The 564,496-nt window shown below is 45.1% G+C and overlaps 6 protein-coding genes across 25 annotated transcripts; 2 read left to right on the top strand and 4 right to left on the bottom strand.

The window, feature by feature from the left end:
• Nucleotides 1-25,226: 25,226 nt before the first annotated feature.
• Nucleotides 25,227-46,601, top strand: LOC116943876 (tumor necrosis factor-inducible gene 6 protein-like). Its single transcript, XM_032957163.2, has 7 exons — nt 25,227-25,367; nt 32,147-32,322; nt 33,024-33,161; nt 33,816-33,977; nt 34,803-35,028; nt 40,620-40,660; nt 42,697-46,601. Exons 2-7 carry the CDS (start codon nt 32,187-32,189, stop codon nt 42,876-42,878), a joined length of 885 nt encoding a protein of 294 aa, XP_032813054.1. The 5' UTR covers nt 25,227-25,367; nt 32,147-32,186; the 3' UTR covers nt 42,879-46,601.
• Nucleotides 46,602-86,938: 40,337 nt separating this feature from the next.
• Nucleotides 86,939-298,647, top strand: NEB (nebulin). 13 transcript variants are annotated; one of them, XM_032957167.2, is made up of 143 exons: nt 86,939-87,074; nt 87,869-87,951; nt 88,644-88,849; nt 98,262-98,390; nt 99,971-100,078; nt 102,561-102,665; nt 106,429-106,533; nt 107,580-107,684; nt 108,198-108,302; nt 109,866-109,970; nt 110,760-110,867; nt 112,695-112,811; nt 114,343-114,447; nt 117,183-117,287; nt 119,463-119,567; nt 121,115-121,213; nt 121,536-121,640; nt 122,627-122,734; nt 124,656-124,769; nt 125,951-126,148; nt 127,500-127,607; nt 129,334-129,432; nt 129,732-129,836; nt 131,463-131,570; nt 133,694-134,005; nt 135,374-135,580; nt 140,071-140,175; nt 141,189-141,296; nt 141,698-142,009; nt 144,297-144,500; nt 145,110-145,214; nt 145,741-145,848; nt 146,662-146,973; nt 147,614-147,817; nt 148,206-148,310; nt 149,808-149,915; nt 151,703-152,014; nt 152,424-152,627; nt 155,719-155,823; nt 156,791-156,898; nt 157,204-157,515; nt 158,088-158,291; nt 160,065-160,169; nt 160,525-160,632; nt 160,902-161,213; nt 161,579-161,782; nt 162,164-162,268; nt 163,378-163,485; nt 164,199-164,510; nt 164,873-165,076; nt 166,978-167,082; nt 168,003-168,110; nt 168,226-168,537; nt 168,936-169,139; nt 169,390-169,494; nt 169,599-169,706; nt 170,637-170,948; nt 172,107-172,310; nt 172,435-172,539; nt 174,129-174,236; nt 174,345-174,656; nt 174,792-174,995; nt 175,118-175,222; nt 175,609-175,716; nt 175,813-176,124; nt 176,240-176,443; nt 177,797-177,901; nt 179,191-179,298; nt 179,399-179,710; nt 180,739-180,942; nt 181,360-181,464; nt 183,453-183,560; nt 183,688-183,999; nt 184,271-184,474; nt 185,100-185,204; nt 185,337-185,444; nt 185,662-185,973; nt 187,345-187,449; nt 188,790-188,894; nt 189,334-189,435; nt 190,997-191,104; nt 193,111-193,422; nt 193,866-193,970; nt 194,337-194,441; nt 194,744-194,848; nt 196,748-196,852; nt 197,721-197,834; nt 199,468-199,665; nt 200,683-200,787; nt 201,773-201,877; nt 203,096-203,200; nt 204,650-204,754; nt 205,703-205,816; nt 206,602-206,799; nt 208,085-208,189; nt 209,257-209,361; nt 209,966-210,073; nt 211,224-211,331; nt 212,794-212,901; nt 213,318-213,422; nt 215,509-215,613; nt 216,413-216,511; nt 218,561-218,665; nt 219,515-219,619; nt 221,912-222,016; nt 223,618-223,722; nt 224,399-224,503; nt 225,391-225,495; nt 227,251-227,355; nt 228,599-228,703; nt 231,161-231,265; nt 235,098-235,202; nt 236,454-236,561; nt 240,452-240,556; nt 241,881-241,985; nt 242,715-242,819; nt 246,940-247,047; nt 247,699-247,809; nt 248,795-248,905; nt 250,231-250,332; nt 251,253-251,357; nt 252,265-252,363; nt 252,714-252,827; nt 253,067-253,165; nt 260,640-260,744; nt 263,669-263,773; nt 264,947-265,057; nt 266,887-266,997; nt 268,627-268,740; nt 272,409-272,504; nt 273,431-273,535; nt 276,787-276,891; nt 278,960-279,052; nt 280,176-280,268; nt 281,195-281,287; nt 282,628-282,720; nt 284,414-284,506; nt 286,917-287,024; nt 290,253-290,439; nt 291,324-291,416; nt 292,865-293,014; nt 296,390-296,499; nt 297,344-298,647. In XM_032957167.2, exons 3-143 carry the CDS (start codon nt 88,676-88,678, stop codon nt 297,515-297,517), a joined length of 19,812 nt encoding a protein of 6,603 aa, XP_032813058.2. In that variant the 5' UTR covers nt 86,939-87,074; nt 87,869-87,951; nt 88,644-88,675; the 3' UTR covers nt 297,518-298,647. The 13 variants fall into 13 exon arrangements, with proteins under 13 accessions (XP_032813058.2, XP_032813062.2, XP_032813063.2 ...); XM_032957165.2 differs by lacking the exon at nt 231,161-231,265 and adding an exon at nt 232,116-232,220 and having other exon boundaries at nt 86,940-87,074; XM_032957171.2 differs by lacking the exons at nt 231,161-231,265; nt 260,640-260,744 and adding an exon at nt 232,116-232,220.
• A 3,972-nt stretch (nt 298,648-302,619) lies between these two features.
• Nucleotides 302,620-351,958, bottom strand: LOC116943880 (plexin domain-containing protein 1-like). Of its 3 annotated transcripts, XM_076068131.1 has the most exons (15): nt 351,785-351,958; nt 350,521-350,571; nt 348,336-348,481; nt 344,275-344,427; nt 342,459-342,528; nt 331,210-331,332; nt 330,919-331,000; nt 328,378-328,522; nt 325,830-325,929; nt 323,589-323,684; nt 314,350-314,431; nt 313,261-313,321; nt 311,357-311,453; nt 308,537-308,682; nt 302,620-303,118 (listed from the first exon to the last, which is right to left on the bottom strand). In XM_076068131.1, the coding sequence occupies exons 1-15, from the start codon at nt 351,891-351,893 to the stop codon at nt 302,966-302,968; spliced, it is 1,614 nt and encodes a 537-aa protein (XP_075924246.1). In that variant the 5' UTR covers nt 351,894-351,958; the 3' UTR covers nt 302,620-302,965. The 3 variants fall into 3 exon arrangements, with proteins under 3 accessions (XP_075924246.1, XP_075924245.1, XP_032813076.1); XM_076068130.1 differs by lacking the exon at nt 350,521-350,571 and having other exon boundaries at nt 351,785-351,957; XM_032957185.2 differs by lacking the exon at nt 330,919-331,000 and having other exon boundaries at nt 328,378-328,496; nt 351,785-351,955.
• Nucleotides 351,959-364,993: 13,035 nt separating this feature from the next.
• On the bottom strand, nt 364,994-372,818 carry LOC116943881 (cytochrome c, somatic-like). Its single transcript, XM_032957188.2, has 3 exons — nt 372,628-372,818; nt 366,376-366,548; nt 364,994-366,118 (listed from the first exon to the last, which is right to left on the bottom strand). The coding sequence occupies exons 2-3, from the start codon at nt 366,542-366,544 to the stop codon at nt 365,970-365,972; spliced, it is 318 nt and encodes a 105-aa protein (XP_032813079.1). The 5' UTR covers nt 366,545-366,548; nt 372,628-372,818; the 3' UTR covers nt 364,994-365,969.
• Nucleotides 372,819-377,278: 4,460 nt separating this feature from the next.
• On the bottom strand, nt 377,279-381,793 carry LOC116943883 (uncharacterized). The gene is made up of 3 exons (XM_032957189.2): nt 381,523-381,793; nt 380,014-380,168; nt 377,279-378,122 (listed from the first exon to the last, which is right to left on the bottom strand). Exons 1-3 carry the CDS (start codon nt 381,670-381,672, stop codon nt 377,948-377,950), a joined length of 480 nt encoding a protein of 159 aa, XP_032813080.2. The 5' UTR covers nt 381,673-381,793; the 3' UTR covers nt 377,279-377,947.
• Nucleotides 381,794-390,679: 8,886 nt separating this feature from the next.
• On the bottom strand, nt 390,680-547,206 carry LOC116943884 (tenascin-X-like). Of its 6 annotated transcripts, XM_032957190.2 has the most exons (86): nt 546,994-547,206; nt 546,272-546,579; nt 535,422-535,550; nt 533,357-533,491; nt 526,982-527,113; nt 524,888-525,034; nt 521,262-521,417; nt 520,739-520,765; nt 519,824-520,057; nt 518,564-518,740; nt 517,526-517,714; nt 513,489-513,638; nt 512,595-512,723; nt 506,046-506,192; nt 497,264-497,388; nt 495,728-495,902; nt 494,589-494,792; nt 492,668-492,796; nt 491,260-491,349; nt 489,368-489,583; nt 488,066-488,353; nt 486,268-486,540; nt 485,476-485,864; nt 483,487-483,655; nt 482,889-482,975; nt 481,126-481,317; nt 480,028-480,300; nt 478,554-478,640; nt 477,239-477,430; nt 476,212-476,505; nt 474,213-474,299; nt 469,817-470,008; nt 467,332-467,625; nt 463,472-463,558; nt 461,655-461,846; nt 460,174-460,467; nt 459,842-459,928; nt 458,569-458,760; nt 457,445-457,738; nt 457,115-457,201; nt 455,193-455,384; nt 452,697-452,990; nt 452,375-452,461; nt 448,924-449,115; nt 447,523-447,816; nt 447,200-447,286; nt 446,343-446,534; nt 445,215-445,508; nt 444,873-444,959; nt 442,009-442,200; nt 440,980-441,252; nt 439,999-440,085; nt 438,594-438,785; nt 437,366-437,638; nt 437,060-437,146; nt 435,565-435,756; nt 433,955-434,227; nt 431,695-431,781; nt 430,297-430,488; nt 428,717-428,989; nt 427,292-427,378; nt 425,275-425,466; nt 423,496-423,768; nt 422,897-422,983; nt 421,848-422,039; nt 420,232-420,414; nt 419,328-419,417; nt 417,666-417,938; nt 415,491-415,607; nt 413,282-413,446; nt 411,792-411,947; nt 410,220-410,333; nt 408,959-409,231; nt 406,895-407,082; nt 406,422-406,509; nt 404,339-404,515; nt 402,947-403,036; nt 401,918-402,097; nt 401,700-401,789; nt 400,057-400,784; nt 397,054-397,213; nt 395,701-395,868; nt 394,247-394,372; nt 393,701-393,807; nt 393,041-393,175; nt 390,680-391,502 (listed from the first exon to the last, which is right to left on the bottom strand). In XM_032957190.2, exons 2-86 carry the CDS (start codon nt 546,420-546,422, stop codon nt 391,473-391,475), a joined length of 15,201 nt encoding a protein of 5,066 aa, XP_032813081.2. In that variant the 5' UTR covers nt 546,423-546,579; nt 546,994-547,206; the 3' UTR covers nt 390,680-391,472. The 6 variants fall into 6 exon arrangements, with proteins under 6 accessions (XP_032813081.2, XP_032813086.2, XP_032813082.2 ...); XM_032957195.2 differs by lacking the exon at nt 476,212-476,505 and having other exon boundaries at nt 546,994-547,205; XM_032957191.2 differs by lacking the exon at nt 520,739-520,765 and having other exon boundaries at nt 546,994-547,205.
• Nucleotides 547,207-564,496: the final 17,290 nt, after the last annotated feature.

Raw genomic sequence — 564,496 nt, 5'->3', positions numbered from 1 at the left:
ATCATCGATACAAATTGTAAAAAAAAAAAATCACATCACGTTCATTATTATATTCATTGAAAACTTTTTTTGCCTGGCGAAGACAGGCTTTATGAGCTAGTGAGTAAATAATCACGTAGGAATCTATCAATAAACAAAAATAACCAACGATTAAAAAAAATGTTTAATCCGTATGGTAACCTATAACCATGTAAAAGACTTTTCTAAACTCATTGACCTTAAGCAGTGGTAACTCCAAGGGTAACCAGCGAGCGATAACAAGTTGTGTCACGCACGCAGAGCGTCCTTTGAATGTGTGTGTTGTTTTATTCGATTGCAGTTACGAGATAGGATATACTCTATAGATTATTTCGGTAAAGTCACGTAGGTAATAAAATAAAATAAATGATATCTACGTGACTTTACCGAAAGAACAAAAGAGTATAGATTCCTGCAGTCACGAAAGCTTCAAATCAAGAATGAGATATGATATATACCTCACAAAATTGTTTTTAAATTATTGATGTTCATTCTTCGGACGTGTATGTCTCGCATGAACACGTTGGGTCAGGCATGGGGGTAACACAATTCAACAAATAGTCAACCAAGGTTGAGAGAAACGTTCTAAAGTCTAAACAATCGGTGAGCGCCGTCGTGGAGACATATATAAAGAGTCCAGTTAGGAGAGTACTAAATGAGCAGACATCCGCCTCCCTCACGCATCTGTACTATGTAGTTAGTTCATAGTTCATTTATTTGGTATAGCCCTGTGAGCCATTCGGCTCTTGAATCGGGTGCAACCGCAACAAACAAAAAAAACATGAACAAGAAAACATCTTAAAGTGATTATGTGACTGTGCAAACAGAAAATACAGGAAAAAAACATCAAAATATTCCTGAAATAGCACCGTACACCAACGCTGTGCAAAAATCCTAGTGGGATGCAAGTCAAACAACAACAACAACCACAAGAAAACTTAGATTAAGGACATCAGTCTAATTCCGTACTACAATAAATAAAAACATGGCCAAAACCAAAAAACGTTTTCGAAATCACCAAAATAAAAGCCATAAATGCAATGTAACAGTGATCATAGGGACTGTGACCAAATTTTTAACAATAAACTACATAAATAAATTATAACGCCAAAAATCTAGAGCCATATTTTAGGCCACTGGATAGCAGTGGCAGCTAGGGTTGTACAACTCCTCTAGAGCAGTTTTGAGTGAAGTGTATCTAACAAGAGACGACGGTCCTTTTGCCTATAAATATCCACAAGTTCGCCAGCAAGCCTGACTTGACCGTGCGTATCATTGCCCGAAACAGTCGCCTATATTGTTTTTTTTTCTTTTCACGTCCCAGTGCGTTATTTTTTTAACGTAAATATTGAGTGCCATTGGTTCGTTTAACGAGAAAAGCCATCTCGAGACAATGCCATCTTTGTCACCTTCGATAATCACGGTTGGCTACGTACGGTGCGAAATAAGCTCAACATACATACTACGGCAAACGTTAATCGTGGGTTCCAGAACGTGCTCCATCCACCTCCATACTTCACCCATGTGCAAAGGGCACGCCGAGGCGAGGTGATTTGAACACGGAAGGTCTCGCAGCCGAGAAGAAGGCGGTAAACTCGGGCGCAGCAGGTGAGGTCCTGGGGGTTGAAGAAGGGAAGCCGGCTTTGAAACAGAATGACAAAGGGGCCGAGAGAGGGACGTGTGGAAGTTTTCTAGAGAAAAGGGAGATGGGTCGGAAAACCTGCGGATCTGGAGGAGTAATGCGGTGGGGCTGTTTTTAAGGACTGTAGCACGGCTCTTGAAATTCGAAAAAAATGGATCTTGTTATTGCGGTTGCCGACCCCTTACCATGGAAGTCAAATTCACCATGGAAGTCCAGTTCATCATGGAAGTCCAGCTCACCATGGAAGTTCAGTTCACCATGGAAGTTCAGTTCACCATGGAAGTCCAGCTCACCATGGAAGTTCAGTTCACCATGGAAGTCCAGTTCATCATGGAAGTTCAGTTCACCATGGAAGTCCAGTTCATCATGGAAGTCCAGCTCACCATGGAAGTTCAGTTCACCATGGAAGTTCAGTTCACCATGGAAGTCCAGTTCATCATGGAAGTCCAGCTCACGATGGAAGTTCAGTTCACCATGGAAGTTCAGTTCACCATGGAAGTCCAGTTCATCATGGAAGTCCAGTTCATCATGGAAGTCCGGTTCACCATGGAAGTCCAGCTCACCATGGAAGTTCAGTTCACCATGGAAGTCCAGTTCATCATGGAAGTCCAGTTCATCATGGAAGTCCAGTTCACCATGGAAGTCCAGTTCACCATGGAAGTTCAGTTCACCATGAAAGTTCAGTTCACCATGGAAGTCCAGTTCACCATGGAAGTCCAGTTCACCATGGAAGTCCAGTTCACCATGGAAGTGCAGTTTACCATGAAAGTCCAGTTCACCATGGAAGTCCAGTTCACCATGAAAGTCCAGTTCATAATGAAAGTCCAGTTTACCATGTAAGTCCAGTTCACCATGGAAGTCCAGTTCACCATGAAAGTCCAGTTCATAATGAAAGTCCAGTTTACCATGTAAGTTCAGTTCACCATGGAAGTTCAGTTCACCATGGAAGTCCAGTTCACCATGGAAGTCCAGTTCACCATGGAACTCCAGTTCACCATGGAAGTTCAGTTCACCATGAAAGTTCAGTTCACCATGGAAGTCCAGTTCACCATGGAAGTCCAGTTCACCATGGAAGTGCAGTTTACCATGGAAGTGCAGTTTACCATGTAAGTCCAGTTCATCATGGAAGTCCAGTTCATAATGAAAGTCCAGTTTACTATGTAAGTTCAGTTCACCATGGAAGTTCAGTTCACCATGGAAGTCCAGTTCACCATGGAAGTCCAGTTCACCATGGAAGTGCAGTTTACCATGGAAGTCCAGTTCACCATGAAAGTCCAGTTCATAATGAAAGTCCAGTTTACCATGTAAGTCCAGTTCACCATGGAAGTTCAGTTCACCATGGAAGTGCAGTTCATCATGGAAGTCCAGTTCATCATGGAAGTTCAGTTCACCATGGAAGTGCAGTTCACCATGGAAGTCCAGTTCATCATGGAAGTTCAGTTCACCATGGAAGTCCAGTTCATCATGGAAGTTCAGTTCATCATGGAAGTCCAGTTCACCATGGAAGTGCAGTTCACCATGGAAGTCGTTGACCATGGGCAGGGGTCAGAATCCTGCGGCTTCGGAGCGACGTGAGGCTGTTTAAGGGCTGCCTCTTGACGTTATTTATTGAAGATCACCGTCTCGACGTGTTCACACGCATTGCGGCTCTTATTTTCTCAAATGTCTCTTGTTATTTTGGTTGCCGGCTCCTTGCTCAAGAAGGTGGGGAGTGAGGGGATAGATACGGGGTGTGGGGGGTGTCGAGACCTCGGGGCTCCGGGAGAGGAAAAGTGGCTGAAGGACGAACTTCCTACCATTGTGCATTGACTGAGTGTGGTGGAGAGCGGTGAGCGCGCCGCGCTAGACAACCTGGTGACCCGAGTTCGATTGCCGCTCAAGGGCCACCAGCACCACTGACGAGTATCTGAACCGGTCCTAGGCCTCCCCTGGGTGGACTCAGCCATCAAAATGAGTACGTGGTGCGTTGTGTAAACATCGCCACTCGGGAGGCAAAGGCGACCGAGCGTGGTGTTGGACACCCACCCCCTCGTGTGTCATGCCGGCCTTCATAGGTGTTCGCTAACAGCACTTGCCCCAACATTTTGTTAAGACAATACTGAGGATCCTTGTCTTGTTCTTGGAGCAATAAAGTTTTCCATACCAGGACGACTCGTGTGAACTCCCTTTCACATGTAATATAATAACTCTAGATTCCATGAAACGATATAAACCGTACATCAATAAATATAAACGTGACGAAATGACAAAGCAATAAAAATCGGTTAAACATTATTTTTTGTGATACTGTACCGTGTTTGGAGCGCTACATAAGCACACGTAACAAAGGAGCGAGATCTTCTATGACGAATGTCATTGCCTGAAACCTAATTTTTTAATACTCCTTTTAAATTAATCTTATTAATTAATGTGTTGAGGGGTTTTTGTTGAAAAAATATGTAGCTTTCTGGACAAATAAGTGTCTTTACAGCATGCTCTGTGTGCAGAGTTCAAACAAGCCTGACACTGAATGCCAGAACCGGTCTGGGGTTTAGCTTGTGTTGAACCAATGCTGTGGAAATTGTGCACTCTAAGAAGGTCGTGTGGCTGATGGGATGTGGAAAAATCCTTTTCTTTATATTTTGTATAAGTGTTGGGACAATGGGGCAAGGGGGGTGGGGTGTTTGGCCTATTTTGTATTCAAAAGAGGTCACTTTAGCCATTGCTCTTGGTGCCATCACGTTCAACATATCCTTTAAAGGCATTACTCATCATCGGCACACCATCTGGATCACACTTTTAATATTCCACATCGATATGGCGGTATTTCGCAGACCATGCAATCTGTGGCACACCGCGGAGGTTAGGCCAAACGATCCGCGGATTATCTTTTGTTGTTGTACAAACGAAGCGTGCCGCCGATTATGTGAGGAAAGAGCCACGCGATCCCATTAACCCTAAAATCGCAAATTACAGGGGAAGCCTGGCATTTGACTTGTAGTTAATTTAACAATGCTGGCAAATTGCCTTATGACGCCAGTTGTAACCACCAGCAAAACGTCATAATCAAATTGTACAAAATAAATGTGGGTTAACTCTCCAACATCCTGGTGTGCTGAATTAGTAACTCATTCTACGTGACTTTACCGAAAGAACCAAAGAAGATGAATCCTTGCAGTCACGAAAGCTTTAAATCGAAATTTAGTAACTGATTGGCACGTTTTGTTTACGTCACAAACCTTACTAACTGGCTGTCTGGTGGTGGCGGGTGAATGATACATTTATATTTATGTGAGCTAACCCCAAAAAACGTTATTATGGAAAGGCAATATCAGAGAGTGGCTTGAAAATGGGGAGGATGGAGGTGGAGATTGGTGAAGAGCGAGTTCCAGAGGGTATGTGCGGAGCGGCTTAAGTCACGGCTGCCGAGATTGGCCCAGAGCTGGTGTGGGGTGCAGAGGAGGCCAGAATTGGCTGAGCAGAGACAGCGGGCGGGAATGTGCGGCGATGGAAAGATCGCGCTGGTAGGGGGAGCGAGATTGTGCATGGATTTGAGGACCAGAATAGCAGTTGTAAGGTCTCCTCTTCCATGTACCAGCGGCCAGCGAAGTTGGCAGGATATTGTGGTAACTGGGGAGTGAGACTTATTGCGAGCGAGTACTCAGGTGGTGAATTTTGGTCAGGTGTTTTCTCTTGTATGATCATGGATCTTTATCCATGTAGGAACTGTTACAATGTCTGTATTATTTTAAGATCATCCACATATGTGGTCTTTGAATACTAAAGGTGTGGCTGTCAATGGGAAACATACACTGGCTCCGGGCAGGTTTAGGTTTGGATCTAACCTATAGGACATGTCCCTTTAATCTGAACCTTCGATATGTGTAATTAAAATAATACTTAAATAAAATGCTTATACTGTCTTAATGCGGCGGCCAGCAGGTGGAATTGAACCTGCGACCTCTGGATCGCAAGTCCAGTGTCCGAACCGATATACCACGGCAGCACCCACAGGTAGAATTATGGTACATTAAAGGCACGTGTGAGCAAATGCATGTCGATCCGTAGAGAAGGCACTGGAGACCCACTTTTAATAAGTCATTGGTGATACTGCAGCATTGGCAGCGGTGCACAAGCTTATATAACAAACACAACTCAACACATATTCTTGGTTCTTTCGGTAAAGTCACGTTGAAGGGAAACAATAAAATAATAAAATATATATAAAACAATAAAATTCTCACGACGTTTCGACTGTAACACAAACAGTCATCATCAGGTGTGAAAACCAACGGCAAGAACATTTGAAAGAAGTGGCGGTTTGTATTTATTATATATTTTATTATTTTATTGTTTCCCTTCAACGTGACGTTACCGAAAGAACCAAGAATATGAATCACTGCAGTGACGAAAGCTTTAAATTAAAACTCAACACATTCGTCAATAACGCTGTCTTAAAAATAAAATATATGGGTGACGTTCCAGGCAATAGCCCTTATAGCACATTGCCCAAAATGTCACTTGTTATATATTTTTCCTTTTACGACCACAGTATTATTTGAGAAGGCAGCATCATTCCAGGATACAGGACCATAAAATGCTCTGGTCAAACAACTAATAACTACTGAACTAGAGCGGTTCCCCTGCCCAAAGATCGGAGAATAATAACTAAACAAATTAAATATAGATTTAAACTTTCGTAGGACACTGAGCCTATAGATAGGAGGATGGCCAAACAGAATAGGCTGTTAGACGAAGGTGATCAAGTGAAATGTTTAATACGTGGAGAAAAGAGGAACCCTGAAGGCTTGTGAAGGCCAGCATGAGCCAAACTCCATAATACAGGGGTTTTTTTGGGTTAGATCGCGAAAATATATAAATGTGTCGTTAAACCCGCCACCACCCAACACATCCAATTAGTAAGGTTTGTCACATAAACAGAACATGCTAAATCGTATTGTCGCGTATGTATGGTCCGGACCCATGCGCCTGTTTTACGGGGTCAGGTCGCTGTAAAAGAGTCACCATTTCCTCCTTTGCGGGAGCAGCCGAAATTTCTGTTGATTCTACTCTGTACCCACTTGTTGGTTTTGACGCAGATGCCTTGTTGGGTCTTAGCTGCGCTGAATGGGGCCACCTCCAGCTGGAGGACAGTTCCCTCATTGCAATGCGCCGTCGGCCCACTGAGGACTACAGGCGGAAGGCCTCTGGGAGTACCATCTCCCTTGTCCTAAGGGATGGCATACTAATGCGTTGGGACGGAAATGATCAAAGGTACAAGCGGGTTGCGCCTACGTCCCTGTGAGGAAGGGTCGTATGGGCCACACACGAGCGTTTATTACACCTCGGAGTTCATAAAACCCTTGCGACGCTCGGTATGGACTTTTTCTGGCCAGGTATGTCGAGTGACGTGGTAACCTTGCTTCAGGGATGTCCCCAATGCGCGCGACCAAAGCCTGCCTCTAATCCGTCGCGTCCTCCATTGCAATCTATTAAGGTATCCAGAGTGAACGAACTAGTTGCGCTCGACATCTTGGGGCCTTTCCCTGTTACTCCTAGGGGTAACAAGTGCCTCCTGGTTGGGGTGGAATATTTTACCCGCTGGCCTATGGCTTGACCACTACCCAACCAGTCAGCGGCACCCGTCACGGAGGCCTTCCTCCAGGGCTATGTCCTGGATAATGGTGCTCCAGAGCGACTGCTGACCGATCAGGGAAATAATTTTTCATCCAAACTGCTGCGTGAGGTCTGCGACTTGTTGGGCACACACAAGGTGCGCACCTCCCCTTATCACCCTCAAACGGACGGCATGGTGGAGCGATTTAACAGGACTCTGAACGCCATGCTGAGCCACCAAGTATCCGACTCACAGATTGATTGGGATCTTCATATCCCCAGGGTTCTGGCCACATATCGATTGGCTCCTCATGCGGCCACGGGCTCTTCACCATTCTATTTAATGTATGGCAGAGAGGCAAACGCCCCGGTGGATATACAATTACGCGTCGCTCAGGAGTTCCCTAAAGCCAAACTTTCCGAGCACATTCGGTTAAATGTCCGCAAGTTTATGGAAGCAAGAGAGGCGGCTAAACATAATTCGGAGGTACATCAATTGGCCAATGAGCGCCTGCGGAAGCTCAAAGTTTCCTCGCATACATGGTCCGAGGGTGACAGGGCATGGATTCACTGTCCTCAAGTACCATTGTCAACGTCACCAAAACTATTAAAACCTTGGAGGGGGCCCGTCGATGTCGTGAAGGTCGTTCGGCCACAATGTGTAAAAGTCCGCCATGGTAAACGATGCTGGTTTGTGCACCCGTCGCGCTTAAAACCATTTTTTGCCATTTCTTGATACTCCAAATACACAAAGGGGCCGAGAGCGTGAATTGTCTGAGCCGAGTCGTGCGGTTGCCAAGCCTAACTTTCAGTCTAGCTGTGTGCTTACCTCCACAGACCCCCTCCGCAGTAACGGCGCCACGGAAAACTGCTACGGCCACACGGATCGCCTCACGCCCAGCTGACAACTCACCTCAAGGCCACCACCCTAAGCTCCCGACGAACACAAAAAAAATCTTCTTCCTCCAGCAGTGCACAACGGACCGTCAACCAGGACCCGATCGAAATTAATAACTTTTACATAAGACTTGGCCTTCTATTTGGGGTTGGTTGGGATCGCAATCACAGAACTGGGCGGGTGATTCATGTATATATTGTTGTGTTGTGTTGTTAATTGAGGCACACGGACTAGCAATTGTTGTACGAGTTTTTTTTTATTGTTATTGTATTGACAGCCGAGACGGCTGAATGCTACATTGGGGGGGGGGGGGGGCTGATGTAGCGCCGTAAATGGGTTGCAAATATCCGCAATGGCGGACAGTGCCCATCAGGGGCGGTACAAATAAAATGGCGGGAAAAACCGTTAGGATTCCTAGCCTGGGGGGGGGAGGGGGCTGCGGGATATTCAACGATCCCCCGCAGACCCCTCCCAACGGGTGGGGGCTGTGGGGTGTTCTACGATCCCACAGAGCCCCGCCCCTCGGCATATAAACTGTATATAAGGAGGGCCTCTGGAGAGCTTAGGGGCAGTTGCAGCTGAAGACCGAAGACTGAAGGCCGCTAGGCCAGGACCCTGGAACCTCGAGCCCGCTGCCCTTCTAAGGGCCGGGTCGAGCTTGGACCAGTGGTCAGACCAGTACCGTACCAGGGTCGGTCAGGATCGCCTCCCCTAGGTCATGGATAGCCGGAGGGCGGGAAGCCAGCAGGGGGCAGTGTTAAGTCACAATAGCCCGGAGGCTGTACCTTCCTAGCTAGGGGGCGGTAAGAGAGTTATTATAACAAGTTAAATAAACACACCGTGTTGCCTCTACTTTATCGTCTCAGTCTCCATAAAAGAACACACTACACTAGTACAGCACACCGGTGTGTTGGAGAGCAAAGCCTGGCTGCCGCCTGATGATGCTGGTTGTAATTACTGGCGAAACGTCGTACTCAAATTGTAAATGTTGTCGCTTTGCTCTCCAATACACCGGCGTGCTGTACTAGTAAGGAATTTCTATGTTTTGTTTACGTGACAAATCTTACTAATTGGCTGTGTCGGGTGGTGGTTGGTTTAACGACACATTTTATATTTACGCGATCTAACCCCAAAAAAACCTGTATTATGGATGATATTGGATGCAAAAGCATACGTGTTAAAATGAGCCAAACTCATAGGTGTGGGAAGATGGCATTGAATTTCCTGAGAGTAGATTATGTTGCAGATATGCAGATCATCTCGTAAAATCGATGCCGGCAGGCTAAATTCATAATGCTCTATAGCGTCCCCTGACACAAATAAAAACACATTATTCGTTCATGGAAAGGTTATTCAGTTGCATGAATACGACCTTGAATATTAATGTCAGGTTAATGCAAATACCTTGGAGTGTATCGGATATGGAGAATCCTATTATCTCACCAAATGATTCATCGCGATGGTGTGTAACTGCAAAACAGTGCTGTGCCATATTTTTGCAAGGAATAAGACACTTTGATTTGTCATAGATGGGTGAAGTCCTGGAGGACACACACGTGCGGCACTCATCTGCACAGGCTGCGAGGTGGCTGTAAGCAACGCATTACGACGAATACGTTGCTGCTGCTTCTTTTCTCGTACGGCTGCTGATGTAGATGCAGAGCAACGACTACTATTTCACATTCAGGTGGGTCAAGCTAGACAACCTGCGCCAGGAGTAGCGGAGTGTATCATCATCGCTCTGATGTCTCCTTCGTATTTGTGGATCGGGAGTTGCGTCGTTATACGTTGTTACGGCCTGTTCTGGGTGACCACAGTCGCACACAACTGGAGAGAGTTTAAAATTTTACATTCGTGCATCAGGGTATCCGCATCTGCTGCTGCCATGGTTTGTGCACTGAATGTGGTTTAGGGTGGACCAGGAGCTTCGTGGAAGATCAAACCCAGGGGGATCTTCTTCTGCATTGTGTCTTTCACGTAAGATCCCTAGGTTTCATCTTCCACGAAGCTCATGGTCCACCATCAGCAACGTATTTCAGTACTTCACCAACGTACTTCAGCAACGCACTTCAGTAACATAGTTCAGCAACGTACTTCAGTAACTTACTTCAGCAACGTACTTCAGTAACTTCAGCAACGCACTTCAGCAACGCACTTCAGCAAGGCACTTCAGCAACGTAGTTCAGCAACGTAGTTCAGCAACTTACTTCAGCAACGCACTTCAGTAACTTACTTCAGCAACGTACTTCAGTAACTTCAGCAACGTACTTCAGCAACGTAGTTCAGCAACGCACTTCAGTAACTTACTTCAGCAACGTACTTCAGTAACGTACTTCAGTATCTTCAGTCCGTTGTTGATGTGTACAGACATCATACGTTCTCTTTCATGCTGAAGAAAACATTCAACACATTATCTGGGAACACCGGTTTACAACCACACACGAATATGCTCAAATTAGAATAATGATTGTAATAATTGTTCAATCTTTCCTGGTAATAAAGATAGGAAATACGTTATCATTATGAATATCAGTATTGCAAGCATGAGTGCACCACTCATGCTTGCAAGAGTTGAGCCGAAAACCGGAGTAGGAAATCGTGTTTCACCGTTAATTTTCGAGAACCAAAACCAAAAAACCGAACCCACATAAAATATGCTGCTGCGTAATGACAATTCGATTTACACCGTTACCGGTGTAAATCGGTTTAAACAAACACATTGCGCTTTGTAGCTCGGGTGGCGAATATCAAATATTAACGCGATTTTCCAACCAATTTCTCAGAATTAACTCTTCAGGTTAGAGGGGACGCTGGTCCCTCAAGGACTCGGCGAGACATCTTGTGCACGGGGGACTCAGTTGTCGACAGTCAGTCACCACCATGACTATTTGGCTGCTGTCAATTTCCACGTGATAAGCCACTAAGTTGAGCTATCATTTGTGGCCAGGTCGCTTCTGAAAAACAAGCTACTAGCTCAGTGCGCCTTACCTGGTAAAATAAAATTGTTTAGTTTTACTTGTATATTATTTGTGGGGATTTGCCTACCTTTCCTATAATTTGCACTCTAATCGTGTTATTGTATTGCTTGTTGTAAGGTTCTGACCCACCCCAACTGGACATCTGTGAAAAAGAGCTTTGTAGGCCATCGGATTCATCCAGTATAAATACATTTTCTGATGAGTCAACAACCTTCAGCTCACGGTGCTGTTCACCTCAGTGACCCCCATATGACCGCGAGGCTTAAGTTGACACAATGCCATCGACAGTCCGGTAAAGTCGCGGATCAACGCAGAACGCACTTACCCAAGCACGCAAGCCCCCTCTTCGGCGCCGAGATTGCATCACGCTGGCGACGCCCGGTAAGAGGGGGCCCACATTCCAATATCGAGGGAATATATCTGCTGCAAAGTGGGGAAGTCGTCCGTGAGATTGCGGTAACGTCCAGAGCAGGGGTCGGCAACCCGTGGCTCCAGAGCCGCATGCGGCGGCTCTTTTAAGGACTGCTGCTTCGCGACCGTTCTTTATAGCAGGGCCACACCTCCGATTGGCACAGTTTGGCTACGTACGGTGCGAAAGAAGTTCAACATACGCACGTGCAGCAGCAGCCATGCTCAATCTACTGCTGGGTGAGGGTTTCTCGATGTGGCTGCTACAGCTCATGATCCGGCCGTGTAATAATTCACCAAGCGCCTGCACGCGAGCTCATTTCGCGGCTCCATCTCCTCGGTGCACGTCCTTCATGATGCGCGTTCCATTCCTGGTATGGGTATTCTATAATGGGTTTTTTTTTTCTTCATGCATCACGTATTCACGTCCATTGCAGCTCTTGAAATATTGAGGTTTTGTTTTTTTACCGAATTCGGAAGAAAAAATGGCTCTTCTTGTTATTTTGGTTTTTTCCAACCTCTGGTCCAGAGCCAAAGGTCATCATCGCTCCCAGAGACGAACTCACATTCCGACAGCCACATTCCAACCCTTGGCTCCGATGCTATCGCTACTCATTACCCCCCCCCCCCCCCGGCTCTGTTAAGTGAAAAATCACGACGGGATGCCATCAACGTCGGCAGGTGACCGGACATCGATCGTCAATCTCTCACGGTCTCCCGAAGGAGCAACAACACCATCGTCAACGTGGGATGGTGACCTCCATCAAAAGAACACTCCCAGCAGCGCGGATTTCAATTAAGATTTGCCACCAAAAGGCAACGTGGAGTGGCAGGCGATGCAAGTGGGTGACGTGAACTTGAGTCAACGCGTGTGTAATTATCTGACAGCAGAAACGTGGCCCATTTTTGCACTCCAGTTTGTCCTACAACGCTGCGTGTTTTCATAACGCGAATTGGATATAACGTGATGAATGTGTAGTGAGTCCAACTGAGTCGCAGACAATATTCTTTAGAGGCAACACATTTATTATATCAACACGTAATACACAAAGGGGTAACTTCCCCTTTATCAGATACAGCCTAGGGTGGTGACCACCCAGCTAACTACACGAAACGAAGGAGTTACAGCTACGATTGGTCGGACTCTTACTCGGGTCCCGGCCACCTGTAGGACGTGGAGCTTCCAGCTTGTAGAACGAAGCGACCCCGGTCCCTCTCAGGGACCCACCTTATATCCTCCCGGGTCGGAGCTGGCTCCGCCCAGGCCCCGCCCGCCTTCTCGAGCGTTCTAGCTCCCTCTCGATCCCTCTCGAGAGCTCTCCTTGGACACGTGATCACCCCCTAGCCCCCCCCCCCCACCTGGGGCCCTCTCTGTGGACACTCCGGATCACGTGTCTACGGGGTCAACTAGAGTGCCATGGCCCAGGGCAACCCTGCCCCTGGGCTGACACTCTCCCACGCCCCCTGGTGGGAGCCCGCACTACGCGCTATGCGTGGTGCCCGCGCTATCCCAGCGCTCACCAAGCCCCACTAGGGCTGGTACTACACCCATCTATGGGGTGTACGCGATGACGGTGCATCGCACGCCGTGCTAAAGTAAAGCCGGCATCACACATCAACCCACCCAGTGCTGTCCGCGACGTAGGAACATCGCACGCCACGACCCTCCCGGGTCTGGCACCATACAGTGACATCCCCAATGTCACTACAAATGTATTAGGGACACACATTTTTTTTTTATAACGCGGATTAAAATTAGATATAACGCGATTGAACGAACGAAACTACGTCGCGCGAGTAGGAATAAACGATTTGCACGGTTTCCTCGACGTAGCATTGCACGAGGCATTGGGATGCTGCTGGATGCTTCTAGATGCTACCCACACGCCTCAGTCTTTGTTAAGCCTGTGTACGTATCTCACGTGTTATCGCTGACTGTGCGTTACCCTCCCTATATTATATTTTTTAAGGCGATTCTTCCATAATGCGTGTTCTTCAGGAATGCAACTACTTCGTTGTAGGAGAACAGACTGTATTTGTTAAACTCGCATAGCCAGTGGGCGCTACTGGGGAAATGCCCTTCCAACGCCATATCCTGCACACACTCACGCATGCTTCTTTTTGCTTATTCATCGTATTTTATTGCTTGCCAAAGGAGTGAACACGTGCCAAAGAGGACGTCCAGTGGACAGGGATTGAGCTGCGACATCGGCCCGTGTGCCGAAGCTAAATGGAGTGTTGCATTTGTAAGCTCGTGAGCGATGGCGATGGATTTGGGGAAGTCTTCATCCAGCAGCAGATAAGATCATGGCCGGTGTCGATCGGCCGTTTGCTTATTTAACCGGTTTTGTGTGCGTTCGCTTTGTTGTATGCACAGTTGCGTGTGTGGTGCTGCCCGCACATTTTGTGTTTTCAGATCACGTGGCCGCATCACTACGTTATAATTGCCTCCCCTGGTGCCCATTCGGCTGCCAATTATTTACACCCCGTGCGCCGCATGGCCCTAATTCAACCATATGTTGACCTTGCGAGAGGGAGAGAGAGAAGAGGCATTCGTATAAAGTGCGCGACACATGGGCGGCCCGACATTCAGAATGCGAATGCGTGCAAGCAGAGCCGAGCAGATCTCAGCCGGCAAGCCCCTAATTGCAAAACGCTGCCCAACGATTGCATCTCGGGAAAAAAAAAACCCTTACTGGAGGACTCAAGGGCATCCAGCAACAAACAACAACAGCCGCCATTCGCCACAAAGTGGCGGTGACGTCACCACGGCGCTTGTGCCCGGCTATGTGCAATTTAAGGTCACGCGAAGAGGGCATCTATAAACAAGTTAACAACCTTTCCATCCGACGTGAGAAAACAATTCACTTTGTTGTGCAACTTTTTTTTATTGTTGAAAGGCCATGGATGGGGGCCAATCTGTCAAAACGTGCGCTCTCTGTTTTTAGTTTGCCCATGACGCCCCCCCTCAACCTTTCGATGACCTTTTGCTCATTGAAATGAATCCCTGGACTGTGGCGTAACAAACAAAAAAATGCCATCATGTTACAAAAGAAATAAAAGCTGGCTCGTTCAGGGCCTAATGAGTCAAAGCTGTCTCGTGTTCACACCGTACATGCTGGGTGGCATTTATCGCCCAGTTAAAAACAAAAAGGACGAACGTTTAGTTGGGTGTGCTGTGCTCATATTGCACAGGGTCGCGATTATGCACCCATTAATTTCAGCACAAAAGTTGTATGTATGTTGAAGTTCTTTTCGCACCGTACGTAGCTCACCGTGCTAATCGGAGGCGCGAGGGAAGGACAACAAACTAAGCACAAAAAGCAGTTCGAAAGAAATTACTTTTCAATCTGGATGATTTAAAACCGCATTGCTCTCCATTGGCTTCCTAATATCGGAAGGAAGAGCATTCCAGACGGCCGCAGAAGCGCATCTGCATGGAAATAAATTGTCTTGAGTGGGGTATTATTATCACCATTACTTGACTGACAAAAACCAGAGCCGTCCCTAAGGGTGCACAGCAAGTCGGAGCGACCGCCCCAGGCCCAGCATTTTGGGGGGTCCCCGTGCTTCGACATCACGGTGGTGTCAGATGTGACCACTTTCGATTTAGTTTGAAGGCGTTGGGGGGGGGGGGCACGCGGTGTGATATGAGAAAAATCGAAGCATTATTTAAATTGCCGTGCCCAGAAGATTGAATCGAACCGGCGACCTCTGGGATTACAAGACGAGCGTGTTAACCATTACACCAAGGCAGCTCCTAATATAACAAAAAAAACACTGCAATAATATATATTGATGTACATTTCATAAATATGCCAGCTTCAAACTTCTCACATTAACCCCTCATATCTAGGTTGTATTTAAAACATTATAGGGCAGTGGTTCTCAACCTTTACCGTTGCCTGCACCCCTTTGGTTCTTAATCGTAAAAAAATGTAGAATGTTAATAAATACATAGAGGGTTTGATGAAACAAGGTAGTTGTTAATTTTGATTTAAAGCTTTCGTGACTGCAGGGATTCATATTCTTGGTTCTTTCGGTAAAGTCACGTAGAAGGGAAACAATAAAAATATAAAACAATAAAATTCTCACGACGGTACGACCAACACCTCGGCCGTGGCAGACCACTGTTATAATTCAGTAGGTTCACATGACATTGACTTCTGCAAGACAGAAGTTCTTTGCAAGCCATCTGGCTACCATGAGAGATTCGTTCATGAGGCTATCCACATATACAAACACAGAGACAATTTCAACCGAGAAGATGGATTCTGGCTTAGCAATCATTGTAAGGATTTGATAAACCATTTCGGGTCTTAATTGATTGATCACGCTTAAGGTAGCTTTCAGACCGCATCCATTATTTTTCGTCTCCCCCCTCCTCTTTTCCGAACATAGATGGACTGAACAAACTGTCAAATCTCTCTCCGTGGTGCTAACGTTAAAAAACCGCCACTTTTTTCAAATTTCCTTGTTGTGGTTTTCACACCCGATGATGATTGCTTGTGTTGCAGTCTAAACGTCGTGAGAATTGTATTGTTTTATATTTTTATTATTTTATTGTTTCCCTTCTACGTGGTGACTTTACCGAAAGAACCAAGAATATAAAGTAGTTGTACTTACGTGCCCGTGCTTCATTTGTATGTCAATGATTTACGTTCTAAAAAAAAATCTGCCCATGTCTCACACCCCCCAGAAAGGGCATCTCGCACCCCCTACGGGTGCGTGCACCCCAGGTTAAGAAGAACCACCGTTTTAGAGGCAGCTAAGTGGCACAGCAATCAAAACGTTGAGCCAACGCGACTGCGATCCTGGGTTCATATCTATGCAGTCAATCTGCGATTAAACCGGCTTCTCCACTGTAGCAACACTAACGGTCTAAGCCGAGTCACGTATGACCACACGTAAAATAATATCGTACTTTTTATTTAACTTATCTCTGGGAAATTAACTTTTTTTATTGACATGTAACATGCACGTTGATTAAATCCGCGTCCCTAGCGTGGATAAATCTGTCTTTTGAAGTATCTTCAGAGGCGGTTACGTGATGTCATTTCCCCAGAGTTAATTCGCTCACACAGGGTGATGCACGACTAGCTTATGAGAGAGTTCGGATGTCGTGACGTTTTCGACAGCACGAACAGAATTGGGGAGAAAAAAAATCTATATCGTAGACAAATGAGGCTTTAAACACATTTTATTTAAAGGAAGATAAAATCAATTCCTGATGCGAACCAAATATATATTGTTCTTTAAACGTTGTACTTCAATTAACTCATCTCTCCCTCGATTTGAACATGTTCCATCGGTGAAGATCAACATCCTTGAGCTTGGTTTCTTTATAAAAAAAATATCCATGCGCTTCAAAAATAATAAAAAGCTACTGTAGTTGTATGAATTATCACCCAATTCCCACGGGTATAGGAATGACCACGTTGATGTGACTGAGCACGCAAGTGTTTATGCTCCTAACATCGCACGTTACACGCAATGTGTTACGTCTCCTGTGACATACTGGCAATGAGAGAACAGCACCATCTCTCATTCTGTCAAAACCTACTTAATTTCCATCTTGTTGAGACAGGCACACGCGTGGTCATGCAGTGGTAGGTCGGCGCGGCGGTGACACTTGTGCCTCACAGCCAGGAGGAGCTGGGTTCGATTCGTGACTTTGGTGCCTTTCAGCGTGGCGTTTGTATGTTCTCCCCCTGTTCTACATGAGCTTTTTCCTGGTTATCTGGTTTCCTCCCACAGCGAGACAGATTTTAAAACCAAACTATTTTGTATATTACCAGGTAAGGCCTATTGAGCTATATACAGTGAAGGAAAAAAGTATTTGATCCCTTGCTGATTTTGTACGTTTGCCCACTGACGAAGAAATGATCAGTCTATAATTTTAATGGTAGGTTTATTTGAACAGTGAGAGACAGAATAACAACAACAAAATCCAGAAAAACGCATGTCAAAAATGTTATAAACTGATTTGCATTTTAATGAGGAAAATTAGTATTTGACCCCCTCTCAATCAGAACGATTTCTGGCTCCCAGGTGTCTTTTATACAGGTGTAGTGGAGTAAAGGATACGCATAGGTAAATTGGCCACATACAGTACATACAGACATACAAGCAGAGTGGGTCACATAAGGTCGAGCAGGTGGTGGAGTTACGGGTGGCGTAAACAAACCGAAGTAATTAAAGGAGTCATGGCACGAGGGCTGTGATTGGTCGAGAGGCTGTTAGCGTTAAGTGGCGGCGCCGCGAAGTCTGGACCGTTGGACAGGTGCGAGCTGGCGGAAAAATGCCAGCGAGCCACGTGGCAATTAATTAAGGCTAATTGGAAAGGGGATAAAACGCTAGGTGATTTGAACGGGGAGTTGAGTTGTTGTTGGACAGTTGTTGGCGAGAGGTGGAGAGATACGAAGAGGAGAGCTGGCAAATGTTAGGGAAGAATAGATTGAGAGCCGAACCCAAAGGACAGTAAATAGTGATAGGGAGAGTTAGCGTAAGCAGAGAGGGTGTTGCGGGGGGAGATAGGTACAGGGAGAGTTACAGATAGAGTCACTGTGTGTGCGGAGATAGATAGAGTCACTGTGTGTGAATAGACAAGCAAGTCACTGTGTGTGCGGAGATAGAGTCACTGTGTGTGAATAGATAGATAAAGTCACTGTGTGAATAGATAGATAAAGTCACTGTGTGTGAATAGATAGATAAAGTCACTGTGTGTGAATAGATAGATAAAGTCACTGTGTGTGAATAGATAGATAAAGTCACTGTGTGTGAATAGATAGATAGAGTCGCTGTATGTGAATAGATAGATAAAGTCACTGTGTGTGCGGAGATAGATAGTCACTGCGTGTGAATAGACAGACAAGTCACTGTGTGTGCGGAGATAGGGTCACTGTGTGAGACTAGACAGACAAGTCACTGTGTGTGCGGATATAGAGAAAGTCACTGCGTGTGAAGAGATAGAGAGAGAACCACTGTGTGTGGAAAGAGGATGAGCGGACGGTGCTGAGGTGAATCGGAGTGTCCGAGTTTGCGGAGCGCGAAGAGGACAATCACTGTGTGTGTGTGTGAAACTATATAGTGTGTGTGTGCGGAACGATGGAAATAACGGTGACGGTGGAAGAAAGGCGATTGTCGTCCGAGTAAATTCACAGCACTACACAGGTAACGAGCTGAGATTAGGAGCACACTCTTAAAGGGAGTGCTCCTAATCTCAGCTTGTAATCTGTATAAAAGACACCTGTCCACAGAAGCAATCAATCAATCAGATTCCAAACTCTCCACCATGGCCAAGACCAAAGAGCTCTCCAAGGATGTCAGGGACAAGATTGTAGACCTACACAAGGCTGGAATGGGCTACAAGACCAATGTCAAGCAGCTTGGTGAGAAGGTGACAACAGTTGGTGCGATTATTCGCAAATGCAAGAAACACAAAATAACTATCAATCTGCCTCGGCCTGGGGCTCCATGCAAGATCTCACCTCGTGGAGTTGCAATGATCATGAGAACGGTGAGGAATCAGCCCAGAACTACACGGGAGGATCTTGTCAATGATCTCAAGGCAGCTGGGACCATAGTCACCAAGAAAACAATTGGTAACACACTACACCCTGAAGGACTGAAATCCTGCAGTGCCCGCAAGGTCCCCCTGCTCAAGAAAGCACATATACATGCCCGTCTGAAGTTTGCCAATGAACATCTGAATGATTCAGAGGACAACTGGGTGAAAGTGTTGTGGTCAGATGAGACCAAAATGGAGCTCTTTGGCATCAACCCAACTCGCCGTGTTTAGAGGAGGAATGCTGCCTATGACCCCAAGAACACCATCCCCACCGTCAAATATGGAGGTGGAAACATTATGCTTTGGGGGTGTTTTTTCTGCTAAGGGGACAGGACAACTTCACCGCATCAAAGGGATGATGGACGGGGCCATGTACCGTCAAATCTTGGGTGAGAACCTCCTTCCCTCATCCAGGGCATTGAAAATGGGTCGTGGATGGGTATTCCAGCATGACAATTACCCAAAACACACGGCCAAGGCAACAAAGGAGTGGCTCAAGAAGAAGCACATTAAGGTCCTGGAGTGGCCTAGCCAGTCTCCAGACCTTAATTCCATAGAAAATCTGTGGAGGGAGCTGAAGGTTTGAGTTGCCAAACGTCAGCCTCGAAACCTTAATGACTTGGAGAAGATCTGCAAAGAGGAGTGGGACAAAGTCCCTCCTGAGATGTGTGCAAACCTGGTGGCCAATTACAAGAAACGTCTGACCTCTGTGGTTGCCAACAAGGGTTTTGCCACCAAGTACTGTCATGTTTTGCAGAGGGTTCAAATACTTATTTCCCTCATTAAAATGCAAATCAATTTATAACATTTTTGACATGCGTTTTTCTGGATTTTGTTGTTATTATTCTGTCTCTCACTGTTCAAATAAACCTACCATTAAAATTATAGACTGATCATTTTTTTGTCAGTGGGAAAACGTACACAATCCACAGGGGATCAAATACTTTTTTCCCTCGCTGTATATAAAAGGGAAATTTGTGAATGTGTGTCTGTTCAAAATGTTTAGCGTACTTCCCAACATGCTACAAACTTGAAATTTGGCAAGTAGGTACTTTCCAGACTGTACACCATGCAAAAATTATAAAAATAGACTTTTGTATATATTTGGGGGGGGGGGCGCAATAATGCATAGATTTTGCACGGCAAGTGAGCTGTGACGTCACATCTCTGTCATGTCACCCGCATGCGGAAGCGTCACGCAGTGTGCCTGCTGATGTCGCATCCCCCCCCCCCCAACCCTCCGCGAGTAAAGTGCCGTACAAATGTGTTGCAGGTCTACGGCGTTCTTCGCGCAGCATTGCTTTATTATTTCAGTCGTTTACTGCCGTACGCACCCTGAAAGTTGTGTGTCTGCAGCAAGCGCGTGTATGTGTGTGTGTGGGGGGGAGCGGTAGTGTAGTGGTTAGCGCGCTGCGCTACGAAGCCGGCGACCCGAGTTTGATTCCCGCTCACGGCCACCACCGGTGATGATTATTTGAACCGGTCCTGGGCCTCCCCTAGGTCGACTCAGCCTCAAACGAGTAACTGGTGTTGTGTGTGAACATCGCCACTGGGGTGACAAAGGCGGCCGGGCGTCGTAAATTCATGTCCCAGGCAAAGCCGGGTAGTAAAGCTAGTAAAGCTAGTACATATACCACTGCTTTAGTATAGCGATGCATTTCTACTAAGCAGGATCACTGCCTAAAACGTCTCTTATACAGTGTATTCCTTTTATGGCAGTGTTATGAACGAATGTGTTGAGTTGTTGAGCACCGCGTGTCTGTGTAATGATAACAAGGTTGTAAATGTTTGATTAATTTGCTGCCACGTGTGTAGACTGTGCACGCGCACATAAATCACGGGCTTAGGTGGAGATTCTGTAACACATTTACTTTGCGAGAGACACGCGCACGCATTGATCATCTGTGCTCGTTAGTCGAGGTGGGGGCGGGGGGGGGATATACAGTCTGGGGGAAATCAGTCATTGTTTCCATTGTTCTGGGGGAAATTAATTGGGACTGATTATCTCCGGAGCTGCATTGTTTGGCGGGTGGTACAGACTAGGGGGCAGTGGGCAAGGTCGCGGCAGAAGATCGGAGCACTCGTTGACTAGAGGCTGCGCTACCCAACCTGGCATGCTCTGCTATGTTTTCAATAACCATTGGCTTTTAAAATGCGTCTTCTTGTTTCACATGGCTGCTGTAAATGCGGAGCAACAACGACAACTTCACATTCAGGTGGAGCTAGCCAGCAGATAACCGCGTCAAGGAGTAGCGAGCAGAGTGCATCATCATCGCTGTGATGTCCACTTCGTATTTGTGGATCGGGTCATCATTGCGTCCGTTGTACAGCGTCTGTTTTGGATGACCGTAGTCACACGCTATTGGAGATTGTGTTTTGTATTTTCAATGTGTGCATCCGTGTATCCGGACATGCTGCCACGGTTTGTGCGAATGCGGTTTAGGGTTGACCATGAGCCTCGTGGAAGATCAAAACCAGACTTTAAAAAGGAGGCAAGTCCACTCTGACGGACGTGCTGCATCTTCACACAATGTTCTGTAAGACGGAGTTCAAGTAAGCCTGACTCTGCTCACGAGACACTGAGCATCGAAGCAGATCGCGTTTGCTTGTGTTGAACCAATGCTGCTGAAATTATGCAATCATTAGAGGGCCTGTGTGGTTCGTGAAATGTGTAAACAACAAATTTTCTCTCGTTTTTAAATGTAGGAAGTGATGGATGCATATTCGGCGTATTTTTTTTTTATTGAAGGCACCGTTCTGTATATAACGTGGTCGAGATGTATTGTGGCCTCTTAACCCCCCCCCCCCCCCCAACATTTTAATTCTCAAACTTAATATTGTTTAAGTACGGTTTATATAAGAGATGGAACACCTTGAACACACGATTCATTAAGGTGTACGTTGAACTTCTTTCGCACCGTACGTAACCAAACGGAGGTGTGAGGGGGAAGGGGAAAAAACGCAACGCAATATGCAAAGTACATTTTTTATACGGTCCATCAATTCGGGGTCAAGACATCTGGACCATGCTGTATCGTGGTCCATGCAAATAAATTATTACAACATAATTTGAGCCCCCCACCGTCCCCCCACTATCGCCTCCCCCCACCCCACTATCGCCCCGCCCACCCTCCCCCCCACTATCGCCCCCCCACCCTCCCCCCCCCACTATCGCCCCCCAACCTCCCCCCCCCACTATCGCCCCCCAACCTCCCCCTCACCACTATCGCCACCACTCCCCCCCCCCCCACTATCGCCCCCCTCACCCTCCCCCCCACTATCGCCCCCACTCGCCCCCCACCACCCCCCACTATCGCCCCCCACCACCCCCCACTATCGCCCCCACTCGCCCCCCAACCTCCCCCACACCACTATCGCCACCACTCCCCCCCACTATCGCCCCACCCACTCTCCCCCCCCACTATCTCCCTCCACTATCACCCCCCACCCTCCCCACTACCGCCCTCCCACCCTCGCCCCCACTATCGTCCCCCACTCACCCCCCACCACCCCCCACTATCGCCCCCACCCTCCCCCCCACTATCCCCGCACTATTGCCCCCATCCCCCACTATTGCCCCCCATCCCCCACTATCGCCCCCCCCTCCTCCCCCCACTACCGCCCCCCGCCCTCCTCCCCCCACTACCGCCCCCCTCCCCCCACTACCGCCCCCAAGGCTGATTTAGGAACGGAAATGCGCACATCCCGCGTACCCGGCACACACAAACATCCCTCTCACTCTCTCTCCAGCCTCCATCGTGCACTGCCGCGCACACAGCAAACATTACGTAGATCGTGTCCGCCGCACTCGTGCGCCTGTCACGCACACCTACAGCCACGTACACACACGCATAGGTACACACATGCACATACGTACGCGGGAACACACCATAATCTCACATGTACAGTACACAGGTTATATGTATACAAAGACAAACAGGTTCACAGACACACTTCGCTTATGTACGAACGTGCATTCACGAAGGTGCACGGATAAAACAACAACAATCGCCATTCGCCACTAAGTGGCGGGGACGGCACCACGACGCTTGTGCCAGGCTATGTGCACCTTGAGGCCACGTGAAGTGTCGAACGTCCGCTGGCAGGAGGTCACGGGGCAGATCCAGGTGCCACGGGTCGACTGACTGAGATGACTGAGATAACTGGCTGATGCACCACCTGTGCCCCCTACTGTGCCAACTTACTGTGCTTTAGCCACCCGGCGCTCCGCTCGTTGTGAGCGTCGCTCCTCCGCCCTCCGTTGTTTTTGGAGGGCGACTGCCTCCAACTGCCCAGTAGCGTCCTTCACGAGCCTCCTCCACTGAGGCCGATCTTGACACCGCTGGTACCAGTCACCGGCAAGTCCACTCAGCTCCACATCCTCCTGTACCACATCACTCCATCTCTTATCCAGCCCGTGCCGTGTCCGTTTCGCACCCTCGATCCGGCCGAACAAAAGCTGTTTAGGCATGCGGTGGCTGGGCATGTGGTGGATGGGCATGCGGGCTACATGGCCCAGCCAACGCAGCCTTGCATACCCCACCACCTCTTAGTGGCAAGCTCCAGGTTCAGCAGCAGCGTCTCCAACTCCTCCTCTGAGTGAGCAGCAATTACCAGATCATCGGCATACATAACATGGTTGAGCAATAGGGAGTCATCCCTTGACCGTACCCGGGCATCGATCAGCCTCCCATTGTATCTGTACCAGATGGAAATTCCTCCGGTACAGCTATTGAAGGCTTCACGAACTACGTGGTCGAAATAGATGTCAAATAATGTGGGAGCCAGAGGACATCCCTGTCGCACCCCAAGGTGTCCAGGGAATGGCTCTGACTCCAGGCCATGTAGTTTTACCCGGGCCCGCTCACCTTCATGAAGGTCCTTAATGATGATCGTGAGCAGAGGGTCAGGCACTCCGAAAGCACGAAGAACAACCCAAAGCCCAGGCCTACTGATGGCATCATAGGCCTTGACCAGGTCAATAAAGCAGAGATGTAGGTCTTGTTGAAATTCCCTACACCTCTGCTGTAGCAGACGGACAGAAAATATGGCATCTGTGCAGGACCGCCCTTTCCTGAAACCGCATTGGGGCTCCGCAAGCATATCCTCAGCGTGCCAAGGAAGGCGATGTTGAATAATCCTTGCCAGGACCTTTCCTGGCACACTGAGGAGTGAGATGCCCCTGTAGTTGTTACAGTCTGTGCGGTCCCCCTTCTTAAAGAGGAGGACCACCAGGGCATCCTTCCAGTCCTGCGGAACCCGTCCAGTGGTCCAGACTGTTGTTATGATGTCATATAGGGCAGTCTGTGCACAAACGCCACCCTCCCTCAGCATTTCGCTTGGGAGATCATCTCTGCCCGGTGCCTTTCCTGGTCTCAGACTCTGGATCGCCTTCAGTACTTCCTCAACAGATGGCATATCAGCCAGACACTCACAGGGGGTGACTTACTCCAATATTTGAGGCACTGCAGCCTCAGCAGGGTCATCCCCACTTTGTCCCATGATGTTTTACAGGCTGAGGAATGTCCCCATCCCCCAGGACCTCACATAAATGCTCAGCAAATCTGCAAACCTGTTCCTGGGGGTCGGAGATTGGATCACCGTTCTTTCCCCTAATGATGGTAATAGGTGTGGCGCTGCAGGTTACTTTTTTGATGGAATGAAAGAGCGATTTGTGATCGCGGGTCATTGAGGCAGATTCCATCTCAGCAACCCGCGACCACCACCCATCCTTGCAACGCCTCACGGCTCTCCGAACCTCCGAGCGAAGGCTACGGTAAGCCTCCTCATTCTCCGACGTGGGATGCTGTAGCCGAAGAGAGTGGGCCTGTCGCTTTTTCTCAGCCATCCTGAACATCTCCTCTGTCAGCCAGGGTCTCTGGGGAGGTCTGGACCGTGTACCCAAAGCAGCCATTGCAGCTGCATGAGCCACAGTCGCTTTGGTACGAACGTGCATACACAAAGGTACACGGATACCTCCTCCCCCCACTATCCCCCCTCCTCCCCCCACTATCCCCCCTCCTCCCCCCACTATCCCCCCTCCTCCCCCCACTATCCCCCCTCCTCCCCCCACTATCCCCCCTCCTCCCCCCACTATCGCCCCCAAGGCTGATTTGGGAATGGAAATGCGCACATCCCGTGTACCCGGCACACACAAACATCCCTCTCTCCAGCCTCCATCGTGCACTGCCGCGCACACAGCAAACATTACATAGATCGTGTCCGCCACACTCGTGCGCCTGTCACGCACACCTTGAGGTACGTACACACACACATAGGTACACACATGCACATACGTACGCGGGAACACACATGTACAGTACACAGGTTTCCGTATACAACGACAAACATGTTCACAGACACACTTCGCTTAGGTACAAGCATGCATACACACAGGTACACAGACACAGATACACAGGTACACAGACACACACAGGTACACAGACACAGATACACAGGTACACAGACACACAGGTACACAGATACAGATACACAGGTACACAGGTACACAGACACATACAGGTACACACACACAGATACACAGGTACACAGACACACACAGGTACACAGACAGATACACAGGTACACAGACACACACAGGTACACAGACATAGATACACAGGTACACAGACACAAAAGATCCCCCATATAGCCTTAACAGACTGTAGGGGCAAGTGCTGTTAGCGAGCACCTATGAAGGCCGGAACGGTACACGAGGGGGTGGGTGGCCAGCACCACGCCCGACCGCCTTTGTCTCCCTAGTGGCAATGTTTACACACCGCACCAGGTACTCATTTGAGGCTGAGTCGACCTAGGGGAGGCCCGGGACCGGTTCAGATAATCGTCACTGGTGTTGGCCGTGAGCGGGAATCGAACCCGGGTCGCCAGGTTCATAGCGCAGCGCGCTAACCGCTACACCACCACACAGACACACACATGTACACACACACAGATACACAGGTACACAGACACACACAGGTACACACACACAGATACACAGGTACACAGACACACACAGGTAGACACACAGGTACACACACAGATACACATGTACACAGACACACGGGTACACACACACAGATACACAGGTACACAGACACACAGGTACACACACACACACAGATACACAGGTACACAGACACACGCAGGTACACAGACACACACAGGTACACAGACACACACAAGTATACACACACAGATACACAGGTACAGACACAGACACACACGGGTACACAAACACACAGGTACACACACACAGGTACACACACACACACACAGATACACAGGTACACAGACACACACAGGTACACATACACAGGTACACAGACACACACAGGTACACATACACAGGTACACAGACACACACGGGTACACAGACACACACAGGTACACACACACAGATACACATGTACACAGACACACACGGGTACACAAACACACACAGGTACACGGACACACATGTACACAGTTACAAAGATTCCCCGTATAGCGTTTAACAGACTGTTGGGGCAAGTGTTGTTACCGAGAACCTATAAAGGTTCTCGCACGGCAAGCGAGGGGTGGGTGGCCACCACCACGCCCCCCCGCCCGCCCGCCTTTGTCTCCCTGGTGGCGATATCTACACACCGCAACAGGTACTGTACTCCTTTTGAGGCCGAGTTGACCTAGGGGGAATCCCAGGCACGGTTAAGATCATCGTCACTGGTGTTGACGGTGAGCGGGAATGGAACTCATGGCCGCTGGGTGGGTTTTGTAGTGCAGCGCGCTTGCCGATGCACGACACACATCACATAGGTACGGCGGGGAGGGGCAGTCCCCGATATGCGTCGTCTCGATATACGTTGTCTAGCACTTACGTTGTCTAGCACTTACGTCGCCGTTTTTTTTTCAGGAACACAACGTAACACTTCCCCGCTTATAATTACGTCGTATGAACAAAACGAGAATGAGTTTTACCCCTTTCTGGCAATAGAAAAGGAGGTGTTCAGATGTTCAAACACAAAATAGAAACCTTTTGCAAGGTTTTAAGTCTGCGTTCACCACACTTTGTGGCAAATCATGCAACACAAACATGCTCGGATGATAATATACGCATCGTCTTTTAAACTGATTGGCCTACGCCAGAGACGGCTTTCTGTACGGCCCAGTCTCACCAGTCAGGCCAGAGAACGCCAAAAGGCCAACAGCACAAAGACAATTGCACTATCAGAGCATTTCTAGCTCGGCGTGAGCAGCTACGAAACCTACGCCTATTTGTCCATACTTGAATGCTGGCGGAAAGGTCATTGTGTTTTTATGACATCGTTTTTTGACTGTTCAGCTGAGCCGAGTCGAAAACATCGTGCGTAGCAGTTAGTTGCTGCGCTACAAGCCCGACGACCCGACTTCGATTCCCGCTCACGGGCCAACACCAGGTGACGAATAATCTGAACCGGTTCTGGACCCTCCCGTAGGTCGACTCGGCCTTAAATGAGGGAGACAAAGGCGGGCCGGGTCGTGGTGCTTACCACCCACCACCTAGGTGTGCCGGGCCTTCATAGGTTGCTCGCCAACAGCACTTGCCACAAGCGTCTGTTAAAGTCTATAGGGGGGATTTTTGTCTCTGTTACTCAGTGTACATTGCTGATCAGGGCGATTCGGGTGGAATCCCTTTCACATACTGTACATACTTGGGGTATGCCATTAAAACATGTCAATCATTTTCGACTCTACTCGGCTCTGTGGGGGGGGTTGGGTAGGGTGCATAGAGGTAGTGTACAACTTGCGCACGTGCCGCCCATCTTCTGGGTTACCCACCACGTGGTTTGCTCTCCGGCGTGCGAGGCGAGAGTGCTCCATTGTAGGGTCGACGTGGATTCTCTGCAAAAAAAAATATCGTCGCAAAATTTTCGACAGGTGGGGTGAGGGGTGGGGGGTGGGGCAGCAACCACCATTCGTTGGTGCCTTGTGACGACACGTGCAGGTGGTGACGCGTAGGAACGAAACGCGGAGAGGATTTAGGCTCGATGTTAATAAGTAATATTTAAAAATACTTTTTTTTTTAAAACACGCTTTAATGAAATGTACCGTACGAGTAATGGCAGAACTCCACGACTCCAGGAAGTGGGCCCGAAGCTTGCCACAACGTAAGGGGGACCGTGCTGATTTACAGCCAAGGTCAGTTGGGCGTGGACAATTAGACTCAAGCCGAAGCATAACATATAAAAAATAATGTTTAAAAATATTTGTTTGGATAGAATATAGCATTGTCATCAGTGTGACATAAGTATACCAAGTTTGCAGTCGATACCACATGGGGAAGTGGGTTATAATTGAGTTACAAGATTTGAGGACACGACAACAACAACAACAGACAGAGTGAGTTAAATAAAAGCGTGTAATAACAATGGTGAAAGCGTAGTGGGGGTGAGAAGGTGAACCGTGCCGTTGACATATATCTGTCAACCCACACGGTTTACCCCGTATTCTTGTACAGCGATACCTTGACTTTAGTCGCTTCGCTCTTTCGGCCGTTTTCAACCATAACCACATTTCAAATTTCGTCCACGCGGCTTTCCTCTCTCGTCCGATTTCATCCCGAACCTTCCTCGGCGTTCGCGCCACGCGCCATCTTTTTCGTTCAGCCTTTGAATAGAATCCGTTCAGTGAGCATCTCTTATATTTGTGTTTAATCAGATATTATCAACGCTGCGCTTATTTCTGTGATTATTACTGTAAACAATTAATTGTTTATTTTTGTGACAACAGTATAATACTACAGCGTTCGTAGTTATTTTCGTGATTATAAAACACGTGTACAGTATTCATACTGTGCTTATTTTTGTGATTATTGTTTAGGGGCCGTCCATAAATGACGTCACGCGATTTTGGACGATTTTTGACCCCCCCCCCCTTCGTCACACGGCTTCACAAAAAGTCAGACCCCCCCCTATAAAATATGACGTCACAAAACTCGCCCTCCCCCCCCCAAAAAAAACATGCTTCAAATCGCTTTAAGCTATTGTCATTGTCGTGCGTATTTAATGTGGCGCTGCACTCTGATGACGTAGGAGAAAACATTTATTAAAAAGTCTATTTAATTAAGTAGAAAGTGTTGTCTATTTTTAAAGGTGCGCATTTTGATCTGACGTCACATTTCTCAAACCCCCCCCCCCCTCGTCACACATCGTCACAAATGTCTGACCCCCCCCCCCCCCCAGGTGCGTGACATCATTTATGGACGACCCCTAAATACTTATTTTTGTGCTTTAATATATTCATAATGGGTCCTAAGTGTGGTGATAGTAAAGCTAAAGCACCCATAAGGTTCTCAATTTGCAAGAAATGCTTGTAGTTATTTGCATGTACTTTTTAATATTTACTGTAGTTATAAAGGCTCTGCTTTGACATTCGTCCATGCTCTGGCCCCTAACCAGACGACAGTGCAAGGTATTTCTGGACAGGGAAATTGAGTTTTAGGGTCCATACGGGCAAAGAAAACTACTTTTTTTTGTCTATTCGTTTGTGTTTCTCCCCTGTGATGTGACTTTGTAGTATGAACGTTGAGATTTATTAGGGCACGGGGTGACCAATAAGGTCTAATAAGGTAGGACACTGCTGATAAGGGCTTGACAGCTATGCATTATGTTGGGCTCCATTTGAACCTCCTGCTAGGTGTACACGTCCGGTAGTGATCAATGGCGATTAGAAGGAAAGTAAAAGCTAAGTGTGCTTTTTTAAAAAGCATTATGGGGATTAAAATTACACGACTAATAATGTGTTATCATGGGGGGGGGGGGGGATGGACCAATTAATGGCGTGATGCATCGAGGATCTTGCAACAAGAAGAACACGTCGATCATCTTAAGCCCCCCTCATTCAGGAGAAGAGCTCATGAGCCTGTATGAGGGACGTGAAGAAGGAGGGGAGGGTGTGGGAGAGGAATAAGCGGCAAAAGAGAAACCATTCAAGGTTCTGCCCATGGATGTTTTTTTTGCAGATAACAAGGCACGCGATGTAGCTTCAAGAACGGTAATGAATTTATACACAGGTGTGGGGGGCCGTAAAGAGAGAGTGCTAGAGGCTACGCGCCGAGATGATTATGAAAAGGTGGCCGGAAGGCATTAGATTCTTTAATAAGAACACATGTACCATAGTAGAGGTGGGGGGGGGGGCACCGTCCGATAGGTACGGGGTCGAGCGGATATATAAGGGGAAGTGAGGCCCGCGGTCGGGGCGGTGATTCAGGAATTAATTGACGAACAAGGTGGACACCATCGGGGCTGACTGGTCGCGAACAACAAGGTGGACAACATAGGGGCTGACTGGTCGTGAACAACAAGGTGGACAACATAGGGGTGACTGATCGTGAACAACAAGGTGGACAACATCGGGGCTGACTGGTCGTGAACAACAAGGTGGACAACATAGGGGCTGACTGGTCGTGAACAACAAGGTGGACAACATAGGGGTGACTGATCGTGAACAACAAGGTGGACAACATCGGAACTGACTGGTCGTGAACAACAAGGTGGACAACATAGGGGCTGACTGGTCGTGAACAACAAGGTGGACAACATTGGGGCTGACTGGTCGTGAACAACAAGGTGGACAACATTGGGGCTGACTGGTCGCGAACAACAAGGTGGACAACATCGGGGCTGACTGGTCGCGAACAACAAGGTGGACAACATCGGGGCTGACTGGTCGCGAACAACAAGGTGGATACCATCGGAGCTGACTGGTCATGAACAACAAGGTGGACAACATCGTGGCTGACTGGTCGCGAACAACAAGGTGGACAACATCGGGGTGACTGGTCGCAAACAACAAGGTGGACAACATCGGGGCTGACTGGTCGTGAACAACAAGGTGGACAACATCGGGGCAGTAATTAAGAGCAGAGATGTAATTACGCTCGAAGTTGTAAATACGTTGATATTAAAAATAAAGTTTTTACTTCTACAAAATGGACATCTCGAGGGAGCTTCTTTATCCGATTGTAGATGCTGAAAAAAAAATTCCAGAAAAAAACTGAGGAAAATAATTTGAGGGTTGGTAAATTATAGGTGAAGGTAAAATAAAAACGCTGTTTCATTTAACATAGAAATGCTGTTTATGAATGTGTACATTATGTAAAATACAATCTAGTATGGTACCTGCATTTCTATACATATAAAGTACATCTTTTGTTGCTAGGTATGAAACAGCATTTGCCTGAAGTTACGGTCCCTATCCCTACCTTATGCCTTTGTTTTTTTTGGGCATTGTATATAACATTGTTATACACACTTACCTGTAGTAGCAGACAGGTGTCCATAGGGGGTGGTAACACGGGATGGGCAGGATGAGCTGAGCCGTTGGGACACGAGGCTCTCCCAGCCCCAAGAGAGGGGTTGGGGGGGTTACTCCAGAGCCCCCTAGAGAGTTCCAGAAGGAGGGCGTGGCCAGGGGTGGAGAGACCCGGGCACGGGTATAAAAGCCAGACCTCTGGACGAGTCTGGCAGTCTCCGTGAAGCTGAAGCAAGCAGGCCAGCTTAGGCTAGGACCCTGGGAACCCCCAGTCCCGAAGTCCTTGTAAGAGCCGAGACTGCAGAGGGCCAGTGGTGGGACCCTGGGAACTCCCGGGACCCGACGTCCTCGTAAGGACCTGGACCGAGTGGGCCAGTGGTCGAGACACAAGGACCTTGGCTGGGTCGGGTCAGGGAGCCTTCCCTTAGGTCCCCTTAGCCAGAGGAATTGTGAGTGTGGTCCCAGTGATAGGACACGCTAGCCCGGAGGCCATACCTCCCTAGGTATCGGGTAGAGGGGCCGTTACCCCTCTGTGTTAGGGACCGTGTATTCCACAATTAGTAAATAAACGTGTTGCCTCAAGTACTCTGCCTCCGGTCTCCTGGAACCCACTACATATGTACGCAGGTGCCTCTGTGTGCTGTACGTTGAACTTCTTTTGCGCCGTACATCGCCAATCGCGCTTATCGGAGGAGCGGGAGGTGGGGACAACAAACCTAACAACATGCAGTCGTAAAGAAACGAGTGTTCAATCTGTGTATACACAGGGTGGGGGGGGGGACTGCCTCTCGGGACATCTGCTGGACCATGCGGACGGTGCGGACGTTGGCGTGGCTGGACGTGCGGATGGTGATGTGGCTGGCGTGCGCCCTGTTGGGCTGGATTGGCGAGGCCCACGGATGGGCCTTCAGAGATGACGTGTGGCATAACTCCGTGTTGCTGGGTACGATAACGGGTATACCCCGGGCGTCAGCGGCATCTGGGTAACCGCACTCACGAGTTCATAGACACGGGAAATGGAACGTTAACCCTGAAACGGAAAAACTTGCTACGAACCGTTTCATTTTCTAGAACTAAAAATGAAGCTGAAAAAGTCGAAGCCAATTTAGCATATGTTGATGTAATTTCCCAAATGTACTATCACGCATTTTTGGGAGGAGATTTGGGGGGGGGGGTGTGGGGAACCCGTGAATCAGTTACCGGATTAACCGGTTCAATCTCTCACGACAGTAAGTCACTATTACAGTACTGTACTCAATCGAGAACAGTGCTCCATTCCAAGATGAACATCCCCCTTCTAGCCTAAGCAGGCTCTTGGGCAAGAGCTGTTAGCAAGGTAGAGCCAATGAAGGCCAACACGGCGCACGAGGTGGTCAGCACCACGTCAGGCCGCCTTTGTTTCCCGAGTGGCGACGTTTACACACCACACTCGGTACTCATTTGAGTCGACCTAGCGGAGACCCATGACCAGTTCAGATAATCGTCACTGGTGTTAGCCGTGAGTGAGAATTGAACTCAGGTCGGAGTGTTCTTAGTGCAGTGCGCTAACTGCTACACTATCGCTCCCCACCCCCACATGGGCCTGTGGGGGCACACAAAGACAAAAACTCACAGACGCATGCGTGTGTGTTTTGTTGCATACAGAGGAGGCAGCGGGCGTCTTCCACATCCACTCCCGGCATGGCCGCTATCTCCTCTCCCTGCGGGAGGCCCGCGCCATCTGCGCCTACGAGGGCGGGGCCCTGGCCACCATCGCGCAACTGCGGGAGGCTCAACGTGCTGGTCTGGCAACGCCAACCCCACGCATCTGCTGTTCTCCACCGACGTGCATTCCAGTTTGAAACCACCAAAGGGAAATGATGGGGGGGGTTTTCTTCTCGGATATTCAAAAGTTGTGGCCAGGTGGCTGTGAGGGGGGGGGGGTCCCCTCAATAGCAGCTCACTAGGACAAAACATTCAATCGCCTCAACTGATGGCGTCACATCTCGGCTGTCACTTTAAACAAACCATTTCCGTTGGTCTTTTTACATGGAAAATTGTAATTAAATATGTATTTAACTCCGCTAGAGTTGTCTGTTTTTTCTATTAATGCTGCCAAAGCAAAAACAATTCTTCGTGGCACGATCACTGAGCATTTTGTGTATTCGATGTTTTCTTGGATTTAAGGCCAGGAGCCTCAAGGCTGAGGTTGAGGCCAGCTTCCTCCAGGCCAGTCAAAATCAGATCTAGTCCAGTGGTTCCAAACCATTGTTCAGACCACCAAATACTAATAACATATTTTCCTAACTCCCCCCATCCCCGCATCATTTGTCTGTGAAACCACATACCTTAAAGCCTGGTCCAGGACCTGCGGCTCAGGTGAAGGAACAGAGCTGAGCTGAGATAATGTCCTCGAGCCTAGATGGAGTGACGGCATGCGTGTGTCCGTGTGTCCAGGCCTGCACAACTGTGTGGCCGGCTGGCTGGCCGACGCGCGGGTCGCCTACCCCGTCACCAAGGCGAGCCAAAAGTGCAGTAACGGCATAGTTGGCGTCGTAGACTACGGCGTGCGACTCAACCGCTCAGAGCGCTGGGACGCCTACTGCTACAGGAGGAAAGGTGGTGCCACCCCCCTGTCCCGCCTCTAAGTGCCGCTGCTGTGCCTGTCAAAATAGAAAATTGAACGACGTTTTCGTAATACGCTACATTGGTGCGTATGTGCAAATGACACTAACTCAACAAATTTGTCCGTAATACTGCCCCAAAAACAATAAAAAAAAATCAAATGAGAAAGCACCGAAAGTCCTTTTTCCTACCCTGAAACCACCCGCTCGTTGTACTGGGCTTGCGTGCTTACCACAAAAAGAAATAAAATGAGATAAGAATAGGTTTTCCCCTTTTTCTGGCAATAAAACAAGTGTTAAGATGTTAAAACACCAAACTAAAACCTTTTGCAAGGAATCACGTCTGCATTAACCACACATACTTGTGGTGAAAATAGAAACAAAAACATGCTCTGACAGTACATGCGTTGTCTTTGAAACTGATTGGTCCACACCAGAGACAGCTTTCTTTAGAGCCTAGTCTCAAACAGTGTTAGACCAGAGGACGCCAAAAGGCGAACAGCAAAGGAGGGCCCATGATGTAGCAAATCAATGAGCTTTGAAGAAGGTCCATCACCTAAAACGTCACCTATTATACATTTTTACTTGGCAGTGTTATTGACGTGAACGTGTGATTATTACGGATAGGCATACCTTGTATTCTAGTTGTAGTGCCTTACACTGATAATCCCTTCTCAAAGCCGGCCTGGCAGCGTTCAGTAGAATATTAAGTGAGGCCTGCATCCCCGATTTTTACCAAGCGGCGCTAATGACGAAGCTATTAGCCTTCCAATTGCGGGTCCCTTAATTTACATACGAATGCATCCGCCATGGATGGCAGTGGGGACGTGCGGAGGCAGGCACATGGAGACGGCGCTGAACCTCAGCTCGCCAGACTACCCGGGCTACGCGGCGCTCAGGAGCTGCGTGTGGACCATACGCGTACCGGTCAGCAAGCGTGTCCGCCTCTCCTTCCTGGACTTCGACCTTGAGCGAGACAAAGGGTGTCTCGCCGACTTCTTGGAGGTCTATGACAGCTACGAGGACGTGTCCGGACTCATCGACAGGTACAGCTGGAGACGTGTTCCCGCCACTGCTTAATAAAAAAAAAACTTAAATATTGTTTTATTTTACCAGGTAAAACCCACGAGCTATTACTGTATATAGCTGTTTTTCATAAGCAACCTGGCGATCACAAATAATAGTTCAACAAAGCGGCTTATGTGGACATTTATAGCAGCCAAATACGTATTTTCCCGCATATAGCCCGCATACGCATATAACCCGCAGACGCATATACCCCGCAAAAATAGCATTTTGTGGAAACAAATTTCGGATAGCCCGCACCTCCATATACCCCGCATGCATTCATATCTTTAACATCGTTACCGAAGCTTAATTCCATCATATTAATACGAAGTTTACACTTGTAATACATTCCACTGTCAATTGTTAACATTAACATCATAACGTGCACAGAGAAAACAAACTAACCGGAAACGAGTGAACTTAAAACAGTAAATAAGTAACAAAAGTAAATATCCAATAAATAAGTAACACAGATAAGTAAGTACAGTTTTAGCACTGGTAGATTGCGCACTGCGCAGATAATAGCGGCACTACGGTAACGCTGTCGCCTCGCCCCCAACCCCCCACCTCTCTCTCCCCCCCAGCTCTCTCGTCACTACCGCAGATCTTGCTCTGCCCCACCCCCCAACCCCCACCTCTCTCTCCTCCCAGCTCTCCCGTCGCCAGTAAACACAGTGCGCCCACTTCAAACATCGTCGTTTTATTGTACAAACAATTGGAATAATTTAAAACGTGATAACATGTGCCATTTTAGTGTGAGTGGTTTATTCAGCAGTGCTTTAGTCAAAAGTAAGTGTTTCATAGTGGATAGTCCTACCATGAAAACATTTTACGAGTTACGACATGTCACACGTGTAAAATATTTTGCGATAGCCGGCACCTCCATATACCCCGCAGGGTCTTGTTTTGTTTGTAAAAAGTGGTATAGCCCGCGGATTATATGCGGGAAAATACGGTACTCTAAATGCACGTTGCTTCTAAATGTGGAAGGAAAAAACCAGAGGACCCAGGGAAAAAGTTATGCTACCATGGGGAGAACATGCAGACTCCAAATATACAGGCGTCAGGGTCGGGATTGAAACCACAATCTCCGTATACCAAGCGAGGTAGTTGTAAGTTTGTGTAGTGTCGTCTGTGCGTGCAGGTGGGGTGCGTCGCACACGCAGTCAGTCGGAGACGAGGTGGTCGCAGGAGGCACCGTCCTCCCCTTTTATTGTTGTTGCCGAGCCCACGCCACCACTTGGGCCCCCTCTCTCTCTCTCACACGCGACCCCGCTGCCGCACGACCCGTCCCAGACATGACCCTGTCCGCGTTGTACCGACGGTGTCGACCGGGACAGCCAACTACTGTCTGGCCGCAGAAGGATCGGGCGAAGGCGGTAGTGACGAGGGCGGCGACGACGACAGTGATGACAGGGACGAGTCCAATGCCAGAACCGGCAGCCCGGAGCTCTCGCTTTCCGCTGCTTATATTCCCTTGGGCGCGGCTTAGCTCCACCCTAGCCGCGCGTCCCTTCTCGAACCCTCCAGAGGGTTCCAGGGGCTTCCACACGAGGTCTACCATGACCCTTGCCCCAGTTCCTCCGTCCTGCCGGCTCACCCACGTATATGTTGGGCAGCAGCTGCAGTCCAACCGTCAGCGCTATGTCACTACATATGTATGAACTTCTTTCGTACCATATGTAGACAAGCATGCTAATCGGAGGTGCGGGGGAAGGACAACAATCTAAACACAAAAAAGCAGTTCTCAACAAATACGTTTTCAGTCTCGATGATGTAAAAGTGCATAGCTCCAGTGGCTTCCGAATATCGGAAGGAAAAGCGTTCCAGACGGCCGCAGAAGTGCATCCGAACGCGCGTTACAGTGGCCAAACCGTCTTTGTTGGATGGTTAGTCAAAAGCCACTGTGAAGATGACTGGAGTTGACGTGATGGTTTATGCGCCTTGATAAAATCAGCAAGGTACGTGTGTAATGAGCGTGACCTTATTTTGTATTCGTTCGGAAACTCGTAAGCCAATGTGGCTCGGCGAGCACAGGTGGATATGGTCGGATCTTGCGGTTCCCGTCATGATACCACGTACCATCCCAGAGCTCGCCAGCTCAATCCCTTTTGGCACTGCAGTTGAAACGACGTCAGATTTTTTTCATATCCCCAATCACTGTACACCACAGTTGGTCAATTAGCAGGTCATGTATGGTGATGTAAAGTGTGGGTAATTCTCACCACTTCCAAGACGTCTGGCAAACAAGTAACAGAAGGTCGAAATACCTACTGGGAGGGAATTTCGAGAGTGGAGGTCCTTCTGCCAGTAGTGGCCCTGCCACTGTACTCATGAAATGTTTACTATTAAGCTGTTAAATATTTTATTATTTTACCAGGTAAGGCGCACTAAGATATGCAGAGACCTGGTCACAAATGATAGCTCAACGAAGTGGCTTATATTCTTAGCTCTTTTGGTAAAGTCACGTTGAAGAGAAACAATAAAATAATAAAATATATATAAAACAATAAAGATTCTCACGACGTTTCGACCATAACACAAACGGTCATCATCAGGTGTGAAAAAACCAACGGCAAGAAACATTTGAAAGAAGTGGCGGTTTGCATTTATTTATTTTTAAACGGTGTTTGTATTTATTTATTTTTAAAAAACGTTAGCACCACGGGCAGCGATTTGGCAGTTTGTTTAGAAGGACGAGTCCATCTATGTTCTGAAAAGAGGAGGGGGGAGACGAAAAATTAATGTATGCTGTCTGAAAGCCACCGTAAGCGTGAACAATCAATTAAGACCTGAAATGGTTTATCAAATCCTTCCAATGATTGCTAAGCCAGAATCTATCTTCTCGGTTGAAATTGTCTCTGTGCTTGTATATGTGGATAGCCTCATGAACGAATCTCTCATGGTAGCCAGATGGAGAATTCAATGTCATGTGAGCCTACTGAATTATAACAATGATCTGCCACGGCCGAGGTGTTGGTCCTACCGTGTTTAAGGTCTGCTTTGTGTTCACGAATGCGGTCCGAGTGGCTTATGTGGGCATTTATCACAACAAAATACTCTAAATGTATACAATATACCATGGGATCCAACCCATGGCACCTTGCATACCAGGCGAGGTGGTTAACATCTCGCCACTGTAGCGCGCGTATTAAAAAAGCAAAAAATATTGACTATCTTGAGTTGGCCCTATTTTCAATAGTTTTATTTATTTATAAAATGATTTATTCTAACTTTAATTGAACTGTAAAACAGTCCTCTAATGAATCAACATTCACGAATATAACATTTTCAGTTTGAAAGAAAAAAAAGTGGGGGATCTGACACCGTGAGCTTGTAAAGCCGAATCAATTTCACATTGTATCAAAAATGAGTACCACATTGCACGAACTCGAGTAGTTTTCCCATGGATACTCACCCCCAGCATGGGAATTTCCACCACGAGCTCAGGACTGTACGCAGGAGATGAGCACCTCAATGCTCCATTGAGCATTGGTTTGGAAGTGAGAATAATTCGTCACTGATTTGGACTTAATATTGAACACTCCGGGGGGTTATAAATTAACCCTTCCGATTCTGTTCGTGTAAGAATCGGAAGAAAAACAAAAATAAAATAACTATCTCTACCGAGGCTCCCGCAAGGCCATGCGGGAGGGCATGTGGCACCGTTTGGCGCCCGCTATCGTAGGGTGCGATCGTGTCGCTACAGTTCTTTGCGGTGGTCCAATGTCTTTAAAAACAGCGGTGATACTACACCTCTGTAAATAAGATAATGCTGAACCGCCGGCACGTTCCAAGATTCAGCGGTGAACTTGACACCCACCCTGCAATTGCAGTCGTCTCAGAACGGGAAAGGGTTTTAATGGGCTTTAGACTGATCTAGAGCTTAAATGACAAAGGCAGAACATACTTTACCGCATCTGTCCCCCTACATAAATCGAAAGTAATATTATTCATCCCGACAGCTTCATGGTTGTCAGCTTGTTTTATTGCTTATAACCTCCGCATAAATGCACATTATTATTTTGTATTATGTATTACAGTAATACATTTATTAAGTAGATGGGTTCCTGGAGCTTAATTTGTATATTGAAACTACGTGCATTGAATAACTTATGAGCAACTTACCGTAAATTTTGTAAACAAGGACGATTTTATTGAAAATAATGTAATAGTATATTGTACAGTATTACAAAAACAACTGACATAAAACAATGTGTGTATGTTGACCTTTCGCATTGTACATAGCCAGCCGTGTTAATCGGATATGGGTGCATTTATTAAATATTTAGTGAATTCAGTGTTTATTATTTTCCCTTACATTTTTTTTACCATTTAAAATACAGGCAGTCCCCGGATAACGGAAGGGTTAGGTTCCCGAGAACGATCCGTAACTCGAATTTTCCGTATGTCGGAAACTTGAACAATTTTACTCATAGCCGGAAATAGTTGTGCCTCCCCTACCGTTTTCCCTCAGTACCGCATCACGCTGATGTCCATTTTCTATCGCGACCTGTATCGTGTTGCTATACGTACGCTCTGCACTTTCTATGATTCTTTAATTTCATCGAATATCTATGCCAACACTATCATCATTAAACTAACGGGACGTATACTGAATCCAGTTGTTTATGAATACCGCGAAACATTTTAAGATTAATTGTCAACAGAAAGCAGCCACTTCCGAGTGTCCGTTTACCGTGCATTAGGCTAGGCCTAGACTTCACATACACGCACACAAATACAAAGTACATACAGTGTATAACTCGTGAAATAAACTTAAAATGAAGAAAACGAGCAATAGAAGCATGGGATAAAAGATAGTTATAAGCATAGAAAACAAACAATGACATGATTCTACAAAAATTCCATTTACCTTAATCCTAGTGAAGCTGGGGCTAGGTGAAGGCAGTGTTTGTGGTATTCATCCACAACCTCACCGCGCTGCACTATTTGCGCTTACGTAACTAACGCAAACATGTCAGAATTTTTAGTTTTTTAACATTATTTATGGGAGCATTTCCGTAAAGTCGGATTTCCATAAGTCGAATCTGCCGTAACTCGGGGACTGCCTGCAATGGTAACAAATCCAAAGTTCGTGATACTGAACTTCGCATACCGAGTATTCGCATATCGAGGCATTACCATATACGTTGAACTGGGGTCCATGTCTAGCAGAGGAGGTCCCTGCCTGTGGACGTCTGGCAGTTCACTTGGTATCGGTTCAGGTGGGGCCTGACTGCTGCTGAGACTGTCGAGAACCTTCTAGAGTTTTCTTGTACTGAATCGGTGCTGCATGCCCAGAAGGGCCGTCTGGCTGATGGGCTGTGCTGCTACTGGACATCCTGTGAAAAAAAAAAAGAGCTTCATAGCTCATCGGATTGCTCCAGTATAAATAAATATTTTTAATCCGAAAACGTACTTATGTTTTGTGGAGTGACCAGTAATGGGAAGGGCACGTATTGTCCTCGTATTTGTTTTGTTGCTTATATATTCTGGACAATGACACTGGTTATTTTGTAATATAGATCATGAATGGATGAAATGTGTGTTTTTTGTATTTGTTTAGATTCTGTGGAGATGATCTTCCTCCTGTAATAGTGAGCACAAGTGAGTATCTTCGTCTTTTGTCATTTTCACCGACAAACATACCACTGTTGAAGTATCAAGGGCCGATTAATTATACATTTATTACAATAATATACTTTACACTGTAATTCACGACTTTCTAATCTCCAGTTCGAGCGTCCCATAATTCTTCACATTTACACATTTGATAGTAATTTTCATAACCCGTGGTGACCCACGATTCTTCCGTGAGCCTTGGCTAGATAAAGAACCATGTAAAACGCATCCAATCTCATTACGTGTGGTTGTGGTGCAGTTAATAGACCTTTGTTTGTCTCTGAACATTAAACAAAATTACTCCTTTAGTACGCATGCAGGCAACCTAAACATTTCAACTCGATGCACCGCATTAAATACAATGCATCACCTTCACAGTTAATCTCTGTGCATCAGTAAGTCACAAAATTCCATTTGGGTTGAGGATATTATTAATTTGCTTGGAGAAACAATTACCAGGTAAGGCCCACCTGAGATATATAACTCTTTTTCAGAAGTGACCAGGCCACAAACGATGACTCAACGAAGTTGCTTATAATGTAGAAATGTATAGGATGTATCTAAACGTGGAGGCAAAAACCAGAGGCCTCGGTTGAAAAATCCATGCAACCACGGTGACAATATGCAAACTACAAATTTACAGGCGTCAAGGGTCAGAATCGAACCCACGGCCTCCTGTATACGAGGTGAAGGAGATAACATTTCGCCACCCTGGTGCCCGTAGCTTTGCTACAGAACCCAAACACAAGTGGTTCGTGCATGAAAACAAAACAACCACCACAATATAAGTAAATTACTTGGGTTTCATTTTAATTGTAATCACAATACGGATTTATATTCTCATGTCTCGCAATTTATTTGCTCAGTGTTGTGCAAAGGAGCTAACAGACTTATGGCCCCCTTAAAACTATCTTTCATAAAAATCTCATGACTGAATGAAATTATGACTGTAGTGACCTCTTGACCTACACGTGCCAGTGGCAGAATGCAGTTCCTGTTTCATTGACCTGTTTCACTCATTGCCCCCTGTCAGTCATTAGGCATTTAGTGATGCATTTATGTATTGGCAAAAATGTATTCGTATGTGTATGATAATGCATTCAATTACGGTCATAAAGTCAATTTGTCATTTGTCCAATCTTACATTTTAGCCGATGTCGAAAATACTGTACAAACGATGCAGTAAAACGAGAAATCGTATCTGAATAATAGTCTTTGGTTCTTTCGGTAAAGTCACGTAGATAGAAAAGAATAATAAAAATAAAATACAAATAATAAAACACAAATGTAGACTGTAGCCTGGTTCTTAATCGGAGTGAGTGTACTGGCAGTCTATATTGTAGACTGTAGCCTGGTTATTAAGCTGGGTGAGTGTGCATTATTGTTTTTATTTTTTATAATTTTTTGTTGTATTCACTTTATTTTATTATTTTTTTTTCTATCTACGTGACTTTACCGAACGAACCAAAGAATATTAATTCCTGCAGTCACGAAAGTATGAAGTCAAAATTTACCCTAAATAATGTCAATTCATCAAATAATTGGAGGAGTGTTTGACTGTCAACAAGCTGGTCGCTGTTAGTTGGTGTAGGGAAGGTAGGAGCCCTGGAGTGGTTCAGATATCCCTCACAATTCTATGTTGTATGTATGTTGAACTTGTTTCGCACTGTATATAGTCAACTGTGCTAATCGGAGGTGCAGGAGGACAACAAACTCAATCAAAAAGCAGTTCTAAAGAAATTCGTTTTCAATCGAGAGTTTTCAATTTATTGACATTAGCCATGACTTGAAATGTAACTCTGATCGCCACGTTCATAGCACAATATGTTAATCACTGCACCACCACTCGTCTCATTCCCTTCATGTAAAACTTTGCTCATATGAGGTATTATAATAGGTTTGTGACTTTGTTATCGCTCATGGGATCCACCTTGATCGGTGTGCCCACTGGGGAGAGATTGCCTTCGGTGACATGCGTATTTAAACGTGGTTCTTAAATATCGTTGTTACGCATCTCCTAGCTAACATGATGACGCTGAAGTTCCACTCGGATGCGTCGGTGGGCGGCCGGGGGTTCCTGGCTTACTACGAAGCTGTGGACCCGCCAACGACCGTCAGCAGCCTCCAGGACTCCCGTGTTGACCCCCCTGCTCTTCCCACCAATGCGACCGCCGTCAACCCCTCTGCATTCCCGCACCTGTAACATCGTGGCCACTTGCGCGAGAAGCTCTGCGTGTCTTTGGCCGACTGCAATCGGGAATTTATTTCAGCCATTGAGCTAATAAGCGGCTCCTTTTTAAAAATATAACGACCACAGTCCAAGACCGTCGGCAGTGGCGGCAGCTATGGTGCATTGCAGCGTGGGAATGTTTAAACTAACCACAGCAAAACAACAATTGTTTTATACAAAATCCATGCCAAAACTTGTGAACAGGATAATTAACACGTAAAAAACGGTGTAAAAAATAATTTCATACGTATGCTAGTAAATCACATTTTTTCGACGGAGCTTAGTTATACCATTCACACTTATGACAGACGTAATTCTGCAGGACGGGCTTAACATGGTACAGAAGGAAAATTTGGAATATTAATATCGGTTGAGGAAATTCCAAAATTTAAATGCTGTGCAAGAGCAGGCCTTGGACCCCAGTGGGAGTTCTTGATCAAAAAAATAGTCAGCAGTCAAAAAGGTCCATACAAGGATTCTTAGATTTTTTAAACTAAGAATATCAAATTTTGATTTAAAGCTTTCATGACTGCAGGGATTCATATTCTTAGTTCTTTCGGTAAAGTCATGTAGAAGGGAAACAATAAAATAATAAAAATATAAAACAATAAAATTCTCACGACGTTTCGACTGCAACACAAGCAATCATCGGGTGTGAAAACCACAGCAAGAAAATGTGAAAAAAGTGGCGTTTTTTAACGTTAGCACCACGGAGAGCGATTTGGCAGTTATTCAGATGGAGAAATCAAACGACATGTCTCGGACTGCATTCGTGAACACAAAGCAGACCTAAAACACGATAGGACCAACACCTCGGCCGTGGCAGATCACTGTTATAATTCAGTAGGCTCACATGACATTGACTTCTCCAAGACAGAGGTTCTTTGCAAGCCATCTGGCTACCATGAGAGATTCGTTCATGAGGCTATCTACATATACAAACACAGAGACAATTTCAACTGAGAAGATGGATTCTGGCTTAGCAATCATTGGAAGGATTTGATAAACCATTTCGGGTCTTAATTGATTGTTCACGCTTACAGTGGCTTTCAGACTGCATCCATTATTTTCGTCTCCCCCCTCTTTTCCGAACGTAGATGGACTCGCCCATCTGAATAACTGCCAAATCGCTCTCCATGGTGCTAACGTTTAAAACGCCAATTTTTTCAAAATTTCTTGCTGTGGTTTTCACACCTGATGATGATTGCTTGTGTTGCAGTTGAAACGTCGTGATAATTTTATTGTTTTATATTTGTATTATTTTATTGTTTCCCTTCTACGTGACTTTACTGAAAAAAACAAGACTAAGAATATCAGTTGAATACCATGCTGATTTGGATTTAAGACTTTGTTGATTAAAAAAAAAGCCCAGTGTATATCTACCTAACTTGGGACCTTTCTTGCCAGTATCAAAGTGTAATGAGCGACTTCCGAGACACAACATGTAGAGGGCTTCTCATTTATTTCTCACACTTGGGCATAAACACTGGGCGATATTTAGAAACGTATCTACACAGCTACACACAGCCGACCTTTCTACATAGCCCATCGTCGGCGTCTAACAACATAGGTGGCTGACTAATGTAGCGATCACGATGATGATAGCCGTGCAGAGGATCGGCCATGCGGCACGGACGACGAAGAGAGATGACGGCAAGCAGCAACGCAGCCAGGACCTGGGACCCTGTGACAGCCCCAAACCTTTGGTCACGTCCCCCTTATATACTTCCCGGCGTGGCCAGGCCCCGCCTCCGGCCAAGCCCCCTTTTAGAACCTCCTAGCAGATTCCTGGAGCTTCTCGACTGATCCCGCTTTTTACCTTTAACCCAGATACGTCCCCCTTCTAGTTGGTTATTATAACACATTCCTGCGGAGGGGGCTGGTAGGAAATTTTGAAGTCATTATGAAGTAATTATGTACGGATATTTAAGACAAACTTGTTAGGGTCGTGCGCAGAAGAAAGCAAAATGAAAAGTGAGCAGAATTATAAAACGACGCTAGAAAGTGCAGTGTAAAAGAGGTTGCACCAGAAAGTGCAGTGTATAATCCCCTGCCTCCTGTGAATTAATCCCGGTTGGGCTTCCAGTCCATATAAGGGCACCACGGGGTGACCAGCCCCTCCCCACCCAGCCCCACCCCTCCCACTCCCCACCCAGCCCCATCCAGCCCCTCCCTACCCTCCCCTCTCCACCCAGCCTCACCCCTCCGACGTGGACAGACATTCACAATTAATCCCCTGCCTCCTGTGAATTAATCCCGGTTGGGCTTCCAGTCCACTACGTTTCCTACCAGTATAACGCACCCATACCCGTGATTACCTCTCCTGGCCGACATTACACATGTGTGGATGTGCCGATGCCAGAACAGCATGTTGGTAATTACAAGCCCATGGGCTGCACGAGTCTTACAGCTGCCTACTGTTGTTTTTGAGCTAATCTGGCCCATGTCTTCCAATAACCCCAGCCCAAGTACCAGCATCATGACCCACTCAGGCATTAAAGTCACCCAACAGGATGACTATCCTGAGGGGGTACTTTAGCTAGCACCTGTGACAGGAGGTTATCGAAGGCATCTGACTAATCCGCCTTGCCTGCATCCCTCCACTGATGTTCACGACCACCACTCAGCTCTGGTTGATGGGAAGGTGAACCCACAGTAGCCTGCGGCTTACAGCTTCCCACACCTCACTGCCATTCTCCCACGCCCCCTACATTCGTATGTTCATAGGAAAAGGTCACTCCATTGTTTGGCAGTCTCCTGCCCCGAGTAGAGTACTGTGTGGTAATTAGGTTGAAGGTGGAGGTGCCACCAGCTCCTTGTACCCATATAGAGCCCCCATTGGCTGCTGCGGTGGCTATGAGCACCATAAGGGGAAAAGCTCATTTGAATTGGCCTTCTCATGGCACATTCAACAGTGTTACCGTCTGGCACAATCGATTACGTAGGGGATTGTTTTGGCTGGAAACACACTCTTAGATAAGACAACATTAGTCTAGCTTTCTGGATATGGGTATATTACCATTATCCACAAAAGTATGGCGAGTCGCACGGGATGTCGCACTTTCCTGAGATCTCTGATCTCGGTTCTCCCTCAGTTCTGGGGATTGTTGTGATGACTTTGTGGTTTCCAACACTCTTTTAATCTTGACACCCCCCCCCTTACACTACATTATTTAGACTTTGGTGCTCACAATATTGGAGACATGGGTTCGAATAACAGCAGATCTTTGGCTTCTGTGTATTTGGCTGCAACATGTGCACCACTGGCTCCTTCACCACTGTAGGGTGGCGCTAGAGGCTGCCCCCTTGTGTTCCGCCCCCCACCCCCCTTGCTGAAATGTCCTTGTTTATCCCTGCTCCTGACCCAAGCAATCAAGCTTGGTAGTTCTCCCTTATCAGCTCGTATCTCCACTGCTGGCTGGCTGTTGAGGAGAGCTGCTTGCGGCTGGTATCCTCCTGCTGTCGTTTCTCCAAGCGTCTCAATTCTGTGTTTGAGTGGGTTCTTTACATGAAATCTGGGCTGGGCTTGCTTAATTAATGTCTTAATATAATTTAAGCCCTACACCTATTTGGAATATAATACTGCCCAGGCTATTCTACATATGTTTGGAATTAACACTCAGTGCACGTGGTTCTACTGCTAATTAATAAACTAAGTATGCTGTGCCACTGAATCAGCCACTGCATAAAGCTCAATTAAGTATTCACTTGCCCTTTCTGTACTAGTTCACCAACCCCCTCACTCAAATGTGGTCCACATCCTCCACACTGTATTGCACCAGCATCTTTACATCACTCTCAACTAAGCCTTTAAATCTTATATTGATATGTGGGTTTTATATTTTAGCATATGTTTTTAACTGCACCATGTAACATTATCTCCCCTCACATTAGTTCAGTTTATTTTGAAGTACCCGGTGAGCAAAGAAGCTCTTGAATCTGGTTTCATCAACAAAAGCATCAGTTCCCCGGGAAATATACGGCTGGAGTGCCAAGTCCTATCACATTGCCATATTGTTCTCTAGTATGGTCTAGACTCTAGATGGAGCAAGGGCTGATTGTCCTTTTTTAACTCCTTGCCATGCAAGTGTAATAAGCGAGCGCCATCTCCTGCATTATTGTGGCATTACGTTTACATACTGGCAGCATGCAGTCCACCAACCATCAGTAGTACGGATTCTATCTAGGGGAAAGGTTAGTGGGCGGATCTAGTATGGAAACCTCTGGAACATTCCCAAAAATTCCTAGAGGGGCGTGGCCATAGGCGGGGCTTAGCCTCGGAGAAGAGACTATAAGCAGGGGGTACAGCAACGTTAGGCGGTCGGTTTTTGAAGATCGAAGAGGAGCTCCCCGCCGCTGCTGCCCCGCCATCTCCACCTGCCATGTGGCGGCTCGACCTCCAGCCGCTCAAGCCGCTCAAGCCAGCGCGCCGCCAGCCCGGGGGTGCGGTAGAGAGCGGGGAGAGCGCCACGTGGCGCGGGGAAGCGCAGCCACGAGAACGGGCCGGCATCCGCGGAACAAGAGGAGCGGCCGTACCGAACCTTGAATAAATATACCGAAGTTACTTGCCGTGTCGGAGCCACTTATTACACAAGTATATCTGTAACTTTTGAACCACCCCTCGATCGGAAGTTTATTATACAAGTAAATTACCCATTGAGCTACACTGCTATTTTGAAAGTCACTCGGCCAGCAGATGGACACGGCAGCAAGAGTTACAAATGACTAAATAAACACGATGTGAAATGCAAAAAATATAGAGAAAGTAATTATAACCGAATGATATAACAAAATATTTGTGTACATTAGCATTTGTATTGTTTCAACACAAGAGGGTATACATTTTTATTTAAAGCTTTCGTGACTGCAGGGATTTATATTCTTGGTTCTTTCGGTAAAGTCACGTAGAAGGGAAACAATAAAATAAAACAAATGTAAAACAATACAATTCTCACGACGTTTCGACTGCAACACAAGCACTCATCATCAGGTGTGAAACCCACAGCAAGGAAATTTGAAAAAAGTGGCGGTTTTTTTTAACGTTAGCACCATGGAGAGAGATTTGACAGTTTGTTCAGATGGACGAGTCCATCTATGTTCGGAAAAGAGGAGGGGGAGACGAAAATAATGGATGCGGTCTGAAAGCCACCGTAAGCATGAACAATCAATTAAGACCCGAAATGGTTTATCAAATCCTTCCAATGATTGCTAAGCCAGAATCCATCTTCTTGGTTGAAATTGTCTCTGTGTTTGTGTATGTGGATAGCCTCATGAACGAATCTCTCATGGTAGCCAGATGGCTTGCAAAGAACCTCTGTCTTGGAGAAGTCAATGTCATGTGAGCCTACTGAATTATAACAGTGATCTGCCACGGCCGAGGTGTTGGTCCTACCGTGTTTAAGGTCTGCTTTGTGTTCACGAATGCGGTCCGAGACATGTCGTTTGGTTTCTCCAATGTAACTACTACCACAGAGGCAACTTAGTTTGTAGACGCCAGGGTACTGTATGTCCGGTATCACATCTTTTACAGACGGAACCAGATCACGGATTTTATGTAATATGTTGAATCGGACCTGGATCTTGTGTTTATTCAAGAATTTGGAGATATTTTTTGTGATCCCCACAATGTAGGGTAAAGTTATGTTTTTGAAAGGCACCTCAAGAGGGCCCTTCTTCATGGTTGGAGTGATAGCTTTGCGGATTGTGTAGTCGGAGTAACCATTACCCTTAAGAACTTGGTGTACGTGCTTGAGTTCACTGGCTATGTGTTCCTGGTCGGATATGCATTGGGCTCTATGGTGCAGAGTCTTGATGAGGGAATTCGTCTGGGATGGATGGTGGTGGGAATCCGGTTTCAGGAAGCATCCGTATGGGTAGCTTTCCTGTAGACAGAGTGGTTCATTGAACCATCAGGTCTCTTTTTTATTAGGACATCCAAAAAAGGTAGCTTGCCATCTTTTTCTACTTCCATGATAAATCTGATGGCTGGGTGTATGGAATTGATGTGGTCGAGGAATTGGTCTAGAGCAGGCCGGCCATGTGGTCAGATGACAAAAGTGTCATCCACGTACCTCTTCCATAAGGTTGGGCACAGAGTGGCAATCTGGATGGCGTCAGTCTCAAATGTATCCATGAAAATTTTGGCTATAACCGGAGATAGGGGGGAGCCCATTGGGGTGCCCTCAGTTTGTTTGTAGAAGGTTCCATTCTAAGTGAAGTATGTATTGGTTTAGCAGTGTCTCACTAGGGGGGGTACCTCTGTGTTTAGTCCTTGATGAAGCAAGTCTTCAATGATTGCGATGGTGTCAGGTACAGGAACTTTGGTGAATAAGGACACTACATTAAAACTGACAAGCAGGTCGTCTGGGGACAGGGAAATACCCGTGATTATCGATACCAGGTGAGTAGAATTTTGTACCGCAGAGGTGGTTTTTCCAGTGAAAAGCCGCAGGATTTCAGACAGAAAACGAGCCAGTTTGTAGGTGGGGGAGTTGATAGTAGAGACGATGGGACGAAGGGGTGTATCTACTTCATGTATTTTTGGTAAGCCGTATAATCTTGGTGGCCTGGCAGCAGAAGGTTTCAACGATAACTGTTTGGTTTGATCAATTAATGCGGTTGAATCAGAAATGATTTTGTTGCTTTGTATGATGAGCCTGTTGGTGGGATCTCTTTTTATTTTTGTATAGCTGCCATCGTTGAGTAATTTTATTTTTTCCCTTCTACGTGACTTTACCGAAAGAACCAAGAATACAAGATGGTATGATTAAAAGAGTACAGAGATGGCAGTGGTGATTATCGTAACACATAGCCCACACTCAGACGAATGAAGAACTCTTCATTGGGGCATACGGGTGGAGGAGGTCACGGATGTAAGAGGGGGGAGGTATTGTTGAGGAGCTTGTAAGTGAGAAGAAGGATCTTGAACTCCACTCGGAACCTGAGCGGTAACCAATGGAAACACTCAAGTACAGGGGTAATGTGCTCAGCGACTGGTGTTCGAGTAGGAACTCTGGCAGCTGCATTATGCACGTGCTGGAGGCGGTTTAACAGCTTGAGACGGATGCCAGCTAGTAATGCATTGCAAAAATATATGCGTGAAAAGACAAGCAAGTGAACCAGCTTTTAAGGGTCCGATAACGAGAAAATGGGGTGCAATCTGGATCGAGGCTCAAAGAAAGCCGTCCCTTGGTGTGGACCAATTAGTTTCAAGGACAATGCATATATTATCATAGTATGTTTTTGTTTGCATTTTGACTGCAGGTATTGTGGTTAATGCAGACATGAATCCTTGTAAAAAGGTTTCAGTTTTGTTGCCAGAAAAAAGGGGAAAAATCCTATTATTACATTTTGGTACTGGCAACGGAGGTCTAATGATCTAGATGCTCACCCCGAGCCCTCATTACTTTGATAGTGCATTGTCTTTGAGCTGTACGCCTTTTGGCGTCATGTGGTCGAGCACCAATTGGGTCGAGGCTCAAAAGAAAGCCGTCCCTTGGTGTGGACCAATCAGTTTCAAGGACACTGCATATATTATCATAGTATGTTTTTTGTTTACATTTTGACTGCAGGTATTGTGGTTAATGCAGACATGAATCCTTGTAAAAAGGTTTCGGTTTTGTTTCCAGAAAAAAGGGGAAAACCCCTATTATTACATGTTGGTACTGGCAAAGGAGGTCTAATGATCTTAACACCTGTTTTGTTGCCAGAAAAAAGGGGAAAACCTATTCTTATATTTTGACACTTGCAAAGGAGGTCCCATGAGACATCCCTTCCTGTCACGGTTCCTTCGTTGAAAAACTCGTGGTATTCTATTAAAGATGTATATACTGTAGCGCCCTTTCCCAAAGCAAATTCCCTTTGTTGCCGATCATCTACACGTGTATATTTCTCTCATATTAGAGCTTGTATACGTGTCCCTCGAAGAGCTTCTTGCGACCTAGTAGATCTTCGTGCCACTTCCTGTTCTGCATTTACATCACTATACTGCATCAGTTCCACTGGTGTAATTATTAGAGATATCTCGGTGGCTTCTCTCTCCGCATGCGCTTCACGTATCGGATTCATTTCCTCGGGTGTCAATTGAGATCTCCTGGCTGTTTCTCTCCGCATTTGCATTACGTTGTCCTTCCAATTCAGATGTAATTTTAGCATTTGTTGTTTTGCTTGACGAATCATGTTTTCCTGTTGTTGTTTTTAATTAAAATTACTTGATTTCTTCAGGATTCAATCCATCAGATTGAGTGTGTGCGAGAAATCTTAGTTATTGCATTAACACCCCTAGCGGACCAGAATCACCTTGTACAGCGGCATTGACGGAGGCCACTCCCGGTAATTCTCGTTCCTCTCTTTCCACTTACCGTACATATGTTGGTGCTGGTCGCTTGTGTTTGGCTTTAAATCTCAATATACCTGTTCTTCGGTTTGCAAGTCGTCGCTTCCGTGATGGTTGATCTTCATCTAGAGTTGCATATTGTTGGTGAAGTTCCTCCAACGTGGTAGCTTTTTTTTCATCATAGTTTGTAGTTATAGTTCCTAACAAATATATATTCAAAACGTGAGACAGAAGAACGTCTAAGTACAGTCACACCACACTATACAAGAGTAAACCACTTCTAACATTAAAACAAAAACTGCTAATTGATACTGCTGGACGTTAGCTGGATAGGTCGACTTTAATCTAATTGATACTGATGGACGTGAGCTGGATAGGTCGACTGTAATCTCATTGATACTGCTGGACGTGAGCTGGATAGGGCGACTGTAATCTCATTGATACTGCTGGACGTGAGCTGGATAGGTCGACTGTAATCTCATTGATACTGCTGGACGTGAGCTGGAAAGGTCGACTGTAATCTAATTGATACTGCTGGACGTGAGCTGGAAAGGTCGACTGTAATCTCCATTTGAATGAGGACCGTGTCTGTACATGGTCCCAGACAAAGGCGATGGCCCTTGGTATTACCACGCCATATCAGCGATCCCGGATTCCTAATAGTATTTGATCCCCTGCTGATTTGTACGTTTGCCCACTGACAAAGAAATGATCAGTCTATAATTTTAATGGTAGCTTTATTTGAACAGTGAGAGACAGAATAACAACAACAAAAATCCAGAAAAACGCATGTCAAAAATGTTATGAATTGATTTGCATTTTAATGAGGGAAATAAGTATTTGACCCCTCTGCAAAACATGACTTAGTACTTGGTGGCAAAACCCTTGCTGGCAATCACAGAGGTCAGACGTTTCTTGTAGTTGGCCACCAGGTTTGCACACATCTCAGGAGGGATTTTGTCCCACTCCTCTTTGCAGATCATCTCAAAGTCATTAATGTGCTTCTTCTTGAGCCACTCCCGTGTGTTTGGGTCATTGTCATGCTGGAATACCCATCCACGACCCATTTTCAATGCCCTGGCTGAGTGAGGGAAGGAGGTTCTCGCCCAAGATTTGACGGTACATGACCCCGTCCATCGTCCCTTTGATGCGGTGAAGTTGTCCTGTCCCCTTAGCAGAAAAACACCCCCAAAGCATAATGTTTCCACCTCCATGTTTGACGGTGGGGATGGTGTTCTTGGGGTCATAGGCAGCATTCCTTCTCCTCCAAACACGGCGAGTTGAGTTGATGCCAAAGAACTCCATTTTGGTCTCATCTGACCACAACACTTTCACCCAGTTGTCCTCTGAATCATTCAGATGTTCATTGGCAAACTTCAGACGGGCATGTATATGTGCTTTCTTGAGCAGGGAGACCTTGCGGGCGTTGCAGGATTTCAGTCCTTCACGGCGTAGTGTGTTACCAATTGTTTTCTTGGTGACTATGGTCCCAGCTGCCTTGAGATCATTGACAAGATCCTCCCGTTCTCATGATCATTGCAACTCCACGAGGTGAGATCTTGCATGGAGCCCCAGGCCGAGGGAGATTGACAGTTCTTTTGTGTTTCTTCCATTTGCGAATAATCGCACCAACTGTTGTCACCTTCTCACCAAGCTGCTTGGCAATGGTCTCGTAGCCCATTCCAGCCTTATGTAGGTCTACAATCTTGTCCCTGATATGCTTAGAGAGCTCTTTGGTCTTGGCCATGGTGGAGAGTTTGGAATCTGATTGATTGATTGCTTCTGTGGACAGGTGTCTTTTATACAGGTAACAAGCTGAGATTAGGAGCACTCCCTTTAAGAGTGTGCCCCTAATATCAGCTCGTTACCTGTATAAAAGACACCTGGGAGCCAGAAATCTTTCTGATTGAGAGGGGGTAAAATACTTATTTCCCTCATTTAAATGCAAATCAATTTATAACATTATTGACATGCGTTTTTTCTGGATTTTTGTTGTTGTTATTCCGTCTCTCACTGTTCAAATAAACCTACCATTAAAATTATAGACTGATCATTTCTTTGTCAGTGGGCAAACGTACAAAATCAGCAGAGGATCAAATACTTTTTTCCCTCACTGTACCTGATGACATTGTTTTACAAGAAACGAACCAAGCCTCACGTTCATCTCTCGCTCACACTATGATTCCAAAATAATTGCAGACTTCAAATTTACCTTTCACACTATTTTCCACCACACGATATTAACCTTGCTCTATAATTAGTTTTACCTCCCGAGTAAACCTATTAAAAAATAAGAATTGTATTTGTAACAAAGTTAGGAAACAATTCGGCGTATAGACTCCACGTTTACCTCGACTCGGAGCAAAGATCCCCCTTATAGCCTTAACAGACTGTTGGGGCAAGTGTTGTTGGCAGAGTAGCACCTGTGAAGGCTGGAACGGCACATGAGGGTGTGGGTGCCCAGCTCCACGCCCTCGGCTCAGAGCACACGCGATGGGACGCGAGAATTCCACGTGCGGGCACGCTGTGGTTCTACCCACACCGTCGATGAACGGTACGAAATGTAGCACCGCACAATTTCTCCAAAGTTCTCGACACGCGGGGTCACCCGCGGACGACCCACGATGAGAGCATGGCCTGACCCAAAACCCGAAACCGCAAGCGGTAACAGCGGCGGCATTCCGGCCCGCACCGCCGGAAAGAGACCCCGACGCAGGTCTCTACTGCAGAGAGCAGACTGATCGTAAGATCCATAGGATAAACTTCCTAAACCTTTCTTAACGGGTGTAAGTATTAACGCAGAAGGACAAACCATTCTATATGAGGTATTATCCATTTGGGTAAGGGCGTGAGGGGCAATGGGACGTAGTTGAACAATGAGACACAGTTCCATGGGTGAAGTCCTTCGCCACGCGAGGCTAAGTTAGGGGCTAGAGTTCGGGGTTAGGGTAAGGTTGATGGTTTAGGATTTGGATTAGCGGTTAGAGATTGGGGTTAGAGTAAGGGGTTAAAGTTAGCTGGTACGGGTTAGAAGTTAGTGTTAGGGGTTAAGAGTTAGGGGTTCGCTTAAGCAGTTATGGTTGTCAGAACTGCAATGGACATTACCATCTTTTACAAATGGCATAGGTGGAAGGGGGTGCAATGCTGGGAGCTAAAGTAATGTTGTTGCAGATGCAGGGTGGTAGGGTCCTGGGCAGGGTCCAGGGCAAGGTTCCACTCCTTCGCTGGGGGAATGCGTCTGGTATCACGCCTGGTACCCAGAGGGGCCGCCGGTAGCTGCTCCCGTGGCACAGCTGCCCGAGGTAGCACAAATGTCCCTTCGCTTGTTCAACAGAGTGACCTTCGGGGGCGAGCATTTAAGCTGGGTTAATCTTTTGGTGATCTGAGACGGCAGGGGAGACATTGTGAGACTCAATAGATGGGGGGGGGGGGGGGGGTTAGATCACCACCCGACATAGCCAAACAAAACATGCCAATTAGTTACTCGTTGAGCACACCGGTGTATTGGAGAGCGTGGTGACGGGTTTAACGACACATTTACGCAATCTAACCCCCCCCCCCCACTGTTATAGATAATCTTGGGGGAAAATAATGGGGGAAAATTGAACTGCCAACTCTGTGTGAAGTGAACAAGTGGTGGATATGCTGATAAACATGACTGGCAGCCAGCTAGCGCACTGGGTTATACATTAATTACGTGAGATTTTAAAACCACCACAAGGTACTTTAAACTGCTTCGCCTCTCCAAGGTTAAACTGTACAGGCACAAATATTTGGAATATTTTAACTATAAACTATTTAAGCTAAAAACGATTTATTTTTATTTTACCAAGTAATGCCCACTGAGCTATATAGCTCTTTATCGTAAGCGACCTGGCTACGGATGATATCTCGACAAAGTGGCTTACCACGTGGAAATTCATAGCAGCCAAATACTCTCAACGAACGTTGATTCTAAATGTGGAGGCAAAAACTGGAGGACTCGGGAGAAAAATCCACGCAACCACGGGCAGAGAGAGAGACACGCAAACTCCAAATATACAGCAGCAGGCGTCAGGGCCGGAATCAACCCCACGAGCTCCTGCATACCAGGCGAGGTAGTTAACATCTCGCCACCTTAGACCAATTCGAGTAGACCAAAAACACACGTGGGCGCAAATATGGGTGACAGGCGAAATGAGTGTTACAGGTTGCATTTAAATACGCGACTTGTACTGTGTGCAAAGTAGAGATCTTTTTACACCGTTTATGCGGCATTCAACGAATTCTAGGAATTCTTTAAGATAGATTAGGTTGCACTTTCTCGGTGTAGCTAATGTAAGCGCAGCGCTGGCCGTGCAGGTAAACCCACATTTCAGCCACTGGGCACCCACCGATTAGCACGGTTGGCTACGTAGTACGGTGCGAAATTAATTCGTTATCAGCAATGATCAATCCACTGCTGGATGAAGGACTCCCCGAAGCCATAGCCGTCTCTCACGAGCCGGCAATGTAATAATCCTCCATGTACCAGCACACAAGCTGATTTCATTGCTCCATCTTTGGAGGCGCATACAGTAGTTCCCTCGGAGCTATTATATTTCGTTAAATTTGCGTCCGTGTGGTTTCCACTTTGCTACACACAAGTGGACCCAAATAAGGGGGGTATTAGCAGTCGGTAACGGTGATATTTCATTACACGCAAAGTGCTTGCCACAAATGAACCATAATACCTTTGCTGATCTCGGCAAGCAACAAAAGATGATCACCCCATCTCGCGCTTTTGGATGCGCTTCTGTAGCCGTCTGGAACGTTCTTCCTTACGATATTTGGAAGCGACTGGGAGCTATGCACTTTTAAATCATCTCCGTTGAAAACTCATTTATTGAAAAACTGCTTTTGCACTCAACAAAATAAACGAAAAACAATTCAATCACTGTGATTTAATTGTTTTCTTTTATTTTCTTTTATTTTATCTACGTGACTTTACCGAATAAAACCAAAGAGTATGAATCCTTGCAGTCACGAAAGCTTCAAATCTAGAACTGCTTTTTGTGTTTAGTTTATTTCCCCCCCCCCCCCCCGCAAACTCCGATTATCACGTTTGGCTATATACAGTGCAAAAGAAGGTCAGCATACACACATTCATATGTTAAAACTAAGTTTCACTGGAGGACAGCGGTGTCAGCGTATGGGCGGAAAAAAGTTAATTGGAGACATCTAAGGGTGATTGGATAGTCTGGCAGCTTAGTGATTAGCGTGCTTGTTGCTGAGCCAGTGTACACAAGTTGACCAATTTAATATAGAATCGGTATGCAGCATATGTCCACTTCGTATATAGAGCAGTAAAAGTTTAACATGTAAATATATCATGGCGGTTTTTCTTTATGACTAAGATGCGCCTCTTTTGAAATACTGCAAGCGCGAACTGACAAGCCAAAATCAAATTGTACAAAAAAACATAAAAAACATAGATCAAGATTAAAAATATATATATAGATTGTGTGTATTGCGTCGTTGTCCATGCAAATTTCATTTCACCTGAGGAAGCACAGACAAGCTGGAAGGTTGACAGGTGGTGAGTCGTTGCACGCAATTGCTCTGCAGTTCTCGATATTGTAAGATGTTTTCAGCCAATTAGGGTTTATTATTATCACATGTGGGAGGAAACCGGAGCACCCAGAGAAAACCCACGCGTGCGAGGGAACAGCACTCTATCCCAGCGGTTCTCAACCGGGGGTACGTTGATCCCGAGTAGGTACGTCAGGTGATTGAAATGTGTGAAATTATGCATGAGAGTCATTGGTGAATAATCTTGTATGAATATCCCAGTATTAAATTGCTACGCTACATTTTAAATCCATATGGTAACCTTGAGCGATATAAAAGACCTTTCTAAACTCATTTGGTCGTAAGCAATGCGTGTTTACAAGAGTAACCAGCTCGCGAGAAAAAAAATCCGTGATGCATGCAGAGTGTCCGTTTAATTTTTTTGTTATTCGCTTGCAGTCACTCGTAAAACCTCACAAAATGCACAATTGGTTAAAATATTGATGTTCATTAATTCCTACATTTATTTCTCAGAAAACCACGTTGGGTCCCATACAGAAAGGACACGCGATATCAGTCCACACTCTTCTGTACTGCATAATGCCGGCGAGTCGGGGTATTGAACTTCGATGCCCACGATCCACCAACCCTCCGCTGCCTCCAACAGTGTCAGCTGACAAGCCAACATCGAATCCACAATATAGGTGTTTTTGGGTTAGATCGCGTTAATATAAACGTGTTGTCAAACCCGCCACCACCCGACGTAAACAACTCATTACTCGTACAGCACACCGGTGTGTCGGAGAGCAAATTCACAACATTGGATTTGCTCTCCAACACACCCGTGTGCTGAACTCTGTTGGAGAGCAAATCCACAACACATCAGTGGCACCACCACGACGAAGTGCTCGGTGTATGTGACTTCCTATGCCCTTGCTGTGACATCTTAAATCACTTCTTACATATTGCACGTGAAACGTATTTATTTCACATTTTTCCACTGTAAGCTTACTGACCACAAGGTGGCGTAGTGGTTGGGGGGGGGTGTTCACAACAAGTCGGCATGGACAGCAACATGGTCAAAGGATGCTTGGTCGCTGCTACCAAGCAGTAAAAAAATGCTGTGGTGCATTTCGCCCAGAGGGTCGGCAACCTTTAAAAGCAGAAAAAAATAGATTTTTTTGTATTTGTCTTTGGCCAAAATAGTTCCGAGAGCCGCATCACACGCGCAGCTTCTTGCACATAAACACAGCAGCAGGTATACAGCAGATAACAACAACAACAACACATGCTGACTCAAATTAAAAAGGTTACGGAATAAAGTGCGTATATTTAGTTTTTGTCCTGCTTAGTTATTCTTAACACAACTGGAAATGTTATCGTCACCAAGACATTCCATAGCGACCCATTCCCATGTCATATTGAATGAATTGCAAATTGTATCAGTTTAACACGTAATGATTACAACTTTGCGTCTGTCAACGATTGTAAATGATCACTGCTTAAAAAAAAAATGTTCTGACAAGGTCAAGGCATACCAGTGAACGCTAATCGCCTTCTCGTAACGCAAGACCCTAGGAGTGGTGAGCAATTGACAGCAAGTATAAAAGACTGCATGTTGTAATGAGGTGGGAAGGCAAGGGAGGATAATGATGATGATGAGTTCTAGAGGTTAGCACCCTGGGCAATGAAGAAAAATGCAAATCATTTAGTTTTCTACGGCGGGTAGGACACACATCCGTCATGGTGAGATGATTAGGATTTAAGGAGGAGGCTTTTAATGTGCAACAGTAGTAAAATCCAATAATAGTAATCTAATAGAAGTGAGCAGGGATGACGTGGAGCTGCAGAGTGGAGCTGCACTGACATGCCAAGGTAAATTGGTAACTTTAGTTTTGCATTATCACATTTTAGACTAAACAAACGTGGTTTGTTTTAGTCTAAAATGATTTTAGAAATGTTGTTTAGACTTAGATATCAGGTGTAAAAAAAACAAATCCTTTAACATAGATCCATATGGCAGATTTGCACCATTTGGAAAATAACCTCATAATTTGAGAATGTATTTCGGTTTAACACGTAAATAACGCGATCTAACCCAAAAACGTTTATTATGAATTTATTTCGGATTTATTTTTCCACTCAACACGTGTCTGTGCTTGCTCTCTAATCTGCTTTTTTGCGGTCTTTATGGAATTGCGTGTCTCTTGTCTCTCGTAATCCGTTGGCACACCGTGATATGGTCCTCTCAATATCACCTTTCGATTGGCACGGTTGGCTACGTACGGTGGGAAAGAAATTAAATGTACATTCATACATCCATCAACGTGGATTTATCGCATCTCTGGTGTACCTCAGAAGGGCCAGTGGTGTTTTGTTTTAATGCGACATGACGGTGATTTGGAGACAGCATGGGTGAAAGCGATCACAAATTTTTCAAATCTCAATATTTTTGTCCAAAAATCATGAAGCAACAGCAGCTATGTTAATTATCTCAATGTGTAAATCAATCCAAAGTTCCGAGTGTCAAATCTGGCCGGCTTGGGCATTATAACGGAGCCTTTTCATCTGCGGTCCCGGTGGTCTGGAACGGTCTCTGCCAACTGAAGTTCAGTTAGCCGTAACAATCAGTGCTTTTAAGACCGGACTAAAAGCATGTATTTTTCTCTTCCTGTTAAGTTTCATTTAGTTAAAAATTAGCATTGCCATCCGTGCTTCCGTCTCAGTTTCTTGCTGAATATGGCGCTTTCTAAACCTTGGATTGGATTAAATGCCCAGGCATGGCCAAGCACCAAGACGGTGTGGAAGAGGGCTGTCAATTTCCCGCTGTCTGGCCAATCTCTGTGGAAATCATTGCAGGTCACTGTCCAGGATTTATCACCATCACCCGGTTGGGCAGTCGTAGACTTAAGATGGAATTGTTCTCTGATGCTTGAAAAACAGAACCGTTGGCGCCTTTGTGGTCTAAGAATGGTGCAAAGACCACGTGGTCTGTTATTATCCAGCAGTGGATCGACAAATGAGCTGTGACGTGTAAATACTATATAATGACAAATCAATCTCACTGCTGCAAGAAAACACGTAGAAACCTATAGCTCTGATCTTTATAAACATATGATAATATACTGCTCTACTGTATGGTTGGACTACATTTTACCAAAAAAAAACCTTAAACGCATCCATTCCATGAGTCAATATTAACTTTGTCTTAAACGCCCATACGAAATAATTACGCCTGTAGGGGGTTTCTGATTTGCGATTGAAGGAAATGCATTTTCTCTCCTTCGGGGGCTTTTTGCCCGTTTCCAGTTTACGCAGACCGCACGCCACGCAATCAAAGGTGACAGACAGCAAGTGGGCCCAATTAGGGCATCGCAAGCCACCACTTAAAGAGAGACAGGTTTTTTAGTGAATTAAAAGCGTCTTCACACCCAACAACAGCGTGCAATGGGCACCTCATCTACTGCTCAAAAGCCCTGAGCCAATTTCTCATTTCTGCAAGACACCAGTTTGTGACTTGCTACATCAGTGCTAATTCATTTCTTACAATAGAAGCTTTTCTACGGTATAATTAACCAATTAACCATTTTTGCTGCTGTTCTGTTAATTGGGAAAGAGCACATGGATCGTGTTGCGTCACCACGTGGTCATAATGTCTATTGGACCTTTTTTGCCAGTATCAAATCAAAGTATGGAAAATATGCACAGGTTTTACCATTCCTGGCAATAAAACAAGAGTTGTGTTTAGATGTTCAAACACCAAATATATATATACATTTTGTTTTACAAGGAACAACGTCTACATTAACCACACATACTTGTGGCAAAAGGTGCAAAACTGAACGTGCTGCGATAATACGTGGTCACTGTCCGCCACGACGAGTGAAGAAAGTCGTTGCCTGTGAACGGCCCGTGACCAAAGCGCACGGAACCTGCTCACATCCATCTGGTCAGGTCTCAGAAGCAAAGCAGGGTTGGTGGATTGAGCCTGCCACAGTAACCAGCATGGGTGATGGGCGATTACCATTCTCGCCAGGTTGCTTGAGGCTGCCTAGAAGCTACGCTCCCACTGTGTGGGACAGCAGAGGGCAGTGGCAGAAACATCTTTGGCGAGCAGGGTTCTCCAACCATCGCATCGATTAATCACGATTTGTGGTCACGAGTACAGGCGACTCCCGCACCTACGATCTAATTGGCTCCTAGGCAACGGCCAGTAGTCGAGTTGTCGTAAGTCGAACCCTTATTTCATAAAAATGCCAAAATTTACCACTAAAATAAATAAAAATAACCCTGACAAATGTTGATTGTAACTTAACACAACTTTTTACAAACATTCAATAAAAACAAACACAATGCTTAAGTACTTTTCCTTTTCTCAGACAAAGCGAAAGGCGAAAATGTTTCAAGATTTGAAGAAAATGAACAAAAAAGTCAAGAGCGTTGCTCCAGGCGCAGCTGCAGACTGACGGGCTATACTCTACATAGTCTTACGGCGGAACGTTTAAATAAGTATATGTTTTTGTTAATCTCAATGCCATTACAGTAGAGTATTTGTTTCATCAAGTAAATAACGCACGAGGCTAAGATAGCGTCTTGCGCTCCACCTAGAGGACACTTAATAAGAAAGGTGTTTGGGTTAAATCGCGTATATATAAATGTCTTTAAACCGCCACCACTGGACACAGAAAATGAGTAAGGTTTGTCACGTGAACATAACGTGCCATTTAGCTAGAATTCCAGCACATCGGTGTGATGGCGAGTAAACCCATAGCATTTACAATTGAGTGCAGTGCGTGGTTTTTCTGGTTATTACAACCAGCTTCATCAGGCGAAAACAAATTTACTTGAGGGCATCACTCAGATCACAGAGGTTTTGGGAGAGCAGTCGCTCCTCCAACCTCGTCTCCAACCCCGTATCCCACCTCGTCTCCCACCTCGTCCCCCATCTCGTCTCCAACCTCGTCTCCAACCCCGTATCCCACCTCGTCTCCCACCTCGTCCCCCATCTCGTCTCCAACCTCGTCTCCAACCCCGTATCCCACCTCGTCTCCCACCTCGTCCCCCATCTCGTCTCCAACCTCGTCTCCAACCCCGTATCCCACCTCGTCTCCCACCTCGTCCCCCATCTCGTCTCCAACCTCGTCTCCAACCCCGTATCCCACCTCGTCTCCCACCTCGTCCCCCATCTCGTCTCCAACCTCGTCTCCAACCCCGTATCCCACCTCGTCTCCCACCTCGTCCCCCATCTCGTCTCCAACCTCGTCTCCAACCCCGTATCCCACCTCGTCTCCCACCTCGTCCCCCATCTCGTCTCTAACCTCGTCTCCAACCCCGTCTCCCAGAGCAGACATGATTCCTTGCAAAAAAGGTTTCTGTTTGATGCTTGAACATCTCAACACCTGTTTTATTTTGATTTAAAGCTTTCGTGACTGCAGGGATTCATATTCTTGGTTCTTTCGGTAAAGTCACGTAGAAGGGAAACAATAAAATAATAAAAATATATAACAATGATGATGAAGGTGTGACACCTGATGACGATTGCTTGTGTAGCAGTCGAAACGTCGTGATAATTTTATTGTTTTATATTTTTATTATTTTATTGTTTGCCTTCTACGTGACGTTACCGAAAGAACCAAGAATATGAATACCTACTCTTTGGTTCTATTAGGTAAAGTCACGTAGGTAAAAAAATAAAACAACAAAAATCACGACGTTTCGGCCACAACACAAGCGGCCTTCATCAGGTGAAATCTAGAATATGAATACCTGTTGTATTGTCATTACGGGTAAACACATGCTGATATAGTGATTTAGGTGTTTATATATTTTTTTTGCGATGTGTCCGAAACACCTCCATGATTTTTAGCATTGATTTAATGGTAAAACCATTTCGATTCACGACATTTTATTTTACGCGCGTTTATTTGAATAACGCATCTCTTCGTAAAGCGTGGGATACCTATACATACAACAGTACAATCACCCCTTCTCGCGCAAATTCGATTCGCGCTGACTTCTCCAGGAACGTAACTGGAGCGCTAAGTCTAAGTGTAATTCTATGCTCCCATGACTCTTCCCCCCGCAGCCTCCAACAGCCCCTACTGACCAGCACGAAATTCGGTAAACCCATACAACCTATTCATAATAAAGGTTTTTGGGTTAGATCGCGTTATTTATAAATGTGTCGTAACCCTCTACCACCCGACACGGCCAATCAGCAAAAAAAGTGTCACATTGACAAAAGACAAATAATTCACTACTTTAGCCCACCGGTGTGTTGAAGAGTGAATCCACAACATTTACAGTTTGAGTACAACCTAAACAATAAATATTTTTAGCAGGTAAGGCCCAGCTATGTAGCTCTTTTTCAGAAGCGACCTGGACATCACAAATGATATCCCATCGAAGTGGCTTATCATGTTGACATTTATAGCAGCTAAATACTCGACACACATGTTTCTAAATGTGGCTGGTGAAAAATGTCCCGGAGGATCCAGAAAAAATCCACGTTGCCACTGGGAGAGAGGCATGAAGACTCCAAATATACAGCAGGCGTCAGGGTCAGGATTAAACCCATGACCTCCTCCATACCAGGCGAGGTAGTTAACATCTCGCCATTTTTTTCTGATAGCTGGTAACGTCATCACGCAGATATGCTCAGTGACGTGACTACTGCGCACGGACACTTGCGTGCCAGTTAGCCGGGAATCCAGCCAGCCAGCTAACCGTTTTGTTCTAATGTAGTATGATTTATTCATATTAAAGGATTTTGTCTTCGGTCACATAAATATAATGAGAAGCATTCATTAACCTCCCCCCCCCCCCAAATCGCTCAAGAAGTGCTCACAAGTGATACCATCACATCTACCCCTCTATTTAAGGAACGAAAAGGAGGATTTCTCCACAAATCTGGCTGTTGCCTGATGAAGCTAGTTGCAATTACTGGCGAAACGTCGTACTCAGATTGTAAATGTTAGTAACGAATTGGCACGTTCTGTTTACGTGACAAACCTTACTAATTGGCTGTGTCGGGTGGTGGCGGGTTTAACGTCACATTTATATATTTACGCGATCTAACCCAAACAAAAACCCTGTATTATGGATAATTGTGTCGTTAACCCAAACATGAACTTCCGAAGCTATCAACTGAAGGTGTGTACCAGATTACTTGCTCCTGTGGCCAATACTATATTGATCAGATGGGATGAAAGATTCGCACAAGATTAAAAGAACACCAAATAAATATCAAATATAAACACAACTGTTGCCGGTTGCAGAACATGCTTGCCAACAAGGACATTCGATTGATCTTGATAACGTTGGTATTTTGCGTAAAACTAATTATTTTACTGGCCGAGACTAATTCGAGAATCCATTGAAATACAAATAATTTTAACCGCTCTGACAGCTACAGGCTTAGTGCGGCCTGGAGGCATATTATTAAGTAATTAACCATTTAATTACATGCATGTTCTTGTCATCGTATATTTAACTGTAAATATCCCAACTGCTGATATGTACTGCATATTTTTAGGTTAACAATCCATGATAATTTAAATTATACATGATACCTCCCTGGGATATTTTACACTTGTAGGCGCACAGTGATGACATCACCTTGGTCTATTTAAGACCAGAAACAGGAAGACTTCTTCACAATTCTGGAAAATCGCCTGATGTTGCTGGTTGTAATCACCAGCTAAACGTCGAACACAAATTGTAAATATTGTGAATATACTCTCCAACACACCGGTGTGCTGAAGTACTAACTGGCACGTTTTGTTCACTTGACAAACTTTACTTAATGGCTGTGTCGGGTGGAGGTGGGTTTACGACACATTTATATCTTGAGTTAAAGGTTTCGTGACTGCAGGAATTCATATTCTTTGGGTCTTTCGGTAAAGTCACGTAGATAGGTTCAAGGAAAATGAAAATAAAAACTACGTTTCGATGACAACGCAAGCGGTCGAAAACGCTCATTAGGATGATGACTGCTTGCGTTGCGATCGAAATGTCGTAATTTTTTGTTATTTTCTTTGAACCTATCATCGTGACTGTACCGAAAGACCCAAAGAATATCGACACATTTATACTGTACGCAATTTAACCCCCAAAAAATCTTTATTATGTCTATTGCTTGTGAAAGCCTACTAAGTGTTAAGTAGTATGATTTCATTTCTCCATCCTCCATGGTGCCTGCCCTAGATACTCACCCTAGATGTTGATGATGGGGTATGAAGTTTCATTATTAATGTTAATAGTAATTGTGTTATAGGAACAGGTTTTACCCTTTTAACTGGCACAAAAACTGACACCTTTATTAAAGGCATCATGTTTGCAATAACCACAACACAAGCAGTCAAAATGCAAACAAAAAAGACAACTCTGATAATAATATGCACTGTCCTTAAATTTGATTGGGCCACACCCGAGACGGCTTCTCCTAGAGCCTAGTCTCCACTGGTGTTGGACCAGATGACGCCAAAAGGCGTACAACTAAAAAACAGCACACTATCAGAGTATTGAGGGCTCGGGGTGAGCATTTACATTATGAGACCTCCTTTGCTAGTAACAAGATAATTGTGTTTTTATAATTGTGTTATTAATTAGGTCACTTGTTTTGACTTAGCAAAATAGATTTACCAATTGGCCCTGATGTTGCAACCGAGTTCGAGGCTTTGGATTTGATGATGATGATGATGATGGAGATGATGATGATGATATTGGGGAATGACGATGATGATCATGACCGTGGGTGATCTGTCTGAGAGGCTGATGGCGTGGTGCTGGGCGTGTGTGGGTTTTTTTTTACCGGCCCAGGGAGATTTAAGGAGGTCCTCGCAAGCAACAAAATGCAAGGTGAAGGGTGTTAAGGAAATGTCAAGAAAGGTGCCGCGAGTGGGGAGTCTTCTCAAGTGCCTGGGACCCAAATGCCGTCCAATCAAGGGCGTGAAGCACGTATGTTCGTATGGGGAAACTTTGACTTTTGCGTTTAGTTTGTTGTCGTTCCCCCCGCACCTCCGATTAGCGCGGTTGGTTGTGCTAAAGAAGTTGAACGCACGTACTTGCATATGTACTCGGGATGTAAAATGTACTCTCCTAAATATGATCCTTGCCAAAGCAGCATTTATTTTAAGCAGCAGTTGGGGAAGCCTTGTAAGCAAGTGAAACGGTCACGCTTTAAAAATAATCCTCACTGTTCTGCTACGAAGCTCACCAATGGGCTGAAAGGTTTACGGAGGCCTCCGCGTCCAGATCGGTTCACCGTGAATGCCTAGGCGTGGTGCGTGCGACACCACGCCACAGTTATGCGCGGTGAACTGATGCTGATATTGCTGCATTTAGCCGTGTGGTCATGCAAGGCTTGTGTGTATCGGGAGCGAACCCATAACAGAGCGAGTTGATGTAACCTACCCCGTAATTTTGTTTTCAGAAGGCTGGGGAAGATTCATTTAGAGTAGACTTCTAACAATTTAACATGCAGGCTTTTACGACCAATATTATCCATAATAGAGGTTTTTTGGGGGGTTAGATCACGTAAATATAAATATGTTGTTAAACCCGCCACCACCCGACACAACCCACAGCATTAACCATTCGAGTAAATGTTGTGGGTTTACTCTCCAACACACTGGTGTGCTGTATTAGTAACGAATTGGAATGTTTTGTTTACGTGACAAACCCTACTAATTGGCTGTCGGATGGTGTCAAGTTTAACAACACATTAATATTTACAAGATCTAATAAAATAAACTATTATAGACATCTAATGGTCAGTCACCTGGTATGGCGCTCATTGCCTAGAACTCCGATGACCTCTCAGCCCTTTTGGGCCTCCTATTTGGGAATTAGGAGTGGACACTTAACGGGAAGATAGGAAAGTGTAAAACTATAGCACGGTGATACAGAGAGGCAATGGGAGCTCACAGGATAGGGGGCGCTGGAATGCCTGTAGAAGAAAAAACCCATTCCCGGTCGAATTATGTTCGAGGGATTCGATTTTCAGGCAGTAAACCCCCTGAGAAACTCCCACGTCTTCACACCAAAATATTGGCACAATGCTTAAACTACACGTGGAAAAAGTTCGAGATCTTTTGAATGAGACTGTGTGGTTGGTGGTGATGCTGGTGTTGCATTGGCAGAAACAAAAAAACAAACATACGAAATTAACTCATTGTTTTTTTTCGGTAAAGTCACGTATGTAGAAATACAATAAAATTATATTAAAACAAAAAACAATCACGACGTTTCGATCACAACGCAAGCGATCTTCATCAGGTGTCAAGAACAAATCACGTAGGTAGATACAACAAAAAGATGAGAGACGAGAATTCAACAAACCTGAAAAAAACATTATGTGAAGCACATCCAGTCAGGCCAACAACACAGTTAGACACTTCCTGGCGGACCACGAATTTCAGAAGAGTGTTAAATTTCTTGTTCAACCTTTGGATTGCACATACCAGCATAGATAGAATGAAAAATACGAGGTACACGGTCAGTAGAAATACATATACAAGTCCACCAAGAGGTAAGGAGGGAAGAAAGACGGACAGGGAGGCAGAGAGAGGGGGGGGGCGGAGGGATGAATAGAAGCTTAAATAGGAAATACGGTTGGAGGGGGGGAGGGGCCAGAGCGAGAGCGGCAGCTCAAACACGCACATCTTACACATACAAAACGGCAGCTCAAAAAAGGACCACCTCTTGTAAATACAAAACGGCAGCTCAAAAAGGACCACCTCTTGTAAATACAAAACGGCAGCTCAAAAAGGACCACCTCTTGTAAATACAAAACGGCAGCTCAAAAAATGACCACCTCTTGTAAATACAAAACGGCAGCTCAAAAAAGGGCACATCTTACACATAATTACAAGGGTAACTTCTCATCTTTTGTTGTATTTACCTCCGTGATTTGTTCTTGACACCTGATGAATATCGTTTGCGTTGTGATCGAAACGTCGTGATTGTTTTTTGTTTTAATATAATTTTATTGTATTTCTACATACGTGACTTTACCGAAAAAACCAATGAGTAATTTTATGCAGTCACGAAAGCTTTAATACTTTATTATACGAAATTAACTCGACACGTTTGTCAATAGTGCTGGCGTTTGAGGGAAAACAAATATATAAAATAAGTAATGTCTCAGGCAATGGCCCTTATTTATAGCATAACAATTAAATCAATATATTTTTAAGTGAATTCATCTTAAGTCGATATGTGAAGTCCCCGGTTTTTTGAGGTGGGGATTTCTTCCTCCCAAGGCCCTGATTTGATTGCAATAGCATTCCCAGTGCTCGCTTTCATGTGCACATTTGCAGCATCTTGAAATGCCATAAATGTGTCTTCACGTGGATTTGCGACATTATAGCAAACGTTATAAACCTTCTGGTTGTCGTGCTGTCAGTAATTTTTAACAACGGAAGAGAATGCCGTGAGAATCACCAATGTCGTGAAATAAAATGTGGTGAAATTTATTTAATAAAAAATGTGCTACTTTATTTTTAAGCAGAGCACAGTCGAGTGTTTATATTCAACAACAGTGGATCTAAACCTAAACCTACATTAAAATGAATTACATTACGTCAACTTTACACATTGTGCTGAATTATATTACTGTATCCGAGTGCTTTTAGTGCCATTGTTTTGAAACACTTTTTGCTTCAAGCATTAAGTTGAATGTAAATCTTCCTCACTTTTGGAAAACTTTAAGTATCCATTACCCTTACAGATAACGCAGATGCACAAGCAGGGTTTTGAGCTTTAAAATTTGAGAAAAATGGCAGGAGGGAGGGGAGGATGAATATGAATGGTACTGTGGGCACTATATGTATGTATGTAGAACTTCTTTCACACTGTACGTAGCCAACCGCGCTTATCAGAGGTGCGGGGGGAAGACAACAATCTACACAGAAAAATCAGTTCTGAAGAGATGAGTTTTCAATCTGGATTTAAAAGTGCATAGCTCCAGTGGCTTCCTGATGTCGGAAGGAAGAGCGTTCCGGACGACCACCGTCTTTGTTCGATGAGTTGAGCCAAAAGCCGCTGCTGCTGCGAGGATGACCGGAGTTTGCATGATGGTCTATAGCTCCTTGAAGAGGTCGGCAAGGTATTGTGGTCCCTTCGTGGCACGCACTTTGTGCGTAATGAGCGCAACCATATAAAAAGAGTTGTGGATGAAATGGTACAGCGTTGGAGAAGTGAGTGGGTAATTGGAGCTTCTCCTTTCGTATGCCCTCACCGCGTTGAGGCCCTGAGGTCAGCACACAAACTTTCCCCTTGACGTAGACGTCAGAAGATGACTCCCTCTCCTTGTTTTCCCCCTTCTTCTTCTTCCTCCTCCTCAATACAAACGGCTCTCGTTCGCACGTTGACCGTCAGACACGTGACCAGGTACAGAAACGTATCATCGTGAAAAGGGCGTCTAACCCAACAACCACAGCGCACGCCTGCGGCAAAACTCCCTGTGAGTGCCGGCGGTGTCATAACCCTCGGCTTGCTAAGGGTTATGAACGAGTTAGGTTCCAGAGGTCTGTTCGTAAGTCGATTTGTTCATAAGTCCAACTTTACTCCTGTCGATTCCAAACATGTTGGACGGAATGTACACTAAACACGGGGAATTGCTTTAAAAGTTGAATACTCTCCTGTAGATGTAGATGCCACTGGTTTTTAATGTTCTGCAGATGTAGATGCCACTAGTTCTTTATGTTCTGCAGGAGTAGATGCCACTGGTTTTTAATGTTCTGCAGATGTAGATGCCACTGGTTCTTTATGTTCTGCAGGAGTAGATGCCACTGGTTTTTAATGTTCTGCAGATGTAGATGCCACTGGTTCTTTATGTTCTGCAGGAGTAGATGCCACTGGTTTTTCACGTTCTACAGATGTAGATGCCACTGGTTCTTTTATGTTCTGCAGATGTAGATGCCACTGGTTCTTTATGTTCTGCAGGAGTAGATGCCACTGGTTTTGAATGTTCTGCAGATGTAGATGCCATTGGTTTATTATGTTCTGCAGGAGTAGATGCCACTGGTTTTTAATGTTCTGCGGATGTAGATGCCACTGGTTCTTTGTGTTCTGCAGGAGTAGATGCCACTGGTTTTTAATGTTCTGCAGATGTAGATGCCACAGGTTCTTTATGTTCTGCAGGAGTAGATGCCACTGGTTTTTCACGTTCTGCAGATGTAGATGCCACTGGTTCTTTTATGTTCTGCAGATGTAGATGCCACTGGTTCTTTATGTTCTGCAGGAGTAGATGCCACTGGTTTTTTTATGTTCTGCAGATGTAGATGCCACTGGTTCTTTATGTTCTGCAGGAGTAGATGCCACTGGTTTTTCACGTTCTGCAGATGTAGATGTCACTGGTTTTTAATGTTCTGCAGATGTAGATGCCACTGGTTCTTTATGTTCTGCAGGAGTAGATGTCACTGGTTTTTAATGTTCTGCAGATGTAGATGCCACTGGTTCTTTATGTTCTGCAGGAGTAGATGCCACAGGTTTGTACAGAAAAAATGTTGATATTACCTGTTTCCGTCTGTACAGGATAGAGTGTTTCCCCCTCGCACGTGTGGTGTTCTTCTCCGGGTGCTCTAGTTAGCTCCCACATGTAAATACTCATTAATTGGTTGATGACACCTTAAAATATCAAGGATCGCAGAGCTTGGACAATTGTTGGCACCTTCTCGCTTGTCTGTGGTTCCTCGCGTCTCTGATTCATTATAATCTCTCTCCACGAGTAAAATAAACACAGAATATGTATTTAAACTGGAGGAATCCGTTGAGCTATAAAGCTCTTTATCACAGATGTCCAGGTATAGAAATTAAGATTTAATTATACGGGGGGCCTACGTGGTGGACACCTCAAAATGTGTTTTTTTCTTCTCAAAAAATATATAATTGGAGTCGCAAACATGTACCGTACTGCACATGTCTACCCATAGGCGAAGTTTTACTTTTAATGTGTGCGGGGTGGCAGGGGGGAATTTGGAGTGCAGAGCGAAATAAGTGAAACAAGGAGAAGGATTTGTGAGGGCTCGGAGTGCTGCTTGAATCACAAATCCAATGGATTAAAAAGCCATGGTGTACTACGGCCTACACCACAGAGATGTTAACTACCTCACCTGGTTCGCAGGAGGTCGGGGGTTCGATCCCTACCCTGACGCCTGCTGTATATTTGGAGTTTGCTATTTTTATTTTTTTTGTTCTCCCCGTAGTCGCGTAGATTTTTTCTCCGAGTCCTCCGGGGTTTCCCTCCACATATATAAACATGCGTTTAGATTATTTAGATGATTTCGCTGCTATAAATGTTGAAATTATAAGCCACTTTGTTGAGCTATTATTTGTGGTCAGGTCTTTTTTGAAAAATAGGCCTGATGGCTAGGTGGGACATTCCATCTACAGGAAAGCAACCCACACGGATTCCTATCTAAAGCCTGACTCCCACCACTATCCGGCCCAGAAGAATTCCCTCATCAAAACACTACACCATAGAGCCTGCTGCATCTCTGACCAGCGCCACCTCGCCAATGAACTGGAGCACGTACACCAAGCCCTCAAGATGAATGGATACTCACACCGCACAATCTGCAAAGCTGTAGCCCCAACCATGGGGAGACAACCATCTGAGGACCCAATCAAAACCATCACCTTGCCATACATAGCAGGTGTTACCAAAAAGATTTCCAAACTCTTAAACAAACACAAGATCCAGGTCCGATTCAATATAGTACACAAAATCCGTGATTTGATCCCATCTGTGAAGGATGTCATTCCTAAGATGCAATACCCTGGTGCCTACAAACTAAGTTGTGTCTGCGGCAGCAGTTACATTGGGGAAATGAAACGGCATGTCTCGGACCATGTTCCTGAACACAAGGCAGATTTGAAACACGGCAGAACCAATACCTCTGCCGTGGCGGATCATTGTTATAACGCAGTGGGCTCACACGATATTGTTTTTTTCCGAGACCAAGGTACTCTGCAAACCTTCGGGCTACCATAAAAGATTTGCCCATGAAGCCATCCAGATATATAAACACAGAGACAATTTCAACCAAGAAGATGGGTATAATCTCCGACTCTCTGAGTTGCATTGCCCTGTTAGGTACCTCTGCATTAACGGGCTGGGGTCTCACTAACATGGCCACCTCTGCTCCCTTAGCCTCGATGGTTCTGGCTTATTTGTATGTGTTTGCGTAATTATTTTTTACCTTTCTTCTGCTTTGCACAACTATCATGTGTTTGTATTGTTTGTTGTTGTAACATTCTTACCCGCCCCGACTAGACGTCTGTGAAAAAGAGCTTTATAGCTCATTGGATTCCTCCAATATAAATAAATATTCTGATTCTGCTCGATTATCCGGCTGCTTACAACATTACCCGCGACAAAGTCCGGCTATCGGCACCACGTGCGTGTAAATAACAAGTAGCTCCTAAAATTGATTTGAAGCTTATAGATCAATTCGCTCTTTCTCTCCCCAGGCCGCTTCGGGGTGGATTTCCACACAACACTCTCTAAAATTTACCAGACTTGCTGGGTCTTTCTCTCCCCCTGCCGCCGCAGGGTGGATGTCCACACAGCTCTCATTTATCAATCTTTGGAGAACGTAATCAACCAGGCTATACGTTAACTGTGTGTTAGCCGACTCTGCGTTGCACTGCATTACATTTCCAAAAATTTGCTAAGTTACTCTCTCAATACCAGACTTGCTGGGTCTTTCTCTCCTCCTGCCGCCGCGGGGTGGATTTGCACACAGCTCTCTCTTTGACATGCTGATTTCTCTGCTCCAGCAGACCCACCTCTCTCTCTGCCCCCCCCCCACCTCTCTCTCTGCCCCCCCCACCTCTCTCTCTGCCCCCCCCACCTCTCTCTCTCTATTGAAGGCCAAGACACAGAGGCATTGGGTCTCTGTGTGTCCATGTTGTGTGTCTCTCTCTGTGTGTCTCTGTGTTGTCTCTCTCTCTGCTTGTGAGTCTGTCTGTGTGTCTCCGTGTCTGTGTTTTGTCTCTCTTTAAAATTTAGTTCTACCTGATGACGATTGCTTGTGTTGCAATCGAAACGTCGTATTTTATTATTTTATTTATTTTCTTTCTACGTGACTTTACCGAAAGAACCAAGGAGTAAAGTGGCTACTCTTGATTTCGGTGTTAAATATAATATACAATACATTATACACCACATACAACTTAAACAATAAAAATACTGCACGCATATACATCACCCTATGCAGAGTCTTCGAGATTGGAGTGGTAAGTACGGTACAGTAAATACAGTAACTTTTTAAAGTAGGATACTTAATTATTGTCTTTGTATTTGTATTCATGCCAATTTCATATGGTAATCAAATTTAAAACACTGAAAACATATACATAACACGTAAAAATATAACGTCGTACAATAATGTGCAAAAAATACGTTATTTTAAATGATGATGATGTAGTGATTATCCGGCGTTTTGGGAAATCCGGTGCCCCCCTTCCCCCACAATGCCGTTGGATAATCGATTATCATTTTATGGATAATAATCAATGCTCAACTATAATTGGCTCCTTTGGCGGCTTCTGGGTCCATCATGAGACCCACCCTCATAATTCAATAACGTTTTACGCACAGCAGAGACTCTTGATTCAACCGCAGTGACAAATATCGGTATCAAAAGACGGAATATTCACGTGTCCTTCGAACGGACCGCAGTATAATCGTTTAGCGGAATTGCATTGTCTCCTGCAATGGCTGTAACATTGTGCGTCCACAATGTCCCCCGGCGATTAACTTGTACCCAACTGTGTACCGCTGAGTCTTCGTTTTGACACGAAGCAAAAATCGCATTTAAAATGTAGGGCTTGGGAATGTCTCGTGTAACGCATGATATGAGACGCTTCGGTGAGGAGTGTAAGCCGCGGCACGTCCAGAACGCTGATGTGTAGAATGCAATGCTCGGGAGTGTAAAATTTCAAGCCCTTGCTTTTACAGGGACGCATGAGCACGAACTGGACATGATTTTAGTGAAAAAAAAATCTGGATCCTGCGTTGATACGAAGTTGTGAATGCGTGGAATTGTGCCTTTCCACTTCACGCGGCGATGGGAGCAGATGCATTGCTTTGCGGTTTAAATATTATCCTTAAAATGACTTACTCCTGGCTCCGTTCTTGAAGGTTAGAACATAAGCAACGTCAATCAGCTCAGAGTCACGGGGACTCTCAAAGGAAATTTAGCGCGTGACATTAATTTATGATGTCACCATCCTGTCTTTTCCTGCTTCTCTTCGACATTCTTCAATAATTCGTTCTAAGGCAACGACTGTATTCTTATTTCATGACTAAGATGTACACAATCTAATTATGCCCTTGTCAACGTCCTCTGATAAGATATGCATTGTCTTTGAAACAGATTGGTCCACACCAGAGACAGCTTTCTTTGGAGGAGAGTCTCAAATGGTGTTAGGCTCAAAAGAAAGCTGTCTCTGGTGTGGACCAATCAGTTTCAAAGACAATGCATCATATATTATCAGAGTATGTTTTTTGTTTGCATTCTGACCACAAGTATTGTGGTTAATGCAGACATGATTCCTTGTAAAAGGTTTCAGTTTGGTGTTTTAACATCTTAACACAGCTGTTTTGTTGCCAGAAAAAAGGGAAAAACCTATTCTCATATTTTGTTACTGGCAAAGGAGGTCCCATGAAGTACATTTCCTCTTTAAATAACCGTCTCAGACAACTGCTAATATTTTCTAAATTCATTATTTATCCCTCACGATCATGATTATGTCTTCCTTATCAATGAATGCCTGTACTGTATTTTGTGTATCATTAGAGAACCGAATTTATATAAACAATGAAAATGTGCATACATCATAGAGAGGTGCAGCATCTGCAATATAACAACATACGAGGGAATTCAATACATTTTTTACACTAGTAAACCTGCGAATATTTTTTTACCCAACGCTAATGCAGTCAAAGGTGGTCTCACAATATACCACCCAGTAAAATAATAATAATACTAATTAACTATTGACAGAACTACTTTGTCAATTCGCTGCTGAATGAAATCCGCCCCGTGTGGCCGTGTCCGTCATGTGGGAGCGGGCGGCCCTCGGCGAGCCGCTGCCAGCCACTGGCAGCGCCCGAGGGCGAACCACGCAACCGGAGTCCACAGCCCCCAAGGGCAGATCTCGGCTGAGGTTTCTCTTTTTTTGTAAACTGGGAAACTTTGCGCCCCTATTTTACGTTCAATGTTTTTTAAGCGGATTTTTTTTGTTTAAGACAGAGAAATAATTATTCGGGTTGTCCGCCTGACCAGTACATTCTCAGAAATGTTGAGAAACGAATTATTCATATTCCCTCTAGTATGCGCACGAGGAATTGAAAAAAAAAATACATCTTCGTCATTTTATTTGTATTTATTTGTTTTTTTTCCCCTCGAATTTTCCCGCCCCCCACTTAACTTGGCGTCCGAGGCGACCGCCTTTGACGCCTACATGGACAGGCCGCTCCTGCACGTGGGGACTGCCTGACCATGATGAATCATCTCTGTCAGTGCGGGCTGGTGAATGCCTAGGGGGGGGGGGGGGGGGGTGGGGGACCCTAGACCGGTTCGGATGTCACTCGCCACCGATGTTAGATATGGCTGGGAATCAAAACTTCGGCCACTGGATTCACAGCACTGGCGAGATTGTTAATTACCTCGCCTGGTCGACAGGAGGTCGTGGATTCGATCCCGAACCTGTACGCCTGCTGCTGCTGTATATTTGGAGTTTGCGTGTCTCTCTCTGCCCGTGGTTGTTTGGATTTTTCTCCGGGTCCTCCCGTTATTCCCTCCATATTTAGAATCAACATCACCCGTTTAGAGTATTTGGCTGCGGTAAATGTCCACCTGATGATAAGCCACTTCGTTGAGCTTTCACTTGTGACAGCTGAGTCACTTCTGTAAAAAGAGCTACATAGCTCAATGGACCCTAACCTGGTAAAATAAAAATAAAGTGGTTTAAAGTTTAAAGCACGAATACCTGCATATACAGCTCCACCTAGGGTTTCCCACCTGTCGGACTGCCCGGGTTGACCTTTATGACAGTACATTTTGCACGGTTTTTCACAGACGTAGGCTGACTGAGAAAATGCGTCTGGTCTGTTGGAAAAGTAGCAAGCCGATCTGTTTCCAACCCCCTTGTGTTACATGGGCTGAGTAATTCTTCATCGATGTCCCGGAAGAGTGAACGATTTTAAAAAAGGGACTTATCCAGGATGCACACCAGGATACGGAGTGCATTGCTGCTGCTCCTCCATGCAGGGACAGAATGGTTCAACCCCGTCTCTGTCCGAAAGACAAAGCTCCCCCGTATAGCCTTAACAGACTGTTGGGGCAAGTGCTGTTAGCAAGCACCTATGCAGGCCAGCACAGCACACGAGGGGGTGGGTGGCCAGAACCACGCCCGGCCGCCTTTGTCTCCCCAGTGGCGATGTTTACACATCACAGCAGGCACTAACTTTGAGGCTGAGTCGACCTACGGGAGGCCCAGGACCGGTTCAGATAATCGTCACTGGCGTTGGCCGTGAGCGGGAATCGAACTCGGGTCGCCAGGTTCGTAGCACAGCGCTCTAACCGCTATACCACCGTCTCTGTCCCACACACGCGCACACACACGCAAGCAATAACCACCTGGTGCCATCGGTCTGTGCTCCCTATAAATATCCTCTTGCAGTGTAAGGCGAGGAGGCTTAGGCATGGGTGTGCAAATTAGCTGTAAACATGGGGATGGTGTGTTGGGTTATTCTGTCGGCGCAGGGTTTAGCCGACTTGGGAGTTGGGCTGCGTACACTCTAAACTTTTGAATTACCCACAAGAGGGCTATTTGAAGTGTTGTACACACGTGAGTGAATGCACACGTGTGCCACACACTTACTGAGCATTTAATTTGACCAAAAAAAAACAATTAAGAATGTCCAATCTCCGATTCGTGATTGAGAGGCAGCCACGGTGCAATGGTCAGCAGGCTGGACTTGCAATGCAGAGGTCACCCTTTCGATAAGATCCCCTGGAGCGGCAGTCAAAAATAATGAACCTAGTTTCCACGAGAAACACAAATCGAGGGATTATATTTTACTTCTGAAGCTCCCTTACTGCAGACGTGAAACACAGTACTGTCGTGCCAGAAAAATGCAGCGCGTTGGTTTTCTAGGCCACTTGTTGAAGATGCCCAGAGCATTAACACATGGCCTAACCGATAAACACCCCGGTTTTTGTTGGTTGTGTACTCGTCCTCTGTTAAGGTTGATGTTTTCATTTTGTGTTTCGTTGCTTCTCCTACCGTGTTCACGCAGCACGGATCTCCCTTATAAAATAACCGGGAAACCGGCTGAGCGGGACGGGTCTGTGTAACAAATGAAATAAACTAAAACGAAGTTTTGACACGTAGACTTTCGCGACCAATATTATTCATAATAAAGGTTTTGTTTGATTGTTGGGTTAGATTGCGTAAACAACACAAGCGATCGAAACGTCGTATTTTAATTGACTTTTATTTATTTGTATTTGTTCTATCTACGTGACTTTACCGAAAGATCCAAAGAATATGAAATCCTGCAATCACGAAAGTTTAAAGTCCAAATGTATACACGTGTCGTTAACCCGTGACAAACCCTTACTTGTTGACTGCGTTGGGCGGTGGCGGGTTAACGAAACATTTATATTTACGCTATCTAACCCAAAAAAAAACCTGTGTTATAAACTAACCTTGCAAACCAGACACACAGATGGCAAAACAATACCTCAAAGCGTGGCGTATTTTACAACAAGGAGAATGATGCTGAAGGTACAAAACCTCTGCAATTTGTTTTAACTGCACGTGGTATAAACGTACACAATAGGGACATTTGAGGCGTAAGAATTGTTTTTTTATTTAAAATTTAAAAAAATAAATCTGCAATTACCAAAGGAGACAAATAAAAGTTATAAATTGAGACAATTATTTATGGTCAGATTGACGGTTCATTTCCATGACATCCATTATTGTAATGTAATAACTAATTTTTACGTTAATAAAAGTGAAGAGTTGATCAGTGTGAGCACGCCTACATCTGGTGATATGGCATTTTTCATGGCGATGATGGGCAGTGTGTTCTCTAGTCTGTCAAGGGTTGTTCATCATCATCGTCACTCTTTTAAATAAGAGTGGGCGCCACGGTGGCTAGGAGATGTTAACTACCTCGCCTGGTCTATAAAAGTTCGTGGGTTCGATCCCAACTCTGACGCCTGTTGCATATTTGGAGTTTGGCGCGTCTCTCTCTCGCCCCCCGTGGTCGAGTGATTTTTTTTTCCGGGTCTTCCCGTTTTTCACTCCACAAGCAGAATCAACGTTACGCGTTCAGAATATTTGGCCGCTTTACATTTGCACGTGATGATAAGCCACTTCGTTGAGCTATCATTTGTGATAGCCAGGTCGCTTCTGAAAAAACAGCTATAAAGCTCAAGTAGGCCTTACCTGGCAAAATAAAAAAAAAAGTTTTAGTGTATAGTTTCAAAGATGGCTCAAGGGGTATTATTCTCTTTTGTCTTCTGCTGCTGTGGGGCAGCAGGTCCTACCCCCCCCCCCAATCAAGACCACTGGTCGCCCCCGCCCCCCCCCCCCCCAGTCAAGACCACTGATCGACCCCCCCCCCAGTCAAGACCACTGGTCGCCCCCCCCCCCAGCCCCTCCCTCATCACCACCCCACACATACAGCTCCGGTTAGTCGACGTGGTGTCGAGCCGACGTGAACCCACGTTCGTGAGGCACGTTGTGTTTAGTTTTTTTGAAACCTGCAATTTCTCGCAAATTCAATTCCTCGCATGGCACAAAACGACACGGCAAGCGCTTCAGCTTGGTAGTAACTGTGCGTCTGTAGATACTGTCAAGTGTCGATGAAGATCGAGTCACTATTATATATTTAAATAATATGAAAGAATATATTATAACTGCTTGCGCAATAAACTAAAAAGGGATATAAGCAATGACTACAGTTGCTTCCGCCAAAACCTTTGGACAGAATGTAGCCTATTATTACCCGTCTTTTGGGTCAAAAGGGGTAACATTCGATGCTGTCGGAAGGAATGAACCCTTAAACGTCTATTCCTGTGCTCACTTAGCGGTCAAATCGCTTACCGACCGGTTTCGTGGAACTAATTACCGTCGTCAAGAGGGGTTCTATTGTCATTTGGAGAAGGCACGATCCACATGATTTGCAAAAGCATTCTGCCTAACCCATTGTGCTCTTTGAGATCCTAATTTTGGATGAGTCCCATGGTACACTTCCAAAAACAGCTGAAACCCCCATGAACCCTTGCATGATCTCATTCCAGATTCACAACTTGCATTGTCTTGCCAATTACTCCTTCCCGGGATATAAAGAGCGACAACGGTCAGGCGCGAATTAACTTTCATAATAAGGATAGACGTGCACATGCCACGTGAAATGAATCTAAGTAATGAGAGCACAAAACAGAAATAGCATCGGAGCAAGAAAACGCAGATCAGGCAGTACGTCTTGGCCTTACACTGGGTTCATGTGAAGGTGCAAAAGGCAATTGTGCGCTGGACTTTTGGGATCTTAGGACTGCGAAGAATCATCGGCTTAAGCAATTTGAGCCTTGAAAGCATTCCTAGAGGAAAATCGTGCGCGGTACTAATTCACCGCATCTTGAATGCGAATGTGTTGTATTGAGAGGTTAAGCATGAACCTAGCCTTACATGTTTTGATGATGTGGACAAGTGGCAGTTGTGGGTGGCTGAACACGCTTTAACACGTGCAATATTAGGCATGGTCGGAGTTAAACTATTGCATCTCGCAATTTTTGTGAAACAAAATTATTCGCTTTTACGCAGTGACAACACCTAGCCATTGCAAATATTGTGGATTTACTCTCCAACACACCGGTGGGCTGAAGTAGTAAACTAACTGGCGCGTTTTGTTTAAGTGACAAATCTTACTGGCTGTGTCGGGTGGTGGAGGGTTACGACAAATGTATACTTTCGCGATCTAATCCCAAAAACCTTTACTATAAACCTCACCTTTATTTTAATTAACTTTGTTCAAAGGGCCTTCGTCTTTAACATCAGCCTATGGTTGTTGTGTTCAAAGAGCCTTTGTCTTTAACATCAGCCTATGGTTATTGTTCATTTTTAAAGCAGGGAAAACAAAAATCATTTTCCACTGCCAATGGAGTCCCCCTTGGGTTTTGGGGTAATTTGTTTTTATTTTATTTGATATCATCGCTAAAGAATGTCTCCATGTATATGTACCCCAAGGTGTATAATTTGTCGTTGTGGGGGCCGGGGGGGCATGCTTTCAAATATATTTTAACCATGAATGTGTTACTGAGGCTCATTGGTTTCATATTTACTGGGGTCTCATTATAAATGTTAAACCATTGCATGAACAACAAAGCACTCTGATATTAAAACTGTTCCTCCAGCTGTTCAACCCCCACCCCCCCACAACTGCATCTGCTGTCGTGTATATAGAACTTGCTCACACATTCCGTTGACCTTGATCACACTCTTTTATGTGCTCGGTTCATAGCGGCAACCAGACACCTGTGTTGGAGCCGAAGTTGCATTCACACGCGCACACGCACGCGTGAATGCGTGCACCTACAAACAGCGGTGACGGAGCATATGGGGCATGATCAGGAGCGCGCCAATAGCCTTTGACATCTGACTCTCTAACTTATCTGGCATCTGATTCCCGAATCGTAATAATTTGCCTGTGTATTGAACGCTTCCACCACCCCTTTGCACAGACAGAGACACATGCAACGCACACGCTCAGTGCACACGGAATGATACCGCGTGTGAATTTGTGTCATTGCCATCAACGTGTTTTTGAAGTAAAATTATTGCCGGCATGGACTCAACGATGAAAGTCACCAATGTCAAAGGACATACAATATGTCCTTCATGTGACCACGAGGCTCAGACCATGTCAAAGCACCAAACCAGCAATACTGATACACTGGGTTTAAATGTGGGCAGTTATCTGTGATTAAAACGGGCCTTTCAGAGGCAGTGAATCGATGGGCTTAGGCCCCGTCGCCAGTGTCCACTTATACAGAACACAATCAATGAAAAAAATTGAGATCAAGATATCATCATGGCCAAAGTCATTGATGCCACCACCAGTGCCGGATTAAGCTAGTGCGGGGCCTGTAGCATATGTTATAAAGGGGCCCTAAATAAAAAAAAAACGTAAATATTAAAACACAAATGTTTTACTTGCATAGTAAAGTAATTGTATTTTTTGAATTTGCTATACAGCCAGATAATACGACAAATCGCTAACCTTAAACACCCAGTCGTTCATAAAAGTTGAAGGCAGTATAGTACTATAGTAATAGAGCAAGTGCAGAATCAATCACTGAACCGGAATTGATAGCTTGAAAGCATTTAGCGTTGGGCCCTTGAAAGTGCGGAGTCCGTAGCATATGTAGCTACTTTTGCTACGAGGATAATTAACCGGCACTGTCCACCATACCTCCTCGCTATCAACGCTTTCTGCATTATGCCAGATCCCACAGCTGCTACAGAGTAGACGCGCGACCTCCACAATCTTGCTCTGACAACCTCCCACCATCTACTTGACGATAGGTCTTCTCCTCCCCTTGGCCACCGGACTCGTGGAGACCACTCCCAATTAGCACGGTTGGCTACGTACGGTGCGAAAGAAGTTCAACATACATACGTACGTGCAATGTCTGTCCCGGCAATCAGCCCTAACCCGAACCCGCACACGACCGACACAGCGTGACCATTTCGGCCTCGTCATATCTACATCGATCGTCTGCGATGTCCTGTCGCGCACTTCTGCATCACTTAATTAGTTTTTTCCACGGAATATTCCCAACACGTGTCAAAGTAATACGCCGAACCTTAGTTTGGCGTATGCGTTTGGGATACCCGACTCCCCACGGCTAAACGTTTCTGCGTCGATGGTTTATGCCGCCAGTGCTTTTTTTGGAGGACTAAAAAAAAGAATTAAAAGGAGGCGTGCCACTCGGTGTGTGTAAGGGGTCTTGAAAAACTTCTTCCGTGACTTTATTTGCCAGAGCCTTCTTCCGTCACGCTGTGCAACAGTTGCGGATGTATTTTTGGATGTATCTCGTCACGTCACAGTGCTAATAGCGTAATTAAAGTCGCTCATTGTAAAGTTGAGGGGAAAATAACAGGAATGTGGCATCTGCATTTCCACTTGGCGATTAGCATTTAACATGACGTTGAGCTTTTTTATAAATTGTCCAGAAGGTATACAGTATATCGATTGGCCCCCCTCAGTGCGGTCCGATGCATTGTCGCGATTTGGGGTCACTTTTGATTCAACGGTACAACTAGATTAATCTTCTTTGGTTCTTTCGGTAAAGTCACGTAGAATGAGAATAAAATAATAAATTGATAAAATAAAATAACACAATAATATTCTCACGACGTTTTCGGCCACAACACAAGCATCAGGTGAAGGGACGAGACTGTCTGGTAGGACAGCGCTGTCCTACCAGACAGTCTCGTCCCTTCACCTGATGAAGGCCGCTTGTGTTGTGGCCGAAACGTCGTGAGAATATTATTGTGTTATTTTATCAATTTATTATTTTATTCTCATTCTACGTGACTTTACCGAAAGAACCAAAGAAGATGAATCATTGCAGTCACGAAAGCTTTAAATCGAAATTTAACTAGATTCATTTTAACGCTGAATTGAATATATTATTTATGGCCTAGTATCACCAGTGTCAGACCATAAAGAAGGCTGTCTCTGGTGTAGGCCAATCGGTTTCAAAGACAATGCCATATATTATACCAGGGCACGTTTGTTTGCATGTTCAGCACAAGTACTGTGTGTGGTTAATACAGACTTAATTCCTTGCAAAAGATTTCTATTTGGTGTTTGAACATCTTAACACCTGTTTTATTGGCAGAAAGGGTAAAAGGGTAAAACCTATTGTTATATAAACTCGCATGAAGGTCTCATGATGCCTTCTGCAATGTTTAAAATGTACCAACTTCACACTCCTAAATATTTTTTTCGAATACATGGCCTTCATTGTTTTTTTAAAATTCATTTTTTATGACAACAGAATAAAAAAAATACATGTCACAACACTATACAGCAAATGTGGCCTAATGAAGAAATATTGCATTCTGGAATGTTTCAGTGCGTCTTAAATGGGTCATTATCAGCCATGACAAATCCACTGCTGGATGAATACATCCACGTAGCCATCGCCATCCCTCATGATCCTGCAATGCAGTAATCCACATGGACAAGAGCTGATTTCATCGCTCCATCTCCCAAGTGCACAGCCTAAACATGGGCTGTACTATATTGACATATTTACAGTATATGTTTCCCACAAGTGCAGTGGATTTTATGTTATGCTGAAAGTATTTTGTTCTCACCGAGTGCAATACCGATGTACATTAACTGTGGAACTGTTTGCGAAAGGCCACTTTCTGTCAGGATCTATGTATGCACAGTGGTCCCTTGGTTAACGATGTTAATTGGTTCCACGAATACCATCGTTAATTGAAATTATAGTTAATCGAATATAGGGAACACATGTTAAAGGCTTCATTTGTTCCAAGACGATCGTAAGTTCATCCTTTTCACCTTAAAAACATAGTTCACGTTTCAACAATTTCGTTTTATTGATCTTACAGTAAATCCCTGTTAATTCGACACATATGGGCTCTGGCCTTGCCAAATTCTCCAATATTCCGAATTATGTACAATAGTATTCCCCAGTGCTTCCTGCCCTGTTTCATCAACGTTGTATACCTGCGCCATGCAGAGTTGAGATGCTTCAATTATCTCGACCAGGTGCTTCCTCAAGGGATCAACACTGGCCTGGTCATCACTTGCAGACTCCCAAACAACTTTGGGGTTTCCCAAGCAGTGACGACTTCGAAAGTTGAACAGCCAGCCAGCCAGCACTTGCGTTGAAGCCTTGAATATGCAGATGTTGCACCAGGCGTATTGCAGCATGTTGAATGTCCACACCACGGACGTTGACTCCAGCTGCACGCTCCTGTTTGTACCACTTGTACACTGCACTATCCAAGTCAGCAAAGTGTGCAGCCTTGATCCTCTTATGTACCCTTTTTTGGAGCTGCTAGGATCCTCCAAGGTTAAGGCGTGCTTTCTAATCTTCTCCCGGCCTTTCTTGATCTCGTCAAAGGTGCTTGATTTTATGTAAAACTCGTCACACACCGTACACATTGACACACGCCCTGCATCAATTCTATCCAAAACTTCGGATTGATCTCGCAGACTGAGGGATTTATACTTCAGTCCCTTTCTATTCTTGATGTAGGTGTAGACGACATTTCTGAGGGAGCTGGCTTGCACAGAGTGCATAAGCAAGGTAAAATCCAAAGCGACAGGTCTGCACTGACGCTCACCACGCGCACCGCCACCAGACTGAGCCATTGTTTTGGTTGTGGCGCGTGGCGTCGCTCCACGTGTATGCCGATATTGAACCATTCGGTACGGCAATTCGGCTCATGGTGAATTACTAATATACCTTACTAATATACCGTATATATACCGAAAGCGCAGCCATGCTGAATTATCCCCATTTACGAATTAGCAAATACCGAAATAACGAGGTTTTACTGTCTTTAACCTTTAAGTAAAAAAAAACCTCACTTAGTATGCAAAAGAGCTGTTTGTCCACAAGCAACGCACATCAAACATTGAAAAGCGAGCAGCCAGTTGCTCTTAAAACTCTCATAAAAGGGCGTCGCTGATTGGCTGAGGTCTGCCGAGTCCACTTAGGGAGCGCTCCGATTGAAGGAAATTGGCGGCCGCGTGATATCGCACACACACATACCGTTAATCGAAAATGTTTCGTTAATAGAAACAATGGGACCCCTATGGTTAGGCGGATCGTTAATCGAAATATCATTGATCGATGCATCGTAAACCAAAGGAACACTGTATGTTGAACGCCTCCATCCTTTGTAATCAACCGTGCTTATCGGAGGTGCGGCAGAAGAGCAGCAAACTACACGCAAAAAGTAGTTATAAAATGTGTTTATTTCTGCAATATCTCGAAACTTTTGCAATCCCCATCTCTTTCTATGGATTAAAAGTCTTATAAAGTACAATCTGTCGTCCGATAACGCCGTGTGTTTTCAAAACATTAATTGGATGGAACGCGATAAATGTATTAGGGACACACATTTTTTTTAACGCGGATGCGAATTGGATATAACCCGATCGAGCGAACAGAACTACGTCGAGCGAGTAGGAATAAGCGGTCGTGCGGCTGCCTCGGCGTAGCATCGCACGAGGCATTGGGGATGCTGCTGGATGCTTCTAGATGCTACCCACGCGCCTCGGTCTTTGTTGAGCCTGCCTACGCATCTCACGTGTTATCGTGGACTGCACTTTACCCTATATTATTTATTACGACGTGATTTTTCCATAACGTAGTATTCTTCAGGAATGCAACTACCACCGTTACAGGAGAACATACTTATTTTTTGCTTCTAATTAAACAAATACTGCAATGTACAACACTAGCCTCAGTGCAACACTGATGGAATTAATCCTTCACCTCCCTCTTCACTCTGCTTATACCGCAGTGCACACCAGCAAGTAAAAAAGCGCTCTCGATGGAATGTTACAGACGTGGAATGATTCCATCTCTCGCCCTGAACATAAATTAATGACTCGCGCATCATCAGCAGCAGCCATGATCTATCCACAGCTGGATGAAGGTCTCCCCAAGCCATCACCACATCATGCGTTCCTGCGAAACAACAGGCCGCCTATCAGCTGCAAGCGAGCTGATCTCATCACTTAATCTCCGCAGTGAGGCTACTATCTAGATTTGAAGTTTTCGTGACTGCAGGGATCCATACTCTTTGGTTCTTTCGGTAAAGTCACGTAGGTAGAAAAATAAATAAATTCACGACGTTTCGATGGCAACACAAGCGACCGTCATCAGCAGTTCTTTTGCTGTACCTGTTCCACCTGATGACGGTCGCTTGTGTTGCGATCGAAACGTCGTGATTTAATGTATTTTATTTTATACCTACGTGACTTTACCGAAAGAACCAAAGAGTTGTGAGGCTACTCTTGGTCACATTTTTCCTCATTTGGCTGCCACTCCCCATCATTGCTCTCGACCACCATCCGATTGGCACGCTTGGCTACGTACGGTGCGAAAGAGGTTAACATTACATACATACGTACCAGTCATCAGACTTCAAACCACTGATCATGCCCAACCCTTCCCCATTTTCTTTGGGGGGGGTACGGTCAATATGATGGATCCAGATTGTGTATGTTCCCTAATCCATGTTTTCCACTTCCTTTATCACAATGTAATTCCAAGCACGCAACTCTCCACTCGCGTGCAAGCCCCCCTTTTTAAAAATAGCTCAGCTTCGAACACACTCTGATTGCCCTTGAGCCACCACGAGGGTGGTTCGTTGGAAGCGAAGGTTTCGTGCCACATCCCTCGTCGTCGTCGTCAGCTTGGGGTGCATTTTAGTGCGGTAGAAGTTTTATTTTGACTGGGGGGGGGGGGGTGGGTGGTGAGGGAACAACATCGCACATGGCTCAAACACACAGCACGTTTGGTTACCGAGACGCTCGCCCCGCCGCCGAACATCTCGCTTTTCAGCGCTGAGAGCGAGTGTTTTGAGAAAGCGGACAATCTCGGGAGAGGAGTTGCACGCGAGCGCGGAGTGAACAATTTGGCGCCGCGTTAGAACTTTGTCCCGTGACGGTACACCCCCCACCACCACCCCCGACCAGTTGACGGAGGCGCTCTCACGAACATCAACAGCCGTGTTACATTCGAGAATGCTCACGGGCACAGAGGGCCACTCGCGTTGATGCTTGGAAGCCCCTCTGTGCTGTTGGGGTTTGTCGGAACCTCGGTGTTTTCCGCTCCCAGCCTCCGCCAGTGGCTTAACGGCTGCTTTCAGAACTGGGTACACGATCGTCCTCTCTCCAACACACCCCCCCCCCTCCCCACCATCGCACCACCATCACCACACTACCCCCCACCCGCCTCACGTCCCCCATTTAGATTAATCTTCCAACACTCGCCTCTACCACCACTTAACATTTTCCCCTGGGCTCGCTGCTGACCAATCAGAGTGTTTTTTTATAAATAGGACCGCGTAACGAGAGTGCGGTATTGGTGTGGCTGGGACGCTTGTCCCCCTCCCTGCGGACGGGTAGACGTGGGTCTGTGGTAGACTCAGTCTCCGGGGTTGTCTCTGTCGGGAGTTTGGAAACCAGGCGGCTCTTGTTCTGCACAAAGGTAAGTCTATTATTATTATTTTTAAATGTCTCCTTTCTCACACGGTGGTTGCGATGTTGATGTAGTCAATGAGTAAATTAATAAATGTACTTTTTTATCATCTGCGTTTTGAAAACCGATTTTAAAAAATGTCATTTTTATCGGGCAATGCTCGGCGAAGAGAACGCGGCTTGTCGTTTATGTTTTGACGATGCAAAATAATAAATATTTTTTTCAACGTTACTCGATGAACGAGTTTCTCGCGTAACAGAAAAGTAGGACCGCTGAGTCGCGCCTTTACCGACGCCTAATTTTAATCCTTCGAATAAATTTGGGGAGAGCGAAGAAAAAAAATCTGGTGAGACTTCACAATCTATTTATAAGCGGAGGGCCAGGGGTGCCGTCACGCTCTCCCGGCAAGGCCTTGGGAGGCCCTCCCAGGCGGCGTGCACCAATGGGGACGCGACGCCCCCCCGCTCGGGTCAAACAAAATAGACGCGCTTGAGTCAGCAGGGACAGCTGCGATGCCCGCATAGGGGAAGGGGGTGACGTCCCTTCGGACAAAATGCACGTCCCTCATCCACCCTCACCCCACCCACCCAACCAACCACCCACCCCGACTCTCTCCCCCAGGGTTGACCGGGGGGTAGGGGGACCATCTACTTCTTACCACCTCCTCTCTCGCGCGAGTGGGAGGAAAGAGAGAAAATATAAAAAAACCTTTTCATTTCAGTTACGAAAAGAAAAAACGATTTGTTGTTTTTGTTGCCGTTGTCCTATTCAAGGTCATTTTTGTTGTTGTATTAAAACCACAGAATCGGATATTTGGTGGCTGGAGGGAGACGTTCGGAGAGGCGGTTGCGACCGTTGCAGGGTGCCAATCGCGCCCTATTTTAGGGTAAGGTATTCCACCCTCAATTCTTTCCAGAGCCATATACTCGCAGCGCAGACGCATGCGGTCCGTTGTGTTCTATTTATATTCTCTTTAAAAATCAAACAGTGCAATTATCTCTCGTGATATTTCCCGGCGATTGCAGCTGTTTGTAACGGCTGGTGTTTCCTTAAAATCTGCACGCTCTCTGTGTTCATTAAAATTCACTGCCTTTGTGAGGTGGGTGTACAATGTTGACGCGGTATTTGCGTGCAATAGCTTACATGCGTGCGGTTGTGTTAAAGTATTTTGAGGGTTTGAAAGTACTGTGGTTGGATATATGAAGTGCCAGTTTTGCACTTTCCGTTATATGTTTCGCATAAGCATACCCTTGACATTGTAAAATGGAAAATTATTTAGTTTTGTAAATGCCCCTAAAGTGTGCGCCCAGATGCCCTCCAATATCTTTGGGAGTGATTGGTTATTGTTTAGAGATTAAATTGGGCGAAATGTACACGTGAATTCTACATTGATTCAATGGGATTTCATGGCAAATTTCAGGCATGTCGTGCTTGAAAAACGGTCGTCGGAACTCGACGCGGTTGTGTGTAAATGTCACACGGGGCAACTCCCCGTGAGCGGCCTTCGCATCGGTGCAGCGAGACCTCACGCCAGCGCTGCGGCGGTGGTGTGCACGCTTTGCCATCTTTTTGACGCAGGGCATTGTTCGTGCCCCCGGGCCCGAGTGGCCATGACGTCCACCACGGTGGTGTACGAAGAGGTGGTGGAATATGAAGAGTACGAGGAGGAGGTAGAAGAGGAAGAAGAGGAGGAGGGGGAGGAGGAGGAAGAGGAAGAGGTGGTGGAAGAGGTGGTGGAAGAGGTGATTGTTGAAGATCCGGTGACACATCAAGTGAGAAAAGTGGTGAGTGTCAGTGCCACCTGTATTTGGCAGAAAAAAATTATCATTGTTACTCTGCTGTATTTTGAACAGCATTCATGACATATATGGACACAGACTTGCACATAAACAAATCTAAACATTTAAAACTACCGTATATCAAAAAAGTGTCAAGGTCAATGCTGAAAACATGATTTATACAGCGCTAAATTCAAAGTTTAAATACGTAGCAGGTCTGCAGTTACACAAACATATATGTACGTCTTTATCTTTTGAGCAAATCCTCTGCTAACCATACTTCACCATGCGAGTTGGCAAGGGGGGGGGGTGGTTGGAGGGGGCAGGACCCATTCAGATATCACATACCACTGATTTTCGCCGTGGCGAGGAATCCAATTCAGGTCACTGGGTGGATAGTGCAGTGCACACCAACCAATGTACCACTCAAATAAACTGCACACAGAGGATTATCGTGACTCTCCACTATTTATGTCACTACATGCATTACGGAATCGGCTGCCTCTGTACTGATAGCCCAGGTGCATACATTAATTTCTTTAGAAGTGCTTGTGTTTTAGTTTGTTGTCTCACCCCCCCCCCCCCCTCCCCGTACCATCCGATTGGCACTGTTGGCTACGTACGGTGCAGAAGAAGTTCAACATATTGTACATGCCTATACATACATCTATGCTTCAGCTCTTATAAATCAAAGTCAAAGCATCTGCTCTCTGCACTGGGGGTGATCTTCACATTGGTGGCCCGGAGCCGATGGTGAAAATTCCAAATATATCTAAAGCGGAGGCATTCTATTCTTGGAAAAAAAAAACCCCGTCACCATATTTTAACTTCCCACAAAGTAGGGCCGTGTATTTTTTTACAGAGCCCAGATGGATGGTGGGTTCGGTTGATAACTGAGAAGGTGATGAAAATGACTGGCACTTAAAATGATGATCAAGGTGATGCTCTTGCTGGTAGTGATTATGTACTATACTGTTTTTTTTATCCACTCCCTTTTGTTTACATAAAGTGCCACCGCGGACATATGTCCCACAGCAGGCAAGCACTCGAGAAAAGTAGACATCATTTCCTGGGCGTTTCTTCAAAGGACATTTTAAGACGTTTAACGGCATTTAGAATGATATTTTACAACATTGTATTTATATATATTTTACAGACATCCACAACATTGTAACAGCTAACCGTGTGTTGTTTCATTACACACATTAACCATCGCGTGGCAGACGTGGCTTTGTTAGTGGTACGGCCATTCGAGTAATGTTCTTTAGAACTCATTTGAATTGCCATTGGCCAATACAATTGTCAGATTCATGGTCGAATGGAAACTTTGGGGTTCACGGAGAGCGTCAACTGTGTGCCTCCAACAGGACTCGTGACCACTGGCATGCAAAACAAACCCCACGGCATTTGCCGGAAGGCGCATTATTCATGAAGCTCGCGGCTGTTACAGGATAAAATTAATCCTCGACAAAAAATGAATGATCAATTATGTTCGTGAGGAGGGAGGCCACTCAGCGTCAAGGTTGTGGCCTAATATAGGGCTTTTTCGATCCACAAATCGTGTTTTTATATCCATAAATCAGGTAACAAGAATCACTTTAACGATAAAATTTGTTTTATGAAAAATATCACAGCTTCATCAATGCTCGAACACATACATACGAGTATTCAAAATATCACAGCTTGATCCATGCTTGATGCATGCTCGAACACCAGCTTTACTCATGCTTGATCAATACTCGAACAAATACGTTCAAGCATGTATCAAACATGGCTATGATATTTTGAAAACATGTGCCTATGTGTTCGAGCATGGATCAAGCTTTGTATCGTAACAAATCGGTCGATTCCCGTTTAATCGAGCAATTGCATCGTTAAAAACACCTCGATTTCCTTTCCATTACTCCCCATAATTACGGGCAAAGCCACGCTCAATTTGCTTGCGTGCAGTATATGGGCCTAAAACATTCACGTAACTTATCATTCATTCTGTCGCCGGATTCATGTTATCCCGTTACAGCTCGCACTCCGCGAGCCGTAGACACAGGGCAAGAGCTGGGGGCTTTGCTTACACTTGGCTTGGTGTTGCTCAACAGCGCACTCGGCCATCGAGTCCTGCGAGAGGATGTCGCGATCGCCTAGAGTGGCCACGCTGTTTTTACGGAGGGGAGCGACCTTGCCCGCCCCCCAACGGCCATGCCCGCTTTGTTGTCAGGACTGTGCGGCCTGAGATAAATGTCTCACCGACTAAAGTTGGAGGAGTAGGAGACGGGGAATGGTGGTGGGGTGGGTGGGAGGTATAAAAAAATGGTACGGGAGTGGGTGGCGCTTGTCTTGTACATGTTGGGAGCAGGCCAGGTTGTTTGTGAATGCTGACATCGGCAGCGCTTGTAGACAGCCGAGCGCTTGCCCGATGTCACGCCATGCCTCAGCATTCCGGGAATGTTACGGAAGGCTCGAGATAGATAACTCCGCGCCGCTGCCGCTTGGAAAGTTCTCCATGGTCCAGTCGAGTGCCCATAGAGAGAGTGCATTAAGATTGGGCGAAATTGCTCGAGTTTTTTCCGCCGTTAAAATCTTGCAGACGGTTGATTTCGTTTTGTTCACATGATTTGCAAGTGGCAAAATAAACGTAGGCTAATTAATGGCACGACTACAGGGAATGATCATAATTAACTGCTCGTGGCAATTGTTTGAATATATTTCTCCCCTGGAAACCGATGTGCTCACTCTGTCTAGGGGCTTCACGCTGATGAACTCAGCGAGTGCTGCTAATTACGACGTCTCTGCTGGATCTGGAAGTAAAACAAAAAACCGCACAGCCGAGAATACATTTACCGCAAACGTATTACATTGAGTGAAATCATTAGCACAGCAATGAGGTAATAGTGGCATCAAGTGTTGGTCATGGCGATCTCAAAATTCACTGAAGGTCATCGTCTTTAAATATATATACATATACCGTATCTCCCACGCATTATTATCTTGGGGTGCGGCTCATTATGAGACAACAAGTGTGCCCCAATAGATCCAGAGCAGTCTTTTAGCCACGTTGGTGTCCGGGATTTTTAGTTGATAGCTTATCTTACCCCCTCGGCACCTGGAGCCGTACAGGCGGGAGAGTTGTGCCGACCTCCTGACCTCCCAGGTCCTCTTCAGATTACACGTCAGTGCCCCTGGCAGGGTTCAGGTTATGCCAGCATTTGTCTGTAGTGTATGTTGAACTTCTTTCGCACCGTACGTGACCAACCGTGAGTAGCGGTAGACGCCACAGGGTAGCATGGCACTGCGGGGGGGGGGGGGGAGGGGTGGTAGGGGGGATCACCCTCAGCAGCTGTGTAACGACGAAGTGAGTGACTCTTGGTGGGGTTGCCTACCCATGTCTGTGGGAGTTGTGGTGTGGCTGAGACCGTGACTCTGAGGGGAGACCACCTGAAGCGACTGAAGCGCGATTTGTCCAGGAATTGGAAGCCAAAAGAGAAGAAAAGCGATCTCACACACTGTCGATGTACAAGGGTGACCTTGAACATTTGCCTATAGGCATTGGTAGCTACAGCAGTGTCCCCGACAGGATAATATGTGAAAGGTAAGCCTGTTTAAGACTTTAAAAGCAGTACGAGCAATATTGTGACGAATTCTACTGCTAGTAACATGGATCTGGGATCCATGACGGGATTTTTCATATTCGGTGAGATGTGATTCTGTTTGAGGGAGCGTGGCAAGTCTGGCAGTGGCAAATTAGACTGTTGTTTTATGGTGGGGAAGTAATACAGGACAGTAACAGCAGGCAAAACAAAGAAGTCACAGAAGAACAGAATAGTCTCCGCAACAGGAGGGGTAGGAAGAATGCGGATCAGAGAAATATACTGCAACAGATTGATGTGAGAGATCCTGCAAAGTTTAGAGAGAGGTGAGGAACTCTCAATTTATTTTAACACCGAGGTTCTAGACATATTTCTGCGAGTATATACAAATGCAAAACGATCGGAAGAATTGGAACCAAGGGTATGCCCCTTGGTAATAATTAGCAACGCAACTTCATACTGACATTTTATTCATATTGGTGGAACGTCTTGACTCGAGTTATCGTGGCCCTCCCGCTAACTTAATGGCAACAAGAAAGCTGTTTAAGCTGACCCAGTGATATCACGTGGGTAGGGCGCCGCAGTGGCGAGATGTTAACAACCTCGCCTGGTAAACAGGAGGTCGTGGGTTTCGATCCCGACCCTGACGCCTGTATATTTGGAGTCTGCGTGTTCTCCCTGCGGTCGAGTGGATTTTTCTCAGGGTCCTCCGGTTTTTTATTAAGTCATGGCTGCGCGCATGGCATGTGATGTCATCACGTTGGCCAAGAAGTTTTACCCATTCTCGTTTTATTCTATTGACAGGAGTTGGTGAACCCTTTAATCAATATGTTCGGTTTTGTCTACCCTACGGCTCGAATGGCATTGACGTTGGACTCTCTTTGTGAGAGTTACCACGACTCAATGTTACAGACAGAAAGGATGGGCAGAGATAATACTTTCAAGTAAGCGCATTGTTTTTAAGGAAGGTCACGTGCTCATCTTACTGAACAATGCAGTCACATCAGGTTTTTTTTTAAATTATTATTTACCTGAAAATTGGAAGCACAATTTGACTCAATCGTTCAAGTTTTACATTTTTTGCTGTCACTTTTTACAGATCGTCATTGCAATCTAAGATATTCATTATAAAGGTTATTGGGTTAGATCGCGTTATTTATAAATGTGTCGTAACCCTCCACCACCCGACACGGCCAAACAGTAAAAAATGTGTCACGTTTACAAAGGACAAATAGTTCACTACTTTAGCCCACCGGTGTGTTGAAGAGTGAATCAACATAATTTAAAATTTGAGTACGACGTTTCGTTGGTAATTATATCCAGCATCATCGGGCAATTCGCCAGAATGGTAAAGCCCTCGCTTGCTCCCGGTATTAAATAGAGCAGCAGGGTGACGTCATCATTTAACTCATTCAGGTGCAGTGTTTTGAGGCGGAGGGGGGGGTATTGTAATTATATAATCGATTGGTAATCAGTCAATGGTTATGATTAGTAATGAGTTGTAGATTAGTACTTAGTTGTAATGTATGTTATTGTGATTATATGCTACGTTAGTAATCCGTTAATTAGTATGTGTTTTCCCTATAAGGAATTGTAGTATGTATTATTTAATAATATGCTTCCAAGCCGCACTAAGCCTGTAGCTGTCAGAGCGATTAAAGTTATTTCTATTTCTCTCAATTTCAATGGATTCTCTTATTAGTCTTTGCCAGTAATAATTAGTTTTACACAACACTTCAACGTTATCAAAATCAATTGAGTGTCTTTGTTGACATGCATGTTCTGCCACTGCCAACAGTTGTGTTTGAGATAATTTAATATTTCTTTGGTGTTCTTTTAGTCTTATGCTGATGTTACGTCCCTTCTGTCCAATATAGCATCTGCCACATAAACAGTTAATCCGATATACACCTTCTGTTGATAATTTAACACAACTGTCGGCAGTGGCAGAACATGCGTGTCAACAAGTACACTCAATTGATTTTGATAACGTTGAAGTGTTTTGTAAAACTAATTATTACTGGCAAAGACTAATTAGAGAATCCATTGAAATTGAGAGAAATAGAAATAACTTTAATCGCTCTGACAGCTACAGGCTTAGTGCGGCTTGGAAGCGTATTATTAAATAATACATACTACAATTCCTTATAGGGGAAACACATACTAATTAACAGATTACAAACGTAGCATATAATTACAATAACATATATTACAACTAATTGCTAATCTACAGCTCATTACTCATCATAACCATTGACTGATTACCAATCGATTATATAATTACAATACCCCCCCCCCCCCGCCTCAAATCACTGCACCTGAATGAGTTAAATGATGACGTCACCCTGCTGCTGCTTTATTTAAGACCGGGAGCAAGTGAGGGCTTTACCATTCTGGCGAATTGCCCGATGATGCTGGATGTAATTACCAGCGAAACGTCGTACTCAAATTTGAAATGATGTTGATTCACTCTTCAACACACCAGTGGGCTAAAGTAGTGAACTATTTGTCCTTTGTAAACGTGACACGTTTTTTACAGTTTGGCCGTGTCGGGTGGTGGAGGGTTACGACACATTTATAACGCGATCTAACCCAAAAACCTTTATTATGAATAATATTGGTCGCGAAAGCCTACGTGTTAAGCAATCTAAGACATCCCGATGGCAATGAATGAAACTGACTTAATAAGCAGGTCAAATTATGTACGTGTTGTTATTAAAGCAAGCACGTGAATGCCACCACACGTTACTAGTGAGAACTGCAGGTACACACCAATCTAACCCAGTACTCTGGGAATGGAGCAACGCATCTCACAGCTGCGTCCACTACGTGGCCTGGAACTGAATCACTGAGGGTGAAGTTCAGTATCATCAGAATCTGTATTTAGACTGGAGGAATCCGATGAGCTATGAAGCTCTTTTTTTTACAGATGTCCAGTATGGATGGGTCAGAAGTTGTAAGTCACATGACTGCTTTATAATCCCATTTCCCCTCCTAACGTTTACTACATCAGAGGTAACCTCACTTTTTGAGTAGATAATTCACGTATTTATACCAGAATATCATCTTCCCATTGTGTGAAATATCGATTGCAATATAGTGATTTAACAGCGGAGAAGCATATTGCTCTGGTATTGTCCTTCACTGCACTATTCTATACAGTCCTTTACGTCTGTGCCAAATATTGTTGAATGGGATATATTATTAAACTGTTGTACCAAGCGTGCAACCATGGGGCTGGCGAGTTAATGGAGACGGTATGTGCTCTACTGATATGGACCCCCGCTGCCCGTGGTGATTTTGTCAAAGCTATTTTCAGCCATACTGACCGACGCAAAACTTGACTTGCACGTCTTGCTCGCTGGCATGTGCACCAGCTGGCTGGCCTGAGCACCTATACATTCAGTATTCTCGTTCCCTCTCGATACACCTGTTGACTGATCTCTAGATCGTGTGGCAGACAAGGCAAAAACACATATCTCCCGTGTGATCTTAATAGACTGTAGGGGCAAGTGTTGTTAGCGAGCACCTATGAAGGCCAGGACGTCACACGACGGGGTGGGTGGCCAGCTCCACGCCCGGCCGTCTTTGTCTCTCGAGTGGCGATGTTTACACCCTGTACCAGGTACTCACTTGAGGCTGAGTAGGCCTACGGGAGACCCAGGACCGGTTCAGTTAACGTCACTGTTTGTTGGCCGTGAGCGGCCATCGACCCGAGTGTGGCAGGCACACCTGTTGACACACACATTAACCCAGCCTTTCAACGATTGACTCAATCACCTGTTGGATAATCAATAGCAGAATTCCAGTCATTCGCAATCCAATAATCCGCAAATCCCTGAAATTCACAGACTATTGGCGGTATGCTCCCTTAATCCGCGGCACACCGCGGAGGATTGAAAAAAAGTGGACGGGACTGACGCAGAGCTGGAGGATAGGAGCTGCAGGGAAATGCGGAGGGAAGGTTTTATAAAATGTATTTTAGATCTGAAGTTGTGGTGACTGCAATGATCCATACTCTTTGGTTCTTTTGGTAAAGTCAAGTAGGTATAAAATAAAAAATAAAATAAATCACGACGTTTTGAGCACAACACAAGCGTCCGTCATCAGGTGGGGACAACCACAGCAAGACACACTTGCTGAAGTAGGCAAAAGAGTTGCTAGTAACAAGGGGATTATATAGAAGAGGGAGGGGGAGGAGCCAGGGATAGAGAGGGTGGGGGGTGTGGGTAGCGGGGGTGGTACTGCTAAGGTACGGTAAATTTAGGGAGTGGGGGGCGTGGGTCAGAGGGGAGTGGAATGCTGAAGCACTGTAAATTTCCAAGAGACTGGAATGAGCAGGGCTAGGCATAAGAGACTGGAATTGCGGATATGAAGGCAAACTGTAGAGCAGCTAAGGTTTTTACATGGTTAATAACATCCTTCCAATGATTGTTCAATTTGTATCCATCTTCTCGCTTGAAGTTACGTCTATGTTTATATATCTGGATGGCTTCATGAACAAACCTTTGATAGTAGCCAGATGGTTTGCAGAGCACCTTGGTCTCGGAAAAAAAACAATGTCATGGGAGCCAACAGCGTTATGGTCAGCAACTGCGGAGGAATTGGTCCTACGTGACTTTACCGAGAGAACCAAAGAGTATATTTATTTTGCTGCTTTTTTTCCCCATCAGCAACCCATAGCCACCCAGCACAGCCAATGAGTTAGGTTTGTCACGTAAACAAAACGTGCCAAATAGTTACTACTTCAGAACACCGGTGTGTAGGAAAGTAAACCCACTGCATTGGCAATTTGATTACGATGTTTCCCTGGTTTATTACAACCAGCTTCATTCAGCCAATTTACTTTCAAAATGAGTTGAGATTAAGTGCGCCTTAAAGCGCTCTGAGATGCCCGGGCGTATAGTGCTAAAATATTCACAACACATTATTATAATCGTTATTGTTACACGTTGACATGGAACAATCCATCGCCCGTACATTATCAAGGTAAGTGACGTGGAAGCACATCGCACAACTCAGAGCCTGCAGGTCCTGAGGAACAATCCTGCTTGGGGTTGACTCGACGACTCTTCGTTCCCTGTCAATTGACTTTACCGAAAGAACCAAGAATATGAATCCCTGCAGTCACGAAAGCTTTAAATCAAAATTCACTATTGTGAAGTAAATGGTAATTTGTTAAACGCGTAGGCTTTCGCGACCAATGTCCATAATACAGGTTTTTTTTGGGTTAGATATGTGATCTAGCCCAAAAAAATATCTGTATTATCAACAATAGTTTCCCTATGAATAGACTGTCTCCTGCCACAGGAATGTTGAATGTACGCTAACCTACATACATTTTATTTTTTATTTTTACAAGGTAAGGCCCACTGAGCTATATAGCTATTTTCGATTAGCGACCTGACTATCACAAAGGATAACTCAACGAAGTGGCTTATCGTGTGGAAATGTCTCGCAGCCAAATACCCTAAACGCGTTGTTGATTATAATGTGAAGGAAAAAAACCGGACGACCTGGAAAAAAATCCACGCCACCACTGTGAGAGACACATGCAAACTCCAAATATACAGCAGGCGTCAGGGTCGGGATCAACTCCACGACCTCTTGTATACCAGGCGAGGTAGTTCACATCTCCTCACCACTTGCTCAGGGTCACCAAATGGATCTGAGTACTTCCCGAAAATGAGTCTTCACACATCAGAAGCTTTCCTTTAATGAATTACCGTCAAATATATTACAACTTTAACAACGACACGAGCACCGTATGCGGTGATTGCTAACACCGGACCGTCCTGTGCTTGCGTGTGTTGTTGTTGTTGTTGTCTCTGCAGAGCGTGCCGCAACTTCACCCCTCCGGCCTAGTCCACCGGAAGGTGAAGAAGAAGCGAAAGGTGGACACCAGCAAGTTCATGACGCCCTACCTGGCTCACAGCAAGAAGATGATGGACCTCTTCAGCGAGGTAACACCGCGTGCCCGCGTAACCGTGGCTGATGGCCACGGTGATAGGTGCATACGCTGAAGCAGGGGGACAGTGGCGGCGTTCCTCGAATTTAATTAGACGCCCCCCACGCTTCGACAATCCTCGGAGACACCGGTGGAACCATCAGCCACATCGGAAAGACACAGGTCGCAGTCGTTGCGATTGTGGCCATGCGGAAACAAACTGTGCACCGTGTAGTGAACCACTGTAGTCTGCGCTCCTTCAACGGTGGAGGAAGAGGACAACTCCACCAACTCTCTCCTGAAGCCTTGTCGTGGCTGTAGCAGACCTCAACATAGAATAAAATACGCTAATAAACACATTTTAGAAGTCTACCAACCAATAAAACGCCTTTTCTCCTGAAGATGAATAAAGGGGGCATTAAACAATGGGTGTTTTAAGAAACATTACCATTGATTTGCAAGACATCGTTATCACAAAAGTAATTTTGAGTGTTAGGAATGGTACCAGCCTCTAATTCTGCTGCTATGTTTTTAACCACGACAAGTTTCAACAGTGTTTCAGTTATTTTCCAAAACGAGGCCTCGAGGTTCATGAATAGATAACTAACGGATACCGATTTTTTAAAAGAAAACTTTCCGCTGCTTTACTTTGGCACTAATTTGGATAATTTATATATTAAAAAAAACTATTTTTACGGAGGTATTTCTCAAGCTGACTTCCTTGTATTAATTACAATGTATTTCGTAATGAACGCAACTTTAACAAGTTAGTTCATTCTTCTTTAGCTGATGTCACGTTAACGTATATTGTCACTGAATGCGCAGAGACGCACGCTTAGAATTAGAGAGACAGAAAGAGGGACACGTTGGGTTAATGAACATACGGCTGGTTGATGACATGGTTTTAACTGAGAATAAAAGTAAACGGGCTTGGGCAGGACAACGTCGCAAACAAGAGGGGGTGATGGCTCATGGTGAAGTCTGAACGACGGAATTCCAAACAAAGCAGAGAGCACAGCCAATGGTTACGTCCACCACAGAGATGGAGCGATGAAATCAGTCACGTGCGCAGTACGATATGTGCATTGAACTTCTTTCGCACCGCCGCCACCGCACGTATAGGCAAACGCGCTAATCAGAGGCGTGGGGGAAGGACAGCCAACTAAGCACAAAAAAAACTGTTCCAAAGAAATTAGTTGGTGTGCAGATGCCAGATGAGACAGTTACGTCGCAAGACGATAGCGGACGGTGATGGCTTTTAGGAGGCCTTGATCCAGCAGTGGATCGATTATGGAGGACGATTGTCGAGAATGTCCAGGATGGAAGGAAGAGTAATCTGTCGGATTGGTATGCCCATTTTTTTCTAAACAATACCTATTCGTAATATTCGAGGGTTAGCAATTGTGGGAGTGCGTTGCTCCATGTCACCGCACGTGGGTTCTGACAATGTACGTACGTGTGCACGTTGAACTTCTTTCGCGCCGTACGTAGCCAGACTGTGCCAATCGGTAGACGCGGGACAATAATGCGCAGTAACACGCTCCCACAATCACCACGGAGTGCCGGTTTCTTCGGTTGGGTGTTTGCCTGGCACAGGTGAAATACAAGGAGGCGCTGAAGAATCACCAGCCCAAGGGCTTCACCACCCTGTCGGAAACACCGAGGCAGAAGATCTGCAAGCATGCGCAGGACATTTTGAGCGAGGTGCGTGGCGCGAACGCAGCGCGACACGATGGAAACGCGAGCGGCGCGGCGCAGAGGCGCAATTGAAAATAAAATGTGGGAAGGAGTTGGGCGGAAAGGCGGTGCATTGGGGACACGTGTGCATCACGGGCAGAAGTGCCTTAGTTTGATTCCTGACTCTTGGCACCTTCCCATGTGGAGTTTGTACGTTTTACCCCAGTTCTGAAGACTGTGAGTGAGTGTGTAGAGTTTGTGTGTTCTCACCCCTGATCTGCAGACTGTGTGTGTGTGGAGTGTGCATGTTCTCCCCGTGTTCTGCAGACTATGAGTGTGTGTAGAGTTTGTGTGTTCTCCCCCTGTTCTGCAGACAGAGTGTGTGTGTGTATAGTTTGTGTGTTCTCTCCCAGTTCTGCAGACTGTGAGTGTGTGTAGAGTTTGTGTGTTCTCCCCCTGTTCTGCAGACTGTGTGTGTGTAGAGTTTGTGTGTTCTCCCCCTGTTCTGCAGACTGTGTGTGTAGAGTTTGTGTGTTCTCCCCCTGTTCTGCAGACTGTGTGTATGTAGAGTTTGTGTGTTCTCCCCGTGTTCTGCAGACTGTGAGTGTGTGTAGAGTTTGTGTGTTCTCCCCCTGTTCTGCAGACTGTGTGTGTAGAGTTTGTGTGTTCTCCCCCTGTTCTGCAGACTGTGTGTATGTAGAGTTTGTGTGTTCTCCCCGTGTTCTGCAGACTGTGTGTATGTAGAGTTTGCATGTTCTCCCCCTGTTCTGCAGACTGTGTGTATGTAGAGTTTGTGTGTTCTCCCCGTGTTCTGCAGACTGTGTGTATGTAGAGTTTGCATGTTCTCCCCGTGTTCTGCAGACTGTGTGTATGTAGAGTTTGTGTGTTCTCCCCGTGTTCTGCAGACTGTGTGTATGTAGAGTTTGCATGTTCTCCCCGTGTTCTGCATGGGTTTCCTCGGGATTTTCTGGTTTACTTCCATAGCCTAAAGAGCACCATGTAACTTGTATTAGACAAACAACCCAATGGTGAAACATTGCCTGCAAATGACTCAATAAACATAGCACCATCGCCCTCTCCTGTGGGATATTTGGCAGAACCCTCCTGAGACGGATTCTCGTGACTCAGGGTGAACAAGCGTAATAATGATAGAAAAAAGAATAGTCATATAGCACTACCAGTGAGGCAAATACATTTTTAAAAACAAAAGACGATCAGCCATGAACCCGTGACCAATTGTGAATAGGCTCTGTTAATATCCAGCGCATAACATATTTTTCCCTGCGCATTTCGAAACATGCGTTTAAAGTATTTGGCTGCTTTAAAATTCCACGCGACAAGCCACTTCGTTAAGCTGTCAATTGTAGCCAGGTCGCTTCTGGCAGAGTTGTATGGCTCAGTGGGCCTTACCTGGTAAAATTAATTTGTATCATTTGGTAAGTGGAATTATAATCTAGCACTGAAAATAGGAAACCTCATAGGACAGAATGTGCCTGTGCCTCTCATAGCAACTGGTTTTACTACATTGACACAATTATTATACAATGATACCCTGTCCCAGTTTATTTTTTGGAGTGTGATGTTCATAATTGTTAACCCCTTATCAGTGCCCTAGCTTATTACAGACCAATTCAGACGTTGTTGGTCACCCCGTGCCCCTTATAAATCTCAACGTTCATCCTACAAAGTCCCATAACAAAGGAGAAACGCAAACATTTAGACACTTTTTTTTGCCCGTATTGAAACGGCTGTACGCCGTATGGACCTGAAAACTCAATGTCCTTGTACAAGAAAAGGGGATAAACCGTGTGGGTTGACATGTCTGTATGTTTAACATTTAGTAGCAATCCCGAATTTGTGACTCCACGCTGCACTTCCATAGAGCAAAGCAACTCACAGCGAGCGCTGCTTAAAATCGAACTCCAATTCCAAAATATCGTACTGAAAAATACATCTACAAATAAAAATGACAACACGAAGGTAAAGTTGCACAGCGCTATCAAATTTGCTGACTACTTTATTTAGCTAACAGGTGTTTTTCCCCTTAGAACGAGACGAATTAAAACGCACCACATTACTTCAAAATAAAAATAAATAAATATTCGAATAGAAATGGTGTATTTCATACATTTTATTTTGTATATATGTTTGAAAATGTACTTGTTTTGGGCATGCATGTATGTAGAACTTCTTTCGCACCGTGCGCAGCCAACCGGCCACATTTTATTTAGTCTGATGATCACCATCACTTCTTTAAATTAATAAAGCCTTCTCCTACCCACTTTGTCGCACTCTATTGCAGCATTATGACTGCCAAGGTGAATAAAATTAAAAGTGTGTATCCATAGTCAACCTTGCACGTGCTTTGCCCGACAAGGTCCACGTCCAAGCGGAGCCACTCGACCACTGCTTATTGCAAGGGTATGTGTTGTTGTTGTTGCTGTTTATGTTTAATGTCACGGCTTTCTAATTGTCACCCCTCTCTCCCAATTCAACGTGCGGCCGCAAGGTGAAATACCGCGACGCTGGGAGAAAAACCATCAGCAACTGCCACGTGGACGAGAAGGCGTGGGACATTGCGCATTCGAAGAAGATCAGTGCCATGGTCAGCAAGGTGAGAGAACTCGCAGACCGCCATCTGACATGGCGCAATCAGCCAGTCGGTGAAAGTGTCAGCCTTTACTTCAGAAAGTAAATACAGTGGCTCATCGATTATTCCGGCTGGCTGCTTACAATATTATCCGGCGGTCCAGGACCGATCCGGCGCAAACCGCACCAAAGGCTGTAACCTAGTCCGGCTATCGGCACAGTGTGTGCGTTAAATATTACATAGAGTACATTATACACTACATACAATTTACTACATACAAACTCTACACACAACTTGGTTTCAGTGTTAAATATTACATAGAGTACACTATACACTACATACAATTTACTACATACAAACTGTACACACAACTTGGTTTCAGTGTTAAATATTACATAGAGTACATTATACACTACATATAATTTACTACATACAAACTCTACACACAACTTGGTTTCAGTGTTAAATATTACATAGAGTACATTATACACTACATACAATTTACTACATACAAACTCTACACACAACTTGGTTTCAGTGTTAAATATTATATACACTACATTATACACTACATACAATTCACTACATACAAACTCTACACACAACTTGGTTTCAGTGTTAAATATTATATACACTACATTATACACTACATACAACCAATGGCGGAGCCAGGATTTTCAGGTTGGGGGGGCAACCCCTCCAGCAATGAAAAATGATAGAGGAGTTGTTAGTAAGGGCTTGTTAGTAAGGGCTTGTTAGTAAGTAAGGAGATGTTAGTAAGTAAGGAGTTGCCCCTTGCTTTTTATTCGACGCGTGTGCGGCGATGACGCAGCCATCGATCGAGGGTCGAATTCAAACCGCGTTGTGTGATGATCGGCATCGCGCTCGCTGAAGGTGTTGATGCCTTCAGGGAAGTCGTGTACTGTATACGCAACTGCGCACAATTCTGTGAGCCACTTATAACTGCTTTTCAGTTACTTATTGCCAATTATGGACTCAGACTATTGTCCTATCATCTCATAGAGTCCCTGGCACGTAATAATATGCTACGCAGTGGCAGTGGGGGTCGCAAAATGCCGATTTATTACTAATGAACCCTAATGATCCGATCGAAATTAGGGATTTCGATCGGATCATTGGGGGGGCACGTGCCACCACCCCACCTCACTGGCTCCACCAGTGAACACAACTTACTACATACAAACCAGGCGATCGGCACCATGGAGCGTGACAAAAAAGTGGCTCTGTTTGATGTCAGTGTCAAATATGATATACACTCCATTACACACTACATTGAAACAATGAAAATACTGCACGCATATACATCACCCCATGCAAAGTCTTCGAGACTGGAGCGGTAAGTACGGCACAGTAAAAACAGTAACTTTTTAAAGTAGGTTGCTTATTTTCGTCAATTTATGTTTATTCATGCCAATTTCATGTAGTTAACAGATTAAAAAGTGAAAAAAAACGTACGCACAAAACTTAAATACATAATGTCATGTAAGAATGTACAAAAATACAATTTTAAATAATGATTTAGTGATTATCCAGCGTTTTAGAAAATCTCCACCCCCCGAAGCTGCTGCATCTCAATAAAAAGAATTAAGCCACAATACATCTTGCCAAATCTTACGTCGCAAAATCCTCCACCGCCGGACAAAAGATAAAAAACACATGAAATTGTCACGCTGTGTACATGCGTTTTAGTTTGCCAGTTATTATTGTTTCTGCTCGCACGGTAAGTTGAAATAAGAATTCTCACAACCACATTTATAGCAACGAGATATCGGCGTTTGCAATGCAACTGTGCCAACCATCATGAGGGCAGAATCCAAGAAGTCGGAATGAAATCAGGCTTTGTAAGGTTGGCCTAGCTACTCGCTAAGGTGGAGGAGGGAATTCGACTGTTTATTTTAACTACAGCGTACATTTAAATTCACTCTATGTCAGAATCAGAATATTTATTTATACTGGAGGAATCCGATGAGCTATGAAGCTCTTTTTCACAGGTATCCTGTAGGGGTGGGTGAGAATGTTACAACAGCAATCAGTATAAAAACATGATAGTGCAAAGTACAAGAACGGTCAACAAATCACTCGAACACATACAAATTAAACTAAAGCATCCCCATCCTACCAGGCAAAGCCCACTGAGGTATTAACTTATTTTTCAGAAGCGACCTGAGTACAAATGAGAGCTCAACAAAGTGGAATTCCTTCATCAAGACTCTGCACCATAGAGCCCAATGCATATCCGACCAGGAATACATAGCAAGTGAACTCAAGCACGTACACCAAGCTCTTAAGGCTAATGGTTACTCCGACTACACAATCCGCAAAGCTATCACTCCAACCATGAAGAAGGACCCTCTTGAGGAGCCTTTCAAAACCATCACTTTACCCTACATTGCGGGGATCACAAAAAATATCTCCAAAATCTTGAATAAACACAAGATCCAGGTCCGATTCAACACACTGATTCCGTCTGTAAAAGATGTGTTTCCGGACATTCAGTACCCTGTCTACAAACTAAGTTGCCTCTGTGGTAGTAGTTACATTGGAGAAACCAAACGACATGTCTCGGACCGCATTCGTGAACACAAAGCAGACCTAAAACACGGTAGGACCAACACCTCGGCCATGGCAGATCACTGTTATTATTCAGTAGGCTCACAAAGCAGACCTAAAACACGGTAGGACCAACACCTCGGCCATGGCAGATCACTGTTATTATTCAGTAGGCTCAGGTTCTTTGTAAGCCATCTGGCTACCATGAGAGATTCGTTCATGAGGCTATCCACATATACAAACGCAGAGACAATTTCAACCGAGAAGATGGATTCTGGCTTAGCAATCATTGGAAGGATTTGATAAACCATTTCGGGTCTTAATTGATTGTTCACGCTTACGGTGGCTTTCAGACCGCATCCATTATTTTCGTCTCCCCCCTCCTCTTTTCCGAACATAGATGGACTCGTCCATCTAAACAAACTGTCAAATCTCTCTCCGCGGTGCTAACGTTAAAAAACCGCCACTCTTTTCAAATTTTCTTGCTGTGGTTTTCACACCTGATGATGATTGCTTGTGTTGCAGTCGAAACGTCGTGAGAATTTTATTGTTTTATGTTTTTATTATTTTATTGTTTCCCTTCTACGTGACTTTACCGAAAGAACCAAGAATATAAAGTGGCCCATTATTTGGACATTTATTGCACCAAAATAATCTCAATGAATGTCTCTAAATGTGGAGGGAAAAACCGAAGTACCCGGAGAAAAAATTCCACATGGGGAGAGAGAGACATGCAAACTCGAAATATACAGGCGTCAGGGCCGCTATAGAAGCCCCCTAAACAAACCAAAACCTCTGTCCACTCTCTAGTAATCACAGCAACGTTTTGTTCTGCCATCCTTTGGCCCCCATTCGCTGTTCCTCATTTGGCCGTCTGTGGTACCACCACACATCATCTAAAAAAGAAGAGTAGGTTTCATTATTGCTGGCAATAAAATAGGTGTTACGATGTTCAAACACCAGAGACAGCCTTTTTCAAATCCCCCCCCCCCATTCACCCTGTTGAAGGAACAGGATTCCAGCCGGTATCATCATAATATTTTATCAGAATATTTATTTAAACTGGAGGTATAATTGATACAGGAGGCCGCAACAATCGAACCGAAATTGACGAGGGTTCAGGAGTTGCAACAAGGCGCGTTCCCGACGCCGACACCGCAGCTTGCTGCTTGCTACTCTTGAGCTTTATTCGTTAATCCCGCCAACCGCCCTGCAGATTCTCTACAAGAAGAGCTGGGAGGACGTGAAAGATCGCTACCTGCTGCCATCCGACTGCCCGGAGATGGTGCAGGCCCTCAAGAACGCCTCCAACATAAGCCAGGTGCTGCAGGGTACCCAGCCCAGGTGTATGGGCTCACGGGGACATCTTTGTGCTTCACCTCACCGGAGACAAAAAAAAATAAAAGCTGGGTCGGGGTACATCAGAGGGCATATGAGGAGCGTAGAGAAGCCAGCGGGAGAGGCTTTGTTGGGGACGTGGCGGAGTGCTGTGTCACCGTCTCTGAAAGGAGTGCGTTAATAACCAAAATATGAATGTCGATTTATAAAGCGCCATTAAACAATCGTTCTCTTGGGCGCTACTCATGTAAAGGCAGAAGTAGTTTAGCATCAACCGAGGAAAGAAGAAGTGAGAAAAACGCTTGAAAGTAATTAAAGAGAGAAAAAGCCATTTTAAACAGATATCTTTTTAGTCGAGATTTGAAGACTTGTGAATATCTCGGAAGTCCTTACCCTTAAAGGGCAACCAGTTCTAGAGTTTAGGCGCCACAATTCCAGTGACAGAATTTTCAAGCCCAATGTTGAAATGTCACACACTCGATCAGATTTATATTTGTAAATGTATCACGCAAATCCATCGCAGAAGCACCCTTCGTCTCTATAAGACAGCTAAGTTTTCTTGCCCACTCATCTTTGTTGCATTTTAATAAATTTGCTAAATATATGTGGGCGTACGACATCTGCGTAGTGTTAAGAGTTCTGGAATCTAATTATTTGGTTTTTCCCCTTTTTTATGGCAACAAAACTGAAACCTTTTTTACAAGGATTCATGTCTGCATTAACCACAATACCTGCAGTCAAAATGCAAACAAAAAACATACTATGATAATATATGCATTGTCCTTGAAATTGATTTGTCCACACCAAGGGACGGCTTTCTTTTGAGCCTCGACCCAATTGGTGCACGACCAGATGACGCCAAAATCGCGTAGACTCAATTTAACGAGCACGTCAATTGCATGTAGAAGTGGTGCACGTCTGTGTATGCTGAACTTCTTTCGCACCGTACGTAGCCAACCGTGCTAATCGGAGGTTTGGGGGAAGGACAATGAACTAAACACGATGATCGCCGTTGTTATCTCCAAACAGAAAGTCTACCACGCCGAGTACGAGCTTGACCGAGGCTGCTGCATCCCCTACTTTGACAGCCCTGAGCTCAGGCGTGTGGCTAAGGCTCAGAAGACCCTCAGCGATGTAAGAGGCTCATCTGGGCCACATACCTCTCCCCACTTGGGTCTTCTCATACACACACACAGCCCATTGTCAAGCCACTGCTGGATGAAGAGGTCTCCTAATGATGTGTCATTACTCAGCGGGATTGTTTAACTGGTCAGTTCGTGTTGGTGAAGGTGGGTGGCATATTTATTTAAAAAAAAAATCACCCTGATAGCCGGTGGGGGCGCATCCCCCATGCCCTCCCCCCTGGAGTGTGCCAAGCGTGCTAATAGTGAGCATACTTGGAGGCACACGAGCGAGCCGGAGCCAGAGAGACAATCGCTCCAGATGGAGATAACGGGTGGCTACATGTGCACGGATGCACAGGGGATAAGTCCCGAATTTGAATTGCGTCGGCTAAGCCAATATACCCTAAAACGTATTCGACTTTTAATGATATTTGTTGTTGCATTCGAGCGTTTCGATACACGTTGTGTACCGCGCTGTGCCGATCGACGTTGACGACGTATGGCTGTGTGCCCGGACGCGCAGGTGGTGTACAAGATGGGTCACGAAGAGCACCTCCTGCATTACACTCAGGTGGTGGACGCACCCGACATGGTGCAGGCGAAGAAAACGGGCGAGCAACTCAGTGATGTAAGTCCTGCATAGTGATTACCCGTATGTGCGTATGCTTGTTGAACTTCTTTTGCACCGTACATAGCCAACCACGATAATCCGAGGCGTGGGGGGAGTACAACAAACTCCAACACAAAAAAGTAGATCTAAAGAAATGAGTTTTCAATCTAGATGATTTAAAAGTGCGTAGCTCCAGTGGCTTCCTAATATCGGAAGGGAGAGCATTCCACACGGTCGCAGAAGCTCATCTGAAAGCCTGCGATGCAGTGACCGCCTTTGTTCGATGGCCAGCCAAAAAATATAATTTACATTTGTAAAGCACATTTCATAATAAAGGTTTTTGGGTGAGATCGCGTTATTTATAAATGTGTCGTTACCCTCCACCACCCGACACGGCCAATCGGCAAAAAAAGTGTCACGTTGACAAAAGACAAATAGTTCACTACTTTAGCTCAACATTTACTCTTCAACACACCGGTGGGCTAAAGTAGTGAACTATTTGTCTTTTGTCAACGTGACACTTTTTTTGCTGATTGGCCGTGTCGGGTGGTGGAGGGTTACGACACATTTATAAATAACGCGATCTAACCTAAAAACCTTTATTATGAATAATATTGGTTGCGAAAGCCTACGTGTTAAAGCACATTTCATCTGTAGATTCCAATGCATCATGTATGGAAAGCAGGAAATTAACAGAACTATGGTAAATGGACAGGACTAGGATGTAAAGGCCAGTTTACAGAGGTGAGTTTTCAAGACAGTACATAAATATATCTAACAATTGTTATTGCCTTATTAGCAAAGCATTCCAAAGCTTGGGAGCTGCACTGGAAAATGCCCGATCACCCCAGCAAATGAGCCTTGACCTCGAAATATTTAGAATAAGACGATCTGAAAATCTCAGGGACTTCGTTGGTGTATAAAAATGGGTCAGTTCCTGTAGATATTGTGGGGCTAGTGCCATAGACTGTTGGGGCAAGTTCATTTCGTGAGCACCTGTGAAGGCCCGCATGGCACATGAGGCAGTGGGTGGCCAACGTCACGTCTGGCCACCTTTGCCACCCCAGTGCTGGTGTTAACGCACCGCACCAGGTACTCATTTAAAGCTGAATCGAGCTACGGGAGGCCCAGAACCGGTTCAGATGTTTGTCACGAAATTTTGGTCGTGAGCGGGAATCGAACTCGGCTCTCCGGGTTCGCAGTGCAGCGTGCTAACCACTGCACGTAACACACCCGTTCTGTGTTCTCTTATTCTCTCGCACTCTCTCTCGCTCTTGTACTCTCGCTGTCACTCACAAATAGCCCCCATGTAGGGGACTTAAAGTGTTAAAGCGCAACATTAATAACAGGTTATGTAGCCACCCTTCAGCACTTATTAATGCTCAATTACAGAACGGAATTATTCAAATATGTACAAGTGTAAAGGAAACATTTTTTTTAAATCGCTTGTTTTTCTCTCTTGCTTTCCTCTTACTTGCTATCCTCTCTTAGAGTTGCTTCTCCAAATGTCCTTAAAAACGATGTTGTTATATTTGACCGGGGGCTCTCCCCCGACCACCCTGCTCGCTCTCCCCACAACAGATGAACTACCACGATGAGTACGTTAAGTCTGTCAAGGGCAAGTGGAGTCAGGCCCCCTGCTATGACGTCGCCGTGGCCAAAATGAACTCCGACAACATCAGCATCGTGAGTGTTGAACAACGGTCATTTTTAGAGACAGGATAGGTGCCATCATAATTAGGTTAGTGTGCGACTTTGAAACGTTACGATAAGATGTATGTACGTTTATTTTTTTTTCGTACCGCGCACCGCACGTAGCCAAACTGTGCTCATTGGAGGTGCAGGGAAAAATAAGCGTGTATAATCGTAATGAAAAGGAAATAACGTCAGGCCTTCGAGATTAAATTTTTGTTTGAATTGTCAGAAGTGTAAACGACGACGTATGAGCAGCGGCTACGTTTCGTTTTGTTACAAGAGCATCGTTGAAAGTTTCCTTAAAAGGACACGTATAGACAATATGTGATAATGACATTTTCAGGGGCAATGGTCCCTTCTTGACGAATGTGTTCAGTGTGTTATTAATAGTCATTTTAGCACCAGTGCTAAGGCAGTAGAAGCAGCAGCATCACCGCATAATTTGTGACATTAACAAATAATTTAAAAGCTGTTTTTGCAGGAAATGTGTGCATATACAGTATCAGTGGTCAGCATATTATATTACAATATATTACTAATTTTACAATATTAGTAATATATATTACAATATATAGTAATATAATTAAATCGGTGTGGCTGTATACACATTGCAATAATAATAACAATTTAGTACTCAGAGAATTTCCCTTTTTGTGTTTACGACTTAAACAACTGTCTGCAGCTAAGTCGCAGCTGTCATTACCTCTGCGTTGCATCACCGGCCAGCCAACCAGCCAGCCAAAATGCCGAGCGGTGTCCGCGTTTCTCTTTATCTTTCAGAACAAGTACAAGAAGGCCTTCAACGAGAGCAAAGACAAGCTTTTTGTGGATTCCACGGACACCCCAGAGTACCAGATGGTTAAGAAGGCGGGTGTCAATGCGAGTCAGGTGAGGCTCTGTCAATCGATCCATCGATCGATCTTTATTTTACGCACCAATATCACCCTCAATAAAGTAGTGGGGATCACAGTGCGCATTACAGCGGGACGGGAATGGTACATGGGGGGTGGTGGGGGGGCATTGAGCAAGAGGGAGGAAATAGGAAACCCATCACGACCTCATTGGCTAACACCGACTGAGCAGAGTAAAGTGCGACCGTGCGAAACGAATACCATAAGTAAGTACTTTTTGGTTCTTTCGGTAAAGTCACGTGAGGTCAAAAATAAAATAAAAAATGAAAACAACTAAAACAAATCACGACGTTTCGGAGGCAACACAAGAAGCTTCCGTCATCAGGTGGCAACAGTAACAGCAAACTTACTGTGGTGATTAGAGAGAGCTATTTGTGACAAGAGATTGTATAAGGTAAGAAAGGGGGAGGAGCCAGGGAGGACGGATGCAGGGTGGGGGGTAAATAAAAAATGAAAAGTAAAGAGAACAGTTTTTATTTTAAAAATGTGGGATTTCATCGGAAGGCTGAGCCTGAACAGGTGCGTCTTGCGCATACTACGGAATCGAGAGACGCTCGGCGCGCTCATTGGTGACATTAATGAGAGGCCAAGTCTACTCCGAGGGAACAGCAATTCCAGATGCCGTTGAAATGGAGCCGTCAAAAGAGCTGGGCTGTGGTGGCTACGTACGCTTTGTAATGCAGCGTTGTGGGTGTTGGGGGTTAGCGGATCACACAAATGTGAAAAACTCCCTTCCCGTGGGTGTTGAGGTGCCACCTGTTCCATCTGCATGGGATAGAGTGTTTTCCCTCTCACACGCAGGTTGGGTTTTATCTGGGCGCTTCGATTTCCTCCCACGTGTAAAACGCTCACTAATTGGCTGATAGCACCTTGGTATACAGAGGGCTGCAGAGCTTGCGGGAGAAGTTGGCACCAGATCAGCACCTGGTTGCTGCTGCCATCCCCACCTCACAGTGGTTCCGCCTCGCGCCTCCGAGTCTATTCTCTCTCACCGAGAGTAAACGAATACCATGAGGCGCGTTACAAGTTGACGCTATTGTTATTATTGTTGTCTTAAAAGGGGGAACGCTTGATCCCATGGAATGTAAATGGCTCTGCATCGTTTGACACTGGGCGTGAAGCCGATGGTCACCAAAGAGGCACCCTTTGATTTTGGCTTAAGGTGGTTCTTCAATGCTGGGAGCTTCCTTAGGTGTAGGGAGGGCACTTTTGGAATTCAGTTCCATCTGTTAGGAGCTTTCTTCATGCACAGGATTCTTAATTAACGTTACACCCTGGATTATGTGTGTTGTAATTCATATATAATCCCAGCTGTAGTGACATTTGGAAAGACATTGCCATCAAAACACAGCGGATAATAAATTATTGTGCAGTAAATGTAATAACTCCACTGTCTTGATAATTTAACAATTACTTAGGCAAAGATATATATAGCCAAGGTCAGCGTTGTAAAGATGTCCAAATAAAATTGTCGACATATTTGTTAATGCTGAGGCTCCTGTGGCCAACGTTATGATTTATAATCGATTTTTGGGTTAGACTGTCGCCTAATCCACACACATTTTAACCCACTGGATTGCTCTTCAACACACCGGTGTGCTGAGCCAGTAATGCATTGGCACGTTTTGAATCACGTGACAACATTGCACCGGGTGGAGGAGGGTAGTACAACACACATTGGCCTTTCACTCGTGTGGTGACGTGGCCCAAACGTCAATTACAACGCCTAAATACTTGTTGAGGTAAGTGTTTAGATCAGGGAAGGGGAGGACGTTGACCGGGCACGTGTTCGTGCCACCCGCAGGTGAAGTACCGAGCTGCCTATGAAAAGACGAAGGACATGTCCGGCTACAACACGCTGCCAGCCACGGAGAACCCCGCCATGAAGCAAGCACGCCATGTCTCTAAGAACCTCAGCGACGTGAGTATTGAGGACGAATCACCACTGACCTTTTTAGTTTGCGCTTCATTACACATTTTTTTTAAAGTCCCATCGCTCAGACAAAGCAGTTTACCATTTGGCACTCCGCCAGCTGAGCGGTGGATCACCTTGTGCGGTGAATGGCACCTGGAAGGGTGTTTTACAGAATGACTAACATCACCTTGGTAGACTCTCTGATCCTCAAGAGGTTAATGTAATTTGTATATGCCCCGCGAGAGTGTGTCTTGCATAGCAATTAAGACCCTTTGGGCCGGAACATTACGACCTAAGTGACAAACCAAATGTATTATGATGGTGATTTTGTGAAGTCATTAGTGACTATGACCTCTATACACTTGAGACATTATATTTGTAGGAACCTCCTGGTTACACCAGCCCACAGGGGATTATTGTGTCCGTCCGTCGTGCATCCAAAAATGGGAGGGGTGGGGCTGGGTGGAGATGGGAGGGTGGGGAGGGGCTGGGTGGGGAGGGGCTGGGTGGGGAGGGAAGGGTGGGGGGGGGCTGGGTGGGGAGGGTGGGGCTGGGTGGGGAGGAGCTGGTCACCCCGTGGTGCCCTTATAAAACTCAACGTTTAACCTACTCACGCTGGCTTGTGCCCGCCCTCACAGTCGGGCATATTTGCGGAATACACCACGCCGCCGTTGACCCTGGCCATTGACCGAGCAACCCAACGTTCCTACCAGCTCCCTCCGCAGGAATGTGTTTGTCATCATGAGTGGCTGCTTAGCTTTCAACCCGGCATTTCATTACCATGAACCTACAATCTCAGTGATTTGGCAGAATAATAATTTGCCTCCTCAGCGACCCAGCCACCTCCAAGTATAGACTATGTTTAAATACATTATTGTGAGCTCGTGTTTTAAACTATTCGTCAGTCAATCAGAATCACTCGTTAGAACCTGATATTTAAAATCGTATTAATTTTCGTAGAAATACTGTCTCTCATTTGTTAAGGGAGAATATCTTTTGTGAAAGCTTTGCAGGGATATTGTGAACGACAAAACAAATGTTTGCAAACATTTTTAAAACGCTTGGTGCTGGACATTGTATTGGTTGAGCTCATCAATAAGTCGGAGAGCAGGTTTGAAAACCAAATGTAGCCATATAAATTGTATCTAATTTCTAAGTTTGATTGTGTGAATTGTTCTTAAAATTAGTACTGGGAGGCCCCTGAGCGGGGGATAAAACTTCGACCTATGCCTGGCTGAGGCCAATATCTCCCATTCCCAGAAAATGCGAATAATTAGTTGTATCATCCCTCGAGGCCTGATGGGCTGAGTCGACCACGGACTAGATTTATTGTGAGCGAAGTGCTATGATCCACCTGAAAAATATGATTTTTTTCTGTCGGACTGTTAACAGACCTCTTGATGTGACACTCACGAACTGAGAAAAAAACTGATGCCTAGAAAGGGCTCCTAAGTTCGACAGGCGGTTAACAAAGCGAAGGTCCGAGCATGGATTACCGTCTGCGTTTATCTTGCGTTTGTTTTCGCCCTCCCGACAGCACGAATACAAGAAGGCGTATCACACGAACCGTGGTCACAGCATCAACATATGCGACACCCCCCAGTTCAAATCTGACACCGTACTCAAGAAATTCACCAGCAACGTGAGTTCCGCAGCCCAACCTCACGCACCCAGCTCATGCCACTGCATCCCCCCAACTCACAGGGAAAACATGATGCTCACGCTCGTAAAAATAATGTTTTACAGTGTAATTCGTGCAAAAATTTATCTCGAAACGCTTGACATTTTGACCCACCACACAAACATCTTAACATCTCAAAAAATGAACATTAAAAAAAACAAGATCCAAGACCACCATAGATAAACAAAACAAAACGCGACTCAGAGCTCGGAGGTGAACAGAGCACGGACCGCGTGGGATAACGTCAATCGGCAAGCATTCAGGCTCCCGATATCCAAGAACGTCCAGGGAACAATGACAGCAAATAATTGTATTTCATGCAGCGTAATATCGTGCTCTGTATAAAGCAGAATATTTAACAGCAACACATGCTGTCCTCAATACACGTTGAACATCTGTCCAGTTGTCATCTTCATAATTGAGGGTTGATGCCCATGACAAGTTAATTCCTCCAACTGTTGTGATCACCAGTTCACATTGTCCACAAGTTTAGGTTCTTCTCCAATGCTGAAAATAGGATTTGATCAAATGCCCAATTGCTGACATTTGTTACTATAATGTTCAATGCAATATAATAGCTCAGGACATAAATTAACTTGTTCCACATGAGCTGTTGCACCTCACTGGTGTTCAGTAGCCCTAGGGATCCTTAATCTGTGTGCGATGGTAGCGGCGATTGTTGGTTGTTATTATTGTTGTTTAAAGTGCACACATAGTTCATTTCTTGATTTTACTCTTCCCAAATAACGACGATTACATGCAAGAAATTATTTATAGCAGGATACACCTTTATGTGATTTCCAAAAAATTGAGAGAAAAAAAATGTGCAAATGTCTGCAATGATATTGAGTCCCATTTTTTTTCGTTTATTTCTTTTACAATTTAAGAAATTTACAATCATCATGGGATCTCCTTTGCCAGTACCAAAATACGATCATAGGGTTTTCCCCTTTTTTCTGGCAACAAAGCAGGTGTTAAGATGTTAACACACCAAACTGAAACCTTTTACAAGGAATCATGTCTACATTAACCACAATGCTTATGGTCAGAATGCATTAAAAAAAACACACTCTGATAATATATGCGTTGTCTTTGAAACTGATTGGTCCACACCAGAGACAGCTTTCTTTTGAGCCTCGTCTCAAAACGGTGTTAGACCAGAGGACGCCAAAAAAGGCGTCCTCATCCGAGTGCTATCAGCAGTGTTGTACAGTGGTCGCCAAATACGTCGTAAGTTGCCGTAATGTATACCTCGTGAAAGTGTACTGTAATTACTGGACAAATACCACGAAATTTCGCCCTTAATCATGGACCTCCTAAGCGACGAGCTGGTGGTGAGGGTGAGCGTAGTGTCAAGAGGGCGAGACGAGTGGTGGCACGTCGCAAAAAGATCGGTGTGGTTTTCCTTAACCTGTCTGGGTGTGTGCGAGACACGGCCAGATTTTTTTAAGAAGACAAATAATCTAAAAACACAAATTGAGCACGGGCACCGAAGTACAACGACTTTGTTTAATCAAACCTCCGTTTTTTTTAATGAACATTGTACTTTGTTTTAGCGATTGAGATCAAAGGGGCTGCAAATGCTGCGTGAAAAGTTAAGAACCACTGCTTTAGAGGAACGAGTTCTGAGGAGGGGGAGAGCCTTTCATCTATAAACTCACATTCCTCCCCCGCTCCATAACATCACCAACATCGTCATCATCGTCACTGTCATCGTTATCTGGACTTCACTATAGTATATAGGGGCCGTCCATAAATGACGTCACGCACCGGGGGGGGGGGGGCGTTAGACATTTGTGACGATGTGTGACGAGGGGGGGGGTTTGAGAAATGTGACGTCACATCAAAATTCGCAACTTTAAATAAATAGACAATACGTTCTACTTAATTAAATATACTTTTTAATAAATGTTTTCTCCTACAACATCGGAGTGCAGCGCCACATTAAATACACACTACAATGACAATAGTTTAAAGCGATTTGAAGCATGTTTAAAACATTTTTGGGGGGGGGGCAGAGCTTTGTGACGTCATATTTGAGGGGGGGTCTGACTTTTGTGACGTCGTGTGACGAGGGGGGGGGGGTCAAAAATCGCCCAAAATCGCGTGACGTCATTTATGAACGGCCCCACACGTTAAAGGTAATTGAACGTATTTGTGTTCACTATTAATATTAAAGGAATTGTTTTATTCGTACAGGGTATACTGTATGTTATAAGGTACGGTACATATTTCTCATGCGTACTGAATGCATAGGATGCGTGGGTAGGCTTCGATGAGAACGTTAACCGCATCCACGGAACCTAACCCTCTACCTTTCATAATCCTTTAGTCTTGCCAACAGCGCTTTCGAGGGACATAACCCCCGCAACTACGGCGAGGAAAATTTCGATTGAAAGCTTTCGTGACTGCAAGGATTCATCTTCTTTGGTTCTTTCGGTAAAGTCACGTAGAATGAGAATAAAATAATAAAATAAAACAATAAAATTCTCACGACGTTTCGGCCACAACACAAGTGGCCGTCTTCAGGTGAAAGGGACAGACCTGTTGGGACGACAAAGGGACAGACCAACAGGTCTGTCCCTTTCACCATATGGCGAGGAATTTGCTGTATAGATTTGCAGATCGCGATTCACAAACAAAGCAACTGAACACTTTACATGTCCTGTCCGTGTTGCGACGTTTGCGGCCTGCAGGTGCTCTACAAGGAGGCCTACGAACGGAACAGGGGACACTACATTGGCAGCCCGGACGACCCCCACATGGCCAACTCCCGTCGTGTGGCGGATATTCAGAACGCCGTGAGTAGCCCGCCGTCCCCTATCATTTATCACGATGCGACGTAGGCACAGCTGTCAATCCATACGGTTTACCCCGTGTCCTTGTGCAGGGAAATTGAGTTTTCAGGTCCATAGGGCGTACAGCCGTTTGAATTACGAGAAAACTAAGAGAAATATGTCTACTTGTTCGTGTTTCTCCCTTGTGATGGGACTTTGTAGGATGAAGTTGAGATTCATGAGGGCACAGGTTGACCAATAAGGTCTTAACTGGTCTGTAATGACGTAGGCAATGATAAGGGGTTGACACGTATGCGCAGGCCTTTGCGATCGATATTATTCATGGTACAGTTTTTTTTAATATTCTTGGTTCTTTCGTTAGATCGTTTGCTGTCCATAATAAGGTTTTTTTTTGGGTTAGGTCGCGTAAATAAAAATGTGGTCGTTAAACCCGCCACCATCCAACACAGTCAATTAGTAAGGTTTATCACGTAAACAAAAACATGCCAATTAGTTCGGCACACCGGTGTGTTGGAGAGTAAACTCACAACATTTACAATTCGAGTATGATGTTTCACCAGTAATTATAACAACCGGCTCCATCAGGCGACAACCAGCAGTGGTCACGAATGCCTACATGATAAAGTCGATCGTTTGCTCTCGAACACACCGGTCTGCTGAAGTAGTTCACGTGACAAGCCTCACTCATTGGCTGCGTCGGGTGGAGGTGGGTGTACGACACATTTGCACTTACGCTATCTTACCCAAAAATCGTTATCAAGAACAGATGTCACACATTGACCATTATCGCAATATCATAATCCAATAACCTCGTAGTTGCGTTTCACGTTTTCATTGTATTGTTTTTGTGCTTCCCTGCACTTTAATTATACATATATAAGCAGAACCTTATAGTTCCTCAGCTAAAGTAATTTGCCAAAAGCACACCATTAGTTTCCTATTCATTTAAACTTTACAGTTTGTAATGCTTATAAATGGACCTGCTGTCAATAATATGAAAACTAATTAATTAAAGTAACTAAATAACGTGATGCCTATTCATATTCTTAGTTTTTTTCGGTAAAGTCACGTTGAAGGGAAACAACAAAATAATAAAATATATATAACAATAAAAAAATTCTCACGACGTTTCGACCATAACTCAAACGGTCGTCTTCAGGTGTGTTGGTTCGCATAAATTTATTTTTAAACGGCGCATTTATTTATTTATTTAAAAAAAAAACACGTTAGCGCCACGCGCAACGATTTGGCAGTTTATTTAGGACTAGTCCATCTATATTCTGAAAAGAGGAGGGGGGAGACGAAATTTTTTATAATGTATGCTGTCTGAAAGCCACTGTAAGCGTGAACAATCAATTAAGACCTGAAATGGTTTATCAAATCTTTCCAATGATTGCTAAGATAGAATCCATCTTCTCGGTTGAAATTGTCTCTGTGCTTGTATATGTGGATAGCCTCATGAACGAATCTCTCATGGAAGCCAGATGGCTTACAAAGAACCTCTGTCTTGGAAAAGTCAATGGCATGTGAGCCTACTGAATTAGAACAATGATCTGCCACGGCCGAGGTGTTGGTCCTACCGTGTTTAAGGTCTGCTTTGTGTTCACGAATGCGGTGATGCCTGTCATCTCCTTGTCGTCATTTACGCTGGAAAAAATATATTTGCAAAGTGCTAATTAAATGGGAAATAGCTATTTATTGCATGATTTAATCATTAAAGAGGTTATTTCATCAATATTTTGTCAGGAAATTAAAAATGTAAAAAAATAATGGTGAGATCTGAACTCCCTCGCCTGGTATGCAGGAGGTTGTGGGTTTGATCCCGAACCTGATGCCTACTGTATATTTGGAGTTTGCATGTTCTCCCCGTGGTCTCGTGGATTTTTCTCCGGGTCCTCCGGTTTTTCCTCTCCATATTTAGAAACATGCGTTGAAAGTATTTGACTGCCATAAACTTGCACATGATCATAAGTCAATTCGTTGAGCTATCATTTGTGATGGCCAGGTCGCTTCTGAAAAAGCGCTGTATACTGCAGCTCAGTGGGCCTCACCCTGGTGAAGTAAAAAAGAAATAGTTTAGTTTATAGTTTTCTATATCAGGTTACGTTGAGAAAAGTTAAAGACATGAGAGCCGCTGAGACACTGCCGTTTTTTTTTTATGCTGCGTTTGTTTTGCAGAAACTCTACAAGGCCGATTATGAGGCGGACAAGACTATGTGCTACTTCCCGATGACCATCACAGCTGAGTACGAAGCCATGAAGAAGGTGGCTCAATTCAAGGATGTGAGTGCTGCCCCCACACCCCCCCCCCCCCAAAACTCTGGAAACAAAAAAGTGCATTCCGCGTACATGCTGCTTAAACGTCGAAAATACGCAATGGGATACCCTTACGAAGCTACGAGAAAACATCCACCAATACCTTGAACTTGCCGAACGCAATTAGTGGGTGAATTCATACCAATGTTCGGCCATGTGGCCTTTAGCAGGGTTTAAATAGCAAATGACAGCCACCTTGTTTATACATTAAAAAAATGTAAAGTAGGAATATAAGCGGTGGTGCAGTGATAAGCACGCTGCGCCTATAAACCTGGTTACCCGAGTTAAATTCCTGGTCATGGCTTAATATTGGTGGCAGGTGATATATCTTGAAGGCCCTCTTCACAAACCTGCACGATAACCATCATGGTGAAGTATGGTCAAAAAACGATCACGAATGACACAGTGTGGTTGAGGCCTGTGTCTCTCAGTGGATTGACAGGGGACTGTAAATTATTATTTGTCATTTTTATTTAAAGCAAGAGATGATATTTGTAGTGAAGATCGTACATTGTAATATGCGCTGCAGATGTTGGAGCAGCCATTATCATTTGACTATATATTTGATGTACACATAGAGCAGGGAACACGCAACGTTTATTTAATTTATTTCAGTTTGTGTAACGTGCGTAAAATGTACAGCACTGTGTAAATTTGCGAGATAAGGCCCTCTCCACACTGTGTGGCTATTGGGGTTGTTTGACCATACTTCACCGTGATGGTCAATGCGGTTTGGCGAAGGTGGGGAGCAGTGAAGTGGAATGCAATGGATTTTTGAGCGAAACGGTGGTGAGATGTTAACTACCTCACATGGCATTCAGGAGGTCGTGGGTTCGATCCCGACCCTCACGCCTGTAATATTTAGAGTTTGCATGTTCTCCCCGTGGTCGCATGGATTTTTTTCTGGGTCCTCCGATTTTTCCCTTCACATTTAGAAACATGCCTTTAGATTATTTGGCTGCTATACATTTCCACATGGTAAGCCACTTCGTTGAGCTATCATGTGTGGCCAGGTCACTTCTGAAAAAGAGCTATATAGCTCAGTGGGCCTTACCTCGTAAAATAAAAAGTTTAGTTGGGTTTTTCTACACTGCCCTCTGCTGCCCATAATACAGACCCGCAGCAGCCTATAACACCTGTTAATGCATGGTTGTTGCCATCCAAGCACCATCCAGGCTCAGACTCAAACCTGACAAGCTTCTGAAAACCATCGGCAGAATTTTTTAAATAATATTGCGCATCTAAGCAACCTTTAGCTTCCCGTGTGTTTTTCACATTGTATTATATGGAATGCACACAATCGCTCGCTCTTTCATGCTTCTTAAAGGCGTTATCTGCATGTATTGCCTATATCCCGCACCACCGATTAGCTACGGTAGGCTACGTACGGTGCGAAAGAAGTTCAACGTACATACATACATACGTATCTTTCAATAGAGAAGTTGAAAGTGTGTGAAGGAACCGTGTGGGCAGAGGTGGTGACAGCGAACGATGTGCTGTGGTCGTCTTTGCAGCTGGTCTACAAGAAGCACCCAGACACCGTGCCCTTCACACAGTCCATGGACTCCCCTGTGATGCTTCAGGCCAAAGTCAACGCCCGCCAACTCAGCGATGTACGTTCCACGCTCGTTTTTTTTTCTGACGGCGAACAGCGTTTTCGTCTTGATGGGAAATAACGCGTCTTGTTGACATCATCGTTTTTTTATGATTTACCTGTCCATGCAAATTTCGTGGAAGTGTGCGAAATAAATGTTGTATCGATTTTTTTTGTCAACATCTTTCTCTCAAAAATGTTCCTACCTTTCATGAACGTAAGTTTGCTTAGCATCTGAGCAAAAAAAAAATAAATGTTATTTCTTTTGCATCCGTTAATCAGCGGAGAGCTTCACTAACCAATGGGACTTTATTGATGCTACGTCGATCTGCCGCAAACAGGTGAACTACAAACAGGCGTACGAAAAAGACAAGTTTCGGTGCAACCTCCCGGCGGACTATCCTCCCCTGCTGCAGGCCCGCGCCAACGCCTACAACCTGAGCGAAGTGAGTCCGCGCGGGGAGACGTGCCTGCTTCAATGAAAGACCTCGTGCGGGTCCGCTGCGAAGGTTTTCGTGGCTGTGCTGTAAAGTTCTCTCTCCCCGCCCCGCGTTGGTCGGCATCACACCGAGGCGTTTCGCTCCTCGCGCTGACAGCTTCCTTGGGAACTTTTTCTTTGAGCGCGTGGAGGGAGACGTCGGACAAAACCCTGGTGCAACCCGAACGTCCATTTGGAGACTTTGCGTGCATATTTCCCGCTTGTTATGAATATTAAAAACACTGTTTTTGACCTTTTAGATTTTTGTTTGTATTATTATGATGATAAATATTGAGTTGAGAATTTGGTGAAAGCAAATTGTTGGTAATTAATGAAAGGTTGAGAACTTAAAGTTGAGAGCCTTTGCTTTTCAATAGTCGAGTCAGTCTCAGTGTTAGAAACGGTGGAAATGTGTCTACCACCAAAGATGTAAGCCGTAAATAATTACTGAGATAATGTGGATGACATGAAGGTACTATAATTACCGAATTTATCATTACAAAATGTAACTTCAAAATAAAAAAAAGTAATACATCCGAAATAAAACCTAATTATTACATTGCCACATATTTGTGATGGATAAATGTTATGGGATTCATGTTTATGATGCGATTGTGATGATGGTTTACACAATGTGTATATGTACATGTTTAAAACATACGATAGCATACAAACTAAATTCCATTACCCAGCTCAAATAAACGCTTGGGCAGTGCTCATCACTCTTGGCAACCTTTGAGCCAGTGGTGGAATTGTTACATTACTATAACACGTTTAGTCACGAATCGCATGAATTATAATTGGTTTTAGAACATTATAAAAGTGAGTGTGACATTTTTATCACCACCTATTGGGAATGCATTTCAAAAGCCTCTGCATCAAATTCCAGTTGTCTCTTGTTTTCCCTTTCCCTGCCTAACGACTGACTCACTGCTGCTGCCTTCCCTACTTTAGAATGCCTACAAGATGAACTGGGACGAGACCAAAGATAAGAAGTTTGAAATCAAACTCGACTCCATTCCCATCGTGGCCGCCAAAAAGCACAGCAATGATGCCAGTGAAGTAAGTCCCTAGTCGGCTGCCCCCCTCTCCTGCTCTTAAAAATTAACACAAGCATGTTTTTATTTTACCAGGTCAGGCCTAATACTGAGCTACAGAGCTATTTTTTTTTCCACGTTCAATGAAGTGTGGAAATTTATCGCAGTCAAATACACTCAAACGCATTGGGCCAGAAACGAGAGGCAAGCTGAGAGGTAGCAAGAAACTGGCATCAACTTATTATCCAAGCTCTGTGATCTGCCAGCCTAGAGGGGGAATACTCGCTCTGTGTAATCCCAATTACCTGGTACTGTTGCCACATGCAATAAAACTAGTCATAGAGGCAATTAGTCAGATAACCCAATGCAAGACCCTCCCAAAAGATTGCGTCTGAAGAAGAAAGGGTGTAATCGGTGCTTGCCACCTGCTGTAACACGTGGTTCATAAACACGGTCATTGACAAACGATTAGAACAAAATTTAAAGGTGCGCAAAAAATGCGTTTTTAAATATGTAGGTTTTTTGTGCTTGTGCACCACAGCCAATGCAGCATCACCAATTCATTAGTTTTATAAGTACAGTCATTTTGGTGCGATTACAAACTTATCCTCTACGTACTCTGTAGTAGTATTCATAAAGGTAACATTAATAAGATTAAGCTTTACGCTGGATGATCAAATACTTTTTTCAGGAATTTTTTTAAGTTTATCATTCCTAGATTTTCCATTGAGTTATTTCGCTTATAACAAATAATTGGACTATTACAAATCAATTTTATTTTTTTTATTTGTAACTTTATGTAACAAATCGTTAGTTTTAAAAGTCAAAACGAAGGGACTGCGTACAACGCAAATGGGGGTAAAGTCGATTATATAAGGGCGAAGTTTTGTGGCCACGGCATAAAGAAATAAAAAAAAACACGTATGGTTATAATTTGGACAAATCCATTTTGATTCGGAAATATTATAACGCACGCAGTGCCCGTGATCAAATTACCTGAGATGCACGCAGTCTCATTCGAGGCTAAGCAGGGACTGAGCCTGGATAGTGCTTTGATGGGTGACCCCCATGTGTAAAACAGGTTGCCTCATAAGTGACGACATCACATTTATCCCTCTCGTTGAGACTGAAACAGCAGGATTTCTCCACAACTCTGGCTTGTCGCCTGATGATGCTTGTGGTAATTACTGGTGAAACGTCACGGTACTTGAATTGTAAATGTTGTGGGTTTATTCTCCAACACACAACCGGTGTGCAGTACTAGTAACGAATTGGCATGTTTTGTTAACATGACAAACCTTACCAATTGGCTGCGTCGGGTGGTGGCGGGTTTAACGACGCATTTATATTTATGCCATCTAACTCAAAAACCTGTTATGGGTAAAAGCAGGCGTCACAGCTGTCTGCCCAGCTGTGCTCGTTACAGCACGAGATAGTGCAGCAAAATCTATCACTGTACTGTGCTTTTGTGCTCCCACTGCCCCCACCAACAGCCAGCATTGAGCAGTGCGGTGAAGTACGGTCAAATTAATATCGATGGCCCACACAGCGCGGGGAGTCCCTTGTCCAGCCGTGGATTGGGATCCTTGGATGGAATGCGCGTTATAAATTTGAATCATTATTATTTTTATTATAATTGTCGGGTGGGGTTCTGTACGGCTAAATGAACACATGGCGGGAGATCTTTGAGTAAGTTATTAGAAACTCAAAAAGATAAGAACTGTACATGCAGTTGTGTGGCTAGCTGTGCACCGGATACACAAAGAAACGAGTCAGAAGAACTGAAGGGCCACGCATGGTTATGTATATATATACATTTATTTGTTGTTTTTAAGTGTATTGCTTAATTCGCTGGGCTTTCAAGTGGGCCTGTGTTTTTGGTGTCACCGGGCTGTGTCGACGGTTCCCCGCTCTTACACGCGTGACTCTGACTTGCGATGCGGCAGGTCAAGTACAAGAAGGCTTATGAGAAGAGCCGTGGCAAAATGATCGGGGCCCTGAGCATCGAAGACGACCCGAAGCTCCGCCACTCGATACATGTGGCAAAAATTCAAAGCGAGGTACGTTGGTCGGGATACACAAATGACACGAACGTAGCGTGACAAGATAAGGATTCACATATGAATGGCTGATTAAATTCCTAAGCAACTCAAAGCGGCTTACATCACATATTTTCTCTAAACCATTGCAGTGCCCTTCTGTAGCCTAGCCAAGGGAACCCCCATTGGAAGCTGTCCCTATGTGGCACAAGGTGTCCGCTGCACTGGCCTACAAGTGGGCATTAACCTGCCAGTAGGGGGCGATTTCTCTTCTTGCACATGGCAATGTGTTCAGGAGCTGAATTCCAATGTCAATGGCTGCTTGCCACAAAGGCCTTCAGGAGAGAGTTCGTGTCGTTTGGTTATTCCTCTGTTGAAAGATCGCAGACTCCAGTGGTTTACTATATGGTCCATAGTTTGTATGTATGTTTAACTTCTTTTGCACTGTACGCAGCCAACCGTGCTCATCAGAGGTGCGGGGGAAGGACAACAAACGAAACACAAAAAGCAGCTCTAAAGAAATGAGTTTTCAATCTAGATGATTTAAAAGTGCATAGCTCCAGTGGCTTCCTAATATCGAAAGGAAGAGCGTTCCAGATGGCCGCAGAAGCGAATCTGAAAGCGTGCGAAGCGGTGACCACCACCGTCTTTGTTCGATGGCCAGCCAAAAACCGCTGCGGGAATGACCGGAGTTCGTGTGAATTGATGAAAGGGCTCTTGTATCTATGTGCACCCATTTGTTCACTGTGGGGTAGAGGGCTATTACACAAAGTGTGGATGACACCAAGGCTGGTGGTGGCTGTGAACTTGGCCCAGTTGATCGCCCTCACCAACCACTCCAAGTTGTCTTTGTCAATTGTAACATGAGATATATCCATTATGCATCGTTTAGGTTGCATGGCCACAATCACACTCCTCTGGCTTGTGCCTTTAATTTCCACTTATGAAGAAGATGTGCGCATAGGGTTCTTGATGTTCTGATGCGGATTATGGTTCGACGAGTGCCTTCGGGGGAAGGCCAAAGTCAAGCGGTGTGGCTGTTTGGGTCTTGAATGAGGTAGTAGGGGGTGATGAACTGTGAGCAAAGTATCGTATGTGCGGGCACGCCATCAGGCATTTTGCCGTATGTGTCAGTGGTTTCGGCAAGTGCGGGTTGAAGGTCGACGTTCTGTTTCTCAACACGCGATCTCTCCCCTGTGTAGCGCGAGTACAAAAAGGACTACGAGAAGGCCAAGACCAAGTACCACAGTCCCCTGGACATGATGAACGTGACGTTGGCTAAGAAGTCACAGGCCATCGCGAGCAACTACAGCTACAAGCAGCCCATCCACAGCTACTTCATGCCTCCCGACGCCGTGTCCGTGGTGCTGGCCAAGCAGGGGAACCAGCTCTACAGCAACGTGAGCATATTGGCCTCTTGAGCTCGTAACCGTGCCCTTCGCTCCCGCGGCCTACCATTGAGCAGCAGCTTTTTGAGCCCAGATAGGTTCCACCCCCCCCCACCCTTCCCACTCCCCCCACCCTCCCCACCCACCCACCGGGTGTAGCGCCGAAGGGTCTGATCCAGGGGGTCGGCAACCCAAAATAACAATAAGAGTGTTTTTTTATTCGGTCCAAAAAAAACCCCTCAATATTTCAACAGCTGCAATGCGTGTGAGTGAGAATACGAGACAGTGAGTCCTTGAAAAATAATGGTCATTAAGCAGCAGTCTTTTAAAAGAGCCACCACATGCGGCTCTGGAGCCACAGATTGCCAACCCCTGGTATAATCTGAGCAGCAATCTTGCCAAGTATAAAAAGCCAGTGATTTCCTGCTCCATTGAGTATTACTATTACATTCGTACGATCGTATACATTGTGTATATATTCAGAACTATGCTATGCTCTGATATAAACTATATATTTGTATTTTACCAGGTAAGGCCCATTGAGCTACATATATAGCTATTTTTCATAAATGACCTGGCTGTCACAAATTATATCTCAACGAAGTGGCTTATTGAGTGGAAATTTATAACAGCTAAATGCTCTAAACGCATGTTTCTAAACATGGAGGGGAAAAACCGGAGGACCTGGAGAAAAATCTATGCAATACGGGGAGAGAGAAATGCAAACTCCAAATATTACAGGCGTCAGGGTCGTGATTGAACCCACGACCTCCTGAATGCTAGGCGAGGCAGTTAACATCTTGCCACCGTTGTGCCCTCCGACTTCAAGTATGTACTTTAAATATTAATTAAGCTGTAATAATCATGTTTCATTAATCCATACATGACATTGCACCCAGGTGTACTCAAGTACATTCAGCAGGAGAGCGTGCGGCTCGCAATTGAAAGCCTGTGAGTTCAATTCCTGGTTTAGGGGTTGACTCAGCCCATCATCCCTTTGGGGTGGATACAAAAGCTACCACTTGTGTGGGAAAGTCAACAGGAATTGAATATTAATGCTGGAGGTATCCGATGAGATGTAAAGCTCCTTTTACACACATAGATGTATCCCCCCCCCCCACCATAGGAATGTGGTAATTCTACCACTGTCTCAGGGCTGTAAGCGGGAGATGAGCACCACCTCAGTTCGCATCCGAGCACGAAGTTGCGTTGACTTGGACTTGCTGATCCCAATGTTGTCATCCGACCGAAGGTGGTGGGGACCCTCGTGAGATGCAGCCTTTGTGGACCGTCGCCCACCTCTCACCGAAGGCGTTTGTTCAGTTGCATGGTGTGTTGACAGCCGCCCCTTCTCCCCGTGCAGAATGACTACAGGGCCGACTACAACAACTGGTTCAAGGGCATTGGCTGGCAGCCATTCGAGTCGGTGGAGCAGGTTTCTGCCAAGAAGGCCAGCGCTATCCTGAGTGAGGTGAGTCCAGCGGTAGCCACGTGAACAATTTAGTGCAGCGCTCTTCACTGATTCTCGCCGATAAGACATCGTCAGTGTGAGGGCCGCCACGCATTTGAAACCATTGGGGGTTTGTGGCAGCACGGTGATGGTGGGGGGTGGTTTCACATTTGTGTATTGTCGGGGGAGGCCGCACGTCAGCAGCCACACTGAAGGCCGCCAGTGTCCCGCGGGCCTTGCAATGAAGAACAATGCTCTAGTGCCACATGCGAAGCCACGTTACCGGTGGTCTATTTTCGGGTTGGCATGGGCCCTGGTGCAATGGAAGGAATTAAATTAGGGCCCCTTGTCCAGTGCTCGTTCGCCTGCTGCCCCCCCCCTCCACCCACCTTTCTACCTCTATGTAGCCTCATGCCTGGGTCATTCGGACCCACGGGCCTTGGTGCAATAGTACTGCCTAAGCACTTGATGGCTACGTCCCACCGCACCTCGCAGTCGCCCGCGGATATTTTTCTCCTTCACTGGCAGAACTGTGCCAGCGTATCTTATCTTTTTTCACTTGCCCTGCCTTTTATTTTACAGTTGTACTCCAGTCTTTAAAACCTAACTGATGTGCCGGGCTGTAGGTTCACATTTATTAACATAGAAAAAAAACGGATTTTTCAAGTGATAATTTGAATGTGGACGGTTTATTCTATCACTCTTCCTGATCTATCCTTATGATGTTTCACCTAGCTTTTGCTTTTGTTGGCTCAACCAAACAGATGCAAGAGCATAGCTATACTCATGAAAGGTTGTGTGTTTATGTATGTACTGTATGTTGAACGTCTTTCGCACCGTACGTAGCCAACCGTGATTACCGGAGGTGCGGGGGAAGGACAACAAACTCGACACAATAACAAGCAGTTTTCAATAAATTAGTTTTCAATCGAGATGATATAAAAGTGCATAGCTCCAGTGGCTTACTAATAACGGAAGAAAGAGCGTTCCAGACCGCCGCAGAATCGCATTGGAAAGCACGCGATGACCTTTTTGTTCAATGGTTAGCCGAAAGCCACTGCTGCGAGGATGACCGGAGTTTGCATGGTGGTTTATGCTCCTTGACGAGATCAGTAACATGTAGATTCAACATTACATTGCTATGAATTCCTCCAAAAACAATACGAAAAACGAAGTCAATTTGATGGAGATAATTGTATTAGTTTGGAAATTTAAACAGGTTTTATTTAATGAACAATAACAAAAGAAAAATAACATTGGTTCAGTGTGAGCATGAAATAAAATAATTTCGAAATCACAAACTTAATTTATGAGATGTATAACCCTTTTCAAGGCATTCAGAAAGCAATTTCGTTTAACCTCAACGGAATGAATGACTCTTGCGCAAGGACTTCACATTAACCATTCATGTAAAATATGAATGCAACGGTCAATGATTGGATTCTTTGTCGTCGTCTTCATGTAATGAAGCAATCATTTCTTTCGCATTTTAAATATAAACAGAGAAAAACAATTTGGAGGATTGGGCTCGATCATCGGTACAGGAGCAAGCGGTGACCTTCACGTCCATCGTCCATCCATCGTCGCCCTTGGAAACTGCACACTTCACTGCAGTGGCCATCATCTTCACAGACGAGCGATTACCGAGAAGAAAAAGATTGACGTAAATCACGTGACCGTGTGAGAACTGACATTTGATTGTACGTGTGTGCGTGTGCGCGCATCTCGTTGAATGTCTCATTCACAGAAAAAATACCGTCAGCACCCAGACACGATTCCGTTCACGCAGGTGACCGACTCCCCTGTGCAGCAGATGGCCAAAGTGAGCCAGGACCAGCAGAGTAACGTGAGTACCTTGCTGCTCGTGAGAAAGGGCAAAGGCGCAGCCCCTGAAATTGCTTCGCTCACGCCACTGCTTACGAAGGGCCCCCGCGAGAGGACAGCTCTGGAGGTTTTTGGTGACTTTGCCGATCGGCTAACCCCATCTGCGAACCATGTTTCTCTCGTTATTCGCGAGGGATACGTTCTGGAGATGCTCGTGAACAGCGAATTTTGCGGATAATGATATAGGCCTATGTAAAACGTATCACATTAATTAATTGCTCTGTGTAATTTATCTTTTTATCTGTTCTTGTCTAATGGCAGTGGAAGTACAAGGCAGCCAGCGAGGATGTTCTCCACAAGTACACACTCCCACACGATGCCCCAGAGTTCCTGCAGTCTCGAGCCAACGCCTACAACATCAGCAAGGCGAGTACCCCGCACAAAAGAGGGACTAGCTGGGAATCAGCGTAGGGCTCCATGGGAAAAAAATATATATTTTACCAGGTAAGGCCCACTAGCTATATAGCTCTTTTTCAGAAGCAACCTGGCCAAAAATGATAGCCCATTGAAGTGGCGTATCATGTGTAAATGTTGTAGCAGCCAAATAAAGACAGTCCCTGGGTTGCGGAAGACCCCACTTATGGAAATCAGATTTTTGGAATGCTCCCGTAAATCGTGTAAAAAAAATTAATATGCGGAAATATTTGCGATAGTTACCTAAGCGCAAATAGTGCAGCACGGTGAGGTTGCAGATGAATACCATGGAGCGTGCCGCGAGGCGGGCAGCCTTATACCTCGCTCGAGCTTCGCTAGGATTAAGGTAACTGGATTTTTTTGTAGCGTTACGTAATTATTTTCCTTTCGTAGCATTAAGTAATTGTTTGTTTTCTATGCTTAGAACTACCTCTTTTTTCCCATGTTTCTATTGCTAGTTTTCTTCATTTTAAGTTTATTTCATGAGTTCTTTACTGTATGTATCTTATTTAACACTTACACTTCCATTGCTTATGGTCTCAGCCAACAGCGATCGGAGAAGTCTAGGCCTAGCCTAATGCACGGTAAATGAAGGTTCGGAAGTGACTGCTTTCTGTTAACAATTAACATAAACATGTTTCGTGGTATTCATAAACAATTGGATACGGTATATGTTCCATTAGTTTAATTATGAATAGGGAAGATAGTCGATGTAATTAAAGAATCGTAGGAAGTGCAGAGTGTATGTACAGCGACACGATACAGGTAGCCAGAGAAAACGGACGACAGCGCGACACGGTACTGAGAGAAACCGAACTCGTTATCGGGTAGGGGAGGCACAACTATTTACGGCTATGGGATTTTATCGTTGATTTTTGGAGGAAAATTGTTCCGTTTCCGACATATGGAAAATTCGGGTTACGGATCGTTCTCGGGAACCTAACCCTTCCGTAACCCCGGGACTGTCTGTACTCTAAACGCGTGATGTTGATTCTACTTGTGGAGGTGAAAAATCGGAGGAGCCAGAGAAAAATCCACGCGATCACGTGGGAGAGCACAAAAACTCAAAATATACAGGCGCCGGTGTTGGGATCGAACCCATGCTCTGTATACCAGGCGAGGTTGTTAACATCTCGTCACTGTGGCACCCCAATAATAAAACAGGCCCCGTGCCCAGTCGACCTCGTCAGGAAGACCAAATGTTTTGCCTGGGCTTATCGAAGCCAGAATATTGGTATCATAGTCTATTTCTCACTGGTTTGAATCCATGGGTGAGTTTCTTAAGGAAAAGTTATCGCAACATGCTGGGTTATCTACATGCACCAGTAAAGTCATATGGCTCAGTTCAAATTTTAGTGAATTCATGTTTTCATACAATCCTTTTTACAAAAAAAAATATGCTCATGTCTGCACTACCAGTCATGGGGAAAGCTGACAAAATGGTGCGTTCACCAGGCCTTTCCTCAAGATGCGACTGTGCCCCTGTATTTGCATGCATTTTCTGTGCTTGATGAATATGTGACCATTGCATGTTTGGGTGGCGGTACGTGTTGTCGCTGATCTGTTGGGATTCCACAGAATTCCTACAAGGCGGGCTGGAACGAGCTCATCAGCAAGGGCTATGACCTCAAGTTGGACGCCATCCCCATCATCGCTGCTAAAAAGGCCCGGAAGGACGCCAGCGACGTGAGTGTGCAACCAAATGTTCGTTTCTAACTGCCATATGTTCTGGAATTAAATCCTCCACTGAACACGCAAAAATACCTGGTCACACACAACAGCAAAGATCCCAACGTCTCACCGTAGACACTGTATGGCAGACACAGGACATGGCTGCCTTTATCTCCCCAATGATGATGTTTACACAACATAGAGAATGCCCAGGACAGGTTCAAATGCTACTTTTAAAATTGTGCGTGGCTAAGGGTTGAACATAAATCACGGTGCATGTATGTATGTTGAACTTCTTTCGCACTGTACGTATCCAACCCTGCAGTACGCAACCCACCGCAGCACCATCCCCACAGACCTGCTCCCACCCACCCACGTGTACACACAAACCAAGTTCAATACAGGATAAATTATTATTCGCGGCCCTATTACCCGCGACTGATATTATCCACAGCAACTGTAGGATCAGCGAAATCTCGTATTATCCACAGTCCTATTTCTTCCTATCTTTTGCGTTTATCCGCTAGTTTATGCACGATGCATAGCGAAAGCTGTTTCCTAATACTCGCGCAGCAAATCACTCTAATTGTGTGTTATTTTTATCCCATTGATTAGAGGAGTAAAACTTGTGGACAACCTCGTAGATAATAGTATCCGTGATACTGGCCATATTACCACAGATAAGAGGAGTTCTGTATTACAGCAACAAAACAGCTGATGTGAGTTGGGAGAGATCAACTCGGGAAATTTCACAGTACGGTAAAGTAGAACCCTCGGAAGGAGTGATAAAGGTTCAGGCCACGTAAGTGAAATGTGAGGCAGAGAAGCAACTTTGTTAGTAAACAACCCTGGAAACAATTGTGGTGGTAAGGCAACATGCCTGAGCTGTACTGACGATTGTGGGTCAGTGTTAAACCAGTACACTGCTACCAAGGAGCACAATGATTACGAGGGTTGTAATGATGCTTTGATCGGCCTATTCAAATTGATTCCTGCACTGATGTGTAACAATTGTTGTTTGTATGCCCAAGTAAATGGCTTGCGTGGTTGCTGCTACCGCTAGAGGCCACTATGTTCACCACAATGAATTGTTATGATTCTTGGATTGAATCGCATTCCCAAATCGTGATAATCTAGATGGGACGAACCATTACAGACTTAATAATAATTATTACTATGATGTAAATTAACTTGATCAGCCACTTGGTGATAAGGAAAGAGACGATGCATTAGACAACATCGGGCGGCAAGGTAGCGCAGTGGTAATACTTGAGCCGCAACGCAAGAAGGGCCTGCTATCGACTAGCGTCTTGGACGCCATTTCACGTGGAGTCTCTATGTTCTCCCTCTGTTTCTACAATTAACATGGTTGGCTACGTAAGGTGCGAAAGAAGTTCAACATACATTAGACTCTCGGTTTATCTGATTTGCGGATTAACTGCTCACCTGAAATTTTGACACGAATGAATAACTCATGGATTTTTCATTGACAAATTAATAATCTAAAAATAGTTATATATTGTTATTCCTGGAAATGTTTATTCCAAGTCACGTGATTAAACCGAATAAATATGTGCTCCGGTTAATCCAAAATCCACGCGATTGCCCTACAGTACAGGAGTTGCATATCTTTACAAAAGTGGGCGGAGTTTGATGTTGATTGGTGTTGCTCTGCTGCTGTCTATTTAGTGGGCCGAGTCTTCTGTGCGGGAGCAGGAAAGTCCTATCACTGAGCATGAGCATTGATCGGTTGATCGTTAGTATTCGTTCTTATTTATATCTTTATTAATGGTTATTAGCATAGAGATCCGTGGAAAATAGATATTTTTGAATTATCCGCGGCCATCCTCCCCATCATTAGCGCGGATAATCGAGAATCTACTGTACATCCCTTCGGGTTCTCTGGTTTTCTCTCAGAGCAAAAAAACCCCCACAATGTTTTGGCCAAACGTACCACTTAATAGTAAACACCCAGGAGTCAGCTCAGTGCCCCTCGGGATGCATTTAAAACCTTTCTCATATGCCCTATTTGAATATGGCATCAACAATTTTGCCAATCTGTGTAATTTGAAATAAAAATTAAGCATACCTTAACAAAATTATTTTAACATGTGTACTACCGTAAACTCTTCCCGCAGGTCCATTACAAGCTGGCGTACGAGAAAGCCCGTGGGCACATGGTCGGGTGCAGGAACCTGCAGGACGACCCCAAGCTCGTGCACTCCATGCACGTGGCCAAGATGCAGAGCAACCGCGAGTACAAGAAGGACTTTGAGAAGTCCAAGACCAAGTACCACACCCCAGTAGACATGGTCAGCGTAATCTCGGCGAAGAAGTCGCAGGCCATCGCGAGCAACTACGACTACGTGAAGCGCCACCATCGCTACTCCATGATGCCGGACAGCGTCCTCCTTGAACTCGCCAAGAAGGCCAACGAGATACAGAGCGACGTAAGTGCTATAGCCTCGGCGACGTAAGCGCCCGCCCCGGTGACGCGCGCTATTCTTGCTGCGGTGGCGGCGGTTAGATGGAGCGCCGCAGTTGCACGACGGAGTTACGTAGAGACACAGAGTCACACAGAGATGCGGAGTTCATTCACAGCACGGGGTATGTGAGGGTCTCATGGACGAGGAGGGTGGACACAAGAGCCATTTACCTCATGTATTAGAAAACAAATAAACATGAGCGACGGGAATGAAGAACACAGCGAGACAACGATTAGACAGCACATCAACACTCTGGTACTGCAATTTGTGTCAGAGGTGAGGCTGCAACATGCGTTTGGAACATTAACATTGGTCACGAGGAGATTGTTCCAGGATCGAGAAGCATCATCGATGAAGGAACGTTCTCTGAATCTAGATTCACTGATTTTAGCAATGTCTGTACCTATTTGATCCATACTGGAGCTTTGGTTGGCTGAGTCAACCCTCACTTGGGGTTGCTATTCAGAGGCTCTTGATGGCGAGTTGAGTTCTCTGCCACAGCATCACCAGCTGGTCACATTAACAAGACCACAACGCTTCCGCTGTGCATCTGCTTGTAGATATATCAGGTTTGATACCTGTGGAATACTTAACAAGAACATATCACACCAGTTTGAATTGTTTATAAATAATGCCATTATATTCTATGTTGTTCACTGACTGGCTAAGATATTAAATTATTACTGATGTTAAACTGCCAAGCGCAAAAGTAATGTGCATCTAAATACAGAAGGGTGAAGGGGTCTTTAGAATGTTTCTATGATTCAAATTAAAACCCAAAACTGAATGTGAAATGAAGAATAATTATTCTGACATTCTGCCAGGGCTGTATGAGGAAGATGTAAGGTGGAAAACTTTGTAGTTAGGAAGAGAAAATGTACCAACAAAAAAGCGTTTTAGATGAAATCAGGAAAAGCAGATCCCAATGGGGATGGTGGGGTGAACACGTGTGCAGGATGGGGTAGGGCACTTGAGTGGGCTCCCAGAGGACAGTGGCCAAGGGGAAGACCTGAAGTTAGATCGTAGGATGTATGTATGTACGTTTAACTTTTTTCGCACTGTACAGAGCCAACCGTGCTAATTGGAGGTGCGGGGGAGTTGGAAGAACAACAAACTAAACACAAAAAGCAGGATACTGTAGCAGCAGAACTTAGAGGTCTCATGTTAACGTTGGAATGTGTCAGAAGAAAGGAATTGAAGAGGTGGAGCATCATCATTGGTATTGGCTGTGGTATGGCTGCGATGATCTTGTGACGTTAACGTGTGTGATTGGTGCAACGCTTTTCTCTTTTTTTACATTTATTTTATTGACTCTTGTGTTATGTCTCCCAGAACCTGTACAGGTCAGATTTCGTGAACATCATCCAAGGGTGTGGCTGGATCCCCATCGGCTCGCTGGAGCAGGACAAGGTGAAGAAAGCCGGGCAGATCCTGAGCGAGGCCAAATACCGGCAGCACCCGGACACCATCAAGTTCACGTCCGTCACCGACGACCCGGTGATGGTGCAGTCGCAGATCAACGCCAAGCAGCTCAGCGATGTAAGTCGGGCAAAATTTAAATAACCGTGGCTGATTTGTAATTCTGTATCGATCGAAATGTTTGCATGTTTATGATTATATTCTGCAGTGCACACGTGCACCTAATGAGTTTGATAATCTTTCTGTTGTGGGTTTGTTTTAAATATTAAGTGATTGTACCATGCATGAAATTTCACCACCCCACCAAACGTTTGCCACACAATTGATGCCCGCAAAGCATATACCACACACCTGCATATGCCACACACTGCACATGACTTTTACCACACACCTGCCTATGCACACTGTGTGGAACACTATCGCGTACCACTCATGGTAGCCTGTCTGCAACCTGTTGCAGTGGCTCACGGTTTGAATCCAGCGGCCGCCTTGATAAATGCTGCGGTGTGTAATAACCATTCTTGCAAAAAATACATGCCGTCTGCTTCACAGTGGACGTTAAAGATCTCATAGCATTTTGAGCAAGAGTAAGCCATTGTGTGCCAGGGTCATTGGAGCCACGGTGGCGAGATCTTAACTCCCTCGCCTGGTATGCAAGAGGTCATGGGTTTGATCCCGTCCCTGATGCCTGCTGTATATTTGGAGTCTGCGTGTCTCTCTCCCTGTGGTCGCTTGGATTTTTCTCTGGGTCCTCCGGTTTTTCCCTCCACATTTAGAATCAACAAGCGTTTAGAGTATTTGGCAGCTATATATTTGCACGTGATAATAAGCCACTGTATAGAGCTATCATTTGTGATAGCCAGGTCGCTTCTGAAAAAGAGCTGTATAGCTCAGTGGGCCCTTACCTGGTAAAATTAAAATAGTTTAAATAGTTTTTGTTTAAATTAATTTTCACGGTCTAAATCTGGCAGCCTTGAAAAATTACCCAAAAATTATGCAATTGGGATTACACAGAGCAAGTTTTTCCCCTCCCGATTGGCATACCATAGAGCTTAGGCCAGGGGTCGGGAACCTTTTTGACTAAGAGAGCCATGAAAGCAAAAAAATTGGAAATTTATTTCAGTGAGAGCCATATAATATATTTTAAAAGTGAATTCAACTAAATGTCAGTATAATAAGCCTCTGAATTTATTCTTTTAAATAATGTTGTTATAACACTCACCATTAATGCGACTTCTGGTGCTGCATGGATTTGCTGATGTCTTTGTAGTCGGGTTGGTACTTGGTGAGGTTAAGCTTCATGCAAGCGTTGAGGCTTTCATCCGTTAAACGTGATCGTAGGTTGGACTTGATGTTTTTAAGATGTGAGAATGACTGCTCACATGCATACGTAGATCCAAACATGGTCAATACAGCAATACTCACACGCTGCAGTGTGTGGTATGTGACAGGAAGCGCGTTCCAAGTTTTGAGAATCAGCTGGTCTTCGGGTTGGAGTTTTTTCATTTCTGTCCACATGTGCTTGCTCGCCAACTCCGCTTTCTGTCGTGTGATTCTTTCCAAATCTTCATTCAGTGACTTGAACTTATTCACCCACATGTCTGAGGCCTTCAGGTCAGCCACTTCTGCTTCAAAATCTCTGACGGAGACACCAGGGATGTAATTCAGGTCGGCTGTGTTCAGTGAACACTCGTTTGGATGGGTGATGAACTTAAAAAGACGAGTGTGCTCACGAAATTCTCCAAAGCGTGCTTTGAAGGACTGTAGGAGACTGGATGTGCAGCCAGCTAGCTGGTGGAGATCAAGGTTTTGAATGGGCTCACTTGCTGTGCATGCATCTTTAAATTGGCTCAGTTTTTCAAAATGTAGTAAACGACCTGTTTCAAGATCCGTGATGAAAAGCTCCAGCTTGTTTTCAAAAGCAAATACAGCTTGTTGAAGGGATAACACTGTATTTCCAATGCCTTGCATTTTCACGTTGAGCTGGTTCAGATGTTCAGTCAGATCTACGAGATAGTAAAACTTGAGGAGCCACTCGGTGTCGGCTAGCTCAGGATGCCCGACGCCTTTCATTTCAAGGAAAGTCCGGATTTCGTTCAGGCAAGCCGCAAAACGGCTAAGCACCTTCCCTCTTGACAACCAACGCACATTGCTGTGCAAAAGCAGACCAGGATAGTTATTTACAACTTCATCCAGCAGTGTTTTAAACTGGCGATCATTTAAGGCTCGGGCAACAATAAAGTTGATCACACGAATGACCAGCGACATCACTTCGCCAAACTGCCTGTCACACATCTGAGCACAAAGTGCCTCCTGGTGTATAATGCAATGGAAACTTAGGATGGGTCTATTTTCATGTTCACGGAGAAGCGCCACAAATCCTTTGTTTTTCCCCACCATACACGGAGCACCATCAGTACACACTGAGAGAAGTTTATCCATAGGTAGACTTTTTTCTTGAGCAAACTCCATGAAAGACTTGAATAAATCCTCACCTCTTGTGGACCCTTTTAATGGCAGAACAGCAAGACTTTCTTCGCGCAGTGTGTCACCAACAGCATATCTTGCAATCACGCTGAACTGCGACAAATGGCTCACGTCTGTTGACTCATCCAAAGCCAGAGAAAAGAACGGCGCTGCATTTATGTCCTTCACTTGCGTTTCCTCCACTTTGTTTGCCATCACGATGGTACGATCATGAACAGTTCTTGCCGACAGAGGCATGTCTTGTATCCGTTTGATTATCTTGTCTTTGTTCGGAAGATCATCAAAAAGTTCATTGGCTACATCCAGCATGAACGTTTTAGCATACTCGCCATCTGTGAATGGTTTTCCGTTCCTCACTATTGCTAAAGAACCAGCAAAGCTAGCCGAATTATAGTCACCTTGCCGGGTCCATACGCGGAGTTGCTGCTGGCTAGCTTGCACCCTGCTCAGAAGCTCTTGGCACGCTTTCTTTCTGCTGTCTCCCGCAGGGTATTTTGATGCAAAGGTAGCGTGGCGCGCGTCGAAGTGCCGCTTTACATTCGACCGTTTCAACGATGTAATTTTGTCATTGCAAATTAGACACACCGCAGAACCCGCTCTCTCCACAAAGGCGAATTCTTCGGTCCATTCGTCCTGAAATGTACGATACTCGTCGTCTTTTTTTCTTTTCGCCATCTTCTTCGTCGAAGGGTTAGCTTTGAGCTAATGACCGAGCAGACGCAGTCTCAGACTGATTCAAAAGGGGGCGTTTACCTGTTTTACCCAGCAACGGCAAACGTAGGCCAGTATCATCCAATTAAAATAATGGACAATTGCTCCTGCAGCCCTGAACAGGACATGCGCAGTGAAAAATCGATGGATGGATTAAAACAAGTGAGAATATTTTGTTTTATCTGCGAGCCATATGCTATCATCAAAAGAGCCACATCTGGCTCGCGAGCCATAGGTTCCCGACCCCTGGCTTAGGCAATAAGTTGGTACAAGTTTCTGGCTACCTCTCAGCTTGCCTCTCGTTTTTGCCCCAACGAGTTCGATGGATCTTATTGCCCCCTCTCATTACTGACCTTTCTCATGTTCTGACGTTTTCCTTTATAGCAGTACACCGCACATGGAATATAACATTGAATGTCACTCATATACCACACGCACCTTGTATCAGCTTGATCAGTGTTGAATGTCACATTTACTGTACATCTCCAAACTATTTGTAAATTAAACAAATCTGATCTGTTAAATTAACACTTCAGCAAAGAAGAAGAATGTGATTTTCCTGAAAGTCAATTAGAAGTAAGAAGACTTCAGAAGTTAATTACCCCAGGAGATAATATATATGAATACACATTTAATATTTTTGTATAATCAAAATACTGTATGCATGACCAGTTTACATGTCAGTTGTTGTTCAGCATAACTTTTGAATATGTCAACACCAAAGGTGATACGGTGTAGAATGTGAGCATTCATTTCTGCTACTTATTGTGTTATTCACGTATGCTTACATGTTGTTGGTGCTATCTGTTCGTCAATTTGTGTGTAGAGCACAGAGGCAGATCTATTAACTTCCCAAAGTGGGGGTGGCGGCCAGGGTGGAAGGGGGGTTCAGTCTTGAAATTTCAAGCTCTTTAAATAGGACCTTGTATTCATAATACAAAGACAAAACATATTCAACATATTTTCTTAAGTGAATCTCAATTGAATACAGATTTTAGGGGTCTCAAGTTTTGGGGGGCGATGACCCCGCCCCCTCCCCCCCATCGCCACCCCCTCCCCTCCTTCGATCTGCCACCGGTGTTGCAGAATCTGTGCAGAGCGGTGGTGTAGCAGTTAGTGCCACACTGCGCTACGAACCCGGCGACCCCGAGTTCGTTTCCGGCTCACGGCTAACACCAGTGACGATTAATTGAACTAGTTATGGGCCTCCTCTAGGTCTACTAAGACTCAAATGAGTACTTGGTGCGGTGGTGTGTAAACATCGCCATGGCGGAGACAAAGGCGGCTGTGCATAGTGTTGGCCACCCACCCCTTCGTATGCCATTCCGTCCACCATAGGTGCTCGCTATCATCACTTGCCCCAAACAGTCTGTTAAGGCCACGCGGCTGATCTTTGTTTTTTTTTCTTGCAGAATCTGTACAAGTCGGCAGGGAAAAAGAGCCAGAAGCAGTTCTCCATTCCCCACGACATCCCCCAGTTCCTGCAGAGCAAAATCAACTCCGTCAACTTCAGCGAAGTAAGTTCGTCCCCCAACCCCATCGTGTGCAATCAGATAATTACATCAGATAATTGTCATAGACGGAGCTCTCAAGTTATGAGACTGGTAATGTGTTAAACCGGCCAGTGGGGGAGGGCGTAAAATTGTCCAGTTTCTGTGTGGCAGTCAATTAGAGGGATTCCCGTGGGGCTGGAGAAGGGCCGCTTGCCAACGAACGCGTGGCCTGTGTTTTAAGGTGTTTAGTTTGTTGCTCACACCAACGAGCGGAGTGCCGGGCGGCTAAAACACAGCGAGTTTGCACAGTAGGGGTCACAGGTGGTGCATCGGCCAGTCATCTCATGGCACCTGGGTCTGTCCCGTTACCTCCTACCAGTGGGCGTTTGACACTTCACGTGGCCTTAAAGTGCGCATAGCCTGGCACAATCGCCGGGGTGACATCACCGCCACTTAGTGGCGAATGGCAGTTGTTGTTTAGTTTATTGTCCTTTCCACCGCACCTCTGATTAGCATGGTTGGCTCCGTACGGTGCGACAGAAGTTCAACATACATACACGCATTCAGTCTGTTCTCATATAATGCCACGTGTTTTCATAACGCGAATTGGAAATAACGCGATGAATGCATTGGAGAAGACATTTTCATAACGCGGAAGCGAACTGAATAGTACGCGATTGAGCGAGCAGAACTACGTCACGTGAGTAGGAATAAGCGCTCGTACGGCTGCCTCGGCGTAGCATCGCACAAAGCATTGGGATGCTGCTGGATGCTTCAAGAGGCTACCCACGCATCTCACGAGTTATCCCGGACTCTGAGTTACCATACATTATATATTATTTATTATTACGCGATTTCTCCATAACGTGGTGTTCTTCAGGAATCCAACTACCGTGATATAGAACAGACTCTACAAGATTCTTGAGTGTTTTACATCCGGATCCACCCCCGCCCCCCCCCCCCCGCCCCCTGACAAACACACACACAAACGCAGGCAGTTCTCGTGAAAGTAATGCATATTTGTCGCTGGTGTCCAGAACTCCTACAAGCACGCTTGGGTTGAGGACAAGAACAAGGGCTACGACTCGAGAGCGGACGCCATCCCAATCAAGGCTGCCAGGGCCTCCAGGGACATCGCCAGCGACGTGAGTTAGCGCGTCTGTGCCCGCAACTTCCTTTCATGTGGCCGATCGCGTCGGGGTCTGCCACTTCAAGCTGGCACACGAACGATGTTTATCCATGATCCAGATTTTTTTGGGTTAGGTCTCATGAATATAAACGTGTCGTTAAACCCGCCACCACCCGACACAGCCAGTTAGTAAGGTTTGTCACGTAAACAGAACATGCCAATGCGTTACTCGTACAACGCACTGTACAAATCCACAACATGGACAACTTTGTTACAACAGTGTACACTGTTATGAACAAATCTGTACAGAGGTTGCACATACAATAGGTTTTGAAATAAACACAGCTTGGATTCCATGATTGTTCATTGTGAGTGTTATTGACCATTCAAATACCCTATCACCTGTCTCCTCCACAGTACAAGTACAAGCAGGCGTACGAGAAGGCCCGGGGTCACATGGTCGGGTGCAGAAACCTGCAGGACGACCCCAAGCTCGTGCACTCCATGCACGTGGCCAAGATGCAGAGCGAGCGCGAGTACAAGAAGGACTTTGAGAAGTCCAAGACCAAGTACCACACCCCAGTAGACATGGTCAGCGTGGCCACGGCCAAGAAGTCGCAGGCCATCGCGAGCAACTACGACTACAAGCAGCTCATCCACAACACCAACGTCATGCCGGACGCCATGAGCGTGCAGCTGGCAAAGCACATGAACCAACTGCAGAGCGACGTAAGTGCGGCGAGACAATGAGCCATGCACCTCAGTCAAACGCGTCACTGTGGGTTAGGGTGCAAAATCAGAATAAAAGTTTAATTCCATGTTCTATTAATTTCCCCGTTAAACTGAAGGCACTGCGAGTTTACAGACAATCCCGTAATCAGAATCAGAATATTTATTCATACTGGAGGTGTTCGATGAGCTATAAAGCTCCTTTTCAGATCTCCAGTAGGGGCAGGTCAATAATATTTTATGGTATGTCAACGGAGACGGCTAAATCCATTGCAGTCGATACGTCGTATGGGCGTGCATGCAGAGGAGAAGGGGAGGGGATCCTGAGCAACCTGTAAATGTGAACAGAGCAGAAATAAGATTTAGAGCAGGATGTTTTCCCAGAAAATTGGTACTTCATTTGCCAGACTGGTATTGAGTGGCAACCCTACTGTTGTGGGTATTACGGAATGTGTTGCCAAAGGCTGTTTGCACACTTTGGCATTTGCGCCATTTACTTATTTATTTCACATTTAATTGTTTGGGATCCCCATCTGTCTCACATCACATTTATCCCTCCTCTATTTAAGACCGAAACAGGAGGAGTATTTCTCCGCAATTCTGGCTGTCGCCTGATGATGTTGGTTGTAATTACCGGCGAAACGACATGGTACTCGAGTTGTAAACCTCCTTTGCCAGTACCAAAATATAATGATAGGGTTTTTTGTTAAAAGGTTTCCGTTTTGTTGCCAGAAAAAAGGGGAAAAACCATATTATTATCTTTGGGTACTGGCAAAGGAGGTCTAATGATGTAGATGCTTACCCCGAGCCCTCATTACTTTGATAGTGGCATTGTCTTTGAGCTGTACGCCTTTTGGGGTCCTCTGGTCTAGCACCAATTGAGACGAGGCTCAAAAGAAAGCCGTCTTTGGTGTGGAACAATCAGTTTCAAGGACAATGCATATATTATCAGTGTGTTTTTTTTGCATTTTAACCACAAGTATCGTGGTTAATGCAGCAGACATGATTCCTTGTAAAAAGGTTTCCGTTTTGCTGCCAGAAAAAAGGAGAAAAACCCTATTATTATGTTGTGGGTTTACTCTCCAACACACAACCAGTGTGCTGAACTAGTAACTTAATGGCACGTTTTGTTAACATGACAAACCTTACTAATTGGCTGTGTCCGGTATTGACGGGATTAACGACACATATATGTTTATGCGATCTAACCCAAAAATCTCTGTTATGGATAATATTAGTCGCGAAAGCCTACTACGTGTTTAAATGGGTTTAACACATCAATTACTGTTTCACTTGGCTAGTACGGTGAATATTTTTTACAATATTTATTACAAATTGCTAACAACTTATTGGTGCAAATAATATCGCATTACCTAACGATGGTTTATTTATTAACTTGCAAGCAATCTATAATGAGTCAACATTGTTTGGTTACATTTGCCACTGATAAGTAATGTCACCGATTTCCCCACGCCAATATTGTTTCGAATACTTATCATTACATGCTGCTTATCCTGTTTCTGCAAATTTGCAAACGATCGGAAGATTTATAAACAAATTCTTTACAAACGGGATATCTCAACGGTTTTTTACAGGCCGTGAAAAGTATTTACGATCCATGGCCCAGCGGTAGCGCGCTCGCCACTTGTAGCAGAGGTTCGCAGTTCGAATGCAGCGGCCGCCCTTGGTTGTTAACGCGGGAATAATAATTGGCACGACACGAACCGTGCCACTTAACGGTGGACGTTAAAGATCCCCCCCGACGTAATTCCCAAGAGAGGAGGCTGTCGTGTGCCGTCATCAGGGTCCAAATTTGGCAACTTTTAAAACTGCCTGAAAATTATTTAAATTAGAATTATACGTAGCAAGTATCCCCCCACTCCTACTGACAGACCACAGAGTTTGGGTAATGGTTGGTGCCAGTTTCTGGCTACCTCTCAGCTTGCCTGTCGTTTTTGCCGCAACGAGTTAGATAGCCAGCAATCATTGCCTCCTGCTATGAGCAGACTCGTGCACATTTTATCACATTGTGTCACCCGCAGACAGCTACCACCGGGGTATATTTTCAAAATGTGTTGACATGAGATGGCGCTCCGGCATACAGAGCACTATATAATTTTTTTATCAGCAGCAGCCATGATTAAGCCACTGCTAGATGAAAGCCTCCTGAAATCCATTCCCATCTCTCACAGACCTACCACACCACATTCATCTTCATGTGTATGATTTGACAAAGGATTTTAATGTTAATATTATTATTCACTTGGTGGTACTGTCGCTCGTGCAGAATCTGTACAAGGCAGACCTGGATTGGATCCGTGGCACGGGCTGGATCCCCATCGGCTCGCTGGAGCAGGACAAGGTGAAGAAAGCCGGGCAGATCCTGAGCGAGGCCAAATACCGGCAGCACCCGGACACCATCAAGTTCACGTCCATCACGGACGACCCGGTGATGGTGCAGTCACAGATCAACGCCAAGCAGCTCAGCGACGTGAGTTCCTCTTATCACCTAAAGGAGGTGTACCTATTCCCTGGACACCCTTGAAAATGAGATGTTCCATCTCAAGGAATATTCAGGCAAATAATTTGAATGCATGCAAAATATATAAGCCCACATTTTATTATCATTTGATTGGGCTAAAGGTTGCGTCATATGCATTTATGATTTCAAAGAATTGGTACAATATCTACGGATGTGGTTTGTCATGGAGCATAGAATATGTTGAAATATGCGGGCCCAGAGGTGACGCGGTGGCTCAGAGGTCAGAGCGCTGAATAGGCAAAACAATCTTTTGTACGCAGCTTAAAAATAACACTGTATAAATGATTTGTGGTTAACTGTATCGTTACATGATGAGAATTAAAATAAGTGTGAAACATCAACACAGAGGGATTTTTTTTAAAACATTTTTATTTTCAAATTCATTTATTCTGCACGGATAAAATTCTGATATGATGTCATGGGCCCAAAACCTTTCAGTTTAAAAATAATATCCCTATTACCTTTCGGTTTCAAGCATACATACGAAACGATGATTATCGTTGTTGTTGTGACTTGAAACGTCAATCACCGTGTTTGGTATTTTGTGTGTGTTTTCAGATGAATTACAAGGCTTCTGGTGAGGCAGCAAAGCACAAGTACACGCTGCCCATGGACCTACCACAGTTCCTGCAGGCCAAAGCCAACGCCATCAACATCAGTGAGGTATCTCTATTCCAGTTGTCACCTCAGCTTGTCGCAGCAGACAGAGGCAGTGCAGCCTGACAGTCATTTAATCGAGAAGAGTGCATCTCTGCCTGGCTTCATACGTTCTTGTCGATCCAAAGAAAATACTGTGCTATGTTGGTGCAACAAAGCTCGTGCAGTATAAAGAAGACACAAGTGAAACTACGCGAGTGGATATACTGCGTCGGGGTTTACCGTAAGCATTTTAATCTGAAGGCCCACGTGATTGCGTTTGTCAGAAATGGCCTTTTAAATGGACAAACGATGTTAGTGGTGTTTTTGTCCAGCTTCGTGTAGATGCCACATTCAGCAATGTCTTCGTATGATCCGTGACATATGCTCGTGCATTCCATTGCACGGCGTTAGAAACACACAAAGCAAGGCAAAGCCTGCTACGGAAAGAAAGCATTCCTATCAAAACCAGGAACATTGCCCAATAACATCTGCATGTCGCGCCGGTGTCAAATGCATGTGCGTAATGCTTGTTGTCTTGTTGCTGTTCTAGAGCAAGTATAAGAAAGGCTGGGAGGAGACCATCAGTAAGGGCTATGACTCAAGACTGGACGCCATTCCCATCAAGGCAGCCAAGGCCTCGCGAGACATTGCCAGTGACGTGAGTTCATATTTTACATTCTAAAATAATGCCGCGCGTTCAATGAACATATCGGGTCGCCATTCAAAAGGAGCTTCCTTAGCTCGATGATTTTGAAGAAACAAACCCACTGAGGTGAATGCATAATCTATCAAGGTTATTTATAACTAGACAGCACTTTAAGCTCACTTGATGTCACTGCTGTACACACAAACCCAGATTTTACAGCGTGAGTTTCATCGCTCTGAACCTCCGCTCGCCCACCATGGTGTAGCCATGTCGCATGCTTCCTCACACTCGGCCTTACTGCAGACGCGCACTTTGAAATGTGTACGCACAATTTTGTGAACTCTACTACAAGAGACAGCAAGTTCTGCTGAAGCTGTGTGATGTCAAACTTTGTGGACTGTTTCTCTAGGCGGGTGCTGCCTGCCACCATATTATTTATTATCATTGCGCCCACTATTTTTTTAAAGATTTATACTATTGCAAAATACTCTGCAATGCAGGTGGATGTTTTGCCAATAAATTGCATGGAATTCTCAGTTCATACGGATAACAATGTCAAACCTCGCAGACAAAATGAGACATTTTGCGTTCTCTTGTAATGACAATATGTTGTTGGAGGGCATTCATCTGAGAAATATTGGCCAACATTTCAACAATGCAGTTCAAATTGGCATTTGAGTATAATTATTTTTAATAATGGATCTTACCTTCATGGACACCCTGTATGTATGTGTGATAACAAGTATTGATTGTTGGTCACAGTCTGCAATTAAATTGCCATTCACACATGAAATGCATTTGCACTCTGTTTGTATCGGATTTCAGTTCAAGTACAAGCAGGCGTACGAGAAGGCCCGTGGTCACATGGTCGGGTGCAGGAACCTGCAGGACGACCCCAAGCTCGTGCACTCCATGCACGTGGCCAAGATGCAGAGCGAGCGCGAGTACAAGAAGGGCTTTGAGAAGTCCAAGACCAAGTTCCACAGCCCCGTGGACATGGTCAGCGTGGTGGCCGCCAAACAAGCCCAGGCCATCGCTCGCAACTACGACTACAAGCAGCTCATCCACAACACCAACGTCATGCCGGATGCCATGAGCGTGCAGCTGGCAAAGCACATGAACCAACTGCAGAGCGACGTAAGGGCGGGCGCGTTTTCAGTCATTACACATCACAATAACCATCACGTGAGTCATCATCATCAGCCATGGTCAATCCACTGCTGGATGAAGGTTTTCCCAATCCGTCGGCCACCTCTCATGATCTTGCGATGAAAAATCCACCCAGCACCTCCACGTACGAACTGATTCCGTCGCTCCATCTAATCGGTTGCTGCCCTCCTGGACGTAGTCCGCACCTTGGATGCCACGTTGTGACTATTCTTGACTTTCCTTCTCATCAGTCCTTCACGCAAAGTGTCCCGTCCCAAGCACACTTACTTTATTCACGACCATGTTTTCTCACCGGACTCGATTCCAATGTCTCGGCAATCGGCCCTCCCCTGATCCCTCACAAAAGTCCCAGCACAGCTGTTTCAGCCTAATAATATCCACAACACAACACCTGCCATGTTCACTTCTGAACGTCTGCATTGCTTGTGCTGTCTTGCCTGGCATCTGTCTCAAGTTAGCATCCAACTCTCTGATCCATACAGTAATACTCATGCCTAAAATGCCATTTTCTGTCACGTTCACCATTTGCTCGTTAGATTCAGTTCAATGTGACGTTTCAATCACAGTGGAGCGTTTATCTTGACCCTGTCAATTGTCTTTGTTCCAGAATCTGTACAAGGCGGACCTGGATTGGATCCGCGGTACAGGCTGGATCCCCATCGGCTCGCTGGAGCAGGACAAGGTGAAGAAAGCCGGGCAGATCCTGAGTGAGGCGAAATACAGGCAGCACCCAGACACCATCAAGTTCACGTCCATCACCGACGACCCGGTGATGGTGCAGTCGCAGATCAACGCCAAGCAGAACAGTGAAGTGAGTATGCTGAACTTCTTTCGTACCGTACGTAGCCAACCGTGCTAATCGGAGGTGCGGGGGATGGACAAAAAGCTAAGCACAAAAATCAGCTCTAAATAAATGTATTTTCAATATAGATTTGAAAGGTGCATAGCTCCAGTGACTTCTGAATATCAGAAAGAAGAGCGTTCCAGACGCAGTGAATGACACATGCTTAAGTGTGTTACATATTTGCAGACAATATTTTGAGAGCCACTTTTAGGTAATGGCCACCACTGAGAGTCCGGCGGAGTGAGGGCGGTCCCTCTCTCTGTACGGGATCTGATAATTACCGACCGTGTAACGAATGGCATAATCTTGAGGGAGTAGTCACCACGGTCTCTGTGTCATCCCTCGCACGCGACAGAAATTGTACAAGGCCGGCGGAGAGGAATCCAAGCACAAGTACACCATGAACGTGGACGACCCGATGCTGGTGCTTGCCAAGGCCAACGCCGTCAACATGAGCAAAGTGAGTCCCCGGCTGGGCTACAGATCCTCTCAAATGGTGGGGGAGGGGGAATGGGACAGCATAGTCGTTGTGTGTGTGGGGGGGGGAACTACCGCGACGGAGCGTGAGCTTTGGTGAGTTCAAAGGGGCATTTGCAGAGGTGCAGGACGCGCCCCAGCACCCACCTGGCGCCTGGCCCTGAGTGCGTCTGTGCCCCCATGCCAGTGGAGCCCCACCTCATCTGCAGGCATCCACACCACGCTTCCATGAGCCACAGAATTTGCTACGTAGGTACGTACGTACGTTGAACTTCTTTCGCGCCGCACATAGCCAACCGTGCTAATCAGAGGTGCGAAGGGAAGGACAACAAACTAAACACAACTAGAGTACTTACTCGAGCTGCCCCACTAACCCACCCGCCCAGCACGGTCTTTCCGTGGTTTTTGGTGAACTCAAGTTGGCAGCCATTTTGGGTTATGCAGCCTGAATTCTATGGGCCGATGTTTATTGTTGTCTGGTCGCAGTACCCTGCATAAGATTTCAGGCTGAGTAGAAATACACAACCAACAAACCATGTTAGAATCAAAACAAGTAGCAGGTAGTGTAACATTTAATTGTATATTAAATTTAACTTTAAACATTAAATGCTGTACACAACGCAGCCTCGACCTTCAACACGACAGGACATATGAAGCTGTCCTACTTGGAAGTATTTCTGGGAAGATCTGCTTAACTCTTGTGAGAATTCAAGTAACCTGGATAATCGTAGCAATGCCACTTTTTTTTAATCAACTCGAGTTCAGGCCAGCTCAAGGGCACTCAAGTCGACTGCAGTCGGCCATCTGTGGATGAGGTATTTGTGTCGTTTTCAGGTCCCTGTGGTGAAACTTAATCTACGGTGAAGGATAGACTAAATGGTGTGGAAATGATAAAGCATTGCCATTTAGACAATACTATACAAGAATCACCCGCTGGGAAATGCTACTTAACTCAAAGTCACTTAAAGCAAACTCTAATTTCCCATAGACATAATGTTTATATCAGGTGTTGCATTCCTAGCCAATATTTCTGTAAAACAATGTGTGACTAAATGTGATTAAGTGTATAAAATGGTTATGTTTATGAGTTGACATACATGTTAACCAATAATAAATACCAATAATAAGATAAACTTTCCAGGGATCGTTGAAGAGTTTGCTGATCGAGGCCACTTCAGGTGAGCAGTGATGGAGTTATGCAGACGAAGGGGCAGCATTTGCTGCCTCTTCATCTGACGATGAAGCTGCGGCCACGGGAATGTTCACTAGAGGAAGCTGCCTCTCTTCTGGGCTCTTCTCCGGACATTCCGACTTTTATTGCAGAACGTTTCAAAATAAAAACAACCATCCAAAGACAGATGGAGGGCATTTTTCTTTCCGCTGGCGCAGGTGATGCTCTGTAAATGTTTACAAGGATTCACGTCGCGTAACATGACCTGCGTTGTGATTCCCCCATCCGTGTTGTTTGTCGTGAATGTAGAAACTGTACAGGCAAGGCTGGGAGGAGACAATCAGTAAGGGCTATGACTCTAAACTGGACGCCATCCCCATCAAGGCCGCCAAGGCTTCCAGAGACATCGTCAGCGACGTGAGTTTTAAAATCCAGCATCGCTAAAACGAACCTTCAGACCTCCTCTTCGGCAGAACGAGACTTCGGTATTTCCTTCTCTTGTGAGATCTGTTCACTGCATTAAAATTTCGGTCTCTTCTAGGGCAGTCATTTCGAATGCTGCGGTATTGGGGAAAGCAATCGGTGTGGCCATATTAGTTTCAGCGTGATATGAAAACACACATTTTTTCTCATCACTCGGTAGATTCCCCTTAGTACTGCGGGTATGCAAATCTACACCACTACGCCAATTTTTTGTGTCATTTATCTGCGGTGGAAAATATGCCGAGGTTGACCTGCTGCCGTTCGTGAAAGACTAGCAGAGGAAGAGCTCATCAAATGTGCATTTTATTAACAGGTTGCAAAGTCTCTTTGTATAGGATCGACATAACTTTTGTGGCTGATGAATTAAAAACATTGACACAATTCGATTTAACCCAAAAACCTCTATCATGGTTAATATTGGTCGTAGATCCCTCTTACACCACCCGTGACATGACGTCATACTTAACTGTCAACTCGCTTCACACCTCCTTCTGTTCGCCCCCTCACGGTTACTCACAGTACTCCTCTACACATTGTTTAAATGCATGCCTATACAGGGCACCATACTTAAATAGGGATTACCGTTGGTATGGCTATTTTAATACACACAATGGACAGGAAGGACAAGATGAAAGGGCTCGCATAATGCGCATGCATAATGTACATTGGCTAATTAATCCCCCCCACTTTGCGCAATAGCGCAGAAGTGTGGTCACCAAATCTACGCCTCTATATAAGGAATTAAACAGGTGGACTTCTCCACAAATCTGGCTATCGCCTGATGAAGCTAGTTGTAATTACTGGCGAAACGTCGTACTCGGATTGTAAATGTTGTGGCTTGGCTCTCCAACACACCGGTTAGTGCTGTACTAGTGACGAATTGGCCACGTTCTGTTTACGTGACAACCCTTACAAGTTGGCTGTGTCGGGTGGTGGCGGGTTTTAATGACACATTTATATATTTATGCGATATAACCCCAAAAAACCTCTATTATGAAAGCCCTACTCTGTGTTAAACTGACTAACCTCTATGGGGGGGATACTTTTCTTCACACCAAAAATTTGGAGACACTCCGAATCAAGGGGGTAAAGCTGATGTCTATGCTCGTGTTCCTCAAAAGCGCGGCCTAACCCAAAAACATCTATTATGGAATCCTTTCCGTCGGCACATTGTGGGTTGCCAAGCAGTACCGTCGAGATGTATTTCTCAAATCGATGTACTGTATAGGTATCACTTATTGTCATGTATGTAAACTCTACAGAAAAAAAAGTACAAATCAAATATATGTAAACGTGTTTTTAAATATTTCAGAATAAAGTGATTTAGCATGGTTAATTTATGTATTGTGATGATGCTTTTATTAATGATATTGCAAACTGACTTCTGTAAAATGAATTAGCAATAAAGGTAACTGGTGCATGAAGATAAAACTGAGCATGTGTGATAAGGATTGATCAACATTCGCACTCTGTAACCACTGAACGGTGGCGAGATGTTAACTACCTCGTGGGTAGGTCGTGGGTTCAATCCCGACCCTGACGCATGTATATTTGGAGTTTGCATGTTCTCCCCGTGGTCAAATGGATGTTTCTCTGGGTACTTCGGTTTTTCCCTCCACATTTAGAATCAACATGTGGTTAGAGTACTGTAAGCCATTTCGCTTCGGCTCAGTGGCCCTTTCCTGCTAAAAATAAACTGAACGGTTCTTCTCTATTCACAGTACAAGTACAAGCAGGCGTATGAGAAGGCCCGTGGTCACATGGTCGGGTGCAGAAACCTGCAGGACGACCCCAAGCTCGTGCACTCCATGAACGTGGCCAAGATGCAGAGCGAACGCGAGTACAAGAAGGGCTTTGAGAAGTCCAAGACAAAGTTCCACAGCCCCGTGGACATGGTCAGCGTGGTGGCCGCCAAACAAGCCCAGGCCATCGCTCGCAACTACGACTACAAGCAGCTGATCCACAACACCAACGTCATGCCGGACGCCATGAGCGTGCAGCTGGCAAAGCATATGAACCAACTGCAGAGCGACGTAAGGGCGGCGAGCCTCATGACGTCAAAGTGAACGAGATTTATTACATCGTGATGAGTTGCCCGTCCTGAATAGTAATGCTGATCATTTTTGTCATCTTGCAGGCATTTGAAGAACCATTATAGCATTTTAAAAAAATACGTGAAATAATGCAAAAATCCGCATGTCCTTGCTCACAGTGTTATTACGTTATATGCATATGATCATGAACGTTGGTCCCACCAGAACATAAACCCTGAGAATTCTAGTTGCATTTTTAGGTCTGCAGTGACATACCATAATGTCTGCTTTAACTTTGCATGTAACAAAAACAAAATGGCTGTGTAATGCAATTTCTATTTAAGACTTAGCGGTCCGTAAATGAGTTACCACTTTGAGTCATACTTCACGCAATGTTTCTTCGTTGCAGAATCTGTACAAGGCAGACATGGATTGGATCCGTGGCATGGGCTGGGTCCCCATCGGCTCGCTGGAGCAGGAAAAGGTGAAGAAAGCCGGGCAGATCCTGAGCGAGGCCAAATACCGGCAGCACCCGGACACCATCAAGTTCACGTCCATCACCGACGACCCGGTGATGGTGCAGGCGCAGATCAACGCCAAGCAGAACAGTGAGGTGAGTGTCTCAAAAATCACACGTTTGCATCAAATGTATCTTTCTGTGTAGTCCCTCTAAATTATTTAAGCCCTAGCCCGATGTCCAAGTCGACAAGGGAATGAGTTGGTGCTCAACTCCACGAGCCATTGGTTGAAATTCGGTGTTGATCGCTCGATCTACAGTTACACTTGGGCAAATTTGTTCTGGCCATGTCTCTTCCAGCCTGAACTTACTTGAGCACAACTAACTTGAAGCTTGTTTCCAGTACCCGAAGGCCTGCTCCATTGGAGTTTATTTTTAAATAACTAAACAATATTTGCCATCGATGACACTTGCCAATGCAATGCACCTTGTCCATTTAACATCTCGAACTTTGGGTTTTCGATGGTGTGGCAAGATAATTTTGCTCCTGGTCGTTGCCCACTTAAATCTGCCTTGGGTTAATTACAGATTCTGTTACCAACACATCCTAAGAACTGAGCGTGTAGTTTTAATTAGTTCCACTTTTATTGTTTTCTGATCGACCGGCTATTTATTTTGAAAATAACTGATAAATAAAGCAGATAATATGCCTCCTTCACTAGTCGCTGCATCCACGTAAGAGCAAAAGTAGTTTTTAAACATCCCATCAGCTACATGGCCTTCTGGGACTGCATCATTTCATCAGCATTGGTTCAACACAAACAAACTCTTGACTGGTCTTGACATTAATTGACTTATCAGGCTTGCTTGAACCAATGCCGTTGAACTGTTTATATGCAAGGAGCCTCTCTGTTCGGTCTGGGTCCTAGTTTGATACAATAGTATATAACACACAACACAACATTATAATTGGTATTGTTGTGGAGAATATGAGTAACAATAAATAAGCGGACAATACACCTTCTTCACAAATCTGTCTCTTCACAGAAAAAAATAAAAGTACAGTAAAACCTTGGATTGCGAGTAACTTGGTCTGCGAGTGGTTTGCAAGACGAGCAAAATTTTTTAAATATTAATTTGATAAACGAGCGAGGTCTTGCAATACGAGTAGTACGTATACGCTTTGTCTGCCGAGCGTCACGTGATCACAACTGATATACGAGTGTCTAGATTTGAAGTTTTCGTGACTGCAAGGATTCATACTCTTTGGTTTTTTCGGTAAAGTCACGTGACTTTACCGAAAAAACCAAAGAGTATGATATACGAGTGCTTTGATATACGAGTGCTTTGGATTACAAACAAATTTTCCGGAACGAATTATGCTCGCAATCCAAGGTTTTACTGTATGTTTTACACATCATATTGTTACGTAAAATACATGCAGCTGTTGAGAAAACCGCTCTTGTTTTATCAACAATCTGCAGAGCCGTTGTGACATTTGCATTCCCAAAACGTGTTTTTCCACTGAAGTAAGACCTGTGAAAAAAAAGACAGGTTATGTTTTCTTTGTTTATTACTGGTAATAAATAACATGAATACCATCAAGACTTGCGAAACAGAAAATGGAAGAAAAAAACTATGTGGGAGTAGTATTCTTAAGTGGGTCTGACATTAGTTATGTTGGCCCTTAATTACTGTGGCCAGGAACCTTATTTTTGAAATGTTGGAGCAAGCTGTGACTTTCTGATCAGTGCTAAATATGTTAAATAATTTCCTATGGAAACTCTTCATTGTAATGCCTGTCGACAAATCAATTTTAGTTTTTGTTGTTGACTCATACAGTAGACTCTCGATTATCTACGTGCAGTTTATCCGATTTGTGGATAAACCGCACACCTGAGATTTGGACATAAATGAATAACTCATGGATTTCCCTTTAAGCCCAAATTAATCATCTAAAAACAGTTATACATTAAATTTTGATTTAAAGCTTTCGTGACTGCAGTAATTCATATTCTTAGTTTTTTCGGTAAAGTCACGTTGGTCGAAACGTCGTGAGAATTTTTTTATTGTTATATATATTTTATTATTTTGTTGTTTCCCTTCAACGTGACTTTACCGAAAAAACTAAGCATATACAGTTATACATTGTTATTCTCGGAGAAGTTTATTACAAGTCACGTGCTTAAACCGAACAAATATGTTGTTCCGGTTAATTCGAAATCCACGTGATCGCCACTACACTACAGTAGTTACATATATTTACAACAGTGGTCGGAGTTTGATTGATGTTGATTGGCGTGGCTCTGCTGCTGTCCACTTAGTGGGCCGAGTCTTCTGAGCGGGAACACTACGCACGCGCATCGATCATTAGTATTCGTTCGAAATCTTCAATCAAAATCGTCAATTGTGCTTCATCTTGAGTGATTTATCTTATAATTTATTTTTTGAGTTTTAATTTACGAACCTCTGTGATGGCAGAGAAACGGAAGCGTGTTGTTTTCAACTTTAAATCAGGATTTTTCAAACCAGTTTAATAAGTGTGTTTTTGCATGGACTTTTGTAATAAAACAAGATCACTACAGTCTTTATTACAAACTTTAGTTTTGTTCATTAACAAACTCAATTTTCTTTACTTAATCTTGACTTAAAGCTTTCGTGACTGCAAGGAATTCATATTCTTTGGGTCTTTTGGTAAAGCCACGTAGATAGAAAAATAATCTTTACTTAAAAATAATGTTTACCTATATTCATGTTTTTTTGCATAAAAATCCACATAAAATGTATATTTTTGGATTATCCGTGATTTTGAATTATCTGCGGCTGTCCTCCCCGTCATTAGTGTGGATGATCGAGAGTCATCTGAAATTGAACTCATTATCCACTCTGTCTCTCTGGCCTGTCTAGTTGCGTGCTATGAAGAAGGGCCCATTGGGCAAAGCGCCGCCTGTTATATATTTTTTTCTTTTAAGGTCACGCAGTGTGATCTTTTAAGGTCACGCAGTGTGATCTTTTAAGGTCACGCAGTGTGATCTTTTAAGGTCACGCAGTGTGATCGTTTAAGGTCACGCAGTGTGATCTGCGGACGTATTCGGTTACTTTTTTGTTCATGAATTGTACTTTTGCACCACTGCCAATGCAGCATCGCCGACATAATTTGTTCATTTAAAGATGAACAGTGTACATTTTGTAACGTTTCATGGTTGGTTTACAACTGAAGTTAACATTTTGGACTTCTTTTTTCCAGAAACTGTACCGAGCTGGTGCGGCAAAGACGCTGCAAAAGTATTCAATCCCTGCAGACTCCCCTGGATTCCTGCAGGCCAGACTCAACGCCTACAACTTCAGTGTGGTGAGATGAGATGCTGCCAAACACTCCACAAGGAGAAAGGGGTCCACGCCAGGATGCTGAGCCTGTGCCTCTGAGATGATGATTTCCTTTTTTTATTTGTACATATATGTTGAACTTTTTTGGCACTGTACATAGCCAACCGTGCTAATCAGGAGTGCGGGGATAGGACAACAAACTAAACACAAAAAGCCGCTGTAAAGAAATACATTTTTAGTCTAGATTTAAAAGTGCATAGATCCAGTGGCTACCTAGTATCGGAAGGAAGAGTGTTTCAGACGGCCACAGAAGCGCACCTGAAAGCGTGTGATGCAGTGACCGTCTTTAATGCAACTGGGCCACATGGAGAATAAAAATGGTTTTCATTTCATAGTCTTATGTCAGTCACTGATGAGCACCATGCAAATATATGCACTCTTTATTCAGAGATCCCCACGTCTGTGGTACAATAATTATAGTATCCAGGTAGAATGTTACATTTCATACAGGGATATATGTGAAGTTCATCAGACACTGTAAAGGTACCATTTTTCCCTATACCAGTTCTACTTGGATATTGTGTTTGTTGATATGTATTCACGGAATAGATAACACAAGCAAACAACTACAAAGTATAAAAAAACACTGACCAAATGAAGGTTGGGCGTTGCTCATCGCCAATGATGGGTCCCGAGCAAGGTATATGACTTATCTTTTGACAACACGGAACTCATTTGATTGACCCTAGAAGGAGGTTTGTGCTTAATCATCTCTCCGAAGGGATATTGCACAATGTGAGCCTTCCAGCTGTGAGTCAAGCACTCTGCCACGGCTCTCGCTCGCAACTACGACGACCAAGCATCTCTCATCCACAACACCAACGTGACGCCGGACGCCGTGAGCATGCAGCTGGCAAGAGCGCGCGAATTGGGGGTTTGAAAACCCTTGACGTAATTGCCCGCCGCACTTCTTGCCCTGTGTGTACCTGCAGAATGCCTACAAATCGGCGTGGGGGGAGACCATCAGGAAGGGCTACGACTCGAGAGCGGATGCCATCCCCATCAAGGCTGCCAGGGCCTCCAGGGACATCGCCAGCGACGTAATGGACATTCTTTAAACTAAAACACACAATCTGTACACCTTTACGCATTGTAATTGTTTATTTTGCGTGAAACATTTATGCTATGTAGAGAAAGAGATACATGTGTGTTATTCATATTGCGTCTGGTGTCAGTACAAGTACTACAAGCTCGGTTTCGAGAAGGGCAGAGGGCACGTAAACTTAGCACTTTAAAGTAAAGCCAAGAATGATTTAAGATTTAACAAAACAAAATGTGCGATAATGATGTGTCAACATTAACACTCTAACTTTTGTCCCCCCGACCGGGTCTTCTGTCTCCACAGTACAAGTACAAGCAGGCGTATGAGAAGTCCCGTGGTCACATGGTTGGGTGCAGGGACATACAGGACGACCCCAAGCTCGTGCACTCCATGAACGTGGCCAAGATGCAGAGCGAGCGCGAGTACAAGAAGGGCTTTGAGAAGTCCAAGACCAAGTTCCACAGCCCCGTGGACATGGTCAGCGTGGTGGCCGCCAAACAAGCCCAGGCCATCGCTCGCAACTACGACTACAAGCAGCTCATCCACAACACCAACGTCATGCCGGACGCCATGAGCGTGCAGCTGGCAAAGCACATGAATCAACTGCAGAGCGACGTAAGAGGCCTTTGCCACGTTTAATTGTTCGTCTTGCGCAATAGAGTCCCCTCTAAAACGGGACTGTTCACAATGCCCCTGAAAGTGTTAAAATAGTCCAACTCTCCTCAATGCACAAGCTAAATTATACAATTAAATAATAATTTGAACACTGTGAGTTGTAGCTGAGTGAAATATTAACGTTATCATGTGCAGCTTCAGAACATTTACAGTGGTGGTGGCTATGCACGTGGCCTGTAATCCACCACTATTGGAGGCAGCGATGGATCACACTAATATTGCGAAACTCCCTTCCTGTGGGCATTGAGGTGCCATACCGTGGCTTGGAAAAATGAAGTTCAGCAAGTGTGGACTAATTTATATCTGTCCTACCTGTATGGGATACAGTGTTGCTCCCTCACACGTGTGGGTTTTCTCCGGGCGCTCCAATTTTCTCGGATATGTTGAACACGTATCAATTAATATTTGGCAAACAGTCCAATGCAGGGCACTGCTGAAATATCCTAGACTAGAGACTCAGTGGGAAAAGATTTGGAAATATAATTTGTATTATTGTTATTTTTTTCATTTAGAATCTGTACAAGGCAGACCTGGATTGGATCCGTGGCACGGGCTGGATCCCCATTGGCTCGCTGGAGCAGGACAAGGTGAAGAAAGCCGGGCAGATCCTGAGTGAGGCCAAATACCGGCAGCACCCGGACACCATCAAGTTCACGTCCATCACGGACGACCCGGTGATGGTGCAAGCACAGATCAACGCCAAACAGCTCAGTGAAGTGAGTAACCATGCTGCTTTGAAGTTTTGTGCTGTGACTAATGCGTATGCTGTTGTCCTCTTACTTAACGTTTTTACATATATACAGTCGATCATACAAGTGCATAACATACTACACGCAACAACTTAAACAATGAAAATATTACATATACATTTTGTTACGACTTAACGAACGAACGAAAACAGAAAATGTACGGCGAGACCAGGCTGTGTGATTTCTGCGTTCGCCGGAGCACCAGTCTAAAGGCTGCATCAGTCCGGCGATCTTCAAGCAAACACAAGTTTTTTGTTGAAACAAGAGCGTAAGCAGTGCTACGTACAGGAGGCTCATGAACAGCAATATGTTCAGTTGCGTTAGCGAGGAATATACAGGACGGTAAACACAGCAACGTTTTACAGGATGTTTATGTGTCTATTTGTACGTTTATTCATGCCAATTTCACGTAGTAAACACATTTAAAAGCACACAAAAAAACATATGCACAAAACCTAAAAACGCAACGTTATCCAAGAATGTGCAAAAATAAGCGCTTTTAAATAATGCTTAGTGATTATTATCCGAAGTTATTGAAATTCTGGCCGCCCCCTTCCCCCCCTCCTAAAGCCACCGGATAATCTATGATCTCCTATACATAAATGTGAAATTTTGTATTTGCCTTGTTAACAGAACGAAGATCAACAACTACCCGCTCGCGTTGTGTAAATGCGTCGAGCGCTGTTATTATTGACGCGCAAGTCCACTCGTACCCCGTCCCCCACATACACCTTCATACCCACCTGATATGCATTTTTTTTCTCTCTCAAATTAAACATCGTATTGTACAGCATAGTATTTATCTCCAACAAAATAAACACGACAGCAGGGTTTGCCAAACTTCAGTCCTTGTGACCCACTGCCACGCTCCGTCTCTTCGCGTTTACTAATTTACTCTCGATTCAAATACAAGTTAACTCGTTCCACGCTGCACGTGCCCGATGATTGTTAAACACATATCTCAAATGACGGGCTGAGCCGTTCACGCTGTCTGCGTTAATAGAGCCGATTCAAACTCATATCAAGATCTCAATGTGAGCGTGTATGTGCACGTATTCTTATGTGTGTGTATATAAACGTGTTTCGTGTGTGTACACTTGTTCTGTGTGTACACGTGTTCTGTGTGTGTACACGTGCTCCGTCTCTGTGTGTGCACATGTTGCGTGCGTGCACATGTTACGTGTGTGTGCGTGCACGTGTTCCTTGTGTGTGTGTGCATGTGTTCCGTGTGTGTGTGCATGTGTTCCGTGTGTGTGTGCACGTGTTGCGTGTGAGTGTACGTGTTCCGTGTGTGTACGTTTTCTGTGTGTGTGTACGTATTCCACGTGACTCAGACACGTCATGGAGTTTGGGAAACCCTCTACTGTAGGTTCCTCTATAAATTAGTCGTCTGTTACCTGCTAGAATTCAGTTTCAAGATTGGACTATATGTATGTGTGTCATTGATCTCCCTTATTCCTGTGAGAGAGTGGCCAGCTTTTGGTGTGTCCTTGCTAAGAGGTAGAACAACGAGCGGTTTCACGGTAAAAAAAAAATTAAAGAAAGAAACGCGTTCTTGGAAGCAACTGCTAAAACTCCGATGTAACATCGCGATTACAGAAATAAAGTGCCATATGGGGGATCGACTCATACGTGATTTATTTACGTGTAAAAGTTGTAACCGGGACTGGACTGCAGCGCCCCGTATGTTTCCCTCGCGTGTAGAACGCTAACGTGCAAGCGTGTGTGGTCGATTGACAGAAATTGTACAAAGAAGCCTGGGAAAATGATAAGACCAAGATCCACGTAACGCCCGATGCTCCTGAATTCCTCTTGGCCAAGGCCAACAGTGTGAACGCCAGCGAGGTAAAGCAGACATTGCAGGACATTCATTTCAACTGAAATATGTATGCGGAAATGTTAATTGTGTAAAATAATGCCAGTAAGCATGCATCGTTGCCCCAACGTTGGTCCAACGTTCCTTATGTACTGGATATCTTGCCCTTACCTTTTCAACTACATATAACATGTGTAAGCGCTTTCCGTGTAGTTAAAACACATGCACACAATTTGTAAAGTTTTCCCACATTAATACATGTGAACGTGACTTATTTGCACACATTATATGTTGCATTTAGCAATGTTTTTTTTGGTTTTTAAATTTTTACACGTACACAGGGACTCTTACCCACAGTGATCCTAATGACTTATTTCCATACAGAAACTCTACAAGCTGGGCTGGAAGGAATATCTTAACAAGGGCTATGATTCACGAGCAGACGCCATCGCCATCAAAGCTGCCAAGGCCTCCAGAGACATCGCCAGCGATGTGAGTGATATTAAAAAATACAAGCACGGTTAAAAAAAATGTTTTCGCACTTCTCCGTTCACATGGCAAGGTAAACTTGCAACATTATCCATGTTAATATCGAGGTTATTAAGCCATTCAATAGCCTCTATCGAGGCTTGGTTGATGTTGGTAATATTACTCACGCGGGCAGTGTTGGATTATTATGATGATGTACATTTTCACACTTTATTACCAATCACGCTAACCAACCACTCACACATGTTGTCATGCAATCTTCCTACACGCAGTACAAGTACAAGCTGGCGTACGAGAAGGGCAGAGGGCACATGGTCGGGTGCAGGAACCTGCAGGACGACCCCAAGCTCGTGCACTGCATGAACGTGGCCAAGATGCAGAGCGAGCGCGAGTACAAGAAGGGCTTCGAGAAGACCAAGACCAAGTACCACAGCCCCGTAGACATGATCAGCGTGGTGGCCGCCAAGCATTGTCAGAAGCAGGTCAACGACTTCAACTACAGGACCTACCTGCACCAGTGGACCTGCATGCCCGACCAGAACGACGTCATCCAGGCCAGGAAGGCCTACGAGCTGCAGAGCGACGTGAGTACAACACCTTGGAGGTTTATTTGATTATAAACATAATATTTATCTGAAACGTTTCCATAAAGTGTGCGATTAATTGCACATCTTTATTGAGTGTGTTTACACCTCCGATTAGCACGGTTGGCTACGTACAGTGTGAAAGACGTTCAGCATGCATACAAAATTAAGTGAGCGCTCTAATTAATGTAAATTTTCTCATTCATAATGAAACTCTCCACTGAGTGTTTTGTTACTCTGAAACTATTGATGGAACTCGATATTTAAATGTGATTGTTACGTAAATCCCAGCTATGTTTTACACTCAATTCACAAACGTACGGAGGTTGCCATATCGGTTTGAGCGTTGGCGCTGTTCATTTCAGAACCTGTACAAGGGTGACTTGTCGTGGCTGCGTGGCATCGGCTGGGTCCCCATCGGCTCGCTGGAGAGCGAGAAGGTGAAGAAAGCCGGGCAGATCCTGAGTGAGGCCAAATACCGGCAGCACCCGGACACCATCAAGTTCACGTCCATCACCGACGACCCGTTGATGGTGCAGGCGCAGATCAACGCCAAGCAGATGGACACAGTAAGTGACGCTAATATGGACTGAGAGACTTTGAAGATGCTCAGTGGAAAGTAAAATGCTATTTTTAAAAATATAGTGATATTGCATATTCAACTTCCGATTATCTCTTCATACTGGCATCTTTGGCCCTTAGAGTGTAAAAAAGAGTATGATCCTGAGTTATGATTTTGCTGAAAATGGATTTTGATTTCAATGAAACGAACAATGACATATTTGCATTCAGACTTTTTAAAAATTGCATTTACAATTGAACAAATGGAAAACAGATTGATTGTGCTGGCTTTAAAGGGAATGGAGAATGTTGAATCCGCTGACAAGAAGGGTGGCTTGATGTCTCACCAGTGTATCGTCGTATTTGCTTTGTTTTTGTGTCGTAAATAGAAACGTTACAAGGAGGCGTGGGAGAAGGCCAAGACCAGCATTCACATCATGCCCGATACCCCAGAGTTCCTCCTTGCCAAACTCAACAAAGTGAACGTCAGTGAGGTACCAAACTCGATGAGACCTCAGGCTATCCCTGAAACGTGGTCTATCTTTCTTTTGCCCTTTAGTCAGGCTTCAAATGACATAACAGATGTTGTTGGCTTAGAGATTTAAAATTCCCTTTAATTGCTTTTGCCAAGCACTGATGGATGTAGAGAAGTAAAATTCACTGTACAAATGTCATCTTTTAATATATTTATCTGACCAGTGATTCATCAAGGCGGCCCATTTTATAAGATCCTAAGATCAAGTTGACTAGTTATTAGGTGACGAAGCTTTTTACACGTTGATTGTAACTTTGCTTCAATTACTCGTGGATGACAAACGTTAATTCCTCATCGAATTTTGGAAGGGCCACTCTTCAATTAATCAATGAATCTTTAGTTTACGTGCCAATATTGGCCTACACAAAGTAGGCATCATTGCACATTACAGGCATACAGGGACGTTACATGGGGTACAGAGCAACAGGAATGAAAGAAGAAACCTGTAATGACCGACTAAGCAAAGTAAATTGCAACCTTGCACAACGAATAGCATAAGAAAGGTGAGTAGTAAATACAAATTAATGAAAAGTAAAGAGACGGTTTATATCTTCAAATTTTAGATTTCATGAGAAGGCGAGTCTGAATAGGTGCGTCTTGCACAGACCCCAGAATCGAAGGACATTCGACACAGTTGGGGAAGTCCGGTGAGCCGTCACCAATCTTGCGAGTCGTCCTGTTTATTACAAGGCACTTGTCTCACAATTATTAATGCTGAAAGACATCTACGATGTTAATCTTCGAATATAATCTTCCAGCTTATCACATATTGCCACTGTAATTGTTAATGAACGCTGCCATAGAAAAGAGTCCCATATCATTTTGAGGGGATGTGCTTTTGGAAACGATTCCCTGCCATTAGTAATACACCTTTCATACCGTCACGGGGCAACCAAAATGTTAACTTAAATATATATTTACATTATTAGGAATTAACTTGTTCTAAACAATGGCAGTACATTTTTTCAATGCATTGATACATTTATATTTAGCTTCGGGTAATCATGAAATCTGCCATACATTATATTAATGTCATTAACAATATTGTCGCAATACATTGTCAAACAGAAACACTACAAGCAAGGGTGGCTTGATACCATCAAGAAGGGCTATGACTTGAGACTGGACGCCATCTCCATCAAGGCTGCCAAGGCTTCCAGAGACATCGCCAGTGACGTGAGTGTTTTATTCTTATGCCGTTTACAATTGTAAGTGGGGCGCCACGGTGGCGGGATGTTCACTGCCTCGCCAAGTATACAGGAGGTCGTGGGTTCGATCCTGACCCTGACGCCTGTATAGTTGGAAATTGCGTGTTCTCTCTGCCCGTGATCGCGTGGATTTTTTTCCTTCGAGTCCTCTGGTTTCTCCCTCCAGATTTAGAATCAACATCACGCGTTTAAGAGTATTTGGCTGCTACAAATTTCCACGTGATAAGCCACTTCGGTAAGCTATCATTTATGGCCAGGTCACTTCTGAAAAAGAACTATTGGGCTCAGTGGGCATTACTTGGTAAAAAAAAATAGTTTCGTTTATAGTTTTAAGTTATCCTCAACCGCATGAATGGCTTCACTGGCCATTGGCTCAGTGGTGGAGCAAGCGGCTCGCAATATGAAGGATGCAAGTTCAAATCCTGGTTGGAGGTTGACTCAGCCCATCACCTCTATGGGAGCAATTCAATGTATAGTAATTTGTGGGAAAGTCAATAGTTGTTGTCCGATAGGATAAACTGAGCACTGCCATAGGAATATGGAATATCCACCATTCCGCAAACCGGAGATGAGCACCTCAATGCTTATTGCACAGGCAAATACTATGACCTTTGACCATGACTGCTTTTGTAACGCGAATATTCAGCTTTTATTTGATTCATGATATATATTTGATTTCAGTACAAGTACAAGCTGGCGTACGAGAAGGGCAGAGGACACATGGTCGGGTGCAGGAACCTGCAGGACGACCCCAAGCTCGTGCACTGCATGAACGTGGCCAAGATCCAGAGTGAGCGCGAGTACAAGAAGGGCTTTGAGAAGACCAAGACCAAGTACCACAGCCCCGTAGACATGATCAGCGTGGTGGCCGCCAAGCATTGTCAGAAGCAGGTCAATGACGTCAACTACAGGACCTACCTGCACCAGTGGACCTGCATGCCCGACCAGAACGACGTCATCCAGGCCAAGAAGGCCTACGAGCTGCAGAGCGACGTGAGTACAACACCTTGGAGGTTTATTTGATAATAAATCTGCTATTTCTGTGAAACGTTTCCATAGAGAGCGTGATTAATTGCGCACCTTTATTGAGTGTGTCTTTGTTAAAATGAAACTTAGTTCTGTAATTAACATTTGTTCTCTTGCTAATGATGAAACTCTCAGCTTAGTGTTTTGTTATTCTTTTAAATTAGCAATATAAAACAATTGATGGAACTCAGAGTTTAATGATAAGTAGTATAAAAATATGCTGATTCTTAATGTGATTGTTACTTAAATCTCAGCTATGTTTTACACTTGATTCACAAACATACGCAGATTGCCATTTTTCGTTTGAGCGTTGGCGCTGTTCGTTTCAGTACCTGTACAAGGGTGACCTGTCGTGGCTGCGTGGCATCGGCTGGGTCCCAGTGGGCTCGCTGGAGAGCGAGAAGGTGAAGAAAGCCGGGGAGATCCTGAGTGAGGCCAAATACCGTCAGCGTCCGGACACCTTCAAGTTCACGTCCATCACCGATGACCCGGTGATGGTGCAGGCGCAGATCAACGCCAAGCAGAACAGCAATGTGAGTTAAAATAAAAGTAACATGTAACATTGTTCTTACACAGTAGTACAACATGATCACGATTACTGATTTCAACCTGTTCCATCTGCATAGGGGAGAGTGTCGCAGCTACACATACGTGGATTTTCTGCGGATTCACCGAATTTGTCCCACACATATTATACTCATTAAAATGGCTGAAACACCTTCAGGATCGCAAAGCTAGGGGATGGGGTGGGGAATTTGGCACTGGCTCATTGCCTGGCTGGCTTTCCCGCTAGCCAGTGGTTAATCACACCTCTGAGTCGTTCTCTTACTTCGATTACGAGCGAATACCGTGCCTGTTACACGGTCGGTGAACAGAGCCATCGTTGGTGCGATTCCACTGGCAAATATGGACGGAGGAGAATATATCTATAACATTTACTGAAGGCAGCGTAGACCAAAGCGATGAAATAAACAGGTGAGCAAGAGCAGAATAGAGTGCTTTTTGGAAAAAGGCATTTAATTATGGAAAGAGGACAGTGTTTCATCATTACATACTGGCTACAATGACGTGCATTAGAAACATGGAAACTGGCAGAAAAAATGGAAGAAAAAACGAAAACGTACAACAACAATGCATAATAATAATGATAACCTCTACTTTATAAAGCGCCTTTCATATTGCAGTATTTCAAAGCACTGCATACAAATAAAACTACACTCACAAGTATAGATACAATCTAAGTGAAATAAAAGGCTTATGGTAACAGTATCAATGACTGCTCTGGAAATTCAAATAAAATGAACAACTGTGATAAAGACGAACAATAATTATTGCAGAGTAATCCAATGAGACAAGAACATTGTTTTTCAAATCTTAAGTTGCAGCGAAAGCCTGTTAAAAGATGCATGCTGGGAATTAAAATTGAGAATGGAAAGCTATTCACCTGCCTATCAGTATTATTTTAATAAAGTGGAAAAATATCACGATCATGGATTTAAAAGAGTCAATAATAAAGAGAGAGAGAGTTGCAGTAATCGGGCAATTATATATTGTATTGATGGTGTAAGCAGTGGGAGGACCAGCATGGTGGTGGTAGTGGTGGATTCACAGATTAGCCAACTGTGTGACAAGAAAGGTGAGTTTAATTGACAATTTGTATTTCGATTTAAAGCTTTCGTGACTGCAATGATTCATCTTTTTTGGTTCTTTCGGTAAAGTCACGTAAAGTCACGTAGGACAGCGCTGTCCTACCAGACAGTCTCGTCCCTTCACCTGATGAAGGCCGCTTGTGTTGTGGCCGAAACGTCGTGAGAATATTATTGTGTTATTTTATTTTATCAATTTATTATTTTATTCTCATTCTACGTGACTTTACCGAAAGAACCAAAGAAGATGACAATTTGTAGTTTTAAGTGAGGAAGAATTTCTATCCAAACTTTTGATTAACTATACCTGAATAATTTCCAACTGAAGGATAAACGCAAACTGGCAGGCGTTCCTAAAACTACAATTGGGTCGTAATGTGGAAAAATGAGCACCCCCGAATGGTAAAACACATCTACGCATTCATCAGCACATCTTTATGTCAACAGTTGTTACGATTACACTGCCACAAATCTTCTTCTGATCTTTGGAAAAAAACACAGCAGCGAACAACACATGCTACAATCTAGTCCTGGTCATGCATATCCTCGTGTGCTTATGCTGCATTGCTATTTCTCATACTGATCATACATCTGGTACTATTTCAGATGGTATAGATATTGCATTTTCATAGTCATCATCTTACAAGCGTTATTGTCGTACTTAACATCTGCAGAGCTTCAATGTTCTTTTTTAAATGTTGATCCATTATGATGCTCTTGGCATGTGAAGTGATCTGAGCTCTTGCGTTGCACCCTAAAACCTACACCACTCTTTTGTAAACATGCAGAAACTGTACAAGGATGCCTGGGAGAATGCCAAGACCAAGATTCACATCATGCCGGACGCTCCAGAGTTCCTCTTGTCCAAAACTAACAGCGCCAATGTCAGCCAGGTAAGGCCTGCACACAGTTTTCAATCGATAAGGTCATAAAATAACATGTATTCACAGGTTTGCGGTATAAATACGTAATTGATCGTTATTTTACATCTTCGTAAAGCACAGAGCATTGCCTGGTACTTTATACCAGTAAGCGTAGAAGTCAATGCTATGTTACGTTAATCCCATGAACCGCCTCACTTAACCTTTGATCCAGGCAACCGCACTATCCTTGGGACTCCAACCCTTATTTGGTTTATCACCGATACTCGGTGACAGCCGGCCGTCATTGGGCATTGTTCACCCTCGAAATACTCCAAAACAAATTAGCTAATTACCCCTCCGCCCCCACCTCCCGTCATCGCCTCTTCTTCTGCGGTCCTTGTCATGTCGCCTTCCCGAAGCCCCTCTCTGTTTCTCCTTCATGTAACCCGACGTGAGATCCGGCTACGGTGAGAAAATCATCGCGTGTCGATGCCCCAACCCCCCTCGCTTTAGGAAGGAGCTCGCTTCGTGGTTTTGTGTCAAATCCTTCCCATCCCTGACCTTTTAAAATGATTTATTTCGATTTATAAGATTTCCCTTTTTCTTGCTCATGTGGTTGGCGAACCCCTCGTAAGTTGCTGTTACTTAGTTCTGTGTTATCCGCCATCAGTGTTACTTGAGTGGTGCATGACCTGAATTTAATTTGATCTTGTGTGCTAATCAGTGTCTACAATATTGTTATTTGTTTATTTGCTGCTGTATAATCACTTTTTTTTCACCAAAGTCCTTCGTGGGTTATTTTTCTAAAACAGCTTAAGCTGAATGTTTCTTACTCACTTAAACAAATATAATCAATCAAACAAAAAAAACTCTTATCCATGACCAAAACTTCTCATTGTTTAACATATTTCCATGTTTCTATTTATCCACGTGTTTGTTTTTTAATGCAGAAACTCTACCGACAAGGCTGGGAGGAGACCATCAGAAAGGGCTATGACTCGAGAGCCGATGCCATCCCCATCAGGGCTGCAAAAGCTTCCAGAGACATTGCCAGTGATGTAAGCTCATCGTGCATTATTGTCAAGGTGTTGAGAACTTTAGTCGTGTTTATGAATGCGTGTACCAACTCTGCCACTTTCAAAAGCAAAGTTGTGATCCTGTATTTGATTTCAGTACAAGTACAAGCTGGCGTACGAGAAGGGCAGAGGTCACATGGTCGGGTGCAGGAACCTGCAGGACGACCCCAAGCTCGTGCACTGCATGAACGTGGCCAAGATGCAGAGCGAGCGCGAGTACAAGAAGGGCTTCGAGAAGACTAAGACCAAGTACCACAGCCCCGTAGACATGATCAGCGTGGTGGCCGCCAAGCATTGTCAAAAGCAGGTCAACGACGTCAACTACAGGACCTACCTGCACCAGTGGACCTGCATGCCCGACCAGAACGACGTCATCCAGGCCAGGAAGGCCTACGACCTGCAGAGCGACGTGAGTACAACACCTTGGAGGTTTATTTAATTATAAACATGATATTTATCTGAAACGTTTCCATAAAGTGTGCGATTAGTTGCACACCTTAACTGAGTGTGTCTTTGTTAAAATGAAACTTAGTTCTGTAATTAACATTTGTTCTCTTATTGATGATGAATCTCTCAGCTTCGTGTTTTGTTACTCTTTCAAAATTAGCAATATAAAACAATTGATGGAACTCAGAGTTTAATGTTATGTAGTAACATAACATTGAAAAAGATTTTCATAGATCATCGGACTCCTCAAGTTTAAATAAATATGCTGATTCTTAATGTGATTGTTACTTAAATCTCAGCTATGTTTTACACGTGGCAGATTGCCATTTTTGGTTTGAGCGTTGGCGCTGTTCGTTTCAGTACCTGTACAAGGGTGACCTGTCGTGGCTGCGTGGCATCGGCTGGGTCCCAGTGGGCTCGCTGGAGAGCGAGAAGGTGAAGAAAGCCGGGGAGATCCTGAGTGAGGCCAAATACCGTCAGCGTCCGGACACCTTCAAGTTCACGTCCATCACCGACGACCCGGTGATGGTGCAGGCGCAGATCAACGCCAAGCAAATCAACGACGTAAGCAGTGAAAGGTTTTTTTTCTCATTCTTCTTCCCGACACCCAATCTTTTCCAATGTGCGCACGAAAAAAAATTCAAGGCTTTTTTATTTTTGGAATGAAAAACACGGTACACGGAGTGTTTCCTCCTTACATATGCCACGCGGTCACTTTAATACTTTCTTACTTTCATATTCTTAATTGCATTTTTAAAGTGTGATGTCATCGTGCAAATGTCGAGCCCTTGTTAATTGTGGTCTCTGCCAACAGAAACTGTACAGGGCGGCCTGGGAGGGCTGCAAGACCAACATTCACATCATGCCAGATACGCCACAGATAGTGTTGTCCAAACTCAACACTGCCAACATGAGTCAGGTACATCGCCCGTATTCACATTGCCGCACATTCTAATTGTCATTCCTAATTATTGTTACGTCGTCGTTTTGTTCCAAATTTGCTCGTTTATTTTGCACTGATAGAAACTCTACAGACAAGGCTGGGAGGAAACCATCAGCAAGGGCTACGACTCGAGGGCGGACTCCATCGCCATCAAGGCCGCCAAGGCCTCCAGGGACATCGCCAGCGATGTGAGAAATACATTTCCCTTTTCTTGGCGAGATGTTAACTGCCTCGCCTTGGTGTACAGGAGGTCGTGGGTTCGATCCTAACCTTTACGCCTGCTGTATATTTAAAGTTTGCGGTGCCTCTCTTCCCATGGTCGCGTTGAATTTTCTCCGAGTCCTCCGGCGTTTCCCTTCACATTTAGAAACATGCCAGTATTTGGTTGTTGCAAATGTCCACATGATAAGACACTTCGCTTTAATTTGTGGCGAGGTCGCTTCTGAAAACGAGCTATGTAGGGTCTCACCTGAAAAATGTAAAGAGATTAGTTGAATAAATAGCTTAGTTTATCTACAAAACTCAAACACATGGCATAGGACGTTCAAGGGCACATTTTCCAGTGTTCTGGACCCAGGACCATTTTAGATCACACTTATTGAGCTGCATAATCATAGTTACATATAATCGGTAATTCATTTATCATGACTTCGTTTTAACGATACATTTTGATCGTAGCCACTGTATACCCAGGCTTGGGAATTGTATTGCAGAGTCTGCTATGTCCACTTACGTCAAGTGGAATGCTTCGGTAATAGCATCTGGGAATATTTTATTGGATGGCCAAGGGAATAGATATAACTCACAGTATATTTGGCATTGGCTAAGTGGGAAATATATTCTGCGCAAGGTTTTTTCATTACTGATGAAGCAATACTCATAATAAATCCTTGTGACACGAATCGGTTACCTGGGATCTGACTTGGTACTTTTTTTTACTGTTTTGTACAATGTGACCTGATTAGTGGGGTATTTCATGTTCGATAATTATTATTATTACCTCTGATGAAGTTATAAGTAGGTACGACTTTTGACGATGTTGTGTTTATTGTTGTCACGGAATCACAAGAATGTCTCAATTATTCACTGTTGTGCAATTGCTGTGTTTTTATTAACAGTACAAGTATAAACTGGCGTACGAGAAGGGCAAAGGGCACATGGTCGGGTGCAGGAACCTGCAGGACGACCCCAAGCTCGTCTGGTTCATGCACGTGGCCAAGATGCAGAGCGAGCGCGAGTACAAGAAGGGCTTCGAGAAGACCAAGACCAAGTACCACAGCCCCGTAGACATGATCAGCGTGGTGGCCGCCAAGCATTGTCAGAAGCAGGTCAACGACGTCAACTACAGGACCTACCTGCACCAGTGGACCTGCATGCCTGACCAGAACGACGTCATCCAGGCCAAGAAGGCCTACGAGCTGCAGAGCGATGTGAGTCATAGCCGCATTAAAGATCATGTGAACCGGCTACAAATCACGGATGGCTACAACCCTGATTTTAATTACTTGCACGGTCATTGTATACGGTCACGAGCGTGGCAGATTTTGATTCTTCCTACTTTATTTCAATTTTGCTGTCCTCGTCGTGAGATGAATACTTTTTCTACGAGTGACTCTTTGTCGCTGAGAATTTCCATGGAAAACGATATCACAGAGCTACTCCTCAAAGTTTCTCCAGGAGGGATACTTATTCATGCGAGGATCCCAACCTTCTCATGCTCTGAGTTCGTGTGTACCGTAGCCTAGACTCGGAGCGGTGCAGAACACTCGTGTTTTGGAGAGGGTCAATGTTTCTAATTGTATTTATTATCGGTGTTGTGGTGAAAGGCTGATTTCAAGGGCAACCCCCAGGATGGGGGGAGGGGGTTACAGGAATGGCAAAACAGAAAGAAAACTGCAACGATTCAACAAAGCAGCATTAAAACAACGAAAACATGCTGCAACATGTAAAATGCGAACGTGTATACAACAGTTCCAGCAGCGACCAGTCGGCTATGGGGTGTGATATGCAGTCTCTCAGCGTGCATCAGCCTCAACAGATACGGGCCTTCAAGGGTGTTCTTTGTCATCAGGGGAGAAGGAGTAATAGTGTTTACAGTGTGTATATGGCTGTACCACATCGCGTTTTTAGAATCCAATATCCACGCTCAAAAGTGTCCGAGAAAGCTCTCCGGATGCATGAACCTCATGCTGAGAGCGAGGGCCAGATTATTAACACTGCACTGGGCCGTGACGAATAGTGAGCACTCAAATATAAACCTCTTGGGAAGAGGTAATGTGAAGCGTATTTCTGTAGGGACCTCAATGCACATGATATGATGAGGCTGATATTAAGATCACATTCTCCCAGACATGTAAACTAAACACATTTACTCTAAAGTAATGCAAATAAAAACTCAGCGTCCACAATTATTGAATGTAGATTATTTAAGAGCAAATATAAAACTTGGTGTGTTCTGGTGCAAGTGATGCATATTGTTTTCTTTTTATGGATTCACAATGCAACTGAGTGGTAAATAAACTAACTTGTTAATTTCACGTAATTATACGTTTGTGAGCCACTCATTCTGTACGGGCCACCGTTTACAGAATATTTACAAGGAAGACCTGAACTGGCTGCGTGGCACCGGCTGGGTACCAATGGGCTCCCTGGAGCACGAGAAAGTGAAGAACGCCGGGAAGATCCTGAGTGAAAGACGTTACCGGCAAAGCCCAGACACCTTTAAGTTCACCTCCATCGTGGACGATCCCGTCATGGTGTTGGCACAAGCCAATGCCAAGCAGAACAGCAAGGTGAGTTTTCAAACTGCTTTCCACTCAATGGAGATTTTTGTGACCCACGTTGGACGATGTCGCGACACGTATAGCATCACATGTCTGTGACACCTCCTCCCCCACACTTTTAATGTATTTACAGTGGCTGTACAGAGATGCCTGGGACAAGGACAAGAGCAGTATCCACGTGATGCCCGACACGCCTGAGATCACATTGGCCAAACTCAACAGCGCTAACATTAGCCAGGTACCATGTCATTTATTTCACAGCTTTTTAGTTGTATAGGAACCCCCCCCCCCCATATTTAATGTTAACCATTGACTCGGATAAATTAGAGTCAAAATTTTAAGTAATCAAATTGTAATGGTTAAATTTGATTGATTGTTCCTGTGATGCCATGAGACCTATTTCAGAAGCCGGGTCAGGTGACTCAGTTGTTCTGCAGTTTCAAGCGGAAAGTCGAATATCTAATTTATATATAGATTTGGTTGTGAGATTTGTTTGACAGCTCAATCAGTGTGCTGAAACGATAACGATCCACATGTTTAACGCTTATACTTGTCAGGTGGTGGTGGTTCTTACGGCACAGATTTAGCCAGGTCGTTGCGTGGCCAATCCCCGGAACCCCTGAGATCCTGGGTTTAAATTGCGTTTCAGCTGAAAACGATTAAACCAGCTTCTTTAGTGTAGTGATATTTTTGTGACTTCACAAAACAAGTGTTAATTACATTTATTTAATTTCATTTAGATAAAATTGCATTCTTACTAATATCAATATCTTAGTAGACAAAGTGAGAATGCATTGTCCCCTTTTGATACCCCTAGAGCACTGAGAATGTGGTAACAAAAAAACAAAACCAAAGACGTCCAGATGGGTGACAGTGCGATCACCGTGGTTGACAATCACACTACAAGTTTGAATCCCAAAGTGGCACATGGACTCCTCTACTTACGAACATCCAACTTACAAACTTTCAGAGATATGAACAAACCTGTCCGTATGTGCAGTTGCCTGTTCGGACCGAGAAGCATAAGTTCAACCGCTGAGCAATAGATGGCAGTGGTGGCATCTACATCTGCAGAACATGAATAACCAGTGGCATCTACATCTACAGGAGATTATACAACTTTTAAAGACATTTCCCGTGTTTAGTGTACATGCCGTACGACACATTTTGAATCGACAGGAGTAAAGTTAGACTGACGAACAAATTGACTTACGAACAGACCATGGAAACCTAACTCGTTTGTCAGTAGAGGAGTCCCTGTACTATCTTTTGAATTGACTACCAACTATGGGTCAATAAAACTAGTACCACTTTGCAGGAAGCCACTATTTTTTTGGTCCTATGATGGAGACTGGTTCCTAACGAAGATAATGTGTTGTTTTCATGAGTGTGTCATGGCCCTGAATGGGGATGAGTTCCACACCATTTTAGTTTGAGCAGACATGATTATGTTGTATATTTTGTTGTTTATTTTGGCATTAGTTTTGTATTCGAACCCAGGTCATCTGTAAATACAGAAATATTGATGGGTCGTTGTCTAAAGCCAACCTATTATCTCTGTATGAAGTTAAATAGACATTTAAGGAATTAGGCATATGTTGCGTGTAAAGGAAAATAGATAAACTTACTTATACAACGCTTTAATCATTTCCAATAAACTTTTATTGTGTAACATCACGCGTTTAAATATACACAGTAATCGGGTTTTAGAAACGAGTTTTCAAATTAGATTTTCCCACTCCCCCCATTAATACGGTACTGTACGGCTGTAAATGCAACTCCTGACTCTTGGCACACTCGACGTTGACTCTGTGCTTTGATTTCCAGAAACTCTACAGACAAGGCTGGGAGGAGACCATCAGCAAGGGCTACGACTCGAGGGCGGATTCCATTGCCATCAAGGCCGCCAAGGCGTCCAGGGACATCGCCAGCGATGTGAGAACACCATCTCTTTATATACGCTCACGACAATTACGATTTGTCTGCTGTGTTTTAGCGTTCTTCTGGGCCGTTGTATAAATCACGCGTTTGTTACATCCGCAGTACAAGTACAAGCTGGCGTACGAGAAGGGCAGAGGGCACATGGTCGGGTGCAGGAACATACAGGACGACCCCAAGCTTGTTTGGTCAATGCACGTGGCCAAAATCCAGAGCGAGCGCGAGTACAAGAAGGGCTTTGAGAAGACCAAGACCAAATACCACAGCCCTGTAGACATGATCAGCGTGGTGGCCGCCAAGCATTGTCAGAAGCAGGTCAACGACGTCAACTACAGGACCTACCTGCACCAGTGGACCTGCATGCCCGACCAGAACGACGTCATCCAGGCCAGGAAGGCCTACGAGCTGCAGAGCGACGTGAGATATATTTACGGTTTTTGTTTTTTCATCCTGTGGTCTTACAGATTCTGCCAAAGAGTTAATTTTGAAACATTAATTAGAGTCCGTTTCGTAATTGTGAATATGAATTGATGACATTGTCACCGTATACAGAATATTTACAAGGAAGACCTGAACTGGCTGCGTGGCACCGGCTGGGTACCAATGGGCTCCCTGGAGCACGAGAAAGTGAAGAACGCCGGGAAGATCCTGAGTGAAAGACGTTACCGGCAAAGCCCAGACACCTTTAAGTTCACCTCCATCGTGGACGATCCCGTCATGGTGTTGGCACAAGCCAATGCCAAGCAGAACAGCAAGGTGAGTTTTCAAACTGCTTTCCACTCAATGGAGATTTTTGTGACCCACGTTGGACGATGTCACAACACGTATGACATCACATGTCTGTGACTCCCCCTCCCCCACCCTGTTTGTGTACACAGTGGCTCTACAGAGATGCTTGGGACAAGGACAAGCTCAATATCCACGTGATGCCTGACACGCCAGAGTTCAATCTGGCAAAGCAAAATGCAGTTCAAATGAGCAACGTGAGTCCCCCACACCCAGCCACTTTGTCCGGCAGCACTGTGCCAGTTGATTAGATTCGTTAAAACAGCATTCTCGAGTTTGCAATTATCTGGTTCTATGGTTGAATGTTGTCATTCTGGCGACGCTTCAAGTTGGTCAAAAATAAAGTATGCTCTGTCACACATTGGAAAGTAAAATGGTGTGTGGCGTGAAGTATGGAATGTGAATGTTTTAAATTCTGCTTGCACAATTACATATTTAAAAATGTTATTGCTCCAACACGGGCATAATGTATTGGCTCTTTAAACCAGTAAAACAAAAGTATCCCGGACAAAACAAAAATCATACGTTTAATGGTCCCAATAATGGCACGGTCTGTTGTTATATTTCCTCTGTTACGAAACAGAAACTATACAGGCAAGGCTGGGAGGACACTATTCAAAAGGGCTACGCTTCAAGATCAGACGCCATCGCCATCAAGGCTGCCAAGGCCTCTAGAGACATCGCCAGTGACGTGAGTTTATGAAGGAATACTGGAACCCGCTGAAATCTGTATGTCCACATTTCTGCAGATGTAATGGTTATCATCGTTTACCTATTGTGTCCACAGTACAAGTACAAGCTGGCGTATGAGAAGGGCAGAGGGCACATGGTCGGGTGCAGAAACATACAGGACGACCCCAAGCTCGTCTGGTTCATGCAAGTGGCGAAGATGCAGAGCGACCGCGAGTACAAGAAGGGCTTCGAAAAGACCAAGACCAAGTACCACAGCCCCGTAGACATGATCAGCGTGGTGGCCGCCAAGCATTGTCAGAAGCAGGTCAACGACGTCAACTACAGGACCTACCTGCACCAGTGGACCTGCATGCCCGACCAGAACGACGTCATCCAGGCCAGGAAGGCCTACGAGCTGCAGAGCGACGTAAGATATATTTGAAATACATTTCACGAGCTTTAAATATATGTTTTATTAACTTCTTTCCCATGTACGGTGTTTGTTTTCTCATTGAAAGTTTATCCTCGACAAACTCTTGCAGAATATTTACAAGGACGATCTGAACTGGCTCCGTGGCATCGGGTGGTCACCCGATGGATCTCTGGAACACATGAAAGTGAAGCACGCTGGCAAGATCCTGAGCAATAAGTTTTACCGCCAGAATCCCGACAGCATCAAGTTCACTTCCATCGTCGACGACCCTGTCATGGTGCAGGCCCAGATCAACGCGAAGCTGCTCAGCAATGTGAGTTGCAATCAGACGTCCAGTTGCGTAATTTTTTTTAAATAAAAACAAATAAAATTCATCATCGTTTCAAGTGGATCCTACTGTTGTATGGTCGGTCATTTTTTTTAAATAAGTGTTTTTCACATAACAGGAAACCAGAGAAATCGCATAAATATGAGGGGATAGCTCTATAATCCATTCAGATAAGTCAGAAACCCATACACTATACTGTCTTATGTTAGCCACCTCAACAATCATTAACTCCGGTTAGGAATTCAAACAAATATGGTTTAGATCTTTATACATTCATATGTATATTTAAATTATGACAAGGGATCTATGAAATTGATTTGGTGGAGAAATTAGAAATGAAATTGGCTTAGTACCCATGGACAAACCCGATAATGTCCGAAATGTCTCTATCCTTAGCAAGATCAATGCAAGAGATGATCACAGGCTGGTGCGGTGTAAGTTGAATGACAACATGACCATAGAAGGGACAATGGTAATTCTAGGCACAAGAAAGATAGTTACCATCAGCGTATAATTCAGGAAATGGAAATGGCTCGAGGTGCAAAATAATAAAACTGGTGTTTCCACTTTAAATAAAGACTTAACCACCATAGGAATCGCCAATGCAATGACAATATAGGAAGGAAGCAGAGAACATGCTGTGCAGAATCGCAAATAAACATAATGGATAAACGGAGAGGTGCGAAGAATAAGAAAAGGCAAAAAAATATATTTACGAAGGACTTTGTACAACCATTGGGGAAAAAAAAATGAGAAACCGATTCGGAGAACACCACAGTGATGATTGAAAGTATCTCAGCAGGCAATGGGAGCAGGAAATCATGAAATAAGACCTCTAACGTCCATGGCACTGGAAGGTCGTTCGTTGGGTTTATGTGAACGTTGCGAGGGTAAGAGGGTAAACTTGGCACGGGCTCACAGCACGTGTAGAGAATGGCACGGTCACCGTGCACCCTCGGTTAACGCCACACCTTAGTTTCACAGCCGCTGTAAATTATTCGAAATTGTTTTTTTTTTCCAAAGCCACATGACATTTGTAACGGGTATATAAAACATGAACTACATAGAGCTGTTAATAATAATACAATTAAAACGAATAGAAAAAGATAACAAAGAGCCTTTAACCGTTAAAACTATAAAAAACTAACCTTTATGGCTGGGATTACTGATCACGTTGCTGGGAATAAAAGCGTGGATTTTTATAAGTTATTCATTTCCACTTCTCCACGAGCGGCACCTTCTCGCGTGATGTTGTGAGCGGGACACTTATTAATAATGTGATTTCAGACCTGTGTGCTATTCAAATGCTAATGCCTGAACATTTTTTCTCTCTCACAGAAACTATACAAGGAAGCGTGGGAAAATGCCAAGACCTCAATTCATGTCATGCCCGACACTCCTGAGATTATGCTGTCTAAACTGAACAGTGTCAACGTCAGTGGGGTAAGTTTTTTTTTGTTTGCCTTTGATGTCGCAGTTTCCTCTTACACTGTGAAAGACGTTCACAACACTGCTGCAGTTGCGCACTGCATCACGGAGTCCGTCAATAAACCTGGGAACTTTTGTGAGCGACCACTTGCTCCTGGTTCTAACGTTAAAGGCAATATATGTTCAATAACTATAATGTAAAGTATAATTATAGTTTGTAAACTAAAAATGTAGCTTTTTGAGTGCAGTACGGACAGTCCCCGAATTCCGAACTGGTTCCGTTCCTGAGAACCATTCGTAAATCGAACGGTTCGAAAGTCGGGACACAATAATGCACCGTATTTAAATGCGTATACAGTCATTGTTATAAAATGTGTCACACTTCAACAAAAAGGGGAAGCATTGTTAAACTCATAAAAAAGGAGAAATATTGTATATTCGCATGCAATACGGGCAGGTAAATAAAACATTAAATAAAGGAACATAAATATAAAAAAATTACATCTTTTATTTTCACGTCCCTTGAGTCGTGATGCTGGCTTGCTTGTCGGAATGGGCACGCGCACACACAACACACCAACGATCCCCCGTGTAGCCTTAACAGACTGTTCTGCAAGTACTGGAAGCGAGGAACACCTATGAAGGCCAACACGACACACGAGGAGGTGGGTGGCCAGCACCGTGCCCGGCCACCTTTGCCTCCTCAGTGGCGATGTTTACACACCGCCACAGGTACTCATTCTAGGCTGAGTCGCCCTAGGGGAGGCCCACGACCCATTCAGATAATTGTCACTGGTGTTGGTTGTGAGTGGGAATTTAACTCGGTTCGCCGGGTTGTTCGCGCAGCATGCTAACCATTGCACTACCGCGCCTCACACACACACACCCATGGGCTCCCCCGCACGCACGAACACTTGCGTGCACACGCACGTGCACACTCACTTTCACACAAACACGTGTGCGCGCACACACGCATACACAAGCAGTCACTCCCAGCGAGATGCTGCGACTCATTACGGTTCTTGGAGGATCGCTCCACCTGAACAAAATAGTTCCACAATTCAGTTTGCAAGTGTGAGTTCGCAAGTCGATGTAAAAAAAAAATATATATCTTATGAAAGTTGGTTCGTAAGTGTGGATATTCGTCAGTTGGGTGTTCGTAAGATGAGGACTTCCTGTATTTTCCTACATGACTTTGTTTTAATTGCATTATGTATTTTGTACCAAACGTAATTTTTTTCCTGCTTCCTCTCACTGTGTCTTCTGCTATACATATTTCAGCAATGATTTTTTTTTACTTTCAGAAATTGTACAGACAAGGCTGGGAGGACACTATTCAAAAAGGCTATGCCTCAAGATCAGATGCCATCGCCATCAAGGCTGCCAAGGCCTCCAGAGACATCGCCAGCGACGTGAGTCAATAGTTTCCCCCAATTCGCTGCCATTCTGTTTGCAAGTAATTACACTGCTCTAGCTAAGCAATAACACCGGCTTCTTCGTTGTGTTACACAGTACAAGTACAAGCTGGCGTACGAGAAGGGCAGAGGGCACATGGTCGGGTGCAGGAACCTGCAGGACGACCCCAAGCTCGTGCACTGCATGAACGTGGCCAAGATGCAGAGCGATCGCGAGTACAAGAAGGGCTTCGAGAAGTCCAAGACCAAGTTCCACAGTCCCGTGGACATGATCAGCGTGGTGGCCGCCAAGCATTGTCAGAAGCAGGTCAACGACTTCAACTACAGGACCTACCTGCACCAGTGGACCTGCATGCCTGACCAGAACGACGTCATCCAGGCCAAGAAGGCCTACGAGCTTCAGAGCGACGTGAGTATTGATGATATTACAACGCGTTTGAGCATACTGAGTGGAGTCAGCAGCGCTACGGTACATTTTGAAGATAATAATAAAGTGCACAAGAATATAATTCAGCAATAGAATATTTGGTAATTACAATGTAAGGCTATATATGTGTACTTTTTATCCCGTTCACATCCAGTATTTTGTGATCCGAATTCATTTTCACTTTTATTTTTTGTAATTCAAGAAAAAATACTGTAAGAATGAATTACGTTATTCTCTTCCATTGCATTTTCCCCTTAAATACATGTTGTGCAACTTGCTGTTTGCAAAAGTTCAAACTGTAAATAGTTAGTAAAATTGCATAAGCAGTGTCAATACAAATTGCAGTCGTTAACATTTTTATGTTGGAATAATTTCATTGGATCTTTAACGTCCACAGTGAAGCAGACATCTAGCATTTTAACGCTGAATAATTCTAATATGGGACCTTTCTTGGCAGTTTTAAAATATAACAGTAGGTTTTTACCCTTTCTGAAAATAAAACAGGTGTCAAGATGTTAAAACACCAAACAGAATCCTTATTTAAGGAATCCTGTCTGCATTAACCACACGTACTTGTGGTGAACATGCAAAAAAACAAATAAAGAATCCCGCAGTATTAACCAGAGTGGCCATGGGGTTTCAACCGCCAACCTGTGAAACGAGCAGCACATGCGCTCCTGATTCCCATTGCCCTCGCCCTGTGCGGTCAACGCCGAATAAGGTTGTAACCAAATTAGTATAGCCTCACTAAAGAATGCACACCACTAACTTTACACTATCGCAAATGCTCACGTACACTGACAGCCACTGAATATATGGGATGATGATGATGACGATGGTGGATTTAACGTGTGAATGTCGAGCTTTTCTGGAGCGCATTTTTGCCACTGTTCGTATTTGCTCACCAGGACGTCCGTTCCTCGTGTAATTTAATTTAAGGGAAATTCGTCACTCTCGCCAGAGATTAAGTTTGTTTTTGTTTGTGTTTTTTTTTTATCTATCACCATCAGTGGCTGTACAAATCCGATTTGGAGTGGCTCCGTGGTTGTGGCTGGCAGCCTGATGGCTCCGTAGACGTGGAAAAGGTCAAGAAGGCTCAGGAGATTATCAACGAAAGAAAATACCGGCAACCGATAAGCGATCAGAAGTTCACCAGCATCACCGACCTCCCCATCTTCCTTCTGGCCAAAACAAACTCTGCCCTCATCAGCGACGTGCGTTTTTCGTTGACACCTACATGCTGTTCACATGCTGTTCATGTGCTATGTACACACCGTTTCCATGCCATGTACTTATGGATTAAATTGCTAGTCTGACTGCACCGTGGCCTCTAGAAACTCTGTAATGGAAACGTTTAACATCTCGATTGACATAACAAGATACGGTTTAGTATAAATGCATTTATATCATAATTAGTATTGTCACTTCAATAATACGAGTAAAAAATATACAAGTGTGTGGGTTTGAATAATGTCTATAATGCAGAATTGCTTGGCAGTAATTGTAATAATAACTATAATAGCCCCAATGTATAATGAAGGACGGGTGCGTGGATAGCTTTGTACATATCTTGGGGCCGAGGATGTATTTTGAATTGATAACATCTGGGTATGTTGTGCTGGCATTCACAGAAAGTTTATAAAGAAGCGTGGCAGACTCAGAAGACATTGTGCCACATCCCACCAGACACTCCGTTGTACGAGCTGTCGAAGGTCAACTCCATCAACATCAGCGACGTGAGCACCCCATCTGTCTCCCTTGTGTTGTTACAACGGGCGACTGGACGAGGCTATCTCTCAGAGTAGACCTCTCTTCATTGTTGCTTCAAAAAGGACAATTATATTGTTGGGTCGTTTCAAACAAAGCCTTTATTTACACACCAATGAAAACTCGTAATATTAAACTAAACAATTTTTTTTCTTTTTCCTGGGTAAGGCCTATTGAACCTATATAGCTCTTTTTAAAAAAATGCTTCTCTTTCTACCCTATCCTTAGAAGACCATTAAATATTTTGGAAACAATAAGGAAGCCACTACCTGCAAATCTGCAAAAGAAAGCTATGACCATGTTGATAAATTTAAAAACTAAACTGTTTTTTTTTTTACAAGGAAAGACCCGCTGAGCTACCGTAGCTCTTTTTCAGAAGTGACCTGGCCACAAATGATAACCCAACGAAGTGGAATATCATCACGTGGAAATGTATAGTAGCCAAATACTCTTAAACGCATGTTTGTAGATGTGGAGGGAAAACCAGAGGATCCAGAGAATAATCCACGCAACTGCAGGGAAAGAGACATGCAAGCTATAAATATACAGGGTGTTTGGAATATTTGGACCCGATTTTAAATCGCTATATCTCTGCAACTACGAACCGCCCATGAATGAAACTCGTACCACTTGAAAGGGCGGGGCATAGAGAGAGCGGGGCATAGAGAGGGCGGGGCATAGAGAGGGCGGGACATAGAGTTTCAAATGATTACTGCACGATGCCTCTCCCAGCGCACAAACAGCCCCTAGCCTCAGTCACTCTCTAGATGGTGACCCCGCAACACAAGGGGCGTTTTGCATTATGCAGTTCAGCAAGACTAAATCCGTAATTGCGGTGCAGCGTGCGTTTCAATGGCGTTTTGGCATTGATCCGCCAATGTCAAAGAGCATTCGTCGTTGGTACTGACAGTTTGAGGACACGGGCTGCTGTTGATGTAAGGGGTAGAGCACAGGGCGACCACGCACCTCAGAGGAAAACGTGAGAAGAGAGGCGTTTGGGACGAATTCAACTATCATCTCGATGTTGTCCGTACAGCAGGTGGAGGGCGCATAGAGCATTTATAAAATGGTTAGTAAAACTTGATAACTCATTAAACCATTTATAACTTTTTGTGTAAATGTAACATGTTGCCATCGTGAAATATACTGCTTTGAAATTGGGTCCATCTCTTTTAAACACCCTGTACAGCAGGCATCAGGGTCAGGATTGAACCCATGACCTGTCTACTAGGCGAGGTAGTTAACATCTCGCCACCTTGGCGCCCTGTAATCCTTTAGCCAGATAAGCGTTTCAGGTTTTTGCATTTAGTCATTTAATTTCAAAACGAGTATATTACATTTTATTTTATTTAAGAAGCAGGAACTTTAGTGTAAGGAATAAAATCCTATTCATGAGAAGTTATAATGCGTACAGATAGGTCATCAACATACTTACCGTACTGCCCTCTGCTGGCTACCTTGCAACATGGCATGTTGGCAGTGATGCACAATATGAATTCTACATCATTCACAGAGTCCCTTTATAAAGCGCAGGAAGTGCCACAGCAGCGCCACAGGACAAGTTTTGACAATACCACAATAATAATATTCCTAATACTTAAAAACACCATAAAAAGGTAGTTTAAATATCTCCGTTTAATATTTGAGCTCATGTTTAACCTTTGTTAACCAATATTGTGTTTCTCCCTTTGATGGGGAATAAACCCCGAAATATTGCATGTTTTTTTTATTCCACATCCTCAGTGGTGCGCAAATGACACAACTATGTTGTATGTTGAACCTCTTTTTGCGTTCATGGGGGGTTCGGGGAAAGGACAACAAATGTATTTTAAAATACATCACTCTACGAATGTATCGCAGTAATCAATGGAATGTAACTTCCGCGTGGAATGTAAGGAAATAGACACCGCTTCCTCGAAGGTTATATAATGTGCGCATCCCTGGTTGTGGAATGCAGAAACTTTACCGGAAGAGCTGGGATGAGGCGAAGGTGAAGGGGTACCACGTGGATAAAGATGCCATCTCTGTCCTGGCCGCCAGGAAAGCCAGAGACATCGCCAGCGACGTGAGTTCACGTCGTCGACGCCCGTGCCACCTTTCTTCCGTTCGGCGCTTCGATTACAAACGTTCGTTTAGCGAACTAGTTCTCGTGCTTTTTTTGACCTTTCGCGATGATCACTTTGCGCACACAGATCAAGTACAAGATGGCGTACGAGAAAGGGAAGGGACACCACGTCGGGTGCAGGAACATACAGGACGACCCCAAGCTCGTCTGGTCCATGCACGTGGCCAAGATGCAGAGTGAGCGCGAGTACAAGAAGGGCTTCGAGAAGTCCAAGACCAAATACCACAGCCCCGTAGACATGATCAGCGTGGTGGCCGCCAAGCATTGTCAGAAGCAGGTCAACGACGTCAACTACAGGACCTACCTGCACCAGTGGACCTGCATGCCCGACCAGAACGACGTCATCCAGGCCAAGAAGGCCTACGACCTGCAGAGCAACGTGAGCACATGCCCCATTGTGTAATTACGTCAAAATGTTTTTCATTGTTGATTTTATTGCCAATACATGAACACCACGTGGACGTATGTGAACAATAAAAAAGGCAAATGATGGTGGTAGTGGTTGGGAGATGTTGATCACAATGTGGGGCGTAGTGGTCACATGTTCCATGGATTTCGGTGTCTTGCTACCACCCCGAGTTATGCGATTAAAAAGCCCATTTGGTATAAGCATGCGTCCAATGCGTTTTTCTGTTTCCTCACACGGGCAGTGGGTGTACAAGGCGGACCTGGAGTGGCTCCGTGGGTGTGGCTGGTTGCCAGAGGGCTCCTTGGACGTGTTAAAGGTCAAAAAGGCCCAAGAGATCCTCAACGACAGAATTTACCGGCAGCCTGCCTCCTCTCTGAAGTTCACCAGCGTCATCGACTCCCCCGAATATCTCCTGGCCAAGACCAATGCAGACCAGATCAGCGGAGTAAGACCCAGACCCCACTCCCCCACCCCTTTTGCTGTGTGTGTGTCCAGCTTGATTGCATGCTTGTGGCCCTATTTTTATTTGATCACCACACCTTCCACCAACCACTTCTCTGGGATTTTGGAGGCTTGTGCCTCCTGGGATTAAGTGACTATGCACAGGGGAGAAGCTAAGATAAGTTCCACTCTTTGTATCGTGGGTATGTACTTTAAAGTCTGCTTTTTGGGAGAATCCACCTATAGACCTACTTTTCTTTTTTAATTATTCGTATTGAACATAAGACTAATTATTATTGAACGAGTCAAGAGTATATTGCCTCATTAACTCATTAACATCTGTGAGTAGCAAAAATCACCCGATTCAGCATCGCGCTATTGTCATTTGCCTGCTCATTAAGCCGAGCACTGCAAATATGCTTCTAATATTTATTGTGGAAAGTGCTGGATTAATTATTACGCCTGAGGACGACCGCCTGTGTTGCGATCGAAACGTCGTGATATATTATATATTAAATTTTTTCTACCTACGTGACTTTACCGAAAGAACCGAAGACTGGAGTCCTGCAGTCAAGAAAGCTTCAAATCAAGATTAAGACCTAATTTCTGTCCGTGTTGTTTGATGGCAGTGGAAGTACAAGAAAGACTGGGAGTTAAACAAAACCTCGATTCACATCATGCCGGACACTCCAGAGATTAACCTCTCGCGTGCGAACGCGGTCAACGTCAGTAGGGTGAGTGAAGTTTCTCCTCAGCTTTATATGAAAAGTAAAATACACACTTTTTTTTGGTTTTACCATTTTTATAATTTCCATTTGTAAACGTCTGTGCCTTACTGGAACGTTTGTGCGCCTTGTTCTCAACAGAAACAATACAGGAAGGGCTGGGAGGACGCGCTTCAAAATGGCTACCACTTAAAGACGGATGCCATTGCCATCAAAGCTGCCAAGGCCTCCAGAGAGATCATCAGTGACGTGCGTACCTTGAGAAGATAACTTTCTGTTGTATTTCATATGCACTTGTTTCCGTCTGTCTGTCGATCGTACAGCCGCGATGTTTAATTTTCGCGATTTAAATCGGACGTTACAATATTCTTGCTGGAAGAGAGTAACGGATTTTTTTTTTTTTACTACAACCACCAACCACCGTAATTACCTTTGCTCATTGCCCCCCAACTTTTCGATCCTGCAGTACAAGTACAAGCACGCCTACGAGTTGGGAAAAGGCCACCTGATCGGGTGCCACAGCGTCCACGAAGACCCCATGCTCGAGCACTGCGCCAAGGTGGGCAAGATGCAGAGCGACCTGGAGTACAAGAAGGACTTCCACAAGACCAAGACCAAGTGCCACCTGCCGCACGACATGCTCAACGTCGTCGCCGCCAAGAAGTACCAGGAGATGATCAGCGACATCCCCTACCGCACCTACCTGCACCAGTGGACCTGCATGCCCGACCAGAATGACGTCATCCAGGCCAGGAAGGCCTACGACCTGCAGAGCGACGTGAGTTGCGGTTCCCTTGCACGAATGTCTCCTTTGCGAAAGTCAGGTCCTCTTGATCTCAGGCGATGCAGAGGTAATTCAATAGAGCCATGCTCCGTTGAGCATGGAGCCACACTAAAAGTCAGTGTAAAATACTTTTTAAATCAACTCTAAGCAGCATGAGTGACGATGCGATCTGCTTTTGTCTGTGGTGCATCCTACTCTATCTCTCACCCCCTGAGTATATGAGGAGAAGCTGTACCCTGTACCAGCATATTTGACCTGACGAACAGAGCAGACCATACAGCATTTGACGGCGCAATGCCCCAATGCACAAATACGAATGAGACATCACAGCGATGATGATACACTCCGCTGCTCCTGACGCCGTTATCTGGCTTGACCCACCTGAATGTGAAATTGTAGTCGTTGCTCTGCATTTACATCAGCAGCTGTATGGAAGAAGAAGAAGATAAGAATGTAGGATGGGGGGCATTGTGGCGGAGGGGTCGGGTATTATTCCCCTGCGGTCCCATCCAGCCCCTCCGAATCTTCGGGATATGTTTTATTTCTGCACAATTGCTGAGCACAGTAGGCCCAAGGGTCCGAAACGTCAATCGCACCTCCGACTGGCATGGTTGGCTACATATGGCGCGAAAGAAGTTCAGCATACATACATACAAGCGGCCAGCGACAAACAGCACTATTGAAAATAGGTTTCCCCCTTTTTTTCTGGCAACAAAACAGCTGTGTTAAGATGTTAAAACACCAAACTGAAACCTTTTACAAGGAATCATGTCTGCATTAACCACAATATTTGTGGTCAGAATGCAAACAAAAAAAATACTCCAATAATATATGCATTGTCCTTGAAACTGATTGGTGTTAGACCAGAGACGCCTTTTGGCGTCCTCTGGTCTAACGCCGTTTGAGACGAGGCTCAAAAGAAAGCTGTCTCTGGTGTGGACCAATCAGTTTCAAAGACAATGCATCCTATATTATCAGAGTATTTTTTTTTGCATTCTGACCACAAGTATTGTGGTTAATGCTGACATGATTCCTTGTAAAAGGTTTCAGTTTGGTGTTTTAGCATCTTAACACCTGTTTTGTTGCCAGAAAAAACGGGAAAACCTATCATATTTTGGTGCTGGCAAAGGAGGTCCCATGAAGCACTATTGAAGTTGCGGTCGAGAACAGCGTCGGAGCACGTTTCTTGAATTGAACAGGGTTTGGAGGGAATGGAGACGATGGCAGGGGGGGTACTAAAGTGGAGCGGTGCGAGGGAAGAAGTGGATAAGAGCGGTGAGGTGACCGGCAGTGCGGTGGTTGAACACGGTACGGATTGCGTAGTTGAGGGGCGGTTTTGGAACGCTGCCGTGTGGTGCTTTGCAGATCATCTACAAGGCGGACCTGGAGTGGATCCGTGGCTGTGGCTGGCTGCCCACTGGCTCTTTGGACGTGGAGCATTCCAAGAAGGCCCAGAATATACTCAGCAACGTGAGTGTCAGCTGACTTGAAGATCTTGGCACAGCTCGCTATCGTGTTCGTTCATTCAGCTTCTGCTGATCTCTTCATCTGCCCGCATGTCCTTGTTGAACATTGTTGCACATTTTAATTCTCACTACCCCCTGCCCAGTTACCTCCTCCAGCTCATTCCCTCTCACTACCCCCTGCCTAGTCACTTCCTTCAGCTCATTCCCTCTCACTAATCCCTGCTCAAATCACCCCCTTAAGCTCATTCCCTCTCCCTACATACCCAATCCAGATCCTCTCCCTAAGCAACTGAATGAGTCTGCGTCGTTGTTATTGTTGTTGTTGTTTAAGTCAATGTTAAACCTCCACACTTATGAGCGGTGCGCCAGCTACTGCTTGAGTGACATTCCGGCTTTGTGTAATTCATTAACTCACCTGCACCTTTGCGTCTCAGATCTCACACAAAATCAGGTGCATTCTGGGTGATTGGTCACAGGCTGAGTAATCACACCTACGCGTATTGGTAGCACTACGATGTAGTGTGGATCATTTACATTGCGTCCAGACCTGATGCAGTTGGCATCACACAGAGCAAGGAGGCGTATATAGACTGTGTGCCTATAAGCGTATATACAGATGGAGAAGCAGTCAATCTTGGGCAGAAGAGAAGGTCTGAAGCATTTTTAACGTATCTTTCCCAAACGCCATTCCTTGCTCCCCTATGAAGTCCAGTTTGACAGTCATCTCATGAGCCGAAGGTACAACAAGCACATTTACACGTGAACGGAGAAGATTGGTAAAAATATAAAAAGCGTACAAACTCTGTGAAAAGGGCTCGGGTATATAAGTGAGCGCGGGCGTTGGGGAAACTTCCGTAAATGGTATAAGCCTCTAATGGTAATCACAGCACACCTTCAGTTATCGACAGTAAAAGGTTAAGGAGCAGTGACTCGCTCGCACCACTGCTAGCGGAAGGGCCTCTACTGGAGGAAGCTCTAGAAGAGCCTCTCAGGAGGATTTTTCGCCTTCTCTTCTATGCTGACCAGACTTCTTGGAAAGGCATCGCAGTAACCGCACACTATACCCCACCGCATGCGACCTGCCGATCCAACATCCGTGGTGTAGCCACTGTTACCTGCTGGGTGGACAGAGGAGGCGGGGGTTTTAAGGAACCTGCACCATTGTCTAAATTGCAGCACCATTAACCCATTGAAACAGCTATTTTAACACATTTTCACGTGAATGACTAATTGACATATAGCACCTCAAAGAGTGCCGATTTTTACCACGCTTGCCCCACCTAGACCTAACACCCCGCATTGTTTGTGCAGCGTTTTTGACTCTTGTTGTAACTCATGTTGCAGAATAAGTACAAGGCCGAGGCTTACCAGGGCATGAAGAACTTCAGCGTGGTGACCGACACGCCGACCTACATCAACGCTGTGCTGAGCGCCCACCAGCTGTGCGACGTGAGTGAATCCCTCTCGTTCGCCGTTAGTGACTCTTCGGCGCGCACGTTGAACTTGTGTATGTGCGCACGTTGAACTTCTTCCGCACCACCGTACATAGCCAACCGCGCTAATCGGAGGTGCGGTGGAAGGACATCAAACTTAACACAAAAAAGCAGTTCGAAAGAAATGAGTTTTATATAGATGTAAAAGTGCATTTCTCGAGTGGCTTCCTGAATTTGAGCAGTTTTAATTTGAGTTATGGTTTTAGCCTCGCTGACTTAGTCTGGGGATTTTATTTCGTTATACTCCTCGATTAAAGGAGTCAAAACGTCGATGGAATTATTGTTGTGTACATGTTGTCATTTAAAGAGCACTTTTCGTTATTTTCTCAGTTTTGAATCACATGCACTGCTTTGAGTGTGCGGCACGGAAAGTGATGACCAGAATGCCGTTACAGTACAAGTATAAAGAAGCATGGAACAGGGACAAGTCCAACGTGACGGTGTCGGAATGCCCCCTCTACGACGTAGCCCGCGATGCTGCACGGAACCTCAGCTCGGTACGTCGCTCGCGCTACGGTGCACTGTGGATTTTCTTACACTTCATCCACACAGGGCAATAGCATCACACATAAAATACATACATACACCAAGGGGGGCGTATATAGACTGTGTGAGTCGAAACGTATTTACAGAGAGAGAAGCAGTCAGTCATAGGCAGAGGACAAGAGGAAGGTCTCAAGCCTAGACCTAAACAGGCGCAGGGAGCTGACGGCATGGATGGCTGGGGTTCGGGACATACAGACCCAAGGGCAGCATAGGAGAAGGAGTTACCTCCCATCTAGCAAAGGTTGAGTTGGGGTTCTGAAGTGGGGAGTACGTGGAGGGGAGAAGTTTGAGATGAGAGGGGAGAGGCAGGGGAGTGCATAGAGGGGAGTAGAGTGAGATGAGAGGGGAGAGGTTGGCAGGGGTGAGATCATGGAGGTTATTGAAGGTGACGAGTGCGATCTTACAGGTCACTTGGGACTGGATTTGGGTCATTTAGGCCGATGAACCCCACAAAGGTTTAATGCCTGCGACACTTTGAGATTGGGAATGCGCCACACTGGAATTTGTGTTTGTGAGTTAATTATGGGCCCAGTGTGTGACTGGTAAATTTAACTACTTATAAATGACGTCGCTGCTTTATTTAATTGCGGTGAATGGTAACATATTAAAGCATGGCTACGAAACTTAAAGGCGTAGTTTTCTAATACAGCTCGAATGCGACCAAACGTGGTGCATCAAGGGCACTGTGGCGAAGCGTAAATTGTATGTCGTGCATAATCTCGTGAAAAATTCTCAAATACGATTCTTGACAAATTACTGCACTATTAAGCAATGAAACAAACTTCCACTGTTGATTAAACTCGCACACACACTCACAGTCTTGTGACGGCTTGTAACGAATGGGTGGCGGGGGAATTTCCATTAAATATGTATGCGGCCTTGCATCGTTTGGTTGTTGCTCAAATGCTACAAGTTAACGTCATTGTTGGTCGAGTGTGGGAGTTTGTCTTAGAATAGATGCGTCGTGTATCTTAAAATGTTCTCCTTTCAGTTGTATCCCTGCGACCTTCAGCATTGTGGACATTCGTATTTATTCATCCTCTTTGCTGCCCGCTAAACCATCGCTATTAACCTGCGTGAGAATGTTGATTTGCAAGAGTGGGGTGTGCTTTAGTAGTTGCGAGATGTTAAATTCCTCTACTGGTATACAGGAAGTTGTGGGTTCGATCCCGACCTTGACGGCTGTATATTTGGAGTTTGCTGGTTCTCCCCATGGTTGCGTGGATTTTTCTGCTTGTCCTCCAGTTCCCCCTCCCCCCCCCACATTTAGAAACATTTGTTTAGAGTATTTGGCTTCTATACATTATAAGCCACTTCATTGGGCTATCGTTTGTGGCCATGTCGATTCTGAAAAAGAGATATATAGCTCAGTGAGCATTATCTGGTAAGATTAAATTAGTTTATTTTAAATGAAGTTGGCTACGATAACAACGATGGAATGACGTGTATACAATAACGCCCCCTCTCTCAACGTATATACATCACAAAATAATTCCTCGTTTTGTTTTCTAGAAAATTTACAAGGAGGGCTGGGAAAACATGAAAGCGACGGGCTATAAGATCCCGGCAGATTCCTTGGATCTACAACAAGCCAAACTGCTCAAGGAAATCACCAGTGAGGTGAGCAACAGTGCACGCAAGACTCGGACACCTTGCAATCAAACTCACGTGTGAGCGCCGAGCGTTGTTTGCAAACAAGGACGTGCAGGGCCAGAAAGGTGCATTGCAGGCGCAACCGAACACGAGTCTGCCATCGTCTGCACCCAATGCATGCGCAAAAAAAATTGTACTGCCAAATACACGCTCAGGTGATTGAAACTCAGGCCGGTGGGCACATAAACCCGCAATGCGTTTTGAGCCACCAAAGTGTGTACATATTCTTATATTCTAAACAGGCTGATGCAGCCACCTTGCTTCACAGTTGAAAGTGTGGCCGTTCGCAGGGGTTACCCGTTCACCCTCCCACCCGGGCAATTCATGTCGGCATAACAATGCGAATGAAAATAATTGATACGTATTTTTTTTATATTGTCGTGAATGTAGCGGCCACGAGTGGCTGCAACGGTCATGTGAACCCATCACTGTTAAGATATACGAATGGAAAAAAACCAAAAACGCAGATTCTTACACGCACGATTCGATGTACGTATCGTGAGTTTTAAGAGGCGATGTTGCCAAATTGTAGCATTGTTGCACAATCCTAATAGCACAGCATGTCAAGTGATGTAACAGTTGCCTACAGGTTACTGGTGTGCTGGGTCACTGGTAGCAGTGTAAATAGTATCTTGCTTAATTATCTCCGTGGTTGTATCCGGGCCCCTGTTATGTAAAACAGCCCTGCCTGCACACTGTGTGGAAATTTGCACTGCTTCAAGATATTCGGGGATTTTATTTGCACGTTGGTGGAGAGCCGTTTAGAGCTGGCGGATCGGTGCGACTTGGCGGAGCTAATAGAGGCAATGGCGTAGACAGCAACCTTATGTATGTAAGCCTGTTGAACTTCTTTCGCACCGTACGTAGCCGACCTTGCTAATTGGAGGTGCGGGGAAAGGACAACAAACTAAACACAAAAAGCGGCTCTAAAGAAGTGGGTTTTCGATCTAGATTTAAAAGTGCAGAGCTCCCAGTGGCTTCCTAATATCGAAGGGGGAGAGCGTTCCAGACGTCCGCAGAAGCGCATCTTAAAGGGCGCGATGGGGTGACCGTCCTTGTTCGATGGCCAGGCAAAAGCCGCTGCTGCGAGGATGACCAGAGTTGCGTCATGGTTTATGTTACACTCTGGCAATATGTAAATTGCTCCCAACCACCTCAGCGTGAATACGTAATTAAAGAAACACACATAAACAAAATAACTATTACGTTTGAGAAAAAAAATCTAGCACATCTTTTAAAGGATAAAACTCTTGCATCATATTAAATTTAGAACATAAACTATATATACACGTGCATATATCTTAATTTGGAGATAACCTTTGTCGCTAATTACCCCTATTTTCTAAAGTGATGTTGTTACATAATTACCACTCAGAGAAAGTCAGGAGTACTTGCCCGGCTATGTACAATATATTCGAGTTATTCCCTGTACAACTAGTGACCATAATCAGCCACAAAAATAACATAGTGATGTTTCCAAGCTGCATGAAGATGTGACTTGGGGCACTCTGTGCAATATATCAGCAAATGCCTCATGCGTCCATATTGGCGGCATCATCTTGTGCAAGCAGATCCATCTCAACATTAAGGCCGCAATAATCAGATAGAGAGTAAAACCGCAGGGACAAAGAGAGACGTAGAGAGACACACACACACACAGGAGAGACACAGAAATACACAGAAGAGACAGATACAGAGTGAGACGTGAAGAGAGAGATACAATAAGACAGACACAAAGAGTCAGACGCAGTAAGATACGTGGAGATAGACAGGAAGACACGGACGCCGATGTGCACACATCACTGTGAAGGTTCTTAATGCAGTGGAGCCCCTGTGCACATACATGCCCAGAATCAGAATATGTATTTATACTGGAGGAATCTGATGAGCTATGAAGCTCTTTCTCGCAGATGTCCATTGATGCCCATGCTGCACGTGTGTAAATTTTAACAAAACGCCCGATGCGTGCACAGATCAAATACAAGCACGCACACATCAAGGACAGAGGCCACCTGATCGGGTGCCACAGCGTCCACGAAGACCCGATGCTCGAGCACTGCGCCAAGGTGGGCAAGATGCAGAGCGACCTGGAGTACAAGAAGGACTTCCACAAGACCAAGACCAAGTGCCACCTGCCGCACGACATGCTCAACGTCGTCGCCGCCAAGAAGTACCAGGAGATGATCAGCGACATCCCCTACCGCACCTACCTGCACCAGTGGACCTGCATGCCCGACCAGAACGACGTCATCCAGGCCAGGAAGGCCTACGACCTGCAGAGTGACGTGAGTGCGCCCTCCGGTGTCACGCTTTTACAACGTCGCGATTGCTCAACGGGGGATCCCGAGTCCAATAGACACTGGGTGGTCAGCTCTCGCCTCTGTTAAAACGAAAGCAAACTTGGAACTAACTTGAACTTTGCAGCAGAAATATCTGCCCAAGGATACAACTGAAGTTGTTCACGATAAGGGAGGTGCGATAACTACAAAGATAATGGGAAGCTCTTCCCTTTTTCCGCAAGATTCCTCATATGCTGCCTTGACAGAGTATCACGCTAATTACTTCCACTCTGTTTCCATCCATTAATAAATTGCAATTCTTTATAAGTCTAATGGAAATCACCTGATGTGAGTCAGTGAAGAATGTCTCAAGTTGTCATGGGGTGGCTGTAGTATTGTTTTTCTGCCTTTTACATCTTTATGAGTGCGTTCATCCTGTTCTTTTGCAGTTTGTGTACAAGGCCGACCTGGAATGGCTCCGAGGTTGTGGATGGCTTCCCTCCGGATCTGTGGATGTGGAGAAAGTTAAAAGGGCACAGAATATACTCAATGATGTGAGTTGAGTTTTTTATTTATTTTCTTGGCATCTCAGGCCACTCGTTGTTACAGAGTTGCATCATCAATTATTTACAACCTCGTCTTGACTTTCCCAATTATTATAACCAGTTATTATTACGTTGTCATCGAGATTAATTTATAATGGGAGAAATGCAAGTATTTAGTGCTCATATTTGATTAGCATATGACTTGGCAACATACTTATATAAGGATAATGTATTAATTTCAATCAATAATATCCTTAAACTCACTCACACCACAAACTTACCCTGTGCTGACCGTAATACACCGAGTCTTTGTTGCTGATGTGCCCGTGCGCCACTGATACAGCACCAACGCTTTGTGCATTTGTCTTGTTCCAGAACAAGTATAAATCGGCGGCCCTGCAGGGCACGAGGAAATACATTGTGGTGACCGACACGCCCGCCTACCTCACTGCTCTGCAAAGCGGCATCCAGCTCAGCGATGTGAGCTCCATGTAAACACATTGACAGTCAATGCCACGCGGTGAGAAGAGGACGTTCAAATTAATTCACAATAAAGCGTTTTTTTTTTTTAATTACATCGCGTAAATATAAATGTGTCGTTTAAAAAAACAACAACTTTATTATGGCTAATATTGGTCGCGAAAGCCTATATGTTAAACTGATTAAAATTATGCCTTGTTCTTTTAATGTGTGCATAATTAGGTGCTCTTCAACCAAGTTTGTTTTTAAATCTAGCGGCTTCGGAGCAATGACGAGGCGGGCGGTATGCCTTTGATTTGCAGGTGAAATACAAGGAGGCCTTCAACCTGGAGAAAGGGAACAGCCACATGTCACCGGACGCCCCGCAGTTCAACCTATCACGCGAGGCCTCCAAGCTGTGCAGCGAGGTCCCTGCAGCGCCGCCATCCACACGGAGGGCTCATACATCCTCTCCACACTCGGATGTGCAACACATAACATTAGTATTATTATTCGTAAAATAGATTTTTTTTTTTGGTACTGTAATGATCTGGAAAAATGTACCACCGTAGGACTTTCCACCACCCGACACAGCCAAATAAGTTAAATTGTCACATGTGCACGCGACAATATTTTCTGTCTCAGCTCTCCGGCCCGTAAGTTGAAGAACAATCCTCACAGCGAAATTCGTCAATTATAAACGAAGTTCTGCTTCAAACTTTGCCCAGCATCTTCAGGAGAAGATCAAGGAAGTCGTAATACAATGCATGAAGTCAAAATTATATTATTACATATATAGCTAACACAAATATAAATTTTGGCAGTTGGAAAACTATTGTTCAGATAGGGTTCAAGGTAAAGCTTTTCTTATACATCTTATGACCTATAAGTAAATTCTGGACCTTGACTGTTCAAATCTAGTAGCCGCCCTTTTAATTACTGTGGGTGCATTAAGAATAGGTCATTGCTGAAAATTACAAACAAAAAATACCCGCACTATCTCACTCTTTCGGTATTTTACCAGGTAAGGCCGACTGAGCTATTTTGGCCACAAATGATAGCTCAACGAAGTGACTTATCATCACGTGGACATTTATAGCAGCCAAATACTCTCCAACGCATGTTTCATAGCAATAATCTTCTACATAGCAATAATATACTGCAAAAACCTGGCAGGACCCTCCTGAAAGTCCATGGGACTCGGCGAGGTTTTTCTGGGTAAACACATACTATAATAATAGAATAAAAAAAAATAATTTATGAAATGAGGCTTAGAGCTCTATTTCACCAATTAGAACATTTGCCCAAAATCTACAGAAAATAAGTAGGCCTTCATGGATATACGTCAATCGCAAAGACCATGAACGTCTCTGGGTAATTCATTACAAAGGACGAAGCCAGGTAAAAGGGATCACGGACGCGGTTGCACTGTGAGTGAGTGCAACAAAAATTCAGCGCAACGTTGCATATCCGTCACAAATCTGCCCTCACTAATTAACTGCCCGCACCCAGCACACCCAGCAATGTGTTCTTGATCTCACGTACATTCGCTTACTCCTGAAGCACAGCACCGCACAGATTATTTGGGCTGCTATACATTTAAAGTTATAAGCGCCTTCTTTGAGATATCATTTGCGGCCAGGTCGCTTCTAAAAAAAAATCAAATAGCTCAGTGGGCTTTAACTAAGATAAAAAAAAATAGTTTAGTTTAATTTGTATACTTTTTAAAGTGAATTGTTTACCTTTTCAATACTTTGCACTCCTATAGTTTCTTGTATTGTTTGTTGTAACGTTCTGACCCCGTGGCCCCTACTGGATGTCTGTGAAAAAGAGCTTCATAGCTCATTAGATTCCTCCAGATTAAATTAATATTTTTGTTTTGAGGTCGTTTCTGAAAAAGAGCTATATAGCTCAGTGGGCCTTAACTGCTAAAATAGAAATAGATTAGTTTAGCATGTTCACATGGTTAAAGCAGTCGTTTGCACTTCACATTTGTCCGGTGACCTCTGTGAGCACGACGGTGTGTGCAGCGCCAATGTTCTGTCAACGTTCACGTATCCGACCTTTTCACATATCCACCGTAAGCTAGGTACCCAGAGTGAGTAGTCGGATGTGCCACATTGCGCCCTACCTCCTGGCACCAACTGCAGTAAACCTTGAGACATTCCACATCACAAATAGACACTGTGGCTTCCACCTCGGATGTCGCTTATCACTGTGAGCCAATGTTGATAAAATGCTGCTGATGTTTTACTTCCCTGTCTCCACTACATCGTTACGCTGCACGGCAGTAAGTGGCGGCGTTTTTGGTTCCTCTGGCATTACAGAAGCTGTACAAGGAGAGCTGGGACAATGTGAAATCCACGGGCTACATCCTCCCTGTGGACTACCTGCCTCTGGTCAATGCCAAGAACATACGCAACAACAGTTTGGTGAGTCGCGGACTCTCAACCTGGGGGGACTGGGAAGGGGGAGACGGGTTTAGAACAGGCATTGACACCAATGCAAGCGACATCGAGAATATTATTTATTGCTTTACGGACGTGCACATTATTTCACTGCGCCTGTAACAATTGTATTGATTCACCAAATTAAAATCGATTCTCATGCTCATGATGTATTTGTCCATCGAATTGTGTGCATGGGAACTGATTAATTAAAATGTATGCAACATTCTCTTTGCAAATGGCGTTCCAGTGTAACATTTAAGTTTTAGTGACTGAACTTGAATGTACAAATTTAGACATACATTTTTGTTAAAAAATACAAACGAGCTGGTAAGATGAGCCAAAATATAATCGAAAATATAAAAATATAATCGAAAAGTATATCATCGATTCTTGAATAAAAATTGGATTCTGACGATTAATAAAATTGCTGAAGGATTGAATAGTTGTGTCTAGCATTTACCATGATTGCATAACATTATTTATTGAGGCAAAGTTTCATTGACCTTAATCATATATTGATGAGTTGTTCCATATATTTTTTTTTATTTCAAATATCCCTGCTGGATGGTTGAAATTGGACAGAGGTCCTCAATTAATTCGTGGCACTGAAACCCTTGACACAACCGAGTTTCGCCACGACCCCCTGAGCCATCCACCCGACTTATTTTCATCCTCCCTCGCAGAAATCTATTGGTCACGTGCACATTTGGAGTTATCAACTTTGTCCTGAGGGGGTGGTGGGGGGGGGGTGTGTGAGTTGAGAGGCACAGGTCTTAAGCTCTGGTGGACTTGGAACAGGCGCGGGGGACTTGGTGGATGACCTCGGCACCCCTGTTTTGCGTCTGTGCAGCTGAAGTACAAAGAGGAGTATGAGCAGACCAAGGCTCACATCCAAGGGATGAAGTCCATGAAGGAGTTCCCATCGGTCGCGCTGCTGCTCAACCTCGCCAAGAACAGGAGCCAGGTTCGTGTTGGCGTCACGGCGCAGTCTCGTTCACGGCGGAATTCAATCCACGGCCGACTTTTAGGAGACACTTGGAGGCCCCCCCCGCGTCTTTCTGAAAGCCCCCCCCCCCCCCCCCGCCATCGGCTCTCGCCTGGCATTCGAGCGATGCTGAGCTTGGCTCTGCCTCCCGAAGCCACGGTCATTTATGTCCGTAAAATACTGTGCGCTTTACAAATTGCGTGATTATTTGTATTTATTTTTATTATTATAACACCGTATAGCTCAAATGCAGCAATTTACCACCGTTAGAAATACTGCATTATTTAAAATAAATATATAATTAGTTAATGTTTCTGCCAATGGCTCTTCTTTGTGGCTTGACAAGTCTGAGCGGTCTTTACGTGAAAATGTTAAATAAAAGGAATGCAGCAACAAGTCTCATTCATAGTTCCCATAAATGTGTGTATTGTTTCCATCTGTGAAAAAGTGTTGGACTTACCTGTGTTAGAAGGTAAGTTGTGTTTATGAGAGGTCACAGCTGCATAATTGCCTTCCTAATATTGATGCGAAACCACAGATGTGACGGTATTTCCTTCTCTCTTTACATCTTTAAAATCAAAAGATTGAGAAATGTATTTCACTCATTATTCGCAGCCAAAGTGTCTCCATTTTCACATTACCACGTCCAGTGGTGAAACATTATACATTCCTATGGAGGGGGTCATATTCCTGCTACGTGTAATGACTGCTCTTAACTTCCTGACTTTCTACAAAGTCGTACTCAATTTCTTAATCCATGAAGGAGGATATGCTATGTCAACCAACTGTTTTTAAGTGAGTGGTATATGGCATTATATATTTAATATAAACACACTTCACTGAAAGCGGAGACAATGATGCTCATGCTTGTATAAATTCAGCTGCTCTAAGTTTTATGCATTATAAGCTCTGGTGAGTATTTGTGAAGGTATATTCGGTACCTTTTGTATATGTGGTGATATTTCAGCCACTCAGCTAAATGCATGCTGAACTTCGAGCTCAATATTGTTGGACATAATCCTTCAGCAAAACATATTCAACACATCTATTGCAATGCAGTGTAAATGAGATGTATTATAGAAGTGTGACAAAGTGATGTTTTGTACGTAGAGATGGGCGCATTCTTGAATGGTTATGTTTGAACACCATCAGACAAATTCACGAATACCAGGTTCATATGACCACATGTAATTTTCTTGCCTTTTCAGTATATTACAATTTTCTCTTGAAACAACGTAAAGGTATTTTTTGGGTTAGATCACGTGAATATATAAATGTGTCGTTAAACCCGCCACCATCCGACACAGCTAATTAGTAAGGTTTGTCACGTGAACAAAATGTGCCAATTAGGTTTCTACTTCAGCACACAAGTGTGTTAGAGAGTAAACCCACAGCATGTACAATTTTAGTACAACTTATAACTGAAGTCAGTGTTAACTGTCAGGATTGATGAAGGGGACAGAAAGAATTGCTTAAAACATCTTTTCGTAATTCCCTCAACATTTGCCGTGAGCAAACCCAATTCAGCTGCAAGTTTTCAACTGAAATTCGAATGACGCGCCCGCGATTTAAGACCAAGGCAACCTCGCCGTGCAATGTCGCTTGCTTTCAGCTGGAGTACACGAAGGGCTACGAGAAATCAAAATCCAAGGTCCACATCCCGGCGGACATGCTGAGCAACCTGCAGGCAAAGAAGTGCCAGCAGATCCTCAGCGAACTGGAGTACCGCCGTCACCTGCACCAGTGGACGTGTCACCCCGAGCAGAATGAAGTGCTGCAGGCGCGCAAGGCCTACGACATGCAGAGCGACGTGAGTGGCGCCGTGCCTGTATCAACGCCTCTTACAACGTCGCGCTTGCTAAACGGAGGATCCCGAGTCCTGTGAACACCGAGCGGTCAGCAACAACGACGGGTACCACTTGAGCCCTCGCCTGGTTAAAATTAAAAATAACGTAGCAACTCACTTGAACTTCGCAGCAGAAATATCTGCTCAGAGGTACAACTGAAATTGTTCACGATGAGGGAGGCGCGATAATGGCAAAGACGACGGGAAGTTCTTCCCATCTGCCGCACGACTCTTCATATGCAGCCGTGCCAGAGCCTCACACTTGTTACTTAAACTCTGTTTCCATCCATTATCAAGTTGCAAATTTTTTAAGTCTAACGTCAAACAATTTTCGCACTCAGTTCTGCAGCACTGATGGTGATTGGGATTCGAAAGAGGCCTCCAAATGTTATCAGTGACTTTAAAAAAAACGAACGCACTTGTTGATAGCCTCAGCCAGATAGTCACACAACAGGGCAAAGCCTCTTCAAGGGTATTTTTGATGAGTGTCCAAACAGTGTCTGAGTTGCTACATGCTTCCCAGCTGAAACAGTGATACTCACAGGTATATTCTTTCCGTGTCTCTACCCTTAATTTTTCTCTCTTCCACTTATCCTCCTCATCTTTACATATATTACATAACTCAAAGAACATCTACCAATCCAAGGCATTGCCTTGTGCATACCCTAGGCCTCGAAGGCCAACACCTTTCTTTCCATGTGGTCATTTGTTTTTAAAATGGATGTTTGTTTTTATGTGTGAAGTAGTTATTCATACCTTAATTCATTATACCATAGCTATTATTTTTGATGTAAAAGAAGCAGCTTATTATTTATGTAGTCATGAAACATGTTTACAGAGTAATGTACAATATTTAACAAGTAGTCAGTTAAACATTGTATAATACGAAACATTTTTAAATGACGAGAAAACCCCACCGCAGCAGAAAGCAATACCTAGCTTAGAATACTTGTGTCCTTTACGTTTGCTTTTTTTTTACAGATCCTGTACAAAGACGACCTGACTTGGCTGAAGGGAATTGGCTGCAATGTTTATGAAACACCCGACATCATGAGGGCCAAGAACGCCTGTGACCTCATCAGTCCCGTGAGTACCCTTGGCTACTCGGTACTTTCTAATGGGTCGTATTTGCTTCCGATATTAACCCTCTTGTGCTACTGCGGTCAGTTCTCGAGGTGATTAATCATTTCGTAACTGTCACAGAACAGTGCAACCACCCTCTCCCTCCCCCCTTGGTAGAGAACAGTCCACGGAAGCAGATATCACAGAAATGCTGCTGAGATCCCTTCAAGCGACACCGTACAAGGGGCAGTACCGCTAGATGGAGTGATGTTCCTTGCATGACAGTCAGAACCAATGTTTGTAATTCTCAAGAGCTGGAACTTAGCCATATGAAGGGCAAAAGATGATTTAACTTGGTGGATTTTTAATAGGGTTCTTAGGGGCCGGGCTGACACCATCAACTCACTACCCTTGAGAACTTAGTTTAATCACAGGCAGCTGCCTGGATTCATTCCCAGTGGTACTAGCTCAGCGCTTGGAGTTCTGAGCCACCTTTGTCACTCAAATGTATACTCATACACTGCACGTATATGTCTGTGAAACATGTAATTACACGAGGTACTAAACCCTCTGTTATCAAAGCAGCGTACCTGTCAACCCATTATCAGTGCCTACCTTATTACAGACCAATTCAGACCTTATTGGTCACCCCATGTCCTTTTAAATCTCAACGTTCATTCTACAAAGACCCATCACACGGGAGAAACACAAACAAATAGACAACATTTTTTTACTCCCTATACAAGAATATGGATAACCGTATGGGTTGACAGGTATGAAGCAGCCTAACATGTAGATTGGAGATCCTGATTGTAAGAAATGTTTTGAAACATTTATTTTTCACAAACAACATTTGTTGATAAATTCACTTTGGAGAAGCGTCCACTGACTAACAGTCGCACACGCGTGCGCGAGGATTATCGAATGCTGCTCGTGAACAGAACGTACTCGACGCCAGCCTCCGAGCCGCGGTTTTGTTTGTGTGTGCGTCTGCCTTCACGCTCTGCAGAACAAGTACAAGGCGGCCGCCATTGAAGCCACAAAGCAGTACAGCGTGGTGACCGACACACCGGCCTACATCACCGCCCTGCGCTGCGGCCACCAGCAGAGTGACGTGAGTCACCGCTCGCGTCACCGCTCGCGTCACCGCCAGCCACTCCGTACCGCCGTACTGAGCTGCCCCGTGCCGTCGGTCCGGGGAAAATGGCCGAATGGCCGCGCAAATGAAACGTGACGCGGTGATCCCAGCCCGTGGGCCAGTGGCCATCAATACGCGCGGTCATATCGGCCTGCAAAAAAAAAACACTGGAATATTATGGGAGTCGTAGATATCACGTAAACTGTTCCCTTGCACAAGTAGTGCAGTATCTCTTTCCCTAGCTCCTAAGAATGTAGATGTTGTTGAGAGTTACCTTACAAAGGAGTAACTTTAGTTGATTTCTCAAATACACTTTGAAATTGGAATGTATTACCTCATTCGTAAACATTCACGCTGAAGCAATTGATTTCGTCCGTGGGTATATATCACTTTATGACAATTGTGATGTTCAGTGAATCATGTAGAATCCTCACGACCGAATGCGAATTAGGTCAGTGTTTTAAGAGTTCGGCTGAAAATAATTTGGGCATCCGTTCAAGAGAAGAGCCGTTCAGGAGTCGGTTTGTCAGTCATCTACATGCAAGTGAAAATATCGATAATGCGTTATTGTTAAATTACCCAAGGTGCGCATATAGCACGTACGGGGTGAATGGTTTAGAAGAAAACGATATGGCACTCGTTGCAGTCGGTCAGGAACTGCATTTGTAGAGAGATGCTAACAGACTCATTGGAAAATATATGATGATATCCATTGATGTACCATGTTAGATACTCCTAGACTCGAATGGCGAGCCAAAGCTATAGTATGGTGAATGTGTCAAACGCTCTGTAATCAAGTAACACGCAGTGCATGGTAAAACTTAACAAGAACAGCCACTGTACTGTGGTTTGGTTAGTAACCACGCTGGGGTGTTTCTAAGGTGGGGTGACTTTGCAAGTAAGTTGGGGTTTGCTCACATCCTCTGACATGTTATGTACATTTGAGCTTAGAAACTCGTGATAATTATTGTTGCAGCAGCGGCAGTTTAAAACCCAAAAAGATTGTATAGTGAGTATTGTACCAGCTTGCTTAGATGCACCTCGGGATAGCGCACTCAATAGAGTATAAGGGTCAAAGAGGTTTACCAATGTTGATGTCAGGTCATCGCAATGCATGAACGCAACATGAGAGTTGCCCACGAGAAGTGGCCTGTTGTTCCTGATGCCTCCCCACCGTCTTGCTTCCTCCCACAGAACAAGTACAAACAAGCGTTCATCCGTGAGCGCGGGAAGTGTGTCATACCCTCGGATTCATTGGCCAACGTACACTCGTCGGACGTTCAAAAGCTCTTCAGCAATGTGAGGTTAACCCCATGCGTGCGCAAACGCGTGCTGGTGGTCACACGAGCAGCCTTGAGCCGCAGCACCTGAACGCCGACGGTTTTTTTTTCTTCTTCATTTTGGTCAAACTTTTACAACAGGATCGTAGAACGACACTTCCCAAAGCTCCAAGAGTCCATGGGATATTCGTCACGTTTAAGATACTTATGCGGATGTGAAGCTATAATCCATCATATACCGTAACTTAAGCATCATTTCTTTTTCTCTTTATTCAGTCACACGTGCGACCGTGTCACTTTCTGCCCATGTGACTGGACACTCCATGAATTCACACTGATGATCAATTATCCAGTGTTATACGTTAAATTGAAGCTGGTTTGTCAATTAACTTTATTTTAGTATCGATTAATCTACACAAGCATGCATTCGTAAAAAAAGTTCATACATTTTTGTATGTATTGCTACGTAAGATTTATTGTCCAATCTGAATGTGTTTTGTCATTCCTTTTCCCACGTGGCTATCTTGATTGTCCACCTGATCACCTCTTCGCTGCTCTTAATATTGCGCCATGTCGTCTGTATGTATGTATGTATGATTGGGTTATTTCACACCGTACGTAGCCAACCGCGCTGATCGGAGGTGCGGGGGAAGGACAACAAACTAAACAAAAAAAGCAGTTCTAAAGAAATGCGTTTTAATCCAGATTTAAAAGTGCATAGCTCCGGTGGCTTCCTAATATCGAAAGGAAGGGCGTTCCAGACGGCCGCAGAAGTTTTTGTTTGATGGTTATCCAAAGGTTTGCATACCTGTCAACCCATACGGTTCAACAGTATTTTTGTACAGGGAAATTGAGTTTACAGGTCCATACGGGCAAAAAATAATTTTTTTTTAATACATTTGTTTGTGTTTCTCTCTTGTAATGGGACTTTGTAGGATGAACTTTGAAATTTATAAGGGCACGGAGTGACCAATAAGGTCTGAATTGGTCTCATAAGGTAGGCACTGATGAGGGGTTTACAGGTATGGGTTTGATAGTTAGCGTGTGTAATGGGGCTCACCATGTTACAATGCTGTGAATATTCTCACATCGATGAGTTTTCAATCTAGATTTAAAAATGCAAAGCTCCAGTGGCTTCCTAATATCGAAGGGAAGAGCGTTCCAGACGACCGCAGAAGTCTTTGTTCGATCGTTAACCAGAGGTTTGATGGTTAGCGTGTGTGCGCCCGTGTCACGGGGCTCGCCATGTTACAATGCCGTGGATATTGTCGTCACGATGAATCTTCAATCTACATTTAAAAGAGCAAAACTCCAGTGGCTTCCAAATATCGGAAGTTAGATCGTTCCAGACGGCCGCAGAAGTCTTTGTTCGATGGTTAGCTTGCGTACGCCGTGTAATGGGGCTCACCATGTTACAATGACGCGGATATTGTCGTCACTGTTGACCGTGCGCCACGGATGGATGCAGAACCTGTACAAGGAGGCGTGGGATCAGGTGAAGGCCTCCAGCTACAGCATCCCCAGCGACTCGTGGGCCTTCGTCAGTGCCAAGGACCAGAAGGAGCACAGTGACGTGAGTGGAGCTGCCACTGCCGAGACAGACACGGCGCATCACCTGACAAGAGGCCAACACCAGCGCCCTTGCCAGCGCAGTACCTGCTTCACCGTTTTGCTTCAGTGTCAGAGCTGATTTTTTTAAAAATAACTACCAGAAGTCAAGCCAAGTTAGTTTATTTCGCCTCGCCTTATGAACGTGTTCTTCATCTCTTGTCAGCTTGATCTTGTCAGTATTGTCTGAGTTCAATATTTTTTCCAATTTCAATTTAGAAGTTTACAGTTTGTTATTTCATATTTTGGCTTTAGTCATATGAACGTACATTTTTTTATCCATCTTTTCAGTTTAACTTTTTTTAGGTTAAATTTTTCACACTTGGATAATTTCAGGATTGTTAGAATGATTATTTATTCATCACATAACTATACAGTAGAACCCCTCTTAATGAATACCCCTGTTCACGACTGATCGCTTAACGACGGGCATCCATAGAGCCCAATGTGTAGTGTATAGTGTAGAGTAGTGTAGGGTATAGTGGTGTAGTGTCTCCATAGGGTCCAATGTGTTTGCTTACCGACCATTCCCCTGTTAACGATGGGCTGTTGTAGCTACAGTAAATATGAATTAATGCATTTATTACCAATGTTTCGTTTAATATGATGCGTTGATAATGTTGTTCGTATCTTTTATGTATTAATATCCATTGTTGCTATCGGAACGAATTAAGGCTTTAACATGTATTTCCTATACTCGCTTAGCGACCAAATCACTTAAATACCGGTTACATGGAACCAATCACCGTCATTAAGAGGAGTTCTACTGTAACTGAAAGTGGAGCGTTTCTCACCCTGGGTATTGTCGAGTTGCACAAACAGTGTCATCCTGTGCACCTTCAAGCTAAACGCAGCCGCCAGGCTCAAGTCCCGAGCGTACGTGAACCCCTCGCCCGTGCATGCCTCTCTGCAGCGCAAGTATCGGGAGGAGTACGAACGGATGAAGGCCCGCTACTGCCTGCCGCGCTCTCTACAGGAGGACCCCAAGGCTATGCAAGCCCTCAAGGCCTACCAGATCCGCAGCAACGTACGCAAGCATTTTCACCATTTCACTCGCCCGCGTGTTGACCATCAAATATATTTTGCAATGTTGGGCCAACGTTGGCATGGGCGTTGGAACCGTTGGACCAAAGTTGGCCCAACGTTGGACCAACGTTGGCTTGGGGTTGGAACCGTTAGACCAACTTCGGCCCAACGTTGGCCAAGCGTTTCCACATTTAACGGGTATCGGCCACACCGGGACCTGTCAGTTTATTTTGAAAGGTCAAACAACAAGAAGAGCTTGATTTCAATGTCCAAATAAACACACGCGTACACGTAGATGTGCTGTGTAACCAAAATGAATTTTATGGTTACGTTGACACAGAAACATACAAACGCGGGGTAAGTATTTGAATTACACAACCATTGCAATGGGAGAGTTTACAAAATCGGTCGTATGCAACAGAATGCTTCGCTACCTTTAACTGTAGTGACAGATGATATCAGAGATACAGTTTAATAATTAAAGTAGATACATATTTTAAAAATATATTTTATGTACACGTCGTCGTACACCTTGCCTGTAACATGGAACCTCCCGTCGTGGCATGTGGTAGCAGATACGCAATTCATACGTTGCAGTATTCGTGATATTTTTGTGCCGGCATAACACGTAAACCTGCCCTCCATGATGGCAGAGAGAGCTATTGAAGGCATCCTGTCCATCCGAGAATTTGACATTACGAACAAGCGTGGCATCTACAGCCAATGGACGTTAATCTAGTAAGGCTATACGGGAGTGGGGACGTTTTGTCTTTTGTTGGCGGGCAGATCCTGTACAGAGACACGTATGAGAAGAACAAGGCGCGCGTGCACATCGCGCCTGACATGTTCGAGATGGTGGGCGCCAAGGCCACACAGCGCATGGTCAGCGGCATGGACTACCGCACGTACCTCCACCACTGGGTGTGCAAGCCAGACCTGGCAGTCTTCAGCCACGCGCGTAAGGTCAACGAGCAGCTGAGCGACGTAAGTCTCTGTGTTTTTTAGCACACGCGTGCGTGCACACACGCATGGCGTCCATTTGCCTTTTTTTATGCCCTGTTGAAGAGTGAGGGAGCGTACGCGTGAATTTGTGTGTAACTTTAGTTTAGAATCGTACGCACATATACATGTTGCACTTCTTTCGCGCTGTACGTAGCCAACCATGCTAATCGAAGGTGCGGTGGAAGGACAACAAACTAATCACAAAAAATAAATTATAAAGAAATTAGTTTTCAATCTAGATTTAAAAGTGTATAGTTCCCAGTGACTTCCTAATATCGGAAGGAAGAGCGTTCCAGATGGCCACAAAACCGCATCTGAACGCGCGCGATGTAGTGACCGTCTTTCTTTGATGGCTAACTAAAAAATCGCTGTGAGGATAACCAGAGTTTGCTTGATGGTGTATGCTCCTTGATGAGATCAGCATGGTAAAGCATTGTGGTTAAAACTATTTACAGATCCGAGAAGCATCCTTTTTTTTTTTTACCTGGTGATGCACAACTCTGGTGGCAATTTGTACCCACCAGGTGTGAGCCTCCTCGAGGTTGATTCAGCGGCGTAAGGTCCACATTATCCCTGGATAGCCAAAGACAATCTAACCCAGTGCTCGCCGTACCACTCCTGTCAGTGGCCCTAGTCTGTTAACCCACAATATATGTTGAACTTCTTTTACACCGTACGTAGCCAACCGTGCTAATAATGGCCTGTTTCCTCTTGTCAGTGCGCTTGCACAAGTCCAATCCACGCGGCCTCACGAGTGAACCCACCCAGCCTCGCGTAGATAGCTCGGTGACATCGCTGCCGTGAAGTGGCAAACTGCAGCTGTTGTTTGAGGCATTGTTCACGTATAGGTGTGTTGAGGTGGTAAAAATGTGTAATAGATAGATGTATAAATGTACATAAGCTGGATATCCTCAAGCGAATGATGCCTACAAACAAATGAATTAATTCTACCTTCATTGAAACTAATGTATCAGGTGGTCAGTGGTGACTGTACGTTTGGAATAACTAACAGCAACACCGCCCCCGCACGGGCAGAGTGATGCCCACTTGCGTGGTGTGTGCCTTGTCACCTTGTACCGCACAGGGACAACCGTCTTAAGCGGGTCCCCTACGCTAAATTAAAAAAAAAAAACTATAGCTGAGCATTGGAATGTTTTGAATGAGATGTGTTGTAAGGGGCCTTGTGATGCTGCTGCATTTAAGTGCCGAACAAATGGAAATCCTCATCCTTACTTTGCTAACCGTTTGCGTGACATTATATTTTCAGGTGTATTACAAAGACGATCTCAGCTGGATCAGGGGGGTCGGTGTGGCATTGTGGGACACACCAGAAATCAAGCTCGCCAAGGAAGCGTACAACAATCGCAGCGATGTAAGGCCCACCTCCAGAAACACATGGTCACGTAAACACATTCATCACTTTTTTATATTATTTGTTTTTAAGAATCTGTGAGAAACTGGTAAATGCCCACTCATACGAAAATGCGTTAGCTCGTATGAGATTGGTTTAAAAAAAGAAGTTTGGTTCATCATTCTGGCACCATTGTGACTAATGTAACATACTTGAAATTCAGATACATCAATCTGCACCTTTGAAGCTAATGTAAAGGGAAATTACTTTCAAACTTCCACAGACGTAGACTATAAATAGCTATTGCTAACATGTGCGGTATTCTGTGAATATGGCTATGTGATATGAGTTGATCAGATGTGTCGTTTTCCAAATATTTAGAATAAACACTGGTCCTCTTAAGAGTGCTTAGGGTGTAACATGTGTTCTTAAATGGCTCTGACGCCTCTGCCTACAATCAACTGAGCGCATATTTTAGGGGCTTACGTTCTTGGAAACAGTGACATTCAATACTTAAGCCTTACCTAAATAATGGGGTTAGGTACACGACAACCAAAAATAGACAACATCACAATGGAAATGTCGAACCGTGCGAAATATCAAAATAAAACTAAATACTTAATAATTGAAAGAAAATCTAAAAACCCGTTACAAAAAAACATTCCAAGACAATAAATAGTCATATGAATACTGAATAGATACTGTACTTACAAAAGGCCAAAACTAACCCCCGCAGCTTAATTGGTATGGAGGTAGGTTGCCTACGATAGGTCGAAACCGCGAGCGATAAACCCAAAATATATAAGGGTCTCCTGTGACGTTGTGACGGTGTGCAGGATGGACGAGGAGAGATTTTACTGAGACAGCCATTTTTGAGTGACGCCCAGAGGTCAGAGGTCATGGGGGCTGACCTCAAGCCAGACGGCGGTGGTATGACTGTAACCGCTGAACGTGTACCCGCTTTCAGCACCTTGCAGATCGAGCGGAAGAAAATAAGTGACGACAATATTGCGGTGTCATCAATGGCGGTGAAATTGACGTTTGTTTTGTTCTCCATCCTTTAACCCCCTTGGTGCCTGGTGCCACAGAACCAATACAAGGCTAAGGCGTGGGAGACGATGTATAACTACACTCAGGTGGATGATGCTCCTGAAATCAAGCAGGCAATTATCAACGCCAAGCAGCTGAGTGACGTGAGTAAACATACGCAGACTCCTTCGCACTCCGCTTTGATTCCCCCCCCCCCCCCCGACATCCCATTATAGGCACCCCATATGTGTATTCCAAATACTTTCATTATTATTTAATTTGCTCTTGACACATTATTTATATGATATATTCTTCCCTTGTTTCTGAATGGATCGTTTTAATGCAACTTTGCAAGATGTATGTATGTTTAACTTCTTTCGCACCGTATGTAGCCGACCGTGCTAATCGGCGTTGCGGGGGAAGGACAACAAACTAAACACAAAAAGCAGTTTTAAAGTACTGAGTTTTCAATCTAGATTTAAAAGCGCATAGCTCCCCAGTGGCTTCCTAATATCGGAAGGAAGAGCGTTCCAGACGGCCGCAGAAGTGCATCAGAAAGCGCGCGATGCGGTGACCCTTTTTGTTTGATGGCTAGCCAAAAAGCCACTGCTAAGCCAGAAGCCAAGATTAGTTTGTTTGTCCTACATCCCTTTTGCCAGTGCTCACGTTGCTTGTCCGTTGCATCATGGCCAGCAAGGACGCGCGGAAGACCGGTGACGCTTGCCTGCATTTTAACATTATTTTCTCATCTCCCTCTAATCCCTGCAGCTGAACTATCGCCACAGCTACGTGAACCACATCCGGGGTCACGTCACGTCGATCAAGAACACGGTGGAGTTGGACCGTGCGCGCAACGCAGCCCTCATACAGAGCGAGGTGAGGCCCTACAACGCCTGTCGTTTGGAGCGGCACGGCAGGAGGCAGGGCCACCGTTAGCTGCCCTTAGCCAGGCTACGCCGCATGCGGCCTCTCGAGCAGCACCGTGGCTGGCGGCAGTGAGGGTTGGTGGATCGCACAAATTCGTGAAACACTTTCTGGCAGTTTAGCTGGAGGATTAATTTACTGCTGTATGCCATTCGTGCAGCGAATGAGAGTTATCCCCTATCGCGCATCTGGGTTTTCTCCGGGTACTTTGGTTTCTTCTCACGTACGTATGTTGAACTTCTTTCGCACCGTACGTTGCGGGGGACGAACAACAAACTAATCACACTCACTCATGCAGTTGGCCAAACATCCCAATATAGTATCACAGAGCTTGGATAATTGTTGACACCGGATGTGACTGAATTCCCTCGAGTCTGAGGTTTCCATGCCACTGAATCATTCTCTTTCTCTCAGAGAGTGAACGTAAACTGTGTGCGTTACAAACTGTAAACTATTATTACTATTCTACTCATAGGCCAGGTTTCGATGGCGCACACACCTGTAATGCAGTACCTCGGAGGCAGGAGTGGGTGCATCATGTCGACTTTTCAACCCCACCAACCCGTTGGGGCGGTGAGGTGGCCAACTAGATCGCAGAACATCCGAATGGTTTAGCGATCCCATCTGTGCAGTCATTTCAGTTGTATACCCTCACATGCAGGGGGAGATTTTCTCCCGGGTACTCCAGATTCCCTTCCACGTGCAAAACATTATTTCAAAAGGAGTAATGCCAAACGTCCCATTGTTGGGCCTTCCTGACAAGGAGTCCTGGCACACAGTGAGGAGGCGTTCCTTCTGTTGTCTATATTTCTTCCTCGGCACCTTACTCATAACGCAAGTCGAAGGTGATTGCACTCGCGATGGTTTAGTAATAGTAAATAATAAATTAAACAATTTCGCGAGCGGCAAACAAAAACAGCCTTTCAGCAACAACAACAACAACCGTATTTCAACTGTCAAAAGCGTGTTCTACTTAACGCCCCCCCTCCACCCCCCATGTTGATGTCACGCGCAAGTTTTTCCACACGAGGTAAATATAATAAATTGATATTATTGTTATTGTTGTTACTGTGCTCTAACCGCCGCGTGCCGTGTGCCCCAGTTTCTGTATCGGAACGCCAGTCGCAAGGCCCTGCCCTCTGGCTACACAATCCCCGTGGACATGCCTCTCTACGTGCAAGCCAAGAAGGCCGGCAACATCCTCAGCGATGTGAGGCCCACAGCCTGTCAACTACCTCAGTACACAGCAGCAGCAACAACAACAAGCACACTTTCAACAACAACTACCGCAGCACACACACAACACCTTCAACAACAACGGCCACAATACACACACAATAACAACTGCTACAGCACACACACACACACAACACCTTCAACAACAACCACCGCCATACACACACAATAACAACTGCTACAGTACACACACACACAACACCTTCAACAACAACGGCCACAATACACACACAGTAACAACTGCTACAGCACACACACACACAAAACACCTTCAACAACAACGGCCACAATACACACACAATAACAACTGCTATAGCACACACACACACAATACCTTCAACAACAACGGCCACAATACACACACAATAACAACTGCTACAGCACACACACACACACAGCACCTTCAATAACAACTACCACAACAGACACAACAACACCTTCAATAGCAACTAGCACAACACACACACACAATAACAACTACCGTAACACACACACCTTCAATAACAACTCCAGCAACACGCACATAAAACAACACGCACAATACCTTTAATAACAATTACCGCAACATACACACACTCACAGGAGCTCCTCGCACTGCACATCAATTCAAGGAGTGCATTTTTCTCTTATCTACGACACCTTCAATCATGCGCTGTTTGTTGCTGGCCGCTGGGCGTGTTGGGGCGGTTTGGACCTGTTCTCCGCAAGCGCAGATTAAAGCATCAGCAATGGCTCCTGCAGCTGCACACAGGGCAAGAGAATCAGCTGCAGCGGCCTTGTCTGTAAAATGCATAAATGGACAATGACCATGACAGTTATGGACCATCGCAGCATGCGGTGCTGTTCATAAAACAAACGCAACAAAAGCAAATGATCAGATCTGTAAATTACGAGAGAGAGCCACCATAACAGGAGTAGTGTGAATGTGGCCACTCCACGTGTATGTTACCCAGAGGCAGCAGTGAGCATCGGTGACTACACTGTGCTTATGAGCCATATGAAAGATGAAGCCGGTAAACAGTTGTCTATCTCTGTATCGCTGTCGCCTGTGAGTCGGTCACATTATTTTTACGGTGACCAAAGACAAGACGACCACAATGCATTTCTTCAGGAAATGCTGATGGTTTTTTGCCTAATGCACCATAAGCCTTGGGCGCTGTTTACACGTGTCTGCGTGTTGTTTCAACCTTCGCGGCAATGTACTTGCAAAAAACAAACACAGCAGTGACATCTATACTCTTTCAGCATAAACCACAGCACCGCTGGCCTTAATAACACCACCACTGACAACAAGTGTACCAGATATAACAAATTCACAGTTTTATTCACTGAAAATTTGAACAAAGACAGATGCATTTGCCACCGCGGTCGCGTTACCAAGTGAAAATCCCGTAGGGGTTTCTCCGTTACTCACCGCAGCTCCCATGTACCCACAGCTCAAGTACAAGGAGACCTACGAGAATAACAAGGCCAAGATGTACCACCTCATCCCCGACGCGTGGTTCTTCCGCAGCGTGCAGAAGGCTGAGAATGTGCAGAATGAGGTATTGCCAAAATCCGGGCCGACTCGGGCCCCACAAACGCTCCTCTCTACGCTTGCATTTGGGATGCTCACACGCGGAATGCTGTTTGCGAAAGAATGACAGGGCCCCGTAGCTGGACGTCTTGGCGCCCTGGGGAAAGGTGCATGTGCCAGCACTGAAATATTTGATCCCCTCTGAGCCGTTCTCTCTCTTCGAGAGCGAGTGATAGCTGTGCGTTCCAATTAGAAATTGTAATATTAATCCATGAATCGATGCGTCAATACACCTCCAGTGTCTGTGGCTGTTTTATTGAAAGCGCAGCTGTTGCTGCCGCGCATCTTCTAACGGCGAGCTCGATTAACACATTGCTATTTTTTTTATGCCCGGCGTGTAATCCCGTTTGGTGTGTAATTGATTAATGCGGTGTATCTCTCCAGCGCTTGTACCGTGAGATTTACCACAAGAACAAGGACAAGATCCATCCGTCGGCCATTACCCCTGAGCTGCGACAAGTCAAGATCACACAGCACGCCATCAGCAATGTGAGTACCTTGGAGAAAGTGTCGTGCGGTCCCAGTACTACAACGCTATGTGGGACCTGCTTTCATTCCTCACCGACATAACTTTGCCACCTCCGTCCGGGTTTGACCCAGACAGTCCGGGGATTGGCATCTGTCTTTGGGCGGCAGCAGGAATTGATTTGTACCAAGATCTAGTGGAATTGTGTTGACCTTTATCGAAGGATACTGCACAGTTTTGATAATTAACCTCGCGCTGACTGAGAAATATGTTCAGCCGAGTTAACTTTAGTTCAGTTTTGAAACATCCATGTCTTTTTTTAAATATATACAGGCTTTAGGGGTCTGGGTCGAACCCACGACCTTTTGTATACCAATTTATTTTATTTTATTTTGAAGTACCCTTTGAGCTAAGAAGCTCTCAAGTTGGGTTTCATCAATAAAAACACACCGTTTCTGTGCCAGACATAACGCATTAGAGAAAAATAAATGAATAATGAAAAGGTAAGAAATCATATCATTTAAAATATCAAATGTATCTTTTAAAAGTTTTAGCCAATTAAGGAATAAAAAAGTGCAAGATTATGCATGAAAAGTGGCAGTGGTAAAACACACCGTTTGCCTTGAAACACTCAATTTTAATCCCCGATAAACATTTTAAAAAGTATAAATGCGCCATCAATCAACAACAACGTTGCACCGAGCAAAACGCAGCATCGTTAAAAAAAATAGTTGTGCAGACAAGGCACAAGAATACAAAAGAGGTCACTTACAAGCAGACGATGTTCACACATCGTATTAATAACGAGACGATGTTCACACATCGTCTCGTTATTAATACAGGGGGCTTCAAAAAAATGTGAACACTTCAGAGAATTTGCAACAATGCCACAAAAATATGCTGCCTCCGGGCTCTGGAGACCAACTGGAGGAGATTCAGGCACGTGTTGACAATTATGACGAACAAGTGGGAGACTCTTTGGCTTTCTGAAGCTATTAACATTACATGTGTTATCATGTTACAGTGCATTATCCGTTATTTTATCCATTAAAACGATCGTCCCATAGAAGTGTCAACATTTTTGGAGCACCCTGTACAGTGGCAGCTCGGCAGGAATGCACTGGAAAGGAGTGATTTAAAGTGACTGAGTGACGGTAGTGAATGTAGACCAGGCCAGGTTGTTAACATCTAGCCACCCCTGATCAGGACTGCACTGTCTTGACAAAAAGCTGTGAAGTATTGTTAAATGTGAAATTAGTTCTAAGCTATTTAAGATTTGCATGCGAGAAAGTTCTAAATAAATGCCATATATTCGTCTATGTATCATTTTTGCTGAGATATAGGTTTAAACAATTCTAACAATTTATTGTTTTAATTGAATTCAGTTGTTGATAAGTGTGTGTGTGTTCATGCATATAACTCATTACTGAAGCTTGTTTACGTGATAAAAATAAATTGCTATGTGCATATTCTTTTGCACAAACCATTTGGTTTGTAAGCAAGCTGCGCGTGCATGCGTGTGTCGGGTAATGTGGGGAGCGGTAGTGTAGTGGTTAGCACGCTGTGCTACAAACCCAGTGACCTGTATTGGATTCCCGTTCACGGGCGCCAATTCCAGTGACGATTATCTGAACCGGTCCTGGGCCTCCCCTCGAGTGATTCGGTCTCAATTGAGTAAGTGGTGCGATGTGTAAACATCGCCACTGGGGAGACAAATGAGGCCGGGCGTGGTGCTTGCCACCCACTCCTTCATGTGCCGTATTCGCCTTCATAGGTGCTACTCGCAAACAGCATTTGCCCCATAATAAAGGTTTTTGGGTTAGATCGCGTAAATATAAATGTGTCGTTAACACGTCACCACCCAATTAGTAAGGTTTGTCACATTAACAAAACATGCGAATTAGTTACTACTTCAGCACACCGGTGTGTTGGAGAATAAACACACAACATTTACAATTTGAGTACGACTTTTGCCCCAACAGTCTGTTAAGGTTATCGGGGGGATCTTTTGCTTTTTGTGTCAGCTTGCAGTGTCTATGATGGTTAGCGCACCGTGCTATGATCCTTGCGTCTGCCTGCTTACCTCCCCTGACCCCATGACCCCACCAGCTGGCGTACAAGGCAGATTATGAGCGTTTAAAGGGACACTACATCACCTTGCCGTACTCACCCGAGCTGCTGCACCACCGCCACGTGGGCAACATCACAAGCGATGTGAGTGAATGCAACCCAGCGCACAACGTCCCCGCCACCACCACCGCCACCGCCACCACCACCGCTACCACCACCACCACCATCGCCACCACCACCACCGCCGCCACTACCACTGTCAGCTGATCCCCCACAATGCCCCATAAGCTATCTTCACCAAATAGTATTCTGGAAGCCAATTGAGTTTTAAGACATATTTTGCACAGGTAACGCTGCTTTAGTAATTTTAACTAAATGTCTTGTATTTTATAAATATAATGTTGGGCATTCATGTAAATTTTATCTTATCTGAAGTGCTCTGAAGATGCTTTTATTGATGTGGAGCGTGTTATATAATAGTCGATTTATTAACATACCAAACCATACATGTATATTTTTTACATTTATTATCCGAAAATTAATATGACCTGGCATTGCATTATACACGTGCACGATTCATCATAATGAATAGCACACATCAGTAGTCTTCTCCCCCACTTTATTTGATCTCACAATTCATTCATTACACATGCCTGATTAAAATGTTGCTTAAACTATGATATAAAAAGAAAGTGATTGAATTATGGAACGAATTTTTGCAATTTTATTTTGCATTAGTTGAGACCTTAATTACGTGCACTGTTTTGTCACAAACAAATCCGGCACATTAATTTGTTTAGATGTTAAATTCATCATCGAATAACGTGAATTATGCATGCGGAGTCACGTTGCTCTGCGCGTGTCTCTGCTTTTTGGGCTTTCCGCTGCATTACAGCGAATGGGAATAACATTGGACACTTCGTTCTCTCCTCCTTTCCTTCAGATTCAATACAAGGAGGACATGCAGTGGCTCAAGGGACTTAGCTGCCTGTTGCATGACACTCCCAATATGCGACACGCCAAGAAGATTATTGCAGACAATGTAAGTCACACCCAGTCACCGCTCCCTGACCACTGAAGTTCACATTGCACAAGTAGACATGCTCTCCTTAACCTACTGGGTAAAAAACAAATATATCACATTTCATTGTTAAAATCACAATATGTTAGTAAATGTGAATGAATGAATGAACGGATTGAGGGAGTGAGTCGGCAGTTTTAACCGTTATTTAATCACGCGCAAAGTGGCAGAGTTTAGCTCAGGACAACATTGAAGGCAGTGACCAAAGTAACATTTTAAAAACAAATATTTTTTTATTCTGCAATCTTATTTCAAAAGTCACTTTGTAACTTTGATCATCAAGGTGCTCTCAGTATTCTAATGCACTTTGTGAGACCCTAAAAAAAACATTGGTGTGCCTGGGCCAATGGCAGAAAGTTCACATTTCAAAAAGAGAACACTAGTCTGCCAATAAAGAATAAGTGTTCACCTGTGTCTAGAATAATGTAGCTTCCCAATTATTTATTTGACACGTAATAATAAAAAAATGGGCTCATTTAATTGAGCTATCATGGCCAAACATAATTGACTGTTATTTGAAAAAACATTTTTTGGGAATTTATGTGAATAATTACAATTGCACTGAGTTGAATAAAGCCAGCAGTTCAGATTGTCTTCAGTATCCCATCTTCTCAGGGAAGAGCCTCAGAAGACGACACCACAGAAGTAATTTTGAAGCCTTAGCCAGCACTAGAGGATGCACAATAGTGCTGCATGGAGAGTAGTTCTCAGTATACCTCACGTGTAATATATTGCTCCATGTTAGCTGTACCATGTGGGCTTGGGCCAAATGGATTTGACATCGGTGTCCAGTTTGAGACCATCAACTTACTACGCTTGTGAACCTAGCTTAATGCCAGGCTGTACTTGAATTCAAACCCGGCATCTCAGCGGTACTGAATCATTGTGTTACTGCGTTAGCAGTGCTACACAGGCTGCACAAGCACAATGAATGAAAACTCAACGTGTCCGTCAATTACAGTGCCATAAAGAGGAAAATTCATAATAAAGGTGATGTCTTTGAGCAGTGCCCATTCTTCTACTTTCCGAGTGTTTGGCTCAGTCACACCGGGAGTTGGCACTGGCTCAGATTGATGGAGGCTTTAACCCCATAACACTCCTGGCCACCACTTGCATTGGTTGTGTTCACTGATACCTTGTGTGCCTGTATATTTGCCGTTTGTATGTTATCCCCATGGTCGTGCGGACTTTTCTCCAGGTCCTCCGGTTTTCCCCTCCACATTTAGAATCAACACACGTTTAAGTACAGTAAAACCTTGGATTGCGAGCATAATTCGTTCCAGAAACGTGTTTGTAATCCAAAGCACTCGTATATCAAAGCACTCGTATATCAGTTGTGATCACGTGACGCTCGGCAGACAAAGCGTATACGTACTGCTCGTATTGCAAGACCTTGCTCGTTTATCAAATTAATATTTATTTAAAATCTTTGTTCGTTTTGCAAAACACTCGCAGACCAAGTTACTCGCAATCCAAGGTTTTACTTTGTATTTGGCTGCTATAAATGTCCACGCGACAATGCACTTCCGTGAGCTATCATTTGTGGCCAGGTTGCTTATGAAAATGAGCAATATAGCCCAGTGGACATTAACTGGTAAAATAAAAAAATAATAGTTTATAGTTGAATAGCCATTATACAACTAGCTGTTCCATGATAACTAGCTTTTACATAAAATGTGTAATTTTAAAGTCGGCAGGTACAATGATGTACAGTGTGCCATCATGCAGATTCCAATCTTAAAGATGATTCATATTTGTAAGATTTCTTGTGGAAAAAAAGCAGAAAATGTCTTCACTGCTCATAACTGGGCAAATCAACAGCGTGATTTGTTTTTGCAATGGAGTGCATACGTACATCATGTTGAGCGTTGCTGGCTGTAAATCACTGAATTCCCATTTTAGTTTGCTGCCATACTAAATACCGGGTGTCTTGCAATGTGCTTTGCCCTTCGCACCGTTACACCGAGTGACCCGACCTCTCCACGCCCATCCACATTGTCCCGTTCACAGTCCAACTATGGGCTGGAGGCAAAGAAAGCTCAGGAGAAGTACTGCGTGGTCCTGGATACTCCGGGGTACGTGCGAATCGTCGAGCTCAAGGATCACCTGAGCGAGGTGAGCACTACAGTACTCTTGATGACTCCTCATCGGTGCCCGTGCTTTGTAACTGTAAACGAACCTCGGACGAAGTTGGTGGTGGTAGGACTTCTATATTAAAATCATCGACACAACACGTACACATAGGGAGCTGTATTCAAAAGGCGCCCATAGAATTGCCCCTAAGCGCCCCTTTTATCCTATCTCCAGACCTTCTCGAATGTTCTCGGCCAACTCCCTTTGCTCGACGAATCTGACGTCTATCCTCTCAGTCGGTCTCTATGTATGTACTGTAAGCTGAACTTCTTTCACACCGTACGTAGCCAACCACGCTAATCGGAGGTGCGGTGGAAGAACAACAAACGAAACACAAAAAACAGTTCTAACCGACCCTGGAAGAACAATTAACGAAACACAAAAAGCAGTTCTAACCGATCCTCAACTCGATGAGCATTTATAAATCCCCGCGTTTTATAACATCAAACTCACCGTCCAATCAGGCGAGCACTTGGCGAGCAACCAATCGGCTTGGACCAAGTCGTCTCTTGTTTTTTTCTGCTCCATTGGCAATAGTTTCCTGCCGCACCACCGTCTACAGGTCAATCATAGCTTCGTTTTTTACATATGACACGCACAAATTAAATCATCTGAGTAAAATATGACACGTACTTCGTCGACGACTGCTTCATAGTGCTGAAACTATTACACCGATGAATTTATTACGTAATTTTTTTGTATTCTATAATAGATTTATTGTCAGCCATTTTAAAATGGCGGGCTCCAAGCAACCGCCCTGTTTTCAGCACCACCTCGGTGTATCTGAATGTTTGGGTAATGTGGCTCGTTTTGTGGCTGTAACAACTGCAGGTGGCTTATCGCGCAATCGGGAATGAGGTGAAGACCAAGTTCACACCCGTGGTGGACACTCCAGCACACATGCTGGCCAAGAACTCGCAGGAAATGCAGAGCCAGGTAAGGATAGATGACCATGGTTTGAGTCCAGGTTAAATTTTATTTTGTTTAACCGAGTGAGGCCTCGAGATCAGGATGAGTGTCGTGCGCGAGAGTGTGACCTGGTTCACCAAAATGACAAAAGCAAAATCAAACAAGCACAAGGTATTGCAATGAAGTAAAGGAAATGGCACGTGAATGGTATCAAATGATATTTTAGTAATGTTTGTTTCGTGTTTTTGTTGCTTGTTGCATGAAACAACTTGAGTTGATCCCCCATAGCTTTTGTTGATGGCGATGACAAAGCAAGGGACATTAGTATTTGCTTGAGTTGATTTATGCAACTGACCATTGATATTTATAACTGTAAAAATTATGTGAAAGAGTTATAACTACAGGTAATGATAAATAAAGTTGGTTGATTTATTATTACTTAATAAATGATGTAATCTCGGCAACTCTAAATGCTCATTACCATTACACATTTTAACCGGTTGCTTCTGCAACACTGAGAATGCAACCTAAAGCGTAATTTACCTTCCACAGTGTTATCCTGATTGTGCAATATGCAACGAATGACGAAACAAATAATTAATTTCGAACTCACATAGAGCAGTGAATGACGGGTTCAAAAATATTCAGAGCAAGCAAATATCACAGAATTACTTCTGAGTTCCCTTCCAGTCATCCCTTATACGCACACAGCGCACCAATTCCCCAGCCGCCCTGCTACACAGTAATGTCCTGCGAATGACAATCAACCCAATATTTATTTCAACAATTTGCACCCGAATTCAGTCAAATTAAAATGCAAAACCGAATGTGTCACGATGGCCCGACGAGTAGCACATTCACTGCTTGTGGAAGAAGTTCACGGTTCAAATTCAGTGGCCGCCATGATTGTATTATTACTGCAAGTGTATAATCCCTAAACAAAAAGTATACGCGCCGTTCACTTCAGTGTGGACGTTAAAGATCCCGTGACGTCAGTCGCGAGAGCAGCCTATTGTGTGCTGGCGTTATTGTGTATATATTTTCCAAATGTGAAGCATTGCCCACAAATTATTCATACATGGCAGACATTGCTCCCCCTAACTGCGAAACACTTTTTGCAGGACCCTCCTGTAAAAGAGTCATGAGATTCGGTGAGGCTTTCCTGTGTAAACAAAACGTAACAATAGTCGTATTTAATTTGAATCAATGTTGGTGACCAGGCAGAACCCGATTAAATAACTCGTGGCTACTACAAACGTTCGAACCCAGGACCTCTGCGACCACAACTTAGCGCTGTCCAGCGAGCCACCCTGCCGCTGCTCTAGAATGCGATACAGTCCGTTCTCCTGTAAAGTGTGTTGTTTTCATGAAGCGAATTGGATATAGCGTCATGAATGTATTGGGGACGCATATTTTTTTTTATAACGCGGATGCGAATTGGATATAGCGCGATTGAGCAAACGGAACTAAGTCGCACAAGTAGGAATAAGCCGTTGTACGCCTGCCTCGCACAAGGCATTGGGATGCTGCTGCATGCTTCTAGGTGGTATCCACGCGCCTCGGTGTTTGTTCAGCCTGCGTACGAATCTCACGTGTTATCGCGGACTGTGTTTTACCCTGTATTATTTGTCTCGCTTTGCAATAATTATTAAAGAACACGTAAGAATCAACAATAATATAACAAATTGTCATTTAAAAATGTCAGTCATGTTGATGTTTTCGAAATCTCCTACCCTCTAACGCCTTAATTCCCGTTAAATTAGGAACACAACTACCGCGTTAAAAGGAGAACAGACTGCATATGTATCCCCTTATAATGTGAAAAAACAAGTTACTGTACTGACATGCATAGAGATTGCCATCTCCTGGTTTTCCAAGATATCACAGAACAGCAAGTGATTTAATTCCATCCTATTCCATCTGTAATCGGAGGCCCCAGCACATGAGGGTTTTCTCAGCCGACTCAGACGTCCACCAGCATGCATAAACACTCATTAATGGAGTTGGCCAAACATACAAATATAGGGCCACAGAGCTTTGGCAATTGTTGCCACCAGTTCCGGCTGCCTTCCCGCTTGTCTGTAGTTTTCCACACCTCTGAATCATTCTCTCTCTCTCTGTGAGAGTTAAATAAAACTATATCATCATTGTTATTATTACACCGCTTTATGCAATCCTGTCTACATCCTGTTGTACGCGTGCGATAACGGGGCGGATGTCATTCTTCGCGGCGGTGTTTGAGTGTGCCTTTTTGTACACTGCGGGATCTGTGTGAAGCGGGCTCTCTCTGTGTGTGTGTGTGTGTGGTGGTTTCCGTAGTACCTGTACAAGGAGACGGCCCACCGTGAGCTGCCCCACATCCACTCGGTGGTGGACACCCCGCTGCTGAAGCACGCCAAGAGCGTCAAGCACCTCAACAGCGACGTGAGGGCACCTTGCCTGCGCGCGCTCGGGTTTCCCGTGTGCTGCTTACGTGCGCGTGCGCACACCCATGCACGCTTGGCTCGCATCGGAAGGGCACAAGGGGGGTCAGAAGCGTGGATGAAATAATGAATGATTAATAATTTTGCCATGGCCGTTGCTTGACACGTGCCATTAACACCCAGTCTACATGGAATGTTGGGCCAGCCGTTCCAGCCGCATGCCGACGTTGGCACAACGTTGGTGTGATTATGGGGCACGTGTTGATGCATTGAATTAATATCATTTTCATGGGGACGTATACAAACCCAGGAACGCATGCTTCAGGAGTCATTAGTCAGCGAGCATGATCACTCTCACTTTGTGGTTTTTTCACCGTTCGGCAAACTGAGCGAAACAGTTTGAAACCTTTTTTTAATAGTATCAGATCCGTATTGCATTTGTAACGGCTCCGGAGCCACATGCTGCTCTTTAAGGACTGCTTCATGACTTTATTCATATCTTGAAATATTGTGTTTTTTTTCTTGTTATCTTGGTTTCCGACCCGTAATGATAGCTTCTATAGTGGCGCAACTAATGCTGTCTTGTCCGCCGGGGAGTGGGCTTGGAGTGCAGTCAATCGCGATGTGGTCGGTTGTTTCGTTCCGGTGGCTGCAGTCACTGCACTTGAATTAATTTCCTGCTTGTGGAAGAGGCGCTCGTAGCCACTGCTTATTGATCGGAAGCAGTTGATAATGGAGCCACCACAGTTATCTTGGCAGAGCAAAGGCATGCGGAGCAGTGGCAGGCCCCTCCGTAAGTCTTTTGTTTGGATGCTCGGAAGCACAACTCATTCAGTTGTCTCACATGGCGATCCCATTTTGGTTTCCGGGATCTCAGACGAGTTCGTGGAGGGTCGAGCAACTGGTCTTGGTGACATAAAGTCAACTGCTCTAACCCCGTGGGTTCTCAGAGTGTGGTCCTCGGTACCACCGGTGTGGTCCATGACGGGCTGTGATGCAAACGCAGATTTACCAGGACAATAATAACAACGTTTATACCTTTTGTTTCGGACATTAATTTATATTTAAATCATGATATTTCATTTTTCAATGCAGTTAAGTAAACTACCCTGATTAAACTACCCTAACCCTAAGATTGAAATGGCTCCCCTAAAAAAAAATGATAGCTGCGTTTAAGAAAATAAATTATGTTCCAATGATATGAATAATTTCGTATGATTGGTATTTAGATATAAAAGTGAATGCGTTTTGTCACCAGGGGTGAGGGGGCTGGGTGGTCCATGGAAATCGACTATGTGGTCCATAGGCCAAACAAGTTTGGGAAACACCGCTCTAACCATAGCAACACCTCACACCTTACACAAATGTCAAGCGGTTTTATGCCCCATAATAGAGGTTTTTTTTGTGAGTTAGATCGCGTAAATATAAATGTTTCGTTAAACCCGCCACCACCCGACACAGCCAATTAATAAGGTTTGTCACGTAAACAGAACGTGCCAATTCGTTACTAGTACAGCACACCCGCGTGTTGGAGAGCAAATCCACAACATTTACAATCTTATGCCGTTGCGTGTTATTTATCCCCCGTCCGGATGGATGCAGATTGTGTACCAGCACGAGTATAATCAAAACAAAGCCAAGTACACGCTCATCCCAGACTCGCCCTTCAACAAGATCTCCAAGAAGGCCTACGAGAATGCGAGCGATGTACGTGCCACACGCCTCATGCCGTTTCACTTCCGCAGGCACAACAAGAGATGACTGTTGCGACTCACCATGGTTACTCAACAGATGATGATGAAAAATAAGAATATGTTTTACTATAGACATCAGCAGATGATAACACTTTAAAATCTGTGAAAACTTGAGCACCATTATACATGTATATGACGTATATACCTCGGGGAAATATTATGTTAGATTTTGCTGTTTTTTTATTTTTTTTTTATATAATATTTAATATGTTGATCAATATTAGTCACCCTAAACATTGGTGTATATTGCACATGACCTAATATGACCAGTCTCATGAACAAACGTGATGTAAATATGTCATTGTGATTTTCATCACACGATGACACAATGGTAAAATGTGATTTTCTTGAACTGCAATATAAATGTTTACGACATGGGAAAATGTCTTAAAATCAAGTTTCTTATAAAGCGAACAATGAAATAATCAGTATCATACGCAAAGAGGTGAATGATTAAAATCTAATTTAGTAAACGCTTAAAAAATTGTTATGAATAGAGTAGTGGTGGTGTGAGCGAAGGATATTTGAGGAACTGTAGACCTTTATGAAGCTGGGACGTGCAGCCTCGTATTTTCCTGCCGGTGTATTTTTTTGACGAACCGCGCCGCCGTGTTGATTTACCACGGCAGCTGCGCTACAAGGAGGCATACCAGCACCTGCGCGGGAAGTACCACACCGTGAAGGACGCTCGGGACATCGTGCACCACCGCAAAGTCACCGACAAGATCAGTGACGTGAGTGCCGTCGTTACACAAACCCCCCGCACCTCCCATTAGCGCGGTTGGCTATGTACAGTGAGAAAGAAGTTCAACATATATGCATACGCGGTTATTTATCGTTGCCCGGCATTCATCACCCCCCTCCTACGTTCGTTCATCGCAACTTGCGGAACGCTGAATGGTGGTTCGGTGAAATGAAAGTGTTTAAAATTTCTACACCAGGGGGCACTCATTATACATCGGTAAGCTTGGTGAGAAATAATTGAGACGCCTATTTAAGTATTCGCCAATTTTCCATTTGTCTGATTTTGGCAAAAGCTTGCCGATTTTTTTCACCGCCAATAAATATAATTAGACAACTCGCCATGGTGATGGGTTTCCACCATTTCACCAAGATGCGAAGCTGGACATTACATTAATCCCATTTCTTCAGTGCATGGGTTTGCGTGATATTTTTGTACGTGGAAATAAATTTTAAAAGTATTTTTCAGAACATAACATTGATGCAGCATGCATGTGTGTGTGTGTGTCCATGTGTTTGGTAGAGCAGTGGTGCAGTAGTAGTTAGTGCACTGCTATTAGAACCCAGTGGCCTGAATTTGATTCCCGGCCCCAGGTAATAACAGTGGCAATTATCTGCACCAGTCCTTGGCCTCCCTTTGGTTGAATTAACTTCAAATGAGTACCTCCTCGTATGATGTACAAACATCAGTACTATGTAGACAGATGTGGTCAGGCGTGCTGCTGACCACACTCACCCCTCATGTGCCAAACTGGTCCTAATGGGTGCTCGCCAACAACACTTGTTACAACAATCTGTAAAGCTGTAGATTGTACCCTCGGCTGCCAAATGAGTTGTTCGTATGTGTCTACTCTGCTATGCGTCGTGTGTCCCTGTGCAGGTCAAATACAAGCAGAAGTACATGAATCAATTAGGCATCTGGCATGCCATCCCGGACCACCCGGACTACTTCCACCACCGCCTGGTTACGGAGCTCGTGAGCGACGTACGTGGTGCACCACATTGGACCCTGCTGTCTCGGCACCAGAACCTAACACTTACTCCTACAACTAATTTTTATTTTACCAGGTCAGGCGCACTGTGAGATATATAGCTCTTTTTCAGAAGAGACCTGGTCATAAATGATAGCTCAACGAAGTGGCTTATCATCATTTGTAATTTTATAGCAGCCAAATACTCTAAACCCGTTATGTTGATTCTAAATGTGGAGGGAAAAGCCGCGCGACCACGGGGAAAGAGACATGCAAACTCCAAACATACAAGCGTCATGGTCGGGATTGACCCACCACCTCCTGTATATCAGGTGAGGTAGTTAACATCTCGCCAATGTGGCGCCCACATGGGTCAGCGACGTGGCCCAGCCTGAGCGCATTCGCCACTTGTTACAAAAGCTTGTGCAGATTGAATCCAAGCAGACCACCCTGGCTATTACTGCGGGTGTATAGACGTTAAATATCCCTCGGTTTTATTCGACACGAAGAGGCCATTATGTGCCCGGCGTCGTGGTTCATTTTTTCCATTTTCAAAAAATTCCCCAATTGGGGTTACATACAGCAACAATCGTCAGCCCCTACTGGTGGGCTGATGCCCTCTTGGCAGGCCAGGTGCTGAGGCACTTTGTGCCTCACAGGGACAGCTGCCATTTGGGGGTGGGCCGGGGGGTTGCCCTTCGAATGCTTGAGATGAGATCTGATCCAAGTCGCTTATCACGTGCCAAGCGCTCTCACAAAAACAAATCACTGTTTTGATTTGTACCGTTACTATGAGGTGGTACTGAGGTCATGTTCGTCAACCAATGGCATAGTCCAGCAGAAAACACCAGAGGCCTCTTTGATTCCCAACAGTGCTTCCACATGAATATTGTTAAATTCTAACCAAACTATTATAACTTCTCAAAATATCTCCAAAAATGTTGAATAATGAGAGTTTAGTCATGATAATTGTGTTATTACAGCGTGTGTATATTGGGAGTGATTCTGGAAGACCAATACATTTACAATTGTTTTTTAAATGAATAAATCTACAAAGATATTTATACAAATTTTCCCATTCGAAAACAAAAATTACTTGCCAACATGTCATGATAAAAATAACACAAGTGTTTGACTCAGCTCAACATTTTTTATTGACGCTGTGCTTACAAACGACTTCGTAATGATATGTGTATTATTGCTCCCTGAGAGATAATGTACATTGTTAGTGTAAGGATGATTCAGGTCATAATGGCACCAAGGTCACTGCTTATTTGCGAATTTTTCATGGAGCCTGACTACAAAATAAACCAAGAACAGAACTACATTTATACATCCGGGACAGTAAAACATTTGATAAAGTCACACTCGTTCCACAATCTGATCTTTTGAAGTACATTTTCTTTTTTTGGGTAACGTAATTTTTTGCGAAAGAATAATAATAATCTCGATAAATGTACGTTAATGGGTGAAGATTAAGGCGCAGCCTTGCAATATCTTGCTCGCTCCGCTGCTGACGGCAGGGACTCCACGAGAGGAAACTCTAGAGGTCACCTCTTCCACACTGTACATGGATATAAGTAACGGTGTGCAAAATTTCAAGCCTACATTCCAAATTATTGCGTCCGAATACTGTAACCTTTCATGTCCAGTCGCGAGAGGGCTTTTTGGCGCATTTTCGTTTTGAGTTGTTTAATGAAATCCCCCTCACCACAATGGGGCATCCGGGCTCGCCGAGTGAGTCTCACTCCGCGCTCGATCCCCTGCAGGTGAAGTACAAGGAGGACCTCACCTGGCTGAAGGGCATAGGCAGCTACGCCTACGACACTCCGGACCTCACGCACGCCAAGCAGAACCGAGTCCTCTACAGCCATGTGAGTGAGGAGCACCCGAGGTCTGGTCTCCCCCCCCCCTCCCCCCGCCGTGCCCATGCCGAGTGCGATACTCGGAGCCGAGGTGGGCTCCCAGATGAAGAAGCTACCACGTGGAAGGCGGCGTAGTGCCGCTCATCGTGGCCGGGGAACGTCGCCGAAAGGCGACGCTACATGTGCCGCAGTGGCCCAGTTTGCGTCTTCAAGCATCGCCGGCCTGGCACGATGCCCCCGCTCCTCCTCCGACCACTTCGCGCTGTATTCAGAGCAGTGTGGCGCATGTCGGTCGTACAGAAATATACCATATCAACGAGTGTTAGCCATTTGTTATGACAACAAGAATTAGAACACGGTAGTCTAGTGTTGCGCATGGTCCATCCACCTATACGGATGTGAATGCTGGACAGTTACAGAGACCCTACAAAGCAAACTAGAAGCAACAGAATGTTTTTTTTTTAAGAAGGATGTTAAAAATGTCACGGACAAGATGAGTAACAAATTTGTTAAGGATAGCAGGGTACAAAAAGTATATTAATGAGAATAATTGGAAAAATGCAGAGTTATATATCTCGGACATATAATGAGAAAACAAGAAATAATACATTGTTTTGAGTGGGAAATTACAAGTACCACAGGAAGCCGGGGTAGATAACAAATTAAATTGCGTGAGTAATTTAAGCAATTGGATGCATCTGGGAGAATCTACTGAAAAACTTTTGAGTCGTGGACGGAGTTAAATGTAAGAATGGTCATGATCGCCGCCGACGTCTTTGAGAATGGGCGCTGCATGCAGAGAGAGAGAAAGGACCCCAGGAGCTGCTATGAGTCAAATTAAAAGGAAGATACAACCGCATATTCTTGGTTCTTTCGGTAAAGTCACGTAGAAGGGAAACAATAAAATAATAAAAATATAAAACAATAAAATTCTCACGACGTTTCGACTGCAACACAAGCAATCATCATCAGGTGTGAAAACCACAACAAATTTTATTGTTTTATATCTTTATTGTTTCCCTTCTACGTGACTTTACCGAAAGAACCAAGAATATGAATCCCTGCAGTCACGAAAGCTTTAAATCAGCTTTTACCTCATTGTCAAAGTCAACAACTTCTGCTCACATGAGCACCCGCTGCGCTTTGCAGCCCTGCTACCGACACACCTCCAATTAGCATGGTTGGCTACGTATGGTGCGAAAGAGGTTCGACACACACACACATACGTACGTACGTACCTTGTGCATTGCAGGTGAAGTACACGAAGCCGTTCGAGGCAATGCGCGATAAGTTCACGTACTCCTCCAACTCGCCGGCCTTCAGGCTCGCCAAGCACGCCGGCGACCTCATCAACATGGTCAGTGCGCCTCACAGTTTTGATTGATACGTTTGTGTGTGTATAAATATGTGTAAGTGTGTATGTAGAGGCAAAGGCGGCCGGGGGGTGATGCTGGCCACCCACCCCCTAGTGTGCTGTGTCGGCCTTCATAGGTGCTCATTGAACAGCACATGCCCCAACAGTCTTTTAAAGCGATACGGAGCATCGTTGTCTTTGTGTTTGAGTGCATATATAGCGTGGGAAGCGGTGGCGCAGTGGTTAGCACTCAGCGCTACAATCCCACTGACCCAAGTTCGATAATTAATGCTCATGGCCACCCAATACCAATTGTGAATATTTGAACCGGTTCTGGGCCTCCCCCAGGTCAATTCACCCTCAATTGAGTACCTGGTGCGGTGTCTAAACATCGCTACTAGGAAGACAAAGGTGGCCGGGTGTGGTTTTGGCCATGCACCCCCCCGTGTGGCGTGCTGGCCTTCATAGGTGCTACTCGCTAACAGCCCAACAAGTCTCTTATGGTTATAGTCGGTCAATGCGTTACAGGTGTATGCTAAGCATAAATACGTTAACTTTGGTGTGAAAGCATATTCAGGACCGTAGCAGCATTCTGCACGTTTGCAGCTGTGTGTTATGTATGATTGCTGGGGTTTGTTGCTCCCATGGGGGAAGGAAAAAGTTTTTGCTTCAGTGAGGACGTCCTTGGTGTGTGGCGAACACGTATGTGTGGCTTACAGCGAAATAATGTGAAGTGTCTCGTAAATAGAACTCACTCAATTGAGATTTGTAAATTTTTGAGTGTGTAAAACGCACGTGACGTGATTGATGGTTTCCCTCAACAGTCGTGGGACCACCTGTATTATTTCAGATAGCTTAAGATAGATAGATTTTAATTATTTCAGTAAGACGGGCTCAATAAGCTCGATGTCATTGACCAAATAAGCTCAATTTCATGTGACAGTGCAGATTTTGTACATTGTAGATATTTGTTTGAGTCATGGATACGTAGGTCGCAATATAAACCCCATGTATTGGTATCTTCTTTATATTATTTAGCTTTTAGTTTAATCTGTTTTACTTTGCCTATTGCTTATTATTAAAGTTAAATATTTATATTTGTGTTTACACGTCACGTTTTAATGCCTTTCCTTTTTCTTAGCAGCTGCAGAAGCATAATGCAAAATGACAGATGCTTGTGAAGCAGATGAGGAACGCAGATATTTATATATGACTTCGCTAATATATAATAATAATAAACGTGTTATCCCGCTGGAGTTGGCCAAGTTTGTTTGCCCACAGGTGCGAGCTGTCAGACGTTCCGTGTTTTCTAGAACTCGTGACTCCCAGCAGCTGAGAGGAGCGTGAGTGTAAGGCCGTTTTGAAACCATGCTCTTTAATAAACGAGTCAAAGAATCAAGTAGATTGTTTTTTTTAAGCATTAAAGAAACAGAAATCACACGAAGCTTGATTGGACTAATTCCCATTATTGCTCGAGAGATCAGAACAGTTTGGCCTCTGTTTAAAACGCGTCTCTATTCCCCACCTGGGCATCGCAGAAAACCATTGTGGTTCATCTGCATTGTCCATGTGCATTGTCCTGCTGGGATTAAAGTGCATTACAAGGAAAGGCTTTGATTTAAAGCTTTTGTGACTGCAGGGATTCATATTCTTGGTTCTTTCAGTAAAGTCACGTATTCTTTTATAAAAAATATAAAACAATATTGTTTAATATTTTTATTATGTTATTGTTTCCCTTACTGAAAGAACCAAGAATAAGGGAAGGCTGTTGGTCTTTTTATATGGCCTGTTTTGTCATTCGCGAAGGAAATTTGATTCATTTTTGAGCTGGGACGCATTTTTCGTAGTGAAGGTTTTGACAGGCTTAGTGTGCTAAAAAAAAAAATCTAGAAAGGCACCGTGATGCATACTCATCCCCGCGGCAACACTATAGATTGTGAGATTTAACGTTGGCCCGCTTCTCACCTGGTATTAATCCGTTCAGCAGCCGGTGAAAAATCGCATAATTGTAGACAGCTTTGAGCAAGACGCAACGTGTGCCTTTGGTTAACAAATGCAGGGCAAATGTACAAGGCATGATCGTGTTTTTATGCTAGTATTCAATTGACAAAGGCACTTTGTGGTCCATAGGCATATGTTCCCTTAACATAATTACACGTGTCCGGATAAAGCTGTTTGGTACAAATGATGGTGCCCATCTTACTTTTTTATGGTTTTTAGCACGCCGATGAACCATTATGGTCAAGACATTTGCAGGGTCATTTCTATAAGAGCTCAGAAAAGTTTTAAGATGTGATAGAGACATGCAGGTTGACCTCCAGTCTACCTCGTCACGCTTAGATGTATGCCAGGCATAGAGCTTTCGTGTGGCCGTCTGTACGCGTTACATATGAGGTACTAAATGTGAAATGCTTTTGTGCCAGTTGTGCTGAATCTTCTGACATGTTGGAACGGTTACAGAAAGCTTACCATGCCACTTATGAGAAAGAAAAGTCTAAGTACCATACAGTGTTGGAGGAACCTAGACATCTTCTGAACAAAGACATGAAGGAGCAGTACAGCCAGGTAAAGTGCGGGCTCCTCCGCAGAGCATGCAGTGTTGCATGGCATCGATTTCTCCGTTACCTGTGGGGGATTGCGATGCCATGCGCATCGCCACGGCGATGCCGCATCTGTCTTTGTCTATGATGCGATTCATGATGCCGCAAAGCGCCGGGCTCTCGAGCATCATGCGCAAAGTTGTGGTGTCGCGATTGTCCACCCGGACAATGCTGTCTCACATGGGGCATTTGTGGCTGACAACTCCAGATGGCTTTACGTCACACCCCGGGGGTTCTCGTTCATTCAGTCGTTCATCGGTAACGTTTGTAGCGTGCACAAATTTAACATAAAATGGACGTTCAGAGGCACGTGACGAAAACTTTCAGCGACCCCTGTGAATTAATTTCAGTAAGGTGCTGCACGTGATCAATATTTGACCACTCTCAAAGGACCTGAGCTATTAGACATATTACATTTTTAATCATAATCTCTTGAGAAAAAAAATTCCTTTGTAACATCTTTTTACAGTATTAAGTTGCTACGTGACATATAATATAATTTCAGTATTTACATCAAGACCACACGCAAATTACGATGAAATATGACCAATTTGACCAGCCCGGGCACATATCAGCCTGGGAATGTCTATTTATGATGAACAATAAAACAATTGCAATACAGTTGTTAAAAGCCTTCCAGAGTCCCAGCCAAAGTGACCTCATGTGTAGTTGGTTTTCCAAGTGTGTTGCGTGTGACTCGCCTGTGCCCCATCCCCTTCCCGCACACACACACACGTACATGTACACGCACGTACACACACCACGTGTACACGCATGCACACGCACCACGTCGGCTTCACGGCCAACGCTCGCAGCGAGAGTACAAGGCCATCGCGACGGAAGGCCTGCACCACGGCTGCAATGAGGCTCATCGGCCCGACATTCAGCAGGCCAAGTATGCCGATTTTCTGACGAATAAGGTATGGCCAGCACCTGTTACCCACAATCCCATCCTCGCCCATCCAACCTGCTGAGAAGTGTCAGAGGCAACCCCACCAAGCGGCTGGCTCCTGGTTTGTCCGATATGCGCGATTAATTGTGACTCACTGCATACAAAACCCACCCTTGCGCCACGCGTCACATTCAATGCCACCAGCCTTGCTACCTGTGGTCGGACGACCTGCTTCCCACTCCGGCTCAGCAGCTCACCAAAGCATTTATAAACTGGCCTAACGCCGCACCTGCGTGATCATTTGCCAATCCAGTCACAATTACACAGTGGATAATTCTACTTAGCAATGGTGAGGTATAATAGCAGCGTTATAGCCGTTGAGTATTATTGAGCACTCCGGCCACATTGTTGTAAATGCAACAGATCAGATGCGCAGTGAATTATGGGAAAGTATGTTAGAAACACCCAAGTCACTGCTGTCAAAAATTACATTCTGTCAAATTAATTAATCGCATGCACATTTAGAAGAAAAAAGCACTACGATATACAAAATACTGTATTTACATATACAAATGCCGACAGTGGGGCATGCATAAAATATATTATTCCTCAGGATATGTAATAGTTGATATAGAGGTAGACAATATATATTGTCTACCTCTATATCAATAAGCTTTAAGTCAAGATTTGAGGTAGGCAATGTTACAATAGGATTGATATAAAGGCCAACAATTCGCTGTATTTAAAAATAATATGTTATTCCTGATAGAAAGAAAATTGTATCTAGACGGGATGTCAGTGAAAAATGGGATGCCATAATAAAAAATAAATAAGCAGACAATACATCTCGGTCACATATCCGTCTCTCCACGTAAAAAAATAAAAGTATTTCTTCCACAAGCCATCTGCCGGACGGCCTTCTGGGAGTACATACGTACATTCAGCAGCATTGATTTAAGGTGATGAACTGACGAGCTTAACAGGGGAGGACTTTTTTTTTTTTACGTGGAGAGATGGATGTATGAAGGAGACGCATTGCCTGATTATTAATTTTGTTATATATATTCTCCACAACGACGCTCACGATTATTGTTTCAGACGAAGATGTTGAAACGGTGCACAGATGGAATGTGCCGTCTGCTGGCGCTATGCAGTCATTTAATCAGACATCATTTTCTTCAAACAAAACTAAAACAATGGCCATTATACACGCATTGACGCATTTTCACATTTTCCTTCAATTCCATTAAACTCGTGACCGTTGCCCGGTGCCAGTGTATTTTAATTCAGCCTCATTACAGAGATTACAATCCCAATGAGAGCATAGGGCCCTCACTACACACATTCCTGTCATTTATGCACTTTACCATCTCTGGAGTCTGTGACCATGCAACCCTCCCGTCTGGGCGTCTGGATATGTCATGCGTTGTATACATTGACATGAAAACGACTTGGGGTTATTCTGTTTAATTAATTACAAACCTGATACAAATCGACCGAAATGTGTGCTTTGCCTTCCTCAAACTAATTTGAAGTCATACATTGTACCAGCGAAACACTCCCTTCGATGTAATGGACCCCAAATCTGTTTATCAGGTGTAATAGAACACTTGGCCAACACCGCATGCTTGTTGGTGCTTCTATTACACATTCATGTTTTACGCACTGCATGGTTTATTCGGTGCAATTGCAATAAGACCATCAGGACCACTTCTTAGGGCCTGTTTAGTGCTTATGATATACATACATTCTCCACCACAGGTGTGGCCGACAGAGTCGCTGTGAGGCCTAGATTTCCCAGGCTCTGTTGGCTACAGCTGAGGGGGAGAATAAAATGTGTATTCAAGTTAAAATACAAACCAATTTTAAATGGTGGATATTACATTGAATAGATTATGTTATAAGTGTCGAGACAGATTTGTGCATTGTGGGTAGCCTGCTGTATATTGAATGATGTTTATGTTAGAGAGACAGTGGCTTTCACCCTTGGTCTTTGTTGTGCCTCTTCTCCTCTGTCTGTGGCTTTCCCTCCTCTGCCTGTGACTTTCCCAACTCAGCCTTCACCCACACCTTCACCAAGCCGTCTTCCGTGACCCCCTGTGCCCCTGCTGCCTCCTACCACCCACGAAAAAAAACACTTTAAATTATCCCTCCTCTCCTCCAAGCCTCCTCGATCTGCGTGTCTCCCCTATGTTTACAGAGTCTCGAGATGTAGCCAAATACAGGCACTTTATAAATTGTAGTTTATTGTACGTATTTGAGTGACGAAAATGTAAGCACGTTCTGACAATATTGATTGATATTTATTTTGAGAAAGCGGGCACTTGAACCTTTTCAAACATCGGAGGGAGTCCAATCGCATGCAGATAGGCTATGTTTTATGTTGCCTTTCGTGATTAGCTACACCTGACATGGGCGATAAAACCCAGGGCTGAAAGCAGTCTCTTCAAACAGTGCTGTACTCATGAGTGCCCTTTCTCCTACGAGGCCAATGCAAGGCCACTTTTCATTACAGTATTCCCTCGTTATTAGCGAGAGCCATGTTCCGGAGATCCTCGTGAATACCACATTTCTCGGATAATCATATTGGGGTACGAAAACATCTTTTTTTGATGAATTACCTCAAATAGATAAACATTCTCATCACGTTATCTCATCGCTTTATCTCATCATGTTCTCGCATCACATTCTCTGTCATCACTTTATCTCTCTCAAATGTAGTCGTGTAGCGTTCCAGATGCAATTTGCAGACAGCCAAAATCGTGGATAGCAAGTTCATGAACAACGAAGGAATACATCAATGTATATCCACCTTTTAAAATATGAAAAGTTGTCGATTGTTGGCATGTCCAGTAATGTACGTGTCTGGTTTCTCCTGCACGCGTCGGACACTGGATGTGCACAGTGGGTCTACAAGCATCAGTACGAGCAGCACAAAGACAAGTACACAACCGTGCTGGAAACCCCGTACAACTTGCAAGCTCTGAAGATGAAGAAGCTCATCAGCGAGGCGAGTGGCTTTCCATAAAAGACAAATGCGAACGAGAATAGACCACACTGCACTTTGTGTTTGGCGATACGTGAATTCGCAGTTACGCGCAGAGGAAATAAATTGACACCAGACAGATTCAAAGGTATTACGATCAGCGATGGTAATCCACTGTTTTCCATACGTCCCACATATGTTGGCGCTTTACATTAAGGGGTCTACAAAAGGCGGTGGTCCCAGTAACGTAACGAGTATGGGGCAGGGTGTGCCTTGGCCCCCGCTGGTGGCCAAAGCTACGAGTCGGACCCCCCTTGACAACGACCATGTGATATGTTTTCAACAACAGTGTAAAATAATAAAAAAACACTGATTTTAAAATGCGGTTTAAATTTATTTGGATGAAAATGCTTTTATTTCTGTAACCAGATTTGATTTTAATTTAATGAAAATCAAATATCGGGGGCCGCCACCTGACCTTTTGCTGCATCCCACCCCCCCCCCCCCGAGCTCATAATGTCACTACGACACTCAGTGGTCCCCAGTGGATATTCATGCGAGCAACTGCCCCCCCCCCCCCGTTCCAACATTCATAACGATACAACACTGTACTGTAATAGTGGGCCGTGGTATTTTAACAATGATTGTTAGTGGTCCTTGGTCTATATATATGTTGAGAACCATTGCAACAGACAAAGTTATCCATCCACCCATTCATTCATCCGGCCTTGTGATTCATACTGGTAGAGCTGTCTCATAGCATGTTTATGATACATTTTTTCAGTTGTTTCCACCTTAAATATATTGGTCATTTCATATACACGGTATGTTTCACGTATATGTATATAGTATTTTTCCCTGGTAATTATTCGTAATACGTGGACATGTTTACGTGTTCCGAATATCCATTCAGTCTCCCGTTTAAGACCTCATCCATGAATGTACTGTGCATGCAGTTATCACGTTGCCTAAATAAGTAAATCACACTTTCCCCATCAATTTCTAAACACATTAGTTTTTTCATTTGTGTCTCATAATGCATTCTTCATCTGTACACCCGTGAAGAATTTAACGAAATTTGTATCTCCAATCTCATTATCTGAAACCGTAACAAATTCGCTTAATCTAAAGCACCCATCCATTGAGCTGTTGTTGTGCAGCAGTGGATGCTGCTGTAGGACCTGGCGGAGGGCAGAACGCGTCGGTGGTGGCGTCAACAGCTTTGGCCATGATGACACCTTGATCTTGATTTAACTATTGTATTTTATCTTTCAGAATGTGTACAAGGCGCAGTATAACAAGAACAAAGCCCACTGGTTCACGCCTGTCCACGACGCCACGTTCCAGATGCACCTGGGCAAGATCAAAGACAGAATGAGCATTGTAAGTGCATTACGTGCGCACGCTTGCACTCTTTGGATTCACGTAGTTTTTATTGAGGGTTGCCCTGACGGTGGTGAGTTGACGTGATGGTGGGGCGCCGCGGTGGTGAGATGTTAGCTTTCTCGCCTTGTATACAGAAAGCCTTGGTTTTGATCCTGACCCTAAAGTCTGTATATTTCGAGTTTGCATGTTCTCTCTTGCCGTGGTTGCGTGTATTTTTATCCGGATCCTCCGGGTTTTCCCTCCACATTTAGAAACATGCATTGAGTATTTGGCTGCTATAAATTTCCACGTGATAGGCCACTTTGTTGAGCTAGCATTTGTGGTCAGGTCGCTTCTGAAAAAGAGCCATATAGCTCAGTGGGCCTTACCTGGTAAAATAAAAAATAGTTGGTGACATGGCAACACTACGATGCATCTTAGGATGTAAGATCCACAATACAGTAAAACCTTGGATTGCGAGCATAATTCGTTCCGGAAACGTGCTTGTAATCCAAAGCACTCGTATATCAGTTGTGATCACGTGATGCTCGGCAGACAAAGCGTCTATACATATACTTGTATTGCAAGAACTCGCTCGTTTATCAAATTAATATTTAGTTAAAATTTTGCTCGTCTTGCAAAACACTCGCAGACCAAGTTACTCGCAATCCAAGGTTTTACTGTAATAGTATCGTTTGTTTTTTTCAAAATATCATCAGGCCGTGGTTTAAAAATAGACGTATATATTATGTCCAGACACTATACATACGAAATAGCAAAGTCACTAATGAGCATTGTAAACACATAGCTCTTATCCATGAAAGTAGTGGTTTGCAAAATGTTTCTAGTAATTTATGGCAATGGCAAATATATCACTTTTCTAATTTCTATAGGTAATTGAATGACTCTTTTTTTGTGTAACAGATAGCATCTGCCCTAGATAGCGTTATCGATTGTAATGATCGGAAATAGTTATGGCAGGCTTAATTTGAATGAAATTGCAGTTGAACATATTTGAAGTAATCTTTATCCGTACTAGAAGTGCAGCAAAGCGCAAACACAATACAGTTAACACGTGGAACACATTTACGACGTTATGCGAAACTGATATCAAGACAATCATTGCATCATTACATTTGACATTCTTATTGCATATTATGGTGAAAGATGATAGTGTAGCAACCCTAGTTATTATAATGCTTTTTGCTATTCACCCTTCATTTCAGGGGCTTGGTTAATTAATTTCCATAATACAAGCCGATCCCTTTATAGATATCCCACGGAATTCGAATGACCCTCAAGCTTTCTTCTCAACAGCTTGTTAAATATTTGGACAGTGATGGCTTCGTATATTACATAGGAGAGAGCTGACGGATTAATACGTGTATTAAATTTGGTGGGAGACACGTAGAAGCATTGTTTTCTCGAATGTAATTTCTCCGTATTATCTTATTTGTGTATCTATAAATGGATCAGCCTGTATGTATGTTGAACTTATTTCACGCTGTACCTAGTCAACCGTGCTAATCAGAGGTGCGAGATGTGTATACATCTCTGCAGAGCAATGTCCTCGAAGACAAATTGGCCATCGGTGATGCACAACAGATCACCAAATCGGTATCTTCGTGTAAATATTTTCCATTATAACTGAATAGCTCGAGAATTATTTTCCAACATGCACCATCACGATCCATTAAATGGACGAACGTCCACTGTGGAAGCTCTGCTCGAGAGCCGTGGACGTCTCGTTTTTCGCGCACGTTGCGATTTTCCACCTAATGTGAAATATCGTTTCCAAAAGCTCATCATGAAATAATTACAAACGTTGTCTCAGGAAAGCACCCAACTTAAACCATGGAATATTTTGTTGTTAGACATTTAATGCTGTTTAATATCGGTCAAATTCTAAGAGACCGTCCAAAATCTCCCTGCCAAACTGAATTAAATATAAAATATTCATATGCAGCCATTCCTACTTACACAACCCTCTACCCTCTCGGCAGCAATAGTTAAAATAAAAACTCAACACATTAGTCAACAACAGTGTGTGGCCTCCAAAGGAAAGCTGTATATAATTGGGGAAGTTTCGGGAAGTGGCCCTCCTTCATAGCACAACAATGGCGGGTGAGTCGTCAACGGTTCAAAATGCGTGATACCCACGGCATTTCCGGTGGGCATTTCAATAAAGGCAAGTGATGTTTTGTTTCAACGACATGTTGTTCGTATAGATGGTTATTTATTAATGGTTCGAAGCATGGTATAATGTTATGAGTTGCAGTACATGTTATCCGAAGCACAATATAATGGGCGCCGCGGTGGTGAGATGTTATCTCCCTCGCCTGGTATGAAGAATGTTGTGGGTTCGATCCCAACCCTGACACCTGTATAGTTGGAGATTGCATGTTCTTCCTGTGATCACGTGGATTTATCTCCGGGTCCTCTGGGTTTCCCTCCACATTTAGAATCAACATGCATTGAGAATATTCATATAGCTGAGTGGGCCTTACCTGGTAAAATAACAGTTGAGTTTGAAACATAGTTTAGTTTTATAATAAATATATCCTCTTCATGGAATCTGTCTCCTATAGCCCTATTGCTTATCTATGTATACTCTCTCAGTGCATTCCCCAGTGTAGCTAGCTGACAGTAATTAAATCTGTTTGCCTGCAGAAAAGCACCGGATCGAAAAGCACAGTATCTATCTTTGAATTATTCTTGGCAAATAAATGTATAATGGGAAAGGACATATTGCTTTTAGCCATCATTAACCAAGCACGATAAATGTTGAGAAAAGTTGCCCGAGAGTGCAAATTGTAAATTGTTGCAGCACATGTTTGGCTTTCCACGGCGCTTATTATGCACAGGGCTGGCAACTTGCCCCCGATTGGGCTGGTTTTGAAGCTCCTCAAAGTATGAGCCAAGACTCTGAGAACAAATCCAATCATTCTTAACCCTAGGGCTGCAGCCTGGCCCCCGGCGTTGAAGCCTTGAGGACTCAACACCAAACAAACCCTGCCAATGTGGAATGCTCCACACACCGGTGCCGATGTGCGCCGCTTCGTAGTGGCCTGTACAAAAAGATCCCAAGAATTTAGTTGGCGATGCTGCATTGGCAGTGGTGCACAAGCACACAAAGATAACACATTGAACACATTTGTCAATAACACTGCCTTGAAAGAAAAACGACGTATAATCGGTGATATTTTAGACAATAGCCCTTCTTCATAATCAGATAAGGATGAATGCAATATGTGATATTATTGCATCTTTAAAACAGAATATAGCATTGCGAGTTCTCTCTCAAGGTCCTAAGAAGATGGTTGGTATGCCTTTGAACAGGTATAAGCGAATGTAAAATCGCAATGGTAAACAATAACCATGAGGGGCTGACGCTTGAGAGCGACAACAAATGATTATTTTTCGTACGCAATCACACGTCGCCACTCTGAAAGTGAGCGTGGGCCTCAGCAACAATGAGGAAGCGCTAGCATTACGCTTGAGTTGTTTACTGTGGAGACTGGGAGATCGTTTATCGATGTCCGTTGCACCGGGTTGATGATGGCATTCGACGTGATTAATCACTTTAACAGTACGTATGCACGTATGCTGAACTTCTTTCGCACCGTACGTAGCCAACCATGCTAATAGGCGGTGCGGGGGAAGGCCAACAAACTAAATACAAAAAGCAGTTATAAAGAAATTAGTTTGCAATCTAGATTTAAAAGTTAATATCTCCACTGGCTTCCAAATATCGGATGGAAGGGCATCCACCGAAGGTGGCCATCTTCCGCTCGGCATTGTGCCGATGAGCAGGTGGTGTTCCGCGTGAATGGGTGCGGTGGGGTCACATCGAGTGCTGGGACGTCCGCTCCAAAAATCTCATGGTTCTTCTGGCTCTTCCATTGCAGATGAAGTACAAGGAGGACTACGAGAAGAAGAAGGCCCACATCAATATTCCCGAAGACTACAGGGACATCCTCGCTGCTAAGAAGGCGTACAAAGCAATAAGCAACGTGAGTTGTGTGAAATCATGTTCTGCGTAAATACCACAAATAACACAATGGCCATTAGCTACACCACATTTTTAAGCAGGCTTTCCCCCTTAACTTGCACTGTGTGAAATGGTAATCTGTAGGAAATTTTTGCTTAAGGTGTTGAGTACCACTGGCCACATGTGTCCTTTATAAAATCTCAAGTGAATAATGCTTCTTGCCTGCCAATATTTTTTTCTGCTGGAATAATCCTTAGCAAAAAACAGGTCTCACCCTGACGTTGTTGAATCTTGTCAACTTTGCGTAAGTTGCAAATAAATGTATAATTCATAGTGACTGTCACTCAGCTGCATGTATATATGTATTTTACTTCCCCGCCCTCCCCCCCCCACCCATGAAAAACAACATCCTTGAAAATAGCCCAGTGTTTTAATATGTAACTTTTGGTAAAAAAAAAAAATGTGCATTTGGTTTAATATCGCTTTCGTGGAATGTATCAGGAAGCTGGAGTGGCTGTTTAATTCATCAATGTCTAACTTTATTGGAGCATACCTCAAGTTTGAGAACGGTTTTCAGTTTAAGCTGCCCCGCATCACACATTGTACTTTGCGCACATGTTAGCAGATGTGGGGAACGCCGGCTGATTGGCCGGCGTTCTCCCGCTGTAGAGACGTCTTGCAGCGCTCTGTTCATCGTGTTTTTTCTCCGCCGTTTTTAAAGTGTTTTCTCACGTTTGTGCAGATATCTTTGAAGGACCTTTTTTTGCCAGTATCAAAAACGATTACAAATAATCATAGTTTTTGCCATTTCTGGAAATAAACCAGGTGTTAAGATGTTCAAACACCAAATGCATACCTTTTGCAAGGGATTATTACATCTGCATTGACCACACATACTTGCGACAAAACATGTAAACAAACATGTTCCGATAATGTTTGCATTATCCTTGAAACTGATGGGCCTACACCAGAGACAGCCTTCTTTAGATATAACTGCTCGACCCAAGCTATAAGTGTTCTAATATTTGCATTGTCTTTGTACTGTTCGCCTTTCGGCCTAACACTGGTGAGGCAATGCCATAAAAAAGGCTGCCTCTGGTGTAGGCACCTTCGATTAGAACGGTTGGCTATGTACGGTGCAAAAAAAATCCACCATACATACCTACCTACAGCGCCACAGCCTTCTGGGATTGCGAATATATAGCAGATAATTATTGATGCAATTAAGTCACTTCTCCGCTTTATTAACATAACCCCAGCAGTTGCTCCTTTACCTGGCTAAACGATGGCGTTTATTTTAAAGTCGTACACCTGGTGCTGTAACGACAATGATCGTCTTCCCCCAGCTGGAATACAAGACTCAGTATGAAAAGACGAAGGCCAAGTGGGGCTGGATCGCCGACCGGCCCGACGTTATCCACGCCGTCAAGACCACACTGCAGCAAAGCGACGTGAGTGTGCAGTGTGCATCATGCAGTGTGCATTGTGCAGCGTACACGTGGGCCTGTCATCGCCGGTGTAGCCGGTCCGCACTGTCCCCGCTCCTTCCCTCGTGAATCCTTTTGGGGGGGGGGGGGGTGGGAGAGGTCAGCTAAATTGACAACAATTACAAAAAATAATAAAGTACGGGGACGACGGGTAGTGACTCTGCATTGTGTTCTGCTCTCCGGATAAGTGGGAGACTCGACAATAGCTGAATTCCTCGGTCCAGAAGATAGCCCCCACATCTACTTTGGGGGGGGGGGTGGGGGTGCTTTGTGCTCTACCATGCACGTGGGGGCTCGGGGTTCAATCTCTGATCACCGTTGATTCATGTTAAATTATAATAATTGTGCCCGTAGTTAAATCATGAGCCTGCATGCTTATATTAGGTTTTAGAATAGCATTATTTATTTACTTGTTTTTAGCTCTGTGCAGTGCCTTGCGACGTCTGGGTGAAACTCGCTTTATAAGTGTAAATTATTATTATTAATAAAACGCACCTGGCTACCCATAGCCATGCAAACTGGATTCTTAGGTTCCCATATGCTACAGAGTGCACAATTATACACGTGCAATTCATCACAGGTAAGCCTACACCGGCTACACCTGTGAGTTTCATGGGGTTTTTTGTGTGGCTACGTGGCCAATGGGATCGCGTGGCATTTTAACTTTTTTTTTTGCTGACGATTTGATTGCAGGTGGAGTACAAGTACGACCGGGAGATGCTCAAGGGCTGCAAACTGTCCGTGGTGGACGACCGCAATGTAGCCCACGCCCTGCACGGAAACGAGCTGGCCAGCGAGGTGAGAGCCTTTTCCACATGCCTCTGCAACTCAGTGACGCGCACGCATGCACACGCGGGACGGCGGTGACTATGCACGCGCGCGGCACGTGATCCGGCGATGTGGAGGCAGCGAGGGTCAGTGGATCACAAAAAACTTTGTGCAACTCCCTTTATTGTGGGTGTCGAGGAGGTGCCATCATGCCAATGGAGAATGTGGTACAGCAATGTGTGGACTGATATCATCTGTCCCTTATATATCAGATAGAGTGTCGCCCATTCTCATGTGGGGGTATTCTCCCGGTGGTCCGGTTTCCTCCCACAATCATTTCTTGGCCAATATCTTAATGTATAGAGGACATCGGAGGTGGGTTTGGGAATTCCGCGCCGGCTCAACGCCAAGCTGCCTTTCCCGCTTGTCTGTGGTGTCTTCTCGTACTTCTGAGTGGTTATTTCACTTCAAGAGCGATCACTGCACGTGTTACAAGTTGAGATTATGATTATTGTTAATACATTGCAAACTTGTATACAATTTAAAACACACACACGCACATGGCTGTACAGCAGAGACAAAAATCAACATCATTAGTCTCATGCAAATCATAGCCAAATGCATGAGCCACACCCATTGCTTCATCTTCGTGGTGGTGGTGGTTCACTCCTTTCACTGCCATTCTTTCACCATTTTTCTCCATCAGCCATCATTCCTTCTAGGAGCACGTCCTGCCACAAGCCTGATTCGATTGATCAACAGTCAACGTGCCTGCAATTTCCATGTGTTCTCTGATCCAAGTGTTTCTCGGTGTAATTTGCAGCATGCTTCTCTCTGTGCTTTTATGCACCTTTCAATTTTTGTTCCGTGTTCAGAGTCTCATGTGTCATGATAGGTGATTACATGCCGATTGAAAAGTTTCCTCTTGAGACACATTGCTTTGTTGTGTTTCATTCTGAGACTCAAGATACCAAAGGCACGCCATCCTGCTCTCTTTGTCTCTTTCTGTCTCTTAACCTGTAATTCATTATTTTGATCACAGTCCTTCAAAAATTGCCCTACATATGCTTACTCGGGCAATTATAGTGATTTATAGTTGTGTCATACAATGTATTTGTTTGTGTAGCAAGCTTTAAACAACGTTTTCATAATGAATGTAAATTCCTTTACATTATATTCTCTGGTTATTTTGGTAAAGTCACGTAGATAGAAAAAATAAAAATAAAGTGATGAAAAATATCACGACGTTTCGATCGCAACACAAGCGTTCGTCATCCGGAACAGGGAGGTTAGCCTCTGAGGTCAAGCTGTTTATAAAGGTTTAGAGATGAGCGGGGCAGCTAGTGTTAATGTAAAAGAAGTCCCTACACCGGCAGTAGGTCTACACCAATCAAAGAGCTGTTTATAAAGGTTTAGAGATGGGCAGGGCAGCTAGTGTTAATGTAAAAGAAGTCCCTACACCGGCAGTAGGTCTACACCAATCAAAGAGCTGTTTATAAAGGTTTAGAGATGGGCAGGGCAGCTAATTTTAATGTAGGAGAGGGCCCCGACACCGGCAGTAGGTTTACACCAATCAAAGAGCTGTTTATAAAGGTTTAGAGATGGGCGGGGCAGCTAATGTTAATGTAGGCAAAAGCTCGACACCGGCAGTAGGTCTACACCAATCAAAGAGCTGTTTATAAAGGTTTAGAGATGGGCGGGGCAGCTAATGTTAATGTAGGAGAGGTCTCCGACACCGGCAGTAGGTCTACACCAATCAAAGCATTGCACCTCGCTCCACACACCCACACTGCTGACGGTGGAGGTTGACAATAAAACACAAATCAAGTCATGACCCAAGTGGTTGATGACATCTTTCCAATTATTTCTGAGCTTATAACCATCCTCTCGGTTGAAATTGTGTCTGTAAATATGGATGGCTTCATGAACGAATCTTTGTTGATAGCCAGTAGGCTTGCAAAGTACCTTCAATTTCGTGTGAGCCAGCCGCATTTAAATAATGATCAGCCATGGCAGAAGTATTTGTCCTACCGTGTTTGAAATCTGCCTTATGCTCATGAACACGGTCCGATACTTGTCGCTTAGTTTCCCCATTGTAACTACTGCTGCAGATACAGCTTAGTTTGTAGATGCCGGCATATTGCATGTCGGGGATCTTATCCTTCACAGATGGGATCAGATCACGAATTTTATGTACTTTTTAAAATCGGACCTGGATCTTGTATTTGTTCATGATTTTGGAAATATTTTTGGTTACCCCTGCTATGTATGGCAGATGGCTCCTTCCTCACGGTTGGGGTGATGGCTTTGCGGATTGTGTAGTCAGAGTATCCATTCGCCTTGAGAGCTTGGTGTACGTGTTTGAGTACACTGGTTAGGTGTTCATGGTCAGAGATACATTTAGCTCTATGGTGTAGCGTTTTGATGAGGGCATTCTTCTGGGATGGGTGATGGTGGGAATCAGGTTTTAGGTAGGTGTCAGTATGAGTTACTTTCCTGTAGACAGAATGGCTCATTGAGCCATCAGGTCTATTTTTGATTAGGACATCCAAGAAAGGTAGCATGCTGTCCGTTTAATCCTCCATGGTGAATTTGATGGCTGGGTGTATGGAATTGATGTGATTGAGAAATTGGTTCAGAGCCGGTCGGCCATGTGGCCAGATGACAAACGTGTCATCCACGTACCTCTTCCAGAAGGACGGGCGTAGAGTGGATGCCTGGATGGCGTCCGTCTTAAATTTTGCCATGAAAATATTGGCTACAACTGGAGATAAGGGAGAAGCCATTGGGGTGCATTCAGTTTGTTTGTAGAATGTTCCATTTCAGGTGAAGTATGTATTGGTACATCAGCATTCAATCCTTGGACCATATCTTCAATAATTGCAATTTTATTGGGCACAGGAACTTTGGTGAACAAGAAACTACATCTAAACTAACGAGCAAATCACTTGGGGACAGTGATATGTCTTTAATTGACGATACCAAGTGAGCTGAGTTAAGTACAGAAGAGGTGGTCTTACCAGTGAATGGCTGCAAGGACTCAAACAGATATCGGGCCAGTTTGTAGGTGGGTGAGCCAATGGTGGAGACGATAGGACGGAGTGGAGTACCTTCTTTATGGATTTTTGGTAAGCCATATAATCTGGGTGGTCAAGCAGCAGAAGGTTTTAAGGAAAACCGTTTGGTCTGTTCAATTAATGAAGCTGAAATAGTGATGATAGTGTTCGTTTTTGTAACGAGGCTGTTGGTGGGATCTCTTTAAATTTTTGTGTAGCTTCCATCATTAAGTAGGTCCTGAATTTTGTTATTATACACGGTTTTGTCCATGATAACCATGGCATTGCCCTTGTCGGCTGAGAGGATGACGATATAATCCCTCTTTTTCAAATGAGATAACTCAAAACGCTCATCCTTACTGATGTTACTGACTGGTATCTTAGTGCTTTTGAGGGTTGCAGCGATTTCAGATGTTGTCACGTATGCAACGATGTGTCCCAAACCCTTAAGAGCTACATCGACTTGGGCAATGCTTTCATCCACTGGTATGTGTTTGGGGGTGACTCCAAAGTTTAACCCTTTAGCTAAAACTGACTTTAGACCATCGGAAATTGGGCTATTACTCAGATTAATAACAACCTTGTCAACGTCTAACTTTTTAATGTGTGGGTCTGATTTCTTCTTGCAAAGGAGGTTGAACTTGGAAATCAGGGTATCTTTACATTTAGCTGACATAGCGGCTGATGAAACAGTCATGTTAACTACATGTTCCCAATCAGATCTAGTTCAGTACAGAGCAGTCTAATTCTCTCTGAGATCAGGGCCAAGCTAGCCCTGAACAAGATTCGTCTGGCATTGGAAGATGTGATGGCAGCAAAAGTCAGTGTAAATGAGATCGGTATTACCTTAGAGTCGCGGCATCTCTTCAGAAATGTGAGTGACTCGATCAGATGAGCTTTCTTGTCTCGGAGTTTGTTACATTATCTTATGGTTATGTGTAAACCCTCCCCGTAGAGGCGGTTAAATTTTGACTTAAAACTTTCGTGACTGCAGGAATTCATATTCTATGGTTCTTTCGGTAAAGTCACGTAGATAGAAAAAATAATCATACAAATTAAGTGATTCAAAATAACCATTTGCTTTCATCCCACAGGTGAAATACAGAAGGAAGTATGAGCAAGTGACCAAGGGGACATGCATCCAAGTCGCCGAGACTCCTCTGATGAACCTGATGAAGCGCGTTACTGATATGGTGTCTCAGGTACCTCTTACCGCCTTGACCTCAGCATCACGTGACAGTAGTGGGCCAGCTGCCACCTGTAGACACAGCAAGAAGGCTTTCTGCAGATGTTAGTCATCTTATGTGGTCACCACAGAATGCTAAAACCGTGAAACAGAAATAATAATAGCCTGCTTGGTGTTGACCTTGTACATCAGGTTGTTAAATAAGCAGAATCAGGCCCGGCCACTGGCTATCAGTCACTCATATCAGATTGGTGCAAAACCGATATGAATACGTTTGGAAACAAATGTATGATGTAATATTATCGATCACTGTTTACTGTGGGACGTTAAATGCTGGTGTTCTAGTGTACATCCACCAGATGATAATCAGCAACTCAATATTAGAGTGAAGAACTCTCGTTATCGAACTTCAAATGACCATGATCTGCCTTGAAGAGGATCCTGGAGATCATTGGCCTCCCATCTGGTTAAATACAATTAATGGATTATGAAATAGCAGTGTTTCGTTATAATCCACTGCTATGGACTGTGATCCCAGTCAAATAAACTGTAATCAATATATAGTTACCGTTTTATACTTAATAAAAAAAAGTTCATTGCTTTTGTTGTAATAACGAGGTTCAATCGCGCGCATCTGTGCGTGTCTTTTTTCTTGCTCCGAAACCAGAATAAATACAAGGCGTCGAGCGCGAAGATCCTGCCGAAGGCTTCGTTTACGCACATGCCTGAGACACGGGAGACGGTGCACATCAAGGAGGTGTCCAAGATGCAGAGTCATGTGAGTGGCACAGCCGTTGCTACGGCTGCATCTACGTTCGCGTTTGTAGACTGTGGTCTTGTCACGGCGCTTAGGGGAAATACGTTTTCTTGAGAGTCAACGCCGGTATATATGTGCATTTCGGTGGGACAAAGGCTCGGTTATCCGTGCCCACGAACCAATCGCTGGGTAGACAACGCTGCTTGGGCGTGGGTACGCGCACACTCGCTTCTGTGCTCGCGAGCGCCGCCGCGTGTGGTGATCCTCTCGGCGGCGCAGGCTGCGGGCCTAGGACACCGTCGTACCCTCGCCGAGCAGACACGCGAGCGAGTGTGCGCGCCGCTCTTTAACCTCGCACCTTCGCGGCGGGGTACCTCTGGTGCGTATTTTCTCAGTCTAAAAATCAGCGGTAGGCCCGAATGTTTCTTTATCTGCTTATTGATACGTCTTTTTGTTTTTTCACATCGTTGCTAAACACATTGGAAAGTTAAACGATGTAATGGATTATATGTAACACCGAGGCTATCGCGACCAATTCTAACATTGGTCACGACAACCAGTGTCAGACCAGAGAATGACAAAAGGCGAATAGTGCAAAGGCAATGCAAGTATCAAGGTAATAATAGCTCAGGTTGAGCAGTGTTATATCTATGGGACCTTTTTTTTTTACTGGCAAACACTGATGAGACAAGGCCATGAAGAAGGCTACCTCTGGTGTAGGCCAATCAGTTTAAAAGACAATGTTTTTACCACAAGGACGTGTGGTTAATGCAGACTTGGTGACCTGCAATAAGGATCTATTTGGTGTTTAAACATCTTAACACCTCCTGTTTTATTGCCAGAAATTATTTTTAAAAAAGCCTATTTTTATTTTTTCCCCATAATTTTGAAACCAGCAACAAAGGCCCCAGAAAGGCATTGGTAAGAATGACGATTTTACACCCCGGCGCTCGACTGCCCTGGTGAGCGAGGGGTTCGCTTTTGCGTTTCCGTATGCGCGCCACAGAATACGTACAAGGAGAAGTTTGAGAAGGAGAAGGGGAAGTCGAACTACGCCATGATGGTGGCGCCGCCTGACGTGGCGCACGCCGTGGATGTCGCCAAGAAGCAGAGCAACGTGAGCTGTCGCGCTGTACCCACACGCTGCGCCCCGCGCACACACACACACAGCGCGCATGTGCCTCACCTCTTTGTCGCCAAGAGAGCTGGCGGTACCTGTAGCAGCTCTAACCAGAGCAGATGTCAACCACCGGCCACGTGGCGCAATGGTCGAGTGAGCAGCTTGGTTGGGTGGGAGGGGGGTTGACTCGGCCCGTCGTCCCTCCACGGTTGATATAATGAGCACTCTGCTGCTTTGCGGGGGAAATCACGAGCGGTTGTCCTTTGGATCGAATCGCCCCCGCATAAGTAATGTAGAATTTTCACCGCTGGCACAGGACTGTAAATGGGTGATGAGCACTGCTGCAGGACATCTCTTTTGCCTTTTGACTTCATCTGTATTCCGGTGGTGTCTTGTGCATTGGTGACGGCTCACTTCTGCTACCAATGTTGACCACGCACTCAGTAGAAACCCAGTGGGAAACCCATTGAGGTTCAACGGTGACACGTTACTTGGAGGGAGCCTACCACAAATATCCCCTTGCCCTTCTAATAAAGGCACGTGCCTATCCATTGTGTGATTGCGAAAGAAGGCCTCGTGACATTCATCAGTCCATTGTGAATTGTATAATGGTTTTGCCGACTTTATCAGGCAGAGGTCAGTTACTCCTTCAGAATGTCGACTTTGTTCACGTAAAAACTACACCAGATACGCTTTCAGATGGCACCTCATTCGTTGAACTTTGCGGAGTGGCCTTGGAGGAATTCTGCGTACAAAAATACATACAGTGCATACATAGCCACTGGCTTACGTAGATTTTAAAACCTGTGTTGTGACAATGCTCTGGGGCACTTCTGGTGTGCATTGGAGTCCACCTACGGTCTCATTGTGGCACGACCTCAGACTCCTTGGTAGCGTGCCTGAGAGCATGACTAAGAGTGGTAACGACTATCCCTGCGAATATTTGGGTCCATCAACAACTGTGCACATTCCACAGTTGTAAAAAAATGTTTGCCACTGTGAAATCCTCAGGTATTACAATATTTATTGTTTCTTTAAACATTGTGTCGCACGTTATTTGATTTCTATATTCGACTGATGTGACGTACTCGATTTTTTTCACGAATCACCATCGTCCATTATCTGTCTGCTGCTGGCTGAAGGCTTTCCCACAGCATCACCATCCCTCACGGGCTCGCGATGCAGCAGTCCATCCGGCTCCTGGGCATGAGCTGATTTCATTGCTTACATTTCCTCAGCGGATGCGCCCCTTCTGGCATGCTACCCTCCTGTTAACATTACGTTTTAAATGATGCTTGTGCTGTGCTACACCTTGGTTACAGCTGAGCTACAAGAAAGATGCCAAGTCCAAGTTGCCCTACACATCTGTGGCTGACCGTCCAGACATTCTGAAGGCCAAGCAGGCAGCAAAGCTCATCAGCGATGTGAGACACGTGAACAATTGCAGTATTCACATTTATATGCATAAATGTACATTGCTACTAAAAAAGCAGACAATAGAATGCAATGTTAAATTTAGTTTTAAAGCTTTCGTGACTGCAGGGATTCATCTTCTTGGTTCTTTCGGTAAAGTCACGTAGAAGGGAAATAATAAAATAATAAAAATAAACCAATTAAATTATCACGACGTTTCGATTGCAACACAAGCAATCATCATCAGGTGTGAAAACCACAGCAAAATTTTTATTTTATTTTCTTATTTCCCTTCTACGTGACTTTACCAAAAGAACCAATAATAAGAATACAATGTATCCGCATTGATGGGTGTGTAGCCTGCACATTAATTACAGAATGCGTGGTGTCAAGGAAAGCACGCAGTTTAATGTTCATGGAGAGCTAATGTATAAGGTTAAAGTATTGTTTTCTGTTCAGTGTAAAATATCCAGATTTCTGCATTCACATACAACATCTTGTTTGCATTGTAGTAAGTTGAAACATAGCAGAACATATTTTAGTTTCGTAAAAAAAAATATCAGAGGCTTAGTTTCTTGGAAATGGTTCTTAAACTTGAATATTTTTTTAAAATGAAAACTGTGACAAAATTAACCGAACCTCATGTGGCTTATTTCCTAACCCTTAAAACTGCTTTCTAACGAAACATCCCACGCACAGCTGGTGTTTTCAACCACATATGAGCACATGCCACCATTGACGCATTCATAAGCATTCATCATACACCTTATTAAATGTACTAATACGTCAAATGTTCACGAACAGTTAAGAAATAAATAGAACGTCACCAAAGCTAGGCAGGCCCCTGTCAGCGCAACATTCGTCGCTGTGCGACTGTTATTGCCGACGTTTGCGACGGCGATGACGTGATGTTTGTTGTTTTCTGCTTTAGATCGAGTACAGGGCAAAGGCCAAGGAGGAGAAGGCCCACCCAAGCGCCATGGTGGGACGTCCTGACATCGAGCTGGCCAAGGAGGTGTCGAAGTTGACGAGCCAGGTCAGTCCGCTGTAAAACGCTCGGCACCCACAAACAAAGATAAAGTTCCCCCCCCCCCTTATAGCCTTAACGGACGGTTGGAGAAAGCGCTGTTCGCGAGCAGCTATGAAGGCTGGCACGGCACACGAGGGGGTGGGTGGCCAGCATCACCCCCGGCCGCCTTTGTCTCTACATACACACACATATCTACACACACACACGTATCAATCAAAACTGGGAGGCACACTGACCATGTTGATGAGGTCGCCGATGTGCTTGGCGAGCCTGAAGGCCGGCGAGTTGGAGGAGTACGTGAACTTACAACACCACGCCCGGCCACACTTGTCTCTCTGGCTCAGTTTACACACTGAGCAAGGTATAAATTTGAGGCAAAGTCGACCTAGGGGATGTCCAGGACCGGTTCAGATAAACTTCACCGGTGTTGACCGTGAGCGGGAATCAAACTTGGGTCGCCGGGTTCGTAGCGCAGCGCGCTAGCCGCCACACTACCGGTCCCTACAAACACGTGTCCAACTGCTCTCAGCACTTGCCCGTGGAGGGCTAATACCCAAAACGTCAGCTCCGCTACGACAGCAGTGAAGCGCTTTCATCCGGTGATTGTCCATGACTGTCGCGGCGTGGGCCCCGTTCTATTCTTGCGTCCGATGGCAATATTATCGCTTGAGTTAAAATGCTCAATGTCGAGCTCTGCTGGCCACAAGAGGACTTCAAGAGAGGGTTCGTGTAATTTTTGCTGTTCCTCTTCCGTTAAAGTAGCGCATGCCACAGTGATTTTTATTTTGTGGCCCGTAGTTTTGATTGCGTTGCCGCAATCGGCATGGCCCCAAAAGCCTGTACTGACAGTGGGATTTCTCTTACCCTGTTTAATTGCATCGTTCGTGTGTGGGCGTGATGCGGCGATCACCAGGTCGAGTACACCAAGCAGAAGCTGAGAGGACACGGAGCAGCATCGTATGATACGCCCATGATGAGGCACCTCAAGAAGATGGTGACGCTGTCCAGTGATGTGAGCACCACTGCCCAGTTTTAATTGTTTGAGCTGTGCTCGCTCGTAGCTTTGCATCGTTTAGTTGTGATTGCAATTAAGGCCTTACTTCGTAAGCTGCAACCAGCAGCTGGGGCGTAAATGTGGCTTCTTAGATTCTACCTCTGAAAATGCCGCTATTATCTGGGATGTGAGCCATTGAGACGTTGTTTTCAATGTCAGTAAATATATCGGAGAGCAAGAAAAGGCAAGGAGATTAGTTGGTAAAAAAAATATTTTTTCTCGGCCATGAACATTCTCTGATAGCGTTGTAGCTCGGTGTTTCTTGAGGCAGACTTTCCTGTCTTTACCAAAACGTCTTCCCTCCACAGCTGAAATATAAGGAGAAGTTTGACAAAGAGGTGAAGGGACAGAAACCGACTGGAGACTTGAAGGAAATGCCCGCATACAAGACAGCCAAAGACGCCACATCGCTGGCCAGCGAGGTGAGAGCTCAAAGCAACCCATCTAGCCAAAGCAATCTATGGCTGTCGGTGTTGACTCAACCATACATCAGCCAGGTTGATTAATGACCCCGCATTTACTGATTCACCCCAATCCGTTCACCCGCTCATCGGCGGGACAGTCGCCGCCCCATCGCGCTTCTATTTCCAACGCACTATTGCTGCTCTTGTCGCTACCGCTGCCGTGAACCTTGCTGCCGTTCACTCCGCGCACACCACAGGTGAAGTACAAGCAGGACCTGAAGAAGATGCACAACCCGGCTTGTGCCGACTCGCTGCTCAATCAGCACGTGACGGGCACCAGCAAGCTGGCCAGTGAGGTAAGCGTCGTCTTGTCTGTTCGCTAAAGAAATCGCTGTACACATCCACAACTATGCGGACACAGGACTCTGCTGGGTGTCTTACATTCATCGCGCCTAACCACTTGTGACACGTCGTGCCCGTAGTGAAGTGGAAATCCTCCTGCCTGTGATATTGTAGACCGCAGCACACGTTTAGTACTGTCTTTGTTTTAACCTTTGAACTCTGTTGATGAGATATGTGAAAGTTATTCCCTTCTCAAGGATGTGTGTATGTTGAACTTCTTTTGCACTGTACGTAGCCAACCGTTCTCACCGGAGGTGCAGGGGAAAGACAATAAACTAAACACAAAAGGCAGTTCTAAATAAATTCGTTTTCAATCTAGATGATATAAAAGTGCATAGCTCCTGGTGGCTTCCTAATATCGGAAGGAAGAGCGTTCCAGACGGCCACAGAAGCGCATATGAAAGTGCGCAATGCGGTGACCACCGTCTTTGTTCGATGGCTTGCCTTGAGGTGGTACTCTCACCTCCCTAGTTACAGCCCTGAGCCAGTGGTGGCAATTACACATTTCTATGGTGGTGGGGGGGGGGCAGACAATGTTGCTCGCTGGGACTTCTTGCTGTCAATGATATCACAGCCAGGATGGATTTTTGTGTGTGTTTTTGTTCCCCCTTCTGGTCATCTTCACTGTGAATCGGTTGGGATCCATGGTGAACACTGCTGCTCATGGATTGCTTTGCCCCAAAGCCACGGAGAATTCACGGACAATTGGCTGTGCATAATAGTCACTGCTATTATGTAGAGCGTGTTGATGGACAATAATTGAGAAGGAATTATTTTTATCACCCAGATGGGAATGTAGAATTGATGTTTCAGCTGGTTGATCTTCCGAAGGAAATGTATAAAAGGTTATGTGGATGTGAAACACCGTTATATACAATTTCTATCTTAGAGACTCGTCATTGTAGAGCATTGTGGGCAATAACATTTATAAATAGACTTACATTCTGTCTCCACATACAAATACAATGTTCTTTAGTCATTGGCCTATTGTTTAATAAGCCTGTCTCTGCTGATGAGACCCAGAAAGGCAAAACTACTCGATAATATTGGTTTGGAAGCCAATAGGCTGCTGATTAAAATTATTGTCGTTATATACGTGTTTTGACAATGGATGTCTGGTAACTTCCAAGACCATTCCAATTCACTAAAAAAAGCTACACTTGTCAACGTGGGCATCATCATAATTTTGTTTACGTTGCAAAGTTACATTTGGGTCGGATAAGTTTCCTGAGATTTTGTCACATACAAGTTTGGTTCTGACCATGCTCCTTGGTATCGTTGAAGGAAAATATTCCTCGCCCAGGTGCGTTCCAGTCCAGGTGCTCACGGTTGAATGTGCTCAAGCTTGTGAATGCAGTCAGCCGTTGCCTGTGTCAGAGCACTTGCCCAGATCTGTTAAGTTGCTGAGTGTGAAGCCCTTGTGGGCCGCATGAGAGAGGTAACATAAACTTTATTGATATTCTTTGGGTCTTTCGGTAAAGTAACGTAGATAGGGTCAAAATAATTATAAAAAACTACGACGTTTCGATCGCAACACAAGCGGTCGTTATCCACCTGGCGACGACCGCTTGTGTTCTACGTGACTTTACCGAAAGAACCAAGAATATGAATCCCTGCAGTCACGAAAGCTTTAAGTCAAGATTTTAACTTTATTGAGTTCAAGTTCTCAGTCCGGTTAACAATTATTGCCCAAATACTATTGTAGAAACTCATTTTATACTAAATATTAATAATCCGCCTTGCTCAAATGAGTACTTTGGCAGTGCTCATCTCCTGTTTACAGCCCTGAGTCAGTCGTGGAAACTACACATTCTTATGGCGGTGGAAAGTTTATCCATAGGACAACTGCTTTCCCGTAAACTGGTAGTTATTTTATCGACTGCAGCGGGATGATGGACTGAGTCAACTCCCAGCGAAGATTTAACTCACAATCTTCCGATTGTGAGCTGCTCGCTGTTTCGCTGAGCCACGTGGCCAGCTACCTTGCAGAGAGAAATGTAAATCAATGTATATTGGCTGAAAAGAGGCCTTTTGAAGGGACGCCAAAAGTAGATTTGTGGTCTCTTTTCCTGGGTTTCTTCCCTCATGTGATGTCACGTATGATGTCTATTTCATAGTCCTTTGCTTTGACTCTGATAACAAAAGAGCAAACCGATTTTAATAAGCAAATCCAACGAGACCTTGTGATGTGCTCTTGCTGCCGGGCCTGACAAGATTTTTTTCAGGAGCCTGGTTAGGTGTAAATGCCCCGTGAGAAACTGTTTCGAAGGAGAATTAATATTCATATTGATAGACAGTAAGAGTGTGTGTCCATCCAGCTTGAGCTAAGCTGGTGTTGTGAGAAATAGCTTTCTGAGTGGTTGGAAAGTGAACCGTACTTGCTGATCTGCAAAGCCATGTTTTAATGACCAGAACTCACCCACCGCTCCATTGTCCTCCGTCAACCGAGGGTCACTTAACTGGCAATTGTTCAGAGCTCTTGCCTGACATTAAACACGAGGGCAATCTAATCAAAATGCACACATCCATAGAAACTGTGATAGTCTGTGTAATCTCGATTGCAGAGTGAGATCAGCCTCGTGTTCCATGGTTATTCCTGAGGAGGGCTAGCTGGCTGAAACGTCTATGGTTTCCTCTCGGAGATGAAAATAATCATTTGTGCTTTTGTTGTGTTGTACATAATCCACCTGGCTACGATCACTAAAACAACGGTATGCCACGTGATAAATACATTTATGTTGCTTGAACAATTAAAAATACATTTACGGAAAATAAAAGGGCCTTTTCTAAAGGTGTGTATGTTTAAAAAAGGACTCTCACATAAACTGCGAGATCAACTCCGAATGCATAAGAACAAACAGCACATCATGTAGAACTCACGGTGTACGTTTGAGGTGGCTGGGTGGCTCGGAGCGCTGAGGCTGGCACCACTGAGACCGTGGGTAAAGCCTGGCTTTCAGCCACCCTCGTTTAAAACCGGGTTCTTTAAGTGCATTAGTTTTAATTGGCCTCGGCCTGGTCACCAACGACTGCACAGAAACCATCACACGCAGAGTAACATTTGGCTTGCCCTTGATTTTGGCTACATTGCAGCTCTGTCATACTAAATAAATTATCTCACAGCAGAGCCTGTGGGAGGGTGCGCCTCCTCACTTGTCAAGGATATTTCGCAAGTCCTGTGAAAAATAACTTCCAATGAGCCGCCGTGTGGCATGTGGGATGCACGTTCTCCTTGTTATGGCACAATTATCATACATTGGGGGAAAAATTTTTTTGGCAATATAACAAAAAAACTAAATTTACATCTTGATAGCAGCTTTTGATACTCATGGCACCCCTCTGTTTCACATTATTTGCCAGACCACTAATTACACTACTCACGATTGTACTACCAAGTGTTGCTGGATTAACTTTTACGTACAGGAGTTTGTGTACAGGGGCCTTGGTTTAAGAAAAAGGCGCCCTTGAAGAAATCAAGTTTTGATTGATTGATTTCCAGGAAAAAATTACAGTTACATGTGAACATTCTTGGCGAATGAACACTGAGGCAGCGAGGAGTGCACCTCATTGTGCTGCATGCAGTGGTGCTGCCGACAAACGTACGAAGCCGATCGCTGTAAACGCTGCGTTGGGAAGGGGGTGCATAAGAGACGGTGCCATACGCACACCTGGAGTCTGGACTCAAATGACCCCGTGTGCCCATATACACCCCCTTCTGGATGCAACCTCACCCCAACGTTTTTCCACTTCACAGTGTTTTTTCAGACCTCGCTGTTCTGACATTGCCCCGTCATACACACCGCTGTTTTCCACCTTGCTATTTTAGCTTTGTATAATTTAGTTTAAGGTCACAACAGTAACATAACTCAGTGTGCTTTTTCCGTACTCGGCAACTGCACTTCATGACTGACTTTCTCAATTCGACTAATGTCACAGCTTGTGCACTTTAACAACGAACCATTAACCCTACGTTTTCTCTCTAAAAGGTTCCGTGTCTGTGTCCTCATCCGTTTCATTATTTTCAGCTCGGTTTTTATGTACAGTTACAATCCATGACCATCACAGTAGAAATGTCTATAGGAGTAACAGATACACGTTGTGAGGATAAAGCATTTTTGCCACGCCTTATGGAATTATAAGGCTGAATAAGCAAGATGCCTATTTAAATTACAAAAGTTAAACGAACAATTGAATGCAATTGTGAGTGTCTGATGCAAAACTCTTGAGTAATATGGACAGTTAAATGGAAGAAGGTCATGATCGCCCACGTCTTTGTGAAAGGACACGGTACATAGGGATAAAGATTTTTTTTAAAAATACTGGTGTATATATGATTGTCGCAACATAAGCGGCTTACTTGAATACAGGATCAGCCATTCTATACAGAAAAGACAGAACTTCAGTCTAGATTAACAGGTCAGATATATGTGCAGCAACGAAAAGACCATTCAGTGTGCCGAGGAGAAGACATCTCATGATGATGCTGACACTGTTGATAGTCATGAATATTATCCACGATCTATCGACTGCTGGATATAGCCCTCCCAAAAGTCTTTACCATTCATCAAAGTCTGTTGTGTAGCCTTAACAGACTTTCGTGGGAAGTGCCGTTAGCGAGCACCTATGAAGGCCGGCACGGCACACAAGCCGGTGGACGGCCGCTGTTGTCTCCCTAGTGGCGATGTTTTACACACCGCACCAGGTACTAATTTGAGGCGGAGTCAACCTAGGGGAGGCTCAGGATCGGTTCAGATAAATGATCACTGGTGTTGGTGGCCATGAGCGGGAATCGAACTCGGGTCTCTCCGTCGCTCTGTCTCCATGGTGGAGTCCTCTCTGCCGCGTTCTCTCCTCTGGCTGCCGCTCAGTCACCGGTCAGCGATGGCGGTCGGCTGAGAACGTGAAAGAGAAATGGTACCAGAGTGACGGTTGACTCATTCTCAGGAAGGCCGTGAGGGAAGGCCGTGAGGGATTTTTATAGCAAAGAGAGGATGTTTTAATAATAGGGGTTTTCCCCTTTTTTATGGCAACAAAACTGAAACCTTTTTACAAGGATTCATGTCTGCATTAACCACAATTCCTGCAGTCAAAATGCAAACAAAAGACATACTATGATAATATATGCATTGTCCTTGAAACGGATTGGTCCACACCAAGGGACGGCTTTCTTTTGAGCCTCGACCCAATTGGCGCTCGACCAGATGACACCAAAAGGCGTACAGCTCAAAGACAATGCACTATCAAAGTAATGAGGGCTCGGGGTGAGCATTTACATCATTAGACCTCCTTTGCCAGTACCAAAATATAATAATAGGGTTTTTCCCCTTTTTTCTGGCAACAGTTTGTTTTTTATTTGCATTTTGACTGCAGGTATTGTGGTCAATGCAGACATGAATCCTCGTAAAAAGGTTTCAGTTTTGTTGCCAGAAAAAAGGGGAAAAACCCTATTTTTACATTTTGGTACTGGCAAAGGAGGTCTAATGATGAAAGAGGATGTTTTGTTGGTAAGAAAGTCAATGGGAGACCATTTTGAGTAACCCATGAGGAGGTATAATGAAGTTAATTGTTAAGTTTCTGGGCAGAAACATTTTACGTAAACTTAAGTTGTCAATGTTTAGGATTCATAGAGCTCATGGCAAAATAGAGTTGCAGGAATTACATTTTAAGAAGTGGTGTCACAGTAACGTGAACATTGGCAGAGTGATGTGAGTTCAAGGTTCAGTCATTGGAGGGACGACATTGTTACTTGTGCACCACACAATGTATTTATTCATATGAGTAATACAGCAGTAGGTTCATTGCATTATTGTTTGAATGGCATTACAGGTTTCCTTCGCTTTATGCAGGTTTGGTTTGTGCAATTTTGCCAATATGCGGCTAATCTATTTCGACCCAAAATTAGTTCTATTGCGGTTCGAATTCACCCAGATGCGGCTATTCCAGGGGTCGGCGATCAAAATAATAATAATAATAATACGTTATTTTTTAAAATTCGGTAAAAAAAACTCAATATAATCACGAGATGCAATGCATGTGGTGAATACGAGACAGTGGTCCTTAATAAATAACGTCACGAGGTAGTTCTTAATGAGGCTCACGCGGCTCCGATGCCGCAGGTTTCCAACCCCTGCCCCATGGTAAACTGGTCTTCCATGATAAACTGGACTTCCATGGTAAACTGGACTTCCATGGTGAACTGGACTTCCATGGTGAACTGGACTTCCATGGTAAACTGGACTTCCATGGTGAACTGGACTTCCATGGTGAACTGGACTTCCATGGTAAACTGGACTTCCATGGTGAACTGGACTTCCATGGTGAACTGGACTTCCATGGTAAACTGGACTTCCATGGTGAACTGGACTTCCATGGTGAACTGGACTTCCATGGTAAACTGGACTTCCATGGTGAACTGGACTTCCATGGTAAACTGGACTTCCATGGTGAACTGGACTTCCATGGTGAACTGGACTTCCATGGTAAACTGGACTTCCATGGTGAACTGGACTTCCATGGTAAACTAGACTTCCATGGTGAACTGGACTTCCATGGTGAACTGGACTTCCATGGTGAACTGGACTTCCATGGTGAACTGGACTTCCATGGTGAACTGGACTTCCATGGTAAACTGGACTTCCATGGTGAACTGGACTTCCATGGTGAACTGGACTTACATGGTAAACTGGACTTCCATGGTAAACTGGACTTCCATGGTAAACTGGTCTTCCATGGTAAACCTGGACTTCCATGGTAAACTGGATTTCCATGGTGAACTGGACTTCCATGGTGAACTGGACTTCCATGGTGAACTGGACTTCCATGGTAAACTGGACTTCCATGGTGAACTGGACTTTTATTGTAAACTGAACTTCCATGGTGAACTGGACTTCCATGGTGAACTGGAACTCCATGGTAAACTGGACTTCCATGGTGAATTGGACTTCCATGGTGAACTGGACTTCCATGGTGAACTGGACTTCCATGGTGAACTGGACTTCCATGGTGAACTGGACTTCCATGGTAACTGGACTTCCATGGTCAGGGGTCGGCAACCAAAATAACAAGAAGAGACATTTTTTTTGAATTTCACGAGCCGCACCGCAGTCCTTAAAGAACCACCGCATGCGGTTCCGGAGCCGTAGGTTGCAGACCCCTTGGGCTATGCGGTCGAACGTGGGACAACATCGTGTGTACTGTGTGTTCTGTATCCGCTACTCAGCAGGCAGCTGTCTCGTGGGGTTTCACTTTGTGCACCCTTTTATTGGAACGCATCTATTATAAAGGGAGGGAAACCTGCAGGTTTTACTTCAACGAGAAGTATCGGTCACCTGTCGGGTGATTAAATACGGTTTCGAGAGTGAGTCGGCATTTACCCTCCGTGGGTTGACACCGCTGTGCATGTGCTGATTGTCCACTTCCCCCGCTCAGTATTGTTACAAGAAAGTCTATGAGGATAATAAAGGACATTACATTCTGGTGGCCGATTCGCCAGAGCAAATACACCTGAAGGAGGCGTCTGATCTTCAGAGCCAGGTAACGCGCACGCGGGGTGGCGTGCGACGGCGTTTCGCTCCCTTGCCCCGTGAGCACGTCCACGCGTTCGCGGTGCGGTTCCCTACGGTGCGCGTGTGTGGCGTGAAATTTTTTGTTGTTGCATTTCAGTCCACGAGCCCAGATCCGATTATGATCTCAGGTCGGTATCACCAGATACAGCGTGACATTGAATTCTCTCTCCTGCTCCCGGTTCTCTGAATTACCTTCTTACATTTCTCTTTAGTTCATCCTCCCTTTGGCTGACATAACTTTTTTGTTATGATGTGTACATTGTAGTCCAGATATCTTGTGATCTCCAATTGTTAATTTTTTTCCCTTTGTATATTCATTTCTGTTTTAAATAAGCCTTACTTGCAAAAAAGATATAACATTTTAGAGGATTAAATGGTGGTCACAAGGCATCTGGACCACCCTGTACATTGCCTTGAGTACCGAGTACAAAGTCGCCTTATGAAAGTAATTTATTCGTTATGATTGTTAAATTCGTGGTTAAACATTTTTTATGTGGTCAATAACATTGAATTATGTGATAACCATTTGAAATTAGTGTGGTTATTTAATATTCCACCAGTATTGGCAGTGAAAATAAATTGGTGCTACTAATATTTTGTTACTTTCGGTGGTACCGGTGTGTCTGCTTTGGTACATGGGTCTTGATAACAAGTTGTAACATAGAGTCCCTCTTGATGTGCCAACAATAAGAGGAACCCTGATGCAACAATTCCATTACACATTGTTTTGACAAACATAAAAATAGGTGTGCTACATGGAATACATTGGTGTACTTAGTCATAGAGAGAGTTAAAGTATTACATTCTTTCCTTAGGAGAACATTTCGGTAAGGTTGATTTTTAAATGATTGTTGTACTTAGCATTAAATTATAACGTATGCTTATACAACCTTTACAACCAGGTAAGACCCAATTTAGGCCAGGAGTCCATGTTTCAAGGGATCTCTGGGTTTAAAGAAATACCTCAAACAAGTTCCAGACTATAAATCTAAATAACACAAATCATTCCAGATGTCAGGAGTGTTGGTTAAATCACAGTAACCTTAAGTTTAAACCATTCACAAAATGGCTACATCGTACCTCTACTGACACTTTGACAACTGATCCCCATCGTCCTATTCAGGGGTGAGCCATATCTGCGGTTCTTGTCCAAGTGAGTGTTTGTGTTTGATAAATGAACCTTATTGGCAACCCCGGGGTACTACAGTACCCCAGCTCTCGCATAATATCCGTGATGCAGTCATTCTTATTCTGGTGATGGCGATGCAGCAATCGACTCATCTCGACGAGCTGTACACGGTGCACTCTTCAAAGTAGAATTTTTCGATAACGGATTTTTTTATGCTAATGTTTGGCGTTTCGACATCTTGGAGGAGCACTAATTTCGGATTGATTGGTACCCATGTCGTGGAGTTAAGTTACACCGCTGGAAAAAAATTGTGTCCCAGAAATCAAATATTTAATTGCCTCGGCCATTTTATATTATTTGGCACCCCGGGATACCGCCATGAGGATCAAATACGCGACATTCACATGGAACACACAAATACGTGACATTCACATGGAACACACAAATACGTGACATTCACATGGAACACACAAATACGCGACATTCACATGGAACACACAAATGCGCGACATTCACATGGAACACACAAATACGCGACATTCACATGGAACACACAAATACGCGACATTCACATGGAACACACAAATACGTGATATTCACATGGAACACACAAATACGCGACATTCACATGGAACACACAAATACGCGACATTCACATGGAACACACAAATACGCGACATTCACATGGAACACACAAATACGCGACATTCACATGGAACACACAAATACGTGACATTCACATGGAACACACAAATACGCGACATTCACATGGAACACACAAATGCGCGACATTCACATGGAACACACAAATACGCGACATTCACATGGAACACACAAATACGCAACATTCACATGGAACACACAAATACGCGACATTCACATGGAACACACAAATACGCGACATTCACATGGAACACACAAATACGTGACATTCACATGGAACACACAAATACGCGACATTCACATGGAACACACAAATACGCGACATTCACATGGAACACACAAATGCGCGACATTCACATGGAACACACAAATACGCGACATTCACATGGAACACACAAATACGCGACATTCACATGGAACACACAAATGCGTGACATTCACATGGAACACACAAATACGTGACATTCACATGGAACACACAAAAACGCGACATTCACATGGAACACACAAATACGCGACATTCACATGGAACACACAAATACGCGACATTCACATGGAACACACAAAAACGCGACATTCACATGGAACACACAAATACGCGACATTCACATGGAACACACAAATAAGCGACATTCACATTAAACACACAAATACGCGACATTCACATGGAACACACAAATACGCGACATTCACATGGAACACACAAATACGCGACATTCACATGGAACACACAAATACGCGTCCTTCTTTCCAAACAGCTGCACAATTTTAGTCACCAACGGGGGGAACGGTGCAGATGCCAGCTTCGCACAAGTACGCCGATCCTTGTCACGGTAGCTAATTCGCGTATTTTTTTTTCCCCCTACAGAACCACGTCTCTTCTTGTTGAGTGCAGGTTTTCATGTCAAGCTTGCCAAGCAAGTGCTGATTAATTCGAATAAATCCCAGACCTTGAGTTGGCTTGGAGTTTATCTTTGCGACAGCATGGTGGCTAAGATTGGCCGCCTCTTCCGCGGTGGAGTGGCACTGCCAAGGGCCGGAAGGACCACTCCACCGCGTGCGTTGTGCCCGCTTCTGACGTCTCTCTCTCCCTTTCACAGTACAAGTACAAGGAGGAGTACGAGAAGAATAAGGGCAAGGGGATGTTGGACTTTGAGACGCCTACGTACGTCACAAACAAGGAGACGCAGCAAATGCAGAGCGAGGTAAAACCCATTCTCCGCAACATGACTTTTTGCAAGTAGACTCGTGACAATCGCATTCGATCCGTCTGCATATTCACGACAAGCTGCTGCAGGTCAATGATGTGAATCTGATGTGCCACAGCAGCTACCCAAAGTGGCTTGGACATCCCAGTTTTTTTGAGAGATGTCCATACTCGATATGAATTCATCAGAGGGGTGGGGGAGGGGGGGATAGGCTGAGTTAACTGCAAAATCAAATGTGTCTGATGTGTGTTCTGTGCAGTCACTGACCACTCTTTTGCCTTGGATCCTTGCCCAGGCCTAAAATTTGGCTCTCAGTGCTGTGGAGTCGGTTCCCTGCTTTGGGAATTAGCCATCTAGGGATCAGCCAGCCACTTGCATTACATCAGCATTACATATAACAGCAATGTTTGCTCTCAGTGCACTTATTTGATTATAAAATTGTATGAATAGTGCGTAAAGATGACGCTAACGTGAACGTTGGGTGAGCGTGACATCTTTACTGTTGTGTTCTAAAAACTGTTTCTTGTTCTTTTTTTCTTCTTGATTGCTGTATTATTTACATATAAACGTCACATATAGAGTATACGCATGTACATTCTATGCACACTCTTCCCTTCAACTAAAGCAATATTTTGGTCGATATTCTGACACGTTTCTAAGGTGGCTCACACATCTTTTGAGAACCACTGCGAACCGTTTTTGTGTGATCGTCTTCTCGAGTGTCGATTTTATTTGTGCTTATAAGCATAAGTTTAACTTTTACGTACGGTGCTTTGTGAGACACTCCGATTGAAAGGCGCTTCATAAAATAGAGGTTATTATTATGTTATTCTGATTACATATACAATTTGAACTGTGTGCTTTTGTACCCATCAACGTGTACGGCATAATCGGCACTGCCCTTTTTTCCACTGCCGCACGACGAGATGAGAGGCTTTCATAGCCTCTCAACACCGTGCACACGCATCTCCACCTTCGCGCAAAACCACACGAATCTTACGACTTAACACCCCAAGTTCAACCACTTTTTACTCATTCATTTCAAAACGTAGCCTCCTTCATCGTTGCTTTCCGTCTTCTCCTCCATGACGGTCACTGCGACGCACTCTCCGTATTTTCACGTCCCCCCCCCACCCTTTCCCCCCCCCCCTCCCACCCTCTCCCTTGCAGAAAGAGTATAAGCGAGGCTATGAGGAAGGCATGAAGGGCAGGAACCTGTCTGAGCTTGAGTTCACGCCAGCGTACTTGCATGCCAAGTACGCTAGTGGTCTGGTCAATGAGGTAGCTTCACCGCGGATTTTTGTACTGCTTGGCCTTTTGCGCTGCCCCCGCTGCCTGGCTGTACATTCGTTTTGCTGGCTTCATTCTCTTTTCCGCTGGCTTCCTTTTTGATTTGCTGGCCTTTTGGCAGTTTTTTTTTATTTAGTTGCAAATGTCAGTTGTTTTTTTGCTTTTTTTGTTTGTTGGGGGAGGGAAGCGTAATTTTTGTTTAATTTTTCAACCTCGCAATGTACGCTTTTGGCTCCGTGTGTTTCTCACGATCGCGATTTGTTTCCCCGATATCGCTTTCTGTTCGCAAATATGTTTACCCTGTGCTGTGCTTGGTTGAATAACCACATTCCTACCCGTAATCTCATTCATGTTATTTGCCATCCCATGGTCAATGTATGAAGAAGTCTGAGTACATTTCCATAGAAAACGTGAAGACAGTAAAACCTCCCGAAGTGGGACTCGTTGGGGGCAGTGTTTTTTTGGTTAATGGGGGCTTTTCTATGATACCCTGCAAATTATTTAATTAAATACATAATCGTTCAAATGTATTACATTTACACGTAATTTACACCTAAAACATTGAATTAACACTCAATGAAGGTGATGAAATATCTCACGGTTTACAAGTTATCAACACCTAAAAATGCCTACTGTGCAGTTGAATTCGATTCACTCACCATCGTCACGAAGCAGAGGAAGAAAGCTGAGCTCACAATCCAAATCTTTATGCCGGAGAAATCCGATGAGCTATGAAGCTCTTTTCCACAGATGTTCAGTAAAGTTTCAAATGACGGCTGAAAATATTTTCTGATGGACTTAAAGCGGGTTTTTTTGCTAAATACAGTCAAATCAAAATAACAAAGAAAAAAAATTGAGCACTCGGATAACTGAGCAGATAAGTGTACCACTTAAAATGTAAGTCACATGTATGTATGTTAAACTTCTTTCGCACCGTATGTAGCCAACCGTAGCCAACCACGCTAATAGGTAGGCTACGTAATATTTATTCCCTTGACCATTGTGATATATATTACAATGGTAATTATTACAGGTAAATGGTCTGACACTTCATGTTGTTGAATTTCTCACATGATTAGCTTTCAGCTGTACGGTAGACCGATGCACTAGGATTGACTCGAGAACGCCGCATCCTAATGCGTTTCGTGGCTTAATTAGCGTGCACACGATGTTCCGATCTGATATTTTTTTGTTCGGGGCAAGCATTTAAAATCGAGTCCAGCTTTGAGAGAGTTTTGCTGTGCTGTATTTAGTTTTTTAGTCTGCCGTGACCACGTGTGCCATGGCAACCGTGTGCCGTTAGCATTCTCTTTGCCTTAAGGAGGGTCCACTCCTGAGCGAGTAGTTGCTGCAACTTGGTTGCATGCAACTGCATCTCTTCACTCGTATGTGGATGTGTCTGCAATTAGAGAAATCAACTGATTGCTCATTTGGGGGAGTCCTGCTTATACAGTACAGAGATCTCTATAATTGTATGCTGTTAAAAAGTTTTTGAAATGAAAGTGTTTTCCATAAAATATATATCTCATCTCTTAGATTTGTGAGGCGGTAACTGATAGTATTTCGGTGGAGATAGTGAATCTATTTCTCAAGCCTGTTCGGGTCAACATTGTAAACCAGACATTTAAAACAAAATGTAACAACAGTCTGTTAATGACATAAAAAAATCACGCAAAAAATTTGAATGACAACCGCTGACGGATAAGGATCTCAGCGTCTCCAATGAATTTGTTTCAGTGGGAATTGGCGTCGGTTCTTGGCGATGACGCCCTCTGTTTCTGGCCATGCTCATCACGCCGTGTGTGGCATTCGCCCGACAGAAAGAATACAAGAGGGATCTGGAGGAGGGAACCAAAGGCAAAGGCCTCACTGGCCTGGAGGTGACACCGGACCTGATCAGGGCCCGTTCGGCCACCCATATTCTGAGCGAGGTGAGAAAAATCCAGGGGCGGAGCCAGGGGGGGTGACAGGGGTGACATTCTGCGTATAAGTGTACGACACTCGGTCTGGCGGACTCCGTGCAACTGCATTGTCAGAGTGTGTCGCCAACCGATGGCGTCTAGTTCAACAGCCTGACTCTCTAATCATTCTTGAAATAAAAATTTGTTGAATGTCACCCCGGCCTGAAATCCTGGCTCCGCCTCTGCTTAAATCTATTGATTAAAGTTCACCAGTTATCACGTTACTTGGTGTTTGTCGATGCTTTTAACGACGGCCATTTGCAGCTGTTTTTGAAAAAAATATATAAACTTTTGGTCATGAGTGGATAATTAATTTTTACCCTGTGATTTGGACACTGAATTTTTTTGAAGATAGTTCAACAAGAACTGTGATACAAGTTCTGTATATCTCGAATAATAATAATAATAATACACTATTTATGAAGGGCACATATTTTTCAAAACGGGCACATTGTTCGATGGAGAACTTGGAAGGCGCGGAGCCAGAGCTAAAACTTCCTCCTACGCCGGCCTGAACCGGTGAATGTTCCGCTGCTGCTTTGCTAGAGTTCACTTCTCATTTGGTTCTTTCGGTAAAGTCACGTAGAATGGGAATAAAATAATAAATTAGTAAAATAAAATAACACAATAAAATTCTCACGACGTTTCGGCCACAACACAAGTGGCCTTCATCAGGTCACTTGTGTTGTGGCCGAAACGTCGTGAGAATTTAATTGTTTTATTTTATTATTTTATTCTCATTCTACGCGACTTTACCGAAAGAACCAAAGAAGATGAATCCTTGCAGTCACGAAAGCTTTAAATCGAAATTTAGAGTTTACTTACCCACCCACCCGAAATCTGTCACGTGCAGAGCAATTCTTCCCAAGTCTATGATGCTGTATCCGCATAGCTGGCTATGGCCGTGATGCCATGACCACGGCGTTTCCCACCACCATGCTTAGCCGTGGGGTTTTTGTTATTGCATGCTTTATTTTATCTCACTCTGTCTGTTGTTGTTGTATCCTCAAATCTTGTAAGTCAATTTTAACCCACTTCCCAATGTGCTATCGACTGCAAACTTGGCATACTTATGTCATACTGATGACAATACTATATTCTATCATTTAAATAATGTAAACATTCTTTTTGTTTTATTTGGGTCTAATTGTCCACGGTCAACTGACGTTGGCTGTAATTGGCCACGGTCCATTACGTTATGGCAAGCTTCGGGGCCACTTCCTTTGCTCGTGGAGTTTTGCCATTACCGGTACATTTCATAAAAGCGTGTTTTAAAAAAAAAGTTTTTTGTTAAATATTACTTCTTTTTTTGTTTTTTATTGCAACACAATGTGAGCCCGGTACAATACGCCAATCGCCATTGGAAGGGAACAGAAACCCTGCGAGCGGCAACTTAAATTCGGTGCGGCGGGACCGTACGATGGCGGTGGAAGGGATTTGGACTCGCTGCCCCAGCCAAGTGTGGGACCACGCGTAGGGAGGGACACCACGATTGATATGGGGAGGGAATACGGCCATGGGTTTTAACCCGGTGTCACCATCTCGCCACGTTGTGCACGTGGGGTCTGTGTGCATGCCGCCCCTGCCCTGGCATCACAGCGCGAGTACAAGAAGGATATGGAGGCGGAGATCAGAGGCAGAGGGATGACCACCACTGGACTGGACACCCCCGACTTCCACCGTGTGAAGAATGCCACCGATATCTTAAGCCAGGTTCGTGCCTTTGTTGTTTAAATTCAAAACGTGTCTGTGTGTGTGTACAAATTCATAGTGTGGAGTGGTCGTGCAGTGGTTTGCGCACTGCACTACGAACCCAGTGAGTGGTGGTTGTTGGTGTTTGCGGTGGCGACCCGAGTTAGATTCCCGCTCATGGCCACAAACACCAGTACCCAGTGTGGTGTGTAAACATCACCGCTGGGAAGACAAAGGCAGTCGGGTGTGGTGCTGACCACCCACCCTTCATAGGTCCTCGCTAACAGCACTTGCTCCAACAGTCTGTTTAGGCTACATGGGGGATCTTTGTCTTTATACAAATTCACAGCAGACATGCGAGGTCCAGGCAGAGCAGATGCTGCTGTCTGCTTAGTGCTTCATTTATTATTTGTGCCGTGCATGTCTCAGGAGGTTCAGGTATGAAACAAAGTGTATTAGTCACTTTAACGATATTGTTGGTTCTTTCGGTAAAGTCACATAGAAGGGAAACAATAAAGTAATAAAAATGTAAAACAATAATATTTTCATGACGTTTCGACTGCAACACAAGCAATCATCATCAGGTGTGAAAACCACAGCAAGAAAATCTGAAAAAAGTGGCGGTTTTTTTACGTTAGCACCACGGAGAGCGATTTGGCAGTTATTCAGATGGACGAGTCCATCTATGTTCAGAAAAGAGGAGGGGGGAGACGAAAATAATGGATGCGGTCTGAAAGCCACCGTAAGCGTGAACAATCAATTAAGACCCGAAATGGTTCAGCAAATCCTTCTAATGATTGCTAAGCCAGAATCCATCTTCTCGGTTGAAATTGTCTCTGTGTTTGTATATGTGGATAGCCTCATGAACGAATTTCTCATGGTAGCCAGATAGCTTGCAGAGAACCTCTGTCTTGGAGAAGTCAATGTCATGTGAGCCTACTGAATTATAACAGTGATCTGCCACGGCTGAGGTGTTGGTCCTACCGTGTTTTAGGTCTGCTTTGTGTTCATGGATGCGGTCCGAGACATGTCGTTTGGTTTCTCCAATGTAACTGCTACCACAGAGGCAACTTAGTTTGTAGACGCCAGGGTACTGTATGTCCGGAATCATATCTTTTACAGACGGAACCAGATCACGGATTTTATGTAATGTGTTCAATCGGACCTGAATCTTGTGTTTATTCAAGATTTGGAGATATTTTTTGTGATCCCCGCAATGTAGGGTAAAGTGATGGTTTTGAATGGCTCCTCAAGAGGGTCCTTCTTCATGGTTGGAGTGATAGCTTTGCGGATTGTGTAGTCGGAGTAACCATTAGCCTTAAGAGCTTGGTGTACGTGCTTAAGTTCACTGGCTATGTGTTCCTGGTCGGATATGCATTGGGCTCTATGGTGCAGAGTCTTGATGAGGGAATTCTTCTGGGATGGATGGTGGTGGGAATCCGGTTTCAGGTAAGCATCCGTATGGGTAGCTTTCCTGTAGACAGATGACAAAAGTGTCATCCACGTACCTCTTCCATAAGGTTGGGCGCAGAGTGGCAGCCTGGATGGCGTCAGTCTCAAATTTCTCCATGAAAATATTGGCTACAACCGGAGATAGGGGGGAGACCATTGGGGTGCCCTCAGTTTGTTTGTAGAAAGTTCCATTCCAAGTGAAGTATGTATTGGTTAAGCAGTGTCTCACCAGGGGGGGGTACCTCAGTGTTTAGTCCTTGATGAACCAAGTCTTCAATGATTGCGATGGTGTCAGGTACAGGAACTTTGGTGAATAAGGAAACTACATCAAAACTGACAAGCAGGTCGTCTGGGGCAGGGAAATACCATTTATTGTCGATACCAGGTGAGTAGAATTTTGTACCGCAGAGGTGGTTTTTCCAGTGAAAGGCCGCAGGATTTCAGACAGAAAACGAGCCAGTTTGTAGGTGGGGGAGTTGATAGTAGAGACGATGGGACGAAGAGGTGTGTCTACTTTATGTATTTTTGGTAAGCCGTATAATCTTGGTGGCCTGGCAGCAGAAGGTTTCAACGAGAACTGTTTGGTTTGATCAATTAATGCGGTTGAATCAGAAATTATTTTGTTGGTTTGTATGGTGAGGCTGTTGGTGGGATCTCTTTTTATTTTTGTATAGCTGCCATCGTTGAGTAATTCTTGAATTTTGTTGTTATATTCTATTATATCCATGATGACAGTGGCATTACCCTTGTCGGCTGAGAGGATGACAATGTCATCCCTCTTTTTTAATTTATATAATTCAAAACGCTCATCTTTGGCTGAGGTTGCTAGCTGGCATCTTAGCGTTTTTGAGGGTTGCCACGATTTCAGATCTTGCTACGCCTGCAGCGATGTGACCCAGGCCCTTGAGAGCCACGTCTACTTGGGCAATGATATCATTAACTGGTATGTTTTTAGGTGTGACTGCATAGTTTAGCCCTTTAACTAAAACGGATTTCAGACCATCGGAAATAGAACGTTACTTTTTTCAAAATTTCTTGCTGTGGTTTTCACACCTGATGATGATTGCTTGTGTTGCAGTCGAAACGTCGTGATAATTTATTGTTTTATATTTTTATTATTTTATTGTTTCCCTTCTATGTGACTTTACCGAAAGAACCAATAATATGAATCCCTGCTGTCACGAAAGCTTTAAATCACTTTAACGATGTTAATGTTGGCCACGCTGGACATGGATTATAAAGCATTGCCCAGTGAGTGGTGTCTTCCCCGTGACTTCTCACTATTCAGCAGCCGTATATTTATTGCTTATTCGACTGAGTGGATGTTTTGCTTTTTAACTTTAAATGTATTTATCAGCTGCAGAAGCATTGACGTGGCCCAATGGTAGCTCATTTGGCCACATAATGATCTAGAAACCATCCACCACCCGACAGCCAAGCAAGTTACGTGCAAAAGCATTTAACGTGCCAATTGGTACTATTTTAACTCACCGATGAGATGAAGAACAATCCTTACAAACAAATATATCAATTAGATACCACGCTTGCTTGAGACAACATATACATCGTTTGGACGAGATCAACAAATTCGGGGTAACAATATGTAAAAAAATAGGAGCGTTTATGCAGGCAATTCTCACACGACAGATATTCACCCCAATGGTCATTGCGAATTAGTATTAACAAAACACGCTATTGCATTGAGAAGATTATTAATCAGCGTATGCTTGGTTGATCTTGGCTAAAGGGCTTCGCCATCAGTGGCGTGGTTGGCATTGGCCCTGGTACAAAGAATGCAATGGAGTCCCCTCTCCAATGTTATTTTTTAATTAATGTGCAATTTTATTGATGGACTGCGGTGGTGTTGTCTTGCTGTGGTCTGGGAATTTTGTTGTTATTCTTTTTTTTCTGCCTTTCCCAAGCTTGCATTTATTGTTGAAAAACTGGCAGGAATTGATAGACTTTTGCAATGTGATCTTATATACTTTATGCATATTTTTGTTTATTTATTTTAGTGACTCGCTTATCTTTCCTAAACTTTGCACTCCTATCGTGTTTTTGTATTGTTGTTGTAACGTTCTGCCCCGCCCTACTGGACATCTCTGGAAAAAAATGCTTTATAGCTCATCGGATTCCTCCAGGATTAATAAATATTCAGATTCTGATACACTGCAGGCTTAACAATGTTAACTTACAGCTGTCTAACCTCGCCCATTTTTCCTTCCACTTGCTCACAGGCAAAGTACAATCAGACGGGTGATGGGAGCTACACCACCGTCGTGGACACCCCAGACATCCTGCACGCTCAGCAGGTCAAGACCATCACCAGCCAGGTGCGCCACGCAGTTCACCGCCGTCATGACACGCACATGCGCAGCGGTTGACAGCATCATTCCATTTCTTAAAGGGAGACGTAACCCGCGAAACTAATAGCGCTGACCTTGTAGATATTTACCTATACCTGTGTGTCATTGGATGTCCGTCACAGGTTAAAATTATCGTTAATACGAAGGGAGGCCGTTGAGTCATGGTCACACGTGCCACCATAACACGTGATTTAATAACGGCGTTGTTTATATTGTGTTTATGTTGAAATGTTTGGGGTGATGTCTCAGTGATGTCATGGTGATGTCACGAGAGTGACGCAATGACGTGCTTGAGCATTACCTTTCAGCCTTTTTTTTCTCCCACGAATCAAGCGTCAGGTTTTTAATGGACAGCACAACTACAACTCAGCTACGTCAAAAGGCAACAGTGTGGGGCAGTGGCAACACCTGTGCCTCCGGACAGTGTGTGTTCTTCCCCTATTCTGCACTTCCTCTTGGTCCTCTGATTCCTTCCCATATGGTGTTGGCCAAACATCCGAATGCAGGAGCCTCCTGAAACAGAGTGGGTTTCCTGGTGCAGAGGAGTAATTATTCTTAGGTGGCGTCATTATGCACGTTTCATTTCCCTCCCATTAGTTAAAATGTGTGTCACTTTTTTCCATAATAGAGGTTGTTTTGGGTTAGATCGCGTAAATATAAATGTGTTGTTGAACCCACAACGTACCGCTATACGCTACAAATTGGCATGTTTTGTTTACGTGGCAAACCTTACTAGTTGGGTGGTGGTGGGTTTAACGACACATTTATATTTACACGATATAGCCCCAAAAAAACCACTCTCATTATGGATAATATTGGTCTTGACTTTGACACAGTGACACGAGGCAGTGTGGAGCACTCACCGTGCGTTGTGCCTGACTGCGCTCCGACAGAAACAATACAAAGAGCATGCGCAGAGAGCCATGTCCAACTACCAAACCGTGATGGAGACACCGGAGCTGCACCGTGTCAGGGAAAACCAGAAGCACTTCAGCTCGGTCAGTGTCTTCACCCCCCTCCACCCTCACCACCCCCCCCTCCACTGCACGTGTAGATAATCGTGGGCCCTCCCATCGAACCTTCTCCAAGCAACTGGTGAAAAATGCGCGTAGGTGTTCATGGTACTGCGGTATAACGGTCCTGTCATACAACATACGGTATAAGGCCATCGATAATTGTGTCGTCTGTTTTGCAAAATGCTCGTTTTGTTTTTTGGAAATATACCTGTTTTCTAAAAAAAGTTTTAGATTGTAAAGTTGCCGTGATGAAAAGACCCGTGACAGGCTGATGTTGAGTGAACTGCATTTGAATAACTCTTAAGAATCTTTATTTTCACTTGGAGTACGTGACAGCATAATAACAATTACAATTATATCGTGGAAATCCTCGAAGATATAGACACAAATATCACAGTGTTAGGATCAAATGATATGAATTGGTAGTAATAGCATTCATGGTATTGCAATGAGTTGTACTTTACACCCTTCCCCTGATGTCCTCACTGTCCGGACTTTCCTCGATTTACTTTTAGGGTCAACGATAGTCTCCCCGGGCCGTGGCGCTGAGCGTTTCTTCTCTGAGAAGGGCCTCCATTTGCACCTTCACACAAATCCCTCTTCTCTTCCACGCACCCCCTCCCCCCCTTATTACACATCCCCCCACCCCTATTTGCACAGTGTCTTGAGATGTGGTCGCGTGATTGATACCTCTTCATTGTAATGTACACGTGGCCGTTAGTGCTTCTCCATTCTTGCAAGAATCGGATCCAAATACCGCACATCTACCATGGATGATTCCAGCAGGAATAGCAGTTTACCTATGGGTGATTCCCGCGCTAAAATATCTATTGACTGGAATGGGAGCCCAACAGGAATTCTGTCATGGTAATAAGTAACCCAATTGTTATTCCCTGTGCATTATTGTGGCATAGTCATGCCTAGTGATTTGTGTTCTACCGTTGACATTCGTTTAGTGTTCAGCTTTCACGACCAATATTTTAAGTCATAATTGTGTTTTTGGATTAGGTCGTGGTGTAAAAATGTTGTGTGTCGTGAACCCTCCTACACCTGACACGGCCAATGAACAAAAGTGTCACGTGAATCAAACGTGGCCAAATGTACCACCGCTTAAGCAGCACTAGCGGCGGTGTTGTTGTTGTTGTTGGAGAATAATCTCACAACATTTAGATGGCTACGCAGTACCACTGGATAATAATTACACCCACCATCCTCAGGTTAACAGCTCACACCTCGAATGTTATGGCTGTTACATTCTGCTCAGGAATTACGGTGGCTCATTCTGGAATATGCTTCACAGTGTAGTCCTCTTTTTGAGTACTAATCGGGTTACAGTATTTACATATAACATGTGACCTAGCCGGGTTATGCCACCTGCGTGTTATGCATGTATGTTGAACCGTACATAGCCAACCGTGCTCATCGGGGGTGCGGGGAAAGAACAACAAACTAAACACAAAAAGCAGTTCTAAAGAAATGAGTTTTCAACCTAGACTTAAAAGTGCAGAGCTCCCGATGGCTTCCTAATGTCTGAAGGATGAGCGCTCCAGACAGCTGCAGAAGTGTGTCTGAAAAGCGTGCGATGCGTTGACCGTCTTTGTTCGATGGTCAGCTAAAAGCCGCTGCTGCCAGGATGACTGGAGTTTGCGTGATGGTGTATGCTCCTTACACAAGAATGAACTAAGGGTCATTTCCCGAAACGTCGCCGATTATTTATATGTATTTCTTTTCAGGCACTGTTGTTAACGAGTGTTTATTATTTTAATTGAATCGATTACAGCCATTCATGCACGTATGGGGAGTGGGGGGAGGTTGGCACTGGTTCATCACCTGGCTGCCTTTCCCCACTTGTTTATGGCTCCACGCGCATCTGAGCCATTCTCCCTGTTCGACAGCGAGCAAATGCTGTGTGCGTGCTCCAAGTATATTATTATTATCATATTTAAATACATGACAGTGACTCGTTTTGTTTTGGAAGTCGGATCATCATACAGGTGGGGGCCTACTTTTGCGGGTAATGCCCCACCCGGGTGGGGGTGTTGGCTACCTACCTCACAGCAAAAGTAATTCCCCCCACAGATGCGAAGACGACGGTTGATTTTGAATCATCGGCTCTGCAAAGTGCCTCGCTTGGCGAGCTCGGGAACCGCTCTTCTATATCGGATTCCACCCTCATTTACCCTCAATTTGTTACACCTGGCATGGGCAATGTGTAAAACACATGCTGGATGTCTCGGATCACTTTGTTTTAATTTGATTGACTTCCCCTTCGCGGGTCACGACTAGGTGTGACTGCCATTTATATCCCATTTAATCCCCATGGTGGGCCTGCAAAGCGCCACCTTTTTTTTGCACGGGCCCCAAAGAGCGGCGTACACTTCAGAATCCCCCCACTTAAAAATTTATTTTCAAAAGGAATATTTATTTTGATCAACCTTAATCTCCTGCCAAAAGTGAGTAATCGGATGGCCGTGCGAGGTTTCTTCTGGAGTGAGCCATCTATTATTTAATGGTTTCCGACATCTGAACTCACTCATGGCTCGTCCATATGTGCTGGATAATATCCACACACTTCTGGATAACAGCCAGAGTATTCTGGCCCCAATTCCCAACGCTGTAGAAACCCTACTCTATATCTGAGATCTTTCTAAAACCCATACTAACTACGAGTCGGCCTCTCGAGAATGGCGTTCCTTATACAGCAGTCTCTCGGTTAACGGTGACATCGGTTAACGCTTTTTTTCGGCTAACATTTCGCCTCCCATAGGGCCCCGTGATTTCAACTAAAGTTAACATTTCGATCAACGGTCACCTTTACGTTATGCACGCGGGGGTGCCAATTTTGGCCAAACCAGACGCTTTGTAAGTGTTTCTATTAATATTCATCCTTTAATATGGTCTTATAATGTTTATTATTAATGTTGAGTGTTTAAATGTTATAAACTGTTTTAGGGTTAAAAAAGGTCAACTTATGATCGTCTTGAAACGGATTAATGCTTTTTAATGTATAATTCCTATAATCGATTAACAGTAGTCTTAGAAAACGTTCACCGAGGGACTACTGCAGTTGATACACCGCCATCACATCGCGTGCCCAAGCCTGCCCGTGGTGAATGACGTTGAAAGTTTTACATTGTTGTGACCGTAACGCGCTCTTCGTTTTGGGGACAATTGCTAAACACTTCCTCGCGCGCGATTTCTCTCTCCTCCATCACGGCTGACCACCCCGACAGCTGCAGTACAAAGCAGATGCCGATAATCTAAAGGGCAAGGTCACGACGGTGTCCAACACGCCAGAGATCCAGCGCGTCAAGGAAAACCAGAAGAACTTTAGCTCGGTACTTTCCCAAAACCCTTAGCTGTTTGCCGAAAGCGCAAAACCATGCTGTCTTGTCTGTCTGTCCGTTTGTTCCCCCCCCACCCCTACTTGTGATCCTTAACAGTTTTCCTCCAATGATGCCGCCTTTTTTTTCCCCTCAACCACCTCTCCCCCTCTCTGTACTCGGTTTTTTTTTCCCGCGCAACTTTAATTGCTTCCTCGTGCACTGTTGGCGCGCGCTATAACGTTCCAATTTGCAGCTCACGACTGCTAACGAGCTTGCGTGCGCGTGCGTGTGTGTGTGCGGTTGGAGTGGATTGTTGTTTTGATTTGTGAGGCTCATGAACTAGCTCTTAACTCTGGGCAGCTCAACCGCTGCGGGTGTGTCCGGGTGGGTTCACATTAACTGACCGTGGCTGTGTGTCACTGGTGATTTTTCTTTCTGTTCAAGGAGCAACACAATGCAACACCGATTTCGTGCTAACTTCGAAGTGCTTCCCTAAATGTTACGTTTCATCATAACAGCTGTAACTGCTACAGCATAGGTGGCATTAATACATGCTCGATCATGAAACATCAGGCATCCTATAACACCGCGGTTATCTTATTATTCACGTGATGCGAGCGTTGTTACATGAACGGATAAAGGTGCCCCCGCACTATCCTGTGAAATTATAGCTCAAGTGCAAACGTAGTTTTTTTTGGCGTGGATTTGAACGATTAACAACTCAATTATTGCAACTAGACTCAATAATTTATTATGTTTCAAAATTGTGGTAACTGTCGCGGTCTCTAGTGGCTGCAGTGTACCCCCTAGCCAATTACATACAACACACACAAATACAACACATCATTACTCCACACACGTGATTTTAGGCGTGTATTGCGAGCTAAATAGACGAATCAATGCATCGTTACATCTGTTCTCTTCTAGTTTTTTTAGGTTACGTTGGGTTATGGACGCATCTGCATTCAACACCGTACTCTAGCACAATATTAGGACTTACTCTACAACGTAAATAAGCCCTCCGCTCCTGGACAGTGCCTTGATATGCAGACACATTTAGGCTCTACATAAATCAACCTGGTGTAATGTAATATTAACCCTAAACTGGTTGCATCACCTGGCTCGAATAGAGCCACACGGTTGTGCAAACATGTGGGCCAGCGCAGGTACCCTAGTCTAGTAACACTCTCCCTTATCTTCACGTAATAACTTGTAAACTCTTCATGTACCTGTACCTGGGTTTGCCACACCTGTTTTGAAGAATATGTGAACCTGAACTAGATAACTGAAGTTCCCTGACTTTGCGTGCTGTTCCCACTGTCTATTTTACCTATTTTCCACTTGTGCATCTCGAGCCGTACTGGGACCGGGCCGAACCAGCACGGCAATGGCTCACAAAGCACGGGTTTCCTTTTCCATTGCACGAGCCGAGCCGTGCTTTGACATCACGTGGAATTCGTGATGTCAAGATGCACGCTAAATGATGCGATGACACGTTGACGCAGTGTTTGCATTGTACCGACTGCCACGAGACCGTCATTAGCACCCGTCATTAGCTCCACTTGACGAGGTTGTGATCTGGCTTGACCAGCTGAATGTGACATTGTAGTTGTTGCTCCTCATCTACATCAGCAGCCACACGATAAGAAGAAGAAGATTAGCTCCAACCCTAGCACGGCTCGGACCCGAGCCAGATTCACGTCTTGCTGAGGCCGGCGCAGCACGGCTCCGCTCCGGCTCGGCTCGGTAACATTCCAATGAGAAACCACCCATGGCCATGCTGGTCCCGTGCTGGCACGGCTCGGAAGTGCGAGTGGAATAGGGGTACAAGAAATACCCTGCTCTGAGTTTAATCCGCCTATGTGTGCACACTTTTTAATCTCTTTTTAACAAGGAACGTATATTGACTTTGTTCTGGTGTGGGGACAGGCCCGCGGTGTTATTCACTTTCGGGGGGTGATGGGCCTCCTAATTGACTCGTTTCGCGTGCGTGGTTGCTTGCACGTGCGTGCGTTTGTGGCCGTGTGTGTGTGTGTGTGCGCGCGCACACGCCTGTGCATGTGCGCGGTTCCATCGCAAGGTTTTGTACAAGGAAGGCATTAAAGCTGGCACCTCGGTGAACGCAACGCCCGAGCTGCGACGCGTTAAGGAAAACACAAAGAACATCAGCTCGGTACTCGTCCTAGCCCACGGAAGCGTGGGGCCACCTCTGCACCGCACAGTCGTTATTCACCATCCACCTTTGCCAGTCTCCTAACAGCTTTTCCTTCGGCACCTGCCTCCTATACAGCAGGTCGCTACTCGCATTTCTCTCCGCGCTTTAACAAAGCCCTCTCGACTCCGCTGTCAGTCGGTCTCTTTACGTTTGTTTCCCACTCTCTCTCTCTGTGTCCCCCCCCTCCCCTACGTTTGCTCGCACCGTTCCACGCCAGCGTCTTCTGTTCCTCTTGCAGCTTTCGGCTTTCAATACGAGCGATCTGCCACGCGTTTTTTATTTTGTTTGTATTTCTACTCACCGTGTTTAGTAATCCTGCTCGATGCTTCGTGTTCAATTCACACTGCTTCACATCACTGATGACAGTTATTTTGTTTAACAATATTTTGGTTACCCATTCAATGCTTAGATGAATCTTAAAACATTGCCAATGATACTGACTCTGTGTTTCTGTGTGTGCGTTTGGTATGTGTATCGATGTACTGTCTACGTTTGAGGTACCTTTGTGTCTGTAACATTGTGGCTGTTTGAATGTGCCTGCATGGTTGTGTGCACATGCACGTGTGTGAGTCCGTGTTGGTGTGTGTGTGTGTCTGTATCGGTATATGTTTATGTGTACACGTGATGTGCTGGTGTGTGTGTGTCTTCCTATTTGTGCGCCTGTGTTGGTGTGTCTTGGTTGCTTTGGTGTGTGTGCCTGTCTGCGTTGGTATGAATGTATTCATACACGTGACGTGATTTTGCATGTGCGTTGGTGCCGCGCGTCTGTGTGTCTGTATATGTGCATTGGTGTGCGTTGTTGTTGTTGTGTGTTGGTATGGACGTGTTTGAATGAATGCGCACGTGCTCCGAATGTGCTCTTTCCCGTACGCGTTCGTGTCTGCGCTTTGGTGCGGTTACGTGTGCGCGTGCCCATTGCGTGCGTGCGTGTGCCCGTTGAGTGCGCGTGCCCGTTGCGCGTGTCCGTGTGCCTGTTGCGTACGTGCGTGTGCCCGTTGCGTGCGTGTGCGCCCGTTGCGTGCGCGTGCCCGTTGCGTGTACGTGCCCGTTGCGTGCGTGTGCCCGTTGCAAACAATCACAGGTTTTGTACAAGGAAGGAATCAAATCGGGCACCGCTGTGAACGACACGCCGGAGTTGCAGCGCGTCCGGGCCACTCAGAAGAACATCAGCTCGGTACCCATCCGCACCCACTTACAAATTACCCCCCAGTCCACACTCTGTGATTTTTTTTTTTTTAAAAACGACATTACTCCTCCCTCCCTGCCTGCCCGTTATCCCCCTATTGCCTTCGCTCCGCTTTGACATGCCTTGTCCCCCGAGCGAGTCCAGGTGCTCTCGTCCGTTCCCTAATCGCGAGGGTGCAGTGACGCGCTGCGTCAATCGCACGTCTTGTTAATCGCCGTCCCTGCCCCAACCGTCTGCTCTTGAAAAAAATATAAAAATGGCTTATCAGAAAAACACCAACAGCATTACCCATGAAGCAAGTTATGGCATCGACCATGTTTCCTTGTATAATAGGCCGCGTGAAAGTAATCTATGTATACGTCCACTGTCCAAATTTACAAAATAAAGTTGGGTCATTTATTTGTTGTTCGTTAAACTCGCGTGTCAGATTTCACACTTTGTCAATGTATTGCATGTTACCAATTCATTAGTGCAGGTTACCATGAGTTTGTGCTTTTGTAGTTATGGGTTTTAATTGGGATTTTGAAGAGCACATTTATTCAGGCACACCCTGGCTAAACCAGGGCTGGCATTATGACACGTAGAGCTGGTGTATTCAAATGATGCCTCGCTGCATGGGTAGACTTCATAATTACACTGGCTGCATCTCATCTTTCTGCACCATCGAGAAGGAACATAATTCCCAATCCTAGTTTTAATCCACATACGAATCACTTTATCTAATGTCTTATTTACCTTCAGGTGTTTGCCCTTCATGTGTGCTTCTATAATGGAATGACATTATTTAAATTTCACTATTAATGCGCCCTCGGGTTAATTTCATGGTTATATTGAAGGTCATTAAACATGCAATTGTTTGCGCATTGTGTGTGTGTGTGTGTGCACAAGTTTACACAAGTGCTTTGTGTTGCAAGGTTTTGTACAAGGACCAAATTAAGGCCGGCACCTCACTTAAAGACACGCCGGAGATCCGCCGCGTGAAGCAAACTCAGGATCACATCAGCTCGGTAAGACCGTCCGTCCGTCCAGCGCCGCTCCATTCACCCCCCACCGAGGCCCCAGCACCGACATCGTCCACCGCCTCGCGTTTCATCGCCACCCACAAATGAAGACCAAGATCCCCCCCCCCCCCGTGTAGCCTGTAAAAGACTGTTGAGGCAAATGTTGTTAGCGAGTAGCACCACGACACACGAGGGGGTGCTTGGCCAGCACCATGCCAGGCTGCCTTTGTCTCCCTGGCGGTGATGTTTACACACCGCACCAAGTGCTCATTTGAGGCTGAGTCGACTTCGGGGAGGCTCAGAAGCAGTTCAAATATTCACCACTGTTATTGATTGTGAGCGGGAATCGAACTTGGGTGGCCAGAATCGTAGCGCGGTGTAGCACGAACCGCTGCGCCACCGTCGCCACCGCAAACACCAACAACCACAACCACCACTCTTCTCACTGCCGCCACCGCAAACACCAACAACCACAACCACCACTCTTCCCACCGTCGCCACCGCAAACACCAACAACCACCACTCTTCTCACTGCCGCCACAGCAAACACCAAAAACCACAACCACCACTCTTCCCACTGCCGCCACAGCAAACACCAAAAACCACCACTCTTCCCACCGTCGCCACCGCAAATACCAAAAACCACAACCACCACTCTTCCCACCGTCGCCACAGCAAACACCAACAACCACCACTCTTCCCACCGTCGCCACAGCAAACACCAACAACCACCACTCTTCCCACCACCGCCACCGCAAACACCAACAACCACCACTCTTCTCAACGTCGCCACTGCAAACACCAACAACCACCACTCTACCCACCGTCTACACAGCAAACACCAACAACCACCACTCTTCCCACCGTCGCCACCGCAAACACCAACAACCACCAATCTTCCCACCGTCGCCAGCACCACTGGGATTTTTTGCACACAGCGTTGGTGTACGGTGCTTTTTTCAGGAATATTTTGCTGTTTTTTTTTCATGGATTTTCTGCTTGCACAGTCACATAGTCACGTTATGATGTTTTTCTTGTTCGTGTGTTTTTTTGTTGTGGTTGCACCCGATTCAAGAGCCGAATGGCTCACAGGGCTATACCAAAATAAATAAACTGAAACTGAAAACCACAGCCAATTAGTAAGATTTGCCACGTAAACGAAACATGCCAATTCGTTGCTAGTACAGCACAGAGAGTAAACCCACAACATTTATAATTCGAGTACGTCGTTTCGCCCATCTGCCACTGTAGAGTGTTAACGACATCATGCCTGCCCGCACGTGAGTGCCCGTGTTTATAGTCGATCGCTCTGTAACCGCTCGCACGCCCTGTTCGCCCCCCTACAGATTAAATACAAGGAACAAATCGGCACAGCCACGGTGGTGGCGGACTCGCCCGAGTACCAGCGCGCACGAGAGAACCAAAAGCTGATCAGCATGGTGAGTCCTCAAGCCCGCTCCGCGTGCACCCAACACACCATCCACGTGACGCGCCTTCACTCGCGGTCACGCTACGGCCTCGATCGGCGTTTGTTGTTCTTCCCCCCCCCCCGCACCTCTGATGAGCGCGGTTTGGCTACGTACGTTGCTGAAGAAGTTCAACTACATAGATACAACCGAAGGCTCACGTCACTTTAACTACCAATTAGAGGGAAAGGTGATTATTCACGTCGCCCGTAACTCAACACTGTGGAGGGCAGCAGCGAGGATTGGTGGATCACCGCACGAATGTCACGAAACGCCCTTACCTGTGGGCGTCGAGGAGGTGCCATACCCTGGCTCGCCGGGAGAAGGCAGCACAGGAAAAATTTGGACGCCACCGGTTCCGCCCTTATGGGATAGAGCGTTGTCCCCTCGAACGCATGGGTTTTATCTGGGTGCTCGGGTTTCCTCCCACATGTAAACACTTATTAATTGATCGATAGCACCTTGATATATAGAGGGCCGCAGAGCTTGTGAAATTGTTGGCGCCGGCTCACCATGTGACTGCCTTCGCCCTCGTCTGTGGTTCCTCGCGCCGCTGGGTCTCTCTCTCTCTCTCCACGAGAGCGAGCGAATGTTGCGCTGCGCGTGACAAGGTGAAATTTTACACACATGTATTCTTTATATTATTCTGCAAACATCGCGGTGGTGTTTTGATTTTCAGACGCCACTTTTTATAACACGTTGCCCAGCGAAGTTCGCTCCCGTGTGAAATTACAGAGGGCGAGCGATTCTCGATTGTGTCGTCATCCATTCGAACCGGCCGTTCGCATCCGAGGGTTGCTTTCATAGAGGAGGATCTTGCATCGATAATATGATGGATCCTAGCGAGCCGCAGAGCAACAAAGCGATGACGGGCGAAGGCTCTTATCGGAAATCGCTTTCGTCGTGGGTCCGTAAACGTCTGTAAATGTCTCCACGTGATCTCCGTGGAGATGACTTTACTCGGATCCTTCATAACACCTATTGCTCTCCGGAGTTCAGATCTAGAAGTCAGCGGCGTCAGAACACCGCACAAACCTGCGACGTTTGCACGTTAATCAATCAGTCTTGGAGTGCTACCCATTGAAAACTTTCACGAGGAAAATACTCATAATAAAGGTATTTGGGTTTGATCCCGTCAATATAAATTTGTCATGAACCCACCACCACCCGACACATCCAGTTAGTAAGGTTTGACACGTTAACAAAATGTGCCAATTAGTTATTACTTCAGCACATCCACAGCATTGACAATTCGCGTTAAACTAAAGCAAACACTGATAAATGAACCGAGCTACAATGATGATGTATTTCTATTGATTGCTTTACATACGATTGCTTTCATATTGGTTCCATCTTTTTGGCCATTCATGCTGGCTGTGGTTTAGGAAACTAGTCGAAAACGGTGCGTGCTTGCTTCTGCTGAGAGTCGCTGTAGGTATTGGCCACTGCCTGTACCCATGGTTTACTTTGCGCTACGTCTCTTGATTTGTCCTGCTCTGTAACATTCCCTCTCTTTTCACTCAAGAGGGGAGCACATCGTGCAAAACTCATCCTTATTAAGTACAGGTCCATTACAGTACAGAGTAACCTCAAAGCATCCGAAAGCATTGCCTGACTATAAGTAAAGCTGGGTGTTTGTAATCCGCACGCCTCGCTTGCCTTGCAGGTGAAATACAAGGAGCAGCTCGCGAAAATGACCCCGATCAACGCCACCATGGACACGGAGCGCGTGAAGCGCGCTCAGGGAAACGTCAGCGCGGTACGCCCAGTTGTGTGCCGGGGGGCCGGGGGGGGGGGGGGCGCTCGCTGCTCCCCCCGTCGCGGCATCGCGACTTCTCGAGAGAGTACCGTCGGGGCCGTGCCATTGCCTCTTCCTTGGTCGCTCCGCTGGTGACGCACACCTCAATCGATCGGTCAATCTTTATTTTGCGCGTAGGCATCGGTGCACGTTGCACCAAAACGGGAACAGTGCAGGGGCACCTACCGCGGCTTGCGTCATAATGGGCCACATTAACCCAATGGCATTTCTGGCAAAAAGTTGCAGGGGCTCCTGCGCTGATAGAGGCTCTCAAAAAGTGTGTGCCTATAGCACTCCCCCACTAGTTTGGGTGTGGGGTGGCGGTAGTTCCTAGACAGGTAAAAAGGGTCCCACCTTGTGGGACTCAATCGCCTGGAGTGTGCCCCATCTCGTCAGATCTCAGAAAAAACTCAGCACGTGTTGAGCCTGGATATCGCCTGAAATGGGCGGCCATCACGCACAAGTTGTAATAGAGTTACATGGTGGGCAGCAGGGGGCAGTGCAGCAGCATTCGTTGTTACACTGCACTTCCATGCGCCCGCGTCTGCGCTCGCCACCTACACCAGCCTAGACCGACCAGAGTGGTGAAGTATGGTCGAGCGATCCCCATGACTCGCACAGCATGGAGAGGGGCCCTCATCCAGCAGTGGATTGACAGAAGGGCTGTGCGTACGTATAAATACATGCACAAAGGGTTCCAACTCCCCTTAATCTGGCACCGCTCCCAGCCAGTCTTCCTGTTACCATTTGCAGATCATTAAAGTGGTATATTTCGGAAAATTATACATTATTTATTATAGAAAGCAGGCAATTTAATTGTGGCCCACGAAAGAATATTAGTGGATTGGCCATGAATAACAAAAGCCTCGACTAGGTTTTAGTGTAACGAATTCAGAAGGGGCAATGCACTCGTAAATTGATACCGTTTTGAACTGAACACTGGCAGTGTTCAATTTCTCCCTGGGCCAGAAAATGCCAAACACATGCTGGAAAGACAGCATGACGCTTGGCAGGAGCAGCATGCTATAATACGGGGCCACCCTGTGGCACCATCTTGTGAACCTGAAACCGCTCCACGTTATCTCTTTCCTCGAAGGTTTCTCTGAATTCCACGCTGCAATTCGGACTCCGCTGCCTAGTTTTGTGTTGTGTTGTATGATTTAAGCAGTCACCTTCGCTCACTACTTTCGGCTGCTTGCTCAAAACTCACTTCTTATTCCCTAAGTTATGACCCCCCGCCCCCCTTAATCTACTCCTTCATAACCACCACCATTACTTTTCCCTCTTCATATTATCAGTCATCGACTGTCACTCATTAACCCCATCCATTTAATCCATTCATCATCGTCATTTACTTTAATCAATTTCACTTTCACCAAACTCACGCATCACAGATTTGCCACCCATTGCTTCCTCTCATCGATTTTATTCACTTCCATCTCCACTGTTTCATTCACATGTTGTATAGTTCTGAATTCCCTGTAAAGCGCCTTAGTTAAGGCACTATATAAATTACGTTAAGATAAGATGAGATTCTTTTTTTTTATATATATATTATATAGGTTTATGCATCGGATAAACAACATCTGGCAGTTCACCAGCATTTTGTTCAGGCAAGCCTGACTCTGCTGATGAGGCACTGCATGTCAAAACCGGTCCAGAGTATGATTGTGTTGAATCAATGCTTCTGAAATTGTGTACTGCCAGAAGACCACCGTGGTGACTGATAGGATGTGTAAATAATACTTTGTTTTATGTTGAGGGCCAAATCTGGGAAGGAGGCTGTGTTGTCTGCTTATTTAAATGTGAGCACAGATGGGCTCACGGACTAATTTGCTGTGCAGCTGTCTCCCGCCCACCTCCCGGTATCCCAGTATGGGATATACCACAAATGTCCCTGATCCGTGAACCCTTGCGTCAGCGTGTTAGACTACATGAGGCCACCACTGCTCCCATTTAGTCCATGAGCATAGAGCAAATTTCTCTCTTATCGGTATCACCTGGGGTGGCATCTTCTTTAGCGTTTCCAATTTTTATACATTGCCAAACAACAGGGCGGATTGTGCGATCACCATTTGAGTTGAGTGAGTTTACAAAGATTCGCTCTTGTTGGCCGTATAAACACGTCGGCACTATGGACATTTGGTGACGCCACATTTCTGCTCTGGCCCACGGACCACGTGATGCCAACTGGACATCTGTGAAACCTACTGGCCATCATCAGATTCCTCCAGTATCAATAAATATCCTGATTCCCGAAGTGAAAAAATGACCCTCGTGCCATAACGCGTAAGCGGTACGCCGATAGGCATTGCGAGACTTTAGCGGCCGCGTCACCATTCTGTCTCCCGCGACCCCTCGCGCGCGCCAGGTTCTGTACGCCGACCACTCCAGGAGGGAGATGCAGGGCCGCGCCAGCTGCCTGCTCGACACGCCTGAGATGCGGCGCGTGCGCGAGAACCAGCGCAACTTCTCACTGGTAATGAGCGCGGCCCCGCACGCGGTAACATCCTGGTGGGGCCTGGTGAAGGACTGCAACCATGGGTCTCCTCAACATTCGTTCCGTAGCCATGCCTTGTGATATTTGACTAGGTAGACCAGCACACGGGCAGTAACACAGAGATTAGAAACGTATTTCTTTAGAGCTGCTTTTTTGTGTTTATTCTGTTGTCCTTCCCCCGCACCTCTGATTAGCGTGGTTGGCTACATATGTTTAACACGTAGGCTTTCGCGACCAATATCATCCATAATAGAGGTTTTTGGGTTGGATCGCGGAAATATATAAATGTGTCGTTAAACCCGCCACCACCCGACACAGCCAACTAGTAAGGGTTGTCACGTAAACAAAACGTGGCCAATTCGTCACTAGCACAGCACACCGGTGTGTTGGAGAGCCAAGCCACAACATTTACAAACTGAATACGACGTTTCGCCAGTAATTACAACTAGCTTCATCAGGCAACAGTCAGATTTAGAGTAGTATTACTGTTTCGTTCCTTATATAGAGGCGTAGATGTGGTGACCACGCAGCTGCGCTCTTGCACAATGTTGGGGGGGGGGGCGGAATTACTGAGGCAACGTACATTATGCATGTGCATTATGCGAGCCGTTTGAACTTGTCCTTCCTGTCTATTGTGTTTATTAAAATAGCCCTACCAACGGTAATCCCTATTGATGTACGCTGCCCTTTGTAGGCATGCATTTAAATAATGTATTATTTGATTATTCGCTTCCACGCAGCACTAAGATGGTAGCTATCCGAACGGTTAAAGTTATTTTGATTTCTTTCAATTTCGGTAGATTCTCTAATTAGTCTTGGCCAGTAGTAGCTAGTTTTGCACAACACTTCAACATTATTAAAATCAATTGAGTGTCCTTGTTGGCACGGGTGTTCTGCTACTGCTGACAGTTGCATTTGGGAGAATTTAATATTTATCTGATGTTCTTTCAGTCTCGTGCTGATCTTTCGTTTTGTTTGCCCAACATAACATTTATCACACGTGCAGTTAATCCTGTACACACCTTCTGTTGATAGCTTCGGTAATACATCTTTTGTACCAGATATTAAATTCTGTATTTTATGTACTGTGCCAAATCTGACTCGGATGTTTTGTTTTTCCAAATATCTGGCTAGTTTAGCGGTTACTCCCGTAATGTACGGTATTTTCATCGTTTTACTTACTTGGGCAGTTTTAATGCTCTTGTTATTTGTTTTTTTTTTGGTATTCAATGCCCTGTTGATTTGTGCATCATTATAACTGTTCATTTGCAGCGCTTCTTTAACATTTTGCCTCAGTAATCCTCCCCCCCGCCACATTGTGCAAGAGCACAGAAGTGTGGTCACCACATCTACGCCTCTATATAAGGAACGAAACAGTAAGACTTCTCCACAAATCTGGCTGTCGCCTGATGAAGCTAGTTGTAATTACTGGCGAAACGTCGTACTCAGATTGTAAATGTCGTGGCTTGGCTCTCCAACACACCGGTGTGCTATACTAGTGACGAATTGGCCACGTTCTGTTTATGTGACAACCCTTACTAGTTGGCTGTGTTGGGTGGTGACGGGTTTTAACCACACATATATTTATACGATATAACCCAAAAACCTCTATTATGGTTGGCTACATATGGTGCGAAAGAAGTTCAACATACGTACAGAGGGCTGTTGCAGTGTCCTTGCGCGGTATACAGGAGGTCGTGGGTTCGAACTCAACCCTGACGACTAATGAATATTTTGAGTTTGCGTGTTCTCCCCGTGGTCACTCGGATTTTTCTCTGGGCCCTCCAGTTTTTCCCTCCGCAATTTAGAAACGTGCGTTTAGAATATTTGGCTGCTATAAACTTCCACATGATGAGCCACCTTGTTGAGCTATCATTTGTGGCCAGGTCGCTTCTCAAAAAGAGCTATATAGCTCAGTGGGTGTTACCTGGTAAAATAAAAAAAAGTTTAGTCTAGTTTTAGTTTTTCTGCGGTTGCTGCGTTCATTATAGGGGCCCACTTGGCACCAAGCTAAAGAATAACAGCAAGGTTCGACAATGGAACTCCTGACTGAAATTTTATGATCACTTGTTAAGAAGGCTTGCATCTGCTGATGGTTACTATGTGGTTAACATCGGACCAATGGAGCAACGCGTTCAACAGTGCCGTTGCGTGTCACCTAAACAAGCACTCTGCTGCACAGTGATGACAATAAAAACTCACCACAGGCATCCTCAATACTGCTTTATAATGAAAGCAGAGTGGAGAAAGACTTGACTGGCGTAGATTTGGAGATCGCACTGGGATCCCAGTGGGAAATTTCAAGATGTATTTTCTTTCACCGGGCATATGCCCGGGGAAGCAATATAATTAAGTCATGAATTTACACCGTTCGTTTTACTTTAGCAACGCATATTCGGAAAAGGTCCTGTTGTCCTGTATTTATTGTTATTTCCTAGTTGTCTGAAGGTGTTCATAAATCTGGGTTATTTGGTGATTTCAACACAAATGCAGCAACCATCATTGTTCGTTGGATAAACACCGGTGTTAATTGTTTTGGTAATTTGACTGTTTTATTGGGGTTAATCAGTTAAAATTGAAACTCAGCAGTCTTAATGATAACTTCAAAACCACGGTACGTGTATTCAATAGTTCCCTTTGGCAACCGTTTTTTTTTTATTCCAATTACATTCAATGGTCATTATTGAGAAATGTGCAAATTTAAATCTGATACAAATTCCCCATTAAAATTACACTTTGTTAAATAACTTAGGATGAGCCCACAGGTCACCGGGTGGATCTGCTTGCCATGGCGGTTGAAACGATGGCACAAGCTCCTTGAATTCCCCCCCCCGCCCCACCCCGCAGTGTAACTTGTCTCAAACAGCAGCGAGTTGATCGGCAGGCCGCGTATGGTGGCGGGGGGAAAGTGTGGGTGCTCCAACATCTTCCAAGACATCTGGCCAGCGTGGAGGACTAGACAAAAATACTCTCGAGAGCATTTCCCTAGAGCTCCCTCGAGGGAAACCCTTTCCGCCAGCAGTGGCGTGAGTAAGGAATTGCAGGGCTGCACCTGCTGCCTTCACCTTCGCTACTGGGATGCTTAGCTACAAAGTTGTGACCTCCATGACTCGTACTGCAGATGCCGTGGTTGGAGGCGCCACGGCCGTCCGTTGAGTCGCCCACTGCGTTCCCTGACCCCGCGTCGCCCGCTGTCACGCCGCGCAGGTCAAGTACCACGAGGACTTTGAGCGCATCAAGGCCAAGGGCTTCACGGCCGTGGTGGACGACCCCATCACGGAGCGCGTCAAGCGCAACACGCGTGACGTGAGCGACATCAGCTACCGCGGCATCCAGCGGCGCACCGTGGAGATCGAGCAGCGGCGCCTTGAGGCCGAGCAGGAGACCACTGCCGGTGCGTGTGTGTGTGCGCGTGTGTGTGTGCGCGTGTGTGTGTGCGTGTGTGCGCGTGTGTGCGCGTGTGTGTGCGCGTGTGTGTGCGCGTGTGTGTGCGCTTGTGTGTGCGCGTGTGTGTGCGCGTGTGTGTGCGCGTGTGTGTGCGCGCGTGTGTGTGCGCGTGTGTGTGGAGCGGTAGTGTAGCGGTTAGTGCGCTGCGCTATGAACCTGGCGTCCCAGGTTCGATTCCCGCTCACGGCCAACACCCAGTGGTGACGATTATCTGAACCGGGTCCTGGGCGGTCCCCTCGGTCGACTCAGCCTCAAATGAGTAGCTGGTACGATGTGTAAATATCGCCACTAGGGAGACAAAGGCGGCCGGGCGTGGTGTTTGGCCACCCACCCCCTCCTATGCCGTGCCGGCCTTCAGTGGTGTGCGCTAATAGCACTTGCCCCAAAAAGGCTATACAGTGGGTCTTTGTGTCCATGAGCACGGTTGTGTACAATAATAGTAATAATTAAAATGTATAAAGCACCCTTAAACAACCGTTCTCATCAGGGCGCTATGGCTGAAAAGGCGGAAATAGTTTAACGTCAACCAAAGGAAGAAGTGAGAAAGACGTTTGAAAAACTAAAGAGAGAGAAAGCCATTTTAAACAGATGTGTTTTTAGTCCAGATTTGTAGTGCCTTGGAAGTCCTGACCTCAAAGGGCAAGGAGTTCCAGAGTTTAGGTGCCGCGGTTATTGTGCATACTTGCGGGAGACCGTAAACAAAAAGCCACAGTAGTAAAATTATTTCAATGCCGCCGATGACGTCTGGAGTCGCGCCTTGGCCGCGTTGCCACGCTTAACCTACGCCCCGTAGCCTCTCTCCGCCTCTGACGTTTGTCTCCGTGCCCTCAGACCTGCGTGTGTGGCGTACCAACCCTGGATCCATTTTTGACTACGACCCTGCGGAGGACAACATCCAGTCCAAGAGCCTGTATCTGATGAATGGTGAGCTTGCTCCTCCTCTTTGCCTATCGCCGTTCACTACCCACATCACCCCTCCCTCCTCCTCTGCTCCCGAACCCACAGCTGCCCGTCTCCGCGCGTACGCCCCACGTACGTCCCGTGCACACGCTTTGTATGCACTCTGTAACGCTTCAATGGTCACCGCCATTCCATTTCTCTGAGTTTGTTGCATATGCCCATGTGTGGCCCAACTGTGCAACCACAGTGGCTCGAAATTGGTTATGACAAGCACATTTGAGACGTCACAAATAATACTTTGAAAGGCGCTGTGGTTCTGGATGTGCCGATATTCTTTTGCATTTATGGCTTTCCTAAGCTTTTGAGACGACTTTAACATGAATAAGAACTGTGGTCAGTCTGTGTTATGATCAGAACGCACTTATGAGACACATTGTAAGCTTGTTATTGTTTCACAACTATAAAATAATATGACATGCACACCACAGTATAAACCATTATACATGCTCCGTCGGTTTATTTGCATGGTATTGCTACCTTTATTAGGTTTGTTCAACTAATGTGTCTAGCCTCACCATTGTCCACGTATTTATTTAGAGTAATAAGACGATTTACTTATCATATAAAGCCCTACTGAATCTCAAATGCCTTAGGGATGAATCTGTTTGGAATGATCGGCCAATTCCCTTTGCACGTGCAACAAAGCTGGCGTGCCTGAATAACACTCACGCTCTGCACAGATAGCTCAGAAACCTACTTGTTGTACTGCCCACAGACGCCTCTCTGCTCTTTCCCTTCATCAGAATTATAATCTTTATTGTGGAGAAATCTGATGAGCTATGATGCTCTTTTTCACAGATGTCCAGCAGGGGCAGGTCAGAAAGTTACCACAACAAACAATAAAAAACCAATAGTATAGGAAAGGTAAGAAAATCACTAGAATACAATGTTTTACCTTAAACGAAACTTTGTTTTATTTTGCCAGCTAAAGCTCAGTGGCGTCATGTTATCAGTTGCAGTCATTCATGTTCAGAACACTTACAACTGGTATTGTAGCCAGGAAATGGTCTGTGGAAGGTGATGTGACAGAACTACTTTACAAAGTGACTTCAATTGGGCTCTTGGCTACATTGGGGCGTCACACCTTTCAAGTACCCTACAGAGAGTCCTTGTCCCATGGCAATCAAATTGAATATGATTTGTGTGTTCATCGGTGATTGAGCCGAGACCATCAACAATGACGACAGTTGAGAATCTGTTTTTTCTTTCACGGGCGGCTGGCCGAAACACGTTTTTTTTTTTTATCCCAGGATCTCAGCACCGCCGCGTCAGAACCCTTGAAACCCATGGCCCAGCTTACCGGGCAACAACCAGAATAATTGACACGAATTCTCACATGTAGCGCTCCTTGTTATTTCTATGCCAATTAATATTCGTTCCCCACCCCCCCCCCCCCCCCTTCTCCGCAACAGTGCAAGCGCAACGCCGGAGCCGCGAGCATTCTCGCTCCGCGAGCGCCCTGAGCATCAGCACAGGCGACGAGCGCTCTGAGGGCTCCGAGCTCGAACGAAACTACTCCTACTACAGCAACAACGCCTTCTACGCCAGCGCCAGCGCCAGCGGTACCGGCCCCACTGCGCACGCACGCGGCCCCGCGGGCTGCCCCCTTTCCCCACCGGTACACGCGGGCAGAGCCGTCGGCGCCAGAAGCCCTCGGGGCATGCGTGCGTATTCCGCTGGCTATTTGTCGAGCCGGGCCGGAACCGTACCGCATACCGAAAACCACCTTTTGAGACGCATCGAAAACGAAACGATACAAACTAAACTGTGTTTTACTTTTTATTTGAACAGTTAAGGCCCACTGAGCTGCGTAGCTCTTTGTCAGAAGCGAACTGGCCGCAAATTATAGCTCAGCAAAGTGGCTTATCACGTGGAAATTTAAAGCAGCCAAATACTCGAAATACATGTTTTTTAAATGTGGAGGGTAAACCCAGAGGACCAGGAGAAAAATCCATGTCACCACAGGGAGAGAGACACCGAAAACTTCAAATATTCAGGCGTTTTGTATACCAGGTGAGGTAGTTAACATCTTGCCACCGTCGTGCCCACAGTGGCGAGATTTGAATCTGAATTGGGGCCAAGCAGGGCCAGGATTATTCATTTTTATCCATGAGTGCGATGTCAGTCTGTACATGGGGAGAAAACAGCATAATCTATTATTTTGCTTGTTTGCCCAGGAAAGCCTCGGCAAACAAGCATACATCCCGCACCTCCGATTCACACAGTTGGCTTCGTTCAGTGCAAAATAAGTTCAACACACATACAGTATTACAATTGAGTAATTTGCTGATAATTGATCAAATTTGGCCCTTCGACACGCGTCCCAACTCGTTCATTCCACGTGACGTCAGTTGCGCGGCTCGGCTTCTGCGGTTGAGAAACAAACCTGGCGCCTCCTGTGCTTTGTCGTGCTGGGTAGGCTCGGGGGTGCCGGGATTCCGTGTGAATCCCACCCACATTACACTGCACCTCTGATGAGCATGGTTGGCTACGTACGGCTCGAAAGAAGTTCAGCGAATACATACGTACATACCGCACACTGAAGACTCGAAGTATTGATAACGTCGCCACCCACACATGGCCCTGCATCACCATCATTACCATTCGACCCCTGTAGCATTCACGTATTTAGTACTGCAGTAAGAAAATCTCACTCATCTGCAGAAACATCTTCAAAACGTCCGTTTAATTCTAAAGCACGATGTTCCTAAAAATAAGTCAGTGAGTAGAAATGTTTGTCAGTAACAATTGATATAATATATACGTTCGCTCACCTTACTCACAAAGTGCTTGCCACAAATGAACCACAATAGCTTGTCAAGGAGCATGAACCATCAAGCGAACTCTGATCACCCTCGCAGCGCCTTTTGGCTGGCCATCGAACAAAGACGGTCACCGCATCGCGTGTTTTCAGATGCGCTTCTGCGACCGTCTGGAATGCTCTTCCTTCCGAATTTAGGGATCCACTGGGAGCTAGCACTTTAAAATAATTTAGTGTGAAAACTCATTTCAGTGAACTAATTATTGTGTTTAGTTTGTTGTCCTGCCCCCGCACCTCCGATTAACATGGTTGGCTACGTACGTTGCAAAAGAAGTTCAGCATACTGTACATATCTTCTGTAACAGCGAACATTTTACATTTATGTTGAATTCCCCTGTAATGCAATATTTAAATTCTGCATGATCATAATTATGCTGCAGCCCCACTCCCCCCTATTACACACTTACCATTTACCCTTGCCTGGACCAAAATAGAGTCTTTCATCTCTAAAAGTAAAGAAAGCTTGACTATCAGGAGAGGTCTGGAAAATTATAAATACCAACAAGCTATCTGGTCAAGTTATGTATAAGCCAGCGAGGTTTCACTGCCGGTGCAATGCATGAATCGGAATCTGAAGTTTGTGGGTTCAAATCCTCTCTGGGATCACATCTACCCATAATTCCTGTGGGGTCGATGAAAAAGTACCACAATTATGTGGCGAGTCAACAGCACCGGTCTTGTGGAGAGACGGCTCTTGCTCCAGGACCGGTGGAGGTGAACAGACGTTGCCTTCTTGGTGAACAATGCCAGGTTCTGTGGGAGCTTGAATGGAGTGGTTTCCATAATGCCAGCAAGGAAGTGAGGGGATTATAACGTTTACTCTTCCCCTCACCATTTGGAATCATTCAAAACAACGCTTTGCTGCCACCCCAGGGACGCATCTCGAAGGTGAGACAAGTAGAGAGAGAGTGATTCATCATGGATTCGCCATATTGGACATGGTATGCATGACCAATTGAGTTCAGATTATTATGATTATTTAGGGCTGCTCCGCTTGGCCGATTCAAAGGTTTAACTTTGATCACGTGCTCAGCTGCTGACCCATCTAAAACACTGTGGGGCCCTCTGTGGCTAGGGGAAAGTGGGCCATGATGCTGGTCACAGAATTGTAACTAGGGGAACACGAGTTACATACTTCATCGGGGGGGGGGGGGGGGGGTCCTGAAAGAATTGGGGCCCTCTGTACGGGTTCCATGTTACACATGTGTTAAGATGGCACGGCCAGTTACACAAATTCTCATACATTGCACCTGGCCTGTGCATATTTACTCCGTATTCCCCATGAAAAAAACCCCTACTTTTCTATACTGATTCTGTGCACATATTCAGAGCATTTCAAAAGAATCGACATCGTTATTCCACAGCAGAAATTATGCCAAACATACGCATAGAACAATCTATTTTTTTAAGCGGAGGTGCACAATAATTTACAAAATGTATGACATAGTCAGCGTTCCAGGATTGATAGTCGAGTGAAAGCGTCGTAATTTATAAGTACATTGCTGATTTTCTCGTCATTCAATGAAGCGGTAGTACAGAATGTACTTACTGGATCGTCCTTGCCACAGCGGCAGCAAGGCCTAATGGGAGTATTTTATTTAAAACAGGCTGCAGTCGCTTGCAGGGGACGTTGTACACAGTCGTGAATCAAATTGTCTTTACTTGCCAAATTGTGTAACCTCATGAGTTAGCTGTTTCGCCTGGACAAGCTATTGATTTCGATGATAATGATGACATTATTGGAGGTCACGGTTCGATCCCGACCCTGAAGCCTGAATATTTGGAGTTTGCATGCCTCTATCCCCGTAGTCACGTGGATTTTTCTCCAGGTCCTCTGGTTTTCTCTCTCCACATTTACAATTAACACGCATTTAGAGTATTTGGCTGCGATACATTTCTATGGGATAAGCCACCTCGTTGAGGTATCATTTGTGATAGCCAGGTCGCTTCTGAAAAAGAGCTATATATAGATCAGTGAGCCTTACCCGGTCGAAATAAAAACAATTATTATTATAGTTTCATAAAAATTACTGGATGAAGGCCATGCCAGTCGTTTTTGGGGGAGTGCACGTGGCAGGCGGTTCGTTTTTAAGCTCTTTGGATTTTGTTTCTACAGCTTGCTACCAGCAGGTGAAGACCGTGGTAATTCCACAGCAGAGGTCGTCTTCCGTGGTCACCCAGCAGACCACCGTCTCCTCCATCCCGTCCCACCCGTCCACCACCGGCGTAAGTTGCCCCCCAAACTCGCGATGTCGCGAAGTCCGCAAATGTTCCGCTACGTTCGTAACGAAGCGTAAGGGGAGCACATTGGCGGCGGCGTTTAAACACAAGCGTGAGTAATGCACGTCACCACTATGATCATTATTATCGCTACTGCCTCATAATGGAATAGCGTCGACCGCGTGGCCGATTAAGCAGTGCTAAGCAGGACTCTGAATACATATCATCGTGTACAGTAGTCGGTTATTTCCCGAGCGCAAAGACGGCCAAGCTAATGTACACTGGTAAGGTTTTTGATTTGATGTTCTGATTGAAGGTAACGTGTTACAAGAAAATGTTACTTTGCATGGCCATTGTCCTTAAATTGAGCTACAGTTATAAAGATGGATTAAATGCATTATTTGATTACATTGATTTTGTAATATTCCCGCCGTGCACTGTGGATGTGAATGATGATGTTGTATATGTAGGCATTTATCTTCAGTCACAAACATGCCCGATGATTATTTGTATAAAATGGTTTCCTAAATTACAAAAGGCACATATTTTCCCATATAATGCACGACGTAAGAGCATGTGCAATGCGACAGTGTATAAGCAGTTACAGTAGGAAATATATTGAGCTGGTTTTGTAGAATCTTACTTGGAATTTAAAATAATTTCAGGAAAAATGAAAAAATAAATCCTTCCCATACAGAATGTAATCGTTGCCATACGATGCACGTACAGTGCAAAATTTCCCTGCGAGGCAAAATCAGTAATTGTGAAACATGTGCTGGAACACGCACGCACGCACACACGCACGCATTTACACACACGTGCACATACACACGCACGTGTGCACCTCCAGCGCTCCTACCGCGCCCTCTACGACTACACGGGCGCCGACGACGATGAGGTGACCTTCAAAGATGGCGACGTCATCATCAACGTGCAGCCCATCGACGAGGGCTGGATGTACGGCACCGTGCAGCGCTCTGGCAAGACCGGCATGCTGCCTGCCAACTACGTGGAGGCCATCTGATTGGTGCCACCTTCCCGCCCCCCACGCTGCACAGCTCGACGTTTAACCCACACCGCCGCCACCGTGACCTCCGCCTCCTGATCTGGCATCGGGACGCCCGTCCTCCTCCTCCTCCGTTGGTTTCTTCCCCATCCACCTCACGACATTGCGAACCGCAACGCTCTCAATCCAGTCTCTTTTTGCTCAGACTAAAGTTAAATTGGGCGGTGCATTACTGAAGCACCGCGGGACAGCCATCGCATTGCTCATGAACGTGCATAACTGACGTGTGGGAGGTTGGTTGCGGAATCCGTGGGATAAACATCGAGCGACATTGTGCTTACAAGCTGTGCAGCCGAGGCGTTGACAACTGGAAGCAGTGGTACATGTTTACACCGGTACAATTTTTGGTCTTTATTGATGCTAGAATAAGCTATTTGGGGGTCATGTTAAGGATTCTATTCCAAAACCCAGAATCTAATCAGAGAAGCCACGCAGAAATAAGCACCAGAGAGTATCACATGTGTAAGCACGACTTCCAAAAATCAGCTTAAAATTTAAAGTGCTCCCTAACAAAATAAAGATCGGTTCCAGGTGGCTTCGAACAGAAACGCCAGGGTTTACTTTAGACTGCCATACAAGAGTATTACATGCCTTACATACACAACACGCCTTTTTCCAAAAGTGCCGATGCAATACCTGAGCAATGATACACTTCATAAGAAACCTTAATTAAAATGCGTTGTTTTAGTTCAACATTAAAACGATGATGTCAAAGCAACCGTGGCTCTGAAAGTAACATGTCTCAACCCAATGTATCTTGCCATTTCAATACAATGCCATTCCATCTTAAAATCCTGTCTCTAAAAATGCATCACCGCAACACTACATTTGATTCTGGTTACTCTGTGGAACATTCAACATTTATACTTGCTACACGCGCAGAAAAATGGGGAGACGTATTTTTTCAGATTCACTGCCGACGTGGTTGAGCACAAGAAACACAGCACACACCCTGCCCGTTTGACGCCATCAATAGCCACGTGTTGTCCATTCGAATGCTGTGGAAATATGGAGTTCTGTAAGGCTAAAGTGTGAACACATAGTTGCACATTGCTGCCACATATAATAAAGCTAAAACATGAAGCTTATGTTGGTTGTCATCTGTACTTTTTGCGTACGTTTCCACGCGCAATCAAATGGAGCATTGTTTTTTATCTGTTCATTTTAGTATTCAACGCTGATATTATATAGTGTACGTGTGACTGAATCTTGGGACCCTGGAAATAAAGAGTTGCATTTTTACAAGCAGCGAGTTATCAGGCAGCGGTGAAGCGGGAGAGATGGTGCTATATCGCCGCCCTCGTTATATTGGGGACCCGCAATAGTTTTGTTTGATAAACGTACAAATATGCACCAATCACATCCAGGACCTGGTTGGCCAGGCCTGTCCAGTGGCAGGTACCCAGTGTTAGGTCGGAATCAGTGGTATCTTAACGACATCAGCTTGGGGGGTGCGGCAATCGGTCAGGTGGGGCCTCAATATTTGACTTGTCTCGCACACTTATACGGGACTATCGTTTTTAATGAAAAAAAACCGGATAATACACAGTAACATGCTAACAAATGTAATGTTAATAGCTTCAAAAAGTCAGAGTCTTCACCTATTCGCCATCGTTGTCAACAGATGTATGGAATCTTCTCCAGGTGGTCTCCACAGGCCGGAGGCATTTCTTGTAGTATTGTTGCAAATTCTCCGAAGTGTTCACATTTTTTTGAAGCACCCTGTGTATATCGCGTCTCCCCTTGCCCAATCACATCGTCGTTACGCTCACGACCTCCTACACGGAACGCAGTATGGGGTGCTCCAACGTCGCAAAATAACTTTGTTCTTTTACACCGTTGTTGAAGACATCTCATGGTGGTTGGTCAAGGGAGCCCCAACTCGTAGCTTCGGCCACCAGTGGGGGAGGGGGGGAGCCAAGGTGCCCTCTGCCTGCCCCCACGCTTGTTACGCTACAGGTTGGGGTCTTTATGGTTAGGGTGCAGGTTGGAAAATGCTCATCGCGGGTGACCTACAATAACCCTGTAGCAGGGATGTAGGTCGCCTCCTATTCCGCTACATCCACGCACACGGCCTTCCCAGTGCTCACCCCTAAACCACGAGATACAGAGACCAAGCTCGGCTGCAAAATACATCTCTTTAATATTAGCCCTTCCCATTCTGATGACGTACATACACGTCATCAAATCCGATTATGTACATGTACGGTATCGGAAGTAAAAGGCCATGCGAGAGTGCGTGCGCGGCAATGTTTGGCGCCAGCTATCGTAGATTGCGGTCGTGTCGTTACGTTTCTCTGCGGTGATAGCAACGTCTTTAAAAACGGCAGCGCTAAGCCTCTTTGGATAAAATTTACGCCGAACCGCTTGAGATTCAGCGGTGAACGAGGGATACAAACCCTGCAACTTGCAGGCGTCTCAGAACGGGAAACGGCTAAACACCAAAACCTCCACAACTACGTTTTTTCGAGTATCAGTGGGGAAATTCCCAATCCATGCTTGGCCTGGTGCATCAGGACCGTCGTTCTCTTTCAATGTACCATACATGACTGCGAGAATTTCGAATTCACGATTGCATACAAAGACGAATGACGTTACTGCAAACAAATGTTGCGGTTCGGTGTTGGGTTGAGGGTCAGGTGAAATCAAATCAGGTCAGGTTGCAGGTAAGATAGCGGCGTTAATGTGGGTTCGAGTCGGGACAAGTAGTTACAGATCCGGGTCAAAAGGTTATACTCCCGCAGGACGAAACCACACTTGGGGCCAGCACATCTCCCATCTGCACTTACCCGTTCAAACAAAGGCTGTGCAGAGAAGAATGCACGCATACTCCGATAACTTAATTCGATTGTATTTGCGCTTCTCGAGTCGTCTTTAATTTGTCGTGGGTTCAAATTGTTACATTTATTTACATATATAAAACATCTGGCCAGTGTGGAAGAGTAGGCCAAATCAGAACCTGTGAAAGGGTCCTCTAGCGCTCCATCAAGTGGAGGCAGCAGCAGCAGCGTGAGAAAGTGATTTGCAGGCACCTCCCACGCCAAGCCATCAGCAATGGAGTTCTTCCCAGCAGGGCATTTCATTCTCTGGAATTTCATTACAGCGATAGACTCCGCTGCTCGTGACGCAGTTATCTATAGTAGAGGGTTTCGTTCGCTTGGTCTGTGTGTGGTGTTTGGCATCTTTCGCGCCGTGCATAGCCAACCGAGAAATGTGATTTGGGCCTCGTAAATAGTGAATGTACAGCCTTCTGGGATGATGTTGGCAAGAATGACGCTACTGTAAAAAAAAATATTGTCTGTCTTGAGCACCTGCATATGAAATGGTAGCTGTTGCTCTGCATCTACATCAGCCATACAAAACACGATCTTATTCTCCATCAGCTGCCAAAAACCCATGCGTGCAGCAGCCTCTTGCTGCTCCAACACGTGGTAGTGTGGCACCACGGGCTTGCCAACGCGGATATGATGGAGCTCGCCCTCCCAGAGGACTGATCAGGAGGCTGTGCTCTTGTTAGGACGGCTCTGGTGGGAACGGTGGCGAGATTTTAATTACACTCGCCTGGTACCCAATAGGTCGTGGGTTCGATCCTAGCCCTGATGCCTGCTGCATATTCGGAGTTTGCGTGTCTCTCGCTCCCCGTGGTTCCGTGGATTTTCTCCAGGCCCCCCCGGTTTCCCCCCCGCCCCCCTACATTTAGAAACAACGTGCGTTCAGAGTATTTGGCTGCTATCCATTTCCACATCTGCCACCTTGCGTTGAGCTCTCACTTGAGACAGCCGGGTCGCTTCTGTAAAAGAGCTGCATAGCTCAATTGGGCCTTACTTGGTAAAATAAAATAAAAAGTTGATTATTTTAATTTACCCACGTGTGGACGCGCCACTGGCGAGCCTCGACGGTGGTGTAAACATCGGCCACCGTGGCGCGAGATGGAATTCCTTTCCAATTGCGTGGAATCCACGCAGCAAACCACTTCCATGCGTTAGTTTTTTGTTTGTTATTGTTACAAGATATAGGCACCTGCAAGTACACGACAGAAATTAAGCCCGAATATCCAAATCGCTCAGAATGTGACATCTCAGCAGATCTCGAAAGCTAAGCACCTCCGATTAGCATGGTTGGCTACATACGGTGCGACAGAAGTTCTAACAGCCATAAGCAGGGGCAAAAGCATGCATTGTTTGGCTGAGCGACTTGGGTGCACGTCAGGCTTCTGCGAGACTCCGTAATGGGCAGCAGAGGGCACGGCACCAAATACATTGCCATTGAGCGCCATAACACCCCGGGTTTGCGTCGGGCCGATGGCGTTCTCGAAAGGTTCGACGGAACGACACAAATCGAAGCGATTTGCAGGGTAGGTGGTGGAGGCGACGGCCGAGCTGATGGATAACGGGAAAGGACCGGACGATGCCGTCAGCGACGCGAGCGTGGGTTTGAGGCGACGCAAAATCGGGTCGCGGTGTTCAGTGGAGACGTGATATTTGCTAAATGACATGAAAGGGGGAAGACACAAATCGGAGTATTACTGCACATTGTTATGCAGTACTCTACTTCCTATGCTCCCGTATCTGGCCGAATTAATCCCAACGACCCACAAAAGCAGGCAGAGATTCTCATCCAGCAGTGTATTGACACAAGGGCCACACACGAAGCGCAATCAAATGTGGCATTAGAAAAAAAGGCACGTGCATGGTTAGTAATTATAACATTAGAATGCATTATCGTTAAATGGATATACTCATTGGTTCTTTCGGTAAAGTAATTTCTACATACGTGACTTTTCCGAAATAACCAATGGGTATAGTAATTCCTGCAGTCACGAAAGCTTCAATCCTACGTTAAATGGATGCTTAATTAGGATTAGTTTTACGGACGTGAGGAAATGTTCAGTCTGAAGACATTGAGAGCGCGATGTATTTGGCACTCTCGGTGGAAAAAGGCAGAAATTCCAAGCTTGGTTTCAACACGTGGACAAAAACTTGACAAGGATCTCTCCAAACAAACTTCCAACGCATTGCACCACGTCCCAGACAGCTCAAAATAAACACACGGATTCCTGGTTTTTTTCTTGAGCATTCAATGAATTTTTTTAATTCATGATTTTAGCTTTGTTAGTACAAAATCCAAACGGTGATATATTACAATATTTTGTTCTTTATACAAAAGAAAAACCTCGAGCACTGGTATACGTGTAAACATTAATTCCACGATGACAATTTATATTTTCCTCAAGCACTCCAGGCAACAACTTTTATCTCAAACTACATTCTCAACTTCCCCTGTTCTCAGAGCCTTAAGGCCAGCAATAACCTGCGTGACAAACGTGCAGAAAATCCCGAAAAACTACGGGGGGGGGGGGGCCCGAGGGCATCCCTTTACATCTACGGAAAGACCGTGGGCATTTATTCACGCATTACTGGGCATCATTTCATAAGTCTGATTGGATTTTTCGGTGTCGGTGAGAACCTCCTTGTCGTGTCCGATGGTCTCCACGGCGGCGCAGTTCAGCTGCTCCGATACGCGCCGAGAAAACACGGTGGGCCACATTTTGGGGCGGAACTAGAACAACAACAACGACGAGTTGGTACAACCGTCAGCTGTTAAATTATAAACGAAAACAAATTTGTTTCATATATAGCATCGAAAAAAAACATGCATCAATAAAAAGGCTGCACGGTCTTGATGGACCGACAACCAGGCCCGGACTGGCCATCGGGCATCAGTCCATAGGGGCAAATGCCCATTGGGCCGGTCCATTCCAAGGGCCGGTCTGTGTGGAGAAATTGCAAATGTGAGAGTATATACAAATATTTATTTCACATTTTAAAAAAATATTTTATTACCTCCAATGTGTACGCATTGCTTATTTAAGCTCTCAGTCAGCATTAAGTCCGCACATTCGGCAGCCCCAAAGATTCTTCCCGACCAGCCCATTTGTTTTATTTTGACAAGGGCAAATGGGCCAATGAGAACGCACGGCAATTTGGGCCCCACTGCGTTTAGTCCCAGTCCGTCACAGACCGACACGTTTTTATAAGCAAAGAACAAATGGTCATGGAAATGTTAAGTCTACCGAGTTATGTTGGGCATTTTTGCAGTGTATAAAAGACAATTTTAAAATAAATTCTTACAGGGTTTTATTACTGTAAAAAGAAAATGGTGCTCTACATTTATACAATACAAGAACCAGACAATTTATATAAATTACGGCAGCATATTTTCTATCCAAGAAAGTGTACAAGCTGTAGAAGCAATTTCTAATAAACATTTTAAAATATATTTAAACAGTGAAGAGCACAAACAGCAAGCTTTGAAATGGCTTGGAAAATTCCCTTTCAGAACTTGTCGGTCGCTTTATTTGCACCCACCATCTTCAATCCACAGGAACCAAAATACTATTGACTTGCCCCTCAATTTGAACTAAAAATCTCAGGGATGCAGAGATTCCCGACTGGTTTTATGAACCTAAACTAGGGAACTCGCTAGGCCAAGGGCATGCTGGACCTCTGAGGTCATCGCTGTTTGTGAAGTATCGTCTCTGCAGGACATTTCTCAACCTCGGTTTCTGATTTGGTAGAATAAAAAGTAAGCATTCTTCGGTTTTTGTCAGCCCACTGCTGGATGAAGTCCCTCTCCGTGCTACGTTGGTCATGAGGGTTGTTTGCCTCATTTCACCACGCTAGGCAGTACGAGTCTGTGAAAAGGAAGGGGCCCAGGATTGGTTTGGGAAAATCACTTGATAGCAGTGGCCGGGAACCACTCTGGTCGCTAGGTTCATAGTGCAGCAGCACAATAACCACCATGCAAATCCGTGCAGGCTGCCGATGCCTACGGTTTTTGTTTCAGGTTAAATCCGAATGCCCGCAAACACCACACCAGTGCCGAGCGATGTCGGATACATTCCCGACAACGCCCCCAATCCAGAAACCCGCCCCAACTAGCGTGGTTGAAGCATGGCAAAACGCTCGTAAGTCGACACAGAATGGGGGAGGTGGCCTTAATCCAGCAGTGGATTTTAAAAAAAATGGCTGTATATGATTTTATTAGAATGTATTTATCATGAGCAAACACACTTCTCGTCTCCAATAGGGTTTTGTTTGTCCTCACAATGGTTTGGGGTTATAGAGTAAAACGTCCACAGCTCCATGAGGTAGGTGGACATGAGCAGACCACGGGGTGTCACTGTATCTTAGTGGCTTTCAAAGATTGTCTTGCAGCTTAGGCAAAGGTCTAAAAATTCGACCCTACACTTAATGCCAATGCCACCTCCTCTTGAGCACTTTCACACACACACCAGCAAATCCACTACACATGGTTTGCCAATAAACTAATGCAACAGTGAAGTAATTTTACTGCGAGGTAGGACTGCCAGCAGCGGATGGAGGAAATTTAATTTGGCAAACCTGATTGCGAATAAAACCCAGTACACGCCACCAAATTACAGGATTACAGGTGCGAGCGACCAACAAACTTCTTCTGCGACGTGGTGGTTTCATTTTTCCAGTGTAGCTCCCCCCCCCCACCCCCCGTAAAAAAAAATGCTTAAACAACTTGTCATCATGCAACAAAACAAGCCTTGGGGCAAGCCAGACCAACTTATTCTGGAATTTCACGCAGCAGCAGCACACGTGTCTTGAGCATGCAAGCACAGTAATGGAGTAGGCAAGCGGAGCACCGAATACCATTTGAGGTTGATAATTCCATGAGAAGTTAATAATGCCATGAGGAGGTTAATAATGTCATTGTGCAGCCTACGTTTGCGTAAGTCACAGGGGCATGCTGCAAGCATGAGTTCACCAAGCTGTGCGACTTTTTGAAATTAACATTTCAAAATTGAAGAGGATAACATATGTATTATTTCATGGGACCTCCTTTGCCAGTACCAAAAAATATGAGAATAGGTTTTCCCCTTTTTCTGGAAACAAAACAGGTGTTAACATGTTTCTGTTTTGTTGCCAGAAAAAAAGCGGAAAGCTTACTCTCATGCATTATTATTAAGAACACTAATACATCTCTTTGGTTATTTTGGTAAAGTCACGTAGAAAGAAAATAAATTAAATAATAGAATACGACCTTTCGATTGCAACACAAGCAATCGTCATCTGGAGAACGCAATCAACCAGGATATGCGTTAACTTTGTGTTGGCTGAATATCTGCGTTGCTTTGCATTAAATTTCCAAAAATAGGCAGTTTGTTTTCTCAAACTGCCTATTTCTTTCTCTAATTTTTTTACCAGGCTCTCATAGGTCCATTCGCTCTTTCTCTCCCCCGGCCGCTTCGGGGTGGATTTCCACACAACTCTCTAAATATTTACCAGTCTTACTGGGTATGCTAATTTCTCTGCTCCAGCAGACCCACCTCTCTCTCTCTCTGCGCCCCCTCTCCCTCTCTATTTAAGGCCACGACACAGAGGCATTGGGTCTCTGTGTCCATGTTGTGTGTCTCTCTCTGCTTGTGTCTCTGTCTGTGTTTCCTTATCTGTGTTTTGTCTCTCTCAAATTTATTTGTACCTGATGACGATTGCTTGTGTTGCAATAGAAACGTCGTATTCTATTATTTAATTTTCTTTCTACGTGACTTTACCTAAAGAACCAAAGAGTAATTCCTGCAGTCATGAAAGCTTCAAATCAAGTTTTATACTAATACATACATGAGGTCTAGAATAATAAGTATATTTATTATAATTATTAAATCAATATATGAATACGTATACGTACAATATGTTAATAAATCCATTAAACCTAGAATGTATTATTATTACTACCCACTATAACTCACGTTCAGAATCAAAACGAGTATTAATGAATATTTTATTCCTAATAACAAGAAATATATTAATTTATTTAAATGTAACAAAAAACTATTTTTATCCTCAGAATTAAGCAAGACATCTAGCTCGGATATCAAAGGAGAGATCGTCAATACAGGGTTTATAAAAAAAAAATATTGTACTCATCTGTGGGAACCAACAGTGTTTGTCCTACGGATTTGACTGTTCCCAGCCATGGGAACCAGGGGAAAAGTCTCCACTGCAACTACCCAACTATCATACATCATACAATATGATAGTTGGGTAGTTGCAGTTTTAGCGTCAATATACTAAATGCCTCTGTTGACATGTAAACTCTGACTTTAACTTAGCTACTTCCGTGACCAGTTACATGCTAATCCCTCACACTAACATCATGCTAATCTCCCAGTTACATGCCAATTTCTGACTTTCCCTGCCAATCCAACACATTAACACAGCTACTTCAATGCTAAATTCTTCTGTTGATATGCAAACTCCTTTGTCAAGGCGCTCTGCTCCTCCCACCCAGCTTAAAAGACGCTGCCAAGCTTAGCAGTGTTCATTGAAGCGCTGTCGTCCCGACAGTTCTGTTCCTTCACCTGAAGAAGGCTACTTGTGTTGTGGCCGAAACATCGAGAGAATTTTATTTTATTATGTTTTATTTTTATTTCCATTCTACATGACTTTACTGTCAGAACCAAAAAGAAAAAAAATGTAAAAACTGTTGTGATATTTGCCCGGATCAACCGGGCATTTGCATCGTAGCCCCACGGACCACCTGGAAGACCGCCGCAGACCACACTCGGAGAACCACTGCTCTAGATGATACGTTTGCAAATGGCAAAAACATTTAAAAAGTCCCCCATTTAACATGGGATTTCGAAGAAAAGTACAGAATAAATAAAAGTACGTGGGCTCAGGCAGGACAAGTCACACGAAGGAATGACGGACGGTCAAGAATGATGACAGAGTTGCACCCCGGGAATGGAACACATCCACAGAGGAGACGATGAAATCGGTGTGCAGCTGCTGGGTGGACCGTGAAAGGTTTTGGGGAGGGCTGCTTCTTCCAGCAGTGGATCGACCGTGGCCAACGGTAAGGATAACGAATAAAAAACACAGCTCTTGAATGTCTCATGACCTTATTCATGCTGCCATTGTCAAGAGCCCGCTGATTTCTCTCTCGACTAAACATACCACGACGTTGACTCGAAGGAATAACTGCAGAACGGATTTTTTTTTGTTTAAGCGCGAACACAACTACCAGTCCCAGCAAAACAGCGGCATCGCTGCAAATTGCTTAACATCAAGGGAGCCCAACAATAATTATGAAGAAAAAAAAAAGAATATGCTTTATCCTTTCCAGCAAGAATACAGGAGATCTTGACTTAAAGCTTTCGTGACGGCAGGAATTAATATTCTTTGGGTCTTTCGGTAAAGTCACGTAGATGGTTTCAAAGAAAAACACAAAAAACTAACGTCGTTTCAATCACAACACAAGCGATCGTCATGTGTTGCGATTGAAACATCGTAGTTTTTTTGTTATTTTCTTTGAACCTATCTATGCGACTTTACCAAAAGATCCAAATAATATAAATACAGGAGATGTTAAGATCATAGGACCTCCTTTGCCAGTACCAAAATATGAGAATAGGTTCCCCTTTTTTCTGGCAACAAAACAGGTGGGGATGTTCAAACAGCAAACTGAAACCTTTCACAAGGAATCATGTCTGGATTAACCACAAAATTTGTGGTCAGAATGCAAAAAAAAAAACCACTGATAATATACATATGCATTGTCTTTGAAACGGATTGGTCTACACCAGAGACAGCTTTTTTTGGTTAATGCAGACATGATTCCTTGTAAAAGGTTTCAGTTTGGCGTTTTAACATCTCAACACCTGTTTTGTTGCCAGAAAAAAATGGGAAAACCTATTCATGAGATGTTAAGATGTTCAAACACCAAATATACGTCTATCACAAAGCATCAAAAGTCTGCATTAACGACACTTTAACCGCACAACATCTTAACACCTGCATATTTCTTGTCGGAAAGGGGTAAAAGCCTATTCTTTTCTGATCATCTTGATAGCGGCAAAAAGAGTCCGGTATAATAACGACGACGACAAAGTCTGTTGTTGTTGTTGTTGTTGTCGTTGGAGCCGAGCGGCCGCGAGCAACTCACCTCAATGAGGAAGAGGCTGACGGACGAGGTGGGGTAGCGGTGCACGTAGAGAGCGAGGCCGCACGCTGCCAGCAGCAGCAGCACCGCCAGCGAGAGGCTCGCCGCCAGCAGGACGCTGCTCATCGACGTCGCTCCGCGCACCGAACCTGCTCGCTCGCACGGCACGCCGCGGAGTCAGCGCCGATCGCAACACGCTCGCGCGTCAACCCCGCTGGCTGCTCGACGCTGTGCAGGCGAGCGATACTTTGACCGTACTTCACCACTCTGGTTCAGTGTGGGATGGTGGAAGGAGGTAGGGAGTAGGTTCGGGAGCAGGATTGGCTCGGAAGTCACTTGCCGCCGATATTAGCCTTGGCCGGGAATCAAACTCTGTTGGGCAAAGTTCGTCGTGCGGTAGCTCAAGAACCACTGGGCCACTGAATGCACCCAAAATCGGTGCAGATTGTGGCGTCTATAGTTGGTTTTTAAATGTACATCAAATGCCCACAGATACATCGGTAGTGAGCGATATCTAAAGAGGTCCTGCTAATGCCCCAATAACAACACCACACTGACCAGCGTGGTGAGGTATGGTTAAACAATCCCCATAAATAGACACTGGGTTGGAAGGCCTTAATCCAGCAGAGGATTGACAAAAAGGCATGTGAGATTTTATTACACTTTATTTTACCATCGGAACACACCAATTCTGGTCTCCGTGAGGATATTTTATTTTCACGCAATTGTCATTTTGGGTTAGACAGCAAAACGTCCACCGATCCCATAGGTGGACACTCCAGAGGGTGTGAATGTGCCGAAGTAGCTTTCAAAAGCGTATCTTGCAGCTCAGGCAAAGGTCTAATTATACAGTACCCTACACTTGGTGCTGCGCTTGCCAAAAATGAACCACAATACCTCGCCGATCTCATCGAGGAGCTTAAACCATCACTTGCGTGTTAAAGCGTATGGTTTATGAAGAGTTGCATTGCGGAATTATACATGATTGGAAGGCCAGCTGAAACATCAAGAATAATGTTTACCATAACCACAATCAAACTCCTTAGGAACAACTTGCAAAAATATTAACTGGATAATACTGGCATCAAGCGTGCGCTTTCCGCAAACATTTTCCAAAGGAAAATGCCAACCATAAGCCTGTCCTTAGTCCCTTCGTCCAAAGGAAATCACTAACGGTGTGTGGTGAGATAATAATAATTTAAAATACAATCATCTGACTCGGATAATTATATTTAGAAAATGTAATTGTAAACATAGACGATCCAATCCATTTGCATCTCAGAGCTCAAGGCGAGACTTGAGTCGCAAGCTACACAAGCATACTAAAACGGCGGCAAGATATTAAAACTAAGGCCCCACGGTGGCGAGATCTTAACTACCTCGTCTGGTCTAAAGGAGGTTGTGGGTTTGATCCAAATCCTGACACCTGCATATTCGGAGTTTGCATGTTGTCCCCGTGGTCACATGGATTTTTCTCTGGGTCCTCCGGTTTTTCCCTCTACATTTAGAATGAATGTGCATTTAGATAATTTGGCTGGTATAAATTTCCACGTGATAAGCCACTTTGTTGAGCTATAATTTGTGGCCAGGTCGCTTCTGAAACTAGTAACGAAATGGCATGTTTTGTTTACGTGACAAACCTTATTAATTGGCTGCGTCAGGCGATGGCGGGTTTAACGACACGTGGATATTGGGTCGCGAAAAGCCCACATGTTAAACCAAAATAAAACATTTTTTATTTAAAGCTTTCGTGACTGCAGTAATTCATATTCTTAGCTCTTTCGGTAAAGTCACGTTGAAGGGAAACAATAAAATATATATAAAACAATAAAAATTCTCACGACGTTTTGACCATAACACAAACGGTCGTCATCAGGTGTGAAAAGCAACGGAAATAAACATTTGAAAGAAGTGGCGGTTCGCATTTATTTATTTTTTAACGGTGTTTGTATTTATTTATTTAAAAAACGTTAGCGCCACGAGCAGCGATTTGACAGTTTGTTTAGAAGGACGAGTCCATCTATGTTCTGAAAAGAGGAGGGGGGAGACGAAAAATTAATGTATGCTGTTTCAAAGCCACCGTAAGCATGAACAATCAATTAAGACCTGAAATGGTTTATCAAATCCTTCCAATGATTGCTAAGCCAGAATCCATCTTCTCGGTTGAAATTGTCTCTGTGCTTGTATATGTGGATAGCCTCATGAACGAATCTCTCATGGTAGCCAGATGGCTTACAAAGAACCTCTATCTTGGAAAAGTCAATGTCATGTGAGCCTACTGAATTATAACAATGATCTGCCACGGCCGAGGTGTTGGTCCTACCGTGTTTAAGGTCTGCTTTGTGTTCACGAATGCGGTCCGAGACATGGCGTTTGGTTTCTCCAATGTAACTACTACCACAGAGGCAACTTAGTTTGTAGACGCCAGGGTACTGTATGTCCGGAATCGCATCTTTTACAGACGGAACCAGATCACGGATTTTATGTAATGTGTTGAAACGGACCTGGATCTTGTGTTTATTCAAGATTTTGGAGATCTTTTTTGTGATCCCCGCAATGTAGGGTAAAGTGATGGTTTTGATAAATAAATGCAAACCGCCACTTCTTTCAAATGTTTTTTGCCGTTGCTTTTCACACCTGATGATGACCGTTTGTGTTATGGTCCAAACGTTGTGAGAATTTTTTATTGTTTTATATATATCTTTTATTATTTTATTATTTCCCTTCAACGTGACTTTACCGAAAGAGCTAAGAATACAAAATAAAACAGTTTTTGTTACTTTAAAACGCTACCCAGTGCTCGCCAAACCTCAGGAGACTTACTTCTGTCACTCGATGTGGGCCTGGCAGCCAGCGGTGGCTTCTGGTCTTCCGAGCCTCGGCTTGCGAGCTCATCAGCAGGGCAACTCTCCGTGCTTGCCTGTGGACATGGACGATGCGTTCACCACGGCGCTTTTTGAAAGGCAAAATTTAGAGCGTGCCTTCACATACCGCACAAATGGAGAATCACATGCAACGTATAACATATATGATGCACCATTCAAATACGGAATTTGCCATGCACACCGCAGCCTTTCTGTGCAAGTACTGTGAGAAAGTGCATATTAAGGCCGGCATGATTTCTAAAGGAAATCTGTACACATTACAAAATTATAGCTTCAACACTAAGCGCACATAGACACCCAGCAGCATTAGTGAAAGCTCAGGGAGAAGAGACCATTCAAATCTTATCATATTAAGGTTAGCCCTACTATGCTAATAAAAGGTATTATTAGGGTTTCCATATTAAATTTTTTATGGTATAAGATTTCACAATATGAAGGTTATCGTGATATAAATTTTCCATAATCTTGTCATTGTCTTTTGCATTGGTTTACAGTTTGCTGTAGTATAGTTCTAGTATAAATTAAAATTATCCAAATGTTCCTTATTGCAGTTCACTGAAGATACATTTGTCACAAGTCTTATTATCATCGCAACTTTAAAAAATCGATAACGCTTACAATTACACAAATTATAAAATAAACTTTTACATTCATGACATCACAATTGCCATGCCATCAATTACATCAAAAGCACCAATTCAACTGACAACAGCAATTCGTGTCCAAAATATTTTCTCATGCGCATTTTCGTCGGGAAAATAAGTATCTTGGAAGAATTAAACGCACAGCCCTGCGGGCGGCCACGACGTGGCAGTACTGCGACATTTCGTACGATATACGACGCCCGATAACCGTATCGTTGTCGCGCGAGTTTGTTGCTCACTCTTGAGTGCAACGGCCAAGCTGCCAGATCTGGGCTGGTGCTCAGCCCAGATCTGGGTACCTCCCCCCCACCCCTTTTGGAAGAGCTTGACTTGTGGGATAAAGGAAGCTAATACTGTCATCGGGGTTCCAATGGGGTGCGCTATCCATAACCCCTACGTGGAAGGTGGGTTTGTGTTCATCCATGACCATTAACCGGCCCAGTAGAGGGCGCCCTTAACACAAAATAACCAATAGCGTAGCAGTGGTGACGAGGAAAAGATGGACAATACGCCTCCTTCTAATACCCGTCCGCTCCACACACAAAAGTAAATGTGTGTCTTTAAACACCTTCTAGGAGGGTCTAGAAAGGAAGCGTAGCCAAGGGGGAGCGAGGCTGCACTGGTGGGATAAAAGGGGGACCCCGGGTAGGACTCGGGCCGTTGTTGGAGTGGACTCCTGGAGCCTGTCAAGCCTTCGTCATCATCGACAACATCGTCTTACCGTCGTCTTCAGCGTTGTGGGTCAGGCAGCCTGTTGCTGCCCTGACCTTGTTTTAGAATTCCCTGTGCCTGCGAAGGCTATAGAGTGTATCTCTAGTCCGTCACTATACATATTTGAACACATTAATATTACATTTACCGGTTCTTCATCTCTATGGGACCATTTTGCCAGTATCGAATGATGAAAACATAATAAGCTTTGCCCTTTCGGGCAATAAAACAAGTGTTCAGATATTGAAACACCAATTAGATATCTATTGCAAGGCATCAAGTCTCCATTAACCACACATAATAATAGCCACACATACTTGCGGCAAAAACATGCAAACAAACATGCTCTGATAATGTATGCATTGTCGTTGAAACTGATTGGCCAACACTATAAAAGGGTAAAGCAGAGTTGTATTTTTTTCCATTAAATAGGTTCTTCACGTTACGAGGACTTTGTTTAACAGCGCAGGTTAATTCCCCATCGTACCTCTTGCCGACAACTTCCGTCGATCCATTCCTGCCGGTGGCGGTCAAATCCGCTGGAGCATCTGAAACAAAACGCGGAAAATGAGTAACAATCGAACACGGAAGCATGGGTGGGGCGGGGGGCAGGGAATTACTCAAGATCTTCATAGATGGCTGCACATTTTGCACTCAGGAGCTATTACGAGCGGCGAATGTTACGTGTTATAAGTTTGCTAAAAAAAAAGTGTTGAGGGGCACACCTTGGAGGAGGCACGGGAATGCATACAACTTGGGCACAGACTGAACGTTCATCAGGATTGTGAGGAGTGAAACAGGGGAGAAAAAAAAAGCAGGATGAAAAACATGTTTGCAAAGTTGAGGAATACACGGATCGAGGGACAGATGCAAGTCGGCTTTAACAGGGCACATCGAGGCTAAGTGAGATCAAAGTCAGCATATTTATTCATACTGCGGGAGAATTCCGATGAGCTACAAAGCTCTTTTTCACAGACGTCCAGTAGGGGCGGATCAGAGCGTTACAAGATGATGGCCAATGGGCGAGACTAGTGACAGAATGACAGTCCAAGCATTGGAACACACCCAAAAGTATGAGCACCACGAGGACATGGGCAGTGAGATAAATTCAATGCACACACGTGAGATGGTTTGTGGCTTTGCAGAGCCACGACGGATGGTTTTGGAAGAGAGAGGCCTTCAGCCAGTCGTGGGAATACCATGGGCACGTGATGATGATAAATAGTTTTTTGGACGATGAAAAAATAATAGGCATTAGCCTGTCCAGCAATAAAACAGTAAGTATTAAGATGATCAAACACTAAATAGACACCTTTTGCAAGGCATCAAATACTGCATTAACCACACATACTTGTGGTGAATCACACAAACAAAACGTTCCCTGATAATAATCTATGCATCGGTCTTTGCAACGGATTTGCCTACACCAGAGAGACAGCCGTCTTTATGGTTGTCTCAGTGTTAGACCAGAGAACACCAAAAGGCGAAAGCCTATTATTATTATTTTCTCATCGTCTTGATGCTGGCCAAAAAGGTCCCATAGAATAAATAGGAGCCTAAATAAATAAAAATAAACCTCTGGATGCTTCCACACCACCCGCAGTCGAATGCGATGTGGGCAGACAGGCAGCTGTCACACGTCTTGTACTGATTGCACGCTGTCAGGATCACAAGAAGAAGAAAAAAAACAGTTAGCTTACAGGAGTGAAGAACACCTCTTCCAAAACAGCCGGATAAATCGAGTAGCAAAATGGGAAGACGGGCAACCCCTTCACTGCTGTAAAGGCTGCAGGAAGGGGGGGGGGGGGTGCATATGGGGGAGCAAACTATAACACAGCAGAACACGACACGCAGCACACACGTGTGATGTCAACGTGCCGCGCACAAAAACGTTGAGGAAATGTTGCCACGATGTTTGGGAGGGTAAAAGCTCAGTATCATAATATTTATTTATAATGGAGCAATCCGATGAGCTATGAAGCTATTTTTTTGTTTCACGGATGTCCAGTAAGGGGGCAGGTCAGAGCGTTACAAGAAGAATAGAAAAAATATATACGTGACTGCAAGAGTACAGGAAAGGTAAACAAATCACTTTAACAATACATATACAAATGAAACTAAGTTACCGACACTGGAAAAAGGCCGACTTTGTTGTTTGCAGGCTGGCTTCAAAAACTGCAAGCTCCGCTGATAGCACACAACTGACAATGGCAGTTCTTTAAAGTGGGCACCATCAGAATCCATTCCATAGTTTATGTCTATGGGCAGGACAAATAATTTAATTAAATATACCATGGATGTCTTCGAGCAGATGTTTATAATACGGTCAAGTATTTACTGAGTGGAGACCATTTTACAGCCATGTCATGACCCATTTCTATGCACAAACAAACCATAACTTTAAAAGCCTGTTCTTAAAAACACATAGTACATCATGGAGCACAAATGACAGCTTTTCAAGTTCTTGAAGCTGAACTGGAGGGATTGTGTGGTTTCATTTGTCCACATTTTCCAATACACATCTTCAATTGTGTAACATCTCTAAAGTATTTCCATGTTTCACGTGCACACTTAAAAATTCCTGCTTACATTTCTGTAGGGTGCGCCTAATTAGCATCGCCAATTAAAAACCTAAGCACGCTATAGAAATCATGCGAATTATATTTTATGCGCACACACAGAAACACACAACACACCATACAACAGTACCCTGTTTTTACACTCTTCAATGATAACGTGCACGTAAGCCACCAAAAAGCTGGTACTGGTTTTCATATTTAAAAAAAAAAAACCCCAAACAAATGCAAGATGTCTCCGGAAAGCAGGCAGGCAATGTGGCTGGAACAGCAAATAATATTTTACAAATACCGCTCGACACAAATATGATATTACGACAAACCACACCGCGTTTTTAAAATGCAATGTGGTGGCCACGTCGTTCCGGCTGTTAAGCGTCTCCAGTACAGAGTGCCACGCTGTGGGGGAAAACAAGAGTAAGACGACCGCTGGGGAGAAACGGACCCCACAAATGGGCATGTGGAATTTCCACCAGTGGTTTGGGATGCCAGTGACCGCCCCCCCCCCCCCCCCTCCCATGATAATTTGATAACACTAACAATTTTTTTTTTGGTCCTGGGTAGTACGTGTTAGTTCCTAATTGCTTATGCCTCAAAAGTACAGAAAATGGCTATTATTCCTCACAAACTTTGCTTTTGTGACCAGGCCATTGATATTTTGAAATTTACCTATTTTCATTGAGAAAACAGGCGAATTTGTCTTTTCGTTCACAAAGTCAGAAAAAAACAACATATGAATAAAAATGTACATGTATTATACTAAAGAAATACAAACATGACTACAAAAGATGTAGACACCAAGGCGCACTACTACAGGCGGGACTTGCCAGAGCGGACCGAGTTCTCTGTGGGGAGGAACAACGTCAAGTGGGAGCCACTGGTGGACCCCCGGAAGGTGCTGATGCCACCATTGCACATCAAATTGGGCCTCATGAAACAATTTGTCAGAGCCGTAGTTAAGAAGTCGGCAGCCTTCAAGTACCTAAGCTGTCTGAGGCAAAGGTCAAAGCCGGGGTCTTCGTCGGACCACAGATAAAGAAGATCCTGGAGTAATCTAGATTTGGAGTGCAATGAATTCCCCAAGAAGCTCACTAGTAAGGAGAAAGCGGCTTGGAACAGCTTTGTCGCAGTGGTTCGTGGCTTCCTGGGCAATCACAAGGTCTAAAACTATGTGGAGCTGGTTGAGACTCTGGTGAAGAACTACGGCACAATGGACTGTAGGATATCCTGCAAAGTCCATATTCTTGATAAATTCAAGGAGAACATGGGAGCGTACTCGGAGGAGCAAGGCGAGCGCTTCTACCAGGATATACTGGACTTTGAACGCCGCTACCAAGGACAGTATAAAGAGAACATGATGGGAGACTACATTTTGGGGCCGATTCGTGAAAGTGATTTACAGTATAATCGTAAATCTCGAACGGCTCACTTTTAATTCTTTTGTAGTCATGTATGTATTACTTTAGTATAAATACACGTTAATTTTGATTCATGTTGTTTTTTCTGACTTTGTGAACGAAAAGACACAAATCCACCCGTTTTCCCATTGAAAATAGCTAAATTTCTAAATATCACTGTCCTGGTCACAAAAGCAAAGCTTGTGGGGAATAAGCCATTTTCTGTAGTTTTTAGGCATAAGCAACTTACTACCCAGGAACAAAAATTATGTTACGATGTAATTAGTAAAAAAAACAAAATCAGGAATAAAACAAATATGCAACCCTTTATCAACCGATTTTTAGATGAATGCATACCCACCCACAATGGGTGGCCATCCCAACTGCCAACAGTGCAACAATGAGAGAACATTCGACTCCATGTGTATGTTTAACTTCTTTCGCACAGTACGTAACCAACCGGTGCTATTTGAAGGTGTGGTGTGGGGGGACAAACGAAACACAAAAAGCAGTCCTAAAGAAATTAGTTTTAGATTCAAAAGTGCATAGCTCCAGTGGCTTCCTAATATCGGAAGAAAGATCGTTCCAGACGGCCGCAGAAGCGCATCTGAAAGCGCACGATGCGGTGACCGTCTTTGTTCGATGGCCAGCCAAAAGCCACTGCCATGACGACCGTAGTTGATGAGATGGTTTTTTGCCCCTTGAAGAAATAAGCGGGGTATTGTGGTAAGCAGTGTGTGTGTAATGAGCGAGACCTTATAACGTATGTGTTCAACAACCGCAAGCCAATGCAGCTCGGTGAGCACTGGACGGACTCGGTCAGACCTTGCAGTGGATGAGGGTGAAACCCACTCTACAATTATCTCGGGTTCACTGACGCCTTTTGAGATCGCTATATTATCAAACGGTTTGAGCCGGGCGATGGCGGTGGCGACGTGCGTGACCTGTAATCCAGCACCGTGGGAGGCGGCAGGGGGGTTGGTGGATCGCCGCACAACTGTTGTGAAACTTCCCTCACTCATCGGCGTTCAGGTGCCCTTACCCCGACTCGCCAGGCGAAGGTGATACAGCAAGTAATCATAATAATAAAAATGTATAATGCGCATTTTCATAATAGGATCCCAATGTGCAATCCATGAAAAGCAGAAAATAAAAACATAACCAAGGCAACTGACCAAAATAAAGAGGAAAGGCCACTTTAAAGAGATGGGTTTTCAAAGCAGAACGAAATATATCAACCGACTCCGATTGCCCGATCCCATAGCCTGGGTACCACGCTAACAAAATCCCGACCGCCAAAAGAGCACAACCTAGACTTGGGAGTGCTGAGCAGTTGGAGATCAGAAGATCAAGGACCTTGGTGGAATATATACATGTATAAGTTCCTGCCAGTAATGTGGGGCGAGCCCTTTTAAAGCCTTTTTGGTTAATAGCAGTCTCGTGTAAATGTCCTCTCTGGACAGGATAATGCATTGCCCCATTGCATTCGTTGATTTTGCTCTGGGTGCTTCGATTACACTGGTCTACAATTTTTTAGACGTCGTCTGCTTTAGAGATTAAATGTGCTGTTTATTATGGATTTTGATGTGCTGAATTCACATGACAATTTAAACTGATTGGTTACTGTTCAAGATATTTAAGTTTTTATATTTTACGTCTATGCATATTGTGAAGATAGCAGAGTTTATCATAAAGACCTAGGTCTTCTCGTGTGTTTATGGTTGCTTTACATGATAACATGTCACCTGTCCTGTCACCTGTCCTGTTCATCTAACACTTTAAAAATCAGCAAAAGGGTTACATAAATAAAATGTATTATGAAACAAAAAGGCATAAAACTATTATGTACAACGAGGGAAAAAAGTATTTGATCCCCTGCTGATTTTGTACGTTTGCCCACTGACAAAGAAATAATCAGTCGATAATTTTAATGGTAGGTTTATTTGAACAGTGAGAGACAGAATAACAAGAAAATCCAGAAAAACGCATGTCAATAATGTTATAAATTGATTTGCATTTTAATGAGGGAAATAAGTATTTGACCCCCTCTCAATCAGAAAGATTTCTGGCTCCCAGGTGTCTTTTATACAGGTAACGAGCTGAAATTAGGAGCACTCTTCAAGGAAGCGCTCCTAATCTCAGCTTGTTACCTGTATAAAAGACACCTGTCCACAGAAGCAATCAATCAGATTCTAAACTCTCCACCATGGCCAAGACCAAAGAGCTCTCCAAGGATGTTAGGGACAAGATTATAGACCTACACAAGGCTGGAATGGGCTACAAGACCATTGCCAAGCAGCTTGGTGAGAAGGTGACAACAGTTGGTGCGATTATTCGCAAATGGAAGAAACACAAAAGAACAGTCAATCTCCCTCGGCCTGGGGCTCCATGCAAGATCTCACCTCATGGAGTTGCAATGAACATGAGAACGGTGAGGAATCAGCCCAGAACTACACGGGAGGATCTTGTCAATGATCTCAAGGCAGCTGGGACCAGTTACCAAGAAAACAATTGGTAACACTGCGCCGTGAAGGACTGAAATCCTGCAGCGCCCGCAAGGTCCCCCTGCTCAAGAAAGCACATATACATGCCCATCTGAAGTTTGCCAATGAACATCTGAATGATTCAGAGGACAACTGGGTGAAAGTGTTGTGGTCAGATGAGACCAAAATGGAGCTCTTTGGCATCAACTCAACTCGCCGTGTTTGAAGGAGGAGGAATGCTGCCTACGACCCCAAGAACACCATCCCCACCGTCAAACATGGAGGTGGAAACATTATGCTTTGGGGGTGTTTTTTCTGCTAAGGGGACAGGACAACTTCACCGCATCAAAGGGACGATGGACGGGGCCATGCACCGTCAAATCTTGGGTGAGAACCTCCTTCCGTCAGCCAGGGCATTGAAAATGACAATGACCCAAAACACACGGCCAAGGCAACAAAGGAGTGGCTCAAGAAGAAGCACATTAAGGACCTGGAGTGGCCTAGCCAGTCTCCAGACCTTAAGCCCATAGAAAATCTGTGGAGGGAGCTGAAGGTTCAAGTTGCCAAATGTCAGCCTCGAAACCTTAATGACTTGGAAAAGATCTGCAAACAGGAGTGGGACAAAATCCCTCCTGAGATGTGTGCAAACCTGGTGGACAACTACAAGAAACGTCTGACCTCTGATTGCCAACAAGGATTTTGCCACCAAATACTAAGTCACGTTTTGCAGAGGTGTTTTGCAGAGGGGTCAAATACTTATTTCCCTCATTAAAATGCAAATCAATTTATAACATTTTAGACATGCGTTTTTCTGGATTTTGTTGTTGTTATTCTGTCTCACTGTTCAAATAAACCTACCATTAAAATTATAGACTGATCATTTCTTTGTCAGTGGGCAAACGTACAAAATCGGCAGGGGATCAAATATTTTTTTTCCCCTCACTGTATATATAGTTTCGTTTATAGTTTTTGGTCTGCCTGGGCCTTTCACGTGGCACCAAAGGCGGTACAAATGGGACACACACCCACAGCCAGCCGCTTCAGTGTCGCACCACAGAGGATTCGGGGAGTCTGCTACTGCACAGTCGCGTCAAAGAACATTCGCTTAATAAACTAACCCATCGCTGCCCAGTGCAATTTCCCGCCAGCTCAGAGCTGGTACCATTTGGCACATGCACGGAGAGAGGGAGTTGGGGTTCATGCAAAAGTGTCGAGCTAGTACACGCTCATCAGAAGGCCCTCAGATCACCATTTAGATGCCTACTTTAGCAGGAATGCTGGTAAGGAAAATAGTGACAATGGGAAATATTGTTAATTGTAGTAAAATTGACCATTTCTGCCAAAAATGGCTTTAATGTCCCGTAAAGTAGATGCAAATTGTGCCCATAGTGTATATACCGTATTTGAAACATGACTCAAAACATAGCAGACTTGGAGCACAAACATAAACCTCAACATAAGAGCTTTTCAGATTAGATTGCGTGGATATAAGTGCATTTAAACCCGCCACCACCCAACACAGCCAATTAGTAAGGTTTGTCAAAACATACAATCAGTTACTAGTTCAGCACACTGGTGTGTTGGAGAGTAAGCGATTTTAACGACAAACATTTACATCTACGCGATCCAACCCAAACAAAACCTCTATTATGGATAATGTTGGTTGCGAAAGCCTAACAAACATTAAAATCATCCTCGACATTGGAATGTTGTCGAAAGTACGGCCACATCTCTAAAAGCTCACTAAAATGGGGTCAGAAGAGACGGATCTTGCGAACAGATGTTGTGCAGTTGCTGTGCAAGCCTAGGTGCCCGAAGGCCAGGAACCAGAGCCATGAAAATTGGTAGAGTATTAACAGTGATAGCACCACACTGACATCTCCAGTTTTCTTAATTTCCTCAGACGAGGTTCGGAATTTCGGTTAAGCGCACACTGCCCTTTAATTATCCAATCGCATTTAAGACACTTGTAAAAAATAAGTGGGGGGGGGGGGGGGTAACACTATAGTTGAAACGTCCTACCATTCCAAAAGAGCGTTAGAAGCTATTCGATTGCCAACGACTCAATGAAATCCAATTTCATAGTTTCTTGGTAAAAAACGGAGCAATAAGTGCAACTGCTTTAACCTTTGAAAAACGGTGCGTAATTTAAACCATCTTTTGTCCTGTTATTTTGGAAACTGAACCACGAAAGGAATAAACGCACAAACCTTTCAAGTGTGATTACTGGATATGTGAGAAAAGACTTTATAGCCAATCAGATTCCTCCAGTATAAATAAATATTCGGATTCTCAAGTGAAATGGCCTTCATGCCGTTACGTATGCCACAAGGCACTCGTGTCTGTTCGCAGCCCTAAGCAAGTGGAAACAATTCATTGCTCGTGTTCAAGGCCTTGTGAGCACTTGTGCTACTTCATATTCAGGACCCAATTCAATCGATGCCTGGTCGTGGTCTTTAACATCTGCCAATTGTGTACCCCCCCCCTCCCACCCCTATGCACGCCTCAATGGGGTGATCGGGCATTGACTGTGGTGCCCCCAGGGTTATAGAGCCCCACCACCTGTGGAGGTCAGGCTCCTCGGATTGGGTTGACAACTTTGAGTCCGGAGTAAAAACTTAATGTGTTTAGAGTAGTTGGTTGCTATAAATTTAAACATAAGCCACTTATGTTGCGGCCAGGTCGCTTCTGAAAAAGAGCTATATAACCAGTGGGCCTTACCCGCTAAGCTAAAAACATTTTGGTTTAGTATGAAACACCGAGATTTGTTCTTCCTTGGCTCAGTTTGCCACCCAGCTAATTCTTTAAAAACTTTTTCATTTTAATCCCTGATGCATTGAGATTATGTAAAAGGTGCCTTACAAGTGCAAATGATTATTAAGTCTACATTCCATGAGACAACATTCCAACACACTTTGAGAAGGCTCAAGCCTGCTGCAGCCAAGAATTTCAATAACAGAAAAGCTATTTTTTTTCAGTTCATGATAATACATTTATGCATCATGCCATTTCTCATCTTGCGGATTCCATTTTAGACGGTGCTTTGCTAGACCTCTGCCTGAGAACAAAAAAAGAATCACATTCATCAATAGCACTGCCTTATAAACGAAAAAGTACGTAACAATTTGGCAACAATTTAGGCAATGGCCCTTCATTCATAGAACATAAAGGGAAGGGTCACCGCCCAAAACGTTACCTAATGTCTGCTTTTCCGTTTGAAGGCAGTGTTATTGAAGAATGCATCGGGTTTGGGGTTTTTTGTTGCTTGTGCACCACTGCCAATCCAGTGTCACCAAATCAAACTGCCAAAAGGATTGCAACACTGGATATTTTTTAAACCAAGCTAAGCAATTTTTATTTTACCAGGTAAGGGCCCACTGAGCTATGTAGCTCTTTTTCAGAATCGACCTGGCCACAAATGATAGCTCAACGAAGTGGCTTATCACGTGGAAATGTATTGCAGCCAAATACTCTAAATGCTTGATGTTGATTATAAATGTGGAGAGAAAAAGCAGAGGACCTGGAGAAAAATCCATGTGACCACGGGGAGAGAGACACGCAAACTCCAAATATACAACAATCTCCAGGCGAGGCAGATAACATCTCACCACCGGGGCGCCAAAATGTTACGCCACGGTGGCAAGATGTGAAAGTGTATTTAAGATCAGGGTGGAAAGAGCCCCCAGTGATGTTCCCTCCACCACCACTGCCATGCCCCCACCAATGCAATTCTATGACAGTGACATCGCCAAAGTATAAAAACAAAATAAGATGCTGGGCCGAAAGGAGGAATTGATATTTAATACTCTAGTATTGTGATCGTTTGCAAAAAAAGAGCTTTATAGCTCATCAGATTTGTCCAGTGTAAATAAATATTTGGATTCTGTTAAGTGACTGACAAACTGAATGAAACATTATACTAAAAGTAGCCCAAAATGGTGTTGAAAGTATGTAATAATTGAAATAATAATTGACAACCACTTGTCATTTCATTGTTGGATGAAAGCCTCTCCCCGCACCGTTAGGTTATGGGGCTTATTGTTACCACGCCGTCGATTAGAACGGTTGGCTACGTACGGTGCAAAAAGAAGTTGAACATACATCCATACCATAGTAATAAATTCTGGTCAGTGCAGGTTTTGTGAAGGAGGGGCCCAGGAACAGTTCAGATATCACTCTGCAGCAAAGTTAGCCACGGTTCGCGAATTAAACTTGGGTCACTAGATTCACGGCGCAGTGGATGATGGAAGTGCAGCACGATAAAAAACGCCCCCTTGCGCCCACCGCTTCCACATCTGCGAAGCCAGCATCTCGCACAAGTGAGAGAGAGAGAGATGGAGGAGAGAAGCGGGGCCTTACTTGGCAAGGGAACGAGTTCGATAGTGCAGCCGCTGGTCAACTCGGTGGTGTCCAGATCCACGCGGTGATATTCGTACACTGTCCACCTGCTTGGGACTGACGACAGTAGAATCGTTACAGCAGCGGGGTAACCGCCACTCCGTATGAAATGGCAGTGTCTCATCTCGCTCAAACAGGGGTGGGGCGGTAACTCAAGCTTCACTGTAGGGCCACAGGCGAGCAGTGGAAGTTCGATAAATAAAAACGTCACTCATCTGCCCTGACCAATTAACCACCAAACCCAGTGCAGTTATTTTGCGTGTGGTGGTGACACCATCATTTTATACCGTTCACACAGGAAAATTTTGCCACATATCCATCTACAACTCAGTGCCCAGCGAGTTGGATATGCGACATTGTACTTGTGTACTATTGCTACGACATGGGCCAGCGTCATTTAAAATTACCACTGTTCTTAGCTTCCGACAAGATGAAAGTAATTCTAATAATTTCTGAGGAATTACGAGGGAAGCAAAAGGTTCAACCTTGCCAGAGCTGGCCAGACATATATTTTGATCGTTAACGCCTGATCGTATGAACAGCGACACAACAGAGCAGCATTGTTTGGGCAGCCGGAATTGCAGAAAGTTCTACATTTTACAATCAGGTGGTTAAATGTAAGCAGGTCATGTGTTCGATATTTTATTTCTCATTTCAGGAAGTACCCTGTATTCCCATGTGGCGCTCATGAAGTCAAGCATATAAAAAAAGTACCGATTCGTAACGTGCAAGTCACAAAGTCTCAACAAATTAACCAATAGTAAAATTAAAACACATTATATTTATCCAACTGAAGAGCACCTATTCTTAGTTTTTTCGGTAAAGTCACGTTGAAGAGAAACAACAAAATAACAAAATATATATAAAACAATAAAAAAATTCTCACGACGTTTCGACCATAACTCAAACGGTCATCATCAGGTGTGTCGGTTTGCATAAATTTATTTTTAAAAACGGCATATTTTAAAAAAAAACGTTTGCGTCACGCGCAGCGATTGGCAGTTTGCCCAGGACTAGTCCATCTATTTTTTTTTAAAAGAGGAGGGGGGAGACGAAATTTGTTTTTTTTTGTATGCTGTCTGAAAGCCACTGTAAGCGTGAACAATCAATCAAGAACTGAAATGATTTATCAAATCTTTCCAATGATTGCTAAGATAGAATCCATCTTCTCGGTTGAAATTGTCTCTGTGCTTGTATATGTGGATAGCCTCATGAACGAATCTCTCATGGAAGCCAGATGGCTTTCAGACAGCATACAAAAAAAACAAATTTCGTCTCCCCCCCCTCCTCTTTTCAAAAAAATAGATGGACTAGTCCTGGGCAAACTGCCAATCGCTGCGCGTGACGCAAACGTTTTTTTTTAAATAAATATGCCGTTTTTAAAAATAAATTTATGCAAACCGACACACCTGATGATGACCGTTTGAGTTATGGTCGAAACGTCGTGAGAATTTTTTATTGTTTTATATATATTTTGTTATTTTGTTGTTTCTCTTCAACGTGACTTTACCGAAAAAACTAAGAATATGAATTACTGCAGTCACGAAAGCTTTAAATCAAAATTCGAAGAGCACCTGTTAACTTTGACACAGACATACCCTCGAGTTCATTCACTTTGTAATAGATACCTGATATTTACACATTTTAGAAACTTTCAAACCCTTTTATCACAGCGATTAGTGAAGATAATCACAACGCTTTATGCAATGCAAGAAAAAAATCCGGCTATTAAAAAAAAGTGGTAAAACGATTGCGCATGTTACATATTTTTTCATTAGCCTTTTTAAAATCTCCTTTAAAAAAAGGCAGTCTTACTGATGAACATGGCGAGATTTTGTTTTTGTCATTTGTTTCTGCACCAGTGCCGATGCAGTAGCAGCAGCATCACTGCCAAAGAGTTTGTCCCACGCTGTACGGCTTCCTTCCTTCATTTCGTAGCATCTTGAGATGCGACCCAATTACAAAAGTCACATTTAGACACTGTGAACCCAAATTGTGTTGCAGTATTACGTATAACTTATTTTGGACCGTATGTTGCCAACAGTGCTAAATCGGAGGTGCAGTGTACCGGAGGACAAGTACGGAAAATTGTAAATTAAGAAAATGTGATCACACCCACAGCGCTTTTACAACTTTGCAGAGATGAATGCAGTTTAAGAAGAGAGCACCGATTGACTCTACTCAAAGGAGTAACAAACTCACTGGGTTTTCCTGGGGACCTGTGGGTCAAGATGAAAGCGTCCGAAATGCCGACCTTGACGGGATGCTTGCCTGAACTGATCTGCGATATGGGGATGGGAATCTACGGGGGGGGGGGGGGGGGGGAGGAAATGGGACAAGGACTGGTTAAATTCTAGAACAACGTGAAAGCACACTGACATCGCTTTTTTACAACTGCTTTCTGTGCATTTAGTTTGCCGTCCTTCCACCCACACCTCCGATTAGCACGGTTGGCTACGTACGGTTCAAAAGAAGTTCAAACTACTATACACTACACAATATACTACACCACTATATAATATAATACATATATAACTAATTTCTTTAAAGCTTCTTTTTGTGTTTAGTTTGTTGTCCTTCCCTCCACACCTATTATCACGGCTAGCTACGAAAGGAATGAAAGAAGTTCAACACGCATACATATGTAGAGGAGTGAAATACGCATTGTGCACAGTTAACCGAGGGCAACAAGGTGCACGTGTGCAACGTGAGGTTTGCACGGACAGACCGCCAATTGTTAAGGGGCGAGGCAGGTGCAAACGGGGTCGACCGGTTGTGCACGTTGAGACCGGAGGTGTTGCCAGGGAGCCGGGAGATAAGGGTTGATTGATGGGCCGACAGGCGCCGGCCTGGCGAGAGCTTAAAAGAGACGCACAAGAGGTCTCGGATAATTAGCAGAGGAATACAAGGGTGTGTGCGGGAGCGGAGAGGGAGTTGTTGCCGGGGTCGAAGAGTGAAGACATCTCGTCGCTGCCGCTCCAGCCGTCAAAGGGACCTCAACTCTCACGCCGTCGCCGGGCGGGTGTTGGCTGATCCCCCCGCCCGGGACAGATGGGTGAGCGGGTCTGGGGGAGCGTAGGTGAGGGCAGCGGTGGAGATGTAGAGACGCTGTGGCGAAGACGCTGTCTGCGGAAACGCTGCGTGCGGAGTTGCTGTGTGCGAAGGCGCTGTGTGTAGAGTTACTGTGCGCGAAAACGCTGTGTGCGGAGAAGCCGTGTGTAGAGTCGCTGTGTCCGGAGTTGCTGAGAGCAGAGCTGCCAAGTGCAGGATAAGGGAGGTGAAAGGTAGATAAGAGTGGGGAGAAGTTAAACATAAGTGACCGTATAGATAGTTATAGGTGTGACTACAAGTGGTGCAAGAAAAGGTGAATAAAGTGTAAGCAGGTGACTTGTTGCAACGTGTCGGTGCGAGTAACTTTTGAAGACACTACACATACATAGCCGTTACAGCATACCAAAGTCTCTACATAACTTTCAATATTGCACGTATTCTTAACCTTAACTAACGTAGTCACATGGCAAAAAAGGAAATAACATTGTAGACATTTTTAGTGTATACATTGACTGTGATATCGGCAGCCAAACCGATGGGCATCAGCAGCCAATTGGAGAGAAGAAGAAGAAAAGGGAGCGATGGATATGAAGCGGCGAGACACGGGGAAAAAAAGATACAGCCACAGGATGCCAGTTCCTCAGCTTACAGGTGTTAGCAGCACCAGAACCTAAAACACAATCCTACCACACATGCCCCTTACACACACACAGATGTAATACAGCCACAAAGCTGTTTTACATATGTCAAAGCAAGCCACAATACCGCATGTGTCAAAAAAGGCACCTGTTTATTTTCCCTGCGAACAGTATAATTACTCTCCTTCAGAGCACAAGAATCTCACACCAAACACAGCAATCCGCAGACGCCCACAGCAGCACGAGCCACGAGCAACACAGGGTTAGAGAGGCCAGCCGCCAACATTGCCTCGCCACCACAAACTCGGAGGGGGGCGCTCGAGGTTTCAAACGAAGCGTGCTGGCTGCCGAGTGCCACTAATCCGCGATGAATGTGCTCAGGAGTGGGGGCAAGTAGTTCCGTGGACACAAAGGCAGACAAAGATCGCCTTGGACTGCACAATCAGTCAAGTGCAGAGGAAGCAAGATAGACAATACAACTACGAGTTATAGAATGTCACCGTCACCCAGGAGGCTAAGTTTCCCCTTCAGGGTGTCGGATCGACACAATACAGTACAGTCCGTTCTCCTATAATGCGCGTTTTCAAAACGCGAATTATATATCACGTGATTAATGTATTATGGAACATATTTTTTTACAATGCAGATACGAATTGGATAGAACGCGATCGAGCGAACGCAACTTTCTCGCGCGAGTAGGAATAAACAGTCGTACAGACACCTCGGCGTAGCATCGCAAAAGGCATTGGGGATGCTGCTGGATGCTTCTAGAAGCTACCCACGACGCCTCAGTCTTCGCTTGCCCACAGCATTACGCATCTCGCGTGCTATCGCGGGACTGTGCCTTAGCCTATATTATTTATTATAGATGCAAACATTTTTTCCCCGCGATCCCATAATGGAGTGTTCTTCAGGAACACAAGTACTACCAGCGTTATAGGAGAACAGACTGCACAACATTGTGTGCACGCTCACCCACAGCCGGTGAAAGTATATGCGCGGTCGGTGCAGTGAAAACCTGCGGGGGGGGGGGGGAGAGCGCTTGGCGAGGTGGCACTCACCGTTTTGTACCCGAAGATGATGCGCCCGTCGCTGTGTAGCACGGCCTGGAAGGTGAAGCCACCGACGCTTCGGTTGTCAAACAGGCAGACATCGCTCCACTCCACGGCGAGCAGGGAGCCTGCAAAGAAAAAGAACCCCCACCCCCTCCCCGTGTAGTCCGTTTTAGGCTGTCGGAACAATTGCTGTTAGCGAGTAACACCTATGAAGGTCGGCACTGCGCACGGGGGGGGGGGGGGGGGGGGGTGAGTGGCCAGGTACTAATTTGAGGACGAGTCGACCTAAGGGAGGCCCAGATAATTGTCATTAGTGTTGGTCGTGGGTATTTTATTTTCATGCATCCAAACCACTGCGGGCTTGGCAGCACAGCAGCATGCGAGCCACTTCACTACTGAGGCTGCTCAAACACAACAACACCCGCCATTTGCCACCATGTGGCAGTGACGTCACCATGGTGCCTTTTAAGGACACCTGAAGGATCGTTAACATCTCAGGACAGACTCAGGTGCCATGGGTTGACTGAGATGACTGGCAGATAGACCAGCTGTGGCCCCTACTGTGCCAACTTGCTGCATTTTATCCAACCGGTGTTCCACTCGTTGGTTGCGAGCGTCGCTCCTCTGCCCTACGTTGTTGTTGGTGGGGCTGATAGTTTTGGTGGGGCTGATAGTAAGACCCCACACCTCTAAGTAGCATGCTCCAAGTTCAGCAGCAGCGCCACCAACTCCCCCTCTGAGTGAGCAGCAATCATCAGCATACATTACATAGTTGACCAATCGGGAGCTATCCCTCGACCGTACCCCCAAGCATCGGTAAGCCTCCTATCGTATCTTAACCAGAAGGAAACTCCTGCACACCCATGGAAAGCTTCTCGAACCCAAGTGGTCAAAGGGGATGTTAAATAATGCGGGAGCCAGCAGACATCCCCATCACACCCCAAAGTGTACAGGTAATGGCTCCAACGCCTGGCCACGTAGATTTAACTGGGCCTGCCCACCATCATGAAGGCTCTTAATGCTTGTGTAGAGGCATTAATCGGCACTCCCCATGCTGTTACTGGTAGGAAACGTAGTGGACTGGAAGCCAAACCGGGATTAATTCACAGGAGGCAGGGGATTAATTGTGTATGTCTGTGGATGTCTGTCCACGTGGGAGGGGTCGGGAGGGGCTGGGTGGAGAGGGGGGAGGGGCTGGTCACCCCGTGGTGCCCTTATAAAACTCAACCTTTAACCTACTCACGCCGGCTTGTGCCCGCCCTCACAGTCGGGCATATTTGCAGAATACACCACGCCGCCTTTGACCCTGGCCATTGACCGAGCAACCCAACGTTCCTACCAGCTCCCTCCGCAGGAATGTGTTAGCGGTAGCTTCCCCTTCGCATCAACAGGGGGCGGAAGTGCGATTACGCTAATGTAAAGGACTATGGCCCAAGGGGCCAAAGGTAATCCCTGGGATAAGGGATCCTGGGACACAATCCCCAAACCCCAGGAGGGGGGACTGGGGGATGATGTCACCTTCCAGAAGGTTCTGGAAGGGAGGCGAGGCTAGGGCGGAGCAAGCCACGGACCTGTATATAAGCCGGACCTCTATAAAGGGTCCGGCTCAGTCATCTCCAAGCCGAAGACGGAGCTGAAGATAGGACCCTGGACCCCAAGCTCCGCTGTCCTTCTAAGGAGCGGAGCCGAGTGAGGCCAGTGGTCAGGGGAGGATAGGACCCTGGACCCCAAGCTCCGCTGGTCCTTCTAAGGGCCGGAGCTGAGTGAGGCCAGTGGTCAGGACCCAGAGACCTTGGCACGGTCGGGTCAGCGTAGCCTCCCCTAGGCCCCTAGCCATAAGGCTAAGAATTAGAGTGGTCACAGTGTTAGTCAGCAACCCAGGGTGATTAAACTTCCACTGCCAGAAAAAAAACAAGGGGTGAGATGATTTGAGAACCTGGTTTAATCACCAGACAGCGGCCTCGAATTGAAACTCGGGAACTTAGCGGTTGTGAGCTAGTAGCTCGGACCTCCGAGCCACCTCTGCTACCTCTCAAAAGATGTTTTTTTATTACAATCAGCATCAACTCTTTAGGAATGTCCGAGGAGCACGTGCTCCTCCCCAATAACAAACAGCGGTGGTTGCCGGCTGCCTCTCACTCAAAGGGCAGCTCCTCGGGATGTTGGTTGGGGGGGGGGGGGGGGGGGAGACATTCAAATGCCAGTTCAAGGAGGTCACCACAGCAAAGGCCGTCATTGCCACAGCACCTTGCCACCACTTTCTTCCCTTCTGCTAAATGCCACAGCAATATCTTCCTGGAGAGGTTTAACTTCACATGTGACAACAGGTGCCCCGATACATTATGGGGAGCGGCAAGTGCATTGATTAGTGTGCTGCGCAACAAACCCGGTGTCCCGAGCTCAATTCCAGCTCAACTGGTCCTGGGACTCCCTCAAGGTTGACTCCACCTAAATCGAGCACCTGGTGTGTAAACATCACTACTGCTGGCCACCCACCCCCTCGGGTGCAGTTCCGGCCTTCATTAGGCACCCGCTCACAGCACTTACCCCAAGAGTCCGTTATGGCTACACAGGGGATCTTTGTCTTGGTTTTGCCCGCATGACTTGGTGCCACTGTTGGTACCACCTCCTGTGTACCATATCCTAGAATTACCTCTTCAAAATACAACTCAACATGCTAAATGACAGAGAAAAAGAGCAGGTCGATATAGAGAAGTTGCAAAGTGATTCACCAAGATGCAAGTACACCATTATCTATTTTAAATGACGTGTCTCTGAGTGTGGGAGAAGGACTTGCAATTGTGTCTCACCTCTCAAGCGAGAAGCTCGGTTACCTACCGTTGTCGTAGTACTTGACGGTGGAGTTGTCGGAGAGGCTAGGCGCGAAGTTGGCCATAAGTGGCGCAATGTACTGTGTGAGAGTGATCATTCGGTACTTCACAACTCCAACAAATATGAACCCTGCAAAAAAAATCAATACGTGAAGGAGGATATACGACAATCGAGACCTTTATCACGAAGCCAATTTTACTTCGCTTGAAGGAGCAGACAATTCGCTGCAACTAGAAGACTGGCAAACAAGCCAAAGAAGATGGGCAAACAGGAGTTTAAAACGCTTGCACCCAAAATCTGACCGCTACTATGAGCAACAGCGATTTTCTACAACGCTATACGGTTGGTTTCCAGGCACTTGTGTAAAATGTATTTGCTACATGGATGATCCCGTTTAGCCGGCTATTTTACAAGCGAGAAGTGCGGTGCACAAGGACAGCAACAACAAAATAAAAAAACTTCAATATCATAGAACGGTCCTTCAGGAGCATTGCACAACCGACCATCACGGTATTTAATGGTCATAAACGAAAACACACGTGAATCAAAAGCAGATGGGAACAAATTATATAAGCATTCGAGATGAGATATCATAGAGGACGCCTATGAATACCACACACAGCTCACCATACACCACACGAATCTGTCCGGGCCAAAATCACAGGAAAAGGTGGGAGAACAAACCACCATCGACTTGTTAGATGTTGGTGTGGTCGATGGGTCTGGGGGACGCCGTCGTCATGGTGGGACTACCTTTCGGGCACGAGATGTTGGTGTGGTCGATGGGTCTGGGGGACGCCGTCGTCATGGTGGGACTACCTTTCGGGCACGAGATCCTTTCCTGTGGCTGCCACCCTTCCCCCTCCTGCTCAAGACTCACCGCCCCCCCACCCCCCGCCCCCCCCCCCCCGCTTTTTTATAGTTAAGTCAAAGAACTATCAGCTGGAAAATATCACATCCATGGCGACAGGGGCGAAGCCGGGGGGGGGTGACAGGGGTGACATTCTGCGTGTAAGTGTACGACACTCGGTCTGGCGGACTCCGTGCAACTGCATTGTCAGAGTGTGTCGCCAACGGATGGCGTCTACAGTTCAGCCTGACTCTCTAATCATTCTTGAAATTAAAATTTGTTGAATGTCACCCCGGCCTGAAATCCTGGCTCCGCCCCTGCATGGCGATATTACTTCCTGTGCGCGAGGGGGAAAGAGCTCGAGCAGAAGGCACAATTGACAAAGCAGATGGCATCGTTACTCATTGTGTAGGGGTTATGTCTTTATTTTGTTTCCCCCAAAGACTATATCACGCTACAGGGTTTGTGTTGTACAGGAGATTCTCAACCTGTAGTCCATGCACTGCTGGCAGTTCGCACAGCTGGGGATGTTGGATGGGAGGGGGGGGCGTTTTCCGCAGAGCTGTTAGGTTTGTTCGTTTCTCAATCCCCTTGTCTTGGTGAGGGTTACGGTGGCAGCGTGTCGAGTAGGGTAGTCCAAACCTCCCTTTCCCTGGCGACAGACTCCTGCACTGCATTACTATATAATACTACACAGAGACTCTCTCTCTCTCTTCCTGGGGAATTCCCAGGCGTTCCCAGGCCAGCCGAGTGACATTCCTGCCAGTGTGTCCTGGGCCAGCCGGCCCCAGGGTCTTCACCCAGTGGGATGTGTCCGGTAGAGTTTCAGGGGGGAGTTTATCAGGGGCCATCTTTACCAGGTGCTCGAACCACCTCAACTGGCTCCTCTCAATCCGGAGGAGCAGCGGCTCAACTCTGAGGTTCTCCTGGTTACCGAGCTCCTCACCCAATCATGGAAGAGTGATCCCGGCAACCCTGCAAAGAAACCTCATTTTGACCCCTTGTACCTGTGATTTGATCCTTTTTGGTCATCACCCAAAGCTCATTACCAGAGGTGATGGTAGGAATTTAGATCGACATGTAAACCGAGAGCTTCGTTCGATAACTCAGCTCCCACTTCACACCACAGAACGGTACAGTGCCCGCAACACTGCGGATGCCACACCGATCCGCCGGCCAATCTCGCGCTCCCACTTATCATCACTCACGAAAGAGCCTGAGGAACTTAAACTACTCCAACTAAGGGTAGCCGATCCCCCCTCACTTGGAGCGAACAATCCACGATCCCCCAGGAGTGAACTATGGCCTCAGATTTGGAGGCGCTGATCCTCATCCCAGCCGCTTCACACTCGGCATCAAACCGTTCAAGTGCACGCTGGAGATCACAGACTGATGAGGCAAAGAGAACAACGTTATTTGCAAAAAACAGCGATGCCACCTCGATGCCCCCGTACTGGATAGTCTCCCATACCTCAGCTGTGCCTTGATATCCCGTCCATGAAAATGACACACAGGAGTGGAGACAAGATGCACCCTTGGCGGAGTCCAACACCCAGAGTGAAGGACTTTGATTTAACACCAAGCATACAGACACAGCTCTCACTTCAGGAATAGAGGACTAGATAGCGCACAAAAGCAGCAATGGTATATTATACTGCCACAGCACCTCCCAGCAGACATTGCGGGGAACAGTCATATGCTTTCTCCAAGTCTATATTCTAGACTGCCAGTACACTCACCCAGTTTAATAACTATTGCTATAGTCTACATTAGTGTTTTTTTGTTGCTTATTATTTGTATTCACTTTATTTTGTATTATTTTCTATCTACGTGACTTTACCGAAAGAACCAAAGAAGCTGGTCCATTGTTCCACTACAATAATGGAATCCGCATTGTTCCTCCTAAATCTGAGGCTCGACCACCGGGCGGAAGCTCCTCTCAAGTAGTCTGGCATAGGCTTTATCTGGGACGCTGAGGAGTGCGATTCCTCTGGAGTTGGCGCACACCCTCTGGTTCCCTTTTGTAAAAATGGGAACCACGACCCCAGAGGTATTGTACCCGTCTACCATGCAACATTGAAGAGACGTGTTAACCACAACACCTCTCCACTGTCCAGCACTTTTAAATCTGGGCGAATCGTCCACCCCAGCAGCTTTGCCGCTATGAAGGCCCTGGACCGCCGCAGCTACTTCAGCATCAGTGATGAATCCAACTCCCCCCCCCCCCCAACCCAGCTGTTTCTAGAGCTGCCTTCTGTAAGGAGGACATGTCCACTGGGTTGAGGAGCTCCTCAAGTGTTCATTTCACCTCTTGACTATCTCCCTAGTGGAGGTCAATGTTACGCCACCCTTACTGAAAACAGCCTGGACCACGTCCCGTCGACTCCTCCCAAGGCATCGGATGGTTTGCCAGAACATCTGAGGCTGCTCGGCAGTCCCTCTCAATGGCCTCTCCAAACTGCTCCCACGCCCAGGCTTTAGAGTCAGCGACTGCTGTAGCTTCTGCCCTTTTGACAAGCCGGTCCCTCTCAATCGAGTCGGGATAACTTTTTTCCGAGCATAGCTTGGAAAGCCTCCTTTAATTTGACAGCTTCCCTCATGTAGTGGGTACTGTTAGCGTAACACGCCGTTACCACTACTTACCTGGTGTAGCGTCAGCCATGGGTCAAACAGGGGGCAACGGCGAGTACGGCCTGTATCAAGTAACGCCGTTAGGCCAGGGAACCCAGAGGGCGGTTGGGAACCAGAGGGACACACCCAGGCCCCCAGTGGGGGTTGGGAGATTACGCAATAGTTGAGGTCCCTCCAGAAGGTTTCAGAGAGTAGGCATGGCCAGGGGCGGAGTGACCCTGGGAGCTGTATGCAAGTCGGACCTCTCAACGGGTTCGCCAGTCGTCGTCAAGCTGAAGACCGAAGAGCCAGCTTAAGACTCGAACCCTGGGAACCCCCAGGACCCGACGTCCTTCTAAGGGCCGGGACCGAGCGGGCCAGTGGCAGGGAACTGAGGACTTTGGCTGGGTCGGATCAGCTAGCCTCCCCTAGGTCCCCCTAGCCGGAGGGCTGACCTATATAGAGGAAGTGGTCCCAGTGATTAGGACAACGCTAGCCCGGAGGCTTTACCTCCCCATCAGGTCCAAGGGTTGCCACCATGACAGGCACCAACTGTCTTCAGGTCACAGCTTTTCGCAGCTGCATCCACAATCGAGGTCCCGAATATTATCCACTCGGACTCAATGTCCACGACCTCCCCTGGAGTGCAGGAGAAGTTTTCCCGGAAGTGGAAGTTGAAATGTTTCTGCACTGGGTGTTCCGCCAAATATTCCCAAAAAATCCACACTAGTGTTTTGGGCCTTCCACATCTAGCTAGTCAGTGCCCCGTGCGTCTGATCCAACTTGCCACCAGGAGGTGGGTTAGTTGATAGCTCCACCCCTCTTTTCACCCGAGTATCCAGACTATATGGTCTTTGGTCCGATGACACAATGATAAAGTCAATCATTGACCTTCGGCCCAAGGGGCTCTGGTGCCAAGTACACTTATGAGAATCCGTGTTCAAACATGGTGTTTGTTATTGACATTCCAAGACTAGCACAGAATTCCAATAGCATCTCACCGTTTGGGTTCAGATCAACGGGGCCATTCCTCCCAAATCACGCCTCTCCAGGTATCTCCATCACTTCCCATGCGAGCATTGAAGTCGCCTAGTAAGACTATGGAGTCGGTCGGTGGCACTCCGTCAAGGACTGCAACCACAGTCTCCCAGAAGGAACAAATACTCTGAACTTCTGTTTGGTGCATAAGCACAAACAGTCAGTTTTTCCTTTCTGAGACCCGAAGTCTCATTGAGGCAACCCTCTCATCCACTGGGACAAACTCCAGCTGAACAGCACCCAACCGGAGGCTTGAGTTTCCCCAGACACGCCCAGGGGTCTCTCACCAGGGATTACTCCAGAATAGGAGAGATCACCCCCGATTGAGAAGTTTGGTTCCAGTGTCAATGCCGTGTGTGGAGGGGAGACAGACTACATTACATCTAGTCAGTACCTTTCCACCTCCTCCACCAGCTCTGGCTCCACATCCCAAGAGCTAGTGGCCATCACAAAGGTCTAGTCCGTCTGAGACCATTCCTCTCCCTCCCATACTGGCATCACACCTGCCCCTCACCCTTCGTCCTGTGGATGGTGGGCCCACAGTACGACGCAACGTAGCCATTTCGGGCTGGGGCCGACAGGGTTATGTGGGTCACCCAGCCACCAGGTGCTTGCTGGCAAATACCACCCACAGGCCAGGCTCCGGGGGGGGGAGGGTGTCCCGGTAAATCTTGTCCAGGCGAGTTTATCCAATTTTGGTATTTTGTAACCATTTACGAGGGGCTTTACTTTGAATTGTTACATTTTTGGATCCTCCCTCCAGACCTGTTTGCCAAGGGAGACCCTCCTACCAGGAGTACACGACTCCAGGCAACATAGCTATGAGGGTCATTGGAACATACAAACCCCACCACCACGATCAGGTTACAATCCTTTGTTCACAAAACACCGTTATTTTTCACTGCATGGTGGTCTGCAAAAAACATCTTGAGGGTTGACAGCAGTCCCTGGGTCTACCATACTCGCATTTATTTAGTAGGGAGCGAGAGTTCGCTGCAGGCTAAGGGAGCGTTGCCACCGGCTCATGGAAATGCACTTGGTTTGTTTTGTTTGTGTTCCCTAGCTCCTTAGTGCTAGAGAATTTAAAAGTCTGGTGATGGCAGAGACTACCCCCTCTCCCCCCCCCCCCCCACCGAGTGATGGGCCTGGTTGGCAAGAGCTTAGTTTGATGGAAAACACGGCGCAAGAGAATCGGCGTGCTTGCTTGGTAGTCCTCAGGAGGAGGGGAAAAAAACTTGCCATTGCTGGGAACGGCGATGGAAATTACTGTGGCTGTAATGATGCCAGTGCCAACGCAAATGGGCACATCCGTTCAGAATTAAAACTCGTGGAATAAAAAGTAAAATAAATGCTCGCATAAAGGCCACTTGCCCCCACTGTCGATCTTACACATGAGTAACAAGGTGAAAAGAACATCGTTGTCAATGCTACCACAAATTGCCATTACTCCTCTCCACCCAGAGCCTGCGGCTGTTGCGCGATCCGCAGCAGCCACCCGTTAGTACCCTACCACTGGGCTTTATTAACATGTTCGGCTCCTTGGTCACCAACCTCTGCATGCCACTTCAATAACCCTCTTCGTAAACTCCCCTCTCCATCCGCCCTGGATGTGCCACGGCTTAAGCAACTACGACTGACCGATTGTGCCTACAACGCTCTTCTGCATCGTTTTATTCCAAATTTACAGGTTGCTAAACGTCTTTCTGCAGTTAAGATCTATATTATCCTACACGTGCACTTGTGCTCAGGGGCCCCAAAGTCACTAACAGTTGCTTTGTTAATTTCAAGTTTTATGTGGGCTGTGTAGTAACAGACATTACTGCAACACACAACCCTTTACACTGAAATTGACAAATCTGTCCTTTCAAAGTCGATTACATAACTTCAAAGAACCCACCTAGCGAACACAACAGATCGCCTTTGTCCCTCACCGCATCATGCCAACTGCTACCCATATACTAGGAGAGTAACGATGCATCGACCCGGCAAGTGACGTTTTAGAATACTGATGACAAAACTGCACGTGGCTACAGCAGAGCCACGACGACCATCAACATTAACTTTAAGAAAGCTCACCTTTAAAAAAAAAGGTCCCGAGTTCAAACCTCGGTACATAACACTGCCAAAAAGGCAACGTAAATCAGCCAAGGTCCTAGCTAATAAAAAAAAACAATACGTACAGCGGCCAGACCAATGCTAGACAAATAGCAGCTTGATAACACCACTGTGCATCATCTTAAATGGCCAATGTCTGCCTCACTCACCACTTGCTAAAAAAAAAACCTTCCCGAAGTCCGAAGCCAACACTAGCAGTGCCATGCGTCTGTAGTCCCTGTCCCCCCCACCCATGTGACCATGCGTAATTCTCACCGCCGCTTCACCTTCCACCCGCGTGTTTATCCCCTCATTTTCAAGCCTCGCCTCCTCCTTGGCAGACCCTCTCTGTGTGTGTGTAGTCAGCGTCTGAACACGCTGCACCATCTGTTTTCAAAACGGGGATTTTTTTGTCCCCCAAGTAGACAGATCTATTCAGGCTGAATGACAGATTGAGTCTTATTTTTATATATATACACACTTCATTATGCAATGCAACATGTTCGTTATGCAATTCGCCATTATGTTAAAAAACAAATGTTTTAAACATGTGTATCATCTTGTAAAACTTGTTTGTGGCCACTCGTAAAATCTTATGACACCTAATAGTTTTAATTCTAACATCCTAAAGTTTGACGTGTGTTCACAAACCCTGGACAACTTTATAAATCTCCAGATCTCAGTCCACTGAAACAATGATTGTAGTTTGTATCATTTCTCCCTCAAAATTGTGCAGCACTAGGCAAAGATAAATTAGGTAAACAAAACGATATAACGTATTAAATAAAACAATAATGCAATCGTGCTTCCCTATAACGTGGTGGTTACATTCCTGAAGAACACCGCATGATGGAAAAATCGCGTTTTGATACGTGATATATAAAACAGGGTAAAGCGCAGTCCTCAATAACACACGAGAGATGCGTACGCAGGCAGAACAAAGACCGAGGCGCGTGGGTAGCATCTAGAAGCATCCAGCAGCATCCCACCTTGTGCGATGCTACGCCGAGCGAGCCATACAATTGCTTATTCCCACTCACGCCACGTATTTCCATTCACTCAATCACGTTATATCCAATTCGCGTCATGAAAACACGCGTTTATAGGGCAACAGACTATAAAATTGACAGTACTGCCAAACCCATGGGTCTTTGCTGTATTCCAATGAACAGGACATGGGATCTCGCAGTGTATGGGTGGCTGTTGTCCATCCGCATCGGGCGGCCAAGTAACATTTCATACGTGCTAGAGATCTGAAGCGGTGAAAATTATTCGGCATTTGCCTCATTTTAGACAAACTGTTTAAAAAGCAATGCCTTCTGAAAGCCCGTGGGTAGGCCCTTAAATCACACAATGAGTTCACAAGCGGCCGTACATTATTATTATATATTTCTTAAAGGAATGCCAATTCTTTAAAGCTGACAATGTGGTAAAAACATCATAGCAGCTTCAGATGAGCGAATATACTTTCCTATTCATCCTTCATGCGCCATTTATGCTGCGTATTGAATCACATTCGTGCAGTTACATAAACAGTGTGTATATACACACACACACACATCGCGAAATGCCAGCTGGATGAAAATAAATCAACACATCTGCTTGGATCCAACGTTGAAAGCATTTGTGTGAAGGCCAATAATCAAACACTACACTGTGTATGGTTTTAAAATAAGAGCACCATTTTCGGGAAAAATGCACCGCACTCTGATTTGACACAAAACAGCAAACGTTAAACGAACCCTCCCAAGTGTTCACTAACATTATTTGTTCAAGAATGTCTGACCTGGGTGGATTGTTTTAATGCTCTTTAACCTTGTGAGCACACTGCACATTTACATTTCTGCCCGTCAAGTCACGTTCAACATTAACACTACAGTACCTGAAAGAAAACACACACACACTACAACTATGCTTGTGTGCCACTGAATGCAGTAACCCCAATTGTTTAACTTGTTCGATTTGTGTGCTTTTATGTGGATACATTAGACATTACCATTTATTTATTGATATACGAATTCGGATGCCACTCAGTATGCATATGAAAAGGTGACGTTTGTTTCCTGCGATCACTCGTCTAAATGTGTTTGTTACCTTTGGTGCGAAAAAAGTCAAATGCTGAGAATCTCAATGTAACCCATTCATATTTACAGGTTGCTGAGGATCCACGCCCTCCTCTTCTTATCATCTAAGCCTCTACGATGACGATATGTAAATCGCCAGCAAACGCATTTCCCAACTTCGTAGAGCAAGCAAGAGGGAACTCTTTCGGCATGAAGTGTAGTGTCCCGGCTTGTGTCAAGAGGCCTCAAAATCCGCACGAGTAAAGCCACCTTTCCAAGCCATGCACCAAAGGGTGCTAGTCACAAACCGAACCAACAAAAAGGTAAAGGAGCTGAAATAACCACAAAAAAAAACACTTTGTTATTTTGTGACGAGGCCAAGACCAAAAAATTGCTCGGTAATTAAAAAAAAACGAGTTCCATTGCAAGTTCTAGGCCTAGATTTGGACCCAGGGTCACGGTTTTCTGGCATGGCACTGGTCACCTGAGCAAGCCAGCAATATCCATTGCTGTCATTTAACGCTAAAATATTAAACTGACGAGATATTAGTAATCAAAACAATCATTTTCAGAGTGGTCGATTACATAAATAACCCGATTGGCCAAGTTTTATCGATGCGCAAGTTGGTTAAAATCACAAAACCACTTGCGGACTTTCAACAGCCATCTTCGGAGCAGCCACAGAGCAGGTAAATGATAGCGATTCACTTGAATGTAACAGGTGTCATCAAAACTTTGGGTGAACATTGCCGAGCTCTGTTGGGATAAAAGCTATCCCTAAAAACAAGCTTTTTTTAAATAAAAAGAAAAGAAAATACACCTATCATGTAAAAATGTAGGAACTTCAGATGCCACTCGAACTGATAACTTAAACGTACGCGTAAAAACTCACTGGACTTTGAGTACAGTATGGCTGAAGCATTCGGCCAGCAATTTGGAATGTTGCGAATTAAAATCCCAGTCTGGAGTCAACTCATCTTTCTGAAGTCAATAAAATTAGTATCAAAATTGATGTGGAAAGGGAAGAATGGTTGGCTTACGGCCAATCTTAGCCCATGTTATGGTAATGTTGACATTCCACTACCTTTTGATTTAAAGCTTTCGTGACTGAAGTAATTCATATTCTTAGCTCTTTCGGTAAAGTCACGTTGAAGGGAAACAATAAAATAAATATAAAACAATAAAAATTCTCACGACGTTTCGACCATAACACAAACGGTCGTCATCAGGTGTGTCGGTTTGCATTAATTAATTTATTTTTTAAGGTGTATTTATTTATAAAAAAACGTCAGCGCCACGCGCAGCGATTTGGCAGTTTATTTAGAAGGACTAGTCCATCTATGTTCTGAAAAGAGTAGGGGGGAGACGAAAAATTAATGTATACTGTCCGAAAGCCACTGTAAGCGTGAACAATCAATTAAGACCTGAAATGGTTTATCAAATCTTTCCAATGATTGCCAAGCCAGAATCCATCTTCTAGGTTGAAATTGCCTCTGTGCTTGTATGTGGATAGCCTCATGAACGAATCTCTCATGGTAGCCAGATGGCTTACAAAGAACCTCTGTCTTGGAAAAGTCAATGTCATGTGAGCCTACTGAATTATAACAAAGATCTCCCGTATCGCCTTAACAGAGTGGGGGCAAGTGCTGTGAGCAAGCACCACCTATGAAGGCCGGCATAGCACTACGAGGGCGTGGATGTTCAGCACCACGCCCGACCACCTATTTTTCCTCAGTGGCAATATTTTCACAAACCGCACCACGTACTCATTTGGAGGTCAACTTGGGGAGGCCCAGGACCGGTTCAAATTGACCTCACCGGTGTTGGCCGCAACTGGGAATCAAACTCGGGTCGCAAGGTTCGTAGTGTGGCATGCTAACCGCTACCTTGATCTACATATACACACGCAGTGTACTGTAAGGTGCTGCAGTAGATGGTGATATATGCTATGAAGTTCTCAGCCACAACTAAACTAGAATGGCAAGTGATATCCGAAACAGTTCTTGTTGCTCCCCGCCACTCCTCACCAACCAATATTGACCAGCATGAAGTATGGCAAAATAACCTCGGTGATAGACATGGCTTTAAGAGATCATTAGCCAACAGTTAACCGACTGTAAACGTTAATAACCATTTTACAGAATCAGATTTAATTATTTTTTTTGGAGAAAAAACAATTTCCAAGGCGAAGAGTATTGACCATCGCTCAACCATGTTAAAATAACAAAAAATTGAGGAAACTTCATAACACGTGATTTATTTTAAGGACACGGTCTCAATTTTTTTAAAAACAGATTGACAATTGCTGCAATTAGGTTCAAGCAGCTGGGCCGTTAAATAAACCAGCAGTGTCCACCATCTAATTATGGACTTATTGGTGCTTTTGACCGGGTACAATGTTTATGGTATAAATGCATACTGCGTGAACTTAAGATGTTTGTATAAGTGTCATTACGCCTTTGCCGTGTATGTTGTCAGCGGACACCACAAACATTCTTTGCAAATGGGACGTTTCATCTACAAGGGATTATCCAAGTGAAATACTTTTGAAAGAGTTAATAACGCGGGGGGGGGGGGGGGGGGGGGGTATATGGCCTTACCTCCTGTGGCGAGAGTCACCGAATGCAGATCGTGTCCATAGTAAGGAAAGGCAAAAGATAAATTCACATTCTGCAATGAATATTACAAGGAATAAGTTCAGCCACAATTAAACAATTGCCAACATCACTGAACTGCACACGTTTGCTTGTACTGAAAAACGCAATTAATTAACCCATTCATGTATCCATAAAAGGTTATTTGGGCTAGCACAATTAGTAACGAAACGGCTCGTTTGGTTACGTGACAAGCCTTAATAATTGGCTGTGTCGGGTGGTGGCGGGTTAATGACACGTTCACATTGACGCGATTTAACCCCCCCCCCACAAAAAAAAACTTTTAACATGCATAATATTGGTCGTGAAAGCCTGCATGTTAAACCCATGCCTTCAAAAATGAAAAACATCGATGGCTTGTCACCAAAATCACCTGGGAGGCAACCGATCTCATCGAATCGCAGAAGCCAATTAGGAATCGAGCGCGGAGAGTCGCTAAGATGGCGCAGCCGCCATGCCGCCAAGCGGGCTTCTCCGAGCTGCTGCGGGGGGGGCAACGCTTGGCACAACAAACGGCGGTGGAGCACCACAAACACTCTGTCGTGCCACCGTAGCATGTTACAGCTTTCACGCTTTCCCCCGCCTTCACCTTAAGAACCGCACTGACCAGCGTGGTGAGGTATGGACAAATAACCCCCCCCCCCCCGCACGGTATGGGGAAAGCCAGTGGATTGACAGAAGGGCTGTCCATTAACCTGAAGAACAGCCGTTTGTGTTTAATGAACTGTCAGGACAAGAACAAACTAAATAACTTGTCATTTCGACTTAAAGCTTTCGTGACTGCAAGGATTCATCTTCTTTGGTTCTTTCGGTGAAGTCACGTAGAATGAGAATAAAATAAGACAATAAAATTCTCACGACGTTTCGGCCACAACACAAGTAGCCTTCATCAGATGAAAGAACAGAACTGTCGTCCCAAAAGATCCAAAGAAGAACTTGTCATTTGTTTCTGAAGAACTTTAGTTGAGAGTTCCACACGCCACAATATTCATTCGTGAATATAAAAAAATAAAGATTCAATATTTTGACCAAAAGGCCTCCAATGAAGGCATGAGGCCGCCTAAAGAATCTGAAACGTTGGTGCCTTATTAAAAGTTCAACTACATGCCATATGGGCACCATATCTTTCACAGCGACACATGCTCATGCAATGTTTTCATTAATAACCATACGTGAGGTCTAGTTTATTTTTTTCTCGTGCTGATGTCATGTATTCATTTATAGCCATAAACAACTTGGAGTTATATACATTTAAAAAGTGAGTTCCTAGCTAGTGTTAAAAAATCCAGTGTTACATGCATTGCTTAGAACATTCAAACAAAGAATGTTCAAAGGATCTTAAGGGGTGCGAGCAAAAGAGCCAACCGGTTAAGGAACATCTGCCAAAACCCACATTGTACACTGGAGTTTTATATAGAACACGGAGACAATGGCTATTTAATACGGTACATTTATTTCGAGCAAATTGGCAAGTTGCTTTGGTAACCGTTTATTGCTCATGCAAAACAAAAAAAACCTCACCAACAGGATGGAGAATCCTGGCCCTACTAATGACGTATAAGTTGCCCAGACAAACATTTGTATAGTCACGTCCCATTCACATTATACACTTAAAACAACGTGGAATATTTACTCCCAAGCATGCAATAGTTTCAACCTTAAAAATAATGCAGCGTCCGACAGTTATATTTGACTGGGTGGAAGCAGTAGTAGTGGTGGTAGTGGTCATCTCGATTACCACCATGAGTCTGTAAAAGCTTACCACAGCCTGCCTGTATCCTCCGGAGAGAGACTCGTGAGCTCGGACTCCACCTGGCGAACCGTCCACGGTGCCGTCCAGGCCCACCCACATCTCGCGAGCGCGCCGGTCGCCAGAGCCGTACAGGCGCGACACGTAGTACGTGTGCTGGTTGTCCTGCGGATAGATGGCAGACGACGATTGTGGACAACGCTCCAACCCTCACCAGGAACTAATGAACCCACCAGGGCACAAAAGCCTTTGAGGCCCGAGTCAACCCTCCGATTATCATGGTTGGCTACGTATGGTGCGAAAGAAGTTCAACAAAGATACAACTCTGCTGTGCACGCCTGCCCACGGTGGCGAGACAATCTACAGCTTTTACAAAACTCAAATTCTCGTGCACTCACCACTGCTCTCAAAAAAACCTACCTTTCTAGGAGCCTTGCATTTTTTTTTTTTACACGAGTTGTACCAAGATCATGGACGACATTGCCATTCAGAACTTGACGATGCAGTTGTTTTTAGGTCGCTTTATTTGTATGTTTACTTTTCTATGGCTGTAACCATGTTTGTATTGTATAACCAGCTCCCTATCAAACATGAGCATTTATTGCCCAATGGGGTTTTACCACTGCAGCAAAAAACCTCAACCCGAAACACTGAAAACAATCCATGGCCCCGCAAACGTCGCCTACTCATATTTTTTCAGGCAGTTGACAAACATTGAGTTTTCTTTATCAGTGGCCTCAACTCAAATTTAAATTCCATCAGTTCACCTTCGGTGCACTTCAAAAGGAGATGTCATGCTCAAATTGGAGCAATGAGGCGGTGCGCTCATCTAGCGTTTACAGCCCTGACGAGCCAGTAGTGGTAATTCCACATTCCCATGGCATCCACCGTTGTCTTGGCCACAAAGCAGGACTAATTTTATTGACCCCCCAGGGAGGGATATTGGGCAAAGTGAAGCATCTGATGTGCGGTGTCCGTTTCGCTCCGAGACATGGCACCACTCATCGCCACTCGCGTCCTTCGAGGTGAAAACCGCCGAGAAGGGAAACGGCATTACCATCCCTCTGGTGAGATTTTAGAACCGCTTTTGTTTATGCCGTCCTTCCCCCACACCTCCCGATGAGCACGGTTGGCTATGGTACGGTGAAAAGAGCTCCAAAATTATGCATATGCTTGGCACAACATTTACAGCACCCTCATGAGTGTGTACTGGTACTGTGCATGCAGTCTCACAAATGTGACCACTGTGCGTGACTCAAAAACTAAACAAATATGAACGATAAGTAAAGCTACTTTTTGTCCAGTTAGGAGCACAATAACAAATTAATAGTTGCTTTAGCAGAGAGTCCATATGGTGCCCACACTTCACAACACGCTCAGCCAAGGCCGATTTCTTCACATCCCAGGCCAGTGTGGATTAGATTGCTCCCAGATACCCCGCTAGTTACAAAAAGTCAAAAAGTGATCAAAGAGATTTCCTGCTCCAATGAGCACCGAGGCAGTACTCAATCTCCTGCTTCAGATGGCGAGTTTATCCAAAGTAAACCACCGTTGACGTTCCGCCCCCCACAAAGTGGTATCTATTTTATTGACCCCAAAACGGATGATGGGTCGAGTTAACCCCAAGTGGAATTTGACCTCGCGACCTTCAGATGCGGACCCGCTCACTTCACCGCTGAGCAACCAGACCCGGTTACAGTCCTTTGTTAATCCGCTGCTTGATGAAAACAGATGCCCTCACACAATGTCAGCCATTGGCGGATGATTGACCATACTTCGCTACGCTAGTCAATGTGGTTTGGTGAAACGGTGTCGGGTGGGGGGGGGGTCGGTGGAGTTTTGCATTATTTAGTATCGTGCCTTTCATCATACAATCTCAAACTGCTTTAAATCAAGGACACGAACAATTGTCTTAAGCATTCCTGGAATGGAAATAATTGTGACATTTGTGCGTCTCATGTACATTTCAATATAAACGCAAGTTGCAATTTTGCGACTACACGAAATCCTAATTGTGAAAAAGTGCACCACAAACTGCACCTCCGCTTAACACAGTTGGCTACGTATGGTGCGAGAGAAGTTCAACGTATACAAACTCTTGACTCCATGGTTTGTGACGGAATTTCAGACGCTGTACATAACTTCAAATTTCAGAACCAAGTAGAGATTGCATGGCACATCAATAATAATGGTTTCTCTAGCAATGCTTCGTGATTTTTGAAGGTTTTGTATGTTACCCAATAGCTACTGTTAAGTAACTATTCACATGATGATTTAAAAACTGCAGATAAGATTTTATGGATTTAATTCTCATTAGGCCCCTGGTGTTAAGTGCATTTTTTAACCTCTACAAACTTTGCCCTTCCGTCCTGTCTGTGCTATGATAAAAAAGGGCCAGTCTGAAATGCCAGATTACTTTTTATTTGATGGCTGCAGTGTTACTGACAAATGTGGTGTTTTAACATGTATATATGAATAATCACCGTTTTAAAGTGTGTAATTCATGCAAACTGAATCAAAAAGCAGTACAATCCACAAAACACAAGGTGCACGTAATAAGATGTTCTCAGCCAATTCATTCGTCTTTTTACAAATTTACCAGATAGATTGGGAATGTCATCCAAATAGATAACAAATGAATGCTGAACATCATTAATGCACTGGTGTTTTAATAATATAAATCTGATAACTTTGGATGGAACTTAAGTATATAATATCAGTCTAAAAAAACCCCCCACTGATGCTGCCAAAAGTACAAGATGCTCCCCAGACCTGTCCATTTGTGGCTGCATTAAACCCTATTTTCTGCAGTCACCACAGTATGCCCATCTAGACAAGTCAGAGTCCATCAACCAATTACAAAGATGATAAAACAGCATGCTCCCAAAACATCCCCGTTTAAAAACTGTGAAAATACTTATGTACCATGATAGGAAGATTTCATGAAATATCAAGTTTGCTTTCCAGACTAAACACTAAGGACCTACACTAGAGAAATGCAACGTTAAATACAGTAGAGCCACAATTAACTACACTAAAATAGAAAGAATGTTGTTTGCAAAATTTGGAGTTTGTCAAACATGAACAAAGCCTAACTTTAATAGAGTCAAATTAAACAAAGAAAAACACCGGTGCGTAGGAGGATGCCGAAGTGAGCGCGGAGAGGTTGCCCGCGTGAATTCTCCCGTGTTAAATTACAAAGTAGCCAAGAGTCTACAGGGTTCACCGTGCACGCATCACCTTCCCCAGCTGCACGCACATGCACAGTCATTTGTGAATGCACTGCTGAATAACAGCCATACGTCACCACGCAGAGCGGTGCGGTTTGGCGACAGTGGGGAGCATGCACATGGGAGCATAGAATTCAGTACAATGGGTTTCACGCCAGTGCCCTCTGCCAACCACTGCACAAGCACCACAGCCACCTATGGCAACCTGTTTATGAATGGTAGTCGACCATTCAAACACTACGCAGGGCTCAACGTTAGCCATCAAGCTCCGATGAAAGCGAGCACATCCTGGGCGATTTGGTCAATAGTCAGCTGTATTAACAGTGCGCTAAAGCTCCATTAAGTAATAATATTAAGTACAACTCTGCAGATGAGGCTTTTGTTGTCTGGGAAAAGAAATATTTCCATATGAACCTTGGTAGCGAGCGAGAAGGCATTGTATATAATACAGAATTGTTAAAGATAAAATAGATCCTTCATCTGTTCTTGGAATTTGGCACACCAAGGGCTAAAGGCTAGATTATATTAATTAGTAATGATTTTGTTTATGTTAAATGTCTTAATACGGCGTATAACCCACAAAAAGTGGAATCGGAAGCACAACTTCAGTATGAAAACCAAATGACCGAAGCTCAATTCATTTAATAGCGCGACATCTGAACAAGTCCTGGGCACCCAGCTTTCATCAGCACACATTGACCCGCGTGGTGAAGAATGGTCAATCCACCTCCAAGACCAACATGGCGTTGTGGCAGCCGAAAGCAGAGTTTGGACTTCTATATTTATTTATTTAAGGACTGGATCATCGCAACCGCTGCCCTCGTGGAGGAAAGCAACACCCACCACGACTTTGTCCGTGGCACCGGAAGTCCACGTGGGGTCAGTTGGAATCGATTCCGGGGCCTGGAAGGTGGAGAACCAGGAAGGCCAGTGTCGATTCCGCTCGGCGTGCAGGGACACGTCCAGAAATGTATCGTTCAAGCCCACATCTGAGCACAAGGACGCACACAACATGTAATAAAAAAAATAAGAGAGCGACTGCGTCTGAAATATATCTGCAAATATCCCTTGCCCGAGGTCAATTAACCCTGATCACCCAACACTGAATAAATGAAAACGTCTGTCATGGAAAAAGGACGGACATGCAGATGATTTTTGGTCCTTACCAGCTAATATTATTAATATTTTACGTAAAATAATGCTTTGGGATCAGATGATTTGCCTGCATCACATGCACTTGGATAGAAGCAGTTTTGCGGATAGGTAAATGACACACCATTCACAATGTGGACCACAACCATACAATTTACACTATTCATCTGAATAATTTAATTTAAAAAAAAATTGTGGTAATTTTTTGCTTTTGCATAGTTGACAGACATTATTCTGAGTGAAAAGGAATGCGTATAAATGGAGAAAAATTATAATGAAAGACTAAAAGAAACAAATATTCCCACAACTGAACTTACCACACCAATTTCCCAACACGCTCACCGACGTTAAAACTGTAAATGTGGTATTCAAATGTTACCAAATAAGACACGGAGCAGAGGGCAACGCCATCAAAAGGTTCGCAGTCTATTTTCTGAATAAGAGTCTCGAGAATGTATGTAGGAATGTTGAACATCTTTCGCACCGTACGAATCCAACCGTGCTATAATCGGAGGTGCGAATACGTACCAAATTCCATATCCAGCAAGTGGGAACGATTTTGACGTTGGGGGAACGCAGCCATGGGGGCCCATGTCGAGTGGCCAAAGGGGCCTAGGGAAGGCTCTCGAGGGGTCATCGTAACTCGGCTTGGCTCCCCGGTCCAAAAACTTGGGGCTTGCCCCCCCCCCCTGTATTCTAATCACGGGATTTTTGTAAGTCGGACAAAACTACTCCTTATACGATGAAAAGAAAAATGCATTTTATAAATCAAAATCAGAATATATATTTATACTGGAGGAATCCGATGAGTTATAAAGTTATTTTTCACAGATGTCCAGTAGGGGTCGGTCAGAACGTTACAACATTTTTCTTAATACCTGCTTCCTAAATGCATGTTTATTAAAGTATATATGTTTATATAAATCCAGATATCCATAGTCGATAAATAATGTTTGCTCTTACAGCACGAGTCAAAAATCCAATTAAGAACCCGCAGTTCAGACTTGCAATTATTTTGACCAAACCACAGGTAAATCCAGTTTATTCCCAAATTATTCCTCAAATCGCTTCAAATTACCACTCACCAACAAGGATAAGCAATGCTTATTTTTTTCATGGAGGTGCAATCGGACAAAGACGGTCACCGCAGCGCGCCCTTTCAGATGCACTTCTGTGGCCGTCTGGAATGCTCTTCCTTCCGATATTAGAAAGCCGCAAGAGAACTGCACTTTTAAATTGAGGGTTGAAAACCAAATTTATTTAGAACCGCTTCTTACGTTGAATTTGTTGTCCTTCCCCCGCACCTCCGATAATCACGATCGGCTACGTAACATGCGAAAGAAGTTCAACATACAAACAATTTCAATACCACACTGACGATGTCACAGAGCGCGACGATGATGTCACTGCATGCACACAGGCGAGTCACTATCCGAGGAGGTAGCTGCAGCGGTTGACATTTCCGACGGCCACGTGTGTTAGTACACAGGAGCAGGGAGGATTTTCAAGATACAGCGTGGCTCCGAAAAAAGTTTCAAGCCCTTTGCCTTTCGACGACAACGATGCAACAGTGCATCGTCGCGTGCGAAATACGTTCACCGCACAAAACATTACAAGGTGGCCAGGTACTACCATGGCTTAACCGAGACGTTTGGCAAAAATGCACCAAGCCCTTGCTGCCAAACTTTGCCAGACCTTTCTGGCACGGGCTACCAAGTACCAAGCGATTCGTTTCAGCCGGAACTGTCCGCAAAGTTTTTCTGCGAATGACTTTGGTCCGCCACATGCATCCCACGAATGGCTTTGCAACAAACCTGTTCATGCGATTTTGGAGGTTATAGGGTACAACAATAATATAGATCACGGACAGGCCTACCTTTTTCACTCTCGTGGTGGTGCCTTACAATCATTCTTGTGGTAAGCCGGTCTGGCAGCGTCCCAGAATGTATCGAAGGAGACATTAAGCCATTTACAACCACCATCACCAACTACTACTACGACAACCACCATCATCAACTATTACTACTACAACCTAGATTTGAAGCTTTCGTGACTGCAGGAATCCATACTCTCTGGTTCTTTCGGTAAAGTCACGTAGGTATAACTTGTTTTTTTAAATATCACGACGTTTCGATTGCAATACAAGCAATCATCATCAGGTGGGAAAACCAGAGCAATATAATTTTTTTGCTGAAGTGGGAGAGAGATGGCGTGGTAAGATGTTACATAGCAAAAAAAACATTTTTTCTTGCTGTGGTTTTCCCACCTGATGATGAGTGCTTGTGTTGCAATCGAAACGTCGTGATTTTTTTACATTTTTTTATACCGACTTGACTTTACCGAAATAACCAGAGAGTACTACTACTACTACAACCATAGTCCATCATCATCATCATCGTCAAACTGCCTGGCCCATGTCCCCGCTGCCATCCTCGGCTTACCTGTGCGCAGTCGCCCGAACCCTGAGAACTACTTTCAGGGGTTTGGGTGTCCTCCTTCCCCCGCACATCCGAGTAGCACGGCTGGCTACGTACGGTGCGAAAGAAGTTCAACAGACAGGGTGTATGGTCCAGATGTCTTGTGACACCCCCCGCCCTGCCCAGCCCCGTATTTCATTCTCTAAAACGTAATGGGGCTGTATATTGCGCGTGAAAATATAGAAATGAACGAGCAAACAAAAATTATGTTACGGGGTTCAATTAAACGACCCTTTATATACATACCAAACAAACTAAGGCAGATGCCCCAGTCGGCCGATGTCCATCAACTCTTTGCAGAAAAACCCGCGATTATCAAGTCCAAGATCTCGCTGCAAATTATTGCCACACGAACACGGGGGAGAGAGAGAGAGAAGATCTGCCGATGCAGATGTTCACGGCAAGTCTTAAACATTTTTTTATACCTACGTGACTTTACCGAAATAACCAAATGAGTATGGATTCCTGCAGTCACGCAAGCTTCAAATCAACATTTAAAAAAAAATCTATGAATCTTAACCCACGTTATTTTAAGTGGGACAAAAAAAAAACCCGGAGCCTTTAAGCCGCCCCGTTCTACCCAAACCGGGTTACCCGACGATCGACGCTCGATCTCTCGGCGCGGCAGAAACAAACGTGGCCAGCCAGTCAACAAACCCTCACCTGCGCCGCCAGCTACGGAGAACGAAGCCAGCAGCAGCAGCAGCCATGCCCAGAGCAGCAGTGGCAGTGCGGTGGTGGTGGAGGTGCGAAGCAGATGCAGGGACCTCATGACCGTGATGCTACTGCTGCTGCTCCTCCTGCCAATGCGCCCTCCTCGTACACCGCAGCAGCCTTTTAAACGCTCGGTGGTGGTGGTGGGGGAGGGGGGCGCCTTGTGGCGTGAGCCGGTTTTGCAACTCGTCAAAAGCCAACACGGACCCAGAGATTTGTGGCGTCCGTGTGCTCAGCTCTCCGGTAGCGCGGTTCGCTCCCAAACGTCGCAGAGTCCCATTTGCCCGTCGTTAAACACGAGGGCTGCGTTCAGTTTGCCCGGGCGAATGCGAAACAAAGCACAACTGCGGTCTGTGTCGCCTTACGTGAATTATATTTGAGTCTCTCAAGGATATTTTATCATTGGCTTTCCAGACCCCCTCCCCTTGCCGCCCAAGCAAGCAAAACTCTGAACCGGTTTCAAATTTGTCCTGGGATCTCATAAGCAGCCAAGCATGTTAAACAAATGCGGCTGGATTAACCAGATGCTGTTGGCAAGAGGGCCCCATATGTGAACTGTGGAACCCCGTTTAATGTAAAAAAAGCAATAACCCGTACACACACTCTCATGCACTGGGGGAAACTTGATACCCCGTAAATAATACATGTTTAAGCAATAGCCGGACAATCCTACTGGCTTTAAAGACCAATGCCGTATTATCCAGCAAAATGAAATACGTTTAGAAGCACATTTTTGGAAAGGTTTCGACCTAAAAGCGAAAAGTCGCCAAACGAACCTCACAAAGTCACTACATGTCGCAAGGCAGTCCTACAGTCGGAAATGTCGCCACTGGACAATTTACCTTGTGTCATAACATCGTGAACTGATCCTTAACACACACCATGCATCATGTCACTAGACAGTTTTCCAGGTATTAGACATCGTGAACTGATACAAGATCCTTAATACACACCATGCATCATGTCACTAGACAGTTGCCAGGTATGAGACATCGTGAACTGATACAAGATCCTTAACACACACCATGCATCATGTCACTAGATAGTTGCCAGGTATTAGACATTGGGAACTGATACAAGATCCTTAACACACACTATGCATCATGTCACTAGACAGTTTTCCAGGTATTAGACATCGTGAACTGATACAAGATCCTTAATACACACCATGCATCATGTGACCAGACAGTTGCCAGGTATTAGACATCGTGAACTGATACAAGATCCTTAATACACACCATGCATCATGTGACCAGACAGTTGCCAGGTATTAGACATCGTGAACTGATACAAGATCCTTAACACACATCATGCATCATGTCACCAGACAGTTGCCAGGTATTAGACATCGTGAACTGATACAAGATCCTTAATACACACCATGCATCATGTGACCAGACAGTTGCCAGGTATTAGACATCGTGAACTGATACAAGATCCTTAATACACACCATGCATCATGTGACCAGACAGTTGCCAGGTATTAGACATCGTGAACTGATACAAGATCCTTAACACACACCATGCATCATGTCACCAGACAGTTGCCAGGTATGAGACATCGTGAACTGATACAAGATCCCTAATTCACACCATGCATCATGTGACCAGACAGTTGCCAGGTATTGGTGAACTTGTGCAGGGTCTTCAATACACGTATGCACCCTGAATGGATCCTAAAATTTGCATATTGTCAGAATCAGAATACGTATTTATGCTGGAAGAATTCGATGAACTATCAATGTATTTTTGTACAGATGTCCTCGTCCTATAAACGTCGCTCTATATCAGTTCACCACGTAGGCTTTCGCGACCAATATTATTCATAATAAAGGTTTTGGGGTTAGATCGCGTTATTATAAATGTGTTGTAACCCTCCACCACCCGACACAGCCGGTAAGATTTGTCACGTAAACAAAACGCGCCAATTAGTTTACTGCTTCAGCCCACCGGTGTGTTGGAGAGTAAGAATTGTAAATGTTGTGGCGGTTTTGCAACAAATTGATTTAGTTTCATAAACTTCAATACTATGATACAGTATATGACTACATCTAAACTAAACATGTCAAGATTATTTGACCACTTTTCTCCAAAAGAAACCTCTTTGAGTAAAAACCTTGGCTCTGGAACGTAGGAAAATACAGTATAAGCCCAGTAAAAACAATACAGTATATGCACTCTGTGAACAGTGATGTCTAGTCTTGTAATGATTCGAGGGAACAAAATTCTAATTCCATTCCATGCTCATCAAGCTGCTCATGAGTTTGATTAAAAAAAAAGTAAAATCATCCTCGTGTTATCCTATCCTATCTTCTTCTTCCGTACGTCTGATGTAGATGCAGATACAATTTCACATTCAGGCGGTCAAGCCAGATGTCTTCTTCGTATTTGTGGATCGGGGCATTGCATCGTTATATGTTGTACGGTCTGTTCTGGATGACCACAGTCGCACACTGGAGAGTTTTTAATTTTCCATTTGTGCATCAGGTATCCGCATCTACTGCCATGGTTTGTGGATGTGGTTTAGGGTGGGCCATGAGCTTTGTGGAAGATCAAACCCAGGGATCTTCTGCCATGCGTCTTTCACAACTAGGTGTTTGTGAGTTATTTTGAACCCGCTCAGTTCCCATCCCATGAGATTCTCAGAGCAGAGATTCTGAGATAATTTAATACGGGAACTTACACAGCACCTAACGTGTTAGGCAAAACGGTTAATACGATGCAAATTAAACCATGAAGGGACTGCTATAACATTGATGTACAAGCACAAATCAAACCCTCACACCACTTGTTATTAACACTGCCTTTGTAAAACAATATATACGACAGGCTGACGTTTTAGACAATGGCCCTACTTCAAGGAGTAGGGAGATGGGCTGACTTAAAGTTGGAGACCACATAGTACACTGTGGGGAACCTGAGAAAACTGGGATATTTTAAAGTTGATTAACAGTATTGAATTGACATATGAACAGATTTATTGTAACATTTAATTAGGTATTTAACTCAAATATATGTTCGCATATTTGCCTTTGATTGGTTTGGGTTGATATGCACTCCTTATTAATGGACAGTTGTTCACTTACCAACTTTTTGTTTTAAGTTCCCAGTTTTCTCAGGTCCAGTGTGTAATCTGCAATCTCCAACCTTCACGTCAGCCCATGTTCCAACCCTTGCTCTCTCCACCCTGAAGAGACATTCCTCGAGACACTACGCTGTCATATGTTCTGCTATAAGCTAGTGTTAATATTTTTTGTTGCGAACTTCACCGTGCCGTCGGAAATTAGAAAAATTATCATCATAATTTCCTTTCTCCATTCTCATTGGGTATGATTCTTTCCACCCTTCCTGCTGGCCCAATTCCCATCCTATCTCATCCCAAAATTATTTATCCTATTCCCATCCGTTGCTATGTGATGTCCTAGTAAACACGACACGTTGAGCCAACATTGATCCAATCACATACCAACGTCGACCCAACGTTCCATGTTTACTGGGGTCCCTTTCCCTACGAGTTCCCGTTTAGTTCATTTTCATTCCCGTAGAGTCTACGGAATCCCATTATATCAATCTCAAGAATGATTACATACACTCCTGTGCCTGTTATACATGCATCAAATAAGATTAATGTTACTGTTCTATTCACGAAGTGTATTTTAATTGATCTAGCCTCGTATCCGAATGAGACAGTACAAGACAGAATGAGATAGCACAAACAAGACATAGTGTGGAACTGACTGAGACAGCATGAAACAGCTTAGGGGTGCCAAGGTGGGGAGATGTTAACTACCTCGCCTGGCATACAGAAGATCGTAGGTTGGATCCTGACCCTGAATATTTGGATTTTGCATGTTCTCCCCGTGGTTGCGTGGATTTTTCTCCGGGTCCTCCAGTGTTTCCCTACACATTTACAAAACATACGTTTGGAGTATTTGACTACTATAAATTGCCACATTATAAGCCACTTCGTTGAGCTATCATTTGTGGCCAGGTCGCTTCTGAAAAAATGATGTGGGCCTCACCTGGTAAAATAAAACATATTTTTAGTTTAGTTTCAGGCGACAGCATTAAACATAGGGGCACACAATTAAATAGTGCAGACGAGCCGATATTGATGAGACAAAATGATGCAAACAATACAGACAATATACAGTAGACAATAACAAAAAGGAGGCAGAGAGGAATTGATGTTTGAGTGGAAACGTGGGCCACGTTGAGAGGCTCCCGTGCACGTGTGGCCTCGCTCCGCTTTATCGCCACCTGCTGGTAAAGGTGAACATAAAAAGACAAAGATCCCCCGCGTAGCATGTAACAGACTGTTGGGGCAAGTGCTGTTTGCGAGCACCTATGGAGGCCGGCACGGCAACCGAGGAGGTGGGTGGCCAACACCACGCCCGGCCGCCTTTGTCTCCCCGGTGGTGATGTTTACGCACCGTGCCGGGTACTCATTTGAAGCTGAGTCGACCTACGGGAGACGCAGGACCTGTTCAGATAATCGTCACTTGGTGTTGGCCGTGAACGGGAATCGAACTCGGGTGGCCACTGCTCTCAACACGCACACCAACCTTGTCCAGTTACTAAATGCACCGTGAACGCTCTCAATAATAATTAATGCAGTAATAACATTCAATGAACCATGAGCCGACGGAGCCAGTGGGGGGGGGGGGGGGGGCGACGGAGCCGGGGTGGGGGGGGCGACAGCGCGAGCAGAGGGAGCCGACACTGACTCACTCGCACATCATGCACTGACTCACTCACACATCATACACTGACTCACTCACTCATCATGCACTGACTCACTCGCACATCATGCACTGACTCACTCACACATCATACACTGACCCACTCACACATCATACACTGACTCACTCGCACATCATGCACTGACTCACTCACACATCATGCACTGACTCACTCACACATCATACACTGACTCACTCACACATCATACACTGACTCACTCGCACATCATGCACTGACTCACTCACACATCATGCACTGACTCACTCACTCATCATGCACTGACTCACTCGCACATCATACACTGACTCACTCACTCATCATGCACTGACTCACTCGCACATCATACACTGACTCACTCACTCATCATGCACTGACTCACTCATCATGCACTGACTCACTCGCACATCATACACTGACTCACTCACACATCATACACTGACTCACTCACACATCATACACTGACTCACTCACTCATCATGCACTGACTCACTCGCACATCATACACTGACCCACTCACACATCATGCACTGACTCACTCGCACATCATGCACTGACTCACACATCATACACTGACTCACCCACACATCATGCACTGACTCACTCACACATCATACACTGACTCACTCGCACATCATGCACTGACTCACTCACGCATCATACACTGACTCACTCACTCATCATGCACTGACTCACTCGCACATCATACACTGACCCACTCACACATCATGCACTGACTCACTCGCACATCATGCACTGACTCACTCACACATCATACACTGACTCACTCACACATCATGCACTGACTCACTCACACATCATACACTGACTCACTCGCACATCATACACTGACTCACTCGCACATCATACACTGACTCACTCGCACATCATGCACTGACTCACTCACGCATCATACACTGACTCACTCACTCATCATGCACTGACTCACTCACTCATCATGCACTGACTCACTCACACATCATACACTGACTCACTCACACATCATACACTGACTCACTCGCACATCATGCACTGACTCACTCACACATCATACACTGACTCACTCACTCATCATGCACTGACTCACTCGCACATCATGCACTGACTCACTCACACATCATGCACTGACTCACTCACACATCATACACTGACTCACTCACTCATCATGCACTGACTCACTCGCACATCATGCACTGACTCACTCACACATCATACACTGACTCACTCACACATCATACACTGACTCACTCGCACATCATGCACTGACTCACTCACACATCATGCACTGACTCACTCACACATCATACACTGACTCACTCACACATCATACACTGACTCACTCACACATCATACACTGACTCACTCACACATCATGCACTGACTCACTCACACATCATACACTGACTGACTCACTCATCATGCACTGACTCACTCGCACATCATACACTGACTCACTCACTCATCATGCACTGACTCACTCATCATGCACTGACTCACTCACATATCATACACTGACTCACTCACACATCATACACTGACTCACTCACACATCATACACTGACTCACTCACACATCATACACTGACTCACTCACACATCATGCACTGACTCACTCACACATCATACACTGACTGACTCACTCATCATGCACTGACTCACTCGCACATCATACACTGACTCACTCACTCATCATGAACTGACTCACTCATCATGCACTGACTCACTCGCACATCATACACTGACTCAGTCACACATCATACACTGACTCACTCACACATCATGCACTGACTCACTCACATATCATACACTGACTCACTCACACATCATACACTGACTCACTCACACATCATACACTGACTCACTCACACATCATACACTGACTCACTCACACATCATACACTGACTCACTCACTCATCATGCACTGACTCACTCACACATCATACACTGACTCACTCACTCATCATGCACTGACTCACACATCATGCACTGACTCACTCACACCATGCACTGGCTCACTCACTCATCATGCACTGACTCACTCACACATCATATACTGACTCACTCACACCATGCACTGACTCACTCACACATCATGCACTGACTCACTCACACATCATACACTGACTCACTCACACATCATACACTGACTCACTCACACATCATGCACTGACTCGCTCATCATGCGCTTACTCACTCACACATCATACACTCGCACAACCACTGACCTATTCACTCATCATACACAGGTTCACTCAACGTGTGCTGGCTCACTCGCACATCATACACTCACTCACACTGCCGCTGACTCGCTCACACATCATGCACTGTCTCACACATCATGCACTGACTCACTAACATCATACACTGACTCACTCACACCATGCACTGACTCACTCACACATCATGCACTGACTCGCTCACACATCATGCACTGACTCACTCACACATCATACACTGACTCACACATCATGCACTGACTCACTCACACATCATACACTCGCACAACCACTGACCCATTCACTCATCATACACAGGTTTACGCAACGTGTGCTGGCTCACTCGCACATCATACACTCACTCACACTGCCGCAGACTCGCTCACACATCATACACCCACTCACTCATCATGCGCTAACGCATCGTGCGCTGACTCACACATCATGCACTGACTCACTCACACCATGCACTGGCTCACTCACTCATCATGCACTGACTCACTCACACATCATACACTGACTCACTCACACCATGCACTGACTCACTCACACATCATGCACTGACTCACTCACACATCATACACTGACTCACTCACACATCATACACTGACTCACTCACACATCATGCACTGACTCGCTCATCATGCGCTTACTCACTCACACATCATACACTCGCACAACCACTGACCCATTCACTCATCATACACAGGTTCACTCAACGTGTGCTGGCTCACTCGCACATCATACACTCACTCACACTGCCGCTGACTCGCTCACACATCATGCACTGTCTCACACATCATGCACTGACTCACTAACATCATACACTGACTCACTCACACCATGCACTGACTCACTCACACATCATGCACTGACTCGCTCACACATCATGCACTGACTCACTCACACATCATACACTGACTCACACATCATGCACTGACTCACTCACACATCATACACTCGCACAACCACTGACCCATTCACTCATCATACACAGGTTCACGCAACGTGTGCTGGTTCACGCGCACATCATACACTCACTCACACTGCCGCAGACTGGCTCACACATCATACACTCACTCACTCATCATGCGCTAACGCATCGTGCGCTGACTCACACATCATACACTCACTCAACCTAATACTGACTCACTGATCATACGCTGACTCACACATCATACGCTGACTCGCACATCATACACTCGCGCTGCTGCTGACTCACTCGCACATCATACACTGACTCACACATCATACACTGACTCACACATCATACACTGACTCACACTACCACTGACTCACTCACACATCATACACTGGGAGTGTCGTGCTGCCAGCTATGGCTGCAGGTTTTGTCGTACGTGTTTTGTATATCGTTTATTGTTAAATTTAAAATCACAGTTCCTATGATTGCTGTTGTTACATTGATTTTTATAGCTTTAATTTGGTCTGGTTGTGGTGTAATAGTTTTCTGCAATGTAGATTCATATTTTGTTTGTTGTGGTGGCACCCGACTTAAGAGCCGCATGGCTCACAGGGCTATACCTAATAAATGAAACTTGACTATTGATAGTTTTTTTTCATTTACAAATTCATTTACAATAAAATAAAAAAATCACTAATCTACAGTGAAATCTGAGTGATTAAGCGTCACTCCATAAAGCAGAGGTTTAAATGTTAGGGGCCGTCCATAAATGACGTCACGCGATTTTGGACGATTTTTGACCCCCCCCCCCCCCTTCGTCACACGACGTCACAAAAAGTCAGACCCTCCCTCAAATATGACGTCACAAAGCTCTGCCCCCCCCCCAAAAAAAATAACATGCTTCAAATCGCTTTAAACTATTATCATTGTCGTGCGTATTTAATGTGGCGCTGCACTCTGATGACGTAGGAGAAAACACTGATGAAAAAGTATATTTAATTAAGTAGAACGTGTTGTCTATATTAATTTAAAGGTGCGCATTTTGATGTGACGTCACATTTCTCAAAGCCCCCCCCTCGTCACAAGTTTCTGACCCCCCCCCCCCCCCCCTAGGTGCGTGACGTCATTTATGGACGGCCCCTAAGGTTCACTCGGTGGGGAAGCCAGATTTTATGCCGGGGCGTGAATAAGTTATTTTCGTATATCTCTTAAACAAATTAAATGTAAAATTACCATAGAGCGCACGAGCAAGTCATGCCATTAACCGAGGCATTCAGGGGCATAGACGGGTTCACCAACTTCCATACAACAGGCACGCTTGTGGCTCGAGAATTGCGAGTTCACAAATGCACGTCAATTGCATTTATTTTACACTGGTCAGCTTCGAGAGGTTTTACAGTACTGTACATGGACTCCTTTCCGAGATCCGAACCAACCTGTCCGTATGTCCAGTTCGTTGTTCGGACCGAGAGTCGTAAGCTCAACCGCCGTGCAATAGATGGCAGTTGTGGCATCTACATCTGCAGAACATGAAGAATAAAGTGACATCTACAGGAGATTATACAACTTTTAAAGCCATTCTCTGTGTTTAGTGTACATGCCGTACATCTGGAATCGACAGGAGTAAAGTTGGACTTACGGACAAATCGACTGACGAACAGACCTCTGGAAACGATCTCGTTCGTAAGTCGATGAGTCCCTGTACAGTATTATTATTATTGGGCCATGAGCCAATATCAGATATTACACTTGCCAGTGACACCAGGGTTAGCATAACTTTAGTGGTTTCAATTTATTTGTGGCCAATAACAGTGAATTATATAACCATTTGGAAGTAGTAGGTTATCAAATTATTCAATCGTATTGGCCATATAAATTGGTACTGTAATTATAAAGTGGTACCACATTTTGCGCTGGCAGATCTATTAAATGTGCCATCACTTTTCTTTTATGTATTTTGGAAATAGGGGAGATGATGAGGTGTGCAGAGCTGAAGAATATAACTGGGTGCATGACCTAGCAAACTCTTTTGTCACCGAAATGACCAGATGACACTCAAGAGATCGTCTCAGCGCACATAAGGTGGGCACAGTCGGTGATGCAGAAACTTACAACGTATGCAACAAACCAACTCGAACACTTTCAGTATACGATGGCACAAACTCATCAGATAGAAAAGCTGTGTGCCGGATGGAAACAAGCGATGAATAATACATGAGAAGGGTAATTTATAGACATCATGACCAGAGCCACACTGCACTCGCAATGCTTTGCATGATGCCGTCTTGTGACTCAAGGTCCTAATAAGAAGAGTAAGCAATTGTCTATACTGTACTGACGAGTTGTCTTTACTTTGTCCTCCCCTCGGCTGACTGCCATCAAAGACGGTGGTCACTGCATCGTGCGCTTTCAGATGCGCTTCCATGGCCATCTGGAATGCTCTTCCTTCCGATATTAGAAAGCCACTGGAGTGATGGACTTTTAAATCTAGATTGAAAATGAATTTCTTTAAAGCTGCTTTTGTGTAATGTCTTCCTTCTCCCGCACCTCCAATTAACACGATTGGCTACGTATGCTGCAAAAGAAGTTCAACATACATACAGTTGGTATTTACATTTTATATTACATTACTCTCGTTTACCGAGTCTCAAGACTGTTTGCAAGGTCTTGATACGTGTTTTGTAAGGGGGGAGACGATTGCTGTTGTCCAATTAAGTAAAACAAACACATTCCTGCGGAGGGGGCTGGTAGGAACGTTGGTTGCTCGGTCAGTGGCCAGGGTCAACAGCAGCGTAGTGTATTCCACAAATATGCCCGACTGTGAGGGCGGGCACAAGCCGGCGTGAGCAGGTTAAACGTTGCGTTTTATAAGGGCACCACGGGGTGACCAGCCCCACCCCACCAAGCCCCACCCCTCCCACCCCCCACCCAGCCCCACCCTCCCCACCCAACCCCTCCCCACCCTCCCCAGCCCCTCCCCACCCAGCCCCTCCCTACCCTCCCCTCTCCACCCAGCCCTACCCCTCCCATTTTTTTTTTATATCCGAATGTCCGGATACACGTGGACAGACATCCACAATTAATCCCCTGCCTCCTGTGAGAATTAATCCCGGTTGGGCTTCCAGTCCACTACGTTTCCTACCAGTAATAAAGGTAAATTTGGACCATCGCGCAGGCGACACAGTTTACTTACTGTAATTTCATTTCCTCCATTTTTGTTGATATTTTCCATCTTATTCAATTATTTGGCATCACTTACTAAGAAACCCATTTTTCCTAATGTCAGAAAGTCGCACATGCTACATAGAGTTAAAGTAACCAGAAAGAGTTATTAGATTGAGACACAACGTATTGTCCACCAAATTTCGGTATTATTATTCGTGTCGGGGCTGCAGCTATTGAGGCACTTTTCACTCCTTATTTACTCTGTCGAATGAACCACAAAGACAATTTTTTGTATTTTTTGTTTATTTGTTATGGAGTCCGGCGATTACAAAAACTCACCAATAACTAAGACCATTTAGAACTAAATACAATATTGAAATGAAGCAATGTTTGAATCGGAATAATCTTTGAGATAATGACATGAATATTGCAATAGTTTATATTCTGCACGGCCTATATAAAGTTACCGTTTTGTCTGTGAACCCTGAAGGGACTCAGATGCCTGCATATAACATGTTGCCACACGCGTGCTATATTGTTACATAAATTAACTCAAATTGCTACCAAACAATATCGTGCGTTAACTACAGAAAGGATGGAAGACAAGGAAGAAGTATTTACAAAGCACTTTGAGCCCGCCTTAAGCTGACAGTCTACAGTGAATATTATTTTAATTATCCCAAAACATTACCAGACTCATCCACAGCATCGGCACAGGAATTCATATTAAGACTATTTTCAGCGACACTTTCTGAACTTCGTTTAAAAAAATAATTGTTCCCATAAAGGCATTACAAATAATATGTAGTTTACATTCTGTAAGCCAGTAGGGTTTGTTTAAAAGTGTTGATTTGTTGATGCTGAAAGAATCCTGAAGTGAGAGTTAAAAAAAATTGCCATCTAATCTAGATCTGAACATAGACATAACTTCAACCGAGAAGATGGATACAAATTTAGCAATCATTGGAAGGATGTTATTAACCAGGTAAAACCTGAACTGCTTTATAGTTTGCCTTCATATCCGCATCTCCAGTTTCTTCAGCCTTCTACTCCCCCAGGCCCACTCACTGCCCAGCTCCGGCATTGTGTCGAACTTGCGGTGCAAGTAGCAGAGTCCCACTCCCCCTACCCCACACCCACACCCTCTCTATTTCTCCTCCCTGGCTCCTCCCCCCTCTTGCCTTATATAACCTCTTGTCACAAGCAGCTCTTTTGCCCACTACAGCAATTTGTTTCTTGCTGTGGCTGTTCCACCTGATGACAGACGCTTGTGTTGCTTCCGAAACGTCGTGATTTATTTTATACCTACGTGACTTTACCGAAAGAACGAAAGAGTAAAACATTTCCATACCCGGTGTTGTATTACAGCAACAAGTTACCAACTTCAGGAAAATGTTTCCAAATACTGTCCAGATGGAAGACAAATCTGAGAAGCACGTACAGCAGCTCTACAGCTTCGAGACTGTACAAAAAGTCTTCACCCTCCATATAACCTTATAAAAACACACGAATCCTGTCATTTTCAGTAACTTTCCATTGCATTATGTTCTCATATTTATGATTTTCAGGTTCAAACCCACTGTCAGCGATATCTTTTGCAGGGGAAATATTGCCAATCATACGAATATATACTTTTATATATACATATATTGACGTTGTAATTTATGCTATAAGCAGTGACACACAACGGCTTGATCTTAATTACCATATGGGTGGTGCACTGGAGCAGTGGCATGCACGGTGGTTCATTGCCTGCACTATTAATCTGACGACCTCAGTTTGATTCTTCACCAGAGCTAATATTAGGTGGAGAGTGATATCTGCGCACAAGTCCTGGACCTCACCTCTTCACATCACACTGACCAGCGCCGTGAGTTGAAACAAGCCCCGTAACTGACATTGTACAGGGAGGCCTTTATCCAGCAGTGGATTTCATATCGAAATTTGCAGTATGCTTTGCTGCAAAAAAAACCCGTTTCAGCAACTCCTCTCAGAAATAACCAAGAGGTAGAAATCAACTGTCAGCCCTGCACACATCGGGGAAGTGCCAAAGCGTCAACTATTAATGCTGTCCAGCTGTTAAAACTTGATTCGTCAATGCCACTCACAAACGCGTTTACTAATTCGCAATGTCGCACACTAATTTTTATTGAGTGGATGACTGAAAAAGGGTTTAATTGCATTTTTTTTATGGACTTTGATAATAGTTCTAATGAAAGCATCATTTGATAGACATCGCATGTAACTGTGCAACAGTTACAAATACTAACAAAACAACATAAGGAGTGCTCTCAGTTTTACATAGGGAATCATAAAAAAAACCTTATAAAAACGAACGCAAACATTCAAACCACAATATTCCAAAACAACAGTTAAACATCACAAAGGCAGACTTGAATAAGGCAGAATTCTGGGTAAGCACATGCGCACTAGCAATTCTAAAGCTGCAATACAGTACTTATCTGTCATATGGAATTCAGTGAACTTGACTGCTTGTACAGGTTAATTTACTGTTAGTGCTCTCAAGCATTTACTTCACACTTTAGAAATATGACATGAAGCTCATTCAGCGTGATGGTGATGCAGATTAAACTGTACAGTACACGTCGTGATTTTTTTTAAGTGTTATGAAATTGTATAATATGTAGCTATTTAGTAGTACAGTATAACAAGTCCGTTAGATGTGTATGGGTGTTCCCGGTTAAATTAAATGCAAGTATTATTTGCTTAGTTTCAATATGCCAGGCATACCCCAAAACCAGGCAACTCTCTCTCTCCATTGTTACTCTGGCTTCGAGAGATGTTACTCTACATGAACTCTGTTTACATCTGCTTCAAGCAATTAAAACACACGTGGCAGGAATAGAAAATGTTAAAACTATATCATACACCACTGACAAAAAAATGGAAGTTTTAAGCCGGAGAAATACAACGCCCAATCTATGTGCATATATTAGATAGTGCCACACATTATTTGCTCTTAAAGTAATTCAACGATAAGTCCATTAGGCGAGACTTTAGTTTAAAGAGTTAATATGTTAAATAAAGGCCTTTAAAAGAATAGTTCATGTTCATCCGTAGACGTCATCGCTTAGTCTGATGTACTTTTCTTCAAGTAAGCAATCAGGTTGTTACGTTCGTCTTTTTTCTTTATTCCGGCGAAGATCATCTTCGTGCCGGGGATGTACTTCTTTGGGTTCTCCAAGTAGACATAGAGTGTATCTTCCTCCCAGGTGATGCCTTGATATATCAGTGTAAATCAGATACACACGTATACACAAACGTAAAATTATACCAACAGAGATACAAAAAAACAACATGTTTGACAATAAGATTTGAGGTTTCCACAGCATTTATTATGTTCATATTTAAACTTTATTTGGATCGCACTTTAGCGTGCGACTTCATCACCAAGTTACTGCTCAAGTCTTCCTCCTCGTCCACAAGGTCAAGGGTCAATTGGGAGTGGGAATGTGACGAGATGGCAAATTACATACCCTTCGACTTGTTGGCATCGGTGTACGAATAGCCTGGAGCCTGGCCCGTCTTGCGACCAAAGAGGCCCCACAAATTGGGCCCAGTCTTGTGCTTGCCGCCACTCTCAACGGTGTGACACTGTGAGCACTTCTGCACAAACACTTTCTTGCCCTTCTCCACATCTGCCATTGCTCTGCATAAAACAGGGAATTCAGGGGATTATTGTGTCCATTTGTTCTGCATCCAAAAATGGGAGGGGTGGGGCTGGGTGGAGAGAGGAGGGTGGGGAGGGGATGGGTGGGGAGGGAGGGGCTGGGTAGGGAGCGGAGGGTGGGGAGGGGATGGGTGGGGCTGGGTGGGGGGTTGGAGGGGTGGGGTTGGGTGGGGAGGGGCTGGTCACCCCGTGGTGCCCTTATAAAACCCAACGTTTAACCTACTCATGCCGGCTCGTGCCCGCCCTCACAGTCGGGCATATATGCGGAATACACCACGTGGTGCCACCGTTGACCCTGGCCATTGACCGAGCAACCCAATGTTCCTACCAGTTCCCTCCACAGGAATGTGTTTCTATTGCCAGAAAGGGTACTATATATTCTTATTATTCATCATTTTTGATCCTTGCACAAAAGGTACCATAGATATAACTGCTCGACCCGATCTGTAAGAGTTTCGATACATGCATTGTCTTTGTACTGTTCGCCTTTGGCGTTCTCTGGTCTAACACTGGTGAGACAAGGCCATAATAGAGAAGGCTGTCTCTGGTGTAAGCCAATCAGTTTCAAGGACAATGCATAAATTATCAGAGCATGTTAATTTTCACATTTTGTCACAAGCATGTGTGGTTAATGCAGACATGATGCCTTAGAAAAGGTATCTATTTTGGTATTCTTGGTTCTTTCGGTAAAGTCACGTAGAAGGGAAACAATAAAATAATAAAAATATAAAATAACATTCTCACGACGTTTCGACTGCAACACAAGCAATCATCATCAGGTGTGAAAACCACAGCAAGAAATTTTGAAAAAAGTGGTGGTTGTTTTAATGTTAGCACCACGGAGAGCGATTTGGCAGTTATTCAGATGGACGAGGCCATCTATGTTTCAGAAAAGAGGAGGGGGGAGACAGAAATAATGGATGCGGTCTGAAAGCCACCGTAAGCGTGAACAATCAATTAAGACCCAAAATGGTTCATCAAATCCTTCTAATGATTGCTAAGCCAGAATCCATCTTCTCGGTTGAAACTGTCTCTGTGTTTGTATGCGTGGATAGCCTCATGAACGAATCTCTCATGGTAGCCAGATGGCTTGTAGAGAACCTCTGTCTTGGAGAAGTCAATGTCATGTGAGCCTACTGAATTATAACAGTGATCTGCCACGGCCGAGGTGTTGGTCGTACCGTGTTTTAGGTCTATTTTGTGTTCACGGATGCGGTCCGAGACATGTCGTTTGGTTTCTCCAATGTAACTACTATCACAGAGGCAACTTAGTTTGTAGACGCCAGGGTACTGTATGTCCGGAATCGCATCTTTTACAGACGGAACCAGATCACGGATTTTATGTAATGTGTTGAATCGGACCTGGATCTTGTGTTTATTCAAGAATTTGGAGATCTTTTTTGTGATCCCCGCAATGTAGGGCAAAGTGATGGTTTTGAATGGCTCCTCAAGAGGGTCCTTCTTCATGGTTGGAGGGATAGCTTTGCGGATTGTGTAGTCGGAGTAACCATTAGCCTTAAGAGCTTGGTGTACGTGCTTGAGTTCACTGGCTATGTGTTCCTGGTCGGATATGCATTGGGCTCTATGGTGCAGTCTTGATGAGGGAATTCTTCTGGGATGGATGGTGGTGGGAATCTGGTTTCAGGTAAGCATCCATATGGGTAGCTTTCCTGTAGACAGAGTGGCTCATTGAACCATCAGGTCTCTTTTTTATTAGGACATCCAAAAAAGGTAGCTTGCCATCTTTTTCGACTTCCATGGTAAATCTGATGGCTGGGTGCATGGAATTGATGTGGTCGAGGAATTGGTCTAGAGCAGGCCGGCCATGTGGCCAGATGACGAAAGTGTCATCCACTTACCTCTTCCATAAGGTTGGGCGCAGAGTGGCAGTCTGGATGGCGTCAGTCTCAAATTTATCCATGAAAATGTTGGCTACAACCGGAGATAGGGGGGAGCCCATTGGGGTGCCCTCAGATTGTTTGTAGAAAGTTCCATTCCAAGTGAAGTATGTATTGGTTAAGCAGTGTCTCACCAGCGGGGGTACCTCAGTGTTTAGTCCTTGATGGACCAAGTCTTCAATGATTGCGATGGTGTCAGGTACAGGAACTTTGGTGAATAAGGAAACTACATCAAAACCTTCAAGCAGGTCGTCTAGGGACAGGGAAATACCCGTGATTGTCGATACCAGGTGAGTAGAATTTTGTACCGCAGAGGTGTTTTTTCCAGTGTAAGTCCGCAGGATTACAGACAGAAAACGAGCCAGTTTGTAGGTAGGGGAGTTGATAGTAGCGACGATGGGACGAAGGGGTATATCTACTTTATGCATTTTTGGTAAGCCGGGCCAGGAACAGATGGAGTGTTTGTGTGAACTAATATAAATGACATGTAAAAATCCTTACATGAAAGGATTTGGCCTTTAACAGGTAGCAAAGCATTTATTTGCAAGGCAATTTAACAAATTGCACGAACATGAACAATACAAAAACATGTCGTGTGACGAGGGGGGCAAAGCGAAAAAGTGAAGGGAGCAACGTATCTAACTCAGCAATGTAAACAAACCCTGAAAATGGCGCTGACGGCCCACAATGCATTGCGAGATCATGTGCCCTTTCGAGCCCTATACACCACACTCCCGGTGAAAGTGCGCCATCTAATGGGGACATGGGGGCATTACAGGAGAAAGGTAAAATTTTATTTAATAATATTTGGACAAGTTCGGCGGGCCGGATTAAAAAGCCCAACGGGCCGTGTACGGCCCGGGGGCCGTACTTTGCCCATGTCTGCACTAGACTCTCACCGGTCACTCACCATTGATTACTCACTACTCACGTGACACAACTCCCTCCGCAGACACACTCAATACATACCTGACACAATGCCTCACTCGCTACGCGCCACTTACCAGGCATTCACTATTTGCATCAGTCACCAGGCACTCACCACCCAACCGAGCACCCCGTCCAAACACACACCACGCACCTATGCCACTTCGCACTTCAAGTGTTTGTCTGTACTTGCGTTGGCAGCGTCACTGGATAACGTGAAATGATGCATGTTATCAAGCAGGTGATGCACCAGTCATTGAGAATAGTGTGTGGTCCGGGATTTTTAGTTCACCCATGTCAAAGAACAGACCTCCCGTGTTGCCTTCTGGGTTCCTATGCATCGCATAACGCTGCCACATACTCCATAGTTTCGCCCATGGGTGCGTTCAATAGGCAGGGCCGCTCCAGAACGCTTTTCTATTGAACGACCTATTAAGCTGCCAACGTATAAAAGGAGCTCACGTCTGGGGTGCCATCTCGCTGACCGTTGTGTAAAAATCCAATCAATTGGAGGAAACCGCACAATTCCCATAAACTCCTCGCCGTTATGAGGCTTTCGGCGTCCTGAAGCAATAAGAGCCAACTTGTTCAATAACAGCCAACTCCTCTCGTAAACGCAATAGGCCAGGGGTGGGCAAATTTTTTGACTCGCGGGCCACAATGGGTTCTAAAATTTGACAGAGGGGCCGGGCCAGGAACAGATGGATGGAGTGTTTGTGTGAACTAATATAAATGACGCGTAAAAATCATTAAATGAAATGATTTGGCCTTTAACAGGTAGCAAAGCATTTCTTTGCAAGGCAATTAAACAAATTGCACGAACATAAACAATACAAAAACATGTCGTAACTCCCGTTCAAAGTGCGCCATCTAATGGGGGAAATGGGGCATTACAGGAGAAAGGTAAAATTTAACTTAATAATATTTGGTCAAGTTCGGCGGGCCGGATTAAAAAGCCCAATACGGCCCAGGGGCCGTACTTTGCCCATGTCTGCAATAGGCATTGAACGCACCCCAGCCTATTAGCTGGCAAGGAAAATAAACGTCGTGCAACATGGCCACCGTTAAGTCCCTGTGCAACATGGCCACCGTGAAGTCCCTGTGCAACATGGCCGCCGTGAAGTCCCTGTGCAATATGGCCGCCGTGAAGTCCCTGTGCAACATGGCCACCGTGAAGTCCCTATGCAATATGGCCACCGTGACACCATTGTGCTGAGTGTTGCAAATATCCATGTTATTAACAATGTATTATTTTGTGCACTTATTTGTGCGAATGTGTGAGCGCGTGCGACCACTCATGTGTTACTTTGCATAGGAATGCTGACTGTGTCCCTACTGGAAATCCGTTTCATAGCTCATCAGATTCCTCCAGTTTAAATCAAGATTCTTATTTATGTTCGTGCGTGAGTGTTTTTTGTGTCAATCGATGTATGTACTGTAACTATAGTACGCCGTGTCGGCCTTAACGGGTACTAGCTCAGAGTTTGTTAAATGGCTATATGTGGGAAATGTCTAATTATGACATTATTTGCGATTGTGCACGCGTGTATTTGCAGGTTTGGGTGCGTGTCTCTGCGTGTGTTTTTGTATCTGCCAGTCTTGCCAAGTCAGCCACACAACAACACCTGGGTCTGTCTCGTGATCTCCTGCAGGCAGCGAGCCATCGACGCTTCACGTAGCCTCAAGGTGCACCTAGCCCGGCACAAGCGCCGTGATGATGTCACGGTGGTTGTTGTGTATTTGGTGTTGTGTATTTGTGATGGTCTGTTTGCGTGTCCGTATTTTTGAGAGTACGCATGTGTGTGGACGTAATGATGGACTTAGGGGTGTCTCGACCGGCCCTTAGTTATCACAGAATGTATGCGATTTATTTTGCGTAAATATCTTATGTAAAGCGTAAATACCTTACGGAATTAGGACAAATCTTAGGTTACACAATCTCTAGAATTGTGTAAGCTGTTCGGGTTCTCGGGTCCCAGACCGCATGCTGTGTTCTTCCTTCGAAACGAGTGCCATGGGCCCAATATCAAACATCCAGTGACTCATCACCAGCACGAGAGGGCTTTGCGGCATTGGGAAGAGCCGGACCATCATTTGACCAATGGTAGCTTACTTTTTGGCCAAACAAGTCCCATCACCAGAATGTTATCGATGTTGCTATGAAAATTTGATGGCCGATTTTTTTACTTGCGAGATAACATTTTAGTTTCACTCCTTGTTTGGCAACAACCCATACAAAGCGATCGTGACGATAATTGAGAATTGATGTAAATGTACCCTAATTAACACGACCATGCTTGTACGGTATCTCGGTTGAGCAACGGCAGGTTCCAAATTGTACCAAGCAGAGCCTGTGCACGTGGCCAAGGTCAACCCAGCCGCAGTGTCTTTGAGGGGTTGGCAAAACGTGCATCATGCACGTCGTCCGAGTGTGCGCCACTTAATGAAGACTGTGGCAAAGAATATACTTGTCCCCGTCATAGGAAGATGGAAATCCCACCATTTGGGGTCTATAACTTGAAGATTACTCCTGCTGTGTACGATTTTAAAGGAACCGTGTATGCACGGAGACGCAGACTTTTCCCTAATACGAGCAAAAAAAATGCAGGAATTTTTTTTTATGTGTGTAAGTATCGTGCCCTGATAAATAGTTCGACAGGGCTCAAGCTTAATATCCAAACACCATGGTGGAGGCAGCGATAACCCGATATTGTTGACGCAAGACAAATCACAAAACGCCAATCGACAAACGTCTCGGGCAATGACCCTTATTCAGTGCAGGCAAAGGTGGCAGAAGACAACAGATTTAAGGCAGAACTCTGTGGAGTGCAGAGGCATTGTAAAAATGCGTGTTCTGAAAACATAAATGTCAGAGGAAAACAAATCAATCACCATTGTTTTTTCCACATTAAGCTAAATTGGTGTTCCAGTCTTACGTTAACCAACAGCAATTGTTATCAACCGTGTGGCTATCGGAAGAGTCAAGCTTGCCATACAAAGGTGGTTTTCACCAGGCATTAGAGGACTTAGCGTGCTGTCTCAACGATGGCACCCTCACAACACACGCAATATTTTATCAAATACATTTTGTATAGGTCTAGTCTGGACTTAAAGGGGGTGGGGGGGGCGGAAAGTCCCTGTACCGCATTTACATTCACGCGCTGTAATAGCCTATCGGGCAGGGGTATACGGACTTCCCGTCCACGCTCTCGAGGCATGTCGCCTTCACTTACCTCGTGAATTAGCGGTAAACACTGCGAACCGGGCTGCAGCACAAACACCAGGAGGCTTCCCCGCTCTCCGAAATAACTCGCAAAGCAAATAAACACAACACTCGCTCCACACTGACTGCAATCACTGCGTGGCCAAAACCCGCACCGGCGTTCATATGCGTGTCGCGTTGTGTAAGTGGGAGATACCAAGTGCACTGCAGGGGGGAGGGGGGGATATCAATCTTTAACCACTATCTTTCAAAATACTGCAATCCATATCATATTTTTTGAGCGCATTAATTAAACTGGAAATATAAGTTTAAAAAAAAATGTCAAACGTTGTTAAATAGTAACTTTCTATGAGTATTGTGTGATGTGTAATGTAAAAAAATGCCCTCCCCGTTTCGAATGGATCGGTCTCGCGGCATGTGGGGAGTGATGTCAGTGGCGGTGACGTCACACGGAATCACCCTTCAACTGTCAAGGCGATATTCTTGGTTCTTTCGGTAAAGTCATGTAGAAGGGAAACAATAAAATAATACAAATTTATGTTTATTGTTTCCCTTCTACAATGGTGATTGATTTGTTTTCCTCTGACATTTCTGTTTTCAGAACACGCATTTTTACAATGCCTCTGCACTCCACAGAGTTCTGCCTTAAATCTGTTGTCTTCTGCCACCTTTGCCTGCACTGAATAAGGGTCATTGCCCGAGACGTTTGTGATTTGTCTTGCGTCAACAATATCGGGTTATCGCTGCCCACACCATGGTGTTTGGATATTAAGCTTGAGCCCTGTCGAACTTTATCAGAGCACGATGCACATAAAAAAATATTTTTATTATTTTATTGTTTCCCTTCTACGTGACTTTAACGAAAGAACCAAGAATATGAATCCCTGCAGTCACGAAAGCTTTAAATCAAAATCTATTTTATTTATTCATACTTTGATACTGGCAAAAAAGGTCCCATTTTGTGATGCCATTCATCGTTACTGTTAAAAAAACTCACATTCGTCAAGAGTACTGCGGCCTTAAAATAAAAAAAGTATAACAATCGACGTTTTAGGACAAAAGTCAATCTTCACAGCAAATAAATAGAGGTCAAATATACAGAGTGGATAGTGAGAGTTGCAGGTTGCACTTAACACCATTGGGCCTTGCTGAGAATTAAATTTGTTTAAATGTTTTCTGATTACTATGATATTGGCATATTAAGTCACCTAAGTCCCCTCGTAGTACATAGTGTAACAGACAAACATTACAAAAAATGGAAATACATGAATTTATATTAAATGTAAAATTATAACACTGGCACACTGCATTTTTGGAAGCTTTGTTCTGGTGAGCATAAGGCACAATCCACTTATCAATGTATTGCTGGGCCCAATCAACATATCAATGACAGTACTTTCAACTACCCTAAGTTCCTGAGGCGGATAAATCTGAGAAATACAACAATGTATACATTTATGAAACTAAAGTAAATAAAGTTAGTGAGCAATATTTTTGGATTATGGAAGGATTTGTCTGTTACACAACAGCTAATATTAGGTAACTATTCATATGTCACTTTATAAACTGGTCATTAGAAGAAGAAAACAATTCTCACCAGGTCACATGGTGTATAGTGCAGTCTTCAACACTATCCTGATTAATACGTAGTCTTTTGCGATCAATATTATTCATGACAAACAAAATCATCATCAGGTGTGGTTTTCACACTTGATGATGATTGCTTGTGTTGCAGTCGAAACGTCGTGAGAATTTTATTTTTTATATTTTTATTATGTTATTGTTTCCCTTCTACGTGACTTTACCGAAAGAACCAAGAATATGAATCCCTGCAGTCACAAAAGCTTTATTATCTTACTATCCACTCTGTCACTTTATGTGCTATGCAGAAAGGTCTTAGCTCAAAATATCGCCTTTTAGACAGTGTTATCGAAGAATGTGTTGAGTTTTTGTTTGTTACATATCGTAATATTTAGCTACATTCTCCAAAGGCTTTTGTGGAGCGAATGTTTTCTAGAAAACCCTGGACCAATTGGGATGTATGAAGTCGGTGGCAGAGCGTATCTTTATCCATTATAAACACTCATGTTTAAACTCACTATCACGTGGATCACTATTACATAGCATTACAAGGTGGATTGTCAAAATGCAAGATCGAGATGCCATCCAGTAGTGGCTTGACCATGGCTGATATTTTTAAAGTGGATATGCAATCACTGTAAAACATTACCTATACTATACTACTGTATGCATTTCCGATTAGGTGACGCATAATGACTGTGTCCCTTTGAAAAGAAGACGAAAAACACCCTGCGGCTGAGTTATATAAGGAGTGTTCTGTGTTCACATTGCTACGTGGCTGGTGTGTTTATTAAGGCCCCGTTGTGAAACAGTTGGCACGTTTTACAGAACACGTTTTCTGTCCTCGTTGTACTGGATAGGTGTTGATGTCCGATTCTCAAAGTAAATCGATTGATCACTGCTTAGAAATATTTGGGATAAGGATTGCGCCTTAATAAGACACGGGAGGGCATATCCTCACTTATCACCAGTAAGGGGCCGTCCATAAATGACGTCACGCGATTTTGGCCGACTTTTGACCCCCCTCCCCCCCCTCGGTGCGTGACGTCATTTATGGACGGCCCCTAAATGCCTCAGAATTACTATAAAATAGTACGGTGTTCCCAGTGTGCTTGGTGCCCGGTCACGACGTATGGCGGGCAGTGCCAGATTATTCTCGTAGCAAAAGTAGCTACATATGTTGAGGAGTTCCCGACGACGACTCGGAGACTACTTGAAGGTAAGGGCTTTCGCCAAAGGTTTATTATAGTATATTACAATAACACAAAGGGTGTGACAACTTCCCAGGGGTTAGCGGTCCTACACTAAGTCTGGGTCCAGCCCGCCTAGCTCCGGTCTCTCTCCCTCTAGGCGGATGGGGGCACTTTGCCAACCCCACCGACCGGGAAGAGCAGCACCTCCTACGGCTACCATCGGCTTCACCCCAGACTCTTCACCCGATCCCTCTCTACCCCTGGTTCCCTCTCCACCCTTCTCACTCTACCCGTTCCCACAGTCACCCGGCTTTCGTCACGGGGTCCCCCTAGAGGAGAAAAGACGTCATCGAGCCGCCCAGCGCGCATGATGCCACGTTCCGTGACGTCATCGCACTGGACGGCACACATGACGTCACGTCCCCATTTTACTCCTCTACACATATGCTACGGGCCCCGCACTTTCAAGAGCCCCGGGCTAAACGCTTTCAAGCTATCAATTTCTGCACTTGCTCTATTACTACAGCACTACTAGGTTGTTCGGGGGGCGCCACAAGAGTGCAGAAGTGTGGTCACCACATCTACGCCTCTATATATAGAACGAAACAGACTTCTCCACAAATCTGGCTATCGCCTGATGAAGCTAGTTGTAATTACTGGCGAAACGTCGTACTCAGATTGTAAATGTTGTGGCTTGGCTCTCCAACACACCGGTGTGCTGTACTAGTGACGAATTGGCCACGTTCTGTTTACGTGACAACCCTTACTAGTTGGCTGTGTCGGGTGGTGGCGGGTTTTAACGACACATATATTTACGCAATCTAACCCAAAAAAAACTTTATTACGGAGTATACTGTATATAAGCAGAACAAACTATACCCCAGAACTGATGCAAAATGAAACCGTATTTGTTGTAGATGAGCAGCTTCCAATTTGCCTATTTTCTGTTAGATATATATTATTTAAACCAATACAGAGCAGTTCAAGTAGCAGCAATAACGGTTACTAGTCTTATCAGAATCGTGGAGCATCCATTGGATCTCAATGGCCTGATTGTGCAACGGACGGGCCCTGAAAAGAGCTTGTGACAAGGGGCCACAGGGAAATATGATGGGCGCAACCATAGTTACTCCGGAGCTCTTGGTTTGTCTCCCTATATGGGGTGCGCATCTCATAAACATCCTCTCGAGACCTCGCCCACGTATGCCGAGTTTCCTTCAAGTGTACTATGTTTTGTGGCTCTGGTTCACATCTTACCGGAATGCTTCCAGGATGGATTAAACCACCATCTTGCTTGAGGTTCCTCTGAGACGAAAATTATTAATTTGATGCATGCATCATTTGGTCTGACTGTCTCCATTACTATTTAAAGAGCAATTGAGTAATATACCTATTTTTTTCCCTCTATTGTCAGCCATCTTAGATGTCAGTGTCATATCAGGCACAATTCAGGAGGGCTTCTAACCTACATTTTTATGTAAGGACCCGAAAGACTCAAGCAAAATGTAGTGCTTTTATTCACCCAGGAACAGTGATTATACTCACCTAACTATGCTACATGTACTGTCTATTGGTACAATTAGACCAACAATTGGTGACTTTTGAATAGAAGTTGCACCAAATCGCAGCACTGCTAAGTGCACACTACTTTGCATGAATTTGCGCTTGTTAATTGCATATTGATGGCATGACGTTTCCATGGTGAAGCTGATTGTTGCAATCACCAGTGAATTGTCGAACTCAAATTGTAAATGTTGTGGGTTTACTCTCCAACACACCGGTCTGCTAAACTAGTAACCAATTGGCACGTTTTTGTTTACGTGACAAACCTTACTAATTGGCTGTGTCGAGTGGTGGCATGTTTAACGACACATTTATATTCATGCGATCTATCCCATAAAAGCTTTATTATGGATTATGCAAGACACATGCTGGCCGATAGACACGAGTGTTGACAGAATAGCAGCATTATAAGCGACCACACTCAAGAAGATGACTGGTGCAGAGATAGAGTGATATGATTGATGCCAACTCGATCTTGACCAGCATACAGTAGACTGCACACTGGAATACTGTGCACCAACAGCGAGAACTGAACAATATATCTCAATGAAAAGACATTGGAATTGATAATGTAATTCAATGGAGTATTTATTATACACATTACATCTTAGCACTAACATTAACATACTAGCTGTATATGCACCATAGACATATAATTGGGTCATATCACTGCATATATACAAATACATATGTCTACACAACGAACCACACGAGTATATGTTGTTTCCATTGCAGGTGCTCGATGTAGGATTGCCACCTTTTTCCAGAGACCAAACCCGGACTAATTCCCACTCAGCCTAGGTCTATCAGAACCTTGCAGTATAGCATATGCTGCAATACATTTAAACACAATAACCTCCACATCTCATTGACAAATAAATCATCCGACCAACCAACCGAACACAGACGCCAATTCCCGGACCGTACGGGTCCGTAACAACGGGCAGGTGGCAAACCGAATAGCGTCAGGTGGATGGAGCTCTGGGTGAGAGATCACATTGGGCTGGCGGGATCCCCACCCCTCTTGCCGAAGCGCTGCGGCCGCGTGCGGTGCCAGAAGGGCTCGGAGCGGCTGGCGCGGTCCGCGTTGCCGTCCTGGAGCCCGGCCCAAGACGCCGCCGCACTCTCGGGGCAGTCGGCAGCCGGAGGAGGCACGCCGCGACCAAACCTGCATCGTCCCCAGTGCAACAAGCAAAGCGCTCGGGCTGTGTCAAACCAAACAAAGGTGCCACGGAGCGTTGCGGGGGGGAGGAGCGGTGGCGCAGTGGTTTACGCAACAAATAAAAGAGCGTCACATGGCTTGCACGATAGTCACATTCTCAATATTGTTTTAAAGGAATTTGTATAGCGCCTTAACTAAGGCGCTTTACACAGACTTAACAATGGTACATAGGTAGAGATGAGGTGAATGTAATAGATGAGAGGGAGCAATGGGGGGCACATCTGTGATGCGTGAATTCGGTGAAAGTGAAATTGATGGCAGTAAACGGTGATAAATGGGATGAATGAATGAATGAATGGGGAATGAGTGAAAGCCATATCATGAGAATATGAAGAGGTAAAAGTAACGGTGGCGGTTATGAGCGGGTGATTAAAGGCTCGTGCGGTGAGCTCTGGAACTATAAGTGCGTTCTGAGTGTGGAGCAGAAACGAGCGAGCGAAGGTGACTGCTTAATGTGGAAGGGCAGTTTGTTCCAGTGAAGGGGGCGAGAAGTGAGAAAGAGCAAAAGCGTGCATGGAGCGCAAGGAGAAGGAGGAACACACACAGAGAGAGAGAGAACAATGCAATTGCGTCTCGACACTCAAGCTGTGGTTCTTCACTCATTTACTGAGGGGCCACATTCAGTTATTGCTTCTTGAGCATGGATACCAATGTGAGGAAAGCTTAACTTTGGCAGAAACCCACAATTATTTCGGAGCGTATAAGCATTAGCATTGTTATTTGTCATAAGTTGCAGGCTTTTTAGGATCATTAATTTATATTTACATCATTGTCATACGATTTCATTGATTATCTCCATTCATGCTCTACACACTCTGTCCCTATACAGTCTCTCCATTCAAGTCACTAATAGTTGCTCACATTGCTCTAGATTTTTTCCCAACATTTTTAAAATCAAATGTTTTATGGATTGATCAGTATGACAACATTTTAAAAATATTACTTCCGCATCATACAGAGGAGCTTTTTTTGCTGCCATTTTAGTTGTGCTCTTAGCATCACCTAAGTAAATAAACCATCTAACGGAGACCCCAACATTTCTCGAATATGTGAATAGAAGACACAGCCGCCGTGTACCTATTACTGTAAGCACATATACTGTGATAGATTGACGGCAATGTGAATTCCATCAGATGAATAGAAAGAGGAGCACATGGATCAAATGCAAAATCAGAGACAACGTATTGACCGTTAAGAAAAGTAAGCGGCCTTGATGGCAGGCACACACGCAGTGTCCGGTGGACAAGACTGGTGACAAAATAGCAGCCAAAGGAGAGAACGCAAGCCCGAGAGGATGTTCACCGCGGAGATGGGGCCTTTAAGTTCAATTCAGGTGCGAATGTGAGAATGGGCTGCGGCATCGTAGGACCGTGGGTGACGGTGTGGCGAGGCCCCCGTCCAGCGGGCGATGGACAGCGGCCGACGATGAACATTGCTCTATGTATGTACGTATGGATGTTGAACTTTTTTTTGCACCGTATGTAGCTAACCGTGCTGATCGGAGGTGCGGGGAAGGACAACAAACACTTAAACACAAAAAGCAGTTTTAAAGGTGGGGCGACTGTGTGCACAGGTGAGCGAGGGCTGCGAGGAGATGGGCCAGGTAATTTGACGACGACGATGATGATGATGGTAGTAGTAGCAGTAGTGATGGTGGCTGATAATGGCTTAATCCCTCACTCGATATTTTCTGTGAAGCTGCAAGACGGACAACACACCTAAACACACGGCAAAAGCATTTCTCAAGGAAAAATTCGATCAACGTAAATTGGGGAAAAAAACGTGCGCGCGAGGGTTAGGAGGGGTTTCGAGACAGTTCCCGTGTGCAGTCGCGTACCGCTGAGGCTGGAAAAGAGTTTTGGATGAGCGGCCCTGCCCGACTCCGGAGCGTAGGGCGGCACGGTTCTCCCGGCTGCCTTGGACCTCGTCTGTGGCGGCAACACCGCAGTCCTCGACCTCCTCGACCATGGCTCCTTCCAACGCCGTATTCATCTGCACCACCAGCAGGTTGTTGAAGCGCCATTCGTTAATCCAACACACACACGCGTGCGCCCTGTCCACCATCTGGTGATTTTACGTTTGCCCGTCAGCGAAGTGCAACGTTACCGATTGTGCCCATCCGGGAAAGTCTTAATGAATCTAAAGACATTTTTTTATTAAATCGGGGTCCTGTATTCGAAAGTTTTGCCGATGACATTTTTAAAGGGGCATTTCGCGTCGAAGTAAAAATGACAGAACCTGGAGAAATGCCACATGTATGAGGGGAATGTACGCAAAGCTCACGAACCCACTTGCTGCACTGCCGTATTTTGGCCACGTCGCCCACCCAGAAGGTTCGAGCGTCAGACAAATCCGTCTGATCCACCAACCCTCGCACCCAAGGGATGCACCGTTACGATCAAGGTATCGTTTTTGCAGCATTGATCGCTTACACAAAACAAAGCAAGCAAAGCTTTGATTTTTTTAACCTACATTTTTATTTATCCTGCTTTTCAAAGCTTTTAAAATGTGTGTGTGTGTGAGATTCATAACTAAATTCAGGGTACGAATAAAAAGTAAACTATTGTGGGGAGTAAAGGAAACGGACAACGTTAGAACCGGGTGATCTTTGTGGAATACTGAATCGGCATGCAGCAAAGGTTCGTTTTGCAGACATGGTTCTGACGAGTTTGAGATTGAGTTAATCGAATCCACTTAAGTGGTCATGGATGTTACGATTCACAGTTGTCCATCTCTCTTCTGATTCTAAAATAAAGAGAGGTCTTCTTCTCAGATGTCCACTGGTCTGATAAACTCGTATATCTCCCCATTACCCATTTGGATGTACATACACTTGTCGATTCATATATTAATAAATGTATATTGGATTTGTACGTGTAAATACATTTACATATTGATAACATGTGGGCTACATATCGACGTGTACTCAGATATTAAATGTGAACTCTACTGCACAACACCAAGGCAGCCCATATCAGTGGTGCACTTCGACACTTTGTGTACTCAATGAAACTTTGTCAGAGGCAACTTTCGTGACAAGAAATGTATTTAGATTAACATTGCATTATATTATTTGTGTTCACCGTTTTCAATTCCTCCCGTAATGCGGCTGTTAATACTTAGATTTTTATTCGCTACAATTCTTGAACCTTTGTTTCATCTTATTCCTTTTACCATTTTGGTGACCCACATTACTCTTGCAAACGAGACTCTATCCTGGTCTCTTGAGTTCTCGCTTGGGTTAAAACTAAATCAACTGCTCCAATTTGGGTACATCACACACACCCCCGGATCGTAACAATACAATCCGCGGATGCGTGTGGGTAAGCACGTGGAATATACTCACGCGAGATTGGAGCTTGCGTATGAGAAGAGCATCGTCCTCGGTAAGATACTGCAGGGCTTGGTTTTCGAGAGGGCTTCCGTGAGCGCTCTCGGGATAGGGCGCAACGAATGCGAAATGCAGGCAATGCAGCAGCAGGAAACCAGCCAACATCTTCCCTGGCTCGCCGAGTCTTTATTCCCGAGCGGAGGTGGATGCCGAGGACTCGAGGTCAAGACTCGAACACGCCTGGAAATGCGATTCGGAAACGCAACGCTGCGGACGTTCCTTTTAAAGTCAAAATCATTAGCCGGGGACAAAAAATACGTGGCAAGCGTGACGTCGGTCAGACATGCGTGGACGGTGAACAAAATCCACGGAATGTGAATCTCCTGTAGGTTGTATGCCCTGTGATTGTTCAGTGCCTCGTTAATTGGAATTACATTTTCCGAAGCGAAAGCATCAATCCAGCATTCCACGTCTTCTGCATTATGAAGGCTCGACAATTAGCAGAGCCGGTGACATTACACAATTCGCAATTAGGGGACGTATTTTACAGCAGGCTATTGTGCTCTTCCTCTAGAGCATGTGTGTTTGAGGATGCATCCAGCAAGGGTGGAATTGCACAATGACAACATAAACATGTTGAGTTTTTACGTAAAAATATCGCAATGATTGGTCATTCGTGACATGTTCTCCTGATTGACACGACATTTTTGTTTTTAGTTGCAGACCTGTTTCAACAGTATGTACAGTAGTTTTGCGAATTGTCATGACGGATTCTATTTTATTGTTTACTTATTACGCTGGTTTACCCAGGAAAGCCTCGTATGTGTGTATGTATGTTGAACTTCTTTTGCACCGTACATAACCAACTGTGCTAATCGGAGGTGCCTCACTGGAAGGTCCTGCTAGGTTACCGCAGTATGGGACAATGATTAATTTGCACAGGGAAGATAATACTTTATGTGCAAGTTTTAATATACAAATATTCCTTGATTATGTATCATCCACTTGGGTATTTTGTGGGTAATTCTAACATTTGGACCATGCTCCTAGGTATTCGATCCAAAGCTGCTTCCATTCATAGATATGGACTGTTTTCATTTTCTTAAAAAAATAACACCTGCATTTAGAAGTCTGTCTGGATTTTGGGAATATTACTTTTGGAAATAATCTCTCCTACATTGGCAACAAAAAATGTTCCCCGAGATGACGCCTGTCTTTTCTTTTTCTCCAGAATTTTCCAGTCCTATCGGATGATGAACAGAATTCAACACCTCCCCTATCAACGTGATTGGAATAGCACCGCCACGGCCAATGCATTGACGATGATCTCACACCTCATAGGGCTGAAGTATTTGGCATTTACGTCTCTTAATTGACGTCGGTATGACGCGCGATGTAATGCCACGAGGGAGGGTTTGACCTCAAATGGTTATTTTAGATTGCCAACCGCACCTTTTCTTAATCAGAATGTATCTATACTGGTGTACTCCGATGAGCTATGAAGCTCTTTTTCACAGAGACAGACACGAGCTTCGAATTGTTCCACAGTTGTCCAAAAAGGCGAACAACAAACATCCTTCCCAAACGCCCGAATTTGCTAGCATCGTGTAATCAACAACATTTTTCAGTTCAGGCAGTGGAAATTAGTTTTACAATTGGGCGAGTGCAGTTACGAGGGAATTTTGCCCAATGACCCCATGACATCCCACACAAGAGGCGATTGACTTTTGACGATTACGAGAAGAGGACCCATTGCTCTGCAATGGAAAATAAGAAAACGAGTGTCATGTTGACACCCTTCTCACAATCATGTACTCAAAGTACGAAAAGTAATCTGCTATTTTATGTAATACAATGGTACGATGTGTTTAGTTTGTTGTCCTTCCCCCGCAGCTCCAATTAACACGGTTGGCTACGTATTGCAAAATAAGTTCAACATACGTATTGGGTGTTTTAATTTTTTTTTATCAAAGATTTAAATAATGTTATGGCGAAAAATTGCATTAACAGGAGCACAAGTTGAAAAGTCTGAGCAATTTTAAATTAACTGTCAGCCTTCTGTATTCGTTACTCCCACCTCTTCTGTTATACGTTGTCTGAATGTCTTCGTCTTTCTTCCGTCGTTGCAATTAAATGCAATGATGTGTATTCGTTCCATGGAAAATCCCAATTAGCCAGTTACCCAGCTAGTTTTGGTCATAATGGCCCGTAACGACTAACAACAGAGATGTTGGAGTGAAGAGTAGCCCAGCCAGCAGTCAGCTGGGAAATTTGAGGCATGGATTATAATTAACTGGCAGGAAGTACCCGGCGTTGCCCGGGTCTTAAAATATTTCAAAACTACTCTTAAAAATCTAACAGCAGTGCGTACCGACTGTGGTGGTACCTGCTATGATAACAGCAGTGCGTACTGACAGCGGTGGTACCTGCTATGATTACAGCAGTGCATACTGTGGTGGTACCTGCTTTCACTGCAGCAGTGCATACTGTGGCGTTACCTGCTATGATTACAGCAGTGCATACCGACTGGTGGTACCTGCTATCACTACAGTAGTACATGTTGACTCTATAGCAGTATTTATCGACTCTATAGCACAAAGTACTCACCTGACAGAGTGGCGTGGTTAGGCCTAGTCCCGTGCAGAGCCTCTGGCCTCGCCTAGATTGCCTAGCCGGCCGAGGTGGTACCTTGGCAGGCTGGGGCTGGGCTGCTACCCCTGACCCCCCCCCCCCCCCCCAGCCACAATCTCCCCGGCCACTCTGCAGTAATATCTACGGCCTATAGTGGTAGCATCTAGTGACTGTATAGTAGTAATAACTGCACGCATCGGGGTGGGGGGGACATCACACAGTGAAGAATGTACGTGAGCGTTTAGTGTATTTTTTAAAGCATTTTTGGAGCAAAATTTAATGTCCCCCTCACTCCCACCGAAGACGTACGACTTGGCATGGGCCGCCCACCCCACCAACGGCGCGTGAGTTGATATGGTCGTGCACGCGTCATAAATGGGAAGCGCACAAAAATCGCACTAAATCGCTAATTAAACTAATTTAAAGTTGACGGATGTGAAAAAGGAATAGTGCTTGCTCACCGCGGGGCTTACGGCGTGGTACCTGGCTATTTTTTACGTAAACCCCACTATTGGAGAGCCAAGCGTGCGACCACACACAAACCCACACAAACCCCGCCACAATTTTTGACTTTGATATATAGATAGTATAATCTATTAGCATAGTAAATGAATTAAACTATTATTTAGTACTTTTGGGATTCTGTCAGGGTGTGAAGATCATTATACGCATTCATATATTGGTATATTCCAATAAATGTTCTTACTTCACGAATCTAGTTGTAATTACTGGCGAAACGTACTCGGATTGTAAATGTTGTGGATTTGCTCTCCAACACACTGGTGTGCTGTACTCGTGTAGTGACACAGCGCCAACTGCTGTACAGCAGCAGCAACTGCAGGTGGACACAGCGCACATGCCGTTCAGCATTTACACGGGTGTGCCGGCAGGGCGGAGGAACTGGGGCAAGGGTCACGGTAGACCTCATAGGGAGGCCCCTGGAACCCTCTGGTGGCTCCGCCCTAGCCACGCCGCACCGAGGGGAATATAAGCAGTGGAGAGCGAGAGTTCCGGGCTGCCGGTTCTGGGAGTGGACTCATCTCGTCGCCGCTGCCTTCGTCGCTGCCGCCTTCGCCCGATCATTGCGCGGCCGGACAGTAGTTGGCCGTCTCGGTCGATGCCGTCGGTGCAACGTGGGCAGGGTCATGTCTTGGCCAGGCTGTACGACAGCGTGGTCGTGAGAGAGGGGGCCGGAGTTGGTGACATGAACTAAATAAAAGAGACGGTGCCTAGTGCGACTACCTCGTCTCCGACTGGGCTGCACGCCACCCGCACACACACGCCTCGAGGGAGAAGAAGCAGAGAGCTATGACGCTACTTATGGTGTCAGAAGTGGGGTATTAAAAACCCACCTGTAGTGTCATCCCTCCAACAGCCCCAGGACCCCGGTTATGAAGCCCATTGGCTGCAGGGCAGCTGAAGAGCCGCCACGAATCGGCGGAAATTGGCATGTTGTTTACGTGACAAACCTTACTAATTGGCTGTGTCGGGTGGTGGTGGGTTTAACGACACATTTATATTCACACAATCTAACCCAAAAAAATCCCGCTATATTATGGATGAGTATACTATACTAACATTCGAATGGTTAAAAAAGCCTTCATAGCCTTCAAGAAACAACTATAAGTTACACATCACCAACAGTGACTTTAATTATAACAAAAAAAACAAAGTTGATGCCTTCCCAGTAAACTGGACTGTAAGACACGGGGTTTTGATCGAAGCGCTTCCTTTGATTGTGGTAGAAGGCAGTAAGCCTAGGTGAACTCAGATACAAAGCCATCCAGAACAGACCATACAACATACGACGCAATCAATGCCCGATCCACAAATACACGACACACTACATTATATTTCGACAAAAAGCTTGGTGGAATTGTAATAAATCACTTCGACGACGATCTTTGACGGGCCTTCTTTATTTATTTAATGGTTGGACAGCACGTTTCTTTCCAAGTAATCACTGTACCTTCTTCGTTGCGCGGCGCAAGTTGGTGTTGTCCCGCGCACGGTTCGCTCACGCTTTCCGCTCCTGCGCACCGCGGGCTGACGGCGCGCAAGGAGACAACCCCCCAGACCGCCACGTGGCCGCTGGCATTCCGGAAGCACGAGACGTGGTCCCGCTTCGAGACTTCCCACACTAACCTCGAGCCCCTTCCTGCTTCCCCTTATAACCTTCTGACGCAGAACCAAGTCCCGCCTCTAGCCACGCCCCTTCTAGAACCTTCCCGATGGTTCCCCGCGAGCACCCCTGAGCTCCGCCCTTGAACTTTGGCCCAGATGATCCCACTCAATCCTGATTGGCTAATGGCTGATGCAGCGGAGCCTATTCAGCCGGTCGGTGACCGTCGGTGTACTCTCTTATAACAAAAGAAAACACGTTTTCTTAAATAATATATAAATAAATCTTGGCTTAAAGCTTTCATGACTGCAGGAACTCATATTCTTTGGGTCATTCGGTAAAATCACGTAGATAGGTTCAAATAAAATAACAGAAAACTATGACGTTTCGATCGCAACACAAGCGGTCGTCATCAGGAAAAGGGGGGTTAGCTTCTAAAGACAACTGCTTATAAAGGTTTGAAATGGGCGTAGCCCAAAAGTCAGCAGCCAATGTAAGTGGTGGGCAGCGGCTGTGGAGGTGGTGGGTTTTCCACCAATCAAAGGGCTGCCAGGCAAAAATGTGCATGTTAATGTAAGATCGCCCAGCATCCTTCACGGCGAGTGCGCCAAGGTGGCTATGTTAATGAGAGAGATTAGCATGTTAATGGCAAATCGCCTAGCATCCTCTATGGCGAGCGTGCCAAGGTGGCTGTCACCAGGCAAGGTAGTTAACATCTCACCACCAAGGTACCCCTACACAGGTCAACCAAATGGCATGCTTGGGTAAAGGAGTTCCAGCCCAAGTGATCCTTGAAACTCGTATTTATTACGCATTCCGCACAACACGTCACATCAGGGAACCACTCCGCCCAGGCGGCCTGAAACCCCTTCTATCCCTGCCGTTATTCCCTTCACCATCTTTTCTGGAACTTTCCACGACTCTCCACAGATCCTATTAATTTCTCCCAACGGTCTCCCCCCCAACCTGACCCCCTCATTACCATTTAAGTTTTCCCTGACGACCAATCCGATTTGAATGTTTTCCACCTTCGAATCTGATTGGGCGCACCCTACAGCGGCTCCTCCCTCCTGTGATAACTCAGAGTCAATTAGAATCGAGCGCACTATTCTGACCCATGAGCCGCTAGACCCAGCGATTGTATACTTATTTATTTCCGAATAGGGTTCGGACTCTCGATTATCCCTTATACTTTTATCAGTGTGAGATTCATATTAAATGTAGGGTTAAAGCCGCCTCACTCCGGGACAAGGCAAGTGTACAATCATGACAACGCTTGTGTGTCAAGCCACAGCATTGGTGTACATTCGCTTGGGATGTAGCTGCTTGCAGTCGGATAAGGGGAGAGGAGAGTGGAGCAACCTTCACAAGACATGGAGACATCCGAACACGTTTTCCACATGGCTACATGGATTCCTGTTGCACCAGTTGAAATTCTGGTCTGCACTCAAGGTTCATTTGTATTGTCACAGTTAATTTGTATTGGCACGTAGCACAGTAGGCTTAGGTCCATTATGTATGGCACTATACCAAATATTCTGTACCGTTTTGACAGATACTACGAGTAAGACCTGCACAATGTTAATTTATTACTACAAATGAGTGCAGAAGATCCCTGGTTTTGCTCTTCCACAAAGCTCATGGTCCACCCTAAACTGCATCGCACAAACCATGGCAGTAGATGCGGATACCCGATGCACAAATGGAAAATTAAAAACTCTCCAGTGTGCGACTAATCATCCAGAACAGACCATACAACATACGACGCAATGCCCCGATCCACAAATACGAAGGAGACATCACAGCGATGATGATGATGATGATACACTCCACTGCTCCTGACATTGTAGTTATTGCTCTGCATCTACATCAGCCGTACGGAAGGAGTGCACATCTGCAACTGTAATGCATCAGTAGGCACTAAAGAAAAAAACAACGTTAAAGATAAAGTGCGCTTTTCCAATTTTCCCCCTAAATTTAGATAAATATTACCAAATTGCAACATTAAACATCGAAGCAAAGTGCTTTTTTCAGATGTTTTAAAAATTAAGGTAGCATGTGTAATTAACAAAGACTTACAAATTAATCCCAACTGTCGAACAATTTTGAGAATGCAGCGAATATAATTAATGTCTAAACGTTAGAACATAATTGCGCACGGTGTTTTTTTATTCATAATTGCTAATTTAGTTCCTTTATAAGTTAACGTTTCTTGAATAGTTCAACGAATATTTTGTCGTATGCCAAATGAGTCGATTGCCAATTACACATCATCGCAAACAGTGGATCCAGTAAATGCGTACAATGCTCAGAAACCAGGTAACAACGCATTGTTTTGCGAGACAGGTATGTGACATTTTCTGATGCTGAGAATGTTAATGTGGTTTGTGAGCGAATCGCCCACAAAGGATGGAATGCATGGCCATCAACTGCAATGACCAGCGTCTCATTCCAACACGACAACCGCTGCTGCATACATGCTTCAGCTTACAGAATACAATTAGGAAGTAACACTTTTCCTTTGCTGTGCTTATTACTCACTTTAAAGCCTTATTATGAAGTATAAACACGTAGAATTAATTTTGAAGAGTAGTCTGCTTGTACGGCATTTGAAAAGCACCTGACAAAACATTGCAACTGTGTTTTGAGTTTTGGCCATGCATTTGATGGCTTCGGGAGTTGCTTGATATGTAGCGTTAATACCTCCTGCATGTAATGGGGAAGTGGTTGGTTATATAGGAATAGGTTTTACCCTTTTAACTGGCACAAAAACTGACACCTTTATTCAAGGCATCATATTTGCAATAACCACAACACAAGCAGTCAAAATGCAAACAAAAAAAAAGACAACTGATAATAATATGCACTGTCCTTGAATTTGATTGGTCCACACCCGAGACGGCTTTTCTTAGAGCCTAGTCTCCATTGGTGTTGGACCAGAAGACGCCAAAAGGCGTACAACTCAAAAACAGTGCAGTATCAGAGTATTGAGGGCTCGGGGTGAGCATTTACATTAAAAGGGTAAAACCTATTCCTATATCTTGTTACTGGCAAAGGAGGTCTCATAATGGTTGGTTATACTTGTATAAATACATAGCCAACACAGTTGCGTGCAGCAATGTATGGACAAGGCTCAATTATTGCAATTCACTACTCTAGGGGATGTATGGCAAAACATTAGCAAGCTGCAGCATGTACAAAATTCTCTGGCACGTGTCGTGACGGGGTACTGCAAGATCCGACTATGTCCGTCCAGTGCTCGGCGAGCTGCATTGGCTTTTGGTTGCCGGAAAAATACATCATTATAAGGTTGCGCTCATTACACAAAGTGCATGCCACAAATGAACCACAATATCTCACTGATCTCGTCAAGGAGCATACACCATCACGCGAATACACGTCATCCTTGCAGCGGCTTTTGGCTATGCAATGAACAAAGACGGTCACTTGCATTGCAAGCTTTCATCTGGGCTTCTGTGGCCGTCTGGAATGCTCTTCCTTCCGATATTAGGAAGCCACTGGAGTTATGCACTTTTAAATCTAGATTGAAAACTCATTTCTGTGGAACTACTTTTGGTGTTTATATTGTTGTGCTTCCCCACACCTCTGATTAGCACGGTTGGCTATGTAGAGTGCAAAAAAAAAGTTTAACATACATGCTTCATCACAGTTAGAATAGGGCGACTCATTTATTATGTGTAGGAAATAGCCGCACCTTCTGTGTGCCATTTGAATGCAATTGAGCAACAGTGGATTGCTCTCTCTGCACGCTGAAGCTAGGTACTTCCTGTGTCGGGTCTCCAAAAAGTTGCTTGTCCAGGACATTGCAGGCCATCCAACTTTCACGCCACCAATCGCGGACGTCTTTTTTGCTCTTTATAAGCGTCTCAGCATTACTCCAGAATGGAGTGTGGGACTTTTGCCCGGCTTGGTGGCACATATCCTGATGTCCCGGTGTATTGGTAGTTGTGTTGGCCATGATCTTATTGTACTCTAGCAGTGCAGTGGCATCTTGGCTAATGTTCTATGGCAGGTTATGGAGAGAACTCGTAGGCGTGATGCTGATCGTTCTCATTGTGGCATTGATTTGTATGTCAACGCATTTTGTATGTGAACTGGCTCAGACACAATAAAAGTAGTTTAAAGACAATAACCAGAAGCTCCAAAGTGTGACAAAATACATGTTGAAATGTTGCCATTTTAATTTAGGCAGTCAATAAATGGATTTGAGGGAAGGCCTATTTCAGCCAAGAAGCTCTGCTTACTTCTGTTCCCATCTCTAGGGTTTAACCCCTTCACGGTGATGTCAAATTGACACCGGTGAGGAAAAATGTATACTGTATTCTCATGTGCTACGTTAATTTTATGATGTAAAAATCTGCATTTTTTCCAAAATAAAAAATAAATATCACTTCAAACAAAAGTAGAAAAAACATTTATTTTTTTCCATTAGAAAAGCAAAGACAAAGGTAACATGTAAGGCATTAAAAAAAAGTAATTTAAAACATCAAACTTGTTTTTAGTAAACAGTGTTTAGTTTGCAAGCTCCACGTGGATTTCTAACATCTACCGTTGGTGGTGTATTCTTTACCTTTCACTGTAAAGAAACATTCAAAATACACAAAAGCTAAAAAGGCATAGGCCTACTGCAGGTGAAACTAAATCACTTAAATTGGTTAAATAAGCAAGTGAATCGTATCTAGCACGTGAGATTAATACTTACAGCAAAAATCCTTAAAAAGTAACTCACTGCAAATCACTTCAGCACTATCTTGTCAATGGTGATCACAATGATCATTGGATGTTGTTCTTTGATAGAAAAACAATCTCCAACAAACGTCACGGCGCAGATAACAAATTAAAATGGTAAAAGGCAATTTCAAACACTGCTATTATTTATTGCTGTGTCCCTGCCTTAATACCACGGGCAGGTTTAAAGCTCAGCTCTGAAAATTGTTACATTTCATAGCGAGCAAAGATCATCCTCGGTATGGCCACTGATTTAAGGATCCTTGCAGACTTATTTCAAGAACGCTACTTGTCCCATACATTGAATTCTGCCTTTTAACGATTAAAAACATTGGAAGTGGAAGCTCAATCCGACTTTTTTTTTGCTTAAGTAGGTTTTCCATATTTTACCACGCGTGGACGACGCGGTTGCGAGGATGGGCGAGGGGATTTTGGATGGGGCTAGTTGCCCAAAAGGTGTCTCTCATCTGCAATTGAAGGCACAGTTGGTTCCCTGTAAAGAAACAAAAGAAATACTGAAAAGTGTCGCGAGCCAACCACTTTCTTCACGAAACATGACTAGTTTTTTATGACGTCATCCAAATTTCACATTTCAGCAGAGACATGATACAAAGAATCAAATCCAAAATCATTCCTCGCATATTGCGAGTCATTGTAAAAAGGCAATGCCAGCCCAGATGAAAACCTAACCCCCCCCCCCCCCTCTCTGGGGTTTGTTCAACGCGAGTTTGAATCTTTAGCAATTAGGTGACAGACTTGCAAGTCGTATACATTCTAGTGGCAACAATTGCAGTACGGTTACACGGGATTTTAACACCTCTTCCGAGGCGTGGAAAAGTAGGCCCCTAATACCCTGTAGAGGGGGCCCTCTAAACCAGTGGTTCTCAACCAGGCGGGTATGTGGTAATGTCCCACGGGGTACGTGAGGCAATTTATAAATGTGTGACATCACATCATACGTGACAGTTATTGGTGAATAATCATGTATAAAAATATATAATAGGGTTTTACCCTTTCTGGCAAGAAAACAGGATGTGTTAAAATGTGCAAACAGCAAATATAAACCTTTTGCAAGGAATCAAGTCTGCATTAACCACACACAGTACTTGTGGTGTACACGCAAACAAAACATGCTCTGACAACCATGTATGAATCTGCCAAAAAAATTAAGTACGAGAACATTTAAATCAATATGGTAACCTAGAATGATATAAAATACCTTTCTAAACTCACTGATCGTAAACAGTGGTTAACAAGGGTAACCAGCGAGCGCAAACACATTATGTTACACATGCAGAGCGTCCGTTGATTTTTTTGTTTGTTATTCGCTTGTAGTTACTAGCTCGTTTGTATACCTCACAAAATGGACAACTGGTTCAAATATTGATGTTCATTATTCATGCGTTTAGTTCTCAGAATCATGTTGGGTCCAGGCAAGGGGGGGGGTTAACTCGGTTGAAAGAAAATTCAACAAATTCAACATTGTGGAGAGTGACTAACAATTGTGGAGAGTGACTAACAAAAACTAGCAGAGGGTAACGCCTCCTTCCAATTGCAGAACTGCAACCTTTACCGCTTGTCGATTCTAAAAAGGTTTTTTCCGAATTTAATTAAGCTTCAAGCTTGTGTTGGACATCCGAGACATATCTGGGCCTCCACTAGAGGGAGCGCGCTCAAAAAAGGTATTTGGTCAACTCGACCCCCACGCGAAACCTCCCAATTCAACTAACTGCAGTGGACCCATTTATATTACTGGCTGGGGCAGAGGCAGATTGATAACCTTGCCCCATGATTGCAACTGCTGTGCCGGAAGGTAGAATCGAACCGGTGACCTCTGGATGGCAAGTCCAGTGTGTTAACCATTACACCATGGGGTAGCTCCCTAGACTTTATTTTAATTAAGATATTTTTTTGTTGCATTTATTTTTAGAAACAAAAAAAACCGGAAGAGGATTGACAAGCACTGGCCCACAGTCTAATTCACAAAAATGGCGCTTGTATTTGTCCTACAGTGGCGTGGGAAGTACTCACAGCGCTCCGGCGAACACTCTGGATGTACTGGGAGAAGACTCCCTGGGAAGCAGAAGACGAGTGGGAGGCTGCAGCAGTGTGGCTGCTGCCTGCATCCTCCTCGCTGGGACTACGGCATTCCTCACATCGCCAACCCTGCCAGAACAACAAGCACGGCCGTGCCACGTTGGACAATGTCTCGGGTGGGGGGGGGGGGGCATGCTTTCTCAGTCACGTTAAGCGTACGATTCAAATTTTCCACGATTATAAAAAGGAAGTCACTCAAGTCGACAATCGTTTGAACGTTAAATTGTTTGGCGACGCCGCGTTGGGCAGTGGTGCACAAGCACAAATAACAAGAGACGTCACACGTTCATCAAAAAACACTGTGGCCTTAAAAGGAAAACGAATGTAACCGGTGAAGATTCAGGCAATTTCCCTTCTTCATAGCATATATATGTAGTCACGTTCTAATTTATGTATGTAGAATGTCTTTCGGATCGTGCGTAAACATCCGTGCCAATCGTAGTTTCGGGGGGCCATATCTCGAAACTTCACCTATGATATATTTCCCTTTTAAGGCCAGTCTTATTGACGAGCGTGCTGCGCTCGATTTGAACGTCGCTGGATGTGAATCAGTGGCAGTGTGCAGTGAGTGCAGGCTGGTGGTGGCGCTCTTGCCTGCTGCCCTCCCAGGCAGGTGCAGGTGCACATAGCACCACGGTAGAGTTTGCGCCACTGATCGCCGGCCTGGTACATCTTCCCTTCATCGTAACACGACGCCTCATCTGCATTAGCAACAAAAAAATATGTTTTTTTATGTTTTGTATTGCGTTTAAATAGGAGCCCGGTAGAAAGCACAAACCGTAGCGTAGGGGAGGGGGGTACAGAAACTCCGCGGACACAAGTCCCAAACGCTGTGCTGCTGAGTTCATAGAAGGGGGCAGACTGGCCTAGCTGCTGCCCCACCGAGTGGGGACCGCGAGTGGGGCATGTGTACTTTTATATAGGAGGGGGAAGGCGAGGAAAGAAATTACTGAAGAAAGGGAGCGGGCGGGGGGGGAGGAAGAAGGGGGGGGGGAACAAAAATAGATTAAAGATGCATCTTGTTTATTAAATCTGAAGTTCAAATCACACTGCAGTATTTGTTCACGACTTAAAAAGCTCCCAGCACAAGGAGCAAAACAGTTGGGCTGCTCGCAAACAGGAAGCGGGCATGGCACTTACGCGGCTCGCACTTGTACTCCCCCTTGCCGCGGCCCAAACACGTGCACGTCAGCATCTGCCCGTTGTCGGCCGGGCGGTCCCAGGTCTCGCCCTCCCTGTAGTTCTTACCATTGTCGTGGCACCAACCTGCACATTTGCCCAGCAAAGGGAGCTGCTTGTTTACACGGCAGAGGTTACTGGCTACAGAGTGCGTACATGTCGAAGCGAGTTCCTGCTGGAACGAGCTTTGAGACGTACGTGCTCATCTCTTGTGAACAACCCCCTGGGACAGTGGTGGAAATTCCACATTGCTATGGTGGGGGCTAAGTCTGTGCGTAGGAAAACCACTGTTGACTTCCCCACAAAGTGGTATCCATGTCTATATATATGGATACCATTGCAAACATTGTTACATTTTTACGTCACATGATTTCTGAAAATGTCCGACTATTCCTGCATAGTCAAGCAATGCAAACTCTCTTTACAAACTACAATAAAAAAGTCACCTAGAATACATCACAAAAAATCTATCATGAGTGAAATGAGAAATAGTGTGCTCATAAACTTCATACGTTCCCGGTAACCACAATTCTACTGCACAAATCAGTAATGAGCATTATGTATATCTGTGATAACCATATGGCTCTCTAAGACTCTCAAGGAGGCATATGGTCATGGAAGTATACACATGGGTTCATTGGGGCGAGCAATGACTCCAACAAAGCTTTGCAGAACCGCAATGTGACTCATTGTGTTCACCGTGAGGACAGGCAAGCTGGGATCGGACTCCCATTAGACAAGCACCGTTAGGTTAGTGGTTCCCAAATTTAGTCGCAGCGTAATTTCTTAATATAACATCAAACACGGTTCCCCATTGGTCTACTCTATTGTTATTGTGTCTGCCCATGACCGAGCCTACAGTCACTGGTCCCGACCTCAAGACATATGCCAGGATGGATGCCAAATGGAAGCATGTACTCAAAATAGTTATATTACTGTTTAACCTAGACATTAATTACAACCTGCCGTATGCTACTGTTATATATTTATCTTGCAACTGTTACTCATTTCTACAAATGTTGGTACTTGCTGAAAGAGTTCACTCAATATTTATATGTTTAGTACATCTAATGTTAGAGGATGACTGGAGGCTGACAGGCATGAGGGCCTCGGTTACTGAAGAGCCAATTGCAGCTGCATCTTTACCAGTGAATATTTCCTGTCACAGGGCCTGGTCATAAACTAATACGTCATTTAAACGGTGTATTGCTCGATCCTCATGCTCGGTAATGGGCCCCTACAATAGCTACACACTCGGCACGCTATACCCCCAGTTTCCTCCGTGGCTCTACGTCGAATAACCGAGAGCTTTGTTAACCCTTCAGCTGAACACGCTGACCAATTAGGTTCAGTGCGGTTCTGGCAGACCCTGCGTTCACATTTGGGAACCACCGCGCGCGCAGGGGCTCACTCACGCGACGAATCACAGCGGTAATGGCCATTGCCGAAGCCCAAGCAGCGGCAGTAGAGCATGAAGCCATTCTCGGAGAGACGCTCCCACTCTTGGCCCACCGAGTAGTAGATACTTGTGGCTGTGTCCAAGCACAGGTCTTCATCGCTCTCCGTCATAGATCCCTGGCCCCCTGCGCCACACGTCAAATTCAGAAAGGTAGTAGGAGTCCTTTAAATACAGTTAGACGATTTTTTTCTACGGTCAGCAACAGCGTGCAGGAGGGGGGATTTGGGGATCGGCTCCACGCCTAACCGGTGCGCGTATTCAACCGACTAACGCTCTTCTTCCTGCAAATCATGAGAAATGCGTCAGACAGAAAAAATGAGTGCAGGCGGGAAACAAACATCGGTAATTGTACCCACAGATGGTTATTTTGTAGACAACAAAAGGTGACATTACGACCTTTAAGTTCAGTCCTCCCAGCAAGCCATGTGTGTAACATGACATGACCATGCTGCACAAGTAATGCACACACAGCCTTGCTTTAGAGCACTGCTCAAAATTGTGGCCACGTTATTTTAAGCAGCAGCAGGAATAAGAGACAACTGTATAACCTGCTTCCATTGTCCCCTTAAAACTCATCTCTTCTCCCGAGCCCATTCTACTGCTACTCCATCAACCTGCCCCACAGCTACAACCAGGCCTACCCCCATCACGACCCCAAATCCCATTACTATTCCTACCCAAACCCCTCCTCCTTAACCACTCGCACCTCCTGTCCTAACTGGCACAGTCCACGATAACGTGAGATGCGTATGCAGGCTGAACAAAAACTGAGGTGCGTGGGTAGCATCTAGAAGCATCCAGCAGCATCCCAATGCCTTGTCCGATGCTACGCCGAGGCAGCTGTGTACAACTGCTTAATTCCTACTCGGCGTTATAAAAAAAGTGTTCCCTTATACATTCATCGCGTTATATCCAATTCACTTAATGAAAACAACACGCAGTGTTATAGGAAAACAGACAAAGATCCCCCTATAGCCTGAAGAGACTGTTGGGGAAAGTGTTGTTATAGTGAGCACCTATGAAGGCTGGCACAGCACAACAAGGGGGTGGGCGGCCAACACCATGCCTAGTCGCCTTTGTCTCCCCAGTGGCGATGCTTATACACCGCACCAGGTACTTATTTGAGGCCGAGTCGACCTAGGGGAGGCCCAGGAAGAGCTCAGATAATCGTCACCGGTCTTGGCCGTGACCGGCAAATCGAACGCAAGTCGCCGGGTTTGTAGCGCAGCGTGCTAACCACCACACCACCGCTCCCCACAACAGACTGTACATACGTAGAAGATAGACGTCCCTGGCTGCGGTACCGTACCTACGCCCTCGTGAGGGCTGCTGACGGCGCGTGCCGTCACCACCTCCTCGTGCACGCGGTAGCGCTGCGTGCCCTGCAGGGCCTCCACCACGACGCTGTACTGCGTGCCGTCCGCCAGCCCCGCCAGCGTGGCGCTCGAAGTGCCAGCCGGCACGCGGATCTGGCTCACAAGTGACGACATCACATTTACCACCCGCCCATCTATTTAAGACCGAAACGGAAGGAGGGTTTTCTCCACAATTCTGGCTGTCGCCTGATGAGACCGCTTGCAATTAGCGTTACTACTTCACACCACACCGGTGTTGGAGAGTAAACCCCCATTTACAATTTGAGAACGACATTTCGCTGGTTGTTGTAATTACCGGCGAAATTCACAGTACTCAAATTGGTAAAGTTTGTGGGTTTACACTCCAACACACCGGTGTGCGGAAGTAATAACAAATCGGCATGTTTTGTTTACGTTACAAACCTTACTAATTGGCTGTCAAGGGTGCCGTCGGGTTTAACGACACATTTATATTTACGCGATCTAACCGAAAAAAAACAACGATTTTATGGATAATTCCAAATTGTCCGCTTCCCTCGAATGCAACTTTCATGCAGTGTCAACACTCCACATGCAGAACATTAGTTCAGTGTTATGTATGAATTGGTTGAAGTTTTGGCTGGCTGTGATATTCGTTGAATACATTCACACTGAATAAGTTATAGGTTAAATATGTTTGTAGAGGTGTCATCACATTGACTATTTGTGTCAGTTGATGCCCTGAACAATAGATGTTCCAAGCGAAATATTTGAATCAATAAAAATATTATATTAAACTATTTAAATTTTACCAGTTAAGGGCCACGGAGTTCTATAGATATTTTTCAGAAGCGACCTGGCCACACATGATAGTCCAATGAAGTGGGTTATCACGTGGAATTTTTTAGCAGCCAAATACTCGAAATGCATGTCGATTCTAAATGTATATTCTTAGTTTTTTCGGTAAAGTCACGTTGAAGAGAAACAACAAAATAATAAAATATATATAACAATAAAAAATTCTCACGACGTTTCGACCATAACTCAAACGGTCATCTTCAGGTGTGTTGGTTTGCATAAATTTGATTGTTCACGCTTAGTGGCTTTCAGACAGCATACATTATAAAAAAATTCGTCTCCCCCCTCCTCTTTTCAAAATATAGATGGACTAGTCCTGGGCAAACTGCCAAATCGCTGCGCGTGACGCTAACGTTTTTTTTTATAAATAAATAAATGCGCCGTTTAAAAATAAATTTATGCAAACCAACACACCTGAGGATGACCGTTTGAGTTATGGTCGAAACGTCGTGAGAATTTTTTTTTGTTTTATATATATTTTTTTATTTTGTTGTTTCTCTTCAACGTGACTTTACCGAAAAAACTAAGAATATGAATTACTGCAGTCACGAAAGCTTTAAATCAAGATTCTAAATGTGTCGGGAAAAACTGGAGGACCCGGAGAAATATCCACGCAACCATGGGAAGAGAGACACGCAAACTCCAAATATACAACAGGCGTCAACTTCGGGATCGAACCCACGCGCTCCTGTATACCAGGCGGGAGGTAGTTAACATCTCAACACTGTGGTGCCCATATTTCACAGTATTGGTAACTTATGAAAGCTTTTGTTGCCCAAAAAATTACCACAAATATAGGGAAGACGAAATTTAATGCAGCAATTACTTTTATTTTGTGCTAAACATCCTACTTTAGTTAAATGTTCTATGGCAGCTCTATCCACAATTGGTTCCCTTGCCATATTCTCCGAACGCCTCTCACCACTACGCCTATTTGCTGCGAAGACAATTTTTCTGGCCTTCTTTTGAGCAGCTGCAATACATAATGGGGACACGTGAGGCCAGCAGGAAATAGGAAGAGTAACGTTACGAACATAGACTACCTAAAGTTTTTTTTTTTTCCGGCAGCAATGTCGTAACCAGTTCCAAAAGAATGGTGACAATATGACGTGGTCATCACCAGCACCGATTACAAAGGATGACTGCAAAGGTGCCCTGCTTTCAAGAGTAGAATTTAAGAGAGCTGCAGATATTGCTTAAGATCACAACCTCATTACTGCAGAATCGCAATTAAGAATAGCAACGCTGTCAGAGGCGATGTCGTATTTTAGACAAGTAGAGGTAGGAGAAATTTTTGCAATAACATGAAGTGTCAGAGAAGCATTGCAAGGCCCTTTGCAAGAGGTAGCAAATTTGAAATCATAAAACAAAGAGGGACATTTTAAAAGTGTCATGGCTGAGAAGAGGGCCTGCAGCCCAGCTCCTCCAAAAGCACAAACGAAGATTCAAAATTCAGGGAGGTTGAAGATGCTTGGCATGGTTACCAAGGGGGAGATAGGAGAAGGGGAAATGTTGAAAGAGATAAATCAGGAATAGGCGATTCATCGTTGGCGGAAGCAGACCGAGGAGATTAATAATCTTTATGGTTATACACGCACAAGAAGGAAACTAATAAACAATAATACCAGGGGAGGAGTAATGCATTGATTGAACAATATTGATACTTAAGCTAGTGCATTAATTGCATAGATTCCCAGAGCTGAATGTTATCATGAAATACATGCAGTAATGTGGCTGATATTTGCGAGATTCCTCGTAAGCTAGTTTATGACTCGATGAATAGAACTGCGTGCTCTTTAGTAAAAAAACCGATGCTATAAGATGTGCAGCATTGAAAATAAGACGATCACACATGTTTCCCAAAAAAATTTTGCTAATAAATTTGCTTGACTAGACGTCAGAGGACAGGTTTAACGGGAACAATCTTACAGTGACCATGTCAAACCAGATAAATAAGATTTAAAAAAAACACCAATTATAAAAAATATAAGCACAATACATTTGTATCAACGCGACACTTGAAATTGCCGTAATGTGTATTTAAGTGCAGGATAATGCTGTTTTTTTTTTGTCGAGTGTGCTGTTTGATATAAACCACAAAAGAACAACAAAAATATTACCTGTGTTGTTTCTCCCTCTCCGCTGAGTGGGTAGCAGGACAATAGGTACTCAGACGCCTGTGGCTGCGGAGACCAGCTGATAGTGGTCAGAGTCTTTGCAGCTTCTTGGGGGCCCAGAATTCTGTCCTCAGTCTTGATTGGTACCAGGCCACGGTCCATGAACACCACCTCAGATGGCGTAAAGCCAGCCGCACTCCTGTCTGGCGAGTGGCTATCAATCCCAGCGACTCTGGCTTTGAAAGGACGGAAGTTACCGAACAGGGGCTGCTGTCCTTCTGGATGCAACCCCAACTGTGGCCGACCTCTTTGGTGTGCCTGTGGTTCGTACGACGGAGTGACGGCGCTCTCCGCCAGCTCGTCGGGTCTCATGAACCTCCCGGGAATGATACGCCTGGTCGTCTGCGAGTTTGCTGGCTGACCGAGGATGGACGGCTTGAACTGCGCGTTCGCAGGCTTGTGCTCGTCCGTCGCGTCTACGAACCTCGGTGTCAGGGCGGTGAGAAAATCGCTGACAGGCCTCTGCCCGGACAGAGGCCTGCCGTTCTGCCTGTTGTTCAGAGACCTTTGTCGTGTGTAATATCGCGTGCTACGCGATTCGCTGTTCGGGTCTCTCTCCAGGACAGTGGACGAATGCTGGGAGGATGTAGGGATGTCTAAAAACGGGGGAATGTATCGGGCGGGAAAGTTTGGCGGTCTAGTAGCCAACTGCGGTAGCTGCAGCTCTTGTTCTGCACAAAAAACCAATGTGGATTGGAGAAGGGAATGGGGAAGAGGGGCGAATGTGGTTTAAGGGTTAACAAAGAAGCAAGCAGATCACATGTGTACGCATAACCATGTGATCAGTGATTAAACAACTGCGTTAATAAAGCAATTTTAAGCTTTTATTAAAGCCCAAGAGTTTGTGTATATATTAATGATATAGTTTTAACCATGTTAATTTACATGGCATCATTTCAATAAGGTAGTTGCTGTATAGCAACAGAAAACATAGAAATGTTGAGTTCATTCAACACATCTCCACATGAAATATTAATTTCATTCACATGTCCATATGCATTGTCCATTGATGACAAGAATGACAAAGTAAAATATAGTTTACACACATCTTTACACAGCAGATCTGGTAATAAAAGGCTGCTATGTATTTTTACAGGCCTTAATATACAGTATATGTGCAGGCCTGCATCCTGTGGTCATCAATGCATTGAAGATAATATAAATTACAAACTAGGGCTTTAATATATAGATTTTGTACCAGCTGATAAAGTAAAACGCCACAGATAAACTTATAAACACTGGCAGTGGGAGACATTAAACCATAAAACAAACTATTTCAATATATTAAAACATGTTCAAGTGGGATGTGGGAGGGTGGAAAAAGGTCTCAAGGACTATGCTTGGGTAGGCAATGTACCGAGAAAGGTACAGTACATGGCCTACCATGGAGCTATGCCCTTCGTTTACAAGTGTTTATAAAAGGTTTACCGAGCGGGTTAATACATTTGCAGACGTGAATCGCACACACGCACACAGAGACGCATTTCACCACCGCTACTTCACTCGCCCGACGGCTCAGAATGCCGTCGTTACACGGCGAGGAGCTAGCCGGTGGCGTCGCGGCGCTGGCCACTCGCCGCCGGTACCTGTGCGGTGCTTTCCGGTGAGCTGAGCGCTGCGCATGCTGTTCTGCACGGCGTAGATGCCGATGGTGTAGCGCGTGCTGGGCTGGAGATCTGCGAAATGGGAGGGGTGCCGACATCAGCCGTGTGTGGGCGAGCATTCACTCTTATCTACCAAAGCCAAATATTAAAAGTAAGCTATAACATTTCTTCCCGCGTGTTGAGCGTTTTGTTCCCGCTACTTGTAATGGTGGCCGAGGTGTCCCTGGGCCCGGGAGCTGGCGTGAGCCGGTTGAGCGAGCCGACTTCGGACGAGTAGGTGACGACGTAGCTCATGATGGGCGCGCGCGGCGGCTGCCAGCTGAACGTGATGCTGTCCTGGCTGGCCGAGTCGAAGCGGAGGTCCTTCGGTGCGTCCAGGGCTGGGGGGGGGGGGGGCAGGAAAGTACTCGTCCGTGAAACGACTCCGTTGGCATCACTAAAGCTACGAAATTGTTTTTATTTTACCAGGTCAAGCCCACTGAGATTTAGAAGCTTTCTTTTTTTGCCTATCGTAAATAATTATCTCAACGAAGTGGCTTATCATGAATGTGGAAATTTATAGCAGCCAACGAGGTGGTTGCGTTCCTGAAGAACACCGTGCTATGGAAAAATAGCATTATAATAAATAATAGATAATATAGGGTAAAGCACAGTCCGCGACAAACACATGAGATGCGTACGCAGGGTGAACAGACTGAGGCACGTGGCTAGCATCTAGAAGCATCCAGCAGCATCCCCCGCCTTATGTGATGCTACGCCGAGGTAGCCGCACGACCGCTTATTCCTACTCGCGCAACGTAGTTCCGTTCACTCCTCATACATTCATCGCGTTATATCCAATTAGACTTATGAAAACACGCGGCGTTATAGGAGAATAGACAAAGACCCCCCCTATAGCCTAAAGAGACTGTTGGGGAAAGTGCTGTTAGCGAGCACCTATGAAGGCTGGCGCAACGCACGAGGGGGTGGGTGACCAGCACCACACCCGGCCACCTTTGTCTCCCTAGTGGCGATGTTTACACACTGCACCAGGTACTCATTTGAGGCTGAGTGGACTTAGGGGAGGCAAAAGACCGGTTCAGATAAGCATCACTGGTGTTGGCCGTGAGCGGGAATCAAACTTGGGCCGACGGGTTCATAGCGCAGCGAGCTAACAGCTATACTACCACTCTTCAGTTATTATATATACACACACGCAAGACCGCAAAGCTGGGGGACGTAATTATTACCTGTGGTAGCGGTCACTGTAGCAGGCTGACTTCTTGTGTTTCCGCTGACGGCATAGATGCTTATGGTGTAGTGAATGCCTGGCAGCAGATCTAAAATATAAATAAAAATGCATTTTAGATGTATACATCACACATCTTAAAAGACAATAACAGAAGACAAAGACAAAGGTTCCTCCCATATAGCCTTTAAAGACTTTTGGGGCAAGTGCTATTAGCGAACACCTATGAAGGCCTGCACAGCACCACGCCCGGCTGCCGTTGTCTCTCTTGTGGCGATGTGTTCACACTGCACCAGCTCCTCATTTGGAGGCCGAGTCAACCTAGGCCGGGAGTCGGCAAGCAAAATCCCAAATAGAGCCATTTTTTTTTCGAATTCTGTATATATATAAAAAAAACCTCAATATTTCAAGAGCCGCAATGCAATGTTAATACGAGATGGCGTTCCTTAATGAAAAACGTCATTAAGAAAGTTATTTAAAGAGCCACCGCACGCGGCTTCGGAGCCGCAGGTTGCCGACCCCTGACCTCGGGGAAGACCAGGACCAGTTCAAATATTCATCACCGGTGTTGGCAGTGAGCGGGAATCTGATTATATACATACACACACGTTCTCAATATGTTAATTTAGTTATGCAAACATCCAAGAGAGTATGAATAAATAAACACTGCTTTTGAAATAAACTCCACAAGGTAGCTGAATATAATTACGTTAATCAACATCCCTTGCCACTCAACCATAACACATGGCACACATTCGATGTCGACAGTTGTCGATTTTATTTCAGAAGCCAAATTGCAGGAGTGATGTTTACACACCGCACCAGGTACTCATGTAAGGCTGAGTCGACCTAGGGGAGACCCAGGAACGGTTAAGATAATCGTCATGGGTGTTGGCCGTGAGCAGGAATTGGATTCGGGCCACAGCCGGGTTCACAGTGACGCGCTAACCGCGACACTATCGCTCACTGCCCAATACCAATAGCCACCAATTTCCACTAAGTGATGTTGACGTCACCACGGCTCCTGTGCCAGGCCAGATGCACTGAGGCCACATGAAGTGTCGAAGGCTCGCTAACAGGAGGTCACGGGACAGACCCAGGTGCCATGGGTTGGCTGACTGAGATGACTGGCAGATGCACCAGCTGTGCACCCTACTGTGCCAACTTGCTGAGGTTTAGCTGCCCGGCGCGCCACTCGTTATTGCGAGCGTCGCTCCTCCGCCCTCAGTTGTTGTTAGAGGGCGACTGCCTCCAACTGCCCAGTAGTGTCCTTCACGAGCCTCCCCCAGAGGCCGATCTTGACTCTGTTGGTACAAGTCTTAGGCAAGTCCACTCAGCTTATTCCCCACACAGACACACACACACACACGGACACCCAGAAGGCATGCCCCACCAGCGATGGTGAATTGGCGTGCATCTGGTGAGAGGGTCTTCTCGACGCTGGGAGCGGTGGAGGATGGCACGACGGAGATGAGAAACCCGGACAGTGTGTCGCTCTTGGCCCGCCAGTTCACCGTGATGGATGTCTCCGTCACGTTCACCACGCGCGGCTTGCGTGGAGGGCTGATGTCTGCTCAGGTCGAGGATGAACACAAAACGGAGGAACACAACATGAATAAACATAAAATGGATGAACACATAACAGATAAACACAACTTGTTGAACATGAACGGATAAACACAAAACGAATAAACACAAACCAGCTGTCGAAACCTCATTCTCCGCAACAAAGCGACCTCACCTCCAATGCTAACTCCACATTCAAATGCATGCTGTTACATAATCCAAAGAGCGAGTCGACTCTATTGTTTGAGCTTTAGGGACTTCTAACCCCACACTAACTTGGGTTGGGGAATGTGAATTATTGACATTACAACTGATAAGCAAATACATTTCTGAAATAAAGCAAAGTACTCGTGACACTTGGTAAATCCAGCAGAGGAATTCACTTACCTGCCCCTACTGGACATTTGTAAAAAAAGAGCTTTATAGCTCATCAGATTCCTCTTGTATAAATGTTCTGATTTGGATTGTGTTTGAGAAAACAAAAACCCCTCCAAGTAACAACATGACCTCACAGATAAATATTCAATATTGATTGTATACATGTAGAACCGTAAAGTAACTCACCGTGCTAATCAGAGGTGTGGGGGAAGGACAAACTAAACACAAAAAGCATTGTTCAAGAAATGAGAGTGACTGTCTTTGTTCGATGGCTAGCCAGAAGCAGCTGCAAGGATGACCCAAGTTATAAAATTGTCTGGAAGGTTTCTAAACTGTAAAGCATTCCACCTCTCTTGAGAGAGTAGTGAGATTGAAAAAAAGACGAGGGAAAAATGTATTTAAATTTGTTTCAGGTAGAAGAATAAAAAAAGTAGGCATTTAGAACCAAGAGCAACAGAACAGCATGTACAACCAATACCCTATATATTATTCAAATTGATGCCAACCACAGAAGTGCGCTCCAAATGAGGCATTAAAAAAAAGTCAGTCTTGGAGATGGCTCTGAAGGGAATGGAAATCACTGGCGTGCGATAACTGGTGTATCTGCCTGGGAACGCCTGTGGGAAGATTCATACATGTATATGTAAACCGAATGAATGCATTTGGGAATTTGTTTCTCATTATAGGTTCAACATCGGTCAGCCATTGTCTATCCACTACCAGATGAAGGCCTTGCCATCTATACATGGGCTCAAGCCTCCTGTGAATCGCGTGACTTGAGTGGCCACTCCCACTTAATCTCTCCCCGCCCTCTGTGAAAACACACGCTGCTCTGTGCAGCTCTCACTTCTGGCCGCTCCTTCCTTCTCTCTCCCCACCTCTTACTTCCCCCCTCTCATCATCATCATCATCCCCTCTCATACCCAACATCTTCACCCGGTCATTCCTTCTCCCCTTCCTCTCCTTCCTGCTCAGCGCTCCTTTCCTCTCACTGATGATCTTGCTGGAGCCGTGCCCCCTGTCCGCCGTGGGGACTTCGATCCTGGAATCCCTTCCCTTTCCTTGTCATCTTGCCCCCCCCCCCCCCCCCCAAGTGCTGCCCCCTTTTGCACAACTTTCCTTTGGAGGAACAACAAGACAAAGCCACCCGAAATTTTGCACAGTGCATTTCTCTACTCCCATTCAACTCGGTGTATGTCTATTGAACTTCTTTTGCACCATCGGTAGACAATCGGAGGTGTGGGAGAAGGCCAACAAACTCAATTTTGCCCCAGACAAAGGTTTTAATCCACCCAACTGTTGGCTGTTGCCCGGAAATTCGTTGCTTGTAACAGGAAGGAAGTGAGGGTGATGCATGTGTACAGAATCATGAGATGTCTTTTTTTTATGCGTTGCATGAGCTCACACGTGCTAAGCTGCTGACAAGTATACAGCAGCTTGTATAGAATGTCAGAGTTGACAGGACAATCCATGCGCACTGCCTGTAGAAGTGTATAAGATGGAGGGGATCGGCATGGAAATTGTTAACTCACTCTCCAGCGTTGTGAAGACATCCTGCAGCGGCTTGCTTGTGTGACCGTTCTTCAGCGCGTACACGAACACGTTGTACTGCGTTGCCACCTGCAAACAAACACCAAATAGTTAATTGTACGCAGCGCCAGCGGAAAACTTAATCGTAGGATTTCACGGTTCTCATTCTATTTTTTATTTATTTCACGGTTGCCAAGCACAGGCCCCCCAAGGCCCCAAAAACGCCAAAGCGGCCGCGAACAAACAACAAGAAGACTCTCCAAGTTGTAACAGATTAGAGTTAACTCGCTTCTAGTATTGAACTAGGTTACGAGAGCTTGAGTAAAGGAGACGATGGAAGGAAGGGAATTCTAAAGTGGAGCGGTGCAAGGGAAGAAGCAGAAAGATAAGTGCTGTGAACTGCAGTACGATGTGTATGCGTGCGTGAACACGACGACGACGACGACGACACAACCGTCACACGCTAGCGGCTCACCATGAGGCTGGGCAGTGTGAACGAATTGACGTCGGCCGGCACCATGTGGTCCCGGCTCGGTCCACTCTTCTCCCGCGGCGTCACCACCACGCGGAAGCCGCTCACTTCGGCCGAGGGCGGCTGCCACTGGATGGACAGGCTGGTGGAGGTGGCCTGCACAAGCTTCAGTGCCGTGGGTGGAGGGATGGCTGTGTAGGGAGGAGACACGGACAGCGGTGCCTGGGGTCAGTGTGTGGGGAAGGAGCTCTGGAGAGAGATTTGAGGCGGTGTGGGGTGCGCGTGGGATGTTACAGAACGCTCTGCCTTGGTAGAATGTCTCGTTCTTTTTAGAAAATCGGAACTTTTTATGAACCTAGAAGCAAACGTCCATCGTCCCACCTATTGTACCAGATCTACAAATCCAAAAACAGTCTTGAGGGAAATCTATAAATATGAAACTTAACAGATGACGAGTTGGTTTTTGCAGTCAATATTATTTGTTACAGATTTTTTGGGGTCTGGCCACATTATATCGCCCAACCTAATAATCAACTATTAACCCTATTACAAAAATGTACATATAAATATGGAACACATTTAATTTGGTTATCATAGTTTATTCTTTGAAAATGCTGGACAGGTAATGCCAGACGTTTCATGCAATGCTCCCTCTGAACAGCAGAGATAAGAATCAATGTTGCTTGGCCATTTCCCACAATGTCGCCAAATATATATCATTTTCCTTTAAAGGTCCACGGTGTTTTTGACACATGCGCCGAGTTGGTTGTTGGGTGTTGCTTGCGCACCACTGCCTAGGCAATCTCACCAAATAGCTTGGTTCAAAGGTGATTCCAGGTTCCAGTCATTTAACTCTGTTAGAGTCACCTGTGCCGCTAGAGGGGGACATGGTTCACGAGATCCCTCCACCACAGAGACAGGATGCTTCGGCGCACTCTGTCCACTAACAGTCATTTGCACTAAAACTCCATTCCTGTTTGCCGTCAGCACAAAACGAAACGATGTCCTTGACGAGTGGCACGGACCCAACGGAGGCGACAACTTTGGTGGCACCAATGTATGTATGTATGGTATGTTAAACTTCTTTTGTACCCTTAGTTTTTTCGGTAAAGTCACGTTGAAGAGAAACAACAAAATAACAAAATATATATAAAACAATAAAAAATTCTCACGACGTTATGGTCGAAACGTCGTGAGAATTTTTTATTGTTTTATATATATTTTGTTATTTTGTTGTTTCTCTTCAACGTGACTTTACCGAAAAAACTAAGAATATGAATTACTGCAGTCACGAAAGCTTTAAATCAAAATTTCTTTTGTACCGTATCGTAGCCAACCGTGCAAATCGGAGATGCGTGCCAATCACCTCGTAACATACGCGAACTTAAAAACCAAGCTAGAGAGCCCGCTGAGGCAAAAGTATATTTAGCTATAAAACAGAATCTGTGCCAAATGAAACCACTCGGGGACCAGCAAGTATTATGCACTGCACGTGAGACGTGTGATGTGCAGTGCAGCTCCTGTACATTTTCACATGCGCGCCACTATTGGTCATGGTCACTCAACCCTTCACTTGGGCGGATAAAAGAAACACAAAAATAAACACGCACACACAGGGGCTACAACGCTATACAACAGGTGAGAGTCATCGACTGGTTCGCTTCCCAACGTAAAGCCGAACGGCAAAACTAAACACTTGGTCGTTAAAACGCGAATTATTTAATGTTTTTGGATGAGTCCAAGTATGGATTTCCACGATGGGACATGTGAAATGAGCATTTTTTCTCTCAAGCTTTTGCCACGGACCACTAAACCGACGTCCCCCATAGTCCGTATAAACCGACATGAACTGTAGTCCGTATTAACCGCCGTCCTCTGTTGTCCGTATAAACCAACGTGTCCCGTCGTCCGTATAAACCGACATGTCCTGTAGTCCGTATAAACCGACATGTCCTGTAGTCTGTATAAACTGACGTTCCCTGTAGTCCATATAAACCGACGTGCCCCAGTAGTCGTACCGACGCGTGGGTCTGTGGTGCGTGCGCGGCCGCGGTCGCGAAGCCTCACCGGTGGCCTGCGTGCCCATCAGCGGGAGGCTCTCCGTGTCGTGGTGGAGTGCCGTCACGCTGACCTTGTAGTCCGAGCCGGGCTGCAGCTGGGAAATGACGGCCGTGTCAGCGTCGCCGTCCGGCGCCGGCGACAGTGTCTGTGGCACGCCGTCATCCAAGGACTCGTAGAGCACACGGTAGCCCGTCACCGTGCCCTCCGGAGAGTCCCATGAGATGGACATTGAGTCCACGTCCACGTCCGTGAAGGTCAGGCCCTTGGGGGCATCGATACCTGGGGACCATCGACGAACAATGAAGAGGAGACAATCGTTGCTATCCACGCTCTTCCACAACAACGCTAATTATTGCGTTGAGCCACGTGTCATATCGTTTAGGATCCATATCTACCAGAGGGGTCCTTTCCGATAAACAACTGTCAGGTCACCAGCATTAGGTTTCAGCAAGCCTGATCCTGCCGATGAGATGACGAATGTCAAAACTGGCACAGAGTTTGGTTGTAGTCAAATAATTCTGCTGGTACGATGCACTCCCAAGGGTGTGGGGCTGATGGAAAGTAGAAAACAAAAACAAATTTTTTTGTGGTGCAACAAACACGGGAAGGAGGCGTGTTTGTTGCTGGTCCCACAGATGGCATTACCATATTTTCCTGCATATTAAATTGTCTCTGTGTTTGTATATGTGGATAGCCTCATGAACGAATCTCTCATGGTAGCCAGATGGCTTGCAGAGAACCTCTGTCTTGGAGAAGTCAATGTCATGTGAACCTACTGAATTATAACAGTGATCCGCCACGGCCGAGGTGTTGGTCCTACCGTGTTTTAGGTCTGCTTTGTGTTCACGAATGCGGTCCGAGACATGTCGTTTGGTTTCTCCAATGTAACTACTACCACAGAGGCAACTTAGTTTGTAGATGCCAGGGTACTGTATGGCCGGAATCACATCTTTTACAGACTGAACCAGATCACGGATTTCATCGTTTCCCTTCTACGTGACTTTACCAAAAGAACCAAGAATATGAGTTATGACATGTCACACGTGTAAAATATTTTTGGGATAGCCCGCACCTCCATATACCCCACAGGGTCTTTGTTTTGTTTGTAAAAAGTGGTATACCTCGCGGGTTAGCGGGTTATATGCGGGAAAATATGGTAATCAGCGGATGCAGAATGCAACAATCATATCCAATCCTAACGCAACGGGCTAAAGACAGAAGTCCGTTAACGATAACCTCCCAGCGACCAAACCCGAACAAAACTCGCCTGTCACCACGTTCTTCGAGGCGGGCAGGCTCTCCCCATGGTCGCTCAAGGCGTACACATTCACCGCGTACTCCAGGGTGGGCAGCAGCCCGTCAATGGTGACGTCCGTACGGCCTGGGGGGGGGGGGGACATGGGCCCATTGTCGCTCACAAAGCTCGCTCGACTGCAGCGCAAGAGCGGCAAGCGTTCGCAGTGCTGCCCTGTCCGTTACACAGGAATGTATTCACATTTTGATTTAAAGCTTTCGTGACTGCAGGGATTCATATGCTTGGTTCTTTCAGTAAAGTCACGTAGAAGAGAAACAATCAAATAATAAAAATAGAAAATATGATATTTTTATTATTTTAAATAAAAATATCTTTACCGAAAGAACCAAGAATATGTATTCACATTGCGCACGTTAACCAAATCAAACCAACGGCGTGCTGTGCAATTGTTTAAAGTAGCATTGTGTGTTAACCGCTGTTGGCCAAATGACTTGGCAATGCTGTGAAGTTACACCGCACATTCACTCCATGTGGAATCTTACGGCCGCAAAAACGTGGCAGGATTCTCATGAAGAGTCTTGAGACTCGGTGAGGCTTCCTCGGGTAAACATAATGGCGAATTGCCCGATGATGCTGGATGTAATTACCAGCAAAACGTCGTACTCAAAAACTGTAAATGTTGTGGATTCACTCTTCAACACATCGGTGGGCTAAAGTAGTCAACTATTTGTCTTTTGTCAACGTGACACTTTTTTTTGCTGATTGGCCGTGTCGGGTGGTGGAGAATTACGACACATTTATAAATAACACGATCTAACCCAAAAACGTTTATTATGAATAAGGTACGAGTTTGACAATACAACATTTTCAGTTTCCATTTATCTTTTATGTACTCTTTAAGTAAGGACTCCTAAAAACTGTCATTAAACAAACTAAAAAGCAGCATTATCGACAGTATACTTTACTATTCACATGCAAAAGTTGCATTCTCCTGCAACTGCAAATGATATTTATATTCCAGATGATATTGACGAATTGCCAACTTCAACTCGCAACAAACTGCGTTAATCTTTGGTCAAGTAACCCGCGAGACTGGCACGAGGCATGGGGGGAGGCCCTCATCCAGCAGTGGATTGACAGGGATGTGCCATGTGCAAAAACTGAGTTTTCCCACACTGATAATTTTAGAACAGGGGTCGGCAACCTGCGTTTCCGGAGCCACGTGCGGTGGCTCTTGAAGGACTGCTGCTTCGTGACCTTTATCTATTAAGGACCATCACCGTCTCATATTCACATTGCAGAGGTGTTGTATCGAATTCGAAAAAAAATGATCTTGTTATATTGTTTGCCGAACCCTGTTTTAGACGGATCACCATTTGCAACAAAGCTCCTCAAAAGAAATTGCCTTAATTACAATAAAACTGTATTTGCCATAACTGGATCTTCAACAAATTGTGTCATTCACACACCAAATGGGCCTGGAAGTTAGTCGAGTCAACTTGGCTTGGAGGGATGTCTTTCAATATAAATACGTGATCTGTTACACGTTCAACGAACTTGGGCGTGCGACTGCGTCTCTCTTACCCGATGGAAGCTCACGTGTGTCCTGCGTGCCGCGGCCCGTCTTGGGGATGGAGGTCACACGGTAGCCATTGATGGGGGCTTTCGAAGGCGCCCAGCGAATGCGGATTGTGCGATCGGTCACCTCCATGACTTCCAGGCCACTTGGAGTGTCCACCTCTGTGCCAGGAGCCGGTGCCGTACCACACACACACAAATACCCCCCCATTATAGCCTTTAATCGAGTGTTGGGGCAAGTGATGTTAATGAACACCTATGAAGGCCGGCATGGCACACGAGGGGGTGGGTGGCCAGCACCACACCCGACCGCCTTTGTCTCCCTAGTGGCGATGTTTACACATCGCACTAGGTACTCAATTGAGGCCGAGTTAACCGAGGGGAGGCCCAGGACCAGGTTCAGATAATCGTCACCTGGTGTTTGCCGTGAGCAGGAATCGAACACACACACATGCACCAAGTGGGATATACCTCTAAGCATTTCAATAACTTTCAGCGTTAACCTTATCCATGTGAGATAAAATATCGTTCTTAATAAGACAAAACTTTTATTAACAATAATGTTTAGTTTTTGATCGAGTGCCCTTTTCACCGGGGCATCTCAAAGCAACATCTCATTTCAAATATTTCAAAGGGCACGGAGGAGCTGCTGAGGATATATTGCTTCCAAGGGCACCCACAGTGGCAGCTATCCCTGTGGGCCCAAAATGATTGAGCATCTGCTCTGCAAGCAGGCATTAATCTGCCAGTAAGGGGGCAATCAGTGGGGGCCATGTATGATGCCAATTGAGCGACCACGTGGGTTATATTTTAATTTGGCAAATTTGGGCCACGACGGCCTCCTTGTTTTGAATTACGTTACTGGATCTTTGACGTCCAATGTGAAGGAGACTGCTAATTTTTTGTCATGGTTCATGGGGGGGGGGGGGGGGGGGTGGGGGGCGGTAAAGTGCGAGTGCTCCAACCTCTTAGAAAAAAAACCCTCATAATTAATATTAAATAGCGTCATCGTTCATGCAAACTACATCTCACAATCGCCGGGGAATCACAGACAAGCTGGAAGACTGCCAGGCGGCGAGCCAGAGCTAACAATTGCTTGTAGTTCTCTATATATTCAGATGTTTATAGCCAATTAGTGAGTATATATTAGAGCGAGTGTGGGAGGAAACATTGTCCTATCCACCAACCCTCGTGCTAGATTACAGACATGCACCACCACCGCCTGGCCAACTTGGAGAAAGAGTAGGCCAAATACCTTCTAGGGAGGGGCTTTCTAATTGTATGCAGAACTTATTTTGCACCGTACGTCGCCAACCATGCTAAATCAAAGGTGCGGCGGAAGGACAACAAACTAAACACAAAAATGAGCAGTTGAGGCTCCTCTGTCAAAAGTGGCAAAAACGAACAAATTCATCGGGGAGGGGCGGGGGGGGGGGTTGCACTTGCACCCCCCCCCAATCACCCATCCCCCCGCCCTCACTGGCAAGGCCACTCACGAGTGCTCTCCGTCTTGGTGATGGGCTTGCTGGTGGCGGGGCTGTCTCCTCTGCCCGTGACGGCATACAGCGACACCGTGTACTCCGTGCCGGGCTGTAGGCCCAGGATCACAGCCGTGTTTCTCGTGCCCGGGATGGTGAGCTCTGCTGGGGGCCGCCTGCTGCCTGTAGCAACGACAAAGATCCCCACCCCCCCGACAGTATAGCCTTAACAGACTGTAGGAGCAAGTGCTGTTAGTGAATAGCACCCTATGAAGGCTGGCACGGCACACGAGAGGATAGGTGGCCAAGCACCACACCCGGCCGCCTTTGTCTCCATAAGTAGCGAAATTTACACATCGCACCACCTAGGGGAGGGCTCTGGATTGGTTTAGAATAATCGTCAATGGTTTTGGTGGCCGTGAGCAGGAATCAAACTTGGGTCAGCGGGTCCGTAGCGCGGCATGCTAACCATTGCACTGCCGTTTCCCACTGCTGCCTGTAGCCCACACACACAAAGATAAAGATCCCCCATATAGCCTTAACAGACTGTAGGGGCAAGTGCTGTTAGCGAGCACTTATGAAGGCCGGAATGGTACACGAGGGGGTGGATGGCCAGCACCACGCCCGACCGCCTTTGTCTCCCTAGTGGCAATATTTACACACCGCACCAGGTACTCATTTGAGACTGAGTCGACCTAGGGGAGGCCCGGGACCGGTTCAGATAATCGTCACTGGTGTTGGCCGTGAGCGGGAATCGAACCCGGGTCGCCAGGTTCATAGCACAGCGTGCTAACCGCTACACTACCGCTCCCCACACTCACACACAGACACACACACATATACCAACCAACCAACCGCCATTCGCCACTAAGTGGCGGTGACGTCACCACGACGCTTGTGCCAGGCCATGTGCACCTTGAGGCCACGTGAAGTGTCGAACGCCGGTGGGCAGGAAATCACGGGGCAGACCCAAGTGCCACGGGTCGACTGACTAAGATGACTGAGATGACTGGCTGATGCACCACCTGTGCCCCCTACTGTGCCAACCTGCTGTGCTTTAGCCACCTGGCGCTCCGCTCGTTGTTGTGAGCGTTCCTCCTCCGCCCTCTGTTGTTGTTGGAGGGCGACTACCTCCAACTGCCCAGTAGCGTCCTTCACGAGCCTCCTCCACAGAGGCCGATCTTGACACCGCTGGTACCAGTCATCGGCAAGTTCACTCACCTCCACGTCCTCCTGTACCACATCACTCCATCTCTTCTCTAGCCCGTGCCACGCCTGTTTAGCCCCCTCGATCCGGTTGAACAAAAGCTGTTTCGGCATGCGGTGGTTGGGCATGCTGGCTACATGACCCAGCCAACGCAGCCTTGCCTGCCGGAGGAGCTCACCGATGGGACCTTGCCCAGATCTTTCAAAGATTTGTGAGCTCCTCACACAATCCAGCCTGGTTAAACCCAGGATAGATCGTAGGTAGGCTAGTCTAAATGTTTTTAACCGGCGAGATGTTCCATTAGGGGGGTCCACGTTTCGCAAGCGTAGAGAAGGGAGGGAATGACCGTGGCCGAGAAGACCTGAAGCTTAGTGCGGAGCGGCAGACCAGGTAGCTTCCACACAGCGTTACGCAACCGATGAAAAGATATTGCTGCTCGACTGATTCGGAGTGAGACCTCTGCTGTTAAACTGGAGCCGGTCATAAGCACACTGCCCAGGTATGGGCAGCTACGGACGTGGCAACACAAACACCGACGTCACCGAGGAGCCGACTGTGGAAGCAGCGGAAGGACTCCTCTCTCTCTCTCTCTCCCCCCCCACGGCAACTACGGGGACCTCGCTACACCAAGTCCGAACGCAGACGTGGGAGATTGATCACACAAGGACATGAAATAAATCTATTTCAGTTCATCACAGCTTTACCCCTGGTCAAAATTGCTCGCGCATAATCATTATCCTGTGAAAGTTATACAAATAGTTGAAATAACCAACAGCATGCAATTAGATACATTTGACTCGTACGAGGGGGGAAACGCCCCACATTCTACACGGACAGATTGAACAACCGAATGGTTGTACCCACCATCTCCTGGCCAACTCACAGCTCAAGCTCACAATAACTGGTTATATATATATAACATGATGTTTTAATGAATCCTCCAATTAATAATCCTGTTGGGGCATCTACACTAGCACAGCACCCACTCGTGTGTGGTTAGAATGGTGTGGAGCGCTGTACCGGTCTCCACGTAGCTCAGGCGGTAGTAGCGGACGCTGATTGGAGGCGGCGTCCAGGACACGGAAAAGGTGGTGGGTGACGTGCGGGTGATCACGAGGTCGGTGGGGCCGTTTGAGTCTACAACACACCATGTCCAATCGCATCAGCAGGACGCACCAGAAACAAAATCCCTGAGGACACGCAGCACTGACACACGTATAAAAGCCTTGAACCCTTTCCTGTTCCGAGACAACTGCAAGTTGCAGGGTGGGTGTCCCCCCCGTTCACCGCTAAATTTCACTTTGAGGCATAGCGCCACTGTTTTTAAAGACATTGCACTCACAGAAGAGAACAGTAGCGCTCACCATCGCACTCTATGATAGCTGGCACCCAACTGTGCCACATGCCCTCCCACATGGCCTTTTTACTTCTGATTCGTGTACGTCATCGGAACGGATTCAAAAGAAAAACTGAAAACGTACACGTACGTCATCGGAATGGGAAAGGGTTAAAGAGGCTTTTGGGGCAAGTGCTGTGAGCGCATAGCAGCACCTATTAGGGCCGGCATCGCACACGACGGGGTTTGATGGCCAGCACCACACCCGGCTGCCTTCGTCTCCCCAGTACTGAGGGGTTTACACGCTGCACCAGGTTTTAAGAAGGACTCTGAGATCTGGCTCTGCACCTCCCGAGTTCTCGATTGAACGTTGCATCCGACTCGCAAAATATGTTTCTCTAATAAATTGTCTTTGTTATTATTATATATTTTTTAGCCGAGTCGACCTTGTGGAGGCCCAGGACTGCTTCATATATGGCTGTGAACGGGAATTTAAATCAGGTCGCCAGTTTTGGAGCACAGTTCTTCAAACAACTGCACTACCGCTCCCCACAAATATAAGCAAAACAGAAAATGCACGGGTGCCTGCCTGGTCGTGTGGCGGACCAGGCACTGAAATTTGTCGCTCCATTCGGCCTCAGTTTCTGCTAGTCGCCGCTCGCAGTAACTCAGCTGGATCAATTAATTTGTGTTTTTTAATGAGAAAACCCTTCCTCGTGTGATGGGGTGAGCGACCACCAACTAGCGAGACTACCGGTTCTGTCCACTAGCTATCAAGTGTGAACGATGTAATATTTTAACTCATCTGGACAGATGATTGCGTGTGTGGGTGTGTTGGCATTGACATCACCTGCAGGCATAACTGTTCACCTACAGCTTCAAGGCAGTTATAGTTCTGGGTGCGGCCAGAGCATTAAACAAAACAAAAAATCTATATATTTTACCATATGAATCCGATGGCAAATTCCTTTCTCTCATTTGTCGTGCAAATTGATTTAACACATTTAATTATGACTCCATGGTTACATTATCAGTTCTTGCATGGCCTGGAATAAATAGACAGTAAGATACATCGAGAGGAGCGAACAGAATTTCAAACCCGACAGAAATTTTGCCAATAAGAAAAAAAACATTGAACATGATCAGGGGGCAACTCGCGACGACATCATCACGCCATGCGGTCACACCACACAACCACTTAAAAACGCAATGCGATAATTTCAGCACAAACACGCACACACACAAAAACAAAGACTTTGTTCGCAAGCATTTCGAGGGATACTCCCTTCCACTGTATAAAAGTGAAAAGTGTATATTCCAATAGAAACGAACAGCCGTGGTGCATGCTGGGGGGGCTTGGCGGGAGGGGATAGGTGCAAGGGGTACACTACACCCCCCTTCCTCCGGGGATGGACAGGGGTTTATTTCTGCTCTGCGGGAGTGATTGGTTGAGGAGTTCACTGGGTGCGTTTAAGTGATCTTTGCTTAAGTGCTCCTCCTCTCTTCCTTCTCCTACCCTTTTAATCCCATTGACACCCTCCCCCCTCCTCCCATCCCCTTTACGCCCTCTCACTTTAGCTCTCTTCCTCCCTTGTCTTCCTCTCCCCATATAAGTGTACATGCTCCTGCCTGCGGCCTCCACCGAAGCGAGGCAGCGAGCCCAATTTCCTCTGCCCGCGAGTTCTGTCCGTGGAGTTTCTGTGCCCCCTCCCCCATGTTGCTGTTTGTGTTATGTACCAGGCTCACGTAAGGACAAAAAAAAAAAGAACAGAGCAGCCATGCCGCAACCATCCCCATGCTACGTGACGCGGTGTCGTGAAGACTGCGCATGTGCCGCCGCCGCCGCCGGTGACACTCACTGGTGGCCTGGGAGCCGACGAGGGGCTCGCTCTCGCGGTGCACGTCGCGCCCGATGGCGTACACGCTGACCGTGTACTCCGTGCCGGCTTGCAGGCTCGCCAGCACGATGGAGGTACGCTCGGGCGGCACGCTGTCCTCCGCCACGTGGCCCAGCAACTGCGGGCCGTAGGCCACGCGGTAGCCCGACACGGGCGCGTTCGACGGCGTCCAGTAGACCGTGAAGGTCGAGTCCGTCACGTCCAAGAACTCCATGTCTGTCGGAGCGTCGATTTCTGCACGGGATTTAACGGAGACGATTGAATTAACAAAGACAAAGATCCCCCGTGTAGACTGGAGGCGCGAGTGCTGTTAGCGAGCGTGGCGTAAGAAGGGGTGATGTGGCCAGCAGCACACCCGGCCGTCTATTTCCCCAGTGTCAATGTTTACGCACCCCACCAGAGACTCATTTAAGACGGAGTCGACCTTACCAGCAATGACGTTAGCCTTGGCCGGCATTCGAACTTAAGACTGGAGGTTTGTAGCGCAGAGCACTAACGAACTACACTACCACTCCCCACTGACATCAAAGATAAAGATCTCCCATATAGCCTTAACAGACTGTTGGGTCAAGTGCTTTTAGTGAGCACCTATGAAGGCCAGCATGCCACGCGAGGGGGTGGGTTGGCCAACACCACGCCCGGCCATCTTTGTGTCCCTAGTGGCAATGTTTACACACCGCACCGGGGACTAATTTGAGGCAGAGTCGACCTTGGGGAAGCCATTGACCGGTTCAGATAATCTTCACTGGTGTTGGCCGTGAGCGGGAATCAAACTCGGGTCGCCGGGTCCGTAGCGCAGTGCGCTAACCGCTACACTACAGCTCCCCATTAGCGGAATAAGTAGATTTTGGAAGCCAATAATTACGATTAATAATATATATTTGGGTAAGGCCACATAATCTGGTCAAATTCCAGTCACAAGACTCTCCACCACACCACGTAGCCAGACATATTACGTTGTCACGTTACAAGCGTTTAAGGTGCCAATTATCGTTGACTTCATGGATTTTATTCTGAGTTCCTAGATTTCTAATTTCTAAACTTGGCTGTGAGAATTATTCTTTAACTTACCAGTGAGCTGGAAGAATAACAATTGCTGCGTTAAATGATTGTACGCCACGTGACAATTTAATGATTTGTCTTGTCGGGTGGTGGAGGACCTTACAATAAAAAAATGTCCAGGTGATTATATGGCCTAACCCAAATATCATTTTTTAATAGTAAGGTTGACAGCATTAATGCGTTAGCTCTGTCCAATTGTCCATAATGGGGGGGGGGGGACTATATAACCCTCATAAAAATAATCCGATATTACACGCACTTTTAGACAGTTGTTAAGTTGTTGCGGTTTGGGACTTAGATTGGTCGTAATTAAAAGTGGTGTACAAGTGGTGTACACATGTATGCATGTGTACGCACATGTATGCAAGTTTAACTTTTTTCGCTCCGTAACATTGCCAACTGTGTTAACCAGAGGTGCAGGGGAAGGACAAGAAAATAAACAAGTAGTTATTAAAGAAATTAGCTTTTCATCTATATTTAAAAGTGCATAGCTCCAATGGCTTTCGTTCTTTGATCAATGGTTAGCCAGGTGATAACGTGCAGGGGGAATGACCGCAGTACCTGTGCCCTGAGTTCCAGAGAGGCCCACGCTCTCGTGTCCTCGAATCACCGTGTGCACACTGACACCGTACACAGTGCCTGGCAGGAGACCTGGACACCGTAAAAAAGCATGACATGAGCACTCTGGTAGAAAGGTGAAAATACACGATTTTTTTTGGTACGGAAAAAAAAGTGTGGCAGTAAAACGTCCTTGTACATTTTTGGTGAATTGCAATAATTGGTATAACGAGCAGCACAGGGTTATTTTGTCATGGAATGGTAAAAAAAAATCCCTCGAGGCCCTTTTCAAATTGGCACTCACTCGTGTCGCAGATGTGGATAGAAATATACTTTCTGAAGGAATACAAAGGGGTTCTTAACCCTAACCCATTCCGATGACATACATCTATATCATATTTATCTCGATTTCGTTCCAATGGTGCACATGTAAAATAACTTTATCGGTACGTCTTCAGGTCAGAAGATGTACAGAGGCTCCCACAAGGCCATGTGGGAGGGCATGTGTACATGTAATGGCTGCCTTCACACCACGGTCACTCATCATTTCGAGTATATTATTTGTGCGCCTTTCCTGTTCCGATGACGTAGGTGTACGTCATAAGTTTTTCTTCCGATTCCGTTCCGATGACGTAAGTGTAGATCATCAAAACTGAACCGGAAGAAAACCTAAACTAAAATAACTTTATTGGCACCGAGGCTCCCACAAGGCCATGCGGGAGGGTGTGGCACAGTTTAGCACCAGCTATCGTAGAGTGCGGTGGTCATGTCACTCAGTTCTCTGCGGGGAGTACAATGTCTTTAAAAACAACGGCGCTACGGCCTCTCAATAAAATGAATGCCGAACCGCTTGCGCGTCTTGAGATTCAGCGGTGAACGGGACCACCCACCCACGCTGCAGCTTTACCTGTCAAAATAACCTCCAACTCATCGGGTGTGGTGCTGACTTCGGACAGCAAATCCTCGTGGCGCAGTGGCGAGTAGCGGATGAGAAAAGATTCCGTCGTGGAGATTGGAGGCGCACTCCAGCTCACACGGAAGCTGTCCAGCTCTACTTGCGTGAAACGCAGGTCTGTTGGCGGAGGCACAGCTGCAAAGACAAATGCACAGATCGGTGAAATTTTAAAGAGTTGCGAAACAAGCGGGGGCCCCGATTCCCCTCATTTCCTCCCCCTTTCGTGCGGTTCCGTCGCGACGGAATGGATTACCGCGGATTTTTCTGTACCCCCCTCCCCCCCCCCCCCCCGCCGTTGCCGGACTTTTTCAGCGTGCTGTTATCGGGCTCTCGTTTTGTCGAAATAAAAACAAAAATTTACGAAAAAGGTTACAAGGCAAGGAAAGAACACAATTAATACACCAGTGACAAGTTTCAGATAACATTACATTCATTTTGATCAGTGACAAAAAAAGTTAACAATGCTGCTTTGATGATGTGGAAGGGGGACCCCACAGTGAAATTAAGAACATGAAAGCTCAAATTCACGCAAAAGGGAGGTAGATTATTTTAATATAAAGTTATCAAGCAAGGGCACAAAGGCTCAGAATGGCTAGTAGTCAGCAACAGACATCACTACCGCTGTTGTAACAGATTCAGAGATAATACACATTTATTGAATTGAGCAACGTTATAAGAGCAGGGGAAAGGAGACAATGGGATGGATATAAAGCACCTTAGTCCAAGGCACTTTACAATTATAAAAGTGTACATTAGATGATAGTGGTTGAGATAAAGAGTGGGCTTATTAATAGTGGTGGTGTAGTTATGGGTGACAGGAGAACAGGTGGGAGTGGTTATGGAGCGGTTGGGGTAGTGATAGGGGTCAGGGTAGTTGTCGGGGTTGGGGTAGTTGTTGGGGTTGGGGTAGTGATAGTGGTAGGGATAGTGATAGGGGATGGGGTAGTGGTCGGGGTTGGGGTAGGCTTAGTCGTAGCTGGTGGGGGCAAGGAGTTGCAGTAGGATGTGCCCGGGATAAGAGATGGGGGTTTAATGGAGGAACAGAACCAGGTTGGTGAATATGCTTCTTCAGTGAAGATGAATGTGTTGTGCACTGTAGTGTGATGACTGAGTGGGTGAACCGAGTGGGTGAACGAGTTGTTGTGACCTGCAGTGTCGTGGTTGCATGCAATATGAATGAGACCAAACAATTAGTCTGGTAGATTCAGTGCTTAACATTGGTGGAGGAATCAACGAGTGACATTGCTTTGTTGCCCTTTGTCAATCCACTGCCGAATGAAGGCCTCATCACACCGTGTCGGTGGTGGGGTTGATTTTGAAAGGGATGGTCCCGGGAGCTGTTCAAATACTGCTCACCACTCATGTTTAAATACCACTCACCATGAATGTTAATCGTGGCGTGTCGTCGAACTCTGATCGCCGAATTAACATTAAAGTCCGCTAAATGCAGGTGCCACCGCTCCACCCAGTTTCCACTTCAGATAAAAAAAACCCCGAGGCCTTCTTTGCATTAACGCTCAGTCACAGTTGCCAAAGGCAGAGACGTACAGCGGTGAACGAGTCGTTACCTGTTGTGAGGGTAGTGGAAACAGCAGTGCTCTCTGCAACGCCCTTCACGGCCGTGATGGTGATGTTGTACTCCACGCCGGGGGTGAGGCTCTCCAAGGTGAGGGACGTCTGGTCAGGCCTCACGACTTCATCCAGGGCGTGGCCTCGCTGCCCGTGGAGGGGTGTCCCACGCACGCGGTACCCGGTCAGGCCTGGTGGGGGGGGGGGAGGGGGTGAGATACGGCAAGGAGAGAGAAATAATATCGGTGAACAAATGGCTCAAGGGGGCAATTGCTTTTACATGATTACAAAAAAATGCAGTTAAATTGTATCATGAAGCAATTATCGAACAGCAACAGTTGAATTTCAATTTCAATGAGTAATTCAGAAAAAAATAGTTTTGCATACTCAGGGCCACGATTAAAAAAAAACAGTTAACCATCAACGTTAAACCTCTTAAACAAGATGTGCCGACCCAATGAGAAGCGTATACGGGCAGTCCCCGAGATACGAATGTCTGACTTACGATTATCCTCACAAACAAACCGCCATGAGACGTTATTATTTTTAACCATGCAAATTGCAAACGTTCGGTCGTAACTTGCGAACCTGAACCGCCAAACTATTTTGTCCGGCGGAGCGATCCTCCGTGAGATGTAAAGAGTCCCAGTATCCCGCGTGATACACGACAGTTCAACTCAATGGAAGTGAAAACAAAACTATTTTTTTTCCTTTTCATGTTACTCTCTTTTGTTTTATGTTTAATTTACTATACATTATTTATTACAGTATTACATGCAAGTGCACAATATTTTTTCTTATTTATGAGTTCAACAATGCTTCCCTTTTTTGTTGAACCATAACACATTTCATCACCACTCACCGTATGTACAATTAAACATAAGTTCCGAGGTATCAACAAATCACAACCAAAATCATAAGTCACGGCCTGCCTGTATATTCATATATACATCTACACATCAGTTCCATACATACATAAGTTCGACACAGGATGTAGCTCATATCCCCGTTCAGCTTGATGTGGACTGGTTAGAGCGGCAGGTGCTACCTGGTATGGAGACTCTCTCCCATGTGATGGTCACTTCTCCGCTCTCGGAGCTTGAATCCACTTGCAGATCCTTTGGAGGGGTCACAGCTGGGCATGGGAAGAAAATAAATCGTCAAGGACCCATTATTTATTTCAATATTTTGTCTTCCTAACTTAGGACTTTCAAAAGCATCATGCATTAGGATCCATAAGAGGTTTTTTTGGGTTAGATCGCGTAAATATATAAATGTGTCGTTAAAACCCGCCACCACCCAACACAGCCAACTCGTAAGGGTTGTCACGTAAACAGAACGTGGCCAATTCGTCACTAGTACAGCACACCGGTGTGTTGGAGAGCCAAGCCACAACATTTACAAACCGAGTACGACGTTTCGCCAGTAATTACAACCAGCTTCATCAGGCGACAGACAGATTTGTGGAGAAGTCTAACTGTTTCGTTCCTTATATAGAGGCGTAGATGTGGTGACCACGCGTGCCAACAAGGACACTCAATTGATATCGATGTTGAAGTTCTGTACAAAACTAGCGACTACTGGCTAAGACTAATTATATAACCTATCGGAATTGAAAGAAAGAAAAATAATCTGTAGGGAGCTCACCGGTGCTGTGCGTGTGGTGGGTGGGCTGGCTCTCTCCGTCTCCCGCCAGCGTGGTGACGCCAAAGTCGTACTGCACGCCGGGCTGCAGCCCCGAGAAGGTGTAGACGCCCGTATGGGGCCCCACCGTGTCCTCCGAGAGGGCCTGGGACTCGCCGGGCAGCGAGATGGACACGCGGTAGCCCGTGATGCCGTCGCGGCGCAGCGGGGTCCAGCGCAGCACGATGGACGTGTCGATCGCTTCGTCGGCGTGCACGTCCTTGGGTTTTGGGATGTCTGGCGGGTCGAAACAAAAAAGGGAGTTGGGGAAAAAAAAAAAAAACATCACGTGCGTTAGAGTGCACGCATAGTTACAGAATAATAATAGCTCTCCGTCTTGGGCCACCCGCCACGTCTACCGCTGCCGCCACGGCTACCGTTGCTGTGAAGTTCGCTCAACCGATTCCTCCACCCATGTTGAGGACCCGGTCAAAACTTGTAATGGATGAGACAGAGAGAGAGAATGCGATGGAGTTTGACTAGAGCAAGATGGCGAGAGCTTTGGAAGAGGGGAGATGCAATGCAACTGCAACGTCGAGAGAAGCGCCGTGACCTGCAGTGCGGTGGTTGAACACAGCATGAGATGAGAGACCAAAATGGCCAGTCGGGTGGATTGGGTCCTCAGCATGGGCGGAGGAATCAAGCAACGAAGTTGACGCGGACATTACGCATGGTAGTAGCAACAGAAGAGTGATAAGGAGGTGTGCGTGCGCCCCTACTCCGATGCTCATACGTTTGTGCTCCCCGCCGCCTTAACAAACCCACACAGGCCAGGATGGGTGAACCATGGTTCAACAATCCGCATCACCTGTATGGCACGGGGAGAGCCTCATCCAGCAGTGCATTGACTATGGGGCTAAACATGTTCTACAGTTATCACACACCGACGACCCCATCATTGTGTCACACGACATTGATCTGCCAAGAAAATTACGGTGCTCAATCAACCGCTTCAGAAGAGCAACTGGTCGCTCTTCACAAGTGGAGAATTAAAGACAACCTACGGTGTGACTGCAAAACACCACCCGAACCAGGCAATGGAACCCATATCTCAAATAACTGCATCCTACGCCAGCTCTCCGGCGGACTGAGCAGTATTAGTCACGCAACTCTCGAAGCTATAGCATAGCTCACAGACTTAAACTTGTACGTGTGATTTCCACATACTTGCCATACGCTAGAGAGAGAGATAGTTATCACACAATGCTCCTTTTGATGATGCCTTGCAAAAAAAGTATCGATTTGGTGTTAGAACATCTTAACCACCTGTTTTATTCCAAGAAAGGGTAAAATCTATTCTTACGTTTCATCATTTTTGATACCGCCAAAAAGGTCCTATAGATATAAATGCCCCTTTTTGTTTACAAAATCGTAGCTTCACCATTGGGGAAAAAAGCGAGTCTGGCAGAGGAACAATGATGAGTCTACGTTTCCCCGGTGCCCCTTGGCTAAACGAACGAAGTTGCAAGCGGTGCAAAGTTTGAAGAATAGGTTTTACCCTTTATGGCATTAAAACAGGTGGTTAAGATGTTCCACCACCAAGTACGTGTGGTTAATGCAGACTTGATCCTTGAAAAAGGTATCTATTTGGCATTTGAACATCTAAGTCAAGATCTTAACACCTGTTTTATTGCCAGAAAGAGTAAGAGTAAAACCATTTCTTATTTTTCACCATACTTTGATACTGACAAAAAGGTCCCATGATACGGTGTGAAGTTTTGTTAACGCGCAAAGCTCCCGAACCTGTGGTGATCGTTGTTGACACCGGAGGACTCTCCTGGTCATCTACGACGGCCGTGATGGTGATGTTGTACTCCACGCCGGGGGTGAGGCTCTCCAAGGTGAGGGACGTCTGGTCAGGCCTCACGACTTCATCCAGGGCGTGGCCGCGCTGCCCGTGGAGGGGTGTCCCACGCACGCGGTACCCGGTCAGGCCTGGAGAAGTAAACATTCAGGGTATCAGCGAGTTTCACTCTCTTTTTTTTAAAAGACGTTTTTGCTTTGTTCAGAAGCCAGCTTTCGGGAGGTGTTGGTGGCGGTTGTACTGCGTATAACTGGGTGGTGACAATATCAGCAAAAACAGGTAAATTAATTCATAATTATTTTAGGATCTTGCACTACAACATTGTTCTACTTTCTCTTTGAGATAGGCACATTCAAACTTTGTAACTGCTGGTAAAGTATATTTACTGTGAGCTTGAAACTGGACTTTTCTACATATATAAACCATCAGTTAGCAAAATTGTGAAACTAATATGAGACAAGATACCTGTGAAATTATCCCACATGAAAGTGATGTGACATATAGAAACATCGTTTAAAAAGGTGACAAATGAACATCAGTAAAACCTTACCGGACCATAAAAATACAATTCAACTTAAAATTAGCAATGAAAAAGGGTTATTCCAAAAAGTTTAAAAATATGTTTTACAAACATTAATTCAAAATATTGAGCATGTTTGCTGTAGAATATAGATGTCAGATCATCCTTTTAATATATCTGCTTTATTATATTGCTATCTACATTCTCCACAACAATGCTAGCGATTATTTTGAGTTACGTATCGGAAAAGAGGGCCTTCCCCCCCTCCTGCCGATACGATCGGCAGTTCACCAGCATTGATTCAAGCGAGGCCGACTCAGCTGATGAGACACTGAATGTCGAAACCGGTCCAGAGTTTGCTTGCCGTCAATTAATGCTGCTGAAATTATGTACTCCCAGAAGGCAGTGCGGCCGATGGGTTGTGTAAGAAATTAATAATCCATAAGGACACTGCTTATGGATTATTTATTATTGTTGTTTAAAAAAAAGAAAAGGATTTTTTAGACGTAAGAGGGAAACTATTCTAGTACATTGGTAGCTAGTGCTGCTTATAACTGGATAAAATCCAAAAAGCAAAACATTCTCAGAGTTTTGTCACATCTCGCCTTAGAACCTTTCCCCATTTCATCTTTGTAATAGTCTTAACCTATTTTTGTAAAAAAAATATTTTCATTTAAGATTTTTACATATGTAGCATAGACTCAAGAATGTGTTTAAAATCATCCATTGATAGCGTTTGGCATGTGCCAGCACAGCTATGTTTTTTAATGACCACGTAAAATAACAGAGATGTTGTAATAATGTAGTGCCTGAGTGATGCTGTGGCGATACAGTACGATCTTGGTTGGAAGGTTGGATGTCCCAAATCCTTGTTGAGGGTTCTCTTAGCCAATCATCTCACCACAATCAAAACGCATACAGTAGTCCCTCTGCTAATGCTATTAATCCGTTCCATGAAAACGACTGTAAACCGAAATAACTGTTTATCGAATTCACTTACAAGTTTAAAAAGTAAAAAGCACTTGAGACTGCAAGAGAGAACGTAATGTAAACAAAGCCAGTCGAGGCCTAAACGCTCATGGATGGGTGTCGCTGATTGGCCAAGGGCATGGTTCGGCCCCACTTACGAGCGCTCGGATTGGCCAAAATTGGCGCCCACGTGGATAACAAACAAATCGTTAGTCAGAATGTTAACGTTAATTGAAACCATGGGGTCACTATGGGAGGCGAAACGTTAACCGAAAACCGTGAACTGATGTCACCTGTTAACCGAAGGACTACTGTACCATTTTGTGCAAAATAAAAAGTGGCTCTCCCATGGAGAGACCACTCCCTGCCAGAGGAATGAGGAATTCCCACCAATAGCAAAGGCTCGCCAACATATACCAGCATCGACTACTCTTATTTGCACACGGAAATATTTCAAAAGGCTTTACCTGGTATCGTCACTCTGTTCCATGTGATAGTGACTTCTCCAGTCCCCGATCCAGTGTCCACTTCAAAATCCTTTGGTGGATTTATAGCTTAACGTGAAAAACAAAGCAAGACAAGACGTGTTTAAAAATCACACACCACCAACAACAACAACAGATGCCATTCGCCACTCAGTAGTGAAGATGTCACCACGGCGCTTGTGTAAGCCACGTGTACTCTGAGGTCACGTGGCATGTCGAAGGATCGTTGCTGGCAGGAGGTCATGGAACCGATCCAGGTGCCATTTGGTGACAAAACTCTGTTGTCAAGAACAACACTAAGATGATGGAAAGATGCCTGCTGAGAATCTGCTGCATCTTCTGGCCAAACAAAATCCACAACATCGAACTGTACAAGAAGACCGGTTGTCCTATCACATGAGACATCAAGAGATGACAACTCAGACATGTACTCAGAATGGACCAGGACCGTACACCAAAAATTGGCAAAAGATGGACATCACCGGGAAAAAGGAAACCTGCGAGACCCAAGACCACCTGGCGCAAGACCGTGAAGGATGAGCTGGCAGCAGCGATGAACCCCTCTTGGGGCGGGGCTCAACATGTTGCCAAGGACAGGAAGAGGTGGAGGGAACTAAATGCGGCCTTATGGAGGATGAAGAGGATAAACTAACACACAAAACTCTACAGGTACAACACGTAGCCCAAAACCATTTGAAGTATGGATCCAAATGCGAGTAGCTGCTCAAACATGAAGTTGGAATCGTCATCATCGTCATGTAAAACCAAGTCAAAGCCCAATGAAAACACAATTAACTTGTTCAAGAAAGTGGGTGGCAAAGCAACAGAGTAAACATGGAAAAAGATCTGTCGTATATGTCATATAACTCCAGCTCAAAACCAAAGATGCAAGAGCCATGAACAAAACAACATTGTAAAGTTGAAATATACAACTTAATTTTCATTAGGGAACGTTTTAATTATATTACAAGGTATAGTTCAAAAACACAACGACAAAATGAATCCACATTGTCCGTGAGAGAGTGAATTAAAGAACAGTTGTTAGGCATAAAGAAAGTGAAGTTATTCCACGTGCAAGACATGTCAGGGCAAAGAGGAAGATTTTCTAAAAACAGCCCAGACTCTGGGAATTTACCACAAAAACACTGAGACCTGTCTGAAAAATTAATGTGGAATTGATAAACCCGAAAGACTTCATAAGTGTCTTAAAGATACATTTATACCAGTGCACAGACCTCTCATCACAACGGGAAGCTAGCCCCCAGGCGAATTTCTGAGGTCACACGGATGGAGAGAGTGGTTCTCTCATAAAAAATTAAGTGCAAAACTGAACAGAGAACCATGGCCAGAGGAAATTACAACTGCACTGTGTGCCCAAGTGTCAGACTCGTGTCAGACCATCCTCACCGGTGCTCTGCGTGTGGTGGGTGGGCTGGCTCTCTCCATCTCCCGCCAGCGTGGTGACTCCCACGTTGTACCTCACGCCGGGCTGCAGCCCCGAGAAGGTGTAGACGCCCGTATGGGGCCCCACCGTTTCCTCGGAGAGGGCCTGGGACTCGCCGGGCAGCGAGATGGACACGCGGTAGCCCGTGATGCCGTCGCGGTGCAGCGGGGTCCAGCGCAGCACGATGGACGTTTCGCTCGTGTCCTCGGTCTGCACGTCCTGGGGTTTGGGGACGTCTGCGGAGAGCAAGGGGTGGCAGCGCTCGTGAATCCCGAGTGACCATCGTCAGAAGTGCCATCGTTTATGCCGCGTACAAAAACTGGCAATGGATGGAGAGCAACAGGAAAATAAAAAAAGTGTGTTGTTTGGAAAAATGGAAGGAACCCAAAGCAGAGGAAGATCTCACAGAGAATGGCTTAAAATTGACATCATAAGAGATTGGTGCAAGAAAGATGTGGCACTACTTGAGCATATTTTCACAAGACAGAGGAAAGTGGAAACCAATGACAAAATGTGCAGTGGACACCTACGGGCTATCTGCCCATGGATCGTGATGATGATAATAAAACATTAGTACAGATTGGGTCACTTAATGTATCTCAACATTTATTGATGTGACTTGAGGTTCGAATTGTGTCATGCAACCGGAGGGGGGGAGGGGGGGGTGAAAGGTAGACTTCATTAAATACAAAACTAAAATAAAAATCAAATCGCATTCATCAACAACACTGCCTTAAAATAAAAAAAATATATAAAACTGGTGACAATGGCCATTCTTCACAGCAGATCACATGTTTTAGCAAATGGGCATCATGGTGGCGAGATATTAACTATCTTGCCTTGTATACAGGAGCTCGTGGGGTTTGATCCCAACCCTGACACCTGTATATTTGGAGTTTGCATGTTTACCCCGTGGTCATTTTTTCTATTTGGTTCCTCCGGTTTATCCCTCCACAAATCAAATCGCATTCATCAACAAAAAAAAATATTTATAAAACTGGTGACAATGGCCATTCTTCACAGCAGATCACATGTTTTAGCAAATGGGCATCATGGTGGCGAGATATTAACTATCTTGCCTTGTATACAGGAGGTCGTGGGGTTTGATCCCAACCCTGACACCTGTATATTTGGAGTTTGCATGTTTACCCCGTGGTCATTTTTTCTATTTGGTTCCTCCGGTTTATCCCTCCACATTTAAAATATGCGTTTAGAGTATTTCACTGCTATCAATTTGCACGCGATAAGCCACTTAGTTGAGCTATCATTTTGTGGCCAGGTTGCTTTTTAAAAAGAGCAATACAGCTCAGTGGGCCTTACCCGGTAATAGAAAAAAAAGTTTTAGTTTTATAGTTTTTAATAGTGCTTGTGCACCACAGCGTCGCCAACATTTCTATTCTATTGTAGTCTATTAAAGGCATTTAATTTCTAAACATACATTCCCGCACGCTATGACACAAAAAACACGGCGATCAAGGGCATGTTCGTCCACTACATTTGCTCAATAATAATAATGAAACAATAAAAAAACCATAGCAAATACCTGCGGTAAGAGTTGTGGAAAAGGGATTGCTCTCCAAGTCGTCCTTGACGGAGGCGATGGTGATGTTGTACTGTACTCCGGGCGTGAGGCTGTCCAGCGTGAGCGACGTCTGGTCGTACCTCACCAGCTCGTCCAGCCAGTTGCCCTGCTGCCCGTTGAGCGGCACTCCACGCACGCGGTACCCCGTGAGGCCTGGAGAGACAAAAAATATTGGGGGAAGGCGCGTGTGGGATATTTTCTTTGCTAGTATAGAATTGATGACACGACAAGAATAGGTTTTTACCTCCTTTCTGGCAATAAAACAGGTGAAACACTGGCAAAAAAAGGTCACCATAGATATAACTGCTCAACCCGAGTTGTAAATGCTCTGATAGTGGCAGTGTGTTTGCACTGTTTGCCTTTTGGCGTTCTTTGGCCTGACACTGGTGAGACTAGGCCATAAAGAATGCTGTCTCTAGTGTAGGCCAATCAGTTTCAAAGACGATGCAGATATCGGAGCACGTTTATTTGCATATTTTACCACAAGTGTGTGGTTAATGCAGACTTTATTCCTTGCAAAAGGTATCTGGTGTTTGAACATTTTAACACCTGCTCTTTTATTTCCAGAAAAATGGTAAAACCTATTGTTATTGTTTCATCGATTGGAAAGATGTGCACCGGTTGTACTACACGTAACTCGGGAGGACACAAGCGGTCTCTCGCTAAGGGTACTACTATCAGTATATCCCACTTTGAAGACAGAATGTACTTGCGAAGATGTGCTTAATTCGATCGATAAGAAAGTTTGATTTAAATAAAAGCACAGCCTTACGTTGGTTTACATTTTAATATAATTCCATCAATTTCAGATGTACATAAGTTGCAAAAGTTGGGGATTTCATCAAAGACATGACCATTTGGATAATCATTGGACAGCTACATATTCCAAAGGATGCGCACACATGACATGGCCTAGCAGTAGCACATTCGGTACTTGTTGCAGAGGATCACCGTTCAAACGAGGCGGGCCGTCTTGGTTAATACAGTGGATCCATTAACCAAGGACATATGCGCCACCTACATCGCAGTGAAAGTTAAAGATCACGTGGCGTTGTTGAAATAGAATAGGCGTATGGTGTGCGCTGTATCATGGTCCAAATTTGTCAAATTCGAAATATTACCTGAAAATTCCTCCATCAGGAAACCAAAGGCACCCACCGTCCATTACCAGCAGACTAACGCCCACTTGCAGGTCAGGTTCTGTACTAAGTAACGTTTTGCCGCATGGGAACAGCTGCCGATGGGGGAGCCCCTTTTCAAACGTCTCGGACGAGGCGCGAGTCGTTTAATCGCATGCACAGCACTCAAAAAGGCGCCCGGACGTGAATGGCAGATAAGTATTTATTTATTAAAACTCACCTGGCGATGAAACTCTCTGCCACGTAATGGTGAGTTCACCGGTTTCATCGTTTGATTCCACCTTCACATCCCTGGGAGGGCCCAGCTCTGTTGACAGACGCACACGTTCGTGGGTGAAGGCGCAAGAGCATTTTTGCCCGTGTGCTCCGCGGCACGCATCCCGATAAAAGCATAGCAGCGTTTTGGCGTCTTTACAATGAGCGGTAAGCGTGGAGCCCTGGAACTGGTTGTCGACGATCCCGATGGCTGTATGACCTCATCTCGCGTGAGCTCAAGGAAGGTGTTTCTTTTGGCCTACCCTTCCCACACTGGCCAGACGTCTTTAAAAGTTGTGGAGGTATCCACACTTTACCCCGCCTCACGTGATATCCCCCCCCCCCTCCATTTACACCACTGGGTAGTCAAGAGATGAGAGGGGGGATTTAAGGAGATGGGGGTCATTGTTTTGATAGCCACACCGGGAGATCGAAACAAAGCGGTGACCTCTGGAGTGCATTTCCAGTTACACCACCGCACCAGCATCCATTCACATCCACGTACGTGACTTTACCGAAAGAATTAGAGTGCATTGATTCCTGCAGTCACGAAAGCTTCAAATCAAGATTGATATTAAACAAATAAAGTAATAATAATAATTTACACTCCTCGAGCGCCTTTAACCTGGAGGTCACAAGGCGCTGTACAAAACAAAGACAAACAAAGGCAAAGATTTCCCCGTGAAGCCTGAACAGTCTGTTGCGGCAAGTGCTGTTCGCGAGCACCTATGAGGGCCGGAACAGCACACGAGGGGGTGGGTGGCCAACGCCACGCCCGGTCGCCTTCGTCTCCCCAGTGGTGATGTTGACACACCACGCTAGGTACTCATTTGAGGGCGAGTCGACCTAGGGGAGGCCCATGACCGGTTCAGATAACTGTCAATGGTGGGTTCGTAACACAGTGAGCTAACCACTACCGTACCACTCCCCTGCACAAAACAACAACCCACATTCGCCACGAAGTGGCGGTGACGTCACCACGACGCTTGTGTCAGGCTATGTGCGACACTTCACATGCACAAAACACACACACAGGCTTACACGAATAAATCTAACCCAAAAAAACATGTGGGGTGGTGGGGGGGGGTGTTAGCAGACTGAGCGTCCAGCGGCAGTGAATTACATAGCCCGGGGCCACGTGAGGAGAGGCCAGGTGGTCACCCATCATCGTCGACGTCGTACAGAGACGCGACCTCGGTACACGCACAACGGATCAGACTCGGAAGGGCGAAAGTCCTCTTGTTGGAAACATATATGGGTAAAGGAGGTCCTGTATATGTGCAATGTAATACAGCAATCCCCGACCAACAGCTGGGGTGGCGAGATGTTAACTACCTCGCCTGGTATAGAGGAATTTGCGGGTTTGATCCCGACCCTGACGCCTGCTGTATATTTTGAGTGTGAATGTTCTCCCCGTGGTCGAGTGGATTTTTCTATGGGTCCTCCGGTTTTACCATCTGCATTTATAAACATGCGTTTAGAGTATTTTTCTGCTGTACATTTCCACATAAGCCACTTCATTGATTTATCGCTTGTGGCCAGGTTGCTTCTATAAAAGAGCTATATAGCTCAGTGGGCTTTACCTGGTAAAAAAAAAACAATTATTTAGTTTAGTTCAACCGCATTTTTCGCTTCCACGGTTTGCCAATTTCCTCACTGCGGTATGGAGTTTTGCGTCTCCGCAGTTTAGCACGGCAACCGGTACTTGTAATCTTAAATCACCCCGCATCGATGTTCTCTCCATGCATCGTCTACCTCCCATCTCCCACCACAGCTCTCTTCCCACCACCACCAGGTGCAGGGTGGGCAAAGCCCCTCCTCCTCTTCCTTCTAACAACCACCTCCCACATTACCTCATCAAAGTCATCAACATGGACTTCAACCCTCAGTCTTAAAAGTTAAATAACATTATTTTATTGTTTTTTAACCTGTTATTTGAACATTTATTGTTTAATATTAATGTTGGCGTCTATTTTATTTGTGTTTGGTGACAGAACGGGCAACATAGTTAGGCTTTGACGAGTGTGACCACTGCGGACACGGTTGCCCTAACCCTCCATTTCCCACAAGGCCTTCGTATAGCCAACCACGGCAGTTTTCAGGATGTTGTACGTGCATTACAGAACCGTTACACGACCATTGCAATTATATAAAAAAAATTCCCCATTGGTGCGTTTTCCCCATCTGTTAAACATTGAAAATCCCACTTGAGTGTCCAAAATCACCAGTGGTGTGCGAGCGCCGTGCAGGTTCACTCTCCCCGTCCTCCACCAAGGTGGAGACCCCGATATCATAAATCACGCCGGGCCGGAGGCCTTCGACGGCGTAGACCCCCGTGCGAGGCCCCACGACGTCCTCAAGGAGGGGCGAGGAGTCGCCCGGCAGAGACACCGTCACGCGATAGCCCGTGATGCCAGGCAGGGACAGCGGGCTCCAGCGCAGCACCAGAGAGGTGTCGCTCACGTTGGCGAAGCTGAGATCGAACGGCTCAGGCAGGTCTACGGCCAGCCAGCCGGCCGCAGCAGCAAGCAAAGCGAAAATCAGGATAAGCAAGCGCAGATTAAATGCAGCCGAGTTAGACGAGCGCAGAACAGCAACATTATTTCCAAGCGCAAAGCCGATGGCGACAATTAACAAACGTGCATCATTTGATTTTTGATTTAAAGCTTTCGTGACTGCAGGGATTCATATTCTTGGTTCTTTCGGTAAAGTCACGTAGAAGGAAAACAATAAAATAATAAAAATATAAAACAATATTTGTATTATTTTATTGTTATTTTATTAATAATAAAAATATAAAACAATATTTGCATTATTTTATTGTTTTCCTTCTACGTGACTTTACCGAAAGAACCAAGAATGTGCATCACTTCGTCAAGCATTCCAAAGCAATACGTGGTTTTGTTGGTCAAGGTTTAGTATAAAACTCACTGAGAACAACGGTTATGTTTTAACCACTGCACATAAATACAGGCCTTGCAATAGTGATGGTAAATGGGGAGGACGTTTTCACTTTCAATGAGGGCCTCCAAAAAATGTCATGCAAAGCTTTTGGAATTAAATGGATTTAAAACGAATTTTGATCAAATGATCACTAATGTAGTGGATTTCATGCACAAATGTAAATACGTATTCATATATACAGTATAACTCCGGCTATCCGTGGTCTGGTTATCCTGGGGTTGGCAGATCACAGATCGCTCTTCCAGTTATCCGGGTTCTTTATCGAGCTAGATGATTTTTTTCACTGCACTCAATCCCCTATGGAGTTAGGGTGCAGCGTGGACCTATAAGTTCACTGCACCCCAGCACCTCTGGAGGTGGTTGTTAGATGCTAACAGTACCTGTACCCATGGTCAACAATCTTTTTGGTACAGATTACAAGGGTAAATATCGTAAGCTCCAAAAGCTTTCAAAATTATGAACGTACAAACCCGGCAACAGAAGAAGCAATGGTAGAGAAAAGCGTTTAAACAAAAACTAATTTGCAAGAGCAGCGTTGAGCAGCACCATTCGCAGAGCCGTGAACGCTGCGTCAGAGCCAGCTGGGTGCAACGGCAGCTTCAGCAGCCTGCTCAAGCAGGGCAGCAACGAAGCAGCAAACCGTCGCTCGCTCACGCTTTACGCTGCAGCGTCATGCAGATCGCACCCCTGGACAGCATGATGCTGTGCCCTTCATCTGGGCGTCAAAAGGCAGGACCCCGGTGAAGTGTTTATAACGCGAACAGTCGTTTTTTCTGGCGTCTCTCTTCCAGCGGCAGCAGAAAATGCAGCGCGAGCGCCTCGGATTAAAACAAACAATCGAACTGAACGCTGGCTCGCGAGTGGACTTTACCGGTCGTGAGCGTGGTGGAGAAGGGTTTGCTTTCCAGGACGCCCTTGACTGTGGCGACCGTGATGTTGTACTCCACGCCAGGCGTGAGGCCGTCCAACACGAAGGACGTCTGGTCGGGCCTCAGCAGCTCATCGAGTGAGTTTCCACGCTGCCCACGCAGGGGGACCCCACGCACCCGGTACCCCGTCAGTTCTGCAAGGGGCGGGAGGGGGGTGGGAAACCGGCAAAGGGTCAGCGGATAGCGCACGGCGTGGCGCCCAGAGCCGCGGAACGCACAGCCGGCACGAGAACCGGTGAAACCACCACTTTCTTAGTTGAAGCGTATCGACATGGCCCCCCATGGCTTACATTCTCAATGGTGGTTGGCTCCCCTCTCAGGTGCATTCTCTCCCGTGGCTACCATTCTCATCCATCCCTTCCAGTCTTGTCCAAGCCCATTAACAAATGGGGTTTTTTGTTTTTACAAATAGCATGAGGTTTTTTCAGTTAGTATGAAGATGACATCTTCTCTATTGTGCATTCTATTTTCCTCCTCCCTCGGCCCTCCACTTTCCCGTGCCTCCCCGAACTCTTTCGTGATCCCCAAGTATCCTCTATAGCGGTCACTCATTCCTCATTCCTTGTAGCACAAACCTTGCCATTCTAAATAATTATATTCTGCCATGGTTTTTTTTTAACTATGTTAAGCCCATGAGGGAAGGCTCCATGTAAATATAAAATTACATTCGATATTAGCTTCTTATGCACTAGTTGCTCTCTCCGTCGTTCTAAACGTTCACAGCTCCACATTTATTTGTGTACTTTTCAGCTTTTGTACCATTTGATCTTTCAGGGTTGTGAGTTTCCTTGCTTTGCTCTCGTGTCTATAGGTTCAACAGCGGGAATTAATATTTTCCATTGTCCGTCTTGCCCAAAATAGGACCTGGATGTAGGCGATGGTATGAATTGGCAAGCCATGGTCTATAGCCTCACACAGCGATAACATGTGAAGAAGTGTTCAGACAGATGGACATCATATTTCCTGTAAATAACAATTCTATTCTATCTAGAATTAATAAAGCGCCCTTTCCAGGGCGCTTTACAACGCAAACCAACAGCGATACACAAAGGGGCAGAAGGGGATGAATGCGTGAGGTGGAATGGCTGTCAATGAGGGAGGTGATGGAACGGACGGAGGGACAGGGGCTGGGAATGGACCTGATTTTGCAGGGGTAGGGAAGGAGGAATAAGGCGGAGTGTGAAGGAAGGTGACAGATGGGTGCAACGTGGATGAGACAGTGGGGCACATGCGTGAAGTGATAAGATAGATAGGTGCCATTGCTGGGCATGGATGCGGGTAGGTGAAGGATGGTAGGGAAAGAGGTCTGGTGGCCAGATAGTTGGTCCGATTGAGGAGCACGGTGGAGGGCTAGGGGAGAGATCTGGTTAGGTGCACAATGACGTGGCCGATTGGCTTCCTTAATGATAAAAACATGTTGACGTTTCAAATGCATACCAGGCACAGCAACTCTCTGCCAGGAGATGGTGAGGACTCCACTGGGAGAGTTGAAATCCACTTGCACGTCCTGTGGTGGCATGAGAACTGCAAGTACATGCGGACAGCTCGTTAGAAATCCATTGATATTGTTGAGTTGTATATATGTATGTTGTACTTCTTTCCAACCGTACATAGCCAACCGTGCTAAATCGGAGGTGTGCACTAATATAGTGCGCCGATCGTCAATATAGGTGTCTCAGTGAGTTTTAGAAAAAAATAAATTGGCATGAGGAAGAATTGAGGGAAAGGATGAATATTCTTTACTTGTTGTCTGCGAGCGCCGTGCAGGTTCACTCTCCCCATCCTCCACCAGAGTGGAGACTCCGATATCATAAACCACGCCAGGCTGGAGGCCTTCGATGGCGTAGATCGCCGTGCGAGGCCCCACGACGTCCTCCAGGAGGGGCGAGGAGTCGCCCGGCAGAGACACCGTCACGCGATAGCCCGTGATGCCAGGCAGGGACAGCGGGGTCCAGCGCAGCACCAGAGAGGTGTCGCTCACGTTGGTGAAGCTGAGATCAGACGGCTGGGGAATGTCTACAGCCAAACAGAAGAAAAACGGGGGATGTCACATTTTTGAGAGGGCCACTTGAATTCAATCTCCAAAATACACTAATAAATATTTCAGGAACTAATGTAAAGTATTAAAGGCTGAGTATTTGTAGATCCGTATAATTAAGCGATGTTTTGTAAATGTTTTATACGTGTTTTTTGTGTTTACTTTGTTGTCCTTCCCCCGCACCTCCGATTAACATGGTTGGCTACGTACGGTGCGAAAGAAGTTCAACTTGCATACATTTTAATCTACAGTGAACTTAATCTCTGATCTACCTTGCATGGCTTCAAATCAACATTTAAGAAAATTTATTCAGGAAAGCCCCACCATGTCATTTTCAGAAGGGTTCTGCATGAAACATTTCGTCAATTCCTCAACAACTTTGCATGTGCTAGCACACTACAGTATTCAGAAAAAAACATAAGGGGCCAGGCAGTAAGTTGGTAATTTGAAATATTTTGGGAAATTATAGCTTCGCGCACAACACTGCATTAACTTTAGTGTAACCATTAACTCATTTCGAACAATGCAACCGATTAGCAAAAAGATGTGCGCAATTTAAATTATGTTTATTATTATTCAAATAACTGATACAAGTTTGTAATTACATTTGTGTACATATAGTGGCTGCCTTCACACCACGTTAACTCGTCATGTCCTGTACATTATATGATTGCTACCGAGGCTCCCACAAGGCCATGCGGGAGGGGCGTGTGGCACAATTGTAGAGTTGCGGTCGTGTCTCTACGGTTCTCTGCGGCCGAGTACAATGCCTTCAAAAAACAATGGTGCCACTACGCGCCTCTCTGAACAAAATTAACCCCGAGCCGCCCGCTCGTTCTGAGATTCAGCGGTGGAAATGGACGTCCGTTCCCACCCCACGTCTTGCAGATGTCACGGAACGGGACAGGGGGGGGTTAAAAGAGGGCAATTTACCGGTGGAGATTGTGGTGGAGTAGGGTGTACTCTCGCGGCCATTGCTGACAGCGGTGATGGTGATGTTGTACGAAACGCCGGGCGTGAGGGCGTCCAGGGAAAACGAAGTCTGGTCCGGCGCCACGAGCTCATCCACCGAGTTGCCTCGCTGCCCGTGGAGGGGCGTTGCGCGCACGCGGTACCCGGTCAGGCCTGGCGATTGACAAAAATATCACACCCGGCCAACGATCACGCACGCCACGCCGCACGTTTCGCAAGACCGTCGATCGCACCTCGCCCAACGCGGTTTTATCAAACGAGTCTTTTCGGCTATACACGTTCAAGCACGCTGGATTTTGCGACCAATATTATCTATAATTAATCACAATTCTGCCAAGCTGGTTGTAAATCACCAGCGAAACGTCACTCGAATTGTAAATGTCGTGGATTTACTCTCCAACACACCAGTGTGCTGAAGTAGTAAATAATTGGCACGTCTTGTTTAAGTGACAAACCTTACCAATTGTGTCAGGTTGTGGCGGGTTTAACGACACATTTCTATTTACGCACTTAACAAAAACCCACCCCCCCCCCCCCCTTTATTATCGGCTATATATGGTTTACTTATTTTTAGGAACGCTGCGATGATTCTCAACTCCGCGTTGACAAGTAGAGCGCGGGCCACTTGTACTGTACAGTAGATGAACGTCTCGTCACCATCCACCCTCCCCAACACTCTCACGCGGTACTCTAGCGCCATGAGCGACCAGCATCCCGTACATAGTCCTAAACCCGAGCAGCCCCTTCCAACAACTTCACCTTCTTCATCATTATTCATTGTTAAATAAAATAAAGTATAAAAGATTTAAGTTATGTCCCAATTTATATTTATTTCCCGTGTATGTTTTGAGTATGTTTTTATTTTTGTGTGATGACAAGGGGGAAATCGTGAAAGATGGGGTGATGGTTGACATTTGAAGCAGTTGACACGATGTCATTTAGAGTGTTTGGCTGCTAGAAATTCCCACATAGGTCACTTCGTTGAGCTATCATTTGTGGCCAGGTTCCCACCGAAAAAGTGTTATGTAGCTAAGTAGGCCTTCCCCTGGTATTGTAATTCACATTCACATGGCTAATATAACGTTTCTCTCTATGTCACAGACTCCGCTCGGATGAATGCGGCCTCCTCCGCGAGCCAATGCTCATTCCGGGCGATTATTGGCGGCCTCTCTTTCAGCGCCTGTGCCTAACCCCCCCCCCCCCCCACTCATCGTCTATTTGACCATCTGTGCTTTCCACCCTCCCGAGTGTGTCTGCTGAACTTCTTTCGCACATTATGTTGCCTAAACTGTGCTAATTTGGAGGCGCGCGTATCTGGGAAAGGAACTCGATAATACAACAACCGACTCCCCTCCCTAGGCAGTACCTGGAGCCATCACTCGCTGCCACGTGATCGTCAGCGCTCCGGAGTCCGGGCTCAAGTCCACGTGCACGTCCTTCGGTGGTCCAACAACTGTGACAAGCACGCACGCGCATTAAGATTTCTTAAACGTACACACGTAACGTACTAACATGATCATGACATAAAAACTCGCATGCCATTTTTATAAATATGCACATGTACGGTACAAGCATGTTCACAAGATAATTGAGAAGTCCACAGGGGCGACGGGTTACACAACTAGTTAATGTTGCTTGCCCTGTCTTATCCGTGAGATCGAGCGGTTCTATGGTTCAAAATGAGACACCAGGTCTCTCTTATCCGCAAATTCACATATAACTATAACACTGTATGAACAGTGCGTACAGGCAATACAAGCTTAACTTATATTTCTATTATTCACATTTAAAACAGATAGATTGTCCTATCGTTTCTGTGATTTGCAATTGAAACGTCGTGATATTGTAATCGAAAAGAGAACCAATGGCTCAATGGGACACTGTCTACAGGAAAGACACCAATATTTGTTTTATCTACGTGGCTTTACTGAAATACCCAAATAAAAATGTATGCATTGTCTTTGAAACTGATTGGCCTACACCAGGGAAAGCCTCTTTTTTATGGATCTGTCTCGCCGGCGTTACACCAAAGAACGCCAAAAGGCAAATAGTACGAAGGCAATGCGAACATCAAGGCATTTATAGCTCGGGGTGAGCAGCTATATTGATATGTATGGGACAAATGATCCCCAAGGTATGCACAATGTAAAAGGCTCACTTGCACAAAATACTCCCCCATGCAACCTTGGCAGGACCCTCATGAAACAGATCCAGGAATGTTTTCTTGGTAAACGAGATTAGTCATAAAAAACCGATGAAACTTATGTCTGCATGTTGAACTTCTTTCGCACCGTACGTAGCCAACCGTGCTAATCGGGAGGTATGGACAAATTGCTGTGGCATTCACCAGTACTCTGCGAGCTCCGTGCAGGTTCACTCTCCCCGTCCTCCACGAGGGTGGAGACCCCAATATCATAAACCACGCCGGGCTGAAGGCCTTCGACGGTATAGACCCCCGTGCGAGGCCCCACGACGGCATCCAGGAGGGGCGAGGAGTCGCCCGGCAGAGACACCGTCACGCGATAGCCCGTGATGCCAGGCAGGGACAGCGGGGTCCAGCGCAGCACCAGAGAGGTGTCGCTCACGTTTGTGAAGCTGAGATCGGACGGCTGGGGGACATCTATGGCCAGCCGGCCAGCAGCAGCGTGAAAGCAAAGTGGACAGAGTTGTCAGCAAGCGTAGCCTTCAGTGCAGTCAGCTGAGAAAGCTTTTAAGCAACGTTTTGCCGATTAGATAAGCGTAGAATGAATGATAATGGATTACTGCTGCAAGAGCACAGCAGTTTACAATGAGCTGCGGACAAGCATGCTCAAATAATTGTTTTGGATCATGTTCTTACTTGTAAGGTTTAAAATATATTTAAATAATCTGCAGGTAAAAATGCAACTGTTTGTGAATGTTCAATATAACAAGTGTATACGACACCCTGCAGCTGCCAGAGGCAGTAGATTTAAACGCAATGTCATACCTGTCAACCCCTTATCAGTGCCTACCTTATTACAGACCAATTCAGACGCTATTGGTCACACCGTGTCCTTATAAATCTATCTCAACGTTCATTCTACAAAGTTCCATCACAAAGGGAGAAACACAAACAAATATATATATATTTTTGCCCATATTGAAACGGCTGCAATATTGAAAAAAATATTAAATTACTTAATAAAATCATAAGCCAAATTGTGAACATTCATCACAGGGCAAAAGGGGTAAATCATTGCATGAATAACAAGATGCCAGGGTCAGAGAGTGCGCAGCAAACCAGTCAGCAATTTCAATGTGCCTTACTAGGCTCGCATAAGCTGTGCCAAGCAATTTTCATTGCAAAACATCAGATAGACCATTCAGGTGCGTTACAAAGCCGAGGAGCCCTCACCAGTTGAAATGATGGTGGACGAAGGTTTGCCCTCCTGACCGTTCTTGACGGCCGTGACTGTGATGTTGTACTCCACACCGGGCGTGAGTCCCTCCACGGTGACCGACGTCTGATCAGGCCTCACCAGCTCGTCCACCAAGTGGCCACGCTGGCCATGCAGGGGAGTTCCACGCACTCGGTAGCCCGTCACCCCTACACAGTATCAAACAAAACATGGATATTACACGTACTCCATATGCCGTCTCCCAGCTTAAAACGAAAAATATCCAACTACACCAACTTTATGTTTCCAATACTTCACATAATCTGTTCCTCCACATTAAATTTCGGTAGCATTACTTCAACGCAAGAAAAACCTCTGGACAGGTTTTGACATTCAGTGTCTCATCAGCAGTTAGGGTTGCCTGTACCAATGCTTGTGAACTGTCCGATGTTTATGGGCAAGGACCCCCCCCCCCTCCCTCTGTTGGACATGGATCCCACTTCGATATTGAAATCACACCAAAGACAATGATCAATTGCATCGTTGCAGAGAATACAAAGTTACAAAATAAACTAAGTTGGCAATTCGTCTCCCGCACAACTGAAAATGCAAAAGAGGCGAATCGTTAAGGGGACCTGTTTTATAACCATTGAGGTAGAAATCTATTTCTAGTGGTCAGTGAGGGACTGAAACGGTTCTCTTGTTTCCCCGATGGTATATTGTTGTTGTTATTCGTGCACGTTTTGGGAAAGCGGTTTATATACAAGTGCGATATGAATACAAATTGTGAAGGTATAATTGCATTCAATAGAAAAATAAAACCAAAAATATAAACGATGCACTTTACGGTAACATTAAATATTTGGCACATAGATATACATATTTAAATCTGGCTGGATGGTGCACTTGCACTCAGTCCTAAGTTTAAATGTTCAAATAAATGTCATGAATCAATTCTGCAATCCTTCAGGATTTGTTAAAATGAGCATCACTGTGGAAGGAGATGTTATCATTTGAAGAGATTGGCCCCTGCCAGAGCAATGTCGAGTTTGCTCCACTGCTGAAGGAGGCGAGCATGGCACAGTGAGACCACGGTTTGATTTGAAGTAAATATTACTCTCCTTCCATTCTTAAGGATGAATTCAACTACGTTTCAGAGACACAAAGAACAATGGGGATACTGGCGCCCATCACCACACACAAACGGACATATATGTGCAAATGCAGATGCACAAAGACAAAGACCCCCTAAACAGACTGTTAGGGCAAGTGTTGTTAAAAGCGAGCACCTATGAAGCCCGGCATGGCAGACGAGGGGGTGGGTGGCCAGCACCATGCTCAGCTATCTTTGTTACCCAAATCGTGATGTTTACACGCCGCACCAGGTACTTGTTCAAGGCAAAGTCGACCTAAGGGAGACCCAGGACTGGTTCAAATCAGCCACTGGTGTTGGCCATAACGTAAATTGGACCCGGGTCACCGGTTTCAGGGCGCAGTGTGTTAACCACTGTGCCACCGCTCCCCAAAAATGTAGATGTACACATGCACACAATCCCGTGTGTGCATCCACACCCGAAGTCACACTTCATGAAGGAAGTTATTTACCATTGCTGAAACTCGCTAAAAATCAAGAGACACATCAAGCCACCTTCCTTTCACCTACAGAAGACTTCACGGCTACCAAAGTGTAACTTTAGATAGGACATCTCAATTGAGACCACAAAACATCGCACCCCCTGGCTCTGACATTCCTCCTCGCAGACACCGGTGTAACCAATAACTGCACCAGAACATCAACAAGACTATGTGCTCATTTCCGTCATGAATGGAAAATTAAAGAAAAGCCACAGCAGTGCGGTTGTGGCCATGCAAACCAAACTATGGGCCGTATAGGAAACCACTGTAGTCTGTGCTGCTTCAATGGAGGAGGAACAACAACACTACACAAAACTCTCTCCTGAAGCCCTCTAATTGTGGCCAGCAGACCCCAACGTTGGCATTTAGCTGCCGAATATATCACAATCACAATCAAGAATAGAATGACCAATTTGTTTGTGATAAGAGTGCCTCTTTTACGCCAGGGCATCTCGCTTTACACACGACAAGCAACTTACATCTCATCTCGAACATTTGAAAGGCCACCTCCCCCTGGAACGACCTGGGGCAGTGACATGGCCGAGCAGTTATGCGTATGCCACTTGTCATAGGATCAGATTTTCAAAATTGAGCGGCCGTCCTGATAAATACTGCGGGTGTATTAACTGTAAAATACTACGTTCAATCTGCTTCACAGTGGGCGTTTTAAAGCTCACGCGAGGTCATCCGGAAAAGTGCAGAATGAGAATTGGTATTTATGCCGGAGGAATCCAATGAGCTATGAAGATCTTTTTCACAGATGTCCTCTGGGTGCCAGCATCACAGTCCGAATTTGTTTAATTTACTCCCAAACAAAAATTGCTCTTTTTGAATCTATGAAGCAATTATCGCCCCACACTCGAAAAACACGTGGCAGGCCCTCCTGATAACACAAGCGTAACGAGACGCCAAAAGGCATACGCCTTGTGGCGTCATCTGGTTGAGCACCAATTGGGTCGAGGCTCAAAAGAAAGCCGTCCCTTGGTGTGGACCAACCAGTTTCAAGGACAATGCATATATTATCATAGTATGTTTTTTGTTTGCATTTTGACTGCAGGTATTGTGGTTAATGCAGACATGAATCCTTGTAAAAAGGTTTCAGTTTTGTTGCCAGAAAAAAAGGGGAAAAACCCTATTATTACAAGATAGACCTACTTGATACGAGCACGTGAAATACTCAGCAACTGACAAACGCTGCAATTAAATAGGAGGCAACTCTCCACATCGACGTCAAACATCACTGCACCTGGAGTGGGAACCTTCTGCCAGGTGATGGTCAACTCTCCAGTATCCGAGTTCAGGGTCACGTGCACGTCCTTCGGGGAGCCCGGTGCTGCAGTGGAGACAGGAGAGAGAAGGCGACTTTAAATCTGTGAACTCGCATTACAATAACTTGACACTTGTAACACGTATAAAAGTAAGGCTGGTTACGTTTCAAGGTTAACAATGCCCAACGGTTCTTAATGCAGAAATAAAGTTGAGCAATGATGGTGCAATGTGAGGCTAGGAATGGTTCAAGACAAAGATAAACTGGCACAATGTGATGTCAAATTGAACGAAAGATGAGACAAATGGTTGTGGAATTCACCAGTGGTCTGCGAGCGCCGTGCAGGTTCACTCTCCCCGTCCTCCGTCAGTGTGGAGACCCCAATATCATAAACCACACCGGGCCGGAGGCCTTCGACGGCATAGACCCCCGTGCGAGGCCCTACAGTGTCCTCCAGGAGGGGCGAGGAGTCGCCCGGCAGAGACACCGTCACGCGATAGCCCGTGATGCCAGGCACGGACAGCGGGGTCCAGCGCAGCACCAGAGAGGTATCGCTCACGTTGGTGAAGCTGAGATCGGATGGCTGAGGGGTGACTACGACCCGCCGGCCGGCAGCTTAAAAGCCAAAAGCAGAGTGAGGTTAGCGAGCACGGTTAAATCAGATGCACTTTAAGCTTGGTTGCACTGTTCAACATTCTTTAAATAAAATAAAACACATTCAGCCTTAGCCACATGAACTTCCACATGCAAGGACAAAGCCATTAGATATTGGATTATGATGAACAGCCATAGAATATAAATACCTCGTTTGTATTTCTGTAGCATATATGCAGGATTGCAATTCTCTAACACGTCACATTTGTATTACCCTTTAACTGAGAGGTGACTGAAACACACTTGCGTGCTCAGCTGCAGTCAATAATTGTCTTGCCACATTAAAGTCAGACTTATTTATTAATTTAAATATAATTAATGATAGCCTCTTGACAAGGAATATCTCATTTGTAAGGGTGTCTAGTTTGCTCACTTTCAATATTAATATGACATTGGGGCATGTAAACAACTGGCTATAAACAGTGCAACTTATTAACATCACACCATTTTAATAAAAGCAATTATGCTTACGAATATATATTAAGTGTTTTTATTCATTGTTACATGAAGAGTGTTGGTTTACCACCAGCCACTTAAGCTTTGCTATTTTTGGTTTTATGAAGAGTATTTTCCATTTCAGAAAAAAATATACAAATACATCTACAAAAGCAAATGGCAGACATTTATTTTTAGTCGAATTGCAATGTGTAATTACATTTGGAAATCCCACACAATGCACAATGCCCCAGACAATAGTTTAAACTGGCAAAACAGCTGGCAGGAACAACAAGATTGACGCAAAAGAATATTGTTTTCAGAAAACAATCAAAATCCAGCTAAGCCAAGGAACCTCACCAGTTGAAATGATGGTGTACGAAGGTTTGCCCTCCTGACCGTTCTTGATGGCCGTGACGGTGATGTTGTACTCCACACCGGGCGTGAGTCCCTCCACGGTGACGGACGTCTGATCAGGCCTCACCAGCTCGTCCACCAAGTGGCCACGCTGGCCGTGCAGGGGAGTTCCACGCACTCGGTAGCCCGTCACCCCTACAGTGTTAAACAAAACATGGATATTATACGTACTCCATATGCCAAATCTCCCATTAGGGCCATGGCTTAACTAAAATGTACTCTTCAAATAGCTACTAATTCGAACTTAAATCCTCTAATACTATGTGGATCACTGGAACATGAAGTTATAGATGCGCACACGTACTTGGCTCATTTATTATTTACACAATCTAACCCAAAAACCTTCATTGTGAATTGTCTAACTTACATTCAATAGAAATACCTAATCTCAATTGTTTCGTAAACTGTATCTAAAGAAGACACCTCAAAGTAATTGGTAATTTGCATCTAAACTAAGTGAAACGAGGTTAATTTGTAATTCGTCTATATGAGATTACTCCATTAATGCTTATGTGAGATGTTGCCCATGTCTGTAGGTGTTATTTACCATGGTTTAGTTTTACTACCAAGTAAGAGACAATGCCTCATTCCACCTAGTTGAGCTGACAGTCACAAATAAGGGAAACTTGATTGTTGCTTGGGTTAGGCCACGTAATAATTTGAAAAAAAGTGTCACTGAACCTTACACATGTATCATGCGTGTTGATCTTAATCGACGTTCCTACTTTGTCAGGTGAAATACCAGGCAGCTGACAAACTATACATTTGTAATTTGTGTCTAAATATATACATCACTGCACCTGGAGTGGGAACCTTCTGCCAGGTGATGGTCAACTCTCCGGTATCTGAGTTCAGGGTCACGTGCACGTCCTTCGGCGAGCCCGGTGCTGCGGTGGAAACAGGAGAGAGAAGACGACTTTAAATCTGTGAACTCGCATTACAATAACTTTGACATTTAACATTGTTATATCTCAAGGTTAACTCTCCCAATACTTCTGCACTCAGACCTCAAGTTGAGTATAGATGGTGCCAAGTGAGGCTCCCTGTAATGCAAGATGAAGCTGAACTGGCCAACACGATGTTAAATTGAACGACAGATGAGACAAATGGTTGTGGAATTCACCAGTCGTTTGCGAGCGCCGTGCAGGTTCACTCTCCCCGTCCTCCGACAGCGTGGAGACCGCAATATCATAAACCACGCCGGGCTGGAGGCCTTTGACGGCATAGACCCCCGTGCGAGGCCCCACAGTGTCCTCCAGGAGGGGCGTGGAGTCACCCGGCAGAGACACCGTCACCCGATAGCCCGTGATGCCAGGCACGGACAGCGGGGTCCAGCGCAGCACCAGAGAGGTGTCGCTCACGTCGGTGAAGCTGAGATCAGACGGCCGTGGGGTGACTACGACCACCCGGTCACCAGCTTCAAAGCCAAATGCAGAGTGAGGTTAGCAAGCACCATTAAATCAGATGCAGTTCAAGCTTGATTGCAGTGTTCAATACTCATTAATGAATAAATGCACATATTCAGTCATTGCCACATTAACTTCCGCATGCTAGGACATGAAAGCATTAGATCTTCAATTACGGGAATGGCAGTAAAATATATTTGAAATCCACATTTATTTGAGGGAACTGAAATACACACGTGTGCCGAGCTGACTTATCCCTTGAGATTGAACATCATTTGAAAGGTTGTCAAATTTGCTCGCCTGCAATTTTTATACAATACTGCGGCATGTTAACTGCTCGCTAAAACCAATGCAACGCACTAATATGCCATTGTAATATGGGATATTAAGTACTCCAAGTTGTTCAAGAAAGTATTCTTTAAAAAATGTATTTCCGTTTTAAAAACAATTGTTTTACCTTGACATATCAGCCAGTTTGTATCGGGTCAAGACCATTGAGCTAAGAAGCTTCTTTTCCAAGGCGACCAGGCCAAAACAGCTGAGCACATTACATAGGATGGGAGGGTTCAAAGGGGCTGCAGAGAATGGCTGATACGAAGATAGCAAGCCCGTTACATGTGAAGGGTGGGCTTTGGAGGAATACTATTGCATGATTACACTGTTGGTTTAATGCCAACTAGCTTAAACTTTGAAATAACATTTAATTTTATGGAAAAATGTATTATAAATTTCCTACAACAGTTGGTAGAAATGTCCATTTTTAGTAAGGTGTAAAAATACTTTTAAGTTGCACGCTTTGCTTTAAGTGTTTTGATGTACAGGTTCATACTAAGAAGTGAAATGCTAATTGCCACAAATCCAAATAATTTTAATTGACAAAAGCAAACCCGAAGCAATAAAAATAGAGAAGCTTGCCGCAAGAGTAAAGCTAAAGAGAAAATCGTTTTCAGTGTTGAGTCAAAGCGCAGCTAGCCAGACCCCAGATAATTTTTGTATTACAAAATTTCACTTGGCTGGACTAGGTCGGACAATTTAAAAATATCTTACAAGCTGTGCCAGGCCATCTTAATTGCTAAACATCAGATGCACCATTCATGTGCAATCCAAGGAGCTCTCACCAGTTGAAATGATGGTGGACGAAGGTTTGCCCTCCTGACCGTTCTTGACGGCCGTGACGGTGATGTTGTACTCCACACCGGGCGTGAGTCTCTCCACAGTGACCGACATCTGATCAGGCCTCACCAGCTCGTCCACCGAGTGGCCGCGCTGGCCATGCAGGGGCGTTCCACGCACTCGGTAGCCCGTCACCCCTACAGTGTCAAAGAAAACATGGATATTTACACATACTCCATATGCCAAGTCTGCCATTAGGCTTATGGCTGAACTAAAAAGTACCTGTCAAATAGCTACTAATTCAAACTTAAATCCTCTAATACTATGCAGATCACTGAAGCATGAAGTTGTAGACACGCACACGTATTTGCGCACAAGTACTTATAGACACATTCACAGGTGCATGTTAGCACCCACGCACATCTGGCCGTGCCTTGTGAGAAAGAGGTGGGCATTGTCTAATTTGATTTAACACTTAGTAGTAGTAGGCCTTACGCGACGAATATTAGTCACAATAAAAGGTTTTTGGGATAGATCGCGTAAATATAAATGTGTCCATACTCTTTGGTTTTTATTTGGTAAAGTCACGTAGATAAAATAAAACAAAATAAAAGAAAATAATTAAATCACGACGTTTCGGAGGCAACACAAGCTTCCGTCTTCAGGTGGAAAAGTTAACGCAGTAATCAACCAGGTGGGGTGTTGACTGTTTTAGCCGACTGTGTTGTATTGCATTTGTCTGTGTTTGCAAATCTGGATCGCCTCGTGGACAAATCTCTGATAATAACCGGTAGGTTTGCAGAGCACCTTGGTATCAGAGAAAACAATATCATGATCACCCACAGCGTTGTAACAATGATCAGCCACGGCAAAAAAATTCGTTCTGCCAGATTTACAAACACAGACAACTTCAACTGAGAGGATGGTTTCAAATTGAGTAATCACTGGAAAGATGTTATAAATCAAGTCAAAAGTTAGCTGCCTCTCAATTTTTTGTACAGCCATTTCCTTTTCTCAGTGGTTGTATATCAAGCTTCAGCTACCTTATAATTGAACAGCCGTTTGCACCCGCTTTCAAAATCCCCCCGACCCCCCACGCAGCTTCAGCCGTTTGCACCCGCTTTCAAAATCCCCCCGACCCCCCACGCAGCATCAGCCGTTTTGCACCCGCTTTCAAAATCTCCCCGACCCCACACGCAGCATAACAAAAGGTGGGTTTTTTACCCACTCCCGTGCAGTGCGAAGTGGTTTTTACCCGCAGCAGCCTATTAAAAGGCTGCTCAACTCAGCCGTCCAACCCACCCATGCCCCCTTACTGACTCTTCCCCCCTCCCTTAACCTGTATATAATCACGGTTGTCTCTGAACTGTGCTCCCGACGCAGATATTCTGCGTTGACTTTTCCACCTGAAGACGGAAGCTTGTGGTGCCTCCGAAACGTCGTGATTTAATTATTTTCTTTTATTTTGTTTTATTTGATCTACGTGACTTTACCGAATAAAACCAAAGAGTATGAATCCTTGCAGTCACGAAAGCTTCAAATCTAGAATATTAATGTGTCGTTAACACACCACCACCACCCGACACGGCCAATTAGTAAGGTTTGTTACGTGAACAAAACGTAGCCAATTAGTTACTACTTCAGCACACATTTACAATGTGTGGGTTTACTTTTCAACAAACTGGTGTGCTGAAGTATTAACTGAATGGCACATTTTGTTCACGTGACAAACTTTACTAATTGGCTTGTCAGGTGGTTGTTGGTTAACGGCACATTTATTATTTACACGATCCAACCCAGAAACCTGTACTGTGAATTGTCTAACTTACATCCGATATAAATGCGTTATCTCAATAATTATGTCAACTGTATCGAAAGAACACATCTCAAAATAATTGGTAATTTGACTTAAAGCTTTCGTGACTGCAGGAATTCATATCCTTTGCGTCTTTTGGTAAAGTCACGTAGATAGGTTCAAAAAATAATAAAAACAAAAAAACTACAACGTTTCGATCGCAACACAAGCGATCGTCATCAGGAGGAAAAAGGGGGGGGGGTGGGGGGGAACCCACTAAAGGCAAGCTGTTTTAAAGGTTTAAAATGGACGTAGCCCAGGCATCCTGGTATCAGAATGAAGTGGGCGGGGCACAAGTGCCCCGGAGCCTGTGCAAGCGGAGATGGTTATGTTAATGTGAGATCGGAATTCGGAGAGGGGGAGCCGTATGAGACGGAGAAATCAACAACTTGTGGTACGCGCATAGCAGGAGCGACACAGCAGGAACTGGAATTGCCCGTCCCATCTTTGGTCAAGTAAAATGCAGAAATCATTGAAAGGACATCATCAATCAGTTTAAGTCATAACTGGCTGTGATGTTTCCATCTTGTCACCTTCTGATGTTATTTTAATTTTACCAAAGAGAGGACAGGAAATTCCAGTTCCTTTTTCCTCCTGATGATGATCACTTGTGTTGCGATTGAAAAGTCATAGTTTGTTTATTATATAATTTTTTGAACCTATCTACATGACTTTACCGAAAGACCCAAAGAATATAATTGGTAAAAACTTGATTTGGAGCTTTCGTGACTGCAGGAATTACTTTTTGGTTCTTTCGGTAAAGTCATGTAGAAAGAAAATGAATTAAATAATAGAATACGACGTTTCGATTGCAACACACGCAATCGTCATCAGGTACGAATGAATGAGAAAACAAACCTGGTAAGCTTAGAAATATAATAGTTTGAACGACCTCTACGGGAAGGATTTAAGTTTGTTTTCTCTGTGTTGTCTCTCTCTGCTTGTGTGTTTGTCTTCATGTCTCCGTGTCTGTGTCTCGGTCTCAAATTTAGGTTTGTTTTCTAAGAACGTAATCAACCAGGTATGGTGTTGACTATACTGTTAGCCGACTCTGTTGTATTGCATTATATTTCTAAATTTACTAGGTTTGTTTTCAGTCATTCGTACCTGATGACGATTGCTTGTGTTCCAACCGAAACGTCGTATTCTATTATTTAATTTATTTTCTTTCGACGTGACTTTACCGAAAGAACCAAAAAGTAAAAGAAATATAATTGGTAATTTGCATCTAAACTAGGCGAAACATGGTTAATTTGTAATTTGTATCTATATGAAATTACTCAATTTCTATGTTAAATGTTGCCCATCTCAGCGGGTGTTATTTACCATGGTTTTATTTTACTACAAAGTAAGAGACAATGCCTCATTCCACCTACTTGAGCTGACAGTGACTAAAAACGTAAATTTGATTGTTGTTTGGGTTAGGCCATGTAATCATTTAATAAAAATAAAAGTCTGTGAACCTTCCACCATCAAGCACATGAATCATACGTCTTAATCTTAAATCGACTTTCCGACTTTGTCATGTGAAATATTAGGCAGCTGACAAACGATACATTTGAACACGAGGTAACTCTCCACAATGTTATAAAACACTGCACCTGGAGTAGGAACCTTCTGCCAGGTGATGGTCAACTCTCCGGTATCTGAGTTCAGGGTCACGTGCACGTCCTTCGGGGAGCCCGGTGCTGCAGTGGAGGCAGGAGAGAGAAAACGACTTGAAATCTGTGAACTTGCATTACAATAACTTGACACTTAACGTAGTTATATTTCAAGGTTAAATCTCCCAATACTTCTGAACTCAGAACTCAAGTTGAGTAGAGATGGTGCCAAGTGAGGCTCCCAATAATGCGATATGAAGCTGAACTGGCCAACATGATGATAAATTGAACGCCAGATGAGACAAATGGTTGTGGAATTCACCAGTGGTCTGCGAGCGCCGTGCAGGTTCACTCTCCCCGTCCTCCGTCAGCGTGGAGACCCCAATATCATAAACCACGCCGGGCCGGAGGCCTTCAACGGCATAGACCCCCGTGCGAGGCCCCACAGTGTCCTCCAGGAGGGGCGAGGAGTCGCCCGGCAGAGACACCGTCACGCGATAGCCCGTGATGCCAGGCACGGACAGCGGGGTCCAGCGCAGCACCAGAGAGGTGTCGCTCACGTCGGTGAAGCCGAGGTCAGACGGCCGTGGCGTGACTACGACAACCCGGTCACCAGCTTCAAAGGCAAATGCAGAGTGAGGTTAGCAAGCACGATTAAATCAGATGCAGTTCAAGCTTGATTGCAGTGTTCAAAACCCAATAAATTCATAAATACACATATTCAGTTGTTGCCACATCAACGTCCACATGTTAGGACACGAATCATTAGATTTTGGATCATGGTGAATGGCAGTAGAATATATTTGAACTCCACATTTATGTAAGGCAACTGAAATACACACGTGTTCCAAGCTAACTTATCCCTTCAGATTGAACATAGTTTGAAAGGTTGTCAAGTTTGCTCGCCTGCAATTTTAATACAATACTGCGGCATGTTAACTGCTCGCTACAACCAATGCAACTCACTAATATGCTATTGCAATATTTAAGTACTCTAAAAACGTATTATTTGAAAATGTTATTTCTGTTATAAAAATGTATCGTTTAAATTAACATATCAGCCAGTCAATTTGTAACGGCTCAAGCCCATTAAGCTAAGAAGCTTCTTTTCAAAGGTGACCAGGTGAAAACAGCTGAGCACGTTATATAGGATGGGAGGGTTCATAGGGGCTGCAGAGAATGGCTGGTACGAAGATACCAAGTACGTTACATATGAAGAATGGGCTTTGGAAGAATACTATTGCACGATTACACTGTTGGTTTAATGCCAACTAGCTTAAGCTTTTAAATAAGAGATTTTATATTACGGAAAAAATCTTGCCTATAAAAGTAATTTTTTGTCTGTCTGTCTCTGTCTGTGGACGCAACTTGCAACGGTTTGAACTCACTCTTTGGGGTTTAGGTTTCAAATAATTACCCAGGACTGAGCTATGATTTTCACACTGATGTCCTCTTCTCCCCCTGACCACCCCAATGTGTGCAGTTATTAATTAGAGTCGGTAAATATTACTGTAGTGCCGGCGGGGGGATGGTGGGAGGGGGGGTTAGCGGCCCAGTCCCAGCCCCAGCCTGCCAAGGTGCCACCTCGGCCGGCTGAGCAATCTAGGAAAGGCCGGGGATTCTGCACGGCACTAGGCCTCACCACGGCACTCTGTTAAGTTAGTAGTTAGTACTATAGAGTCGATAGATACTATCATAGAGTCGGGAGATACTACTGTAGAGTCGGGAGATACTACTGCAGAGTCGGTAGATGCTACTGTAAAGTCAGTAGATACTGCTAGAGAATCTGCAGATACTGCTATAGTTAGAAGTTACTACTATAGAGTTAATTACTACTACTATCAAGTCAGTAGTTACTACTATAGAGTCGGTAGATACTAGTATAGAGTCAGTAGATAATACTATAGTCAGCAGCTACCACTATAGTCAGTATATACTGCTGCAGAGTCAGTATAAACTACTAGAGTTAGTAGTTACTACTACAGTCAGTGGACACTACTATAAAGTCAATAGATATGACTAGATTATGTAAATTGCTACCATAGTCATTAGATACTACTGTAGAGTCAGTATTTATACTATAGAGTTGGTTGATACTACTATAGAGTCGCAGATACTACTATTGAGTCAGTAAATACTACTCACTCTATTGTATGCAGGGTGTGTAGGTATATAGCCTACGTGGGAGTTAAAAAAATAAGAAATTGAGGGGGGGTCGACAATTTTCCCAAAACCTTTTAGATCAACTATTTACCCCCCACTTGCTATAACTTTTTGTACTTCTGCAAACCTCGTATAATTTTGTTGATGGACAAATGGACAGACAAACGGAACGCCGGGCTTTCACAATAGCTTAGTACTTGTGTACAAGTTTTGAAATATATTTTTCACCCAGGCAATGCCGGGTACTTCCCGTTCGTGTATTATAGATTTCCTACAATAGTTGGCAGACATGTCTATTTTTAGTAACATGAAATAATACTTTTAAGTTCCACGCTTTACTTTGAGTGTGTCTCGATGTACAGGTTTTACTAAATAGTGAAATGCTAATTGCCACAAACCCATTAATTTTAATTGACAAAAGCAACCCGAAGCAATAAAAATAGAGAAGCTTGCCGCAAGAGTAAAGCTAAAGAGAAAATCTTTTCACTGTTCAGTCAAAGCACAGCTAGCCAGACCCCAGATAATTTTTGTATTACAAAATTTCACTTGGCTGGACTAGGTCGGACAATTTAAAAATATCTTACAAGCTGTGCAAGGCCATCTTAATTGCGAAACATCAGATGCACTATTCACGTGCAATCCAAGGAGCTCTCACCAGTTGAAATGATGGTGGACGAAGGTTTGCCCTCCTGACCGTTCTTGACGGCCGTGACGGTGATGTTGTACTCCACACCGGGCGTGAGTCTCTCCACGGTGACCGACATCTGATCAGGCCTCACCAGCTCGTCCACTGAGTGGCCGCGCTGGCCATGCAGGGGCGTTCCACGCACTCGGTAGCCCGTCACCCCTACACAGTGTCAAAGACAACATAGATATTACACATACTCCATATGCAAAGTCTGCTATTAGCCTTATGGCTTAAAGCAAAAAAAAAAAAACCTTCAAATAGCTACTAATTCGAACTTAAATCCTCTAATACTATGCGGATCACTGAAGCATGAAGTTGTAGACACGCACACGTACTTGCGCACAAGTACTTAGACACATTCACAGGTGCATGTTAGCACCCACGCTTATCTGGCCGTGCCTTGTGAGAAAGAGGTGGGCATTGTTTAATTGTATTTAACACTTAGTAGTAGAGGCCTTACGCAATTAATATTAGTCGCAATAAAAGGTTTTTGGGATAGGTCGCGGAAATATAAATGTGTCGTTAACCCACCACCACCACCTCCCGACACGGATAATTAGTAAGGTTTGTCACGTGAACAAAACGTAGCCAATTAGTTACTACTTCAGCACACATTTACAATGTGTGCGTTTACTCTTCAACAAACCGGTGTGCTGAAGTAGTAACTGATTGGCACGTTTTGTTCACGTGACAATCTTTACTAATTGGCTGTGTCGGGTGGTTGTTGGTTAACGGCACATTTATTATTTACACGATCCAACCCAGAAACCTTTACTGTGAATTGTCTAATTTACATCCTATATAAATACGTAATCTCAATAATTGTGTCAACTGTATCGAAAGAACGCATCTCAAAATAATTGGTAATTTGACTTAAAGCTTTCGTGACTGCAGGAATTCATATTCTTTGGGTCTTTCGGTAAAGTCACGTAGATAGGTTCAAAAAATAATAAAAACCAAAAAACTACAACGTTTCGATCGCAACACAAGCGATCGCCATCAGGAGGAAAAAGGGGGGGGGGGAACCCACTAAAGGCAAGCTGTTTTAAAGGTTTAAAATGGACGTAGCCCAGGCATCCTGGTATCAGAATGAAGTGGGCGGGGCACAAGTGTCCCGGAGCCTGTGCAAGCGGAGATGGTTATGTTAATGTGAGATCGGAATTCGGAGAGGGGGAGCCGTATGAGACGTGGAGAAATTAACAACTTGTGGTACGCGCATAGCAGGGGCGACACAGCAGGAACTGGAATTGCCCGTCCCATCTTTGGTCAAGTAAAATGCAGAAATCATTGAAAGGACGTCAATCAGTTTAAGTCATAACTGGCTGTGATCTTTCCATCTTGTCACCCTCCGATGTTAGTTTTATTTTACCAAAGATGGGACACGCAATTCCAGTTCATTTTTCCCCCTGATGACGATCACTTGTGTTGCGATCGAAAAGTCGTAGTTTGTTTATTTTTTTTTTTACCTATTTACATGACTTTACCGAAAACACCAAAGAATATAATTGGTAATTTGCATCTAAACTAGGCGAAACAAGGTTCATTTGTATGTTAATTATATTACTCAAAATGTATATGTTAAATGTTTCCCATCTCAGCAGGTGTTAATTACCATGGTTTTATTTTACTACAAAGTAAGAGACAATGCCTCATTCCACCTACTTGAGCTGACACAGTGACTAAAAAGGTAAATTTGATTGTTGTTTGGGTTAGGCCATGTAATCATTTAATAAAAATAAAAGTCTGTGAACCTTTCACCATCATGCACATGAATCACACGTGTTAATCTTATATCGACTTTCCAACTTTGTCACGTGAAATATTAGGCAGCTGAAAAATTATACACTTGAACACGAGGTAACTCTCCACAATGTTATAAACCACTGCACCTGGAGTAGGAACCTTCTGCCAGGTGATGGTCAACTCTCCGGTATCTGAGTTCAGGGTCACGTGCACGTCCTTCGGGGAGCCCGGTGCTGCAGTGGAGGCAGGAGAGAGAAAACGACTTTAAATCTGTGAACTCGCATTACAATAACTTGACACTTAACGTAGATATATTTCAAGGTTAACTCTCCCAAACTTCTGAACTCAGACCTCAAGATGAGCAGAGATGATGCAAAGTGAGGCTCCCAGTAATGCAAGATGAAGCTGAACTGGCCAACACGATGTTAAATTGAATGACAGATGAGAGAGATGAGACAAATGGTTGTGGAATTCACCAGTCGTCTGCGAGCGCCGTGCAGGTTCACTCTCCCCGTCCTCCGACAGCGTGGAGACCCCAATATCATAAACCACGCCGGGCCGGAGGCCTTCAACGGCATAGACCCCCGTGCGAGGCCCCACAGTGTCCTCCAGGAGGGGCGAGGAGTCGCCCGGCAGAGACACCGTCACGCGATAGCCCGTGATGCCAGGCACGGACAGCGGGGTCCAGCGCAGCACCAGAGAGGTGTCGCTCACGTCGGTGAAGCTGAGATCAGACGGCCGTGGGGTGACTACGACCACCCGGTCACCAGCTTCAAAGGCAATTGCAGAGTGAGATTAGCAAGCACGATTAAATAAGATGCAGTTCAAGCTTGATTGCAGTGTTCAAAACCCAATAAATTCAAAAATGCACATATTCAGTTGTTGCCACATCAACGTCTGCATGTTAGGACACGAAGCATTAGATTTTGGATCATGGTGAATGGCAGTAGAATAGATTTGAACTCCACATTTATGCAAGGCAACTAAAATACACACGTGTTCCAAGCTAACTTATCCCTTCAGATTGAACATAGTTTGAAAGGTTGTCAAGTTTGCTCGCCTGCAATTTTAATACAATACTGCGGCATGTTAACTGCTCGCGACAACCAATGCAACTCACGAATATGCCATTTTAATATTTAAGTACTCCAAGTTGTTCAAAAACGTATTTTTGAAAATTGTATTTCTGTTATAAAAAATAGTTTTACCTTGACATATCAGCCAGTCAATTTGTATCGGGTCAAGTCCATTGAGCTAAGAAGCTTCTTTTCCAAGGCGATACTTTGAGTGTGTCTCGATGTAAGGTTTTACTAAATAGTGAAATGCTAATTGCCACAAATCCAAATAATTTTAATTGACAAAAGCAAACCCGAAGCAATAAAAATAGAGAAGCTTGCCGCAAGAGTAAAGCTAAAGAGAAAATCGTTTTCAGTGTTCAGTCAAAGCGCAGCTAGCCAGACCCCAGATAATTTTTGTATTACAAAATTTCACTTGGCTGGACTAGGTCGGCCAATTTCAAAATATCTTACAAGCTGTGCCAGGCCATCTTTATTGCGAAACATCAGATGCACCATTCATGTGCAAGCCAAGGAGCTCTCACCAGTTGAAATGATGGTGGACGAAGGTTTGCCCTCCTGACCGTTCTTGACGGCCGTGACGGTGATGTTGTACTCCACACCGGGCGTGAGTCTCTCCACAGTGACCGACATCTGATCAGGCCTCACCATCTCGTCCACCGAGTGGCCGCGCTGGCCATGCAGGGGAGTTCCACGCACTCGGTAGCCCGTCACTCCTACAGTGTCAAACACAACATGGATATTTACACATACTCCATATGCTAAGTCTGCCATTAGGCTTATGGATGAACTAAAAAGTACCTGTCAAATAGCTACTAATTCGAACTTAAATCCTCTAATATTATGCGGATCACTGAAGCATGAAGTTGTAGACACGCACACGTATTTGCGTACAAGTACTTACAGACACATTCACAAGTGCATGTTAGCACCAATGCACGTCTGGCCGTGCCTTGTGAGAAAAAGGTGGGCATTGTCTAATTTGATTCAACACTTAGAAGTAGTAGGGCTTGCGCGACGAATATTATTCACAATAAAAGGTTTTTGGGATAGATCGCGTAAAAATAAATGTGTCGTTAACTCACCACCACTCTCTCCCGACACGGCCAATTAGTAAGGTTTGTTACGTGAACAAAACGTAGCCAATTAGTTACTACTTCAGCACACATTTACAATGTGTGGGTTTAACTCTCCAACAAAGCGGTGTGCTGAAGTAGTAACTGATTGGCACATTTTGTTCACGTGACAAACCTTACTAATTGGATGTCGGGTGGTTGTTGGTCGACGGCACATTTATTATTTACACGATCCAACCCAAAAACCTTTACTGTGAACTGTCTAACTTACATCCCATTTAAATCCGTGATCTCAATAAATTCTCAACTGTATTGAAAGAACACATCTCAAAGTAATTGGTAATTTGCATCTAAACTAGGCAAAACAAAATTAATTTGTAATGTATCAATATTAGATTACTCAAAGTATATATGTAAAATGTTGCACATCTCAGCAGGTGTTATTTACCATGGTTTCATTTTACTATCAAGTAAGAGACAATGCCTCATTCCACCTACTTGAGCTGACAGTGACTCAAAAGGTAAACTTGATTGTTGTTTAGGTTAGGCCATTTATCATTTGATAATAAAAGTCTGTCTGAACCTTCCACCACCATGCACCTGAATTATACGTGTTAATCTTAAATCGACTTTCCAACTTTGTCACGTGAAATATTAGGCAGCTGATAAACGATACATTTGAACACGAGGTAACTCTCCACAATGTTATAAACCACTGCACCTGGAGTAGGAACCTTCTGCCAGGTGATGGTCAACTCTCCGGTATCCGAGTTCAGGGTCACGTGCACGTCCTTCGGGGAGCCCGGTGCTGCAGTGGAGGCAGGAGAGAGAAGACGACTTTAAATCTGTGAACTCGCATTACAATAACTTGACACTTAACGTAGAATACATTTCAAGGTTAACTCTCCCAATACTTCTGAACTCAGACCTCAAGTTGAACAGAGATGGTGCAAAGTGAGGCTCCCAGTAATGCAAGATGAAGCTGAACTGGCCAACACGATGTTAAATTGAATGACAGATGAGAGAGATGAGACAAATGGTTGTAGAATTCACCAGTCGTATGCGAGCGCCGTGCAGGTTCACTCTCCCCGTCCTCCGTCAGCGTGGAGACCCCAATATCATAAACCACGCCGGGCCGGAGGCCTTCGACGGCATAGACCCCCGTGCGAGGCCCCACAGTGTCCTCCAGGAGGGGCACGGAGTCACCCGGCAGAGACACCGTCACGCGATAGCCCGTGATGCCAGGCACGGACAGCGGGGTCCAGCGCAGCACCAGAGAGGTGTCGCTCACGTCGGTGAAGCTGAGATCAGACGGCCGTGGGGTGACTACGACCACCCGGTCATCAGCTTCAAAGGCAAATGCAGAGTGAGGTTAGCGAGCACGGTTAAATCAGACACAGTTCAAGCTTGATTGCAGTGTTCAAATCCCAATAAATTCATAAATGCACATATTCAGTCGTTGCAACATCAACGTCCGCATGTTAGGACATGAAGCATTAGATCTTGGATCATGGGGAATGGCAGTAGAATAGATTTGAACTCTACATTTATTTGAGGCAAGTGAAATACACACGTTTGCCAAGTTAACATATCCCTTCAGATTGAACATAGTTTGAAAGGTTGTCAAAGTTTGCTCGCCTGAAATTTTTATATAATACTGCGGCATGTTAACTGCTCGCTACAATAAATTACTAATATGCCATTATAATATTTAAGAACTCCAAGTTGTTCAACAAAGTCTTCTCTGAAAATGTATTTTTTGTAAGTATTGTTTTTACCTTGACATATCAGCCAGTCAGTTTGCATACGTGTCAGGCCCATTTAGCCAATAAGCTTCTTTTCAAAGGCGACCAGGCCAAAACCAACGAGCACATTACATCGGATGGGAGGGTTTACAGTGGCTGTACAGCACAGCTGCTACGATGGTAGCCAGCAATTTACATGGGAAGGGGGGTTACAGGTGCCGCTTTAGCACGGCTGATGTGACGGTAGCCAGCACGTGACATGGGCAGGGTTTTTACAGAGGCTGCACAGCATGGCTGATGCGACGGTAGCTAGCTCGTTACATGGGAAGGGTGGGCTTTGGGGAGATGCTATTGCACGATTACACTTTTGGTTTACGGTCACCTAGCTTAAGCTTTGAAGTAACAGATTTGATATTATGGAAATTTGTGCAATAATACTTTTAAGTTCCATGCTTTATTTTTGGTGTGTCTTGATGTACAGGTTTTATTAAATAGTGAAATCCTGTTTGCAACAAACCCAAACCACTTAAATTGGCAAAAGCAACCCAAAGCAAAAAATAAGAGAAAAGCTTGCAGCCAGAGGAAAGTTCAAAAATGTGTTTTCAATGTTCAGTCAAAGCCCAGCTAGCCAGCCCAACAAATTTGTGTATTACAAAATTTTACTTGGGTGGAGCAGGTCGGCCAACTTTAAAATATCTTACAAGGCTCACAATAAGCTGTGCCAAGCAATCTTCATTGCGAAAAATCGGATGCACCATTTACGTGCGTTACCAAGCCAACGAATCTCACCAGTGGAAATGATGGTGGACGAAGGTTTGCCCTCCTGACCGTTCTTGACGGCCGTGACGGTGATGTTGTACTCAACACCAGGCGTGAGTCTCTCCACGTTAACCGACGTCTGATCAGGCCTCACCAGCTCGTCCACCGAGTGACCGCGCTGGCCATGCAGGGGAGTTCCACGCACTCGGTAACCCGTCACCCCTACACAGTGTCAAACACAACGTGGATATTACACGTACTCCATATGCGCCAAAGGTATTTTTTGGATTAGATCGCGTAAATGTGTCATTAAAAACCGCCACCACCCGACCATCAATTAGTAAGGTTTGTCACATAAACAAGACATAACAAATAGTTACTAGTTCAGCATACCGGTTTGTTGGAGAGTAAACCCACAACATTTACAATTCGAGTACAACGTTTCACCACAAATCGCCGAATGAGGCTGGCTGTAATTACCGGCTAAAACGTCGTACTCGAATTGTACATGTTGCGGGTGGTGGATTTAACGACACTGATATTCACGCAATATAACCCAAAAAAACCTCGTACATTGTATTGGTCACGAAAGCCTACGCGTCAAACACTTCATATACTTATTTGACTTTACCGAAAGAGCTAAGAATATGAATTACTGTAGTCACGAAAGCTTTAAATCAAAACTTCATATACTGTCTAAAAGCACTAACTTTAATTCCTCGAATACAAGGCAGGTCATGAGAAAAAAAATGTAGACTTTTGAACATGTGCTTTTTTCAGAAAATAATATTGCGATAGTTGTCAAATGCATTGGCAGTATACCTATGTTAAGATGGGACATATGGAAGGTCAACTCCGAGTAACCGCAGATTTGTTTATTGTGGAATCGATTGACCATTAGGTCTGGTGGCATCTGCTCTTTAAAATCAAATGGGGCGCCACGGTGGCGAGATGTTAACTACCTTGCCTGGTGTATACAGAGGGTTTGATCTCAACATTGACGCCTGTAGATTTAGAGTTTGCAAGTTCTCCCCGTGGTTGCGTGGATTTTTCTCCAGGTCATCTTGCTTTCCCTCCACATTTAGAATCAACGTGCGTGGAGAGTGTTTAGCCACGATACATTTCCACATGATGATAAGCTACTTTGTTGAGCGATCATTTGTGATGGCCAGATCGCTTTTGAAAAAGAGCTATATGCAGCTCAGTGGGCCTTACCAGGTAAAAAAAAAATAGTTTAATTATGTGGCGACTTCGTGTGTAGCGGGTTCACCTCTAGCTAAGTTTCCGAGTGCTTTTTTCATTCAGAAAATGACCAGAAAGGCCTCGTTTCAGGACCAGGGCAGATCGAAGGATGACTATCAAACTCAAGATTTTGCAGTGTCCAAAGTCGGGAAACCCTCAAAGATTTTTCCCAGAATGCACAACACAGCTTTTGCATCAGGCAAGCTCCGAGTGCTCCGCTCGTGTCATCAAGACTGTCGAGCTACCGCAGAAGGCATAGCTCCCGAGCACATATCGCTTGTGAATTAAATGGAACGTTGCACGAAGGAAAGCTCCAAGCAGGACTGCTGATGAGTAAACTTTGCGTCACGCAAGACGGATTTATGCAACGTATTTTCTCAAGTGTGCTTCTATACATCCTTTCAGCTGAACGCACCTCACATCAAGCATGTGTGCGAGTGTTAATGCTTGGTGCCACCAGCCACTCCCAACCCCCTTTAACCGAGCTGGTAATACACAGCTACACTCTTTTGCCACGTGTGTATGCAATAAATACTAGGCAGCTGACAAACGACGCCTTTAGAACAATGGGTACTTCCAAACATTGTTATGAGACATCACTGCACCTGGAGTGGCAACCTTCTGCCAGGTGATGGTCAACTCGCCGGTGTCAGAGTTCAAGGTCACGTGCACGTCCTTCGGGGAGCCCGGTGCTGGAGCGGAGAGAGGGGAGAGAATCCGACTTTAAATCTGTGAACTCGCATGATGATAACTTGACACTTGTAATGCGAATAACAGTACCACTGGTTATGTTTCAAGGTCAACCCTCCCCAACGTTTCTGAATGCAGAAAAAAAGTTGCACACTTATGGTGCAATGCGAGGCTAGGAGTAGTGCGAGGTAAAGCTAAACTCTTCATAATAAATGTTTTGCGGGTAAGCTCGCATAAATACACGTGTCCTCTAACCCACCACCACCAGACACAGCCAATAAGTAAGGTTTGTCATGTGAACAGGACATGCCAATTAGCTATTGCTGGCAATGTCGTACTCAATTATACATGTTGTGGGTTTACTCTCCAACACACCGATGTGCTGAAGTAATAGTTAATTTGCACATTAGGTTCATGTGACAAACTTTGGTAATTGGCTGCGTCGGATGGTGGTGGGTATACGATATGTTTATGAAAAGTAAGAATATGCTTTCGGTAAAGTCACGTTGAAGGGAAACAATAAAATATATATTTATAAAATTATAAAATGTATATATTTTATTATTTTATTGTTTCCCTTCAACATGACTTTACCGAAAGAACTAAGAATATGAATTACTGCAGTCACGAAAGCTTTAAATCAAAATTTAAGAATATGCTGTATTTACAGGAGGTTTAACAAGTAGGCTTTCGCGACCAATATTATTCATAATAAAGGTTTTTGGGTTATATCGCGTTATTTATAAATGTGTCGTAAACCCTCCACCACCCGACATGGCCAATCAGCAAAAAAGTGTCACGTTGACAAAAGACAATTAGTTCACTACTTTAGCCCACCGGTGTGTTGAAGAGTGAATCCACAACATTTACAGTTTTAATACGACGTTTCACTGGTAATTACATACTGCATCATCGGGCAATTCGCCAGAATGGTAAAGCCCTCACTTGCTCCCGGTCTTAAATAGAGCAGCAGGGGTGACGTCATCATTTAACTCATTCAGGTGCAGTAATTATATAATCGATTGGAAATCAATGGTTATGATTAGTAATGAGTTGTAATGTGTGTTATTGTGATTATATGCTACGTTGGTAATCCATTAATTAGTATGTGTTTCCCCTATAAGGAATTGTAGTATCTATGATTGTATTATTTAATAATACGCTTCCAAGCCGCACTAAGCCTGTAGCTGTCAGAACAATTAACATTATTTCTATTTCTCTCAATTTCAACTAATTAGTCTTTTCCAGTAATAATTCGTTTTACACAACACTTCAACGTTATCAAAATCAATTGAGTGTCCTTGTTGACAAGCATGTTCTGCCACTGCCGACCGTTGTGTTTGAGATAATTTAATATTTCTTTGGTGTTCTTTTAGTCTTGTGCTGATGTTACGTCCCGTCTGTCCAATATAGCATCTGCCACATAAACAATTAATCCGATATACACCTTCTGTTGATAATTTAGGTAATTCGTCTTTAGTGCAAGATACTAGTTTTTGAATTTTGTCTACTGTACCAAATCTTACTGTAATGTTTTGCTTTTGCAAAACACGGGCTAATTTGTCAGTTACTCCTGAGATATGGAATTTTAATTTTTTAACAATCTGATCGCTTTCAGCAGTGTTGCTTTGCGATCGTGATTTGGCATTCAGTGCTCTGTTAATTTGAGTATTATTGTAGCCATTCTGTCGTAATGCTTCTTTAACGTGTTTGATCTCTCTCACTAGACTTTCACCATCTGACACTGTTTTAGCCCGATGTATGAGCGTCTGGATAAGAGAGGATTTCTGAGCTGGATGATGATGCGACTCTGCATTCAGATAGGCATCAGTGTGCGTTTGCTTTCTGTAAACGCTGCATGTTATTTTACCGTTTAGGCCATGTCCAAGCAAAATATCTAGGAACAGGAGTGTGTTATTCACCTCCATTTTCATGGTGAACTGGATGGCCGGGTTTTGTGCATTGAGATGATTTAGAAAATCATTAAGAGTATCTTTACCATGTGGCCAGACAACCAAAGTGTTATCCACATATCTAAACCAAAAATATGGTTTTAATGTGCTCGAGGCAAGTGCTCTTATTTCAAAGTTTTCCATGTACAGATTTGCTATAGCAGGAGATAAAGGAGAGCCCATTGCTGCTCCTTCCTTTTGTTTAAAGAAATCCCCTCTCCATAAGAATTAAGTGTTATTTAAACAATGGTCAGCAAGTTTCGGAATATCTTTTGGTAAACCCGTATTCATTACTAGTGTATCAAGTAATTTAAGCGATTCGTTCACTGGAACCTTAGTGAATAGAGAAATCACATCAAAACTTACCAGAATATCATTAGGATTAAGTTTAATATCTTTAATCACATTCACAAGATGTTCTGAATTTCTTATGAATGAAGATGTCCTACCGATGTAGGGCTGTATTTGTTTAGTTACATATTTTGCTAATTTATAAGTGGCAGAGCCAATTGTACCGACTATATGGGTCGTAATGGGATGCCGATTTTATGAATCTTTGGTAGCCCATACAGTCTAGGTGGTTTTGATAAAGGCCGCACTACTGTAGTGATGTCACGAGCCGATTATGATAATAAAATTAGAAATTTACTAGAGGAAAGTACCTACATTAAAATTAAACGAGATCCAACTAATACTTTAGAACGTAAGACGACTGCAATAATTGCAAATTCATTAATCCCTAAGAATGAGCAACACCAAATTAGCCAAGGGCCTCAAAACCACCTAGACCATATGTCTCTGTGCTAACTCGTTCTGCTTAGATGTCTTAGTGTGCTCCTCCATCTATACATGTCTGCGATCTGTATTCTATCACTCTTATATTTCACACAACTTACAATTTAGCAATCTTTGAAATAACGTAATCTACCAGACTATGCGTTAATTGTGTTTTGACCGACCGTCTGTGTTGCTTTATATGGTTTCCAAATTTTGCTAAACCCTGTTTGATTTAGTGTGCTCCTCCGTCTTTCTCTGTATCCCCTTGGGTATCTGTGTTAATTCCCTCTACTTAGGTGTCTGTATATATATCTGTGGTTATGTGTTTCCTCTCTCTCTTAAATTTAGCTCTTCTGTACCTGATGATGATTGCTTGTGTTGCAATCGAAACGTCGTATACTATTATGTTATTTTATTGTCTTATTTCTACGTGACTTTACAGAAAAACCAAAGAGTAATTGTCTTTTGTCAACGTGACACTTTTTTTGCTGATTGGCCATGTCGGGTGGTGGAGGGTTACGACACATTTATAAATAACGCGATCTAACCCAAAAACCTTTATTATTTACAGGAGGTGTTAAGATGTGCAAACAGCAAATAGATACCTTTTGCAAGGAATCAGGTCTGCATTAACCACCACACATACTTGTGGAGAACATGCAAACAAAACATGCTCTATTTATAATAGCATTGTCTTCGAAACTGATTGGCCTACACCAGAGACAGCCTTCTTTGTGGGTCTTATCTCACCAGTGTCAGACCAGAGAACGCCAAATAGCGAACAGTACAAATCCAATGCACGTGTTAGAACATTTATAGCTTGGGGTGAGCAGCTATATTGCTAGAAAGAATAAAACCTAGTCTTATTTTCCTACTTTAATACTGGCAAAAATGGTCCCATGACATTCATATTTACGTGATTTAACCTAAAAAAACCTTTATAATGAATAATATTGGTTGCAAAAGCCTACGTGTTAAATAAAGATAAACTGGCCAAAATTATATTAAACTGAACGACAGATGAGACAAATGGTTGTGGCATTCACCAGTGGTTTGCGAGCGCCGTGCAGGTTCACTCTCCCCATCCTTTGTCAGCGTGGAGACCCCAATATCATAAACCATGCCGGGCCGGAGGCCTTCGACGGTATAGACCCCCGTGCGAGGCCCCACGACGGCATCCAGGTGGGGCGAGGAGTCGCCCGGCAAAGACACCGTCACGCGATAGCCCGTGATGCCAGGCACGGACAGCGGGGTCCAGCGCAGCACCAGAGAGGTGTCGCTCACGTCGGTGAAGCTGAGATCAGACGGCCGTGGGGTGACTACAACCACCCTGTCACCAGCTTCAAAGGCAAATGCAGAGTGAGGTTAGCAAGCACGATTAAATCAGATGCACTTCAAGCCTGATTGCATTGTTTACCCATTGAATTAATAAAATGCACATATTCAGTTTTTGCCACATTAACTATAGCATGTTATGTTTTTTTTATAATTTTCTTTAGAACTGCTTTGTGTTTTATATTCTTAGTTTTTTCGGTAAAGTCACGTTGAAGAGAAACAACAAAATAATAAAATATATAAAACAATAAAAAAAATTCACGACGTTTCAACCATAACTCAAACGGTCATCTTCAGGTGTGTTGGTTTGCATAAATTAATTTTTAAACGGCGCATTTATTTATTTATGAGGCTATCCACATATACAAGCACAGAGACAATTTCAACCGAGAAGATGGATTCTATCTTAGCAATCATTGGAAAGATTTGATAAACCATTTCAGTTCTTAATTGATTGTTCACGCTTACAGTGGCTTTCAGACAGCATACATTATAAAAAATTTCGTCTCCCCCCTCCTCTTTTCAAAATATAGATGGACTAGTCCTGGGCAAACTGCCAAATCACTGCGCGTGACGCTAACGTTTTTTTTTATAAATAAATAAATGCGCCGTTTAAAAATCAATTTATGCAAACCAACACACCTGAAGATGACCATTTGAGTTATGGTCGAAACGTCGTGAGAATTTTTTATTGTTTTATATATTTTATTATTTTGTTGTTTCTCTTCAACGTGACTTTACCGAAAAAAACTAAGAATATGAATTACTGCAGTCACGAAAGCTTTAAATCAAAATTTGCTTTGTGTTTTGTTTGTTGTCCATCCCCCGCACCTCCAATCAGCACGGTTGGCTACGTACGGTGCGAAAGATGTTCAACATACATACATGGCATAAAAGCATTCGATATTGGATCAGGGTGAATAGCATTAGAATATCAACACCACAGTTGTAATTCCATAGCCTATATGTGTGACTGCACATCTCTCGCACGCACTCACACACACGAAACATTTGTACACCTGATTTAATTTAGAGGCTAATTAAATACACGTATGCGCAGCTGCAGCCACACATTTTATTGCCAGATTAAAAGTATCACTATTTATCAAAATGAGAGTTTAATAAAGACGTGCAGATATCGTTTCTGGAAAATCTGTTCATGGTGAACATCTCTCATTTGCTCACCTTAAATAATATAACATTGAGGCATTTTAACTGCGAGCGACAACAGTGCAACTTACTAATATAATGCCATTTTTATATTTAAAAATATTCAAGCAAGCATGATTAATATGTTTTTAATCATAAAACGGTATATTTCAGTTTACATATTGTAACACATTTGCATTGGTGGTGTATTAGCAACTGAAGCTTCAGAACAGATTAAATCGTAAATACACTAAAGTAGAGGGCAATAGCAAAATGTGATTTGCCACAGCGTTAAGAATTTGTACAGCTGGAAGTAGAACAAAAATACATTTCAGCAAGATTCAAGATCAAGACAGTAAACCCTTGTTAATTCAACACATATGGGGCTCTGGCCTGGCCAAATTATCCAATATTCTGAATTATGTACAATGGTACTTCCCCCAGTGCCTCCTGCTCCAATAAAAAACATTTTCCAAATGTATTTTCCAAACTCTTCACACATCATACGCATTAACACACCTGCATCAATTATATCCAAAACTTTGGACTCAGGAGATTTTTTACTTCAGTCCGTTTCTATTCTTGATGTGGGTGTAGACGACATTTCCGAGAGGGTCCGCTTGCACAGAGTGCACAAGCGGCAGGTCTGGACTGACGCTCACCACGCGCACCGCCACCAGACCGAGTCGTTGTTTTGGCCGTGGCGCGTGGCGTCGCCCCACGTGTATGCCGGAATTGGACCATTCGGTACGGTAATTCGGCTCATGGTGAATTACTAATATACCGTATATATGCAGAAAGTGCAGCCGTGCCGAGATATCCCCAATAACAAATGATCAAATAGCGAAATAATGCGTTTTCAGAAAACAGTCAAAAGTCCAATATAGCCATATTAAAACCCTTTCTGATTACACATACTTAAACAGACCAGGTTGGCCAAATCCAAAGTACCTTACAAGGCTCGCATAAGCGGTGCTAGTCTGTTGTTTTCGTTGCGAAACATCAGATAGACCATTCAGATGCGTTACAAAGCCGAGGAGCCCTCACCAGTTGAAATGATGGTGGACGAAGGTTTGCCCTCCTGACCGTTCTTGACGGCCGTAACGGTGATGTTGTACTCCACACCGGGCGTGAGTCCCTCCACGGTGACCGACGTCTGATCAGGCCTCACCAGCTCGTCCACTGAGTGGCCGCGCTGGCCGTGCAGGGGAGTTCCACGCACTCGGTAGCCCGTCACCCCTACACAGTGTCAAACACAACGTGGATATTACACATCACATCCTCCATATGCCAAGTCTCCCGTTAGGCTCACGGCTTAAAACTATGAAGAACCCGTCAACTATTCAACTGCTCTAACTCTAATTCATCTAATACTAGGCAGGTGAATTGAATAGAAATATGTAGACTGTTGAAAGTGTGCCTTTTTATCAGAAAATATTACGGTGATGGTTGTCAAGAGTACTTCCAGTATACCTATGTTAAAAAAAATAACCTTTCAAATATCAAATTGCATTGCAGGAATCCCCCGCTGTTAAGTTGCCATATTTTCTGTTGTTTCGCATAGACGTTATTGATTAATTCAGTAACAAATTTCCCCTTCAATTATTTAGAGTAATTTTTTTTAACCAGGAATGTACACGCTGAAATATTTACAATTTTGTGATGTAATACTGTAGTTTACAGGCATAGCGTGTACCATGTGTAGGCAGTGTGAGCTCACCTGTGATTAATCACGTGTATAAGTGTGCACTCTGTAGCATATGGGAACTTAAGAAACCATTTGGCACAGCTACGGAGAGCCAGGTGCGTCTTTATTAATAATAATTTACACTTATAAAGCAGGTTTCACCCAGAGGTCGCAAGGCGCTGCACAGAGCTAAAAGCAAGTCAATAACTAACGCAATTCTAAAACCTCATTTTAGCACACAGGCTCATGATTTAATTACGGGTACAATTACACTGTGTAAAAAAAAATTGTTCCTGGGTAGCAAGTGTTATTTCCTAATTGCTTATGCCTAAAAAGTAAAAAAAAATGGCTATTATTCCCCACAAACTTTGCTTTTGTGACCAGGACAGTGATATTTTGAAATTACCTATTTTCAATGAGAAAGCGGGTGAATTCGTGTCTTTTCGTTCACATCAAGTCAGAAAAAAACATCATATGAATAAAAATTTACATTTATTTATACTAAAGTAATACAAACATGACTACAAAAGATGTAGACACCAAGGCGCACTACAAAAGATGTAGACACCAAGGCGCACTACTACAGGCGGGACTGGCCAGAGCGAACCGAGTTCTCTGTGGGGAGGAACAACGTCGCGTAGGAGTCACTGGTGGACCCCCGGAAGGTGCTGATGCCACCACTGCACATCAAATTGGCCCTTATGAAACAATTTGTCAGAGCTGTAGATAAGAAGTCGGCAGCCTTCAAAAGTACCTTCAAGACTTCTTCCTTAAGCTGTCCGAGGCAAAGGTCAAAGCTGGCGTTTTCGTCGGACCACAGATAAAGAAGATCCTGGAGTGCAATGAATTCCCCAAGAAGCTCACTAGTAAGGAGAAAGCGGCTTGGAACAGCTTTGTCACAGTGGTTCTTGGCTTCCTGGGCAATCACAAGGTCGAAAACTACGTGGAGCTGGTTGAGACTCTGGTGAAGAACTACGGCACAATGGGCTGTAGGATGTCCCTCAAAGTCCATATCTTTGATGCTCATCTTGATAAATTCAAGGAGAACATGGGAGTGTATAACGAGAACATGATGGGAGACTAAATTTGGGACCGATTCGTGAAAGTGATTTACAGTATAATTGTAAATCTCGAAAAACTACTCACTTCTAAATATTTTGTAGTCATGTTTGTATTACTTTAGTATAGATACATGTCAATTTTGATTCATGTTGTTTTTTTCTGACTTTATGTGAACAGAAATACACAAATTTGCCCGTTTTCTTATTGAAAATAGGTACATTTCAAAATATCACTGTCCTGGTCACAAAAGCAAAGTTTGTGTGGAATAATAGCCATTTTCTATACTTTTTAGGCATAAGCAATTACGAAATAACACTTACTACCCAAGAACAAAAACTGTATTACAGTGTTATTATTAAGATTTGGCGATGGTGATCAGCCATTGGATCGAGCCCCCACGTGCACGGTCAAGTATGAGGCACACCCCCCCCCCCAATGTAGATGTGGGGGCTATCTTTTGGACTGAGGAATTCAGCTGCGGTGTTGTGACGTGGAAGGCATCTCTAAACGTCATTGCAGGTTATGCAATTTGCCCTTCCAAAGAGGACTTTTGAAATAAAGTTTTGCCTTTTCACAATCCTCTGGTGTTCGTTCTGCCGTTGTCGAGTCTCCCACTTCTCCGGCGGACAGAACACAACGCAGTCTACTCGTCGTCCCCTATTATTATTTTAATTGTTGTTATTGTTGTCTATTTAGCCGACCTGCCAAGGTGCATGTGGTCGGCAGTTGATGGTCTCCACGAGCTTCAGCACGAGACCCCTCTCTCGCCAGGCGGTGTCAATCGCGGGCGGAGGAGAGGTCAACGAATGTTGCAATAGTTTACCCATTTTGCGTAGCAAGCCACGTTCCATGAAACATGTCAGGGCTAAAAAAAAAAGAACACCTGGTCAAGTAGATTTGGCCATCCTGAAAAAAGCTTGAACTCTGGGGGACGGTTGTGGGTTTTAATTCGGGCGGCAAGGTGCTCCGAAAACAAAGTGCTCCATCGGCGCTGTGCAGGGCCAGTTGGCCTCGTAACTTGCGGGGTTGTTTTGGTGTCCCTTCCCGGGGCCTCTTGCTCGCCATTATCGTCGCCACTCTCCGACTCCTCCAAGGCCTGTCCAATTGAATGGATGTTGGTAAAGAATGGCACGAGCTGTGTCTGGGAAATGGGCCCCAAGGTTCTTCAGGAACTTTGGGAAAACTCCGTTTGAGCCGACTGCTTTTCCAGAACTTCATGTCTGCTCGGTCGTTGTTCACCTCCTCCAGGGATAGTAAGGGGGGTTTGAGCAGGTGGGGACGTTGGAAAGTAATGCGGTGCAGTTCCTGGTGTGCTTACGATCTTCATTCCTATCCACTGGCACCTTTCATCTAGCCACCAGGGTGGAGGCAATAGCATCCGGGTGGTTGGGAAATCATAGGAGCACATAGTGGAGGAGTTTCTAGACTCCAGAGCTTGAAGCATTCCACCATCTCACGCCATTCTCATTTTCTTTAGAACTGCCTTTTGTGTTTAGTTCATTGTCCTTCCCCCGCACCTCCGATTAGCACGGTTGGCTACGTATTGTGCGAAAGAAGACCAACATACATTACGATCCATGGGCAGATAGCCCATAGGTGTCCACTGCACATGTCATTTGTTTCAACTTTCCTCTGTCGTGTGCCCAACATACATACGTATAATGACTCAAGAAGGGCTGTTTCAGTGGCTTGCATTGCATCTCTGGTACTCTTGATAACACTGCCTCCTCTTTGTGGAGACCGGCTAGGAAAATATTCCCTATGGAAGCCACAGGGGATGACCTCTGCGGATACATTAACGAGGTCGACGATGGATGTGATTAACATTGGCCTTCACGATCGTTAAACGAGCTGTCCAAATAGGCCTCCAGGAGGTTCTAGTGCACTTTTGGCTAGGACACCGATTAGCAGGAATTAGAGCCTGATGTGCGAGCACCACGCGGGCCCTGTGCCGATTGGTGGGAAAAGTAGACCCAAGCTGGTCCATTCTGACGGTGATGGAAAAGCCATTCCTATCATGGGCAGACAAAAATCGCGGAAGAGAATGTATGACTCTTTCCAATAGGCCGATTTGAACATACCACGTTGTCTGGCATCGTAGAGTGGGTGTTGATCTTCAGACAATGCCTGATGCCCAGCAAATCAACCCCATTTTTGGTCGGGTTTTCATATAACCTTACATGGTGTGTGGGTGGCTTCTGAAATCCATAACGTGGACCCCAAAGAATGTATGGTCTGGTCCGGTTGGGGCCTGGCGAATGAGCAGTTTGTACACAGGACGGGAGGGGGTGGCGGGGCTGGTACACATTGGCGATGGTGGACTTCACAAAGCTTGTTGGGTGATGGACGGTGGCGTTGCCAGAGTTGGGAAGCAAAAACCACCGCGTGCCAAAAGGCTTCCTACTGATATACAGCAGGCCTTGCCTGCTGTATATTTGATACTTCAGTGAGAAAAAGGTAAAGAGAACACATGTGATTTATGATCAATGTTTGGGTTAGGCCGTGTAATGATCCAAATAAATGTGTGTCATTAGTAACCCTCTACCACATTAATCATATTTTCTACAAAAACCTATGAGTTCCGTTTAATAGACGTTACTAATATTTGTGTCTCGTGTGTAGTATTAGGGAGCTCACAAATAATGCATTTTAAACGTTAGGCACTCCCCACATTGATATCAAATATCACTGCACCTGGAGTGGGAACCTTCTGCCAGGTGATGGTCAACTCTCCGGTATCTGAGTTCAGGGTCACGTGCACGTCTTTCGGGGAGCCCGGTGCTGCAGTGGAGACAGGAGAGAGAAGACGACTTTAAATCTGTGAACTCGCATGACGATAACTTGATACTTGTAACGCAAATAACAGTAAGGCTGGTTAACGTTTCAAGGATAACCCTTAAGTTGAGCAATGATGGTGCAAAGCGAGGCTCCCAGTCGTGCGATACAAAGATAAACTGAATTTCGATTTAAAGCTTTCGTGACTGGAAGGATTCATCTTCTTTGGCTCTTTCGGTAAAGTCACGTAGAATGAGAATAAAATAATAAATTAATACAATAAAATAACACAATAAAATTCTCACGACGTTTCGGCCACAACACAAGTGGCCTTCTTCAGGTGAAAGGAACAGACCTGTTGGGACGATAGAGTTTCAATGAACGTTGTTAAGATTCGTAGCGTCTTTTTAAGCTGGTTTAGAGAAGTGAGGCACCTTGACAAAAGAGGTTTACATATAAAACAGGAGAATTTAGCATTGAAATAGCCGAGTGATTAGCTTGTGACTGGTCACAGAAATGGTTATATTAAAGTCAAAGCCTACACATCCACAGAGGCACCTAGTACAAATCAAACAGGATAATTTAGCATTGAAATAGCTGAGTGATTAGCTTGTGACTGGTCACAGAAATGGCTATATTAAAGTCAAAGCCTACACATCCACAGAGGCACCTAGTACAAATCAAACAGGATAATTTAGCATTGAAATAACTGAGGGATTAGTTTGTGACTGGTCATAGAAATAGCTATGTTAAAGTCAAAGCCTACACATCCACAGAGGCACCTAGTACAAATCAAACAGGATAATTTAGCATTGAAATAGCTGAGTGATTAGCTTGTGACTGGTCACAGAAATGGCTATATTAAAGTCAAAGCCTACACATCCACAGAGGCACCTAGTACAAATCAAACAGGATAATTTAGCATTGAAATAGCTGAGTGATTAGCTTGTGACCAGTGAAAGATGTTTTAAACCATTTCGGTTCTTAATTAATTGTATTTTACGATGACCTTCAGACCGCAGCTCTTTCGCTGGCATTGACTCTTAATACCTCTCACACCACGGTTAATGGTATGGTTTACAACATGGAGGATAACAGCGCCTCGCAGCTGTCTCTCTCCCCCTCCTCCGTTCCGACCATGGATGAACTCGTCCGTCTGAACGGGGCTCGTAGCTATCCGTGGTGCTGAAGTTGAGGGTAAGAATCCACCCATTTTTTCGCCATAGAGCATTGTGATATATAACGACTTATTGTTGGTAGCTTAGCTGATTGGAGAATATATAGAGTTTATTGATAACATTGAGGTAGTTTATATTTTAGTTTTTATTGGTTTACGATATGGTATTCATTGGTGTAGTGTATACCCAGTTACTGTTAATAGCTCAGCTTATTGAAGAATATATTGAGTACATTTATTATATTGATGTAATTTATACTTAGGTTTTTTCACATCGGTTTACTATATGATAGTCGAGTTGTTGCAGCCCCTTTGGCGTCCATGTGCTAGGTGCCTCTGTAGATGTGTAGGCTTTGACTTTAACTTAGCTATTTCTATGACCAGTCACAAGCTAATCCCTCAGTTATTTAATGCTAATTATCCTGTTTGATTTGTACTAGGTACCTCTGTGGATGTGTAGGCTTTGACTTTAACATAGCTTTTTTTCGATTTGAAGCTTTCGTGACTGCAAGGATTCATCTTCTTTGGCTCTTTCGGTAGTCACGTAGAATGACAGTTCTGTACCTTTCACCTGAAGACGGCCGCTTGCATTGTGGCCAAAACGTCGCGATAATTTTTTTGTGTTATTTTATTATTTTATTCTCATTCTACGTGACTTTACCGAAAGAACCAAAGAAGAAAGCTAAACTGGCCAATGTGATATTAAGCTCGACAGATGAGACAAATGGTTGTGGAATTCACCAGTGGTTTGCGAGCGCCGTGCAGGTTCACTCTCCCCGTCGTTTGCCAGCGTGGAGACCCCGATATCATAAACCATGCCGGGCCGGAGGCCTTCGACAGTATAAACCCCCGTGCGAGGCCCCACGACGGCATCCAGGAGGGGCGAGGAGTCGCCCGGCAGAGACACCATCACGCGATAGCCCGTGATGCCAGGCAGGGACAGCGGGGTCCAGCGCAGCGCCAGAGACGTGTCGCTCACGTTGGTGAAGCTGAGATCGGATGGCTGAGGGGTGACTACGACCCGCCGGTCGGCAGCTTCAAAGCCAAGCGCGGAGTGAGGTTAGCGAGCACGTTTAAATCAGATGCAGTTGATTGCATTGTTCAAGCATTCCTTAAATAAATAAAAGCACACTCGTCAGCTTTTTTACACATTAAGCTAAGCACGTTAGGGTGTGGAAGCATTAGATCTTAGATAAGGGTGAATAGCAGTAGAATATCAACACCACGTTTGTATTTCTGAGGCCAATGTAGAGGTTTGTAATTTTCTTTCACAATCACACCGCAATAGAAAATCTGCTTACGTCGGGTTGCAGTGGAACGTTTTCTTTTCCCATCCATTATCAGCCTTAAGCAAGTCTGGTTTTGCATGTTCTGCGGTCCCTCACTACTGCCCTAGTAGAGAAATGTACTTCTCATGGACCTAACCGCATTATCGGTAGCCTAAAACAATGGCTGAACTGTGAACTGAGATTCATAATAACATCCATGTCTAGATCCTGTAGACCCTGTGATTTATCGAATTTATGAAGATGAAGGGAATAGATAAATGTAGTTTTCCAGTCATTCATTTTTTTTACTTGTTCATCCGTCACATTCAGGGGCATTAGGTACTCATAAAGGAGTTTTTTTTACAAAGGCTTACCAGAAAAAATACATTTACAATGTCCAAATTTCCTTTCCCAAAATTTGAGTCTCATCTAAAAAAAAAATTGCGCTTACAAAACGCCTAAGTTGTTGCGCAGTGACAACGGCAGTGTGGATATCTCACCGTTTGAGATGACGGTTGAAAAGGGCTGGCTCTCCATTTCGTCCTTGATGGCCGTGATCGTGACGTTGTACTCCACATTGGGCGTCAGCCGGGCCAAGGTGAAGGACGTCCGGTCCGGCCCCACGAGCTCATCCAGAGGCTGTCCCCGCTGCCCGTGGAGGGGCGTGCCGCGCACGCGGTACCCCGTCAGACCTGCGCGGTGATTTTAACGTTGAAGCTCGGGCGCACCACAGTTCGAACGACATCATCGTGAGAAGAGCGGTCACGGTGTTTTCAGGTGCGGTGACGCGTGGCTGAGTGGTACCGCGTTCGCCGCTAATTGCAGAGGTTCGAGATTTGCACCCGAGAGAGGGCGTGTCCCTGGCTAATACCGCACCTGTGTTCACCGTGAAATACTACGCGCCCTCGGCTTCATAGTGGGCATTATGGATCGTGTGATGCCAATCAAAAAACATGGGTGTGGTATGTATGTATGTAGAACTTTATGAGACCTCCTTTGCCAGAAACAAGATATAGGAATATGTTTTACCCTTTTAACTGGCACAAAAACTGACACCTTTATTCAAGGCATCATGTTTGCAAAAAACACAACACAAGCAGTCAGAATGCAAACAAAAAAGACAACTCTGATAATATGCACTGTCCTTGAATTTGATTGGTCCACACCCGAGACAGCTTTTCTTAGAGCCTAGTCTCCATTGGTGTTGGACCAGAAGACGCCAAAAGGCGTACAACTCAAAAACAGCACACCATCAGAGTATTGAGGGCTCGGGGTGAGCATTTACATTATGAGACCTCCTTTGCCAGAAACAAGATATGCCTTGAGACCTCCTTTGCATATTATCAGAGTTGTCTTTTTTATTTGCATTCTGACTGCTTATGTTGTGGTTTTTGCAAACATGATGCCTTGAATAAAGGTGTCAGTTTTTGTGCCAGTTAAAAGGGTAAAACCTATTCCTATGTAGAACTTCTTTCGCACCGTACGTAGCTAACCGTGTTAATCAGAGGTGTGGGGGGGGGGGGGGGGTGAAGGACAAACTAATTACATAAAGCAGTTCTAAAGTAATTAGTGTTCATACATTTGATTTAAAAGTGCATAGCTCCAGTGGCTTCCTAATAACGGAAGGAAGAGCATTCCAAACGGCCGCAGAAGCGCATCCGAAAGTGTGCGATGCGGTGACTGTCTTTGTTCAATAGCCAGCCAAAAGCCGCTGCGAGAACGATCAGATTTCGACTCCTGGTTTATGTTCCTTAACGAGATCAGCACGGTATTGTGGTTCATTTGTGGCAAGCGGTGCATATCTCCAACACACACCTGGAACCGTCATTCCCTGCCAGGTGATGGTCAGCTCTCCGTTGTCGGGGTTTACGTCTACATGCACGTTCCTGGGCGGTCCCACTTCTGTTAAGAGATACGAAAGCAGTTCAAGCGTAATAATTAAACGTCTATGTCGTTCTAATATTCATCCACCATGACACAATGACATACTAAAGCATAGCCAAATTGGTAAATGCAACACATCTATTAGAATTCAGAAAAAACACGAACAGTACCATGATGCAATGCTCAGCAATTTTTTCAGTTTTAAATGATGTTTTCTTTTATTTTGCATCGGTTGTGCAAAATGCATCTCACAACGTGATTTGTAATGCGCACAGCTCTCACACGGCGCCGTGGAAAGCTTGTGACAGAATCTCGAGTGAAGGGGTCGGCAACCATAAATAAAAAGAGCCATTATTTTTTAGAATTTGGTAAAAAAACTCAACAATTGAAGAACCGCAATGCGTGTGAGAATATGAGACTGTGGTCCTAAATAAATAACGTCACCAATCCGTCCTTAAAAGGCCGTGCATTAGCGTCTATTGAAATCCTTTTCAAAGTGGGAAAACCAGGAGCTGCACCAAACGGCTGTGACAGGCATTCCACATGCAAATGTTAACAACATGTGACAGTTATTATGCAATTAGGGTCTATATAGCATGCATGTTGAACTTCTTTCGCACAGTACGTAGCCAACCATGCTAAATCGGAGGTAAGATATAACACTAGTTTACAGAGACAATTCCCTGCTAATTCCCGTACCACTCCCACTATGGGAGAACCAAACACGGTTTAAATTCCATCCATGTGGCAGCCCCTTGATCTCTGGAACAGAGCAAAAATGTTTGGGTTCAAAACCTCACCCCATCCTTGTCCCTACTTTAAAATCACTTTTAGACCTCTGATTTCCTATCACGTGTACATGTGATTGATCGCGCAGCTTTGCAAATTTTAAATTAGAATATTTGTTTTATTTAATGCGATGCGTTCTCCCAGCCCTGTTGTATTTCCCTGTGGTGCTTGTACCACGACGTTGATGCAGGATGGGCCTTGCCATTCTGAACTTCAAAGTGCACAGTTATTTTGGGTTGTTTTAGGCCCATTTTTTGTTGTTGTTGAAACTGGGTTTCTGTAACCAGATCCCCATAAAAATAAACATTTACAACCCAATAGGTTGTACCTGTGCCAGAATAAAACCAAAGACAATTTTGCTATATTTAAATATTAGCTCTAGCAAAAGTCTCACTTTTAAAAAGGACAATCTTTTTTTGACAGGGAGGATAGCGTAACACAGAAGTCAGTGGCGAAGGATTGCTCAGTGTGGCCAATGCTTGGATCGAGGATGGCTGAAGACAAGTGTGTTGAACTTCTTCTTTCGCACCGTAACCTAGCCAACGTCGACAACGCTTCCCAAGAAAAAAACGCGTACACATTTTCTGAACTTATAAAAAAACAGATCTACACTCACCGGTGCTGTGTGTCCCGCGTACGGCTTCAGACTCCCCATTTTCCACGAGCGTGGACACGCTGAAATCGTACAGGATGCCGGGCTCCAGCCCGTCGATGGAGAAGGCCCCAATGCCGGGCCCGACAGTGTCGTCCAGGAGCAGCGAGGCATCACCGGGCAAGGACACGGTCACGCGGTAGCCCGTCACGCCGGGCAAAGGCAGAGGCGTCCAGCGCAGCACCAGCGAGGTGTCGCTCACGTTGGTGAACGCCAGGTTCGTGGGTCGGGGGATTTCTGTGGCGAACCCAGGAGGAGGGGGAAGCACAGAGTGAGGGCACATCGAGGAGAACCGCGGCGATTACGTGGCAAACGTAAAATGCCACAACGCAGACATCCTATTTCAAACTGGTGGCTTATCTTGTAAAAGGCCGGAGCAGTGAACACAAATGTGCCACATGTAGTATGGTTGCAGTCTCAACAAGAGTACACGTTTCAATGCCCCACTATTACACTTTTTTATCAACTTTGTATGCTTATTTCTTGCAACAATATGATTCTCATTAAGCACCGATAGATGGCAGGGGAGGCCACAGCCTGACCTTCAACTACCACTCGGACATTACCTTTACCATTTATGTACGGTTAAATTATGACGTGCGTATATTCTAAATATGAAGTTTCGGTAGAAAGAGCTTTGGATTTATTACCATTATTTTACAGTGAAAATAATGTAATGTACACCTTTAAATCACTAAATACATACTATATTCATCAATCTCTGTTTTTTTATATAAATACAAACAAATTATGTTTCTTCACTATGTTCTTTGATTTATATCAGTTTTTAATTTTAATACTGTATAGTATAAAATATATTATTTTCAATGTAAATGGTCGTTGCTTAAAATATGAAATAAGTTATTCATTGTTTATAGTATGACATAATAAGCTCCAAAGGCCGGAAATGCATCATCATAGTACTCATGTTACAAGTTATTCAGCATAATAAGTTTAAAAATACGATTAAAGCTCCAGGAACGTACCCTACTTCATATATCGAGGCATTGCTGTATAATGTACCTACACGAGTGAGGGACCACGACAACATTGGGCACTTACCACCGGTGGCACTGGAGGAAAATGGGGCACTCTCCACACCATCCTTGAGGGCCGTGATGGTGATGTTGTACCTCACTCCGGGAGTGAGGCTGTCCAGAGTCAGCGACGTCTCCTCGGGTCTCACCAGCTGATCCAGGAGGTGGCCTCGCTGCCCGTGGAGGGGCACTCCACGCACGCGGTACCCGGTCAGGCCTGGAGGGGGTGGGCATTAGAAAACGGACAGCAGAAAGGTTATTCAATGAGGTTTTGTATGTACGTATGTTGAACTTGTTTTGCACTGCTCGTAGGCAACCGTGCTAATTGGAGGTGCGGGGAGGTAGGACAAACTAAACACAAAAAGCAGTTCCTAAGAAATTCGTTTTCAATCTAGATTTGAAAGTGCATAGCTCCAGTGGCTTGCTAACATCAGAAGAACGTTCCAGATGGCCGCAGAAGCTCATCTGAAAGCATGCAATGGCAGTGACCATCTTTGTTCGATGACTAGTCAAAAGCCATTGAGAGGATGACTGGAGTTCGCGTTTTATACAGGAACATGACACAGGCTACTAAACTGCTGACAACCAACTTATTTACGCACGCATACACATGCCTCAAAATAATAAGCTTACTGCTAAATAATACAAATTGACCATCATTGCCACTTTACAATTTATGTTCTCTGAACTCTTAACAGAGACAGATGTTCTTAAGGTTTCCCATTGACATTTATTTTTTTATACATTTTCAATTTCTACCAAGCAACCAAAAATTTTTGTTTTCAATTCAGCAACTATAAAAACAGCATATTCTGGTTATAACTCTTTTAAATAAGTTTGCCTTGTATATAAATACTTCAGGCTCCACCAGGAAAAGCCCCTTCTTATCAACAAGACATAAAGCGGACAAAAATTATCATCATCTAACATAAACGTGTAATTTGATTAATTTTATTACAATGCACATCACTAACCCTTTCCCATTCCGATTATGTAAACGTACACGTACGTCATCGTCGGAATGGAACCGGGAAAAAAAAACTACCACACGGAGAAATATGGCAAGCTCTGATTGTGGGGCACTTTAAAAAGGTACAACAAATCAGCAGGTTTCATCGTTTGGTAGGTTTACACATACATGAAATCTAATATACATTGGGCCTTATTATTATGCCCGCACTCTGATGAAGTATTACTCTTCTAAGCTATCACGAGGCCCACAAACTTAAACCTGGACGTATAATTTACACATACTTGCTATACACTCGGAGAAGATTTGAAAGGTTTTACAGAAGTTGCTGCTCGGGCTAATGTACAATATCAGATAATATATATTTTAAATGGTTTCTATGATCAATGAGTGTATCATTAAGGGGCTGGATACAATATATGTAACACACGTGACACATAACATTAAAATTATACAGGAATCGCACCAATAACTACAGAAAATATATTCGTGCACCGCCTGCTAAAAAGCCTCAAGAAATTTTCAAACAAACACAAAAGAGCGCAAAACAAAACCTACAATAAATTAAAAAAAAACATAATGCAACTGGTATTGACCAAACATCTCAGCGCTGAAAAGTTAGCAGAAAATTACTCGATTTGGATTATACATTTAAAAGATGACACCCGCCCCCTGCGAAAATCTGGAAGGACCCTCCTGAAAAGCTTTGGATTTATTACCATTATTTTACAGTGAAAATAATGTGACTCGGCGAGGCTTTTTCTGGGCGAACGATCGTCACGATGAACAACAACACCAAGGTAGCAACGAGGCCATACCCGGAATGCTGGATCTGTCCCACGACAGCGTCAGTTTCCTTGTGATGGGGTTCACATCCACCTTGACGTTCCGGATTTGAGCAAAGGCTGCAAATGCACACAAAAGTGGAACAGAATTGACACGCATTTATGCAAATAAATTATACTCCAACGCTAGAGAGCTGCGTTGCCCATATCGCACGAAATGGGTCTTCTCCGGGTGCTCCAGTTTCCTCCAACATGTATAACCACTCTCGAATTGGCCGAAAACATCTTAGAATATACGGGCCTCCCATGTTTGTGGATTGTGCAGCCTTGCGAGTGAGATGCAGTTTGCAATAATGACGTTGCTATAAATATACTTATTAAAACTTACAAAGAAAGGAGACCTCGCACGTTATGCCGACGTGTCTCACTGTCACGTAGTGGGCAGTACATAAAATAGACTTGCATGCAGCAGACTAGTTGGCCCAGAGTCTGCTTATTATGTCCCACGTAACATTCTATTGAGGAAATAGCTTAAACTTAAGATAGCAATTACACCATTGGCGATAACGACAAACAAAAAATCATTTAAAAAATTCCCCAAAAAACAACAGGGTGAGAAACGGCAGCGTACGTGTGGTGATGGTTTTCGTGGCGGGCCGAGCAATCTGCCGCCCATCCCACAGGATGGAGACGGTCACGATGTACTGCTCTCCGGGGGTCAAGCCGTCGATCAGGATGCTGCCCGACTCCGACGTCTCCGTCCTGAAGGGAGCCTCGTGCTCGGGGAGCTGCACCGATGCCTGTGGGTGGTAACGCGTGGGCACGCGCACTCTACCCGTTACAGCCGTTCAATCGGTTACAACAACAAAAAAGCTAATCAAGAGACACACCCCCGGGCAACGGCAGGTGTGGTGGGGGCTTGCTGTTTGCCACGCATAGGAGGGCAATTGCGCTGCGTGTAAATAGCGTTCAGCAATGACACACACGGCTCGGGGGGGGGGGGGGGGGTGGGGGGAGCGGCCACCTCCTCCACACTGGAGAATGACGGAGTTACCCCCCCCCCATTGTGGCGAGATGTGAACTCCCTCCCCTGGTATACAGGAGGTCAGAGGTTCGATCCCGACCCTGACGCCAGTTGTATATTTGGACTTTCTCTCTACCCGTGGATTTTTTCCAGGTTCCTCTGGTTTTTCTCTCCACATTTAGAATCAACGTGCGTTTAGAGTATTTTCCTGCTATAAAGTTCCACATGATAAGCTACTTCATTGAGCTATTATTTGTGGCCAGGTGGCTTCAGAAAATATAGAAAGTTCAGTCGGCCTTTTCCTGGTAAAATATTATTTTTTTAGTTTTAGTTCAGAATGTGAAGCGCAATCTGTTTATCGCAGAACCCACCGCTGCCTGTTATATATTCTTACACGCGAGGTAAATGAACACTTAACAGCAAGTAACTCCTGATACCAGACGAGACAAAGTTATTACGTTTCATCAGTTGCTTTTCAATTTCCTGACAAGAAGATATTATTTAAAGTCAAAGCGAATTCTTCCTCAATTGAGCATTCATGCTCATCGCCTGTTTATAGCCTTGAGCCAGTGCATTGAAATTCCTCATTCCTATGATGGGGTAAGTCTATCCATAGGACAAGCACTTGACTTCCCCCACGAAGTGGTAGTTATTGTATCAACTCCAGAGGTCCGATGAGTTGAGTAAACCCCCAATCAGGATTGGAACTCGCAACCTTCCGAGTGTGAGCCGCCCACTCCAACACTGCTGGGCATACGGTAAACCGAGACAGCTTGATCGCTTCCATTTTATTTTTAGGAACTAACACTGACAACTGGTAACTCCAGCGCAAGTTATAGTTAAAAGGTAACGTTTACTAATACACACAACCATGTGCCACACATTATTCGTTTTTTGTACTCCTGGAGTATACTAAAAACACCACTGCTAGTTTGGCACGATTAATTTCTCATAAGAGCCCCACCTAAATACATGTGCTTATTTATTTACTTTAAGCGTAAATGTGAATAATTTTCACTTCCCTTGGAACCATGCTTGACAAAGATGGGATAAAAAGTTTAAACTTATAAATGTACATATGTTAAGAGCTTCGCAAACCATAACAGGATATAATTCATGTCAAATGAATAAGATATATCAATCGGTTAAGGTACATGAATAAGTTCGTATGTATGTTGAACTTCTTTCGCACCGTACTTGGCCAACCGCGCTAATCGGATGTGCGGGGGGGAAGGACAACAAACTAAATACAAAAAGCAGTTATAAAGAAATTAGTTTGTGAATCTACATGATTTTAAAGTGCAGAGCTGCAGTGGCTTCCTAATATCGGAAGGAAGAGCATTCCAGACGGCCGCAGAAGCGCATCCGAAAACGCAAAATGCAGTGACCGACTTGAATTAATTGATATTCGCTCTCTGCCATAGGAATGTGGACTTTCCAAGGCTGGCTCAGGGCCACCAATATAAATTAGTACCACCCCACACACTGGCACATGAAGTGACCAGCGGCTATAGATCTCCAAATACCTTTCCTAATGTCACTACTACCACAACTTTTACTTAAAAAAACCACACGGGAAAGGGAATTTTAACTCACCAGGACCGAGACACTGGCCGTGGGTTTCCACCTGAAAGTCAGCGACGTTTCCGTGATTTCCGTGATGATCTCGGGCAGAGATCCGGGCAAAGGCCCTGACCGTTCTGATGTCTCAAAAGGGCCGACAGCTGGCTGGCGTGGATGGGTGTCTGGCTGGCGTGGATGGGTGTCTGGCTGGCGCGGATGGGTGTCTGGCTGGCGCGGATGGGTGTCTGGCTGGCGCGGATGGGTGTCTGGCCGATGTGGATGGGTGTCTGGCCGGCGTGGATGGGTGTCTGGCCGGCGCGGATGGGTGTCTGGCTGATGATGTGGGTGCAAGTCAGAAGGAGTGCCAGGCTGGGTATCTGGATGAGGATAAGCCTGAACGCCCACTTGGGAGCCCGCTTCCACTGGAAAAGGTAACAAAGAGAAAGCACACACAAAACGCACGCCCGTCACGAGTACGCAAGCTGCTCAACAGTGCACACTGCATCCAAGTGTTCCTCCTTTCACTGCAAAAAAGGGACGTTGCGATCGGTCTAGAAAAATACGATAACGGCAGCGAGGTAAAACATTCAACAAACCAATATACTCAAAGCTCAAATGTTTGACAAAGTAAATGTAGCCCCACTGGAAGCAAGAAAAGTGGCTCTTGAAAGCTGAAGATTTTCGTCCCCCCCCCCCCCCACACACACACACAAGCAAAAACACTCTGCTTCGACGACAGCTGAGACAAGATAAAGCGGCAACGATGACGATGCTCCTGCGCCCGACGGAAACGCGAGCCATGGGGCGGGTGGGAGGGGGACGTACGAGTCGTGAAAATGGCGCTGAGCGGCACGCTGCGCTGCCCGTTCTTGACGGAGCGCAGCGTGATGGTGTACTCGGTGGCGGGCCGCAGGCCGCGCTCCGTGTGGTGCCGCGCCTCGGGCGACACGGCCAGCGATTTTGGCCGCCCGGCGCCGGGGCGCGTGGGGCCGTAGCTCAGGTGGTAGCTGTCGAGTGCGGCCTGCGGTGCCGTCCAGTTGATGGCGACGCTCGTCTCGGTGATCTCCACGAAGCGCATGTCCGATGGAGCGTCGACCACTGGCGCCCCGGGCAGAAAGCAAAACAAAGGATTCAACGTCGCGCGGCGAATTTGAAAACGTTTTGGCCCCGCGGACGACATGAGATTTTGATTTGGGTCGGCAGCCACGCAGGTAAACTGCACGGCAATGGCGTACGCAGATTTTACTGTGCACGGTAGAAACTAAAAACTCTATGATTCTAGATTTGAAGCTTTCGTGACTGCAAGGATTCACTCTCTTTGGTTTTATTATTTTATTTTATTTTACCTACGTGACTTTACCAAATAAAACCGAAGAGTATAAACTCTATAAGTTGGTCAGATTTAGGCGAGTTACATGCAGAGATGAACTTACACACGATGATCTGCCTCAACAGAATAATTCAGATGCTAAATTGCCTACAATGTGTTACAAGTGGAGAAAATATGACCTTGTGCGTGACGTCAACAGGGGGTGGTGCTTAACTAGCACATAGTACATTTTGATTTAAAGCTTTCGTGACTGCAGTAATTCATATTCTTAGTTTTTTCGGTAAAGTCACATTGAGATACGGTACAGAGAGAGATGGTTATGTTTACTGAAAGGTAGTGCTTGTTGTTACTTACCAAGTAGTAAACAAAGACTTACATTTTTCATATTCTTGGGTCTTTCGGTAAAGTCACGTAGATAGGTTCAAAGAAAATAATAAAAAAATAACAGAAAACTACGACGTTTCGATCGCATCGCAAGTGGTCGTCTTCAGGAAAGGGGGGGGGGGGGGGGGCTAGCTTGTTATTTTTTTTTATTTGAACCTATTTACGTGACTTTACCGAAAGTCCCAAGAATAAGAATTCCTGCAGTCACGAAAGCTTTAAGTCAAGATTTAAAGACTTACATTGTTTAATAAAGGACATATAAACGTATTCTTGGTTATTTCGGTAAAGTCACGTAGAAGGGAAACAATAAAATAATAAAAATATAAAACAATACATTCCTCACAACGTTGACTAAAACACAAGCAATCATCATCAGGTGTGAAAACCACAACAAGAAAATTTTAAAAAGTGGCGTTTTTTTTACGTTAGCACCACGGATAACAATTTGACAGTTTGTTCAGATGGACGAGTCCATCTATGTTAATGGACTCGTGAGAATTTTATTGTTTTATATTTTTTTTATTTTATTGTTTCCCTTCTACGCGACTTTACCGAAAGAACCAAGAATATGAATCCCTGCAGTCACTAAAGCTTTAAATAAAAAGACAAACGGTTATTTATTTTATCATTACAAGACCATCCTGAGCGCAATCACTTTAAACTTCTCAATTAGCGAGCTGCCGAAGGAAAGGAGGAAAAAAATAAAAACCCAATAAAACAAATACAACTAACCCTTAATGACGTAACAAAAAAAACACCACGCGTGACGACGTTACCACGAAACGAGAAAAATTTGTTTCCTGGATTCCGTGCAGACCCAATGCCGCCGAGCAGGTATATATCGAGCGCACACACAGGGCAGTAAAGGGGCGGGGGGGGGGGGTGTGGGCGATAGGAGGGTGGACGCACGTGTTGTTTGCTCGCCGACGAGCGGCTGGCTCTCCTGGCCGCCCTGGTGGTACACGGCGTAGACCTCGAAGCGGTACGTGACGCCTGGCTGCAGGCCGTCCATGTCGGCGAAGGTGTGCTCCGTGAACGGCACGCGGAACGCCTCCTGCGCCCGCCCCAGCGGCGTGACGACGATGCGGAAGCCCATCATGGCGTCGTCGGGGGCGACGGGCCGGTTCCACATGAGGACGATCTTCGTCTCGGTCACGGCGACGAACTGCAGGTCCGTCGGAGGCGCCAGGATCAATTCTGCGAAGAACAAAAAAACAAAAACCGTGAGCTTCGGACGCGAGACGGACACTACCCGCTCACGCAAATACCAATCAGCAGGATTTGTAATGCACCGATAACAGTTTATTTGCTTTAAATGTAACCCAATGATAAAAACAAAGAAGTATGAATGTTCACCATTTAGATATTTTTTCCTGGCAAATAAGAATCTGCTGATAATTAATCCATATCACACAGGACGATAATAAATGATCAAACTCCATAGCTAAGTAGCACACACTAGGATGTGCGAGATGGCAGAAGCTATACTGCGACGAGGCGATGGGATAGAAGTGACAGATTTAGAGGTTTGAAGTCCTTGCCACCTGGCAATCGATGATATCCGTCACTGAATAGCATCGACTACACTGAATTACATGCCTTCGTCACATGATGCTTCTCGTGCCAGACAATTCTACCCAGTGGTGGGCATTGCTTTACCACATTAGTGCACCATCTCCCCAACCATTCATTACACAGATAATCTGCACTCTCCCTTGGGTAGTGCTATGGTGGCAAAGTGCCCGTCATTTGGAAGGTCGAGTTCAAATCCCAATTGAGAGTTAAATTATACAATCATGATTTAGAATTGATATCTGGCCAAATGTATGTCGTGACACTTGCCACCACCTGATATCGCCATTGAAATGCAATTGTCACTTGATGTACATGCTTTTAACAAACCGATTACTATTGTTGTTTGAACTTACCGGTGAGTTGAAGAAACTTGGCCAGATCATTGTGGCCAAACCCAAAGATCAATTACGAATCATATTATTTACTGCGAAAACCAACCTTCTAAGTTTATATAATCACCATTCCCAGGTGCTTAAAAGGGGCAAATGAAAAGAATGATGCCAAGGAGGGATTTTGGACATCAATTGCAAACAAGACATACAAAAGTGCATACTAAAACTAAGTAGGAATTAATAATACAAAACAGACGCATTTACTGGGTGGATAATTCAAGCGGGGCCGCAAATGGCATTATACCTCGGTGTTGGCCCGTGCCAGGCAGCGTGGACTGCTGGATGAAAACGGGTTCGCTGTCCTGCGTCTCCCCCACGGCTGTTAGCGTGATATTGTACGTGACTCCCGGAGCGAGGCCGCTGAGCGTCACCGAGGTGGACTCGCTGGGCAGCGTGAGCTCCGTGCTGGCGAGCTCCGGCCGGGAGCCCTCCTCCACCGGCGTGAACACGATGCGGTAGCCTGTGCAGAAAGCAGCGCGCGCGCGCGTGAGCACACGCTTGTCACTACGGGCCTAACCACCAGTGGTGGTAGGGAGGGGTGGCACGTGTACATGCGTGTGTGCGTGTGTGCATGTTGAACTTCTCAAAGCACCACCGTACATAGAAAAAACCATGCTAATCGGAGGGAGGCATGGGGGAAGGACAAACTAAAGGCAAAAAGCAGTTCTAAAGAAAATAGTTTTCAATTAGGTGGCCTGTAAGGCAGTACTAAAGAAGCCAGCAAGGGTTGGTGGATCACAAAGATCCCCTATATAGCCTTTAACACAGACTTAGGGCAAGTGCTTTACCGAGCACCTATGAAGGCCAGAACGGTACGCAACGGAGTGAGTGGCCAGTATTACGCCCGATCGCCTTCGTCTCCCCAGTGGCGATGTTTACACACCCCACCAGGTACTCATTTGAGGCAGTCAACCTCGGGGAAGCCCAGGACCAGTTCAGAAAATCGTTACTGGTGTTGGTCACGAGCACGAATCGAACTCAGGTTGTCTCGTTCGTCGAGCAGTGCACAAACCACTGCACCACCCCCTCCCCTCACTACACACACACACGCCTTAGCTGCCCCGCCCATCTCTAAACCTTTACAAACAGCCTGCCTCATCAGCAGATTTCCCCCTCTTTTTTCACCCGAAGACGATTGCTTGTGTTGCGATCGAAACGTCGTGATATTGTTATTATTTTTTAGTATTTTCTTATATCTACGTGGCTTTACCGAAAGACCCAAAGAATATTAAATCATGCAGTCAAGAAAGCTTTAAGTCAAGATATAACAAGCAATCATGGCCCCATTGTTGGGTTTGAATTGTTGTGTTTGTTGGCTACTGCAGAGCAATACCTTCTCCAAATCATCCAAGAAACACCGAGCTTAAATCTAGATTGAACACATTTCTCTACAACTGCTTTTGTGTTAAATTTGTTGTCTTTCTTGCGCACCTCCAATTAGCACAGTTGGCCAAGTACGTTGCGAAAGTAGTTCAACATTACACACACATATATATACAGGCTAAAGCACGGATATCGGATTACAGAGCCAGATGCTACTATAGAACAGCATTAAACGTATTGCGCAAATATGACTCTCTCTCAAATTTCTCTCACGTTGTCTCTCATATTCCACAATGTATGTTAAGCTGTCAGCTGTCATTAAATCTGACCAGGAGGCTCAGCGGTAGAGGTAGCGGTACACAATGGGAAGGTTTACCTGGTAAGATAAAAAATAGTTGAGTTTTATTTGTATCAATTTTTTTCCCAGTAATTTGTTTACCTTTCCTATATTTTGCGCTCCTATCGTAATTTTGAATTGTTTGTTGTTTGTAACGTTCTGACCTGCTCCCTACTGTACATCTGTGAAAAAGAGCTTTATAGCTCATCGGATTCCTCCAGTGTGAATAAATATTCCGATTCTGAGATTGTGAATTCAAATCCTGGTTGTAGGGTGGGACGTTAACTGCCAATCATTCGGAGACGATAAAGTGGAGCAACTTTGCGGGGAAGTCAACAGTGGTTGCCGTATGAATGGACATCTCACCCCCGTCATAGAAATGTGGAATTCCTACCTCAGTGCTCATTTGAGCAGGAAATTACGTGACTTTCTTTTCAACTCCAATTATAGCAAGCGATGATGCGGTACAACTTTACCTCTTATGGGAGCCTTTGGAGCGATCCAGCGGATTACAAGGGATGTGTCCGTAGCCTCTGTCACTTCATATTGTTGAGGGGCATCCGGAGCTGCATACAAAACACACGCACACACGCACATTGAAATGGCTGCTCAAATTTTCGATTTTTGATTTTTTTTAAAAACCACCACTATATCTAGATATTTAGATGCCTGTCAATCCCTTAAAAAAAACCTGCAAAAGACACCAGAAACTAATAGGCTACTTGTGTTTATTACGATACTCAATATCCAATACAAAGATCCCCCGTGTAGCCTTAATGGACTGTTGGAGCAAGTGCTGTTAAGCGAGCATCTATGAAGGCCGGCATGGCCTTCATAGGGTGGGTGGGTGGCCAGCACCACACCCGGCCACCTTTGTTTCCCGAGTGACGATGTTTACATACCGCACTAGGTACTAAGACGAAGGTACTTTGCAAGCCTACTGGCTATCAACAAAGATTCGCTCGTGGCCATCCATATATAGACAGACACAATTTCAACCGAGAAGATGGGTACAAACTGAGCAATTATTGTAAGGACGTTATCAACCAGTTTAAGTCATAATTGGCTATGATGTTCCCATCCTACCACCTTCCGATGTTAGTTGTGCTTTACGCCCATTTCAAACTTGCGCTTTCACAGACGCTTCACGCGCCGACCCCTTGGTTGTGGCTCTGCGATCTGCCATTAACATGATAATCTCTTTAACATGCTAATTTTCACCTGGCAGCCCTTTGATTGGTGGAAAACGAACCACCGCCGGGCTCGCTGTCGAACACTTACATTATCATTGCCTGCTGACATTTGGGCTACGTCCATTTCAACCCTTGTAAACAGTTTTCCTTGGAAGCTAACCCCTCTTTTCCTGAAGATGACCACTTGCGTTGCGATCGAAACGTCGTAGTTTTCTGTTATTTTTTATTCTTTTCTTTGAACCCATCTACGTGACTTTACCGAAAGACCCAAGAATTTGAATTCCTGCAGTCAAGAAAGCTTTAAGTCAAGATTATTTAGCTTGTTTACACAGGATAGCCTCACTTTGTCTCAAGACTTTTTCAGGAGGATACCTACCAAGTGTTCACAGTAGGAAGTGCTGCTGCTGCGTGTAATTCCAATTGTTTGCAAGGCAATTTTTCAGCACCAAGAAGTTTGACCAATACCAGCTACGAGAGGAAACTAGAGAGCCAGGAGGAAAACCCGTGACAAAACCAACAGGGGAAGAAGAACACACAGATGCCTGAGCCAGAAATCAAACCATTCCCCCCCCACTCGCGGATTTCTGCCGCCAAAACAGATTTTTAATGACGAATCGTTCAACGGCCGGCAATCGCCTTCAGGTACCACTCGCAGAGAGCAGTGACGGTGCGGAGGGCCGTGCGGCATTACCGGTGGTCTGCGTAGTGATGAGAATGAGAGAGTCGTCCTGTCCATCCGTCACCTCGTACACCTTCACGTGGTAGCGCCTCCCGGGGAGCAGGTTCTCCAGTGACACGGAGTTGGCCGTGTTCGGCAGGTCTGATCGACGACATGAGAAAAGGCACGCGCACCAGTGTGTTCAGGACGAAGCAGCAGGATTGCGGCGTGTAAAAAAGCGTTTTTTATAAGACGTTGATGAAACCCTCAAATTATTTTGGTCGGTCATTAAGTTCAAGAGCTTCTCAGGTACAATGACTCGTTGGTTCCCAACTCAAATTCATTCAAGAAAAGGTCTGAATATGGAAGCATAACACCTGAACCTCCTCAAAGTTTTTTTTATATTTTAGTTTTTCCTCTTACCAACACAGTATCAAAGAGGGTAAAATCCAGCGGGCACAGTGGCTACCGCACTGCGGTACGAATCCCGAGTTTCATTCTCAGTCACGGCTAACATTAGTGGCTACTCATATCTAGATTGGGCCCACCCCCAATCTGCCCTTAACCAACCTACACCAACCAGCGTGGTGAAGTATGGCGAAACCCCCCCACGACCAAACTGCCCCTACAACCCATGTCAACACTGATCACACCCGATGTTGTCTATCGTCGTATCCTCCATCCCCACTCAAGACTTTGTCTCTCTCTGCACACACACCACACCTCTTTGTTTTGTCCTCCTAGCCATCAGATCTTCATTGTGCGGGAATCGAGGCGATATCAGGAATTTTGCAGCGGTTGGGAAGCAGAATAAATAAATCCCGAATAAAACACAGTTTCGAATGAACCGAATTTAAGCGAGGGAAGGTAATCTCAGATTAAAAATATTGTCAGATATATACTTTAGTGAATTTATCCTGTGGATTTTATATGAACACTGCTAGGCAGTTGGCCAAAGTGTGCGTGCTCAGGTGCCAGCGGATGGAGAAATATTGAGGGGCAGGGGCATTGCACTGCCACTAGGTGATGCCTGCACCTCCCGTGAGATTGCCCGGAAACGGTGGTGGAGGTTTTGCACCGACCGCGAGTCCGGCTGCGTGTTTAAATCGAATTCATAGTGGGCTGCATATGAAACTTTCATTAATTTATTCCGTGCTCCGTCCGTAGACCAGTGAGAGGCACAATTCTCCCCTCAGTGTCACTCCATCCATCTTCCACCGATCTCTTCATCTGCTTGCATGTCCATCCTTATTAAAAATCTACAGCAGCGTTCTTAATTACAAGGACTGTGGGCCACTGGTGGCCCCTGGTGGCCTTTAGTGAGGCTCCTGACAATACATGTGAAAACACTTCCATCATTACCGTGCTGTCAAACCCAATGTTCAAATGTGTGGCAGCCCTCATATTGATGATGTCTTATCGATCAAAGTGGCCCCCTCTGATCTAAAGTGATCAACCTTTCTCTTCCTCTTGGTTTTTTCCCCAAAAAACCTTCCTTTGATGAGCTTCATCCATCCCACTACTACTTGCTCAATCACTTCCTCCAGCAACGCCATTCAATCTCACTACCACCTCCCCCAATAATTCAGGTTATCGTCCTCTTTCCCCGATTAATCTTCTCTCACCTGACACGAGAACCTCTCTCTCCCCCTCTCCATCTGCATTGTCTTCTTTCCGCCCAGCATATTTTCACAACTCTCCACCAAAACCATATTTCAAAAACCTCCCAACGGAGGTTCGGATTCCTTTGAATTAAATTGCAACGTGCTGCAATTTCCAAGGGTGATAGATAGAGGCGCAGTGGACTTGCTGACAAAACTGCTGGCATCACTCGCCCAGGTCCCACTACCACCCGCCGTGCCGCCCCTGTGGCACACGCACAAACGCCGCGGCACCATGCATGCCCACGGTACGCCTGGCGGCAGCAAGGGGACAGGCGGCCACAGGGGCTCACCTAGGCGGTGCGTGACGGCGCCGTCTTCGCTCAGCTCGTACTCCACGCGGAAGCCGGACACCGACGACGAGGTGGACACCCAGGAGACGAGGAAGCTGCTCGAGGTGATCTCGGTCATCGTCTCGGAGGCGCCCGAGAGCACGGGCGGCACGGTGCCCCCGACGAACGAGCTCTGTCGCGTCTCGCCCTCGTTTCCTCGAGTGACTGGGGGCGGTGGCGCAGGGGGTGGGCAAGGTGGGGAGGGGATGCGATAGTGGAGCGAGTGTAAGGTCAGCGTTTGCAGACATCTTGCTCACGACTGTATTCTTTCACGTTACGTCGATACTGCAGGTTACGAACGAGACAACGCAAATATCCCAAGCATGCTCTCTATTTTGCAACATCGATAAGAATTTTTTTGGTTAGATTGCATAAATATAAATGTCAATAATGAAGGTTTCGGGGTTAGATCACGCAAGTATGTGACGTGAATAATGTTGGTCGCAAAAGCCTACGTGTTAAATATAAATGTGTAAATAGCAACCACCCGGACACAGCCAAATAGTAAGGTTTTTCACATAAACAAAACATGGCAATTCGTTATTAGTTCAGCACACCAGTGTGTTGGAGAATAAACTCACACCATTTACTGTTCACGTACAATATTTCGCCGGTAATCACAACCAGCCACATCAGGCGGTGACGTGACCTCGCGCTCGCTCGTCTGCCACCTGCTGTAGAAGTTCACGGTTCGATTCCAGAGACTGCCCAAATACTGCAGGTGTTTTAATCGTAAAAATGCCGTTTGTTTCACAGCGAGCGTTACACGTGATATCATCATTCGCAAAGGAGTAGGCCTATTGTGTGCCGGTGTCGTCTGAAGATTACTCGCCCGGCCACATTTGTCTCCCTGGTGGCAATATTTACACACCGCACCAGGTACTCAATTGTGGCCGAGTCAACCTAGTTGAGGCCCAGGACCGGTCCAGATAATCGTCACTGGTGTTGGCCGTGAGCGGGAATCGAACTCGGGCTGCCGAGCTCAAGACATCGACAAAACAACAACACCAGCCATTCACCACTAAGTGACAGTGACGTCACCATGGCGCCTGCACAAGGTCAGACACACACACACACACCGACAGACACGCAGCTCTTACAGTGGTGCGTGACAAGCGAGGTGGTGAACTCGAAGCGCGTCACTTCGCGCAGGCCGGACACCAGCAGCGTGATGAGCTGCCCCTCGTACGTCAGGCCCGGCTTCAGCCCAGTGATGGTGTAGGAGTTCAGGCGTGCCGGCACGGACACCTCCCGCCAGGACAGACGGCTGTTTTTCTGCCAGCAGAAGTCATTGAAGGTACGTGTTACATGGGAAGTCGAAGAACGGGGCGTGCTTTCAGAATTTACAACGGCACGCTCGACGCATTCTTGAGGAGGTTTCGGTGGCAGAGTCAAAAACTGCACACACGTGTTCTCCCGGCGAACAAAGTCGGCAACACGCCTCCGATATTAATGCAGTGCAGATTTTACGGCGATTTTTCATCTCTTCTTCATTTAATTCGCATTTCATTTGCTTTACTTTTACTTCATTATACTCAACAACAAAAAAATTACAAAATTGTTAACAACCATATTTCAGTGTTTGCGACACCTTGCTGTTATTGGCCATTCCCCAAAAAAACTCAAAATCTTACCGTCCGTTTTATTAGCTCTGGCTGGGTGCCATTACCCAGAATTCCAGCTGCCTTTTCATTTATAGCTTCACAGGTGAGTGTGTGAATGATGGTGGAAAATGATCTAGCCTCTACTGAATAAACAAGCGTTTCAATTTTCTTTGGTTCTTTCGGTAAAGTCACGTAGAATGAGAATAAAATAATAAAATAAGACAATAAAATTCTCACGAAGTTTCGGCCACAACACAAGTAGCCTTCTTACTCAATTGTGGCCGAGTCAACCTAGACCTGTAGTCCCTGTCATCCCGACATGTCTGTTCCTTAACCTGAAGGCTACTTGTGTTGTGGCCGAAACTTCGTGAGAATTTTAGTCTTATTTTATTTCATTATTTTATTCTCATTCTACGTGACTACCGAAAGAACCAAAGAAGATGAATCCTTGCAGTCACGAAAGCTTTAAATCGAAATTTAAGTGTCTCAATTATTTTCAAGATACTCTGAGTGTTTGTAATGAGGTGTCAATGGTAACCCACATTGACAAACTTCTCACAGAGAAAACAGGGAAACAAGTTGGGCAATATATACTTGTATTTTTTATTGGGGTAGGTTTGTGCCAAAACCGAAGCAGGTGAGAACTATTGCCTTGGAGAAGACAGTTAATTCAGAATCAGAATATTTATAATGGAGGAATCCGATGAGCTATAAAGCTCTTTTAACAGATGTACAGTAGGGAAATGGCGTCAGGACGTTACAACAACAAATAATACAAAAAATACGATATTTGACGATGCCAAGCATTGATTGGCATCGTCAAATATCATTGCTTGGCATCGTCAAATATTCTCAGGGGTGGAAGACTTTGGGTTTTTGTTGTTGCACCAATCGCTTACAAACACTCAATACTTACAAAAGCGCTCGCAGTTAATTCGAACATTAGGTAATAAAGAGCTTAATAGCTCATCGGATTCCTCCAGTATAAATAAATATTCATGCTTGGTGGTGGTGGTGGGGGGGGGGGGGTACCTGTCTCCAGCGGAGCAAGTACCCCGTGACGTGAGGCAGCTGCTGGGTGTTGGCCCACTCGATGCGCGGGTGGGAGCTGGCCTGGTTCGAGGCATCTGAGATGAAAACTTGGATGGGAGTTTTTACTGCGCACCACACAGACCAGGGGGGGGGGGAGGGGGAGGCAACGTACTCTCTCTGAATACGAACACACGGACGAGGAAATGTATAATAAATACAAAACACGCACAGACAAAGCAAATGTACTATACATACATGTACACAGACCAAGTACAAAGCAATATACTCATATTATAAAAATAAATATAAAACACACACACACACAAAGCAATTTACTAGAAATATAAACAGACAATGCAAGGTACTATAAATACTAAGAATACAAACATTATGCACCAAGGTCTCGACTGCACCCCGGGTTGTTGCATGAACACATAGATTGGCAATTCATCAGTGGTATGGACCGCCAAACAACTCCGTTGCTCAATGCAGTTATATCAAGCTACGGAAGTGCGTAGTTGTGTACGATCACACGCTGGCCAGCATTGTGCAGTTATATTTTGATATGGGTCCTGTTTATTTATGAAACTGTCTAACAATAGGACTCTGGATGCCAAATTCCACCTTGGAACCTCGCGGTTTATTTCCTTCGACCTTAGAAGACAGAAAAGTTTTCAGTTATGTAGACAATCATCTATACTTTTGACATTTTAGTTGCCGATTTTGTTTATCTTTGGGTGACAATAATATCACATGCTGATCTACGATTAGTGGCAGTGTCCTGGGTGTTAGCGAGGTAATAGGATTTTCTTTACCCAGGAAGGCTTCAAAAATCATTCAGCAAAATGGAGCTTACTGCCACCTGATGAAGCTCAAAGAGATTGGAGCAAAAACGCCATAAGGCGTTGATGTTGAATTCAAAAGCCTACCGCCACCGGTGAGGAAGAACGTTGTTTATAACTCGATCAGTACATTGGCACGTATTAATTAATTTATTTGTAGGCGTCACTAACAATCTTGTCGGGTGATAGAGGGCTCGTGAATAGAATGTTGGCAGAAAACGACCAAAGTGGCCCAACCCTAAAAACAAATACAGAGTAGAAACAAAAACTGATATTCAGCTTGGGGGGCAGGGGGGGGGGCACGCAGGCCCCTCTGGGTGCATAACCTCACTGCTGCTGTCAAAGTAAGCGTACCACACACGAGAATCACTCGGCCACATCCTGTTGTGGCTGGAAAACCCACGGCCAACGCGAGCCGCCTCACCACAGCAGAGGTTCATTCAAAACAGCGAGACGTTAGTACAGATGGTGCCAGTTGATGACAAATACACTTTGGGACCAGGAACTCCTCTCACCACATCTGCACAAAACGTTTTCTAAAAACCGCAGCTGCTTTCGTGCGAGCGAATCCAGTCCTCAATCTACGCCTGCCCGAGTCGTTTGTCATTTCGTTTTTTTCCCCCCCACACATCTCTAAACGAGCAGACGTAGATTGATGTGCGTGCGTGTAGTAACCCACACGGCGCATCGCTTTGTCGCCACCGCACAACTGAGACATGCCCAGCAGAGTACAACAATTAAGTAAATGTTAATGTGCTATATTAATAATATGGAAAATCAGGCCCAGGACTTCATCACCCAGAATGCAACGGATCTCATTCGCATCTTGAAAGGTTGAGCCTGGACATTGCGTGGATGGATGACCACGATGCATAACAAGTGTTATAGGCTGCCAAGGTACATGGTGGGCAGTGCAGAACGACCCTTTAATGTACTGTACTTGTATGCTCGCTACATCTATACTTCCCGTTTCCATCAACCCGTAGTGACCAGTGTGGTAAAGTATGGAATATAGCTGTCACAATTGTTCAGCAGTGGATTGATGTGGTTGAATATTCACACCAAATCAGATTTGTACAAGGGAGCATCTAAAAAAAACGTAATAAAATATTAATTTATATATTCAACATTCACTACGAAATGGTAACAATATCACCGTAGTATGTTTGCAAAATACATTTGCATTATATTGGCAAACAGGTATCCAAAACAGGCCTCAACTTCTACTGCAAGTGGCATGCATTTTTAAAAGCCCCACGAGTACCGTTTAATGCCGCATTTGTTTAATCTGAAAAAGGTTCAAATCTCGCTCTCCAAGCAACACACATTTCACGTCGCGTGTTCATCTCACAGTAAAAAAAAAACCCCACCACACCGCAACAGACACAGAGTCATCGTATGGCGTTCCACTTCTGGGCTGCAGCCGCTCGCACAAATTCAAGGGACATTGTTCGCCATGTACGGGGCAAGATCTCCCCTCCTCCTGCTCGTGCCCCACCACGACGCCACGTGCCAAATTAGTGCGAGGCAAACCCCCCCCCGCCCCCAACGGCTTGCAGCATCAGCAACAGTACCAGTTGGACTTGCTGCATTTTATTTAAATGCATAGGATTGTATAATAATGATCATTAGTATAACCTCTCTTTACGACCACCCGTGTTCACGACTAATCGCTTAACCACGGGCCTCCATAGAGCCCAATGTGTTCACTTACCGACCATTCCCCTTTTAACGACAGGCTGTTGTCGGTACAGTCAATTAATGCATTGATTAAATCACGTTCATTTTCATGTTGCGTGTTTATAGTGGTGTTAGTATTTTTATGTATTAATATCCATTGTTTAAATATTATAAAGTATGTTTTTTGGGTGGAAAAAAATGGGTAACTTTCCATGCCATCGGAACGAATTAAGCCTTTAACGTGCATTTCCTATACTCGCTTAATGACCAAATCACTTCACGACCGGTTTCATGGAACCAATTACCGTCGTTAAGACGAGGGTTCGACTGTAATTCCATTTATTTCATGCTTTTCATCAAGTGCTGTCCAGGACACAGCAGCAGCAGGCACTCAGCATAAAAATAATTATATTCGAAATACATTCTAAGAATCCATTTACGAAATGAACTAAAAGGTGAATAAGCGGAAGCATATAAATAGGTTTTAAGACGCATTAAAAAAAATGAGAGATCCCTGATATCTCGTGAGCGAGCATTCCATAGCCAGGGGGCTACATGGGGACAAAACCTCGGTCACCCGTAGACTGAAGCCTCGACCTAGGAATGCAGATAAGATCTGCCATCCCCAGATCTTAAGGCCCTCGAGGGCAGCATATGGGTGCAGGATGTCAATGATGTAGGCTGGGGCAAGACGATTAACTGATTTGTAAGTTAATAGGATTTTAAACTGTATAGTTAAACCCTTGTTAATTCGACACAGGATACTGTGTGGATACTGTGTCGAATTAACTCCACAATGCCTCCTGCCCAAATAAAATAGTTTTTCCAAATTTGTTTTAAAAATTCTTCACACATCATACACATTGCACATGCCCTGCATCAATTCTATCCAAAACATTATATTTGTCTCGCAGACTAAGGGACTTATACTTCAGTCCCTTTTTATTACTTCTTGATGTAGGTGTAGGCGACATTTCTGAGAGGGTTGGCTTGCACAGAGTGCATAAGCAAGGTAAAGTCCAAAGCGACAGGTCTGGACTGACGCTCACCACGCGCACCGCCACCAGACTGAGTAGTTATTTTGGCTGTGGCGCGTGGCGTCGCTCCACGTGTATGCCGGAATTGGACCATTCGGTACGGCAATTCGGCTCATGGCGAATTACTAATATACCGTAAATATGCCAAACGCGCAGCTGTACTGAATTATCCCCAATTACGAAAATAACAAATACCGAAATAACGAGGTTTTACTGTATTCTATGTCCATTGAACTTCCTTCGCACCGTACGTGGCCAACCGTGCTAATCGGAGGAATAAACTCCTCAATCGCAGAGCTTGAAGGTCGAACGTCGACTGTGCCTTGGTTGTCACTGCAAAGACGGTCACCGCATTGCGTCGCGCTTTCAAACGCGCATCTGCAGCCGTCTGGAATGTTCTTCTTTCCGATATTAGGAAGCCACTGGGAGCTATGCACTTTTAAATCTAGATTGAAAACTCATTCCCTTTAGAACTGTTTTTTTGTTTAGTTTGTTGTCCTTCCCCCGCACCTCCGATTAGCACAGTTGGCTACGTACGGCGCGAAAGAAGTTCACCATACATGGATACGAATGTTGATGGCTGTTCTTCATACTTTGCTAATTAACGCGCACGAACAGCAGTGACGAGTGGTGATTGGCGCACTGCGCTGTAAACTTGGCTCCCCTTTCACAAACCCGCAGTGACCAGCCTAGTGAAGTATGGTCAAACAGTTCAACATTCATATATACAGCTGTGGGATGTGGTGGAAAGGAAGCAATGGCGAGGTGCAGTGGCACCAACAGCGTTGGCCATGAACAATGTTCTACTTAAGTGTCGTCAGGCCATCTGGTGCTGTGGGGATAGAGCAACTCGACTGTTGTTTCGTAGGCCCAAATCTTGGCTGGTGGTCGACTCGGACCCATCGGGTTTCTGGTGTTGACAATGTGAACCCCCCCGCTGTGCGAAAAGTCAACAGCGGCTGTTTTCACCACCGGCGCAGGGGTGCCTTGGAAGTTGAAAACATAATCCCGTGGTTCACTTGACCACGTGGATACTTTGGCTTTCATTTACAGTATGCCGCTGTGCGTGTGGGAGAGGTGCTCGCTAACAGCACTTGTGCCAACAGTTTGTTAAGGCTAAACGGGGAATCTTTGTCTCTAGTGGTTAGCCTACTGTGCTATGATCCCGGTGGCCTGAGGTCGATTCCCGCTCACGGGCAACACCAGTGACGATCATCTGAACCTGTCCTGGGCTGCCCCGAGGTCGACTGGTATAGTGTGTAAACATCGTCACTAGGGAGACAAAGGCAGCTGGGTGCGGTGCCATGCTGGCCTTCAGGAGGTGCCCTCTGACAGCACTTGCCCCAACAGTCTGTTGAGGCTAAGGGGGATCTTTTGTATAAATACGAAGGAATTTATATTACAGCAAAACGCTGTCACGAATACAGTTGTATATCACTCGACTCTGGCAACATTGTAGGAATGGTCCCCCACCATGAAAGCGTCATCACATCAAGCTACACACATGCTTTTCATAATAGCACAGTTGTAAACTACCACATTTAGAATTGTTTACCACATCCTTCAGGCTTCCACCAAGAGTTAATCGCAAAGTCTCCGGCCCTCACAAAAGAGCCGTCACTACGACTACGATGGTGCTACCAAGACTCCTCAATCACAACAACAACAACAACCACCACCGCTATTCACCACTAAGTGGAGGTGACATCACCACGGCGCTTGTGCAAGGCTATGTGCACCTTGAGGCCACGTGAAGTGTCGAACGCCCGCTGGCAGGTCACGTGGCAGACCCAGGTGCCACGGGTCGACTGACTGAGATGACTGGCTGATACACCACCTGTGCCCCCTACTGTGCCAACCTGCTGTGCTTTAGCCACCCGGCGCTCCGCTCGTTGTTGTGAGCGTCACTCCTCCGCCCTCCGTTGTTGTTGGAGGGCGACTGCCTCCAACTGCCCAGTAGCGTCCTTCACGAGCCTCCTCCACAGAGGCCAATCTTGACACTGCTGGTACCAGTCATCGGCAAGTCCACTCAGCTCCACGTCCTCCTGTACCACATCACTCCATCTCTTCTCTAGCCTGTGCCGTGCCCGTTTAGCCCCCTCTGTCTGGCCAAACAAAAGCTGTTTGAGGCATGCGGTGGCTGAGAATGCGGGCTACATGACCCAGCCAACGCAGCCTTGCCTGCCGGAGGAGCTCACCGATGGGACTTTGTCCAGATCTTTGAAGGATTTGTGAGCTCCTCACACAATCCAGCCTGGTTAAACCCAGGATAGATCGTAGGCAGGCCAGCCTAATTGTTTCTAACCGGCAAAGATGTTCCAATCACGAGCATGCCAGAACATCTGTTCATCGCAGTCCTCTCACCGGCAGCAATTGTAACTTAGTTACGAAGGAGGGAGAGGACAGCAAATGGAGCTGAAGAAAAGTGCCCAGTCGAATGTACCTACACAGAACACGATGGACCTCTCTCTCCACCTTTACAAAAACAAACGCATTAAACGTGTTCCAGTAATAACAGTTTGAGACGTAAATGTAACCGACGACACATTTATCAGAAAGGGGACTAAACCACTGCCACATGTGCAACATTAACCCTAATACGAGCATACCTCAAAACCGAATGCTGATTACTGCCATGTGTCACTGGCCGTTCGTTTAACGGGCCCTAAATTACGTGGAATTTAAGGGCGACTGGAAAACGCTTGTTGGTTTATTTTCCTTAGCCTTAAATTTATTTCCCACCACCCAAAAAAGGTAACAGCTTAATTAATTAAATATAACCTAATTTTCTTGAAAAAATATGAACAATGCTCCAACGAATATCAATACAGTGACATAAACACGGAATTAGATTAAATATACAAAATGCCTCTTTCACAGACAGGAGAAAAATAATATTTATTTAACCCCAATTTACTGCTTTCCTTCTTGATTTGCTTATTTACCAGATAAAGCCCATTGAACTATTAGCTCCAAATCAGAGGCAACCTGGCCACATGTGATTACAGTCCATCGAAGTGACTTATATCATCACGTGGGAATTTATAGTAGCAGCCATATAATCTAAAAGGCACGTTTCTAAATGTGGAGGGAAAAACTATAGGAACACACAGAAAAATCGACATGATCACCGAGGGGAGATAAATTACACGGATTCCAAATATACGACAGGCATCCCCAGGATCTGGGATGGAACCCACGACCTCCTGCGTATCAGGTGATGGAGATACCGTCTCCTCGAAACTGCAGCACCCCATGATTAAGATGGTTAAGATAGTGGAAGAGAGTAATACACTGGGTGATTGATTGTTGATCACACTACTCAAGAGACTCCCTGATCAACATCAGCATTCAGCTGGAGCTCATCCATTCACACCGCTGCCGAGCCAGTGGTGGAAATCCCTCATTCATATGGCAGAAGAAGAAGTGTATAACCATTTGACACAACCACTGTGGCTGACTTTTCCAGGAGGAATTATGGGCAGAGTCAATCCCCCAACGAGGATTGGAACTCGCGACCTTCCTATGACGAGCCACAAGCTCTACCACGGAGCCACCCGGCCAAAAGAATATATTCATTACAATAAATTCAACATTATTTAACACAGGTGTGATGTTTGCACAGTTGAGGGAGGTCAAGTGTGACCAGTTTGAATGCAAGAGAACATGATCATTTTCTCAGTCCTGAAATGTAATCCGTTTTAAAAACAGAAGTAACTGCATTTTTAACGATAGACTGACAACAGGGATGGAGATGAAGTTTAACACAGTTGTAGGCTTTTGCGACCAATATTATCCGTAAAAGGTTGTTGGGTTAGATCACAAGAATATAAAAGTCTCGTTAAACCCGCCACCGCCTGACAACCAAATTTTTTAAGGTTTGTCACGTGAACATAACATGCGAATGCATTACTAGTACAGCACACGAGTGTGTTGGAGAATAAACCCACAAGATTTACAATTCGAGTGCCATCACGTTTTGCCAGTAATTACAATTAACATCATCAGTCAACAGCCAGAGTTGTGGAGAAATCCACCTCCTGTTTACTCCTATTAGGAATGGAGATGTGGCAGAATGGTTGGCACACTGGATTGTAAACCTGACCAAATGAATTGGGTTCCGGGCCACTGCTAACATCAGATGACTGAACTGACCCCCTCACCTCTTCACCCACTTTCACTGACCAGCATGGCGGAATATGGTAAAACAACCCTCACATGGCTGACACAGGGCTGTACGTTACACAACGAGCAAAGACTGACTGTAGCATTTTTTTGAAGGCTCGTTGTATTAAGAGTCCTATACAATCGGCGAGTGCGGTTGCCTGCATTTCTGCCTCATCAGGCAAGGGGTTGCACCTAGGCTACGAGATGTGTCAAGAACTACGCCTCCCGCAAATGCGTTTATGTAAAAACCCACGGAAACGGTACGATTCACAGAGCAAGCGGCGTTGCTGCAACTATCGCAAGCCAAGTGATGTGGAAAATAACGCCGCATTTACAAACAAAAATACACACACTTTTCAAATTCCAGTCGAGGGAGAGAACAGCCGCCGGAAAAAAAAAAAAACGCGATTCTTCAAACCGAGGCGACCTGACCAACAAAACTATAAACAAGACAAACTCACAATTGTCAAGCACACCGTGCCCATAAGGGGATAAATAACCACAACGGGCGACCTTATGGGCAATGACCCTTCTTCAGTGCACGTGAAATGTGCTATCGACGAGGCTCAATGCATGCAACGTTGCCCATTATATATTTTTTTCTCCTTTTAAGGCCACGGCGATATTGACAAATGCATGGAGTTGTTCATTTGTGTGCTTGTACACAAACCACTGCCATTGCTGTATCGCTGAATAATAAATTGAATGCTGAACCGCTCGCACGTTGAGGTTCAGCGGTGAACAGGACCCCACCACCCTGCAACTTGCATACGTCTCAGAACGGGAAAAGGGTTAAGACAACATCTCCCAAAATTTGAACATGGCTTAACACCTTACCCAGCTCAGGGAAAAAACCAACCAGGGGGCCCGGAATGTATGAGCACACAGTACTTAATAATAACAACGCACAATTCCCCATTCGAAAGAGGTATCTATAAAAAAGCATTTCTATAAAATCGGGCACTTTCAAATGGGCGATTTACCGGACAAATTATTTTAAAGCGGGCACGTGCGCGCACGGATAAAAATGCATTTGAAATGCACGACCCTTCGTACCTTCGTTCAAATTTGTCTGAGGATTGCAGCTCCATTCGCCAATGCCTTTGCCGAGGCAGATGCACATGTACGGCGAGCCCTCCACAAGTCGCACCCACGTCTCTCCGATCTGGTAGAACTGCCTCGAGTCCGTGTCCTGGCACTGGTCTGCGGACCACACACAACAACACGGCCACAAAAGCAGGATTTGAGACACGGTGTGGTCAACGGTGATGGGGGGGGGGGGGTCATTGGTGTAAAGTCCCCACGCCACGTGCTGTTATAGCTTCGCCACACCTTTGGAGTAAAATAACGTTACGTGGGAAGTTTTAGCGATTCAGCCCAGTGACTTTTACACGTAATTTTGTTGAAAGGATTTAGCAATACGGCTACTTCTCGTTTTACGGGGGGGGTTGTGTTCTTGACAAAACGACGCGTAACTCAAAAATCGCTTATAAATAAAGGGAATGGTTGGGGTTAGGGAGAGCACACTAGCGAACCTCCTTCTTACGACTACATATTGGACTGGTTACAGTACATATATTTACAATACTGCCGTACATGTATTAAAGATAGTCAACAGCCTATTTAAAGAAGGATTTGGAGACATCCTTGGATGTAGCTGGACGTTTACCAGACACATTGGTATACAAATCTGCACAAGACAAAATTCAATATGGTGAGCGATAAAGTAGATGCTGATGCTTCTGCCCTTGCTTGTGGTTGTTGTGCTGCACCTCAGACAGCATCGCCGCTGAACTTTGGTGCCTGACTAACGACGAGCTCGCAGCGTGTTCTCTGTACACCTAGGACAAAGCGCTGGAGTGCGCTATTTCAACAATAGTTTGCACATAATAAGTGTTAGTTAATCTAACCCACCTATTTCAAAATCGTGTTACGTAAACGCACGTAAAACGCGAGGCGACCATGTAGCTTGCCCGCGTGATGTTAGCACTTTGCTGCCGTGCGAAATCACCAACAGGGTCGGTAAAAAAAAGGCTATTGTTGGTCGACGGGACGCTCTTAGCGAATATTATGGGGGGGTGGGGGTAGCGTGGGAAAGTTATACATGCATTTGCCTGGAAAGGATGGGTGGGGCACTGAGAATGTTTGTAAATTTTCATAATGGCTGTGTGGTTTTGTTAATTTCAATCACGTTAGACGAGAAGGAGGGGGGACGAGGGCATAGGCAGCTTTGACCACGTTTGAATGAAGACACCGGTCATTTTTGTAGTGCAGCAAAATCTTTACGGAGTCTTCAAAGTTTGAACGGCAATTGTCAAGGCGGGTGGAGATGCATCCGGTGGAAACTCATTTAGAACCATAGATTATTTAGAGTATTTGTCTGCTATAAATTTCCACACAACAAGCCATTTCGTTGAGCTTTCATTTGTGGCCAGATCGCTTCTGAAAAAGAAGCCGATAGCTCAGTGGGCTTTACCTGATAAAACCAATATTAAGATTAAGTTAGTTTTTTGGGGTTTAGATCATTGTGTATGTGCAATGTTATTTCATGTATCTATAACCCTCCACCACATTGATTCGACTGGCACGTGACAACTCTATTTGATTGGCTCTGTCAGGTGGTGGAAGGGTTATATTGTTAAAAGAAACTGGACATTGTACCTACCCGATCGAATGGAAAATACAACCAATTATGAATCACCCCTTCTAATAATTATCCCAGATACATAGATGCACTGTGTTGTGTTTCCCAGCTTTGTTTCTCCAACAGCCATTTTCTTTTGTTCAGGAAAATGTATACTCTTTGGTTCTTTCGGTAAAGTCACGTAGGTAGAAAAAAATATATATCACGTTTCGATCGCAACACAAGCAGTCGTCCTCAGGCGGAAACAGGAATCCTGCGGTGGCACTGCTGAACCGATAAAATGCCCACATTTGATTGGGACCTTGTAGATAACATGATTGTTTCTTCTGCCGTGACAATGTCAACCAAATGTGTAAGTTAACCTGCTTGCTAAATTCAACATCCTGTAAAAAAAAAAGCCAGATCCACACCTAAACAAGTTAGATGTTAACAAGATTCATACTCTTTGGTTCTTTCGGTAAAGTCACGTAGGTGAACAAATAAATAATAAATATATCAAATAACATAAAAAATAGAAATAAGCAAATCACGACTTTGGTTCTTTTGGTAAAGTCACGTAGGTGAAAAAAAATTCTAATAAATAAAAATATAAACATATAGAAATAAATAAATCACGGCGTTTCGATTGCAACAAGCAATCATCATCAGGTGTGATAACCACAGCAAGGAATTGATTGCTTGTGTTGCAATCGAAACGTCGTGATTTATTTATTTCAATATTTTGATATTTGTATTTATTTATTATTATGTTTTTCACCTAGGTGACTTTACCAAAAAGAACCAAAGAGTATGGATCCTTGCAGTCACGAAAACTTCAAATCTAGAATGTTAACAAGATTATCGTCAATCATAATAACAGCACAATTTCCGATAGCCTAACATCGGTACTAGCTGAAAGGGCTGAACTTTGCAGTCACCCCAAACACATCCCCAGTAGATGATATTATTGCCCAGGTTGACGTAGCCCTCAAAAGGTTTGGGTCACATCCCAGCAGACGTGGCAAGATCTGAAATCACACACAAGCGAACCTCATTCTTACGACTACATATTTGACTGGTTACAGTACATATATTTACAATACTGCCGTACATGTATTAAAGATAGTAAACGGCCTATTTAAAGAAGGATTTGGAGGCATCCTTGGATGTAGCTGCAGGTCACGAATGCTTCAAAGCAGGAGAATTTACTTTTGTTCATATGATTATGTTTAGGCCCACTTTGCATCCTTCTTGGTTATAAGATTCAATCAGTTCCACGAGTTCGTCGTCAACGTGGTTGTTTGTAAGGATTGTCGCCGGCGAATTATACTTTCGCCCATTTATCTTGATGCCTTTATTTATCCGATCTAATTTGCGGAAAAGTATGTTCCAGTGTCACTGTGAATAGCCGCCGCGAGATTGACAACTCGTACTTAAGCTCCTGAAAACTGCTCTCCATTTGGTGGATTCCCATTAATTTCTATACCCAACTTACTGTACAATCGCATCTTGAGATGCATATGCCTTTAGAAGGCAAAAAAAACCAAAATGCTAAAATGTTACGTCCACGCTTAGGCCGGTCAAGAAAACAAAGCACTCTTGTTGTCAGGGTGATTAAATATTACCCGAGCAAGCGGCAAAAGCCCACGCTGCGACTTCTGCAAAGCCGCAGTTTAACAAGAGCCGGCGTTTCTACCCTGCAGCTATATAGCCATTAAAATTATTGCTACCAAACTTTTGTAAATAAATACCAACGTGAACAATTCATAAAAATTACCACCACTTTTCCGGACAAAAATTACAAGTTTTTTTTTGACGTTATATGTACTGGCTGCGAACATATTCCACTTAATGGTTAGGTTTTTTTAAATTATATATTTTGTAACGCTCACAGCCAATGTGCTTTCTCAAGCTCAACGCTCGCTGATTCCGCCCAAATGTTGTGTATACTCTACGCATGGACGAGAGACTAATTACTCGCACAATTCAGCAAGTTCCATGCCTTTTGGAGTTTGATGACCTGAGGACCACCTTCACGAAGTTTAACAAGACCAAGAAAACATATTTGAAAATCTCAAGTGCAAGGGCTTTTCAAAGTAAACCGTGTTAATAGCAAAATACTCAAATCGAGCATTTCGATATCGAATTTGCGTTTATTTGAAAGTTCACAGGGTTTTAGTGGTTTTATTTCATTATATTATTCGTGCACTCATTGTTTATTTTTAAGAAAGGACTTGCCAAACTCCGGAGACTCCACATTTGCGAACAATTATCTTTTGGCGTAACTAACAAGTGGCAGTGAAAGATACCCCAGTGTTGCAGCTAAAGGGTGGACGTAATCTACCACACGCCTCTAATTTGTTTCATTTCCAGTGGAGTATTTGGCAAACGCGTGTCCATAAAAGGTCATTACTTGCCAAGCATTTTGTCTTAGCGATCTAAAATTGAGTTTTGGGGAAATGGGTCTGAAAATGTTGAGAAAAAAAATCGCTCGAGATTTTCATGATAAACTGCGTGGAGGATATCTGGGAGCCGGTGTGAGTAGTTACACAAATAACAGGAACCTTGCTGTGCCACTACAAACAACCGATCCCATATCTGCTTTCGTTTTAGCAAACAAAAATAAACCGCAGGTTTGTGGGTGCTTCGTTTCATTTGCGGCCTACAGCAGCCAATGTTAGCAGCAAAATGTTCTTGAAAGTGTAAGTTTGTACTAAATTAGCAACATTGTATAAAACAAAAATGGCCAAATTAAAATACAATTATAAATAAAATTGGGTTTACATCGAAAACCAAACTATATATTAAATATGGAAAAAAAAACATGCATATGCATGGATTATAATGCTTTTGAATATGCATTCGTCCTCATAAGTATTTAATTAGGGGCAACGGTAGTGCGCGTGCCATACGTACAGGAAACAACAAGTAGCTTATGACTAGACAACGGGGCTTGGATTCGCCAGTTTTAATGTGGGACAATTCCCTAAAAGCAACACAAATATATTTGAATTTGTATTGGAAATTTTTTGCGAGAGTTATCATGCCCTTTTTACGAACGGACGGAACTAATACAAAGAGAACTCTGGCTGAAAACTCAAACGCACAAAAAAACAAATAAAATCTTTTTACCCCAATCATACATTTGGCAGCAGAGGGTGGTACATTGTGCCTAGATCTGTCGGCTCACACTGGCAAAGTTGTGAAAATAAATCCTAATTTGGGTATCAACTCAGCTAAACGTCCCTCCAGGGTGATTATCAACGAGTGCCATTGTGCATGACATTTAGTGTACATCGCAAGGAATAAAACGTACTGTTACCAAGTAGGTCTCTGTGAGAATATACTCAGACTAATTTGAGGAGCCACACATCGTTCAGAGATTCCTGACTAACAAATCAGTGTTAAACAAATCATTTCGCCACGCTACTGCATTGGCAGTGGTGCACCAACACAAAATAATTTTTAAAAACCTTATTCGTCAATAACATTGCCTGAAAAGTCACCGAATGCATACTTTCCCATTAAGGTAATGGCCCTTCTTCATAGAAAGAGGCCTCTATATGTGCTCTAAACAAGGGCCATTGTTTGAAATGCTGCCTATTTAAAACTTTTCCTTTTAAGGTAGCATTATTAACGAATGTGTTTTTTTTATCATTGTATCCATCAGCTGCTGGGACTCGGTGAACTTGAAATGGATCCAAAGTTGCCATTATTTGCAAAAGTGGAGTAAAACATTCAAAGCTAATGCCTGCAAAAGTTGGATGGACGACAAATGTTTTTTTTTTAAGCGATTGCAAAATATCCAGCTGGACCGCGATTTGGCATTTAAGTCCTTTGGAGAGGTCAATAACATTACCACCAATTAAAAAATACACTTTCGGCTTTTGCGACCAATGATGTATCGTAAACCAACCTCCAACAGGCACAGCCAATTTAGTAACGTTCCAATTTGTTACTACTTCGCTCAAATTTGTGCATTCAAAGTGTACATGTTGTGGGTTTGCTCTTAAAATACACTAATGGGTGTGCTGAAGTTGTGACAATTTGGCATTGTTTACGTGACAACCCCTACCAATTAGCTGCGTTGTGTGGAGGTGGGTTTAAAATACGTTGACAATTGCGCAATCTAACCCAAACAAAATGGTCATGAAAAATGACCATCGCTTTTTGGTTCTTTCGGTAAAGTCACGTAGAAGGGAAACAATAAAATAATAAAAATATAAAACAATAAAATTCTCACGACGTTTCGACTGCAACACAAGCAATCATCATCACCTGATGATCATCATCATCACCTGATGATCATCATCATCACCTGATGATCATCATCATCACCTGATGATCATCATCACCTGAGAATTTTATTGGTTTATATTTTTATTATTTTATTGTTTCCCTTCTACGTGACTTTACCGAAAGAACCAAGAAAATGAATCCCTGCAGTCACGAAAGCTTTAAATCAAAATTTGACAATCGCTTTGTTGAAGGTCAACAGTGGTTGCGGTGTGGACTAACTCGCCTGTCCAGCCAGGAAATGGAACTTCCACTCCTGGATTCGGACTAAAAACAGGAGGAAAGTGCTTGTTTGATTGTAAAACATATTGAACTATTATATTTTATAATTTTCAAATGAGTCCTCAATTCTGATTCATATACTTAACAGAACAGTTTTCTTGCACAGACACTCATTTCGGCTTTATATACATATATACATGACAACATCTTTATACTGTACGGCTTTATCTATATACACATGACAACATCTTTATACTGTATATATCACCGATTGGGTAAATGGAGAGACTGGAGAACAGGTCACCTCAAGAAGCTGGTGTACAGACTAAGACATTTTATATTTGAAATGTGTGAACTAAGCATTGATGAGGACGATTGACAGTAGTAGTATATGAAGCTTGACAATGGATAATAATGATGATAACAATGGCAAAGGACAGCGCTGAACAATGTTAATAACTCACCCATCGCATCGCACTTCCAGCGTCCACGGCCCTGTCCCAAGCAGGTGCAGTTCATCATGTGGCCCTCATCGTGTCTCTTCAGGAACGTCTGGTTCACGTTGTATGTCCGCCCGTCTATCACGCACTGGTCTGCAATGCACACAACACAAGAGCATTGGTAGGGCCTGCAAACTTCATACACTACACACACACACAGGTTATTAAGTTTAGTCGCCAACTTACCTGTCCGTTAACACTTCAAGTACAATTGAGGATTGATTTTTCAGTCAGATCGCCGCGTGGGTGAAATGCTAATGTGTGTCGTACCACCCTCCTCCACCTGACACAGCCAAAGAAATAAAGTTTTCATGCGAGGAACAAACGTTTCACTTTTTTCCTGCTTCAGCAGCACCAGTTAAATGGTGGAGAGCGATCCACAAACATTTAACAACCGAGTACGACGTTTCACAGTTCTGGCAACCGGGCAATTGCAAGAACTGTGAATGTGCCCCAGTCTGGGGCGTTGAACAGGTGGTGTGATGCCATCAACATCGTGCCTCCACAAACAAAGCCCACATGTTGAACTTCACAGTACAGGTGTGCCAGGTAACGGGCGAACGGCATGACCATTTTCACCCCGTTCATTCTGCGATTAAAGCCCAGTACAAAAAATGTAGACTTTTTCGAAACACCCGTGCCACTTCACTTACTCCCTCCCCTCCTTCATATAGTCCAGTTGCATCGGGACCGCCCTCCGCGAATTGCGATGCCAGATCATGCGAGTCACGCGGCGTGCTGTTCTTGCAATAAAAAACATAATTAAAAAAATAACACCGACGTCACGCGACCAAGCTGGCGAGAAACTGGCGAGCGGCGTGCGAGCGCGTGCTGGTGCGACTGCGCACGGGCACCCACCGAGGATCTTGGTGTAGGGCACACATGTCCAGTCGCCGCGGCCACCGCCGATGCACGTGCAGCGCATCGCCTGGCCAAGCTCGTGCGGCCGGTCCCACTGGTCGCCCACGCGGTGCTGCACGCCGTCCGCCGTGCACACGTCCTCGTGAGCTGAGCAGAGGGGGGGGTGGGCAGCATCCGCCCACAATTATCATCATCGTCGTGAATTTGATTCAAAAGGTCAGGGGGGGATCGATTTCAACCCATGCCTTTTCTTCTCCCCTCGTGCGTCTCCTTGTCCCGCGCTTTTCCCCATGTCGAGATGTTAACTCCCTCACCTGGTACGCAGGGGAGGTTTTTCCCCTCCACATTTAGCAACATGCGTTGAAAATTATTTAGATTATTTTGCTGCTATACATGCCCACATGGTACGCAATTCCGCTAATCTATCATTTGTGGCCAGGTCGCGTCTGAAAAAAACCCTCGGGTGGGCTCCACCTGGTAAGATAAAAAAATGTTTAGTGATATGCTTTCCTTTCCTATACTTTGTACTCCTTTCGTGTTTTTGTATTCTTTGTTGGTGTAACGTTCTGACCTGTAGCTCATCGGATTCTTCCAGTGTAAATACAATCTTAGTCTGATATTGAAGTTCTTTTGCACCGCAAGTAGTCAACTGTGCTAAATCGGAGGTGCGGGGGAAGGACAACAAACTAAACCCAAAAAGTTGTTCTCAGGAGAAACATGCAGTTGACCACACCGACAAATTCTGGAATTTAAAATAATAATGCGCTTCTGTTGCCCTGCTTTGTTCTTTAGACAAATTCTGTAAACTCCACACCACACACAATATAAAGAGTTGCTAACATTACACCTCTTATGACGTGACGATATCATTCAGCGTGCATGGACATTGTACCAGTTTACAAGAGCAAGTAGGACTGAAGTTAAGCGATGGCAATAAAAACACTCATCACAGCTTGCATATCTATGAAGCATTAACCATTTCCTATTAAAACGTATTTTAATCAATTTTTATCTCTAATCATTTTTATTTATGGACGTGGATTCCCTTCGCTGCATGATGCATTTTCTATTTAAATAATTGAATAAAAGTATAAAAAAACTCGTCCAATTCTGGTTCAATATTTTCACTGAAAACAATATAATAAACACCAACACGGTGTTTATTATGTAGTTTACATCCCTGGAGAAACATTACGCGCGCTCCTCTGAAAACGTGTTTGCAGTGTTTATTTTTTGACGACAGATGCGTTTTATTGGCCGTACACAGACACTGGAGCCCTTCGCTCAGCGGCGGTTGATCGAGCCTCAAAGTCCCTGCCATCAGCAGAAATCTCCGATGCTATTTTCTCCCAAAAAAAATTGCCCTTCCGAAAAGAACCCTCATTCAGGACAAAATTACCACAGAAAGCTAAAACATCGGGTGTGATTTATACCAATTTTATCTCGAGGTTAATAATGGTGTTGTGATTTCAATGTCATTATGAACATTGATCATTCTAATGAGTAGAAATGTTTAAACTACCGCACTTGTGTAAATAGTGATAGTGCAAATAAGACGGGGGGGGGTGGGGGGGGCTGCCCCTGAAACACCAGAAAAAGTTTGGGCTCTGCGTGCTTCAGACTCCGCTTCAGGGCCGCGGTCCCATCATCATCAGGGCGCCCCGGTGTTGAGATGTTAACTACCTCGCCCGGTATGCAGGAGGTCTTGGGTTCAATCCTGACCCTGACTCCTGCTGTATATTTGGAGTGTGCGCATCTCTCTCCCCGCGGTCGTGTAGATTTTTCTCCGGGCTCCTCTGGTTTTTCCCTCCACATTTAGAATCAACGTGCGTTTAGAGTGTTTGCCTGCCACAAAGTTCCACATAAGACACTTTTAGTGCAGCTATTATTTGTGGCTAGTTCGCTTCAGGAAAATAACTATATAGTTCAGTCGGACTTTTCCTAGTAAAAAAAAAATTGGTTAGTTGGCATGCCTCTCTCTTTTTCAGAAGCTACCTGGGCTACAAATAATAGTCCAATGAAGTGACTTACCGCGTGGATTTTTTTTTATAGCAGCCAAATACTCTAAAATGCACGTTGATTCTAAACTTGGAGGGAAAAAACAGAGGACGCAGAGAAAAATCCATGCCATCGCGGGGACAACATGCACACTCCAAATATACAGGCGTAAGGGTCGGGATAGAACCCACGACCTCCTGTATACCAGCCGAGGTGGTTAATATGTCTGCCTCGCTCCCCGATATGTTCGAGTTGTATCGAGTGTCGTTCAGCACATTGTCCACGCGATTGAACCCACGACCTGTATTACAAGGCGCAGTAGTTTACCACACAAGTAGCCCCCCATTTCAACGTACTGCTTTACATGCCAGGCTATAAGCCAGTCCCGTCAATGTGTAGCGTACCCATCCCCTCCCCCACCACTCCTCAACGCACCATGCTATCCGGTCAACTCCTTCCTGACTTGCTAGGCTAGACATGTCCCCCAGTGGGCAATTTTACTAAGGGTGGTTCACGTGGATAATGGGCTGCGGCGAGAACAAAAAATGCATTGGCAAAGTAGTGGCTGGCGGGCCTTAAAAGGCTTCAGAAGTAAATCACGACATTTCGATCGCAACGCAAGCGGTCGTCCTCGGGCAGAAAAAATATAATCCAGCAGTGGAACTGCTGAACTAGCGAGAGAGCAGTTACAACAAGGTGTTATATATGTGGCGATGGGCTTCGCCACATATATAACCGTGTTGTATATAACACCTTGTTGTAGCTGCTCTCTCGCTTTCAGCAGCTCCACTGCTGGATTATATTTTATCCGCCCGAGAACGACCGCTTGCGTTGCGATCTAAACGTCGTGATTTATTCTATACCTACGTGAACTTTACCGAAAGAACAAAAGAGTATGGATTCAAATCAAGATTGAGGCTTCGGAAGGTTAGGAAACGCTGAATTTTGCATTTATCAAGTAAAACATGTTAAAATTACATATGTATAATGCACACAGTTTCCGGAGATTCAAGAGTGTGGGAAACCAAGCAAGCGGAGGAAGGCTACCGGAACAGGCACCAACAATTGCCCAAGCTCTGTGGCCCTACATTGGGATGTTTGTCCCAACTCCAGTGATGTAGGAGGAAACCAGCACACCCGGAAAAATCCCACACACGTGGGGAGGCAACACTAACCTTGCACAAATGGAACACGTGGAGTCCACATTTTCTGTTGGCAAACCAGGGTATGGTACCTCACTGCCCATGGGAAGGGAGTTTCACAACGTTTGCACGGTCCACCAACCCTTGCCCTCCAAAGCGCTGGACTACAGTGTAGAATTATTATTTTTAACTTTTTAGTGCACCACCACGTCAAAGCCATTGCCTTGCCTTAACAGACAATGACGCCATGCCGCAAAGGTTTAAATATAAGTCGATGGGGAACCCAACTTCCAGATATTTCTACCAATAAGACACGAGGCACGCATCTCATTGGTTTGTATTGGATGTTTCAGCGGTAAAATGTTCACTGGGAAAGGCGACAATTTTGTGGGTGTACCCTCGACAAGAAAACATTTTTCTTTCGTCTTTTTTTTTCATGCGATTAACCTGGCGCAAAATAAATTGTGAAGGGTGGACACACGTGCATTCAATATTTTATACTCCGAGATTTTCATGCAAATTTAATTCCTGCACCCAGGTAACATCGTGGCAAGGATGCAGCTGACAAACCTAAGCTGCGAGCTGAAATACTTGTTGCAGACTAGCTCAACGCTTCATTGCTTCGAGTTACATTATAGCGATTAGCACGGTTGGCTACGTTTGGTGCGAAAGTTCAACATACATGTGCTACTCTGCGGGAAGTACAGCGACTCTCCTATCGAGTAGATGCTTGCCACCACCATCATAGGAATGTGGAATTTGCTCCACTGGCTCAGGAACATAAACAAGAGACGAGTACCAACCTTAGCTCACTTGAGAATAAAACTACTTTCACTATTTTTTTTTTACAACCTAGCCCTCCAGCATCCTTGGGGTCCACGGCCGTACACACACCTGCCATGGGGCAGAAGCCGTAGCGTTGGTCGGTGTCAAAGTTGGCCGTGGTACTGCACCACTTCATGCCGTCGGCGCGACCCTCCGAAGTGCAGGCGACGTGCTCTCGGCCACCGAACACGAACGGGAAGTGGCACAGCGCTCCATTGGAGTTCCCACCCCTTGTGGTCACCAGCGTCACCGTTGTTCCTGTACAATGACGGCCGTAACCGGAAGAAAAACTTATGACGTACACGCACACGTAATCCAGTTTTACTTCTGGTTTCATTACAATGACGTACACACGTACCAACCGGAATAAAAACGAATATCGGTACCGAGGCTCCTACAAGGCCATGCAGGAGGACGTGTGGCACAGTTTGGCGACAGCTATCATAGAGTTCAGTTGTGTCTCTACGGTTCTCTGCGGTGAGTACAATGTCTTTAAAAACAGCGGTGCTATGCCTCTCCACCGCTAAACTGCTTGCACGTTCCAAGACTCAGCGGTGAAAGGGACCCACCTGGCAAATCACAGATGTCTCGGAAGAGGAAAGGGTTAAAATACAGAAACCCTCGCCTCTTAGAACACACAAAAACAACCTAATAAACACAACTCCACTGCAGCTGCCACTTCCAACGGGCAAGCCAAGCGTAGTTAACAGTGAAACGGATCGAAACATTTTAGTCGTCGTTCCGATGCCCAACTAAGTATTGTAATACAGACAATGGCGAAGTAGCGACATTATCAGCTCAAGGGGTGTAGCAACCGGATAGCACCTAGGCTAGTATATATCACGGGTCCTCTTGTCGAATCACATCGTCGTTACACACTCACGGTCTCGAACACGTAACGCTGTTGGGGCGCTCCAACGTCGGGGAGGGAGGGAGGGGGGGGGGGGGCAAGGCATTCCCTTGCCCCCCAAACTAGTTACGCTACCATATACGGATAACAATTTAATTAAAACCACGTGCGATTCAGAACAGAAAAAAAAAAACTAAACAAAATGAAGCCATCGTTTTTTGGACAGCGAAGTGGTGGGGTGGGTGGGGCGGGATCACCTTCTTCCTGGCTGCACAGTGAGAACTTCTTGTCCTGGGCGTAGTTGGCGGTCGTGCTGCACCACAGCTTGCCGTCGTCGCGCCCCTCGGCCGTGCACGTGCTGTGCACGCGCCCCTCGTGCGTGAAGGGGAACACGCACGGAGCCCCATCCGAGTTGCCGCCGTGTGTTTTTATGGCTGGGCCGCGGAGGAAAAGCAAAAGCAAAGGGGGGGGGGGGGGGGGGTTTGGCGTGGTTGGCAAGAGTCGCCGCATTGTCAGGCAATTTAGTATGTACCGTATTTAGCATCGATAAACGATTTGGATGTAGCGTATAGTGCCGATAAATGATTTGAATGTACCGTATATAGTGTCGGTTATCATCCCATACCCTTAACGGTACTTGCTGAGATTCATAAAGGCAAACTGATGTGCTTTTGTTAATTGTGTTAATTTTTTTGCCTATGGGTACACGGCTTTGTTGGTATGACACCACTAAAATGTGATGTAGGTTACATGTGCCAGGGCATTCATGTCAATTCTATTTTACGTAAAGTGCTCAGACGCCATTATTGGATTGATCAATTGAAAAATTTACAAAAACATGTTTATAACACATCGGCTTTCACGGGCAATAGAATGTTATCTAAATTTAGTGAGAATTGTTCTTCAGTTTCGCCGGTAAACCGAAACAATAACAGTTGGCGTGTTTAACACTCGATGCACGCGGCAGTTTCATTTCGTTGACAATGTTAGGTGGCGGAGGGTTTTACAACAGGCATTTGGTCAAACAAACAAAACATATATTATGAATCGTTAACTTTTTTCCGGCCGTACCGCAAGTCCTCACTTAACGCGTGTTCACACTATCACACGTTTTCGCTCAAACGCGGTTCTGCTATGAAGGAACACTTGTCGCACAACGTGGATCGTACACCGTTATTACGCAGAACGCGCACTTTGTTATAATGCAGAATGCACACCATTATTAACGCAGGGGGCAAACCACTTTCTTGAGCTGGGTACCTGAGCAGTACACGATACAGTACGCGGAACGCTACAGTAACGCGGCGGCGTATCCTCATCTCAGATTTTTTGTCCCGCCATGAAACGACTTTACAGAGCAAACGCAATTCGCCAACGGAAATTCCTGACTTAGCCCGGCACTCTTTCGGGATTGCATCTAACCGCGCCAAACGAAGAATTGCTATTCATCAAACGGACAAAAAAAAAGAAGAAAATCCCCAGCAACTTTCAAGGTCAACGTATCCACCGGGGCTTACCGATGGTCTGGCAGTTCACTCCACTGGGCAGACAGGTGCACAGCAGCTGTCCCCCCCCTTCCTGCGACTTCACCCAGCGCTCGCCGCTGCTGAACAGCGCGCCCCCGTCCGCCTCGCACTGCACCGTGGGCCGGTACACTGACGAGTGTACGCTCGTGTGCACGCTCGTTTGCTGCACACTGGTCTGGTGTGTGCCCGAGTCCTGCACACCTGCCTGGTGCAGCTGTCCTGTGCCTACAGATAGAGAGAGAGGGGGGGGGGGGGGGCGCACGCCGCCGACAAACCATCGTTCGCACGTTGAAACTTCTTTCGCGCTGTGCGCGGCCAACCGTGCTCGCCGAATGTGTGGCGTTCAATCGGGAAGAGGGAACGTGCTGACAATGCGGACTGATTGCAACTTGTGAGGTGCTGCCAGCCGCACTGCATTTCACTCCTCACTCTCGAAGAGCGAGAGAATAACTTGAGAGGCACGAGACAGCCACAGAAAAGCGGGAAAGAAGCAGCCTGCGCAGCGAGCCGGCACCATCAATTGCCCAAACTCTGCGGTCCTCTGTATATGAAGGTGTTATCGGCCAATTAATGAGTGTTTACATGTGGGACAAACACTATCTCACACAGAGGGAAGAGGCCAAGCCCACATATTTGCTGTACTGCGTTTTCCCGGCGAGTCAAGGTATGGCTACTCAATGCCCACAGGAAAAGCGTTTCACAACATTCGTGCGATCCTCCGACCCTCGCTGCCTCCACAGGGCTGGATTGCAGACCACGTGCATAGCCACCACCATCAGTAGTGTTTGCGTGAGGGCACAACTGTGCAACCTTGATAACCCAGTAGTCAACATTAAAAACACATTATTTGGTGATGCTGCTTCATTAGCAGTGGTGCACAAGGACAATTAACATCAAAGGACTCACATTCACCAATAAAGGCCACTGTGTGACCTTAAAAGGAAAACAAATATAAAAAAATATATATTAGGTGACATTTCAGGGCAATGGTCCTTCTTTGGGTTTTGTTTTTTGTTGGGAGTTAACATGCTCGCAATAAAAAATATTTGTATTCTACCAGGTAAGACCCACTGAGCTATATAGCTCTTTTAGAAGCGACCTGGCCACAAATGACAGCTCAACAAAGTGGTTTCTCGTATGGAAATTGATAGCAGCCAAATACTCTAAATGCACATTGATTCTAAATGTGGAGAGAAAAACCGAAATGCATTGAGAAAAATCCACGCAACCATGGGGGGGGGGGGGGCGAGAGAGAAGGATAGACACGCAAACTCCAAATATATGACCTCCTGTATACCATGCGAGGTAGTTAACATCTCGCCACCGTGACGCCACTAGGCCACCAGGCAAGCGTGACAGCCGTAGACAAATGTGGGGAAGTGGCGGCGGTGACACGGAGGAGCCTTGTGAAGGAGCGAGGGCGGCGTACCCGTGGCGGTGACGCTGGAGGTCTGGCGGTCGCACTTCCACTCCCCGTTGCCGTTGCCAATGCAGAGGCATCGCAGGGGCTGCCCTCGCGCATCCGCTCGGGACCACGTCTCGCCAACCTTGTACGAGCGTCGCGTCTCCTGGTCGTTGCAGCGGTCTGGGGGTTTTGAACGAGTTGAAATGTAAACGGTTCTATCGGGCGGCTTTAGAGCAATTATACGTACTATTTATTTTGATATAGATGCTACGCACACCAGTTAGACTCATAACTGTATTTTAATGCACGAATGAGTATTGAGGCAATACCCATCTCCAGAGCAAGTGGTGGGCATTCCACATTCCTATGGGAGGGACGAGTCTATCCATCGGACAACCACTGTTGAATTCGCCACAAAGTGGTCCTCACTTTATGGACCCCCCCCCCAACGGGATGATGGGCGGAGTCAGCACCAACCAGGAGAACTCGCGGGCTTATGATTGCGAGCCGCTCGCTCTGCCGCTGAGCCACCTGGCAGGAAACTACAAAAGAGGGCATTTCCAAATTTACTTCCCTCCCATTACGATGAATTGTCAAGATTCGCCGTCACAATTCAATTTAAAATTGTCTTTAAATACACACTGCGAATGCGGCACCCCTCCAGTGGCTGTAAAAGTCACGTGAACCAATTAAAATTAAATATACGAGTGGAAAGCACGATCCGATGCTTTTCATACTTTGCTTACTTTCTACAATCTTTTGAGATAAACGTTGCGACAGGTGCAGCTCCGCATTTGCTTGCTCATGTCACCGCTGGTAGAAGAGCCTCCCCCATTAGATGAAGCTCAATGGCGCCCCTGCCCCCCTCTAGATCGTACTTGGCCTACTCTTCCAGCAGGTATGGTTTCATCTATATGTTTAGATATTCTCCAAACAATAAAAGTCAAGGCACCGGGCCGAATTGATGTCTTAAAAGACTGCCCATAAATAACTGACAAAAGGTGGCCAAGTTGCCATACTTGCCATAGACCACTGCAAAAAGCAGTGGAAAGTAGGGGGTGGGAGGGGGGCTTGGGCTTCTACTGAAACAACAGTCAAACCCTACTGTGAACACAGAAGCTGCGTGAGCCTTTAATCGTCATTGCTGTCTGTGCTATTCAGATTTGTGCATTTCGTCACCAACCATACAGGGTAGGTGCGATTGTACATACCATCACACGGTTCCTTTTATGCTCATGCACAAAAGAGCATTCTGCACCATCTAAGGTAGGTTGAGGTCATGGGAAATGACCGCACCACAATATTATGTTGTTGCCAGAAGTGCTCGGCTGTTTTGGCCAGGGTCACCATTGAAAACGAGATCCTTAGCCCTATGGGCCTTCCCCGAAACAAACTGACTTGACCGATATCAATCACAAGTTTTTAATAGAATTACGATAGAAATTCATTTAATTTAACTACCAACTTCAATTTAAATATCCTTACAAATGTGGACAAGTTTAAACTCTCAAAAAAAAACAGGGCCAGAAAAAAAACTAGGTCGTCTTTACCAAAGTAAAGGTCTCCACGGTAACTTCAACAGTACCAGTAGATTACAAAATGTGCACCTATTCACAAACTAACTAAAATTTTAGGTTGCTAGGAAACTCAAATACACGTTTCACAAATAATCCTGAGGTGAACAGTACATTTCTTAGTGAACATGCCAAACCCCACAGGTTGAAACATCATTAAATATTTGTCAAATTGTACGTGTTTTGAAAGCATTAATTTACTGGTCACAATCCCTCTGCAGGTTAATTGCTTTTAAAAAAAAACCATCGTGAAAGTGAAAAAAAAATTGTCGTGAAAAGAAATTACAACCCCTTTGGTGCTTTCTGTTGGACATTCTCCCTCCCCTGCATGTGTAACCGCAGCACGAATAGAAACGTTGGCATTGGCATGAAGGTACAAGGATGATCGGAATCAGAATATTTAAACTGGAGGAATCCTATGGAGCTATAAAGCTTTTTTTTTTCACAGATGTCCAGTCGGGGCGGGTAAGAACGTTACAACGACAAAAAAAAAACAAGATAGGAGTGCAAAGTACAATAAATCACCCAAACATATACAAATAAAACTAAACTATCCCCATCCTACCAGACATTGCCCACCGAGGTTGCAAGGTAGATGCACAAAGCGACGAGGTGAACAAAGCTGTCGACGTGCTCATCCTGACGGCAAAGGGGACGGGCGGCGTCTCTCAACACGCACCACCACTCAGGGGGCTCTGTAGCGCTCGTTTAACCAAGAACGTCTCGCCAATTCCTCAACCTCTTTCAGGAGGGGCCTTCCCTGCCAAGTTCTCAGTAGGGGGGGGGGGAGGGGGAGTGGGGGTGACGTTGCTACCCCGGTGCGATCCACCAAATCGAGTGGTTTGCAGTTGTAGTTACCCAGCGATAGGATGTTTGGCTCAAAACCAGGTCACACCTTGTGCGATATTTTAATTTTAGCTACGGGAGGGAAACCGCGGATGCCGGAGGAAAACCCAAACCGAACGAGGGAAAGAACATTTAAAGTTCCACGCAGAAAAGGCGCCCGAGTCGGGGATCAAACCCAGGAAATCTTCTTGCTGCGGGGCACAAGTGTTACACAACTGCGCCATGCGAATCCCTCCTCCCTAGGGCGAGCATTTAAAACAATCTTTACGCACCACAGCGTCATCTACACCATAGCGAAACTCCCAGCGATGCACGAGGAGAGAGTGAGAGCCGTCTTTTGTGTTTTTTTTCTTTGTTAAATTTCGTGCATTCACAGTAACACGGTATCCATACTACATCGAGCACGACATGTTATTCTACTGCGGAGGCTTTCATGGTTATGCTGTTAAGATGTCGATTTGATCTCGGATTGTACACCGCTATTTTCGGGCAGGAATGATGCTCCCGGCACATTGAAGCGACCGACTGGGCGAGGTTTTTTTTTTCCTGGCTAAACGAGCATAATAGTAATTGCAATCAATTAATGTTCATTTGTTCCACGGAAAGTCCCGTGTAGCCAGTCACCCAGCCAGTGGTGCAAGGGAAATATCCGTGGTGCTTCAGCACAGAACAACAACGTCGTCAGAGCGACGCATACGGAGGAGGGGCAGGCAACAATGGAACGCTTCAAGGAGGTGCTGGCAAGCAGTAGTGCTTAGAGAACAAAATAGTACAATACTAACAAAACAAACAACAGGCGCACCTTGCACCAAAGCCAAGGGCGAGGTGATGAACGGTCAGAGAGGAGGTGAGCGCGAGGCAAGACGAAGAAGGGAATGCGATCGAGCGAATAGAACAAGCAACCCTCCACGGCAATGCGGGGAAGCATGGATGGCTGGATGGATGGTGAACTTACTACTCCACTCCGTACATGAACATCCATGCTAATCGGAGGTGTGGGGGAAGGATGGCAAAAAATGTTTTCTCCGAATACAGCCCTCACCAGTTTATAGGGGATGGAGTAAAGCGACGTCAAACGGGTCCCGCAGCCATCAACGAGTTCTGAGCTGGGAGCGATTTGAACACGGAGCTGGAGAGAGGGCCGATGGGAGCGGCCGATGGGAGCTTCCATCGGCAAATGCGGGGGGGGGGGGGGCAGGGGGGTAGGGTTGGAGGGGGGTGCCCACTCACTGCGGGACGTGCAGGCGATGCGACCCTGGCCCTCTCCCAGGCAGGTGCAGTCCACCACCATCCAGCCCTGGTACGGCCGCTCCCAGGTGTCGCCCACCAGGTGCGCTGAGCCCAGCGTGTTGTCGTAGCAGCGCTCCTGGGAGCCGGCTAAGCGACAGGGGTGGGGGGAGGGGCGGGTGAGAAAACACGTCGCGTAAGTAAAAGTAAAAATCTGTTTTCATGTTTATTACCGGCAACCCATCAATCATCAGTTACAACCGGGCATAAAAAAACACATTACACTGGAAAGATGCCATTCGCCTCATCCTGTATGACATCTTGTACCTTGTGAACATATATTATCACAATAAATGAAGACACACCAAGCGAGATATATATAGGACACACACACAAACCGCTCGTTTAAAATATATATTATTATTATCGTCCGATAATCTTGCAGAGGCAGGTGACAGCAGCTTTGCCTGCAGCATGGAGTTAGAGCTCTGAGACCACTGGTAAGTCCAGTCAGGTCCCACTCAACAACAATAAAAATAATCATTAAAAAAGGACAACCTGAGTGCATACGTTTGCACAACACCATATATACCAACCGTGTGAATACGTGTAAAACAAATCACACACAACACAGTGACATTATAATAATGCACAGGCACGTTGTTTTCCCTGGGGAAACCGAATCGGTTTCTCAGCACGTTTTAAACATTCTCTCTGCATTGGGGTACTCGCACTCAATCTCGAAGAATGACTCGCAGATACACATCTGCAAGTGTTCATGGGTTTCAGCACAACTATCCATCAAGCCCTGATGTAGCATTCCACCCCCTAGTGTGCCAAAACGTGTTATGTTGTCCGTGTTCTTTCCAGCGTAGACAAAAAAAATATATACATTTAATGTGCAGTCTATAAATTAACAACAATTTATATGGTATTTAAAAAAAAACGCATTTATATCCCACACCTCCGATTAACATGGTTGGCTACGCACGGTGCGAAAGAAGTTCAACGTACATCATAATAATACACACCATAATAATACACACATAATAATGTGTGAATTTCAGCATTGTTGTTTATGATCTTGTATATTAAAGCTGGATCAGAGACTGAACCTAATTATTTTTCAGGAGACGAGCTTTAACAAGTCAAGGACCTATTTGTTTGTCAATTCCCCATTCGTCATTTAAAATTGTCGTCAACAAATCAAGCGGGATTGTTCTTTCAAAGCCCTCGTGTCTTCTCTCTGCAGTGGAAACTACAAGACCTCGGCTAACAATGGAAGAGCTGTGACACACAGGAAGAAGCTTGAGGCACGGGGGGATGGGGACAGATTGAACAAGATGGAAGGTAAACGTGAAGGGGGAGGAGGAGGGAGGTGGAATGGCAGAGGAGCGTTTTGGAAACTTCCTAAGGTCCATCTCGAAAAAACTAAAAAACTGACAATATCCACTCACTTTACTACTATCTTTATTTTACCAGGTAAAGCCCCACTTAACTGTATAGCTCTTTTTCAGAAGTGACCTGAGGACAAATGAAAGCTCAACAAAAGTGGCTTATCATTTGGAAATGTATAGTAGCCAAATCCTCTAAACGCACGTTTCTCAATGTGGAAGGGACAGCATTGGAGGACCCAGAAAAAATCCCATGTGACTATGAAGAAAAAATTCAAACTCCAAATATACAGGCGTCAGTCAGGATCGAACACACGACCTCCTGCATACCTAGCGGGGTAGTTAACATCTCCCCACCGTGGCGCCGTCAGGGCCAATATAAACTCCTTGCCAGACCCACTCTTTGCAGCAACACAACAGCACCAGGAAATCTTGGGCAGCCACAACATAACCTTAACAAACAAGCACACTGCGCGACACGTTCACTTGGAATTCGTCACACAATGTTAAACATAAGATGCGGTAGGGGGGGTGGGGGTGGGGGGCTTGCTGGGGTAACAAATGGGCAGCCCTGAATGTGGCCCCTCAGGGTTGAGCATGGAAAGTGTGGCGAGTGTGGCGGCGAGTGTAACGCGAGTTGAACGCGAGTGCGGCGGTGGCGAGTGTTTCGGTGCCGGTGGTGCGGCGGGATGGCGAGACTCACACACTGGGTTGCAGATCCACTCCCCCTTGCCGTTCCCCAGACACACACAATCCATCATGTAGCTGCCCGACTCGTGCACCCGCCGCCACTTGTCTCCGATCTTGTACGAGCTGCCGCCCTCGTGACAGCGACCTACGGGGCGCGCACACACAGACACACCAGCAATCACTCTTGCGTTCATTTCTTTAGAACTGCTTTTTGCGTTTCGTTTGTTGGGCCTTCCGCCCCGCACCTACCATTAGCGTAGTTGGCTACGAATGATGCGGAAGATGTTCAACGTGCATAGATAGTAGAGCACCTGTCAAATACACCACAACCAATACTACCCACCCACACCTCTCCCTCCCCTCATAGCCTTAACAGACTGTTGGGTGCCAGTGCTGTTGGCAAGCGCCTCTGTAGGCCAAAGCGGCGTACACGAGGGGGGTGTGGTGTGGTTATCAGTCCGTCCAGCCACATTTGTGTCCCTCCCGCCCACCTCCAGGGTTGATGTTCACGCAACATCCCGCGATACCCTAGGGGAGGGACCAGGACTGGTTCAGATTTTGGTTGTGAGCGGGAATCAAATGTGGGCTTCACTGGGTCCACATCGCATTGTGCCAACCACCACACTGCCACTCCCCACCAACTACCCAACATACAAAGCAAATATATAGGAGCCTTAAACATCAATATAACCGATTTAAAAAATGTTATTTCACTTGATGAAAGACACAGGTCAAGCCCAATTGTGTGAACGCAGATTCAGTGAAAGTTACGATCGGAAAACACGTTTTCACGTACGTACATGCACATTTTGTTAAATGCTTTTACTTGCCTCAACCGTGTTGTTAACATACCTGACTAAAAAAAAAACATGACCAGTCTACAGCATGTAGATACCGATGCCAATGTCCCTTCTCGGGCTCGTCTCTATGCCATACCCTGAAGCAAATTTCCAAGGAAGTCCCATGCCATTCACTGCTGGTGTGTATGCGAGGAAACCGTGGCTGGATTTGAGGCTTCTGACCGTTTACCTTCGCACAGTCCACCCATGGCCGTGTTTACACCAATGGGCAGGAATTCACACGAATAATTACATAACCACAAGTGGCAATTCCTATCAATAGAAATGTACCATAACCCCAGAAACGTTAACAATCTATTCTAAACATGGTTCATTATGGAATGTCCAGCAGCTCAAATTGCATCTTCAATGAAGTACAAGTGCTGAAGTCTAGTTTGTTAACTGTTTAAAATGCAGTCACATGGAGTGAGATGGCACATGCCTATAATCCCACGCCCTGGAGGCAGGGTTTGGTAGTTAATACACATTTCATCGGGTGCATGAGACTTTTCACATACTGGGCCGAGGTGGCCTGGAGATGGGAGCATGCTTCTGCATTGGCTTTTAAAAGGCATAAACCCCTCAAAGAGTTAGGGTTTTCTTTCCCCGAGGCCATTCAGTATCCGCTCGCAAACCACTTGGCAATACATTTGCCAAACATTCCTAAGCAATCCCATTCTGGATAAAGACCTGCCCACGTCGTGTGGGTCATAAGGGTTAATTGGCCATACTTCACACTGGCCAACATAGTGGTCGCCCATCCCAGCACCACTATAACGAACAATATTATATTATTACTCGTGTAGAAAAATAGACAGCCGTTTTATTCTCAAAATCCTGTTACTCGAAAACACTAAAAGCAGGGGCGGAGCCAGGGGGTGACAGGGTAGACAATTGTCACCCACGAAAAAAATCGAAAATCTGAAACATTCTGCGTATAAGTGTACGACACTCGGTCTGGCGGACTCCGTGCAACTGCATTGTCAGAGTGTGTCGCCAACCGATGGCGTCTAGTTCAACTGCCTGACTCTCTAATCATTCTTGAAATTTATATTTGTTGAACGTCACCCCGGGCTGAAAATCCTGGCTCCGCCCCTGACTAAAAGTCATGTTTTTTTAATATATAATAACATAATGCCAAGAAAGTGTGTATTGAGGTTTTTTAATATATATTCTCAATTTAAAGAATATTCTTGCAACAATTACAATGATAGGAGCTCAAGTTGGAAGTTTACAGCAATTTTAAATTAACAGTGTCAGTTTTCTGTATTCGTTATTCCCACCTCTTTGACATCGCTACCATGTCCGAGGACCTTTTTCCATCATTTAAAGTCAATGTTTTTTTGTGACACGGAAAATACGGTTTAGCGAGTTAGCCAGCTAATTTTAGTGGCAACGACCCGCAGTCATAGTTGAGGTGGGGGAAGGTGGGGGAAGGTGGGGGAGGAGCCCACCCAGCAGCCAGCCAGGAAACTGAAGGCAGAGATTCGTTTTAACAGAAGGATGATCCATAAGAGGTTTTTTTGGGTTAGAGCGAGGATATGTGTCGTTACAACCCGCCACCACCCGACACAGCTAGCTAGTAAGGGTTGTCACGTAAACAGAACATTCAAATTCGTCACTAGTACAGCACACCAGTGCGTTGGAGAGCCAAGCCACAACATTTACAAACTGAGTACGACGTTTCGCCGGCAATTACAACCAACTTGTAATTAATGGCAACAGCCAGATATGTGGAGAAGTCTGTTTCGTTCCTTATATAGAGGCGTAGATGTGGTGACCACACTTCTGCGCTCTTGCGCAAGGGGGGGGATTAATGAGTCAACGTACATTATGCATGTGCATTATGCGAGTCCTTTGGCATGTTCTGTTTACGTGACAACCCTTACTAGTTGGCCGTGTCGGGTGGTGGTGGGTTTTGACGACATTTATATACTTACACGATCTAACTGAAAAACCTCTTATGGATGATATTGGTCGCGAAAGCCTATGTGTTAGTAGGATGATTGTAAATGTCTCAATGTATTTGGTATTGTAACGGAATAAACAGGCAAGGATTATATTTATGATCAAGAGGCCAAAAAAACGAAACTATATTTTATTTTGCCAGGTAAGGCACATAAAGCAATATAGCTTTTTCAGAAGCTACCTGGCTATCACAAATAATAGCTAAAAAAATTGGCTTACCATGTGGAAATTTATAGCAGCCAAATACTCTTAATACATGCCCCACATTTATGACGTCAACCAACACAGGGGCCTTCCGAATCAACGTACGATTGCTCGTTCGTATATTTTGTCTCACGAGCAGGGTGTAGCCTCTTCAACAAACACCAACCGGAAACCAGCGATTAGGGGCAAGAGACGTGCCCCAACGCTATGGGAAGCAAAACGAGCGGCGGCAGAAAAATGCATTACCCATAATTACTTTGCAGCTACCCACAATTCCCCTTGGGTAGCAAATTCACGTAATTATCGTCTGCCGAAAAATCAGTACTGGCTCCGCTGTATTAAACAGTCGTGAGTGCTACGCCTATGCACACTACTGGATTAGAATTTTTTTATTTTAATCGTATTTTATTAGGTAAGGCACACTGAGCTATATAGCACTTTCAGAAGCTACCTGGCCACAAATGATAGCTCAACGAAGTGGCTTATCATCACCTGGAAATGTATAGCAGCCAAATACTCTAAAACGCATGTTTCTAAATGTGGAGGGAAAAGCCGAAGGACCCAGTGAAAAATACACGGGAACGTTCCCCTTGTTCTCAAGAAGAAGTGCCATTGCCCGAAATGTCGATTATACGTCTTCTTCAAGGCAGCGTTATTGGTGAATATGTCGAGTTGTTTTTGTTCAACGAGCTTTTGCACCAATGTCAAAGCTGCACCAAATAATTCCTTGCTCAGGTCATCCCCACTCCATTTCAACAACTTGCCTCCCTCTTCTACACTGCCCTCGTCTAATTGTGTTAACCTCTTCCCAACACATAGACACACGCACAGGGTATTTATCATCCGGTCAACACAGGCATCAAAATCTTCGGCCATGTTCTATCCACCACTGGACAAAGTGTCTCCCACCCCCGACGCCATTGCCACCCCACGTGGCCCAACGATGGCACCCTCCGTCTCGCTACTACCCTGCGCACGCAACTTCTCACCACTCCATCTCTGTGGAAATCGTCCCCCTTGGATTTTTTTCCCCCCTTATGCTGCCATTTTGTCACCAGTCTCCCCCCATCGGCTATCGTCCCTTTGTAGCGACGTGCCACTATCCAAGCCCATTTTACGTTCCTCAACTGCCAGCAAAACTTGTTTATAATATAGTATAATGATAGGATGATGATAGCATGGTCGCGTATCTCGTGCATTTGCGTGGGATACACGACCGGGATGGTAGGTGGTTGGGGGCCTGGGAGGGGGGGCATGATGTCATCACGACCCACAAACCTGGCTCGACACTGGCATGCAGATGACGTCATGACAGAGGTGCGCAGTGACGTCACCGTCACACACATGTGCTTACGTGGCCACACGCCAGGAATCCAGCCAGGCAGCCAGGAACCCATCGAGCAAAACCTTTTTCTACTATCATAGCGACATGCCCCATCCAAGTCAGCTTTACGTTCCTCAACAGTGAGCAATGTCTTTAATTTATGATTGTCTCTGTCCCCCCCCCCCACCCAATTCCCTTAAATTGCATTTGTCCCATGAAATTACTCAATTTAAATGTACATAGGGCAATCATTGCCCCCTTCTGCAAAAAATGGCAGGAAGCTTCTTAAAGAAATTCACGAGACTTGGTGAGGCTTTAACGAGTAAAATAAGCGCAATTGATCATAATAATCTTCCCATCTCCGTATAATTGCAAATATGCGCCCTCTATGCACACTTTTCAGCCACCTTCTGCTCATTTTCTTTACCAGCCAAGTATTCACGCATTGCTTTTCATGATCGTTATCTGTTAAATACCCTCAACAGCACTCCATCTTGCTCCGCTCCACCTCATTTTGGAAAGTCCAAGATTGGTTGCATCTCAGATTAAAATATATCTCAGATTACACGACTTGCTTTTGAGAACCAGGCATTTGTATGGAAAAAAACAGCAGCCCACACGTCCTTTCGACGTGACCGGCCGTCCGTTCTACCATCACTATCTCCCTCAAGCAAGCCAAACGTTTTTCTAGTCTAGTACAATATGATAGTACGCTAGCGTATCTCGTACATTTGCGTGTGCGTGAGATCCACAGCCGGGGTGGAAGGTGGTTGGGGGTGGGAGGGGAGGCATGACGTCGCCGGCTCGACACTGGCATGCGGATCAAGTCATCACACAGAGGTGCGCGGTGACGTCACCACCGCGCACAGGCCTTTGCGTGATCGCACGCCAGGAATCCAGCCAGGCAGTCCACGAATCCATCCAGCAAAACTTTTTTTCGAATATCATATGATACAATCCTTGAAAGCTCTCTTCAAAAAGCCTCCTACATGAATCAAGGATCATGGAGTTTTACAGACACAGCCCTCTCTCTACTCGAATCTAAAAATGGGCTTCATCGCGAACATTAATCGCGAAATATACATTTATATTTGCGAGACCATAGTTTGTGAAAGATCTGTCATGAAAGACGGAGGTAATGAGTTTAGTCGGTGTTTTTAAATGCGTCGCTATCCCTGCGACATAATGTTTGTGCGCAAGGGCAAGTCAAGGCTGATTGGGTGGCAGTGGATGGATTTTAAAAACCCGGCAGTTGACCATGTCAGGACCGTCTCAGGTGTTGCAGTGTTCGGCTATTTGGGCTGCTGTTAGCATGCACGACACGAGACACTCAACTATTGTCAACCCAGTGAGGAGAGACTTGGCCGCATTAGGCAGGAGACAAAACCCCACACAATACACAGACCTCCTTTGTACGCGCGAGCTTGCACTCGAGACTGTGTGAACAATGTAAAGGTGCGGTAATTTACCTAAACAAATGTCTAAACTACGTAAATATTCACAATAAAAACACTGTAGTCACGACTAGAAACACAACTCGGTGATCCGAATCCATGAAACCTTTGTTATCATTGGCAACTTATTTTGCTCTCGAGAATGGTCTTGCACTGAAAGCGTATCTTTCCCAAGGGACTTGAAACTATGTTTGCTGAGCACAGTTGCCCTGTTGTGCTTAAATGCTGCGAGCTTTGAAAGACGCTGACGGATCGCTGTCCCACCGTGCACATTAGCCAAAATACGCAGTTCCGTGAAGTACAATGCACAGACCCGAGTGCCTAAAACAGAGTGAACACGAATAATATCACAAGTCTTCCAACTGCAGACTGAATCTCGTATTAAATACGCCATTAAACCTACAACGAACACATTTAAAATGGTCATAGCTTCAAAGCAGGAAGGAGGCATTTCAACTCTTCCATACCTATATTGATAAAAATGTAAATACATTAAAAAAATCACATGGCAAGCATGAAAAAAACATTCTGTACATTCTCCCCATCCCATCTCCTTCCGGGGGGGGGGGGGGGGGGGCGAGGGGGGGGGGGTCTCTCACTGGCAGTGGTGCAGCTGATGCGGCTGACGCTGGCGCCCAGGCAGGTGCAGTCCCACACGAGACCCCCCTTGGGGCGCTCCCACGTCTCGCCGGCACGGTAGCGTCCCCCCGTGTACTGGTCGAAGCACGATTCGGCTAACCAGGGCACAAGCGAGCAACAAACGCGTCGTGTCAAAAACCGTGCGTGCGTGTGCGGAGCGGTAGTGTAGTGGTGAGCGTGCTGCGCTATGAGCCCGGCGACTCGAGTTCAATTCCTGCTCACGGACAATTATCTGAACCGGTCGTGCGCCTCCCATAGGATGACTAAGCCTCAAATGAGTACCTAGTGTGGTGTTTAAACATCGCCACAAGGGAGACAAACGCGGGCAGGTGTGGTGCTGGCCACCCACCCCTTCGTGTGCTGTGCTGGCCTTCATTAGGTGCTCGCTAATAGCACTTGCCCCAACAGTTTGTCAAGGCTATACGGCCAATCTTTGTCTTGGTTTGGGGAGTGGTGGCGCAGCGGTTAGCACGCGGAGCTACGAACCTGGCGTCCCGAGTTCGATTCCCACTGACGACCAATAACAGGTAACAGTGGTGAATATCTCAACCAGTAATGGGCCTCCCATGGGTCAATTCAGCCTTAGTTTTATCTGTATACATTTTTTAAGCGATTTGTTTTCCTTTCTAACACTTTGCACTCCTATGGTATTGTGTATTGTTTATTGTTGCAACGTTCTGACCCCGCCCCTACTGGGCATTTGTGAAAGAGCTTCATAGCTCAACGGATTCCCCTAGTATAAATAAATATTCTGATTACGATTATAAATGAGTACCTTGTGTGATGTGTAAACATCGCAACTCGAGAGACAAAAGGCAGCCGGGCGTGGTGCTGGCCACCCACCCTTTCATATGCAGTGCCAGCCTTCATAGGTTTTCACTAACAGCACTTGTCCCAACAGTCTGTTCAGGCTGTATGGGGGACCTTTGTCTTTGTATATTTGGAAATGGTCTCAGTTTTTATTTAAAACCTCATAAGGCTTGGGTCCTCACATGGTTTACGCATTCCAGGAAAAATAAAATAAGGCGAATGGTACAGTTTATGGTTATGACATTAATAAGACATCCCAAAATAAATGTGTTGGAATATAAATAATTCACCACCATCTTAATTTAGACATTATTCAAAAGAAAATTCCCTTCGGAGTAATCGTAAGACGTTCTTCTTTAAATAGCCTTCACCTCTGCAAGTGATATTTATGGCAGCACACTTCTGAGGAAGGATTATTAAACTTCAAGGCTGTTATGCGAAAGCTGCAATGGCACACTTTAGCTCAAGAACACGCTTGGTAGCACTCAGTATTGTGTGCATAAGGTCCACAGTGGGATTGGTTTATGCACAAGGGCAGGTGCTTTGGCAGGGATGTATTTTTCACTCGTTTCACTCATTGTGCTCGACTAAGCGCCTACTAAATCCATAATTGGAGTAATGCAGAAAAAAAATAAAAGAATAAAAATGGGTAACGCGTACAATGCAAGTTTACTCGCAGAGTACACAAAGTTCAATGCCGCTTTTGACAAGATTTAAACCTGGATAGCTCGATAAATTATTGCGGTTTATCCCGGCAACTCGGCATCTGTGCACGAGGGGGAGGGGAGAATGTTTACTCCGTGCATATTAACCAGGCTCAAGTGAGACAATCGTATAATTAAAGTTGCCGTGACATTGTATTCTTCACAGTAACGTGGTTAAGGCCATTGAACAGGCTACATATGACAACCTGGTTTTTCCATGTTGGCTGGAAACAAAAGTTATCCGATGCCGTGTGTCGAAGTTGTACCACGCGTCATTAGGCCAACAGAGCTTATTCGAGAATGACATTTAAATTTCTGTGAGGTCATGTGCCCGATTCAGGACGTGGTGTAAAAAAAACCGTCGGACATCGTGCCGAACAACACGTGGTACAATCTGCACAACCGGTGGGAACTAAATTTAGAAGACAAAATATCTCAGCTGCCAACTCAATTGTGACAAACAGCCGCAACGAATAGGACTTGGGCGACTGGGTGCATTGCGAATAATTACGTTCAGGTTTGCCTTCACAGGTCCATCCACGATCACCGCCAAAGCAGGTACAGGTGAGCATGCGGCCCAGGTAGACCCGCTCCCAACGCTCGGCCACAGAGTACATCTTCCCATTCACGTTACATCCACCTGCATACGCACACACACACGCACAACAATGACTACAGTATAATATACAGAACACATAGCATGCGGGCTGCCGTGGCTATCTACATCTGTAATCCAGTGCTGTGGAGGCAAGCGAGGGTTGGTGGATTACACACATGTTTGTGAACCTCCTGTCTCATGGGCGTTGAGGAACCGTATCCTGGCTTGCCAGGGGAATGTGGTACAGCAAAAATCAGGCTTAATTAATGTAATCCGTTCCTTATTTATGGGATAGAGGTATCCCCTCACACGTGTAGCTAATCTCCAGGTGCTCCAGTTTCCGCCACCATGTATATAAAATACTCATTAAGTGGCTGAAAACATATATAAGGATCACAGAGCTTAGGCGATTGTTGGCACTGGCTCACTGCCTATCTTCCAGATTATCTGTGGTTTCTCAACATTGTGAGATGTTATTTGCATGAATGACACTATATAACATTTTAAAACGTATTATTTAAATGTTACACTACGGAACACACCATCTATGACAACAGGCAGGTCCAGTAAACCAAGGGCAATTGCACATGACTGAAGTAACATTGTTAGAGCACAACTAATATACAGTTATCGATATTTGTCGACCTGAAATTTGGTAACTAAACCAACAGCTGTTGTTGCGCAATAGTTAAGGTGCAATCCAATAGGTGATCTTAATCAAGATCTAAAAGACAGCGCATTGCAGTGCATCGTAATTGCACGTGACAAAACCCCCTGGGAATGCACCCGATGCCATCACACATGGGTGAAACGAATTGTCACCAAAATTGCCAACACTGCTTTTAAATGTTCACCCACAGTTGGCATTCCTCCGACAAGATTTAGCCCTCCACCGATTGCGTTTGACTCCACCTCCACTGCCCTGAACCTCTGGCCCCCTGGGCAGTCTTCACCCAGGGATATGCTCGCCACCTGCAGTGATGGCCAGAATGCGGAGGCGATAGCTGTGTCTCCGAATTAATTATTCAGCTTAAAATTGTTCACATCTATTGACCGAATCCGTAAAATTCCACATCAGCTTTAACAGCACAGGCCGGATACGTACGGTGCGAAAGTAGCTCAACATGTATGCTACAATTCCTCATACAAGCTAGCGACATTATCAGGGACCTTTTAGAAGAGAACATTCACCTCTATTGCAAACTTGCTCGTGGCCAGCGCAATTTACAACTCTGCGGGCCCACCACATGAGTTACAGGCGTTGGCTGCGTGCTTTTTCAGCCTCCCCTCCACCCCCTCTCGCGCTCTCTAGCCAGGGAGCAAACATTCTTACCACAAAATGCATTACTTTGATGTTCGCTAGAAAAAGCAGATTTCCATCCTCGCAAAATTTCCACGAATCCGACGCGGAAAGAAGAATCTCGAGGCCGTGGGCACTGTGAACTCTCCCTCGCATGTCGCGTGTTGGAAAATGGCCCGAGCAGAGAGTTTTCCACTTGTGGCAGTAGCTCCAAAACTCTTTGCTTGTTGTGCACAGCCCCAATCACAACTATCAACTGTCTGCGTACGCCTACCGTTAGAGTATTTTATGGCTGTTGAACTTCATTCGCACCGTACGTAGCCAACCATGATAAATCAGAGGTCAAACCGTCAACGAACATTAGGACTGGCAAGAAATTCCATATAATGAGGAGCGAAACTCACGTTAGATATAATTCTCTGGAAACCCTGACCGTGATACTGGAAAATGGACGAGGAGCGGGAGAGCTGAGCAAGGTAAGGGAGGGAGGAGGCCACCAAACTAAACCAAACACAAAAAGCACTTCTAAGGAAATTAGTTTTCAATCTAGATGATTTAAAAGTTCATAGCTTCCTAATATCGGACGAAAGAGCGTTCCAGACGGTCACAGAAACGCATCTGAAAAGTGCACAATGTGATGACTGTCTTTGTTTGATGGCGAGCCAAAAGCTGCTACTGCTGCGAGGATGACCGGAGTTTGTGTGATGGTTTTTATGCTCCTTGACGAAATCAGCAAGGTACTAACCCTTCATTTACGGCAAGCACTTTGGTGTAATGCATGCGACCTTAGAAATCAATTTACACAATTTTTTTACACAAATTTCATGGAGACAGCACTTAAGAGCAATTGACTAAATAGTGTTATTCAATAGGTTTGTTTAACCAAAAAAGCCTCACCGACTCTCAAGACTCTTTCAGGAGGCTCCTGCCAAGTTTTTTGCAGTAAGGGCTCGGCGATTGCTTTGTACATTCCAATCGATGAATTTGTAGTAATAATTTTTCTTGTAACTTGGACCATGACAACAGCCCGCAACAACGGCCCACCCTTGCGAATGACCTCGCGGGATCTTTAACGTCCACCGCGAAACCGAAGGCGCGCGGTGTCATTGCACTTTGGGTACTCCCGCAGTAAAAAAAAAACCACACCACTGGATTCGAACCATGAACCCCTGCGACAAGCGGGCGAACGCGCCACCGCTCGGCCACGTACATGCTTTAGAAAACACTTAAAACGCTCACTCATATAAAATGCACCAATCAACTGCAATCATTATGGACCGCCATGCAGCCTCGATACTTCCCCCCCCCCCCCGTCACGCGTGAGGACACAAGACCAAGGGCCTTCCAGCCCGCGCGAGCCATACAAGGCAAGGAAACAAGGAAATGCCATTCTAATTCAATTTAAGTGATTTCAGTGGGGGGGAAGGTGGAGGGGGGAGTCGGCAAACCCGTTAGCTAGAGCACGAACAACTCGGCAACAGGAGAAATGATGAAAATACCAAATACCGAATTTGTCAATAACGGTTATACTTTAATAAAGCCGACGTAAAATAAACCTAACAATGCATTTACGTCGTAGTTAGAAGAACGTCGCATTTCCACTCTGGCGGAAGGGGAAGCAATCTCAGAGCGAGGCGTTAAGTGCGAAAAAGGAAAAATCGGTATTCATTTTTCATAAGCCAGACAGGAGATCAACCCAGGCTGGAATATCATACAACAATCTCATAACTGCAAGAAGTTACCAGCTAACCTATACTCTCGTTACAGTATTACAAAAAATAACACTACCAATGTAAACAAAAAATACAATACCATTGTATAATTGAGAACAATGGAGTGGCGACACACTGGTTAACACACTGGACTAAAACCCCGTTTAACCGTGTCCGGTTCCCGCATACAGCCCAGCAACCAAGGCTGGTGATATCTGAAACAATTCTGGACATCATCTCTTCGGCAACCTCTATGAACCTCTACTAAATTAAAAACTAATTTCTTTATAACCTTGCTTTTGTGTTTAGTTTGTTGTCCTCTCACAGCAGCTCCGATTAACTTGGTTGGCCGTGTACGGTGGCGAAAGAAGTCCAACATACATGCATAAAAAGACCACCGTTGCAAAAGTACGATCAAAGAAAGCTCGACTAGTATCAGACGGTTTCAGTTCATAAGTGGATCGAGAAAGGGCGGAACCATTGTAATACTCTACAGTGAATTATAGTGCCTCTAGTGGCTGCAGGGGTACTGCAAACCCATGATATACAACTTGATAATGAAAACCACGTAGATTCCTTTACACAATTCAATGCATGAATCAGGCGTAGGATGCCACTCAAGTTTGTCGTGTTCAAGGTCGTGCCTCCTGGTTTTATTCATATGCCTGTTACGCTGAAATACAGCCTGTTTAAAGACAATCAACATTTACTGGTTGCTCAGAGTTGAGCAATGCATTAGAGTAAATACATAGAGCCATTGAGGCAGATGCAGAGAAGAATCGGATAAGATCCTAAGCAATCTGTGAATACGAACCAAATAGAATGAGTCTCAGCTGTTGACTTTTACGCAAAAAAGTAACAAATGGAGGGGAGGGAGGAAGAACACTTGAACTTTGCTTTCCTTTTGGGGCACCTTAATCAGGAGCAGAAGAATTAAAATCTAGCTATGCATAGTTCCACCCCTACCTAAAAAGAGCAATCAAGCATACATGCGAAAATGTTGCAGATGTTATGAGCGAGTCATCGAGGTCACACGGGTTTAACGCCATTTCTAAAGTCTCGTAAAAAAAAAAGCAGCTAGCCGTCCTGAAACAAGGGGCAGGAATTGATTGAAAACATCTTTTTTTGTTTTATAAAACTAAAACTTGTACTTGGGGGATATTTTCTGATTCCTGTCTAGTTATAGTGAGCCAGCTTTGTGGCAAGGAGGTGTAACGCTTCAGTGAAAATTAACATTTACAGTGAAATATGCAGAGTTTCGTACAAACAATAGATATCACGTGCACACATTCGAGCACGTCAATAAGATTTTATTCAACAAAAATAAGGGCAAAAAAGTGAACAAGGACTTGTATTTTTACCTATTTATAATTCAGCCGGGTGAGTGCCAGTAGTGGTTCGAGTAGACATCTGTGAAAGAGCTTAATAGCTCATCGGAATCTTCCAGTAGAAACAAAATCTTACGATTCTGAGTGTGCAGCTCGCGATTGAAAGGTGGCCGGTTCAAATCCTAGCCAAGGGTAGTCTCGGCCCTTCGCGTCTCTCCTGGGTCAATAAAACGAGCAGCAGCTTATATGGGAAGCCACTGGCTCGAACAGTAAATATTCTGGATTGAGCAGGAAACCACATTGACTCCTCGTGACCACAGACCAGTGGCTGTGACCTGTCGGGATGGCAGGCTATGTGAACCTCTTTTCCCATGTGACCGTCAACACGGCCCACAGCATCCCGCGAACACCGTGGGGAGGCGTAACTTTCATCGGTGCCCCAGGAGCAATCTCATTTCTCAACGAAGCGAGATTATCCTTCACACACCACCGATGCTCGTTAAGGAGACCTTTGATGCCAGAATTTCACGTGCACGGAATTAGGCCATAGGTGGTGGAATACAATCGTGGAATTCTTTCATGGAGGCCACAAACAGCATGGGAGCTGGGGGGGGGGGGAGGTTGTCCAGTGCCATTACTGGTGCTGTTGCACTCCAAACCGTGTCACTACGTGGGTTTTCACACGTTCGCGCTACAGGCCGCGCGACTCCTCCGCGGAGGTTTCACGCTGGCGGCTGCCTTGACGCCGCAGACGACCATGCTCCCAAGTCTCGTCGGTACGTCCACCAACACTATTGCTGCATACCAGTGCTGTCGTTACCTCCTCTAACTTAGAGAGAGGGCAGTGCGGAGGCTACAAAAACAGGAGGCTGGAGACACCTGCCCAAGGTTAAGGGCCAGGCTCTCGCCACTTATCAAAGCCACTAATCAGGCAGCCTTAAAAGAGCACTTACTACCTAACCATTTCTCGGGACTATTATTATAACAATGACTAATGATTAGCATTGTGAAATATCTTGCCTCTCCGAGGACGGCGTACCTCTTATGAACCCTCCCCAGCCCAAAGGCACACTTCCCACCCTGCCTGAGCAAAATAGGCTTGAGACAAAATGGAAGAAATAGAGCCTTGACATCCACCACCAAAGCTGGAAGGTTCACATTAAGTTGTCTCGGTCAGCTCTGGCAAGGCCCAAATCTATTTTACTCTGATAACAAATGTTGCTGGATAGACATCGTGGACCGTTTTGATGTAGAATGACACAGATAAATATTTTTTTATACGTTACGACACCTCTGCCATTTATAGCGCCTAAAATATCCCCGACGGATTACAAATGTAGAGCTGCAAAAACGGTCCAATTTCGAGGCATTTATTTAACTTGCAACCTGAACAAGTAAACCTAACTTCACTTCATTATATTGATGTACAAAATAGTAATGATACCATGCAGTACTATTTGTTTTTACATCCACATGTAATAATTATAAAAAATGTATTAATAGCCTACATCAAGTTGTTTTTTGCAAATTGAGTTATGTTAAGAATAGGTGTTACCATTTCTAGCAATAAAGCAGGTGTTAGGATGTTCAAACACTAAATAGATACCTTTTGCAAGGAATCCAGTCTGCATTAACCACTGGTGAGGCTAGGCCATAAATAACCCTGTCTGTAGTGTAAGCCAATCATTTTCAAAGACAATGCATATATTATCAGAGTATGTTTGTTTGCATGTTTTCCACAAGTACGTGTGGTTAATGCAGACTTGATTCCTTGCAAAAAGGTGTCTATTTGGCGTTTGAACATCTTAACACTTCCTATTCTTATTTTTCCTACTTTGATACGAGTTTTTTTTATTCGTGAGAGAAAGTTTCCATCTACTAAAAATCATAACCATCGCGCAAAACCTAACGATCGAAACAGAATGTGCCCAAGATAAGCCTTGGGTGATTTTCAAGGCTTTCACAAGAGGGGTCCCCATATCATCGTGTTTGGACCAATATAATGTGTGTGTGGCATGTTGCAGTAAACTGGTGTATCCGGGGTGATACCCACACACAAACAAGGGGGGTTTACCACTCAACACAGCTGTCTTCCCCTGCCCAGGGGGTCAGAAACTAAAATAAAAAGAGCCATTTTTTAATCTATGTCAATACGAGACGGCGGTCCTTGAAAACCAACTTCACGAAGCCAGTCCTTAAAGAGCCACTGCATGCGGCTCTGGAGCCGGCGGTCGCCGACCCCTACCCTTACCCCATCGGCTCCACACCTACAACATCTGACAAGCCTTGGCGGTCACCCATCCAAGTACTAACCAGGCTTAATTTGGCGTAACTAGCAACTCCCAGTCAACCAACTGCTTTTTGAGTTTCGTTCTAGATTTGAAGCTTTCGTGACTGCAAGGATTCATACTCTTTGGTTTTTTCGGTAAAGTCACGTAGGTCAAAAAATAAAATAAATGAAAACAACGAAATTAAAACACGACGTTTCGGGCGCAACACAAGCGTCCTCCTTCAGGTGGGGGCAACGTAGCGAAATCACAAATGCTTAGACACACTGAAGCGTTTGTGCTTTCGCTACGTGTGAGACACACTCAAGCGTTTGTGCTTTCGCTACGTTGTCCCCACCTTGAAGAAGGACGCTTGTGTTGCGCCCGAAACGTCGTGACTTAATTTAGTTATTTTCATTTATTTTATACCTACGTGACTTTACCGAAAAAAAAACAAAGAGTATGAATTTTTGAGTCTAGTTTGTTGCCCTTCCCCTGCACCTCTGATTAGCATGGTTAGCTACGTACGGTGCGAAATAAGTTCAATGTACATACATGCATTAAATTCGCTGGTCTAAAAATAAAGTAACGTTTCAGCTTTGCGACAGTGCGCAACAAGCCCACAATTCTTCTGTCCCCATTGTTGTTTTTCCACAAGAGCGTCAGGCTGCAGCACCCATCCTTGCATAAGACAGTTCCGTGACAACCGGCCGCATCATCGTAACTTACTATGTCTACCTTGCACGCCGTATAACAGTACTTGCAAAGGTACTTGAAAGTGCATTTTTATCTACTCGATAAACCATTCTTACCAAGTATCGCACACTACAGAACTAAACGCGAATCACATACAAACCCGTTACATTCACGAATAATCCAAAATTGACAAATATGTACATAGAGCTTACAAGTCTAAAAACAAATCTAAGCACATCTGGTTGATATAAAAATAAAAAGCCCACAATCATTCATAAAGAACATACATGTGTATATATATAATAAAACAGGTGACGTTTTGGGTAATAGCCCTTCTTCAATAACACGGCCTTCATGTTGTGCTATGACCAGGGGTCAGCAACCTGTCGCTCCTGAGCCGCATGCAGCTCTTTAAGGACTGCTTATTTATTATGGACCACTACCGTCTCGTATTCACACATACCTGTCAACCCATACTGTTTACCCGAATTCTTGTACATGTAAATTAGTTCAGGTCCATACATCGGAAAGCCGTTTCAATACGAGCAAAACAAATGTTTGTCTATTTTTTGTCTTTCTCCCTTGTGATGGGACTTTGAAGGATGAACACGCTGAGATTTATAAGAGCACGGGGTGACCAAAAAGGTCTGAATTGGTCTGTAATAAGGTAGGCACTGATAATGGGTTGACAGGCATGTAATCAACATGCATTGCAGCTCTTGAAAGAGGTTTTTTTTTTGTTTACCGAATTCGAAAACAGATGTCTCTTGTTATTATGGTTGCAGACCCTCTGGCTAATGTGTTCAGCTTTGTTTATTGTGCTTGTGCACGTACCACTGCCAACTAAGCAGCATCGACATCGTGCATCTCTGTTATGCAACTCGGCGAGGGACAGATAGCGTGTGCAAAATGTTCAAATCGTCTGTTTAAATCGCCTTATTGCCACCGTGTCGGGCAACGACATCACCTACAGGGACGACTCCCACTATGCCACGGTGGCGAGATGTCAGCTACCTCGCCTGGTATGCACGGAGGTCGTCAGTTTGATCCCAACCCTGACGCCTGCTGTATATTTGGAGTGTGCATTTAGAATCAACATGTGTTTAGAGTATGTGGTTGCTATAAAGTTCCACATTATGAGCCACTTCGTTGAGCAATCATTTTCTGGCCAGGTCACTTCTGAAAAAGAGATTTTTTAGCTCAGTGGACCTCATCTGGTAAAATAAAAAAAAATAGCTTAAATAGTTTATGCCTGTAGGAGTTCAGGTTACACGCTTATTTCGTTTAACAAGGTGAGATAAATCAAGTGACCAGGATGGTATCATTTGAATGATGGAACGTCTGTACGGTGAACTTCTTTCGCACCGTACGAAGCCAACCGAGCCAATCGGATGGTGGCTATGATGTGATGATGATGGAGGAGTTATGACGACGTTAATTACGAGGGTGGCGTTGATGCCACGTTCATGATGTTGTTGCGTCCATAAAGTCGTTTAGAAGTCCCTGCCATGGCCACAGAAGCAGTTAATTAACGTGATCCAGATGTTGGTGGGAAAAGTTATACTATTACCCAAGTCAGGGGTCGGCAACCAAAAACAACAAGAGCCATTTTTTATTCGGTAAAAAAATCCCCTAAATATATCAAGTATCGCAATGCAATGCGAACACGAAACGGTGGTAGTCCTTTATAAATAACGCTACGAAGCACAGCAGTCTTTAAAGAACCACTGCATACGGCTCCAGGAGGGCCGAATGATACAATAGGCATACAAAAAATATACCCATGTGTTTTTTTGTTAGTTTGATGAAAAGGAACAAAGATATATTCTTGAACAAATATATTTCTACAGCAAGGATAAGCACGGTGGATATACAAAGAGGCAGAGAGTCATGACATTGTCAATCTCTTTTTTTCACAAGGCGAGAGACCTTAACACCGGAGACGAACTTTCCGATGTTGTTTTTTCATTGCAAAATTAGCAAATTAAATCCCACCCCACACACGACCTCATTCTCGAGAGAGAGTAGTGCAAGGGAAGACAAAGCCGCGTTGTTACTCTATGGTTGATCGGAGACGGTGCTTCTCTCTCTCTCATCTATGAAGAACCCGTCTCCCGCCACGGGAACGTGGAATTTCCAACAACGGAGCAAGGAACGTCTGTGACCCGGGGGGGGGGGGGGGGACGCGATCGAGTGATGATTTGCGGGGCCCTGTAACTCATTACACGACCTATAAAACAACAAAACAACACCTATTGTACTTAACTCGCGGATAACAAGACCACAACGCATTATCGCCTACACCAACTTAGGAACCCGACTGAAGTGCGATTATTTAAAATACACAAATAAACAGAGTGGTAACAACGCTTTAAAGCCAAAACGTGGCAAACGAAACAATTACCGGCAACCCAAATAAGAGGAAACGGGTGTGGGGGTTGGGGCGCTGTCGTTTGCGTTGAGAAGCTCACGGAAAAACTTTGTTTGGAGTTGCCAAAAAGTTTCCTTTGCGCGATAGTCGCCCTTACAAAGTAGTCGCCCCCTCGACAACGTACCGAGGGGTAAAACCTTATTATAAAGTATACAAAAGACAAAGATTCCCCCCCACGTGTAGACTGAACAGACTTGTGTTGCTGTTAGTGACTAGCACCTATGAAGGCCGGCACGGCACACCAAGGGGAAGGGGGGAGGCAGCACCACGCCCGGCCGCCTTTGTCTTCCTAGTGACGTTGATGACACACCGCACCGGGTTCTCATTTTAGAAATCAGAATATTCATTGCTGGAGGAATCCGATGAGCTATAATGCTCCGCTTCACAAATGTCCAGTAAGGGGCAGGTCAGAAAGTTACAATAGCGGTCCAAAGTGCATGAAAAGTAAACAAATAACTTGAAACATATACACAGAAAACGAAGGCCGAGTCGACCTAGGGGGGGGGACCATTACTGGTTCAGATATTCATCACTGTTATCTGTTGGTTGGTCGTGAGCTGGGGATGGAACTCGATTTCGTAGCGCAGCGCGCTAACCGCTGCACCACCGCTCACCCACACGGATCCTTCAATACAACATCACGCCACAACATACAACTTAACTATGCGCGTATGCTGCACGGTAAACCGATATACAAGGGATACTTTGCGCTGCAAACGCGAGGCATCGCTGGTAAATATATATTTTACAAGTCTCGTATTTGTATGCCTTCCGTCATTCGAAAGTCGATTTTGACAAAATAAAATTGATGGCTGGGAAAACAAAACAAAAAAGAAGTAGCGCCTAAAGAAGTAGATCTTAGCGGCACCACTTTTGCCGAGCTGGGAGCCACAGCGCCGGCTCGGGCTACGGTGCAGGGGGCATGGCAGGGCAGCAACAGGGCATGGCAAGGCATGGCAGGGCATGATAAGGCAGCAGCAGGGTATTGTGGCAGGCAGGGCAGCAACAGGGCAGGGCAGGCTCTCTCACCTTGCGCCAGGGAGGGTCCGCTATGCACGGGGGTGGAGGAACCCCCCGGTTGCTGCTCCTGCGGCTGATGTGGCGGAGGAGGAGGGGGCTCTGCCCGGACCCCTCGGGCCACCACCGCGAGGAGCGCCAGCAGCACGCCTCGCGCCGCCATGCTCGGTGGGTGGACTCGAGTCGCCCAAAACGTCGGGAGTTTTAAAAAGATCCTCGCGTCCGTCCTCGTGGCGAGTCGAAAGCCACCGCGGGGGTCGTCCTTGTTGAGGGTCTCCCCCCCCCCCCAACTTGTGAGAGTCGCGCGCCGCCTCTCGGCTCTGAAAGGCGGGGGAGGGAGGAGGAAGGGGGGGGGGATCACAGACGCTGCAGCGTTACCGTGGAATGTGTCGATGTACGTTGAACTTCTATTGCACCCGCACGTAGCCCAACAGCGCTGATGGGAAGTTACGAAGGAAGCGCCGTCGGTGCCACCGCCGCCGCCGGCGTCCTCGACAGCGAATCCATCACAAACATCTCTCGCTCACTCGCACCAAACTTCCTTCTCTCTCTACCGCTCTCTCTCTCTCTCATCACCAAGACACCACCACCGGCGCCATATGGTGCGCGCCGCACAGACGGACCCCTCTCTTGTCCACAGAGCGCACAAGAATGCGCCGTAAATTACATGGGGGAGGGATGGCGAGAAGTGTGGTGGTGGTGGTGGTGGGGTTGCCGTCTTTCTTCGCACTTACGTTTTGCCACGACCGCTGTGTAATAAGTCTTGGGGGGGGGGGGGCAAGTCAATGGTTGTCTTTTGTTGCGCCCCGCACTCAAGAGGAGAGACGCGAGGGAGCGGCGGACGAACGCTGGGAGTGGGGGGGGGGCTGCTGCTGCTGCTGCCGGTGACTGCGTGGAGCGCTCGGGTGCCGGGCTGCGATCCTCGGTGGTTATATAGGGCCCTCCTCCTCCTCCACAACCTCCTTACTCCTCCTCCACCACGGCCACCACCAACCACCTCCTCCTCCACAACCACCAGCAAACTCCTCCTGCTCGTCCGCTCTCTGCTCCACCACCAATCCTACCAACTCCCCCCCCCCTACTCACCCACCCACATTCACTACTCACCGCCGCCCCACCACCAACTATCCCAATTTACCCTTTCGCTTCCAGAACCCCCTTCCCCCACACAGCGTCGAAACCACTCCCGACTCGGAGCTAAGCGAAAAAAAAATCGCCCCCCCCTCCACTCCCCTGGCCCCGTTCCCTCCTTCCTTTCCCTACCCCCTCGTACAGACGCGACGTCTAGCGAGCGGTGAGCAATATGGGGGGGGGGGGAAAGAGCAACTTGTGTAGAAAGAAATCATGCGGAGGTGGTTTCCGGATGAAATCACGTCTCTGTTGCAAGCCCAATACAAAAGCGGCACAGCTCGCTGTTGGGAGCTCTGTACAAGCTGCTGGGTGATGTGGGTGGGGGGGGGTGATGTGGGTGGGGGGGGGGTGATGTGGGGGGGGGTGATGTGGGTGGGGGGGGGGGGTGATGTGGGTGGGGGGGGGGGGGGTGATGTGGGTGGGGGGGGGGGTGATGTGGGTGGGGGGGGTGATGTGGGTGGGGGGGTGATGTGGGTGAGGGGGGGGACGAGACGCGCGCCTCTTACACACTCCATCGAAGCCGGTCTCAGACGCAGTCGAGACACTAAACTAAATTTATTTTATTTTATACCTACGTGACTTTACCGAATAGAAGCAAAGAGTATGGATCCCTGCAGTCACGAAAACTTCAGATCGAGATTTCAGTCGAGACTGTTTAGACGCAACGAATGCCAAAGGGACACACACAGACGCGCGGCGCGCTTTGAGACGCGCTTCTGCGGCCGTCTGGAACGCTCTTGCTTCCGGTATTAGGAAGCCACTGGGAGCTGTGTACTTTTAAATAATTTCGATTGAAAACTAAGTTACTTAGAACTGTCTTTTGGTGTTTAGTTTGTTATCCCCCCCACCCCCCAGGCGCACCTCCGATATAGCGCGGTTGGCTTAGTACGGTGCGAAAGAAGTCCAACACACACACACGAATGTTTCATGGCTGTTCGTCACGCTCTGATAATTAACGCGCACCAAAAGCGGCGGTGATTGGCGCTTTGCGCTCTGAACCTCGCCCGCCTCGGCTCGATTCCCCATGGGCTCCCCTTTCGCAAACCCGCAGTGACCAGCGAAGTGAAGTATGGTCAAAAGCCCCCCCCCCACACCCCACCCATGAGTGAAAGGCGCAAGGCTGAGGCCTTCATCCAGAAGTTGATTGATTGAGAGAGAGAGAGCTGTAAAAGACGAGCGGATGTGTGGCGTGCTTCTGTGATGGCACCTGCGTTCCGACTCGCCGCTTCCTGCCCATTGTCGGCTAATTGATTATTGCCACAATCCACGCCACGGATATAATCAAAGAATTGGGGTTGTCACGCCGTGGCGATACTAAAAGCTCCGCGAAGCCCAAACAGAGGCAGCGATTTTCAAATGTTTTCTCCAGGTTCCATGGGCCCACCAATCACCCAACGCAGCCAATGACAACGATTAACAATGATATTCGAACAAAGTTTTGCCGGCTGGTTGGCTGGCGGGACGGTCAGTCACGTGCAAAAAGACACGCGGGCTGCTCGTACTGTGTATAGAAATACGACTTAAGTTGTGTTAAAAAATATATATATTTAACTTCGGCTGACGAATGGCAGCTTCTAGAATCGAATATTGTGTTACAGCCCTTTGCCAATCGACTGCTGGATGAAAGTCTACCCACGCTGCGTCTACCATGGGGGTTGTTTGACCATCATTCACCACGCTGGTCTGTGCGAGTTGGTGAAGCGGGGGGAGGGCAGGGGGGTTAGGGAGAGGCGTTGCAAAACCGGTTCAGATATCACTAAATCACTCGCAAATGATGTCAGGGGTGGCCGGGAACGGCCTCTAATCATAGCCGATGGTAATATAACTGCACAGACCCGGGTTCTATTGGGCCGGTGAGAAAGATGGTGGTGGTAGTGGTGGTAAGGCTGATGCGTAACTGCGTAATTGTTCCCTATCAGTCGTGTCGAGTTCCGTCTGCTTATTAGAAGAAGCGCCTTGCCCACGGCGATCCGTTGGGAATGGGTGCGGCTCTGGACGGGAGCCACTCTTACTGATAGCTCGGAGATTGTACGATAAGTGAAATAATTCTCCGAAGCAGTTTCACAATCTACCACGGGGCTCCATTAGTGTAGATGGCAGGTACACTGCATCTGCTGCACGGTTGTCCCCCCGTTGTCTCTTCGACCACCAACAACATCCCCAACTTTAATTACCCTTCTGTCATGGAAAGCGCACTCTCTGACGACGGGGCCTTCGTGAATAGGGGCCACATGCGGTGCGATTTAAATACCCGGGCGACACACGCACACACGCACGCACGCACACGCGAACGACGCCGTCCCGGTAGGTGGCCTTTATATGCGAGTATGTGTGTTGAACTTCTTTCGCGCCGTACGTAGCCAACCGTGCTAATCGGAGATCCGGGAGGAAGCACAACAAACTAAATGCACACAAAAAGCAGTTTTAAAGAAATTAGTTTTCAAACTAATTTCTCTAAAACCCAACGGGTGGGATGATTGTGCGTACCCGGGCGGGCGCGGTGTCACCCACCACCGATCCACGTCAACAGGCAAACTTCTACCACGCACAACTCAGATCAGAGCTGTCGATCGGCCAATGAAAAATGCACGATCAGCGGCTCGGAGTGACTATCAGCACTGGGGAGACAAAGGCGGCCGGGCGTGGTGCTTGTCCACACCACTGCCTCGTGGGCCGTTGCGGTCCTTAATAGGTGCTCGCTAACACCATTTGGCCCCAATGTACGTACGCATAGGAAACGGAGGGGCGGGGGGGGAGGGGTGAAGCCTCGATAATAATTTGTCTACATTGACCTTCCAATTAGTTAGATAATCTGGCGGTGGACTGTTTGCTTAAACACGTGACGTTTCTGCGTGGATTAAATATCGGCCGTTCTATAGGATTCGGGGGGGGGGGGGGGTGCGTCAGGCGTACGTACGCAGGTGGGGGGGGGGGGGACAGATTTTTGCGTACCTACTCAATGGATGGCCCCCTACAGGCGCGCTGCTTAAACATGGGTTCATGCAGCCCGGCTATTATTGTAGGGCATGCTGTTCAACTAGATACTCCGGCACCAGTAATGTAGCAATAAAACAAAGCTCACGTCGTAAGTCTGTAGAATAGGTGAACGTTTCCATTAGCAACAAAACAACTCAACACATTCATGCATCACAATGTTGGCCTTAAAAGAAATATGAAAGGCGACGTTTCGGACAATGGCCCTTCTTCATAGCATACAGAGGCCAGAAAGATATGGCCTTCTTCAGCGGAGAGATATCGCTGCAATCTGCACCACCGCACCGTTTTCTGCAAAGTGGAAACATCTTCCAGAACAGAGAGCACGGTACAGAACATGATGCAGAGTGTTCAGCGACAGGAGATATGTAGGAGGAGAGGTGACAAAAACTACACCCTCACCACGAGCGGGCGCGTTCAGCCACCGGCAAAACTTGAAGCGCAACTCAGAACCAAAGCACCGCGCGCATCCCAGGACCCCCTTCTCCAAACAGGACTGCAACCCCATAGGGGAGGCTCATGAACACTATGGAGCATGCCATGTAGGTGATACAGAGGGGGGGGGTGCGTGTGTTTCAAGGGAGGTAATGGTCTATTCCAATGTATAGTGATTGTAATGTTCGATTAATGATTCGCTCATGTTCGTGAGTATTGCGTGTTAAGGAGACAATGAGAGCTACCTACAATTCAACGTGCCTGCAACATTTCAAACAAATGAGTACGTAGTAATCCGTTTTCTTCATCTTATTGATGGGTTTGTTACTCAATATCTAACGATAGGTAATTTTTCACTTACCAAATTAATAATAAAGGTTTTTTTGGGTTAGATCGCGTGCATGTAAATGTGTCGTACACCCACCTCCACCCGACGCTGCAAATAAGTAAGGTTTGTCACGTAAATAATAAAACGTGCCACCAGTGTGTTGGAGAGCAAACCCACAACATGTACAATTTAAGTACGACGCTTTGGTGGTGATTACAACCACCTTTATCAGGCGATTTGCCAGAATTGTGAAGAAGTCTTCCTTCATAAAACTGTTTATTAGGAAACATTTGATCAGGCCCCATGATGTAAAGTGCAGTCTCAAGCTTAAATTATCCACTCTCTATCCGATCTATTCTTACATACTATGAAGAAGGATAATTGCCCGAAACGTCGCCCATTATATATTTGACATTTGAAGGCCATGGTGTTATAAACGAATGTGTTCAGTGTTTTTGTTGTTTTGTGCTTGTGCACGAATGCCAATGCAGAAACATTACCAAATAATTTGTAGACGGTATTTGTTATGTTCAATCAAATGGATATTATTTGTACAGAATCTGTCTTCCTTGAACATTGCCATACGTATGTACCATTAACGCGTTTACTGTGTAATATTAAACTACTGTATTAAACCACTCGGAAATTGTAAAGTGCTCTTTATTGGTAAGATGTAAGCAACTGATTGATTTAGAACTGTTTTTGTGTTTATTTTGTTGTCCTTCCCACGCACCTCCGATTAGCGCGGTTGGCAACGTGCGTTGCGAAAGAAGATGAACATACATACAGTACATGCAATTGATCGGATTCATTGTTAAGTGTTGTCGCAGCACCATTATAATTATCGCCTAATTGGCGGTTGTCCAAGTTTACTTATTAATCAACTGAAAGCATTGGTAATCCTGGCGGCTCCCCTCCCTTACCCGATTCCCACTAACTCGCACTGACAAGCGTTGGTGAAGTATGGCCAAATAATCCCCAAGACCGACACGGCACGGGGAGGCCTGCATCCGAATAAGGGCTGTATATTGTGTTTAACACCGTGTGTATGCTAAGCGAGTCTGTAAAATGCAATAGTACTATTAAACTAAACAAATGTTTAAAATTTTTACCTGGTAAGGGACACTGAGCTACAGTGAGGGAAAAAAGTATTTGATCCCCTGCTGATTTTGTACGTATGCCCACTGACAAAGAAATTATCAGTCTATAATTTTAATGGTAGGTTTATTTGAACAGTAAGAGACAGAATAACAACAAAGAAATCCAGAAAAACGCATGTCAAAAATGTTATAAATGTATTTGCATTTTAAATAAGTATTTGACCCCCTCTCAATCAGAAAGATTTCTGGCTCCCAGGTGTCTTTTATACAGGTAACGAGCTCAGATTAGGATCACACTCTTAAAGGGAGTGCTCCTAATCTCAGCTTGTTACCTGTATAAAAGACACCTGTCCACAAAAGCAATCAACCAGATTCCAAACTCTCCACCATGGCAAGCGACCAAAGAGTTTTCCAAGGATGTCAGGGACAAGATTGTAGACATACACAAGGCTGGAATGGGCTACAACACCATTGCCAGGCAGCTTGGTGAGAAGGTGACAACAGTTGGTGCGATTATTCGCAAATGGAAGAAACACAAAAGAACTGTCAATCTCCCTCGGCCTGGGGCTCCATGCAAGATCTCACCTCGTGGAGTTGCAATGATCATGAGAACGGTGAGGAATCAGCCCAGACCTACACGGGAGGATCTTGTCAATGATCTCAAGGCAGCTGGGACCATAGTCACCAAGAAAACAATTGGTAACACACTACGCCGTGAAGGACTGAAATCCTGCAGCGCCCGCAAGGTCCCCCTGCTCAAGAAAGCACATATACATGCCCGTCTGAAGTTTGCCAATGAACATCTGAATGATTCAGAGGACAACTGGGTGAAAGTGTTGTGGTCAGATGAGACCAAAATGGAGCTCTTTGGCATCAACTCAACTCGCCGTGTTTGGAGGAGGAGGAATTCTGCCTATGACCCCAAGAACACCATCCCCACCGTCAAACATGGAGATGGAAACATTATGCTTTGGGGGTGTTTTTCTGCTAAGGGGACAGGACAACTTCACCGCATCAAAGGGACGATGGACGGGGCCATGTACCGTCAAATCTTGGGTGAGAACCTTCTTCCCTCAGCCAGGGCATTGAAAATGGGTCGTGGATGGGTATTTCAGCATGACAATGACCCAAAACACACGGCCAAGGGAACAAAGGAGTGGCTCAAGAAGAAGCACATTAAGGTCCTGGAGTGGCCTAGCCAGTCTCCAGACCTTAATCCCATAGAACATCTGTGGAGGGAGCTGAAGGTTCGAATTGCCAAACGTCAGCCTCGAAACCTTTGTGACTTGGAGAAGAACTGCAAAGAGTGGGACAAAATCCCTCCTGAGATGTGTGCAAACCTGGTGGCCAACGACAAGAAACGTCTGACCTCTGTGATTGCCAACAAGGGTTTTGCCACCAAGTACTAAGTCATGTTTTGCAGAGGGGTCAAACACTTATTTCCCTCATTAAAATGCAAATCAATTTATAACATTTTTTGACATGCGTTTTTATGGATTTTTTTTGCTCAATAAATGTAAAATTACGTATTTGTGGATACTGGATGAAACAATCATTGAATGAACAATAATCCGATTGATCATACTCGTTCAGAAGTCTCTGATAATTTAGTTGACGGACAAACGGAACGCCGGGCTTTTATAATATAAACGCGCAGACTACTCGATGACTTGAACGAATGAATTAAACGTGTTCGTCGGGGGGTCGTGTTTGCAGGGTTCGCGTACCACGGTGCGTGCAGCCTTCTACAGCCTGGACTCCTGCCGACAATTTAATAGTTAGTTTCATTTCATTTATTTGGCATAGCCCTGTGAGCCATTCGGCTCTTGAATCGGGTGCAACCGCGACAAACAAAAACATGAACAAGAAAACATCTTAAAGTGATTACGCGCATCATAAAAAAAAATCCAGGAAAAAAAACAGCAAAGTCTTCCAGAAAAAAAGCACCGAATATCAATGCTGTGTGCAAAAAATCCCAGTGGGATGCAAGTCAAACAGTAACAACCGTGAGACAATTTAGATTAAATTTCGATTTAAAGCTTTCGTGACTGCAATGATTCATCTTCTTTGGTTCTTTCGGTAAAGTCACTCATTCTACGTGACTTTACCGAAAGAACCAAAGAAGGAAAAATTTTTTAGATTAAAGTTATCAGTCTAGCTCTGTACTACAACTAACAAATAGGCTCCACGCCAGTCAGCGGCGTGAATTGCGCCGGGCAATATATCTCGGCCCCTCCGATACGCCACGAACGCAATGAAAGTGATCTCCAGCTCAAGTAGGCACCGAGGTGGTGTTCTCATCTCCCGTTTACAGCCGGTTTGTGCGAATCCCCACAGCGGTGGCGAGTCTGTCCATAGAAGGACTGACCACCGTTGACTTCCACACAAACTGATACTCGTTTTTTTTTTATCGACCCCGGCAGGATGATGGGGCTGAGTGAATCCCCAAACAGGATTTGAATTAACTTGCTCTACCGCTGAGCCTGCCCGGCAAGGACTCGGTACCCAGAGCTCTCTCCGCAGAATAAAGAGCGGTGTTGTGTCGCGTGTGTTGTGTGTGAGTGTGTTGTGCGTGTGTTGTGTGTGTGTTGTGTGTGTGCGTGTGTTGTGTGTGAGTGTGTTGTGTGTGCGTGTGTTGTGTGTCGCGTGTGTTGTGTGTGCGTGTGTTGTGTGTCGCGTGTGTTGTGTGTGCGTGTGGTGTGTGTGCGTGTGTTGTGTGTGAGTGTGTTGTGTGTGCGTGTGTTGTGTGTGCGTGTGTTGTGTGTCGCGTGTGTTGTGTGTGCGTGTGTTGTGTGTGTCGCGTGTGTTGTGTGTGCGTGTGTTTTGTGTGCGTGTGTTGTGTGTGTGTGTTGTGTGTGTTGTGTGTCTCGCGTGTGTTGTGTGTCTCGCGTGTGTTGTGTGTGCGTGTGTTGTGTGTGCGTGTGTTGTGTGTGAGTGTGTGCGTGTGTTGTGTGTGCGTGTGTTGTGTGTGCGTGTGTTGTGTGTGCGTGTGTTGTGTCGCGTGTGTTGTGTGTGAGTGTGTTGTGTGTGCGTGTGTTGTGTCGCGTGTGTTGTGTGTGAGTGTGTTGTGTGTGAGTGTGTTGTGTGTTGCGTGTGTTGTGTGTGTCGCGTGTGTTGTGTGTGAGTGTGTTGTGTGTGAGTGTGTTGTGTGTGAGTGTGTTGTGTGTCGCGTGTGTTGTGTGTGCGTGTGTTGTGTGTCGCATGTGTTGTGTGGCGCGTGTGTTGTGTGTGCGTGTGTTGTGTGTGAGTGTGTTGTGTGTGAGTGTGTTGTGTGTGAGTGTGTTGTGCGTGAGTGTGTTGTGTGTGCGTGTGTTGTGTGTGCGTGCGTGCTCATATGGGAAACATCTACAAATCAGCAGTTTTTCTGAGCTGCCACCATCTCTAACAATTGTCACAAATTAGTCATTTCTGCACATCTCTAGAATGCCGATTGGCGCTTGCAGAAATGTCCGAAAAACAATGCCATTTACCGGCAGATTAAAGTGAATGTTAACGTAATCCATATCACCACGCGAAGTGCGTGCGATTTTTTTCTATACAAATTAATATAATACCGTAGAACAGTTAAACATCGAAGAATGCTCGTTATTTTCACGAGCAGCGTCGGTCATGAAGCCGTCTAAGCTATTAGCCTAACCAGAGTACGCAGCTTAAATCGGGTGTCTCTCTACGCGCATCAGACACGTGTCACGGGAATCCACGGATATGGCCGCATGATGTTAATATGCAGAGGACCGGAACCATTTCCATGACAAGCATAGGGCCAGGTAAGGACGCAACGTCTCTCCTGACAAAGGAATACCTGCGAAACGCGCAGGAAGCCGCGAAGTATACGTACCGTCTTCAGCACACGGCTAGTTTTGATGTGTTTGTCATCCATAGCCTATGGGGAGAATAAGTCTGTCTCGTGCATTGTTAACCCGTGTCGTCTCTGGAAAAGGAGAAAAAAAAGCCCGATAAGTATGTCTCACCGCAGACAAGCCACGGAAGTCACGTCTCGAATTCGAGACGTCACAGACCTCGAGTTATCAGCGCAAAACCATGAGACGGGCCCTTTAATAAATAACTCTGAAGAGCTGGGCACTCGAGACGAATGTGCGCGCGGGACACTTGGAGCACCATCATTGTTAATTGACAACATATTTTTCAAATGACTTGAGATGAAAAAAAACCCTTTTAGCTTTATTCGCGTATAAAAAAAGGGATTTGTTTACCCTTCCTATACTTTGCACATGCATCGTGTTTTTTGTACTGTTTGTTGTAACGTTTTGAAACCTGTCCCTACTGGGCATCTGTGAAAAAAAGAGCTTTACAGCTCATCGGATTCCTCCAGTATCAATACATATTCTGATTCTTATTTGTAAGTGCAAAGTCACAAAGTAAACGTAGGAATAATTGAAAAGTGCGCGCGTGTGCGTTCGTGTGTGTAGAAGCCTTGAGAAACGTACGCTTGCAATTACGCTGAGAGGCAGAGAGAAACACGTGGATAAGGGAACAATCACAACTCAGAGACATCACAGGGACTGTTAGGGAGCTGGGACACGACACGTCAATGGGCTGAGACTGATCGTGGGATTGCAGCCAGAGGATGGAATGCGCGAACACGAGGATGTGCGGCGTGCAGGGGAATGGCGCCTTAAGTTCACGGAGCAGTGTTTGAGAGGGTGGCATCGCAAGTTGCAAACAAGGTGGCGGGTGGCGAGGACGAGGTGGAACATCCTTCATCCAGCAGTGGACAGAGCATGCCTGACGATGACGCTTATCGGAAGGGCCGAGTGTGCGTTACGTTTGTACCGCGCCCGGTAGGGCCACGATGAGCGTCTTTCACGTACATCGACTTGCCGCGGCATTTGCGTTTCACCGCGGAATATGAACATCGGGGACGGCGCGTCGTGGCTGCCGTCCTCGAGGGGGACACGTTCTGGGGCTTCAGCCTCACATTCCGCTGACGTGCGCGAAGTTTTATTTTCAGGCGGATGCTGGAAGCGCTTTTTTTTGGCGGGGAGGGGGGGGGTCCTCGCAAATATTGGAAACGTGAACTCGCACGTTAGCCACACGCTGCTGCGGTGTTTGACTTGGTTCCCCACCCCGCCGCACACACCGAATCGCCTAGCAACCGCGGCGGTGACACGCGGATTAACACCAGATGTGTCGTACTGGGTGAACCTTTCTCGCCTTTGCCGTTCATGTGGTGAGCCATTGGGTGAACCTTTCTCACCTTTGCCGTTCATGTGGTGAACCATTAGGTGAACCTTTCTCGCCTTTGCCGTTCATGTGGTGAACCATTGGGTGAACCTTTCTCGCCTATGGCGTTCATGTAGTGAACCTTTGAGTGAACCTTTCTCGCCTTTGCCGTTCATGTGGTGAACCATTGAGTGAACCTTTCTCGCCTTTGCCGTTCATGTGGTGAACCATTGGGTGAATCTTTCTCGCCTTTGCCGTTCATGTGGTGAAACTTCGCCGTTCATGTGGTGAACCATTGGGTGAACCTTTCTCGCCTTTGCCGTTCATGTGGTGAACCATTGGGTGAACCTTTCTCGCCTTTGCCGTTCCTGTGGTGAACCTTTGAGTGATACTTTCTCGCCTTTGCCATTCATGTGGTGAACCATTGAGTGAACCTTTCTCGCCATTCATGTGGTGAACCGTTGGGTGAACCTTTCTCGCCTTTGCCGTTCATGTGTTTTAGAAGGTCACTTGCTCCATCGTCATCGGGCAGGGTGTGCAAAAAACACACAACTCTCTCCCTCTCTCTCTCCGGAAGCCCTCTCATTGTGGCGAACAGACCTCGACATTGGCATTTAGCTCCCGAATTCCCATAGTCCAGAAGAAGAAGAAGTAGCAGAAAGTGTGTCGGGGTGCCTGCGTTGATGGCTGGTGCACCATTACCGCTGTGTGTAAGAAAATATTCGTGTTCATGTATAGTGCCGCAGTCAAGTCGAGTAAATTTTGTTTTCGTTTGCGTACGCCTGTCTGGAACACATTTCCCACTCTAAGCGTCATCACATTAGCCGTGTCGTCAAGCCATTTTCCGTGAGGTCTCTCTCGCTCTCTTTTCGGTTGCTTCCATTTTTCCGAACAGCACGCTTTTAATTTCCATGTTGTTGTCCATTCTGCATATGTGTCCGAACAGTGCCAGTTTCCTTCTCATCACTGCCTGCATCATCATCATCAGGTCGTCTTCTATGCGCAAACTCTTTCTTATTTATACGTTGGTCACTCTTTGGGTCCAGCTTAGATGCAGTTTCCTTCTGTAGCAATACATTTCGAATGCCGGTATATTATCTCTGTCAGTCTTTTGTAATGTCCAAGTCTCCATCACATTGATACTCAACATAAAACAAAATAAACATCTGCAATTTATAAATTCTACAGAAATAATTGCCCCATGCAGTATATCCACTTTGAGTGATGGAGAAACACTTGGACCGCGGGTGAGGAGGAGGTGCGCCCATTTGCCCGGTGTGTGTGTGTGTGAGCGCGAAGAACGGGCCACGTGGCTTACGTCCTCTAGACCTCTCTGGCTCGTTATCTCATCCACGTCGTGTCGAGACTTACCCTACGTGCTCGTGCTCGAGACAGACCTCTCCAGCCAGGCAGATGGACAGTGGAGACTCGTCACTATTTCGCTGCCACAATTAGCCCAGGAATGCTTTCGGAATGAGGCTTGGCCGATACAATATCACAACCGGGGAAACCGTCGGCGTTCTGCCGTCTCGTTGTGTGATGGAGCAGGGGCAAGCTGGGTGGTCAAAGGTGGTCAGAGCATTCGATTCACAAGCATAAGGCTACCGATGTAAAATCCTGACCTGGGCTACACTCAGCCTACAGCCTATCATCACTCTGGCACGATAAATAATACTATCGACATTCTGGCCCCCGCCAAGGGAATGTTCACGTGAAGTTTTCCAGAACTAGACCCTTGCTAGTACCTCGTAGCAAGAAGACCTGGGTTTGATTCCCGACTTGGGCATCTCTCTGTGTCGAGTTTGCATCTTCGTCTCCTCTTCTGCACGGATTTCTTCTCAAAGTTATAACAAACAAAATACAACGTAACTGCTATTGGTCAAAACATCGAAATGCTGAAAATGTACCCGCAAATTACTCAATTGGGATTACACGAAGCAACATCACATTTTCCGACTTTCCTGGGTTAAACAAACATAATAGGATATTTGGCTTCTATCTTCCACGCTGGCCAGCCGTGGTGAAGAGGGGCGGTGGTAGTACACCACACTTTATTCCACCACATGCGAACTCCCGATCGATTGACTGCAGTTGTACCCATTTCTGCTGCTGTGTGGGCAGAGGCAGGAGGAGTTTTTTACAAAAATATTACATTTCCCCATTGTTTACACTGCGGGCAACCGAGTCCAAGATACTTAAGCACAACGCCCACGGCAGCTCCCTTAGACTCTGTCAGTGGAACGCAACGTTGAGTCATGCTTCCACCGCCACTGGCAAGGATGCCCAGCCAGCCCGATTCTATTCCGGGACTAGCCAAGAGCCCGACCTCAAGATGAGCCGACATTCCTCATCATGCCAAGCGAAGCCGGTGTGAGCTTACCTGTGATGAATCACACGTGTAATTGTGCGCCTGTTGCTAATGGCTACGGGTAGCCGGGTGCGTTTTATTATTATTATTTAAGTGAATGTATTGGAGACTAGGGATAGATAGAACTCCGAACCCCACGTGCACAGTAGAGTACTGGGCACGCGCACAGTAAAGTGCTTGGCACGCGCACAGTAGAGTACTTGGCACGCGCCCCCAATTTAGATTTTGGCGGAGAGATTGAACTGCGATGTTGTGACGTGGAGGGTGACCGAGGGTGTTGTCTGGTCGCTATTGCAGATACGCAAAAGCCCTTCGGAAGAACACTTTGAAGTGAAGTTTAGCCCTTCCACAAAGCTCTGGTGCTCAGCTGTTGTGGAGTCGCCCACTTCTCCGGAGGACAGAACACAACGCGGAGTGCACCTACTCGTCGTCTCCGAACTTTTTGATTGTTGTTGTCGTCGTCAATTTGGCCGACCTGTCCCCCTCGTTAGGATTCACGACGGGAGGAGAGGGACAGGGGCGGAGCCGGCTACAGCAGCATGGCGAGGAATGTGAAGGGGAGCGATACCTCACTGGACTCTATTATGACTCCTAGAGCCAGCTCTGGCCTTTATTCGTGACGGTGGACGGGAGGAAGGTTGTGAGTGCCTTGCTGGCTCTTTAACAACCTATAAATATATATAAAAATACAATTTTTTTTATTTTATGTTACCAGACGTAAGGCCCAGAAAGCTATGTCGCTCTTTTTCAGAAGCGACCTGGCCATCACAAATGATAGCTCAAGAAAGTTGATTATCACATGGAAATTTATTGTGGCCAAATACTCTAAGGGTATGTTGATTATAAATGTGGGGGGGGGGGGGGAACCGGAAAACCCGGAGAAAATCCATGCCACCACGGGGAGAGAGACCGCAAACTCCAAAGGAGCGCATTACAGTGTTTACGCTAGTCCCGATGTCTTTTCTTCATTTGCTCTATTCGGTTTTGTACGTATGTTGAACTTCTTTCGCGCCGTACGTAGCCAACCGTGGCTAATCGGACGTGCGATTTTTGTGACCCATGTCACTCTTGCAAATGAGAATTCTGCTGGTCTCTTGAGTTCACGCTCGGTTAAATAAAATACACTTGAAAGCCGAGTTAATTTATAACTCTGCATTTGCTTTAAAAACAAAACCATACTTATTTCATGCCTTCCATCAATTGCTGCTGACGAACGTTGTTTTTTGCAACGTTTTCAAACACCGGTTGAACCACGTGTCCTGAACCCGAACGTCACTTCGTTCTAAGTGGCACGACCGCGCCCACTCTTTGATTGGCTGTTTACCGCGTGTGTCTGAGACCCTGGGGCCTCGTGGAGTCGGAGCTCGCAGAATTCGTTCGCCGCTCGTTGGATCAATAACTTCCCTCCATGCAAGTGTGGGGGGCTCCTGCGATGGCGTGCACGTTGATTCATTGCCCCCACCACCACTACCACTTGCAGCGTTTAACACCGAAATGATGCAGCCACATGTTTTAGACTCGCACCAAAAAACAACAACACACACACACACATCTGGATTCGGCACACTCGTGTGCCGTTCTTGACTTTGTCGAACTGTGATGCGCGACGCGAAGTTTGCACAATTTCATGCGTTTGCTCTGTTTCGTTTGGTGTTCTAGAACGAATGGAACAGTTTGTCCCGTGTTGCTGTTAACATCAGTAGGGACTGCCCCTCTTCTCTGGGTGAATTGTTTTAATGTTCTTCCCAACCACTTTCACTGTTTTCCTTTCAAATCGGCATTATCCACTTTTTATTTCAGCAACAATTTTGATTTACGTAGGAGGCAAATATTTTCGGGGAACATCTGCATTTGATCGGAAACCTTACGCCTCCATTGCATTGAGAGTGCTATTTTTATTTTCGACTCCAGCTTTCAGATGCGTTGTCCAAGTGTTTGATTTATGACTCCGGAGTCAAAGAGTCGCATTTACACATCTGCGAATGTTTCTGTCTCCATCCCGTTGTGTGCGGAAAATATGCGTACGTACGTCTCCGTTGAACAACAAAAAACCAATGCAATAAAATCACTAAGGCAATGCGTTTCGACCTTTCTGCCAACAAACAGAATTGTGTCTGAAGTCTTCTCCCAGCTCAAGTGAGTGTGGGTGGTGCTCAGTCATTCGCGGCCCTGAGCCAGTGGTGATTATTCTTGAGTGTGTGTGAGCCCAGTCTTGCCATTCCACAACAACGAAAACAGCTGACTTCTCACAAGGCAGCACTCATTGCATTGACCCCGAGGGATGATAGGCTGAGTCATGGGCTGACCAGCAAATGAACTAGCGACCTCCCAATTGTTTTGCGTTTGTTTGTTTGTTTAAATCACGATTGCTTGAGGACAGGTTCCAAAAGGCCCAGAAATGCCAAACGGCTGGAAACAAAACAGCATTTCAGAATCAGAATATGTTTTCTTATACTGGAGGAATCCTTATTTACAACGTATCAAAGTTGGCATTGATAAGAGTTAATACTGCTCTTGAATTGAGCAAGGCAATTAATGGACACGCGCTTTGGAATAAAGACGGCGAGAGGGTATTTCTAAAGTTGAGTGGTGCCAGGAAATATGCGGAATAGAAGCGAGGTGGCCTGCAGTGTGTGAAAGAGTGGGTGGATGCGTGAGTTTGTGACTGGGTGAGTTTGTGCCTGGGTGAGTTTGTGCCTGGGTGAGTTTGTGACTGGGTGAGTTTGTGACTGGGTGAGTTTGTGCCTGGGTGAGTTTGTGACTGGGTGAGTTTGTGCCTGGGTGAGTTTGTGCCTGGGTGAGTTTGTGCCTGGGTGAGTTTGTGCCTGGGTGAGTTTGTGACTGGGTGAGTTTGTGCCTGGGTGAGTTTGTGCCTGGGTGAGTTTGTGACTGGGTGAGTTTGTGACTGGGTGAGTTTGTGACTGGGTGAGTTTGTGCCTGGGTGAGTTTGTGACTGGGTGAGTTTGTGCCTGGGTGAGTTTGTGCCTGGGTGAGTTTGTGACTGGGTGAGTTTGTGACTGGGTGAGTTTGTGCCTGGGTGAGTTTGTGACTGGGTGAGTTTGTGACTGGGTGAGTTTGTGACTGGGTGAGTTTGTGCCTGGGTGAGTTTGTGCCTGGGTGAGTTTGTGACTGGGTGAGTTTGTGCCTGGGTGAGTTTGTGCCTGGGTGAGTTTGTGACTGGGTGAGTTTGTGCCTGGGTGAGTTTGTGCCTGGGTGAGTTTGTGCCTGGGTGAGTTTGTGACTGGGTGAGTTTGTGACTGGGTGAGTTTGTGCCTGGGTGAGTTTGTGACTGGGTGAGTTTGTGCCTGGGTGAGTTTGTGCCTGGGTGAGTTTGTGACTGGGTGAGTTTGTGACTGGGTGAGTTTGTGACTGGGTGAGTTTGTGCCTGGGTGAGTTTGTGACTGGGTGAGTTTGTGCCTGGGTGAGTTTGTGCCTGGGTGAGTTTGTGACTGGGTGAGTTTGTGACTGGGTGAGTTTGTGCCTGGGTGAGTTTGTGACTGGGTGAGTTTGTGACTGGGTGAGTTTGTGCCTGGGTGAGTTTGTGACTGGGTGAGTTTGTGCCTGGGTGAGTTTGTGCCTGGGTGAGTTTGTGCCTGGGTGAGTTTGTGCCTGGGTGAGTTTGTGACTGGGTGAGTTTGTGCCTGGGTGAGTTTGTGCCTGGGTGAGTTTGTGACTGGGTGAGTTTGTGACTGGGTGAGTTTGTGACTGGGTGAGTTTGTGCCTGGGTGAGTTTGTGACTGGGTGAGTTTGTGCCTGGGTGAGTTTGTGCCTGGGTGAGTTTGTGACTGGGTGAGTTTGTGACTGGGTGAGTTTGTGCCTGGGTGAGTTTGTGACTGGGTGAGTTTGTGACTGGGTGAGTTTGTGACTGGGTGAGTTTGTGCCTGGGTGAGTTTGTGCCTGGGTGAGTTTGTGACTGGGTGAGTTTGTGCCTGGGTGAGTTTGTGCCTGGGTGAGTTTGTGACTGGGTGAGTTTGTGCCTGGGTGAGTTTGTGCCTGGGTGAGTTTGTGCCTGGGTGAGTTTGTGACTGGGTGAGTTTGTGACTGGGTGAGTTTGTGCCTGGGTGAGTTTGTGACTGGGTGAGTTTGTGCCTGGGTGAGTTTGTGCCTGGGTGAGTTTGTGACTGGGTGAGTTTGTGACTGGGTGAGTTTGTGACTGGGTGAGTTTGTGCCTGGGTGAGTTTGTGACTGGGTGAGTTTGTGCCTGGGTGAGTTTGTGCCTGGGTGAGTTTGTGACTGGGTGAGTTTGTGACTGGGTGAGTTTGTGCCTGGGTGAGTTTGTGCCTGGGTGAGTTTGTGCCTGGGTGAGTTTGTGACTGGGTGAGTTTGTGCCTGGGTGAGTTTGTGCCTGGGTGAGTTTGTGCCTGGGTGAGTTTGTGCCTGGGTGAGTTTGTGACTGGGTGAGTTTGTGCCTGGGTGAGTTTGTGCCTGGGTGAGTTTGTGACTGGGTGAGTTTGTGACTGGGTGAGTTTGTGACTGGGTGAGTTTGTGCCTGGGTGAGTTTGTGACTGGGTGAGTTTGTGCCTGGGTGAGTTTGTGCCTGGGTGAGTTTGTGACTGGGTGAGTTTGTGACTGGGTGAGTTTGTGCCTGGGTGAGTTTGTGACTGGGTGAGTTTGTGACTGGGTGAGTTTGTGACTGGGTGAGTTTGTGCCTGGGTGAGTTTGTGCCTGGGTGAGTTTGTGACTGGGTGAGTTTGTGC

The sequence above is a fragment of the Petromyzon marinus genome, chromosome 19, assembly GCF_048934315.1.
Source record: "Petromyzon marinus isolate PM22_M1 ecotype Great Lakes invasive population chromosome 19, UKy_Petmar_22M1.pri1.0, whole genome shotgun sequence".
Classification (NCBI taxonomy): Eukaryota; Metazoa; Chordata; class Hyperoartia; order Petromyzontiformes; family Petromyzontidae; genus Petromyzon; species Petromyzon marinus.
The sequence above is the reverse complement of the archived record's forward strand: the minus strand, read 5'-3'. Positions and strand labels throughout refer to the sequence as shown.

Coding starts and splice junctions, on each gene's coding strand:
- NEB (XM_032957167.2), top strand. CDS start 88,676: ATGACGTCCACCACGGTGGTGTACGAAGAGGTGGTGGAATATGAAGAG. Junction 108,303..109,865: donor CGGGCGAGCAACTCAGTGAT/GTAAGTCCTGCA, acceptor TCCCCACAACAG/ATGAACTACCACGATGAGTA. Junction 165,077..166,977: donor ACGCCAAGCAGAACAGCAAT/GTGAGTTAAAAT, acceptor GTAAACATGCAG/AAACTGTACAAGGATGCCTG.
- LOC116943881 (XM_032957188.2), bottom strand. CDS start 366,544: ATGGCAGATGTGGAGAAGGGCAAGAAAGTGTTTGTGCAGAAGTGCTCA. Junction 366,119..366,375: donor CGATGCCAACAAGTCGAAGG/GTATGTAATTTG, acceptor TGATATATCAAG/GCATCACCTGGGAGGAAGAT.
- LOC116943884 (XM_032957190.2), bottom strand. CDS start 546,422: ATGGCGGCGCGAGGCGTGCTGCTGGCGCTCCTCGCGGTGGTGGCCCGA. Junction 437,147..437,365: donor ACGGCGCTCGCAGACAACAA/GTAAAGAATATT, acceptor ATGTACTTGCAG/TTCTCATGCCACCACAGGAC. Junction 422,040..422,896: donor GGAGAGAGTCTCCATACCAG/GTAGCACCTGCC, acceptor CCCCCCCACCAG/GCCTGACCGGGTACCGCGTG.
- LOC116943880 (XM_076068131.1), bottom strand. CDS start 351,893: ATGAGGTCCCTGCATCTGCTTCGCACCTCCACCACCACCGCACTGCCA. Junction 331,001..331,209: donor CGTCAAGTACTACGACAACG/GTAGGTAACCGA, acceptor TATGGTACACAG/GAGGTGGTACCAACAGTGGC. Junction 308,683..311,356: donor GCCCACATCGAGTGACAGAA/GTAAGTCTCCTG, acceptor GCGAGCGAGCAG/GTTCGGTGCGCGGAGCGACG.
- LOC116943883 (XM_032957189.2), bottom strand. CDS start 381,672: ATGTTGGCTGGTTTCCTGCTGCTGCATTGCCTGCATTTCGCATTCGTT. Junction 380,169..381,522: donor TACGCAAGCTCCAATCTCGC/GTGAGTATATTC, acceptor CTGGTGGTGCAG/ATGAATACGGCGTTGGAAGG. Junction 378,123..380,013: donor ACTCTTTTCCAGCCTCAGCG/GTACGCGACTGC, acceptor GGGACGATGCAG/GTTTGGTCGCGGCGTGCCTC.
- LOC116943876 (XM_032957163.2), top strand. CDS start 32,187: ATGCGGACGGTGCGGACGTTGGCGTGGCTGGACGTGCGGATGGTGATG. Junction 32,323..33,023: donor GCATAACTCCGTGTTGCTGG/GTACGATAACGG, acceptor TGTTGCATACAG/AGGAGGCAGCGGGCGTCTTC. Junction 33,978..34,802: donor CTACTGCTACAGGAGGAAAG/GTGGTGCCACCC, acceptor CATGGATGGCAG/TGGGGACGTGCGGAGGCAGG.